The 576,716-nt window shown below is 46.6% G+C and overlaps 2 protein-coding genes across 2 annotated transcripts in view; both read left to right on the forward strand.

The window, feature by feature from the left end:
• Positions 1 to 219,463: 219,463 nt before the first annotated feature.
• SERPINF2 (serpin family F member 2) lies at positions 219,464 to 467,743 on the forward strand. The gene is made up of 10 exons (XM_085649072.1): positions 219,464 to 219,628; positions 253,593 to 253,659; positions 276,836 to 276,898; positions 289,720 to 289,791; positions 378,319 to 378,775; positions 379,852 to 379,995; positions 388,378 to 388,581; positions 389,099 to 389,241; positions 390,430 to 390,634; positions 465,891 to 467,743. The coding sequence occupies exons 2-10, from the start codon at positions 253,597 to 253,599 to the stop codon at positions 466,214 to 466,216; spliced, it is 1,677 nt and encodes a 558-aa protein (XP_085505198.1). The 5' UTR covers positions 219,464 to 219,628; positions 253,593 to 253,596; the 3' UTR covers positions 466,217 to 467,743.
• A 39,921-nt stretch (positions 467,744 to 507,664) lies between these two features.
• The window catches only part of SERPINF1 (serpin family F member 1), a 92,373-nt gene continuing 23,321 nt past the window's right edge, over positions 507,665 to 576,716 (forward strand). Inside the window, exons 1-6 of the mRNA XM_085649073.1 lie at positions 507,665 to 507,910; positions 547,383 to 547,468; positions 548,274 to 548,472; positions 550,175 to 550,330; positions 567,386 to 567,589; positions 575,973 to 576,115. Coding sequence (XP_085505199.1) covers positions 547,391 to 547,468; positions 548,274 to 548,472; positions 550,175 to 550,330; positions 567,386 to 567,589; positions 575,973 to 576,115 — 780 coding nt within the window. The 5' untranslated portion in view covers positions 507,665 to 507,910; positions 547,383 to 547,390. The remainder of the gene's footprint in view (positions 507,911 to 547,382; positions 547,469 to 548,273; positions 548,473 to 550,174; positions 550,331 to 567,385; positions 567,590 to 575,972; positions 576,116 to 576,716) is intronic.

The following is a 576,716-nucleotide window of genomic DNA, read 5'->3' on the forward strand; positions in this document are numbered from 1 at the left end:
TATACTCTATAAATTGAACGTCTCTGTGTGTGTGTAATAGGTAGATACAATAGTACAGTTCAAATTGCATAAAATACCAGAAGATGATTGTACCTTATGAGGCCAATATGCAGTACAACAAACGCATTTATAACATCTAGGTTCTAGGCACTTGATTTTTCTCTGGATCTATGGCTCCCTGGCCTGTGTTATCCTGGTACGAAAACTTAATTGATCTTCTACAGCCTTTGTAAGTCGTGATGCTTTTTGAATATAAGGTCTGCCCAAGTTTCTTGGCAGCCCTGAGCGCATTTGGGAAAAAGCTAATCTCTGTCGCTACATTCAAAAGACTCAACATCCATTAACCCAAGTCCCAAAATAATTTAGGGTGCCAAAGTTAAGTTCACAAGGAGTCTTGGTGTCCAAATAAAGGTAATGCCAGGACTTTGACAGCCAGAGGTTCTGGAGCACTTTACACAGTCACTGGAAAAGAGGGCCAGTTGGAAACGCAACTGGTTCAGATTTTTTGCAAGGGTAGTGTGCGCTCTTTATTGTATGCATCCACTGCAAGATCTCACCCAGGGTTGCGAACTTCAGGTGCATGAATCTTAGAACTGGCTGTTAGGGGGCCACACATTTTGGTTGGTAGAGATGTCTTTTGTCCGTGGGGCACTCACGGGTGCTTCAGGCATGCACAGTCCCAGCACTAATTTCGTGACAACTAGCTGCAGCCTATAGAACACTATTCCAAAACATGGACTGAAATGGAAACTACTTCGTGTACCTTTGGAGTTGGGTATCGGCAGATACATCTGTTCCTGGTGTATAGAGGCATGTTGGTGACTGCACACTAACCACACTCGCAGTGCTGGAATTTCTATCTTCTTGTCTCGACTTCTGGATCCTCCTTGTTGCTTCACAGCAATTGTGGTTAGTTGAGAGAGAAGGTCATTGTGGCTTCTTTGCAGTTCTTCCTCAGGCGTCATCCATACATGATTCAATTACATTTGAGCTCCTCTCGCTTCACTCCCGCTGGTTCTTTAATAAAGTCAGGGTTAAGTAGCTGTATCTCTGCCAGAGTCTAGGTCTCGTGTCCGTCTGGACGGATAAGCTTCTGTAAGGACTGCTCTATACCTGGCAAACCTCCGTAGTGAGCATAGATTTCCTCGAGGCCCAGGTAAAATATAAATTCTTAGCTTTTGGGGCATTGTTTATTTTACTTCATGGCTGCTTGTGATAAGCCAGAGCCAACAAGCTTTTTTTCAAAATCCACACAGTACTCCAATCAGGAGGGATCATCTTTCCCAAGCTTCTTAATCCTTTTGGTGGTATTCCTAGAATGGCTTAGAGAGCCAGAGTGGGTTTCACCTGCTCAAGCTGATTGTGGATTTTCTCCGCACATTCTCAGCCAAGTTCTGCTTGCCTAACACAGTGCAAGAAAGCAGAAAGTGTGAGTCTTTGCTACTGTGGAGGAAAACTGTTTTTTCAAGCTGGAAGATGCGCCCTCCACCCCTTTACGGTTTTGAGCCAGGGAAACTGGGGACAAAATTAAATGAAAGTCATCATGTCCACAGTGGAACAGCACAGCCTACAGGTAACCACCATCTTATGTATGTCAACATGGACTTTTCATTGGGGGCACCATTCACCCTGCAGGTTTATTCCACTCTTAATAAGGTGCCCAATGCATTACTTACCACACATACCTGGAGAAACGCACAACTCTAGTTATGGGAGAATTGGTGATTTTTTTTATTACGAGGGTCAGTAAGCTTTCTCAACACAAGGAATGTGGATATAAATGCGTACACACCCGAACTACAATTCTGCTGCACCCAACCACAAGTAGAAAAATCGAGCTGGGTGGGGAGGCATAGCTTTGCCTAGCCACGTAATGACTTACAGTGGCTTGCAGAGAATAATAATAGCACTTCAGGTAGGGTACAGAGCCTGCCTTTGCACCATCTCTTGCTACAGAACATGGCCACTGATAGTGTCAGCAAATTCTTACTAAACCATTTGCTCTCAGTTGTAGGAGTATTTTGATAATTCCCAACATTTCCGGACCTCTTTTGGTGAACTTGCCCATGCATTTGGCATGCCCATTTGCACCTAGGAGCGGAATACGGACAATGAACCTCGAAACCTGGGGCTCAGCTAATGGAGGGATACTGTGCATCCGTAGTGTGCATGCTCTGTGCACACTGTGGCTCTGCACTTCTTTTATCAGAAGAAAAGTTGTATCTGCAGCACGTATGGGAAACCATTGTTGTGTCTGTGTAGGTGGCACGTGCTCTCTTGAGGAACCTGTAGTCCCCTATGAGGGTGGGTGCAGGGAAAGACTGTTGAGCGACACTGCTGGATGTCTCTGCATAGATATAGCATGCCCCCACACTGACAAGGGTCTATGCAGTGCCACTCCGCTACACTATTTGATGGAGTCCATGGGTCTGCCTGGCACGGGGGAGCAGCGTGTGACTGCATATTTTAATCTTTTACGGGTGGCAGAATTCCTTAAGAGTTCCTTACTGTTCTTTGTGACACTGACCTCCTAAAGGGCACTTGTGAGGCGTAAGATGAATGTGCATCACCTACTCGAATAGTGAGCATATGTGTCTTGGAAGGGGCTTTTCGCCAATGTAAGTAAATTAGTAAATTTATACTTGTATAGCGCACTACTCACCCGCAAGGGTCTCAAGGCGCTTGTACGAATACCGCTGTGGAACCCATCCTGGCTTTCCCTGTGAGGCGTCCACTCCTGGGCACCCCCAAGGTGGAAGCCAGGCATCCGTAGCGTTGTGGGGGCCGTTGTGGAGATTAAGCAAGCTATTGCCCAGAGTTGCAGAGTGGGACTCCATGATTGGAATGGCACCGAGGCGAGAATTATCAGGTCCGTTGAATTTTTGAGCCCAAGACCTGCCGAGGCGGGGGATTGAACCCTGGTCCCGGGCTAGACCTCTGCATCAGGGTCTGCCGCTCTAATCATTGAGCCACACTTCTGCTTGAGTCATGTGGATTCCATTACGTTATACCATAATGCCCCTAGAGTGCATGAATGGGTTCAAGAGCCCATTGCAGTTCTATGGCAATTTGTGTAAGGAAGTAGCTCATGCGTCATGGTTGGCACAGCCATGACTAGCTACCAACTGTCAGCAGACATATGGACTTCCTTGCACCTACAAGAACATGCTAAGGAAACCCCTGCTCCCTGCCATTTCTGTGCACATCATATGCACCTTCTCCCGCAACCCTTACACTAATCCTTTTCACACCCATCTCTCTCCTCCTCTCACCCATCTCTCTCCTCCTCTGCCATACTACACTAGCTTCTACTCCCCTGTCTCCCACCCACACCCCACAGCCTTCGTCTCCAACTCACTTGTCCCCCTCGCACGTACCTAAACTCCCCCCTCCCTTTTTACTGTACATCCTATATCTACATCCATGCCTAAATCCTTAATTCTTTTTTCTCCTCACTTCAGTCCCGTTTAAACCCCTCTGCTATCTTTCCTTCTTTCATTCTACTGGCTTGCTTTGTTTGTAGCTCCCCAGCAATGCTCCTTGTATTGCCGCCATCAGACTCTTTAGCCTCCTCCCTTTCTCACACCTGAAAAGCTATGCCATGTACAGGACCTTCTGCAGAGTACCGGAAGCCACACAAACTACCCAAATATGCACGCTGAAGAAACTGCCCATGCATCATCTAAACTGGGTTAATCCAACTGCACGCAGCCTCTCCTCCTTTGCATCCACCACAGTATCAAAAGCCAATTATCCGGCTGTAAATGTGTTACTCAGCAGTGCACATTCATTACCTCTGCATAACTCCTGGAGCTCATGCATCCCAAGATATGTTTAGTGAAATCGGCTCGTGCACTAACTGTACAGTGTCACAGATAAGGTAGCTGCATATGTTACGCACCTGCAGTAATTTATTAATGGATTTATTCTAATGCTTTGAAGTAGACTTCTATACACCTGGCTTACGTCACCTTTCTAGCCCACTGGAATTCACTGACCGAACATGTGAACATACCTTCAATACAATCTAACCGCAACAGGAACACATTCATGGCAATCATGGAATCCACACTATGCCACGAGCATTGCAAGTGATGACGTGTTTCTCTACAACACCATTATTACAATTCAAGCACTAGATACGTCATCCTAAAACTCTCATGCATCCACCCCAGCACCAGAGTTCATGCGTATGATGACCAGTTCCTTCCCACCAGCAATAATCATCACAGTCCTAACCAGAACGCTGTGTAGCTGCTTTTGTACTTTGCTGCTTACACTCTGCATAAAGGAATAGATATTGTCTGCCAAAAGTCTAGGCCACCATGTCTTTCTTACTTACCACGTCCACTTCCACTTACTACTCCTTCACTCGTCTCCGTAGCGCTTGTGATTTCCAACACCCTATGCCACTCACTGGTAGAAACTAGACACCCCAACAAGCTTATCCATCCAACACTGGGCCAAGGACTATACATAAGGCAATAGTGACACACACTCATAGTTGTTATTAGCTGTCTTTCAACTCTGTATGCCATACGTCCTCTATAGCGAGCTTGTTAGCACTATTCATTTAGTTCTACATAGCCAAACCACTTACAGAAAACGAAGAACAATGCCACAGTCATTGTTTTATACATTGCACCCAGCAAGCACAACACAGACCCTCTGATGCACCATTACCACACGTTCATTCAACTATCAGTACAGTACCAAACGTAGATGGCAAATTGTTGAAAGAGTAGCACCAAAATGCAGCCTGAATACCTTTCCACCTACTATCACTTCAGATGTATGTCATGTAACAATAGGCACACTTGAATCCAGTATGCCAACGTTTCAAGGCCAAACACACTCTCAATGCAGGTGTGTTCTGCTTGGGTTTTTCTGATCAGATAGAACCCGCTCAACAGAGCCTCTCTAACCCAGCCAGAACGTTACCCCCTCCCTAGGGCCTATTCACAAACAAAACCACATATATATATACCACCTAAGGACAGGGAATTCCTACTATATATATACCAAGACCTCTTATAATACAAGTGGCGGCCTCGCGGTCCTAAGTGGACCCAGGACTTCCTACCCAGACGGCAGCCTCAGCCTCGCGGTCCCAGATGGACCCAGGGCTTCCTACCCAGACGGCAGCCTTAGCCTCGCGGTCCCAAACGGACCCAGGACTTCCTGCCCAGACGGCAGCCTTAGCCTCGCGGTCCCAAACGGACCCAGGACTTCCTGCCCAGACGGCAGCCTTAGCCTCGCGGTCCCAAACGGACCCAGGACTTCCTGCCCAGACGGCAGCCTTAGCCTCGCGGTCCCAAACGGACCCAGGACTTCCTACCCAGACGGCAGCCTCAGCCTCGCGGTCCTAGATGGACCCAGGACTTCCTACCCAGACGGCAGCCTCAGCCTCGCGGTCCTAGATGGACCCAGGACTTCCTACCCAGGCGGCAGCCTCAGCCTCGCGGTCCTAGATGGACCCAGGACTTCCTACCCAGACGGCAGCCTCAGCCTCGCGGTCCTAGATGGACCCAGGACTTCCTACCCAGGCGGCAGCCTCAGCCTCGCGGTCCTAGATGGACCCAGGACTTCCTACCCAGACGGCAGCCTTAGCACGAGTTCATCCTATAATTACCACGACATACAACAAGGGAATCAGTGTTACTATGTATCAGATCACACAAGGACCGCCAGTTGAGCACAACCTGTTCCCATGTTCGAGGGGCTCCTTTCTCCCTTATTCAGTTACCACTTACCTGATCAGGATTAACATCTGTTCATGTCAAGTCACAGCTGACTAGAAGAATAGGCTACCCTCTTATACAAGAACACGCAGCACATGTTGATTCACTACAAACTGGGTACTTTATTACTCATTACATACGTAACCACATAACATTATACTATGACATATAACCTGCAAGGAAAAGTGAAAGATTAAGTTGTACACTCTAATAAAAAGGGGTTGACATCACCTTGGTCGTATGTAGCCTGCACTCAATGGTCATCTAGGTTCCCTTCTCGTCTGTGCCTCGGCTTCGCCTGGAAGTCACACCTCCGCAGTCACGGATCTACTCCCTTGTCCTTCTCCGAGTCACTGGGACCTCTTCCTCATCGGCTACTCTCTTCTCTTTGGCTATTCTGTTAGAAGAATATCTATCTCTCTGTTTTTTCTCCACCTTCAAGTTTGTCATCTGTCTTCCCTGGAATAAGTAGTAGCTTTACTGCTAACGGCCAGGTGCCGCCTACGAACTAAAAGCAAGTGCCAGTATCTGCCTCAGACTTTCACTAATATAGAGGTGCATTTTCTCATGGAAAATTCCAGCCCGTAACCTGCCGCCCACCAAATTCTTGTACCTCCCCGTGCCAAGGACACGTTCCCAGCCGGCCGGCCTGATGTGTCTTCGGCATGAAGAAAAATACAATCCTTCGATAAGGGCCGGCCTGAACCGGTTCTCTCCAAGCGAATAACACCTCCTAACTAAAACACTGCCTATGACCTAGAAGCATCCCAAGCTGCCGGAGCAGGAAGAAAGATGGAGTCTCTCCCGTTTGAGGCCTACCAGGCCTGAATTCAGCACGGCTCCATGAAATACCCTCACTACAGAATAAATTACCCCTAATACTAACGAATCTATCCCCTAGGATATGTGTGCAAACCCTGATCTATGGGGAAGAACACAGGATCATGTCGAAGTGCCTAATAAATAGGCTCTATACACTACTCTAACCCTTAGACTTGGATGGAAAGAGACTGAAGTCACATTAGTTCCCCTTTAACACAGAAAGGCCGGGAAAATCGAGCAGTACATTTCACCCTTGACTTCAGTCTATTATACATTCGTTACACAGAACTAACATCGGTGGAAGAATAATATGAAACAAAGCTAACTGATCTATGTCTAGTACCGAGTGTACAGAATTGAAGGAGTGAAGGAATACACTGAATAAAACAACAGATAGAAATCAAAATAGCAACAGTAATCAGAATACCTCCTAATGTTTGACGTAGCATATGTACATCAGGCAACCAATTAAAGAGCCAGTCAAACCATCCCTGGTCAATGTGTTTTCTAACTTCTTCCGTTAAGTCACGTAACTTGTCAATATGAGCGCGAATGGATTGTGTATGATCAGACAAGTTAAAACAACAGAGACCCTCAAAATCAGAACAGTCATGTCCATGTTTAAGCAAAAGATAATCAATGGCCGCTCGATTTTGCAAAATGGCCCTACGTTCACCCTGGGCGTCTAATAGCATGTCAGACAGGACTGTAGAAGTATGATTAATGGATTTCACCATCCAGCAGGCCATTTTCCCAATAGATTTGGCATTATAAACTGCCAAAGCAGGAACACCACTAATTGAAATAGCTAGGCTAAGGTATTCAGACTTGGAATATAAATGTAAAGATGAGTCACAATCCTCCTGTAACATCACAGTATCTCGAATCACACGAGAGTTGGCATTCGGATGCGACAAGAACATTAGTAAACTTAGTCTAGTAATGGCACAAGGGCCTCCGGAAATGTTTGCAGGGACATATGGCCAGGAAGTATTACCACATGAGAAAAGCCATCCGGCAGGTAGTAACATCGTGCGATAATGACTGGGGGTAACTACCAAACTATTGCAAGTCATATTGTTCTGAACTGAAACACATTTGGTCGGTGTCCTTTGAAAGCACAAAGTCCGTTCATGAGCTGTAAATGAAGTGGCACCTTTCAGTTTTAGGCGTAGACATTCCGAGATCGCACTAGGATTACACGTAAGAAAGAAACATAAGTCACCTTGTGTGATATTATAAGTAACTATTTGGGACTGGATGGGGGGTTGCTCGTCTAGCATTTCAGTACATGAGGGGCAATACACATGGGTAGCGAAATCACCCAGGAGAACATTGGGGCGAGCCTTTGAAACATTGAAAATGTTAGTTAGAGTTTCCAGTGAGGCAGGGACAGCAACCAAACACGTCGCCAAGATATCATGTACAGATCTCATCGGTGTCAAACAGAAGTGAGGGGCATCAGTCACCCTCTTAGCTAGCGATGTCCAAAAGTTCGATGATGAATCCCACGCAGCGAAGGAACGCAACACTCTGGTTCTCAGTTCATCCCGGGTTGACGGGATCCCTCCTCTCTCGTCGTACCAGCCCAAAAGGAGTCCAGCGCCGACACATCCTGCAGCAACAGTCCAAAGAATGATCTGAAAGAGAATCAAATACAGGCATTAATCATTCTCGTAAGTAACATTTGTCAGCCGGGACCGCTTCCCAGCTATCTTTCCCTGGTCTCATAACCAAAATGGTATTGTCCTGACCGGTGGCAATGACCTCTGCTTGTTCAGGGGGATTCTTAGGCGACTGCACCCAAACCCTAGCCCCAGGGTTATCCGTAGAGCCAAAACCTTTCTGGCCTCGTACAGTTAGCAAAGTTGGGGCAGCGCCTTTCATTAATGAACCACTGAAAACCGGCATAATGAGTAATTGAGCCACTCGGTCAGTGCGGTGTATCAGTAAGTCAACCTCACTGCTATTCAGCAGGAGCACCTTAATCTCTCCCTGATAATCACTGTCAATTATTCCTCCAAGCACCTGAATGCCTTTTACAGCCAGCCCCGATCTAGGGGCTATCAATCCGAAATTCCCAGGTGGTATATGAATACCAACACCGGTAGCAATGATGACCCGATCCTTACTTTTTAAAACGGTGTCATCCATGGCATGCAAGTCTAAGCCTGCCGACCCTGGGGTCGCTCTACATGGAGCCAAAGCTCCGGGAGTAATTTCCCAATACATCACAGTCTCTCTGATTTCATTAGGCATAGCCTCAACATTCGGGGGAAACAAACGCATAAGTGGAGATTCAGCATTTAGAAAAGGACGATTATTCAAATTCAATATTGCTTGGGGCAAAAAGTCTCGCCAATTTTTATACTTGTCATCTGTTAACTTACGCAGCTGATCCTTTAGCAAGCCATTCAACCTCTCCACAAGACCCGAGGCCTGTGGATAGTAGGGTATATGGAATATCCATTCAATATTGTTTTCCACACAGAATTCCTTTACCAATCTTCCACGAAAATGGGATGCATTATCAGATTGAATTTGGAATGGCACACCATAATACATCATAATCAATTCTAATGTTTTAATGGTATTCAATTGGGTAGCTTGCTTACAGGGAAGGGCTACCAGCAGGCCACTGTATGTATCAACAATAGTGCAAACATATTGACAATTCCTACTCATAGGAAGTGGACCGATGTAATCAATCTGCCAAATTTGAGCGGGCAGTTTCCCGCGATGTAAATGACCTTTAACAATTTGGGGCACCTTACGCTGTCTGACATGCTGACAAACGGGACAATGTAAAATAACATTTTTAATTAAATCTAGGGGAATATAAATTCCTCGATCAGCAGCCCACCTGCTAGTGGCCTTCTCTCCAAAATGTCCTGCCTTCTGGTGTGCCCATTTCGCCAATCTCGCAATATCAGAATCTTGCCTGTCCACCACTGCCTCAGCAATTTTAGATTTCTCATCTGCAATGTTATGAAAAAATTTGTCAAGAGAATCTATCGGGGTGTGAGCATCCACATGGAAGATTGTAACAGTACTCTGTGGGAGCATCTCCCAAATCTCTTGCCATAACTCTTTTCCCCACAATTCTTTGGAATGCAACTTCCAATTATGGGAATGCCAAGTCGGCAACCAAACAGCCAGTCCATTGGCAGTAGACCAAGAATCGGTGAAAATATGACATGTACCAGGTAACTCTTGTTTCAAAACTTGATAAACAGCATAAAGTTCAGCAAATTGGCTGCTTTTACCTTCACCAGTTGTGCTCAGCAATTTTTGTGTGATCGGATTATAGGACACCGCCTTCCAGTGCCGTGTCGTCCCTATGAACCTCGCTGAACCATCCGTGAACCAAACATGGTTTCTGTCCGCTGCGGACAAATCATCAAAAGGCTTACCCCACTTGACAGGAGACTCCTGTACTAAAGGTACGGAACATTCACTCTGTCTCAGTCGACGGCGCTCGCGCCACCTGCTCATGTAAAGAGGCAACTCCTTTCGGGCCCACACGTGCCCTGTCTTGTATATACCATTTCCATTTAATCACACTCGCCTCTTGAGCATGTCCAATTCGGTGAGTTTTCGGCGAACTCAAAACCCACTGCATGATAGGAATTTCAGGACGCAAAACTATATCATGTCCCAAAGTCAATTGCTCGGTATCCACCAGAGCCCAATAACAAGCAAGTAACTGTTTCTCAAAAGGTGTAGAACGCTCACCAGCATCAGGTAACTTTTTGGTCCAAAAACCTAACGGTACTCTACTCCTGCCTTGTTTCTGCCACAAACTCCAATTCGCATAAGGGCCCTGTACAGACACATTCAAATCCACGTCACCATCACGTACAGGCCATAAATCCAGAGCATGTTGAATTGCTTCTTTTGCCAGACTGAACGCATCTTGCTGCGGTTTATCCCATTCAAATGCATTCTTTTTACGCGTGACCCGGTACAAAGGGGCCAATATTTGACTCAAATGAGGAATATGCTGGCGCCAAAAACCAAACAGACCAATGAAGCTCTGGGCTTCTTTCCTATTCCTCGGAACTGCAAAATCAAGAATCTTCTGTTTAACCTGAGGGATCACTTCACGGTGCCCTTCATGCCAATTAATACCCAAAAATTTTACAGCCTGGGACGGACCTTGCAATTTATCCGGGTTGATTTCCCAACCTTTCCCACGCAGGCACTCAATGATCCTGTCCAATTGTGTCTGAACTTCCTCTCGTGTTTCACCTTGGATCAAAACATCATCAATATAATGACATATCTGAATTTGGGGAGGAACCGGTACCTCAGCCAAATGCTCTGCCACCAGCCGGTGACATATCGTAGGACTATGCACATAGCCCTGAGGAAGACTTCTAAACGTCATCTGACGCCCGTTCCACGTAAAACTGAATTGTTCCTGACACTCAGGGGCAATTGGAATCGAAAAGAAAGCATTAGCAATATCAATGGACGCATACCATGTACCTGGATGCTTTTGGATTCTTTCAATTAGGGTAATAACATCCGGTACTGCAACAGTCAAAGAGGGCGTGTGTTTGTTCAATTCTCGATAATCAACAGTCATGCGCCAAGAATTATCACTCTTACGTACAGGCCAAACAGGATTATTCCAAGCAGAAGTAACTGGGGTTATAACTCCTGCATCCACCAACTCCTGAATAGTGGTACTAATCTCTTCATGACCACCTGGAATACGATACTGCTTCTGACAAACCACTTTTGTCGCCTGGGGAACTTGTATGGGGGCATTCTTAAACGACCAACCCGTATAGGCCTGGACGATATATAATGCGTGGTTCCAAATTGGTAACACCCATCATCTAAATGCAACGTCATTCCTTTCAAAATATCAATTCCAATTATGAATTCTAAGAGAGGCACCACTAGTACAGAATATTCTTTTCTAGGGATTCTACCTATTCTCATTTCAAGCAAAGTTTGAACTGCAGGAGTTTCTTTTCCACCTAATCCGGTAATTGTAAAAGGCTGACCTGTAAACTTCTTTGATTTTCCATGAATAAGAGTGGCCTCCGCTCCTGTATCTACCAATGCTCGGGCCCTTTGGATATTACGATGTCTCCAATAAATATCAATATCTACATAGGGTCTATTATCTCTGTGAGCCCATCTGTGTACCGGAGCTTGACCTATTTCCTAGTCATTCTTACTGCATTCTGTGTACCAGGATAAATCAGGATAAAGACTCTCACGTTTCTTAGGTATCGGTACCTCCTGTTCATATCCATTCCCAGTACGGAACGGATTCGAGTCTTCAGCATTGTACTGCGGGTTACGATCGACCAAACTGTGACGATCCTCTCTCCTCCTCAACTCAGGGGATTGATCCCTATCATCTCTACGTCTGCTGTAAACATAATCATTTCTCCCCCTTTCTCTTTCCCCCTCTCCCTCCCTGTCTCTCTCTCGACGGGGGGACATATCACGTACATAACGTCGTTCATCACGACGAACAGAGCGCCCACGGCGGTCGTCATCACCGCTACCGTCAGAACCACCACGATCACACTCAGTGGTCCAAACACGCCGGGCACCCTCCTTCCGATCCAAACCACGTTTGCGAAACAACTCCCACAAACGAGCGGTAGTCTCACCGTCAATCTCTTCCCTACGCACACCATCAGCCAGAAGACCAGAAAAGATATCACGTCTAGTAAGTTTATTTTCACCAGGAGTACGAGTGTCAGGCCGGGACTGACGTTCAGGTTTAAACCACTCGCCTAACTCACCGAGATGGCGCACCGATTCCAGTACCGTAGATAACACATTACCAGTCTGATTAATCAATAAAGTCATCATGACCTGCTTATAGGCAACAGGGGAAGATCGAATAATACGGTTCCGCACAGAAGATGTCAACAAACCATCAAGCAACCTGTCAGCAGTACCCAGAAAAATTGCCGTTTTCATCACCTCCTCTTTGAGACGTTGAGCAGCATCGCGCAAAGTATACCACGGTTTGTCATTCACAGGCCAGTCAGACTCAGTAGGATATTTTTGATTACAACCCTCAGTCGCCAATTGGAGTAAAGAAATTTGACCACCACCATTATAGTTACGAAAATGATCCTGTACAGTAGAATCCGAGCTCAAGGAACAAAACTTCAAACAATCACCATTATCCAACATAATGCCAGCAGCGCCCAGTTCATAAAGGCGCACCATCCATGTGAGCAATGTCTCACCAGCTCGCTGCCGAAATCGCTGCAAAATATCACTAATTTCCTGTTGAGTAAAGTCCTCTAAAGAGTCTAAAGAAATACCCTGCGGAGCAGCAGGAGACTGCTGCAATTTCCGACGAAAAACTGGATGCACCGAGACCGCGGGGTGAGCATCACAAGGAGCTCGACCAGTACACGTAGAGCAGGGGTACTCACAAACTTTCTCTGAGGGGCCAAATTTACAGTGTGGTTTGTGGCCGAGGGCCGCACCGGTGGGGGCGGGGGCAGTGGGGGAGGGGGAGGGGCTAGAGCAAAAAAAAAAAAACTGTGACCATGAGGTTGAACACAGGCCCCTGCAGCAGACTCCTTCGTCCACTGAGCCACCAGACCCGGCATTCACACATCTCTATCTATCTAATCTATCTATCTATCTATCTATCTATCTATCTATCTATCTATCTATCTATCTATCTATCTATCTATCTATCTATCTATCTATCTATCTATCTATCTATCTATCTATCTATCTATCTATCTATCTATCTATCTATCTATCTATCTATCTATCTATCTATCTATCTATCTATCTATCTATCTATCTATCTATCTATCTATCTATCTATCTATCTATCTATCTATCTATCTAACTAACTAACTAACTAACTAACTAACTAACTAACTAACTAACTAACTAACTAACTAACTAACTAACTAACTATCTAGCTCTGTCTCCCTCCCTCCCTCTATCACTCTCCCTCTCTCTGTCTCCCTCTCTCTCTATCTATTTCTCTCTCTCTCCCTCTGTCTCACTCACTCTATCTCCCTCCCTCTCTCTGTCTCCCTCTCTCTCTATCTATTTCTCTCTCTCTCCCTCTGTCTCACTCACTCTATCTCCCTCCCTCTCTCTGTCTCCCTCTCTCTCTATCTATTTCTCTCTCTCTCTCTGTCTCAGTCCCTCCCTCCATCCCTCCCTCTTGTCTCCCTCCCTCTTGTCTCCCTCCCTCTGTGTCTCCCTCTCTCCCTCCCCCTGTCTCCCTCCCTCTCTCTCTGCCTCACTCACTGTGTTTGTCTCCCTCCCTCTCTGTCTCCCTGTCTCCCTCCCTCCCTCTGTCTCCCTCCCTCCCTCTGTCTCCCTCCCTCCCTCTGTCTCCCTCCTTCCCTCTGTCTCCCTCCTTCCCTCTCTCTCCCTCCTTCCCTCTCTCTCCCTCCCTCTCTGTCTCCCTCCCTCTCTCTATCTCTCTCCTTCTCTCTCTCAATCAGTTTGTCTCCCTTTCTCTCTGTCTCCCTCCCTCTCCATCTGTTCTCCCTCTGTCCCCCTCCCTCTCCTAACTTGTCTGTCTCTCTCTCGCTGTCTCTCCCTCCCTGTCTCCTGCTCTGTCTTCCCCCTCTCCCTCTCTGTCGCACTCTGTCTTCCTCCCGCTTTAAACTCACCGGCTGCTCTCACTAGCTGCTGCCCCCCCTCCCCCCCTTCCCTGTCCTTCACCTCACCCGGCGCTGAGTCCGCTTCCCTGGAACACAAACAGCCACCGCAACCAAGTACTTCACAGGTCTTTTAAAGGCGAAGTCACTTGTTAATGAGGCTTTGTTGTATTTCACCTCTTCTTAGCGCCCCTGCATCTCCACTCATTCAGAGGGGAGATGCAGGGGCGCTAAGAAGAGGTGAAATACAACAAAGCCTCATTAACAAGTGACTTGGCTTTTAAAAGAATCGCCCGGCCCCCATAGCTCTTGCACAGGTACACAGCGGCGTCACTAGGGTTGGTGACACCCAGTGCCATAACTCGTGGTGTCACCCCCGGACAGGGTGCAATATTCCTACATTAAATCCTGTGCGCATCTCTCTTGAGCTGCTCCGTCCCAGACCCTGCACTGCTCACCCACAGAAGCCCAGGTCAGACTTCCTGCCACCCCCTGCCCATTCTGTGACCCCGCGCTTCTCCCTTCCCTTCGAACACCGCACTGCTGATATATTCCGTAATTTGGACATATTAGGACAGTGGTTTGGCCATTAGGAGTGACAAGTGTTTTGCTGGCTAAATTGCTTTGTGTAAAATCGCAAATCTGGAATTGTAGCTTTGCCCCCTCAAATGAATTCTGAGGTTGCCTAATTGTCTGCATGCCCTTTTTGATGATATATTGGAGCGCTCTGAAACATATTTTATTTCTATTAAGCACTATAAGGAAAGTGTTCAACAAGGTTGTCTATTGTTTTGCCATGTTTGTAAGGCACAATGTTGTAATAATCGCGTGCATGGCCTGTTGTACATTGTATCGTGTGTTCCGCCAGCACTTAATATATGTAACAGCGCCTCAGCCTTCTTTGCTGTAGAGTGGTTTTGCTGCAGTCTCTGTCTGCCTCCACAGTCCCCCCCCCCCCCCTTGCTTCCCTCCTTTCTTCTCTTTTCACAGTTCACTAACTTTGTCTCAAGGGAATTTTCCAATTGATTACAGACACTTTGCGCAGGACTTTGTGATGAACGCAGATGTCGGGAGCAGCTCGTCCTCTGCCGGCGCGGTGGCGGTGTCACCCCATGTGATGGTGTCATCTGGTGCGGTCCGCTCCCCCGCACCCCCCCCTAGTGACGCCACTGCAGGTACAGGTCTGCAAGGTCCGCGGGCCGCCAGGGAAGGCTTGCCGGGCCGCTGGCGGCCCGCGGGCCGTACTATGAGTACCCCTGACGTAGAGGAACAACCAGTGGAAGAAGCATCAACCCCACTCGAAGGACGAGCGCAATCACGGGGTGCACCATCAGGGGTGCGAGAAGCAGGCTTACAATCATGGCGGGAGCGGGAGGACTCGCACTTAACAGATTCCTCACCCGAGGAACAAGAATCACTCGAATTCCAGATATTACCATCCCATTCATCAGGATTCCAATCCAGTCCGGCTTTCGCCACGACCAGACGCACCTTTCGCGTCGAAACCCGGCCGCGCCGATTTTTGTATTTATAACGGGCAATTCGCACAGCCGCCCTCTCGGCAATAGTCTGGTAAGTCTCAAGTTTGTCAGCAAGCAACTTATTTTGACACCGCAACAAAGTATGAGAATTCTGAATCTCAACAAAGTGCGCTTCAACATCCTTAAGAGAGATTTGTAGCTTCAACAACCTCTCATGCAGAATCCTGTACGCAGACAGAACAATCCAACCTCTGCGCCCCAAAATGGGAATCTCCTCACCCTTCGATACGGGTGCCTTTTGTAAACAAGTAATCTCATTAGCCGGCTCCGCCAGCTCCAAAGAAGAATTCCAATTCTCACTCAAACCAGTAGAATCAGCCCACTCACGGGCTAAGGCTTCATAAGGCGTTGAATCCCATCCGGGAATATCAACGGGCAACTTAAAAGTAGATTTAGATTTTCTAGAAAACATCGTGAAAAAGAAAGAAGAAAAGAAAGAAAAAGAAAAGCTAGACACACAAGTATACCACAAATAATATACAAACAAAACCACGCACACGCCGAAAGCAAACACGAGACAACACGACGCACACAGGTTTCGAAAACGGTTTGTGACGCCAAATGTTCTGCTTGGGTTTTTCTGATCAGATAGAACCCGCTCAACAGAGCCTCTCTAACCCAGCCAGAACGTTACCCCCTCCCTAGGGCCTATTCACAAACAAAACCACATATATATATACCACCTAAGGACAGAGAATTCCTACTATATATATACCAAGACCTCTTATAATACAAGTGGCGGCCTCGCGGTCCTAAGTGGACCCAGGACTTCCTACCCAGACGGCAGCCTCAGCCTCGCGGTCCCAGATGGACCCAGGGCTTCCTACCCAGACGGCAGCCTTAGCCTCGCGGTCCCAAACGGACCCAGGACTTCCTGCCCAGACGGCAGCCTTAGCCTCGCGGTCCCAAACGGACCCAGGACTTCCTGCCCAGACGGCAGCCTTAGCCTCGCGGTCCCAAACGGACCCAGGACTTCCTGCCCAGACGGCAGCCTTAGCCTCGCGGTCCCAAACGGACCCAGGACTTCCTACCCAGACGGCAGCCTCAGCCTCGCGGTCCTAGATGGACCCAGGACTTCCTACCCAGACGGCAGCCTCAGCCTCGCGGTCCTAGATGGACCCAGGACTTCCTACCCAGGCGGCAGCCTCAGCCTCGCGGTCCTAGATGGACCCAGGACTTCCTACCCAGACGGCAGCCTCAGCCTCGCGGTCCTAGATGGACCCAGGACTTCCTACCCAGGCGGCAGCCTCAGCCTCGCGGTCCTAGATGGACCCAGGACTTCCTACCCAGACGGCAGCCTTAGCACGAGTTCATCCTATAATTACCACGACATACAACAAGGGAATCAGTGTTACTATGTATCAGATCACACAAGGACCGCCAGTTGAGCACAACCTGTTCCCCAGTTCGAGGGGCTCCTTTCTCCCTTATTCAGTTACCACTTACCTGATCAGGATTAACATCTGTTCATGTCAAGTCACAGCTGACTAGAAGAATAGGCTACCCTCTTATACAAGAACACGCAGCACATGTTGATTCACTACAAACTGGGTACTTTATTACTCATTACATACGTAACCACATAACATTATACTATGACATATAACCTGCAAGGAAAAGTGAAAGATTAAGTTGTACACTCTAATAAAAAGGGGTTGACATCACCTTGGTCGTATGTAGCCTGCACTCAATGGTCATCTAGGTTCCCTTCTCGTCTGTGCCTCGGCTTCGCCTGGAAGTCACACCTCCGCAGTCACGGATCTACTCCCTTCTCCTTCTCCGAGTCACTGGGACCTTTTCCTCATCGGCTACTCTCTTCTCTTTGGCTATTCTGTTAGAAGAATATCTATCTCTCGGTTTTTTCTCCACCTTCAAGTTTGTCATCTGTCTTCCCTGGAATAAGTAGTAGCTTTACTGCTAACGACCAAGTGCCGCCTACGAACTAAAAGCAAGTGCCAGTATCTGCCTCAGACTTTCACTAATATAGAGGTGCATTTTCTCATGGAAAATTCCAGCCCGTAACCTGCCGCCCACCAAATTCTTGTACCTCCCCGTGCCAAGGACACGTTCCCAGCCGGCCGGCCTGATGTAGTGTCTTCGGCATGAAGAAAAATACAATCCTTCGATAAGGGCCGGCCTGAACCGGTTCTCTCCAAGCGAATAACACCTCCTAACTAAAACACTGCCTATGACCTAGAAGCATCCCAAGCTGCCGGAGCAGGAAGAAAGATGGAGTCTCTCCCGTTTGAGGCCTACCAGGCCTGAATTCAGCACGGCTCCATGAAATACCCTCACTACAGAATAAATTACCCCTAATACTAACAAATCTATCCCCTAGGATATGTGTGCAAACCCTGATCTATGGGGAAGAACACAGGATCATGTCGAAGTGCCTAATAAATAGGCTCTATACACTACTCTAACCCTTAGACTTGGATAGAAAGAGACTGAAGTCACATTAGTTCCCCTTTAACACAGAAAGGCCGGGAAAATCGAGCAGTACAAGGTGACATTAGATGCACCAACAATACACCCTCCTTTATCCAAAACTGTGCCAAAGCTCATAGCGATGCCAATATGTTGTTCGTTGTTTCCCCTAACTGCAACCGATATCACCTAAATCTAAAACACACCTGCAACAGCAGAAAACACGAGAATGATCGAGCATCTACATGTTACTTTATTATAATATAATGGCTGTTTTGGGCAACTGCCTAATCATATATGCATCTGAACCTAGTCTAAACAGACCAACACCACCAGTAGAAGAGTCCAACAGACCCATCAGCACCATGCTCTTGTGCAACCAACACAGTGCCAAGGGCCTGACAAATGGCAACGGTGTCGGACTGAAGCCACCTATAATGCCTCCTGACCTGTAGTGCAAATAAAAAACAGAACGGAAAACCATTATTATTTGCCTGTGTATACAATACAATTGGTATATATGAACACACCACATACCAACACCACACTGTAGCGCAACAAAAACATCATCATGGGCCATACTTGTATGTCTCCTCTATTCGAGAGCACTAGACACCAATGGAACACAATACGTGCATGACTCAAACCATTCTCATCCTACCATCTCTAAATGCACTCACTCCACATTTTCTTCAGCGAGGACGTGTTCAGTAGTCGGGTTAAAAGATAAGGGAAACCCAATAATCCCTTGAGAGCATGGGTATGAGTGAACAACAACAAAGGTAATGCAAACAAGGGGATCATTCACCAAACACAAATTTTTTTATTTTTCATTTGTTTACAGTAACGTTTTTACCCCTGAATTGAGCATTCATCACATAGCCAAGTGGTGCTTATACTGTTTGTTATAAGCTATTACTTTAGAATACAGAAGGAAGAAAAAGATCAAAGCAAATTAAGGAGAGGCATATATGTGAAATAGAAAGTTTACTTCTTTTGTAAAGATTTTAGCAACACATTATGTTGCACAATCAATTTTCAACATGTTTACGATAGTGGGGTTATATATTCTATCAAGGTGCACTAGTTATCTGTTGGTAATTTGATATACAAACATGAAGATTGCAGTTGAGTAGCTCTTCTTACTACTTCGTAACATTGACCGCATGGTTCAGCTTTATCAAATTACCAATGGATAATTAGTTGTGATAGACTTTTAATCAGCAGGATTGGACGAGCACTTACATGACCCTTACTTAAGAAATCTTTCCGGGTCATAGAAGTTATACACGCCAGAATAAATAACCCCACTATCATAAATATGTTGAAAATGTACTTTGTAATATGATGTTAACATCTTTATGGAAGACGTAAACTTTCTATTTCAAATGTATGCCTCCTAAATTATGACTAATTGATTTTTTTATATTTCCTCCATCTGTATTCTTAAGTAATCGCTTATAACAAATAGTATAAGCACCAATTGGCTATGTATTGAAGAACAAGTTACTTATCTTTGGTATCGCCTTATCTGATAGAGACTCTATCTAGTCACAGATTGCTTACCTTAGAATATTCCCCAGGCATCAGACTGTATCTAAATATTTTCAAGCAGTATCCCTGCACGCTGTTAGGTGGTGTCATTCGGCTCCACATGCTTATCATCTGCGCCGGATGTGGTATGCACGCTGCCTATGTTTGTGCCACCCCAGGGCTCTGACATCAGTTTCTTTTCACAGCTTTCCATGCCAGAAGCACAGAGCCACAGAGGATGTGGACATACTGGTGTGCATCACTAAGCCCCTTAGAAGGGTGACCCTGAACTGAAATCTGTGCGCAGAGCATGGAGGATGAGAGGGTCGGTAAGGAATTTGCAGCTAGATGGTCTCTACAAGATAAGGCTATATCGAAGATAAGTAGCTTGTTTATTTGATAGAGAATTCTAGCCGCAAATTCCTTACTTTAGAATAGATACCCAAGCAATACCTCCTGGGAAGTAGGTCTGCAAAATGGATTAGACTAAAGTATTGCAAGACAGAACAGGCAAAATGCCATTCACGACGAACTTGACCATCAATGCAGAAATAATTTGTGAATGTATTCAAGGACGCCCATGTCGCTGCCTAACAAATGTTCAGGACATGGATTCCGCAAGCTAACACAGTAGTTGTAGCCTTAGCTATGGTGAAATGAGCAGACAAGCCCACAGGGGATTGCTCTTTGGCTAATGGATAACAGATCTTTATGCAGAGCACTATCCATCGTAACATGGACCATTTTTGCATTGCCTTTCCGTCATTTTTCTAAATATACCCTGCAAAAAGTTGATCTTCACCCGAAAATCTGTTGTGCGATCAAAGTAGAACGACAATGTTCTATTTGGGTCCAGGTGGTGGAGTCACTCCTCTTCTTTGGAAAGGTGAGGCGGATTGTTGGACCCGGCCTCGTGGCGTGGTCCTTAACCCCCTGGATTGTGCCCGTTCCACGCCCCGGCCGTCACGGGCCACCCGTCTGAACTGCACCAAGGCCCTTCACCCGGAGCTGCACGTGGTTGCATACTCCTCGTGGCTCCGCCATCTTGTTGGCATCCACGTCACACCGTGCACCAGCCGGCGCGACCCCGCTCAACCCGGCCTCGACCCCAGCGAAGCCCCGACATCGAGGCACCACGAACTGGCCAGGGGGTGCCGCAGGAACCATTCATCGCCCCCGGCGGAGGACAGTATCGATGGGACCCCCAACTGTCCTCCCCTCTCGAGGTGTGATCGCCCTGCAACTCCCATGGGCCTGGCGCCTCTCCTGCTGGGCGTCTGGCCACCTCCACCCGGCCACTCCGCCCCCTCGGGCGCATAGGTCCGGACATCAAAGGGCTCCAGACCTATATCTGGGGCGACCCCACCACAGCTCGGCAGTTGTATCCCGGGGTCGAGAGCCCTGCTGATTGAATCGCGGCTGACCCTACGGAGAAGAACTCTTGTCGGAACCATCACGAGCCCTGCTGACTGCGTCGCGGCTCCTTCTTGTGAACCCTTTCTGAACCACCTGGAACATCGGAGCCCTGCTGACGCTGTCGCGGCCCAACCTCGCTGAAACCTTCCTCGGAGCCCTGCTGATGCTGTCGCGGCCCAACCTCGCTGAAACCTTCCTCGGAGCCCTGCTGACGACGTCGCGGCTCGAGCTGAGCAGAAACCATCTTGAGAGCCCTGCTGATTGAATCGCGGCTCTCCACGAACTGTATGCCAGAGCCCTGCTGACGCCGTCGCGGCTCGACCCATCCGAGATCCGGAGGTCCTCCAGCTTGAGGATAAGAACTGGGCCCCAGGTACCCTCGTACCGCACTCCTGCCAAAGACTGTCCCGCTACCCCTACCCTTCCAAAGAGACACTGAGACTTTTGGTGGATCCCTCGATCCCTTCGTGTAAATATTGACCTCGTAACCTTTTTATTGCTGATAAAGAATTGCTTGTCTTGAGACAACCTCCTTGAGTCCGGTGTGGTGGTGTTACTGTGCTAGTACGTGATAGGAGAAGGATCTCTCAGGAGACTTCTCGGCAGCGCTCGGCTACTTCGTGCAGTGAGAGGGCCCCCCTTGGTGGTCTCACCGACTCCTCGGGGTCCGCCTTCCAACATTTGGTGGCCAGCGACGGGATCCGAGCCGAACGCAGTACGTACCAGCCAGTACCCATTAGCTACCCATCCAAACGAATAGCATCATGAGCAGCCAGGAAAACAACGCGACAAAGGAGTTCCAGCCCGAACGGCTGGAAGAATATACGCACAAAGAATTAAAACAGTTCTGCAAAGACAAAGGCATTGCAACCACCAGCCTAGGTACCAAAGAAGAGATGCAGAAAGCTCTGAGGGCATGGTTGGAAGCCGGGGCAGGCCCCTCCCAGGAAGAAGGGCCCTTGCCCCTGACGGAGACCACAGCAACCGCACTGACTCCGGCAACCGGAGGAAGAAAGAGCCTAGAAACCGGCCTCTCCGAAGAAGAAATACGAGAGCGGGAAAAGGTCCGGAGCCACGAGCTAGAGCTCGCCCGACTGCGGCTGGACGGCGAACTCCAGCTGGCAGAAAAGAAACTGGCCCTCGAGCAGCTACGCCTTCAAGAAGAGATAGAAGAGAAGAGACGACACCGGGAGTTGGAGGAAAAGAAACTAACTCTTGAGCACGAGCGCAGTCTCAAGGAGCTCGAGATCAAGGCCAAGAACGGAGGGACCGACACCCCCAGTACTAGAGACACTCTACCGCCTCCCGAGGCCAAGGTACATATCCCGAAAGAGGTCGTCAAGGAGTATTACAAGAATGACGACATCCAACAATGGTTTAAGGCCTACGAGGTGGCCATGACCTCCCATCGGGTGCCCCGAAAAGACTGGGGCGCAGGCCTGTGGGGGCGATTCCTGAGTGAAGGGCGGGACACGCTGCTCCAGCTACCGGAGGAGGTGATGACCTCCTACGATCACATGAAGGAGGCCCTGCTCACCCGCTACGGGCTAACAGCGGAAATGTACCGCCAGCGGTTCAGAGACTGCAAGAAAATCCCGGGTACTACATGGGTGGAATATGTGGACTTTTTCAGTCGGGCCCTAGAAGGGTGGATCAAAGGAAGCAAAGTAACCACCTACGGGCAGCTGGTCGACCTCATCGTGTGGGAACATCTTTCCAACAATTGCTTCGTGGAACTGAGACAGCACCTCCTCGACAGCAAAATGACCGACCCGCGAAAACTTGCCGTCGAGGCTGATCGATGGGTCAACTCCCGGGTCCCCCGGAGCTCAATGGGGGAGTACCAGAGGAACCCCAACGGACCCCCACGCCAGCGCGGTGGGGGGGGAGGGCCGAACAGGAACCGAGACCCTCCCGCCGGGGCCCCCAGGAGCCCCCCTCGAGGGCCACCGCAGCCACATCTCTCCCCGAGCCTAGCTCGAAGGGTGGGCCCGGCCCGACCCGGACCACGGCCACCAGTGACCTGCTATGGCTGCCAACAAACCGGACACTTTGCCAGCGATCCGGCCTGCCCTCTGAACCGAAGAAACGGGGCCGGCGGGCCCCCGCCCCGGCAGCTGACAGCCGCCGCCTTGGGGGGAGGAGAAGAGGAAGAGGAGGCCCTCGACCGAGAGAACACTGAGTGGGAGCCGGCAGCCATGTCCCTGGTCTGCCTGGGTAGCCGAGAGATGGTACCCTGCACCCCCATCCCAACCAACACCCAGAAGTACCGGCAGCAGGTCACGGTCAACGGACAACGGACCGAAGCCCTTCGCGACACAGGCGCCAGTATCACCGCTGTCCGCTGCCACCTGGTGACCCCTGAACAGATTCTACCGAATGTGCTGTGCCCCGTACGGACGGCCGACAACAGTGAAAGCCTATGCCAGATGGCCCTGGTCCCCTTCGAGTGGGGAGGGGTGACGGGCCTGCTGAAGGTGACGGTGCGCGACGACGCCCCGGTCGACTGCCTCCTGGGGAACGACTTGGAAAGTTCCCCCTGGGCTCAAGTAGAACGACGAGAGCACCTCCGAATGTTGGGACTGGCTGATTGGGCCTGCGCCATCACCCGGTCCATGACCGCCCAGGCACCCCGCTCATCCTCGACCTCCGGGACCGCCCAACCCGAGGGGCTCACACCCCCTCCCACCAGCAGCGAGGAGGAGGCGGACACCGACCCTGGGCCCAGCGAATCCTCCCCCGAAGAGATGGCTTCTCCGAGCGCCCTACCAGAACTGACGCAATGGCAACACGAAGGGGGCCCCACTCGAGAGCAGTTCCAGCAAGAGCAACAGTCCTGTCCCTCTCTCGAAGGGGTCCGACAACAGGCGACCGCGCAAGCCAACGGTGACCAGACCGGCACCCACTGGATCTACTGGGCCGAGGGCCTGTTGTACAGTGAACAGAAAGTAGCAGAACTCGGGGCCAGCCGCGTGTTGGTGGTCCCCCTCCGCTTCCGGGAGTTCCTTCTCAACCTGGCCCATGACGTGCCCCTCGCCGGACACTTGGGGCAAGACAAAACGTACAGTCGTCTGGTGACCCACTTCTACTGGCCCCGGATGCGGAGAGATGTGGACAACCACTGCCGGTCCTGCCAGACCTGCCAAGCCAGCGGAAAGACGGGGGGTCGGGTCAAGGCCCCCCTCCAGCCCTTTCCCGCCGTCAGCACCCCGTTCGAGCGGGTCGGAATCAATATTGTGGGACCCCTGGACCCCCAAACCGCCCTGGGCCACCGCTTCATCCTGGTCCTCGTGGACCACGCCACCAGGTACCCGGAGGCGGTCCCGCTAAGAACTATAACGGCCCCTGTGGTAGGCCGGGCCTTGATGGGGATCTTCTCCCGAGTGGGATTCCCCAGCGAAGTGGTGAGCGACCGCGGCACAAATTTTATCTCCAGGTACATGCGGTCCCTGTGGCAACAGTGCGGGGTCACATACAAGTTCACGACCCCCTATCACCCTCAGGGGAACGGACTGGTGGAGCGGTTCAACCGAACATTAAAAGGGATGATCCAGGGCCTGGAAGAACCCCTCAGGCGGAAATGGGATGTCCTGCTGCCCTGCCTCCTGTTTGCCTATCGGGAGGTCCCGCAGAAGTCCCTGGGGTTCAGCCCGTTTGAACTATTGTATGGACACCCGGTCCGCGGACCGCTCAGCCTGGTCAAGGAGGGCTGGGAGATGAAGCCCCGAGGCGCCCCTCCTGACGTCTACCGATACCTCCTGACCCTCCGAAACCAGACCCGCAAGTTCCGAGCCATGGCCGAAGCCAACCTCGAGGCCAGCCAGGAGGACATGAAGCGGTGGTACGATCGCAACACCTCTACTGTAGAATTCGAGCCAGGTCAGAAAGTATGGGTCATGGCCCAGGTCGAACCCGGCGCCCTCCAGGACAAGTGGACTGGGCCCTTCAAGGTGGTGGAGAAGAAAAGTCCCGTCACCTACCTGGTCGATCTGGAGTCCCCCCGGAACCCCCTCCGGGTCCTACATGCTAACAGGCTAAAACCCCACTTCGCCCGGACCGAACTGAGCCTGCTGCTGGCGACCGACGAGGGGTGCGAGGACGACTCCGAGCCCTTGCCCGACCTCTTGCAATCCGACATTCACGATGGATCAATCGAAGGGGTCCAACTCGCCTCGTCCCTGACCCCGGAACAGCGCAACGACTGCCAGCAATTACTGCGGGACTACGCAGCCCTCTTCTCTCTCACCCCGGGGGTGACTCACTGGTGCGTCCACGACGTCGACACCGGGGAGAGCCCCCCCATACGACACAGAGCCTACCGGGTGCCTGACCGAGTGCGGGCCTGCATCCAGGCCGAAGTAGCGAAGATGCTGGCCCTGGGGGTCATCGAGCCTTCCGACAGCCCGTGGGCCAGCCCTGTCGTCCTGGTGCCCAAGGCCGCAGCTCCCGGTCACCCCCCGGAGTTGCGATTCTGCGTGGACTACCGAGCCCTGAATGCAGTAACCAAGACAGACGCACACCCGATACCCCGAGCCGACGAACTCATCGACCGCCTAGGGGCCGCTCGCTACTTGAGCACGCTGGACCTCACCGCCGGGTACTGGCAAATCCAGCTCACCCCCGGCGCCCAAGAAAGATCCGCCTTTTCGACTCCGGATGGGCATTACCACTCTCGGGTGATGCCCTTTGGAATGAAGAACGCCCCGGCCACCTTCCCAAGACTGGTGAACAAGGTTTTGGCCGGGCTTGAGGCCTTCAGCGCGGCCTACTTAGATGACATTGCCGTGTACAGCAACCACTGGGCCGAGCACCTCCTTCACCTGAAGGCCGTCCTGGCCGCCCTCCAGCAGGCCGGGCTCACAATCAAGGCCAGCAAATGTCAAATCGGCCACGGATCCGTGACCTACCTGGGCCATCAAGTGGGGAGCGGGCAGGTGGCCCCCCTCCAAGCGAAGATAGATGCCATCCAGACCTGGGAACCCCCCACTACCCAGACCGCTGTCCGGGCCTTCCTGGGCCTCACCGGATACTACCGGCGGTTTATCCGGGACTATGGGAGCATTGTTGGCCCCCTCACAGAGTTAACGTCCAAAAAGCAGCCCAAGAAGGTACACTGGACACCCCGCTGCCAAACAGCCTTCGACACCCTAAAAACAGCCAGGTGTACTGCTCCGGTGCTGCAGGCCCCGGACTACCAGAAGGAGTTCGTGGTACAGACGGACGCCTCCGAGTATGGGATCGGGGCCGTCCTATCCCAAGCCGACGAAAAGGGGCTCGACCGACCAGTGGCCTTCATCAGCCGACGACTACTGCCCCGAGAGCAACGCTGGAGCACTATTGAGCGTGAGGCCTTCGCTGTGGTGTGGGCCCTCAAGAAGCTCCGGCCCTACCTCTTTGGCGCCCACTTCCGGGTCCAGACCGACCACCGGCCCTTGCAATGGTTAATGCGAATGCGGGGCGAGAACCCCAAGCTGCTGCGATGGTCCATCTCGCTACAAGGGATGGACTTTGACGTCGAACACCGGCCCGGCAATGACCACGCCAACGCCGACGGCCTGTCCCGCTTCTTCCGCCTTGACGAGGAGAATCCCCAAGGAGATGGGTGACTCTCCATGCCTTCGGCTGGGGGGGACGCCTGTTGGACCCGGCCTCGTGGCGTGGTCCTTAACCCCCTGGATTGTGCCCGTTCCCCGCCCCGGCCGTCACGGGCCACCCGTCTGAACTGCACCAAGGCCCTTCACCCGGAGCTGCACGTGGTCTCATACTCCTCGTGGCTCCGCCATCTTGTTGGCATCCACGTCACACCGTGCACCAGCCGGCGCGACCCCGCTCAACCCGGCCTCGACCCCAGCGAAGCCCCGACATCGAGGCACCACGAACTGGCCAGGGGGTGCCGCAGGAAGCATTCATCGCCCCCGGCGGAGGACAGTATCGATGGGACCCCCAACTGTCCTCCCCTCTCGAGGTGTGATCGCCCTGCAACTCCCATGGGCCTGGCGCCTCTCCTGCTGGGCGTCTGGCCACCTCCACCCGGCCACTCCGCCCCCTCGGGCGCATAGGTCCGGACATCAAAGGGCTCCAGACCTATATCTGGGGCGACCCCACCACAGCTCGGCAGTTGTATCCCGGAGTCGAGAGCCCTGCTGATTGAATCGCGGCTGACCCTACGGAGAAGAACTCTTGTCGGAACCATCACGAGCCCTGCTGACTGCGTCGCGGCTCCTTCTTGTGAACCCTTTCTGAACCACCTGGAACATCGGAGCCCTGCTGACGCTGTCGCGGCCCAACCTCGCTGAAACCTTCCTCGGAGCCCTGCTGACGACGTCGCGGCTCGAGCTGAGCAGAAACCATCTTGAGAGCCCTGCTGATTGAATCGCGGCTCTCCACGAACTGTATGCCAGAGCCCTGCTGACGCCGTCGCGGCTCGACCCATCCGAGATCCGGAGGTCCTCCAGCTTGAGGATAAGAACTGGGCCCCAGGTACCCTCGTACCGCACTCCTGCCAAAGACTGTCCCGCTACCCCTACCCTTCCAAAGAGACACTGAGACTTTTGGTGGATCCCTCGATCCCTTCGTGTAAATATTGACCTCGTAACCTTTTTATTGCTGATAAAGAATTGCTTGTCTTGAGACAACCTCCTTGAGTCCGGTGTGGTGGTGTTACTGTGCTAGTACGTGATAGGAGAAGGATCTCTCAGGAGACTTCTCGGCAGCGCTCGGCTACTTCGTGCAGTGAGAGGGCCCCCCTTGGTGGTCTCACCGACTCCTCGGGGTCCGCCTTCCAACACGGATTAAAAAAGGTAGGCAAGGAGATGTTTTTGCCTACTTGAAAAGGCGTCGCAGCTTATGGAAGGAAGGAAGCATGAGTTCTAAGAACCAGCTTTTCTAGGTAAAATGATGTATAAGGAGGGTGCACAGAGAGTGCCTGCAGTTCGCTGACTCTCCTGACTGATATTATAGGCACTAGAAAAGCTATCTTGATGGTACGCAAACAAAGTGGGCAGTTGTGTAGCGGGTAGAAATGGGCGCACCCAAAAAAAGTTAGGACCAGGTTAGGATCCCATTGTAGCATGATGAATGGCCTGGGAGGAAACATGCTGAAGTCCTTTGAGGAACCTTGTCACAACTGGTGGGCGAGAGAAAGAACAAACTGTCAATATCCTAGGATAAACACCATGCCATGAACTTTTACCAAAGGCAGGCATATACCATCTTGGTGGAGGGACGCCTGGTTACCAGAATAACATCACAGACTTTGGGAGGGAGGTCAAAGGCTGTCAACTGTCGCTATTCATTCTATCTCCAAAAATGAAATTGAAGTGTGCACAGGTTTGGGTGCAGTACCCTGCCCTGGTGCTGCGACAGAAGATCCTCCGGAAGTGGCAGCCTTATCGGAGGACCAATGCTCATGCTCAGAAGTTCAGGATTTCAGACTCTCAGTGCCCAATCCATAGCCACAAGATTGTCTTAGGCCCAAACGTCCCTGTTCGTCTTAAGAACTTTGTGCAAGAGTGGTATTGGTGGAAAGGCGCACAGGAGGTCAGAGCTCCACTCCAGACGAAAAGCGTCTCCGAGCAAGAGCCGCCTTGGAAACTCCAGTGCACAAAACTGCAGACATTGCATGTTCGCAGTGGTGTCTAACAGATCTTACCAAGTCTCTCTCCACTTTTGAAAGGGACTTTGCACCACCTCTGGATGGAGATGCCATTTGTGATCCTCTAGGCATCGACGGCTGAGTTCCTCTGCCCTGGTCAGAGAACCCACCAGGTGTTGAACCACCAGGGAAATGCCCTGAAGTTCCAGCCCTATCCAGAGATGCAGGATCTCTTGACAAAGGGCTCACAACTAGTCACTTTAAATTACTCTAACAGACCAACAGTGGTCGATATGGATGCACTATAGTGGGAAGAGATGTAAAGGATTTAGGTAAGGTAATCTCTTTTTCTTCACCAAAAGGTGAGCAAGGAAAATCTTCCTTTTTGTTTAGTTACCCTCACACACCCTAGTGGTGTCATGCTTCATCATCGGGTCACCCGACGCCTATAAGTCGGGGTGGGCTCAACCACAGTGTTGGGAGCTCTTGTTAGAAGTTTATGACCTGGGGGGCTGAAAGATTAAAACACCTCAGACAGATCCCCGGTATCCCTTTATTTTTGGGTCTGTCTGGGTTATTAAAAAAGAATATTGGGTCTTATTGGAAGTCTTATGGTCCTAAGACCCTAGTGCCAACATGTTTCAGTCCAATAATGGCCATAAAGGTCCAGGACTTTCTTCAGGGAAAGTAGGCCTCCCTAGGAGACAGGACAAAGGGGGTTCCCTATCCTGTGCGTAGTGCAAGGGCAGAGTAGCTGCTCCTTGTGTAAGTGATTGATTATTTATCAATCATGTGTCATCCTCCATCTGCAAAGAGAAGAACAAACAACAAAGAAACAAACAACATACATTTGTACGGTATAGTAATAGTATTTCTATAATGCTGTGTCCCAAAAAGTGTGCTTTGGAAATAAACAAAAAACCACACGTGCCAAATTGTGTCTATGACATAGTGGTAATCAATTCTTTCCAAACATGTGTATGTATTCCCACGTGTTCCCCTTATGGGGAAACACGATTAAAAGCGATAAAAGGAGATCTCCATACACCTATCCGTAACTTACTTCGTCAAGAGTCCTTCCCCGCCTGCACACCTACTCTGCTTCGGTTCCCGGCTTTCGCGTTGGTATTGCGAAGGTGCCGGGTTTTTGTACTTCCGTATTCTCTGTAACACTGATTGGTAGGCGCTAGTCGGCGCGGTCAATATGACGTAATGGCGCACATTACGTGTAGCGATCCAAAAAATCTCTCACGTTGTTTTCTTACATTTCCCTTACCTACTTGGGGTCATAACATTAGGGTTTGACTATAGAGCTACCCCTAGATGCATTTCGGTCCCTAGAGACACAGAAACCCTTCAAGACTTTGGTAAGGAAGTTTTCATTGAGTTTTTCTGCACAAACCATTATAAGGAGAGATAATGATAATCGTACATGACTAGAGACTATGATTATTTTATTCACAAGCACGGTGTGAGTGTTGAGTGAGTGCGAGGTGTAGAGCGATTTAATCGGGAATATATAGACTTACTGACAAGAATCAATTGCCAGTTTTTGAGTAAAATTGCCACCACACTAATCATCTGTCACGTAAAAATATTATGTGAAGATATGGATATGAGTGGCACATGTTTGGAAAGAATTGATTACCACTATGTCATAGAAACAATTTGGCACGTGTGGTTTTTTGTTAATTTCCAAAGCACGCTTTTTGGGACACAGCATTATAGAAATACTATTAATATACCGTACAAATGTATGTTGTTTGTTTCTTTGTTGTTTGTTCTTCTCTTTGCAGATGGAGGATGACACATGATTGATAAATAATCAATCACTTACACAAGGAGCAGCTGCTCTGCCCTTGCACTACGCACAGGATAGGGAACCCCCTTTGTCCTGTCTCCTAGGGAGGCCTACTTTGCCCTGAAGAAAGTCCTGGACCTTTACGGCCATTATTGGACTGAAACATGTTGGCACTAGGGTCTTAGGACCATAAGACTTCCAATAAGACCCAATATTCTTTTTTTATTAACCCAGACAGACCCAAAAATAAAGGGATACCGGGGATCTGTCTGAGGTGTTTTCATCTTTCAGCCCCCCAGGTCATAAACTTCTAACAAGAGCTCCCAACACTGTGGTTGAGCCCACCCCGACTTATAGGCGTCGGGTGACCCGATGATGAAGCATGACACCACTAGGGTGTGTGAGGGTAACTAAACAAAAAGGAAGATTTTCCTTGCTCACCTTTTGGTGAAGAAAAAGAGATTACCTTACCTAAATCCTTCACATCTCTTCCCACTATAGTGCATCCATATCGACCACTGTTGGTCTGTTAGAGTAATTTAAAGTGACTAATTGATTATAAATAGGAGGAGTTACTCTAACTCTGAATCCTCTTTACCCTTCTAGGCATTGGAAAAAGTTTTTTCATTAGCCCTTAATGTGAATATATAAAGGGCTCACAACCCCACAACTCCCTATTTATTGCAGTACCACATGGCGGTGGTGTTGTCCGTGAACACCTGCACCAACCTTCCCTTCATCGAAGGAAGAAAGGCTTTCAATGCCAATCGGATCACCCGCTGCTCCTACAGGTTGATGTGGAGCCCAAACTCTGTTGGAGAATAGAGGCCTCTAATTTCCACCTCTCCCAGATGGCCACTCCATACCAGGAGTGACTCATCTGTCACTACAGTCAGCTACGGTTAGGAAGTGAGAGGGGGTCTGCTGCTGACCTAATCATGGTTTGTCAGTCCCCACTACAGGTCATATGAAGTTCTTTCTGAGATATGAATTAGGTTGGAGAGATTTCCCTGATGCTGTGCCCACTGGCACTTCTGGTCCCACTGCACAGTCCACATATGCCAATGGGCATGTGACACTAGCAGGAGGCCATGAGGCCAACAGCCTCAGAGTCGCTCTCACCGAATCCATGATGGAGACTAAAATATCAGAATCAAATCCTGAATTTCATGGACTCGCTGCTCCGAAGGATAGGCGTGAAACTCACTGTGTCCAGAATAGCCCAGATGAAAGGAGGCATCTGATAGGGAGTCAGGTGTGACTTCGGCACGTTGATAGTGAACCTCAACGAAAGTAAGAGGTCCGCCGTAGTTTGGAGGTGGGAGATGGTTGCCGCAATTGTGCTGCAGCCATCGTCATCACCTTGGTGAACACCTGAAGGAAGCTGGTAAGTCCATAAGGGAGCACAGTGAACTGAAAGTGCTCGTGGACCACCATGAACCTCAGGTAACACGTGTGGGCAGGCAAGACAGGGATGTGGAAATAGGCGTCCCTTAAGTCCAATGCCATCATCCAGGGTCCAGGGCAGACAGGAACTGAGCTAATGTGAGCATTCTGATTTTTTTCTTCTTCAGTAAGGCGTTGAGAAGACACAGGTCTAGAAGAAGGTGTAGGCCTCCGTCTCTCTTTAGGCACCAGAAAGTAGCAGGAATAGCAACCACAACCTACTTCTGTTTAAGGCACTCTCTCAATGTCTCGTGTGGCTAAAAGAGCCATCATTTGCTGATGAAGCAAGGATAGATGGTCCTTCGTCAGCCGGTCGTAAGTGGGTGGCATGGGGGAAGTTTTCCAGAAAGGGGATGGAGTAGGTGCTCTGGAATATTTGTAGAACCCACTTGTTTGATGTTATGGACTGCCAGTGGGGCAGGTGATCGTGGATCCTGCCCCCCAAAGGGCGCCTTTGTTGGAATAAGAACAAACAATAGGGGCTTTGAGGCTCTGGCTGCTGGAGGGAGGTGGGGGCTTACTTATCCTCTGGCTGGTGCTCCTAGGTGTGTTCTGGGATCCTTATCCCCAGCCAAAACAGGCTTGGAAACCTTTTGACGTTGGTTACTGGGTGGGAACGGACGTGGTTGGTAGCCCCTCTCGTAGCCACAGAAGGGGTGAAAGGCAGAACTGATTGTAGCTCTGTTGTCTTTAAAGCACTCCAGCACTGAGTCTGCCATTTTGTCAAAAAGGAAAGAGCCATCAAAGGGCAGATCTATAAGGGAAGATTAGGTATCCCCTGAAAAGACATTGGGTCTCAACCAAGCATGGTGTAGAAGGGCCAATAGCTTTGCCCAGTAAGTCAGTTGTGTCAAGTCCACATTTGATGGTGAACTTTGCTGTATTTTGCCCGTCTGATATAGCTTGGGTGAGTATGGCTCGGACCTCATCCAAGACCATAGGCAGCACTTGCGCAACCAAGGCCTACACAGTATGTGTGTATTGGTCCAAAAGGCACTTGGTGTTCACAAGCCACAGTGCTAGGCTGTCTGAAGAGCACATCCTGTTGACAAAGATACCCTGCCTTTTGGAACCCCTATCCGACGGAGTGGTACAGAACGCTCCGGGTTTGATCCTGGAGGTGGAGGCTTGGACCTCCAAGCTCTTCAGGGTGGCGTGCTGAGTGACGAAGCTGGGGTTCCCAGGAGTGGGGCCATGGCGGTGGGCAATGTCCTGTGCACAGGAGCCCCTGTGCAGGGCTTGAACTAGGCCCCAAGCAGGATGTCTATAAGGGCTTCATTAGATGGGAGGAGAGGTTCGGACGAGGTGACTCCCGGCTGAAGCATATCTGTCAAGACGTCCTGCCAGTGGGAATCCAGTAGCTGTCTCCCCGGAATCTGCAGTGCCCGAAGGATCTTCAGAGGGGTCAGGCCACCCAAATATGAGGTGCATGGCCTCCCAAAATGTCTTGGGTTAGGCAGTAGTGGCTCCTGGAAACTGGTAGGCGAAGAATGAATCATGGCATTGCATCGCATCTCTTTCACCCCTCCGAACCTGAAAGCGCTCCAGAGGGGTTAGACCACCCGAATATGAGGTGCACGGCCTCGTATAACTCCTTAAGCTGTATGGAGGGACTCCAGGAAACTCTGGGAGAGTAGAGCAGACCCAGGCACAGGCTTCCCAGAGTAGCGAGGCCTCGAACAATGTTGTTGTTTCAGTGACTTGAACCAGTGCGGAGAAGTCGAACATGTGGAGAAGTTGATGAGCATTTTGACTTCTTGTGCTTGTGGAACTTACCTGACTATTTTGACTGTGAAGACGCTCAACATGAGTTTCTCGGTGAATGGTCGCAGGATCTTCTGCTCAACCAGGATCATTCGTGTCACAGGGTCATTGGGCAGAAAGGTGCATCAAGGACCATTTCCTCAGCACCTTTGGATTCATGGCACGGTGTGCTTGCACTTCTTGGAGTTATGGTCCTGCTCCAAGCACGTCAAACCAAGTGTGGGTCTGTCACAGTCATCTGCCAGTGGCAGGCAACACAGGTTTTGAAACCCATTGATTTCCTTTGGGGACATCCCTAACACACCAGGAGAAAGAATTCTCAAAATTGCTTCAAAAATCTTTTTTAAAAACTCAGCAAAAAATGGCTGGTGGTAGCTGTTCAAGATCTGCGCTCACTTATGTGGAAAGAAAAGAACTGACGTCAGTTTGCAGGGGAGGGTCCTATATAAGCACTGCACATGTCACTTCCTGCGTGGCCAACGCATAGCTGAAGGATGCCACCTTCTGGCGCGCAGGGGTACTGCTCGAAAGTTTCCCAATTCAGTCTGACACCGGGTGAACATTCTAAAGTGAGAAACCTGCAGCTAGAAGTCTCTATTAGATTTTTTGATTAGTGGTAAAAGCAAAAAACGATTGTCAAAATGCCCTGCCCACCTGGGAATAAAACAAATGGCTATAATGAGGTTATTTTACTACAGTGTAATTTGTTTGTTCATATAAAACTACTACAGTTACAGTCCAAGAAGTCTAATGTGGTAAAAGTGACTGATAGCCCATTCATTAACCATTTTTTTACATGAAGGAAGGAAAGAAAATGAGGCAAGTGCATCTAGATTGACAAGCAGCTTCCTTAAGCTGAAATGTGACACTGCCCTGTTAAGAGCCAGCTGCTTCACCATTGCTTGCACTGGCAGTTACATCAGTTCTTTTTTCCAGCTCCAGTGGTTTCCTGAAAGGAACATTCAACCACTTAACGTCTCTCAGTGGAAGAATACTTGTGCAGCATTCCCCGGACTGGAGACTTAAGGGGCCTCATTTAGGAGATTTTGCCGTAAGGCAGTGCAGCAGGAGTTCCTAATGCGGTGCCCTACGGCAAAAGAAAAGGCCAGGAATGCTCCATCTCTATCTATTACGGCACATTCCTGTCCTTTTCCCCTGAACTTGCGCACAATGGGCTGCTGTGCACCAACGCAGGCCCCTTTGTACCATCGTGCAAGGGTGCCTGCGTTGAGGGGATGATTATTTTTCTACAGAATGGGAAACATTCCTGAAGAAACCAATCACAAGAGGCTTTTTCCTCTTTCTATTATGTGCTGCACAATGCAGCACACATAGAAAAAGGAAAAACTTGGAGAAATAAAGAGATTTCTCCTCGTTGTGCCTCCCTTGCGCCTCCCCTGGGGATGCGTACGTTTTTGGTGCTGCCTCAGAGTTATGAATTCTCGTAAATCTAGGGCAGTGTCAAAAAGCCATCGATGTTTCTAGGAATGCCCCCAGAAACACCCATTGCATAACACTTTAACACAGAAAACTGCGTTAAAGGGAACAATATTTATGAGGCAGCATTAAACCAAAAAAAGGGGATTGGTGCTGCCTCATAAATATGAAGCAGGCTCCTGTGCAACGGAGAGGCATAAAAATTGAAGCACCTAGTTTCAGGTATTCTTTAACTGTTTGTGATGTGCCGCTCCTGTTTCAGGACAAAAACACAAAATGATCCCAAAGCTCTTTACGTTGTATGCCTTATAAACTGACCTACAGTGTTAGTGTAATTTTATCAACATAGGTCAGAGAGAACCTCCAAGCACCAAGAGGGGGTCGGTTAACAATAGTCATGAAAATTCCAGAAGACTTCCAATGTGAAGTCACAGCAATCTGAAACTTCCATCATCAGCAACTTTGGCCTCCACTTCCCCAATTAGCACATGCGCAGAACCCAAAAACAAATCTAAATAAATTATAATGATTTTAATCATTCTAAGTAACAGTGGCTCTACATTGGGATGTGGTCCACCTGTGACATGCTTACAGTTGAGATGGTGTTGTGAACTTGTTTGATTTCGTGACCACCTTCAAAGTGTATGTTCAGAATGCAGAACAATGTCATACATTCACCCCAGTACAGAGATCCGGGCCTAAATCCATTGTCATTTTTTGCTCACCATGCAATTCCAGTTTCAACCCAGCATATGCAAATCAGTCTTGACCCTGTGCCCCAGGGGAACAGTCTAGCCTGATCTGTCAAGCCAGGCCCTCCCTGGACTGTAAACAAGCATCCTAGGACCGGTTTCGGGGTTTGAGCCAGGATAGCTTGACTCCAGTGGCTTGGAGAGCACGGGACCCACATCTGGGCACACCCGTCCCACTCGGGGTGACAAATGCAAAAAGAACAACTGATGGACAGAATGCAGAACAATGTCATACATTCATCCCGGTACAGAGATCTGGGATTAAATCCATCGTTTTTTTGCTCACCATGCCATTCCAGTTTGAACCCAGCATTTGCAAATCAGTCTTTACCCTGTGTCCCATGGGAACAGTCCAGCCCGAACTGCCAAGCCAGAAACAAGCATCCTAGGACCGGTTTTGGGGTTTCACCCCTCATCAGCCAGGATAGCTTGACTCCAGTGGCATGGAGAGCACGGGACCCACATCTGGGCATACCTGTCCCACTCGGGGTGACAAATGCAAAAAGAACAATTGATGGACAGAATGCAGAACAAGGTCATACATTCACCCCAGTACAGAGATCTGGGCCTAAATCCATCGTTTTTTTGCTCATAATGCCATTCCACCTTCAAAGTGTAGTCATTTGACAAAACCACAAACATCAAGGCATTTCCGTTCTGCACCAAACTAAGATTATTATAATAACTACTCTATATGTAAGAAGACTTCCTTCATCATCATTCCAGCTTTTTCTTATCTTCCTCTCCAAATAGTCCCATGGAAGTCTCCAACTCGAAGTGAAGCAACTCTACAGAAGCCCATGCCGGTGATATGGCTAGGAGAATGCAAAGGTAGAGCAGTCCTTTATGTGACTGGTCACCAAGGAGATTGCTACTCCACCAAAAGAGAATATGCTGGATCATTATATTATGTCCGACAAACACATCATGTAACTGTGAAAAATGCCTACTACTACGACAACACCTTCCTCTAGAGTATTACAAGTGGATGATATTAATACGTTTCATAATGTCATGGCAGGTGGTACTGAACAACGTACAATTTCCATAAAAACTTTGAAACTCTTTCTCTTTTGCCTCCAGATCACTCCAGAAATACCCCATTCCCTTTTTGTGATCGATGAACCCTGTCTTGCAGAAATAACTGATCGCCCCGAATATACCCATGTCCTATGGACTTTAATTTTGGGGTCCTGAACAGTTTATCAAACTTATTGTTGGCCCGCTTTACAGTGTGATTCAACGCCCGCACTGATTCACCCCCCCTCCATTGGAACCTTGGGATCATGTGAGACCAGACGATGACCGCCTCGGGGCACTTCCTTGCTAACCACCCCGCCTTGCTAAGCAGTTCCTCGAATAACAGTCTGCGACCTAGGCGAGGCAAGTCGTTACCCCCTTAGTGCAGGATCCAGATTGCTGGCGATCCCTTACTTTGTTTCAAAGTGCGGTTCACCAGGTCCCTGAATTGCCCCACGCACAATCCACCCTGCCCGTGGAATACAATCTTTGCTCCTAACTTACGCGCCCTGGCCTCGTGGGCCCCTGAAAAGTAATTTTGTAAATGACGTACATAGGCCAATGAGCCAAACTTCACCCTGTTGCGGGGCCCAAGAGTGAACGTGGGCCATAACCTGAGCCGTCCGTTCCTGTACCGTTGACTGCCATTTTTCTGAGTAATACGGTGATTCCTTCCTATCCCGAGTGTGGACAGATGCAGATTTCTCCCCTGAGTCACAGGATGAAGAAACTGTAAGCGAACACAAAATTGAACAATGGTCAGTGCACCGCTGTATTTTACTGGTTAACACATCCACACAACATAACACTTTACGTAACCGTGCATCATTTTGAGCGAGCTTCCTCTCTCAGCCTGTACCTGGGGTGGGGGCCCCTACCCTGGGTTCCCATGACAGGTGACACCGATGCTCCTGCCTGGTCTCTTGTGTCGGGGGAAGCCACAGTGGTTTCCTGATGGGCTTCTCTCGGTCCCCCGGGGTTAATAGTTGGTGGAAGGTCCGGGTCTTATGTCCACGAATATCCATCCTCTACTTCTCCTGCGGCTGATTCATCTTCTTCGCCTTGGGTTCTGTCTACTTTCTTGAACCAGGAGATGTTTCTGGTTACCTCTTCTCCATTCGTCTCCACAGTGACAATGGTCCCCTTGACAGTGGTCACGGTCCAGTATCCTTGTTCCTAAGGGGTCTGGAATTCTACCCCTTGTCTTCGATCTCGCACTATCACTCGATCTCTCGGGTTCAGATCGCGGAACCGGGCTCTCTTTCGGTGACTGGCCCTCTGGTTCTGATGTTCCCTTCATTCTTGGGCGTCATCCTCGTTGTACGGAGGTGGGGCCCATCCGGGGCAGGTAGGGATAGTGTCACGGTGTGGTCCGTTAAACATTAGCGTCCACGGGGCCTGCCGTGTGGTGCTGTGCGGTGTGCTTCTGTACTCCCGAAGGAATAACTGTAGGTTTCGTTCAGGGTCTGTGTTTTCAGCCACTGCGATGCACAGGGTTTTGTTAAGAGTCCTCATGAACCTCCCAATTTCCCCGTTAGCCTGTGGCCATTGAGGGGTGATGCGGCGATGTTTGACCTCATGATGTTGCATGAATTTGTGGAACTCTCCTCCTTGAAATGGGGGCCCGTTGTTACTTTTGATCTCATTGGGCCATCCGAACATCACGAATATCTTTTCTAGTATTGGGGCAATCCCTGCAAATGCCGTGGAGCGGACATCGTTGACAACTGAATATTTTGACTAACTGTCCATCATGACTAGGGTTGCCAGGCCATCCGGGAAGCTCCCAAAGTCGTTGCTTACTTTCTCCCATGGGGCCTTTCCATGTTCCTCCGTCTGGACAAGCGCGGGTCGTTCTGGCGCATTGGTCAACTGACACGCCGGGCACTTCCTCACCATCTCCTCCACCCGGCCTTCGAGTCCTGGGAACCAGACCTTCTCCCGCATTCTGGCCTTCATCTTTTCCATCGCCTGGTGTCCCCGTGGGCTAGCTGGGTTGCTTGATGCTGTAGTGCAGCAGGGATGACTATGCGGGACACTCGCAGCAGGAGCCCATCCTGGGTTACACTCAGCACGTGCCAGACCCTCTATATTTTTGTAAGGTACTCTCTGTCTGGCCCTGACCAGTCATTGGCCGTCTGCAGGAACTGATTCCAGCTGCCCCCCTGGACCATGCAACGTACCTTGGTAAGGACTGGGTCGAGTTTGACAGCCGCCACGATTTCTGTCTGGGTTAAAGCTTTTGGACAGGTGATTGTCGAGATCCTATTCAGATGGGCCTCCAGTGTTTCGACTTCCTTCACTTCTTCCTGATTGTCCCCTGGAGTTGGATGCCGAGAAAGAAAATCAGCTGGGTTTTTGGCACCCGGCCTTACACTACCTTCATCTCGTACTGTTGGAGTCCGATGGTCCACCGTTCGATCCGTGGGGGTGGGTGAGGCGCCGATTCCTTCAACAGGGGCACCAACGGCTTGTGGTCTGTGATGACCTTGAACGGTTGGCCGCAGACATACAGGTGGAAATACCGGCACGCCCATCGGATAGCCAGGGCTGCCCACTCGATTTGTGCATAGCTTTTTTCCGTGGGCGAGAGGGACTTGCTAGCATAGGCTAACGCAGCCCACCTTCCCGGTTCCTGCTCTTGGGTGAGTACCGCTCCATGGCCTACCAAGCTTGCATCACAATGAGCTCCGTGGGTTTGGCAGGGCCATAGCATACCAGCGTGGTGTGGTAGAGGAGGGCACTCTTGACCTTCTGGAATGTCTCTTCTTCTTGATTCTCCCACTTCCACGTGGCATCGGCTCGTGTGAGGTTCCGGAGGGGTTCCACTATGGTGGCCAGATCCGGGATGAATCGGCCACTGGACGTGGCCATCCCATGGAATCTTCGGACCTCCAATACTGTTGAAGGGTGTAGTGCATCTTTTATGGCTAGGGACTTTCGCGGATCCACCCGTATGCCCTCCTAATTGAAAAGGTAGCCGAAGAATTCTATCTCCCTCTGGAAAAAGAGAAATTTTTCTCTGTGTAGGATGATGCCATGCTCCTGGAGTCGTTTCAGCGTGGCTCTCAGGTGCTGAGAGTTTTCATCTGCGGTGGCTGAGTGGATGAGGATATTGTCACTTACATTCAGCACCCCAAGACGACCCATCAGGATCTCTCTCACTGCATCCTGGAACACCTCCGCTGCCAAGGATATCCCGAAATTCAGGCGCTTATATTGTCGCATCCTCAGATGGGTGCTGAATGTAGTGATGTACCTGCTCGCCTTATCCAGAACCAGCTGGTGGTATCCGGCGTTCAAATCCAATTTTGATAACCACCGGGACCCATTCACGTCGTCCATTGTTGGCATGATATGGCGTTCCCGCCGGATTGCCTTGTTGGGGAGGCACATGTCGATACATGATGGAATTTTTCCGGCTGCCATGGTTTCTCTGCTATGACCATGGGTGACACCCACGGGGTTGGTCCTAACACCTTCTCGATGACCCCTTGGTCTTCAAGCTTTTGGAGCTCTTGCTCAATGAGCGATCATAGATGGAAATGAATTTGTCTATGGCGTAAAGCTATTCGGGCGATTGCCTGGTCGATGTGGAGCTTTAGTGGGGTCTCTTAAGGTATCCAAGGCCTTTGAAAAGGTTTGGGAACTTCAGCAGCTCTTTCGTCTGGTTCGCTCGTACGCTCCTCACAAACGTCACTAGTCCTAGGTCTTCGACTGTGTGGCTACTGATCAGTACATCGGCCTCTTGGTTGATGGCATGGGCAACTGTGAGGATCTCGTTGTCTTCCGACCGCATTGGTACAGTCCTCTTCCCCCGCAGCAGCAGGGGTGAGTCACTCCCATATTCAAAGATCTTCATCTTGGATGGTGTCAGTTCCGACTTGGGGCGCAGTTTGTGGTATTGCTGTACCCCCATGATATTGACGGAGGCCCCTGTGTCAATGACCGCCTTCACCTCCGATCCGGCTATCTTTACGGTGCACGTCGGCTGTGGTCTTCTCCGCCTTTTCAGTTCTTTGGTGAAGGACACCAGGTAAGTCTCAGGCTTCATCGTCTTCAGTTGACTTGTCTTCCACCCGGTAGGTTGTCTGTTCGGTTTGTTTGGCACTGCTCGATGTTGCTATGAGGCACTCAATAGTTAGCGCACTTGCCTTCGCATTGGCTTTCCTCCTTTGTTATCCTTGCGTTGGCTTCTCTTCCGACAGACTGACACAAAATGATTCGGGATGCCGCAGTGTGAGCATGTTCGACCCTGGGCAGGATATGCGTTGAGTGGGTGTTCTTCGTGTCCACAATATCCACATTAGCCCTCGGGATTGGGGTTTGGCGGCCTTGCGGCCTGTTCCCTCGGTCTCGTGTTCTCACGGCATCGACTTTTTCCGTTTTGACAGTGGTGTGTTTCTCTAGCGGTCGTGTCAAGGCTAAGTCCACCTCATTGGCACTGGCTGCCGAAAGGTCGTGTGTCCTGGCCAGGACCAATATGTTGTTGAGGGGTATATTCGGCAGCCTCAATATCAGCCCACACAGTGTTTTGCTGAGGATGCCTTGGATGATTTGGGCGTGAATTTCTTCAGTGGCCTTGTCGTCTGTGTCATAGGGGCCAGCCAGCTCACTCAGTCATGCGTAGAATGCATCGATCAATTCCCCTTCCCTCTGTCGGGCCTGACGCAGCATGAACCGTTCAAAATCAGGTTTCAGCTGTGGGTCAAAGTGGACGTTGAGCGCCGCTACTTCAGCGTTGTAGTCTGTGGGTGCGCCAGTGTTCGGATGGTGTTTAAAACAGGAGGTACACCTCTTCTCCTGCATAGTTGAGCAATAATTACCGTTTTACTGCTCCGTCCGTCTCCCTTGTCACTATAAAATAATTTTCAAGCCACCCTGCCTATGGCTTCCATCGTGGGGATGCACTGGTATGGTTGGCTGCTTCGCTGAATGGGGGTAGGACCCCTGTTGGAGCGTGTTGTGTGAACACGCGTGCGGGTTGCTGGTCCACATTTGGCTCGGGGTCTCCCACTTCATCTTCCTGGAGTGTCGCGCCTGTCTCGTACTGGTGACCTGTTTGGCATTGCGGGTGCTTGCTGGTAGCGCAGGTGTGTGGCTGGTAGCGCAGGTGCATTCCTTTTCCCCGATTAGACTTATGTGGCTATACGTGAGGAGCCAGAAAAAACCCTTTTGTGGGATGGTGTCCTTTGTACCCCCCTTGAGGCTTGTGCTGCAGAGTGTGCAGAGCTGGGGGCATCTTTTGCTTTATTTTTGCTCTTTTTGTTATCCTCCAGAAAGCAGATGTGGTTTGCCTCCTTGCTCTTGAGGTGTAGGGCCTGGTGCCAGTAACACACATGTGGAACAGTGTGGTGGGCACTCCAATAATCGCCTGGGCGGGGCCGCGTGTTGTGCGCATGCAGGGACAGGCCTTCAGCCACTGCGGGGGGGAGGTCGCGCTCTTACAGGCTGCCTGCCGATCTTCAGGGTGCATCGTCAGTCGTGTGGACACCTCCCCCGTGGATCTCCAAAGCGGCGCAGGCCAACAAATGCAGGCGGCAACGCCTGCTCTTCCTCAGTGTTCCGGCTGTGTGCACAGTGTTGAAGGTGCGCTGCCGGCGCCGCAATGATTTGTGCAGGAGAGTGAGTCCAGCTCTGTACTCGTCGCTAGTGTTGTGTGAGCAGCTGGGGCCTAGTTGGCGCAGACGCTAGCACGCTAAGTAAATACATGTCCACACAGTAAGCCAGTTAGGTGGTGAATGCCACGAGCGGCTCCGCCCCTCTTTATTTCCACGCTCGGACTATGCCTGGTCCAGGCGTGTGGGTGCGACACATATGGCCCACGGTGGGGCCAAACACTGTAACGGTAGCTCATTACAGAGGTTGTTTCAATTTTGAAAGGCGGGCACCTCTACGTGACGCACGCCCCCTGCCAGCACTGGTCGCTGCGGAGCAAGAGATCGCAGTGGGCCCCGCACCACGTCCCTCACGCCTCTAAACCGAACGCACCCGCATTTCTGCACTGAGGCACTGGGAGCGCCCCTCATCCCCTTTGCTCCCACATGACCCCTCCCGCCTTCAACGGACCTGTTGGGCATAGCGGTTCCGCCGCTGCAGGGTCCTGTGTGTGCCCGTTACCTGCCACACTCCTGTTCAACATGCATGATGGAGGCGAGCAGGCCTTAGTGACTGCCGCCACTCCTCCCGTTGACCTCCGCTTGGGCTGTCCGTTCAACGACTGGGCCACCTACCTCCTGCAGGGCCTCCTCCACCAGCAGTTCGGCCCTGCCGGCCGCCCGCAAAACTTAAAAAACCTTCAATACACTTTGCGACGCACTACAAACTACGGGCCATATGTATCAAGCCTTTTTCCCGTTTGCAAATGGGCAGATTCTAAGAATCGGCCTATTTGCGAATTGGAAAAAGCCTTTTGGGATGTATTATCCCAAAAGCCCATCGCAAAATAGAGAATTGCAAAATTTGCAATTCTCTATTTTGCGAATGCAATTAAGGAATTGCAAGTTGCGATTCCTTAAATGCAATTCTGGAAGCCCCTGAAATTTGCCATTTGGCCTTAAGGAAGCAGTGGTGGAATCATTTCCATCCTGATAGAACGGCAAATGGGGAGAGACTCCTAATATTTTTTTATTGTATGAAAGAAAGGTCCAGAGCAGCAAATATGTGCAATCTTTGATCTATAAACTACAACCAAATGTATTCAACACAGGAAGTTCAGAATTCTAGTCCTTCATATGTCAGTGGAATTGGATGTCTGGCAACAACCAAGAGGATATGCGCTTTCACATTCTGAATAGAAGTAGAAAAACTGAAGCTCCTGCGTTTTACTGTAGGAAAAGACTATTCCCAGTACAAAGTTCTCTCATCATGGCAAAATCCAGCCCCACAAACGTTTTCCAAATGCATAATTGTAATGGTGGCAAATCCACAATCGAAAAGGATATTCAGTTACTCAAGTTTGGACAGCTGAAGCTTCTACTTGCAAAAAATGCTTCAGACTCCAGAAGGCAATCTCTCTTATGCAAAGCCCGGAGCTTCTGTTTATTCACTCAAGACACTACTGGCACTGGCCCAGGCTTTACACCACCCAGAAGTAATTCTAGGCACCCTAAAGGAGAAAGTGTTCCCCTTGGTAAAAGTAAAGTGTCAGACTCTTCAGAGGTCAGCATATCCAACAGCAACAAAAAGCATCATTCATATCTGTTCTCTACTGGGCACTATGGTATCTGGTATCGTCATACTGTTAAACAGCCAGTTGAACTTGAGACCTTTCCATCAAGTTAATGACAAGATTGTAAAGACAGATGCCACAGGATTGAGTTTTAAGTACGTTTATTTGCAGCCCTGATGCCAAGCAGCGGCACCACAACTGACATTCATCTCAAATAAAACACACAGAAATATACAACTGGAAAACAGACTTCAGAGTGCAAGCCCGCCTCCATAACATAACACATGTACCCCATATGACATTATGTGTCATATGGGGTAGATGACATTATAATATAAACAAAACTATCTAAAACATTAGGAGATAACATACCACACAAGTATACAAAATGCATACCTAATGAATAATATATGTCAACTTAGAAGAATGATAAAAAGCATACTTTACATAGTAACAAAATCATCCAAACTTGAAGGTCGTACAGTAAGTCGTCCAAATTTGCTTATGTGTGGCCCATCACTATTGAAGATGCAGTTCACATTACCACACTTGAAAGTGAGGGGCATTTTTTAAAAAACGCAGATCTTCAATACCTTCATCACACCAATTTCCGTTGACTCTTGTCACGGATTTCATACAATGACAATATATTACGGCCTGCTTAACCTCATCATCCATGCTTGAGCACCAAACCCAGTTTAGAAATCTAACCTGTATTGACTTTGTACATATCCCTAAACATTCTTCAAGTACCAGTGCAACACTTTTCTGGCATGAACAACTTAGAAGAACAAATCTCTTCCCCATTCCAAGGATCCTCAGTTAGTTCATATTTGAACAACTAAACTCTTTAACACTTCAAACAATCTGTCTGGTGAATGTTGTTGTACTATGTGTAAAATACATGCTGGCTGATTGTGAAATACAGGGCACAGCTCCACTGTCTTCCGGTTCATGTTGCTGGCTCCACTCTCCTTCTTGGCATGTGTAGTCTTATGTTGCTTGCTCTGTCTGCAGGGGGCACCATTTTGGGAAAGATTGGCCTGCCAGCAACTTCCTACTTAGTTTCAGCCATTGAGGTCCTGTGGAGTGGAGGCAATGAGAAAGGGGGAGGAAAACACTTAAAGTGGGAAGGCTATTGTAAGGTTGTAAAGCATGTAGCAACCAGGGCAGTGTTGGCAGTGGCGTGGTATTTCTGGCACCCACAGTTTGCTTTTTGGTGATATACGATGACTCATGGTTGGGTAGGACGTTCGTGGTACTGGTACAGGTTGAAGCATCCGATGTGTACATTGCTGTTTCACTCCTCTGCAATTAGGACAAAGAATGTTTTTGTTTTGCACAACCAGAGTACACCGAGCTGCTCTCCAAGGATTTCTTCGGCCGACTATTGTGAATATTGTTATGTGAGAGTAGTGCTTAGTAGCTCTGAGCAGTAATGGCTGGTGTCAGGAAAAAGAGGTGGGCTGCGTGGGGAGAGGGGCCAGTAACAAAATAAACAACAACAAAAAAACGTACCGGCTGCTCTTCTGCTCGCGGCTCTGTTGCTCCTCTGCTCCAAGGTAAAGTGTCACTTAGCTGGCCATGCAGGCCCTGCAGTGGCAGGCCTGAGACCGATTTGAAAGGCTACATCTGTGGGTTGCACAAGCAGTCCTGCAGGCCCACTAGTAGCATTTAATTTGCAGGCCCTGGGTATATGGTATACTACTTTACAAGGGACTTACAAGTAAACTAAATATGCCAAACAGGTGTAAACCAATCACCGCTTGTTTAGAGGAGCGAGCACATGCACTTTAGCAGTGGTAAAGTGCCCAGAGTCCTAAAGCCAACATAATGAAGGTCAGAAAAATAGGCGGAGGAAGGTAAAATGTTTGGGGATAACCCTGCATAAAGGGCCAGGTCCAACACTCACCCTCTGGTAGCTTGGCATAGAGTAGTCAGGCTTATCTAAAGAGGCAATGTGCAAAGTATTTGGGCAATGCACACACACACACACACAGTAACACAATGAATACAACACAAAATAAATCCAAAACAGGTTTAGAAAAATAGATTATAATATTCAGAACAAAACAAGACCAAAATGACAATAATCCAATGTATAGAAGTTGAGATATTGAATTGTAAAGGAATAAATGCAGTAAAACGCTTAGAAGCAAGCAGCTCTAAAAGGTTACTTTAGGTCATGCTGGACCAGGGCAAAGTCAAAGTTCGAACCAACCTCGTAGAAGCACTTGCTGGCTGCAGGACCCACGCAGACCCCAGTGAATTAAGTACTGTTCATGGTGGCAAGGAACGAGATGCGTCGATCTTCTCCATGCAGTGAAAGCGATGCACCAGTTACGAAGATGGGTGCCGGTGCCAAGAGGTGTAGAGGAATGCGCGGGAATCTGCCACACAGTCAAGGGGATGTGTCGATCTCACCAAGCTGCAGTGGCAATTATACGCTGCCCGATGCGTCAATCTCTGGAGGCAAAGCGTTGGTTTCAATGCAATGCACCAATTTTACTCCCGTAACCGGGTCAATGTACCGTTTCTGTTACACCCTGAAAGGAGATGCATTGAAATCCGAATTGCAAGTATCTGGGATACTTCCAGTGAGCCAGGCACAGGAGCAGGGGTATAGACTTTGATAACACTGAGTCTCAAGCAGCAGAAGGCAAGCCAACAAGCCCTTGGAGATAACTTGGAGGGAAGGCAGAGTCCAGCTCTCCTTCAGCACAGTCAAAGTGCAGGAGGCAGCAGAGTAACACAAGAAAAAACAGGCCTTCCAAGTCTGCAGTCCAAAGATGAGTCCTTTAAGCTGCACAGCAGTCCTTCTGGCAGAGGTTTAGTTCAAGATCCAGAAGTGTCTGATTTTAGGGGTCAGAGACCCAATACTTATACCCAAAAGTCCCTTTGATGTGGGTGTGACTTCAAAACAGCTTTCTGAAGTGCACAAGTATCCCTTTCAACCAAGTCCTGTCTGCCAGGCTATCTGTGGGGAGTAATTAGTCCTTTGTGTGGGGATAGGACACAGCCTATCAAGTGAAGTGTTAGCTCTTACCTTCCATCCTGCCCAAACAAAGCCATCAGAATGCAGATGTATGTAGATGGGTACTCAGACACACATATCTTTCCTGTGTTGTGGCTGTCTAGAGGGAATGCAAAAAGTGTAGTTGTCACCCACCCCAGATGTGTATTGAAGACTTTCTAAAAGTGGCATTTCTAAATCCGTAATGTTAAATCCAACTTCACCAGTAAGGAGAATGTATTATTGCCATTCCAAACATATGAAACATGATAAAGCTACTCCTCTCTGATCAAGAATTACAGTCCAAAAGTGTAATAAGGAATTCCCAGTGCTACCATGTGAGAGGAGTAGGCCTCACAGTTGTGAAAAACAAAATAGGCTTTTTGTCACTACCAGGACATGGAAAACATAAAGGTACATTCCTACCTTGTCTTATATGGCACCATGCCCATCTGGTTACTTAGGGCCTACCTTACGGGTGACTTAAATGCCAAGTCGAAGTAGAAGTAAACTACACACACAGGCACTGAAGTAGCAGGCCTGAGACAGGTTTGAAAGGTTACTTATGGGGTTGGCACACTTAGTGCTCCAGGCTCACTAGTAACATTTGAAGTACAGGCCCTGGGTATATGGTTTACCACTTTACAAGGGACTTACCAGTACAACAACTATACCAACCAGGTTTACACCAATGTCATCATGTTTAGGGGAGAAGCATGTGCACTTTAGCACTGGTTGGCAGTTGGTAAAGTGCTCAGAATCCTTAGACCAACAAAAGAATCAGCAAAGCGTGGAGACAAAAGGCAAAAAGTCTGGGGAAAGACTACCCTAATAATGACAGGTCTTACAGCCCTCAACATATGTTTCCCCTCTTCGAAACTCATAAGGCAGCCACCAGTGGCGTAATGAAACTTCAGGGGGCCCCCCTGCAAGGTAAGTGGAGGGGCTCTATCAGGAACTCTCCAGCCAAAGTGCTGTGCTGAGGGGGCCCCATGGAGCTTCACCCCCACCCCCGCCTCCCCGCACCGCAGGGGCTGCGGGGGCCTGTGTTATGCTCCTGGCAGCCGCAATAACTGTCAATGATAATAAAAAGTTAACTGTTGAACCTTCTGTAGTAATTTCAGTCCCTAAACTGGCCGACCTGGAAATGTTAATACAACAGCCTGAAGATAGTTTAAAGGAACAGGGGCCGCAATTTACACACTCCATAGTCCCCCAGGTAATATTGATTGATCATCTAAGGGGTATGGACACTGATGCAAAATCTTTGAAGCACTTTTCTCTTATGTTATAAGAGATTTTGTGTGAGATGAACAAGTTACTTACCTTCTAATAAAGCTTTTTCCGGTGGATACAGTATCTACCTACAGATTCCTCACCTTTTGAATATTCCCATGCATCAGCTTGAACCGGAAAGTTTTCAATAACTCTCCCACGCTGGCTTGAAAACGGCTCAGTACACAGTCCTGTGTTCCTTCATTGGAGCCAAGAAGCTTCTCTGTCGGCATAATGACCTCAGTCTCCATCCACTTAAAGGAAAAAAGATGAGACTAACATCAAAAGTGTAGGTGCAGTTTTCTTTGTACTCCATATATATATATTTGAAGAGTAGAATAGATGAACAAGATTATATTAGCATTTTTCAGACTCTTATCACGATGATGACAGCAGCATTGGGAAACAGTTTCCCTTGAAATTACCTGCTCTTCACCTACAGCAAACATTTCTGCTGTGTCCTATTCTGCTGACCATCAAAACAAATACTCTGCAACCATATATTTATTACCTCATAGATAAAAAAACAGTCTCATTGTACCCTAACAAATCCACAACAGGCTAACAACACGAGGCACAGGAAGGTGCATTATGAGCTGACGTAATATCATGAACCGTTTCCTAGAGGAACTCCCTGACCTTTTGTAACCCCTATGAAGTCATGGCCTCCCTTTTATATGACCAAAGATTTTAACTAGGTTTGCACAAAGCAAGCTCAACATATGCAGTGGTGACCAAGCCTTTCTTCATCAACCTACAAGTCTGCTTTAGCCCTAACATTTTAAAGGCAATGTTATAAAGACTAAGTTTTCAACTCTTCAAAGACTCAGACCAAAAGCATAACTGTTTTTTTTTAGCAATCCGCCAGAAGTGCAGGCCATTTCAGTAAATGTCAGGCAGCAGAATCTTCAACTAGACCTTGCATTTACCTTAGTCCATCCTCGCTTGAACGGACGCTGCATTTATTATTGCCTCTACTACACTCGTTTACCTATCTCTTCAGACAACAGTTTATGTTCCAAAAAAGCAATCTGACACACTTTGAACTGACTTCTCTCTGGATCATCAGCATTCTTCTAGTCAAAATCTCCAACACTTTACTTAAATATTGTTCATATTCCCATTGGTTATGTACATGTTACAGTTACCTTTGGTAATGCTTTTTCTGGATCCGGAAAATCTTTTAGCAGTACCTCTGCTTGTTGGTAGGAGGCATTGTGCAGTTCTTCAGCAGCGTCATTCTGCTCTCGAAGTGACGTGCGGGCCATATATAGATGCCACCCATGTGCACTGATGTCAGTTGCTCTCTGAACTGTCCGTGCCCACTGGCGTGGAGCTCAGTCATCAAATCGGTAGTCAACAGTGTGCAGATCTTTAATTTGGGACCTTTTTAAATGGCAAGGAGTCCAATTCACATAATGGGGACGATCGGAAGGTCGGTGAGGAATCTGTGGTTAGATATAGTTTCTCCCTGAAAGAGTGTTACCAAAGGTATGTAACTTGTTTTTCTGATAGAGACTTCTAATCGCCAATTCTTCACCTTCTGAACAGCTACAAGAGCAGTACTCCCCAGGAGGTCGGTCGGTGAATTAGCTCACACCTAATGTCCTGCAAAACCGAGCAGGCATAACAGCCCTCTCGACAGACCTGACTGTCCAGATAGTAGTGACTTGTGAATGTATGGAGTGATGCCCACATAGCCTTCTGGCAAATGTTCAGAATAGGCAGTCCGCATGCCAACACAGTGGTAGCAGTTTTGGGTCTGGAGGAGTAAACCCACAAGCATTCCAAAAACCTGGCTGCCAGAATCACATCAACAACTTGGGGAGTCAACCGTTGCCGCTCAATCTCCAAGCTAAAGGTGAAGGTTGTAGTAATGGGTGCAGCACCCTGCCTTGTTGCTACGACAAGAGATCCCCCACTAAGGGGCAGACTGATTGGGGGACAAATACTCAAGCCCTGGAGCTCAGAATACCATATTCTCTGAGCTCAATCCGGGGTCAATAGAATGACTTGGGCCTGGTTGGTCCTGATATTCTCTAGAACTCGGGCAGGAGAGGTATCGGCAGAGAGACATACAGGAATCCCGGAGTTCAGGCGAGGCTGAGCGCGTCACCTAGCAAGAGACGCTAGGAGAACTCCAACATGCAAAAGTGCTGAAAATACATGTTGTTGGCTGTGGCAAAAAGATTAAGCCATGGCTCTTCCCATTCGCACAGGAGACCCTGAGCCACATCTGGATACAACTGCCATTCATGATCTAGCCAGGTGGTGTGTCACCCCAAAAATTCTCTGGTGGTCTAGCCACATCCAGAGGCACAAAGCTCATGGCACAGGATCCTTGCCCTGCTTGCTGCAGTACCACATGGCAGTGATGTTGTTGGTGAGCACCTGCACCAGCCTCCCTTTGATGGATGGTAGCAAGGCTTTCAAAAAGCAAGTGGATGCTCATGCTCCAGAAGGTTGATTTGAATCCATATCAGAAAGATCCTCCATGTACTGTGCTCACTGCAACTTCAGATCCCACTGCAGAGCCTGAACAGAACATCTGGAGTACTTGACAAGAAGGATGCAGGAGTGGGGGAGGCCATCTGTCCCAGCAGTCTCAGGGTCATCCTCACTGTAATCCAGGAAAGAGGCTGAAGCATCAGGATCATAGCCTGAATGTCCTGGACTCTCCATTACTGGGGGTATGTGCTAAACTGCACCACATCCAGAGTAGTTCTGATAAAAAGGAGCATCCACAAAGGAGTCAGATGTGACTTTGGAAGGTTGATACTGAAACTAAATGATGTTAAGAGGTTTGCTGTAGTATGGAGGTGGATGACGACTGCCTGGGGCAAGCCTGCCTTCAACAGTCAGTTGGCGAGATAGGAAAGACTGGGACCCCTGATACCTGAAGGTGTGCTGCAACCACCACCATCACTTTTGTGAATGCCCGAGGGGTGCTCGTGAGGCCAAAGGGTAAGACAGCTAACTGAAAATGTTTCTGGCCCACTGTGAAACACAGATGGAACCTGTGAGCCTACAGGACAGGGATGTGGAAATAAGTGTCCTGCAAGTCCAACGATACCATTCAGTCGCAAGGGTAGACATGATTTATTCAGGCCGAGCATCTTGAATTTTCCCTTCTGCCAAAAGGCATTGTGAGGGCAGAGATCTAAAACGGGATGGAGGGACCTGTCCTTTTTCGGCACCAGGAAGTAGTGGGAATGACCAGCATCAGGTGTTGGCACCCTCTCTGACTCCTTTGGCCAAAAGAGCTTGAACTTCCTTTGGGACTGATGGGTCTCTGTCAGCCATTCTGAAGATGGTGGAAGTTGTAGCAGGGTTTTGGGGAACGGTAAGGAGTAACAAACGCAGGACAATCTGCAGGACCCACTTGTCCGAAGTTATCCTATTTCACCCTGGCAGAAAGTGTTGGATCCTGCCTCTGAGAGGGTGGCTGTGTACTGAAGAGACCCTGGAGGAAGAACAGGTTTCCAGATTGGATGACTAGGGGTATACCTTGGTCTCCAACACCAGACGGTCTACGCCGGTGCAGCCCTCCTTTAATACAGTGAGGGACACGAATAAGACGTGCCTCTTCACCATACGAAAACAGATACTCATCACTAGGGATTATAGGGTGTCTTCCTCCCTGAATCCCTTCTTGTCCTTCTTCCTTTTTTATGAAGGTCCTGACGAAGCGCTAATGGATCCATTAGGGACCACGGGCAGCGCGAAACATGTCGACCACCCACCATTCATACTCTCTCTCACTTTAAATTTACACACGGGTTCAGAGCAGCGGGAGAACACCTTCTTTCCCCCCTACTCATTCTAACGTTATTTGCGCCTCCCTCCCCGATTTATTTTAACCAGACCCCGAGGACTCACGAATAAAACTATTGGGGTACCAAAGGGTCTTTTTAGTTTCACCACTTCCCATCTCACCCACACAACCCACATGCACAACTGCGGCTGCTCCTGAAAAGATCTCCGACAGAGCGCCCTCTATGAGGGCCTGTGAAGGACTGCAGCCCCACACCCACATGGAGCTTTGCCCTATGATGATGCTTTGCACCTGCAAGGGTGTGTGAGGGCACTTCCAGCACCCGCACAGGAGTACCTGGACTTCACTTTACGTACACTCTAGAACTTGGCCTCCGAGACTTTTCTTTCCTATACAGCAGATCCCAATGGGACTGCCATTCTCTATACCCTTCCTTCCCCTTCAGGAACTGATATCACTTTGTGTTTATGTGTACTAAAGAGGCCACAGTAAAGAGGCGTGGAGGATGTGGCAGCTGGAGGGGTGAAAGACTGGGTTGCACGCTGCTCCTGTTGCTCATGTGGTTGCGGGTATCACAGCCATGGCAACAAAAGGACTAGTGGGATTGCTGTACTGGCTGCATCTTTTATCTGTAATGATAGCCCCAACAATAGCCATGAAGGGGGCAAAGCTACTGATGCAGCTGGTTTGAAGGAGCATATGGGTTCAGGGAGCACACTGTAGCCCTGCTAGCTTTAAAGGGCTACAGAGCCAAATCTGCCTTATCCCTGAAAAGATGCGATGCATCTAATTGAATGTCTGTGGGGCTAGCCTGGACCTTGCCTGACAATGCAGTGGACTGTATCCAAGCATTCCTGTGAAGGGCGAAGCAAACACAAGAAGATGATGGACGGAGTGCTTAAACTTTTCAAACACTCACCCCCAGTCACAGATCTGGGTTGTATCCATCATCGTTCTTTAGCTCACTTCGCCACCCCAGTTCAGACACACCTAAATGCAAATCAGTCTTGACCATGCGCCTCATGGGGAACAGTCCAGCCCAAACTGCCAATCCCTGTCTTCCCTGGACCAGAAACAAGTACCCTGGGACCGGTTTCAGGGTAACACCCCTCATCAGCCAGGCTAGCTTAAATCCAGTGGCAAAGTGAGCAAGGGACCCACGTCTAGGCAAACCCTGCCAACCTAGTGCGAATAAAGCAAACACAAGGAGATGATGGACGGAGTGCCAAAACTTTTCAAACACTCTCCCCCAGTCACAGATCTGGGTTGAATCCATCATCATTCTTTAGTTCACTTCGCCACCCCAGTTCAGACACAGCTATATGCAAATTAGTCTTGGCCCTGTGCCTCATGGGAACAGTTCAGCCCGAACTGCCAAACCATGTCTTCCCTGGACTGGAAACAAGCATCTTGGGACCGGTTTCGGAGTAACTCCCCTCATCAGCCAGACTAGCTTGAATCCAGTGGCAAAGTGAGCAAGGGACCCACGTCTGGGCATACAGTGGAGCATATTTCTCTACCAAGATAATCTTACAGCCAGCAGATGGTAAATGTGGCCACATTGCGACCATTCTGTATATTCTGAGAGAGGATAGCATGACCTTCCTCCGGTACCATAGGTGGGATCTGGGCCACTTAAATCATGAATTCCATAAAGTATGAGTGTAGCAGCCAAGGAGGCAACTGGCGTTCATAGAACAGAGGGCCAAACTTGTTGGCGAGAAAAGCTTTTTTTCCAAATGTCTATATCCGCTTTGATTTCCTGACAGAGAGAGTAGACTGGAACGAGTTTGGATTAACCTTGCGGGCTGAAGCCTGTACCACTAGGCTTTGAGGAGTGAAGTGCTGGAAGAGGAAGTATGGGTCACCTGGAGGAAGGCAGAGGCATCTGGTGACCTGTTGACAGGGGATCCTGATCAGGGTTTAGCCCCGGTCCCCAAAAGTATGTCTGTGAGAACCTTGTTGAAAGAGAGTAGAGGCTCAAACTCGTCTTATCATGCTAAAGCACATCAGGGAAGACATTGATCTTAACCTCCTAAACAGGTAGTTGATGATCAAGGACCTCTTCCACTCATCGCACAACCACTGCAAAGGAGGCACTTTCTTCTGTGGCAGCACACAAAGACAACACAAATCCAGTGTCTTATAAATATCCAGACCACTAGCATCCTAGAAATCTTCATACCAAATGTCATCATGATAGGGCTGGGCACATTCGCCCCCATCATCATAATCTTCAATATCGGAATTTGTCCCTAAATATTTGAGCAGGACATTGTCCCTCTGAGAGACCAAGGTTCTGTAATCGGACTCAGAGGGGTGGCTGGTAGGCTGTGGCTCAGTTGGAGCAAGGTGCAGTCTGGGTTGAGGTCAGAGCAGCACCTTCTCAATATCCCACAGCACTATGGGTTGGTCGTGAAACGGCATCAATGGCGTCAATATTGGCTGATCAAGTTCCGGCGTGGGATGTGGTGCCAGGCAAGCATTCTGTGCCGAAACCCTTATGGAACTCAGAATAATCTAGACAGCCCAACTGTTGCAGAGGGTGGACCCTCTGGTAAAGGCCCAGTTGGGAGGCCTCTTATCTCCTTGGGGCCCAGAGGAGCACATAGGGAGACGGATATTTGCCAAAGAGCCGCAGAATGACTTCACAAAATTCGTTGATTTTCTGCAGTGTCTGCGAAGGGCCCGGAAATTCGGGCTGCCTTGGGACAAGCGTCAGAATGTGCTCCAAAGTAGATTGGCTTCAGGAGTGAGACCAGAAGAAACGTTGCAGCCCTCGTAAATGTAAATGTAAATCCAGTATTTGTAAAGTGCGAACAGCTACCCGAAGGCATCCCAGTGCTGGGGGCCGTCGGGGAAGATTAAGCAAGCTAGCCTTCTCAGTCATTCAAGAGTGGCGGGAAGGGGCCAAGAATTGCTTGGACTTTTTGTGCTTCTTCTTTAACTTACCTGAAGACTTAAACTCCTACAGGACTTTTCCATGGGAAGGACTTTGGGAGTGGGAACAGGATCTCTACTTGGACCCCGGCGTGTCCCAATGTGGAATTTAGCGGTGTCCCTAATGAAGAGCTTCGCTTCTTCATCTCTAATGGTATTGGTGCGTGGGCTGTTGTGTAGTCCATGTGAAAACCAATAGTATCGATTTGGCCCAGTTTATTTTTAATCCTGACCAAGTACCGAATTACAAAATTGCATCTAATGTGGGTGTCAGATCTAAAGCTGGATATTTAATTAGGAGTAGGATATTGTCTGCATATATAGACAGCAACAGGTGTTGTGTACCCAAGGTTATGCCTTGGTGGTGGTGAAACTCACAAAGGAAGCCGGCCTATGAATCCATTGCTAGCGTGACAATTATAGGGGAGAGAGGGCACCCCTGACTGGGAAATGGAGCTGCGAGCTGGGAGTTCACTCTGACCCTAGTCGCTGGCTCGGAGTAGAGAAATGTGTCTAGATGGGTTTGCAAATTTATATTAAATCTCCCCTCCAGAGTATTGTGTAGGTTGCGATCGTAGTGAGGTGTATTGCAACATGTACTCCTATCTATTGGGACCACCTGATGACCTTTTACTACCATTGTTTTAATTGACATCATTTTCGCGCATTTGCATTTTTTTTTTTATTTCATAAGATTTTTATTACGTTTCCAGAACAGAACAAAACAAAGCAAAAAGCGACGATGATACAATAGTTTATCAGAATACATAGTAGACAGAACACATTCGCAGTGTCCAATGATGACTTGTAGGTACTACAAAAACAGAAAGTAATTCTCAACAATTGGAAAACAATATTCAGAGCACAGCAATAGTAAAACAATATAGTAAGGAAAAAGTAGGAAAATCGAGAAAAGTAAGGAATGGTTTACTGATGGACCCCTAGACGTCCCTTGACATGGTGTTATTATAGCAGCTAAATATTGTGGCAGAGAATAACACATTTACCAGTGACACTTATGCAGAGTTGCCTAACTGGCCCATAATCATAGATATTTAGGATTTAAGGACAGCATGTATAATCTGAAAGTATAATGTTAGGTGGGTGACCTACTGTCCAAGACCCGGGGATGGCTCCATCCCAGAGACCAGGGGGCATATGTATCAAACGATTTTTTAATCGCAAACGCTGCGATTCGCAAAATAACAGCGTTTGCGATTAAAAAATCGGTAATCGGGATGTATGAGGCAAATTCCATCGCAAAATTAAGGAATTGCTAATTTAGCGATTTCTTAATTTTGCGTAAGCATTTAAGAAATCGCAAATTGCGATTTCTTAAATGATATGTAAAAAGCACCCAAGTTGTGCGAATTATCCTTAAGAAATCGCAAATTACCACCAACTTCCAGTTGGTGGTAATTTGCGATTTCCTTTCAAAAAGCACTTATTTGATTTTTACAAAGTGCCACGTGGCGCTCATACATGCCCTTAGGGCATGTATGTGCGCCATATGCACACACATGCTAATTTCAGGGGTGCATCAGGGTGTCATCATGACACCCTTGCACCTTTGAAATTATTCTCAAATTGCGATTAGCAAATTGCGATTTGCTATTTGAGAATTACTTCCCATTCATTCCTATGGGTCTCCTGGCCCATAGAAATGAATGGGCAGGTATTCCTTAATTGCGATTTCGCAATTTGCTAATCGCAATTAAGGAATTTTAAGAAATCGCACAAAGTTTGCAATTTTTTAAATACATCCCGTTTTGCAATTCTCAAATAGCGATTCTTTAAAAATCGCTATTTGAGAATCGCAAATGGTGATGTTGATACATATGCCCCCAGGTAAAGAGGTAATCTGCAGTCTACGGAGGATCATGGAGGTTTTGTTGTGACAAAAAAAGTGTCCAGTGACTCCCAAAAATGGTGTTTTTGTGTTTTTACAAGGGGACTTTTTGAAGGTGATATTATCTGATCCTCTTAGAAAGGTAATCCAGTTCAGTCAGGCACTAAAGGTGGAAGCAGCCGTGTTCTTCCAGTTGGCCAATATCGACTTACACGCCGAAGTCAGTATTACGTCAACTAGGAGTCTATCGTTCTGTGATGGGATTTGAGGATTTAAGTAACCCTGAATTGATAAGAGAAAGTCTTTTTTTAGATGGATCCCACAGAGTGTGTGGATAAAGTCAAAGACGCTATCCCAGAAAGAGGAGACCTTATAGCAGTAAAATAAAGGGTGAGAAAGGTCCCCATTAGATGCGTTACAGTTCCAACATGTTGGGATATCTTTAAGAGCCATTTTATGGAGCCGTGATGTAGTCCAAAATGTGCTATGTAGAAGCCAGTATTTTGTTTGGGAGAGTGCGGGAGATATCTTATGGGAAATGACTGATTCCCAAATTAGCTGCCAATTATCAGGGGTGAAGGCCCTTTGGCTATTCCATTTTCCTATGACTGTCTCCGTGATGGATGTGGATTTTGGTTTTAAGAGGTGACAGAACTTGGAGGATTGGTGGCCCAACTTGTTAAAAGAAAGTATGATGATGGAGGGGTCTTTGTCTGGGCAGTTTATCTTAGACAGACTGACTTTGAGCTTAAGAAAGTCACAAAAATATATATACTGTTGTTTTTAATTCCCTGAAGGAGAGAGGGGCATCCAAGGAGCCCAATTGTTTTAAGAAGTGAATGCCTTTCAGTGCCCAGGATTTCTAGAAAATAGTTTTCCCTCGGATTTTGATCTTTGAGTTATTTCAGTTGGACATCATATTAGAATGGGAGAGGGGCACCTCTAGGAGTTTATCAATTTTCTCAGGGCTCTTTTTGTGCTGGAAAAAATGTATTTCCCAGAGGTAAAAGGAAAAGAATCCCAGGATAGAAGCGAGAAAGGGTGAAGCGCACCTAAGATTTCTTTTTCAACTAACAGCCAGGTGGAAGTGTAATCAGGGGCGGGGAAAGCCAGAGAGAGCCGTGTATGGCTAGGAAGGTGGTTTGATACTTTTTGAAATCATCCAAATTAACACCACCTAGATGGACTGGTTAGCTAAATAAAATTTGTTAATAATTTGTCCTGTTTGCGGTGGAATTTCTCTGTTAGAACAATGGCTAACATATTGATCAGATAATTGATTATCGGGGTGATCATCATTTTGATGGTCTCGATGCGACCCCGCCAAGTGCGAAATTTGGGATTCCAACCCTCCAACAGCGTTTCAAGTTTTTTTGTGTTAGTATTTCATTATGGTGGAGTGATTCCAATAAGTCCGCATTAAATTCTAGGCCAAGGTATTTAATGTAATGTGATTGCCAGGCTAAACCAGTGGATTTGAAAAGAGCACTCGAGTGGAGGTTGTTCTGAACCATAATTCCAGACTTGTCTTTATTAAGTTCATATTCGGACACTCAAGCATATTCATCTATTGACTCTAGCAAGGAGGGTGTTGTGTGAGATGGTTCTTTGGTCAAAATCAGTATATCGTCAGCATATGCGGCCACCTTTACATTCGTATTGTTGAAGGAAACCCCAGATATATCGGGGTTAGCTCTGAGCCTGTGTAAAGGTTCTAGTGTCAAAATGAAAAGTGATGGGGAGAGGGGACAACCCTGTTGGGCGCCCCTCTCCAACTTGAAGGCTGAAGATAGGAGACCGCCCGAGCATACTCTAGCAGAAGGGGCACTATATAGGGCCATGATCATTCTTGTGAAGGTGTCCAGAGGTTATACTTCAATGGGGTCTCTCGGAGAAAAGACCAGGAGACCCTATCCAACGCTTTCATAGCGTCAAGGGTGACGGCAACAGTGACTGAGCAAGATAGTTTTGCTTTCTTAATAGTGTGACAAAAAAGAAGGGTGTTCTCGCTGGAAAGTCTATTTCTCATTAAACCCACCTGGGAGTAATCAACTAAGACCAGTAATAATGGCTCAAGTCTTTTACTGAGTTTTTTGCCACAGATTTTTGCATCTAAGTTAATTGGGCACGTGCGGAGCCTGTAGGGACCCAGAGCAAGCTTCCCACCTTCTAGCAAGCAATGCATGCCATCTTTGGGCAGTCCGACTCTGCCGGCGCGCCTTCGGGCCCTGCAAACTCGGCGCTGGTGGCTCCGGCACCGCAGGGTACCCTTGGATCCAGGCCTGGATCCGGACCGGCGCTGGTTGACCTGATTACACCTAACCCAGGGCCAATTCCACCGGCACCACGTCCGCAGCCGACACCGGTTGTGTCCCCAGCCGGCTTCGATCCCGGCCTCCACCCCGATGTGGACACGGAGCCGGACCGGCATCAATGGGTACTTTTGTCCCCCTGTTCTATCTGGTTCTGTTTGTCCAGATTGGCAACCAGAGGAGGGTGAGGAGGACTGGGAGGGGTCTGGAGACCCTTTGACTTACCAGTTGGGTTACGAACCGGACTGGAGAGAGGAACTGGGGGAAGCCAGTGGTCTGGATGCCTCACCAGGCCTTGGCATGTTGTCTCCTCCTACCGTGGCTACGGAAGAGGGAGCGTCTTATGCAGTGGTGTTGTGTAGGGCGGCCGAGGCTCTCAACCTCGAGCTACCTATGGTGGTGGTCAGGACTAACCTCCTGACAGAGGTGCTTCAGCCGGCAGCGAGCTCTTCGGAGCCCCTGCTGCTGGTTCAATGAAGCCCTCACTGACATCCTTTTGGGCACCTGGTCGAGGCCCAACATAGGGGCTCCTGTGGATAGGATGATTGCCTGATGCCACAGCCCGGGCGACCCCACTTTCCTCTCCCAACACCCCACCCCTGAGATCTTGGTGGTCCAAGCCTCCGCATCCAAAGGCGCATTCCCTAACGCACCACCTGATAGGAAATCCGAAAAGCTGGACCATCTTGGGAAGAAGATGGTTTCTTCCTCTAGCTTGGGACTGCGGTCAGTAAAAACCGCATGTCTGTTGGGCCGTTATACCCACTCTGTGTGGAATACGGTGGCACAAGTTTTGCCCCAGTGCCCAGAGGAGACCAAGGTCGTGCTCTCCCGTGAAGTTGCCGAGGGGAGAGACGCAGCGAAGTTTAACATACGCTATGGACTGGACACCGACGACTCACTAAGTAGGACAATTTCAACGTCGGTAGCCATTCGACGCTACATCTGGCTGAGGTCGACTGGCTTTTCCGGGGATGTCCAAGCTACCCTTATGGACATGCCCTTTGATGGCCATCACCTTTTTTCGGTGACAAGGCAGACAACGCACTAGAGCGCTTCAAGGACTCACGGGCTTCGGCCAAGTCCTTGGGCCTCTCCACCACTCACCCTGCGCAGTCTGCTTTTTGCCCCTTTTATGGCTACGGAAGGGATGCCCCACCACGTTCCACCCAGGTCCACAGGCTGGCGCAAGCTGTTCAGCCCCTGTGCGGCTGGGCATGTGGGAACCATCGTCGTGGTTCTATGGGCCAGCAAGCGGGCCAGTCCACCACCGCCCCCTCTGCATCAGCCTCCAAACCTACCTAGTCCGACCTTCCAGGACCACCAATCACCAGTGGGTGGCAGGATTCGCCATCACCTCCCCCATTGGCGCACCATCACGTCAGACAGGTGGGTTTTGCACATAGTTCAAAGGGGCTACTCCCTCCCCTTCGAGATTTCCCCCCCCCAGCCATGCCACCTCAGTACCATCCCATGTTGGAGGATCATCTGGCCCTTCTCCAATGGGAAGTTATGGCTCTCTTGGCCAAGGGAGCCATCAAGCGAGTTCCTACCCCAGAAGTAGGTCATGGTTGCTATTCCCACTACTTTCTGGTGCCCAAGAAGGACAAAGGCTGCGTCCTATTTTGGATCCCAGGAACGTCAACCACTTCCCCCGGAAGGAAAAGTTCAAAATGTTGACGTTAGCTCAGGTCCTGTCTGCCCACGACCTTGGAGACTGGATGGTAGCGCTGGACTTGCAGGAAGCTTACTGTCACATTCTTGTCCTGCCGGCCCATCGGCGTTACCTGCGGTTCACGGTAAGCCACAAGCACTTTCAGTTCACCGTACTCACCTTTGGCCTTACCAGCGCCCCTCGGGTGTTCACGAAAGTGATGGCGGTGGTCGCAGGTCATCTGCGCAGATCAGGGGTTCCAGTCTTTTTCAATCTCGACGACTGGCTGTTGAAGGTGGGCTTGCACCAGGCTGTCGTCTCCTACCTCCAGACTACAGCCGACCTCTTGCATTCGCTGGGGTTCTCCATCAACGTGGTGAAGTCACACCTGACTCCCTCTCAGAAGCTCCTCTAAATCGGAGCAGTTCTGGACACAACGCAGTTTCGGGTCTATCCTCCCAAACAGCGAGTTCGGGATATTCGGGCTATGATTCCGATCTTTCAGTCTCTATTCAGGGTTTTGGTCAGGATGACCCTCAGGGTACTGGGCCTGATGGCCTCCTGCATCCAGCTGGTGGACCATGCCAGATGGCATATGCGGGCTCTGCAGTGGGACCTGAAGTTTCAGTGGGCACAACATCAGGGAAACCTGTCCGATTGCGTCCAGATCTCGGAGGGCACTGCACTCCAACTGCAGTGGTGGCTAACGAACCAGGATTGGGTCGACAGCAGATCCCTCTCACTTCCCCAACCAGAGTTCACACTGCTGACCGATGCATCACTTCTGGAATGGGGCAGCCACATGGGGGAGGCAGAGATTAGAGGCCTCTGGTCTCCTCTGGAGTCCGGGCTCCACATCAACCTTCTGGAGCTTCGGGCGATTCGTCTTGCACTCAAAGCATTCCTTCACTCTGTCCAGGGAAGAGTAGTGCAGGTGTTCGCGGACAACACCACCGCCATGTGGAACTGCAACAAGCAAGGCTGGGTGGGGTCGTGGGCCCTATGTCAAGAGGCCCTCTGCCTCTGGAGATGGCTGGATCATCAGGGCATAACCCTGGTGGTTTAACCCCTGGCAGGTTCGCTAAACGCTAAACTCAGCCGCAGGTGCTTGATGGATCATGAATGGTGTCTTCACTCGGAGGTGGTGCAAGGTCTCTTTCAATGGTTGGGAGAGCCTTGATTAGATCTATTCACCACCGAAGAGAATGCGCAATGTCAGCAATTCTGCACGTTGGAATTTCCAAGGCGGCACTCGCTCGGAGACGCTTTTCGTCGCAAGTGGAGTTGCGGTATTCTGTACGCCTTTCCGCCTATACCACTTCTGCCCAGAGTGCTGAAGAAGATCAAGCGCGACCAGGCGCAAGTCATTCTGGTGGCTCCGGATTGGTCGGGTATCCCGAGCTATTACACATGGCCATCGATCCTCCGATCCGACTGCCTCTCCGGGAGGATCGTCTGTCGCAGCAGCAGGGGACGGTCCTCCACCCGAACCTGTCCTGTCCTGCGTGGAAATTGAGAGGGGGCAGTTGACAGCTTTCGACCTTCCTCCCAAAGTCTGTGATGCTATCTTGGCAGCCAGGAGTCCCTCCACTAAGGCGGTATACGCCTGCAGATGGAACAAATGTGTGGCATGGTGCTCAGGAAAGGCTGTGGATCCCTTTTCCGCCCCTCTTTCTGAGGTTCTCTTGTTCTTCCTTACTTTGGCCCAGCAGGGCTCTGGGCACTCTTTTATTTTTTATTTTTTATAACTCTTTTTATTGAAAAACAGAGCATGGAAATCCAGAATGTATGCATACAAAGGCAATGACAACAGGACAGTGGTACAGGGTAGGTGCCAAGCAAATAAGCACTAAATCAAACAATAGTATAATCACAGTTCCCTGGCATGCAGACCCTGAGTGCCGGTATCCTCTCTTGTCAGCGGGGGCACGCATATCCCACCCCTATAGGTATTTCATTTCTCTCAGATCTGTGTCCACTCAGAGGGACACCCCCTGGCTTCATATATGGTCTTTTCTGTAACCATGCACCAGTCCATATCCTTACCCCAGTTAACTAGGCATGGTGGGCCCCTTACCTTCCACATTCGCACTATGTTTCAGTTGGCCACCATAAGCCCCAGAGTTACCCATATTCGCTCCTTGATGCTCAAATCTGTCGGGCCCTAGACATTCAAGCTACCCAGCTTGATGTTGCAGTCGATATTTTGCCCCAACACATCTTCCAGGTGTCCCGTCACTGCCGACCAATACCTTTGGATAGATATACACTCCCAGAGAATGTGACTAAAAGTGATCTCCTGTCCAGAGATCCTGGGGCACACCCCTTTGGTGCAATAGCCCATGCGAACCAGTAACAGGCCGGTTAAATAGGCCTTATGCAGTATCTTCAACTGCCCTAATCGGAGCCTTGAGGCAATGGCCACCTCTCTAGGAGAGGCCACCGCCGCAAGCCACTCTTCGTTGTCAAGCCCCACTACATCATAGTCTCCTTTTGCCTGGAGCCGGAGTAGCGGATCAGCCATGTTGTTGACTAGTTTCTTATAAATAAGTGATATAGCCTTCTCCGGCAGGTCGCCATCTAATACTCGATCCTCAAGCGGGTAGGATTCAGGAATTGCCTCGCCTCTAGAGAGAATGGCTAACAAAGCATGCCTGATTTGCAAGTACCTAAAATACTCAGTTCCCACCAGCTCCTATTCTGCCTGTAGTTGGGTGAAGGGAATCATGTCACCCGCCTTCCACAAGTCCCCCACTCTTGAGATACCTATTAGGTCCAAACGGTCAAAGCCCTTTGAGTGAATCAACTTGCCCAGTTGTTCGTTATGCCAGAGTGGTGTGGCTTGCGTGATCCTGTCTTCCAAACCCAGGCTCTTTGTGACCGCTCTCAATACCTGCACTGCGTGTCCCGTGGGACCAGTCAGATCCTGCTTTACTGAACAGGAGTATATTGCTCCTTCAAAACTACCCCCCGGTAGGACCCACCTGTCAATCTGGAATACAGGGTCTCCCTGCGGTCTATATGTACATTGGTTGCTTGCTGCGAGGTGGGACGCCCAGTAATATTTTTTGATGTCTGGGAGGCCAATACCCCCATCAAACCACCTTAGTGTGGGCTTATGAGTGGTGATCCGGGGTGGTTTACCCTCCCAAAGAAGGTCTCAAAGAGTGCTATTGAGATCCCTAAAGTATGCAGACTCGACTTGGTGCGGTGCATTCTGCAATGCGTACAAGAATCTGGGGAGGGTCATCATTTTAAATAGGGCTGCACTCCCCATAAGGGACAGAGGGAGCAATTTACCGTGTCGGACGTCAATCTTGTGCCGTTGTAGGGGCGTCTGGAGGTTGCACTCATTAAAACGGGAAGGGTCCTTATAGACCCAGATCCCCAAGTATTTGAAGCCGTCTGTCACTTCCATGATCTGGAAAACCCGGGGAAGCGAAGTCATCACGCCACTCATGACATAAAGCACTGACTAAATCCAATTTATTTTATAGCCGGTGAATCTGCCAAACACCAGGAATATGTGCATTACCCTGTTAAGGGAGGCCGCCGGTGATGCTAGATACAGAAGGATATCGTCCTCGTATAGCGAAATGCGGTCCTCCCAGCCAGGTATCCACTTGAGTCCTCTGATGACGGGATCCCTCCGAATCCACATCACCAGTGGCTCAAGGGTCACCGCAAAAAGCAGTGGGGACAGGGGACAGCCCTGTTGGGTACCCCTGCTAAGTGCGAAGGTGCGAGATTTTTCTATAGTTGACTACTATTTGGGCCAGTGGTTGGTGATACAGTAGCCGAACCCATGTGATAAATCCCTGGCCCAGCCCCAGTTTCCTAAGTAGTGAAAACATATAGGGCCACTCTATATTTTCGAATGTCGCTGCAGCGTCAAGAGACACTACCACTGCATCTTCACTGATTGTCGAGGCGTGGCCAAGCACCATGTGGAGTCTATGCAGGTTTAGGGCAGTATTCCTGGCTGGCATAAAGCCTGATTGGTCCGGGTGGACTAGGTTTGTGATGACCCTCAGTAAGCGGGAGGCGAGGACCTTCACCAAAACTCTGGCTTCCCCATTTACCAGTGATATCGGTCTATAGGAGGAACACCTGTTGCTCAGTTTGCCCTCCTTGTGGATAACAACAATTGTTGCAAGTCTCTGGTCAGTGGGTAGCAGCCCCGCAACATTACTCTTGTGAAACATTTTAGTGAGTTAGAGAGCAATCTTACTCGAGGTGAGTTTAAACATTTTAATGGGTAATCGATTGTGGCCCGTTGCTTTGCCTCCGCGCAAGTCATGTATGGCCTTTTCGACCTCAGTGCAAGTTATCTCTTGATCGAGGTCAGAGCATTCCGCCATGGTGAGTACCGGGAGCGAGATATCTTGCAAGAAGGAGGATGCTTCCTCTTCCGTGTGTGGGGACTGAGATGTGTAGACGGTCTGATAGTACTGGCCAAAGGCGTCAGCAATGTCCTGCGGAGCTGTAAGTTGGTCCCCCGATTCAGTCTCAATCTCAACTACAACGTGATTGGCTTGGTCTCTGCGGTCTAGCCAGGCGAGCAGTTTTCCTGCCTTGTCTCTGACGTTGTTGATTCTGCTAAGCATGTCACTGTGTTGTGTCTTGGTGGCGTCAGTGGCTAAGTCAGTATACTCCTTGATTTTAAGGTGTAAAGCCTGTTGTATCTCCTCCGAAGTTTGCACCCTCAGTTTACCCTCAAGCTGCAATATGTCACCTTCCAGTCGGGTCATGCCTGCTCGCTTCTCCTCCCTTGACCCCGCAATTTGAGACAGGGCCACCCCCGGAATCACCGCGTTATAGGCCTCCCATAATGTTACAGCAGATTCTACAGTTCCCGCATTCTCTTGGAAGTATAGTTCCAAGTCACAGGTGATCTTGTCCCTTATTTGGGGAACCTTAAGATGCAATGGATTAATTGGGCCATTCTGCCCGTAGTGGGCTCCCCCATCTCCAGTCGGCACCAGATGGGCGAGTGATCAGAAATCCCCCTGGCTAAATGATCTGCTTCCTTAATAGTGTCCATTTGGTGCACCAGCGTTAATATATAGTCAATCCGAGACATGCTATGGTGAACTCCTGAACAGAAAATGTGTTGTTGTTCTATAGGCTGGAGTCTCCGCCAGACGTCCACCAGGCCCAGTGCACCCAGAAACCCATGGATCTGCATCCGGGAGGGAGGCAGGACCTTTTGGGGCAAGCGGTCCAGGGAGTCAGAGACAATGGAATTGAAGTCGCCCCCAATCAGTAGTCTGCCCTCCGGCAACTCGAGAAGGAGACTCCCGAGGTCTGCAAATGCTTGGCCTTGTACGCCCGGTGGCACATAAACAGAAACCAGGTTTAGAATGCGCCCCTCCCATGTTCCTGAGGTCACAACGAATCTGTCTAGGCTGTCTGTCCGAATATGGTCAATCATCATGCGGAAGGATTTCCGCATCATTATTCCCACTCCCCTAGAACCGGACCCAAATGCAGAGTGCGCCACCAGCTTAAACCCCCACCTCGACATTGCTTTGCAAGCATTTCAGAGTATGTGCATTTCATGCAATAAAATCACGTCGGGAGAATGTCACTTTAAAAAAAATTGAAGCACTACTCACCTCTTGAATTTGTCCCCCAGTCCATTCACATTCCAAGACAGAAATTTGAGCCTCTGCTTAACTGCGGTAACCATCATTGTCTGGAGTGTATTCCTGTGGTCTCGAGGGGAACCCCCTATTGGTGCCACCACTATGCACAGTGTCCACTACATGACCCACCCTGTTGTTCCTGAGTGCATCATAGCTAAGGATGCCAAGTAAAATGTAACTGTTATTGCCTATCGTGTCAACCTTGTCTAAAACATACATGAACTGAATTAAACTTCCCTCCCCCCTCTCCCGGCACAAGAACATAGCGAGCTCTTGTTAGTCCTCTGAGTATGTCTTGTAACGGAGAGACTATGTGCAAATCATCCCACCCCCTTGAACATGAACAACGTATCCACCCTCCCTCCCTTCCTGCATGGCGGACCCGGAACCTCCCGCCACCCCAAACTTGTAGAGTGCCTATCTCCCACCCCCAGAACTTTAAGGTGCGTGTGTCCAACGGGCACCCATTCAGGACATTAAAGGCAAGTGTTGGAGCTATGAATTGGTATGCCCATAATTACTTCATTACATAACAAGTAGCAGTCTCTCAACGGCGGTGTAGTCACTGGAGCTTGGTCTGTCTGTGGGCATGATAACTGAGAGGATCCAGCCATTACCCAACCTAGAAAAAGTGTGATTGTGGGGCCTTCACATTTACAATAGTGTATACAGATCAGTTCTCAATCGTCCCCTGTTGCTGCTTTACTTCCGCCCCGTGGGGAACTTTTCTCGGGGTCTCTCTGCGCCTTCTCTCGTCCATTTCGTTGGTTTCGGTTACCTCTTTTCCCTGCCAGGTACCAGCCGTCTAGCCAGTCCCAAGCCTCCTCGGGAGTGGCAAAGAACCAAACCTTCCCTTCTGACTCCACTCTCAATTTGGCCAGAAAAAGCATTGCATATTTGACATTCTTGTCTTGGAGAGCCTTCTTCACTTCTAAAAAACTGTGTCTCTGCCATTGCACCCAGAGCGTGAAGTCCGGGAAGAAAAACACCCTGCTATTCTGAAATTCGATTGGGGGTACTGAACGAGCTGCCTGCAGGATGACGTCTCTATCCCTATAGTTAAATATTCTGGCAACTATAGGTGCCGGGAGGGGCCCAGGTTTCGGTCTGTCCCCAGGCACCCTGTGCGCTCTCTCGACCGTGAACAATTTTGAAAGTCTAGTAGGTTTCAGGTGGGTAGTAACTAGATCCTCAACAAACAAGTCCGTAGATGGTTCCTCTGCTCTTTCTGGGACTCCCAGTATGCGGACATTGTTACGCCGTTAGCGTCCCTCCTATTCGTCAAGTTGCACCGCCAACTTCGCACTCAGGGACTGGAGGTCGTCCACCCTCTGCTGCAGGGCAGACGTGTCAGTAACGAGAGAGCACACCATTAATTCCATGTCTTTAAGTCTAGTCATCATGGAACGCATGTCTGCCCTGATAAGGAAGACCTTTGATGACACGGAGTCAATCCAGGACTCCAACAACCTCCTGACCGTTGTTATGGCTGTAAGGATATCCTGCAGTGTGGGTTCTTTTTGCCCCCTCCGCTGTCTGGTGCTTCTCAGATGAGGGTTTGTTTCCCTTTTGGGTGGGGCCGGGGCCCCTGTCCCAGGCAAATTTGCCTAGTTTAGCCAGCACGGCGGCCTTAGAGTTACGACCCCTACTATGGACAGGCCTCGCAAGTTTGAGTTGAGGTAAGGGGAGAGCCAGCAAAGCAGGTCCTCCCTGTCGCGTGGTACACCTCTACTGGATGGTACCCTCCCTTTAATGTTAGGCGTGGTGCAGATAATGTTCGTATTGCTGCGCCTGTGCCAAACTCAGTTTATCAGTGCCTGAGGATATGCAGGTTCAGGTCTCCCGGCGGGGTTGATGCCGTTCTCTTAATTCACTGGTGAACGTGCCAGCCGCAGGACTGGTTAGGCCAGTGTCTAGTCCCACCGCTCCCTGCCACTAGCAGATCAATTAGGCCGACACGCCCTAACCAGGCCATCTCTAAAGGGCTTACAGCTGCTATTGCCGATGGCGGGCGGTAGCAGCGAGGCCAGGTAACAGGAGACTCACCCCTCTGAAGTTGACTTTGTGACTCGACGGTGACCGGATCCCCTTGCTGCGTGGGATCTTCACCCCTCCCCGGTGCACAATGTTGTGACGGTCTCGGGGCATCCGAACAGGCCCGGGTCTATAATGGCCTCCAATGCCTGCTTAGGGATCAAGCCGCCTCTGCTACGGGGGAAGCTCATGGGGGGCACCAGCTCTGCACTCATTTCGGATCCGGGAGCTTAAACCGGACCCAGCACCAGGATCACGCCTCCCCCAGATTCCAGCAGCCAGTCCCCAACGATGGCGGACTCGTCCCCTCACCTCCGCTTCAGGCCAGGACGCCCTCGGGGCCACTCACGTTCTCTGCGTCTCCGAGATCTCACAAGAGCCTGCAGGCACTCCGCTACAACCCTCCGGCGAGTTGCTGGACTGTAGGCTCCACTTGTTGCAACAGTTTTTCACTCTTGGGGATTAGTTGTGGATGCAGCCCGGGGCCTGCGCGCCCCTCCTCCACCGTCGAGGCAGCCACCACAGGCTGTACACTTCATCTGGGCTAACTCGGCCAATCCTCGTGCCGGTCCTGCCATGAATCAAAAGACTCATGCTGGGCTCAAGAGCACAAAACTTTCACTTGTGCGTCTTTTAATGCGGATATTTGGGCGGATTATGTCCCGAACGGGTGCGTCTGGACAGAGCCGCCTCAAGGTGCGGCCATGTTGCTCGGCGGTTGGCCACGCCCCGTGCTCTGGGCACTCTTAAGGACTCCCTCTCAGCCGTTTCAGCATTTTTTAGGCTTCCAGATCAGCCTTCTCTTTTCAAGTCCCCTGTTGTAAATCCCTTCCTTAAAGGCATTACTCATTTGTTTCCTCCTGTTCCCTTCGTAATGCCCCAGTGGGACTTGAACTTAGTTCTTACGTATCTTATGTGTGCTCCCTTTGAGTGGCTACATACCTGATCTCTCAGGCTTCTGACTTTAGAAACTGCCTTTCTGGTGGCCATCACCTCTGCGCGCAGGGTGAGTGAGCTCCAAGCGCTGTCTTCTAAACCTCCTTTTCTGGCTGTTCATCCGAACAAGGTTGGGACCTGTGGGAGGTGCTGCAACGTTTGGGTGTGGGGCCGGTATTTCTGTCCTGGGTCCAGCTGTTGTACGGGGACCCCAATGCACGGGTGTGAACGAGGAGTGTAGTGTCTGAGGAGCTCCCCATAGGGAGAGGCATGAGGCAGGGCTGCCCCCTTCTCCCCTCTCCTTTAGCCTTGGCTATGGAACTGCTGGCAATATGCCTGAGACGGGATCTCGAGGAGTGGGGTTTGCAGGTGGGGGCACCGTGCACATTGGGCCTGATTATGAGTTTGGTGGTCTGTGGACCGCCAAATTCACAGTGGTGTGGCAGTGGTAGTCTGGCCACTGCCACACCAGAGGTCCACCCACCTTATTACAACTTAGAGGGTCGGGCTGCCGGCGGTCAGGGGCTCACAATATGATGGTGTGCAGCTGAAGCACCGCCATGCATATTACAAGTTTCCTGACTGCCAGCGGTCTCATGGAGGTTCATCCTCCATGAAACTGCTGGCTGTCAGAAAACAAAGGTGGCCCTCCAGGGTTCCTCTTGCCCCATAGATGTTGGTGCATGCAAGGGTGGCACCTGTTGTGCCCGCCTGTATGCATGCACCCCCAGTTCCAGCACATCATGGACCTATGGCATGGACTTCAAGGTCCATTCCGTGCTGGAACGCGCTGTGCTGGTCCTGCAGGGTGCAGCATTAAGGCTCACATTTTTACTGCACCGCTGTGGCACAGCTACACCGCCCACCCACAAAACCACAGTTTTACTCATAATCTGGCGAGCAGGCGGCGTTGAGGTTTGGTGGTGCAGGAGTGGGGCGGTGGTAATGCCTCCCGTTCCCACACCGCCAAAACACATAATTAGGTCCATTGTGTCTATGTATGCTGATGACACCCTCATATACCTATCTCAGCCGGTGGATTCACTACCGAAACTCTGGGGTATCATGGAGGACTTTGAGTGCCGATCCACACTGTGTGTCAACATGCACAAGATGGTCCTCTTTACCTTGATAAGCTTGGCATCACAGCCGCAGTCTGGCCTCCCGGATGTGGCGATCCCTTTTGAAATGGAATCCTTCGGGTACCTGGGAATACAGGTGGCTCATGCCCCAGGCCCTCAATATGCCTTAAACATGGGCCAGGCAGTCAAATGTTTAGTAGCCTCCATAAGATTCTGGAATACGTTGCCACTGTCAGTGATGGGTAGAGTGGGCCTGGGTAAAATGGTGCTGCTTCTCCAATGTCTTTACAATATGCAGAATTCCTTTTGTGATATATCGAGATCTCTGTTCACGAAGCTCAATAACCTCCTTGGTTCATTGGTGTGGGCAGGCAAGAGAAATGGGGTCAGGCTGGAGATACTTAAGTTGCACCCTGAGGAGGGGGGCTGGGGCTCCTAGATCCTCAACTGTATTATATGGGTGGGATTTTGCAGTATGTGTTGCTGTGGTGAAGGGAAGGCAATAACTGGGAGAAGAGGCTCATGCCAGGGCAGGTAAAGGAAGAGGACCTCCCCAGAATCCCTCCCCAGGACGCGGGGTACTGCTGGATCAATGTTATATACTGCAGCAGGTCGCTAGGGTGTGGGAGCAGGCGGTCACTCGAGTGTTAGAAAATCTTAATATGCTAAGCTGCTAAGCTGCTCCCGTTGGGGTAGTTACAGCCCTTTATGTGAATAATTTTGGTGATGGATATGTCCAGTAGACAGTGGGTGGCTGTCGGAATACTGAACATTTATACCTGAACTGAACCTTTGTGACCTGCGGATCAATCGAAGAGTTGTTCCAGGTGAGACTGAGGTTATTCCTACAATACGCTAAACTTTCTTGAACGGCCGGGGAGGTATGGACAATGTTCCCGGAGGAATCCCACACTCATAGGATTACACTGGATCCGGGGTTTCAAGCAGGATCCTCATTTTCTGACTATATGTAGCCCTGAAGGAGGACAGACACATAGACATGGAGGCAGTTCGTAAAGGATGGGGCCTCAGATTTGGATGAGTCACGCGCTGATGGCGAATGGAAGTGCGCTTGTGCTCAAGTGAAGGACACTGCTAGTAATGCGTGGTTGAAGCTCACACAGTTTTATCATCTGCACCGGGCTTAACTCTTGCCGCGGTGGCTGCACAGACTATTCCTCGACCGTACCAATGGGTGCGCCAGATGTAGAGTAGCCCCCGCTGATTTTATACATAAGGAATTGGGATGTACCCCACCCAGGGCCTACTGTGCTGGGGTGATGTAGCTGCTCCAGAGGATCACCGGTAGTAGAGTAGAGTTGTCAGCTAGACATTGCTTCCTGGGTCTTATACTGTCCCCAAAAAGGGAAGGAAGATAAGGTATAGATTTGCATTATTGGGGTTGGTGTTAGCTAGATGGCGACATTGGGCTAGGCCAGAACCCGCCCAAACTGCGGAAATGGCTGTAGGACTTACAGGAAAGGAGTGTGGCTGAGGAATGCAGATTGAAAAGAGTGCAGACTGCCGAAAATGCAGAATGCGACCTGGTAAAAATGGTGAACACTTGGAGGAGCCTGGGAACCATATTGGAGAACCCCGCGACTGAGGTGGACTACCCCTGAGAGGTTGGGAGCACTGGGCAGGGGCCGGTCGGTAGGAGATATTGTGGACCCCCTGTTCCGGGGAGTTCCCTCTGGGTATGGTGGAAAGCAGGTATTTCCTGGTAGTATAAGAGGGACTGAGTCAATGTTGGTGGGATTGGTAAGGAAAACACCTTGTTGAACATCGCACCATGAGTAGCCCCTCTGGTCTGAACACTTCAAGGGCTGTTATCGCATAGCTGTATTGGTGATCATGCTGCAATGCTTTAATCGTTGTTGTACTATAATTCTTTGGTCTTTTCATGTAAAATGATAAAATATAAAAATGTTTTTAAAGATATGCAAATGTAATAATTTAAATGTTTTAAATGTATTTAGTTATTTTAATATTTTTAATACATTTTAATTTTAATGGAGATATATATTAATGGTAATAAATAAGTAATACAAAATTGAGTAGTATAGAGTTTCAAAATATATAACAAAACGTTTTATAAAGTTGAAATTTTACAATTATTTTTATGTTAAATTTGTACATTTTAAATATTTTATAACACATTTTTTTAAACTGTAGAACTATTTTAAAGTTTTTTGGGTTTCAGAATTATAATTCTATTAAAAAATATGTTTTAATTTTTTTGATTAAAACATTTATTTTAATAATTTCTTTTTAATGATTGTTAATTTTTTTAATGATTTTGTTATTTTATGGTTTAAACTTTATAAATGGTAGTAAATATATTGAAATATATTAATTATTAATAGTAATTAAAATGTTGTTTTTTATTTTTTAATATTTAAATGTGTATATATAGGTTTGTAGTTTTGATTAGAGTGTTTTTATATTTTTTTTTTAATTTTATAGTAAAAAATGTTTCTGAGTATGAAGTATTGATTGTGCATTTTAAATGTTTAATCTCTACCATCATGCATAGAATGATGTATGTGGAAGTGGTTATTTTTTAATTTCACACTTTAGTGTCCAACACTTGCCCCAATTCAATTTAGATCAAAGTGGGAATAACGAATGTCACCCCTTTACTGTTCAACACCGTCTCCAAAGTGTTTCGGATCGGAGTGGGACCAGTAAATGTCACCCCTTTAATGTTCAACACCTTCCCCCAAACTGTTTTAGATTGGAGTGGGAATAGTAAATGTCAGCCCTTTAGTGTCCAACATGTTCCCAAAATTGGTTTAGATTGGAGTGGGAATAGTAAATGTCACCCCTTTAGTGTTTTACACCTTCCTTAAATTGGTTTAAATTGGAATGGGAATAGTAAATATCATCCTTTTAGTGCCCAACACCTTCCCCAAATTGGCTTAGATTGAAGTGGGAATAGTAAATGTCAACCCTTTAGTGTCCAACGCCTTCCCTAAATTGGTTAGATTGGAGTTGGGATCATAAATGTCACCCCTTTAGTGTTTTTTAAAAAAATCTATGTTGGAGTGTTATATTTTAATTTGAGATTAAAAAAAACAACAACTTTATTTTAGTTTTATTTGTAGGTAGTTGAAATAGTTTGTGTTATTTTAGCAGTGTTGGTGGTGATTGGAAATATAGGGGCCGATTATGATGACGGGGAGACCGCGCCTCCATTGCAGACATGTTTCCCGCCCGCCACATTACAATGGCGGGCAGGGTGAGGGCGGTTCGAAAGTCTGACCATGAAGCATCTGACGGGCTCCTTGAGCCCACCGGTGCGGTGGAAGGGCTTGTAGTACCTACCATGTTGGCGGTGCCTGCCAGGCACCACCGTAGGAATTACAATGTCCCTTCCCACTGGCCTTTTCATGGTGGTTCACCCACCATAAAAAGGCTAGCAGAAAGGGACTTTGGGCGCCCTTTGGGGATCCCCCTTACCCCCTCGGCCCCAGACATGGGACCTGGGAGGTACCTACGGTGCCCCCTACAGAACCCTGCACCATGTGCCAGGCACAGCATGGTGCCTGCCACGTAGTGCAGGGATATGTAAATTGTCCCTTTTGCATTGCGGCGGGTGCTGCAGGTATTGCGACTGCCATTGTGGTGGTCGCATCAAAATTCCTATGTCAGGACCGCCGACAGCCTGTCGGGAGGTCCCAAACTCCGGTAGGATGCGGCCATCGTAATTGGGCACATAATTACAATAATAGTTTGTTGTATGTTTGTAACCAATAATATTATTAATTAAATGCTGTGGTATAATAAAGGCATCTGACACATTTTTCTAATATAATTATGTTTCTAAAGTTAATTTATTGTATAGTTTTACATTTTTAATTATATATACTTTAAGTGAAAAATAAACATTTACATAAAAGTTCAGTAAATACCTTTTTCTTTTTCTTTTTTTTATTAATAAGGCATTTAATTTATATTTCAATACTATTGTATGTTGTATATGTTTAACCTTTATTTTCCATTCTTTAACACATGTTTAACATTTCTTAAGTCTCTATATACCTTTTTTTACTTTATTTTAACATACCGTTTTTGAGAATACATTAAATAATTGTCTACATTCCATACTGTTATTTCATTTATGCTCTACAATTATTTACATTTTATCACAAAACCTTTTGACATGTTTTCCATGTTTAATTTTTTTTCAAAAAAATTGTATACATTTATTCAACATTTGTGCAATATTTACTATTCATTTCTATGGGGAGATAGTCTTATTTTAGTTTCATTCAGCAGACACTTTTTTAACCTATTAGTGTTATTTGTAGTCTATTTTCCCAGATCCAGGTCGCTGTAAGGTGCTGTTTTTCGTCTGAACAAGTTCTTTTTTAAGGATTTTATAAGGGTTTTGAGGGTATGGAGGGTTGGGGGGGGGGGTCTACAAGTTAGTTATAGTGCTGTTTGTGGGTTTTTGTATATTTAGACGGATTAGTGTTCCTGTTTTCCACTAGATTGTCATTTTGGATTTCCGTACAGTACTTTAGTAATGTATTGCTATGTTATGTTATATTGTATTGTTGGTTACATTTTGATGATTAACTGTTATGTGCAAGTATTTTTGGAAATGTAATGAGCTTTACAGGTTAGTTTTTTTATTTACTTTACAGATCTTTATCTACAAGTTTTGCCTATGGGCATCCTTAGTGTACCTTTTTTGTTTAAGGAAATCATTTCTGGTTTTTAATAAACCCAATGCTTTTTACTTTGATTTCCTTTTTTGGGTTTCCTGGAGCATTTCTTTTTTTCAAACACTTTTCTTTTGGGTTTTGTATGGTTCCTAGATACTCTGGATTACTTTGAGGGCTTTCCATTGGATTTCTTTTATTTTGTAAATTTTTATGAGGCTTTTTGGACAGTATTTCTTCTATTTTTGGTGTATTTACTTGGATACAGAGAAAGATCTGCAGCTACAAAACAGTAAGTTTTATTTATTTGTAGTATTTTGGGTGGGAGATGTGATATATTGTTTGTATATACATGAGATTATTATGTAGAATTCGTTGGTTTATGTGTTGTAATTATTTTATGTGATGGATCGAGTTTGTTTTCAATTTTCTTGGTTGGTGACAGTTACATTAAAAAAAATATAGTTATATATATATAAACTTTGTAATTTAAATACATTTTCTGACTGATGTAATAAAATAATATATTTATTAATTAAATAAAAAATATTTGTTGTGTTTGTTTTGAATTTGTCATAGTTTTTGGGGAATTTGGTAGGTTACGATTTATTTTATAATATGCTTTTGGTCATGATTTCTGAGTAATCTACTCCTTTGCTATTTATGAAGAGTTTGCCTTTAAATGGTAACATCTTTTTAGTTTAGGGTCAATTTGATTAACAGATTGTTCCATTCGTAGATTTTGGTAGCTTTGATCTTGCTGTAATGCTTCTATAAATTTGCAGAGTGTAGGTTGGGTTTTACCTAGTGTGGATTGGAATGCGTTGTGCCATCCTTCCATCTTGTTGTTTGTTTTGGCATCCTGTGCCATGGTGCTCTCTTAGACATTCCACCATGGTATTTGGAATTTAGTTTTGCATCAGTCAACAGCGATGCAGTCTGCCAACCCAAAGGTCTTCAAAATAGTGCATTAGGGGGCTAAGGTTGTCTGCATTATGTTGGTAGAAAAGGCTTTATATTAGTAAAGTGTAGTGGTTGGCTATCTCTGTGACGGGGACATAGACTAGTGCTATAATTTTTTTAATTTCAAAGGTAATTTGGCTGTTTGTAGAATATACTACATTTAGGGGTCGATTCCAATCCTGTATTTTTTTTCCCGTACGCCTCGTATCCGTATTTTTTTCCGTACGAATCGTACAAGTCACGTCCGACCCGTGAAGTACGATCCGTACGGGAAAAAGTACATACGGATCGGCCCGATCCGTACGAATCGTAGCGGGAAAATTAGTACGAGACGGACCCGGACACTTTTCCATACAAATCATAAAAATGAAGTCCGACCGTACTAGTACGATCCGGACCGGCGTTACAATTTACGATTCGTACGGAAAACGTCCCGTACACGGGGAATGACTTTGCCCACTATGAAGCAAAGTTTGTACGCACCGTACCCCCAGCGCGAATGTATGGTCCGTACCCCCCGCATAGGTACGCACCGTACCCCCAGCGCGTAGGTACTCACTGTACCCCCGTGCAAATGTACGGTGCGTACCCCCAGCGCGTAGGTATGCACCGTACCCCCCCTGCATTGTTATGTACCGTACTCCCGCGTAGGTATGCACCGTACCCCCAGTGCGAATGTACGGTGCGTACCCCCAGTGCGAATGTATGGTGCGTACCCCCATCGCGTATGTACGATACGTACCCCCAGCGCGTATGTACGCACCGTACCCCTATTGCGTATGTACGGTGCGTACCCCCAACATCGCGTATGTACGGTGGATGTTGCGGGTACACGATGTTGCGGGTACACACTGTAATACGCGATGGCGGTCTACGCACCCGCACCGTACAGAAGCAATGGGGTGTACGCACCGTACATAGCAATGTCCGTGTACGCACTGTACATACACAACGCATGCGGTGTGTGGCTGTACGACTCGTACCCCTGTACCGTACAGAACCACGGACACTGTAAAACAGCACAAGGAGGGCCTATTTGACACGCACAACACCACTAAACACGTCTACACTGCACAAAAAATGAAAAGGACTGACCTGGACACATCCAAACAAAAAACAGAGGGGCAACCTCACAACCACCCCATATAACACACCCACCAAAAATTCAAACTGAGCCCCACCCACAAATGGACCAATAAAAAGGGACCACACACACAAACCATGAGCCTTTGCAACAGACTCACCACTGCTACACAGCACACACAAACCACTGCACCCATCCACCTAAACATATACACCTACACACACACACCCCTTCACACATACCCCCTCTCCACATTCACAAACACACCGTCACATTCAGACCCACACACCCACAACCATCCACACCCTCACCCCACACCATGCCCACCGACAAGAATCCAAAGTTCACAATGGTGGAGCTGGACATTCTTGTCAATGAAGTCATCAGAGTCGAGCCACAGCTGTTTGGAACATTGGTCAGACAGACCAACATAGCTGAAAAATCACGCCTGTGGCAGAGGATCGTCGAGAGGGTGAATGCTGTTGCACCCATCAGAAGGACCAGGAATGAATGCCAAGCCAGGTGGTACGATCTGCGGAGGGCGGTCAAGAGAAAAATGAATGAAGAGCACGCCCAGACCAACATCACTGGAGGTGGCGCTCCCCGCAGACCAGTACATTACCATCCCTGGGAGGAGAAGGTGATGGCCATGCTTCCGCCGGTGGGAGTACATGGACTCCAAGGACCTCCAGAGCCTGGTGAGTACACAAACAACGCGAATGCCAATAACATGTGTGTGCCCCATTGAGAAAGCAAGGCCATGCCATGTCCCATGCTACACGAAGCTGGATGTCCCGTATACTGGGAGGGTGGGTGCACCAAAACACATGTTTGAATCATAAATCAGACACAATTGCCTTCATCCCATATGGCCCAGCTACATACCCATGCGCAATGCACAGGGATTGGGAAAGTACTGACAAGATAGCTCACACTTGGCCCTGGTGTAGGCAGCACAAGGCCCTCCTGTGACCAGTGCAAACACAAACACCAACACAACAAGGTCAGATATCTAGGATAGGAACTCACACTCACTGTCATGGCAGCATGCTCCATGGGGGGACAGCTACATCACCTGGGAGCCCCAGTGCCAAATCACACTACACCCATCAGCAGGCCCTGTCACACACACCCCTTACACAAGCACACACCACCAGGACAGGCAATGGATTTACCCACTGCCACAATGGACATGTAACACAACAACACCAATACATAGCCGAAGAAGCATCCAAGCCACAAATGGACATGTCAAAGACTCAGGCGAACATATCAATCTGTCCCCCGCAACATACTCATACACAAGTGAACATTGAGGAGAATGCTAAGCACATACAACTACCTGGAGGAACTGTGCCAACTTGAATGTGTATGAAACATGCATGTTGCATTAAACAGCTTTAACATTGTCTCTCTCTCACACACAGGGCAACGTGATGAACATCCCCCCAACAATGGGGGGAAGAATCACAGTCACAGGCTCGGGAGGAACCGGATCCCACCAGCAGCGACGCCTCTCAACACTCCGCGGATGACCCCGACCGACCTGGACCCTCTGGTGTCCAAGCCCCTGCAGAACCTGGTTCAGGAACATCTGTGCCAACCACCCCCCCCCCCCCCCTTCCGGCCACATCACAGGAGACACCCAGGAGCCCTGCCCGCAGTGAACAGAGCCAGTCTGACCAGGAGGGACAAGGTGCGGCGGGCACCCAGGAGGAGGCAGACAACACCGCCACTGCCATCCCTCAGGGGTCCCGTCGACCCAATGTGCCCACAACGGCAGGCCCGGCTCGTGTGGGCAGGGGTGGCGGCAGTGGAGGTAGGCGGAGGCGAGAACCTGACCAGCCAGCTGAAGGGACCGGTATGTCACACATCCGCAACATCATGGAGGCATACCGGTGTGACACCAGGAAGATCAGCCAGGTAGTGGGGACCCTCACAGAGATCAAAAACCAGCAGGCCGAGCAACACGCCAGTCAACAACAACACCAAGGACGGATGGAGGCAAGACTGGCTGAGCTCCTGGCGGTGCAAATGGACATAAGCCATTCACTCCGTCGGATCGCCGACAACATGGGCAACCCTCCCTGTGACACCAGGTGCAGACCAGCACCAGCCACAGGGAGGGAGGAGGAGGAGGATTCGTCCGACGGAGCGTCCCAAACATCGTCAAGGCCTGCATCTGAGGGTCCCCTGAGGAAGGTTGGTCGTCCACGGAAAAGAACGTGAGAGGCAGCGGGCCATCCACATCTCCCAGGTCACCTGGCCTTCATGTGCGACAGCATCACCCCATTGACTGACATCATCTGCCACATGGACTTGTTGGTCACAGTCTGACCAATGATGCCAAACACTGTGGGCTGGACTCTGATGACTTCAAATGCCAAGGATCCCATCTCCCCCTGTGAACTTTGGATTATATGGTCCCTGCATTTCCTCATTTTCTGTGCACAAATCACGCCCCAGAGCTCGAAATTAAAAATGTAATCATTGAAACTTCATGTTGCAGTCATTTAGCATGAGTCCACAACCTACGTGTGGGGATACGTTAAAGTATGCCTGAGTGTGGAACTAACTCCAGCCATCCATACACTTGGATCGGAGTCCGGTCGAGGACACACATGGCTCACAATGTATCACAAAATACAGACATGGAGCCTAACACTCTACTGTGATGGCCTCAAGCTGCTGAGGGGGGGCTTGCTATATTGCTCTGACAGACCAATTTGGTAGAGTTACATGAAGGTGTAGAGGTCATGGGTCATGTTGATGTGTCCGGGGAGGGAGTACCAGGTCTGTTTTGCGAGGTGGGAGAACTAGCTCCTGCATGCAGAGGTTATGTGGATGTGATGAATGGTGGCCAGGGCAAGGTGGGCTGCATGGAGTAGGGCCAACGGGGTGTTGGATGACACACGTCCAAGGTCGGTTTGGGTCTGGGGTTGCGGACTGCCTCCTGAGTGTGGTTGAGGAGTCTGAAGGTGATCCTGCAGCACACAGTGAGCCTTTGTACCTCTCTCAGGTGGACGGTGATGTGTCTGGGGCGGGGGATGTAGCAGATGAGGTGTGCGGATGCACCCTGGATGTGGATAAGTTCTCCTGCATGTTTGCTGTTTTCCTCTGTAGAGGCCGGTGCTGTATTTGAGCCGGCTGGTGTCCTGGACCAGGGGGACGGTCTGTCTTGCCTTGGAGTGGATCTATCTGGGGGCCATCAGCAGCATGTGGAGGGTGTTGCAGCATGAGGTACAGATGTTGGTGAGTTGCATGTTAATTGTAAGCGATGGGTCCATGATGAACACCAGCTTGCCTGCGTGGCCACTGGGTGCTGGTGCGGTGTACAGAACAGTAGGACGCAAGGAGTTGACCCAGCCGTAAGGGGAGAATCCTCAGATGATGACCTCTGTCCCGTCCAAGTCCTGCCTCAGATGGCTGATGTTCAGCCATTCATCAACGGATCTCATGCCTTCTTGTAGTTTGGATCTGGCAATGGCTGGCTCTTTGGTGAGTTTGAGGAGCAGCTGGGTGTCAATGGTATACCAGATGATGATGAGGTTATGTGCGCATGTGATGGTGGAGAGGGTGATCATGGAGACATTGAAGATCGTCACGCTGAGAGGAGAGCCCTGTGGCATGGGCCAGATGACCCCAGTGTACTACATGTTGCAGGGTGGAGGCAGACTCCCTGGGCCTTGCTGGTGAGCTACTTCCTGAGTGAATCCTGGGCCCTCCTCTGGATACCAGTGTTGGAGATGTGTGAGCTGACAGTGTGGTAGCACATGGTGTAGAATGGCGATGAGAGGTCAAGGGTGGTGGCCTCACCATTGTTGAGCAGGGCAAAGTAGTCGTTGGTGTTGGCAATGATGACGGTTGCAGTGGTGTGATTACTGTGTAAAACGGTCTGGAGCCAGTTGGCTGGAGCTGGTTGCATGTAGGAAATTGGTCAGTTGCTAGTTGAGTGTCTTCCTGGTGACATTTGCTGGGTAGGGAAGTAGGCTGATGTACCAGGAGATCCTGCGGTACTGCCGTCCGTTGTTTAAGAAGGGCCTGGGGTTCTGCATGCCTCCTGCAGCCATGGAATGTGGCTAACTCAAAGGAGACAATCATGACGCGCAGGACGTGGGCTTCAAGGATGGCGAATTATGTGGTTGAGATGTTGTGTGGGAAGAGGCCTGATGGAGAGCCAGAGTGGATGGTGCACATGATCCCGGTTGTGTACTTGCTGCTGACGGGAGTCCATGACCTGAGGGGGGTTTGTCCAGTGGAAAATAGTGCTGTCTGCCTCTGTGTGCCAAGGCTGTTGTCCATGGCCATGAGCTTGCAGTGGTACAAAGTAGCAAGGGATGGGATCTGCCTGGGTGGGGTGTCTTGGATGGGGATCTGCTGTCAGTTCACTCACAATGCTGATGAGCTCCTTGATGTCGTGTGTTTGGGTGTCTCGGCACTATCTGAAGGATCTCCACTTGGCCTTGCTGATGATATGGTGATGGCTGTGTGTGGTGTTTTCCAGGGCTGTAAGGAAAATTATGTCTCTTTGTGTTGCAAGGTTTGCACAAGAGTCCGGCTAGGTCTGTAGGAGTCCAGTAGGTCTGCCTTGTCCCAGGTGCCTTAACTGTTGTTGTGCTTCACAGGAAAGTCCGTCAATGTGGCAAGATTGATGGATCAGTTGCTGATCCAGTGTGTGAGTTTGCAGGGTGTGACGGTGGTGTTGTTTTGAGTGTCCCACACAGCTTGTCTGTGGCGACTTACATCAGGCATCTTTGAGGGATCGGTAGCGGGGTGAGTGGCACTGTGTTGCTTGTTGGAGACGTGGATTCAAATGTTGATGGACCAATGATGGATGGTGGTGTGTGTCCCCTCCAGCAAGAAGTTACTGGCCCCCAACCACATGTAGCCTGTGGAGGTGAGGGCCTGCGTGCAGATGTACGTGTTGATGGCTTAGCGGAATTTTGGATGTAGGCCTGCAGATCTGGAGATGAGTGTTACTCCGAGGGTTGCTAGGGAGTTGCTGTGAACCCGGACTTGTGACTATTAGGGTGTACTTGTCAATAATTACCAATTCATCCCCCGGGAGTGGTGTTGGCGTCCCTGCAGGTGATCTTGGATCCGTCTGAGATGGCAATGAAGACGTCATGTGCTAAGGATGCTTTTGTCCAGGTTACTGTCATGAAGGTGATGTGTGGGGCTGTAGTGTTGAGGAGGTAACAGAGTCCAATGGCGTGCTGGTGGATGGAGCGGGTGTGGAGTAGGAGACACATAACCTGGTTGGAATGACAGGGTCTGGTAGGCTTGGCAGCGCTGTGTAGGCAGGTGGAGTAGCACACTCAACATGCGAAGGTGTCGTGTGTGTGCTTAGGGGTTGCCTGATGGCAGGAGGATGATTGTCACGAAGACATATTGCTTGGAGAATGGCTGCAGCATGAGCCTGTTGTGTGATGTGGGTCATGCAAAGACTAGAGGGTCGTGCACTGTGCATGTTGCAGGCGCAGACGGTCCGGCCTTTGGCACGGCGCTGGGGCTACAGTGGCCCAGAAAAGCTGCTGGCTGCATTACAAATGGGTGGAGGGGGAAGGGCTGAGCATTTCTGAGGCGTGGGGGTTGCAGATTCAGGGCACTCGGAGTGGCGGGGCTGCAGGTGAGGCAGCAGCAGGCGGAAGGGGTTAGAAATCATGCTAAAATCAACACACAAAGACAAGGAGGTCTGCAAGGCACAGTGCAACAGGTGTATGTCAAGGAAGGAGTGTCAGCTCACTCATGGGTCACTCCCAGAAAGTGTATGATCAATCACCATAAATGACAGCCACTGTGTCAGGCAACAAAATGCGGAGATGCGCAAAGGAGACACACCATCAGCAGACATTCACGTCCCGTTGTGGTCAGCAACCTGCATAAATACATACACAACCAGGCACGTCATGCACAATAGAGATCATTAGCCATGAAGCACTGCATGAATGTTGCCAAAGTACACATACACTCATATGCTCAATCTTTGTCAATTCTGCCATAGATGACGCATGCAAACTGGTAAGAGATCTGCAGTGACCGAGATGAGGCACTTTGGATTGTGCTGCACACCTTTATCCCACATACACACACAAAGGGATATGCCTCCATATTAACAGACTCACAGGTCAGTTGACAGAACATGTGGGACATACGCGGGACCCCCCCTTCACAACACGGATGATGTCAATCCCAATGAACTGGCACACAAGGTAAGGGGATGAGCAAAACACATCCTGCTGCACACGGAGAGGCTGCAATTCCCCATAGAGCATGTTGTTGTGATGTCCCCCACTATGTCCACCCGTAGCATCTGCAATGTTTCAGAGCCAAGGTACACACACATTGAAGCCTTCATCAGACGCCATATTCCACTACAGATGACTGTCAAGAAGGCTGACTATCATGTCATGGGAGTGATGCTACATGTCATATGCTCCATGGTGAGAAGACCTGTATGCTGCACCACACATTCACAACCTGTATCACCACAAATAGCCTTGCTGCAATACGTACCCAAACTGACATTTCCACATGTCCGTGCATGTAACGCTGATTCAGCACACGTTGCAATCCACACGAGGAATAGCAGGAGGACAACGATGACACGACCAGACAACATGTGCCAAATACCTGGGAATGACAGACACAAGAGAAGTCACCAAAAAAAGATTCTCAACGCACACATGGAAGTGTACAAAACAGCAACAATGTTGGACACATGTAAACTGCCAATCAAGTCTCTCTGCAAAACTGTTTTGCATGACATCATCACTCGAGTGACACATCAGAACACACATCCAAGTCACTTTGCATTCAGTCAGCTGGACACACACATTGCAACACATGCCACTCAACGCTACAAACTTGCACACTCATAGCCAGTGACTCACCATTATGAGAATAAGTTGCATATGAGCTGACTCCGGATATCATCCCCCTCCTCCTCATCATCACTAGCCTCGTGACCAAGCCCTTGATCCTCCACGGGTGGATGCTCCTGCTCATCTGGATCCAGGATGAGTGGCACTGCCTTCTCAACTGCCATGTTGTGCAGCATGCAGCACACAATGAACATTTTGCAGACCTTCTCCGGGGCATAAGGGAGGGACCCACCTGTCTTGTCCAGGCACCGGAATCGGCTCTTCAGGAGTCCAAACGTCCTCTCAATCACTCGCCTGGTCTGGCCGTGTGCATCGTTGTACCGGTGATCTGCAGCTGTTCTTGGGTTGCGGAGAGGTGTCAGCAGCCATGGCATGTTGGGATAGCCAGAGTCCCCTACATGGAAACATCATGTAAATATGTGGGTCACGAGATGCCGTAAGAGACAAAGATACCGCAACACATAGGACAAAAAGACTATACCCACCAACAAGACATGCTCATTCATTGTGCAGCCGCAGCATCATTTGTGGCACCCTGCTACGCCTCATGATGTTGGCATCGTGTGCTGATCCTGGAAAACGTGCATAGACATGTGAAATCAGCATGTTAGCAAGACACACCACAAGAGCATTTATCGAGTGGTAATATTTGCGGTTGCGATAGGCTTGCTCCTATGCCTGTGGTAGTACAAAAGCCACATGTGTACCATCAATGGACCCAATTACATGGGGCATCCCACCCAGGGCATAGAAATCCCCCTTGACATCCCTCAACCCCTCCGGACTCGGAAATTTGATGAATTTATCAAGGTGCTCCAACATGGCTGCTAAAACATCACGCAGGACACGGCTGAACATAGTCTGGGACATCCCACCCACATCAGCTATGGTCAATTGAAACGTACATGTTTCAAAAAAATGTAAGGCTGCCATCACCTTCATCTTGGGGGTCAGCGCAGTAGGATACCTGTGTTGCGGTTGGAGGTGTGGTGCCAGCCTGTTCGTCAGGTCCTCAATCAACTGTTGAGTGAATCTGTAACGGCGGATGCAGGCACATTCCTTCATTGCACCCAAGTCTGCCATTAGTCTTGGGACAGGTGGTGCCCTGCAAAACATATTTTTGAAGAATGAAGATTGAGTGTCGGCAAACATCAATGTCAATGAACATAGCACATGCTACACTGCTAATACACATCAGGTAACTATGGAGTCGGGTGTGTGCAATACATCCAGGACACAGATGGCAGCTTGCTGGCACTCCTACAAAATGCATGATACACCTGTTGATTGTCAAGTCAACATGACATGCCCAGAAAAGATTTTGGGGCCAGTCTGAGTGAAGAGCCACAGATATCACCGGAGTGACACACAACCATATAGCTGCATTTGAAGGATGTCATCTCATCCAGACAGCTGACTGCAAGGCACACGCGCAGGTCACATGGAATGTCAAATGTACATGTCAAACACAGTGCGATGAAGGGGTACATGTGACAACAGAAAGACACTGCCATTGAGACAACAAACACATGTATGACTGAAAATATATGATGTCCCATGCACACAGACCCTACAGCCTTGGGAATCCACATGTGGCATGGTGTGCGTAGATGTGTTACATGCCCATCTCCACACAGACCCCTGTTGGATGCACCAACAGCAGATGCCGTTGACGGGACACTACAAACCAAAACTGGGTCCTGGCTCAAAAAGCTCAGCTGGACTGAGCCCAATTAACAGAAAAAACAAAACAAACTGTCCAGGCTGAGAATCACTACAACCAATCCCTTATATAACTCCTATCATGAGAGGTAGAACGTGAAAGGAGGGCTTTATGAATTTCCTTTTGCTTAGAAGAACATTTATTGTTTATTTCTCATTTTTCTCATTTTGTGCGTTCAACAATTATTCATTGCACATATACATTTTACAAAAAAACATCATGGTATATAAACAAATACATTAAATAACACTACACGATAGACTTGATCCCCTATGTGGAGGTTTCAAACTACATTCATTCATCAAATATTCATGGCCAATTCATTCATACACACAATCGACATACACTGGACAAAGCGGTCCTAATGACACCTCTCCTTTTGGAATAAATTGACTACCAAGCTCTATATATGTCGTAATACTTTTGCTTTTTTTATGCAATGAAAGTCCATAAGAACGTTTTTAGTAGGAGCCTCTCATATGGGTGCAAAAAGGACCAATCTGGTCGACGCGTTTCGAACCTCTATCTTTTCGAGGTTCTCTTCAGGACCAACCAATTTCTGTAACAAAAAAACGACAAGACCCTCTTTAGACAATTAGAACAACTCAGAACCTCTAGAGAACCACCAACGACTGAGCTCACCCACCTTAGAAAAGTGCGTAAATGTGGACCCATAACTATCCGCGACGCATCCAGCTTGCCTTTAGGCTGTGAAAAACAGATAATAACCACTTATATCATCATTCTTTCTGTCAAAAACGTTTACAAGACAAACATAGAAACAACTGTAAGCGTCCATTTGGCTCACCCTTCGAAGTGAATCTGTTGTCTTAATCGGACAGCCGAGTCCTAAAAGAAATTGTAGACTTGTATCAGCCGGAGTAAAAATGGGTACCCCCAAAAAAATCTCTTCCTATTGTAATGTATACAATATTGGCTTACCCAATTGTGACACGACTGTCTCCTTAGCCGGCTCCTTCGGAGGACGAACCTCTTTTCTACCTAAGTGCGAAAGGAACACTATTTGGTATCCTCTTACCGATCTAAACGGACTGCGGGAAAATAGCGCCATTTCAAACCAGAAGCGGCTGCTTACCTATGTAAGTTTGCGAAATCGTGTCACGTTGGAGTCCCGTGCCGGCATCTAAAACAAAACACAAAAAGGCGTGGGATATCGCTATTAGTTGTGCTCGGCTGATAATATCCCTGGTGTCTACGGAGCTGTCGAAAGAATGTATAAACCGCTCACCGAGATGACTCCACTCCTCCAGCGTTTCGCTGCTCCGTTAGTCTGTCAGTTATGCTTCAGGAAGCACTGGGGCATGTACCGGCTGATTCCTCCCGGGTCATAAACTGCCGATGGCTCATGGGAATTGTAGTCTAATATGCCAATAGTTCAGAGCGGGGTGGGATATGGGGGTTCCTTGATGGAAGGCTGATTGGCTAACTTTCTTTGACAGTACCTCTATGGCATGACACCATCATTGGTTCGGAAAAAGGAAAAAGGCACGCTTGAAGCAGAAGAGCCTGTTAGACTTCTGTGGTACAGTCGGACAAGTGGTCACATGGCATAAAAGGACCTCAAATATGGGCATCATTGGTTCAGAAAAAGGAAAAAGGCACACTTGATGCAGAAGAGCCTGTTAGACTTCTGTGGTACAGTCGGACAAGTGGTCACATGGCATAAAAGGACCTCAAATATGGGCCTCATCATATAATCAATTACACGGTCTATAACACTGGTCTAAAGATCTCCGCTATCTCATTTAAACCATTGGTTGCCGTATTGAATTTCATAATGAGTAATGCTTCACGCTGACTCAGGTGGCCCTCCAAATCCCCCCCACGGGGGTCTCTCTCAATTTTAGACAACACTGTCCATTTGAAGTCTCCCTCACTGTGTGTTTTTGTGACCCAGTGGCTGACTAGTGGAGCATTTTCCACTCTTCGTCGAATCCTCGACTTGTGCTGGGTGATGCGCTGACGTACCTCCTGGGTAGTCTTACCGATGTAAAGCTTTGGACATGGGCAAGTTACTGCATAAACAACATTCCTAGTTTTACAGTTTGTAAACACATTATGCTTCCAATGGATGTTGTTGAACATGAAGGTGTCTCCTTCAATGGTTTGCTCACAGCATGTACAGGTCCCACATTTATGGTGCCCTACAATTGGTGGTAGATCGAGCATACTTCTTTGGATGTAAAAGTTGAGGCATCGGATGGGCATCTAGAGACCACACTTTTTAGAAAGTCGACTGACAGGAATAAGGCGCTCCATTACACCAGCAACCATCCTCGTAGTCTGAGACAGAATCTGCCGTATGGCCAGTTCCTGCGGATTCGCAGGAACTGTTCAAATAAAGAGGAATACTTTGCGCATGCGAACAAACTAAAAGATCGCTTATTGGCGAGGGGATACCCGAAAAAGTTACTCAAACATTCTCTGAAGAGAGCATGGTGGACACCAAGGGAAACACTGTTGGAGCAAAAAACAAAGAAAATGGCCAATAGACCAGTTTGTGTCACCACGTTTTGCCCTAACACACATCAACTTCGAAAACTGATCCTCACTAACTGGCATTTGATTAAAGATCTCCATGAGGAATTTTCTATCCCTCCTCTTTTTGCATATAAAAAAGAGAAAAGTATAGCCAACTATATTGTGAGAGCGGCTTTACCGAAACAGCAGACCCCGACTCTAAGAAGTATGCTCGATCTACCACCAATTGTAGGGCACCATAAATGTGGGACCTGTACATGCTGTGAGCAAACCATTGAAGGAGACACCTTCATGTTCAACAACATCCATTGGAAGCATAATGTGTTTACAAACTGTAAAACTAGGAATGTTGTTTATGCAGTAACTTGCCCATGTCCAAAGCTTTACATCGGTAAGACTACCCAGGAGGTACGTCAGCGCATCACCCAGCACAAGTCGAGGATTCGACGAAGAGTGGAAAATGCTCCACTAGTCAGCCACTGGGTCACAAAAACACACAGTGAGGCAGACTTCAAATGGACAGTGTTGTCTAAAATTGAGAGAGACCCCCGTGGGGGGGATTTGGAGGGCCACCTGAGTCAGCGTGAAGCATTACTCATTATGAAATTCAATACGGCAACCAATGGTTTAAATGAGATAGCGGAGATCTTTAGACCAGTGTTATAGACCGTGTAATTGATTATATGATGATGCCCATATTTGAGGTCCTTTTATGCCATGTGACCACTTGTCCGACTGTACCACAGAAGTCTAACAGGCTCTTCTGCATCAAGCGTGCCTTTTTCCTTTTTCCGAACCAATGATGCCCATATTTGAGGTCCTTTTATGCCATGTGACCACTTGTCCGACTGTACCACAGAAGTCTAACAGGCTCTTCTGCATCAAGCGTGCCTTTTTCCTTTTTCCGAACCAATGATGGTGTCATGCCATAGAAGTACTGTCAAAGAAAGTTAGCCAATCAGCCTTCCATCAAGGAACCCCCATATCCCACCCCGCTCTGAACTATTGGCATATTAGACTACAATTCCCATGAGCCATCGGCAGTTTATGACCCGGGAGGAATCAGCCGGTACATGCCCCAGTGCTTCCTGAAGCATAACTGACAGACTAACGGAGCCGCGAAACGCTGGAGGAGTGGAGTCATCTCGGTGAGCGGTTTATACATTCTTTCGACAGCTCCGTAGACACCAGGGATATTATCAGCCGAGCACAACTAATAGCGATATCCCACGCCTTTTTGTGTTTTGTTTTAGATGCCGGCACGGGACTCCAACGTGACACGATTTCGCAAACTTACATAGGTAAGCAGCCGCTTCTGGTTTGAAATGGCGCTATTTTCCCGCAGTCCGTTTAGATCGGTAAGAGGATACCAAATAGTGTTCCTTTCGCACTTAGGTAGAAAAGAGGTTCGTCCTCCGAAGGAGCCAGCTAAGGAGACAGTCGTGTCACAATTGGGTAAGCCAATATTGTATACATTACAATAGGAAGAGATTTTTTTGGGGGTACCCATTTTTACTCCGGCTGATACAAGTCTACAATTTCTTTTAGGACTCGGCTGTCCGATTAAGACAACAGATTCACTTCGAAGGGTGAGCCAAATGGACGCTTACAGTTGTTTCTATGTTTGTCTTGTAAACGTTTTTGACAGAAAGAATGATGATATAAGTGGTTATTATCTGTTTTTCACAGCCTAAAGGCAAGCTGGATGCGTCACGGATAGTTAAGGGTCCACATTTACGCACTTTTCTAAGGTGGGTGAGCTCAGTCGTTGGTGGTTCTCTAGAGGTTCTGAGTTGTTCTAATTGTCTAAAGAGGGTCTTGTCGTTTTTTTGTTACAGAAATTGGTTGGTCCTGAAGAGAACCTCGAAAAGATAGAGGTTCGAAACGCGTCGACCAGATTGGTCCTTTTTGCACCCATATGAGAGGCTCCTACTAAAAACGTTCTTATGGACTTTCATTGCATAAAAAAAGCAAAAGTATTACGACATATATAGAGCTTGGTAGTCAATTTATTCCAAAAGGAGAGGTGTCATTAGGACCGCTTTGTCCAGTGTATGTCGATTGTGTGTATGAATGAATTGGCCATGAATATTTGATGAATGAATGTAGTTTGAAACCTCCACATAGGGGATCAAGTCTATCGTGTAGTGTTATTTAATGTACTTGTTTATATACCATGATGTTTTTTTGTAAAATGTATATGTGCAATGAATAATTGTTGAACGCACAAAATGAGAAAAATGAGAAATAAACAATAAATGTTCTTCTAAGCAAAAGGAAATTCATAAAGCCCTCCTTTCACGTTCTACCTCTCATGATAGGAGTTATAAAAGGGATTGGTTGTAGTGATTCTCAGCCTGGACAGTTTGTTTTGTTTTTTCTGTTGACGGGACACTGACATGAAGCTCATGTGAACACATGACACACAGCCGACATACTCCCAAAGGGGCACACTGATCGTGACAGGTCAGTTCATAAAGTGTCCCTGTCCCTGGCATCAGGAGACAGGTGCGGGTGTTGATGACTGTACCACCCACTGCTGCTATGCATGACACAGTTGGACTACAGACACACATGTGGCACGTGTCAAGGTGATGTGTGCCACATCGTGCCCCATCACACATGACATGTGTCCAAAGGTCAGAACACATCAATTGTGCAACGAGATGGAAGGACCTGTGCAAGATCACTGGCTAACACACCTAGGGCCTGCACATGACCGTATGCAATGACAAGTACTTGATGGACATCCATGTGCGACTCGTAGCACTCCATTACTGGCATGTGTACGGCTGTATCACCATTGTAAGCGTGTGAAATGCGTACCCGTACGTGTATGCACTGGTAGTACACGTATGTGTACAACTGGTGCATACACGTACGTGTACAGGTATGTGTACGCACCAGTTGTACACGTACATGTAGGTACTGGTAGTACACGTACGTGTACAGGTACGTGTACGCACCAGTTGTACACGTATGTGTACTACCAGTGCCTACACGTACGAGTATAACCAGTGCCTACACGTACGTGTACAGGTACGTGTAGGCACTGGTAGTACACGTACGTGTACAACTGGTACGTACACGTACCTGTACACGTACGTATACGCACCAGTTGTACACATACGTGTACTACCAGTGCCTACACGTACGAGTACAACCAGTGCCTACACGTACGTGTACAGGTACGTGTAGACACTGGTAGTACACGTACGTGTACTACCAGTGCCTACACGTACGTGTACGCACCAGTTGTACACGTACGTGTACAGGTACGTGTACGCACTAGTTGTACTCGTACGTGTCCTACCAGTGCCTACACGTACCTGTACACGTATGTGTACGCACTAGTTGTACTCGTACGTGTACTACCAGTGCCTACACGTATGAGTACAACTAGTGCATACACGTACGTGTGCAAGTACGTGTATGCCATGGTAGTACACATACAGTGCCTGCACGTACGTGTACTACCATGCCGTGCCGTAGGGGTACATGTGAAACACACCGTACCTGTGTGTGGCTTTCAAATTTACATAGGGGACACATAAGGGACAGGTATTATGCCCTAAATGCATGTAGGTTGCCATGGATACCGAGTTTTCTCTTCAAATTTTTCCAGCATGTGTCCTGGAAAAGTCAGTTGGCCACAAAATACAATGTTGCAAAGTGGTTGTTGACTTGACATGATGCTCTAAATTTGAACTATGCAAATGCTGTCACTGGTGTATGTTTAAAGGGACTGGAGTAAACGTAAGATGCGAATGATTCAGACCAATCACTATGTACTCCTCAAAATGAATGCCCCTCAGCAAGACAGATATAAGGCAGCCAGAAGCCATGAGAGGGCACTTGCCTGCACAACTTTCCTGTCAACAACATTGCTGCTGTCTCTGCTTCCCTGGACCATGTCTCATGCTGTGGAGAGGGCCCAGCCATTCACCCTGGAGGAGAATCAGGCCCTGCTGGACGTCCTCCTTCCACAGTACACCAGCCTGTATGGGAGACCAGGGGAGCAGGTGAGTTCTGAGTCCACTACCTTTGCCTATGCACCTGTTGTGTGACAGTCAATATTGTGTCCAGGTGGGACTGACATGCAATGTTGTTCAGAGTGTGTCCCGGGGGGGCATGCTTATGTCACTCATGCAGTGCATCATGTAGTTCCTGTGTGCACTCCTCACTTGCATGGTGCTTACAGTGACTTCCACTGCATAGTGCATGAGACATTCAGCCTGGCTAATCCTTGGGGGCTTTTATTCATGTTGTCCTGAGGTGATTCAGTGGTCCCCCCGGTGTGTCAGGTGACTGTACCCACAGATGTGTATGAGTTGGGTGGACCTGTGGTGAGAGTGTCCAAATGACGTGTACGACCTCATGGACATTGACATGTGTGAATGTTCCTTGTCATGTGGGTGAGTGTCTATGTGAAGTGTTGCACCACAGCTGCATGTTGAAGGCTACTGATCTAACCATCTGATGTGACAAGTGAGCCGTGCTTTGTGTCTGACTTGCAGAGCTGGCACGACACCTGTGACTCCCCCTTGGCAAATGGCACATGTGCAGAGTGAGGGTTGTATCCGCTGTAGTCAATGACAGGCCAGTGATCAGTGGCTGGGTGTGTCTGTCTAGTCTGCTGAGGGTGTGTCAGTGGAGTGGGACATGTGACTGCATGGCATGTGCTGCACATCAGCCTGCTGTTGCACGTGCTGCACAGTGTGTGGCATGTTCATTGAGTGTTTTGCACCCCTTATGCCACCTGTAGACTTTCAATGTCATGTACTGTATTGGCACTTGCACACAGGCCACTTGCATGTTGTGAATGAGGCTATTCCTGTCAGCATCCTATGCCCTGCTCAACATTTCAAAGATGTTCTGATGTGTGTTTCTGGGACATGGAGCAGGTGTATTGATGTTGTGTCACTTTGTCATCCTGACAGGTAACTGCCTACGAGAAGGGGGTCATCTGGACCAACGTCGTCAAGGGCGTGAGGACTGCGGGGGGCGTGATCGGCAGCTGGCCCAGGTCCGCAAGAGGTGGCAGGACATCCGGTGCTGGACCTGGCGAATCGCCCGGGTCCAGTTCAAGCTCTCTCCACCTCGCCGCCACGGCGGGCGCCGACACCTGACCCACCACATGAAACGTGTCCTGGCGGTGGTCTTCCCTGACCTCGATAGGCAGTTAGAGGAGAGACTGCAGCAGGGAGGGGGTAGGTACATGGCTTTTTGTTGTGTTATGTGTCGCCAGCTTTAGGAAGTGCTATTTTGCATTAATACACTCCCAGAGTTCATATGTGCAGTGCATTTTCTCTTTCCAAATGTCACCTGGGGATCTTTTTCATCCCTTCCTCTCCTTTACATGTGTCCCCTGGTGTGTGTGTAATCACATTTGCACATGGTCATCTAGGGTGCCAGTACATCTAAGTGCACATTGCTTTCTGCATTATGTGGGAGGGTGGTCTGTGACTTGTGTCGGTACCTTGCTTGTGCCATGACCTGTTCACTATGTAGGGGGTCCATAGTTGTTGTCACTGATGCTGATTCTCAACATAGGAGTGTGAGCTTTCAACTGGACACCCTTGCAGCATGCATGTGCAATGTTGTGGCCTCAGACATGATGTGCATGAGTGTGACATATGCATAGAGCCATGACGGTTGTACATGGTAGAGTCAGTTCAGTCCAGGACCATGGAGCAGTGTGCCCGCTACAGTCCCCTGAGACACCCTGGCCTCCTAATTATGTGTGTCATCCAACACTGTGCACATTCTCTGTGTGTGCTGCATAGGTCTGCCTCTGTGGCATTGTTCCCTGGCCTAATGTGTGCTACATGTGTCCACTGGACAGGGATACAATATTTTGCTTGTGCATACTCACACTGGGCAGTGCCTGTTTGGCTATTCACAACAATCTGCTGATGGTTGTTTGTCACAAATATGTGTTGTCAGGCCCACGAGGTGATGTGGTGTCAATGAAGCAATTTTGCAAGCACAGTGGCTCCTCCGAAAAGGTGCCAGCTTCTTCAATGACGGTGTCAATGTACTTTTGTGTGCACTGCCTTGTGCAACATCTTGCATGCAGGCACATCAGTGTTCTTTTTGCAAAATGGCCAATTGGCACATCCCAAACATGTAGATTGGTTGAAGTTGTGTGAGTCCCAAGGTACCAACATTTGTTTGTTTTGTGTTCCAAAGGACTTACAGGTCTCTGAGTGTGGTGACATCTTGAGTATTGAGGTGTGTTAGTTAACCTTGAGTGCACCACTCCTGTTTCTTTCAGGGTAAACAAGAGGTGTCATGACTTCATTGTATTGCTGTGCTCACCGGTTCACAGACACTAGCTTCTCAGTGTATTGCTCATTCAAGTTGTGGCCTTTTGTGTATTGAGTTTCCTGGTGTCAAAGTGCATGGTGGGTCTACCAACTGGGCAGTACAGGGCTTACATATGTGCGGAGTAATCCAGCTGTTACTCGTGATGCATTGCCTGATCTGCACTGTGACCTATTGTTCTTGTGCTCATGTGTCAGATGTATACAGGTGACTGATGCTTTCTGGTTTCTTCTCCTTGCCCACAGCATCATCATCATCCACACGCGACGGAGACACCGGCATGGACCTTGAGGAGGGACCCAGCGACAGTGCCATCAGTGCTGTGAAGTCAGCAGGAGACAGTGGCACGGAGGGCGAGGGGAGTCAGTCGGAGGACCTGCCCGGAGGCGAGAGCATGTACGACACCGACGGGTCCCAGGCTGACATCCTTGAGGAGGCGGAGGATGCAACATCAGGCACCATCCCACCATCTGTACCCGCCTCCTCCATTGCCATCTCCGCCCTCCCAGTTGCTCCCGTCCCTTCTGTCCGTGCACGGTCCCACCGTGTCTCCTTCAGACCAGGCACCGCAGCCCCTGCCCCTGTCACCCCTGCTACCCTCAGTGAAGAGTCTGTGGACACACTGCACCAGTTGCAGGTTGGTCAGGCATCGATGCTGCATGTCCTCCATGAACACACTAGACTGCTCACACAGCTGGTGTCGTTCGTGGAGGGCATGTCATCAACGATGAATGAGCAACGTAGGTTTCTGCGGTCCATGGACTCTTCACTGATGGAAGCAGTGTCTCTCCTGCTGCGCTCTGTCCCCCCTGCCCCAGACCCATCCACACTGCCCTCTCCCATGCCTGTCCAAAGCACACACAGACAGTCACAGGCACACACCACAACAGACACATCCAGTACACCCCCAACTAAGGCACAGCGCACACCTCCTGGCACGCACACTCAGGGGGATGTAGTCACATTCACAGGGTCTGGGGGCAAACGGCAGTCACGCAGCCACAGTCAGAGTCCGCAGTCCTCACGACCCACTTCCTCCAAATCCACTCCCCTTAGCTCCCCTGCCAAGACATCACCCAAAGTGACCGACATGGCTAGTCAGTCCCTCAGCCCCACTGTGACACCACCCCGCAAGCGGTTGAGGAAGTCTCCGGCCAGGGGAGTTGAGCCCCCCCCCATGTCCACCACCTCCCCCGAGAGCGCTGCATCCCATCCCTCGGACACCCCCACTCCGTTGGCCCTGGTGTTCGTTCCGGTGCAGGGGTTCCTTCTGGAGCTGCTCATCACCACCTTTGGCACTGCACCACCCCCTGTGGTGGATACGCCCAGCCCTGCACCCACCACACCTACCCAACCCACTCCTGTCCCTGCGGTGCCTGGTACTCCCACTGATGATGCCCCCCCCCGGTCGACAACCCTTGAGGTGACTTTGTGCAGGCAAGGTAGGGGTGGACACAGTCGCATACGTCCACCCTTGGACTCGAACTATGGACTGGCCATTGGCCTTTGTAAATAGTGTTTTATACGGTCGTACCTGATTAATCATGGGGCCGTAGGGGTACGCACCGTACCCACGCATTCATGCATGGGTACGGTCCGTACCTGAGTACTCATGGGGCCGTAGGAGTACGCACCGTACCCACGTATTCATGCGTGGGTATGGGCCGTACCACTGTTGGCATGGTGCTGTAGGGGTACGTATGGTACGCACCGTACCCACGCATTCATGCTTGGGTATGGTCGGTACCTGGGTACTCATGGGGCCGTAGGGGTACGCACCGTACCCACGTATTGATGCGTGGGTATGGTCCGTGCCACTGTTGTCATGGCGCCGTAGGGGTACGTGTGGTACGCACCATACCCACACATTCATGCGTGGGTACGGTCCGTACCACTGTTGTCATGGCGCCGTAGGGGTACGTGTGGTACGCACCGTACACACGCATGTTGTTCTCACCTTCTGCGGCGTGTGCGTCGGGTGCAGTGCACCAGGTCGTAGGCCAAGAGGACCGGGATGACACGTACGATAGGGTTCATGGCTGTACGTCACGTACCGGGGCTCCGTAGGGTTGCCGTTCGCGTTGGACTCTGCTTTTCCGGCTGTGTTTGGCTCCCGTAAACAAAGAGCCGTACGGAGTGATGTCGGTACGAATCGTACTTGCTGGGCCGGAAAACGCTGGTGAAATACGTACGGACGTCGCGTACAAGCATTTCCGGATCGGAATAGTGGATATTTTTTTGCTGTACGGTCTTTTGTACAATTCGTACAGAAAAAGGCTTTCTGTACGAATCGTACTTCCTAGGTTGTGAAATTAGTTTACCTGGTACGAGTCGTATGGAGAAAACGCTCCGTACGACTATTCGTAGGGCCTTTTTACAGGATCGGAATCGACCCCTTAGTGCACATTGTTGGGGGTGTCTCTATATACTTAAATTGAAATGATAGTAACAACTTAGAAAGGCTGTGTATGTGTATATTTTTAGAATGATTTAAATCATGACTTGCTTAAAGTCTATAATTATTTTTTGTGGACCCGCTTTTACTCCGCTTCTACTCCCCCGCTGGTCCGGAGACCAAGGGGAGAGCCACGACCCTTGCCTGCCCTCACTGCGGCGCGCAGCCGCTAACGTTATCGTTTCGCACCAGGAGGTGTTACTTTATCAGCCGGGGGCTCTCGCAATGGGGGACCCGCTTTTACACAGCTTCTACTCCCCCACTGGTCCGGAGACTGGAGGGAGAGCCACGACCCTTGCCTGCCCTTACTGCGGTGCGCAGCCACCAACGTCATTGTTTCGCGCCAGGAGCTGCTACTTTACAAGCCGCAGGCTCCTGCAGTGCGGGACGTGCATGGGCGTGGTCGGGCAAAGCCTGGGCCAAGGACAGGCCTTTCGGCACCTGTCAGAGCCCGAAGGACGCCAGGCTGGGCCCACTCTTGTGGTTGTTACATCTGGCAACATCATTCCAGCAACAGTGTAGTGGAGATATGTTGTAGCCCACCGTTGAATTCGAGCCAAGTAAGTCTCTGATGGTCTTTAGTTGTACTTGGTGGTCGCCTTTCTTCTTTGGGGGGTTGACTCGACACCCAAACGGAAGCAAATGAGTGATGGGGAGGGCACACCAAGATCTCTCCAAAATTCAATTTTGGACGTTTTTTTGACGCGAGCTGCTAGAGCCTTGGATAAAGGAATTCTAGGTTTGAGCGCCGATTGTCCATGGAGGGTGGTCCGTTATTTGCCCCGGACTCAGATCAAATCCTAAATAGAATGCACGGGGACATAAAAATGGAAATACTGGCTAGCACAATGTCAGCAGATGATCTTGTAGTCCCTGCAGTCTATTCATCTCCACCCATTTGAACCTCACCTACGATATATGAATTGCCAGTTAAGAGGAAGAGAAAAACAACAAATCAGGAACCGCTGTCAAGAACTAGTACTAGAGCTAAAAACAAAATCAAGGGACTGCAGCATGAACGGAACATGAACACTCAAAATATAACAATGTCAGAACCCAATCCTATGTTGTCAGTCCCTAAAGTCCTAACTGAGCAAGATATAGAGTCATTAATTATGCGCCTTGATAACCTACTTGCAAAAAATCTTGCACCAATTTTGGAGAGGTTGCACAAACTAGAAAAATGTGTGGGTGTTATCGAAAAAATTTAATTAACTTGCTGGGTGGGGCTGGTTCAGCAGATTCTAGACGTTCTGGTTGCCCTGTTTTGGGGGGGGGGGAGGGGCTCTGAATCCGTTAGGCAGCCTAATGTGGTAGCCGGACACTGTTGTAGAATCACTCAACCTCCTTCGGCAAATACTACAAGGGAAACTGCAATTGACTTTTTGGAGGGTACATCTCAAGTCATGTCTGTGAGGCAAATAGACCAGCGAACCGGGGGAGGGAAGCTGGGAAGTTGTCCTAAAGTACGTCTAGCTACATATAGTGCCAATGATTCTGTATGTATTGGTCAGTCAAATGTGGTAATGCATGAAGCACCAATTTTGGCTCTACCTTCATCTGATTCAAAATTGGATCTTCCACCGGAATGTTGTCCTTATGTTGCGATTTTAACGAATGTCCCCCCCACTACAGAGTAATACAGTAGAAACCACGAGGCAATTGAAAAATAAGGTCTGCCATTGGCTATGCTTTAACACTGACTTCACTAATACTAACTATGGTGATATCCTGTTTGTTAGAAGAGTGAGTTGGATTGGTCCTTCGTGTAAGTCTATCAGCGGAGAGTGTGTAGTAATAAAAATTTTGGGACACCTTCCCTTGCTGGAAAACTGATTAGAGGTTGTAGAGGAAAATCAGGGAGCGATCATATCCAAAGGATTGGTATTATGCCCTTGGGTTTCTTTTACAGTCATCATAAACCAAATGGTAAGCCCAGCAGCATAAATAGGATTGCATCCTTCTTTCCTGAGGTAACAAGGGAACATTATTATTATAGAGGCTTTTGTAGCGCGCTCTGTTACGAAAAAGTATAGTATCCTGGCGCGAAAGAAAAGGGAGAAAGATCATATTACAAGCGGAGTTAGAGAGACATCCATTAGGCAGTGATGTTAAAAAGGTGGGTTTTTAGGCCTTTCCTGAACGTCATGATGGATGGGGATGTTCTCAAGTGAAGCGGAAGGGTATTCCAAGCTCTCGCTGCTCTGACAGAGATGGATTGACCGCCGAGCCTGCTATATTTAAACTTTGGCACAGTCATTTGGTGGAGGTTGCTTGATCTAAGAGGGCGATTGGGAACATAAAGGGAAAATCTTTTCCTCAAATATGCTGGACCCGTTTGATGAAGTGCTCGGTATGCTAGCACGAGGATCTTAAATAAGATCCTTTGAGCAACTGGGAGCCAATGAAGATCTCTAAGGGGTTGGCGGACACTAGATCTTCTGGGTATGTTGAACAGCAGCCTAACCGCGGCATTTTGAATGACCTGGAGGCGGTGGATCAAATAGGCTGGGAGTCCGCAGTAGAGGGCATTCGCATAATCCAATCTGGATAGTATAAGAGCGCGAATGACCGTCTCCTTGGCCTCTCTTGGGAGCAGAGGGAGAAATCTGCGCAGGGTTTTGAGGGTGGAAAAGCAGATTCCAGTAAGTTTTTTCAGGTGGTCCTCAAACCTGAGATTGTTATTAAACCAGACTCCTAAATTTTTTGCAGGTCCACCAATAGATTTGGGACATGGGAGATCGGTGGGCCAGAGGGAGTCGCTAAAGTTATCTGGAAAGGAGCCATACAGCAAGATTTCCGATTTACTCTCATTGCATTTAAGCTGGGCACACGCCAGCCAGCGGAAAACCGATGATAAACAGAATTGGACCCTCGACGTGTCCGAGTTGTTTTTGGGCCAGGTAAACAGAAGCTGAGTATCATCGGCATAAGCCATAATTTTGGCTCCTAGCTGTTCCGCAAGATAAATGAGGGGGGTCATATATATGTTAAAAAGCAGGGGGCTTAGAGTGGACCCCCGTGGGACACCCGTAGAGAGTTTTTTGGGAGAGGAGGAGAAAGGTGGCATCCATACTTGCTGGGACCTGTTATCCAAGAAAGATGATAACCAGCCAAGAGCAGAGCCAGTTATGCCTATGGCTGCTAGTCTGGTGAGTAAGAGGGAGTGAGGGACCGTATCGAAGGCGGCAGAGAGGTCCAATAAGATCAGAGCCGCTCTGCCACCTCCGTCCAGACATTCCCGAATGGCCTCAGAAACCTCGACTAGAGCCGTCTCTGTGCTGAAAGCAGCTCTGAAGCCTGATTGCGCAGGGTGAAGAGCTTGAGAGCTTTCCACAAATTTGTCTAACTGTGTGAATGCAACTTTTTCACATATCTTTGCCAGGGCCGGCAGTAATGATATGGGCCGAAAATTAGCAGGGGCCTTCGGGTCTAGGCCATTTTTTTTAAGAAGTGGAAGCAGTTTGGCCTGCTTCCAGCATGCCGGAACAGTGGCGGTGGAGAGAGAGAGGTTGACAATATGTGTCACCTCTTGGCCAACTGTATTAGCCAGGCCCGCAAGGACTCTGGCCGGGCAGGGGTCAGCGGGGGATCCTGATTGTAAAGTGGCAAGAATTTTAACAACCTCTGTTGTATCCACTGGAGTGAAGAGGGTAAACTGGTCCGTATAGATGGGCATAATGGGGGAAGGAATAGTCATTGAAGCTGGAAAATTGTTACATACAGTAAACAAGTCATCTTGGATTTTTGCAATTTTGTCCACAAAAAACACAGAGAGTTCTTCACACCATTTTTCCGAAGAGGCTAGGAGAGGTTGAGTGGCGCAAGGGGAAACAAAGCTTTTGACAATAGCAAAGATTTCCCTGCTACTGTTGTTGGCCGTGGTTATGCGTCCGTTGTAGTATAAACTTTTTGCTGATTTAATTGCTGCATAGTACCTCTTTTGAGCCGTTCTTAGTTCTTTCTTGGCCTCAGGGAGATAGGCTTGTCTCCAACGTCTTTCAAGTTTTTTACAACCTGATTTAAGATCGCGGAGAGTATTAGAGAACCACGGCTTAGAAGGGGTGGAGCGCACTCTACAGACACGACCTATTTTAGTTGAAGAAGCAACGCCGCCTTCAATCCATGAGTTGAATGAGCTAACATTACTCCATTGAAACTAGAACTAGGTACCAGGCTCTCTCTGGGTTGGAGAATCCCGATTGACTAAAGCCAATATGTAGAAATTTGTTGCCATATGATGAAGCGGCTATTGCGGACTTCTCATGAAGGGACATAAAATTAAGCAACCTGAGTATTAGAGAGAATAGGAAATTAGATTTATATACGTGCCAGTGAATACCTCCTCGTGGATGTAAAGTGTAAAAACCTATAGTAGGACTGCCGAAGTATGTAAGAACTCCTGAGGGCCAGTACCTAAATATTATCTCATGGAACACTGCGGGGTTAAAATCAAAATTAAATGATCCGAATGGGGCAGTTTTGTGGACAGTAGTCATAGCTGTCTTCTGCAAGAGACCTGGGCAACTGAGCAGTATTACAGGGTGGGGTATACTACTTTAAGCATCGAAGCCAGACATTGCATAGCTGGCAGACCTGCAGTAGGTTTGCTAATATGGGTTAAGACAACTTTGAGTTGTAAAATAAAATGGTTAAATATTGAATCACAGAAGGTTCTTGGCCTTGACATTATCTCATTAAAAGGGAACATGCACTTGAGGCTAATAAATCTTTATAACCGTTTAAGTAGTCCCCATAAGGACTTGGACACTTTACTAAAAATGATTACATTTCTTGATAATTGATGTAAAGGATATTATCTTATTGTAGCCAGTGATTTTAATACGACCCACAAACCTATGGATTATATACAAGATCTGGTACAGGAAGAAGAGCAAGCCAGAGGTATTAATAAGCTTCAAATACCGGCACTGAAAAGGATAACAATGGTTGGTCAGCCAGTATTGTCTTTTAAACTTTCGCTCGGGGTTCGCGCCTGTAATGGGCGGACATCCTCAGATGTAGAGGCTAAAATTATGTTTAAAAGGGGCAGTATCAAGAGTAGAATTGTTTTTGTACGACTTTAGGAGACAGCAGTGCGGGGAGGTAGGGGGAGATGGGCGTTGATTAACTTGTTGGGGGAGGGTTGGGGGTTGGGGGGAAAACAGAATCTGTATGAAAGGCCTGTTATTGGGTAGAGGGCGGGCCAGCCAGACCCAAGGACCATACCGACATGTGTATGTACTATATGTAACGGGATGTAATGCTCTTGAAATTATATGTATCTACTTGTCCAACTATCAGCCACACGGCTGAGCGATATGTAAAAGGCAATAAAGTTTGTTTAAGAAAAAAAAGAGTAGAATTGATTTTATTATGGTTGATCTTGATTTATGGTCTAATATTCACGATATGACTGTCCTGGATGGAGAGGACAGTGATCATAATGCATTGTTTATCAAGCTAATCGGTATTATTGTCCCACAGCCCCAAACAAGCCCAGTAGCTTCTCCTATTATTACATCTAATAATAAAAGAAGAATAAAATGGCCCCAGATAATTTCTGATGAGACGCTTCTACCAATAATCTATAAAGAGGTGGCTGAGGCCCTAGTTGTATTTGGAAACCATGACTCAAACAGAGATATCAATTTGCCTACTTTTATGCACTTATCCTCTAACATAAAGGCTATTGTTAGCAGACAGTGTAATTCAAAAATATCAATTGTTAAAGCTGCACCATGGTATAATGAAGTATGCTAGCGTACTAAAATAGCTCTATCCAGGGCAGTTAAAAATGGAATAAGGGTCGATATAATTAATCTAAGAAGAGCCTATAAGAGAGCACAGGGGGAGGCCAAATGGACCTGGGAGGAAGAAAGATGGTGCATTTTAGTAGATGCCTCAAGAAAAAAGGACTCCCAGACATTCTGGCATTTACTATTTAAAGGGCTTAAACAGCCAGTTAGTGAAACATACTTCTACTTACAACCCCAAGTGTGGGAAGAGCACTTTAGGAGCTTTTTATCAGGGGAAGCCCCCATGACAGAGGATGATAGCTGTGATAGGTAGGGATACCCTTACAGAGGACTATGTGGAAGAAGTACACTTTTCTTTAGAGGAGACAATTAATGCGATTTCTTCACTGCAGTCAGGGAACGCTCCAGGGCTGGACAGGCTACCAGGCGACTTATATCGCTCAGAACCCTGTGCATGGGGCCCTTTACTCCATTTAGTATTCTCTGCTATTACACGTGGCGAGAATATCCCAGAGTCATGGAAAGGCGCTGAAATTCTTCCCATATTTAAAAAAGGCAACAAGGGAGACCAGGGGAATTATAGGCCTATCAGCTTGATAGATGTATCCCCAAATATATTCAGTAAAATGATTTTAACGCACCTCCAGGTTGGATGGAGGACTCCTGTATACTTTCTCATTTGCAGGCAGGTTTTAGATCTTCCACGAGTACCTTGGATCAGGTGTTTCGGTTTTTGCTTCTAATTTCGAAAGAGGTAACTATTCTGAAGGGCCATTTGTATGTCGTTTTCGTGGATTTGAAAACGACATTTGACTCAATAGATCGTTCCAAGTTATGCGTTGCCTTAAGAGATCTTGGTCTACCGGGGGGGGATGCTCCAACTACTAGTCCGGTTGCACACTGGAAATTATGCCAAAGTTAGGTGGAATACAGATGGTAGCCTAACTAATATTATCCCGGTCTTAAAGGGGGAATGCCAGGGTTGTGTCTTGGCGCCAACTTTGTTTACTTATATATGAACGGGCTCATTACAGATCTTTGCGATTGCGGAGGTGATCCACCAAAACTAGCGGGCAAGCAAATCCCCTGTCTCTTATTTGCAGACAATACGTTGCTTATTTTGAAAACCCCTATGGGGATTCAGAAAGTATTACCCAAGTTTACAACTGCCTGCAAAGAAAGGAGCTTAGTAATAAATTGCTTAAAGACTAAGTTCATGGTTTTTAACCCGTATAAATCAACTAAGAATAAACTGAGGCTGGACACTCAAAGGCTAGACCAGGTTAAGGTTTTTGACTGTTTGGGGGTTAGAGTTAGCGAAAACTTGTCATGGATTCCCCAAATACAGAAGAGCATGCTCTCTGCAACATGCAGACTGTGCTATAATTAAGAAAGCCGAAAGTTCCCCTTTTCGCCCCATTTCACCAATTCTAGAACTACATCTGGCTAAGTGAAAGGGCGCAGCTCTATTTGGGGCAGAACTGTGGGGCTGGAACATTTAGAAGTATCAGAAAACAAATTTCTAAGAGCCATCTTACACCTACCAAAAAATACGCCTTTACTACCCCTCCGTCCAGAGACCTCGGTCTAAAGTCTATTGTCCATTCTGCCGTCCTGAAGGTGCTTTTGTTCTAGATTAGACTCTAGACCAGCAAGACGCAGATCCCTGTTAAGGAGGCAACGGAGGACCTCCTAATGTACCATAGTCAAACTGGGCGCCTGGTATGGTTTAAAAAAGTAAAGTTCTGGCTCTACAAATTGGGACTGGGTTTCATGTGGGAGGATCCGAAATCTATTACAAAAAAATAGGGTCTCATTTAAAAAAGAGATTTTGGGAGTGTATTGATTCCTCTTGTATTGAAGCTAGGATTACCAGTTACCTAACAACTTGTTTTCTTGATATGAAAAGCACGTGTACTTTACATACAGTCCAGAACTGGGTTCTTCCTCTGAACGCGCTGAGAAGTAACTGGAAGAATGTATCCATAATCTCGTTATGCCCCTATGTAGTGCTAGCCCTGAAACACTTGAGCACTTTATATTGTTTTGTTCGTTTTATGCAAAGTTGAGAAAAACCTGGATTATTCCTGCCTGTTGCGTGCTATCTTTCTCACGCCCCAAAGATGCACTGCGTGTTTTTACATCAGATACAACTAGGTGGCTGGTCTTCACATTAACTTAGATACTTGCTTTATGCATGGCGGAGAAGGGCAAAATCGAGATTGAGCACGTGTCATTAAAATTGGGCTATTACAGGGGAAGTAAGATCTTAGGCCCGATTGGTGATCGGAAACAAAATTTGAGGCCCGTGCTCAAACAGGACAGTATGGTTACCTCCTCTTTCTCTTTTTATCTTATTAAATTCAAACCCAATAGGTTTTAAAGAACTGTTATGTTCTTATCATATTCTTATTTCTATTTCTTTCAGGGAAGTGATTGTTGCCCTTTTTAAAAGCGTATGTTTTAACCAAAAAAGGAACTTTCGATACAAACAAGTAAGAAGATGTTGTTTTATTCTCTTTTTAACTGAATTTGATATGTTATTATGAATTTTTATGTTTGATGAGATTTTTTTTATATATGATCATGTTATTGATCGAAATAAACTACTACTTTTTGTGGGTAGTAGTTATTTGTTTTATATGATTTAAGGTCGAAGTAAGTGCTGCTATGTTTATTTGGTGGCAGGGTATGTATAAAAGAGTTATTTGTGTTCTGATATTCACCATGTATGGTGTGTATCTGAGTGAATGGCGTGTGACACATTTTGAAGGTCATCATCCAAGTTTGACATTGGCTAAGTATTACTGAGTTTTCTGCTATAAAGAATTAGGATTCATTTCTCATTATTCAGCTTGTCATGTGAAAGGAAAGGTTCCTCATTATGTGTATGTCGGGTTCGCGGCGATTGCCGTTCCCCGACATTTCCGCTAGGACACACACAAAGCGCCGGGATACTCACTTCCGGGCGGAAGTTGAGCCCCGGTCTAGTTCTCCCAGTCACTACAGGTCAATGAAGCACTTCCGGGGGAAACACTTATAACACGCGTTCCCCGCCGGATCGGTGCTTCGAATTCCTTCTATCGAGGCTTGCAGCGAAGGAAGTTCCGGAGGACCGCTGTTACCCAGGTGGCTGTTGGTTTTCAAACTTGTTTCCTTTCCGCTGTGGTGTCCGCGCTGGAGCGCCATCCCCCGTGGGTTCCTTACCCCTTGTTCGCATCAGCGCAGGAGAGCGCTACCTTCTTCTGTGGCGTCCGCGCTGGAGCGCCATCCCCCGTGGGTTCCTTACACCCTTGTTTGCATCAGCGCAGGAGAGCGCTACCTTCTTCTGTGGCGTCCGCGCTGGAGCGCCATCCCTTGTGGATTTCTACACCCTTTTTGACATCGGCGCAGGAGCGCGCTACCTGCTTCTGTGGCGTCCGCGCTGGAGCGCCATCCCTTGGTTTCTCTGTTCTTTGGCTTCCACGCTCAAAGCACCTTTTCCTTTGGTCCCTTTGTTTTGGGATATCTGCGCAGAAGCGCTACCTTCTTTGTTACTGGGGAGAGCAATGCAGCCAGCACACTGGGTGCTGATCCAGAGGCGCTGTATCTCACCACAAACCTTTGTTTTCATCGCCCTTGCTGAAGCAGATCCCTGATCGAACCGGAATCCCTGATTGAACCAGAGACCACAGAAACACTGGTGAGTCCTGGCAATTGTGTGTGTTTTAGGGAATAGAGGTAGGGCATTCGTGGGGGTTGTTCCCAATTGGAATCTCCTTTGTTTCCCCAGTGGCCCACGAGATCTCCTGTCCACTTCAGACCACAACACTACGCCCTCATCTGGCTGCTACCCCGGCGTCCATCTCATCCCTGTTGGGTTTATGTCCTAGGGGGTCAGGTGGGTACTAGGGTGGGTGCTCCTGTCGTCTCTGCGGAATCGCTTCACAAGCAGAGGTAAGTCTTGTGGGGCCCCTGACAGAATTCGAAGCCCACGTTTCTTATTCCACCCAGACGACATGGGCGACCCGGAGGTTACCTTGCAGGACATAGCGGTCATGCTGGCAACCATGCAAGCCGAGAACCGCAGTCTACGCCATGATATGACGACCCTACAGGGCCAAATGGCATCCAGGGTCACCAGTCCCTGGGGAACCACCTCTAGTCCTAGAGTCATGCATGAGGGGTTGTTGCGACCACCGACCTTCACATTTGGGGGGCCCTCCGCTGCCACCGATCAGAGCCCTGCCATCCAAGTCATCGCACCCCATCCGGTACAATTGGCGCCACCTGAACGATTCTACGGCGACAGCACCAAGTATGGGATCTTCATCCATCAATGTCACCTCCACTTCATGGCTAGACACGCGGCTTTTCCCGATGATGCATCGAAGGTCGCTTACATTTTATCGTACATGGGAGGAGACGCCGCTCAGTGGTCTATCTCTTTTGTGGAAAACGATGATCCCATGCTCCACCACTTGCCGACGTTCAAGGAAGCCATGCGGCGTATGTTCGCTCGCCACACCTTTGTGCAGGCCGCAGACAACGAGCTGCTTAATCTCAAGCAAGGCAGCCAAGACCTACTGCATTACATCACCCGTTTCAGCCGGCTTGTCATCGAGGCAAATTGGCCAGAGGACAAAAAGGTGTCAGTATTCTACCGAGGCCTGCGTGATGATCTGAAGGATCTCATCTCCCAGTTGCCCAACCCACCGGAGGAAATAGGCCCTTTCATCGATTTAGTGGTAAAAATGAACTTCCGACTACAGGAAAGGAGGACCGATAAAGGGAGAAACAGTGACAACCGTTTCTTGTCGATTGGTGACAAGGGCGCCGAAAAGGCCAAAGACGAAGCCGCTCCTCCAGGCGACATCCCCGAACCCATGCAGATCGGGGGCATAAGAGGGCCGTTGACCATTCAAGAGCGAGAAAAAAGGAGGAAGCAGAACCAGTGTTTATATTGTGGGAAGAGCGGACACTTCGTCAGGGAATGTCCGGTGAAGCCCTCCAAAACAAGGGGCAGGAGGCCGTTTGCGTTACCCATCACCAAAAGCGAACCGATGGGAAACGAGACAACCCAGTAGACAAGGGGATCCGTCCTCTGGGTTCTTCGTATAACGTTTCAGCGATCCCTGCAGTGATGGACGGCAGTCATCACGTAGGAATGGATGTCACCTTACTTAATCAAGAGGGCAGAACCTGGTCGGTAACCGCCATGCTGGATTCCGGGGCGACAGGCAGTTTTATTGACACCGAGTTTTTACGAACCTTGGGCATAGCCACCGTGCCAAAGGAGCAACCCGAAACGGTCAAGGCTGTGGATGGAACAGACTTGACTTCCGGCCCTATCAGGCATAAAACCGAGAACATGACCATGTCCTTTGCCAACCAGCATGCTGAGGCTATTTGTTTCTACGTCATCGACGCTCCTCAATTTAAGGTGATACTAGGGTTGCCATGGTTAGTGAAGCACAATCCCCGAATCGATTGGGTAACCAGAACAGTGCACATGGATTCGGAATACTGCTGTACCACCTGTTATACGACGGACGATCCCATGGGTACTAGCTTCATACAGGCTCGATCCCTACCAGCAGAAGGCATGGGGATGATTTCCCAAACCATCATACCGGAGGAGTATCAAGACCTAGCAGAAGTGTTCGACAAAAAGGGGGCCAACACCCTGCCTCCTCACCGATCGTTCGACTGCCGCATTGATCTGATCCCTGGCTCCACGTTACCATGTAGTCGCATATACTCTCTCACTGAGAAAGAGAACATCCACCTTCGTTCCTATTTGGATGAGTATTTGGACAACGGTTTTATTCGCCATTCCAGATCTCCGGTTTCTTCTCCTCTTTTCTTCGTATCCAAGAAGGAGGGTGACCTGAGGACTTGCATTGACTTTCGGGCGATGAACGCCATCACCGTAAAAAATCGGTACCCCCTACCGTTGATCTCCAACCTCTTGGACCAAGTAAAAGACGCCTCGGTATATACTAAGCTCGACTTGCGGGGTGCTTACCACCTAGTCAGAGTCCGGAAGGGAGATGAATGGAAGACCGCCTTCCGGACGAAGTTTGGACTCTTCGAATATCAGGTCATGCCTTTCGGACTCTGCAACGCCCCCGCAGCGTTCCAGTACTTCATTGATGAAGTACTGAGGGACTACATCGACGTTTTCTGTATTGTCTATATAGACGATATCCTGATCTATTCTCGTAACATCACCGACCACGTGCATCATGTGCGTTCAGTCCTCCAACAATTAGGGAAACATCGGTTATACGTCAAGCTGGAGAAGAGTGTTTTCCACGTCACATCCGTTGAGTTCCTGGGGCATATCATCACTCCAGCTGGTATCCACATGGATAACAAGAAAGTGGAAGCCATTCTGACGTGGCCTTCTCCGGAATCTGTGAAGGGGGTCCAGCGGTTCATAGGTTTTGCTAACTACTACCGACGGTTCATCACAGGCTTCTCCGCGCTGGTAGCTCCTATCACACGCTTACTACGAAAAGGGGTGCCGTTCGAGTGGGATCTGAGCGCAAATAGCGCCTTTCAGGAATTAAAAAGACGATTCACCATAGCCCCCGTGCTGGCGCACCCTGATACTGAGCAGCCCTTCATCGTAGAAGCAGATGCCTCCAAAGAAGCCATAGGGGGTGTGTTATCCCAACGAAACACCAGCACAGGACAACTGCATCCGGTGGCTTTTTATTCTAAAAAACTGCAACCCGCGGAACGCAATTACACGGTGTCTGACCGTGAACTATTGGCCATAAAAACGGCGTTTGAGGAATGGCGCCACTTCCTGAAGGATGCAAAACATACGGTGACCATCTACACCGACCACCGGAACCTTCAGTTCCTCCGCTCGGCCCGTGCTCTCACTGCCAGACAGTTGAGATGGACGTTATTCTTCAATGAATACAACTTCTTGATCACGTTCCGACCCGGAAAGGACAACGCCAAAGCGGACGCCCTTTCTCGGTTAGACGAACAGGACGGGAAGACCGAGACCCCCGAGCCGGGGCCCATTATCGCAGAAGACCACTTCCAGGGGGCTATTACATCTTCAGGCTTCTTATCTCTGGTTAAACGTGAGATGGAACACGCCGATCCGGTGATCCTGGCTCAAGACCACGAAGGGACGACCCATGTGAACGGCTTGCTGTTTAAAGGAGACCGGTTGTACTTACCTGGAGCACCTAGCCAACAAGGTGCAGTCCGCATGTGCCATGACCACGTTCTCGCGGGCCACCCTGGTTATCAGAAAACCCTCGAGCTCTTACAAAGGCAATTCTGGTGGCCAACCCTGGTGTCCGACACAAGAACCCATGTAAAGAACTGCACCATTTGTCTCTTGGGTAAGAACAGGTCTGAACCGTCTGTTGGGTTACTACGTTCCATACCAGTTCCACCCTTTCCCTGGCACACCATCTCAATGGATTTCGTGGTGGAGCTTCCCATCACCAAGACCGGGCATACCACTGTTCTCACCATAGTCGATCACCTTTCCAAGATGGCGCACTTCGTGCCCTTGGTGAAGTTACCCACGGCTGCGGAGCTGGCCTTGGTTTTCGTGCACGAGGTGGTTCGTCTCCATGGAATTCCATCCGTGGTCATTACGGACCGAGGCTCTCAATTCGTGTCCCGTTTCTGGAAGGAAGTATGCAGACTCCTTGAGATCGATGCACGTTTATCATCGGCGTACCACCCACAGACCGACGGTCAGGCCGAGAGGACGAACCACACCATGGAGCAATATCTCCGTTGTCTGTTACTGATGGTGGAGAAGGAATGGTCTGAGGTGATCTGGTTGGCGGAATACGCATATAACAACAGCAAGCATTCGGCCATTGGCATGTCTCCCTTCTTTTGTCTCCACGGTCGTCACCCGCGCACCTCTGCCTGGGAGGTGCCCCGGGACAGTCAGTTGCCTACGGTGCGTGCTTATCATGACTCCCTACACCGACTCTGGCAGCAAGCACGATTTGAGTTGGCCAAGGCTAAGGACACCTACAAGGTGCATGCCGACGCTCATAGACAGAAGGAGCCGGAATACCACTTGGGCGACAAGGTGTGGCTCTCCATTCGGCACCTCAACGTGCATGGTCCCAAAAAACTCTTGCCTCGCTTTGTGGGTCCTTTTGTCATCGAGAAGGTGGTTAACCCAGTGGCCATGAGACTCTCGCTCCCTCCGCGGATGCGGATCCACCCAGTCTTCCATGTCTCCCTTCTACGGGCGGTCTGCCCTGGGGCTTCCATCCCCTCTCCTCCTGCTCCGGTGGTGGTGGAGGGCCATGTGGAGTATGAGGTCAGGGCCATCCTGGGGTCCCGCCGGGTCCGGGGTAAGCTGTTCTACCTGGTGGACTGGAAGGGTTACGGTCCTGACGAGCGTTCTTGGGAGCCTTTGTCCCACGTACGCCATGCCCCCGCGCTAGTCCGTGCCTTTCACCTGCGACACCCCCTGAGCCCTCGCCCTGCTTACTCTGTCTGAGGTTCGGGGTTGCGGGAGGGGGGGGGCCTGTTTTGGGAGGGGGTTCTGTCGGGTTCGCGGCGATTGCCGTTCCCCGACATTTCCGCTAGGACACACACAAAGCGCCGGGATACTCACTTCCGGGCGGAAGTTGAGCCCCGGTCTAGTTCTCCCAGTCACTACAGGTCAATGAAGCACTTCCGGGGGAAACACTTATAACTCACGTTCCCCGCCGGATCGGTGCTTCGAATTCCTTCTATCGAGGCTTGCAGCGAAGGAAGTTCCGGAGGACCGCTGTTACCCAGGTGGCTGTTGGTTTTCAAACTTGTTTCCTTTCCGCTGTGGTGTCCGCGCTGGAGCGCCATCCCCCGTGGGTTCCTTACCCCTTGTTCGCATCAGCGCAGGAGAGCGCTACCTTCTTCTGTGGCGTCCGCGCTGGAGCGCCATCCCCCGTGGGTTCCTTACACCCTTGTTTGCATCAGCGCAGGAGAGCGCTACCTTCTTCTGTGGCGTCCGCGCTGGAGCGCCATCCCTTGTGGATTTCTACACCCTTTTTGACATCGGCGCAGGAGCGCGCTACCTGCTTCTGTGGCGTCCGCGCTGGAGCGCCATCCCTTGGTTTCTCTGTTCTTTGGCTTCCACGCTCAAAGCACCTTTTCCTTTGGTCCCTTTGTTTTGGGATATCTGCGCAGAAGCGCTACCTTCTTTGTTACTGGGGAGAGCAATGCAGCCAGCACACTGGGTGCTGATCCAGAGGCGCTGTATCTCACCACAAACCTTTGTTTTCATCGCCCTTGCTGAAGCAGATCCCTGATCGAACCGGAATCCCTGATTGAACCAGAGACCACAGAAACACTGGTGAGTCCTGGCAATTGTGTGTGTTTTAGGGAATAGAGGTAGGGCATTCGTGGGGGTTGTTCCCAATTGGAATCTCCTTTGTTTCCCCAGTGGCCCACGAGATCTCCTGTCCGCTTCAGACCACAACACTACGCCCTCATCTGGCTGCTACCCCGGCGTCCATCTCATCCCTGTTGGGTTTATGTCCTAGGGGGTCAGGTGGGTACTAGGGTGGGTGCTCCTGTCGTCTCTGCGGAAACGCTTCACAAGCAGAGGTAAGTCTTGTGGGGCCCCTGACAGTGTAATTGTCCAATGTTCTGGTATGTGTACTCTCTGTGAAATTATATATTTTGCAGCTTCTGTCATATCTGAAACGAGTGTTATACTATAAATATATATCATAAAAGTAAGTTTGTACGTTTGTTATTTACATGTAAAAATATGCAACTGCTCCTATTTTGTATACCTACATGTATGTTCTGTTTAGATGTTTCACATGGGTTTGCAGATTTTCCATTTGGGGTAATCTAACGTGGAACAGCTGCTTTCTTTTCTGTTGGTTGAAATAAAACATGTACGTTTAATTTTAAATGTTAATTTGGTGGTAGTTTCTAGAGTTTGATGTTTATTTTTGCTTGTTATTTGGGTGAGTTTATAGTTTTTTAAAAATAATTTATGTAAACGTACTTTCGTATATCATTTTGCTGGTATGTGATAGTTGTAATTTTATGCCAGTTTACTGGTTTTCACGTCACCGTTTTTTTCTTTTAGAAATTCTATGTAAAGAGATAGAAGTTGGAGAGTGTTTTAATATTTATAAGCTATTTTTAAGTTCAATAACATTTACATTTTAGTTTAAATATAAGTTTTACTTACTTGGTTAGGTACTTGTTTGAATATATATATATATACTTCTTCTTTAATGGTCTGGTGAGAGAATCCAGCAGAGTTTCCTCGTCTTGCATCTTTTGTCGTTTTTGAAGTATCTAGTTTTTTACATTAGTGTGTATTTAATAGTGTTGATTTCAATTGTTTGTTTGATTTTATTGGTTAAAGTTGTTTATAGGTTTATTTTATTGGTTGGTTTAGTGTCATCAGTTGAGTGTATCAATGGTAAACACTAATTAACATTTTATTTTTGATGTATGATATATTGTTTATATAGTTTTTAATATTTATTTACATATATATATGTATATATTTAAATATATATATATACATATCTGTGTATATATATATATATATATATATTCACTGAAAAAACCATAGGTTTCACACACGTTATAGTTAGGAATTAGCATTTAAAAATCCTTGCAAATTCACTTAAAAAACCATAGGTTTCACACATGTTATAGTTAGGTGGATATTTCACTCGTAAAAAACCAATGAAATTCCCCCGTTATAGTTAGTTCAGCTAACTATAACTCGCGCGCCCGCAATCCAATGCTGATGACGTCACATATTACATCACTCATGACATGGTCAGTGGCATCACTCATGACATCACTGATGACATCATCCTTGTGATAGAGTGGCGGCCGCGCGAGTTATAGTTATCTGAACTAACTATAACGGGGGAATTTCATTGTTTTTTTACGAGTGAAATATCCACCTAACTATAACATGTGTGAAACCTATGGTTGTTTAAGTGAATTTGCAAGGTTTTTTAAATGCTAATTCTAACTATAACGTTTGTGGTGCGGCCTATCAGGAGGCAAGTAACTGAATAAAGGTGTGGAAAGAAACGCTACGAACTGTGGTTACCAGCCTGTGAAGAAGGAATTTACTCCGAAACGCGTCGGCTACATGCCGCAGTGTGTGGAGGTCTGAGGGGATTTGCTGCAGACAGAGTGCGTTCTCGTTTGTGGGGCAAACCTGGAGCTTTTATCTATACACGGCGGCCCGGCCGTGGAGAACGCACCACCGCATTAATGGACAGCGGGCCATGAAGCTTGAAATCGTGTCAGGCTTTTTATATGGAGAAGCAGTACCGAGTATGTAGACCTTGCACACTTTGGGGCCCATCAGTGGGCTTGATTGGGGACCCTCAGAACGCTGCACCCATCTGGGTAGAATCACCGCACTACATTTCCCATAAAGACCTTGGGCGATGCTCATTGGAGCAGCTTACCGGCCTATCAGGAGGCAAGTAACTGAATAAAGGTGTGGAAAGAAACGCTACGAACTGTGGTTACCAGCCTGTGAAGAAGGAATTTACTCCGAAACGCGTCGGCTACATGCCGCAGTGTGTGGAGGTCTGAGGGGATTTGCTGCAGACAGAGTGCGTTCTCGTTTGTGGGGCAAACCTGGAGCTTTTATCTATACACGGCGGCCCGGCCGTGGAGAACGCACCACCGCATTAATGGACAGCGGGCCATGAAGCTTGAAATCGTGTCAGGCTTTTTATATGGAGAAGCAGTACCGAGTATGTAGACCTTGCACACTTTGGGGCCCATCAGTGGGCTTGATTGGGGACCCTCAGAACGCTGCACCCATCTGGGTAGAATCACCGCACTACATTTCCCATAAAGACCTTGGGCGATGCTCATTGGAGCAGCTTACCGGCCTATCAGGAGGCAAGTAACTGAATAAAGGTGTGGAAAGAAACGCTACGAACTGTGGTTACCAGCCTGTGAAGAAGGAATTTACTCCGAAACGCGTCGGCTACATCCCGCAGTGTGTGGAGGTCTGAGGGGATTTGCTGCAGACAGAGTGCGTTCTCGTTTGTGGGGCAAACCTGGAGCTTTTATATATATATATATATATATATATATATATATATATATATATATATATATATATTCACACAAAAAAACATAGGTTTCAGGGACGTTATAGTTAGTTGGACATTTCACTCGTGCAAAACCAGAGAAATTCGGCCGTTATAGTTAGTTCAGCTAACTATAACTCGCGCCCCCGCAATGCACTGCTGATGACGTCACATATTACATCATTCATCATTCAACCTAAGTGGGTGGGATAGGTATTTGTATCTCACCCCCTGCCCACTCCTGCCAGGATGTGAAGGGGGCGCGCAGACCCCTAGGGGGTCCCCAACACTGGGTGGCTGCCTCGAGTGCCTTCATGTGGCACTAAGGCGGCCGCCCTCTTAGGACCTCGTGGACCCTGGGCAGCCTGCATAGTGCCAATATCGGCAACACTCCCCATCACCCACACAGCAATCTCATAGAGAAATAAACAGACAAGACATCGTCTTTGTGGAGAAAATTGCTGCAGGTTTATTTGCGTAACAAATATGCCAACATGGTGGGTTATCTCACGGGCGATCCCAGGGCAGGCAGCCCCTCGTCGCCTGCCCACCTGATGAGCCAAATTACACCGTGGCCATAGCCAATTGGTGTTTGTCGGATTTGGGGAAAAGGATAACCCCTCCCACCGCCAGTCCAACCCATTATTCACGCCCCCAGAAGGGGGCGGAGCGTTCCAGGCAACCCCCGGTTGCTCAGGTCCACAACTCCCCATAGGACTAACGGGGCGCCATCGCTCCTCCAGGGTCCAACGTGAGGACCTCCCTGGGAATATTTGGCCTTTGCACTCTTGTTGTGCTCCTGCAGATGGTACCCCTCTGTACCTTACAGCCTCTGGATCGCCCTGTAACTCTGCCACAGCTCTGGGTGTGGCCACCGTCACAACCAGGGCCCCCCACCAAGGTAAGCATCTTTACCTACATCCTGCTGATTCCAAGTCTTCTCCCAGGTCCACCAAAACAAGGTCCCTGCTCCCTCTGGACACGTGAACCTCCTCTTAATCAAAAACATCCTGTGGACTTGGCATGCGAAAACCATGATTGATAAAGCCAAACCCCCTCTGCTCAGTGAATTCACGCATGGCACTGTTAACTCTCCTGCGCGAGGATTCCCGGCCTCCACTGATCGGGTTCCTCGCCACACTAAACTAGGGGTTATCCCTGACCACCATAACTCACCTGCCCCCAATTGGTTGCTTAGCTTATGCATGGAGGACTTAATTTCTTACAGCAGTGCACTCCTACCCAGGAAAGTCAACTCATTGCCCTCGAAGTGTATGTCCCACCGTTGGGAGGGGAGACACCCCCCCAACGGCTAGCTGCCGCAGCTATCTTCAGCAAGCTGTTCCAGCGCAAGCCTAGGCCCCCAACCGAATTAACTCAGTGGTGGAAACAACCCCTGCCTCCGTTTCCTACATTCTGCCCATCGTGCCACCCTCAAGACGCACAAAAGGCCATACACCAAGACCTTTGATCCTAACAAACGAAAGAAATGCAGGTTGCTCAACACCCTTTATTGAGCACAGTACACCTTTCTATACAACTACTCCGGTTTGCACATAATTTACCCAATAACACTGCACCCCATCAACTCAGGTGCCTCACAGGGGTGCCTGTGGTATACTCAAAATCTGCCAGGACACAATGCACATAACCTGTCTTCCGGCCACTCCCCAGGTGGCTACAGACGGATGTACCTTTAACACATCATGCAGGTGGGACGATTCCCATCGTCCCACCTGCATGATGTGCTCCGCAGGCAAGCCCGCCCCAAATGCTGAGTTTGCTGCCCCTGCAGAAAGAGGGACTGCAAAAGCGCCAGTCAGGGCCCGCAGTGCCTGACATAATTAATCATGCCTTTAATACCCGTTCACTGCGTGCAATGTGTGCCTTACATATAAGGTTGACTAAGCCCTTGTTTACCCACGAACCTGGTGATTCCCAAATTCGGAGGTACAAACTGATACCCATGTACCGCACTAGCAGTAGAAATGTACCTGCTCCTTCAACTTTGACTACACGCTGAGTCCTAGTAACAGTCAGAATGGATGCGCCGAACCATTCTTTCTACTCCACCTTGGAGTGGCAGTACACTCATGTATGGCGTGACCACGCATGATTGCCCATAGCTAACTTCGGAGCTCACGCCACTCCTGGCACTGTACCCTTCTGCTTGTGTATGCTAATCAGCACCCTAAGTACAGCTACCTGCCTTCGCATGAGGAATGGACATGCCAACTTTCTTAAGACATTGTACCCTTCAGTGCTTTAATATCTTGTTTCCCCCCAACTATGGGACAGCGCAACCCTGTTAGCTGTCAGCTTCCCCAATTGGCCTGTCTCAATGGCTATGGCAAGGAATGTTGTACACTGAAGCAACCTGTAACCTGCCCCCGGGTCCAGTGGGCAACTGCTTTACCAAGGTGGACCAAACCTTTGCACAACCCATTTTGAATACTCGACCCTGGCGAACACCTGTATGGTGTCAACTCAGGTTTGAGGGAATGTTCGTATAGTGCCCACTATTGCAGTCACTGCACCCTATTTGTGGTGACAACATACACAGCCCCACCGGGTTACTACTGTAGTCCTGATCCAGGAAACCCTACCTGTTGACCAACTGTGGCTCTTGGTGCTTAAACCGGCAATAGCCCTAGTTTGCTACATTAACCCCGGACATGCTAGCCCTCCACTGCAAGTAACCTTGTAACTTGAAACCAGCCCCAGACTCTGCTTCTCCTTCCTCCAGGTGTAGGAGCCTGATCTGGAGGTACAATCCCCGCCCCTGAAACTCTATGATATCAGCTAGCAGGAGTTGCGACTCAATTCATTACATTTGGTTGCCCAGGCCTGTATAAAGTAAAATGTACTCCTTGCCTATGGAGTCTGGGTGAACTTAAGGTGGGGGGGGACTCATATCTGCCTTCTGAGTACCCGAATTATTGTTATAACCAAATTATGGTACACATGCTGCTGAAAATGGCCCTTCACATCTCTGACTCCCCCATTGAAGATGAGCCTGTGGCTCTTAACCAAGAAGCCTGTATGTAAGTGCTAAACATATTGCGTATTTGAGCGCGCTGTCACTTGACCCTGTGCAATAGTCCTAACGCTTCCAACTTAATAAAGCAAGGACTGGCCCACACCAGCAGTGCTCAAAACCTCCCGAATCAAGGTTTTTTGGGGTTTTTTTGCACTGTCGAGGTTAGCCTAGGTGATTGTTGCCTTGAAGTCTAGTATGGGGCCTGCTACATCCTTAAAGAAATGCCTACTCTCTAGAAGGAAAGGCTGCACAAAGCTGGCTGCTACCAATGTTACCCACGCCTGCCTATCCTGAGCTCAGCAAGGGAACACTTGCTCTACAATTCCCTAGCTCCATGCCTGGCATCCCTTTATGCCCGGCTTAAACAAGCAATAATGGCCCTCTGCCATCCTGACCCAAAAGCCACCTTAAACCCGCAGAGACAGGCTGAGGTGTGGAATCCTGCCACAACTCAGCGGAAACATTGAGACACATCTGAAACACAAGCCAGCCACCAGACCAACACCAGCACCCGGGGCTCATGCAGCCTCTTCTTCTTTCCCTGAGTAATAACCAGGTAAGATTATGGCTGGTATAGAAGAACTCATACCTCATCGCATGTCTGCAACACTTGAAAAGCATGCCGGACATGACCCAGTTTCAAGGTTGGAATACTAGTCAAGGGCAAGTCGGAGTTGAGGCATGACACGGTAGCCACTCCTCCCTTCAGATCGAAACAAAGTATAGATTAACAAGCCTGCTGAAATCATCCCAAGCCTGCTGGGCCATGTGTACCTTTTTTTTTTTTTGATAAACACATTTTTATTGTTTGCATACATGACAAACGCCACACCTCACAATACAATAAAAGAGCAGAAGTGTAATTAACGGCTAAACTATCCCAGTATGAGATACTGGCAGAAGACAAAAGTAAAATGAGCAGAAAATTCCTAGAGAGCTAGACCAACCCTCCCAGCCACTTCCCCCACACCCTACGGAATTTCTTGGGACAGCCACGTGCCTCGTATACATTTTTCTCCTGTGTGGCACACCAGTCAACCCCGCTTCGCCAGCTTCTAATGCTCGGAGGGTCAGAATGTTTCCAGGAGGCAGCAATGTCCCTTTTAGGCACAACCATTGCAGTAGTGAGAAACAACTTTTCATTCCTGGACCCATCTAGCCCGTCTGTAATACCCACGAGTGCATGACGAGGGTTGTGGGGAACCTCCCATCCCAACACCTCCGAGAGTTCCTCTTCGATATCGCCCCAGAACCGAGCCATACCATGTGGAAGAAGTCGGCGGGTTCCTGGACGCATCTGGTGCAAGCGGGGGTCGGGCAAAATCCAGTTGTGAAGGCGGGACGGGGGTCAGGTAGGCGTCGTGCAAGTAATAAAGTTGAACCATGCGGAGTATGGCGGAGGCAGTGACAGTCCTAGGAGCCATAAGGGCATCGTGCCAGTCCTCCTCGTCTAACGCTCCCACCCATTGTTCCCTCTTGTGTCAGACCAGGTCTAGGGTGGTTGAGGTGTTATTAATTAGTGTGCGGTAGACTCCCCTGGTCCCCAAACATGATCTGCGCTTCAGGCGGGCTGTGTTCGGAAATCCGTGTGCCGTCAGGGAGGTGCACATGTAGGGCATGACGCAGCTGTAAGTATTTGTAGAATTGGGACTGATGCAAGGAGTATCAGGCTCGAAGGTCTGCGAAGGAATGCATATGACCGCTCGCCCACACGTCACCCAGCTGCGAAATCCCAATGAGCTCCCAGGAACGAAAACCATACAGCCCACTCACCTCCTTAAGCCAGGTGCCCCGCCAGAGGGGAGAGCACTGAGTTAGCTTACATGTCCACTGAGTATGCCTCAAAGAGGTCCGCCAGGCCAGCAGCACAGAGCATGTCACCTCTGGTAGTAGGGATGGAATGGGGTCCCCATATAGCATGGAGTGGTCCACAAAAACCAGGCCCTCGGGAAACAGAAGGGGGTGTTTTGGAGGATATAGAGGAACCTGGCAAGAATCATTATTTTAAACAAGGCGACTCTCCCCATCAGGTTCAGAGGAAGGGTTTGCCATTTTTGGAGATCCGATTTGGCTTTCTTCATGAGAGGAGTAACATTGAGGGCACAACCCAGTTCGGGGAGCAGAGTCACCCGTATCCCCAAATATTTAAACAATTGGTGCCGGAGAGGTATGTTGGACTGCCAGTCGTAACATTCCCTGGAGAGGTGGAGAGGGACCAGGACGGACTTGTCGGGGTTCAGCCAGAGGCCGGACGCCCGCTCGAAGGACTGAAGAATCCGAATGCAGTGGGGACCGGACCGGGCGGGGTCTGCCAGTTACAGAAGAACATCGCCCGCATAAAGGGCGATCTTGTCGGCCTCCGCGTTGTGCCACTCCCAGCCCTGCACCCGCCTCTCGGAACGCCAGGCCGCCAGAGGTTCCATCGCCAAGGCAAAGAGCAACGGGGAGAGGGGGCACCTTTGTCTCGTTCCTCGTCAGATGGGGAAGGGCTCCGACAGGACCCCAGGACACTAGCTCTCGGGTGGGCGTATAGTATACGGACCATGCCTCGGAACTGTGGAGCGAAGCCCATCGTGGTGAGAACAGCATCTAGGAAGCCCCAGTCCACCGAGTCGAAGGCTTTTTCAAAGTCCACCAGGAGGACCGCCAAGTATGGGGAGAGCAGGTGTCAGTGGGCCAGGGCCAGGTGTAGCCGTCTAAGACAATGCCGGGTGCCACGGGAGGGCATAAACCCGCACTGATCTGGGTGAACCAATACGGACAAGTGCGGTCGGAGCTGTTGGGCAAGGATCGTGGCAAAAAGTTTTAATTCCGTGTTAAGAAGGGAAATGGGGCGATAGTCCGCACACCGCGGGGAGGGTGGTTGGGATTAGGGAAGAACCACAATGGTGGCCATGTCTGTCTCCGGCGGAAAGGAACCCTTGTCCACCGCCTCCTAAAACATCTTTGTGAGGTGTGGCAGGAGGGTCTCGCGGTACAGGGCATAATATTCTTGTGGGAGGCCATCGGGGCCTGGTGTTTTGCCAGAGGAGGTTACGGTGATCGCCTCACCAATCTCAGCACAAGTGATAGGGCGGTCCAGGTCTGCCTGTTCGCCAGGGTCCAGATGCAGGAGGTGAGTGTTCCCTGTTGCCAGCAAGTCCTCGAGAGAGAGTGTCGGGGGTTTAGCCATGTAGAGCCCGCGGTAATAGGAAGCAAAAGCGTGAGCCATCGTCGGGGGGGATGTCATACCGACCCCTGCGGTTCAACTATTTCAGGGATAATGGATTCACCCTAGAATAGGTGGCCAATCTGTGCAGGAGGGAGCCATTCTTATCACCCCATCCGTATACTCTGGCAACTGATGATCGCCAGTGGAGCTTGGCGTCTTCCATGGAGAGTTGAACAATCTCGTCTCGGAGGCGAGCCAGGAGTCTCTCCCTGAACTCGTCCGTGGTCGCGGATAAAGTCTGTTCGAGGCGCAGCGCCTGCGCCTCTCGTGAGGAAATCTGGTGTTGCACCGCGGATCGTGGCCTTGCTCGCCTCCCACAAGGTACCCGGGGAAGACATTGTTCCGTCGTTGGTCTGAAAATAGTGCTAGAGTTCCTGACCGGAAATTCTTGTCTTGAAGGAACCATGCGTTCAGTCTCCACGTCTGAAGCATTCAGAGGGAGGGGGGCCTGTGCTAATTAGGACCGGGGAATGGTCAGAAATGCCCCAAGAGAGAATACAGATGTCCTGGATAGCAGCGCAATCCGTCAAGGGGACAAAGATGGCATCAATACGTGCATGTGTGTGGTGAGCCGTGGAAGTATGAGTGAACTGTTTGGCCTGAGGGTGCCAGACACTCCATGCATCGCAGAGGCACAGTGACTCGTACCAAATCGTTAAGTGTTTCGCCTGCGAGATCCTGTTGAGGGAATGGGGATCTGATGTGTCGAGACCGGGGGATGAGACCACGTTAAAGTCCCCACCGATAAACGTAGGTCCTAAAGGAAGTGAGGACACAAGTTCAGCAGATTATGCCAGGGTTGCTGCAAGAATCGCAGGAGGCGCATATTGTGAGACTAAGTTCAGGGGATTGCCGTTTAATGAGCCACAGAGAGCCACTGACGAGCCCTGTGGGTCGTGAGTGACCTTTGAAACCACAAAGGGAAGGGAAGGGAACGCTTTAGCAGGATTGCCACCTGAGGGGCTGCTCCTCTGTTAGCCAAGTCCAGGCCGCCTGAGGGGAGTCAAAGAAGTGTGTCGTGTTTTGAAAGATGACCCGTAGACGTGCCGGAAATTGCAATTGATATTGGAGGCCCAAGGATCGCAGTTTCTTCTTGACCTCAATATAGGATCGACGTTGGTCCTGCACTTCCCTGGTGTTGTCCGTAAACACCATGATGGTATGACCTTGGAACTTCAGAGGGCCCTGGGAGCGTGCTTCATGCAAGATGGCGTCTCGGTCCTTAAAGTTGAGGATCTTCAGGATGAAGGGACGAGGGGCGGCCCCAATTGGTGGTCGCGGAGCAAGAGACCGGTGTGCCCTCTCTACCACGAACCAGGCGGAGAGGGAGTCTTTCAGCATCCAGGAGGAAAACCAAGTCTCTACGAAAGGCCGCTGCCTGGTTCTTCTCAACCCCTTCGGAAACTCCACCAGTCGAAGATTGTTGCGGCACGTGCAGTTTTCCGCATCTTCGGCGCGCCGGTGGAGTTCCTTTGTCTGCGAGCTTCAGCTGGCAACTTTATCCTTAAGTTGGCGAATATCGTCCTCCGCCGTCGAAATTCGTGCCTCAGCTTTAGTTATATGTATGGCTGTAGCGTTAAGGAGGTGCTGCCGGATGAGAGACATGTCCACCTTGACCTCCCCTATCTTCCCCTCCACCAACGCCTGTGAAGAGCTGATGGCCTGCAGAATGGTCGCAAGGACTGTCCCCGGGATGGGGGGAGCGCCATCGGCCTGCCCCAATGGTTCAGGCCCTTGGGTGGTGAAGCGGTCCATTTTGGTTAGTGTAGGTGCGGTCGCGGACTTTGGACCCCTGTCTCTTCCCATGATCGTCAGTCGGACAGGCCGCAGGGGCTGCGAGAGATGGAGGGAGACAGCAATCTCGGCCAAGGTCCAGTTGTAGGAGTAGGAGTCGACACGACCAACCACTTTGACAAAGTGATCGCAATCAGTCAAGGGGTGCCAACGGGTGATGCAGACCGTCCCGCTACCACACACCGCTGCACCCAGATGGTACTGGAGGGAAGAAGGGGAGGACGAAGGCCGCAGGCGCCCCCTTGGCCGGCCGTCGTCCAGGGAGGAGTGAGCTACTAGAAGAGGGGACTGTCAAGCCACACCCCGCCGCCCGAAATGGCAGCCGACAGCGAGGGGGTAGACCCGGCCCCCTGCAGGTTGCAGGCCAGATACGGCAAGGACAGGCTTCGCGGCCCACACAACGGCAACAGGTCAGGGACGCCCCAGATGCAGGCGGCAGCACCACGTCAAGCCCCGCAAAACCCCAGCAGGGCAGCAAGGACTAGATTGGGGGGGGCGGGAGCAAGGTGCGGCGCCAGCAAAGCTCCAAAGGCACCACCAGGTGAGTCCAAATATGACTGTTCAGGCCGCCAGAGCACCTCAGAGGACTGGGGGGGAGAGGCAGGGGGGCCGCCCGGAATGGCAGATGAAGCCCCGGCCCACTCCCCACTCACCAGACAGTCTTGCTTGCAGACACTGTCCGGTCGCCGCCGGTGGAATGAGGCCCACGAGCCAGGCCGGAGGAGGGGCAACAGCTGGCCCAAGGAACAGTGTGGGGCTCCCAGCCCCTGGGTGGAGGCGGCGTGAGGATGGAGGGGGTGCCCGCTGCCCGATCCACGCAGCCAGTGGGCCCCCACAGCCACAACCCCAGGAGGGCAGGAGGCAGCGAAAGCAGGGTTGTCGCAGTCTCTGGGGAGCAGTCTCACTGTGAGGATGAATGAGAAAGGGACCCAGGATGGCCGGATGCCAGCCCCACACACACACCCCGCTACCCGATACAGTAGCCGCCTTACGGAGGGCTCCCACCGTTCCGCAGCTGCTCCGGCGGGCCCCAAGTCTGTTGTAATTCAGGAGCGCCAGCGGTCACCCCGTCCCCACGAGGACGCGGGCAGCTCAGGAGCGCCGCTGCGGATGTCAGGCCTGGGCCGCCGGGCAGGAGACAGGTCACGCGGAGCACCGGGCACCTCTACTGCACCACCACAGAATGCGGAGAGGCCCCCTTAGCTTGCCGACCACAGGATAGAAGTCAGGACAAAGGCCGGGGAATTCACAGCTGGGCCAGGGGAGTGCCGCGACACAGAGCAGCACCCGCAGGGCTGAGGGGTCGGGCCGCCATCTTGTAGCACGGAGGGTCTCGGTGACACGAAGGCCGGCAAGCCGCCCCAGGAGGTCTACACGGTCGATGGTCAGCTCCGGGTTATGCCCCTTGCCGCAGGAGTCAGGGCGGGCAGGTAAAGGGGACGGATGAATGCCAGGAAACGCAGGATGCGAGGCGGATGACGGAGGTGTCCAGGAGCACTCTTAGAGTGTGACCGCCATCTTGACGTCTCAGGCCATGCCCCCCTCATCTTTACCTTAAGGAGTAATTATCTTGGGCTGTTATACAAAGAGCCCTTATTTGCCAGGTTGCTGGTACTAAACGGGCACTCTGGTCAAGTGCGAATTGTGTTTTCCACAATATTCAGGGATAGTGACTTGTGTTTTCAACATTGAAACACAGACGCAGCTCACTAATATTACTTCAAATAATATCTGTGACACCCCACCCATTCTCATTTTTGACGTCCTGTTTTGATCTAAAAGATACTTTTTATGGATGTTGCATGAAACCAACACAACATATCTCTGCAAAATAAATAATATCTTCTCACACATCGCACATGTTAAAATTGCATTTGAGGCAAACGGTAATTAAAACAACCCACTTTAGATTCCCGTGCATAATATAACATGGCGCACTGCCCATGGCTGCCCACATCTTATAAGCTATAAGCCAAGTCTGGGGTCAGGTGGCCACTTTTAGTTTGCACTACAAATTACTCCTGCCGCGCTGCAAATCATGGAACATCGCAAATACCCCCCCTGACACTGGGAGCCATTTGCCAGGGATCACGACAGGCGGCCCCCTCAGGTTGCACCATACATCGCGGCCAAACTTGACAACCCCACAAATGCTAACCCTGACATGTGCAGTTGTAACAATTCAGACTAATCCAGGCCCAAGAAGCTATAAGAATGGCCTGGGCAGCAGGCCATAGTAATTTTAATGTATATTGACTTAATCAATACCTGTTGTTGTGGTCATCTCTAAATAGACAGACAGCGCCAACATGTGGCCAACTGTCACAAGTGCCGTTTTTGACAATTAAGTGTCGGTGCCGAGCAGCAGAAAACACCAGGTCGAATTTAGAACAGGTAACTTGATGCTGAATTTCACCAGGGTAGGCAATTCAGCACCTTTGTAAAGTCTAAGGTTGACTTTCTAATACTGTAGTATTAAACAAAGGACGCTGTAACTTAATGCCTGATTCAAGTATGTAATGCGTGTATCACTATTCCCAATTGTATATCAATATACTACTCCATAGATGAATGCATGTAATAGTCATCATTTACATCACAATGTTAAACCAATTAACGGACAGGTTTTTTTTTGTCTGATGAATGTTATGTTATGTTACATGAATTTATTACGCGCACAGCTACTCAAGAGTGTCCCGGCGCGAGTCTAGTGGGGTGCCATAGTGGACTTCAGATAAAAAGATGAGTTTTCAGGTTTTTTTTTAAAGCCACTGGATCCTGAATAGTACGCAGAGACAGCGGGAGAGCATTCCAAGCAGTAGTTGCCTTCAGTAAAAAGGAGCCACCCCCTATCCTCTGCCTCGTAAAGCGTGGGACTCGGGCAAGGTATAGAGATGCGGAGCGCAAAGAGCGCGTAGGGGCATAAAAAAACACCCGCCTCTGTAGGTAAAGAGGCCCGCATCCGTGAAGAGCGCGATGGGCCATTGTCAATAATTTAAATTTCTCTCTGGCTGCTAATGGCAGCCAGTGATATAGACGCAGCTGGTTCTGTACACTGTCCCTAGCTGACAGCCCCGACAGCAGTCTGGCTGCGGTGTTCTGGACCACCTGTAGCTTCTTCAATAGATAGCCCGGGAAGCCAGCAAAGAGGGCATTGGCATAATCCAGCCGAGACATAATCAGCACGCTTCTGGCTGGGTGGAAATTAAGGTTTACTGCAAGTCTGGGTAGCAGGGAGACACCCCCTCAATCCTTTGTGCACTGATTGTTGCAGTTTATGTAGCACGAACCCGCCTAGCAGGTATAGGAGCGCTTTGCATGTCAACCAGTTACCTCAAACTAGGAAACAAAAAGTTTGTGGACATGGGAGATTAAGGGGTTAACCCAGAATCACAGGTTTGTGACCGACTCCGAGACTCGAACCAAAGACGGCATCACAGGCCGGAACGGTCCCTCATTTTGGCTTTAGTTTTCTGGTGAATAACAAAATTCCTAGTGCCTTTGCTTTTAGAGTTCGGACTCATATGTGAAACCCACGGCTCCCTCACAACTGTCCAGCCCCCCTTAAACCAGCTTAAAACAAATGCCGCTTCAGCCCTGCGGCCACCCGGCCCCACTCCATCATGCCTACAGGCATATCCACGCCCCAACCGAAATTCCGTCTCACTGTGGAGACCCCAAACTCAGTTTACCGCCCCCCAAGGGGGAGCCCAGAATCCTGCGTTTCACCACAGCCTTCTTCCAGGGCGTTCAAGTTATCTACGCTTCCAACAAGCACATATATGTATCTTCGCACAATGACCACTTTAGCACACAGCAGGGAGAGCACCGCAGGCATACAGGACAAGCCAGCTGCGTCATAGGGACCGAAATCACAGTGAAGCCGCAGAGCTCAACAAACGGGGGCGCTGGTGCCCCCTACTGACTTTGCTGCCGAGGGGTGAGCAAACCGCAACCACAGATGGAATCCCGCAAATGCAAACCATTGAGACCCCTCCGCTCGGGAACGTGGTACCATGAGGAAACACACACCCTCCACGTGCAGTGTGCTTGACACAACTGCCTTGGAACAGACACGGTCGTGCGTGCCCGCCTCCGACACACAGCTCTGATCTAGCAACGCCGGCTGCTATGTCCCACCTGGTGGACCTCATGGGGCGCAGGGCCGGGACGTTGCGCCCCCAGACCCTGTTCTCCTACGTCCCCCCCAACACGCAGACGCTCCCTGATTTGTTTTTTTAAACATTTTTTATTATCATTTTCTTACCAACATCGCAATGCAACTCCCCATCAGTCTCAGCCCTCCACCGGAGAGTGTTACACTTGATATGTCAAACAGTTGAACATGAGAAAAATCACCCTTCCCGCGTGGGCTCCCCCACCCTCTCCCTCCCTCAGCCCATGTCAGTGTGCCCCCCTCTGCCTGTCCTCCTCCTGTTGAGACCCCCTCCTTCCTACAAATCATGTACAGGTACTCAAACCGTTCCCTGGCAGCTCAGGGTTCCCCCCATGCCTAGCCACGACTCATGTGCGCTCCCTGATACACGCCGACCTCATACGCCCCATGTCCACGGATGGACTCGAAACCAGGGCCACGAAGCGGCGTACAGCAGGGAAAACATCTAGGATCTCGACCGCGACTAAACTATTCCCCTGAATGAACCCCTCCTTGCACCGCCAGACCGGGGTCGAACAACTGACCAAAGCGAGACTGCACCAAAACCTGCAAGCCCCGAGAGCGGTTGCAACCATGACAGTATGGTGCCTCGGCTCAGAGGCTCCCGGCAGTAGAAAGAAGGTGATACTTAAGTCATGACCCAGGGCCGCGAGACGGGCAGGGCACACCGGAGTTTGTGCTGGGAGTGGTGGGGGGTGTTCACTAGCTCCCAAACTCTGAACGCGAGACAGATGCTGCCTCTACTCTTCTGCTACTGACCACACTACAGTACTAGCACAACCCTTCTACTCGAGAATGCGGTGCCCCAAAATCGGCAGCACTTGGCCCATACGCCAGATCCATTTCCAACCCCTTTCACAAATCCTCCCGAGGACTGCACACCCCGGAGGAAAGGGACACCACTCACCACAACATAGGAAGCCGACCATGAGACCAGGGCTGTAACCCGCACACCGCCGCTGCCAGACCAGGAACGCGTGCCAGATTGTCCACGTCTAAAGGGCAAGCAGGATATGGCCACAAAGCCAGCTGTTGCCGGATGCCATCCCAGATTTTGGGGGAGGGCCAGTGGGGGGGGGGGGCATCAGATTCATGGGCCCATGTGCTTGCGTCCCCCGTGATGGTTCTGTTTTACTAGGGCTGCTTGTGTTCCTGATGTTGTACATGTGCCCAAGACAGATCCTATACCCTATGTATGTTCGCTGGTCAAACACCAACTGGATATCTTTCTGTTACTCAGTCTTGAGAAACCAGATATTCTTCTGATCACTGAGACCTGGCTTACCCAGGATTCCGCACCTGACATTCTAGCAGCACTCCCCTCGGAATATTACATATTAGCTGCAAATCGACCTCAGGGCAAAAACGGTGGTGGAGTTGCCGCCATCATCCACAAGGATCATGTCTTCAATGCTCTTACCCCTCTGGTCCTCCCAGAGGTGGAGAACTTAGTTATCAAATTAGACGTCATTACTGGCTCTATCATCTTTGTGTTATTGTACCGACCCCCCCATGCCATGCCCACTTTCCCGTCAGCCCTTAGCGAACAAATGGCAAACTTGTTCACTAATTATGCTAGCATTATGCTCATAGGTGACTTGAACTACTGGTTCAATGACGCCCGGTGTGGGCCACATGCTGCGGAACTGTCGGAATTACTTGTCAACCTGAATTTTATTCAACACGTTTCTTCGCCCACCCATGCTAAAGGACACATTTTGGACCAAATATGGTCCTCAAATCTTACCCTATCGGCGCTCACTGTCTCACCCTGTATATGGTCTGACCATTACCTAATTAATTTCACGATTAGTACCATTACTAAAACTAAGACTCCCTCAATAGGCGGAGGCATGTCCAGAAAATGGACAAATTAGGCTTCATTGACTCCTTAGCAAGGTCCACACCCCCCTTTAACTCAGACGTTATCATCATGGACACCGCGATCTCAGACTGGCTATTAAAGGCCTGTGACTCTCATGCCCCTCTCACCAAATTCACACAGTCTCGCCACACTGACGCCCATAAGTGGTTCTCCACAGAGCTAAAAAAACAAAAGCTCGAGCTACGGCAAAAAGAAAGAAAATGGAGATTAAACTATACCGCGGAGGACAAACTTCAGTTCTCCTTAGCCCAAGATGATTATAAAAAGGCTATACGTGAAGCCAAAGCTGCATATTTCTCTGCCAGAATACTCAATGCTCAAAACAAATCTAAAGATATTTTTACTATACTCAATGACCTCTGCAATACAGACAGAACCCACCCCGATCAGCCACCTACTCAGGAGTTCTGTAACTCCCTCAATATCTATTTTTTGGATAAAATATCCACTATCAAAGCCAGCATTCCCGCCATTTGCTGCACAGATAACATAGACTCCGTCACAACTAACTCCCTCACCTTGGATCATTTCCCTGCCTTATGCCCCCAGACTCTATTAGATCTGTTGGCTCGAGTCAAATCCGGCTCCCCCAATGACTGCTGTCCCCCACATATTCTAAAGGAGGCCCTGTCTAACCTTCCCCACTGTGTACTCCCCTTCCTAAATGAATCCCTCCTCCAAGGCAAGGTTCCCACTGCTTTTAAGAACGCGATAGTGGTCCCATTACTAAAAAACCTGGTGCCGACCCACTGAATCATTCCAACTATCGCCCCATCTCTTTGCTTCCCTTCTTCGCAAAGATTCTTGAGGCCCACGTCGCCAGGTCCCTCTCGAACTTCATCGAATAGTCTGACCACCTGGAACCTAATCAAGCCGGGTTCCGCCCCGCACATTCTACTGAAACGGTCATCCTCACCGTACTAGACACCTTGCGAGCCAACGCTGACAAAGGCATCCATCAGGCACTCATTCTTCTGGATCTGTCGGCTGCGTTCGACTCGGTGGACCACAACATCTTACTGTCCCGTGTCGAACAAGCAGGTATACAAGGCCCTGCATATAACTGGATCAAATCATTCCTTGAAGATAGAACACAGGCAGTTCGTCTTGGCACTTTCGCCGCTCCCAGGATTGTCACCTCCTGCGGGGTCCCCCAGGGCTCGTCCCTCTCCCCTCTCTTATTCAATCTTTATCTCAGACCCCTCATTAACTCCTTAAAACACAGGAAGGTTACGACCTTCAACTACGCAGATGATCTACAACTTATCTTTACACTTGATGGACCGAACTCCGCTCCTGAATTCCAAGCTATTATGCTCCACATCCAGCGCTGGATGAATGTTAACCACCTTAAACTCAACCCCGGCAAGACAGAATTAGTCCTACCGGGAAAAAGCGCGATCATGTGGGGACCCCATTTCTGGCTGACCGACCTCAGACCACCCCCACCCCCTCCCACTCAGTAAAAAGCCTCGGAGTCACACTAAATTCCGATCTATCGCTCAGAGGACAGGTGGGGACCGTAGTCTCCTCATGCGTCTTCCAACTGAGGAAAATTAGGAAAATTGCTCACTTACTCACCCCCTCGGCCCTCATTCAGGCAGTAATAGCCCCCGTACTGTCACACCTCGACTTCTCAAACTCCATTTACCTCGGCCTGCCTATGTTTCTGCTCAAACGCCTTCAAATAGTACAGAACCAGGCAGCAAGATTAATATTTCAGCAACCAAAATGGCATTCTGCCAGACCCCTATTGGCTAAACTACACTGGCTCCCAATCGCACAACGTGCAGATTTTAAGACCGGATGCTTACTCTTTAAAGCTCTGCACTGTAGGAGCCCCAAATTTATCAGCGGCCTGATCGTGAAACATATCCAACGTCGCAATTTACGGTCTGGCCACCTCAGGCTGCTTGCTACCCCTACCATCAAACTCAAACGCCAGGGGGGGTGCAGGTTTTCATATCTTGCACCTGGCTTTTGGAACTCGCTGCCCCTGGACATCAGAGCGCAGGAAAACTTGATGGGATTTAGAAAGGCCCTCACAACATGGCTGTTTGCGCTTTCATACAACTAGCTCGCCCGCCGCGTCATTTTGCAACAATTAGCGCCATGAAACCTTCTGGTGACCGTGCGCTCTATAAATTTCTATTAACATAACATAACATAACATATGTCTCGCACAGCTCCTAGAATGCAGTGCCCAGTAGCACTACTATGGCACTGTTTGCTCGACTGCTGCGCACCAAAGAACTCACCCTTCTCTGTCGCACAGTGCTACTCCTGGGTACCACTACGGACTCTGTCCAAACCGGATGTCCCGAGCACCTCACGGCTTCGAGCCCGGTGCCCCTCCCAAGTCACCAGGAGGCCAGGGGCACCAACAGTGAGCGACGCTGGCCGTGGAAGGCCACCTCTCACCTTGAGGGGATGGCCAGGCCTAAGGCGGGACGGCTCACGAGCCCAGGGTGGAGGGCCAACCCCCGGTGCCCCTTACCCCAGCAGACAGGGAAACCGTTTGAACTGACCCATTGCCCACCATTCACGCCCGGACCCCGCAACGCTCGTGCGACTGCCGCATTTGTGGCTTGGGGGTCGTATTGGAGGAAAGGGCACACACGGCAAAGCGAACAACGAGCTCCCGCCGCCGATGGACACGGCGTGAAGGAAAGCTACAAAACGGTGTCAGGGTAGTGGGCAAAGAAGACGCCTAAGTGGGCGGAGAGGTATTTGTACCTCGCCCCCGCCCACTCCTGCCCGGATGTGATGTGGGCGCGCAGACCCCTAGGGGGTCCCCAACACTGGGCGGCTGCCTCATGTGGCACTAAGGCGGCCGCCCTCTTAGGAGGGTCCCCTTCGTGGATCCCAGGCACCTGCATTCTTGTGAGTGGGCACTGCATCCATGCTCCCCTCCCTGTTGTGTTTTCATTAGAGAGCCCTACTCCCCCCGCTACTGCTGCACTCCCTTACTCTCCCGTGAGAGAGCCACGCTCCCCTCACTGCTCCTGCACTCTCACAAGAGAGCCTCGCTCCTCACTGCTCCTGCGCTCGTCAGATAGAGCCCTAGTCCCCCCGCTGCTGCTGCACTCCCCTACACTCTCGTGAGAGAGCCCGCCCCTCTCAGTGCTCCTCTCCTGTCATTTCTCCAGCACTCCTCGGAGAGGGCACTGCTCCCACCACTGCCCCAAGCCTCCTTCGAGAGATCTGTTTCCCTTGCTGCGCTCTGCTGCACTCTTCAGAGAAAGCCCTTCTCCCTCTACTGCTGCACACTCCTGCGCTCTCTTGAGACATTTCTGTTAACCTTGTTGCTGCTAAGCACCTCAGATAGAGCACAGTACCCCTAACTACCACTGCACTCTCACGAGAGAGCCCTTCACTCTGTCACTGCTCCTACACTTCCTGGAGAGAGCACTGTCCCCCTCACTGCTTCTGAAGTCTTCAGAGAGCGCCGTGCCCCCTCACTGGTCTGCACCTCTGTTCTTTAGAGAGAACCCAGCTCCCTTCACTGATCTTGCACTCTCATGAGAGAGCCCAGCTCAACCCACTGATCCTGCACTCTCATGAGAGAGCTCAGTTCCTTTAACTGATCCTGCACTCTCAGGAGAGAGCCCCGCTCCCTCACTGCTCCTGCACTCCTGATAGAAAACCCTCTCCCTCATTGTTCCTGCACTCTCATGGGAGAGCCCCGCTCCCCTCTCTGCTCCTGCACTCTTGATAGAATGCACCTGAACTCTCCAGGACTTCAGAGCAGGGACACTTACTCACAGCAGGTGCAGCACCTCCTGCAGTCTCGCGTGGGCTCTCGGCTACTGTGACAGAGCACCTACTCCACCCACGGGGGGATTCACTCGTCATTAGATGGCACCACAGCTCCTAATTTTACGTGCTCTGCATTTCACGGTCCGCGCATGGTTGGAGGCACATCGAGCAGCATTGATTTAGAAGCAGCGTGGATCGAGAGGTGAGCCAGCATCAGCAGGACGGGGCACTGCTTCCGGGAAGGGTTAATCATGAAGTGGCAGCTTCACGGGTTTCAATGCGCCTGACTCTCTCGCTGCGCTACATATATATATATATGATCAAGAACCCTTGGAGGTTCAAAACGCGTCATGGCGGCCATGCACTGAAAAAATAAATAAGAATTGCACTGATAAACTGGAGTTTGTGCCTTTTTTTTGGTTCTGAGGATTGGACCGTGGAGAGAAAGGAATACGGATATATATATAAGTCTAATGAGTCAACAAGAAGAAATAATAAAACTCAAGGAAGACATGACAAAAAGGCTGAAAAGAGATGAGGATAAAATAAGGGAAAGAAAGGCGTATAAATTCCATCGCGACCGCATGAATTATGAATGTGGTCGGGTCTTTACATTCACCCAAAAATATGACAAACTAAAAATTTCCAAATATGGTGGGACGGGAAGCGGGCCCCAGAATGGACAGAACATTCAAAGTAGACCCAACGAATTGGCATCAAACTCTGAGCTCAGTTCAGCCCAAGAAAGCGACACAGAAATTGAAACCAGACAACTAGCCATGTCGCATGTCCCAGCCAGCATTTCACTGGCAGATGAAGTGGATTTTTTAGTCATTGAACACAGGGATACCCTGCGTCCACGAAATCAAATAAGACAAGCAGAAACTCAACAAGGAAGCGCAGGGAAAGACGGCAAGCCCAACGAAAACGTGCAGCAGACAAGTGTCAAGCAGAAACAAAGAGGACAACCTCGGTGCAATTGGAAACGGTAAATCAATATCAAGTTACCAACAGTCAAACTATCATCAATCTGACTGATGTGACATTAAATGCTGCAGAAAAACAATTGATGTCCTTGGGCCTGTCTTACTGTCCGGAGAGTTCAATGAACTATGCAGCAACAAGGGTTGATTTATATAAAAGCATAAGAAAATTGAATCTCAGAAAACATTTCCTTGCGCAAAAACATAATAAGAGTCAGCCAACTGATAGTCAGATATCTTTACCTTATGATCTAACGGCAACTGATTGGCCTATTCTACAGGCAATGCATGAATTGGCAACAGAAAGTAATGACTCAACCCAATGTGAGGAGCGACCCGGCAATCAAACAGCAAAACATAAGTGTGCAACTCCTTTTAAGCCACTATCCACATTTACTCCCATAAATATTCGGGATTCAATTGATGTATTTAACGAACAGGTCATTTCCAGCATAAAAAAACTTCATTGTACAACAATTGCTAAAACCAAAAGCAAAGGCAATAAACAACAACTACAATATCACCAATTGATGAGCAAACTGAAGGAAAATAAAAATGTAATTATTCGGAATTCCGATAAAGGAGGCAACTTGGTACTTTGGGACAGAAAGGATTACATTGAAGAGGCCATGGTGCAATTAAGGGACAGAGAATGCTGCCAACGCTTTGATCATCAGAACTTAAAAATCATGTACAATTGTTACAACATGAAACTTGCAGCATGGAAGAACGCGGGTCTTTTGACCACTGATGAATACAAATATATGAAAAATGACCATCCCGTGACGCCTATAATGTACTTCATCCCAAAAGTGCACAAGAATTCAATGAGGCCTCCAGGAAGACCCATTATTTCAGCATGTAACAGCATGTTAGAAAAGACATCAGTCTATGTAGACTATTTCCTTCAGACCCATGTGAAAGAATTGCCTTCATACGTGAGAGACACAGGAGACTTCCTTGCGAAGATTAGAGATGTGACATGGCAAAAAGATTATCTTTTAATTACATTGGATGTTACATCCCTATATACTTCTATTAAGCACCAAGATGGTCTCAAAGCATTAAGCCACTATCTTTCACGTAGAGGCCCTGAGTTCGACCAGCACAATATTATGTTGGTCAGCATGGTGGTGTTTTGCCTTAATAACAATGTGTTTATGTTTGAAAATGTATTGTACCAACAACAATGCGGAGTGGTGATGGGGGCCAGCTTCTCACCGAGCTATGCCTGCTTACACATGGGATGGTGGGAGGAGCTGGTCCTCATCGAAGAATTCTCGAACAACATACCAATGAATGTTAAAAAATGGTTGAGGTACATAGATGATCTTTTTGTGGTCTGGCATGGAACAATCAGTGAAGCAGAGACATTTGTTCAGAACTTAAATGTCAATAATCTAAATTTGCATTTTACTGCTTCCATTAGCACTACATCTGTAAATTTCCTGGATGTTGAGGTCTATATCAGCAATGATCAAATACATACCACATTGCATAGAAAACCCACTGCGGGTAACTCGGTGCTTCATGCGAGCAGTGCCCACCCTGACCATCTCATTCAAAGTATTCCATTTGGTGAGATGGTACGATTAAAAAGAATATGCAGCAATGAAAGTGATTTGAAGCAAGCACAGGCATCTAGTAAAGCTAGATTTTTAGCTCGAGGATACTCGCCCAAATGCATAACAGATGCCATTCAGAAAAGCAATCAGATAAGTTGTGATACAGTCTTAAATAAAAGGAGTAAATGAGCGACGATAAAGAGGGAAGAAGAGGATTCATTTAGGTTTATATTTGGGTATAGCAAACAAAGTAAAAACATCAAAAAAATCATAAATAGAAATTGGCCCATTTTACTGGGAGATCCGGTGATTGGACAGAAGCTACCCAAAAATGCCACCATAACCTACAGTAGAGCACCTTCCATGAAAGATACATTGGTGTGTAATGATGTGGAAAGCATAGGCAAAGGCACGTGGTTGAGCCAACGCCATGGGTTTTACAAATGTAAAACCTGTAAGGCGTGCCAACATGGCGTCAATGCCACTTCTTACAAAACCCCTTTTAATCTTGTTGAGATCCCCATCAAGAAAGCCCTAACATGTAAAATGACCCATGTGGTCTATGTGCTGGAGTGCCCATGTAGTCTCCAACATGACGGTAGTACTATACTACAGGGACACAAACGGGTACTCCAGCACATCAGGGCAATCAAGAATCAAGATCAGTCTTATCCAGTGGCACGTCATGTTGGCGAACACCACAAGGCAGATTCAACTCTTTTGAGATATTTTTTGATTGATTGTGTGCAGAACAAAAAGAGAGGAGGTGATCGCGTAAGAGTTTTACGCCAATTAGAGACCAAATACATTTTGAATCTTGACACTAAGCACCCAGGGGGTCTCAACCAAACTGAAGATTTGTACACTTACCTGTAGCATTTGATGTGATGAGATTTAGATGAAATGTCGATATTAACTGAAATTAACAACTATGAAATTCAATAGTAAAAATCAGTGGGTATAAATAAGGAAGAAAAAATAATCCCTTTATATAGTAGTCATTAGATTAGGATGCTGCACTATTAGAAATTCCAGATGTAATTTTGCATGGTGTTTTAGCACAATTTTATTCATAATTTATATGCTGGTTTTGTTTTTTAACACTAGCACATTGCACTTTGCACCAGAAAAGCAGTTTGCACTTTTTTGAACAGTGGATAAAATGTACCAGAATGATGTATACCAATGATTATAAAAGTTATAGTTGGTAATATTTAACCAATTCAACAAGGGTAGATGCCAAGGTATTTAAACTTGGACTCAATAGCGTGTGTTATTAATAATTGCATGTTTGCACAAAGCTATGGCAGCTATACAAGAATTTTCAAGGTACAACAACAATACCATAAGTCATATGTACTGTAATTTTAAAACCTAAGGGAAAAGTTTTAATAAGAATAATGTATTCAAACATATATTGCTTTTAACTTGAAGCTCCCTGTACTACATTTTGATGAATATGTTGTCTATCTCTATGGTTTGTAACACGTGATGTTCAAAGGCACAGGTCACTTTAAAAACAAAAAACGCAACAAAAAGTATTTAAGCTAATCAAGCACTGAACAGCGCGTCATGTGATCAAGATCCCTAGAAGATCGAAACGCATCAGGCGAGTGAGAGAGTGTAAGGGAGCGGAAAAATAAAAACATTGCACTTATCTGTGGTCCGTCCTCCATTGGTGTTCAACGCTGGAAGATGAAGCGGCGTGTGGAGTTTCATTCATTCATATATATATATATATATATATATATATATATATATATATATATATATATATATATATATATATATATATATATATATATATAATAAATTGCACCCGGGACTTGGCCCACCCGGGGGCTTTGAAAATTAAGCGCGGGAGCCCGCGCTTTATTTTTTTTTATTTTCTCGCCCAGATTCGCAACACCAGCGCAAATTTGGCCGATCTTTTGTTTTTAAAAAAGCTTTTTTTGGCCCTGGGGGTCCTTGTGAAACCCCCTGAGCAGGCCCCCTTTTCTTGTTTTTTCACTGTGTTTCACTGTTTTCTTGTGACTTGGTTCTACCGAGTCACAAGATGGCTGCCAACACTTTCTGGTTTGGAGTGTTGGTAGCCAATCACAGTGAAGCTCGTGCTCGGGAGGGTTCGCAAACCCACCGCTGCACTAGATATCAAAACTTTTTCTTTTTCTAATTCCCCAGAAACTACTGAACGGATTTACACAATTTAACAAAAAGGACTCTTTCTGAACCAAGGGCAACCTTTTTGCCAAATTTGGTGTAATTCCGTTCAGCAGTTCGGGCTGTAGCTTTGTCTAAAGTTTCCTATGGACCTTAACATGGGGAAAACGCGTTTTGGGTCCCCCCTTTTTTCTCGGCCCCCACTTGTCGAATCACCTCTAAACTTTCCAGACAGGAGCTGACCAGAGCGTGTCACTAGTTTCGAACATTTCTCAAAGATTCGTCAACCGGCACCAAAGTTATTGGGAAACGAAAACACGCTTTTCCCATGGAAACTAGGTCCTAACTATAACTACCTACTGGCGACCGCCAGTAGGTAATATATATATATATACATATATCCATATATATATATATATATATATATATACATATATATAGATATATCTATATATATCTATATATATGTTTATATATATATTCAAAAGAAAGTTGCTCTCGAATTGAAGCGCCACACACGATGTTCAGATTTCACCTTCTTTATTCAAGGGCAACAACAAAACACAGCGCGCTTGTCCCAGCAGTGTAACTTCTAGCCATATGCCAAACGCGTTTCTGGAGGCAATCTCCCTTCATCAATGGCTGGCTGCAGAGGAAAGCAACAGCTGACTCACATTTTGTGCTCGTTTTTAAATGTTGATAGTACCGCCCAACGGGGCGTCTCATGCAAGGCATTCTGGGTTATGTAGTCTTGGGTAAATCCATATTCCCAATGATTGCAGCTGTCACTACGCCTTCCTAAATCAGTAAAAATCCATCAGGTTGCATGTTCAAGATTGCGCCGGTCTCGCCGCTTTTCTCACGCCCAGATGAATAGGCAACATCGTTCCTCCGTAGTGCTCACTCGTGGAGCACATGGACCTGCACTGTCAGCAGCGGGGTAGCTTCGTGACCGGAGCAGGCCACTAAATATTCAAAAGAAAGTTGCTCTCGAATTGAAGCGCCACACACGATGTTCAGATTTCACCTTCTTTATTCAAGGGCAACAACAAAACACAGCGCGCTTGTCCCAGCAGTGTAACTTCTAGCCATATGCCAAACGCGTTTCTGGAGGCAATCTCCCTTCATCAATGGCTGGCTGCAGAGGAAAGGAACAGCTGACTCACATTTTGTGCTCGTTTTTAAATGTTGATAGTACCGCCCAACGGGGCGTGTCATGCAAGGCATTCTGGGTTATGTAGTCTTGGGTAAAGCACTTGGTGTACACGCCCAGCGGGCGGGACTTACTTAATCATCGCCAATGCAACGTCACTGTAGCTGCTTGAATCTCCAGAGGTGCCGAGCCTGAGACCAAGGGCGAGGGAACACCCGAAACGCGTATGGCAGAATCGGCGCATTCTGCTGTGAATGTGATGCTGTTGCTCTGTGAATCTTTGCAAATAAAGGAAGCAAACACAATGTGAGTGGCCCTTCAATTTTTGGAGCACCTCTTTATACGGATATATAACAGCCCGCTCTGGCCGTGAAGGAGCCCCACTGCCGACTGAGCAGATCTGTGCGCCGGTGAATACAGGGCGCCGAGTGAACAACGTGTCCCGTTGCAAAGACTCGGAAAAGAACAGGGCGCCAACATTGCATACTTACAGCAACCTACTATGGTTTTAATAATGAACTAAAGGAGATGGTGTAGCGGCTTCCACTATGGCAATAATTATACTACAAAGACCACAAAGCACTTGGTGTACACGCCCAGCGGGCGGGACTTACTTAATCATCGCCAATGCAACGTCACTGTAGCTGCTTGATTCTCCAGAGATGCCGAGCCAGAGACCAAGGGTGAGGGAACGCCCGAAACGCGTATGGCAGAATCGGCGCATTCTGCTGTGAATGTGATGCTGTTGCTCTGTGAATCTTTGCAAATAAAGGAAGCAAACAAGATGTGAGTGGCCCTTCAATTTTTGGAGCACCTCTTTATACGGATATATAACGGCCCGCTCTGGCCGTGAAGGAGCCCCACTGCCGACTGAGCAGATCTGTGCGCCGGTGAATACAGGGCGCCGAGTGAACAACGTGTCCCGTTGCAAAGACTCGGAAAAGAACAGGGCGCCAACATTGCATACTTACAGCAACCTATTATGGTTTTAATAATGAACTAAAGGAGATGGTGTAGCGGCTTCCACTATGGCAATAATTATACTACAAAGACCACAAAGCACTTGGTGTACACGCCCAGCGGGCGGGACTTACTTAATCATCGCCAATGCGACGTCACTGTAGCTGCTTGATTCTCCAGAGATGCCGAGCCAGAGACCAAGGGCAAGGGAACGCCTGAAACGCATATGGCAGAATCGGCGCATTCTGCTGTGAATGTGATGCTGTTGCTCTGTGAATCTTTGCAAATAAAGGAAGCAAACACGATGTGAGTGGCCCTTCAATTTTTGGAGCACCTCTTTATACGGATATATATATATATATATATACACACACACACATATATATATATAGCTCAATATTTAGGTTGGGGGTTTAATGTTTGTAGTAAATGCTATTTTTTTGTTGTCTTGTAATGTTAATATTTTAATTATATATTTTATTGAGGTGTATGGTAAATATTGTGTTGATGTAACATGTCTATATTTAATTTAAATATGTGTATGAAATGTTTTGGGTTTATTTGAAGCAATTTTTTAAAACATGTATTCATGATTATTGAATTATTTTTGGGATCATATTGTAGTCAGTATTGTGTGAATTGATATTTTTGAAATATATGTTTATTTAAAGGTAACAATATTTTTGTTTCTGATGTTTTCGTTATAGGTAACAATCTATATTTTTAACAACGATAATTCTGTTCTCGATATTTGTGGTGTTACTAGTTATGTATAGGAAGGCGATATTTTGTTATCTAGATTTAATTTCCAATATTTTTGTGTTTGGATATTGTATGCATCGATATTATGTTACAAATCCAGAAATAACAAAGCCCTGAACATTTGTTTTCAATCGGTCATTTTTTTTTCAGTGAGTAAAAGATAGTAATTTACCGACTAGCCTCTGTGTTTGTGTGCTGCCGGAGAATGTGGGCTGCATCTAGTGGCGCCTCCAGATTTTATTGTGATTGAGAGTGATGTAGAGTGCCCAATGGAGAGAGAAAAGACTTCTTTTGCAACATCTCCTTCCAGGGTTTTGGCATAAGAATATTTTAAGACATTCATTTCTGCAGTCGTTTAAGGCATATCTCAAGGTAACAATGAGCAGACCTCCTAAAAGCCTCTGCAGTCCCTGAGTGCCTACGAGAAAGTTAAAGATGGTTTACAAACATGTGATAGGAATTGGGAAAACAAGCATTGGCATTGCCAATAGATCTCGCCTTTGGGACCTTGTAAGTTTTTAGTTATGCTTTACATTATCGTGGGTGGAAGCTTTAACATATGTATTAGGCATATTATAGAACTGCATTGAGAAGCACTTATTTAAATTGTTTTTTTGAACGACTAAATTGCAGGGTACATATGAACAATACTAATAATAGGGTACCAAATTAAACAGGCAGAGAATTTAACAGAAGGATTGGGATGGTATAAACACATGGCAACAGCAGTTGGTATAACATGGTTAAGAAGTTAGTTCTTCTGTATACATATATTAGAAATATGTGAATACATTCGTATATGATCGGAATATTTTTTCAAATTAAATTGCATGATAAAAACAAATGTCTTCACTAATAAAGCACATTTATGCACTTTAAGCAACAACTAAATTCAAGTCTTGGTAACCAGCTCACATCAGGTTTATTTTTGGTTCCACCTCACCGGCTTAGATTCTTCCCGAACCCAATTTATGTTCCCTGAAGTCAGTGTGCATTTTGTGTGCGTATATATATATATATATATATATATATATATATATATATATATATATAAGGGTCGCGGTGCCTGCCACAGATTAAATACAGTAGAGTGTATTCAAAAAGTCGCAAAATGCATTTTGTTACGTTTTTGCACACTTTGCTGCACAGCGGAAAGCTAACCTTTGGCCTGTTTCTGCTACTGTTTAAATACCACCACAAACAACAACTTTTTAAAAGAAGCCTAGGTCAGAAGTCCACGAACAGGAAACACGTGTACTAAAGAAATCTGTGTGCACGCAGCAGCCACAGGTACAAATAAAAGCAGGGCTGACTCTGACTTTCATTCTTCCCACTTTTAAAAAAGCATTAGCGCATTACCATTACGTTAGGTAATAATAACAGCACGTAATGTTATAGTACAAAAAACTAACAGCTTGTAAAAAGTGGTATGTAAATAGAAAATGTTATTATTAAAAATGATTCCCAAACAGAGGCTGCGAGCGACGCCTCTGCTTGGCGCCAACTTTACCTTAGCATAGGCGTACATAAGAACACTTAGCAACATTTATTTCATTTTGCACCTATAAATAAACCTCACTTGCAGAAAACAGGTTTCCATTCCAAACTATTTCAATAAAATAACTCTATAAAAAAGAGCGATTTTCATGTGTATCCGGAGGGTTGTTTATGTGCTCAAGCTATTACATTTAGCATGCCCTGAAAAGTGCACACAGAAAGAAATGGGAACGGAAAAATGTACGAACAACCAAACACAAATGAGCAACATAAATAGTTGTGTATACAAACAGAGAGAGCAAGACACAGACAGTGAGAGAGGGACAGGTATAGAAAGTTACGCAAGCATACACAGGATAGACAGAGATAAAGCAAAACAAGGGCAATGAGAAAGGCTATTCAAATAACTGAACAGAGACAGTAAAAGACGGACATATACACAGAAACAAAGAAACAGAGGCACATTGCATTATCGTCACTGGATTACCACTGTCTTTATAACGTAGCCAAAAAGACATTTGGGGGCACCCGCTGCGCAATACAACAGTTCCATACACAAGGGTTCAATAGTATATATAACAACGGGTTCAAACATATATACAAAAATATTCACTGTCAGCCAATACAGTGCGACATGTTTTAATGCAAGGATTTTTAATCTCACAACACAATTTTAAGTCACTCGAAATAGAGTACGTCAAAGTTCCCAAAAAATAGCTTTACCGCTCTGTTACATATACTGTAAGTCTCTACTCTGTTAATGGTAATAAATAGAAAAAAAAATGTGAACGTGCGGCAGTGAAACTGAAAGACACCGCGCTAATTAAAAACAGATGGCACCCTGCACGCCGCTGCTCGCTCCCGCAAGGTGGATGCCGTGGGAGGAAACATTTGCTTAAAAAGGTCGGACACATACCTGCCTTTGGCCAATTGTGTGCTTTCTTTTTGGAAAGACGCACGCAAAGGCCAATACAATTAATGCAACAAAAAAAAGCCACACGCACGAGTTTCAGAAAAGTCCTGAGTGATTCCGGGAGGTCATCTCCCAGTGCAGCGTATGCGCGCTGTTACAAGCTCGACCTAAACAGGGAAAAGGGAGTGAGAGAAACACTGGACTAGATCTCCCTCTGATTATTTTAATCACAGGAAATGGATGGCACACAAAAACTGGGTAATAGAAGATCAATGAATCAGCTTTAAGGGAAACAGATGACCACAGTAGAGTATGCAGGTCCAATCCAGAGTGTACTTACAGGACAAAGAAGAAATGCGCGTTTACTTGTTTCAGCAACTAGTGCTGGTATGTTGAGTTCAGGCGAACAATTGAGGACCCCCAGAATGAATTGTTTGAAAGAGGATATAAGTAGTGTAGTGTTGAAAAGTGCAGAGGAAACGAAAAATACGGTGGAAAGAAAACAACTGCTCATTCCAAAAAAAGGAAAACGATAACCAGATATTGGAACCAGTCATATTAATAATAGAGTACAATTTAGATATAAAAATATTAATACAATGGTTCAAAAACACTGGGATATTTTATTACCAGACAACATTATTCACAATCCGATAGGTACAAAACGAACATTATATATAGAAAATCGCAATCACTGAAGGATTAATTATTATTAAGCTACAGCAGCGATGCAGCAGTTTACTACACCATGGATGCACCGTATTTACGATACAGTGCTCCATGGCACAAGGAAACTGAAGCAACAATGGCAATGCGTCAAAAAAGTGAGGCTGCGCCACTTTAATCTGACGCAAGCAGCCTACTGTACGGGGACCAATGTGTTAGAGCATGAAAAGGTGACAAAGTCACCTTGCGCTCCAACATATTGGTCCTGAATGTGATGCATACAAGTGGGAATAGGGCCCACTTGTATGTGTGACATCAGCATGTAACGTCACAAAATGTGCACATACCTACCTTCTGTGGCACACTTACCTTGTGATTTGATTGCAGATTGCAGTCAAGTTAATACGCTGGTGTGGTCCTTTGACCACAGCCAACGAGTCATCCCTACATTAGCAGACGTAGGGATTGTGAAAAAAACTGAAAAAGTGGTAAATACCACTGCATCAGTTTTACTGGAGATTTTTCCGACGGAACGCCTACCTTGCATAAATTAAAAACTAACGTGGCGCAGCTGATTCCTACGCAGGAAAAAACGTTGTAACTCGAAAAAAGTGACGCATCTCCATCCATGTAAATATGGAGCAAATGAAGCGCTGCTGTTGGGTCAAATAAAGTGGCGCAATGGCAGCACAAGGCAGTGCAAGGGACTTGTAAATGAGCCCCATAGAGTGGAAAAAAGCAGCAATGGTTTCTTTCCTTGTATGAAAAGCAAGGCTTGCAGTAACAGTAGATGTTGTAAGGAATATTCTGTCCCCTACCAAAAGGCAAATTTTTAAATATACACATCCAGCACCTGCAAAACAGACTTTGTTGTATATTTGATTGACAGGCATGCCGGTGTAGAAAAAGGTATATAGGCAGTGCAACAACAGCAGTCAAAGAATGGATTCTGCAACACAACAGGAATAAATAATAAGGGATTTTGTACCCAGTGGCATGACACTTTTCCAGGAAAACAAAAGCCGGGGGCGAACTGCTTACATACTATGGCATTGACCACATAAACAAGCATTGGCACAGCCAATAGGTCTCGCCTTTTGGACCTTCTAATGTGTTTAGCCATGCACCTTTATAGTAATTTCTGCTTAAACACTGATTTACAACTCGTCTTTCCAACAAAACTCGGAAGAATATACATAGCGAAGCCTTTAGCAAAAACAACACAATTAATTTTAAAATGTCCAATGGCATGGAATGTTTTTCAGAAAAGAAAGCTTTGGCTATGAAAATAAACATGTTATAATTATGAATTTGATGTTTGCCCTCGTGGGCTGTTGGACACTCATTACGTATAAGAAGTGAAGGATTGTCTTGTTTACATTCTTAATTACCATGGAGAGGGTAGTGTTCATAGTGGACCGGAACAGCAAGCCCTGAACATCAGATCAATGAAGGGCTGGGAGGAGGATGATGTGCAACAACACCGGAACACGTGGAATGGAAATAGGAAGTTTGTTAAGCAACATTGCAACATGGGAGGATTTTTGCAATCCATTTTACACTATTAGGTATGCTTTGACAGTAATAAAATGTTCACATTTTTATTGTATTTCTAATGTGAGAACAAAGGCAGAACTTGAGACAAAAAAGTGCCTTGTTGGTGATCTTGCAACTACACCCACTAAGCTCTGAAGTTAAGATCAACCATCCCAGTGAAACACCCACCTTACTGAGGTAATGAAGGTTTTGTAGAGCACTCACTACCTGAAGTAAGCGTAACTGGTGAAGGGTTCTTGGCACTCTTATGAAGCCCGCCCCTTAAGGGACGAGGATGTGGTCTAATGGCCAGCGCTGCAGACTTGGGAGCTGGGAAAACGGGCTTAAGTCTCGGCGTCAGCTCAACATCCTGTGATTCTGGGCAAATCACTTAATCTGCCCGTGCCAAACAAAAATGTTGTGATGTAACTGGTGCTCTGCTCATCTAAAGAGTTCCAATACCTGCAGGCCGAGTTTGCGCTATATAAAACAGCAAAAAATAAATACCACTTTGAGACGGGTGAGGAGTGGAGAAATGCGGAGAGCAACAGGAGGTCCGAGAGGGAGCGCTAGAGGGTAGAAAGGAGAAGAAGAAAGATTACAAAAAAATGTTAACGGGGGTTGTTTCCTGGACTCTCTCATCTGAACAGGAATAACGCTCCTCCCCGCGTTCTCCGTTTGTTACAACAAAATGCTAACTTTCCTGCGTGCGGGGTCGTTAAGACTCAGTGCTGAAATGCTAGCTACGGAAATGCTGTTGTGAAATGGGTTACAATTCTTCCCCGAGCTCCTGGGGCTTGTTGGGAAGACTACAGCAAAGCTGCTTCCTCTTCCTGCAGGCTTTGAAGGAAACAGGCAAAATATAATGAGACTGTCCGAACGAATGTGCACAGTGTGCACAGTGCCGATGATGGCTCGGGCGGTCCGGAGGCTCCCTGTTTGTCCTGATAACAATAGGGTTAACCCTGCCTTGAGGCAAGAGGAAGGAACCCGTCTCTGTATCTGCAGCCTGCGCTCTGGAAGTCCTCACTCCGTATGGGTCATTGCTAAAAAAGTTTAGAGTGCTCACAAGAAGCCTAAAATACATTTAGCATTGACTTGCCTAATTTTTTACATTTGTGGTGCTTTTTCTGCAACTAATAAAATGTCACTTTCAGCAAGCGCGGTCCGCGGTCCCTAAAGTGAAACCGTACCATGCTACAAAGAACAAAGAAGAGTGGGAGGGGGTGCAAACATGGAGCGCAGGCTGCTAATTAAAAACAGCAGTTCAAGACAAATGGTGGGGGCGGGCACAGGAATGCAGAAGCCTCCCTGCGCGCTGCTGCCCGCTCCCGAGAGCAAAACACTGTGGGAGTGACACATTGGAAAGGAGGTGGGACATGCACCCGCCTTTGGCAATTTGCGTGCTTTTATTATTGAAAGCCACAAGCAAAGGCCAATCCAATGTGTGGGAGGTGTGTGGGCAGAGTGAGACCCACACAGAAAAGTTTGGAGTGCTCACAAGAAGCCTCCCAAAGAGCAACACATGCGCGCTACGCTAGGCTCGACCTAAAAAGGATCAGACCATGTCTGGAACCAAAGAGGCAAACTCTGAATTCCACTCACATATCAGCAGTGACACTACAAGGTTCTTCTACTACTTTCACCCACACGAATGTTACCACAACGTCAAGCTTGAAAAAGCTCAACTAGGGAAAGGAGGAAGGAGGATTAGAGGGAACCTGATGCGAGAGAACCGAGGGGGAGAAAACAACAAACATGAGTGACAAATAAAGGAAGCAATCTGGTAGAATGTGAAGAGTCACAACTCAAGAGATAATGCCAGTCCAAAGCTCCTTGTCAGTAATGGCTTTAAACAGTAGCTATTCTCATTATGCCATGCAAATTTACCTATAACCAAGAAGAGAGTGTATCAGTAGGTCAGTCATTTAGAGGTCTAGTGTTTCCAATCTTTTCAGCTTCTATTGTCCGTTCTTCATAATCTCCAACCCCTGTTAGCATGGTGCTTGCACATCTATCTGTGCAAAGTATGACTCCTGGCCGCAGATAGGAAAAATTATTATGCCATCTGTTGATTTTTTTAAAAAGTAACTGGAGGTAACATTTGCACAGAGGTGTACTGAGATATCTGAGTTGTGTTGAAGTTCAAAATCCACCTCTGTATACAGACTGAACAGGGCACGTATCATAATCGAACCTTGTGGGACCCCACATGGATTTGTAACTGTCTTAGAAGTAGTTTCCAATCTTCTAATTGAGGAAGAAGTCAAACCAACACAAGTCTCGACCACAATGAATGAATGAATGAATGAATTGCCCTGCGATGTTCCAATATTTATGTAAACGTCTGTGATCAACTCAATCGAAGGCTACCAATAAATCTTGGAGAACTAGGAAGCGTTTCCTTTGTCAACAGTGCTATGCAGATCACCCAAATTCGATGTACGTTGACCAAAAATGTGCTCCAAGTTTCATTAAAGCACACCTTCTTTCAACATACGGGTGCTCGATTTGTGTTATTTGAAAGAGAACACAAACCCCTTGGCAGCATAAATTTCCACACTACAAGAGAAAGCAATTTCCAGTTGATAAGAACTGCCTCCAATAGGTGCATGTTAGCCCATATTATCCCATGTTTCACAACATGCAAAAGAGCTGTTGGCTACGATCCTAAAATGCCTGCAGGTGTGGCTCCGCATCCTCTGAGTAAATGTGAACTTAGATGTTTTGTACTTTTTACAAGCATAATCTGTAAAAGCTTTCAACCTGCACTTCAAAGAAAATAAAATGAAATATTAACATGGAAAGCAGTATTAATGATTAGGTTTCTCTTTGCAGTAACCGACAAAGCTTTTGATAATTTAGAAAAAGCGATCCCTGCCAATACCGTGTCTTCTGCAACAGTTAATGCTAGGGTAAATTGTCCAGCCATAAGTGTGGCCTCTGTTGTGGCCTTCATCAGTTTGTCACTGGCTTAAATAAGGTATACATTAAAAAATGATTTTGGCCAGTAAGCAGTCCGGTCTGATTCCCTGCCTGGACTTAACGTTCTTGAAACTCGATCTAGCTACAATATATGGCTTCTGCTATGTCGTTCTCAACCAAAGATCAGAGAGAGCTTGTCAACCAAGGCCACCTAGCAGTAGATCTTCGATTATTTCCCTTAAACATTCCCCATCTTAAGAGCTTAAGGCTATTTTGAGTAAATTAATGCCAAGTTAGACTTACATAAATGTGTAAATGGTATTTGGGCAGTTTTTGTCCAAATTTCACCACGTGATTTAATCCAACCACCACCCTGTCTATATCGAGCCTTACAGAGGTTTGTTTCATCCACAGACAGGTCAAAGTCTGCACCTCTGCAATTTAAAAGGCGTGGCCATAGACTGCCATGTTGTCCACACGCTGGTCACACTGCAAATAATGCTTGTTAGTGACGGTAATCTAGAGGCACTGCATGTATGTTGGAACAATATAGAGAATGTGAATGACTTTTTTTTAACAATGCGAATATTCTTTTGTTCTTTGTCTTCACTGTTTCTTTTGGTTTAATATTAATATGCTATACGATCTGGCATAAAGAATTAATCATAGGGTTAGCAGACCAAATAAGAAACTCTCAAAAATAAATCAAATTAAGGGGGATATTTAACTACAGAGAAACAAACTATGGTATAATTGTTTAAAAGTGAACTAAATATATATAAATATTTGTCCAACAAATTGCCTCTCTGCCCCTCAGTGACTTTCAGGATTGCGACTTGATAACAGTCACAACTTCAAAAGAGAAAATAACTATAGCCTACTTGTTTCAAAGAGGACATAATGAGATACCATACTATACTATTCACATTTGTAGACTTACCAGCGCTAGTAGTGTTGAAAAATGCAGAGGAAACTGCAAATGTGGTGGAAAGAAATCAACTGCTCATTCCAAAAAAAGGAAAAAGATAACCAGAACTTGGAACTTATCATATTAATAATTGAGTACAATTTAGACATAAAACATATTAGTAAATGTATTCAAAAACACTTTTTTTCCATACAACTTTATCCACAATCTTATATGGAAAAAACCTGACATTATATGTAGGAAATCGCAATCACTGAAGGATGAATTATTACACAGCTACATGAAGAATACTTGGGAACAGAAAATAAAGTGGAAACAAAAGCAACAACGGTTAATTTCCTTTTATGAAACGCAAGACTTTCAATAACGTTAAGGGCCTGTTTATGACTTTGGTGGTGCGGCGCCTAAATGTTGTAAAGAATATTCTGTCCCCTACCAAAAGGAAAAATTGAAAATCTACACATTTAGCATCTGCAAAACAGGCTTTGTTGTGAATTTGATTGACTGGCATGCTGGTGTAGAAAAATGTAATATTGGCAGCACAGTAACAACAGTCAAAGAAAGGATTCTACTACACAAGAGGAATATAACATAAGGGCTTTTTGTACACAGTGGCAAGCCACTTTTTCAGGAACACAAAAGCAGTGCAGGACTGCTTATATATTATGACATTGACAACAATAAAAAGGATCCATGATGGGGCAATACATAAAAAAACTCTGGAAATTAGAATCTGAATATATAATTGCTTTGGAAACAAAGTTTCCTGAATGTTTCAATCTGTGACACAAAGTCAGCGTTCATTTGGACTAATAAATACAGACTGAGCACATAAACTGTTACACTAATACATAATGCTGATATCTGCAAAACTAAGTAACAAAGAGTTATCAGGACTTGAATATGAAACATTTTTATAACAAAGCGAAATTGATTTTCTTTCTTTTTGTTCTTTGTCTTCACTGTTTATTTTGTTTTATAACATTATGATATACAACCTTCTTTAAAGTTTTCTGATCATGGGGTAAGCAAAACAAATGGGAAACTCACACAAATTTATCAAATTAGGGGAGATTTTTGACTTTAATGGTAGCATAACAAAATGATATGATTTGAATACTTGGACAAATTCAGTGTGATGTTATGATGTTACAATTAATCAAGTCTACTTTCATGAGATCAGCAAAACGTCCACTTGGACTAAATATGTTTTGACATTTATAGATGGAATTGCAAAATATAAAACCATCACACTGTCTAATATGAGGTTGATGATAATACACTTATAAATAGGAAACAATTAACTATAACAAATATATGTCGCCTCAGATCAAATATGACTGTTACATTCTGCCTATCCTTGACTAAATTTGAGTTTGAGAAATGCATAGGAACTTCGTTGAATCAAATCAAATCGCTTTATTTGAGTATTGAATGATGTAGATAAAGCAAGTACAATTCATGCTTGAATGTAATAAATAATAAAAATCTAACCATGCCATCATTAAAAGACAAAACCAGTTTATCATAATAGTTAAAAAAACAACTCAATTAAAGATACAACTTTAGAACAGTTGCAAATGCAATAACGCTGGTCTGCACTTGCACAGACCTGAGCGCCTCAGGATGGGGATTAGGAAGATCATGGTAAAACGATTGTAAAACATACAAAAAGAAAGGTAAAATGAAGGAGGCTCTGAGGGGATCTTTTATCACATGGGAAAACAAAAATGGATAAATGATTGTACTGCCCCTTGAGGAAGAAAGATATCATCTATTACAACCCATCCTAAAACTAGGTAGGAGGCTCCTGTCCTACGTGCTAGTCACAACATCCAGGTATGGCTCCAGTTCTAATGTGGTTTGAATCAAAACATATTTCTGAATGTGGGTCTTTGCCAATTCCACCACCTCCCTTTCCTGCTACCTACAGTCCAAAGAAGATCTTTTGATCCAAGTCTTTGAACCACAACCAAAGTCAAAGACGATATAAAAATTCATACAATATCTTTTCTAAGTCTATACCGGATTGGGAGAACTGGGTCTCATTTAAAAAAGTATGGATGTGCCGTTATTGAACTTGGAAACATGAGCTCTTTATTTAATTAGACATAACTATGTATTAAAAATGTACTTATATTTGGAATCTAGTTTAAGCATAAGCAATGAAGTATGTCATCAATCATAAGTTAGAAAAACATCTGATACAAAAACACATACTGGAATATTTTTCAATTTGTATTTGACTTTTGGTTATCTGAAAGGAATCGTCTATGTTTATTAGTTAATTGATACACAATCATGAACATGTTTTCACTGTTTCTATGGTTAGAAACAAAGGACTTTTGTTTGAGAAAGGTCTGTACTAGACTATAACGTGTTACTTGTGTATCGGTGCCGTAATTTGGTCTATCGGCACAATGCAATAAACTATTGGATTGATTTCAAGTCCCTGGGTCTGGGCGTTTCCTTGTGACTATTACCAAGTAGCATTCCTGTAAATTCGTTAAAGTCGTTTTGCCTCAGGACGAACTCCAAGCACCAGCAAATAAAACGGGGACGCAGGCGCAGAGAGGCAATTTGTCAGACGCATATTTATATATATCTATATATGTTAATTTTGTTAGTTCACATTAATAATTAAAACTATTTTCCTATTGCTTCTATTTTTTAACTGTTATATATTTTTATAACCTATATTAATTTTTACTTTCAAGTTCTTGTTTTTAATGTGATATTTTTTTATTTGCTCGATTGTTGTATTTATATTTTTTAGAAATATATGTACATATTTAATTTATACTAATTAAAAGCATTTATGTTTTATTATACTCTTACTCTGTATTTTATTACTTTAAATAAATTACATCTAATAAGTAATATGTATATCAATATTTTGATATACTTACCCTTTTTTAATGCTATTCTGTTCTGTGATATCTTTGGCTCAATATTTTTGTAATTTATATACAAAATATGCAAACTCTGAGCTTCTTACCACATGCTGCAGTTGAAACTGACAATGCGGCTCCATGCCCTCTGAATACGGTGGTGTGTATGGCTTTACTGTGCTCCTATGGTGAAATTGACACAGTGAGGTGCAAGGTATAGGCATGAGACTAGCTCCTCCGGAGGGTCCGACCGCCTGTCTTATATTCCAGGGAGTTGAATCTCGTGTGGAACCCGGGCTAGTCCTTTACAACAGGCACCTGGGTGTGCTCCTAGTTGGTGAATATAAAGTTAGAGGTGATGGTGACCTGTGTCCTGATGGCAATTTACTTGTGCTACAAGATCTGCACTCCAATACTGCTCGCACCCCTCTTAATGTGTTCCTTTTATACCTCATATGGGGCACCTGCAGGCAGATACATGTTGCATTCCCTCTGGAGTCCGTAAGCCTCCCGGCAGTGGACTGCATTCTAGCTTTGACTTACTCTAGACGGCTGTATTCTAGCTTTGACTTCCCCTAGAGGGCTGATTACTTGACGATATGCAACTATGCAAGACAGAGCCTCCATTGTCAAACCCAGAGTGCGATTTGATTGGCAGATAGACCTTGACATAGACATTCCTGACAAGCAATGGCGATATTGCACCCCAATTGCAGGCTGCGTCTCATACATGTTACGTTTCTGCATAGCCTTTACCGCACGCCCCTCCAGCTAATTAAAATGCGCTGGGTGAGTGAGGCATGCTGTCAGAGGTGTGCTGAGAGTAGAGCAGATTTTCTGCATTTGGCTCTGGGGTGCCCGGGAGAAGATGATTACTGGACTAGTGTATTTGACTGTATTGAGGAGGTTACCTCGACCAAGCTGGCCAGACTCCCGATGGTGGCCTTGATAGGCTATGTGAAGGAGACTCGCCCTGTAGTGCCCAAGCTCACTGCTACTCTACTGCTGCTAGCAAAGTGGTGAGTGGCGATACATTGGGGAAGAAGTATCATCTCCCCAGATTTGACTGCTGGATCACAGACATTGCATATTGCCAGTAACAGTTGGAGGAGTACTGGTCTCTTATGCCTGCCCACAATAGACCAAAGAATATCTGTGCTCACTATGAAACCTAGTTGGCCCTAGCACCCGGTAGGAGGGGACTGAGCAGTCACTACAGCATGGGACAAACTTTGTACACTGCCTGTCATGCACACCGCGTGGCTGGCACAGCCTATCACATCCTTTTCTCTTTTTCATTCCTCGTACCCTTCCATCCCCTTTCTCCCCTGCCCCCTCCTCTTTTCTAACTCTGAGGGGAACTGTTGAGGACTGCTTGTCCTGACAGGCTTACGATGCTGGATGCCATTAGAGCAGGTGGCCTAGTGCATAGTCTGTATGTACCAAGCTCTGAGGATTGATACTGGGGCAGTGGGCACTGGTTATCAGCAGGGGACTATGGGTTTTAGCTCGTCGGTGAGACACCTAGCTAAGATCTAGCTAAGATTATAAGATGCACGCCATTGTTTTATTGATATGGAGACACATTATTTGTTTGACTGTATTTAAGTTTTCTAATAAAACAAATAACAAAACTATGTAATCTCGTTTTGGCAGCTCAACCCTTCCATTCTTCCTTTATCAGTCTCATGATTGTTCTTGCAGGAAACAGCAGATAATTCCATCATTAGAAACACAGCGTCGTGTCACTCTGGCTAGAAAACATGGTCGCTATGCAGGTAAGTCTGCTCTCAGTGTACAGTTTTTTTACTAAAGCTAAATGGGTCACATGGACGAAGCTGATTTACTGTAGGCATGATACAAGTTAAATGGTTAGCTTTTTCCAAAATGTTCTCGTAAACGAGAGGGTAGAAATCACATTGTAGTTAGTCTAGTTGTCAACATTCAGTATATCTCCGCCCAGCACCTTCATTTGAATCACCGTTTGTGGACCCAGTGGGACACCACCTTTTGCCTAGGGTGGAGTTAGTCAAACTAATGGCTGCCAGTCAAAGTGGGCTAATAGCCATTAAAATGCAACTTAATGGTTCAGAGAAGCTATCCTCCAATATATCTACAAGAAACTGTTGCTCGTGGCTGAGAAAAGCAATGGTTCCACCAGGCAAATCTTGTATTAAGCTAAACACTGTGCCATGTATTACTTTTGACCATTTCCAACTACTAATGGCACATCAAACGAACAACCTTTTCAAGTGAGAGGAAATGATTGGGCTCACCAAAAGCTCTCCTTTCATTGGAAGAAGAGAAGAACTGACTTTCCTTTTCCAGTCCGGCATTTCAAATGAGAAAGATCCTTACTGGCTTCCTATCCCAGGGTCTAGTTCCATAAGAAATTAAAGCTGGCTGAAGAAGCCAACCTCCCCATGCCACTACCGCCCTTTCTCCAACTTACCTTATCCATATAAAGTGTTGGAATATGTAGGGGTTTAGCAATTGCAGGCTTTTGTTTTTGCTCATGATATCCTGAACCCATTTTAAGCAGGATTCTAGCCCAGATGATGATACAAAATGTAAGTATTTTGTTCTTTTGGATCTGTCAGATGTAAAATAAATATATATATATATTCGACAGTGCCAATAACAGCATAGTTCTACCAATGCTTTAAAGTATTAGTGTCAGGAATTCAATCAGAACATCCTTATGTCAAGACTTTGAAGTATCAGAGTCAAATGTCTGGCCCTGAATTGTTTATTTTTCTTTTGACTAGTAATGCCTAAACGGGATCCCTTTGCATCTTGCACTCACATGTCTTATTGTGCAGTTACACCGAGTTCTGCCTTGTCCCTACTTATTTATGTTTGCATTCTTGCTCCAGGAATCTTGTTCTTTTGTTTTGAGAATGCACTTTGAAGTTTGCTAACGCTATCCAAACAATCTTAGTTGCCCTCAGCAAACTTTCATACCCGCAATCCGATTCCAGGACTACTTTTTGGCCTTGATGCATTGGATGAATCACAACCTATTGACGTGTGATTCAACAGTGACAGAGTATCTGATTACGACTAATTTCGAGTAAACTTTGCTGTTGTGGCTAGCAGACCTAGTGGTCATGAATCGTGAAGTGTAGGTAGAGATTGGAGGTGACCCACCACACAAACAGCTTTTTTCGAACTTACTATTTGCAGATGCCAGACTACAATCTTTCTAGAGTCACTAAAGATGAATTCTGCCATGTTATCTTTTTCTTTAATTTTTTTTTTTTAAACTTCTGTTTATTGTAGTTTTTCTTTTACATTAAACAAAACAACCATTGACATCCGAAACACCAATTCTCATATAAGACATTACATCGTTGGCAGATTTATCCGTCTAGCACTTAACGCAATACTACATGTCCCCGATTTTGCCTCTCCCCTGCTCCGAGCCCTCCCAGCATGTCCATGCGTTAGCCCCATAACTTCCAGAGTATTTCAACTTCACCTACAGGCCCATGTTCCCAGGACTATAGTGCCCCTCCACCATATACATATATGGTTAATTAAACCGGTATTGTGCAGCATTTCATCCATTATGAACATAGCCAGAATCTTACAGCATAGTACACAGAATTCAATCAAGCCTGTAGGTAGGGGTCAGCGCCCCAGGGATCAGAGAAGGCTGGGAATTCATGGGAACACGATGTCTACTCCGCTAGTATAGCGCTGTGCCCCCGTCGCTTGCCCCCGATCTTATCCCTCCACCTAGGATCAGTCTAATTTAAGGGCTTACTCCCTCCCCACTCAAGAGGCCCCGCCGTCCACTCCACACCGCTGCAGCCTCAATGCGTCTGGCTGCCTGCTGCCGGGGAAAGAGCTTCATTCGGTACCGCTAGTAGGTAGCACCTCAGGGGAGCCCAAATATCCCTAGGCCTCGAAGCACTAGGCAACAGCTCCCCATATGTAGTGAGTCGTTCCTGGCAAATCACTAGATCATCTATCCAATCCTTGAACTTGGGTGCCCTTCCCCGGCCCCAACGGCAGGCCACCCGCCTCTTGGCCATCGGTAAAGCCAGTGCAACATATTTGCGGTGTGCTGCCGGTATCAATTTTGTGTATCCGAGAAGTGCTACCAAAGGTGTGGGGTCGATGCATATGTTCGTCATCCGGGCTAAGGCGTTGAACACCCGCCCCCAAAAGGCATTAATTTCCGGACACTCCCATGCCAAATGAAGAAAGTCTGCCCCCGGAGCCCGGCACCGATCGCACCTGTCAGAATCTCGCAAATTAAACCTGAGTAACTTGGCCGGGGTATAGTACAACCTATGTAAAAATTTATAATGTATCATGCGAAGCCTGCTGCTGGCTGACACCCTCGCGGTCTGCAAGCAGCAGTACTCCCACTGATCATCCGACAGGACCAGCCCCAGCTCCTCACTCCACTTCGTGCGGGACAACGTAATCGGTAATTCCCTCTGTGTGTGCACTGTTCGATATATCAAAGAAACTAGTCTTGTATTCCTTGTACTCTTAAGTAGTAATTGCAGAGGGGCCAGCGCACTAGGCTCCAGCGGGAAGTCCGGTGTCAATGCCCGGATACCTTGCCCAAGGCGACTATAAAGGGAAACGTCTAGCAGGGTCTGTCGAAGTCCCTGGAATACCTATTCAACAGTGCGGAAGCGGCCATCCTGATATAAATCCCTCCAAGTGTGTATGTGTGTGCGCTCGTTAAAGCTACGAAACAGTGCCTCTTGGAGGAGAGGCATATCTGGGTGGTAAGTGAGGGGCATCAACGGGGAATATAATAAGGTGACCTGCAACATACGCCCTGTTGCAGGGATTCTGCTTATGCGCAGAACTATGCGCAGGAACCCAGGCCCTCAGTGAATTGCGGTGTACCAAAAACTCACCTCAGAACCCAGAACCCCTATCCGGCCAGCATCAGCGTCCCATTCGTTATCCGAGATTTAGCTCGGCGGTCCCAATGTATAGACAACCCAGAACAAGCGACTTAGTATATTTCTCAGGAATGGTGGGAATCAGAAACACCTTTTCGTAATTATTCTCGTACCAGTCCACAACAGAATAAACAGAGACACGGGAAAAGTTTAAAGAGTTTATTTTATAAACCTCGTGTCCTAATATGCAGCAGTTTGGCTAACATTAGCAGACAAACTATTAAAATCAAAACCATCAGCATAGTTACAATACCATAGAGAATGAAAGGAGCAATCATACTAAAATGACAGTGGCTCTAGGCCACCTTCCTTTCTCTAACACACTAATAGTATTATTAGACTAATAAAAGGTCTCTAGGCTTGAATGGGGAACCCCATACCGTATAGATCAGCTCAGAGAGTTCCTATCACAGGATCAGCTATGCTCTGCTCCTAGGAACGCTCTTCTTCAGAATGTGTTGAAAACATGTAGCACTGCAATATTAAACGCATTCGACTTTCAGGTATTTGCAGCTGCGTGCGTGTTATAGCTAAACTAGTGGGCCGATCAACCTGAACTCAACAACATGCACCGTCTAGCGATCCAGACTGTTTCTGTTACACTGTGTACAGACCAAGGTCGCTATTCACTGTTCAAGATGTTAACAACAGACAGTTCTCATGTGAAGCAAAGTCGAGTAAGCATTTCTCAATTCTAATAACATGTAACCACAGTGTCGTGTGCAAAAGCAGCAAAAGCGGCAAGATGGCTTTCTAACGTTTAAACGCGGTTATGCTAACTTAGCGTTGTACATAGGTAGATAACGATCATCACTACATCCCCCCATGATCGGACCAGTAACCACTAGGGGCGCACTAGCAAGAACGCAGAGTTCAAGTTCGATAGAACGGAACCAAGGGCATGAACTAGAAGTCCATATAAGGGAAATGAAAAAGTACGAGAAAAACAATTTCAATGGAAAGTGTTAAAATGTAAAAGGGAGGTGAAAAAATCACACACCAAAAAAAAAAAAATCCAATCAAGGACTGAGGACCGAACGAAAGTACAAAAGTCAATCCATCAAAGTGTATGCACAATACGTTGCTACTGCTTCCAAGAGAAAATCATTAGAACGTTCCGCAAAAGTATCGGCCATCCAGTTCAGGACGAGGAAAGAACAGACGTGTTCTTCAACCACCGGAGCCTCCAGCACCTGGCGAGGACAACCGGTGGGTATCTCAAGATAACTGTTCGTCAAGAAGTCAATCGCTGCATTTCCGATGTCCCAATTACCAAGAACTCCATGCGCTGCAGCACAGGCCATAATCCCGATGCCAGAACAGTCCGACTCGTGGGCCACTAGGGGGCTCATAAGCCGATCATAATCCGGATCAGGAGACACCGGGTTTGACAGACACAAATCCAGAGCCCATTGGAACGGACAATCTAGGCAATGAAAGACAGGCTGCACACAAGTAAAGTAGGCAAACCGGAAAGATAATCCATAGGCTACGCTCAGAGTCGCCAGTGGTAAGGTGCCATAGAATTCAATCATCTGGTTACGAAGATGGTGCAGCCGGGACATGTTGTTGTGCCACGCAAGTTGTGCATCCATAGCGCAAGGCACAGATCAACAATAGTATTCCAGCTACGAGGGCAAGAAGCAAAGGGAGACCTCTGAAGACACTGGAAAAAATAGAATGAAAAAAGGCCGGGATCACTCCAAAAATAGTTTGAAAAGAGGTCACAAGGCCGGAGCCCACGATTTAAAAAAAATTAGCCATGCCACTTGTGGAAGAGGCATTAAAGATAGTCTGTATCAAGGTCCCAAAATGAAGGGGAAGATCAGTATTTAAAAGCGCCTGCACCTCAGTGCGCGTGTTTGCTACGTGAAGGACAAATGTTTCCCGGGATGAAGTCAAAGCGACCTCTTTCTGAGACAATAGAGCCCTTATTCTGCTCATCTTATTGAACTCTGCTTTCAAGGTTGGAATTGAAGGCCATATGGAGACATCCAGCCTGCCATGCGGGGTTGGAAAAGGACGTTATTACAGCAAACCACCCTCTGTGATACAGTCACGATGTAGGGAATTCCCACTAGCATCCCACAGCAAGCTTCATTATTTAACAGCAAATGACTACCGTTAGCAAGCAGCGTAAAAGACGGGGTTATAACAGGGACAGGGATCCCTTCAAGACGCAAGCTAACTTAGGGGCCTGTACATTACATGCACCATGCAATTGAATGTGTCTACACACAACAGAGTGATCCGGTGCAGAAGTACACTCTTCACCTTTCAAGTAAACCTCCTTGCCGTCCCTCACACATCTGTATGTGAAAGGGAGCGACCAGACTTCATGTAAGAAGGCAGTACCCAACTGTTCGTACCTGCCCAAGGCATAATGTTTCATGCACGAACTAAACTTGAACAAGGGAAACGGTAGAGTGATCAACCCATGTACAAGCCACACGGCCGAATTCAGTTCGGCAACAGAGAAAGGCAGAGGTTCTAACTTTTCATTGTGCAGCAATGAATATGTAGCATCTTTCATGGACATGAATTGCTGTTTCGCAGTCAAATTAAAGGGAAGGAATAAAGATGAAGTATTCATATAATCCCAAGGGACTTTCCCTGCCTTCAATGTTTGCAATGTCCATGCAAACTGCATAATAGACCGCAATTGGTTCTGACCATGATACAATACAGATAAATCATCCTGCACAATGTCAACTACTGATGAAACAATGTTATCTAAAGTATAGATTCTGGAAGACAGGGTGTTAATGCTATTATCTATAACAGCCAGCACTTTTTCCATATTGGCCTGATCAATAGCACGCAATCTGGAAGCAGCCTCAATTTGTGACAACTTCCAAACTTCGTTATAAACAGCATACACCCATCGCTTGGGTCTGCCAACAGCAGGACCCTTAACAAAATCATTCAAATCTATTTTGTCATTTAATCGCGCTAAATGCAGCTTAACAGACGCTAAAGTGGAATGTTGCAGCCAAGACTCGCATAACTTCCCTACTGAGTAGGTAGTTACAGTGTGATAGGATTCAAAACGGGGGTCCACACGAACCTGTGTATACCCCTGCTTCAAATCCAGAAACCTATGTTGACAAGAGTCGGCACTCGTTAGCCACACCAACCACCCCTTCGGGTTCAACGTAGAAATATTGAAGGAAGTGTTGGAAACCTGTGTCCGCAACATATCAAGGGATAGACCCGTGTGATTACCCCAATTTGGATAAGCACCCAGATCTGGCATGGAGGGAGAATTAAATTTTTTAGTGGTAGCCAATCCAAAACAGGTTGTCTGAAAAATGGCGGAATTTAAAAATAACATATGATTCGGGATGAGACAGGCACGATGCAAAGCCTCTGTTCCCTGTACCTGCCATCGTTTGGAACCCCAAACCGATTTAAGATCGACTGTAGCTTTCCACAGATCATACCCGCCAATTGCCAACTCGTCCATAAAGGACTTGGAATACAATAATTTGGTGTGTGTCAGTCTAATTTTAGAAGCAGCCTCAGGCACAACCTTAAAATAAAAGGACGCTGGATGGGCTACACTAAAATCAGAAAAATAAGAGAACTTCTCCACCAGCGTGGTAGAACTGCCCATCCTAGGGGCAGGGCAGTGTTCCCATTGTGTAAAATTTACAAAATGTCTAAACGTATTTGCCTTGTGCAGGAAATGTGTGCCATAATGTTGATAACAAAGTAGTTCATCATAATTAGCAGTATCTAAATACAAATCCTCAGCATCAAAAGCAGCATAATATTTCAAATCAGAAAACAGTGCTTCTATGGCTTGAACATCCCAATCATCTGAGTGAATGTTCTGTTTAACGACATCACCCATAGAAACACGAAATACATTTGGCACAATTATCACTTCAGTGGGACCATGAATTGGAAATTTAACAGCATCCCAAGCGATCCCATCACGTACAGGCCAGGCAGTAATGTTCACAAAAGTCTGGTCCCTCTTCATTATGTGGGATGAGGAGTGGGGGGCCAAAGTTCCATTAATTAGTCGAATCATAGAACGTTCATTCAGGTAGTGTCCATTGATAAGTCTAAAAAACACCACCACAAAGCCAATGGACATAAACAAAAAAACACATATGAGCACCAGCCAAATGTAAGTCCAAGGGGGTATCAAAAAATGTCTCTTGAACCAAGCCACAAAAATCAAAACCTTGGACGGGGCACTGGAAGTCACTGAACGAGAATCAAAAGAGTCTTGTGAGAGGGCAACTGTGGTAGATTGTAAAACAGGCAAGGTAACATCCGCAGGATAAGCATAATCAACTTCTTCAAGCACGCCACTAGGTGTTTGTGGCAACAAGGGACCAGTAACGGCATGCATCTCGATGGCAATATCAGGCACTATGTCAGAAGCTCGGGCCACAACAGAATTTCTCAGCATCGAAGGGCATGATACTGCCGGAGTCATACTAAGAAGAATCGGCCACTCGTTGTAGTTTGACATTGTCAATCGAAATGTACCTGTTATCCTTTCGACCAGGAAGAGGAGGTAAAATGACAATTCTTGTACCCTGCACTCCAAGCACTGGAACCGGTGCCCGATAAGAGGGGCCGAACTCCTTCTTGTTCTCCACCTTCTCACGGACCAGATCACCAACTCGGGGTAGCCAGCCGACTACCGGAATCTGAACCTCAGCTTCAGATGAGGAGGGTACGTGTTCCTTCGCTAGACTGTTTCTGGCTTCTTGTAGAGTCTGCAATACAGCACAGTGTTCATCTACGTCAAAGGGTGCGGCTGACGCCGCCATGTCTAGACCATCAAGGTCTGGAACAAACATTCGAACACCAAAGAGCATCATGTATGGGGTCCGCCCACCCAGAGACCTTCTAGGGAGATTATTAAGTGCACGTTGCACGTCATATAAGTGGGCAAGCCAGTTCCGGCCAGTACCCAAAACTCGGGCTGTCAAAGATTGCTTTAAGTTACGGTTCATTCGCTCCACTACACTATTGCCCTCAGGCCGGTAGGGAGACGAAAATTTGACTTGGACCCCCAAATTTCTCATGGCCTCTTTGTACGCCTTAGAGGCGAATGCTGGGCCCTGATCAGAATGAAAGGTACGACACGCAAAACTCCCAACAAAGACACGCAAATCCTTAATGACAGTGCGAGAATCAGCACTCCTTTGTGGCAACACCCACAGAAAACGTGTGCACGAATCCAATGCAACCAAGATGTATTTGAAAGCAGTATCAGAGGTAAAAGGACCGCAGTGATCTAAATAAACACAACCCAATGGTTTACTAGATATGTACAACTGAGTTTGTGGCGGGCGTGCCGCAGAAGAAGGTTTAATCTGCTGGCAAATATCACAATTAAGAACATAAGCCCTGGCTTGTTTGTACAAACCGCACCACCAGTAACGTTGTTGTAACAAAGATATAGTAGCCTCAACGCCGGCATGCGCGGACGCGATGCCCTCGTGGGCCGCTAATATCAAAGAAGGTCTGCAGTCCGCGTTGGGAAGCAATCTGTCACCAACGTCATTAATCCTCACTAATGGGACTTTATCAGGACTTAAGCGATAATGGTAACGAGCAGGGAAACCTTTTGGTGGCTTCGTGCCCTGCTCTGTAGCAGCAATAGCTGCCAAGATGTCATCATCGCTCTTACTTTTGGATCTTGTAACTGCTGCTACTAAGTATGTCGCCACTGCTGTTTTTGCTGCCTCGTCAGCTAAGCTGTTGCCGACAGCATGGACACCAACGCGTTGGTGACCAAGAGTGTGAATTACATTCACGAGAGGCAGACGGTCTTTAAGATCTGCCACTCTAACCCAAAGCAGCTTATGCTTTATAGTGCTACCTTTGGAATCATGGTAGTCATTTTGAGACCAAAAATGTAGATTGTCGTTGTAAGATTGAACACAATAAAAGGAGTCACTCACTATAAGTGTAGTGACTCGGGGATCAGCAAACTCCAGTGCGAGCACCAGGGCACGTAGCTCCGCCAACTGAGCGGTACAATCACCCAATGACTGCGTGTGCACGACATCGGAAATGAATTCACCATTCATGAAAGTACCAACCACAATTGCGCAAGCCGCTGAATAGGCGTGCTTTGATCCAGTTGCGGGTTGCGCAGACCCGTCAGTGTATATGACACAATGGTAATCCTCGAGCGGGCGCAAGGACAGAGGAGCTGGATGAACGAATTCATACTGCAAAAACTCCTGAGTCTGAAGGGCCGCGTCAAATATAAAGGTGACGTCCGGCGAGGTCAAGGAAGTGGCCCATGGTATCCACCTTGGATGCAAAGCTTTAGAATTCGGTACACTTGCTTTCGTCACCGCCTCTAGGGCGGGATAAGGTGTAACCACCAACATGCGTTTTCCTTGTGACAGCGCTCGTTCTTACAGAATCGGCATCTGTACTGCTGTCAGAACCTTCTCGACAGCGGAAAAACGCAGTTCAGCTGAAGTGTACAAGTGAGATTTGTAAGCAATGGGGACGGTGTCGCCCTCATTGAACGTTAAGTATGTGAAAACCACTGCGCCTGGCACAATTCTTATGACCAGGTTAGTGTGGTTATCACGTGTCAGTAAGTACTTAGCAGCAAGAAGATCAGCTTGCAATAACTGCAATATAGCTGAATGCTCAGGCACCCAACAGGATTTGGAAAAAGTAGGTTGTACCAAGGCGTAAAGCGGCTTGATACGCTGGGCATAATCCGGGATATAAATTCGACCGAAATTCAGAAAACCCAGCAGGGATTGTAATTTCTTCAGTGAAGTAGGAGCACGGAGGCATGCGCACTTTTCTAGAAAGTGCGGAGCCATCCTCGACCTTCATTGTTGAGTTCGTACCCCAAGAACAACACTGTATACTCTGCAATGTGCGACTTCGCAAAATTGAATTTGTAACCGAAGTCTGCAAACAAAACAATAATGCGATCAACGTGCCGAAGATGCGGGTCCAACTCGTCATCCGTGAGATAAATGTCATCCACGTACGAGTACGCATCTGGGTCTACATCCTCCAAGAGGGAGACCACGCGAGCGGCAAAGACTCCCGGGCTGATTTTATAGCCCATTGGCAATCTTTTGAATTGTTTTTGTTTGCCACCAGAGGTGAACGCCGTCCACTCACTACTAAGAGAGGACAGGTTATGGCTATAGAAGCCATTGGAAATGTCAAGTGTGGTTTTAAACCTTTTTCTCACGAGACTATCGACGAGAGCCGAACTATGGGTATTCTGTACTGCACAGGTCCGGCAATGAGAGTTAAGGTGCCGGTAATCCAAAACTAGGCGGTACGACCCGTCAGGCTTCGTCACAGTAAACAAGGGATTATTCATAGGTGACACACATGTTTCGATTACTCCCTGATATTCCAATTGTTCAAGGATAGATGCTACGTGAGATCGAGCTTCACGACGCATGGGGTATTGGGCTTGTGGCTGGGGCGTAGTCCGCAACGGAATCTCATGGCCGGGGGAAAACTTATCCCAGCCTACCTGAGTCCGATATGACGCAGGCGCTTGCACCTGAGCCCATTCCCCGGCATACTTATCAGCTAGGAACTTAGGCACAGTGTGCGCAAAGGACGGGAGGATCACCTCTTCCCCTCTAGGAGCAGCCAAAACGAAAGCCGGGGGCCAATCTGCCTCCGCCAACAAAATATCGTAGGTAGTGGTCAGATTATCCCCAAAAAAACCTTGAATTGTACGTTGTATGTCACCTTCAATGTGTAGAACTATATTATATAGTCTATCAGGGAGAGACACACGAGTGTCAGCAGTTTCAATATTTACGAATGTATCAGTTGCTGTCGCCACCAGATGTGGACGCAGTGCTTGTCGCACTACTGTAACTTCCGCCGCGCTGTCCAGCAGCGTTAGCGCCCATGTTAGGTTCTGAAGCTGCGTCCGTACCATCTGAGGCATACCTCGCTGTCAGTGCAGCAACTTTCTTCTTCTGAAAAGGGGGTCGTTGACGTGCAGAGTCTTCTTGCTTGCCTTTGCCGTCAGTCTGTCGGGATTGCTCACGTGCTTGTGGTGCACCCCGACTTTTCCCAGCGCCTCCTCCACCGGATTGTGAAGCCGATGTTTCCTGTGAAGAACGAGGAGAGCGTTGTTCAGAAACCTGAAATCTATCAGGTGACTTAATAGTAGCACGATCGCGCAAATCATAAGTGCGTTCACTACTTGACTGAACGGGAGAGGCAGGACGAGACCCCTGTTTCTGTTGCTGTTTTTCCTGTTTTTTCGCCCTCCAACTTTGTTTAGGAAAGTTAGGGCGCTCGTCCTTACCCGACGAGTTTGCCTTTGTCTGCTGAGAATCAGGATTTTTCACAGGTGGCTTAACCCCTAAAGCGCTACGACCAACCTGTTTATAGGCCATCGCAATAATCTTTGCGAATTCCTTCGGCTTGTCGTCTTCGTCCACTGCGTCTAATTTATTAAGCACCTGGAACTGCATAGCATCTCCTTTGAGGTTGCCCAATATCATGGTAGCAAATACATCAAAGACACCGACAAGCCGCATACCTAATTCAATAGCAGCCTCCGCACCATAATTCTCCTGAACACGTTTTATAACGGAGGGCAGTACCGACAGAGACGGAGTGCCATAGCACTTCGAGTATGTCGCTGCAAAGACCTTACCCCAGTTTTCACAATCTGCCATATCTGGGACTAAGTCTTTAGGCAAAGCAATGGTAAGGATCCTGTGCTTCTCCACAGGAGATGTACGCGGATAAACCGCTTCGATCTGATCAAATTTCTCAGCAAGCCAATTCGGGAAATCATCCCTATTCTGGGGTCGCTTGCCTACCACCGAATTGACCATGACAGGACTGATAACCACCGCGTGGTGGTCCGTCGGTTGTCCCGCAACAGCAGTAGCGACCACCTGCACGTTGCGTGACAGGTACCGCACTAGAGCCCTATGTACTGTAATCAGGGCAGTGTGCAGAACGCGCAACTCAGCCACCGCTACCTGCAGGTAACGGGGATGAGGCGTAAATCCAGCTAACACCGGCCATGTGGCCCCTGGGATGGACAAAGGGCCCATTCTCGCCGGTGTCACCGCATGGGGAAGGGCGCCATTAAACCAAATGTTATGCTGCCAAGCGGAAATAGGAATTTCTTGAGTCCTATATGGCGTATAGTTGGCTGGTAACGCCGTTTGAGTATAATTGTGGAACGTATCATCGTCATCACTTATCGCCGGGAAAGTAACCCAAGAGTAGAACAACTCAAACGGAAACAACGCATCGGCACTCACTACAAAAATCACTGCCATACCATCGTCTGGCACCCCATAATTCGCCAAATGACGTTTCAAGGGTGCTCGGCTATGAGCCGGAATATCGACCGCCATTAGGACACAGACAGTAAATCTACAATATATCAGTAGCACCAGGGTTCAGATTAAATAACCTTTTTAATGATCAAGCTTGAATGAACCTATTTAGTCGAAACACAGGTAGGTTAAACCGTCACTCTCGTTATCCGGAAACCAGAGTGAGGGTGTTGTGGACTAATACAAGCACTACTAAGGCGTCTCAAAGCAATAGACCAAACGCTGGGTGCGCCATGTTGCAGGGATTCTGCTTATGCGCAGAACTATGCGCAGGAACCCAGGCCCTCAGTGAATTGCGGTGTACCAAAAACTCACCTCAGAACCCAGAACCCCTATCCGGCCAGCATCAGTGTCCCATTCGTTATCCGAGATTTAGCTCGGCTGTCCCAATGTATAGACAACCCAGAACAAGCGACTTAGTATATTTCTCAGGAATGGTGGGAATCAGAAACACCTTTTCGTAATTATTCTCGTACGGTACCAGTCCACAACAGAATAAACAGAGACACGGGAAAAGTTTAAAGAGTTTATTTTATAAACCTCGTGTCCTAATATGCAGCAGTTTGGCTAACATTAGCAGACAAACGATTAAAATCAAAACCATCAGCATAGTTACAATACCATAGAAAATGAAAGGAGCAATCATACTAAAATGACAGTGGCTCTAGGCCACCTTCCTTTCTCTAACACACTAATAGTATTATTAGACTAATAAAAGGTCTCTAGGCTTGAATTGGGAACCCCATACCGTATAGATCAGCTCAGAGAGTTCACATCACAGGATCAGCTATGCTCTGCTCCTAGGAACGCTCTTCTTCAGAATGTGTTGAAAACATGTAGCACTGCAATATTAAAAGCATTTGACTTTCAGGTATTTGCAGCTGCGTGCGTGTTATGGCTAAACTAGTGGGCCGATCAACCTGAACTCAACAACATGCACCGTCTAGCGATCCAGACTGTTTCTGTTACACTGTGTACAGACCAAGGTCGCTATTCACTGTTCAAGATGTTAACAACAGACAGTTCTCATGTGAAGCAAAGTCGAGTAAGCATTTCTCAATTCTAATAGCATGTGACTACAGTGTCGTGTGCAAAAGCAGCAAAAGCGGCAAGATGGCTTTCTAATATTTAAACGCGGTTATGCTAACTTAGCGTTGTACATTGGTAGATAACGATCATCACTACAGCCCTAAGCGTTGCCATGCTCCAGCAGTACACATGAGGGTAGTCGGTGCCCTGTCCCGAGGCTGGTACGGGCCAAACAGCACTCCTTCTAGTGGAATGGGGTGTGCCAGCCAGTGCTCCGCCGCTACCTGCGGCATATACCGCGGCTGTTTCACCCAGAACCATGCATAATGAGCTTGTGCACTAAGGTAGTATAATTCAAAATCTGGTATATCAAACCCCCTTGCGAAAAGGGTCTAGTGAGGACCTGTCACTGTAACCTTGGCTGCCTACCTCCCCACACCAGGCGTGTTAGTTTCGCTTTGAGTGTCTTAACCCCTTCGCTGCTAGGCCTTTTCCCCTCCTGTGCTAAGCCTTTTTTGGGCTATTTGAGGTAGTGCGCGCTTAGGCCCCTGTAACTTTTTGACCACATTAGGTATCCACGCCAAATTTGCGTCCTTTTCTTCCAACATCATGGGGATTCTAAAGGTACCCAGGGAATGTGGATTCTCCTAGAGGGTTCCCAGAAATTAGTCAAAATACAGCAACATTTTGTTTTTTTTTGTGAAAAATGGGGAAAACGGGCTGCAAATGAAAGCGTCTGGGTTTTTCTCTGCAAATGGTATCAAAAAAGGGTTTGTGGGGCTGAAATCACCATTTCTCCAGCTTTTAGGGAATGACAGAATATTGTCAGAAAACCAACATTTTTTACACAGTTTTGGCATTTTTCTGGGACGTACCCTATTTTTGCTATTTTTTGTGCTTTCAACATCCTTCAAGTTAATGGTAGAAATGGGTACAAAAGCAATAATGGATCCTGGAAAGCTATACATTTTTGAAAAGTAGACAAAATTCTGAATTCAGCAAGGGGTCATTTGTGTAGATCCATCAAGGTTTCTTTATAGAAACTACCAGTTAAATATAGGAAAAATTAAAAATTAGTTGAAAAAAGCGGCCTTTTGAGTCAACGTTTTCACCTGTAACTTCTTCTAATTATGACATCTCTTTGAAAGCAATGTACCGTTACATCCGCTGGACCTTCCTGGTTGTGGGGATATATAGGACTTGTAGGTTCACCAAGAGCCCAACGAACCCAGAGTAAAAAACTGAGCAGCATTTTGTAATGGTTTTTTATTATGTTCCGGGCATATAGCAATTATTGTGGGAAAATGTATACATGGAAAAATCGGTATGAAAGACACCTATGTATTTCTGAAATGGGAACAAATTACAGAGTTTAGAAACAGTGCATATTTGCACATTTTCGAAATTGGGAATACTCATACTAGCATGAGAATTATTGGTAATTTTTCAAAATGACTTTTGTTTTACACAATGACTTTCATTTGGAAGGGACAAATGCATCAAAAATCAATAGGTAATAACAGTTGCTTTACAAATCTGAACTACCCTAAGTCTCCCGATAAAAATGGTCCCTCACTTGTGTGGGTAGGCATAGTACACACGACAGGAAGTGGCTCAAAACCTAACCTGAACACACCACATTTTCACAATGAAAATTTACACATTTTTTGCGAAGAGTCTAGCTGTAGTTTTTTAACCCTAGCTCTGCCGGCACCTAGGAAAACCTAGCAAACCTATACATTTTTGAAAACTAGACACCCAGCGGAATCCAGGATGGGGTGACTTGACTGCCTCCCACCATGATCTGTTACCCAGAATCCCTTGCAAACCTAAAAATTGACCAAATAAAACACTTTTTCCCCACATTTCTGTGGTGGAAAGTTCTGGAATCTGCGTGGATCCACAAATTTCCACCCACCCCGTGTTCCCCAAAGTCTTACGAGAAAAATGGTACCTCACTTGTGCAAGTTGGCCTACTGCCCGCGACAGGAAATGGCACAAAATGCAATGTGGTCACACCTCAATTTCGCAGTGAAAAATTACCCTTTTTTGGCAAAGTGCCTAGCTGTAGTTTATTAACCCTAGCTCTGCCGGCACCTTGTGAAACCTAGCAAACCTATACATTTTTTAAAACTAGACACCCAGGGGAATCCAGGATGGGGTGACTTGACTGCCTCCCACCATGATCTGTTACCCAGAATCCCTTGCAAACCTAAAAAATCGACAAAAAAAACACATTTTCCCCACATTTCTGTGGTAGAAAGTTCTGGAATCTGCGTGGATCCACAAATTTCCACCCACCCCGCGTTCCCCAAAGTCCTACGAGAAAAATGGTACCTCACTTGTGCGGGTCGGCCTAGTGCCCGTGACAGGAAACGGCGCAAAACGCAACGTGGTCACACCTCAATTTTGCAGTGAAAAATGACCCTTTTTTGGCAAAGTGACTAGCTGTAGTTTTTGAACCCTAGCTCTGCCGGCACCTAAGGAAACCTAGCAAACCTATATATATTTGAAAACTAGACACCCAGGGAAATCCAGGATGGGGTGACTTGAGTGCCTCCCACCAGGGTCTGTTACCCAGAATCCCTTGCAAACCTAAAAAATTGACAAAAAAAACACATTTTCCCCACATTTCTATGATGGAAAGTTCTGGAATCTGCGTGGATCCACAAATTTCCACCCACCCCGCATTCCCCGAAGTCCTACGAGAAAAATGGTACCTCACATGTGCGGGTCGGCCTAGTGCCAGTGGCAGGAAACGGCGCAAATCGCAACGTGGTCACACCTCAATTTTGCAGTGAAAAATGACCCTTTTTTGGCAAAGTGACTAGCTGTAGTTTTTTAACCCTAGCTCTGTCGGCACCTAGGGAAACCTAGCAAACCTATATATTTTTGAAAACTAGACACCCAGGGGAATCCAGCATGGGGTGACTTGTATGCCTCCCACCAGGGTCTGTTATCCAGAATCCCTTGCAAACCAAAACAATTGTCAAAAAAAACACATTTTCCCCACATTTCTATGATGGAAAGTTCTGGAATCTGCGTGGATCCACAAATTTCCACCCACCCCGCGTTCCCCAAAGTCCTACGAGAAAAATGGTACCTCACTTGTGCGGGTCGACCTAGTGCCAGCGACAGGCAACGGCGCAAAATGCAACGTGGTCACACCTCAATTTTGCAGTGAAAAATGACCCTTTTTTGGCAAAGTGACTAGCTGTAGTTTTTTAACCCTAGCTCTGCCGGCACCTAGGAAAACCTAGCAAACCTATATATTTCTGAAAACTAGACACACAGGGGATTCCAGGATGGGGTGACTTGAGTGCCTCCCACCAGGGTCTGTTACCCAGAATCCCTTGCAAACCTAAAAAATTGTCCAAAAAAACACATTTTCCCCATATTTCTATGATGGAAAGTTCTGGAATCTGCGTGGATCCACAAATTTCCACCCACCCCGCGTTCCCCAAAGTCCTATGAGAAAAATGGTACCTCACTTGTGCGGGTCGGCCTAGTGCCCGCGAAACGAAACGGCGCAAAACGCAACGTGGTCACACCTCAATTTTGCAGTGAAAAATGACCTTTTTTTTTGCAAAGTGCCTAGCTTTAGTTTTTGAACCCTAGTTCTGCCGGCACATAGGGAAACCTACCAAACCCGCACATTTCTGAAAACTAGACACCCAGCGGCTTCCAGGGAGGTATGGCTTGCGTGGATCCCCCAACGTTTCCTTACCCAGAATCCCCTGCAAACCTCAATTTTAGCTGAAAGAAAATCACTTTTTTCACACATTTTGGTGTGGGAAAGTTGTGGCATCACCGGGCTCACACAAATTTACCATACCCAGCGTTCCTCCAGGTCTCTCGGTAAAAATTGTGCCTCACTTGTGTGGGAGGCCCAAGTACCCGCGACAGGCACGGGCCCAAAACGTAATGAGGCGACATCAAAATGGCCTGTCGCAAAACCACCTGGTTTTGCAAGGGGGGTCACTTGGGTTTTTGGCCCGGTGCTCAGCGGCCATCTAGGGAATCTTACCAAACCCATACATTTCTGAAAACTAGACACCTGGGGCTTCCAGGGAGGTATGGCTTAAGTGGATCCCCCAACGTTTCCTTACCCAGAATCCCCTGCAAACCTCAATTTTAGCTGAAAAAATCACTTTTTTCACACATTTTGGTGTGGGAAAGTTGTGGCATCAGTGGGCTCACACAAATTTACCACCACCCAGCGTTCCCCTAGGTCTCCCGGTAAAAATGGTGCCTCACCTGTGTGGGAGGCCCAAGTACCCGCGACAGGCAAGGGCCCAAAACGTAGTGAGGCGACATCAAAATGGCCTATCGCAAAACCACCTGGTTTTGCAAGGGGGGTCACTTGGGTTTTTGGCCCGGTGCTCGGCGGCCATCTAGGGAAACTTACCAAACCCATACATTTCTGAAAACTAGACACCCGGGGGCTTCCAGGGAGGTATGACTTGCGTGGATCCCCCAACGTTTCCTTACCCAGAATCCCCTGCAAACCTCAATTTTAGCTGAAAAAATCACTTTTTTCACACATTTTGGTGTGGGAAAGTTGTGGCATCACCGGGCTCACACAAATTTACCACCACCCAACGTTCCCCCAGGTCTCCCGGTAAAAATGGTGCCTCACTTCTGTGGGAGGCCCAAGTACTCGCGACAGGCAAGGGCCCAAAACATTTTTTGATAGGCAATGTTGATTTCGCCTCACAACGTTTTGAGCCCTTGCCTGCCGCGGGTACTTTTTTTTGGGGGGTGGAGCATTGGTATGCTCATTCTGGGTAGCCCCCACCCCCACACATAAAAAAAGCCAGCGTAATCGTTGGCCAGTGGGCTTTTTGCCCCCCAAGGGGGGGCAGATTGAGGGCTACTGCCCCTATCTGCCTCCTCCGGGGGGGCAGAAAGTCCACTAGATGCCAGGGATTTTTTTGGGCAAATTTTAATTATGGTGGGTGCTGTTCAAAACGGGCATGCCAATGCCCCCACCCTAATTAAAATTTGCCTAAAATAATCCCTGGCGTCTAGTGTGCTTTTTTCCCCCCGGAGGGGCAGATTGGGGACTACTGCCCCATCTGTCCCACGGGGGGGCAGGAAGGCTGTAATTTTTGCGGGGAGGGGGTGGGGGCATGGGTATGGCCGTTTTGGGCAACCCCCACCCTAATTAAAATTTTCCCCCAAAGACTCCCTGGCGTCTAGTGGGCTTTTTGCCCCCCCGGTGGGGCAGATTGGGGGCTAATGCCCCCATCTGCCCCCGAGGGGGCAGAAAGGCTGTCATTTTTGCTGAGGGTGGGTGGGGGCATGGGCATGCCCATATTGGGCAGCCCCCACCACAAATTATAAGTAAAATTAATCCCTGGCGTATAGTGGGCTTTCTGCCCCCCGGGGGGGCAGATTAGGGGCTGCTGCCCCCAACTGCCCCCCAGGGGGGGCAGAAAGGCTGTACATTATGCGGGGTGGGTGGGGGCATGGACATGCCCTTCATGGGCAGCCCCCACCCTAATAAATGATGTGCGCAAAGTAAATATCTCTGGTGTCTAGAGGGCTTTTTGCCCCCCTGGGGGGGCAGATTGGGGGCTACTGCCCCCATCTGCCCCCCAGGGGGGGGCAAAAAGACCAAATGCCACTAAACATATTTAAGAGGAGCAAAAGCCCTTGCCTAAGAGACCGCTCCCCCCTCCCTGGTGTCTAGTGGGTGGATCCCTGCTTGGGGAACGCCCTCCTGGCGCAATCCCCAAGCAGGGATCCACTGGGGAAGGGTACCATTGGAGAGGGGAGATTCTCCCCTTTCCAATGATACCTCTCCCGTATTTCTACGTGCGCGGGAACTGAGATAGCCCCCTGAGCACATACAAAGTGAAACTGAAATGAGCCTAAAGGCTCATTTCAGTTTCGGCTTCTGTGCAATGAAGACAGCGCGACGTGCGCGCTGATCTTCATTGCACAGAAACCATGGAGGGGACCTCAGGAGCTGGGGAAGCTCTTCCCCAGCTCCCAAGGTCAAAGGCATTAAATAGAAATCCCTCTGCTGTCTGCAGCAGAGGGATTTTGTGCCCCTGGCCTCATGACGGAATGGTTCCATCATGCGCACAGGGGCACCGATGCTCATGACGGAACCATTCCGTCATGAGCATCAAAGGGGTTAAAAAAATAGGTGCCCGGATAATACGGGACGTTTAGAAACAAGTAAAGCAGTTGTGGCAGTATCACCATCTTAATAAGGGAAGTGCGTCCTGCCATAGAGAGGGGAAGAGCTATCCAGCGGGACACATACTCCGTTATACGGGTCAATGAAGTACCATAATTTGCACACATTAACTCCTCTCTGTTCCTGGTAATCTGAATTCCTAAATATCGCATGTCCGTATCACACCACTCCAAGGGATAATCGAGTGGGAAGCGAGTCGTAGTATCCGTCAGGGGGAAAACGCAAGACTTTTCCGAGTTAATTTGGACCCCTGACAATTTCCCAAAGACTATAAATTCCCGGAGGATGGGATTTAGATTTTGTTGCGGGTCCCGTATATATAACGTAATATCATCAGCATATAAGGATATAAGGATTTGCCTCAAATTACACCGCAAAGCCTTGTCATTGTGGTGTTGACTTAGTTTGGCCGCTAAAGGTTCCGTTGCGAGAGCAAACAGCAAGGGTGAGAGCGGACACCCCTGACGGGTGCCCCTCGTAATTGGAAACGCGTGTGATGTGTGACCATTAGCCAAAACCTTAGCAACCAGCTTATGATATAAGAGTCGAATCCAGGTGAGGAAGAGGGGCGGAAAACCCATCCGTAACATGACCCCATAGATATAATCCCACTCAATGGAATCAAAAGCCTTAGTGGCGTCTAAAAAAATCGCTGCCATAGGCAAGTTGGGGGAGACATTATTGAGGACGGCAAAAAGCGTTCTCAGATTATGCGATGTTGCCCTCCCAGGCACAAAGCCCGATTGATCCGGTAGGATCAAGTTCTCCAACAGGAGGCTCAAGCGAGCTGCTATGAGTTTAGCCCGAATTTTGACGTCGCAGTTAAGGAGAGAAAGGGGTCTGTAGGAGTGACACTGTGTGGGTAGCTTCCCTGGCTTTAAGAGTGAGGCAATAATAGCTTCCCACATGGATGCGGGTAGGTGGCCCACCTCTAATTACTCTTCATATATCTCCCGCAAGATAGGTGCCATTAGATCTATATATGTCTTATAGAACTCTATAGGAACGCCGTCGGTACCGGTAGCCTTCCTACTTTGCATGCTCATAATAGCATCCCGGACCTCGTCCAGTTCAAACGGGGCGCACAAGAATTCCCGCTGCCTATCACTCAACCAGCCTAGTACGACATCGTCAAGATACCCTGCCAGGTCCAGGTCCTCACAACGCTTGGTAGCATAGAGGTGTTTATAATGCTGTGTGAATTCATGAAGGATATTAGGAGTATCACGCAGGGCCTCCCCACTCGCATTCTCGAGCTCCAACACGTAGTTTGCATGCCGAGGTCTTTGAATCACTTGCGCTAGAGTCCTGCCAGGGCGCTCTCCCTCTCCATAGTGACGAGCCACCCATGATTTATTTCGGAACCTCGTTTCCCTTTGCGCCGCGTCCATATATTCGGAGAGAGTCTCCCGAATCTTGTTACGGACAGTGCTGTTCCCCCCGCCGCCAGTTGTCCCTCCATTGCCTTAAGCTCTGACTCCAGCCTACGCAACGTATTCATTGTATCTTTAAGGACTCCCGACCCCTTTGCTATACATATTCCTCGGAGTGTGGCCTTAAACGCCTCCCAGATGGTCTCCACACTATCCACTGAGCCTTTATTGCGTGTGAAAAAATCTTGTATTTCCTCTCTCAGTTCCGCCTGAAAGACCGGGTCTTGCAATATAGGGGCATGAAGCCTCCACGCCTGGCGTGGTATGTCGAATTCTGAGGAGGACAACGTGAGTTTCACCGGGGCATGATCAGAGTATGTCCTAGCTAAATGCTGCACTTGGACTATCGCCGGCCCTAACCCCCGCGTAACCAACCATTACCAGCCGCGCCCATGTCTCCGCCAGCGCCGTGAAATGCGTACCCTCCCTCCCGTGAGGGTGAGTATGCCTCCAAGCATCAAGTAACTGGTAAGCTGTGATAGTATCATGGAGGAATGCACACGCTTTTGAATAATAGTGCGGGCTGGGTGTGTTCTATCCACAATGGGATCATGTGTAACATTGAAATCCCCCCCCCCCCAGATGATGTGACTAGAGCCTATTTCCAGTATCCTAGCCCGTAGTGAAACGTAAAACTCTGGTGCATCCACATTCGGCCCATAACAGCAAGCAAGGGTGACTGAAGAAGTTCCCAATTGCCCCCATGCCAAGCAGTATCTACCACATGGCTCACTCTCCGCCCCAGCCAACTGGAATGGCGTCTGTTTTTTTATAAGGATTGCCGTACCCCTCGCATATGACGAATACGAAGAGAGGACTCTATGCTCCGCCCATTTGCCTGCAAAGTTAAGTGATTTCTGAGGGGCAAAATGCGTTTCCTGCAACATAGCTATATGCACCCAGTGCCTGTCTAAATATTCCAAAATTTGCCTTTTCTTTCTTGGATCTCCCATGCCTCTGACGTTCCACGTAAATATGTTCAGTTGTCCAGTCCCAATCTCAGCCATATTCCGAATCAGGTGCCATCCGTCTATAACAGGCTAAATGGGAGAAGTGTGTGCCCAGCTTACCAGCTACTGCCCATCCAGGACCGTCCTCCAGGCACACCAACTCCCCTACCCTTTGCATTATAACTATGTCTGCTAGCCTAGAGTCTTGATGCACAGATGTCAGACAACAAAATACCCCGTCCCCCATCCTCCCCACTCCCACCCACTGAAGCACCCCCAACTTGCCAGAATAGTACTCCCTCCGACCCTCCCTCCCTCCCATACCACACAGAAATAACCCAACAATCCCTGTAGCAACTGTATAGGGAACATTCTCAGGGGAATACCCATGGGGGGTCATTTCTAGGTGGCAGCACAGGAACCTCACACCTCCGACGCGCTCCCCATTGTTAGGGGGTGCGCCTCCAAGGGCAGGGTGTGCTCGATGCAATGTAACAATATCCCAAAATGGTCCATCATATGCTCGGTGTAACTGCTTCATCCTTCATGCCCGCATTCCAGGTAGTAGTCTGGGCACTAATCATAATGACAAAGACCAAGCAACTTAAGAATCTATTCAGTGTAACACATCTTCCTCCTCTGCCAAAGGCGACCGCCGAGGCGACGGCTCACGGCCCCCCAAGCAACCCCGGCGCTTCACCTGTTTGAGGAACTCCTCCACCTGCTGTGGCTTGGTGAAAAAATGCTGCTTGCCTTGATGAGTGACTTTAAGCCTATCAGGATACAGCAACGCATAGTCAATTTGTGCTTTTCTTAGCTTACTTTTGACTTCCAGAAATTTGCGTCTCTCCTCCTGGATGATGGGCGTAAAATCTGGGTAAATAGAGAATTCAGTTCCATCATAGGACAATTTTTGTTTATTTTGTGCGACTCTCAGGGCCACATCGCGGTCCCTATAGTTCAAAAGTCTGGCTATGATGGGACATGGCAGACTGCCGGGTGGGGGGCACGGGCCCAGAGAACGGTGGGCCCTTTCCACTATAAACGAAGGATTCAGCCCCAATGGCAGACAGCAGCAGCTTTTCAATGTATTCCTCCATTTTCCCTATATTGGTCGATTCCGGAATACCCATTATTCGAATATTATTGCGCCGGCTGCGTGCTTCTAAATCCTCATTTTTTGCTGCTATGAGCTTCAAGAGCTTATCCATGTGGGTCAACTGTGTGGTATGTCTCGAAGTTGTGTCCTCCGCATCAGAAACGCGCCTCTCCGCTTCCTTAACTCGCTCATCATGCCCCTCCAGCTTATGCACAATCGCATCCATCCGCATGGACATCCTGTCCACCTTGTCCACAATGGTAGCGAAACCATGTCTGACCTCCTGGAGTATACTCTGTATGTCAGCATCCTGTGCAGTTGCCCCCCCCTGCTCCTCACCTCTCCTTTCTGCATCCGGGTCCGCCTGCGAGGGCCGAGGTCCGCGTCTCGCGGCTTCAAAGGTGAGCTTCGGTTGTCTATTGTCCGTCTTGCCCATGGCGCCTCTGATACTCGTCCAGGCAATACGCCCCCACAATGTTTACGCACCTGATCCACTCCCCCGAGCTCCGATCGCAGGCCCAGCGCCAGATAGCACAACCGGCAACCACAAGAACTCCAAAGGGCCCTTCACTCTCAGCACTCAAGCCTAGGGTTGCTCTTTGGGCCTCGGGTGCAGTCACAGTCGTGTCACTTTCAGCGTGGTCGTCTGTCGTCTGTCGCCGGTTCCACCTCTCCAGAGATTCACCCACCAAATCTCACACAGACCCTCGCTCAGGCCTGGCAGCGATTCATTCTAGCTGCGGCAGAAGCAATTAACAGCATCCCAGACCTGCTCCAGTAATCCGGGGGGGGCTCATGGAGCACAGGGGCGGAAGCTTGCCGATCTCTCCCCTCGGTTCAAGCCACACTTCAGCTGGGTAGGCACTGTTGCTGGCTAGATTGGAGCCCCCGGGCCGCTCCACCGGGGGGACAACCCAGCGGCCAAGGCATTCCACAGTCTCGTGGTCCCCTGAGCGGTGACCCTAAAAAACCCAGGTGGAACTCTCCCTATGCTCTGCAGGGCCCAGCCACCACTAGACCCCACCGGCAACACCAGCCGAATACTCCCACAAGCCAAAGTCAACAGCGTAATCTACGCCGCCAACTCCATTGCGCCCCTCTCCAATCGTGACTTGCGGCGAGTCCTCCGCTGCAGCCTCCGCCGTCCTTACACGCGGCAGCAGATCCCCGCTGGCTTCAATCAAGGCAGGGGGGGCAGATGAAGGCGCCCACTGCGATGCCCCGCACACAGTGCACAACGCGGAGGCCCACAGGGCGCCATGAGCTTCACTGGCAATGCACTGCAGCCGCACGCATCGCGGTACCCGCCACCAAGTCGATCCGGTGCCCTCCTACCGTTGTCCGCTGCAATGTCCTTCGCCACTGAGGGGTTATTGGGCCTCCGCCATACAGCCCCCGGTCGACACCTCTGCCGCACCAGGGATTGGCCCGGCTGCTCTGTCCCCTCCGCTCGTCCCCTCTCTGCCGGCCTGGGCTCCTCGTGGTCAGCCTGGCGCTCGCATAGGGGGTGATGCCGCCTCGGCTTTCTGCACCTTTCACTCCCTTGCCCCCGGCCTCCGCCTCAATCCGTCATTGCAGCTGAAAATCGCCCCGAGTCAGGAGCCGGGCAGCGTGCGCCAGAGAAGTTACTGTTCAGGCGTCAACGGGACCATTTTGAAGGATAAAAGTCCAGGATTACAGCATCGGGCTGCCGGAGCCTCACTACAGTGCGGCCATACTGCTAGCGCGCCACCTAGCGCCCCCTGAATTCTGCCATGTTATCGACTTGGGTATCTAGGACTATGTAATGAGATAATGTATTCTCATCGAGATGCAGCTGCCAGAATACTGATGAAATCTCCATCAAATTCACATCTCTCTGTTGATTTATCTGTATGCTGCAGGTGCCTGGGCCAATGCTGCTCGCCTCTTCAAGCAGCAATAGAAGAATTCCCTGCCTTTGTTGTCATTAAAAACAAAAATCGACCTCCCTCTTCTAAATAAATTGACCTGTGCATCAATGTCTAGAAACAATTTCAGTGATGTTAATGAATTTAGGTATTGTTACTACCATAATTTAGAACAGTGGCATGCTGAGAAATTCACTAGAGACAGTGAACATCAATGGGTAAATAATGACATATAGACTACCACCTTCAAAATTCACATGCTTGTCTTCTTTTTTCTCCTTGTTTAATTATGAACATTATATTCTGACAGAATGGAATGAGGTAGTCTTTCTTCTTCTGGCTATATTGCTTGTTGAATTACCTCAATCCTGTTACAGGCCCTTCCTGTGGCTCAGGTATGTACTTAATAACAGGTATACATACACATCAGTGGGCTACATTAATGATCGAAATCAAAGCCTAATTTCCTGACCCAATTGTGTTCATACAGCATAACAGGTCTGTGGTGTATGCCTTTTGTGTATGGCCACCCCAGAGTTTTTTTTATTTATTATACCCTATTTTTGCGGCTTTAAGACTATATGTCCTTAACCACTACTAACTAGTATAAAAAGCACGAGCGTGTGGATCGTTCAGTAAAAAAAGTGCAATAAAACATGCTGGATACCTAGGGTGGAGATGCGAATTAATTTTGCTTCTCTAGTGAGAAAAAACACATAGATCACATAAGATGGTAGATCTTTATGGAGAGGTATAGATATTAAATCCAGCAAGCGATGCTTAAATTGTGATGCAAAGTTTTTAAACATTGTGCAAACTCCGCCAAATGCAGGCGTAGGTGTGAGCCAGTCAGCTAAACTAGAACATGTAACAAGAGATCTCTTGCTCAAGGACTTGGCCTGATACAGTCCATATAAAAATACTTCCATGCGGATCAGTGCAAAGAGAGCTTAGCAGACAGTAGATAAAAAGCAAGCCAGTTTTGAGTGGAGGTCTTACTAGCGAAGTGCAAAATTTCACAGAGCGCAGGCCACGGTTAAATACAATCGTCTAAAATAGAGAGTGGAGGAAGAACTCATACGAAAAGTGGCCTGCTGTAGTTCGGACAGTGCATTGTAAAACGTATCAGTGCAGGAAATGGGAATAAATATTCTGAAATCGAGATCGATGAAAGGTGGCCAGCTAAACGTGTTGCTATTATTGCGGTTCTGCCAATCCCTCGTGAGCAGTTGAAAATAGAGAGTGCCGAAGGTACTGGGTACAGTATTTAACGGTGTTTTACCACTGTCCAATTTAATCGCTGCCATCCTGAGGAATTTGACAGTTTTAATGTCGATTATTGAATTTAGTGGAGTTGCGGGCACATGCATCATGCTAGGATTTTGAGAGTCCTTAATTGCGAATATTAAGGATTCGCAATTAAGGACTTGCAAAATCCTATGCATGTAGGAATCGCTATAATAATTGTGATTCCTACACATTCCTTATTTGCGACTCGCAAATAGCGAGTCGCAAATAAGGAATAGCTTCATTCCTTTGTAGGCCCATAGGAATGAATGGGCAATTGCAAGCGCAATTTGCGAGTACCAATTGGTACTCGCAAATTGCTCATGCAATTTCAAGGGTGCAAGGGTGTCAAAAGGACACCCTGTTGCACCCCTGAAATTGATCTGTGCACAAATGTTGCGCACACACATGTCCCAAGGAAATGTGTGTAACCTACAACTTTGAAAAATGCACTTTAATGCACTTTTCAAAGTTTTTGCAAATTACCATGATAATTTGCGCCCCCTACTAGCGAAATCGCTACTTCCAAGTGGTTCTTGCATTGCATTTAAGGAATCGCAAAATGCGATTCCTTAAATGCAATCGCAATTTGAGAACTCGCAATTAATTGTGAATTCTCAGATTGCGAGGGCCTTGACCCTTGATGCATCGCAAAAGCTAATTTTGCGATCGCAAACGGCCGATTTTTGCGAATCGCACCGTTTGCGATCTCAAAAAGCTTTGATGCATGTGCCAGTGTGACTGGCGATTACTGCTTGCCGGCAGGTACGCAATCCTAGCTGAATTAAGTCGGTACGAAGAAGGATTCTCCTTTGTTGCAGTAGTTGAAGGCAGAGACATAAGACGTGAATTTCGGTTTCTTTTCCTTGTCCGCATAGGCGGCAGCTGAAGTCATGAATGGCTGGGCGGCGGCAGGACGGAAGGTGAGCACGAAAATGCCACTCACCCAGTCTTAGAGCCACAGCCAGGATTTAATCCATATAGGGTAAGTGCAGGAGATGTAGTTCTGCTGCTTGATTGTGGAATATGAATTTAAGACTGACAACGTGTGCAAGCGCTTGCATAAGGCTGTTTGGTCTTCCAGCTTTTACATTTTTGGGGCCGTGAGAGATGTTAATTTCTGGAAGGCTGGTTGGGAGAGGTGTTTGCTCCAGGCAAGTTCGGACAATGAAAACTCCCTTAGTTTATACTCAAGATGTTGTCGATATGATGATCTCTGGTCAGATCGCTCAAGTTCGCACCAGATTAGGCCGTGCATGGAATCGAGAGGTGACAGTCTGAGCCTATGACAGAAATTCAGAAAGTGGCTGCCTCTGGCCCAGTACTGTTTTTGTGATGTTACACTCGAGTCTCACTTGTGCTAGCGACGCTCTCTTTGAAAATCGCAAGGTGGCTGTGTAAATTCTGGTGACCAGTTTGTCCACTGACCCGACTTCCCTTCCTAGGGTGATTTTGCTCCCGTATGTTAATGTTTGACTGAGTTTTGCTTCCATCACCTGAAGGAGGGGATTGAGGCTTGTAGCTTCGAGGTGATGGATGCGAGAGGGAATATTAGGCTGGTGCCCTTGTTGACTATGGAGTGTTCCTGAGGGGCAAATGAACATTTGCCATCCAGAAGGATTCCCGGGTATTTATAGTCGTTGCTATGATGTAGCCTGGTGCCTTTGAGATGCCACCTGTTGACCATGTTTGGTTTTAAACTAAGTGAGACTGTCTTGGTTTTTGCTGGATTATCTCTAGTTTATTTTCAACTGTGTAATCATGTAGAGAGTTCCTTAACCGTTGGAGGCCAATCTTTGTTTGACTGAGGAGCACCAGGTTGTCTGCGTAAAGTAGGTGTGTCATTCTTTGGCCTCCTAATTTCGGTGGATGGCAGTTTGCATCGTCTAAAAATGTTGACATGTCGGCCATGTATATATTAACAAGCATTTGCAATGCAATAGGTCTCGCATTTGTGAGAGTTTAAGCTATTGGCATTGTAAATGACTATGGGGCCTATGCATCAACAATGCCATTTGCGATTCCTTATTAGCGAAAAATAAGGAATCGCTAATAAGGAATAGCAAAAGGCTATGCATGTAGGAATCGCTATTCAAATAGCGATTCCTTAATATTCCTTATTACCGAATCGGTAATACCGAATCGGTAATAAGGAATACCTACCCATTCATTCCTATGGGCTTGGAGGCCCATAGGAATGAATGTAAAGCCAGTCTGTATTAGCGATTCGGTATTACCGAATCGCTAATAGCGGGAGCACTTTCAAGGGTGCCAGGGTGTCAAAAGGACACCCTGTTGCACCCCTGAAAATGATATGTGCACATATGTTGCACACACACATGCTCTAAGGGCATGTGTGTGCGCAACATGAAACTTTGAAAAATGCACAAAAGTGCTTTTTTCAAAGTTTTTGCAAATTACCATGCAGTTCATCTTCATGGTAATTTGCTCCCCCTATTAGCAAAATCGCTAATTTTTTAACTTTGATGCATTGCATTTAAGGAATCTCACTTTGGGATTCTTTAAATGCAATCGCTATTTAAGGAATCGGTATTTAAGGAATCCCTATTTAAAGAATCGCTATTTAAGGATTCCTTAAATAGCGATTTCTGCTTTTGGGTTGATGCATTGGGATTGGGTATTTTTTACTTAATACCGGGAGCTATTACCGAATCGGTATTTTACCGACTGGATTTTGGGTTGATGCATGAGGCTGTATGTCTTTAATTTATCTGTTTTGATAATTAACACATACATAAAAAGCATTGTCATTTACAATGCCAATAGCTCAAACTCTTGTAAATGTGAACCTATTTCACTTTAAAGAAGCGGCCGCCATTGTCCCGGGCTGCTTGGAAAGTGAAAGTGCGCATGGCATGCTGAATGTTGCAGGAATGCATGTCATGCCTGCAGTAGGAGAAACTCATTAAAGAAAATAGTGCTTACAGACTAAATATGACGTACAGTGTAACAACCGAAGTAAAAGGGCCAGTCCTCATGGGAGGTTACAAATGAAGACAAGTCGGTACTAAGGAGGGACTAACAAGCCTATTAACGAATCCGAAGCCAGCATTTATGAAGGACAACAACACAAGCTAATGAAAAATATGGGTGGAGAGTGGGCGGAGCTTCAAGTCCATACTCCAATACAGCATGCCTCACAGAGCAGGGCATGCGCTGCCCAGGCTCGACCTAAAAATCACCCCATTGGAATTAATTTTAGAAAATCTACACCCAGTGAGAAGATATTTTCATAAATTATATTTAGTTCATGATATTTATGTCAGGCGATATTTATGCATATAGTATTCGGATGTCCTACTATTGACCTCCCTAGATTATAAACAACATACTGTTCAGCAGGGAAGTGGATACACGGCACATGGTTGGTTACATGCTAACAGTGTGGTTTTGAAGAGCCGATGAAAGACTAAAATAATTTTATCAGCTTCTCTCTTACTGTACCTCCCTATTGCTATGTTTATGTTCTACCATAGAGACCTCTGCTTCAACTGTGTATAAACTATCATTTTGCAAATAATGACAGCGGTGATATGGGGGAGGGCTTTGGTGGGGTTAATAAGAGGCTATACTAGTATCTATGTTTGGCTTTCCATTGGGATCCACAATAAAAAGTGCTGATAAGTCCCTGTATGTGAGGCACAGGATCCTATAAAATACAGAAAGGAAAGGATTTATTATTTTGGTGGCTTTGTTTATTGTTATTGAAGTTTTAGCCTTCAAGTGCCAGAACGCTTCTCGTCTATGTGGCATGTAGTCTGGCATTCATGGTGCACAGAGACTGACAAGGGATTTAGACATCCGTGTGGCTTCATTAGCAAGGATTTTGGCCTCCAAGAATTAGGAATTTCTCATCCCTATAACACAGGCTCTGGTCTCCGTGGAGCGTGTGGCTTTGCTTCTACAGAGTGAGGTATCTCAAATCTGTGGAATGGCGAATGTAATATCTGGGGGCAAACAATATAGCTACATTAGGTTTTCAATGTGGCATCTTTGCTGGAATGATTGGTCACATTGAACAATGGGCCAGGCATTCATGTGGAATGCTTTGTGGCATCCACTGCAATGGGATTGTGGCAGCCATATAATGAGCAGCCTGGGGGCCATGAAGCAAAGAGTCTGACATCCTAGAAGAAGACAGTCTGCCAGCTATAAGAATGACAATATGGCATCAATGAAACTGGTAGCTTTGCTTCACGGGTACAATATGTCTGACCTCCAACAGCCAGTGGGCCTGACACAGGTTGGGACAGGAGTATGGCTTTCATGGAATGAGGAAGTCCAGCATCCAGGGGGCAGGGAGTCTGGGATTCATCGTATCAGAGAGCCATCTATTCGTGCAGCAGGGAGCCTGGCTGTCAATGTGTCAGGTAGTGGTATGTTAAGATTTTTTGGGGACAACTTGGAATATATTACTAATTTTTAGATTATTCAAGCCTTCCTGATGCTAAACAGTATTGAATTGTAGGATACATTTGTCAGAAATAGGGATTGTAAAAGCAATAAAAAGCATTAGCTTCCTGGTATCCGCAAGCCAAATAGTACCAAAATAAAGGTTGAGCAGCAGTGTTAAATTAATTTCTTTTTACGCTTGATCTAAGTTGTTCCTTACAACAACATTCATTTACATGGATTCAGTGACTAACCAACCAGTTCCACTCATTGTGGGAAAAACACAGTAAGGGTTTATGTTTAATGGATTTGTACATAATATTAAAATATGTTATATGGACATAGCACTTGAAATTGTAGATGAATTGACTGAACCTCTCTTCACAACTCGCATTCTTGTTTAAACAGTTAAAATCAAAGCACTGAAGATGTTTTTTACCTGTCATTGACTGAAATGTGACCATATTCTTCTAAATTCTCTCTCCTTCTATCGACCTTCCCCTCCTCCATCCCTCCAGAGTAAAAGAAATGGGAGGGGTCATAAGACAAAAGGACAGATTGGTAAAGGTAACCTTTACAGCACAAGAGGAGAAGTCTGGGAGAAGTGAGCTAGAGATGAGGTAGAGACAGGTGAGGTAGAAAGAAACATAAGATAAAGAGAAAAAGGTTAGGTGGGCAGAAAAAAGATACAAAGAGAGAGAGAGATGAAGAGGCAGAACGAAAAAGAGAACTAACCAGACGTAATATTGTAGAGTAGGGTAGCAAAAGCTCAGGATCTGAAAATGTATCGTGCAGGGGAGTTGTGGGTTATGAGGAGGGGTGAGAAAGAGCTGTAAGGTAAAAAGCAGGGTGAGTTATAGAGAGCTAAAGACATAGACAAGCTTAGAGAGATACGAGATAGACAGAGCAGTGAGGTAAGAGACAAAACGATATCGAAAGATAAGTCAGATAAAGACAATTTTGAGACAGAGAGAAAGCTAGAGAGAGAGTAGGTGAAGGGTTAAAAAAGATTAGGTGAAAGAGGCATACATGAATCAAGAAAGAGAGGTGAGATTGATATGGGAGTAGCGAGAGAAGGGCTGATGTACAGAGGGAAGTCAGGTAGCGAGAGAGAGAGACCTTGAAAAAGAGATATGAGGTAGAGAGATGAACGAAAAAGGGCAGAGAGAGACAGGGTGAGGTAGAGAGTGTATGTTTACATAGAGATGGGATGCAGCGAGAGATGAGGTACAAGAGGAAATGTCAGATAGACAAAAGAGTCAGAGGTAAAGAAAGAGAGGAAGAAAGAGACTAAGATGGTGAGAGAGGTGAGGTAGAGAAAACAGAGGTAGAAAGAAAGAGATGGAGAGAGACGATGGAGCAAGTGAATGAACGGGGATTGAAACTAAGAGGTTAGGTAGCGAGAGATAATGGTAGATGGGGTAGAGAGATGTAAGTTAGGTACAGACGTGAGGAAGGAAGAGAAATGAAATAGACAGAGGTAAGGTAGAGAGTGGTAAAGGTATGAGAGGTGAGGTACAGTACAGACATGACGAAAGAGGTAAAGAGGTGTGGTAAAGAGAGATGAGCTTGACAGGGACATATTGTAACTGTGGGAGAAATACAGGTAGGTAAGAGAAGAACAAATGTTACTTACCTGTAAACTGTGGTTCTCCAGTATTGGTGTCTTTCATAGATTCACATGCTTGAATATTCCCCGTCGTCGAAGTGGGAGTCCCACGGTATATAAAAAGCAATAAGTGTCATGTATATACATATACATACATAACCACATAATAGCATATACATATCCAAATAAACTTTATATATAATTCAAAATAACATATCAAGTGAAAATACCATAGGATAGTATTGACACATAGGAAAGCATTGAGAAAAAGAATCACTTTACTGACATATCCTTGTTGTTTTATAGTCCAAACTCCAGCCAATCAGGCGCAAGCACCCTCTAGAACCTTCTCCTCAGAGGCTCAGGCCCTCAGATTTTCGTAGCACGAGAGTGACAAAAGAGCCTAAAGAGGAGAAGAGAGCCTCTGAGGGGAGGAGGGTGGGTCGCATGTGAATCTATGAAAGATACCAATACTGGAGAACCACAGTTTACAGGTAAGTAACATTTGTTCTTCTCCAGTATTTGGGGTGTCTTTCATAGATTCACATGCTTGAATAGAATAGTGAGCAGTAAGCAGCAGCCGGCTGACAAGGCTGTATTAATATTGCATGAAATACAATGACAATGTATTTAATACGCAATTGAGACTACCCAAGGAGGAGGGAAGTAGCAGAGGCTCACCTTATTTAAACAGATTTCGTAGAACTGCTTGTCCCACAGCCGTGTCCGCTTCATTAATCGACTACAGGCAGTAGTGCTTCGTGAACGTGTGCCTGCTGGACCACGTAGCTGCCCGGCAAATCTGATGGATGGGTACACCAGCTAACAGGGCAGTGGAAGATGACATTGCTCTCGTTGAATGAGCCCTTACTCCAGAAGAAAGAGGCTTGCCAGCCCTTTGATGGCAAAAGGAGATTGCTGAAGAAACCCAACGGGCAATCGTGGGCTTGGTAACCGACTGCCCTTTACAAGTGCGTCCGTAGGCCACAAACAGCTGATCCGACTTGCGAAAGGATTGTGTTCTGCTGATGTAAAATTTAAGACATCTCTTTAAGTCCAAAGAGTGTTAACTCTGCTCCGCCGGAGACTGCGGATGCGGGAAAAAGGTTTTCAAGATTACTGGTTCATTGAGATGGAAATCGGATGGCAGTTTAGGCATGAAAGCCGGATTAGTGCGGAGAATTACACAGTCCGATCTGAATTGAAGAAACGGAGGTTGAATTGTAAAGGCGTGAATGTCACTGACTCTGCGGGAGGAAGTCAGTGCAAGGAGGAGGGCCACTTTCCAAGTTAAGAATTTGAAATCCGCCGAGTGGATTGGCTCAAAGGGCGCCTTCATGAGCTGAGCCAATACGATGTTCAGACGCCACGTGGGTGGAGGACGCCGAATGGGCGGGAACATTCGGAAGAGACCCTTGAAAAATTGCTGTATTACTCTAGATGAATAGAGAGAGGACGAGCCGTCCTGCCGAAAGCGAGATATTGCCGCTAGAAAGACCTTTAAGGTAGAGTGTGACAGTCCAGACTGCGCTAACTGCAGGAAGAACGGCAGAATGTGTTCCGGGGAGGCGTGCACTGGATGTATGTGGGCGGACGCACACCAAAGACAAAATCGCTTCCACTTTAGCTTATAAGTTTTCACTGTGGAGGGCGCCCTCGCCTTAGCTAACACCTCCCTGCAGGCTGGTGGAATGTTCAAATGAGCAAATTCAAGGTGTTCAGGTTCCAAGCCGACAAGCTGAGTGAACTGGGATTCGGATGGCATATCCGCCCGTCGTTCATTGTTAGAAGGTCCGGCCTCGGGTGAAGAAGGAAGGGTTGGCATTGGGAGAGGAGGAGCAACTCCGAGAACCATGCCTGCCGAGGCCACCGTGGAGCTATGAGGAGCATCTGGCACGGTTGTTGCCGCATCTACCGCAACACTCGAGGAATCAGAGGGATCGGCGGAAAAGCGAACGCAAATATCCTGTACCAATTTATCGAAAGGGCATTTCCGCACGACCCTTTGTGGGGAAACCAGCTTGCGTAGGACTGGCATTTGGTATTCTGTGGGGTTGCAAAAAGGTCGATAGTCGGGCGACCCCAAAGGCTGAAGACAAAGTCTAGAGTCGGCTGGTGCAATTCCCACTCGTGGGTCGATGACGTTGACCGCCAGAGTATTGGAAATGCCGGGCAGGTGAACTGCCTGGAGCGTAATCCGATGGACTATGGCCCAACTCCAAATGCTCTGAGCCAGTCGGGAAAGCAGCGGAGATCTTGTCCCACCCTGCTTGTTCAGGTAGTGCATGCAGGTGGTGTTGTCCGTCTGAATGAGGACTGACTCCCCCTGGAGCTGGAGGCGGAAGGATTTCAACGCCAAGAAAATGGCCATCAGCTCCAATCTGTTGATGTGGCAGGAACGCTGAACCATTGTCCACTTGCCCTTGATGGATAAATCTTGAAGATGTCCGCCCCATCCTTCCATAGATGCGTCCGTGGTAAGAACGAGCTCTGGGGCTGTCGTTAGAAAAGATGTTCCTACTGCGATGTTGGAAGGACGAGTCCACCAATGCAGCACCTGAGCCATGCGGGGTGTCACCACGAGCTGGTCATTGAAGGAACCGGAGACCTGACGCCACTGCTTGTCCAATTTCTCCTGAATGGTACGACTCCTCAGTCTGCAATGTGGGATCGAAGCGATGCATGAGGACGCCATCCCCAGAAAGGACTTTAATGTGCGGACTGAAACTGACTGCTTTGCTGCGATGGACCTTGCAAGCTGTCGAATCTGTGTTTGACGCTCTGCAGAGGCAAAGGCCATAGCCCTGCTCGTATCGATGGTAGCGCCGAGAAAGGTCTTGAACAGAGCTGGCATGAGCTGAGACTTTTGCAAGTTGATCGACAAGCCCAGAGACTGAAACAGATTGAGACAGCGCTGAGTATCGAGGGCCGCTTGGTGGGAGGATTGAGATTTGATGAGACAATCGTCCAAATACGGGAATATTTATATGCCCGTCAGTCTCAAATGAGCCACCACCGGGGCCAGGATTTTTGTGAAGACCCGCGGAGCTGAGAAGGCCGAAGGGCAGGACCTTGAATTGGAAATCCCTGTGACCTACACGAAAACATAAGTACTTCCTGTGGCGTGGAATTATGGGCACATGGAAGTAAGCATCCTGAAGGTCAATTGTTGTCATGAAATCGCCCTGAGAGAAGAATTGAAGGATGTCCTTTAGCGTGAGCATGTGGAATGATTGGTCCTTGAGAAATTTGTTGAACGACCTTAGATCGAGGATGGGGCGCAACTCCCCAGATTTCTTTAGTATGAGGAAAAAGCGGGAATAGAACCCCAACCCCTCTTGTGATTTCGGAACCACTTTGATGGCCCCTTTTTTGAGCATTATCTGGATCTGATTGAAAAGTTCTTTGAGGTGAGCGGGTGGAGGTCCGGATGGAGAGGTGTGTGGTGGAACTTTCACAAACTCTAGGGCATGGCCCCTTGAAATAATGTCCAGAACCCAGCGGTCCGAAGTGATTGAGGACCAAGTCGAAAAGAACTGGGAGATTCGTCCTCCAACTGGAGAAAGGGGAAAACTGGAAAGAGGGGACCCTTGATGTACCCAGTCATTGTTTTTTGGAAGAGTTTCCCTTGTAATTTGATTTTCCTCTATAAGATTTGCCAGACTGCTGCCTGTAAGACTGTTGTGGCTGTGAGGAATAACGTTGTTGTCCTTGGTTGTAGGAGCGGTACTGGGAAGAGGAACCACGAAAGGAAGAGGAGGTGCCGCGGCCGCCGCACCCCGAAAGGGCTGGTTCCGGAACTGGAGAGTGCCGAGGGAGCGAACCTTCTCCGTGCCCTTCTTGATGGCTTGCAAAGCGTCCTCCACATGCTGGCCGAATAAAGATTCTCCGTCATACGGCATGTCCAGAATCTTGGCCTGTACCTCCTGACGGAACGAGGTGGAACGAAGCCAACCCTGTCGTCTTAAAACAGCCGCTCCAGCCAATTGACGAAAACCCGTGGAGGCAATGTCGACGGAGCAGTCGATGATTTCGGAGGATGCCCTCTCACCCTCTTGCAGGATCTTTAGAGCTTCCGCTCTAGAATCTTCCGGGATAAGCTTAACTAAAGCCGCCATGTCCGACCACATTTGTCGATCGTAACGACCGAGGATGGCCAAAGAGTTTGCTGCTCGGACTGTTGTTGAAGCCATGGTTGAAAACTTTTTGCCAATGGCATCCAGGCGGCGGCCGTCACGATCCGGAGGTGACGAAAGCGGAGACGATGGATTTTTGGAGCGACGTTGCGCCGCCTGGGTGATCACCGAGTCTGGCTTAGGCTGAGACACTAAGCAAGCTGGGGAAGAGTCCGGGGCCTTGTACTTCTTCTCCAGTCGCGGGAGGACAGCCGGGATGGAGTTAGGCGTTTTCACTAGCTTAATGCCCTCGTTCCAGATAAAGTCTATAATGGGCACGGCTCGTATCTGTTTCTGCGGCTGGGACTTGAATTCGTACAGAAAGCAGTCCTCCTCCCTAACCACCATCGGAAGGTGAAAACGTTGAGCCTCCCTTTCCATCAGTTGATGGAATCCTGTTATGTCGACAGGTGGTGAATTTACTGTCGATGTTGGAGGTGATGCGGGCGAATTGACTTGATAGTCATCCCAGTCCACCATAGAGTCGTCATCATGAAGCTCTCCCTCCTCCGTATCCAGATTATCCACCACCTCATCTGTTGCAGTGGGAACCAATGCAGGTGTGGATGGTGTCGGCATCGTTGGCAACACAGGGGTAGACGGAACAGCAGATGGCGTCTCACGTGGAGAACTATGAGAGGAAGCCGGAAAGTGCTGATTGTAATCTTCCAACATGAATTGAAGGTTGGAGATGAGCGACAAAGGGAGCTGCGCCATAGGAACCTGTGCAGGGGGATGTTGCTCCTGCTCCTGACAGTAATAGTCCTGCGAATAGTCATCCTCTTCAAAATCTTGGCATTTAATGTGAAGCTCAGAAGGACTACGAGCATCTCGAAAAGAGGACTGAACATCGTCATCAGAATCCGAAACTTCCTCAGCAACCGAGGGGAATAGCTGATGAGATGGCCGAGTGACCGGTGGCATCATGACAGAGTCCAGCACAGCATGGCGACGCTGCAACAAGGAGTTGTCCACCGACACTGGCGCTGGTGTAGACATTGGCACCAAAGGCATCATTGCAAAATTTGACACCTCCGTCGTCGAGACGATCGTCGACGAAGTCGCCGTCGACAAAGCCGCTGTGAGCGTCGACGGCGATGACTTCTTCTTCTTCTTTACCATCGTCGACAAAGCTTTAGACGTCGACGGAAGCGCCAGCTTCCTAGTCGTCGACGAAGAAGATAGTGGAATCGTCGACGAAATAGTCTTTAGGGAAACGCACACCACTGTCGACGGCAAAAACGTCGACGAAGTCGTCGTCGACGACGAAGGAAATCTGCTCGACACCGTCGTCACCGTCGTCTACGAGGTTGATGAAGTGGCAGATCTCGTTGACGGAGGGGCCGTCGACGGGCCCGTCGACGGTTTTGCGCATTTTTGACTAGAAACATGCGCTGACGGAGTCAGAGACGCCTGAGAGCTAGGTCTCGGGGGCGCTGGCGTAGTAACAGAGACTTGGCCTGCAGACACTTCCTCAAGATGAAGTCTCTTCTTTTTCAAAAAGGGAGACGGCAAGTCCTGAACACTACTACGCTTGGAGGAGACTCCTGATCGAACAGAGGCTACACTCTCCACCTCAGAAAGGGGGTTATCCGTATCCTTCAGTTTTTGAAGCCACAATAATAGGCGACCCTCCCTGTCCTTCAAAGTATTTTGAGAGAAGGTTCTACAGATTTTACAGTTGGCCACCTTATGGTCAGGGTAAAGACAATAGATACATATTTCATGAGGGTTCTCAGAAAAGAGTCTTAACTTCCCACAAGATGAACAGGGACGGAAAAGAGACTTCTTACTTGAAGACATGATGAGAAAAACTCAAACCAGACCAAAGAACTGAGCAGAGCTCAGGGAGACTCCCTTCACACGACATGCGGTAGAAAATCTTGAGGGCCTGAACCTCTGAGGAGAAGGTTCTAGAGGGTGCTTGCGCCTGATTGACTGGCGTTTGGACTATAAAACGACAAGGATATGTCAGTAAAGTGATTCTTTTTCTCAATGCTTTCCTATGTGTTAATACTATCCTATGGTATTTTCACTTGATATGTTATTTTGAATTATATATAAAGTTTATTTGGATATGTATATGCTATTATGTGGTTATGTATGTATATGTAAATACATGACACTTATTGCTTTTTATATACCGTGGGACTCCCACTTCGATGACGGGGAATATTCAAGCATGTGAATCTATGAAAGACACCCCAAATACTGGAGAAACAGAATAGTGAGGTACAAAGAGAGAGGCTAACGTAGAGAGGGAGTGGGTTGAGTGGCACAGGTAGGCACAGAGAGTGATGAAGAGAGATGGGATAGAGAAGTGTATTGAGAGAGAACTGGAGAATAAATAGATGAGTCAGAGACTTGAGATACAAGGGGTAGATATAGAAATGTAGAGCTAGGTAAACATATAGCATGCGAGGCTGAGGTAGAAGAGTTGAGGTGAAGTAAGGGCACAGGCTTGAGTCAGAACAGAAAGATAGTTGTTTTTTATTATTAATTGCCATCAACTGCCTGAAAGCGCAATAGGATAAGATTGGACAGGCAGAGAATCTATAAAGTGTGCATGCCCACATGTCACATTTTAAAAGGCACCTTTTTTATGAATGTTAACCATGGGGGGTCTTGGAAAGTAGGGCCTCTGGGCAATTTCCCACTTAGCCCATGCCATAAAAGGGCTATGGATTGAAGGAGCCCGGCATCCATGGGGCAGAGAGTCAGGCATTCATGGTATCAGGGAGTCTGACACACGAGCATGGATGCAAAGTAGGCCAGTAACAAAAATAACTTTGGATGCAGTACTTCAAAGTATGCTTCTGCTATTTCTAAGCAATGTAAATAAATGTGTTAGTTTTACTAAATTCAAGGATTCACAATTTACCGACCTCTGAAGGATGGAGGGTGGTTTCGAGCTTTCCGGATTACCCGTGCTCTACACACAGAATTGTTTCAAATAGACGTAACCATTTAGATTTTTATTTATTTTCTTAGCATTTACATTGGATACGGAACTATGCACTTTTTAACGCCAATGACTTATGCCGTTTCCCCCTATTTAGTTGTTCCACGTGTCATGTTTTAGCTAGAAGATTTCCGAGAGTGGCAAAACTAAAAACTGCAAGTCACTCTTTTTCTAGCAGTGCAAGATGAAAAAAGAAAACATGATTGGCCAAACGTCTCAGAAATGAAAGTAGACATTTTAAGAATGCTGAAGTATATCCCTTTTGAGATTAGAAACTGTGCCCGAACGTTTTCGGACAGATTGCAGCAACAAGCACAAACCCACCGAGCTATCGTAACACACTATTGCCCCCTTGTCATCTTACATCAGAACATCTGCAAGATAGAAGCTAATACTCTGGCACAGCTGAATAGAAAAACAAGTGCGTGTTTCAAATAGACGTAACCATTTAGATTTTTATTTATTTTCTTAGCATTTGCATTGGATATGGAACTATGCGCTTTTTAACACCAATGAGTTATGTCGTTTCCCCCTATTTAGTTGTTTCACATGTTATGTTTTAGCAAGAAGATTTCCGAAAGTGGCAAAACTAAAAACTGAAAGTAGCCCTTTTTCTAGCAATGCAAGATGAAAAAGAAAACATGATTGGCCAAACGTCTCCGAAACGACAGTAGACATTTTAAGAATGCTGAAGTATATCCCTTTTGAGATTAGAAACTGTGCCCGAAAGATTTCGGAAAGATTGTCGCAACAAGCACAAACCCACCGAGCTATTGTAACGCACTATTGCCCCCGTGTCATCTTAAATCAGAACATCTGCAAGATGGAAGCTAATACTCTGGCACAGCTGAATAGTACAACAAGCGCGGTGCGCGCGCACTGCAAGGAATGCGAGGTATGCAGCTGGCACCCGGCCGCGCTGCTGCTCGCTCCCTAGGCCAGGAAAGAGAGAAGGCGGTACATGCACCTGCCTTTGGCCAATTGCGTGCTGTCTTTCTTAGAAAGACGCATGCAGAGGCCAATAGCGTGTGAGCAAAAAAAAAAAAGCACACGCCCAAGCGCGTGGTCCGAGTTGAAAGTCCTTACTAGAAGCCTCGCAGGGCAGCGCATGCGCGCTGGCTCAGGTGAGACCTAAAAAGCAGGGGAGCAAGCACACAGCCTTGCTTCACCCCGGAGTTGGTTGGGATCCTCCTTGATGCAGTGGCCTTCTCCTAGTTTGATCTGCACCCAGGTGTTTGTGTGCAGCTGCACTATTGCTCTCAGCAGGGCCTCTGGCAGGCCCCATTCCCGCAATTTACACCAGAGAGGCCCTCTCGTTATGCTGTCAAATGTGGCTTTAAAGTCCACAAAGCAAGATTAAAGTTCCCTTTTGCCTCGGGTTGCTTTGTCGCACATAAGGGTCAGAGCCAAAGGGTTAGAGGAAGTTCTGCATTTGTTTTTAAAGCCGCATTGGTTCTTCGGTACAGTCTTTTGGTGTTCTGCCCAAGCTCCGAGGTCATCAAGTAAAAGCCTGGCGTAAATGTTGGCGGCGGCGTCAATTAAGGCAATGACCCAATAATCGGTGAAGGTCAGATTTTGAGCCACCTTTAAAGATGAGTTGGATGATGGATCTTCTCCAAGAATCAGGGATGGAATTGGTTGCTAGACAATATATAAACCATGGTGTTAGGACCTCGGACCACAGAGCAGGGTCAGAAGCAAAGAAAGCAGCGGGTAGCCCATTGGGGTCTTGGGCTCCGTCTTTTCGCAGCCTTGTCACTTTCAGCGTGCAACGTTCCTTCGTTTGGCTGCATACATCGAGAGGATTTGAGACACCTGCCGTGTCTCCACCTTCTGGCGTGGAAGCATTTCGCTCGGCAAGGTAATGAAGATAATGAAGCATTCGAATTGCGATGAAAAATGGGCCGTCAATTATGAGACCAACGCTTGTTCGGAGATGTTTGCATTGGTACCTCTCCTCGTGCCTACTGTAGCTTGGTTGATCAGTAGCCAGAATTTTCGTTGTGTTCCTTTCCTTGCTTGTGACTAACAGCTGGAGCCAGAAGTTCTCATTTTCTTCTCTTTTGGCATGCGAGATTGCTCTTCAAAACTGGGATCTTGATGTACTCGGACTGTGTATTGCAGCTATTGAGGAGGGTTGCTTGATGAGAGCTTGCAGTTTGCGATTTAAGTCTTGTTTCAGCAATTTCTGTCATTATGAGTTTCGTAGGAGGCAGGTCGTGAGACTTGACACATGAAGCTGGTTTAGTTTGAAATTTCTGCAGGATTTGTTCGACAAAGCAGGTCCATTGACTGATGGGGGAGCGACATAGGCTGTAACTTTATTGAGTTTAATTTTTATCATTGACATGGCTCCCTGGCTGATTTTACTGGCCCATTTCAGCCTTTTTAGGTTTTCTGTCGTACGCCAGAACTGGTGACTGATGCTGCCTCAATTTTTAGATTGGGAGGTCGATATGTTGTGGCCTATAGTCGCTGTCATGGCATGAGCCTAAGGAGAAGTCTCCGATATATTTGAAGAGTCCCTCCATACTAAGGCTGTAATCTATGTAGGAGATGGACTTGCCCGTAGTTCTAGTCCAGCCAGGTGGTGTATCACCACTGTAGCAACCATTAATGAGCCTGAGGCTTAATGAGCCACACTCATGCTAAAGTGTTCTGGCAAATAGCTAGAGGATGGTTTTGGGCTGGAAGGTCGTACTCAAGGTCCAGGCTTTTGACCTTGCGGCCAATTGTTCCCCCAAAAAGATTGTTGTTGAAGTCGCCGGATGGTAGAATGTTTCCAGAAAGATATTTTAGTTTGAATACAGTTAGTATTGACACTAGGTTTTTCAGTTTCTCCTTCTCCCTTGGTTTCAATGGATTAATTTAAATATTAATGATCAGAAATGAGTGGACTTTGCTGTGTTGAGAGATGTTGAGATGAATTGTTTGGGCCCAAGGTGCTTTCAGTGTAATGTCTACTGCTGGATATTGCAGTGATGTTGAAATGTAGATGGAGAGGCTGCCCATTGGTCGACTGTGCTTGTTAGATTTTATAGCTGGTTTCTCAAACTCAATGTAGCCTGTTAAAGGGAGGTTGAAGTCCTTCCAAAGCAGTCTAGGTTCGTCATTTTTGAGCTTTTGTAAAAGCCTGTGTATTATCCATGAGCATAAACTGAAGTTGTCCCTCCTCAGGGACCGTCCTTTCTGACTTGGATTGCTTTCTTATGAGGTGCTTCGTATTTGAATAGTGGATGGCAACCAGCCCCAGTTGATGTAACTAGACTCAGTCTTGCTAGAGTCATGTCTCCCTTGTTGTTTTTCATTTCCAGCTGGGCATTTCCTCTGCAATATCATACGGGGAAATATGGCAGATGTTTTTGAGCCTTGGGGACCTTATGCGCATTTAATATAGATTGGATCAGGGATTTGTGTTGGGGTAGAAGCACTGTTGGATATCCTTTGGCCCTTGTTTGATTGATTTTTATGCCCCAACTTTCAAGGACTGTAGAGCTGGCCAAGATCGTTTGCCAGAAACCGGTCCTAGGAAGCTTGTTTCCGGTCCAGGGAAGGCATGGCTTGGCAGTTCGGGCTGGACTGTTCCCATGAGGCACAGGGTCAGACTGATTTGCATATGGCCATGTCTGAACTGGGGTGGCAGAGTGGGCTAAAGAACGGTGATGGATCAAACACAGATCTGTTGACTGAGTGTGAGTGTTTGATTGGTTCTGATGCTCCGTCCATCAACACCCCCTTTTGTACCGCCAAGATCGTTTCCACCCATGTGGAAGGGAGAAATAAACCTGGGCAGATTCTGATTTGTGCTTCTTCTTGGCTCTAAAAATTCAATAGGCAGGATGTCGGCTGATCTTATATACTGAAAGTCAGGGATCGATTGTAGCAGAAGAATGATATTGCCCCTGTTTAGAATATCATGGGACCCCTCTTGATTGGTATTAGGGAGTAAAGATCAGCTGTTTAGGCCTGGAGGAAGCTGGCAGTCTATTGACAGAGCCCTGGGTTCTCTAGTATTGAGCGTATTTAACTTACGTATAAGTCCACTATAATTGGTGCCAAAATTGTAGCAAATGTCATAGATGGACTGTAGTTTCTATGTACACCATCCACATACATGACATAAACATGACATGACATTGTGGAGAAGTGTGGCTCAATGGTTAGAGCGGCAGACCCTGATGCAGAGGTCTGGCCTGGGACCAGGGTTCAATTCCCGCCTCGGCGGCTCTTGGATTCAATTTCCCCGGACCAGATAATTCTTGCCTCGGTGCCTATTCTAATCATGGAGCTCACTGTGCAACTCTGGGCAATAGCTTGCTTAATCTCCACAAGGGCCCCCACAGCACTAGGATGCCTGGCTTCACCTTGGGGGGCGCCCAGGAGTGGACATCTCACAGGAAAACCAGGAAGGGTTCCACAGTGGTATGAATACAGCGCTACAAGACCCCTGGGTAGAAGTGCGCTATATAAATACATTTACATAAACATGTGCCTGCCAGAAGCGCAAACATGCTCTGGCTTGGCTGCAGTGCAAATTTACTGCAGTGACACATGGCAGTTAAAAATACCTTTTCCGTATCAAAAAAAAGTCCTAAATAACTCACTGTGTAGTTTTAGTTAAGTCAGACTTTGCATAAGATGAACATTTTTACTTTGCTAATAACTGTGGCACTGTTTGACTAATCTTCACTTAACATTTATGAAAGAAAAGTTCATCCACCTCATCTCCCTTTTGTAATTTTGTGGGGTGATCTATCAAGGGGGGCTGAGAAAATGAGGGATACCAAAATGTGCTTTTCCCATGCAATTTGCCGTACGTATTTTAGACAGGGTTTAAAAAAAAGACTGAACAGAATTACAAGAAATTCAGCAGAAGGCTAGATCTTTACTCCGAAAGCGTGCCTTTTGTGATTTGGTGTGAATCAATTCAGTGTTTTGGAGGAATTAACGTTCAAAAGTTAGTGATATATTAACAGTTGGATCCACAGGAGTGCTGCGGGACTCCTGCAGTACCATGAACTTAAAAAAATTGAGTGATCCTATCAGCCAAGAGGGCTTTTTTCCAATCCTATCAGCCTATTCATACCACAGGTAGGGAGTGGTCCCACAGTGCTGAAAAATCTCAAGGCCTGCACAGCAAAGGGGTTGGCTGCACATGGGGGTTGGATGTGGGGCCTGGACACGGGCCAAGCCCTCCAGCGAATTCCATTCTGCTCTCGGACAAAAGCAGTGCACAGTGGGGGAGTTTGGCCACCTGTGTGGTCTGAACCAAGGACCTGGCAAACAAGCCAGGCCTTATGGTCAACCCCACACCACGAATAGCCAATGGTATTGTCAATGAGGGTATTGGGTGAATATGATCAAAGAACCACAGAAATTCAAGGAATAAATAAAGGTTAAAGTGACGTTATAGTTAGGTATGGTAATAGGATCATACTTTATATTTAAAAAAAACTTAAAAATTAACTGAGAAAACAAAGTTTAAAGTTAAATTATAGTTAGGTATGGTAATAAGATATTACATTTTGTAAATAAAACAAAACAGAAATTCACCACAAAAAAACAATGGTTAAAGTGACGGTAAAGTTAGGCATGGTAACAATGTCTAACTTTACATTTAAAAAAACCTAGAAATACACTAAAAAAACAAAAGGTTAAAGTGCCTTGTAATAATCTAAAAACTATTGTTTAAAAAAAAATTACATTCACCTGTTATAGTTTGCTGATCTAACTATAACATGTACCCTGACATGCACTGCTTATGACCTCACATATTACATCGCTTATGACATGTTCAATGACATCATTGATGGCACTGATGTCATCTCAAATTACATCATTGATGACATTATCCAGCACACTGCTGTTCAAATTACCCTATAAACCAGTACAGCATTTCAGATACGAAAGTAATAAATTGCACAGAATCAGGTAAAGCATAAATTACCCTTAAGACGCACAAGCCCCTTAGGTGAACCAAGCTCCTTCTACGTACAACCTTCATCCTGTACCAAACACTTTGTGGACTGCTGACCTCATGTGGGCAATCAACGAGACACGAGAGGGCAAGCCCCTGCTGCACATGGTCTGCACCCTGTGAACAACTCTTCTTTGAGAACCCACTCCCTCCAGAAATTCAAACCCCATTATGTGGCCAAGCCCATATTACACACATCCTCTGCTTTGTACAGAACCCTTCATGGATAGCCAACCTCTCATGGGCAAAGAACCATTCATGGGTAGGAAATTACCTACTGCACACAGCCTTAGCCCTGCACAGAACCCTTCCACAGGGAGTCCACCTCCTCTAAACACCGAAGGCCATTTAGGTGGTGAAGGCCCCACTATGCACAGTCTTCACCCTGTACTGAACACTTTCTTCATAGCTGATCTATTGTGGGCAATCAAGCACACATAGGTGAGCAAGTACCTGGTACATACGTCTTCATTCGTATGAACAACTTCTCATGCAGGTTCACTCCCTCAATGCACTCAAAGTCCCTTAGAAGAATAAGCATTTACTATGTATGTCAGGGATCCAGGTATTGTAGGAGTCTGCAGCCATGAAGACAGTAAGTCAGAAGTCACAAACAGAAATAATTGGCATATCGCCATTCCTAGTATAGTTATGAAACATCTCCTGTAAGGTAGCTCGGTCCCCCAGCACCATGACATGGTTCAGTAACACTTCCCTCAGCTCACAATACCATGGGGCAGATTTATGAGCCCCTTGCGCCACTTTTGCGTCACTTTTCCCATGTTAAAAGTGACGCAAAAGTGGCGCAAGGGGATCATAAATCTGCCCCCATGTTTCATTTATCTGAGACCCCAGAAACATCACAATACATATCTCCCCTCCCCTATACTTTGTCTGAAGCTCCCACTGTGTTTTGGGGTCACTTTGTAGCAGACACGCTGTACTTTTACCGCTTTCTGGGGAGATACAGCGAGATTTGGCAAAGTTACGCGGATTTCAGCAAATCTCAGCAGCCATCTTGGACCACCCCTATTTAAAATACACCCATGCAACAGCACATGCTTTGCCTTAAAGAACCAGCAAGAGGACACACTAACCTTTGTTCCCAGCTTCAGATCTTCGCCTCATGTGGATTTGATTTCTGGTCTTCGTCTCGCCTTGAACCCGGCTCCATCTTGCGGTGACATCCTAAAGGAAAAAAAAGACAGAAAAAGACATCAGTAAGTGCTTACCAACTTTTATGCAATATGCATACAAGGTAACTTTTTTAATTCCGCAAAAGGCATAACACTCCAAAAAACTTGAACGAGACTTTAAGATTAGATGACCTTTAGAGGAGGGAATCGAGAAAATCATTCTTAACTAAAACTGTTATCAGAACAATCGAGAAAGGCGTGACTAAACACCGAACTGAGGAGAAATATATTAACCACATAACACTTTGTGTAAGTGGCGCTCTTGAAAAGGCATATGAGACTGGAAATTGTTGTGAATGATAAATTGTGAAACAGAAAAGTTGTAATTGTCCCATGTGTTTCGTTGGAGACAATCACGTTTGTAATCCAATCCCCAATCAAGAAGGACTCAGGGGAGTTATCTAATTCTTTTAAACACTTAGGGATCCTTCTCGTTGATCGCAGGTACGCCTTAGCGTGGAAACACAGATCACAAGTGGGTGGGAGGTGTGCTAACATTACACTTGGACACCATAGTAACCAGTTCCTTACTTTAACGCTCAACAGCAGGAAAGGCAAGTACAGGGGAAGAAAACATGACGACCCTCCTCCCCGAGCAGTATCGGTAATTCCAAGGTGTATTCCTCAAATCCGTGAAGAACAGGTAGGGCATTGAGGAGGTGGGTCCCTGTCGTCTCTGCGATGCCACTGTGTAAATTCGTACGGTAAGAATTGCATCGCTAAGTCTGACAGTACTACCTTTTGCCCTATAGCAAAGTTTTTACAGATCCCCAACCTCTTGTGGGCAGTCAAGGAGACGGAAGATGCTTAGTCCCATGTGGGAATCTTGTTCGCACCATACACAACCATTCACAGAGAGCTCACTTCCTTCCCACACCCAAGACCTATTAGGAGGAAAAGCATGTTCCAAAAACTTACACAGATTAGCAGTAAAGAAGCTATAGAAAATTAGTTTATCTTTACATTGCTGATTACCTTCCAATATGATAAGCGTGTACCAAACTGTCACATTTACTGGATGAGGTCATCATTAATAATTCCATTTGAGATATCATCAGTGATATCATCAATTATGTCACTGAACATGTCCCGAGTAATGTAATGTGTGATGTCATAAGCAGTGCACGGCAGGGGCGCTAGTTGTAGTTAGCTTAGTAAACTATAACTGCTGAATTTCAAATTTTTTTTTTTGTTTTAAAACGATAGGCCTTGAAATCCAGGTTTGTCCCCTCAAAGCTTTTGGCACCCAAACCAACAGCTTCACAGGGAGCTCTACAACAATCTCAGTCTTGCTAGAGTCATGTCTCCCTTGTTGTTTTTCATTTCCAGCTGGGCATTTCCTCTGCGATATCATACGGGGAAATATGGCAGATGTTTTTGAGCCTTGGGGACCTTATGCGCATTTAATATAGATTGGATCAGGGATTTGTGTTGGGGTAGAAGCACTGTTGGATATCCTTTGGCCCTTGTTTGATTGATTTTTATGCCCCAACTTTCAAGGACTGTAGAGCTGGCCAAGATCGTTTGCCAGAAACTGGTCCTAGGAAGCTTGTTTCCGGTCCAGGGAAGGCATGGCTTGGCAGTTCGGGCTGGACTGTTCCCATGAGGCACAGGGTCAGACTGATTTGCATATGGCCATGTCTGAACTGGGGTGGCAGAGTGGGCTAAAGAACGGTGATGGATCAAACACAGATCTGTTGACTGGGTGTGAGTGTTTGATTGGTTCTGATGCTCCGTCCATCAACACCCCCTTTTGTACCGCCAAGATCGTTTCCACCCATGTGGAAGGGAGAAACAAACCTGGGCAGATTCTGATTTGTGCTTCTTCTTGGCTCTAAAAATTCAATAGGCAGGATGTCGGCTGATCTTATATACTGAAAGTCAGGGATCGATTGTAGCAGAAGAATGATATTGCCCCTGTTTAGAATATCATGGGCCCCCTCTTGATTGGTATTAGGGAGTAAAGATCAGCTGTTTAGGCCTGGAGGAAGCTGGCAGTCTATTGACAGAGCCCTGGGTTCTCTAGTATTGAGTGTATTTAACTTACGTATAAGTCCACTATAATTGGTGCCAAAATTGTAGCAAATGTCATAGATGGACTGTAGTTTCTATGTACACCATCCACATACATGACATAAACATGACATGACATTGTGGAGAAGTGTGGCTCAATGGTTAGAGCGGCAGACCCTGATGCAGTGGTCTGGCCTGGGACCAGGGTTCAATTCCCGCCTCGGCGGCTCTTGGATTCAATTTCCCCGGACCAGATAATTCTCGCCTTGGTGCCTATTCTAATCATGGAGCCCACTGTGCAACTCTGGGCAATAGCTTGCTTAATCTCCACAAGGGCCCCCACAGCACTAGGATGCCTGGCTTCACCTTGGGGGGCGCCCAGGAGTGGACATCTCACAGGAAAACCAGGAAGGGTTCCACAGTGGTATGAATACAGTGCTACAAGACCCCTGGGTAGAAGTGCGCTATATAAGTACAAATACATTTACATAAACAGAAGCGCAAACATGCACCAGACAATGTATCAGACTTCGAGGAATCCTTGACAACCACAGCCTTCGACCTTGCCCCACTGGAAAATTTCTGTGTAACTTACATCAAGTCTATTATCCCCCCAGTTTTAGTCCAACTGGTGCAGACATACGATTTCCAAACTAGGAGACATTGCATCAGTAAATCAACCATGTTTTACATCGACAGTGTCTTTAGTACCAATTTGCCAAGTAGGAAAGTATCATTTCAAAAGAGGTTTAAGGCTCTCAAGTAAGGGGGAAATGCTCTCTGCGATTGCCCCTCCAGGAGATGTTGTAGTAGTAGGTTGCTGAGTCATCAAGTGAGTCCATTGTGGTAGTTGTCAATTTCTGCATTGCCACAATGTTCCAGAGGTGCAAGTGCCACTGTAAGGTGTCTTGGGCTTCTTTACTCCTTCCAGGCAGCTGCGATCCTCATTTTCACTGCCCCTCGGTAAGCAGTTGTACCAAATTTATTGTTATTATAGATCCCGGGACCCAATCCCTAGCAGTAGAAATGGGAATGTCTCTGGATGGGATAGCCCAGCATCTTTCTAACTACCACCAATACTTCCTTCCAGGACCCCCGTATCTTAGGACAAGTCCATCAAATGTGTAGTAAATCTTCCCGTTTCCCACACTCCCGCCAACACACCGGGTTAAGTGTTGGATAGCATTTGTGTAGGTTAGTGGGATTCATGTACCAATCGTATAGCAGCTTATAATGTTATGTTATGTTATTATGACGTCTAAAGCGCGTGAATACCCTGAGGTGTCTTGGCGCTGAACCTGATCGTAAACCCTGAGCGGAGTGGGGAGGAGGTGGATTAATTTAAAAATAACCAAGTTTTCAATTCTTTTCTGAAGGAGATGAGGGAGTTGGCCTCTCTCATGTGTGTCGGGAGTGTGTTCCAAAGCTTGGCCGCACAATAGCCAATACTTCGGCCTTCCCAACTCGAGGTTCAAATCCTTGGTACCAGCATTAATCTGGCATTGGTAGACCTTAACTGTCTGCCTGGGTGGTACCAGGAGAAGAGGTTTTTCAAAGGTGCAGGTCCTATATTATTCAATGCTTTGTAGGCTAGGCAAAGTGCCTTAAACGTAATGTGTTGCGCCACAGGCAGCCAATGAAGTTTCTGGATTTCCTCTTTAATTGATTGATACTTAGGTATGTTCAGTAAAAGCCTGGCTGCAGCATTCTGCACCATCTGAAGTTTTTTCAGATGTTGTTTCTGTAACCCAAGGTAGAGGCCATTATAGTAATCTAATTTTGATAGCACTAAAGTTGTTACAACCGTTTTCCTGACATCTGTGGGAATATAAGTGAAGTATTCTTCTTAAATAACATCAGGACACAGGTAAGTTGATTGAAGTGGGTTTAATCCATAGAGATCCCATCCATACAGAAGCTGGCATCAACAGCATCTCAACCAGTTTACTTCCAAATCTCCTTACATAGAATTCAGTGACATCACAGATGACACCACAAACATTCCAAAGCTGACATCCAATTATAACATGAGGCAGAGTAAGTGTATGCCATACTATTGACATACTACACACCTCCCTTTGTTACACAAAATTAAATGCAATTACATAATATAAATATAAATCAGAAGATAAAGAAAATTCTCTAAACGTAATCCGAAAGATAAGATGTTTTTCTACAAACTCTAGATGAAGCACGACTCTTATCACTTTCGGATTTCCTTGGATGAATATTATCATTACATTCATCATGACAACCATCTACTCTACCTTTTATTACTACTACTCTATTCAAGTTCCAATTAAAGCATTTTTGAATACCTTAATGACTTTCATGAGTTTCATGAACTTTGCAACATAATTACCCATCAAGCCAGGACGTTTGACCATCACACATTCACCAACCACAACCTTAGTTGTTTTTACAGCTTTCTTAACATCAAAATAACATTTTCTTAATTTTCCTTTTTCTTCTTCTCTTTTTTGAATCATGTCATTGTTACATTTCTTTTCCTTACCTTTACCCAACTCATATCTATTAACCCATGTAGGTTCTACATTGGTGTTAGGAACTCTCCCTCGGAACAAAAGAAAAGGTGTTTTACCAGTGGTGGAATGAGGAGACAATCTATGCTCTTCAATTTTCCTAAGTACTTCATCTTTCCGATTTAAAGACATGGATTTAGATAATGCAATTGTCTCTTTAATTACTCAGTTAAATCTCTCCACCATTCCATTTGCCTCGGGATGGTAGAGGGAACACTTCTTATGTACAATACCTTTAGATGCTAGAAAATTCTTCATCTCATCTGACACCAACTGAACTCCATTATCTGTTCATATGGATTCAGGGATTCCTTCTTGCGAGAACAAGTTTCTCAAACATTTAATTATGTGAGCTGTGTCAATGGTTGATAAAAAGAAAACTTCAGGCCAACGTGAAAACATGTCAATTACCACTAAAATAAAGGTTTGAGACCCATTAGAATGAATTGGACCAAGAATGTCTAAGGCAATATCTTGCCAAGGGTTTGAAGGACGTCTCCTTAAAACCATTGGCTGGACACGTGTGCTCTTGGACTTACCACCCAATGTACATGGGATACGATCACGAATTGTACGTTCAACTTCTATATCCATGCCTGGCCACCAATATGACATCCTCAAACGTTCCTTACACTTTGTAATACCTGCATGAGAGGAATGAACTAGATCTATCAATTCCTTCCTAAGACTATTGGGTGGAACTAATCTCGTTCCCCGAAATAAGAGATTATTCTCTACTGACAATTCATTACGCACTGCCCAAAACTTTTTAGTGTCCTCAGAACCTTGCTTGTTTCTGTTCCAACCCTTCTTAACCAGATCTATCATTTCATTTAGAACAATATCCATAGCCATTTCATCACCCCATCTTTTTTCACAAATAATTTTCAGATCAATGACACAAATCAATTCATCAGAATCTTCCCAATCATCCTCATCAGATACATTTATGGGCATGAGACGTGAAAGAACATCTGCTACATTATTTTCAACTCTTGGTATGTATTTTATCATGAAATTATATTCTTGTAGCCCTAGCATCCATCTGGTAATTCTGCTGGATATTGAATCTAGACCCTTCTTGCTAAATATTTCTACCAAAGGCTTGTGATCTGTTCTCACTTCGAAATTAATGCCCCAAAGAAACTTTTTCAATTTTTTTATAGCCCAATATACAGCAAGGGACTCACGTTCTACAACAGAATATCTAGTTTCAGGATCTTTGAGACTACGTGACAAACACATAATAGTTTGCATACCATCCTCACCTTGATGTTGCAAGACAGCTCCCAAACCCTTTTCACTTGCATCAGTGATGAGTATTGGTTTGATCATAAGGTTAAAGCTAGCAAGAGATGGCGCAGCTTTGAGTTTACTTTTGATATCCTTGAATTCCTCTTCACAGCATTCAGTCCATTTGAAATCCACACCCTTCTTTAATAGATATCTCATGTTTGCCGCACAAGTAGCAAAATTCTTTACAAATTTTGAGTAATATTCAACTACCCCTAAAAATGTCATGAGTTCACACTTGTTGGACGGTGAACTCATCTCTTGGATAGTGTTAATTAAATCAACTTTAAGTTTCACACCATCACAAGTTATGTTGTGCCCTAAGTAATCAATGAAGTTAGTTCTAAATTTGCATTTTTCTGCTTTAATTGTCAAATTATGATCTGAAAGTCTTCCCAAGGCCGACTTCAAGCGAGAGTCATGTTGACAGGTATCCTCCCCAAAAATCAGAATGTCACCTTGGTAAACATAAACACCAGATAGACCTTGAAGAATATTTTCCATTACTCTTTGAAACACAGAAGAGGCCGATACTAAACCAAAGGGCATGCGTATAAATCTATATGTACCGAATGGCGTTATGAATGAAGTGTAGTCCCTACACGACTCCTCCAATTCTATTTGGTGGTATGCCGAAGTTAAATCGATTGTACTAAAGACTTTGGCTCCACTCAACAGAGACAATAACTCATTTATGTTTGGCAAAGGATATTTGTCAATCACTACACATTTGTTTAATTGTCTCAAGTCAATGCAGAGTCTCAGATCCCCATTGGGTTTGCGTGCTGCCACCACTGGGGCCAACCATTCAGTACCTTCAACCTCCTCTATGATGCCCCACTCTTTTAATTTTTTAATTTCTTTTTGCATGTCTTCCCTTACCGAAATTGGAACATTTCTCACTTTGCAAGATACAGGAATAGCATCCTTTTTAAGTATGATCTTGTGCTTGTAACCTTTGAGACAGCCCAGCTCTTTACTGAAAACACTGGGATAATCTCTTTTGAGATCATCAATCAAATTCTCACCCTCTGCTTTCCTAATAGAGTTTATGTCGCTTTTAAGTTGAATAGGAGGATCAGCATTGGGATCAAGAAAGACTCCAAGATCGCCTTGATGGATCCAACTAATGATGCTATCACCTTTTTTTGATACATAAATCTTTCCTGAAATCAACTTACCCTTATACTCTATCAGATCAATGAAGTATCCATGCAATTTGATGGGCTCCCCCCCCCCCCCCATAAGCCAACGGCCTTATGTCGGGCTTTAAAAGTTTAACTTTACCTCTCAAATTATTCATATAAAACCCACTTGAGACTATTGTGATTTTAGCTCCTGAATCAAATAGAACTCTAGTTTTAGCTCCTTCAACTAAAATTTCATCACATGGAGAATTTCTCTTCTTTTCTCCACTCACTACCTGCACTACTATCTGACCACATTCATAATCTTCTGAGTTAGATTCATCATAATCACAATCATTAACTTCAACTTCTTTGACTTTAGGTACACCTTTACTATTACACATTGAGGCAAAATGACCTTTCTTTTTGCATTTAGGACATGTCAAACCTAAAGCTGGACACTTTGAATTATTAGCCAAATGTCCCATTTTCCCACACCTGAAACACTTTCTATTAATCCATCTTTCATTCATTTTTTCTTTGTTTGACAAGGCTTCTTTATGAGTCTTGTCTTTATTTCTATAGTCCACTTTACTTTTATTTTTTACCTCTTGAATCTTGTATTCTTAGACGGAATCTTTCTTCAAAACAGCAACACATTTCATAGAGTGTTCAATTATTTTGGCTACAACGAGAACCTCATCTAAGGTAGGCTCATCGCGTAACCATAATTCTTCCCTGACTTTTTCTATATTGCATCCAACCATTAACTGGTCGCGTATACGTTCATCAGTTAAACCATCGAATTTACATGAAGATGCGAGTTTCCTTAAAATAGTTACATAACCTTTCCACGGTTTCTTCATCACCTTGCATCCTTTTAGCAAACTTGTATCTTTCTAAGATGGTGCTTACTTTTGGTAAGTAGTGTTTATCTAATTTTTTTATGCAAATTTCATAGTCATTGAGCCCATTCGCCTCCTCGTATGATAAATCTGGAAGATGGTCAAAAACGTCTTGCCCCTCTGACCCCAAACAATGTAACAGTAAAGCAGACTTCCTCTCTGCGCTAAGTGAAGGGCCACATACCCTAGCATATCTCTCAAATAAAACTTTCCACTTTTTCCATTTAAATGAGGACTACCAGGCTCAGATAAGAAAAATGGGGCTGCAGTGACGTTTTGCATTTTTAAATGTCTTGTATATACTTAAGTATTGAACCTGAATGTGTATTCAACAAATATTTCTTTTGTACTTGTGCTATAATCAGGCTTATATTTATAGAGCTAATTTCTTTTTTTTCCCTTAAATTACTTCTAACACAATGTGTATTTAATCACATGTATTGAATGCTGTGCGCATCAGCGAGGAAGAGAACAAATACGCAGCTGAGCGCAATGAGCACGTAAGCGAAGAAGATCTCAATTACCTTGCTGTATGATTTAGCGTCTAATACACACTAATGACAAATTACAACGCTGTTCGTATCAGCGAAGAGGAATTCCACGTGTACTACAAGCAGAGATGAAAGTTATGAAGCTGTGCGTATCAGCGTAGATTGGTGTTGAACGCACAAAACAAACCAAGTGAAAGCCGTGCGCATCGGCGTGTAACTTGAGGTTGCCAGGATACGTGATGCGCAGCTTCCAAAATGGCTTCCACGTTCAACCACGCTGCGGAATGACGTCAGACGCTTGCGTGTTTCTCGCGAGATGACTTCAGGCAAGTAGAAGGAGGACGAACATTCCTGTTCGGACAACGCGACATATGAAGAATTCCTGTCTTTCAATTCCAAGACCTCGAGAGAGGTAACGATTGCTAGACAACGTTGGCATTTATTTTTTAATGAAATCGTTGCTGTTTACTTTTAAAGCATGATGACACCAAGTACCACGATGACCTTCCACAGATGAACGATGTCTGCCAACGCAAAACTCAAAGGAGAATACCTGCGCTGAAGGCAAAATCGATTGAGCGCTAATCCATGCACCAAACATACAAAGTCAAGGAGCGTTGCCAACCAAAACACGCAATAACAAGGGAGAGCCAACAATGTAACTGATGTTCAGACTCTTCAATTATAACGTTAGCAACTCAAAAAAAAAACAGAGTGCAGTCAGAAATCGGGTTTGAAACTGCATTAATTTCCAACAGCTGATGTATTCCGTAACTGTCTTCAGCGTGATTAAATGCTGCCAACAGTAGAAATGTCACTCATAACCGAAGTTATTAATGAGGGAATATCAATCAGTATTAAGATGAGCCCGCATCGGTTATGTATGTATCCAGAATTTAATACACATGCGGCGAAGCTCCCAATCTTTAGTAAAAATAAGTTTTTAACAAATCTTGATAAAATTGGAGTTATCAGAAGTTCCCTCAATACTCACAGTCACATTAGTGAAATCAAAGGAGAAAGGTCTTTAGGAAGATATGTTGAGTTAATTCTGAGAAGAGACCTGTTGTCTAAAATCAATGAATTTCTCACCAGTCTTCAGTGTTGAGATCTCACTACGCCAGTGAAGTATTCTTCTTAAATAACATCAGGACACAGGTAAGTTGATTGAAGTGGGTTTAATCCATAGAGATCCCATCCATACAGAAGCTGGCATCAACAGCAACTCAACCAGTTTTCTTCCAAATCTCCTCAGATAGAATTCAGTGACATCACAGATGACACCACTAACATTCCTAAACTGACATCCAATTATAACATGAGGCAGAGTATGTGTATGCCATACTATTGACATACTACAATAAGGCATTACCTTATTAACTTTCTTTATCAAATAGAATTAGGCTGAGACTGTGGCGTTAGTTTGTTGGGAGTAGGTGGGATTGCTGTCCGTCAGAACCCCAAGGTTTTTAGCCTTCTCTACTGGATTCAGAAGCTGTCCAATTTCAGCCGGCCACCATAATCCATCCCATTTAGGTTGAAGGTTACCAAAGATCACCACTTCGGTTTTATCCGAGTTCAGCTTTAGACAATGTCTTCCCATCCAGTAGCTAATTTCCCTCATGCATTTTTGAGACTGCATTGCAGGGGATATTGTGCTTTTATATGCCGCGACCACAATCTGAGTGTAGTCGGTGTATGATGTCAGATTGAAACCAAACTGTTGTATTAACGGGGCTAGTTCTGACACGTAGACATTAAATAAGGATGGGCTTAGCGAAGAGCCCTGAGGGACCCCGCATGGAAGTACGTAAGGAGTTGCCTGAAACTGATCTAGGGTCACCGTCTGTTTTCTATTCTTCAGGAACAAGGATATTAAGGAAAGTGATTGGTCCTTGACCCCTATGAGTTCCAGACGCAAATGAGCTTCTTTGCCTAGTATGCTATGGGAATATTTATTTAAATCTCACCATATTTGTAACCATTGGTGCTCAGTGTAAGTATGTCCTGTGAGAAGTTGGCCTGGTATATGCTGTCCACTAGTTATAGTGGGCACCTTGCATCAGTCCAAACAACCCTTATTGATGATTAAGTTTAAGACAACCTTTATTGAAAGCTATCTGTGAGAAGTTGGCCTGGCATATGCTGGTCACTAGTTATAGTGGCCACCTTGCACCAGTCCAATTTGACTCTTATGGTAGATAGGTTTAAGACAACCTTTTAAAGAAAGCTATCCTAGTGGTAGCTGTGGAGAGCAGCCTTTAGGCTAAGTCTCTGAGGAATGTAAAGCAGCTTGTTTTACCTTATAATCTCTTGAATTTCCAAATGAAAGGATACCACACAGGTATATATATCAAATATATATGTATTTATTACTAGACACACTCTACTAATCTCTTTATGAGATTAGAAGTCAGGAACACATTTAAATATCAACGTTTCACAACAAGTTAAGCACAAATATGGCTGGGGCCCCAGGGGCGTATCAGACCATATACTAAAAAAGAGGTTTAGGAAAGTCGACTTGCAGAATGACAAGGCCTAGGGCCTGTAGAATCGCTGGGGCTTCACTAATGCAGCAGAAGCAGGTAAGTAAAATACCCACGGGAGACGCATGCAGTGTGAGAACACAGCCGCGGGTTCCCTATTGATTTCAATGGAGCAAGTCGAGGTTTGATTTTTAAAGTTTAAGGGTACTTCGAGGAAGTCTACAAGCAAGCCACTTACAAGGTAAGTAATTCGAGGGCCAACACACACTAGGGCACCGGAGTGCACGAGTTACCTCACCCAGGGAAGCCGGGAGCATAGGTGTCTTTTGGTGTCGGGTCGCTTTGCTGTTTTCTATGGAGACCAAAGAAGATTTGCTGCTTGCGAAGACAGGAGAAGTGTCCGGTGGAATCCAAGGCTGGATTCAAGATGAAGATGACCTGACAATTGAAGGGACAGTGTTCACAGTCACTTGCCAGTGACCCGGGGCCAGGAAGATGGATGCCCACGGAAGTCGGGGGATTTCAGGTGATCAAGGGTGTTTTGACTCTTCGCTCATGAGGACCAGGTGGCATCGACGATGACCAGCAGCTGGATTCGGAGTGTCCCATGACGTCTGCAGCTTACTGAGGTGTCGGCAACCGGATTGGAGCCAACAAGCCTTGGCAACAGCAAGTCTCGTGGAAAGTGAATAAAGTCAGCGGTGCGGACCAGCAAGGTCTGAGGGACTCACCCAGCAAGGGTGAGTGAGGGCAGGCCTGGAGCAACCAGGGGAGCCCTTTGATTTGATCAGAAAGTCTTCAGGGAACCCACAAGCCAACAGGCAAGGGATCGCAAAGACGTCTCGTGAGGAAATGCTTCACAGGAGCCCACAGCCACTCGGGACGGGGTAGGCCTCTGATTTTCACTGCAAAACCTGCTGGAGGCTTGGGCCACAAATGGTCTAAAGCACAAGTTCGTAGAACGTCGTGAAGGTGTTGCACTGTACCCAGGTATTGCAGTTCCTCGTCACTCGTGGGGTCTACTCGCCTCAGCTCTGCTGGGGACTCACAATGGCCATCGAGAAGTCAGGAAATCCACTTCTGGGGCTGCAGGGACTTCGAACTCCGGCGGGAGCAGGAAAGTTTGTGTCCGTTGATTAGAGCTTTTGGTGCCTGCCAAGCAGGGGAGTCACTCCTTGACTCCAAGGGAGATTCTTCTGTCTTCCAAAGATAGTGGAACGTCAAAGGGCCAGGATTCTTCTTGTAAAGCGTCATCCAGGGTTATCTAACTTGCTATGGCAAGGTTTCCCTATCTTATACTGAAGCTAGGGGAGGGACTAGCTTTATGACTACTCCTCTGGGAGGGTCAGGGTAGGGGGTGGTTACACCCACTTCCCTTTGTCCAGTTTCACGCCAGAGCAGGGACAGGTAGCCCCTGAACCGGTTTGAGCTGGCATATGCACAGAGGAGCCTACTGCTCCCCCAGTGCAGGACTTCAAAGCACTCTAGGAGTGCACCCACCCAGCCTCAATACACTAAATCCTGTCTGAAAGGTAGTGACACCTCCCTGTGACAGGATGCCTATTGTTGGGCCTCCTCCACTGTGAGTTTCAGTCAGGAGCAGGAGGGCAGCCCAGTGTCTGTGCTAGTGGCATCGATTTTGTGATGCCAGGGCTCTTTCAGATTTCTACCTTGTGTTACCACAGTAGGTACATGTCGTCCCCTCTAGAAGGGTGGGATCATACTCCCACACCAGTTTCTGGTGTGGGGGTATGATTCCAAGTTGTTTGACACCAAACACGACAGGTTTTGATGCAGTCATTCCAAAGTTAGCATTTACTGGTAGGTTATAATGCACTTAAGAGTATATGGTTTAACCGCATCCACAAACAGCCACAGGGAATAGACCCTGCCAGCTGCAGAGGGGTCCTGCTCATGCAGAGGCACCCCTTCACATTGTAAACCAAGCACCCTGCCCTCAGGATTGATAGGTCCTGCCATAGGGGTGGCTGATAGGTTTATATGTGTGTGTGTGTGTATGGTGAGATATAGGAACCTATACCTCAGTGAGGAGTGCTATCACTACCTCACCCAGGCTGTAGTAGCAGGCCTGTGGTGTCAGATTGAGTCTGCTTCCCAGGGGTGGCATAATACATGCTTCAGCCCATGGTAGGCCTGTGAAGTGCCTATGCACTAGGTACCTAAGGTACCATATACTAGGGGCTCATAAGGTACCACAGTATCCAATCACTAGTGCATCTAATATGCACACCAAATCGTTTAGAGAGAACAGAGAGACTGGGGCCCTGATTAGCAGGGACCCAGCCAGACTATATCTAGAAACCAGTGTATACATCAGAAAAAAAGTGGGGGCATCATAAGGGCAGATCCTACTCTCCTACACTATCCTAGTGGTAGCTATGGAGAGCAGCCTTCAGGCTCAGTCTTGAAGGAGTGTAAAGCAGCTTGGTTTACCACATTATAACCTCTTGAATAACTAAATGAAAGGAGCACCACACAAGGTATATATTTAAAATATATGTATTTATTTCTAAACACTCTCTACTAACCTCTTTATGAAGTTAGAGAGCAAGGCACACAATAACACAGTTATTAAACGACAGTAGATAGCACAATATACAATGGGCCCGGGGTGGGAACCAAACCATATCTTAAGAAAGTGGTACAAGAACCACGACTTGACTAGACACAGTGCCTAGAGCACGTAGAATCGCTGGGACACCAAGGAACCACCCAAGGCAGTGACACAGGGGACCCACGGGGACGTGTGCAGTGTGAGAACACAGCCGCGAGCCCTGTACAATTCAATAGGAAAGTCGCGGTTGGAATTTTAAAGAATAAGGACACTTAGGAGAGGACTTTGAGGAAACCCTTTCAGACTTAGAGGGTTCTAGGGCCAGCACCCACGGGAGCACCGGAGTACTCGTGTTACCTCACCCAGGGAAGCCGGGTGCATAGGTGTCAAATGGTGTCGGGAATTGTTGTTGATTTCAATGGCGATGTGCTGCAAAGTGCTGCTGCCGCGGAAAGGAGAAGTGTCCGGTGTGATCCAAGCCTGAATCGAAGATGTGAAGAACCTTAAAGCAGAGGGGACAGAGTCTGGGTCACTTGCTAGTGACCAGGGGCACAATAGACGAATGCCCACCGATGTCGGGTGTTTCAGGTGCGAAGAGGTGAAGCTTGACTCCACTGCCACGGGGACCAGGAAGCGTTGACGACAACCACAGTACGCAGGCGAGCTGTCCCACAAAGGACGTCGAATGCTGGGAGGTCAATTTCTGGATTGGAGACCAACAAGCCTTGGCAACGGCAACCCATGCGGTGAGAGATAAATGGCTGGGGTGTGGACCAGCAAGGTCCTGTGGACTCCCCAAGCAATGGAGAGTCAGGGCACGTCTGGAGCAACCAGGTAAGCCCGTTGAAAGTCAAAGTACCCTTCTCAGGGACCCACAAGTCGACGGACAAGGGATAGCGAAGGGACCTTCGAGAAGAATCACTAGATTCCAGCTCACGGGTCACTCGAGGAATGTAGGCCAGCAATCTTCAGTGGAATCACTGCTTGGGGTCTGGACAATAAGTAGCCCAAAGCACAGCCTAAGGGATCGCCAAGAAGCATATGCTGCTGCAAATGGTCGCGGTTTCCAGGGGTTTGGGTTGCACGGTCCCCACGAGGGCTTTGGATTTCAGGTTTGCTGAGAGCACGCATCAGCCTCGGTGAAGCTTGGAAACCCACCTCCTGTGTTGCAAAATTGTCGGTGTCCTTCGGGAGCAGCGTCAATGCAAACCGGACAGATGCGTCTTTGGTGCCTGCCTTGCAGGGGAGTAACTCCTTTACCCCAAGGGAGAATCTTCGGTCATCCACCGTCGTGTAGATAGTAGAAGGTCTGGGATTCTGTAGCAGAGTTTCGTCCAGGTAAATCTAATGTCCTGTAGTCAGGGGTTCCTACTTTATACCCAAGGAAGGGGTGGGATAAACTCTGGGGACCCACCTATGGGAGGGTCAGGACAGAGGGGTGGCTACACCCATGTCCTTTGTCCCGTTTCGTGCCAGAGCTGAGTGCCCCTGCAACCGGTTTGAGCTGGACTATGCACAGGGACACCAAATGTGCCCCCAGTGCAGACATCAAAACACTCTTGGAGTGCACCCACCCAGCCCCAATACACTAAAGCCTGTCTGGGAGGTGGGTACACCTCTCTGTGACAGGAAACCTATTGTCCAGGCCTCCCCTGCCGGTATTTTGTCCAGCAGCGGGAGGGCAGACTCGTGTCTGTGGCTGGCAGCATCCACTTTGTGATGCCAGGGTCTTTGAAGCTGGTACCGGGTGTACTGGTGCTGTCATGTTTCTCCCTATAGTACGGTGGAATCATACCTCCCAAACCAGTTACTGGTGTAGAGGTAGGATTCCAAAGTGTTTTACACCAAACACGACATGTTTCCATGCAGCCATTCCAAAGTTAGCATTTACAGCGAGGTTATAATGCACTTATGAGCATATGGTCTGGCTGCATCACAAACAACCCCGGAATAAAGGTTCCGAAGGCTGCAGAGGGGCTCTGCTCATGCATGGGCACCCTCTCACATAAAACCCAGCACCCTGCCTTCAGGATTGATAAGGCCTGCCATAGGGGTGACTGATAGGTTTATATGTGCAGTGATATGGAGAGATATAGGGAACCTATTTCTCAGTAAGGGGTGCATACACCACCTTACACAGGCTGCAGTAGCAGACGTGTGGTGTTTTATTTATTTATTTATTTGAAAAGTTTTATATAGCGCTGGCTAGACCCGGAGGTATCAGAGCGCTTTACATGAGGACAAGCATTGTTTCAGAGCCTAGTTACCAGTTACATAGTTACAAGTAACACCGTTTCAGAGCATAGTTACAAGTTGCTGGAGCGTAGTTACATGCATTAAAAACATATATGTAAGAGAAAAAGCAGGTAAGGTGAGAGATTCATGGGAGAGGGGATAGGAGCAAGGGAGGTAGACAAAGCATGAAAGAGGGAAAGGGATGGGGGAGGGTGAAAGAAACAAAACCGGGAGACAAGGAAAAACAGCGTCCAACGTCCGGTGTGCTGTGATCCCAGTGGAAATGGTGTCATTCCCTTACCTCTGTTTTGTGTGGCTCCCTTTACGCTGTGGACTCTCTCAAAGGGGTCTCTGAGACTCCGGGGCATACGTACTGGATCCCTCCATAACAAGGGGAGAGGGAGTGCTTTGGCAAGGGGCACCATGCCCACACCTTCGCTGTGTGGCTCCTATTGATGCTGTGGACTCTCTCAGAGGGGTCTCTGAGACTCCAGGGTATAAATGCTGGATTCCCCCCAACAAGGGGAGAAGGAGTGCTTTGGAAAAGGGCACATAGTTACAGAAGTTAGAGTTGTAAAAGTCCAATAAGGAAGAAACAGTTCCCCAGGAGAGGAAAGAGGGAAGGGGGTCAGGAGGCTGGGAAAAACCATTTGCGTTACATAAGCACTTTGGATTACATGAGTTACATATTAGATACAAACAGAGAACAAAATTGCAAATGTACAAGTTGTAAAGTCACTCAAGGAAGAGATACAAACGGAAAGCTCTAAAATCACATAGGAATGGTAGTAAGTACAAAGGTCTACTACATATACTAGTGGTTAGAGTTCTATATATACAAATAGTAAATTCACTCAGGATTACATTTTAACAGCGATTAGGCTTGGACAATTATATATTTCATATTTAGATATATATATATTTATGAGTTACAGAAGCATGGCTCAGGCATAGGGAAAAAAAACAGGTAAGGGGAGAGAAATTCAGGAGAGAGAGGAAAGGAATAAGGGAGGTAGAAAAGGGAGGGAGGAGGTAAGGGAGGGGGTGATGAGTGATGGGATCTGTTTTGTCCATGCAAATTCACTCAGGATTACATTTTAACAGCGATTAGGCTTGGACAGTTATATAATACATATTTACAGAGTAGTTTTATAACATATTTACAGAGTGTCATTTTGAATGGCTTCCCAGGGGTGGCATAATACATGCTGCAGCCCCTGGTAGGCCTCTGGGGTGCCTATGCCCTGGGTACATAGTATACCATATACTAGGGACTTATAAGGGCACCCCAGAATCCAATCTGGAGTGTACCTAAAGTATCAATTTTAGGGAGAAAGCAGATAGGCTGGGGTCCTGAATAGCAGGATCCCAGTCAGACTAAGTCAAAAACCAGCAAAACACCAGGAAAAAAGTGGGGGCAACCATGCAGTCAGATTCCACCTTCCTACATGTCCTGTAAGCATGGTCCACTTCTCTAGATAAGGATGAGTGGTCAGGTAGCAGGCCTTCAGTCCTAAATGGTATAGTGTAGATATAACCACCGTCTACCTCTTGTGCATGTAAGAAAGTGCTCTATTTGTGTCAGGTCTCTCAGGGTCGTTTCTTTCACTGTGGATGTTAGTGGATGTTTTTAAATAGTTTGTATGCTTATGTAGTAGATAGCAGATTTGAAACCTTTGAAGAACCCCAAGGTGAACTAGGGAAATACACAAAGAAAAAAAGGCCTAATACAGGTTTGAATGGTTGAATGTGTATGAAAATTGTGAACCTAACATTTTTGAGGAAATGCCGTTTAGTTGATAGTTTGATAGGTATGCAAGCATATTTGTGGCTCGAGGAAATCAAGAGTGATAAAATGTGCAAACCTAGTGTTTAATGTGCTTAAGGTTAGGTTAGAGATGTTTGAAAGAAATGAATTATTTCATCTGATTTATATTAAGCACATATTTAAGTTTGAAAGAAATGAATTATTTCATCTGATTTATGTTAAACACATATTTTAAAAAGAGTGAGGATTAATGAAATGGGGGTATCATATATAATTGAATAGTGTGAATCCAGATCTCTCCGACAAATATTTGTCAATCCAAACTGGAGTATAAATTCCAACCTCATACAGGGGCAAGTGTTGGTCATATTTCATGCATATGTGTGTTTGCTTAGGAGCACCTTTGCTTTCAGCCAGTCATGGGGTACGTTGGCAATCTAAAGGTCAGGGTGCACATTGGTATTTTGGTTGTGGGGCATCATGGTGTTCAGCAGAGCAGAGGACCAGTTGGCATAAGATTTGCCAGACTTCCAGGTGGCTTTTAGTAGTGTGTTGACCAGTTGCCAAGTTGGTGGTCTCCTGGTCAGGGAGCATACTGGTCTTTCGCTGATCCGGTATCATACTGATTGTTTACTGCTTTGGCTGCATGTTGGTGCTTTGCAGGTCAAGGGGAAGTTGGTCGTCCATAGGTCAAGTGGCCTGATGATCTGAAAGGATGTCTATCGGGGATAACAGTGGTGTTATTCTAGTCAGGAAATGTGATGGTGATCTGCCACTTAGCGAACATATTGTGCAGCTGGCATTTGGTGGTCTGCCAGTCACGTGGTGGTATTTAGTGTTCTCTGGAGTCAGGTAGCATGTCATTGGTCTGCTAACAGGTCATTAATTGTCTCTCGGTCATAAGCATATTAAGCGGCAATTAGCAAAGAGCACAGTAATGATCTACTCGTCGCTGGACAAATTAGGGGCCTGCTTGTCAGCAGACATAGTGGTAGTTAACTGGTCAGAGGGCATATTACTGGCCGTCCAGAGCACTTTACTAGTCTGCTAGTGACAATGTTGATGATCGGATGATCAGGGGACATATTGGTGATCTCCAAGAAGACACATTGCAGCATGTGCATCACATGGTACGTTTGTGGTCCGCTAGCCATATGGCACATTGGTGTTTATGTTGATGGTCTCTAGGTGGGCGTGATGGTCTTCCACTGATCACGGGCAGATTCACAGCTGCAGTTCCAGAGCACTGTGTCTCTTTAAATAGTTTCAGGGAAGTAATGGACAATACTGTGTGATTTCCTGTCAAGTAGTCCTGGACGTTCTCCAGTTTGCATAACGGTGTTTTTGTGAGAACATGTGAGAAATGCATGCGATTGCAAAACGTTTGCGTCTGGTGAATCAATGAACATCAGAAACTATAGGTAAGCAATGGGACCAATTGGAATAAAGGGGATGAGTAGGGTGCGTCGAGGGGGGTTGTAGGGGTAGATTCTTCAGTGGATGTTCATGATAAACGTCGTAGATGTCAGGCAACCCTCATGAGGAGTTTGACGGGAGTGATAAACCAGGTAAACAGAAGGGGGGGGGCGAAGGGGGCGGGTGTTATATTTCAGCGGGTAGACAGAGCAACATGTTCCCGATCGCATCCAATGTTTAACCGGACGTAGTGCAGGTCAATATTTGCTGAGAGGAGTAAAGTGCCTTCCCTCTCTCGTCGCTCACCTGGACAGGGGGAGGTAGCCGTGCAGCGTCGTGCCCAGGGCCTGTCCTGTGCCTCGGAGTCCCTTTCTGCTGCCCGAGAAGGACACAATCCCTGGGACACAGGTGAGAGGCGCGCGGGGTCTTCAGAGGAAGTAAGTGCGGATCTAGGGGGGGCATACCTTGCTCTCTCTGATGTGTAGACGGAAAGAAGGTGCCTCTCGGCGCCTCGCTTCGAGCAGCTAGGCCCCTCGTACACAACGAGCTTGGTGAAGGGGAGTGCGGCTTGGAGCTGCAGGCTCCCCGGAGAGGTCTTGTCTGAAAGCAATGACTAGCGCCCAGGGGGAGGTGCTAATTGACCCAGGTCAGCAGAACACTTGTCAAGTCCTGGAGAGTTATTTTATAAATCATTCTTTTCATTTTAGTTATTTCTACTCTTTCAGTTAGAATAAACGAAGACCCTCACCTCGAGAATTGGAAGCACGGTGTCCTGTTTACACGTCGAGATCTTGAAACTTAAAAAAGAAATCCAAACCAGTTTGTATTCACACACAAAAGCAGCTCTCGCTCGAAGGAGCCTTTTCTGTCCCCCAAAAGAAAGTTCCAAGAAGGCCTTACCTGAGCCCCAAAAGAAGACAGTTAAGGAGGGTCCTAGAAGAACTTAACTGCAAAAGGGTCCTGGGTGGTGGGTTCCATGAAGATTCAAATTCGGGGTTTACCTCAAAATCAGACACAGCTCAACAATGTAACTTCTGCTGAACCCCAAGAGAAGTGCAATTGTTTCCCTTAAAACAATATTCAAACGCTATCAGCAATCTACTAGCCCATTTCTGATACTAATATTGCTTCTTAGCACTGTGGGCCTTGTGGAAAGTTCTGGGCTTTCTTACTGATCAAGTCAGGATCACTGTGCATTGTTGTGTCTGGTTCACTGCGGACTTTGGAATATTGCTGGGTGTGACGGATGAAAAAGCCAGGACTATGTAATGTGTGTTTTTTACCTGGTCCACATTGTGTTGGAAGATTCTCTTTGATTCTAATTAAACTGAGATTCAGCCAGGTGGAAGCTGATGAAGTGAGTGTCAGGCAGCACAACTCTCTAAAACAGTACCAGGTACTGTTCACAGTTCTTATAAGCATTATACTCCACCTAGAAGTGTTAAATTTAAATTATACTGAAATGTCCTTTATCTGACTCACTCACTATAAGCGTGTGAAGGCTGGAATTTGTAAGGTAGAAGGCTTGGAACCTGAGTGGGCTAAGACCCCACCCCACCTTCAAGCCCGGGCTGGCTATTCTGCCATTCTGGCATATTCCTGGTGGGCTGCAGGCTAGGGGGTTAGGTTCAGAGCAGAATGGTCTGTCATGACTCAACAGTATGTCCATACCCCGCTCTAGTTGTGGCTTCCTGCAGTATGGGGCTGGTTTCGACATTTTTGTCTAGACAGACAGTGGTTTCCAGTCTGGCCCAGCCTCCATTTCAAACTGGTCCCAAGTGAATGAGAAATGTCCTTATTAGGCACTAGGCATGTACAGGTGTGCATCACATTGTGGCTGAATCTCTGTAGAACGAGTCCCGATCCAAGCACAAGACCACGTTTTTCAGGTATGGAAATGTCTGGTGTCGCACTGTGAACTGAGCACATACTGGACCAGCACAGCCCCCTCCAGTAGCATGTCAGTGGACTGAGCCCCTATCAAGGCAAAGGGCACATTTTTCCAGGTGGCTCCGAGTTGACTGAGCCTCTCAACCAGCACTTTGCAGGTGTGGGACAGTCAAGTGTCCTTCCATTGATATATTTTCGAGTTGGGTGAAGTGTCTGTTAACAGAGAAGCTTCCTTGAGTAGTTAGCCACAGGCAGACATTCCTACCAGGGTGACAGGCGCTGTCATCAAGCACGCATGCTTAGAGTCCTTGACCCTAGATAAAATATCCCATATCCCGGGTATGATCAAAATGCAGCAAAAGCACTGTTATATTATGTAGACTTTTTATATACCTATGTATGCCATCCTAGGATCGTCTTAAAGCGCTGAGGAAGGCAGCAGCGAGTGAAATGAGAACCCAAGAAGGGAGGGAAAGAACGAACATGATGGACTGAATGAATGAGGGCCCGTGTGCATGAAGTGGTCTTTCTGAAAATGTTAGAATCTCACCGTGTGACGCAGATGATCTCAGGTGTCTAACCAGCAGGTAGAGAGGGAATGAGCAGAGCAGGTTAAAGGGGGCAGCAGGAGAGCACCAGGCACCAGGCTGCAAGAGGTGACTGGAGCTACTAGACAGCGACAGAACTGTCTCTGCAGCTGCATCTCAGAACTGACACCTCTAGGGATCAATGCCTTTGACAACAAGGGTTCCTTCGATGTTCACTTAGAAAAGGCACATGCTAAGGGACAATAAATGCATGGACAAACAGGTGGCAGGCACCAAACTAAGGAACTAGAGGTGGACCAACAACAGCGGGGGAACAAGTAACAATATTTATGCAGAAAGTAATTATCAATGGTCAATACATCATAGTTTGTAATCCACAAGGAGCTTGTGAAGAGTGTGAACAAACAAATGCTGTGAAAAAAACAGAATAATATAAAATCAGTGCATGAGGACATTTCCGGCTGTACGCATCGTGTAAACAAATCGCGCCATAACTAAACATCCAGATATAAGAAGTGTTGAGGTCTAAGTTCTGTCTCCAAGTATGCTGGTCTTAGGATGGTTAAGGTGATGGATAGTCCAAGCATAGATGCGAGTTTAAGAAGCTTTATTCGGGTTAAGTTTCAAGATATGAGTGAAGCTTCCCCACCCGACCCCTCCCCACCAGGAGCCTGGTGTTGTCAGCTGAGCTCCCAAACAAATGATTTCTCTCAGCTGAACTGGTGGAAATCCCCATGACACATACATGCTTCATGACATCACTTAGATTGGAACACAGACAGATGCCCCTCCCTCGCAAGCTCTATGTGATGCCATTGCAAACCATTCCGAATAAAAAGTTAATTTGATCTACGACAAATTTCCTGGAGCAAGTGACCAATTGGGAGTAGAATCCCAGTGCTTCCCCTCTAATGTTGTGGGTTCGGGAATACTAGAGAACTTTGTACCCCTTAAGGCTGACTCCGTCTGTGAAATGCTGAAGACTACCAAATCAGGGTTCTCTTTATGTGTTGACATTTTTTATTGAGTTTTACAATAAAATACATGGTAATAACAAAGGTAAAGGAACAACAATAAGGGTTCTCTTTAGACATAGTGCTAGCCAAGATCTCAGCAATGGCCAGTCAGCTCGCCCCCACCATCTGCTCTCGATCAAACCTTTCTACGAGCTCAGGTAGGCTTACACTGGATTGGAAGGCTGCACAGGTCATTTCCATTCATAAGAAGGTCACTCTCCCTGGCTCTGACCTGTCGAATTACCTCCCTATCTTGCTTATCTCCCTGATTAGTAAACTGCTGGAAATACACATTAATAAACAACTTATGGAGAATTTAGAATCCAACAGTTTCCTAGATTCTTCCCAATCTGGCTTTGGACCCATGCATAGCACAGAAACTGCTCTCTAAGCAGTAACGGATTACATCAGAAGTTCCCAAGATGCAAATCAGCCTGCTCTGTTAGTGCTGCTTGATTTGTTGGCAGCCTTCGATACAGTGTCCCATCATAGATTGCTCCAGAAATTAAAAGAGATGAGTATTCAGGGCGTCGCCCTACAATGGTTTGTGAGTTTTCTAACTCATCGAACCCAGACCATCAATTTAGGGCCCTTCAGATCCCGCACATTAGAGCTCAACAAGGGGATGCCTCAAGGCTCTTGTCTGAGCCCCACATTATTTAACATCTATGTGGCCTCCCTTGCCAAAACTATCAGATCTTCTGGATTTACTCCCCTCTCATATGCGGATGACAATCAACTTCTCATCTCCTTCAATAACGATTTACATACTACCAAAGCACGCTTCTCTGAGGGTATAAATTTCCTCTTGATCTGGATGACTCAGAAATTTCTCCAGCTGAATACGAGCAAGACGGTTATTATGCTCTTTGGTAATGCCCAACTACTCTGGTCCCCAGATTGGTGGCAAACTGACTTGGGTATAGCCCCTACCTCTAAGTCTTCAGTTAAAAATCTGGCGTTTGCCTGGACCAGTCTCTCACTACGAAAGATCAGATAGTGGCTACCCATGGCACCTCCTTTCATATGATGAGTCTGTTGCACAGAATATTCCCTTTACTACCAATTTCAGTCTGGAAACCCTACTACAGACACTAGTGGCCAGCTGCCTAAACTACTGTTATGACGTTTTGGCAGCCACTAGCGAGTCTCTATTAAACAAACTCCAAGTTATCCAAAAAGCAGCGGCTTGCCTCATTCAGAATTTGCCAGCCAAACCAGCCATTCTCCCCCTTTTACACTCACTCCACTGGCTTTCCATACACAACAGAATTATATTTAAGATCTGCTGCAGAGTGCACAAATCATTGAACGGCAGAGGACCCAGATATGTGACAAAGAAACGTATTTCGTACCTACCAAGCAGACCTTTGCGGTCGAGGCCGAGATCTCTTCTCACTATTCCTGCGTTAGGAAAACATGCTCTGGGGGTAAAGCTTTCTCCTATTGGGCCCCTTTATATTGGAACCACCTTCCCATCTACGGAAGTGTATAGACCACTTTCATTTTAGGAAGCTCTCTCAAAACGGAACTTTTCAGATACTAATGCTGCTTGCCTGTGGCACCTTGAGGCGCTGAAATACCCCTTCTGGGGTGATTCACGAGCATTATAAATTATATTAACATAACTATATATTAACATACCCAAAACTGCACACTGCATTGGACTACCATAACAGCTGGGTAATCACCATGACTGAAATCGTAGGTTTTGAAAAATCTGAGTATTGTTGAACGGACGAAGAAGCAAAATCTTTGTGAAAGAGAGTGAGAGTGTCTGAAGGTCATACTTCTTTTTTTGTTGCAAAAGCGGAGTTTAATAATGCATCTTAACTAGAGATTCGTAAATCTATGCATTATTTTAGTCAAATATCTTATATTGTTCACGATCTTTGATAGTGATCAAATCCTCCATCAAAATGATGCCTAGGTGCTGATTATAATCGGCCAGAAACAACCATAGGAAGAGCACTTATGATGGCCAGTTTTAAAGGATGATCTAATGAAGAGTTCACCTCATGCTCAGCCTTTTCATCAGCGATTTAAGGCATTATTTCTCTACACTCAAAAGGTCAGGGGGAAGCTTGGATACACTACAGGAACTGGTTTAAGGGACAGCCAAATCTTCTCCACTCAACAACAAGCACTGGCAAAGCCAATCGGTCTGGATATTTTAAAGGCCAAAGTGCTTCTTAGTTGTTTGTTTAATTTGGGTGTTGGTTGTGTGCCTGTGTCATTGGGTAACTGTGAAAATAAGTTTGCTGCTGGCAGATGAGCGAGTGCATGGATGGATGAAAGAATGAGTGACATGGCTATGTGTCTGCATGTGTGCATTTTCTATGTGCTTGAATGGATGGGAGGCTGGATGAAAGGTTGGGCGTATGGATGGACATACAAAAGGTACAGCAATCTTCTAAGCTGAACTTTCACAGAGTGGGTGCCCACTCCCAGGACATAGCTGTTTCCCTGCCCACACCAGCGCAGGCAGGGATAACCTCTGTTTTCTCTGGCTTATCGGAAGCATTTTTAAATCTCCCGCCAAGCAGGAGCAAACATCAAGATCGCTTAAAAAATGCTCCCACCCGCTGGGAGCGGACTTTAGATCTAAATCCCCAGATCTAAGTATATGGCCCGCTTAGATGCGGGGAGCCTGCTGGGGCCTTGGGGCTCCTTCCTTTGGCCCCCAAGTATAGTGTGGTGGGTGCCCTGGGTGGGTACCGGGGCACCCACCATATGTTTGCTGGCCCCCAGGGAATAGGTCCCAGGGGCCGATATTTGACCGGGGAGGGGGGGCCTCGTCCCCTCTCCCCCTTGAATATGGTGCCAAGTCTTGGGGGATGGGTCCCGGGGGCCGAAATCCGCCTGAGAAGGGGAGGGGCACCTACGCCTCCCCCCTTGAATATGGTTCTAGGCTCTAGGGATGGGGTTCAAGGGCCGAAATAGACCCGGGGAGCGGGGTTCACGTGCTCCCATCCCCCTTCAATATGTTGCCGGGTTCCGTGGGGGGGGGGCGGTCCCCAGGGCAGAAATAGGCCCAGGGAAGTGGGCTGCATGACCCCTCTCCATAACAGTTTTGCTGGGCCCCGGTTGATGGTATCCCCAGGACCGAAATCAGCCTGGAGAGGAGGCTGCCTTCCCCCTTCAAAACTGCACTGGGCTCTGGGGGATGGGAACACATGCCCCCCTGCATAAAGATTGCAGTTGGCCCCATGGGATGAGGTCCCTGGGCCTGAAATTGGCCCGGTGAGGGGGCCGCCTGCCCCCCTCACCATAAAAATTGCTCATTGACCCAGGGGATGGGATCCCCGGGACTGAAATCAGTCAGGGAATGGTTTAATAAAGAGCACTGGGACTGGAGTCCCAGGGGCCAGGCCCAATGGTTAACTGCGCGCGGCTGAAGGCTGTGTACAGCGTGGGGTTGGCGTTATAGGGGGGTTTTGGCAGCAGGGCCTCATGAGAGTTTCAGTGTTTGCAAACAGAGTGGTACAGAATGAACTCTCTCCATAGAGTAAACACTGTTTACAGTACTCAGTTATTTACTGCTAGCAACTTAATTTCTTAATGTAGGGCCGGAGTTATGTCGAGTTTGATACAGATAAAAGCTGTCCGTAGTAGGACATTTGTTTTGGGTTGACATTCAATATGTTGGCTTTCTCTGAACAGCTGTATACAGATTGAACACCGTACTCAAAAAGGGTTTCCCATATATTTTTAGTTTATTGTTAATGTGAACTATGCTATCTGTAAAGTGTATGCTCTAGGGTCAATGTTGCACATAATGCTTGTTTTCAACACCTGAAAAGTTTCAGCGCTCCGTCAATAATCTCCTTGTGTTTGCTTTGTCCTCCCTAAGTTGGCAGGGTATGCCCAGACGTGGGTCCCTTGCTCACTTTGCCACTGGATTCAAGCTACCCTGTCTGATGAGGGGTGTTACCCCGAAACCACTCTCAGGATGCTTGTTTTCGGTCTGGGAAGACATGGCTTTGGCAGTTCGGTCTGGACTGTTCCCATGAGGCACAGGGTCAAGACTGATTTGCATATAGCTGTGTCTGAAGTGGGGTGGCGAAGTGACCTACAGAATGTTGATGGATTCAACACAGATCGGTGACTGGGGGTGAGTGTCTGAAAAGTTTCAGCGTTCCGTCCATCATCTCCTTGTGTTTGCTTTGTTTTCCCTAAGTTGGCAGGGTATGCCCAGACAAGGGTCCCTTGCTCACTTTGCCACTGGATTCAAGCTAGCCTGGCTGATGAGGGGTGTTACCCCAAAAACGGTCCCAGGATTCTTGTTTCCGGTCCAGGGAAGACATGGCTTGGCAATTCGGTCTGGACTGTTCCCATGAGGCACAGGGTCAAGACATATTTGCATATAACGGTGTCTGTACTGGGGTGGCAATGTGAGCTAAAGTATGAAGATGGATTCAACACAGATCTGTGACTGGGGGTGAGTGTCTGAAAAGTTTCAGCGCTCCGTCCATCATCTCCTTGTGTTTGCTTTCTTCACCCTAAGTTGGCAGGGTATGCCCAGACGTGAGTCTCTTGCTCACTTTGCCACTGGTTTCAAGTTAGCCTGGCTGATGAGGGGTGTTACCCCGAAACCGGTCCCAGGATCCTTCTTTTGATCCAGGGAAGACATGGCTTGGCAGTTCAGTCTGGACTGTTCCTATGAGGCACAGGGTCATGACTGATTTGCATATAGCTGTGTCTGAACTGGGGTGGCGAAGTGAGCTAAAGAATAATGATGGATTCAACCTAGATCTGTGACTGGGGGTGAGTGTCTGAAAAGTTTCAACGCTCCGTTTATCAGCTCACGGAACAGGCCAGATATAGACGTAAAACTACTTTAGTGTCTGGCTCGTCCCAGTTTTTTGCTTATCAAAATCCGGTCACCCGAACATAGACACATGCATTGTTTATAGGCATGGGAAGATTAAGTGATCTGCCCAGAATCACAGAATGTTGAGTCGACACAGAGACTCAAACCGATTTCCCCAGTTCCACAATCGACAGGTCTGACCATAACGCCACATCCTCAGTGGAGGGAAGGAGTGTGGCAGGTAGAGACCACATAAGCTCAGCGCGTTGTGGGCTCGAGGTTCCAACAGGACCTCGAGCTGAGCCAAAGACAGGCTTCAGGCCCCAGCCTGGCTCTAGCTTTCAGTGGTTTTCACACCATTCATAAAATATTCAATGGGTGGTGCTATACTCTTGCCGGCTTATTTAGATTTGACAACAAAAGATCAAACCTCTGCTGGAGAGGCTGTGAAAAGCAGGGAACACCTCTTGTTTTGTGGTCCTGTCCACACCGATGATGTGTTGGAGAGAAAATGCCTTGTTACAGGTGTGCCCTCTCTAGATGCCCTTCAGTGATACTACTCAGCCCCCCTCAGAAGGCATTCATCCACCAGAAGGAACTAAGAGGACGCTGGTAGCCTTCTGATCATTGGCTGCAAAACGTGCTATGCTATCTTTATGAGGGGAGACTGAGGTAACCGAATAAAATAGGTGGTTTCTGAAGATTCCTGGACTCCTGAGCAAAATGCATAATGCATGAAAAATGATGGCGCATGGTTGTATGGCATAGAATGACATAAGTCCGTAGGTGGGAGGCAGATGTGTTTGGGGGTATTTACTTCTTTAGCAACAAACTGAGGCCAACTGCTTATTAATGTGGCTTTGTTGTGTGAAAAAATGCTAATAGAATTATTGAAACTTAAGAGGGGTGGGGGGTGGTTTTAGAAGCACAGACGGAGCTTGGGAAGGTACGATGTGGTACTCACAGTTGACAGAATTAGCTGGTAGTTCTTCTGTGGTTTAACGAAAAAGGATGCCGCTCCCCACCCCCCAGAGACTGTGTTTATGGAAACCCAATCCTATCATTTCTCACAGATATTCATAGGCCTTGGGCTGGCCAAATAGTGTATATTTTGACAATGGCTGTTATCAGTAATTTCACTCAGTGCCTTCAAACGTTAGAATTTGTATCGAATGTGTAGTTTATTTAATGTAGACTGTTTTTGTTATATTAATCCTTTATTTCCGATTCCGCATAGAATCGTATGCTCAGTGCGGCCTTTAGCATAGGTGAGCTGGGCCAAGGCTCAGGACGCCAATATTCTGAGGGGCTCACGGAGCTGCGTGCATTAACCCCTTGTGTGCGCACAACGGCTCCCGGCCGTCGTGCATCACGGTGGGCGTGTGCGCACGACGGCCGGGAGCCCACCACCACCCGCCCACCGTTTATTTCTCCCGCACAGCGGGGGAAATAAACCCGCACACAAGGGGTTAAGGTAATGCCCCTGTCATCTTGCTCCAGCCTTGTCCCTGACCCTGAATGCTCGTTTGCGTCTGGTTTGCATGCCAAGTTAAAGTGGTTTTAATCCATTATCACACCATGGGCAGTGTTTTTTTACACCCCATTACCCTCCGCCGCCCCTTAAACACTCCCTCGTTGCTCTCCCTTCACCCCCCTCGTTGACACATGTAGTAAACTACTACTCTACTATTAACCACTGTACTGCTCTCTTGGAATGTTTCATGACATCATAGAATGCCTGAGTGCCTCTCTGTGTTTAGAGCGTCAGCTGGTCAACCCAGGCTGAGCAGCTAGGAACCTGCTCCTGGTGGGGCTGCATCTGTACCTTCTATCTTCTCCTACTCACCTATCCTCGAACCAAGCTACAGTAAAGGATTATTCTATCGATACAGCTGGACTGTGTATCTTCCTTTACCACATTTTGGCGACGATCTGGAACCTACACGTGGAGTAAGGAGGAAGGACAACTAAGGAACCGAAGGACAAGGAACTAAGGACATTAAAGACTTTCAAAACTTGTATTGAAACTCACAAGACACGCCCTGGTCAGCCCCACAAGTGTCCTGTACCATCTGGACAGCCTTCAGCCTGGGCGTTTGTCTTCGCATTACTGAGGAACCTGCTGTCACCTGGAAGACTTCTACAGTGAACAGTCTCTCCAGCAACAAGCCTCTCATAGGCGCAACAGGTGCGTACACCTAGCGGTGTTCCCCTGCTTTATTTGAGCCCCCAACCCGCATGTAAGTCTCGGAGTCCGACCGCAGCTTCCGTCTACACCCTTCGTGAACAATGTCTGCACTGTCTACAGTGGGGGCCCCCTGGTGTCTTGAGCGAGACTGGTCTATTGGACACTGAGGAGCCTGAATTTTCACAGCGACTAGCCCTGAGGAAAGCGGCACCACCTGAGGAACTGGCCAATCTACTTGTCTTATGAGGAGCGACATCCTGCGTGAGTGTGTGCCCATGTTTGCGGGGGCGGAGACCGTGTATAGTGCGGTGAGTGTGCACACCTTATTTTTGCTCGTTTGGTTGTTTAGAGGGGGTGGCATTGCCCTATGTCAGTTGAACCGCTGCAATTCAAATACCTCTCGAGCTCTCACCGCGCACATACATTCAACGTGCGCAGACTTGCCTTAGTATCATGCCTTCAAGCTACCTTCTGTGACGTCCGCCTCCTCTTCGAGCTCCTTGCTGCGGTGGACGCTTTGGTGCATGCTCCTGCCGCCAGCCACCCGGCACAGCGTCAGGGATGCGTGACGCCATTTTGTGTTTGGAGTTTCTCTCCTTCTTGGCAATCTTCATTGCGGTGTATATTTTTTGCCAACCCCGTTGCCAATAAAGTTTGCGGACACCAAAATCACCTGGTCAGCTCCAGTAAATTGCCTGGTGAGTCACACAGTTCTCTCCAGCAGTCAACGGCCGGTGCGGCAAGAAAAGGGGAGGACGTTGCGCAGTTGATGAAGAGGAAATGGAACTTTTGGCTCATGATCAGGTGTGTGACCCAGGATGGACCTTCGAACGTTGTGGCACTTCATTTCAAAGGCGGAGTTCAGCGAATGCTCACTGAAGGAACTCAAGTATTGTATCTTCACTACACCGCATTGTATGCTGGTAGCTGCGGAAAGCCTTGTGTGGAGACCTCGGGTGAGAGACCGCTCACCGGAGCCTAACAATTTCTCCTTGATTATAATGCCTATACTCATATTGCATTTTCTGTATTGGTGTGTAAGCGGTGGGGGCACTCAGTACATCAATTCACTTCGTAACATAGGTTCTTGAACGGGCGTTTAGTGCCCCAGTGCTCCATCTCAGTTTTCATGAAAAGTGTGTTGTGAGACTAAACATAGAGGGCCCGATTCACAGAACTAACTTAAGACAAAATCCTAAACTTACAACCATTTTCGTATTCACAGAAGGCACTTACTCATTTTGGTATTCACAGAAGACACTTACTCACTTCGGTATACACAGAAGTTAGGAGTCCTAACTTTAGGACTCCTAAATGCCTTCTGTGAATACCGAAAGTCTTAAAATTCGAATTTTTCTCAGTTTGGGAGTCCTAAAGTTAGGACTCCTAACTTTACTACTACTAAACTGAGAAAAATCCTAATTTTAAGGCTTTCGGTATTCACAGAAGGCATTTAGGAGTCCTAAAGTTAGGAGTCCTAACTTTACTACTACTAAATTGAGAAAAATCCTTATTTTAAGACTTTCGGAATTCACAGAAGGCATTTAGGAGTCCTAAAGTTAGGAGTCCTAACTATACTACTACTAAACTGAGAAAAATCCTAATTTTAAGGCTTTCGGTATTCACAGAAGGCATTTAGGAGTCTTAAAGTTAGGAGTCCTAACTTCTGTGAATACCGAAGTGGGTAAGTGCCTTCTGTGAATACAAAAATGGTAGTAAGTTTAGGATTTTGTCTTAAGTTAGTTCTGTGAATCGGGCCCAGAGTGTGTTTAGTACTCCAATTCAGTCATGGTGTTGTTTTAAGGGTTAGTACCCTCCGCTATACCCTATTATGGGGAGGTTGTAGTTTTCAGTTTTCCAGGGTGAGTACCCTGTGGTGTACCCTATTTAGGGGAGGTTGTAGTTTTCAGCTTTCCAGGGTGAGTACCCTGTGGTGTACCCTACTTAGGGGAGGTTCTGATGTTTGTGGTTAGTCTATGCCCCATATCAGTTCCCAGAGTGAGCACCCTGCGGTGTAACCTTCTAGGTTTACCCTACTTAGGGCAGGTTCTGTTGTTTGTGGGTAGTCAATGCCCCATATCAGTTTCCAGGGTGAGTTCCCTTTCCAGGGTGAGTACCCTGCGGTATACCCTTCTAGATATAGCCTTCTGAGGGGAGGTTGTGTTGTTTGTGGGTAGTCAATGCCCCATATCAGTTTCCAGGGGGAGTACCCTGCGGTGTACCCTCCTAGGCTTACCCTGCATACGGGAGGTGTACCCTTCTAGGTTTACCTTACGTAGGGGAGGTTGTATTGTTTGTGGGCAGTCAGTGCCCCAAACCAGTTTTTCAGAGCGCGAACCCTATGGTGTACCCTACTTAGAGGAGGTTGTGTAACTTCCAGGGTGTGGACCCCTGTGTACTCTTCCTGTTATCTAAGGTGACTCATACCCTCTGGGGTACTCTTCTCTTGGGGATGTTGTTTTTCAGTCCCACGGTCAGCACCCTCTGGTGTACCCTTTATGGGGAAGTTGTAAGGTCGGTTAATCCCCACCTTTGTTTTCCAGGGTGACTACCCTGTGGTGTACCCGCTTACAGGGAGGTTGTGGGGGTGACCACCCTTCTCTATTGCATTGGGTTTTTTTCCACCTAAGTCTTGCCTTGTTCTCTCTTTTTCCCTAAGGGAGGGGGATGGGGCGTGTAGTAATTATATTTGCAATTTTAATGTATTCAATGATTTTTGCATTTTAATGCATTTCTTTTCATGCCAGTGGTATTCCAGATACCTCTTGTGCTACACCATTAGATATTTGCATCTCAATGTGTTTCCTTTCATGCTAATATTATTTCTGAGGTATCTTCTCTTTCTTCCTACTGTCGTTCCCCAAGGAAGGAGGATGTGTAGTAAACTACTGCTCTACTATTCACCACTGTACTGCTCTGCTGGAATGTTTCATGACATCATAGAATGCCTGAGTGCTTCTCTGTGTTTAGAGCGTCAGTTGGTCAACCCAGGCTGAGCAGCTAGGAGCCTGCTCCTGGTGGTGCTGCATCTGTTCCTTCTATCTTCTCCTACTCACCTATCCTAGAACCAAGCTACAATAAAGGATTATTCTATCTATTCAGCTGGACTGTGTATCTTCCTTTACCACAACACACACCAGCAAAACCACCATCAGCATTAGGCAGCTACGCTTTCGGTAATTGAGGTGCGCTTGGGAGGTCCGGAGTTCGGGTTCAGGGTCCAGTCACTGCCCTGCCACGACCTAGCCCGTGAAAGGCTCCCCCTGCCACCTCATTTAATTCGCTAGCATCAGCAAGGGCGTCAAATGTCTCTCGCCCAGGCCGCTATCTTAACAAAGGCTGGCACTGCGAATTCTCAAGTGGAATTAGCTGGGGATGAACTACACATAGGATCGCAACGTGCCCTCAATGGAGAGTTTACGTAAATCTGTCAAATATTCCAAAGCAATTCACACAAAAGTGTGTGAGACCGACTGTAAGCTGGAATGGTGGCACCAAGATGCGGGCTGGAGTGCAACTGAGACTCTGCTAGCACTCTGCCGCTCTCTTCTCCATGACCTGCAATTCCAGTCACACACAGACACGTCACACTCACTCACTCTCCTTTATGTGAGTCAAATAAACACACTGCTCAATTTAGGTGCTGAAGGCCCACAGATTACCCATGCTGCTTACTCACATTATAAGCCATAGACTTGAATGGCCTTGGTGCTAGGAACCGGTGCTAAGGCAACCTTCTAGAACTGATGCACAGCGACACCTCAGAGGCCACTAGATTCCACAATAGGCCATTACACTGACTTGTTGCCTGGAGAGTAGGAGTGCACAAACTGCAAAATATAATTTTGCCACGAAGTAATTACCTTATGAGGATATCTCCACTCATATTGAGAAAGGACACTTCCTCTGAAGAGATTCCAATTATCTGAGAGCTCCCAAATTAAAGAACGCACTTCTACAACCAAAAACCTTTCTCAAGGTGCTGGTCTACATCATAGCATTGCTACCCCTTTGAGGATGAGGGACCCTTAGAATTATAACAATACAATGCATGCAACATAATAAAGACAGTGACACTCTTTGTGGATAAAATATGTCACAAGTTTATTGAATACACAATTTTGGTTTAAGAGCTTTAGCCGTCTGAAGAGAGCCAATTCCTCTTGAGGAGTGACTTACTTCTCTGAAGGGCACCTTGTCCGTCTGGAGATATCTCTACCCCCTTTGAGAGATGCTTACCCTTGTGAAGAGGCCTTTTGAGGAGCAACCTCCCCTCTAAAGATAGCCTGGCACTGGTTGAGAGGGACATTCAGAATCAAGGGACATTTCTGGGAAGATCACATTTCCTCTGAGGATAACCCTATCCTTTTGCACAAGTCCTGTCTTTCTGAGGAAAGCCGCGTCCATCAGAGATAATCCTGGGCTTTCTGTAAGGATCTCCACTCCTATGAAGAAACTACTTCTCTTATGAGAAGATCCCACCCCATCTGAGAGTCGCACATATCAGAAGAAAATGAGTGAGTGAGAACAATTAAAGATTTCACCTATACAAACATACGTTTATTTTTAAGGTGATGTTCTGCATTATATGCCTCAGGATTAGAAAACAGCTAGTTCCTAAACATAAAGCAAAGAAAGGAGGATTGAGGTGGAGTGTATTGGGAAGAGTATTATAAAGGCTACATGCCAAATAGCCCACATGAAGTCCACCCATGGTGGTCAACTGAAAAGGGGTCTGAGTAAGCAAGATATGGCTGCCCAACTGGAACAGCCAGGATAGATGATGAGAAATTATTTCTTACAACAAATATTTGGGAGCACCTTCACAAATGTTCTTATGTAATAGGGAGAGAACCTTCAACCCAATTTTGCCATCATCATGAAACCAATGTAAGCCTTCCTGGCTGTTGTAACGTCTTCGTTAATTTATTCCTTGATCAAAATAAACTCCAGCATTTTGGGCTTCCTGAAACTTGTAGATCCAACTTTTCTCTGAATGACATTCCTTAAAATATTTGATTTGTGAGTTTACTGTGGCATTGACCAAGAGGGTATGGTGGTTTAGAGAAACAGAGTCTATAATCTTTCTTAGACAACCTAAGGTTTTTGAAGACATTGTTGATTAAGGCTCTTCTCCGTCTGTAAAAAAAAACCACACGGTTTTATAGACACAAATGTAACCACAAGAGCATGACCAAAGAGTGACAGAGGAGGGAAAGAGGGTAAATCTTTATCCAAACTTGGGTTCTAAACATAATGAAGTCAGATTTGGGCCTTAATGCTAGGGCCAGCCAACTGTAAAAAGAACCAAACTTTAATATACTCCATGCTAACTAAAGGAATCTCAAACCTTAATCATAAGTTGTGTCTTCTGATTAAGGATGCAACTGCAGGTGATACTTAACAATGTGATCCGTATCTTTAACTCCAACAACCACCTAAAGGCACATGACTGGAAAATTGACTGCATCGAGAAATGTTAGATCACTTGGAAACCTATCTCATTCAAAAATGATCCCTATCCTATAAAAAGAACCACCTCCTTCTGAAAAGATATCTACCTTTCTCAGGGAGATTCTACCATCCCAAAAGGAACATTACAATACTTGGAAAGACCTGCCCCTCTTTAAAAAAAAAAAAGTCCCATCTCATGCCCTACAGAAGCATCACCTGATTTAATTGTAGATAGTCTTGCAGGCAGTGTGAGAACTTCCTCTTCTGCAAGAACCTTGTCTTTCAAAAGAGAATTTGGCCCTTCTGTAGAGTACCCTCTCTTTTTCTCACCATCACAAGCATGTATAAGTAAGCAGCATATTGTTTACACAGACACTACAGGTTAACCTACTGAAACAACCAGAAATCAGATTGTGATCTGTACTGGAATCCCTGAGACCAGGTTGTGAAGGTAACCCAACACCTACAATGATGCAAGGCCGCTCCAATGGCAGAATGCGCACTACACAAGTGTTTGCACATAACATCTGCTATATCAGAAAGACTGTCTTTTGTAGGAGAGCCAGTACTTCTGAGAAGATCCATGCCATTAAAGAAAGCTGTGTTCTCTAAAGAAACCATGATTCTTCAGACAAGAATCATGCTCTGCTGAAGAGATAAATCTCTTCCAAGTGCATAGCAGTACCGGTGAAAGTCAGAGCCATTTGTTGCAACTGTCCGATCCTGTATTTTTCAGTTCTATGGTAACATTCCCTCCTATTTTCATCTAGAGGTCTCCGGACTCAAAGTCCACACAGGCACCAGCTTTAGATTCCTACCAAGAAGAGGAGTACTGACAGATACACTGTTTACTCTACACCTGGGGGTGATGTTTGTACCTCTGTAGTAAAATTAAATGTTTTCCAATGACACGCATCCTTCTTTCATCAAAGTGTGCATGATAAAACTATTCAATGCATGTCTGTAATGGCTACTGTAGGGTAAAATAGCTGGGTACTGTGTTTGTTATGTTATACAGACCATTAAGGTGCACCTATCACCCAGGAAAGTATGAATGAATTAATAAATGTTATACTTGTAGAGAACAACCGTCACTCACAATTGAGCATTCAAGAGAAATGCTAGGCAAAACATAGGTCCCTAAATAACAATCTATGAATCTAAAACAAAAAGGGCGATGGGCTCAAATGAGGATCAAACAAAGTGCATATGGGGCAAGAAAAAAACACGTTTTAAGGCATTTTTTGAATTTCACTTGTTTCAATGAAGTGGAGAGGGGTAGGGAGTAGATTCCAGGATTTGGACCCCAACACCATGAAGAATTTACCACCCCGAGTTTTGAGACTAAATGAGGGGAGCATCAGATGGTTGGTGTCGGAGGATTGCACGGTTCTATGTGTCTTATAGAGGCAGAACTGGTCTCTAATATATTTTGGTCCAGAATTGTTAAAAGCTCTGAAAACGATTAAGATTTTGAAAAGAATCCTTCTGTGGATGGGAGGCCAATACAATTTTCTCAAGACTGTTGAAGCAGCGCTCCGTTTAGGGAGTCTTGCTGCGGCATGTTGAACCATCCTGGTATAGTGTTCATTTGGAGCACCCAGCACAGAGTCTGTTACAGTAATCCAGTCTGGAAGGGATTAGGGCAAATGCAACCGATTTTCTGGAAGGAAGAGGAAATAATTTTTTTAAGGATTTAACTAGGTTTAAAACACATGCCTGCCACAGCTATTGCTTGAGAGGGCAGTGTCGAATTTTACCCCCAGTTTCTTTACTAATTCAACAGTGGCCGGGGAGGGCTAGCTGGGGTGGAGGGGAGGCAGAGCTGGGCCACTATTGTGCAGGGGGAAAATAATTGGTTTTACAGACAAATACAATTTCAGTTTTGTCGGTATTGCATCGAAGATGATTGTTTTACATTCAACAAAAGATGTCATAGAGACAGTTTTGTCAAATGTCAAAGATTTTTTTGTCCAGCGAGAGAGCCAGCTGTGCGTCATCAGCTTAGGCGCTGGTCTTAATGACAAAAGATGTAACGAGGGTAATAAGAAGAAAAATATAGATATTAAAAAGGGCGGAGCTTAAAGAGTATCCCTGTGGCACTCACATGGTGACTGATCTTTCTATGGAAAAAAATTGTCCCAGTGTGATTATTTGTCTCCTGCCGTCAAAAATAACTTAATCCAGGCTAATGCCTTATGCAAGATCCCAATATCTTCAATTCGCTCTAGGAGAATTTTAAGGAAGATGGTGTTGAATGCTGCAGAGAGATCCAACAGTATCAACACTACATTATTGCCTGCATCTAAGGTCATCTTTATTGTTTCAGAGACCTCCAATATAGCTGTCTCAGTGGAATGCTTTGGTCTAAAACCAGACTGACAAAAATGGAGTGCACTGGACTTTCCCAGAAATGTAATGAATTGCTGGTTTACTACGGTTTTGAGGATTTTTGTTAGTATTGGAAGAATGGAAATTAGACTGGGTTTGTAAGGGACGTTGGGTATGCTAGGTTTTTTTTCTCCCAAAAAGGTTTATCAACTGCAAGATTCCAGGCGGGAGGACTTCTGCTGTGGCTAAGGATAGATTGCAAATCTGATTTGTGTATCCTGGAGCTTGAGGAGATCGTCTGGCCTGTCTGAGGTGGACAATTAGAATAGCCCAGTTTTCAGTTCAGTGCAGACATTGAGGACAGGTCTGGTAGCTCTATTGAGGTAGGGGACCTTGCTCCAAGCGAGAGACTGACCTCCGGCTTGGCTCTACGTATGTGGGGTACATAGATGAGAGGAAGGCTAGCCAGGCGGAGGTATCTGGATGGGTGTGAAAAAGGATGTGGCTGTTGAGGTAGGCTGGACCTTGGTTGTATAAACCTTTGTATGTGTGAGGACTAGGAAAGAGAGCACTTGGGAGCCAGTGGGAGTCTTTGAGGTGTTTGGATATTTGAGTGTGGTGAGGTAGATTGACTGTGACTCTGGCAGCTGCATTCTGTACTATTTGGAGTCTTTTGGTGGGTTGGGCTGCAATGCCTTTGTAGAGGGTGTTGCAGTAGTTGGCCCTGCTGGTTACAAGGGCTTGCTTAATGGATCCCCAGGTGTCCAGAGGGAGTTGCCTGAAGATTTTTACTGATCAGTTTGAGTCTGTGGAAACAGGTAGATGCGATTGAGTTGACCTTGTTGGACATGAAGATTCTTCTCTCGATCACAATGCCGAGGTTCCTGGCAGCATTACAGAGAGGGTGGGGTCTTAGCTCCGTTGTTGTTGATGGTGAGTTTGAGGCAGTTCCTGCTTATCCAGTCTGCTACCAAGGCATGTTCCCTCACCAGATGGCCACCATGTATGTGTATGTGATCCTCCTAATATCCCTGGACCGATGATCTGTAGGTGGTTTTCCTTAAAATTAGTTGTTTTTGAGACGTCTTTCTTAAGGAGTTAAATACAAATCACCTTCCTACTCGAACAAGGTCCCTGCAGAGAAAGCCCACAAATTGGCCTTCCCTCCCAGTTAGCTAACCATCTATTTTTTTTAAAACAAGCTTCTTATTAATTTATCTGACCCCCTGCACAGTATCCCTGAAACCAGATACATTCTGGAATCCATGATTTGTTATTTTTAAGAGCAGAAACCTCAAAAACTTCCATGCATTTGAGAGCGCCTTCTAGTTTCTTGAGCAGTGTGTTGCTTGTTCCCTCATACATGGAACACGCTTTAGGAGAGGTCTTGTTTTAGCTTGGATCTACTGTACCTGCCTGTTGAAAAGGTTGTGTAAATACTGCCTCCCTCAGCACCAAAGGGGAGCCATTTATGCTTAAGGACCCACCTTTCTGTTCTGACCCTGAGACTGGGTGATGGTAAAGCTGAAAATTCAGTGGACTAGATTAAAGAAAGACAATCATGACAAACTGCAGGTGAACCAACCAGCTTAGTAGATTCACTAGCACCAATAGATACAATTGTATTCCCTATACACACCATATAGTGGCCCCCTTACCACAGTACACTTCTTCTACCGTGCTGAGTTTCAACTGAGGCCCTTGCCACTTCTGGATTGCTGTGAGAGTGTGTTGGAAAACCACTCCCACACTAGAAAAGGTGGTGGTGGTCTTCCGGACACACTGTGGTAGCTTGGCTCGAGTGGTCAGGAAACAGGCGCAGTGCTAAGCATACAATATACCCATACAATAACCATGCGTGCATCCGTTCCAAAAACGACTCTACACCGTAAAAATTATGAAAATATTCTTTCTTTATCTTTTTCTCTTAGTTGCTGATTGGAAAAATAAATAGGTCAATCACAATATACAAGTTTCAATTAGTGCAGGTCAAATAAATATTGGCTGTTTGATGAAATAAATAGGGGTGATCATAAATAACAGGGCATAAATACAAGTGCAATATATACAGACAATTAAATACTTTGAGGCAATAAATACTGTACCAATAAATATTGTACACCATCAAGTCCTGTGGACCTATAAATATAGTGCAGCAATAAATAGGTCAAAATTCAATAAATACAGTACCCCCAATAAATAATTAAAAGTATACAGCAACCCTCATATAATCAGATGACACTTCAATTCTTATGGGCTGAAATGGCCCAGGCACAGCTTGTAGGGTTGTGGAAGGCTTGAGGGGGGCTACTCCCTGGCTGGGACAAGGCTGAGGCCTAACCTGAGGTAGATCCAAGGGGGGAATACCAGTGCCCTGGCTTTCTCTCTCCACACAACCTCTCTAGGTTAGTCCCAGTTCACCCCAGGCACAGTCAGGTGGGTTTCAGTACCTCCCTAGCCCCTTAGAGCAGTCTCTCAGGTCTCCACAGGGCCTTAGGCGCCCTCTACTCCACTTACTGCCCTTTTTCTGATGTTCCGACGCCGCTGGAGTCGTGTCGACGCCGTGAGGCGGTTCCGGTTCGGTCTCGGCGGCCTCGGCACAATGTCAGTTCTTTGACGACGCCGGTAGGCGGTTCCGGTCCGATGTCGGTGGCCTCGGTTCGATCTCGACCTCCGATTCGACGGCGTCGGGCAGTCTCTTCACGATGTCGACTTCGGGCGGCTCCGGTCCGATGGCGCTCTCGGCTCCGATGACGTCGGCCGGCCTGGCCTCGATGTCGACTTCCGGCGACTCCGGGGTGCGATCCTCACCCCCGACCTCCGGTGCTCCTCCTCACAGGCTCCGGGCGACTCCGGAGTGCGATCCTCACTCCCGACCTCCGGTGCTCCTCTACCTCGGTCTCCGACGACTCCGGAGGGCGGACTTCACTCCTCCGATGACGCCGCTCGCTCGACCTCGGTTCACTTCCTCCTCGACCTCTGGTATTCCTCACGACCTCCGTCGGCGCCCTCTCACGACCTCAGGCGGCTCCGGGTACGACGTCTGCTACTTCAGTCAGCGCCGCTTCTCCACCTCGGGCTCCAGGTCTTCAGGCTACTCGACGCCGGACTCCAGGGAAACCAGTTCTCAGGTCAGAATCTTGCTGTTTTCTTGGTTCTAAGGCCTGTTCCTGCTGTCCAGGTCCTTAGGATAAGTTTCTTCTGTCTTCTTCCCACACAGGGCTATAGGCTGGGATCCATCAGTAGGGACAAGTATCAAGGGTGGGTTTATGGACCCCACTCCAGGCACAAGTTTCCACCCCTGCTGCTTCACTCCTTCCTCCTTCACTGTTGTGCTCCTCTCTCTTCACCAGTCAGGTGCCAACTGCCAGCTCCAACTGCCAACCCTCTGTCTTAACCTCCCAACATTCTAAACCGCCTCCAACGGTCACAGAGTTCTGGAATCTTCTGGAATGTTCTGGAAGGTGCTGGTAGGTTCCAGTGGATGCTGGTGATGTCACAGGTGGCCACCATTTTGTGCTCCAGGCCCTCAGACAGAAGTTTCAGGGGGTAGCTAAAATGGCTCCCTGAATCTGAAGCAACACGAAAAAGTCTGGTGGTTCCCAAAAAGGAAAAATTCAAACAGGGTTTGAGGCAAAAGTGGGACAAAATAAATAATGATGAGGAGGGACCACCCAAAGGGCTGACAGGTCTAACACGCGTCCCCCCCAGCTGAAAGTGGGGAGAGCTACCCAACCCCTTGGGAGTTCTCATCACTAAGGCGGAAATACCTTGAGAGACCGTCTGCATTGGCGTGGTCCACTCCAGGCCGATGTTCCACCTGAAAGTCCATCCCCTGTAGGGAAATAGACCACCTCAACAACTTGGGATTCTCCCCCTTCATTTGCATCAGCCAACGAAGGGGTCGGTGGTCGGTCTGAACTAGGAAGTGCGAGCCAAACAGGTATGGCCGCAACTTCTTCAGAGCCCATACCACTGCAAAGGCTTCACGCTCTATTGCACTCCACTTCTGTTCCCTGGGAAGTAGTCTCCGGGATAGGAAGACCACGGGTTGATCCAGACCCTCTTCGTTGAGTTGCGATAACACTGCCCCAATGCCATGTTCTGATGCATCTGTCTGGACAATGAACTTCTTGGAAAAGTCTGGGGCCCTTAAGACCGGGGCCTCGCACATGGCTTTCTTCAATTTCTCAAAGGCTTGCTGACAAGCCTCCGTCCAGACTACCCGTCGAGGTTGTTTCTTGGACGTGAGCTCCGTGAGAGGGGCTACGATGGTACCGTACCCCTTCACGAAGCGGCGATAGTATCCCGTGAGGCCCAAAAATGCTCGGACCTCAGTCTGTGTCTTGGGGGGTTCCCAGGCCATGATGGCCTCGATCTTCGCCTGGAGGGGTTGCACCGCTCCCCTACCCACCAAGTGTCCAAGGTACACTACCGACCCCTGCCCGATCTGGCACTTGCTGGCCTTGATCGTCAATCCAGCTTGTCTCAGGGCCTGGAGAACAGCTTGCAGGTGACGCAAGTGATCCTCCCAGCTGTTACTGAAGACGGCTATGTCATCCAGATAAGCAGCAGAGAAACTCTCCATTCCGGTGAGGATCTGGTTTACCAGGCGCTGAAACGTGGCAGGTGCGTTCTTGAGCCCAAAGGGCATCACACAGAACTGGTAGTGGCCATTGGGCGTGGAGAAGGCTGACCTTTCCCTTGCTCCATCAGTCAAAGAGATCTGCCAGTACCCCGAAGTAAGGTCAAAGGTACTTAGATATTGGGCAGCTCCCAGCCGGTCAATTAATTCATCCGCCCTAGGGATCGGATGAGCATCAGTTCTTGTCACTGAATTCAGTCCCCGGTAGTCCACACAGAACCTCAGTTCTGGTTGGGCACCCGGTGGTGCAGCTTTCGGTACTAACACCACCGGACTGGACCAGGGGCTGCTAGAAGGTTCAATCACTCCTAGCTCCAGCATCTTAGTGACTTCACTATGAATGCTGGCCTTCACCTTGTCTGACATCCGGTAGATCTTGGACTTCACAGGTGGGCTGTCTCCTGTGTCCACGTCATGGACGCACAGGTGAGTCCTACCCGGGACAAGGGAGAACAACGAAGAGTACTGCCCCAGGACCTGGCGACAGTCCTCCTGCTGTTCAGGAGTTAGAGATGGGGAGAGAATCACTCCCTCCACCGACCCATCCTTTTCTTGAGACGCAAACAGATCAGGGAGAGGCTCGCTTTCCACGTCCTCTCCTCCGTCAGTCACCATCATCAAGATGACTTCGGGCCTCTCGTGGTGGGGTTTGAGGCGGTTGGCATGCAGCACCCGCAGGGGCTGACGAGGGGTCTTCAGGTCCACCAAGTAGGTAGCCTTACCCTTCTTCTCCAACACCTCAAAGGGTCCTGACCAGCGATCCTGAAGGGCACTAAGCTCTCCTGGTTCGATCACCCACACCTTCTGGCCAGGCTCCAACTCCACCGGGTGAGCGTTGTGGTCATACCACGCCTTCATCACTGCTTGGCTGGCTTCCAAGTTGTCAGAAGCTTGCTTCCACAACTTAGCCATTTGGCTCCGGAAGGCCAGCATGTAGCTCACCACATCCTGGGGGAGCTTTCTGGGAGTTCTTTCCCATCCGTCTCTCACCAGGTTAAGAGGTCCACGTACAGGGTGCCCATACAGAAGCTCGAAGGGGCTGAAGCCCACTCCCTTCTGTGGCACTTCCCTGTATGAAAAAAGTAAACAGGGTAGGAGGACGTCCCATTTCCTCCGCAGGCTTTCAGGCAGACTTCTGATCATGCCTTTCAAGGTTTTATTAAACCTCTCCACCAGACCATTGGTCTGGGGGTGGTAAGGAGTCGTGAACCGGTAGGTCACTCCACACTCCTTCCACATTGCCCGCATATACGCTGACATGAAGTTGGTCCCCCTGTCGGACACAACTTCCTTGGGAAAACCCACTCGGGTAAAGATTCCCATCAGGGCCCTTGCCACAACAGGTGCTGTTATGGTCCTCAGAGGTATTGCCTCTGGGTACCGTGTGGCATGATCCACCAGAACCAGGATAAACCTGTGACCAGCTGTAGTTGGCGGATCTAATGGACCCACAATGTCGATGCCCACCCTTTCAAAGGGGGTGCTAACGACAGGAAGTGGTTCCAGGGGAGCTTTCAGCTTCACCCCTGTTTTCCCACTGGCTTGGCAAGGCACACATGTCCGGCAGTAGGTATCGGACGACACTTTCATCTGAGGCCAATAAAAGTGTGGGACAAGACGGGCGAAGGTCTTGTCTTGCCCCAGGTGTCCTGCCAATGGTATCTCGTGAGCCAACTCCAGAAGGAAGGCTCGATAACGTTGAGGAACTACCAAGGCTCGTGACGATCCATGTAGGGGTGCCTTGGGTTCACTGTAGAGGAGGCCATCCTCCCAGTAAACACTGTAGTTCCCTTCAACGTTCCCTGCTGCCTGGGCTTCGGCCTGTCGCCTCAGCCCCTCAAGGGTAGGGCACTCCCTCTGGCCCTGGCAGAATTCCTCCCTGGACGGGCCTCCCTCCACGTGCCACTCGGCCGGGATGGGTAAGTCCTCCAGGTTGGTAACGTCCCCCTCTGCAGACTCCTGGCCCACCACCTCCGGTGGCCTATCCGTCCTACGGGGTGGAGACGCCGAGGCAGGCTCCTCCTGTCCTCGGTTCTTCCCTTGACTGGCAGCTGGCTGGGCCTTTGTTCCAGGCTCCAGCCGGAATGAACTCCCTCTTCGGGTAGTCTCGGACCTTGTGCTAACACAGGCCCAGTCAGGTGTACCCAGCATCTCGGTGTGAGTCCGGTATTCCACCTCCTTCCAAGCGTTGTGCTCCATGTCATTGCCCAGCAGACAATCGACTGGCACGGCAGGGCTTACGGCAACTCGAAGTGAACCTGCAACCCCCCCCCATTCAAAGGGAACCTCGGCCACGGGATAGTGACCTGTTCTGCCGTCAGCCATCGCGGCTGGGTGGAGTACATCGGGAATTACCTGCTCTGGAGACACCAGCTGGCTACGCACCATAGTCATACTGGCTCCTGTGTCTCTCAGAGCCTCCCCTCTTTGGCCGTTGATGGTGATCCACTGCCCATACTTTGCGGTATTTGCGGGCACCTGGATCTTAGGAACCATCTCCCGTTCTCCCAGGGACACTAGAGTGACACCCGCCCACTCCCTTCCCTTAGTTAAGGGCATCTCCTCCCCGAGCACTACACTAGCTACTCCGGGGGGCTTTCCTCCAGTGGGAGGGGGTGATCGTTTCTGACACTTCGGATCTCCTTTATAGTGTCCAACGCCACCGCACTCGTAGCAATGGACAACCCTTGGCTGCTGACTCTGGCCAGGCTTAGGGTTCCTGGGTGGGTTAGCCTTAGAGGTGAATCCTGTTCCCTTCCCTTGGAAGTTATTTTGGGGGCCTTTGGAGAACTCCTTTTTCTTTTCCCCTCCTTCTTTCTTCTGGGGGGCGCCCTGTCCGGCCTTTTGAGTATCCCCTCCAGTCCCCCTTGTGGACACCCGGGTACTAGCCCAAATGTCCGCCTCCTCAGCAAGCTTCCGGGGACTGGTCAGCTTGCTATCCACCAGGTGTTGCCGCAGTTCAGGGAAACATTTCTCGAGTAGGTGTTCCTTCAGTACTAGGTCAAACAGCTCCTCGTAGTTCCTTACTTCACTGCCCTGAATCCAACCTTCCAGTGCCTTCTTTGCATAGTCCAGGAAGTCCACCCAATTCTGTGTGCCCAGTTTGTGACTACCCCTGAACTTCTGTCTGTACTTTTCAGGTGTTAGTCCAAACTTTCTGATGAGCGCCAGTTTCATGGTGGGGTAGTGGGTCTGCTCATCCTCTTCGAGGGCCAATAAAGCATCCCTACCAGCTGGAGGCATGTACCTATACAATCCTCCTCCCCAATACTTCACTGGAACCCCATGGGCCCTCAACGAGACCTCATAGGCTGCTAGCCACTTGGCGATGTCGTCACCCGCCCCATAGCTAGCTACTATGTCCTTTGGCAGGTAAGGTTTGGATTCCCTGGTGATTTCTTGGTCTTTGCTGCCACCATTAGGAACAGTTGGTGCCCCAATTCTTAGGATCTGAAGCTCTATCTCTTTCAGTCTTATCTCATGAGCCATCCTCTCTTTCTCCGTCTCATGAGCCAACCTCTGTTCCTCCTTCTCCTTCTCCAGCTTTGCTAAATCCCATGTGAGCTGTCTTTTCTCTCTCCGATCTGCTAACTCCACGCTGGATAAGCCCCCGCTAGAGACAGTGCTGCCCTTCCTAGAAAGTGTCCTGGGCCCTGCTGACAGGTTCCCCACCTCAGGTTGGTACATCTCAGCCCCCTCGGGGTCAGGCTCTCCATCCCTGTCTTCCTCCTCAGCCTTGCTTTCTCGGCGTGCCTCCCCCCAAGCCCTTAAGCTGGTTTGGAGTGCACCCTTCTTTGCTCCTGGGGGACAGTACACCCCCTCCCGCTGGCAAAACTCCCTGAGTTGGGCCACAGTGTACGTTTCTAGATTCTCTAGTACAAACTCCATCTTGCCCACTCAGGTTAGAGGACAGGTTTTGTGCAGTAGCAATGTAGGGGGGTACCTTTAATAATACCTCCTCCCACCACCAGAGTAAATTTGGAAAAAACAAAAACCCACAATTAGGAAGGCCGCTGTGAGAAAACTCCCGGTGTAGGCCTATGGACTACCCACAGTTATTGTTGAGTATATGTAGGCACAGCTCTATCCCACCACCGAACACCAACTTATGTTGGAAAACCACTCCCACACTAGAAAAGGTGGTGGTGGTCTTCCGGACACACTGTGGTAGCTTGGCTCGAGTGGTCAGGAAACAGGCGCAGTGCTAAGCATACAATATACCCATACAATAACCATGCGTGCATCCGTTCCAAAAACGACTCTACACCGTAAAAATTATGAAAATATTCTTTCTTTATCTTTTTCTCTTAGTTGCTGATTGGAAAAATAAATAGGTCAATCACAATATACAAGTTTCAATTAGTGCAGGTCAAATAAATATTGGCTGTTTGATGAAATAAATAGGGGTGATCATAAATAACAGGGCATAAATACAAGTGCAATATATACAGACAATTAAATACTTTGAGGCAATAAATACTGTACCAATAAATATTGTACACCATCAAGTCCTGTGGACCTATAAATATAGTGCAGCAATAAATAGGTCAAAATTCAATAAATACAGTACCCCCAATAAATAATTAAAAGTATACAGCAACCCTCATATAATCAGATGACACTTCAATTCTTATGGGCTGATATGGCCCAGGCACAGCTTGTAGGGTTGTGGAAGGCTTGAGGGGGGCTACTCCCTGGCTGGGACAAGGCTGAGGCCTAACCTGAGGTAGATCCAAGGGGGGAATACCAGTGCCCTGGCTTTCTCTCTCCACACAACCTCTCTAGGTTAGTCCCAGTTCACCCCAGGCACAGTCAGGTGGGTTTCAGCACCTCCCTAGCCCCTTAGAGCAGTCTCTCAGGTCTCCACAGGGCCTTAGGCGCCCTCTACTCCACTTACTGCCCTTTTTCTGATGTTCCGACGCCGCTGGAGTCGTGTCGACGCCGTGAGGCGGTTCCGGTTCGGTCTCGGCGGCCTCGGCACAATGTCAGTTCTTTGACGACGCCGGTAGGCGGTTCCGGTCCGATGTCGGTGGCCTCGGTTCGATCTCGACCTCCGATTCGACGGCGTCGGGCAGTCTCTTCACGATGTCGACTTCGGGCGGCTCCGGTCCGATGGCGCTCTCGGCTCCGATGACGTCGGCCGGCCTGGCCTCGATGTCGACTTCCGGCGACTCCGGGGTGCGATCCTCACCCCCGACCTCCGGTGCTCCTCTACCTCGGTCTCCGACGACTCCGGAGGGCGGACTTCACTCCTCCGATGACGCCGCTCGCTCGACCTCGGTTCACTTCCTCCTCGACCTCTGGTATTCCTCACGACCTCCGTCGGCGCCCTCTCACGACCTCAGGCGGCTCCGGGTACGACGTCTGCTACTTCAGTCAGCGCCGCTTCTCCACCTCGGGCTCCAGGTCTTCAGGCTACTCGACGCCGGACTCCAGGGAAACCAGTTCTCAGGTCAGAATCTTGCTGTTTTCTTGGTTCTAAGGCCTGTTCCTGCTGTCCAGGTCCTTAGGATAAGTTTCTTCTGTCTTCTTCCCACACAGGGCTATAGGCTGGGATCCATCAGTAGGGACAAGTATCAAGGGTGGGTTTATGGACCCCACTCCAGGCACAAGTTTCCACCCCTGCTGCTTCACTCCTTCCTCCTTCACTGTTGTGCTCCTCTCTCTTCACCAGTCAGGTGCCAACTGCCAGCTCCAACTGCCAACCCTCTGTCTTAACCTCCCAACATTCTAAACCGCCTCCAACGGTCACAGAGTTCTGGAATCTTCTGGAATGTTCTGGAAGGTGCTGGTAGGTTCCAGTGGATGCTGGTGATGTCACAGGTGGCCACCATTTTGTGCTCCAGGCCCTCAGACAGAAGTTTCAGGGGGTAGCTAAAATGGCTCCCTGAATCTGCAGCAACACGAAAAAGTCTGGTGGTTCCCAAAAAGGAAAAATTCAAACAGGGTTTGAGGCAAAAGTGGGACAAAATAAATAATGATGAGGAGGGACCACCCAAAGGGCTGACAGGTCTAACAGAGTGTCTGAATATATATTCTAGGTCCCCTCTGATTTCCAGCCACCATAGTACCAACATAAAAGAAATGTTAGCTTGTTTATTAAATCCGGACCCTGATCTTCCTCTGAGTAGTTCTGTAACTCACATACTTCCCCTCGCCTATCCCAGAAGCACTTTGATCCCTAACCAAAAGAAACAAGAGGCCAGAAGTGACCTTACCAGGAAAGAATTTGTCAACCACAATTGACCGGTCCCAAAATATATGTAATAAGAAACTCGTCCACCGAATTGGTAGCCCTTATTGTTGACTCACTGTATATTTCCCACTGTCAGAAAGCACTAACCCTGTACTCCGGATTTACTTAAAGCGATGCTCTGTTCCATCCATCACCACACACACTACTGACCACACAGCATGGAATGGGGCAAGATGGAAAACAAAGTTACTGGATATCACATTCTACCTCATCATTCTGATGGGCACCGAGATTTGCTGGTTGGAATGGATATTTAAATACAAAATAAGAAATCTTTAATAATCTTTCATGGGCATTGAGCATCTAACTTTCACTATGAAAATAATATACCTTGAAGTAATCTCTGTATAACCATCTCTATGCATTCCTTATATGAAGCAGACATTCCTGAAACCGAAATGTAGTGAGACATAAGTGATTAGTGAAATGCTCAGTAATATCCCTCACAGTGTCAAGGTAACTACCGACAACTTCATATGCTTGCAACTTCTGATGTTAAGTGACTTGTTTTATTTTTAACACCACTGAAAAATATTTAACATTTGTTAACACTGTGATTCCTAATCAAACCACAAAACTATTATTTGCTAAATGCAACTTGTATTTGAATACACATAATATATACTCTTCTTAAAAAATAATAAACGATGAGAGAATTACTGTGTTCCTTTAAAAAATAATTTAAAATTCCAAAGTAATAGTCCTCAATGTCTTGGGCCATTAAATTTTCGTAAAAAAAATCATGTTCCCGCTTGTCTTGATATCCAGAATATTTCTCTGAAACAAGAATGCCTTTTAGGCCACTCTCCAACATCAAGATTGTTTTTCCAAAACAAATCACAAATCCATGCAGCAAGGGACCTGGCTGCAGCAACCTAGAAGTCTGACATTGTTTCGTAGTGCATTCCCCAGGGCCGTGAAACCTTACACCAGGCTGTGCTGAATCTTTGGGTACTCTGCCAGCCATCCCACCCATAAAATAAACTCAGCATGGGCAGGTCTGAAGTATGGCGCCCGCACCTACTGAATCACCATCTGAAAGCCCTGTCACTCTATCTGAATCCTGGCAATGCCACCCCCTGGCTGACATTTTGGAGGCGGAACTCCTGGTATGTCACTATATCTTCCAGAGAATTGATGTAACAAATGTAGGCTGCAAATTGGAAGTTTTCTTCCAAAGTGATTTTCTTCCACTGAGAGTTTTTTTGAGTACTGAGACTTTCCTACCAATAACATTTTGGGGAGCTGAAAATCTCTTACAACCAGCACAGAATTTGTAAGTAGATTTAGGTTTCTCCAGTGCTTCCTCTGCTGACTTCTGTACCTGCGTTAATTCACTCAAGTGTTTTTGTGCTGAAGTAACTGACGTACACAAGGGCTGATCCAAAGGTAATATATATGTGAGTGAAGGCCATGTATGTTAGTTCTGCTACTCACAACGTCTTACTCTATTCCTTGTCTTATTGCAAGGCTTGATGTTGCAAATACTGTTCAATACATTAAGTCAAGCTCTCTGTCTCTCCTTCTGCCTAAGGCTGAGAACTGTTGAACGGGTAGACTTCCATATCTAGTTCCTTACACAATGCAGATCAAAATCTTAAAGTAAACTGTCAGTGATCAGAACTAGCAGTACACCTTGTATGCAAACAATGTTTTATGTAAGAACCCATGCCAGCTCTTTAGTAGTGGGCAACCCTGGCAAAGATATAAAATGACCCGTCTCAGACAAATGATCCACATCTACCAGAACTACTGTACAACCTTGACTTTGGGTAATTGTACAATGAAATCCACTGACACTGTATGCCACGGTCTAGGTAGGACATGCAATGGTTGTAGTAAAACCACAGGTTTAACATGAGAGGTTCTAATCTGGGCCACGTACAACATATTTATAAGAACTTTAAATATTGGTGAAGAAATTTGACCACCAAAGCTATCTTCTGACTGATGTCTTGCAACCTTAGAGTCATGAAGCCAATTTATAGTCTGTTATCTTAACTGACTAATGTCAAATACAGAGCTTCTTCATTTAAACAATAATTCCATCTTTATCATATCTACCTTCTTGATATTTCAACCAAGTCTGTTTCAATGGAATGAGTTTCTATACATACTTTTGTCAACAATAATCTCATAGTAATCAAAGCATTACCCTTATCAGGACCTGCTCTATAGTTTATAACAAAATCATAGTCCGAAAAGAACAGCCTAGCAATGACGTCATGACATAGGAGGAAACTTATACCCAATCAGCCAAAATAGCCATCTTCACCTTCAAACATTGTGAGAGTTCAAGACTTCCCAAGAACTGTGGTCGGGCGTCATCATACTGCATCAACACTATGCACAACTCCAGCCTTTCAGCCCAAGAAATAAACTTTGGGTGGGCAGGCTTTTGAGTATGGCACCACCATGCCCGTCGAGGCACCATCGGTAAACCCTATCTCCAAATTTGCCTCCTGGCACCCACTTCCTGCCCATCAAGAAACTGCAGGTCTGACAGCTCCTATCTGCTCTCTGCGCTTCCATGTCTGGTGAAGATAGGCTTGATGACTCACATAGAGCTCCAGGCAATCTGTATGTTGGTAGTTCGTTAAGCCTAGTGCCGGGTCATCTGGCCCTTGGGCCCCTCTGGGCCCCTCCTTTCGGTCAACCTGGGTCATCCCTCCATGAAGGGGCTAGCTTAGGTCCACGCAACTCAAAGAGGGCAGGGCTGATACCCCAGGCTAGCCCAAGGACACTGCCTGAGTGAGCTGCTCCGCTCTTTTCAGAGACCAACTCTCAGTTAACTGACTACACTACTTCAATGATCTACTGAACCACATGAAGTCAGCCAATCAGACAACATAACAGCTCCAAGTTATTCAAGAACAAATTACCTCTAGCATTTTCCTTCCTCCCTTGAAACATGCTTATCCCAGTGCTGAGCAAAAACAGCATCTACGGCAGTCCTCAAGCTCTCCAATGCACATTCCTGTATACCTATAGGGAAGGTGGGCTTACACACAGTACAATGGGACCATTGATGGTAGATCTAGAAATTGAAGGAGTGACTTCCCAAACAGTCGAAGCTATTGGGCTTCACAGACATAGTGAGCAGCATGCTTCTGAGTGATTAACACAGCTCCATGCACAGTAGGTACCATCTTATTTTGTGTTATACCTTGGAAAATGTTTTTGAGGATGCGGTCACCATTAGTAATACTTTGGAGTAGGCACTGACTTTTATAAAACGTGACCACTTAAAATGTACGTGCATGTTTTACTACACTAATTCAACACTAATCCTCTATGGGTCCCGGAGTAGCGTGCTACTCGCCGAAAAAAGCGCTTCAACGCCTCGTCAGGGGTAGTAAGCGCTATACAAATGCAATTACAATAAAATACAATATCTTGTGTTACATTGTTCCTAACTTGAAACCAACCTTCACACAACCTCTTCTTAGTAACTATAAGATGCTCTTCCACTGTTACTGGAGAGTAGGAACCTAGAAGTCTGAACTAACCATTGGAGCATTAGTGTCTTTATGCCAGTCCAGTGGGCTGAACTGTCAGTTTCATCTCTGATACTGTCCAGTGCTTCCTGAAAACCCCGTAACCTAGAGAAAAAGACTAATACCTGCTGTTTTGAAGAGTGCCCTGCCTTTATAAAGAAACACACTACCATTTTTAACCCTTATACAACAAAATGACTATCTACCCTAAAAACATTGTTTGCCATCAACATGCATTATTTGTTCCCAAAAGCACTCTCCTTAACCCCTTCATTGCCTGGTGTGAGATGCTAGTGCACGCTATACAACTCGATCAAATACGGTAAAGATCCAAGCCCTAATTGAACTGTGGTAAGATCTCTTAAGATCACTGTGAGGTCACCCCGCTCTTGCTCTTTCTCTCTTTCTCCCTATCTCGCCGAGTATGCTCATAGCTAGCTTATTGCTCATTTTCTCTCTCGGACCAAATGAGATCCTAGTTCGGGGTAGGGTTTCAGGTAAGAATGTAGGTTTCCAGGCCCTTGAGCGTGGACACCGTTTAACCCTCACATACTCAAACAGGTAATCTTCCTAGAAGGAGGATGCCATCTCATTATCAAAGGAGAACAATAAAGGACTCCTCCAGCCTCAGGACTCCTGGAGATCCCTTAACCATAATGAGCCTGTACTCCTTTGGATAAGAACCCTCTCCTTTCAATCAACCCCTTGCCTGCCACTCCCCTTCACTTTCTGCTGGGTCTTCTGTCAGAGCCCCTCCTCAACTGAGCATGAGTTATTTGTGTGGCACTTCCTGGTACAGCCAAAATAGGCAACCTCGGCGTGTTGTACCAGACAAAGAGAAAAAGAGCAGAGTTAGAGATCTGACGAACTATAGTAGGGTTTCTAGCTCCTGTGTGAAGATCGAGTCAGTATAGAGGTAGGAACGTCTTGTGAGATACTGAGACAAGGAGCCCCTGTATAACTCAGAATCACCAAGATACGTGGGTTTGGTGAGTGTAGAGCATAGACATCCTGTGACCAAGAATCTCCCATGTCTTCCTGCCCATGGCCTGACCAAAAAAAAACAGTGTTCTGCTGTTTCCTGAGCTAGATGCTCACTATAATCATGCAAATGACGGATTGTAGGACGGGTTCAGAGGAGTAAGGTAGAGGAAATAGGATAGGTGGTGTTGTATTCCCATACCCTGAATGATCTCAAATGTGGGCTTGGTCTTCCTGATGAGCATTCATTGCGTTAGGCTCCTGAGGATTCCGGGGAGAAGAGGTTCTGCTTATTCAAGATTGGAGACATAGACATCTATTTATCAAAATGGAGGGGTAGCAGTAGTGATACAATGCACATTTTGGCTGAAGATGATTTCACAAGACTGAACCCCTCTGTGCTTTCACTTCCTCCTATTTGCGTCTGAAAGGCTGGGGTGGGGTGGGGGCAAGGAGTGGAAGCTACTGCCTTCATGACCCCTAAGTGTCTTCTCTCGAATACGTCCTGAAAAGCAACCTTTAGCAATATTGATCGAAGGGCTAAGCACTCACAATACCTGGGGTCCTTACATTTTTCAAAATGTGCTTTTGTGGACTGTTACCTATACCAAAATGTCGGCAGAATCTAGTATCCTTTTCAAAGCGTGTTCCTTCTACAACCTTGTGGTACTTTTTAAAATCAGTCTTTGATTCTGGGGTTTTGAAATTATATTCTCAGGTGCCAAGGACTAAACCAACTGTCTTATATTTCAGAATAATGGAGAAGACCTTCCTTGTCCTGCTGCTGCTATTTGTGTCAACTCTTTACAGTCCACCAGGGGTAAGTCTGAGCATGGATGGGAACTGTGGATACACATATTGACCTTCAGCCAGCAGGGGGCGGAAAATGAGGGTTAGGTACATCCACATTAGTGTGACTTACAGCCAGCAGGGAGTTGTAGATTCAGCAGTCTGTCCATGAATTTAGTTATCTCACCCAGATGCAGTACAGGTGACACGAAAAGTGCACACTCGACATTTTGGCTTGCATCTGCAGCTGGAAGAATGGATGTATGAAGACAACGTCCAGATGCACATAAAGCAATCTCATATCTAGCCTGTGGGGTACCGCTGGAGGGCTGAGTACACATCCACAGCTATGCGACACCCTGCATGGAGCGGTTATAGGTAATTGGTTAGGTGCACATATTGTAGTCTGACATCCAGGTACACCCCAGATATTCTGACCACTAACGGGCGCATGGATGGAAAGGGCAAATATACACATCAGTTCAACCTACAGAAGAAGGTGAGTAGGTGCATAGAAAGGGACAAACATAGCAGCCTGACCTCCACCAGGGAATTGCTAGATGCAAAGCTGGATAGGTGAAGAAGTAGTACATTGACAGTCTGAATGCAGCATGACATAGAGCAGTGGTACTAAACTTGTGGTCCAGGGACCCGTGGGGTTCCGCGGAGCCTACTCAGGGGGTCCGCGACTGCTTAGACAATTAAATAATATTAACAGATAATTAAAGTGCATAGAAATAAAGAAGCAAAATGTAAAATTGGAGGCAGAAAATAAAGTTGGTAGCCTCATATTGATACGTGGGAGCAGTGCAAGTGCATCAAGGAAGATATTGTATGGATTATGAGTAGCCTCAATTGAATTAAGAAAAGCTCCAACCTTTCCATTAAAATTGTTTGTGTGTGTTTGTGAATATATATATATATATATATATATTCACTGAAAAAAACATAGGTTTCATGCACGTTATAGTTAGGAATTGGCATTTAAAAAACCTTTGAAATTCACTGAAAAAACCAAAGGTTTCAGGGGTGTTATAGTTAAGAATTGGCATTTAAAAAACCTGAGAAATTCACTAAAAAAAACATAGGTTTCAGGGGCGTTATAGTTAGCTGGACATTTCCCCCATACAAAACCCTAGAAATTCCCCTCTTATAGTTAGTTCAGCTAACTATAACTCACGCCCCCGCAATGCACTGCTGATGATGTCACATATTACATCACTCATGACATGGTCAGTGACATCACTGATGACTCTTAAATGACATCACTTATGACATCACTGATGACATCATCCAGTGAATGTGTGTTGTTCTGAGAAGTTTAAATATGTTCTATATATTTATAGTGAAAGGCCTATGGAAGAATGAGTGGGTGTATAAGTGTGTGAATGGGTGATTTTCTAGGTGCGTAACTGACTCTATAAGTCAGTCATTAAATTTATCTTACTGCAGACTAGTGACTAAACTGTGTGAATATCTGTATGTGTCTGTGTGTTGTATAAGTGACTGCATGGTTTTGTGAATAGCTATATCAGTGTCTATATGGGTTATTGATTGGTTGTCTGAGTATCTGTATGGGTGCCTGAGTGTTTGTGTGTGTAGGGTGTGTGCAACTCTGTGCATAGATGTGTGAGTGGGTGATTCAGTGGGTGCATTGTTTTAAGAGTGCATCTGTGATGGACTGTATGGTTGGGTGACTGTATGTAAGGGTGTGTTAGTGATTGAATGTATATCTCAGTTGTACATGTGTCAGTAACTACATATGTGAAACGCAGTGTATATGTGTGTAAGAGTATATAGCTATTTATATGTGAGTGTGTGTGATTTTGGGAGTGGCTGTATGGATGAGTGTGTGCTTGTATCAGTAATTGTATAAGAGCGTCAGAATTTGTTAGTATTTTTATGAGTAAGTGAACTTGAGTGTGTTTAACTGTATAGGTGAGTAAATTGGACTGTAATTAATTATTTGCATGACTGACTAGGTGTGTCAGTACCTCAATGGATGATTGGCGATGTGTGAGTGTCTATATAGGTGTATAAATGCATATGATTGTCCTGTACTGAGTGACTGTAAGTATGAGTGACTGTACAGGTGAGTGAGTGGAGGTGTATGTAGACCTAAGAGTCAATGAGTGGGTATGTAGTTATTGGTATTGGAGTATCTATGGCTTTCAAAATGGCCGTCTGAAATTTTGAATCGGTGTATCAAACGTTATATTAGGGTGTGAGAAGATGCACTAATTTATCACATGGATGACGTCATCACTGATTTCATCAGTGATGTCATTTGAGATGTCATCAGTGATGTCACTGACCAGGTCATGAGTGATGTAATATGTGACGTCATCAGCAGTGCATTGCGTGGGGGCGAGTTATAGTTAGCTGAACTAACTATAACAGGGGAATTTCTATGGTTTTGTACGAGGGAAATGTCCAGCTAACTATAACGCCCCTGAAACCTATGTTTTTTTTAGGGAATTTCGAAGGTTTTTTAAATGCCAATTCCGAACTATAACGCCCCTGAAACCTTTGGTTTTTTCAGTGAATTTCAAAGGTTTTTTAAATGCCAATTCCTAACTATAACGTGCATGAAACCTATGGTTTTTTCAGTGAATTTCAAGGGTTTTTTAAATGCTAATTCCTATCTATAACTTATCTCTGAAGATATCATGTTTAATTATTTAGATTGGATTTGTATATTTTTCAAATTCAGTGTGTCAGTTTTATTAATTACATTTCTTTTACAAATACTTTATCACCGTTTTTTAAACTTATTTTTTCAATTAATTCTTTTAAAAATTTAAAAATATTATTTGAACTTAATTGGTTTTTCAAACATATTTGTTTATATTTTTCAAAATATTTTTTTAACTATGTGCAAAACTTTATTTCATATATATTTTTCAATGTTTTTGGATCCGCGCACCCTAAGCGCACCGTTCCCAATCCCTACGCGATAGCATCCGCGCATGGTATGCGTCGGGTACGTGTTTAGTGAGCGATCGCAATGCGACCGGTACGCGACGCCCAGCCTATACACGACATGTACGATGTACGTAACGCGACGTTTACGCGCTTCCGCGATGCGTCATCTGCGTCTATGACGCGGTAGGTGCACGGATCCCACGAAGTATTTAACATTTAAAAAAACATATATTTTTTTTTCATGTGAATATTAATTGAAGACAAACTCTAAACTAGTCTTAAAACTAAAATATTTTTACATCTAATCCTATAATTATTTTTTTATCCAATTTCGCGGATACGCGCTGGGTGCGTGCAGCGTACACGCAGGGTGCGCGGATCCCATGTGACCTGCAAAAAAAGAGATTTGATTGGTTCATTACACTTCCTCTTCTAACTATTGAAAGACCCCACCCATTTCAATCATTCTTCTTTGACCTTCTTTAGAACACCATCTCTTTGGAGAGAAGAAGATTTTTTAGACTAAGTTTACACTTAGCTCTAACTTTTTTCAACCAAAAATGGCTTCAGGGCAGCAGGCATCACCTGCATCACCTCATACTTCTGAGGATGAATTTTTGGCGGAGGCACCACCCAAAAAACGTTTTTCTTCAGTGGTGTGGACATTTTTTAATTTTCCCGAGGGGGAGAATAAGACCAATGCCACCTTGGTCACGTGCAAGATTTGCAAAAGAGTCCTGTTGCGAGGGGATCCTAACAAGAAATACTCTTGCGGCACGGCAAGTATGATGAAGCACATGAGGACCCTTTATCCGAACAATCTTGCACGAGAAGAGTGCCTACGGATGAGAAACACTCCTGCTCCTGCGCCATCCACCTCATCGCAGCCGAGCACATCAAGAGTGCATCCATCAGCCCAAACCTTGGACATCCGTCCTCAATTTCAATTTTTAAAAGTGCTCTGCACTAAGTGCAATGCGACTTTGTGCTATGGTGAGCCACATTTGCTAGTTTAAAAAAAAATAAGAATTATTGTTCCCTGATGTTCATTGTTTGGTTTCTCCTGTTTTTGTTTGTTTTTTTTGTGCAGAAAAACCAAAAAAAATAAAATAAAATTCAGAAAACAAAAAAAATTATAAAAGAAGAAAGAAAAAAAAAAAAGTTCTTGTAAGAACTAACTTTCCTGGTTTAAAAAAAGAGCTACATTTCTTTGTTAGTGTTAGTTTAGATGAATGTATGTGTAGTACATAATTGACTGAATGAATGCATTAGTAGCGTATGGTGAATGTATAAGTGCAGAAGTATGAGGAAGTGCTGCAGCATCACACAGTAACCTCTTTAACTGCAGTGTGCTGTAGTACTTCCGAAGCACAGGGATGCAACATATGTACATAAATATGTTGTAAATCTATGCTTCTGTCTGCACGGCTGCTTAAACTGCAGCCATGTGGTGACACAGGCACCCTTGCACCATAGTGCAAGGATATCTGTGTCCTGTGCTGTTTGTTTTTCTGCAGGAAGACACACCTTCCTGCACAAAAACAATGAGAAAATGCATTTTTCTCCTTCAATGTATGCTGAACATTTCAGCATGCATTGAAGATATAAAAATGTGGAGAAATGAAAACAATTCTCCTTGTTGTGCTTTCCTACACCAATTTTAGAATGGTGCACCATTCACACACATATCGAGATTTATGATTTCTGATAAATCTAGACGTGTCTTGTTCTATGAGTATTCAGTGCAATCATGCACAACAACACTTATAGAACACCCTTTCAAAACAAAGTGGTCTGCATGATGAGGTTGTATTTACATGGAGTATAAAAAGTGCACAGAGTGCCTTTTCCTCTCTTTGTAAATATGAAAGAGTATCTTACACAATAACTATGTTACAAAAGGTGACATATTTCCATTTTCAAAATTCCTTGCGAATGATAAAAGGTAAGCACAGAGTTTTGTCTACAAAGATGTTCAAAGAAGAATTATTGAAATAATTGTGGTCCTTCAATAGCTAAAATAGGAAATATTATGAGCCCCTCAAATCTCTTTTTTTGCAGGTCACATGATATCTGATTATGGTCAGATTTCAAAACTACATAGGTATAAACAGAGTGTTTTTAGAAACATGTTTCCACTTTGTAGCTTCTTGCAGACCTCCTCATTCTGCATATTGAGACTTAGTTAAACTTACCTTCACAGTAATAGGAAAAAAAATGGTACACATTTTTTTCACATTTTCATTCCAATCATAATTCTTAAAAATTGCTTATTTTAAAATTTGGATCTGTGAAAGAAAAGGAAAAAAAAATTCTAACATGTAATAATACATTTTTTACAACACAGCATAATTTCCACAAAGTAATTTTTTTGCCTTTTTTGCTGTTCTCAGAATATATTATATTTCACTAAAAATAGTGATTTCAATCGTACTCATCACTTAATAGCAGGCAAAAAAAAAAAAATCACAAAGATTGTTAAAAAAACAACAACATGCTATTCTCAACAAAATACCACAAGATACAAATCACAGATATATACAATGTTTACAGCTAACAAAATTTTATAAGTTTATCTTACAAAAACTGTAAATGTTGTCGCTTTAAAATATTCACCGAATCTAAGGATGAATTTTTGGAGGACGCACCACGCCCACAACGTTTTCCTTCAGTGATGTGGAAATTTTCTACTTTTCTCGAGGGGCAAACAAAGACCCATGCCACCTTTGTCACGCGCAAGATTTGCAAAAGAGTTCTGTTGCGAGGGGATCCTAACAAAAAATACACGTGCGGCACGGCAAGTATGATGAAACACCTAAGAACCCTTCTTCCAAACAATCTTGCACGAGAAGATTGCAAACAGATGAGAAACACTCCTGTTCTGTACCTGTAAAAAAGAATCACAAATAAATGTATATTAATAACTTTCAAATTTATACTATTCTATTACTGTACAAACACATTTTATATAAAAACTGACTAAGAAACTATAGCCCTGAACCACAAGTGTGACGATGGTTAAAACACTACATGCATAGTGCATACTACTTTGAAGCAGTTCATGCCCTAAAGCCTACCTCACTAAGGGCCATATGTAGGAAGCCAAATACCGGTCGGTAACGGCCGATTTTCGGTAAATATCCCGTTACCTACCGGTATTTAGGCTTTTGCTATGTAGGGGGCATATTTCAGGATTCAGTAATTTACCGAATCGGTAAAATTACCGAATCAGTAAAATTACCGATTCGGTAAATACCGAATCCTGAAATGATATGTAGGGAGAGTGTCTCATCGGTGTGTGGATTCGTTATTTACCACCAACTAAAAGTTGATGGTAAATGACGAATACCTGTAAAAAAGCATTATTGTGCTATTTGAAATGTGCAATGTGGCAGACATACATGCCCTTAGGGCATGTATGTGCGCCACATGTGCACACATGCACGAATCAGGGGTGCAACAGGGTGTCAATGTGACACCCTGCCACCCATGATAATGCCTCCCCTATTACCGATTCGGTAAATACCGATTCTTAAATACCGATATTTACCGAATCGGTAATAATTTACCTACATTACATTTACCGATTCATAAATACCGAATCTGTAAAATTCGGTATTTAAGAATCGGTAAATGTAATTTACCTACATATGGCCCTAAAACACTACATGCTAACTGACTAAATGATTACAGTACTATAAGGAGACACACTGGGTGAGTGACAGGGTGTTTGCTAGAAGTGTATGAATACTAACTAGGGAACTGAAGGTGTGAAACACAACTGTGTAGGTGATTAGAGGCCTGCATGCATAGTGAATAGGCATTTAAAGCAGTCCATGTGGTAAGGCCTGGCTCACTGCATGACTACTTGGGTACTGACTGAATGATTAGAGTACAGCAAGGAGAGTGCCTAGGTGAATTTATAAGTGGTAGGCTTTTCGCACAGGGAATGGATTAGTACTTGGTACTGAATGGGTCACTAGAGGAGTGCAAAGGCAGTGACAGGATGTTTGCTGGACTGTACGGATACTGACTAGGGAATTGAAAGTGTGAAAGACAAGTGTCTAGGTGGTTAGAAGACTGCATACATAGTGGATAGGAGTTTGAAGCAGTCCATGTGCGAACTCCTGGTTCTGTGCATGAATACTTAGGCACTGACTGAATGATTAGAGTACTGCAAAGATAGTATCTTGGTGAATTTATAAGTGTTTGAGTTTTCGCACAGTGAATGGATTAGTACATGATGCTGAATGGGTCACAACAACCACTATACCTAGGACTTTACCAAACATCATTCACTACTGTGGAACTGATAAGGGAACTGCACACAATCTACATATTTCAGGACTGCACTTTTGTGTCAAAGCCTGACTCATTTAATCAAAGCATAAGCAAAAACTGCCTTCTAATGCTACTAAAACTTGACAACAAGACATATTTTAAAACATTTATCTGTCAGCAAATACACAATGTTACCAAATGCTTCTCTCACAGTGGTTCCCAAATGCATACATACTCACTGTGTGATTCTAGACAAACAACACTATCCCTTGCACTATACCAAAACACATTTCTTCATCTAGAAGAACTACTACATTTTAGTATAGAAACATAACATAACTCATTTCACAAATTCATAAACAATGACTGGTTTCTAATTCTACCAAAATATAAAAACTGCACAGTTATCTGTCTGCAAACACATGAAAAACACAAATGCTTATCACAGAATGGTTTCTACATGCACACACACTGTCAATAAGATTGTAGAGAAAAAAAGTACTCCCTACACTTTAGCAGGAGAAAACCATTAGTCTGATTAAAATCAAAATAGTCTACATACATCCCCTCACAATTAAATAACTCATCTTTCAAGTTGTTTTGTAGATTAAGAAGTATATCAGTCACTCACCATATTTTCTTTTACAGAATCTCTGCACTGTGCACCTCTCAGCAAAAACAAAGAATGGAAAAGTTTCCCTTTCATTTTCCACACATATACATGTAAACATCAAATCACAATCCTTCACACATAAACTCAAAAGCAAACACACATTTCTATTGGTTAAACATTTCAACCCTTTCCAACTGAAATACATTTAAACCCTTCCCCCAATCTGCCTTCTGCCTGTTACCATAGAAGCAAGTCATGCATCGGGAAAACGCGTTTTGGGACCCCTCCTTTTTCTCGGCCCCCGCTTGACAAATCACCCCGAAACTTTCAGGGTAGGAGCTGAGCGGAGCGCCCCATTAGTTTTGAAAATTTCGCGAGGATTCGTCAACCGGCGCCAAAGCTATTCAAAATAGAATTTTGAGATTTCCTATGGAAACTAGGTTGTAACTATAACTATATACTGGCGACCGCCAGTAGATAATATATATATATATATATATATATATATATATATATATATATATATACACATATATATATACACACACACACATATATATTTCCTCTTAGTTAAGAGAAGGCCCGCACTCAATTCCTTGGGACATTTGAATTTATTCAGCACTTGCTTACAGGAACTTATAGCTTCTTTGAATGTGCTATTCAAACCTTCTTAAGCACTAGTTTAGAAGTTTGAAAAGCACATTTAAAAAAGCTACAAGTCGACAGAGGAAATATACTGACTGTGAAAGTCTTGTGCATTTAGAGTACTGAAATACTAAAAAGAAATTCTCATGCTTGCAATCACATAGACAAGATACTAGCTCCTTTGAGTCATATACATGGCGTCAGATACATGGCTGTGAGTGCTTAAGAAGGTTTGAAAAGCACATTCAAAGAAGCTACAAGTCGACAGAGGAAATATACTGACTGTGAAAGTCTTGTGCATTTAGGGCACCAAAATACTTAAAAGAAATTACAATTTCCACTACTGCATTTTAGAAAATATTGCATGAACTGCTGTTTAGCTTTTAAATGTTTTTTTTGTTCGTAATTTTCATGCATGCTTGCAATCAGTCGGTACGAACACACAACCATGTTTATGACTCAAAGGAGAAAGTATCTTGTCTATGTGATTGCAAGCCTGTGGAGAATATTTAAACTGCGAAAAAACACAAGGCTTTTAGGTTGACAAAGGCTGAATGATCAGCCAAAACGCGTTCCTGTGAGCAAGTGCTGAATAAAATGAAATGCCCTAAGGAATCGAGTGTCGGCCTTCTCTTAACTAGGGGGAAATGTCTTTGATGTTTAAAGAGGCGTGAGGTGTATCGCCTCTCTCCTGTACCACTGACCATTAGGAAGCACTCCAGCAAATCCACTTACCCAGACTGGGGAATATATATGTAAGACCGCTGGCCTTCAGGATGTTATAACTCTAAAAAGTGCGGACGCATTAGGTAGTAGGAGTTAAGGTATCTAAAATGAGCTGAGCTTGCATAAATATGCTAGAAAAGTGAAACTGTTAAAATTTTATATTAATGTTGCATGTATAGATTTGTGTTTCTTTTCTTTTATGTTTATGCAACACGTGATCTGCCTACACTATAAAAGGTGAGCTCAATATGGTGCCTATTACCATGTGTGGCAAAGGCCGGTGCTTCGGCCGAAACGCGTTCATGTCGGCTAAAACCTTGAATTAACATATCGGTTGTCTACAAACTGCTATCCTTCCTGTGCTGTGTCAGATCCTGTCTTTATTCATGGACGGGTCTTGATGGTAATGTGTTAACGAGCTGTTAGTCTCGTCACTGACACTCCCCTTCAATCAATCAAGAGGCTTTATTCGAGAAATTCTCATAAAAGCAGTACACACAATGATAATTTTTAGAAAACATTGTTAAAATCATACCTCATAAAATGTACAGACAATCAGAATTCGGAAAACTAGATATAAACACAATGCATTAGCACAGTAACCAATATTACGTTCTTTTAATTAAATAGCTCCTAAACAATGACACTCTGCCTAATGGACCATGCCCACCCCAAAAATTTAGCGGTTGCTACAGTCAGTTGAAGACAGGAGCTAGTGCAAATAATTCTCATAGCTACAGAGCTGCTGGGAGCACCTACATTTTTACAGGCCGGTGCTAACCAAATACGTTGTGGGGCTGCATAGGCTTTGCAGGAAAACAAGAAGTGCCCAATGGACTATTTTGTAATTCCACAGGCAGGACAGGTAGTATCGGTAGAACCCCTCCACCTCCCGGTTAAAGACCTTAAAGGGAGGGCACCTATCCTCAATTGAAAGAAAAGTTTCCTATCCCTTGGGTTAGTTATAATGTCCCCTTCATTCAGGTGCACCGTGGCAACCAACGCTTTTGGTGGACTGTATACTATAAGTAATACTCCGCGGAGCCCCCCGAGCTGGTACTGAATGTGTACTGCGGACTGCCTGCGGTCGAGACGTCGGATGGCGTTTGAAACGGCTGGTAATCAATACGGAGGTAATTGGAGCTATTGGGAAGCGGGCTAGCAGCATTCAGCTGCGAAGACAGTCATGCCAGCACCTCCGAGGAGTATTCACGCGGTTTTAGTAGCCGTTTACATTAAAGCACGGAAGGATGTGTACTTTAATTGAAGGTTAAACACTGTGCACTGAATAGGAATTATGTTTAACACGAACTGCTTGAATTTTATTTTGGAACCTCCTAGCTCGGTCACATGGAGTTACAACTTACATTCAAATGCACATTTTACATCTAAATGGTGCAGGAAAAAATAAGGTTACAGAGGGTTTGTAACCTTAAGAACAATATATTACTTGGCATCTGGTGTTATCAGTGGTTCAGCTATTTGACCCCTATGCACCATTAGGAGAGACTTGTGACTTTCCAAAGGTATAAATCACAGTCAGTGACTGAAATGAACATTTTCCTCTAAGTGGCACCTGGAAGAGAAAAATAACTCTCTTTTATTTTCCATTTTACAAAGGACATTGTCTGGCAAATGATTACGGGGAAATTGTAATGTGTGATACTTTCCGTTCTTTGAGAAACCTGATTTTGTTAAGGGCACAATGTATTAACATTTCTGAGTATAGTAGGCATACATTGTGGCCCAGGCTTTTAAATCTCTCCACCGTTTACCTGTGCTGTGTGGTGTTTGGCACGAGTTTGAGTTTTGCAGTGAGGTCCCAACACTGGATGTTGGTATTTAACTGGCTGGTCTTCACGATGTTATAACTCTAAAAAGTGTGGACTCGATTAGCAGTGCACGCATTAGGTAGTAGGAGTTATGGTATCTTAAATGAGCTGGGCTTGCATCAAATATGCTAGAAAAGTGAAACTGTTACAATTTTATATTATTGCTGCATGTATAGATATGTTTTTCTTTCCTATTATGTTTATGCAACATGTGATCTGCCTACAAGATAAAAGGTGAGCTCAATATGGCGCCCACCATGTGTGACAAAGGCCGGTTTCCCTGGCCGAAACGCGTTTATGTTGGCTAAAACCTTGAATTAGAATCTCGCTGGTCTACAAACTGTTATCCTGTGCTGTGTCAGAGCCAGTCTTTATGAAACACCAAACAAAGTCCAACCTTTAACTACAGAGATGTTACTATCCTTCTTTCTTCAGTAATTGAGAAAGCTGGTCAGTTTTCCTAAGTCTGTATAGGGAAAAAAAACTGTTTTGTTAAAATAACCCTCACCCACCAAAAGGTCCCTTGGTGGCAAGCTTCGTCATCGGATTCTTCCCGCCCGCTGAGGGACGGGGTGTGCTATGATCGACGTCGTGGTAGCACTTATTAGTGAAGTGATGCTATGTGTGATGTAAGTGGAAGGGTCTGAGTGGATATAGTGGGATTAAAAAATACCTGGCTGTGTGGAAACTAAATTGTAATACTCCTTATAGCTGGTATTATCAAAAGTGGGGAGTAGAGGTTTGTATGCTACGATGGGCTACTACCTCCCTAGTCTACATGTTTCAAAGCCATCCCCCTGACTTTTCTTCAGGACCAAAAAGTGATCCTTCTGCCACTCTATGTTAGAAAACAACCTTGTGGATTTGTCTGCTCAATTTTTCAGATTTTAGTGCATATAGAAAAACATGCACTGATACAATACCTAATTGGTATGATCATACAAGTTTTAGTTCTGTAAGTATAGAAAAACATGATCAAATGCAGTAATATTGCAATTATTGGACCACATCACCAAACTCGTGGGAGGTCTACTCAGTGATATATTTTTCTCATGTGCACGACAACTTATGATTCAAGTGGGTGCCGTGCTGCCCCTGATTGTCACACACAATACATTACAAGACATACCACATAAAACATAAAACACACACTCTTAATGGTTGGTATCCATGGCATTAGAAACTATGTCTAAAAATCTTTTTGCCTCTTTTTGTGTCACTGTAACGGGAACTGGGGAAAGCTCTATAAAATCGAATACAGAAAAAACGTGTCATACAGAAAATGCGTGTAGCAGAATTGACATACACTAATGTAACCAAACTATAGCCCCATGAATTTTTGCAAGGGAGGGGAGAAGCGCTTGTAGTCACACACTGTGGGAGACAAAATGTACAGGAGATGGACAATAAAGGAACTGCTCTAATGTAAGAGACTTCAAGAAACAGGAGGAAGATTTATGAGTGAAATTCAGCAAGAGAAATTACCTAACCAAAGTGGTAGACAAAGCACTCAAACGAGCCAGGAATAACAACAGGGAGGCTCTGTTAGAACTAGTACCGGAAAAAACAAAAGAAGAAAGATCCATATGTATAACAACTTTCAACACAGGTTCCAACCAAGTCACCAAAATAAAAAACAAACATTGGCATATACTGAACAGCGGCCACCTAAACCTACCCAAACCTATGTTTTCACACAGGAGACAAAGAAACCTGCGAGACATGTTGGTTCACACCGGGCCACGTGCAACTACACAAGCATAATCAACCATTACGCTGCTTCCAGCATTGAGTGGACACTACCCATGTGGACACTGTAGCATGTGCAATTTGACAAAAAAAAGAGCAAAAATGTCACTTTCCAGAACAACACAGAGTGGGAACTGCGCCGCTTCATTAACTGCAACAGCAAGAACGTGATCTACATGATCACCTGCCCATGCAGAAAACACAACATTGAGATGACCACATGCCCAGTTAAAACATGCACTTGTGAGCACAAGAGCAATATCAAGTGTAAAAGAACAACTACAAAAATGTCATCACATTACCTGGAGGCCACCCACACTATACAGGACAAACAATGGACAGTCATAGAGCAGGTGCACAACGAGGGGGCACTATCTGAGAAGGAACAACGCTGGGTGTTCCGTTTGGGCACTAATGTCACAGGACGCAATGGCGACATCCTATGTGGACAACTGAAATGACAAGGTCTGCCGATAATGAGATCCTGCATATTCCCAGAAAGTGTTGACAACTATTCTGTTTTTTCCACACCAGGAATGATAGGAGCCAGCCTTCCCTACTTTTTCATCTCAAACTCACAGCTTCCAATTCTTCGTAAAATCACACTATGTGAAGGGACGACCAACACAGTTACCATGAGGGTAAGCTGGTTTTTATGATGGGAGCAAATATGGGTGTCCTACACAAGTCACGAGTGGGACTCTATTTAGAGGTTCTTCTACATCAAATAGAGAGGCTCAGGAGGAAAAACATTAATCTTATTCACTAAGACGAAAGTTCTGACAGGCAACAGGTCAATAAGACCTTAGATCACTAAATGAGTGTGCATGTGGGACGAATCTGCAGTATGTATCTACAGTGAGCCAGAAAGGAAAAGAACACAGTCACACTCTATACAGGTTACTATAGGGACCATAAGGGGCATCCAAAAGAACATTTACCGAAAAGCGTGCTTTATTTATTTTTAAAGTTAACCACAAGTTTCCTCTATTAGCAGTAACCGGTAATAATCATATTTTTTCAGCCATTTCCGAGAATAGCAGGATCTCCTACGGTTAATAGTGAGATGTGGAAGTAACCTTGCATAGCCGAGGTAACGTTCCATTATTGGGCGGCCATTTCGAGAGGTTTTACATTGCAGCCTTTTTCCATACAAGCGCGAAACACTGATGAATGCAGGTACTTAAACTAGCCTAGGTCAGTCATTCTGTGTTCATCGGAGCCATGGGGAGGCATTGCTAGGGTGAGAGAGCAACTTTGATAATGTAAGTACGGCACATCCGATCCCCCAAGATAACGAGCATCTAGAGACGACGAATGTATCGTTTTTCAACAAAACCTTTTTGTCCATCTACTTTACATTTTGTCTCCCACAGTGTGTGACTACAAGCGCTCCTCCTCTCCCATGCAAAAGCTCATGGGGCTATAGTTTGGTAACATTAGTGTATGTAAATTCTGCTACACGCATTTTCTGTAAGACACGTTTTTTTCTGTATTTGATTTTAAGGAGCTTTCCCCAGTTCCCATTACAGTGACAAAACAGAGGCAAAAAGATCTATAGGCACAGTTTCTAATGCTATGGATACCAACCATTAAGAGTGTGTGTTTTATGTTTTATTTGGTATGTCTTGTAATGTATTGTATGTGACAATCAGGGGCAGCACAGCACGCATTTGAATCATAAGTTGCCGTGCACATGAGAAAAATATATCACTGAGTAGACCTCCCACGAGTTTGGTGATGTGGTCCAATAATTGCAATATTACTGTAATTAATCATGATTTTCTATCCTTACAATACTAAAACTCGTATGATCAAACCAATTAGGTATTGAATCAGTCCATGTTTTTCTAAATGCACTAAAATCCGCAAAATTGAGCAGGCACATCCATAAGGTTGTTTTCTAACACAGAGTGGTACAGGGATCACTTTTTGGTCCTGATGAGAAGTCAGGGGTATGGCTTCAAAACATGTAGACTAGTGAGGTAGTAGCCCATCGTAGCATACAAACCTCTACTCTCCGCTTTTAATAATACCAGCTATAAGGAGTATTACAATTTTAGTTTCCACACAGCCAGGTACTTTTAATCGCACTATATCCACTCCGACCCTTCCACTCTCACATCACACATAGCATCACTTCACTAATAAATGCTCCCACGGCGTCGGTCATAGCAAGCCCCGTCCCGCAACGGGGCGGGAAGAACCCGATGATGAAGCATGCCACCAAGGGACCTTTTGGTGGGTGAGGGTTATCTTAACAAAATAGTGTGTTTTTCCTATACAGACTTAGGAAAACTGACCAGCTTTCTCAAATACTGAAGAAAGAAGGATAGTAACATTTATGTAGTTAAAGGTTGGACTTTGTTTGGTTTTTCACAATTTACAGAGGAGGGTAAGTCCAACACCTATTGAACCTCTTCCCTCCTTTTCTTGTTTATATCCACAAGCCTGTCTTTGTGTATGGATGGGTCTTGATGGTAATATATATAGATAGATATATGTGCAAATTTAAATGAAATATGTCATCATTTGTGTATTTGTTTGATGAATGTCTGTTTCTGTATTTTTCTGTGTAGTGTTATGCTGTTCAGTTGATCAAAAATGATTAGGTTGTGTGTCCCCTGCTTCTAATAAGGACTCGGTGGGGTTCCCCTGATTCCAATAATGATTCAGTGGGGATCCCTGGGTTCCTGTAGTGATTAAGTGGGGAGGTCCACAGAATTCATAAGGTTAAGAACCACTGGCATAGAGCACAGAGTAAGTGCACACACAACATTCTATTTTCTAGTGGCTGGTGGCACACCGGAGACAGATAAGCACACTGTAGTTAGGCGCATCCAGCCAGTAGAGACCAAAAATGGATGACCACGACCCCAGGGACGCAAACACGCATATCTGTCTCTCTACCACCATCCTGTGTTCAGATTTCTAAATACTGACATTGCATTCCAGACATAGAGAGATGCCAGTATGGCACGAAGACGGGGGACAGGGGTGTGTGTGTGTGTGTGTGTGTAGTTAGGAAAATAAGGTTTTAGTAAAACATATTCAGGTTTGTTAAAATAGCATATCCTGTCTTTATAAGAAGAGATTTTAAAAAATGCTTTCCGCAACTTGGTACTTGTAATGGACACATTGGAATTAAAATGTTCACTTATTGTTTACATTCCATGAACAGGAAGCTTTTTAAACAAAGGTCAATTGTAAAACTTACACGAGTGGTTTAGGTCTATCAATATTTAAATTCACTATTATTAGCGAGAGGGAAAGCAAAAGCAAATCAGACTAAGACCAGACCAAATGCAGGGGCTGCGTTATGCCCCTGCATTTAACTGGACCTTGAATCGAAGGGAGATAACGGAGCCTGTGAAGTATTGGCCAGGTGCAGACAGATAGTTTGCAGTTGAAGATTAATCTAGCTCAGTGTTTCCCAAACCTTTTAGAACCACAACCCAATTTTTAGAATGACAAACGTTTGCTACCCACGTAGCTTTAAAGGACAGAAGGTGCGCGATTTTTTAATGTAACTAAAGCATTGTGTGATAGCACACTGTCATTTATAAACAGTACATTTTCCATTGAAATGGCCACTACATTTCCACAGAGACACAGTTTTACTGATAAAACTGCATTGAAGGCGCAAATGATAGTGTGTGCTAATCAGGGTTTCAGTGAATATTTATTATTTGTGCATCATCATCTTGATTTGTTTTTGATCCTATGAAAGTCTGTGTTTCCATCACACTTCCCAATTACAAAAAACGCTTCCATTTTGCTTTCCTTACGAGAATATAAGCCTGTCATCAACAAGCTCCGTGACCTGGGGATTCGCTACTAGTGGGGCCACCCCTTTACCCTTTTGTTCACATAGGAGGGCAAGCGCTGCTCGCTGAGATCACTCACGGAGGCTAAACACCTACTGGGCCTTGCTGTCGACCCTCAAGATCATCACGATGCCCCCTCTGTGAGGGGGGCCTTCTGGGAGAAATCTCTGGCCTCTATAGACCACGGTGAAACCACAGCCCCCCACAAACGGCAGGCTGAAGCGTCCGCACAGGAAACCAAGCAAGACATCATTCACCACCTCCATGGCCTAGGGGTGGTGCCTCTCCCTCTCGCTCCACCACAGGCTTCCTCGTTATATAGACGCTCCACCACGCTGTTATCCGCCAGCATACATATATTGACACTGCCCTGTGTACTTCTGCTTATCTAGGAGAGGACTTCCCTTATACTGTGTATTAGACTCTGCTCCTCCTCTGATGACCACCCCTACGGCGACTTGTTCCCCAGGAGTGTGACTCCTCTAGCGGGGCTGGAGCGCTTAGGTGCCATCCTCCGCATGCCGTGGAAGTCGCTGTTGGACCCTGTTGGTCTGTTGTTTATATTAGTTATGTTCTGTTTTCCGTAAAAGGTTGATTAATTTTGTTTGTGGGATTTCCTGTGGTTGACAAACTGTTGCACTTACCAACGGGGGATAGGGAGGTGTGGGTGCATGCAGTATCGTTTACACTTTCAGGGCTCTGCCTAATAGATCCCCATTAAGGCAGACCACGCTTGGGTTTTTCTGTTAGCTGCCCCCCTTGGGGGACGATTTGGGCGATAGTGGATTCCCTCTCCATACAAACACAAAGGGCCCTTTCGTGCTATTTCGTCTCCATAGGTAGAGTACCTTAATACTCCAATACTTTAAGTACCAGCTGTGGGTCAATACTTCGTCTTAGAAAATCCTGTGGATCTCTCATAACATAGATCCCTAGATATCAGAAACCTTCGGGGTTCAGCAGGGCCAGACAGTCATGAGGCAGGCGGGGGTCTCAACCGACAGGGGATATATTACTGACTTAGTTCAGTTAATTGTGTATCCAGAGTTCTCCCTAAATATTCTGAACACCTGTATCACTCTAACTATGGAGCTTTTGGGGGGAGCAATGTATAGTAACACATCATCTGCGTAAAGGGAGATTTTTTTCTTCCCAACCTCCCAGCACCATTATACCCCAAATCAGGGGGTCATGGCGGACCCACGCCGCTAGTGGTTCAAGAGCCAGAGCAAACATCATGGGGATAGCGGGCATACTTGTTGGGTGCCTCTCCAGAGCTCATGCTATGCGAGGTTGTACCGTGTACCTTGACTCTAGCCATGGGGACCTGGTATAGCAGTTTGAGGCATGCTCTGAATTTAGGACTTGGAGAACCTTTTCCGACACCACAAACATGCAGTTCCACTCTACCGAGTCGAACACCATCCTCGCGTCTAAGGTGATCCAGTCTGTGTTTCTCGACACGATTCAGTCAAGTGGAGTACCCCATACAGCCGCTTCAGATTGAGCCGTATGCTCCTACAGGGAACACACCCTGAATGGTCAGTGTGTATTATCGAGGGTAAAACCTCTTGCAATCTAGTTCCTAAGGATTTGGCCAATACTTTTGCTTCCATATTGAGCAAGAAAACCAGTCTATATGAGTTGCACTCAGCTAGGGACTTCCCTTCTTTTGGTATGACCACTATTGTTGCAGTCCACAGAGAGTCTCTTGATACATTGTCAGCATCGGATTGACCACCACCCCTGCTAACCCATTATATAACTCTTCTGATAGACCATTAGACGCTTGCGCCTTGCCCGACTGTAGCTCCCGCAATGTCCGCTGTAGTTCTTCCTCAGTTAGATCAGCCTCCAAGGCTTCCCATTTTTCCCTGGTTAGAAAGTACATACAGTTAGCTTCAGTCATGGAGGTTCGGGAGGCATACAGAGCCTCATAATAAAAGGTGGAGGCTTCAGCTATTGGCACGTTAGTTGTATGAGTATCCCCCTTCTCATCTTTTGCCTCAAGTACCCATAACCTCTCTCTGTCACGGGTTTCCAGCCATGCAAGCAATTTGGCTGCCATATCTCCAATGTCATAGAGACGTTGTTGCGCTGGTAGGGCATGTTTATGGGCTAGATCCTCTGCAGAGCTCTCAAATCTTGTTGACAGAGCAAGAATTGGTGTCTGTCTATTTCCAATCCTGCCACCTGTGCTTTACTTTCAATCTCTAATATTTTGCTCTCAAGGTCTGTGCATTGTCGCCTGGATTCTTATTTCCTACCCCCTATTATTGCCTTATCGCCGTCTTAAATGGCTCCCATAGGGTCAGGGGTGAATCAACAGACCCCTGATTTTCCTTTAAGGATAAGTCTGCGCATCTCCATATCTTGTCTTTAGTTTCCTTATCTTTCATATACCAGGCCAATAACCTAGGCGGTCTTTGGTAATCCACAATCAGGTCTGACAGCTCGACCTCCTCGGGGAGTGATCTGATATTACTCTCGCCAATTGCATTGCCGCCGTAAATTTCGGCAGTTGAGATCGGAGGGTTGCTAAGTAATCAATTCTGCAAAAACTACCATGCTGTGCTGAGAAGTACGTGTATTGTCGACTGTTAGGAATAAGCTGCCTCCAGAGATCCACCAGCCCTGTAGCTGAGGCAACCTGAGGCAGGGGATCTGCCCCCCACGCCTTTCCCCGGCTGTGACACCAGTTCTGTCCATATTCGTGTTGAAGATGGCGTTAAAGTCCCCACCCATCAACAGAATTCCCAGGGGAAGTTCCAACAATAGGTCCCCCAGGTCAGGCAGAGACATTGCCAAGAGTTGAGGCGGGACACAAACTGAACAAATATTTAGACGAGTCCCGTTCCATGTCCCATTAAGGGCTACATATCATCCGTGATCATCTCTCCATACTCTTCAAGAGATGAAATGTAGTGTTTTTTTGATCAGTATTCCCACTCCCAGCGAGTCGGATGTGTATCCTGCATGGGCCTTCAGGACCTATCCCATTCTATCGAAGGTTTATAGTGATGACTCCTCTAGGTGTGTCTCTTGCAGAAGTAATACTTCAGGGCCGTGGCGTCTCAGAAGCTGCAAGACAAATGTACGTTTAATGCTACTCCCCAGCCCGTTAACATTCCATAACATAACATACTTTTAACCCTTGTGAGGCCTCTCGTGTGCCCGTCATCTTTGCCAGCTAAAATGTGCATCCTCGATTGCTGTTGGGTATTAGTGGCCCCCCACACCACCCGTGTGCTGGAAGCCACCCTCTTCTCAACTACATACCCACAAAAGGCGTACTTCTGTGAAGCCTTGGTAACAATTAACCTAAACCATGATACCTGTAACTCCCCCCACCCGCTTTCCTGCTTTGTGGAATTTGAACTACCCACTTCCTCAATTCGCAGAGTGCCTGTCGCCCCAAACATAACATCTAGTGACGGGGCAGACGCAACGTCAACGGCCTGTCGGATAGATACTATTATTACAGTAGAAACATCACTTACAATCAAAATATTAAATTGGCATATCCCCGCTCTAGTCCTACACACACTTTGGGACTGATTTAAAGCGACCATCCATCCTATAATCACATCTATCGCTATTGCCTGGGTACGGGAGGCCAGACTTGTAAAATCTAACTTAACAGTGGAAATTAAACAATTAGAGCAATTGGGCAAAGCCACAACCTCACATTGCACCAAACGGCAGCTCGCTGTGCTACTCAACCAGCTTCACTCACACCGAACAGGAAAGGCTGAACGCACACTCTTGGCGCTGAAACAACGTTATTATGAGGTGGGCAAACTCCTATCTCGTAGGCTTTGTCAGGTACATGCCAGGACTTATAATGCCAAGTTGCAGACAGGGGAGGGGGGATGGGTGATAACCGAAGGATCCAAACTCCAAGCCTTTCACGATTATTATCAAATGTTATGCTCCCGGTAAGATCCACCCCCAGTACAGATCAAAGCATATTTGGGCGCCTGCAAATGGGAACCTTTACATCCATCCCATGCGGATCTCCTTGATGAACCGATTAGTCTCGAGGAACTCCATGTGGTGGTCTGGGCTCTACTCCCGGGTAAAACCCCGGGCCTGACTGCCTACCGGCTTCTCTTTATCAACTCTTTTTACCTGACCTACAAGCCCACCTGGTGCAGCTATTTAATTCCTTCACACATGAAACAGATATCACGTCCACGATGGCCTCTGCCAAAATTTCTCTTATATCCAAGGCAGGCAAAGACCCGACCTTGCGCTCTTCTTATCGCCCCACTGCCTTACTCAACAAGGACTCAAAGTTGCTTACCAAAATACTGGCCTCGAGACTTGAATCCTATCTCCTGGGCCTTGTCAACCTGGATCAGGTTGGCTTTATTCGCCATAGACAGTGTGCGGACAACGTACGCCCCATAGCCCACTTAGTTGAAAAATCGCAACTTTATGATATTCCATCATGCCTTCTCTCATTGGACGCAGAGAAGGCTTTTGATAGGCTAAACTGGTCCTTCCTCCATGCTGTGTTAGTAAAGATTGGGCTGGGGCCGGTTTGCTCTCTAAGATAATTGCCTCATGTGGCACCGGTAGCCACTTTACGGGTAAATGGACAAATCATTAGGCCTGTAACCATTCTTTAAAGAATGTGTCAGGGGTTCCCGCTATCGTCCTTATCATTTGCCCCAGCAGTTGAGCCCCTTGCCCTTGCAATCCGTAACACAGAAACAGTGAAAAGCATTCCCTTTGGTGGTCAAACCCACAAGACTAGCCTCTTTGCGGATGATCTCCTTCTCACACACTCTCAGCTCAAAGTCTCCCTCCCAGGCGTTGTGACCTACATACCGGCCTATGAGGCAGTCTCGCGCTTCCATATCAATATGGTCACGTCATCTGTACTTTCATTCCACCTATGGAGCGACAGGGAATGTCGGACACTTTGTGATCTCTTCGCGGGGGACGTTATGAAGTCCATTGAGCAGTGCCAAGCAGACTATCAACTAAGCGATGCCTCACAGCTTCAATATTGCAAACTGCGGCACTGGGCCTTACACCCCTTGGTTTACTCTGCGGCCATTCATCCCTACACTCTCTTCGAGAAGCTGGTCGGAGCCTATAATGGCTTGAGAGGTCTCATATCCAACACCTACCCTACGCTTCAGCACTCACCACCACTGCCCACCCATGCTTACCAGTCAACATGGCACAATACTTCACAGGAAGATATCATGCCCAAACAATTGGAAACATTATGGCTAGATATACCTAAAACCTACTGCATTTAAATTAATGTGAGCAAGGTGGCAGTGACCACCAACACGCGTCTTTCGCTGCTTCGCTAAAGAAATAAAACTTATTGTAACCAGCTTCAGCAGTATCGGTGCCTGCTTTCCGTAAACCCTGGGAAAGGAGCAGGAGTGGTAATGGATAAATTAATGTTTCAATGGTATTGCATATCATACTGACTCGCCACTATGTACCTGATACTTCCCATCTCTGCTGGCGTTGTAAGCAGGGACTTATGCCATATCTGGTGGTCGTGCAAAGTAATTATTACATTTTAGAAAGAGATACTGGGCCATGTTAAAGACATTGTAGGCTACCCACTCTCACGATCATCTTGGGCATCAGACCAGGCCTTAGCCGCAATGACCCATGCAGACTGAAAACTTATCAGCTATCTGCTTTTAGCAGCGCGGCAACTTATTGCACTCATGCCGAAGCAGACAGACCCTCCCTCAATAGTGCAATGGTTGTGTTGCGTTTGGCATATCTTAGCAATGGAACGGATATCACACAACCTAGCTAGGACAGAGACAAAGTTCCAACGCCTATGGAAGCTCCAAAAAAACGATCTCGTGTATAGAATTCACCTGCTTCAGCCCAGTGAAACTCCAGATGCTCCAGCTTTTTGACTAAAGCTGGGCTTTGCACCCCATTTCAGTGTATCGTCCAGTACTATATGGAGGGGAGTGCCATGGCCCGTACTCCACGCAGGATGCCTTTACCTCTCCTCATGCCCTCCCTGCAGCGAACACCGACCTTTACTTACCTTACTTGTTATGACCCCTTTAAGTTTATAAGTGAATGTTTTTTTCTTTCGTCTTGTTTGTTCCTTTCAGAATATTCAGTCCTGAGGTATCGCTAGATGGTCTATTGTGCATTTATTAGATGATATTTAATTGTGATATACTGTATCTTGTACATATCTTGGCTATTTTATTGATGCATAACTACTTATGCAGAGGTGACTTATGCTATTGTGTTACTCCAACAGAACTACATATTGCTCCTATGCACCAACGCTGACACCATGTTGTTTATGTTTTGCATTTCTGAAAGACTGAGTAAAAATAAAAAAAACACACAGGGACAAAATTTTAGTGGGAAGGACTGTAACATACAATCAGTCTGTGGCGTTTGGTCTTTGGAAGATCATACATTGACAGGTATATGTTGTAGGGAGTGCACATGTAAACATTCTGTGTAGACGGGTATGCAAGCAGTAGTGATAGCCGAGGTACAAGGGATAGATTACAGATCTTTGCTCCAGGTCATGTGCAGCTATCTATTCGAATTAAACACATGCCTCCTTTTACAGCTCACTTTTCCTTGCAGGCTTTGGGACTGGAGGTTGATGACGCCGTCAATACTGGCGAGGCAGAGGAGAACGCCACAGAGGTGAGCACTACGTTTTGCTGGTGCACATGATTCCTTTGGGGTAGGTGGTGGTCTTGTCAGAGGGTGGAAGAGCGAAAACAGAGTGAACGGGGCCTACTAGGAAGCTTGAGATCTGTCTATATGTTGGCAGCCTGTCTATATTTTGGCAGCATAATGTTGGTTGTATTGTATTGCCACATTTAAATAGCACCTAATACCCCTATGTGGGGCACAGAAGCAATTGCCTACATGCTCTCATTGGGGAAGGGTGTGGACTGGCACTCCAGGAGAGGTGGGTATAATGGGCGTGCCCCCTTAATATCGAATCAACAAAATCAATGGAACAGAATATCGAGGACAGGATATCGAAAATAAAATACAGAAACGTAAGTCTAGATTTTCTTTGCCTAACTCCACATACATGTACCTATGTGATGAATATATCTTTAAGGTAAGTAAATCTATAGTCCGTTTATGCACTTATCTTTCAATATTTTACCGTCAATATTCTGTCCTCAAATTAGTTACAACACTGGTCATTGTCTAGAAGTAGCTTGCAGTTGGTTGTGGAGGCTATAGGGGGCAAAGCCATGGGCTCCCAGGGGCCAATAGACAGATTGGTGATGTTATAGAAAATGCGTTACTGTTTAGATATATTAAAAGCTTGCTACATATCTGGATTATAGTATCATGGACATCTAGTCATTAAAATGCCAGGGGTAGCAGAGGTGATGATGCACAACCATTAACCGTTCACTAACATCTCAAGCTTAAACCCATGACCCATCCTTAGCCCATCAAAACCTTTTGGTTGCTTTCTCTGATGTGTTAGCAGAAGGTCAAGCAGTGTCAATTACAGAAATTAAATCGCTCTCTTAGAATCCTGTTTAGGTCCTGTTTCTGCTGCTGCTTTCGTGCCGTCTCACATAAGAGGTTACCAGGTCAATATCACATTTAGCAAAGGCAAACCAGGGGAGCCGCTTCTTTCTAATTGCCATCCATGTAAAATATGTGATAGGATAAGAGTAAGGCCCCTTTACATCACTCTTGTGTTTCTAAAAAAAAATAAACCGCTTCAATGGGGCTAGTGGGCATGCTACAAATGACAAGTTTAGAGCCTGACACAAATGTTTGCCACAGTGTCTCAGCCTTGTCACTTAATAAAGCATGTGTGGGCCTGCCCTGCATTATCAAATTTTACATTTTGCAATAGAGTTCCCACTATTGGTTCACCATGACCTATAAGCGCTGCCAATAGAAGTATGTGTAATTGGAGGACCAAATTACACAGCAAGTGTGACTTAACTATGAGACATTTATGTAGCACTTCTTTCCATTGAAAACAGCTATAATGAGTCCAAGGCAAGATGGTGCTGTGAGTGTACGTCTTGCACTTGCTCCTCACCAGCCACCTTAAATGAGATTTTAAGAGGCACCAGATTACTTGTTTCCCCCCTTTTTGCCTACAGAGAACTCTGGGAACATTACCAAACCCCCTGTGAAACCCCACACACTTTACAGTTCTGGTCCTGGAGCCCTGGCGACTGTTCTGCTGAGGCCACGAGCAACATAGCGGCCGAGGTGGATTGAAGGAGTACCGTGCTGAGTTGGTTGAGAGTGGATTGCATGTGGATGGCTAGTGCATCAGTGAGTCGCTGCAATGGCTTTAACTGAAATTGCACCTATGTCACTCCAATTACTCCAGTGGATTATTGCTACTGGATTATTGCAGCTGACCAGTAGCGGGGTTTTTCTGTGCATGCCGGGGGATGACTGCCAACACAGCACCAGATCGGCATGAATGGGGACAGACACAGACTGATGGAGCGGAGCTAGTTGGGGAGCCCCCCTCTGAGGATAAGAAGACTCCAATTGGAAAATCGAGTGGTGGAATGCACACCAACAGAGAGGCCTGGCTGGGGGTTGGTGGGCAGACCCCTGACTCGCCTTGCAACGACACCTCTGAGAGCGGGAGAAAATCACAGGGCAGCAAAGGTTCAGGATATCTCAGCGGTGGGTCTCTGCTAGAGACGGTTGGGCCTTACATCAGGCCCTGATGACAATCACTGGCCCCTATCAGGAGGCGAAAAGAACGTGCAGTGAGTACAGAGAGGCATACCATAGCCCCCTTTCTACTACTACTATCTGAATATGCTGATCACCAAAATAGTGATGACAACTCCAGAGCCCTCAAATTGACTCTGTTTTCCTTGTGAGCATGGGATTTGGGCTTACCAACTCCGAGATCGTAGACCCCACAATAGAAGAGGAATCAAATAGGCACCGACTTGTGACTACTGCCCATAGCATGCACTGACTCTTATACCCACACATAGACTTTCAAACCTAGAACTCTAATCAATATTATGTACCCCAAAAAGAGATACTACACCGAATTACACTGAAACAAACGGTGCAAAAGGACTTCTGGATCTTCCTGTGGACCTTGCTTTTACAGCTGTCACCACAAGTGGAACTTTACCACAACTCACCAGCGGGGGCAATGATGCTCATGAAAGCAGACCTTTTAGATAGCATAGCTACACTGCGCAAAGAGCTTAAGCTACCCAAATGAACACACTGAGGACAGACCTTGAATCCCTAGGGACCAAAACAATAGCTCCCGAAACTAAAATGGATACAGAGGAAGCATCTACTCAGGACATGGTGCAATAAGGCACCAATTGGAGCTATGCATTCCCAGGCTAAGTGTGAGGAGCTAGAGAATCACTCCTTCAGACAGAAAATCTACATCAGAGGGCTAAAGAAGGGAGCAGAGGGACCCGACCTAGAGGGGTTCTTTAAAGGGCATGTTCTCCACTATCCTGGTAGAGGATAGGGGCCCGCTGAAAACTGTAATAGCCCACAAAGTCGGGCAGTGCAGATCGCCACTCGATAAGTGGCCTAGAGACATCTTAGCTAAACTTCATCACTTTGCCATAAAGGAAGAGATAATAAAAATGTCTCGGAACAAGGTATCACCTTCCAGAACTATTAATGTCAGTTCTAGCTCAATATTTAAGTGGAGAAAACTGTAGAAACGGCAAACATTTTAACCCATCACTGACAAACTTAGAACTGACAATATTAGACCCAAGAACATAATAAAGCGATCCCGCATCAAAATAATACTTTTTCACATCTGGAAAGTGCAACAACATTTAGTTTGAGCTGTGTGTTCTAAGTAGCAAAAATGGTACGAAACAGATTACTTCTATTTTTTACCCCTGTACAAAACATTATATTTTGGCCCATGATTTGCTTAAGAGACAATGCCATCATTCACTATCAAGAGAAAAGCAACATCTAATTGAGAAAAAAGGAGCAATATTTAAAAAGATGCTTAGGAAGCAGTCAGGACAACTGTACTGTGCATTGGTCTGATACCCTAAGACAGTGCTTCCCAAACGTTTCAGAACCACAATCCACTTTTTAGAACAGCAAACTATTGCAACCCACTTAGCTTTTATGGACATGAGAATTGCAATATTTTAAACTAAAGCATCATGTGAGACCACATTTTAATTTACAGACAACACATTTTCCATTGAAACGGCCGCTAGATTTGCATAAACATGCAGCTTTACTGATAAAAACCATATTTCACCTAAATAATAATGCGCGGAAATCAAGTTTCAGTGAATATTTATCCTTTGTGCATCACTACGTCCTGGTCTTAATTTGTTGATCCGATTAAAATATTTGTTTCCATCACTGTTCAGAGTTACAAAAAATCTGCTTACATTTTTTCTTTCCTAACTGCTGAATATGTACAGTTAATTTACAAGTATACAAAAATTGTTTTCTCGATCATTTTTATTGTGTTTTTCATATACAACAGTAAGGTGGGCATACCCACCTTCCGAACCAAATAGTCTCCTTCTGGCGGTATATAACTGATCCCCAACATGTTCGACCATCCCCGATGCCACCACCATGCTTTTGTAGTGAGCGAGAGAAACAGAAGCTTAGTGTACTCCAGCCTCATAACAATCATGCGTCGTAGTTTTGCCACCTATAGGGAGACAGTAGGCTTGGTAACTTAAGGCGGCCTGGACATGTGGGTTCATGTGAAATACTCTAGGATACGGTCCGACATCTTGGTAAATTTGTAGGAGGCATCCTGCATGTCATACGCTATTTTTTTCATTGGCTAAGAGCTGCCAAATTATCTGCAGCCACATAGAGTTATTCGGAATAGCGTCTCTCCCCCAGACACCCAGGATGGTTTGTTTTGCCATCAATAGAAGGTGGGATATCCTTTTCTCCTTAGGGGTGTATAGTAGGTAGGAATACTTCTGAGGCAGCCCCAGTAGGATGGAGGTGGGGTTACTAACCAGGGATCTTCACTCAATATTTACAGTGGTTTTCAGGACCTCCCTCTAGAACCGGTCCAAGCGTTGGCAGGTCCGCAGATATAGTGCCCCGTGCGTCCACTTCCCCTCCAACAGTCTCCCGGTCTGGTGTTGTCCCACACATGAATTTTTGGGGGTGTATAGCACCATGTATACAAGATCTTCTTCAGTAATTCCCTACCCTGTGCATGTCTCCCGAAATTGGTTTTGCATATGTGTATGGCCCTCTCATTGTTTATCATATAGTGCAATGCCCAAGTGCTACTCCAACCTATTTTGTACGCAGACCATGTCTGAGGGGTGTTAAGGAGCAAAACAGTGTAAATTTACATAACTAAATTTCAAAGTGTGGAGAGGTTCTGTAGGAATATCTCAAAATCTGTGAGAGGTCCCGTGGCTGCTGTTTAATGAGGGTTGCAGAACTCTGTGCCGAATTTTCCAGTAATGGGATATCTCGTGCTCCAGGATGCGATACGTGAGTTTGATGTCCTCAAACAGCCAGACGCTGCCATTATAGAACATGTCACTGAGCCGGTAACAGCCACTTTCTATCCATGTTTGAAATTATGATCTCTACACACACGGGGTGAAATCCCTTCCCATGTATCGGAGTGAACAGGGACGAGTATCTACTAACCCCTACGCATCCAAGCAGACAGTCCCATGCTTCAAGGGTGACGCTGGCGACCGGGAACAGGTAGAAATTGCAGCAGCATTACGATCTGTGGAGCCAAAGGACCTCAGCTAGAGGTTGGCAGTCATATTTTGGTCTATAAAGCACCATGGTTTGTCAGTTTCACCCTGAAGCCATTCTACCCCAGATCTCGCCTGCGCAGCCAGAAAGTAGAGGCGAGTATTGGGAACCCCTAACACTCTCTGTTTTGGAAGATGAGTACTCTAATGGGACCTGAGTCTGGGGCATCTATCCGCCCAGATAAATGTTTGGCAAATGATTGTCAACTGGTCCAGTTCTGTACTACATAGGGGTAGGTGGAGTGCCTGGAACATATATAATATCTTAGGGAGGGCAGTCCTTTTGAAGGAGGCAAGTCTCCCAACCTAGAGGGGAGCATGGAAATGCCAGGAAGCAGTAAGGGTCCTGAGTGAGCAAACAAGGTGTTTGAAATTGGGCCTAGCACAGGTATGCAGGTCTGGGGTCAGGTTAACCCCAAAGAATGGCAGCGAACATAGGGTTCATCGGAATGGAGTCTCTAGACACAGCCGCCAGAGCAGGGCATCTCCCCCAAAAACCACCAGCCCCACCGACTTCCCCAGGTTTGATTTTAAGGCCAGCCTATGCACCATACTCTTCCAGCAATGGCAAAAGATTCCATAAGGAGCGCACTGGATCATTCAAAGGCTGACACCTTGAATGTGCCTTGATGGAAGGGAACTCGCCAGATCCTCTAGAGAAGGGGCTACAAGTTTATTGCAAACAACACTGGGGAATGAGGAAAGCCCTGCCAGGTGCCTCTTTGTATCAGGATTTCCTGCGACCTTAGCCTATTCACATTAAACCTGTCTCAAGTGGATGGAAGTGGAGAAAATAAACCTCTATCCAGCCCCAAAGACATGCTCCAAATCCCACCTAACTCACCGTGGACCGCAGCATGGACTAATCAACCCAGTCAAACATCTTCTCCATGTCAAGAGACACAGTACTACCTCCAGGTGGTGCTTGCTCGCTAAGTGTAGAACATGCAGTGCCCGTTTGGTGCTGTCCCTCGTGGAGCAGGACAGGATAAAGCCTGTTTAAACTGCATGTATTAAATTAGGCAAATCGGTCTCCAAGTGCATCTCCAGGACTTTAGCTATTATTTTGGTGTCTAGGTTTAGCAGAGAAATTGAGCAATAGGACTAGCACTGTAGCGGGACTTTGTCTGACAAAATGTGAGAGAGGGCCTCAAACTGTAAGGGGACAAGGAACTGTTAAAACCGTACAAATTAGATTTCCCCTTGCGAAAAATAATACCACAAAGACATACACCATTCAGTCCAATACAATGACTAACCAATTCTGATGCAAGTATTGAGGATAATGTTCAAACAGAACAGTGAGAGAGAATAGACCATTTTTAGGTCGAGCCTAGCGCAGCGCGCATGCGCTGCTCTAGGAGAGGCTTCTTTTAAGCACTCCAAACTTCCCCAAAAGTTATTACATTGCCGATAGGCACCGCAGTACGTAGCAGAGATGACAAACTCGAGGCAGCGTCGGGTCCTCGGCAGCACAGCTATCCTGCATAAGACAGACCTCTCCTGGTCACAAAGGAAGAGAAGCAAAAATCGCACGATTACATCCATTCCAAACCTAGAAGATTTGGTGCACAGGGGGTGGCTTCTTTGTAGGCTGAAGGTGCACAGAGCTATGTAGCCAGCCTTTGCAGCACATTGACCACAGCTACTTCACTTTTATGTAGTTCTTATTACCGGCGGAAAGTCAGTTTCTAAGGATTGCCAAATTTATTATAAAGTGATTTATTCCGGATCACAGTGCGATAAGAAGTTGGCTAGCTGGGATTGTAACTCGCTGCTTCTGCAGGCAATAACGTTATCAACAGACCACACTTTCTCCCGTGAAAAAGATACTTGACATTCAAGTCACCTGGAAACTGGTTTAGATCTGGGGGCTTACTGGGAGCAGAAGTGTAAGCACGTGCAGGATTTTTGTCTGTGAAAAGGACAGGGGGAGGCGAACAGGGGTGTCCCTCCCCTCAGGGGAAGCAGTCAAATTCCTAAAAAAAATCTGGGTAAGACGTCACATTATTTTTTCTAAATTCAATGCCTAACGTAATCAAACTACATCAAACTGCACTCCGTGTATTTTATGTATTGTCTACATTCCTGAATGTGGCTGTCGAGCACACTGAAGCATGGAGGGTCTGTGTCCAAGGACGTCACGCAGGTTTTTGCAGCCCCCTGCTTTGCAGGGAGGGGGAGACCATTCGGGGGGACTCTACTGAGACCAAGCCCAAAGAATATTGGTGAGGAATGGGAAACTCAGGAGCCCCTCCTTACAGGGGGCGGGGGTTGCTGACCAGTGATGTCAACTCACTAAAGGCCAAGGGGATATGTGACAGTGTGTGTTTGAAAAGACCACAAATGCTGCCAGAACAAAAACATTTGAATGACCCTTTTATTGTTCATTCTCATTATAAACTGTTACGAGATTTATTAATGGGGGCGCTGCAGTGCTTCCTACACCCCTAACTTCAGTGCCACGGGTGGGTCTGCGCATCCTGATGTCTGTGCCTCCCTACCCCTCACCCACATTTCCCATCAGCTTGTGCCCTGATACCAGAATCTTTGCCCCGCCCACATCTTGCCATGGCCATCTTGGCGCGTGTGGGCACCAAAGAGAAGAGCAGGTGACGTAGGTCATATCAGAAAAGGGATAGAAGTGAGCTCGCGCTAGGTTACTCAGCACCTGAAGTAGTAGCTTAATGTGTGGAGAGTTACTGCGCAGGTACCCGCTGATCTGCCTAGTGTATCAAGAAACTGAGTTGCCAGAACTTAAAACAAGCATTGTCAAAGCCAGTAGGTCTGGTGTTAACTGCCAACAGGTCTCACTCAACCTTTCATCCTTCCAAAGTCGATGCTTTGAGTTGGGTAGCAATAAAGATCTGTTATTTTAGCTTCACAATGCCCCAAAGTGTGAAGGTGTGCTTTCCAGGTACATATGTTTGTTCAAGTAAATTTTCTAACACAAATCTGAGGTAGATCGAGATGACACTTGTAGGCTTGTAAGAGGCTTCTGGCAGGTAGAAGCACTGACCATTGTGCTGTGCTTGCATGATTTTTTTAATAGGGCCGTTCAGTTGTACACGCTGCTATACAACATAGCTTAAAGACATTGGCAGAGCCATTTGCAGTGGCTAAACACTTATAAGGACCCAAAGGCAAGACCTATTGTCTATGCCAATGCTTGTTGTTGTCTTGAAGGGATGGTCCGTGTGGTCCCTCTCCGTGCGGAGGAGATCCTCATAGTCGGAGTGGTCCCAGCTCCCTAATTCTTTTGAGGCAGTTCACCCCTCTGATAAAGACTTCCCATATAACTGCCTTCAGGGCATCCCATAACACCGGTGGAGGTAGCTCGCCCAATGTAGTTGAAGTGCAAGTATTCCCATATAGCCGTCTTCACCTTATGCCTTACCACTGGGTCTCCCGCAGGAGGGAGTCATTCAGTCTCCAGGCGCTCCACCTGAGCTCCTGGGGTGAGGCTGGTCAAGACAGTACAAATATTCAGACATGCGTGGGTGTCGATAGTGCCAGGCGTTGGTCAGGCCCAGTTTCATGAGGAGCGCTTGGCCCATTGCTGACAGTGTAGGTGTGCCCCCCCACCCTACGTTGGGATTTGCCCAATGTGGAGTGCATAACACGGTCTGTAGTGGATTGTCTGTGACTCCAACAAGCTTTTGGATAACAGGGAGTAGAAATGCATCCTACCCGGTATGCGGGCAATAAATGGTAACTATCGCTATTTGTGTTCCCTGCCATTTCCCACTACAACCAGCCCGCGACCTTGCTCATCTACCAGGACCTGTTGCTCACCAAAATTTGTGGTGTTCCTAATGAGAATTGTGACTCCCGCCTTCTCAGGTGGGGCAGCGGTGTGGTACGGGAGCAGAAAGGCTGTGGAGCGAAGTAGTTGAATATCGCCTTTAAGCAGGTGGGTCTCCTGCAGTAGGCATACATCCGTCGGATCGCTCTAGTTCACCCAGAATACTCAGGTGTTTTGTGTGGCTATTGAGGCCCGGACATTATATGTCACATGTGATGCCTGCATGGGGAGTATCATAGGATGGGTTCCTGCTCTGCGTCTCTCTATGATTAGTGGGCTGAGGTACTGCCTGAGATAGGATAAAAGTGGGTGGTGGCTTACCCCCTTGTATTCCCGGACCAAATCAAGGTAACCAGTAAGACAACTAAGGGAACCTACGTGCAATAAATAGAGGTAAAGGTGTCACCTCAGAGGACTCCAGCATCCCTGGGGATCCCCCCCAAGATGAGCAGGCCCAACAGCCTCCTGGCTGCTTCCAGTGACATGGGGGGATCTAGCTTTTCCTTCCCACTAAAAAATGATCCAGAAGGGGTGCCCCCATCAATACTTGACCTCTCTTGCTCTTAAGATGTCCGTGATGGGTCTGAAGGACTTGCATTTTGAAAGTGAGAGCTGAGACAAATCCTGGAAGAGGGAGAGCGAGGCTCCCTTGTAAGATATCCTACCTCTGACCCTGTTCTTAGCCATGACAGCTTCCTCATCCTCAAAGAAAAGTACACCCTTGTGAGGACATCTGGGGGCACGCCTCTGATAGATCGTCCAGTGGTGACCCTGTGCATTCTTTCGATTCGGACAAGAGGGTAATCCGGGTCCTCCAATATAGTAGAGAATAGGTACTGGGTATATGAGGTGAAGTCTTTGGGGTGGACATCCGACGGGGTTCCTCTAATGTGAGCATTGTTCCATCGTGACCTTTTCTCTAGGCCTTCCCACTTGTCTGTGAGTATTGCATATTGCTGTTCTAGGCTTAGCATTCGTTGTTGGAGTTTGTCGTAATCATCCGCCTGATCATAGAGGCCCTTCTCAACCTCCTCTACCCTGGAGCCCAGTTCCAATTTCTCTCTGCGCACCTCCTGGAGATCACCATGTAAGTCTGATTTGATATGAAGTATCTCATCCTTGAGGTCCTGAAAAGCTGCAAGAAAGAAGTCCCTAGTGACACCCTGATCTCTGTTCTGCCGTGCCAGTGTTATGTTTTCTGGTTCGGCTTAGTGGCTTAGAGTCTTGAACTGAGCAGCATGCTGAAATATACTCTTTACAGAGATGTCCTTCTTACCTCTTACCCCAGTCATGGCTCGACTTGCAAGGGGCAATTTGTGAAGTGGTTTCCTAGTTGCAAAGGAGCCCTAGAATAGGAATTACTGGGCCGTCCACAAGTGCCAGGAATCCGAGAGGAGTTCCGCCGAGCTATTCAGTGAACTCATCCATCCAGGCTGCAGGCAGCGAGCGAGACCGTAACACGGGGGGTAACCCACTGACCCGAAGTCCAATGAGGGCGAGTCCCTTTCTCTCACCGAGTAGAAAAGGTGCAGTTTGTGCTGTCCTGCAATGGGCCCCTCCAATGTACCCGGGGCGCATCTCGGCTAAGCGTACTATTCTGCGACAAGGTGGTCAGCACCCCCAAGTCGTCCTCCCCCCCCCAAGTTCCCAATCTCCCCGGGCCGGCTCACACCACCACTGCTCCCCCGGTTGCTCAAATATACTACCAGCTGTTCCTGTCGGCTCCCGTCCGCAGCCCCCTCTCCAAGCTGCCTTGCAGACAATTCCAACCACATGGTCAGGCTGTGTCTCACGGCAGGGGCCGTTTGGGTCTCCGTTACTGGAAAGTCCCAGCCCTGCATAGTCCGACATCCTTCTCTGGTCTGATGCCAGAATCTTTCGTAGGCCCGCTGTAGCTAATGGAGGGTTGGGCTCACACTGCTCCTGGTTCGCCGACTCCACTCTCAAGCCGCAGCTCTGTCACTTGCTCCACTCCTGCTCTGCTTACTGGGGCACCAGAGGCAGATTATGGTGGGTCTCAGCGTACCCACATTCTGCGGTACTGTTGCAACCCTCAGTCGGCTCCTCTCCGCACCCCGCAACCAATGCACTAGCAGGCCCTGACCAGCTGTGTGTGCGGGGTTCAATTTCACCTCACACCGGGCCCCGGTGCATCAGGATGGGGTAAATGGGGATCCCTAGCCAGAGCTGTGGAATCAAGAGCCCGCCATGTTCTGCACCTGGTCAAGCCCCCCAGGTATTTACATTTTGTTGTGTTACAAAAAAATACATAATGCAGCCTTTCCTTTCACAGTCTCTGTACCCCAGCAATATTGTCAGATAATTCACTTTTCTTTTTCTTCTCTGACTGCAAAGTGAGAGGAGTCAGTAAACACCAATCCCCATGTTAAAAATATAAGCAACAGTGTGCCAGAAAACATAGCCTGACATTTGACCCCTTTGTCTTTGAAGCACAGCAGAAAAGATAAATATAGCATTTAAAGGCATCTTTATTTATTGCTTGGACTTTCGCAATCCTATAAAAATCATCCTGTGACGCGACTGACCCACAGTTTGGGAAACACTACTCCAAGACCTTTATTTCAGTGACTAGGTCCATTCTATGGCAAAACTAAGTAGGAGGTTGCATCTTCAGACTAACTCTTTCAAGTGAGTAACAGGAACACAAGTAACCCAAGACCGGTTATGCAGTGCTCACTGTGCCGCTGGAATCCAGCTATACCTGTCTGATGAGCTCATAAGGACGAAACTGGTCCTGGGTTGCTTGTGTTCTGGTTCAGGGAAGACCTGGTATGGCGGTTTGGCCTGGAGTGCTCCCATTGGATCAGGCCCAATACGGATTTGCATATGGCTGTGTCCAAACTGAATGGACATGGTGAGTCAAAAGTGATGGATTGGGATGTGGCTCGAGCGATTGCCATTGGCTGAGATTAATATAAGCGTTCCTTCTATAATGAGTTTGCCACAACATGGGTCCCATGCTCACTGTGCCACTGTAATCAAGCTGTACCTGGCTGATGAGCCCATAATAAGGCTGAAACCGGTCGCTGGTTGCTTGTGTTCTGATTCAGGGAGGACCTGGCCTGGCAGTTCTATTCTTTGTACTGCTGTTCAAAGATTATGTAGCCTCCAACACTGCTGGGAAAAGACCACTTTCAACTATGTCATCAAGAACAACATAGTGGTGTTCTGTTTCGAGTGGGATAACCTTTAAAATGTGAAGATATATGTGTAAATCCCTAGTTTTCACAAACCGATTTAAGAGTAAGACTAAACATAATGTAAATGTTGTCATACATATGTGGGCTGAGAAGGTAAGAAAGGAAAAACAGCAGAATACTGTATATATTTTCCAATATATCTCAAAGGAACTTCCAAGATATTTACATATGGCTCTTTGCCCTGAAAAAAGACGTTCGTATCTGAGGGTTTGATTTGGTCATGTAAATGTTCTACAGCGGACAGGGGCCTGGGCTGGAATTAAAAGGGAAGAACGCATATGCCTCCTCTGTTCTAATGACTCAAAGACTATCCCCTAGCAGTGAAGGTTTGTCTTTCAGGCTTCTAGACTGCAATGCTAAATTGATGTTCCCTCCCTCCAGAAAACCTTGCCAGGTTGAAGCAAGAGGCATTGGAATTGGTGAGAAACTTGCATGGGTTTGCTGCTTTATCACATTTCCCACCTGTAATGTCACAGAAATTGACTATTCTTTAAACATGGATTGCACGTCCGTACCCCCTCCCATGCACTATATGAGGGTATGATGACATGATGATGATCATGGTATGATCTCCAACAGAAACAATTGTTTAATTTGGTCAGTGTGTTTTTCTCTGCCATACAATTGCTTTTTTCATTTTAGGTAAGTATTAGTATTGAAAAATCCAAAAGAAATGTCAATTTCTCACTTTGTGCTTTTCACTCATAGGTGGGAGGAATTAATGAAGTGGAAAAGGTGATACCTCTGACAAAACTGGAGCCAAGTTTCTCGCCGAACCAGGTACTCAAGAAGGAAACAGAGTGGGTTTAATCAAATGTTTGTGGTCGGCCCTTTAAAAATGCATCAGTAAGGAGAGAACTAAGCCTTAATCATAGGAAGCTTGTTTATTAAGGTTGGGTCAAGTATAAATAAATGTAACACTTCCTAGCTTTCATAATAGGATGTTTCAATTATACTAAGGAGATGGAGGCGAGGATTATGCTCTACTTTGTCAACTTTATTAAACTCCACTAGCTTTTAACACTTAAGAAACTCCCTTTCCCATGAACCAACGGAAAAGGAAACCTTCAACCATTCAAAGAGAACAATAACCCAAAAGTGTCAATATCTTCCTCTAAGGCCCCTGTTTCTTCATACGATAGTGGCTCAAGAATCCAGTATCTTTACTCCAGCTTGAAACAAAAAACGTATGTCCACAACCCATATCAGTCAATGATATCATTATGACAGATTATTTAGCATCAATTACTGATTATTCAATCTTAGTTAACGACACAGTTTAAGCTTAACATATCATACCCAAGAAGAAACACCACTACTTATAGATTACGGAAAATTCCTCTATGTATACTAAATACAATATGCAGATAGCCCCTATAAAATCAAGGGTAGAGAATGGTCTCTTGATACCTCGGATGGGACTAATCATCACCTCCATGTCCTTAATAGAATTTAAACTTTCCGTTACAAAAACTAGGACATTTTGCATTCTATGTGAGCACCGGAGGCGAGGATTATGCTCGTTTAAACCTTATCTACCACCAGAGGTGTCATATCCAGGAATAGCGTCAAGTAAAACATCTTAAACATGGATCCTGAAAGCCAGTCCGCCGCATTGATTATGTCTTACAGCCTTGTTCCTAAAGAGAAGGCTTTAAACGCCATGGCGCCTCTCACATAGTGGGCTCTGAACTGTGGCACATCAATGCCTGCTTCCAACATTGTCTATCGGACCTACCTAGCAATGGTCGGGGAGAAAATGACCTTGAAAGGTTTCCTAAGGGATATGAGGAGTTAACACTCCCTTGGAGGCCTTAACTCATCAGTCATATTTTCATAAGCCTTGAGGCAGCGCAATACACACAATTTGTACATTGTGACCAGTCCTACGAGGATACGGGCAATAGTAACCTGAATCGGGACCCCGGGGGACATGAGTCTACACTAGGCAGCCGTACTAGTGATGTATCAGATCATGCCCTCTCAGTCATTCACAGCCGCTTATAGGCCAGCCAGGAGGTATGAGGTTGTCGCAACCTGGAAGCAAGGATAGAAGCGTCTAGAGACGGAGAGGAGCATCAGCGCAGGGAGAACAAGCGGAACAGGATGCCGGAAGGCGGAACGAGGATCAAAGAGGAAGAGGACACGAGTATCAAAGAGACGGACGGACTGGCCGTAACACCTGAAGCAGAACAGCGGCAGTGGACAGAGGAACTCGACCAGACCCCAGGGTAAGGCGATAAGAACAAAACTGCCGTGTTTCAAGAACCAAGTCACAGTGTCAGGCAAGTACTGGGAAAGGGCCCTCACCAGTCTCTTGGGCACAGGTGTGGGGTGCACTAATGGGGTTTTGAGGGTGGGATGGGAGTCGCAAAGGCGGCAGATGGTCGGCACCTGTCCGCTCAGACTCGGTGAGCACACCACTTCTTAAGGGAAGTTAGGGGAGCACGGATAAATGATTATTCGGACAGGCAAGGAAGGCTCCTTTTTCATCCTTTTCTTTATGCCTGATCTACTTGAGAGAAAAAAAGTAGTCAAGTGAGCGACCCCTGCACTATACCCACTAAATCTTTCAACTAACCTGTACGGTGTGGTGGCAGTTATGTGAACCATAAAAGGACTGTTATCTAATGGTCTCTCCTGTGTATGTTTTCCCTGAGGGCCATACCAGGGGTACCAGGAAGGAGAAGACGCCATCCACCAATAACCAACCAGGAGGACAAAACAAGAGCGTGGCGATGGCCACAACATTCCCTATCTCTGTTAGGCCAATTATTACCTCCACTGTAAAAGTGACAATAAACCTTGTCCTACGACATCCATCTGGCCTGTGTCATCATTGTAACCCGGTTACAGGCATCTTGTCACAAGCTGGGTAAGAAACCACATTGGAGTTAGACTTTGTCCTTCTGGAAATGTGGAATGTAACCCATTCTTGGATAAATACTCTACCTCAGATGTCCAAAGCTTGAACATCCGAGACTCTACGGCATAAAATTAGACATAACATCATAGCCATCTTACCTGACAGTTCCTTGCGAAATAGATACTCATTATTCTGCCACAATAGAAACAAATTCAGAACTCTATTGGTGTCCCCTAAGGAGGAGTATTTTGGCTTTGTGGAAAGAGACAGCTAGATACCACTCATTAATTTACTCATCACTGGATAGCCCTCCAAAGGAATAGGACCTGCTAAAATGGCTGACCTGAAGGAGTTAACTATCCTAAATGCAAGGCCTTCCGATGCTATGGAAGATCAGAAGTTCATGACGTGGACAATATCGGACCGCAGTGGATCTACACCATTATACAGGCACCAATACACCCATCCTTTTTGTCTTGGCGACATTTTTTTGGCAGTTTCCTGACACTCACAATACAAAATCAGTGGAATAAATATTCCGAACTCACAAAGGAGGTCAGTCTTATTACAAGGAATATTGGTGATGTAACATATTCTGTAAAACACACTACAGAACAACCAGTCAGCAAACCCATCCCTCTCCCCCACCACAAAGGTTGGTCTGAAGGTAGCAATCCTATCATCTACTCAAAAGTGAGCAGCTGCATGGGTCATTCATCTCTGGAGATGGCACTGTTAAGTAAGGGAAGCAAGGTGGAGGTAATTATGTCCCGTTATCTCCCTGGGCATTTGCAGTGGAAGCAGTCTCTGAACACTCAGCCCCAGGTTGCGGCTCCTCTATTAATGCAACCCATGCACGGGCTACCTCCTGTGAGCATTGTCCCCTCTTGGCCTCTCGGAGCAAGGTCGCACCATCATACTCAGCCAATTTCTGCAACTCCCCTGTCCATTTGGAAACGTGAGAGCTCAGCATGTTTTTTCAATTAACTGATCTGTTGTTTTACCAGAATCAACTCTAGGTCTATAAACCTTGTGGTAACTTTCTTTTTAGCCGGCCTCGGTAACATCTCCGAGAGGCAGGCCGCAAGATCCACAGGTAGTGCGATCTCCGTGACTTCTGAAATCCGGGCCATAGCCCCATCCAGAACTCCTTGACCTGAGGACAGCTCCATGCCATATGGTATATGTCAACATCTGCCAGGTTGCTGCAAGGCCACTACGAGCCAGCTCCAGAGAAAAATGTGTTAATTCTTGCAGGGGTGAGGTACACTCTATGCAGGTAATAAAAATTAACTAATTTGAAATTAGCATTTCAGGAAAACCGGGGATATCTCAGCTAGGATTTTAACACAGTCCATGTCCCCGATAGGAATTCAAGTATCTGCCGCCTAGGTGTCTTTCAGGGCAGTAAGAGGAATGCCTGTGTCCGCCAAGAAGGACGCTTTTTGTCTACTGGAGGATATGGACAAGACAAGGCAGCCCTGTAGAGAGGGTGCTCTTTCTGCCCCTGTTACTATTGTCGCTGTAGCAGCGCAGTGACCGTACCATAGAAGAGGAAGTGACTCGTGCCAAATCATAAGTCTTCTGCAGGTCCTCAAATGGCCGCAGAATCCTGGAGTCATACATATTGCCGAGTATCATCAGCCCCAAAGCCGCCCACTCTACCAATCTGTGAGCCACCTCCTCCGGTAGAAAGCGTGCTAGTCACCGGAGGGGCAACCTGAGGGCATTGAGGACAGTCATACCCGCTTTCTGTAAGCACCACACCCAGCAGTGTTTTGCCACTGGCTGCTGCATACAGGGCTCCACCCGGTCCTTTTTCAGCTCCAGCAAGAGCTGCATTAACCAAGGCAGTGCCGGCATGCCCCCCAACCACAAACAGGCAACCCATAGTTCAGCATCTACCAACCTGGACACCCACTGTGGCTGGGCCACCAGATAGTATGCCTCAAAATCGGGGACAGCCTGCCCTATATCCTGAGCTTTACGCTGAAGCTTCACTAAGGCGGCCCATTCCCCAGATAAGATCCACAAGCATGAATTTGGAATGGATGATCACAACAGGGCGTGTGGCAAAATAGTATAAAAATTGAGGCAGCGCAATCATCTTGACGATAGCTATTCGCCCTGCCACAGAGATAAGAGTTTTTCATAAGTGCATCGATCCACGGAGCGCCTACATTGCCCTGCTAGGGTTAATTTCCAGCAAGGCAGTCTCAGTTCGGTACAGCTGCACAACTAGATATCGAAAGGTGGTAGTCTCTCATTGTAACTCTCCAAGCAAGGGTGGGACGTCTGAGGTCTCCTGCAGTGGATACTGACTGTTTTTAGGTCTCGCCTAGCTATTGCGTTTACGCAATCGCTATGCGAGACTCTAGTAAGAGGGGCATTTCAAAGTGCTCCCAAAAGTGGATTGCATGGAGAGCACGCGCACAATCACGTGCATCGTGCCGCCATGCAATCCGTTTGGGGAAGCGCTTCAGCCCACTGGTGCCCTCGGCATCATACTTCAAAGGGTCCGCTCCCCCGCCTGGAATTCGCTCCCCCGCCAAGCGCGCGCGCCACGCTCTGCCAATTAAGCAAACATTTGGACATGGAGGAGGTTGCTTCTGGGTCAGTCAGTGGGGGAATGTCACTCTTTACCAAAAGATGAATTATAACCCCCCCCACCCTCCTCTTCCCACCAACCAACAAACCCGCATATTCTCCTGTCGCACCGATGCTATGATGGGAACCGGTGACGAATCAGCAAAATATGCATTCTGACATATGCCTGTAAAAGCGCATATGATTAGACAGCAACACCTGTTATTAATATTTTTTCCCTTCACATATAGCGCACTGTTCTCGTTCCGTAAAAAGAGCGCTAATACCACAGGTGCAGCTATGCTGTAGAAATCTGTTTAAAAAATGTACGTATTGGAAGCCAAAGTATTTTGGAAATACACAGTATATCGACAATTGGGGTTTTCAAGAACATTGTCGGATTACATTTGCGCAGTTTTATATAGCGCGAACTTGGCCCGAGGGAACTGAAGCGCTTTACATGAGAACCAGTTCAGATTCATACGGATTTAGGGGTACACACAGAAATGACGATGAGCTGTGGTTGGTTTTAATACAGAGGGCGCGACAGTATAATAGCTAGATGAAAGGACAGACTTTTTAAAATATATTTAAAGCGCATCGTGCAGCAGGGGGCTCAGGCTGCCTCCCAGCGCTGAGGGTGGTTCAGAAGTGCACGTGCTGGAAAATATCATGAGTTGGCCGCAGGTCCTTGCCCTTCAGCCATTAAAGTCACTGGTATTCAAGGCAGCAGCCGTTTGGGTAATGGAAATTAATAGTTGACTCTTCAAAGTCAATAGTTTTTGGTGCCCGAAGGGGTGTAAAAATCGTGTTTTCGAACTATCGTTACGGTGCTACTGAGTCGCTTTACTTTTTATGCCATAAATTAATTCCTTTTTAGGAGAGCAAAATATTGGGGAACCATTTTGGACAACGCAACGGCGTTTTAAATAACAATAAAAGTAACGTTGTTACAGCGCTCCATTCCACTCTTTTCCCGTTTCAGAGCACTTTAAATACCGCATATCACAATGAACCGATTAAATAGTTCTCAGTTTGCCGACCAAGGAAGGATGAAAGGACAAGTTGACCTTGCCCCACGTCAAGCTCTGTAGTGTAGCGTTCTAGTCTTCGCGTGTGCGCGATGACGTAGGACGCGGTGGCCATCTTAGATTCCGGCAGAGAGATCGCAGAGCTGCGGTGCGGATCGGACGTCTCCCGGCGCTCTCCTTAATGTATTGTAATACAAGTAAATAAATACAGTATATACACGCAATTGCCTGTGCTGGAGTCATTACCCCTGGTGGGGATTTAGAACATTACAACTGGCGACGAGACTGGGACCTGGAGCATAGATCGACTACCAGGCCGGAACAAGTACCCACGTGGGCAGCAAACCAGTAACCGAAGAAGCACTAACCACCAAGCAGGCACATACAGTAAGGAGAGCGCGGCAGAGGGGAAGGCAGGAATACAAAAGGCACAAAGTGCAGTGCAGAAGGACCAAAGTATACAACAGATAACGCACTGACCAGGGCGGAAGTACAGTGGACACACACACCCTCAGCCCAAGCTAGGGATAACGGACAGAGCCACTGCGCTAGAAGGACAAAGCCCAAATAAAGTAAAACAGTAGGCCAAGACAACGACAGGGTTGCGCTGAGGCCTGTGCCCCTGTTCGACAAAAGCAGACGGACAGCCGAAGGCCCTGGTGGAGCAAGTAGGGCATAGACAAGGAGGTGGAGCAGAGGGGCAACAGAGTCCCCCACGCACAACAAGGCAAAGTGCGCCAGGTAGCCCAAGGGGTGAAGAAGGGGCACAGGGAGGAAGAGTGAACATGTGTGCCCAACCGTCCTCACTCACGACACCCATTCCATTCCTGCCGAAACCAGGAGACCTGCACGACGAATTCATAAAGGATCAGATTGTAATGCACACAACAAATGCGACGATACAGGACAAGCTGTGGGTAAATGGTGAGGCGACATTGAAGGAAGTGATAGCTATGGTTAAGAAGGCAGTGTTGTCAAAGAGATGCGCGGAGGCGGCAAAAAGAGAAACAACGGCCAGACCCATGGTGAACAAAGTCACCGAAGTGGAACCACTGGAAAAGAACAAAGGATCGATGGGAGACATGAGAAACCAGGCAAAATGGACGCCCAAGACGGCACCGGCAAAGAAACCGAGCAATGATGGCAAAAACACGTGCTACCGGTGTGGCAGTCTGTCTCATCCAGCCTATGACAAAAGGTGTCCTGCGTTCCGAGCGAAATGCATGTTTTGTGATATAATAGGACATTATGAGAAAGTGTGCCGCAGGAAACAAAAGAGAACAACAGTCAAGTTTGTGATGCAGGAAACGGAAGGGGACGATGAAGAGGAAGAAGACGACGATGGAGTGTTGTGCATCGAAGAACACATACTGGGAATAGACAGCAACCGTCCCAAGAAACCCCAGTGTGATTTGGTAATAGGAGGAATACCGATAAAGATGGTAGCGGATTCAGGATCTCCGTACACCATAATACAAAAGACGGTATGGGAGGAACACTTCCAAGACCACCTAGGGAAGCACCTGGAACCTCCGGATATCCACCCAGTCACATTTACGGGAGACCCTATCCCCATGGTGGGGTTCAGAAGCTTGAAGTTTGAGTTCAAGGAACAGACCGCGACATGCAAGCTGTATGTAGCAGAGAAAGGCCCTTCGGTGCTAGGATGGGTCGACCAGGGAGACCTAGGAATACAACTGAGGCATCACGCAAGTCTTGATGACAAGTGAAGAACAACGACCAGTAACAGGTGAACTGAAGGAAGAATTCCCCACAGTGTTCGGGGGCAAGGTTGGGAAGTTAACGAAGTTCACGCACAGAATAGAACTCCGAGCGGAAGCAAAACCGGTGTGTCACAAAGTAAGGAACATTCCGATGGCAATTAGAGAAAAAGTACAACTGGAGTTACGCAGACTAGAGGAAAATGGCATCATAGAACCAATCTCCAGCGCAGAATGGTTGGCCCCTTTGGTGGTAGCGATGAAACCGAATGGCAAGGTGCGTCTATGCGTGGACTTGAGAGAATTGAACAAGAACATAATAGTAGAAAAATTCCCTCTACCAAGAATAGATGAGATGCTGGCCATGACCAAAGAAGTGAAATGGTTCTCGACGATTGACCTCACATCAGCATACCACCAGATAGCCCTACACCACACAAGCAGAAAACTGACGTCGTTCATAACCCCGTTCGGATGCTACCAATTTCGCAGGATGCCGTTCGGGCTAGCTTCAGCAGCGGCGGTATTCCAGAAACTCATGCACAGACTCTTCAAAGAAGTAGAGGGAGTCCAATACTTTCAAGATGACATCTTGGTAATGGGGAAGAACAAAGCAGACCATGATGCCAAGCTGTCAATGGTCTTACATGTATTGGAACGCAATGGGCTCACAGCAGAGTGGGACAAATGTCGGTTTGGGATGAAGACAGTTACGTACCTGGGGCATGAGATCAGCGACCAGGGTATCACACCTAAACAATCCAACATCAAGGCCATATGGGATGCGCCATCCCCGAAGACCAAGGAAGAAGTCAGATCATTCCTAGGCATGGCCGAATTCTACAGCAAATTCGTGCCCCACTTTGCTACCAAGACGCACCACCTACGTCAACTCCTAAGGGATAAAACAATCTTCAAATAGACTGAAGAAACCCAGGGAGAGTTTCAGAAGATCAAGACGGACATCAGCACAGCGGTCCCCTTGAGTGATTATGATCAACGAGCCAAGTCAGTGTTGACGACGGACGCGAGCGAAAGAGGCCTAGGTGCAGTCTTGATGCAAGAAACTAAGGAAGGGGAACTAAACACCCTCAGCTTCGCATCCAGAGCCTTATCGGCCACGGAACAAAAGTACAGCGTGATAGAAAAGGAAATGTTGGCAACAGTATGGGCAATGGAGAAGTTCCGACAATTCTTATGGGGCACAAGATTCAGGATCAGGACCGACCACAAACCTCTGGTCAAAGTCCTCACATCATCAGGACATGCCCATGCGACCCCGCACATAGCGAAAATGACCTTGAAATTACTGGACTACAGGTACGATGTAGAACACATCCCAGGGGCCCGAAACAAAGTAGCCGACTACCTCAGTCGTGTCGCCGCCATGGAAGAACCTCCGGGGGATGCGGAGGAGGATGGCCTCAGAGTGGCATTCACGGAGGACCATGAAGGGGTAATAAGCGAACAGGAGTGGAAGGAAGTGTACAAGGCGGATACGGACATCGCGGAGGTTAAAAAGTACACCCTGGAGGGCTGGCCCGAAAAGAGACACATGGGGACCTCGCTCAGAAAGTTCTTCGAAGTAGGGGAGGAGTTATCGGTGGGAGACCGCGGGATATTCCTGCGAAGAGGCGAAAAAGTGGTTCCGCCCCACGCGTTGGTGCCGCGTCTACTAGCCATAATACATGAAGGACACCTAGGCATTGTGAAAAAAAAGCTCAGGGCGAAGCAGATGTATTGGTGGCCAGCGATGGATAACCAGGTACAGAGGCACTTGCGGAAGTGTGAACAATGCCAGAGAGCGGACAAGTCGCAAAGCATGATGCGTCCTCCCTTGGGAAGAATAGACAACCCTAATAACCCGTGGGAAGATTTGTCGATTGATATTCTGGGGCCGATATTGGATAACCAAGGAGTCCAGAAATATGTGGCAGTAATGGTGGACCGGTACTCAAAGTGGCCGGAAGTGGACATACAGGAAGACATGGACGCTGACAAAATATTAAAATTTCTGACCACTGTATTCCTCCGAGAAGGGATTCCCCGCTCCCTTCCAAGCGACAACGGACCTCAGTTCACATCTGATAAATGGAACGCGTTCATGGGGAGGAATGGGATCAAAGTCAAACATACCTCCATATACCATCCAGCGGGGAACGGCCTTGCTGAAAGGTTTAACAGGGTCATCATGGGCTCGATACAATCCGCAATAGGATCAGGTAAGGATTGGGAGAAAGAACTCATGTGCATGTTGTGGGCGTATAGAATCACCCCGACAAGCACAGGATACAGTCCCTTCCAAATTCTCAGAGGCCGAGATCCGTTCACGAGAGACAATATTGTCTGGAAGGAGCGCACAATAACAAGCAAGTGGTCTCCTGCGGTTGTTCAACATATCTGGAAAAAGCTCAGAAAATATATACTGAACATTACAACAGGAGGAGGAATGTCAAGGAAGCTGAGTTGGAGAGAGGTGAATGGGTGCGAGTAAAACTAGCTCAGTTAAGGAGAAAGGGTGACAGCAAGTTTAGTGCGTCCATGCAAGTAAAAGAAGTCTACAACCGAGCAGCTTTATTAAGTGATGGGAAAGTCTGGTCCCAAGACAGGATGTCCAAATGCAACAAGATATTGGGGTGGAATGCGAAAGAGAACGTCAAACGGAAACCCCACAGACACTAATAGAGGAGAACAATCAGGAGAGAGTGGGTCCGGGGGTAATCCGAGGAAGAGGAGAAGATGGAGTAGAGGAAAGGAGAGATCCGAGAGTGGAGGAACAGTCGGGAATCACTATCAGCTCGCCTGGAGGGGATGTTCCCTGGAGTGGTGAAGGAATGGGAGCAAGGGACACCCAAGATATAGAGGTGCGCCTGTCCATGACTCCTGTGAGGCGAACCCGCATGGGGAGAGCTGTTGTAAGGCCGGTGAAGTACAAGGACTTCGAGATGGGTGAAGGGAACACAGCGAACAGCAAGTAACCCCTAGTCGATGGTTTATGTGTGTTTTGGTATGACTGTAAAGGGGGGAGATATGTAGTGTAGCGTTCTAGTCTTCGCGTGTGCGCGATGACGTAGGACGCGGCGGCCATCTTAGATTCCGGCAGAGAGCGCGGATCGGACGTCTCCCGGCGCTCTCCTTAATGTATTGTAATATAAGTAAATAAATACAGTATATACACGCAATTGCCTGTGCTGGAGTCATTACCCCTGGTGGGGATTTAGAACATTACACGCTCCTGGACTTCATATCACCATTGAGAGCTAATTCCACTTAGCCATATTAAGAAATAAATCAGATATAAATGACCTAGAGTTTAAGCACGATATTCTGTGATTGTGCTCTGGGGTTACGCCGACAGGCTGATAAATATATATCGTACACAATAAATGACAAACAGCCATGTTTTAAAATGACTTAGTGTTAAGATTTTGCGGTTTCTAAGCGCTGTAAACTGCCATTTTTACTGTCCCCTCATTTCATTGTATCAATGCGTCTACACCCTTTATCAGTCCGCACGTTTACACGAGAGCTCAAGTGGAACTTTCTCTTTTTAAGACATAACCTTCACCAGTAACAGACAGTTTAACTCGATTTTCAAGTTTTTTAGTGATAGGAGTCAAATCACAAAATAATGAAACATGAAACAAACACTACCACAGGAACCAAATAGGACAAACAGGCAGGATGAGATCTAAGCGCCCTTGTGAAGATTAACCTAACTCGGAGATATATTCCAGGTGACCAGTTATAAATGGCTTGTAGCAAAGTCAGCATCTGTGAAACTACTACGGGCAAACCTTTAGACCCCAGTGACTTCTTGCAGCACGGTATTCGTCTCTAGAGGTGTATGCTGCTTTCAGTCTCATATTTGCTTCATGACATGATTAAAGTAAGGGGTGTGAAAAACACTGATTTCACCCACCGAGTTTTGCTAAGAGGGAAAACGACAATATTTCCGCAGTTCTGAAATGTTTACAGGTAGGTGACTTTTTTTTTTGTTTTGTTGCAGTTTTATGTAGGGCAAACTCGGCGCGAAGGTTTTAGAGCTTTTTGCATGAGCACCAGTTACGTTACACAAGGACACACTCACTTTTGGAAGGCATCGGTAGATTAAGTGATTTGCCCAGAATCACAGGATGTTGTGGGGATGCCGAGGCTCCAACCTGGTTCCAAGCTCCAGAGGCAGCTCTGACCCTTAGACCACATCCTCTCTCTATAGGTTGCTTGTTTTCAAAAGTTGATTTTGCTTGTGTGGCTCTCATAGACAGCCTCTGTCGTTTATTTCTGTTTTAAATGGCACTACTTACTAGATATAGCAACAGATGATTAAAAACAAGCATTGGCATAGCCAATAGGTCTCGCCTTTGGGACCTTATAAGTGTTTAGCCATGCAACAGTCAAAGTTGTTGCACCAAGGATATTGCGCTGGATAACTAAACACTTATAAGGTCCCAAAGGCGAGACCTATTGGCTATGCCAATGCTTGTTCTGCCAGTTCACGGGTAGAGCACCAAATTCCTCTAGGGGTCTCGTTCGGTAACCTCAAAGGAAACACAACATGTCATCAGCATATAATGCAATATGGTGCAGAACACTCTGATGCATAATGCGGGTATGCTATACATCTTCTCATGCTCTACTCACCAACAACTCCACAGCTATGGTGAATAGCAACAGGGACAAGGGACAGCCCTGACGCATACCCTGTCCCACTTATTATGAGTCCGAAATCACTCCTCTCATTCGAACCCTCACAGTGGGTACCACGTATAACAGCTGCACCCAAGTTAGGAACCCATCCCCCAGGCCCATGCAGTGATGCACAGCATATAGGTAGTTCCAACCCAGGCTATCAAGAGCTTTCTTGATGTCAACTGTCAGGACCACTCTCATCAATAGCGGCAGCAGTAAGTAACAGTGCCGTCACCTGTCTGATATTGAACACTGTGCACCTCCCAGGGATGAAACCAGTCTAGTCAGTGGGAGTAAACTGCAACCGATATGGTAAGAGTTGCGTTGCCAACAACTGACTCAATTCTTTATAGTGACCATTGAACATGGAGAGGGGCCGGTATGATGCTAACTCCTGCGAAGGGCGGCTGGTTTAGGCAGGGGTACAATTAAGGCTTCCTTTTTCGTGGGGGTCAGCAGTCTGGTGTGCCAATTTGTACATCTCAACCAGTTGATGGGCCAACTGAGTAATGTAAGCAGCATGGAACTCGACTGGATATCCATCTGAGTCCGTTACTCTACCCCGCGTCATAGCCCGAACTGCAGCAGTAACTTCTTACGCTGAGATATTTTCTCCTAACTTCTCCACGGTCTCCGGCTTCCAGAGTGGCAGGGGCAACGGGCCCAGGAATTGATCTAGGGAAGGGGGGGTTGGCCGGGAGTGGCTAGCATATAACGTTGTGTAAAATGCATGGAAGAGCTTGTTCAAATGAACCTGGTCATAGAGCTGCATGCTACCCTTATCTAGGACCTCCAATATAGGTGAACCTTGCTTAGTGGGATTTACTAGCCCGGCGAGCAATATGCCAGCTGTGTCCCGCTCCGAATGGGCCCTAACCACATATTGCTTATAATCAAAACAGCGGAGCCATTTCACTAGGGCCGCTAGATTCTACTTTTCTTGCAATAATGTGTGGTGCACCGATGGGTCAGTATGGTGGCATCTCGACCTCCTGTGCTTGTGCCTCTTCCCATAGTGTTGTTCGCACCCCTCCAGTCCAAGCAATACAACTCAGTTGCATAACAGTTTTAAAAAGTCTCCCACTTTATTAAGGCTGATGTCGTGGATCCCTCCTTATCAATGAAAGAGAATTTGGAAAAAATGTTCTGATCCGATAGTGTGTACTTTGATTTACTGATTTATTTGTTGTCTGATAACTGTGATGTTTTCTTGATTGGAAAATATTTTTTTTCTTGCTCTTTTTCCCACTCACTGCAGTTTTTTAGCTGTTTTTATTCATGATCTCGGTTTTGAATTTAATGAAATATTTGTTTATTTGTCTTTGTCATAAAATGCCTGATTTTTTAGGTCTCGCCTGGCGTAAGACTGCGCAGACATGCGCAGTCTCGCTGGCGAGATTCAATGATTTGAGGAGATTTCTCTAGTGGGCTTTAAGCCCCGCCCCTATTTTCCATTGGCTGGCGTCACCGTTTATGCTAAACGGTGGCCAGCCATTGGAAAAGAGAGTCTAGTGACGTACACTTTTCTCTTTTAGAACCGTCCCAGTTGGACTGGCTGCCCCGACTCACTGCTGGTGTAAAAGTTTTTTTATCTTTATGGGGCCAAACACATGGCCCCATAAAGATAAGAAACCAGTCAGGCGAGCCAGTCCAACTGGGACGGCTCTAAAAGAGAAAAGGGAAGGAATTCTCGTTGAATGCACCCACCTCCTCCTTTGACGCCCGACCCAAGACCATCTGTTTAGTATCAGTGTCCCGAAACTGTGTTAACGTAAGCATTTGTACTAATGGACACGTGTTGCAATAGGCGTGCAGGGGATAATCCGCTCGTCCTGTGTCTCATAGTGTTGGCCCAGTGTTTAGAAGATACACGCAAAGTGTAGGAACCGTGTGTGGAAATGTTATGGGAAGGGTGCGGTGGTATCCAGGAGGCGCGGGCGCAGCGTTGGAGCCATGACTAAATACACACGTAGAACAAATGTGCAGCGGATGAGCCGTGTTTGAATCAGTGTGCACTTTGTGCGTACGTAAGAAAAACGCTGTATCTACGGAGTATGTAGATAGGCCCTTTATTCAACGTGCACCACGTAGGAGGCAGTGTATCGTCCTTCGCCTCTAGGCTGCCTCTCCACGGGACCCGCTCAGGGGGAGGGTCCCAGTGTCGGCCCCAGAGAGGTCACATAAATGCATTTGAGGGCAGTGGTGGGCGAGCACACCTGGAGCCGGACCCCTCCCCTCTTCCCTCTCACCCCGCTGGAGCAAGGGCCCAGAGATCAGCGGACCAGCCCACCAAGGACCGCGCTCTGCTTGGGTCACCTCAGGGTAAGTATGCGCAGGTGCACGTGGGGGGAGCAGTAGAGGCGCGCAGGCCAAGTAAACAGGCTCGAAAGCAGGAGCAAGCGAGGCAGATAGCACATACTGCCGCCGGCCTTGCGATGCGTGTTGCGGCCTTTGTTTACAGGCGAATTGTTACTGTCCAAGGGAAGTATAGTCGTTCACTCAGTATAGTGTGGGCGGCTTGTGTGCATCCCGAGCCAGGCTACTTAAGTGCACCATGGATGTCTTGACTAGAGAGCATGAGATCTGTGTATAGTGCATTTCCACGACTCCCAGGCCTTCAGCCTTTCCCTTGCACTGCATTTTATGTTTTACTCCCTCGATGTTTGCAGCCCTCGAGGCAAGGAAAGCCACACTCAAGCCATACCATTGTTATCCGTTTGGGTTGGAAGTGATCCAATGAGAGGGTCCTTCCCCACTTCCACTTTTTTCTTCGGTACTCACGCAAAGGTTACAACTTAAAGCTAACTGCGCAGGGAAATTAACCATACATTCACTGTCATATTTCCAACTGTCTCAGGACGAGAAAACTGATTTTTATGCATATATTGAAGACATAATCTCTAACTACCGTTAATAAAGGCCACGGTACGGAGTTACATTTGCCCGTGTTTTGAAAGGGTGGGCGGGGAAGTAGATTCAGGTGGGCGGTTGGAGGTTGCAGGGATGGAAGGCAAGCAGAGAGAAGCGTGGGTGGCCACGAGCTTTATATCTGGTTGTGGTAGCACGAGAGTGGCTTCCAGAAAGGCAGGTAAAGAAGCAGGTAATGAAAGTAGAAATGGGGAGAAAAGTAGGCCAGGCATTGGGGAGGTTTGTAGACATTGAGCATTTAACAGTCATGGCAGACATAAAACGGCAGGGGGTGTGCCGAAGAGGTATGATGGGGCGGAGCAGGCAAACGACAGGGGGACTGGCTCGGTTCCTTTACATTTGTGGTAAAAGCTTTTCTTCTCTTTATGGGGCCATGTGTATCAAACATATGGCCCCATAAAGACAAGAAAGCTTTCATAAAGGACAAAAGTGAAACCGGACTGGGGAGCAGTGGGGGCTCTGCAGGCGCCTGTGCGGGAGGGGGGGGGGCGGGTCATCTGAGGGACAGATCACTTTTTTTTGTTTGTTTTCAACATGACATTCCTGCTTGTTACTGCTTCTAGTAGTTAAGTGCCTTCTAATTACCTCCTCTTCTCGGAGGCCTTTTTATTATATATAGTTATCGTACTACTTTGCTTTGTGGTTGTTAATTTATCACAGCACAATTGCTAATCACTGTAACGCTGGGTTACCCTCTCAGCGGGTTTACCCTGGGGCTGCGGGTCTTCGGGAGCATTCTCATCGCTTCGCTCACGGCACCCTTCTTCCTAGAAGCCTCGAGCGCGTTGTTGCTGTGCGCACCGGAGTAATCTAGAGCGCACGTGTGTTGCGTCTCCCTGGTCCGGGCAGGATGGCTGCTGTCAATTTCAGCTCCGACACGCAGAGCCCGCATTCCCAGCCCCACTCGAACTGCCTGGAGTCAGACGACGTTATATTATAGGGTCTGTATTTTAATTCTTGCTCAGCCTGCTACCCACTCGCACGCAGGTCTGCATTCATAGCGAAAATGCCGGCACAGCGAAGGTGATGATTTTGATCTCAGCTGACAGAGGCCAGCCCAGGCATTTCTGACATCCGTTCACAGTAGGGTGATTCGCCCCAGGGCATAGGCCTTTTGTTGTTACTAGCGCTCAGCACACCAAATCCCATAACTTTTACGTTGTCAGCCTGGGACAATGGGCCAGGCCGCTCCAGACACTTCACTGTCAGTTAATGTCTTCCTCCTACCAAGCCACCTAAACTCATTCAGTAACAACACTCACTGTGTAGTCTCCATTACATTTATGTGTTACTTTATTTGGCAAAAACATGCACATAATCGTTAAGCGGCAACATTTTTACTCTCATATACTTTGAAACTTTGTTGCACATATTTGCAATAAATAAATAAAAATTTAAAAAAACAGTAAGGCAAAACAAACTGACTTTTCCCTTTCCTACAAAGCCATCCTGGAAGCACCTACCAGTGGAGGCTGATGTGGTTCTGGGTAAAGAGGCTGCCAGTGATTGACCACAAAGGGGATTGATTAGCTCGTGGCCTGTTGGTTTGACCCCGGATAGAGTGTCTCCCTAGAACAACGACGCCACCTAGGAATAAGGGGGTGGGACAGCGTTTCCTTGCGGTCCCCGGATAGCCCCTTGGTTGGGGGAGGGGGTAATATGCGTTTCAGGCAGACAGTTGGTGTTAGTGTACCTCCGCGGTGACCAGCAGGTCAGATTCAACTGTCCATCCAATGCAGCACCCCCCCCCCCCACGGCAGAGACGCAGTGCCAGCCATTTCCAAGGCAACAGGGCAGAGTGCCTGACCTCCTGTCAGCAGAGGCCACAACCCCCGCCTTCCAGGAGCAGTTCTAATGTGCACCCCCCTACAGTGCACATGCCTCCCTCCCTCCTTGTGCGCCCCACACAATCAGTAGTGGACAACCTGCGCACCCCGACCTACAAGCAGCATAACTGGTGTCTCCATTGCACCTCGACCTGGAAACTCCCGGGCAGACACACTTTCACCCCCAGACTCGGGGGGCTACACTCCGGACCCCAAAACTCACAACAGAGACAGCACACCACAACGGATGCAGGGGGTGCTTGAAATGCATTTTAAATGTCAGGTTAGGCCCATACTGTTTTCACACAGGCCAGTGAGGTAGACCACGAGTCCTTCCACCTTGTAAGTGGTGCACGGGGCTTTACGCTAAAAAGACGAGGGAAACTGTACCCACTGACGTAAGACCCCCCCCCACACACAGCCCGTGCAATTGTAGCAGAGGTCAAAGAACCCACCAGTGAAGGCCGAGAAGGTGTTCTCTGTTCACCCGAGCACATCCTCCCAGGCTCCTACACCAGACCGTGCGGACTTCACGAGCCCATCCGAATATAGGCCAATGGCCTCTTTCCAATGATTCCTCTGATGGCGCACATTGTCACAGCTCGGCCTAGCATCTCTGGCTGCTTCGTGGAACCTTTTCAAATTTCCAGGCCAGAGCGCTACACCAACACGTTTCAAAGTTAAACTAGAATATGTAGCAATGCTAAGCGCTATAATCCTAATGCGGGTCTTTAGGCGCACTTAGAACTTACATCAAACTCAAGAACGTGGGAGCTTTGGACGTTCTGCTTAGAATCAGCCCAACAGCACCACACACTCTCCATCCATATTTTGGTGAGGGCAGCTGAGGGGTGCGGTGCACACATGCGAGCCGGAGGAGCAGCCACAAGTCTTTTCCAAGCCCCTAAGAAGCCGGACCCAAGCAAGCCGAGGCCACTGCGCGGGAGGCAAACATGGTCGCTGCGCTCTCAAGAGCAGGGAGAGCATTTGAGGGAGCACAAGCGTAGCCATGGCTGGAAAATAATTCACCACTGCAAGCTTGGATTGCAACCAAATAGATGGGAGGGGTTTTTGTCATGTCGAGGGACCGACACCAAGTAGCTGAGGGTGCAGGAAGGAGCCACGACCGTACACACGTTAAGAGCCGCGGTGCTCAACACTGAACATACAGAGGGCAGAATCCACCCCGTGGGATACAGTAAGCACCTAGAGGCTTTGATTCTGGTACTTCTGGCATCGCAGTTTAGGACCCTGTGACTACTAAGGGACCCTGTAGAGGGATAAAATTTGGCAGCGTTCTAGGTCCTGCCATGAATATTAAAGTGCCTGGTAAAGTGCTGCTCGCCTGTCCGCAGCAGGCGCTGGACTTCTGCTGCAGAGACCGTGATGGAAATCCCTCCAAGGTGCATTAAAACAGCGCACACGTTTCGCACTTTAATTTGTAAAAACAAGACAAAAGCGTGCAACAACTGAAGTAGCACTTCAGAGAAGAGGGAATGTGTTGCTGTTTGATTGCCAGCACCCCAGCAGGAAGTGGAACTCAGTCAAGCTAGAATCAGGCTGTCCCAGGTGTGCATACTGCGAAGAACTGACACGAATAGGGATCGTGATATTATTATTCAGGTGAACTGGTTTCTGGGATGAATTATGAAGCACAACACACCGACTTATCGAATTAGACTTTTTACAGAGCACTGAGAGTCACTCTACTGCTACTTCAGCGTGCTGCACATATAGAATTCTGGTAAGTATGGAGAAATGAGAGGACAGTGGGGGGTTGGTCCACCAGAATGGGAGACACCTGAAGTGAAGGAGGTGGAGACTGATGTATCCACCACACAGCCGACGTTTGTCACAGACGGGTCTGCAGCTTTGACAGCTCTGGGAGGAGCCACCCTCTCCAGACCCCAAGGCAAACAAGCATTGAAAATGCAATAGGTCTTGCCTTTTATTAAGTTAAAGCCATTTGCTTTGCTAATGGTATTATATAGAAAAGCAAATGGCTTTAACTTAATAAAAGGCGAGGCCTATTGCATTTTCAATGCTTGTTAATATTGTGATTAATTGTTTATGTATATATGCTATTTTAACATATTTTATATTGAAACACATTCTTTGACTTGATTATTAAGCTCATTAATTTTGCACCTCTGAGTCTGGTTGTTTCTGTAAGATCTTGATACTGTTTGAGAGTGGATGTGAATACTAGTGGTCCTGTTTGATCATTTTCCTGAGGGGATTGTTCTTTTGACTTTTGTCTTCTGGTACCCTACCCCTTTGGCGATATAGGGTCCCTCTCTCTCTTTTTATAACAGACATGGACACCACCATAGCTCCTCATGGGAGGACACCAACCAGTCATATTCCCCTTCTTTAGGGGGGAAGGAGGGTCCCCAAAGTACACATGCCAGGTCAGAGGGCACCCCAGAAGTCACCAGATGGGTCCCACACCCAGCTGCCCCCTTTCAGGGCAGGCCAGGTGTCTTGTGGCACCAGTCGAATGAATCGGAGGCGTGTTTGGTGGGATTGGCACTTTAAGGTCCAGTGCAGGGGGGGTAGGTCGGGCTGCTCAGTGCCCACAGGTGTGGTGTGTTCAAGTAAAACCCCTTACTCGTAACTACCATACATTTGTGGTGGAGGGAAGGTCACCAACCTGCTTTCCCCCCCCCATGTCCCAACAGCGTTACTTAGTGCTCCCCATTCACCTCCAAGCCTGGTGCCCTAGGGGTCAACAATGGTTCCTGTGGCAGTGATTTGGGTGCTCAGCAGAGCTCCAATGATGCTGTTTCTGCTGCTCTGAGAGCCGTGTGGCCACTGCGCTCCTCTTGTCTCATGCACAACAGGCCACACTATTTACCAGTTCTGATTGCCGCGTTCCTGGCTACCGTACGGAGCGTCTGGCCTGCAGCTGCACTCGACCTGTAACCCACTGGTGATACGCTGACAAGAGGGAGCAGGTGTTGCCCCACTGCAGTGCTCCCCGCCGCAGTCTCCGATGGGTGGGGAGACATCTTTAGTTATCTGCCATGGGCGCCACTATTTTTGCAGGCCATGTGGCAATACCCAATGTCGTCGGGTTTGCGGTCTGCACTCCCAGAGGCTGCTCTGGTGTCGCCCAGCGTCACGGCGTCATAGGCTGCCTCCAAACCTTAGAGGAGCCCCAGGGATTGGATCATGGGCAGATGGAGCCGGGTAGTGGAGCGGCCTTGGGAGCTTTCCGATAGTGTGCCTCACTCCATTGTCTCCCAGGCCACGCCTCCTCACCAAAGAAACTATCTAGACCATGCTGATCTATATTGTTTGATTATGCCGTTTGCCCATGTCGTTCAGCCTCCTGCAAAAGTGCAGGGATTCTTCATCTCTCCCTGTAATCCTCCACGCCATTAGGGGCATATTACTTTGCATTATCATTTGGTGAGTGTTGTGAGGGGATCCTGAGAAGAAATTGTGATTGGGTAGATGGATTGGAAAATCAAAGGGAAGTGCCAGAAAAACTGGGAACCAGAGTTACGATTTTCAAATCAGCATGATCAATACTATTGTCGCCTGTTGTGTCCTCAAGTGGGCTGACAGCCTCATGATCATTGCGACTGGGGGAAAAGCATAACCCTGCTCACAGTCCAATCTTGAAGGAATGCTAGCTCGGCTGGTTTCCAGCTGAAGTACCATGCCACTTGATGGTCCAGCAGTTTCTCAAAAAGGTTCACCATGAATGGTCCCCATCTGCTCTCTAGCGCAGAAAAGACAGTCGAGTTCAGCTTCCACAGGCTCATGTCCCGCCATACTCTGCAGCACCAGTCCGCTACACTGTTGGTTTTGCCTGGGAGGTAGTCCGTCATGAACGACACATTGTTGTCCAGACAGAAGGTCCAGAGGTCCTGGGCTAGATCCGAGATGACCTTTGACTTGGAGCATCCTAGGTGGTTGATGTACCGCACAGCTGAGATGTTGTCCATCTTCAGGAGTACACAACACTGCACCTTTCCTTGGTCTAGCATTGAATGGCGAAGGACTTCCAGGCAATTTATATGTAATTGTTGTTCTTGTGCTGACCATTTTCCTCTTGTATAAGATTTCCCGCATCGCGCTCCCCATCATGACTTGCTGGCGTCTGATTCTATTATAATGTCCGGACTGGAACTAAAGATAACTCCCCCGTTCCATGCCTCCATATGTGTGAGCCCCCATTCCATCGCTTTCTTTACTTCGTCTGTCAGAAGGACCACCTTTCAGTATTTCAGGCCTCGGCAAAGGTGAACTGCCTTGATTCTTTGAAGGGCTTTGTAGTGGAGCGGACCCAGGAATATTGTCTGTAATAAAGAGAATAAGAGTCCCACTATGAGGCCGATTTGTCTCCGGGATGTTGATCGTTTCAAAAGAATTTTGTGCAGTTTCTGCCGAATCTTTGCTACCTTCCGAGAAGAAAGGCTCCAAGTCTTTTTCGATGAGTTGATGGCAAATCCCAGGATGGGAGTCTGTTTGTCCGGAATCAGAAGAGAATTCTTCTCTTGATGACAAAACCTAGACTCTTGAGCAGCTGCACCTTTATTTGGAGGTACTCTGACAGTCTCTTGGTGCACTGATCCATGAGTAAGATGTCGTTCAGATTAGGCAGAAGCCTTGAGCATGCAGGGATTCCACTACCAGTTTCAGCCCCTCCGTGAAACACTCTTGCGCCAAAAAGAGGCCAAATGGTAAAGTCTTAAACCCTAACACCTCTTCCCTCCACAGAAAATAGAGGAATATGCGATAGGGCGCATAAATATGGACTGTGTGGTACGCGTCTTTGAGGTCCAGCCACACCATACATTCGTCCAGACGATCCTTAAGAAGTCTACCCTCCATATAGAAGTGGCAATAGACCAGCCTCCGTCACGTTTCTGCATCAGGAAGAAGTTTCTCAGAGACCCGGTCGGGTGGAGACAAGTTGTAGAAATAGCATCTTTCTCTAGCAGATCCAAAACTTCTTGTTCTATAAGGAAAGAGTCCCTCTCTGAAAAGATGAGACGATGTGACAGAAGAATTGAATCGGGGAACCATAAAATTCAATGTGAAAGCCCTGCACTGTCGGAAGGAGCCAGGCGTCCGAGGTAAGGGACCTTCAATTGTGAAAGAAATGTACCAAACGACCTCCCCATACCTGGTTAGGAAAAAGAGCAAATTCTCACCTGAACTATTTCCTTAGAACTGCCCTCAGGAGCTGCTTCTTGCGCTTCGAGTCTTCTGGGCTCCACTAGAGGGGAAGAAACCCCCCAACCTGAATTGATAGTGCCAGTGGCCTCGTTGGGAGTCTTGGCCTCTTCGAGGGCCTTGGGAGAGGAAGTGTCCGGTCAAGCACCCTTTGCCACGACCGCCCTGGCAGAAACCAGGGTGGGGGAATGTTCTCTTCTGAGACGCCTGGGCCTTGTCCAGGGAGGTGAATATGGATACAAACTTCCCCAGTACTTTAATGAACAGTTCGCCAAACAACTCCCCTTCTGCCACCGCATCCACTTCGGATGAGGCCAGGTCTTCCAATTTGGGGTCCACCTTTATAAGGAGGGAGCGACGCATCTCCTTCGAAAGGGCGCAGTTCGTGTTTCCCAGAGATATGATGGCCCTTTAAGCCCACCCTAACAGAACATCCGGAGGTATGAGGGTTCTAGACTGTTTAGTCTCCTTCGCCATGTCTAGTATTTTGTAAGGGGGCCTGTGACATCAAGACGTTTATCCTGACATGACCGCCAGGATCAGTTGATGCCTTTTTTTGGGTCGCGGACGTATTTCCTTAGGAAGGTGGCCATACTAGTGTCAATCTCAGGGGTGACTGCAACTTTCCCAATCAAGGATGGACGTAGGCATTTCGCTTGAAGATGAGCTCTTATCTCCTTCTCCAGAGGCTTACGTAGGCAGTTGGCCATGTAGTTAGCCATCTTCTCTGTTGGTAACCACTCAGCAGAAAGAGGGTGCATGAAATCTTCAGGGTCCAGCATGTCAGAGGTCGCAGCCCTCGCTTCCTGAGGGGTAGATGGAGGCACCTGGGGAAGGGCAGCCGGAGAAGGGTGCCAAGGCGTAGAAGGGTCTGCTTCATCATTGGAATTGCTGTGGGAATCCTCATCATCATCCCCGTCAAGGTTATAGGATGGAGAGACATGGTGCTCGAGGTAGAACCCTGAAGCCTCTGCCCACTCTCCTCCCCCCAAATTGGGGGATGAGCGTGACAAGAAAGCCTTCTCTAGCTACTAAAAGGCAGTCAGGTTGACCCTAGATTACTGCCGGTTTTGGCCAGACGTTTCACCAGGGTATCAGCTTCCTTGCCCTCAAATTGCAGGGCGGTACAAAAGGGGGTGGTGATGGACGGAGCATCAGAACCAATCAAACACTCACAACCAGTCAACAGATCTGGGTTTGATCCATCACCATTCTTTAGCCCACTCTGCCACCCCAGTTCAGACATGGCCATATGCAAATCAGTCTGACCCTGTGCCTCATGGGAACAGTCCAGCCCAAACTGCCAAGCCATGCCTTCCCTGGACCAGAAACAAGCTTCCTAGGACCGGTTTCTGGCATTTCAGCCGTCTTCAGCCAGGCTTGCTTGAATCCAGTGGCAAAGTGAGCAAGGGACTCACGTCTGAGCATACCCTGCCAACTTATGGCGAACAAAGCGGTACAAAAGGGGGTGGTGATGGACGGAGCATCAGAACCAATCAAACACTCACACCCAGTCAACAGATCTGGGTTTGATCCATCACCGTTCTTTAGCCAACTCTGCCACCCCAGTTCAGACATGGCCATATGCAAATCAGTCTGACCCTGTGCCTCCTGGGAACAGTCCAGCCCAAACTGCCAAGCCATGCCTTCCCTGGACCGGAAACAAGCTTCCTAGGGCCGGTTTCTGGCATTTCAGCCGTCTTCAGCCAGGCTTGCTTGAATCCAGTGGCAAAGTGAGCAAGGGACTCACGTCTGAGCATACCCTGCCAACTTATGGCGAACAAAGCGGTACAAAAGGGGGTGGTGATGGACGGAGCATCAGAACCAATCAAACACTCACACCCAGTCAACAGATCTGGGTTTGATCCATCACCGTTCTTTAGCCCACTCTGCCACCCCAGTTCAGACATGGCCATATGCAAATCAGTCTGACCCTGTGCCCCATGGGAACAGTCCAGCCCAAACTGCCAAGCCATGCCTTCCCTGGACCGGAAACAAGCTTCCTAGGACCGGTTTCTGGCATTTCAGCCGTCTTCAGCCAGGCTTGCTTGAATCCAGTGGCAAAGTGAGCAAGGTACTCACGTCTGAGCATACCCTGCCAACTTATGGCGAACAAAGCGGTACAAAAGGGGGTGGTGATGGACAGAGCATCAGAACCAATCAAACACTCACACCCAGTCAACAGATCTGGGTTTGATCCATCACCGTTCTTTAGCCCACTCTGCCACCCCAGTTCAGACATGGCCATATGCAAATCGGTCTGACCCTGTGCCTCATGGGAACAGTCCAGCCCAAACTGCCAAGCCATGCCTTCCCTGGACCGGAAACAAGCTTCCTAGGACCGGTTTCTGGCATTTCAGCCGTCTTCAGCCAGGCTTGCTTGAATCCAGTGGCAAAGTGAGCAAGAGACTCACGTCTGAGCATACCCTGCCAACTTATGGCGAGCAAAGCGGTACAGAAGGGGGTGGTGATGGACAGAGCATCAGAACCAATCAAACACTCACACCCAGTCAACAGATCTGGGTTCGATCCATCACCGTTCTTTAGCCCACTCTGCCACCCCAGTTCAGACATGGCCATATGCAAATCAGTCTGACCCTGTGCCTCATGGGAACAGTCCAGCCCAAACTGCCAAGCCATGCCTTCCCTGGACCGGAAACAAGCTTCCTAGGACCGGTTTCTGGCATTTCAGCCGTCTTCAGCCAGGCTTGCTTGAATCCAGTGGCAAAGTGAGCAAGGGACTCACGTCTGAGCATACCCTGCCAACTTATGGCGAACAAAGCGGTACAAAAGGGGGTGGTGATGGACGGAGCATCAGAACCAATCAAACACTCACACCCAGTCAACAGATCTGGGTTTGATCCATCACCGTTCTTTAGCCCACTGTCACCCCAGTTCAGACATGGCCATATGCAAATCAGTCTGACCCTGTGCCTCATGGGAACAGTCCAGCCCAAACTGCCAAGCCATGCCTTCCCTGGACCGGAAACAAGCTTCCTAGGACCGGTTTCTGGCATTTCAGCCGTCTTCAGCCAGGCTTGCTTGAATCCAGTGGCAAAGTGAGCAAGGGACTCACGTCTGAGCATACCCTGCCAACTTATGGCGAACAAAGCGGTACAAAAGGGGGTGGTGATGGACGGAGCATCAGAACCAATCAAACACTCACACCCAGTCAACAGATCTGGGTTTGATCCATCACCGTTCTTTAGCCCACTGTCACCCCAGTTCAGACATGGCCATATGCAAATCAGTCTGACCCTGTGCCTCATGGGAACAGTCCAGCCCAAACTACCAAGCCATGCCTTCCCTGGACCGGAAACAAGCTTCCTAGGACCGGTTTCTGGCATTTCAGCCGTCTTCAGCCAGGCTTGCTTGAATCCAGTGGCAAAGTGAGCAAGGGACTCACGTCTGAGCATACCCTGCCAACTTATGGCGAACAAAGCGGTACAAAAGGGGGTGGTGATGGACGGAGCATCAGAACCAATCAAACACTCACACCCAGTCAACAGATCTGGGTTTGATCCATCACCGTTCTTTAGCCCACTGTCACCCCAGTTCAGACATGGCCATATGCAAATCAGTCTGACCCTGTGCCTCATGGGAACAGTCCAGCCCAAACTGCCAAGCCATGCCTTCCCTGGACCGGAAACAAGCTTCCTAGGACCGGTTTCTGGCATTTCAGCCGTCTTCAGCCAGGCTTGCTTGAATCCAGTGGCAAAGTGAGCAAGGGACTCACGTCTGAGCATACCCTGCCAACTTATGGCGAACAAAGCGGTACAAAAGGGGGTGGTGATGGACGGAGCATCAGAACCAATCAAACACTCACACCCAGTCAACAGATCTGGGTTTGATCCATCACTGTTCTTTAGCCCACTGTCACCCCAGTTCAGACATGGCCATATGCAAATCAGTCTGACCCTGTGCCTCATGGGAACAGTCCAGCCCAAACTGCCAAGCCATGCCTTCCCTGGACCGGAAACAAGCTTCCTAGGACCGGTTTCTGGCATTTCAGCCGTCTTCAGCCAGGCTTGCTTGAATCCAGTGGCAAAGTGAGCAAGGGACTCACGTCTGAGCATACCCTGCCAACTTATGGCGAACAAAGCGGTACAAAACGGGGTGGTGATGGACGGAGCATCAGAACCAATCAAACACTCACACCCAGTCAACAGATCTGGGTTTGATCCATCACCGTTCTTTAGCCCACTGTCACCCCAGTTCAGACATGGCCATATGCAAATCAGTCTGACCCTGTGCCTCATGGGAACAGTCCAGCCCAAACTGCCAAGCCATGCCTTCCCTGGACCGGAAACAAGCTTCCTAGGACCGGTTTCTGGCATTTCAGCCGTCTTCAGCCAGGCTTGCTTGAATCCAGTGGCAAAGTGAGCAAGGGACTCACGTCTGAGCATACCCTGCCAACTTATGGCGAACAAAGCGGTACAAAACGGGGTGGTGATGGACGGAGCATCAGAACCAATCAAACACTCACAACCAGTCAACAGATCTGGGTTTGATCCATCACCGTTCTTTAGACCACTCTGCCACCCCAGTTCACACATGGCCAGGGGCAAGAAAGTATTCTCTAGCTTCTAAAAGGCAGTCAGGTTGACCCTAGATTACTGCCGGTTTTGGCCAGACGTTTCTTCAGGGTAGCAGCTTCCTTGCCCTCAAATTGCTGGGGGCCCGAGGATGGGGTTGTGATATGCCCAGGTACCTGGATACACACATGTCAATTGCATGAGACGCCTCTTAAGAGGTTCTATAGACAAGGCCACAACTTGGTTATGGAGGTGTCGACTATCTCACAGAATCATTATGTAAGGGGAGGATCGAACCGGAGTCTTCTTCAATTCAATACCCTTCCAGCTCCTGCATGACCTTCCAGGAGGATCTTTATCAGAGGCCCTGCAGCTGGGACAGGCTCTCAATGTGGTGCTGGAGCGAAACCAGCTGAGTTGTTGAGTGCCTGAAAGACATGAGGTGTGTCATGCCATGGGACAATTACACCCCTGGGTTAGGAGTAGGATATCGGCCTGAGCCCCGTCGTTGTGGCACTAAGCACTGCGTGCCAAGGCAAATTCGGAGGAGAGTGGAAAAAATGATTACCGACCCAACTGCTTCGGGCGTAGGCACCGCTGTATGCAAGAATACAGACCCCCGTGGGGCATAAAGGCTTCCAGGCCAGACAGGGTGGGCAGAAGGCTTTGCGATGGTGCTGGGACTCGATAATCCCTAAGCCAGTGTGCCAACCACAGAGCAGCGAGATGCACGTCACAAGTCTGCACAGCAGTGAGGAACGTGAGGGTCCTCTAGCAGGCAAAGAGCTCCAGCACGCTTACGCTGCCCCATCCAAATTTTCAACAGCACCACAAAAGAAGCACTGAGACTCGTTTCTGCGGATGTACCCTGTCAATGAGAAAAACATTAAAACACCAACAATAAGCTGCAATACTCTAGTACCAATGAGAGGAAAAAAAGACACTCATCTATGGGCTGCTGGAGCAGAGAAGAAAGAGGGAGCTTAGAGGAAGTCACAGACTCTTATGGGACATTGTACTCTTTGATTGGGTAAAATGTTTTCTATTCCTTTCCTGTTGGTTCATGGGAAAGGTAGTTTATTAAGTGTTAAAAGCTGCTGTACTTAAATAAAGTGGAGAAAGTAGAGCATAATCCTCGCCTCCAGTCTTGACATAGAATTAGAAGTCACAGGTTGCCCCACCAGCAAGTAGTAGCTCGCTTTTCAGCCTCTTCACCAACTAAAAAAACTCTTAGCTAGACACAATGTGGCTAGATAACTCAATATAGGATCTTCTTCCAGGCTGAATGCAAGGACATAAAACAAAAAGAGCACAGAAAGAGGCAAACATCGAAACCTTTACCCAGGAACATGCGCAGAAGTTGCAATATAACTGTACCAATGCCTCCTCTCTGCTCCTACCATCAAGGGCTCACTCTCCCCTCACTGTAGAGCTTTCAGCATTCAACACCACTGAACACTAACCATTCCAGTAACAACTGGTGATCTTTGACCCAATGTGACAACCCCACTGTTCTTTCTTAGGACTTGCGTCTTTCTGCTAGAGGTTATGTAGTCACACAAAAAATTGAGTTTCAACAAACGGTATTGATAGAGAGGGCTTTGGTTCTGCTTCATTTTAAACATCTTTACAGAAGTTAGATTGGGCCCCGGTTGTATGTTTAGGCTTCCTTAGCTGTTGCATGTACAGGAAGTGTCCATGGACAGCAGTGGGGGAGTTATGTGCCTTGTAACAACATTTTCCCTAATAGCTGGCTACTGCCTCATTACATTTGGGGTGTGCGAGGTGATTTTTACTGTCATACTCTTTACCTGGCTAGGTATCAACCTCTCTCTCCAACTGCCTCAAGTCGTAGACTCTCGAAGATAACCAGTTTGAAGACCCGTGTCCTGTCCTGCCCCGTCTCCCCTTCTGCCATTTGTGCATCAACAGGAGTATACCATCCCTGTCAAAGGGGTGTCCTCTGTGACTCGCATGCATTTAGAAGGTCACAAAATCCTCAATTTTAAGGCTATGCTAATATCATGACCCTTTGCATAACATGAAATGGTAGCATTTTTAGGTGCTAAAGTAACAGCAGTACCTCCGCCCCTCCTAATAAATGAATGGAATGGTAGTGTCCAACGGCTCGCTCTCTCGCTCGCTCAGCGTGTGCTAGACGCTGATGCGAGAGGCGGCGCCGCGGCGGCAGGCCCGGTTCTAGTGGGTGGGCCAGGCCCACCCAAACATGAGCCTGGCCCACCCAAACGGGAGCCTTGCCCTCCCAGTGAGTGAGGGATTGAAGGCAGGCGCACAAAGCACGCGTCGTGTGTGTCAGCCCGGGCCGAGACAGTTTCCCGGGCGTGCACATACACAGACAGTTTTAGAGATTATCGCAGCCGCACCCGAGTACTTCACAGGTCTTTAAAAGACCATTTACATGTTAACGAGGCTTTGTTTATTTTTTCACCCCTTCATCTCCACGTGGCAAAGGCGACAATGTTCTGCTGCGTGAATATTTCTTTTATTATGCAGCACAGGAGAAAATAAGTTTGTTTATTCCTGTCACCTTTCCTGACCCTGCAGCTGCTTATCACATCAGGCTGTGACACAAAGGTTGACTAATGGAGTAGGTAAGAGAATGTGTTACTATTTGGTTTTCTTTTTAAAATCTGCACAGGCCCAGCAGGACACATACTTCGTGAGTGCTTTCATTTAAACAGTTTTTATCATTATCATGGCCGATGCAGGACAACAATAAGACAATAAAAAATGCCCAGATAATGCTGGTGATTAATGATCCTGCCGGAGAGCAATCGTTTGTCTGTTAGTAGTTTTTAAATGCAGATGAACTGTATTTTATGTGGAAGCTCAGTGGGTTACTGCCTTTGTCACAGAGATCCTTGTGCTACTTGCAGTTCAGAAGTTACAATCCTATCATAGGGACAGTGACCAATGAACTGTCACCAAAGAGCTGCACACAAACATGAATGGTATAGTTAGAACTTCGCTTTCTTTTTTTGTGATAGTTAGAACTTCCCCAGTCTTTCATTATTCTAATGTTGCTAAAATGAGTATGTTTGGGCAGATATACATTTTATCAGTAAAGCTGACCCCCATGGAATACTCTTTAAATCCTAAGGTTGTGTTTCCCCAGACCAAACCCTCTTAAAATATACTGCCCATCAGTATGGATGACGTGATTCATACACCTTGTAATCCCCAATGCCTTATGTGACATTCCCTGTAGACTGATTTACATACTTGTATGATTCATTGTCTCTGTATAATGTGTGCGTGGTGGTGTAAAGTACTGACACACTACACTGATATGAGTAGTGCTGTACAACAAATGAAATGCATATGAGAGAGGGGCTACGTAAAGATGAGGGGCACTGTTGGAGGGTGGCAGTGAGGGACTTCGAGGAGGAAGTCAATAGGGGGAGGGGCTATGGAGCGATGAGGGGCACTGTTGGAGGGTGGCAGTGAGGGAATCCGAGGAAGAGGTCATGGGGTAGAGGAAGGGAGCTAGGGAAAGATGAGGAGCACTGCTGGAGGGTGGCAGTGAGGGAGTCTGAGGAGGAGGTCATGAGGGGGATGGGCTACAGAGAGATGAGGGCACTAGTGGAGGGTGGCAGTGAGGGAATCCGAGGAGGAGGTCAATAGGGGGGGCCATGGAGGGATGAGGGGCACTGTTGGAAGGTGGTAGTAAAGGTTATTTATGGAGAAAGAGGTTATTGGTGCGGCGCCAAAAAAGAATTTCGCATCAGCGCTGTCAAGGCCTTTCTGTTTTTCTTTATTTAATTAGCAGTCGGGTCATAAGGGCTACTGTGGAACATACTTTAAAGTGCGTGCTAATTATATTTACCAATATATTCAATGTTTTAAGTTTGAAGGTGATTTTACTAATGTTTTTACTGGGGAAAATGAAAGTGGAGCCCAATGGTGCCTGATATGGGGCTGGGGCCCAAGGTCAGCTGTGAGATAAGGTGCACTGGAGAGGAGTAGTGGATAATCAAGCCTGTAAGGGAGTGCGTTGCAGAGTTCGGGGTCAAGTGGAAGTAGTAATGAAGAGGGATTCTCCCTGAAGACTCGCACAGAGGGAGCCTGTGTAGTGTCACTTGCCTGATACTCCCACCTCAGAAACCTCCTCTTCCCATCAAAGGAACATTACATGGAAAAAACACTTTTTGAGAGTGATAATATTTAGAAAGAGATTTGGAATAGAGTGCGTTTTACTGGACATTGTAAGACTAAGAAGAGATAAATGAGGGCCCTGAAGCAGGCCTGCCTAGACATATGTGCGACAAATCGAGCCCGCAGTGGCCCACCCAAACGCACCCTTGGCCCACCCAAATAAAAATTCCTGGAGCCGGGCCTGCGCAGCGGTGACTGTTGGTGTTGGGTGTGAAGCCCCTCTCGCCATCATAGTTGGGAAGTTCCGCTCTCGATTCGCTGGTCAGCAGGGTTGTGAGCTAGAACAGAATACATTTATTATTCACAAATATGGCACGAATCGAGACTCCACCCCTACACCCTCCGGTCATTTTGTATTATTTAGATAATAATGGGAACATTTGCCCCCTCCTCCTCACACTTCCCTCACTTTGAGACTCGGAGATTGGACCAAAATCTGTCACTCGTCCTCAATCCTCTATTGTTTATTGGCTAGTTGTCAGGGGGGTAGTGCCAGGTATGGCAATCTGTATGCCGCCAAGTAATGAGGTGGTCGCATTATTTTTGTTCCTATATTACTTGTAGTATGCAAACAATTCCTGAAAATACAAGTTTTCAATGTGCATCTACAGTTAATATACAAACGATACCCTAAAAAAAAAAAACGGCGCCGGACTTAATAATAACAATATTCAACGAACACACCATTAACTTGCAGCAGAGGAGCCAGTTCGCACAAACACTTATGGGTACGGGAAGTAGTAATAATGTAGAAGTACTTTTTCTACAGACTAATTCATGTCTTTGTCAATCTGCCCAAAAAGTCCAACTCCCTATAACTAAAAGTACCAAGGGTTCCTAGTCCTTTCCATTTATGCTAATGTATATGAAGAATAGTCCCATTTTATTTCCATTTCAAATTCTTTGGGGCCAATTCACAAAGGCATGCAGGAGTACCTAAAAGAGTACTACAGGGGTACTCTTTTCGTTATTCCTAAATGCCTTTGTCATTCTAAAAATTTCTTAAACATTCCTACATTTAAAAAGAACAACTATCAGGCTTCATCTAAGGTGACCACATCAATCCAGGTCATTATACTGTTTCCTATTGTGAACTTTTAACTAACAAATCATTGTTTGAAGCAAAACAAGACTACATTATCCAGGATGCATTAGGTTATTGGACAGTATTCTAGGGCTGAAAACAGCGCCTGCAGTGACCCGGAGGGTGGTGGTCATCCTGCTAACTTATCCGCTATAAAGCGCAAATTACCTTTGCTTAAAAGCAATGCAAAACTCAACAGCAAACTTAAACCCTGTGCATATGATAAGAAAGAAAGCCACTACACACAGTTACAACACGATGTACAGCCCCAATTAAGGACCATGATGGTGTATGTACACGTCTCTCTCATGAGTTGAGTATGAACATGTATGCTTCTGGGGTTGGCGTGAAACTGTGGCTGTGAAAATATCTGCAGGCTAAGGCAAGCAGGGCACCACTTTTCTAGTCCTCAGCTTTCATTTAAATGGTGTCCCGAGTGTTCGAATTTCCTGGTTCATGCCATGGCGTTTTTTAACTTGCTTTTTTATTCTTTTTCCTCACTGTAAATCGAGGACTGTTACTACCAGAAGACTAAGAAAACAAGCATTTGCAATGTAATAGGTCTTGCATTTACGCGAGTTTGTGCTTTTGGTATTGTAAATGGCAATGCCTTTTTTATGTTTTTGTTTTTATAACATAAATAAAAGGAATGGTCATTTTCTTTTTCACTTTAATAAGCGCGGCGCCGTCTTCACGGACACCACTCTATGCAATGCAATAGGTGTTGCTTTTGGTATTGTAAATAACAATGCCTTTTCATTTTTTTAAAGACATGCCATTTACAATGTCAATAGCTTAAAATAATGTCATTGCGAGACCTATTGCTTTGTAAATGCTTTTTTTTTTGGGACTGTGGTCTAGCAGGGCCTTGGCCCACAGCCCTTTCTGGCCTTTCTTCAGGAACTGTACCAACGCATGCGTTTTCGGCTGGCACTGCCCACTAAAAGATGCTGGACCTGTTTGCAATGCTAAATACAATGGTCAATTAACCTTTCCTGCTGTTCACCCGGCTGTCTGGCAAGTATTACATTTTCACACCTGTCCAGCACAATGACACTAAAAATAAGACTTTTTGTTATTGGTTTTGCTGGCTACTGCACACAATAGCTCATTTTATATTCATCTTGCAGCCCCACTAACAATACATTTTTTGTCGTCTATGCACCTAACACGCCAAAACAAAAACATTATAGATGTTTTTTGCAGTTTATCCACCTATTGATTTCACTGAGAAGTTTAAGATGGAGGTGAAAATCGCCTGCCTTGTAACACACGTTTAATCGTGTGGTCCGTTTTTTTATAAATCTCGCTAAAACATTTCTGCACATGTAACGGAAACAGCATGAACGTTCTGGTGTAGTAACGTGCACCTTAACTTCACCAATGCCTTTAACAAGGAGCTCCACAGCTGTACCACTGCTTTAACACTCCCTGTGCAAATACGATGACAATTGGTTTTTTTCGACTTTCAAAACAAAATCCCTTCTTAGAATAAAACGAAAACGTTGCAGACTGGCATATAGTGGATGAAAGCCAGGGGGAAACCGTGAAAGACCTCATGCACATACACAGGCAGGTAGAGGAGAGGTGGTCCAGCCGCTTTCCAGGAACTGGGAGGGAGAGAATTAGGGAAGAGTCTGACCGCTTCAAAGAAATGTTTGACAGGAGGGATCGAGAGCCCGCGGGCCGGGATTGTTTGGGAACCATTGTGCCCTTTTCGCCTGTACTCAATACGAGAGAAAACACAACACGAGAAAGGGGAAAGATGGGATACTGAAGGGGCAGAGTGGTTTCTCCCACATTGGGGTCCTCCTACTTGAGACCTCAGGCACTTGGCACTGTGCAGCTTTAAAAGCAGGGCAAATCACCGCAGTCCATTCACCCCGGGGAAGGATAAGGTGGCCTGAGGGGCACAGTGACACTTTAAAGTAGGGAGAAACTGTGCCGGGTGTTAGACGAGTGCCGACCTTGCAGATAACGACAGGACATACACCAGAGCAACTCCTCTAGGCGCCAGCACCAAAGTCAATCCACGGGCACCAAAAACCACACACATTGTATTGGCGGGGTCAGGACCCTCCTCCCGCTCTGCCTTCTGCGGGGTGCAGCAGGTCCCGGGTTGGATCTCAGACATACGACTGCACTGCTGTCTGTTCTCTCATGCATGCACTGGAGTGAAGCAGGGGGCGCACGCGCTCGTGTCCCAGACCTGCCTGCCTCACGACTTGCAGTTAATACTGTCTCGCGCTGTGTCCCCAGACAGCCGTGTGGGCACAAGCCCAGCACCCTCCCCACTTCCCCAAGAGCAGACCGCCCACATGCCATTGGCCAGCACCGAGAGGGCTGGGACGGCTGGGCGGAGCCTGTGCCTCCCTCCGGCCAGCTAGCTCGCCGTGGAGAGTAACAACGCGTGCCAACGAAGCGAGTGGCCGTGCTTTGGCTGTTGCGGGTCCACATGCATGGTATGTTACGAGGCAAAAATATCCACTCGCTAATGCATTCGTCCTTTTCAGGCAACAAGTCTACTCCATGTGAGGTGTAATGAACTGTTTCTATGCGCGAGTGGCCATGCATTGTAAAGTAAGCCTATCGTGGTGCACTTCACGTTATCTTACGTCGGACATCGGGTGTCTCTTATGTCGGACATCGGGTGTCTGTTACGGACACAAGAAATCATCTTCGCGCTGAAGGTAGTAGGCTTCTTTTAATCTTCCTGTAGTCAGTTACTGACAAAAGGAATAATTATCGCGCTGAAGGAACTAGGCTTGTTTTAATCTTCCTTTTAGCATTGGCATACTGTAACCTGTTTTATTCAGTGATGGCACTTTCTACGCTTTACCAGCTGTCCTGTGTTTTTCATTGAGGAATATTACTACGCTTCACTGGTGAGATTTTTGAAGACTACTACTACGCTTCACTGGTGAGAATTTCAACGTGGGATGTGTGAAACTTTTGTGGTTTACAGATGAGTCATTACTCCAAACTATAAGTATTGCGTCTTGACTTACAAGAGTTCTACTTCAAGACAACAGGATTTAAAAAAAAAGGAAAATAAATTATTTTTTTCAGTGAAAGGGGGTGGTAGTTAGTTCATGCTTTGTTGATTAATGTACACTTTACATTTGTGCTGTTTTCCTTAGGAGACACAAACTTTTCTTTTGTGTGCTTATATTTGATTTTTTTTTTTATCAACATGCAGAGTTTTCAAACTCCTCCTTCCTTTTTACAGCTTCCAGGGGACCCAACAGTTGGGTGGAAAGTATGGTATAGGGCCTTTACAAACTATTTAGGACCTATTGGTGGTATTAGATTTAGTGCTGAACGAAAAAAATATATTTGAGAGCACAATCTTGGGCTTGAAGGACAAGCTGTTCTGGAACGTTTACCTTCACTTGAAGTACTGGAGGGTGAGGAGCCTCTGAATGAATTTGACCAGGCTGTCTCTATGTTAGAAAAAAATTTGACGTTGAGAGTATTTTAGTTGTGGCTAGGCATAAATTCTTCACCAGAGAGCAACAAAGAGATGAAAGTATTGTATCATGTGTTGCATCGTTGTGCATTCTGGCCTCTGAGTGTGAATTTGAACATTTTACTTCACAGCTGATCAGAGATCAAATTGTGGTACGCTGTAGGGATAAAAAAGTACAAGAAAAGCTACTAACGTTAAAAAATCCCTCATTACAAGAAACTATTTCTATTGTTAAAAGTATAGAGTTATCCCATATAGCTTCTAAAGAGTTGAAACCAGACCAAACTTCTGTAGGAGTAATCAAAGAAGGGAAGGACCCTGGGGAAAAACAAACCAGTGAACAAAAGGGGAGTAATTTACCTTTTGTCAAGCAAGAAAAAAAAAATGAGTCAACAAAGAAACCTGTGTTCAAAGTGCGGTTTCCCTTCACATTTTCCCAACTCACGTGTGTGCCCTGCAAGGTATTCATCTTGTCGAAAGTGTGGAAGACAAGGTCATTTTGCAAAAGTGTGTAATTCCAGAGGTAATGTCAATGCGGTATGGGTTGACAATGATAAGTGTGACACGTCTGTGGATGTGTTATGTTCTATGAATGATTTAATGTTAGTGGTTAAGGATGATTCTGAGGATTGTGTTGAACCCATTGTTGTCATTGTTGATGGGAAAACCTTACAATTACTTGTTGACTCAGGTACGCGTATGACGATGATCACGGAGAAACTGCTTGAGTCTGTGTGGACTGATACGTGTCTGGAACCTCCTGACAGAAATCCTGTCTCGTATGAGGGCAGGAGAATTGAGTTGAAAGGTTTTTTTGAGAGTAGTTAGGTGTTCAAAGAGAGATGTATCACTGGAAAGGTGTATGTTGCAAAAAAAGGATTGAACATTTTAGGGTGGTACCACCAAGGGTTATTTGGTATGACTCTTAGGCCTGGTACGAAGGAACCTGTGTCTGTGGTGGATGATGGTGTATATAATGATGGTCCATCTCCTTGGGCTATCAAGTTCAGCAGTGTGTTTGATGACAACCTTGGACTTATTAAAGGGTTTAAACATCTTATAAAGGTGAAGGATCAAGCAGTTCCTGTAAAACACAAGTTGCGTAATGTACCTTTTAGCGTAAGAGATGATTTAGCAGAGGAACTTAAGAGAATGTGTGAGTCTGGTGTCATTGAGCCTCTGGAATCATCTTTGTGGTTAAGTCCCCTGGTCGTGGCCCAAAAAAAATGTAATCTTAGGGCCTGCATTGATTTACGCAGCCTTAACAAGGAAATATGGGTTGATTCTCACCCTTTACCCCGTATCGATGATATCCTTACCAAATTTACAGGTTCAAAGTGGTTTTCTAAGATTGATTTATCTTCCCCGTACCATCAGGTTGAGCTGGATTCATCTTCTAAACATCTTACTGCCTTTGTTTCCCCTGTTGGAACTTTTCAGTTTAAAAGGATGCCTTTCGGGCTCGCCTCGGCGGCTTCCGTGTTTCAGCGTATTATGGAAAAAGTTTTGGTGGGAATTGAAGATACTGTTGTGTTCCAGGATGATATTCTGGTAGCGGGAAAATGTAAAACTTCACATGACAAGAATCTTCCTGAAGTTTTGAACAGGTTAAATGAGAAGGGGATTGTTGCAAACAAGCTTAAGTGTGTCTTTGGTGTAGAGTCCATTAAGTATCTGGGCCATCGTATTTCCGGTAAAGGAATTCTTCCAAGAAAGGGGTTGATTGATGCAATTGTTAAGGCTCCATGTCATAAATCAAAGGAACAAGTGTCTTTGTTTTTGGGGATGTGTGAATTTTATTCTAAATTTATCTCCAATTTTTTCCTGCTATGACTGCTAATTTACATGAACTTCTTAAAAAGAGGGCGACCTTTTTGTGGGATCAAGTGTGCCAAGATGAATGTGAAAAGATTAAGTGTGAGCTTGGTGCTTGTAAAATTTTAACTCCCTTTGATCCCTCTTTGCAGTGCATTGTTTCGGTTGATGCTAGTTTGGATGGTCTTGGTTGAATGATAACGCAAATCAAGCAGGGTGTCGAGCACACTGTTGGATTCGCATCCTGTTCTTTGCGTCAAAGTGAAAAAAACGACTCCGTAATTGAGAGAGAGCTTTTAGCTTGGTATTGGACTGTAGAGAGATTCAAGACCGTTTTGTGGGGTAGGACCTTCAAGCTGTTGACCGACCACAAGCCTCCTATTCCCATTTTGAATGGGGTTGTGGTAAAGGAACATACCCCCAGGATAGCCAGATTGAGTTCTAAATTGCTTCAGTACAATTTTCTCGTCGACTACATTCCCGGTGAAAGAAATATTAGACCTGATTTTCTCTCTAGATCACCATTACCTTTTTCTGAGTCTGATTTTCCTGGGTGTGATGACGATGAGGAGTGTTTTATTGCAGCGGTGGAGGTTTGCAATGTTGGGAGTTTTAATGAAAAGGAATGGTTTGATGCTTTGGATTCTGATTCTATACTCAGGGAGGTTAAGAATGTTATTGTTCACGGTTGGCCCAAAGAAAAACACCTTGATTGTGAACTCCAGCCTTTTTTAAAGATTGCTGTTGAACTTTCTCTTGAGGGTGGTGAAATGATTTTACGTGGTGACAAGTTTGTGCCCCCAGTTTGTTTGAGAGATCGTATTGTTGATGCCAGACATGAGGGTCATCTTGGGCAGACCAGCACCAAACGTAGAATTTGTGCTGTTTATTGGTGGCCTTCCATGGACCGTCAAATTGAAAATGCAGTCAAAAGTTGTATTATTTGCTGCTCAAGTGACAAAGTGGTTAAAACTGTTACTCCTCCTAAACTAGTGGTAGAGCTTCCTTCTGGACCTTGTATGAAGTTGGCCGTTGATTTTGTTGGACCTTTCAATGCGTGCCTAACAGGTATAAGTTTGCTTTGGTGGTTGCAGATTATTTTTTTTTTTATGTTTGTCCTCATTCGCCAATGCCCATTACGTGCTGACCGTCTATGCATTCCCCTTTGTCGATAGGCTAGGATAACGTGGGCTCTTCCCTCTGATTCTCTCAATGCTTTCAGCCCGTAGCCTAGAGGGGTATGTTATCAGACCGAAGAGCACTACCCAACTGTTATTTTGGGGAGATTAGGTACCACTCCAGCTTCTTAAAAGACCTTATGGACTCTCTTAATGCACAATAACCATGGGCATGTCCAATTTGGTCCTGGGTGTGTCCAGTTGGCATAATCATAGGACCGAAGAAAAAAAAAATCATCGCCAGAGCAACAGCGAGTCCTAGTATGCGATCTTTTTCCTGCTACACTCTCTGGCCATGTCCATTTTAGATGTTTCATATAAGGAAGTTAGCCAATCCGAGTGAGTAAGAGGGGCGAAATCTGCCCATTGCTTACAAATTTGTCTTCTTACCAGAAGAAATTAATAGAATAGGAGAAGTCTGGCTGGACCTAATATCTGGGTGTGTAAGCCAAAAATGATTAATTTTATGTTGATTATAATTGCTATCCCCAATATACTCTCCAATATTTTTTGTACTTCTTTCCAGAATGTCTGAATGGAAGGGCAGTCTCTAAACATATGAAGGTTCGAGGCCTCAAGCAGACCGCATTTTTTGCAACTGACTTGTGTGCTTTTACTAATTCTTGATAGTGCAAGGGGGATAGGTATGCACGATGAGCCGTAAATAGATGGTTCCTCCTCAACCATGCTGGTTTAACTATGTTGAAGAGGATTTTGAAAGATTCCTGCCATAGATGATCACACTGTTTGTTAGGCAGCGATCCGCTCCACAGCTCATCAGCCAGCTTAAATTCTCCATCAACCTCCTGTTCTATGGCCCAATACCAATAGGAAACTTTCTTTTTACCTACTGGCCTTTCCACAAGCTGTTGCTCCAAACTGGTTCCTCCGCCTATAAATTTTCCTTTTTTAAGCTGGGATTGTACCCAACTATGTAGCTGGATGTATTTAAATCTTGAAAGATCGCTACCCACTAACTTGACTAAATCTTCCCATAAGATAAAGGTTTCATTGCTGATTAGATCTCCCCATAGTTTACTTCCAGCGTCTCTAAGTGTGATAGCCAATCTATCGCAGAGGCAGTCTGGGGAGCCTGGAGAATCCCAGAGTGGGGCCAGTTTGGAGAAATAGCTAAGACCTGTCGCCTTCCTTAATGCTGCCCATATCCTGGCAAACCCCTGCAGAACTTTAAGTTTGATTTTCTTAAAGAATTTTTGATCGCCAAATTTATACATAAATCCTTCCGGTGACAACCCCGCCCCTTTCAACATGGCCAGACACATAGCTCCACTCCCTTTGTCACTTGGCATTTTCAACAACATTCGAGAGTGAGTAAGATGGAATGCCCAGGCGTAATATTGTAGATCCGGTAACACCAGCCCCCCCCTTTTCCCTCCTTCGTCTTAGTTTCTTCCATGCAATTCTGATAGATTTATATGCCCAGATAAAAGAGTTAATTTCCCGTTGGAATTTTCCTATGGTGTCTTTATCAAAATGGAGAGGGATTGTGTTAAAAAGGAAAGTGGCCTTAGGCAATATAGACATTTTGACTGAATTGACTCTCCCCAGAATGGATAAGGGAAGATGTACCCATGACTTCATTTGTTTACGACAGTCCCGAAATACTAGTGATAGGTTGGTATCTGCCAATTTATTAATATCTTGGATTATTGCGATACCAAGATAACGCATACTGCAGCTTGTCTGAGATGCAGGATTCAGGATATTCCAAGTCATGATTTCTGTCTTACCGGCATTTATCTCATAGCCGGAAACCCTGCCAAATTCCTCCGCCGATTTAATTACTGCCGGTAGGGTTCTATCTAGATCTGCGGAGAGAATCAAAATATCATCCGCATATAGGGCCACCCTTCTCTCCCACTCCCCATATCTGAATGATTCGATATCGGGGTTATCCCTTAGTTTCTGTGCAAATGGTTCGATATACATGTCGAACAGCAGGGGGGAGAGAGGGCAACCCTGTCGAGTTCCTCTAGTTATACTGAATGGTTTTGTAAGGCTACCATTCACCAATAACTTGGCCGATGGGGATTTCTAGATTGACTGTATAGCCCGACAGAATGTTGCGCCCAGATTGAATTTCTCCATGATTTCCGATAGGTAAATCCAGTTTACCCTATCGAAAGCCTTGGTGGCGTCCAAAGTCAGGGCTGCGAGGGGTAGTGAACATGTAGAGGCAATATCTATTGCACCGACCAGATCATAACTGAGGTCTGCTAACTGTCGCCCTTTCACAAACCCCTTTTGGTCAGGATGAAGAATATCTCTAGCCACATCCCCAATCTAGTAGCCAAAATAGTTGTATAGATTTTATAGTCAGCATTTAGGAGTGATATGGGCCGATAGGACCTGCAACTGGAGGGGTTTTTACCCGCTTTCAAAATAAGAACTACGGTAGCATCATTCCATGTTACCGGCGGGCTAATACCATCCATAAAGATTTTGTTGAATAGGAGAGTCATTGCTGGTATTAATTTCTCTCCAAGTGAATGGTATAGTTCTATTGGAAGCCCATCCGGGCCGGCCGCCTTGCCCTTTTTCCCACTTGCCAATGCTTTCCTCACTTCCTCCTGTGTAATAGGTTGCCCCAAATCCAGTTGTTGTTTAGGGCTAATAGGTGTTAGAGCGATATTCTCCAGCCAAGATTTTGCCTTGGAATTATCGTCTGTGGAGATTTCTTTATATATTTCCTGGAAGTAATCCAGGAAAGCCTCTCCTATTGCTGCATCTGAATAGATAGAGGGTTCTTCGTTACCCAGTGAAATCTCCATAATATGGTTCCGGAGCAGGGCTGCCTTGATCTTCCAAGCTAGTAATTTTCCAGCTCCTTCCCCACACTCAAAATGGGCAATCTTGCTCACTTCCCACCTACGCATAAGCTGTCTCTGGAAAACCGACTCCATTTGTTCCTTCAATTTCCTTTTGGTTTCTAGATCTTCCTTCTGTCACATTCCCTCTTGGGCATTTAATTTTGCTTCCACCTTCCTCATTTCTACCTCCAAACCCTCAATCTCTTCTCTGTATTTCTTACTTCTACAGCTTGCCCTATTAGTTATTATACCCCTCCAAAAAGCCTTGAGGGTGTCCCAAACTGTCGTAATGTCTGCAGTTCGCAATGTTGGTCTCTAAAAAGTAATTTGTCTCTTGAGAGAGGAAACTCAACTCACTTTCTTCTAATAGGAGAGTACGGTCAAAGGACCATGCTCTAACCTGTTGGGTGCCTAGGCTCTGTAGCGTCAATAGAATACTGGAATGATCAGTCAGATGCGATGGCAAATATGTTATGTCCTTTATTTTGTCTCTAAGAGTATGACTAATCAGTATGTAGGCAATCCATGACTTATGTCCGTACTTAAAGTTCCTGAACGATACACCCATCTGTTGACCTAACCTTTCTCTCCAGATATCTCTAAGGTCCTATGTGACATTATTGTTAGGAGGGATATCCTTGATCTCATAGAAGAGATTGCTCTACTATTGGGGGACTTATCCAATTTAGGATCCAAAACGATATTAAAATCTCCTGCCCACACCACCGGCTCAGGGAAGTCCAGTAAGTACGAAAAAATAGTTTGGAGATTGGAGGGATCATCATGGTTCGGGCCGTAGTAGCCAACTAATGTAAGAAGAACCTCTCTAACAGTAACTTTCAATATTAGCCATCTACCCCCTGGGTCCCCCTTATGTTGCAAAATCTGTGCTTTGGCTGATTTTTTGAAAAGGATACATACCCCCCTAATATTTGCTGTCTGATCTGTACATACATAGGAGTCCACCCCCTTCTGTGATTTCAGTATATCTCTTGTCTCTGCCTCAAGAAGATGTGTCTCCTGGATGACCAAGACTTGGGCGGGGGAATCTCTCAGATATTGTAGGATTCTTCTTCTACGCAACCCCACCCTCAAGCCATTTACATTCCAGGATAATATCTGCAGAGAGTTCATTTAGGGGGGTCCTCCACCCTCCAGGCCCCCCTCAAGGTGAAGCGGCTATTGCAACTTGATTTTAACCCATCAGTTAATCCTAGCCTAGCTAAAACTTTCTGGTCAACATAACCTATGTTAAATATTACGAATATGACGAGTATGACGAATGAGGGGTTTGTTATTAATTAATCCCATGTGCTCCCATACCCCCCTTCCTACAACTCCCCACCCTGCACCCTTTTGGAGAACCCAACCCCTATTTACCTGGACTGGTTGTTGTCCAGATGTTGCGTCTGTGGCCCCCTACTCCTCTGCCTATTTACTCCCAATGTGTTATCCACCAAAAAAAAAAAAAAAAAAAGAAAGGGAAGAGTGATGGTGCCCCTGGATATAAATTTGTGTGTATAAACTCTATTTCCCTCATTATCCCCCTTGATAACACATAGATTTATTTTTTCCTTCCCTTTTCCTTTCCTTTCCCTTCCCTTCCCTTCTTTCCCTTCCCTTTCTTCCTTTACCTTCTCTTCCTCATTTCCTTATTGTGTATAAAAAAAACAATTCTTTATTTTTTTTCCTTTCTCCTTCTTCCTCTTTCTTTCCTTTCTTCCCCTTCCCCTTTTTTCCCCCTTTTCCTTTCATAAACCATAATAATATATATATCTCATGTGTCTACCGAAGACTACCGGAGGGGATAACCCTCGCCTCGACCACAGCTTAATGATTAATTTGATTACGGGGTCCCTTTACCGATGCTTTCCAATAATTCATCCGCCTCCTGAATAGACCTGACGTTCTGCATTTTATTGTTATGCATTACCTTCAGGAAGGCAGGAAACTTAAGTTGCACCGTGGCGCCGATCTTCTTAAAATTGTCCATTCTTCTCCCAAGCTCCCACTGTCTTTCCAGTGTTTCTCTTGAGAGATCCGAACGAACTTCAAAGGAAAAATCCTTACTTCTTACTGTTTTCATTTTTAAAGCCAAGTTCAGGATTTTTTCTTTCACGGCATAAGTTAGAAAGGGAATAAGAATTTTCCTTGGCTTAGTCCTGGTTGGATTTAGTCGGAAGGGATACCTATGGATTCTCTGTATATCTTTTATTGAAAAATCTACTGAGTCATCGAGTGGGAGGGCTTCTTTTAGCAGGTTTGCCATGAAGTTTCTCAAGTCAGAGCCTTTTTTTCCTTCTGGAATATTCAAAACGCGGAGGTTATTCCTACGGGAATTATTTTCCAACGTTTCCATTCTTTCACGCAAGACATCCTCACCCTTTTGGAGCTCTTGGATTTTTACCTCTGCTAACCCTAAACTGGATTTTAACTCCTCAACAGAGTGCTCCAGGGATTCTGTTCTAGTGTTTAGGATATCTACTTTCTTTTCTAATATCTCGCATGAGCTCCTGATCTCCCCTAGATTGGCCGCTGACACAGCGAAACCCTACTTTATATCTTCCTTTAGAGATGCAACTAGGGCTTCCATCGTGATTGAAAATGAAGAAGGGAGGGGCACAGTCTGCTCTAAGTTGTCTAAGCCTGATCCTGTATCCAACCCCGCTTCGCCTAAAATTTGACCGCCAGCAGCAGTAGCAGTAGCGATGTTAACAACATCGGTTCCAACGATAGTGGGGGAAGAGCAGTTTCGATGGTTGTGTCTAAGTCAGTGGGGGGGCCAATAGCCGTCACGGGTAGTTCAAGGTCCACCCCTGATAAGCCAGTAGATTGCATCTCACCCTGATTTGTAATGAGTAAGACCTCTGGTAGTACCCTGAAAACGGACCTCAGGGAGGGGTTGACCTTCACTATTTTAGACACAGCCTTAGTCTTTGACAAGTTTGTGCCCCCAGTTTGTTTGAGAGATCGTATTGTTGATGCCGGACATGAGGGTCATCTTGGGCAGACCAGCACCAAACGTAGAATTTGTGCTGTTTATTGGTGGCCTTCCATGGACCGTCAAATTGAAAATGCAGTCAAAAGTTGTATTATTTGCTGCTCAAGTGATAAAGTGGTTAAAACTGTTACTCCTCCTAAACTAGTGGTGGAGCTTCCTTCTGGACCTTGTATGTAGTTGGCCGTTGATTTTGTTGGACCTTTCAATGCGTGCCTAACAGGTATAAGTTTGCTTTGGTGGTTGCAGATTATTATAGCAAATGGTGGAAGGTGCATTTTATGGTTGATCCCAACACTCATGAGGTCATCAGATTTTTTGAGAATCTTTTTGCCAGAAAAGGATAATGGGGTCCAATTTGTTTAGAAGGAAATGTCCAATTTTCTGGGTCAATCTGGCATTGGTCACCGTTGTGTCGCTCTTTATCATCCTCAGGCCAATGGTTTCATTGAGCGCATGAACCGCATTTTGGTTGAGCATGTTCAGTGGGCGGTATCCAACAAGGTGGAGGTAAGAGAAGCTGTTCAGAGCATGTTGTGGGCTCATCGCACTACTCCGTGTGTGGTTGTGGGAAAGAGTCCTTTCGAATTGCTGCGAGGGAGAGTGGACACTTTTGGTATGTGTCCTGCTGGGATGAGGCGGTGGGGTTTGTTTTCTAAAGTGTCCATTCCCTTGTCTGGTGCGGGAGGTGGTAGTGAAATTTCCAAACCTAGAGGCGGTGGTGAATGTAGTAAATCTTCGGTTTCTGTTCCCTCAAAATTTGTCAAGGATAAGAAGGAATGGGATTTGAAAATCAAGGTGTGAGATTGGGTGAAAATTAAGATTCCTCACAACGTGCCTAAGGGTTTGTCCAAATTTGGTCCACCTGTTTGTGTGGATGCTATTTCTCGTTATGCAGTCAGAGCCAGTGGTAAGAGTTGGTGGAATATCTCAAGGATTTATAGAAGTCCTGATCTTGTTGTACATCAAATGGGACTGGAAGTCAGTTCTGAACATTCTTTGGAAAAGTCTATCCAAGAAGTTTATGGTTCTGATATCGTCAGGAGTCCGGTCCAATCTCCTTCTACGCGGAGAAGTGGTAGGAGAAGAGTTCCACCAAAACGTATGTCTATGTAATCTACGTAATGCTTTTCATATATATCCTTATATTTGATGTATCTGTTTTATTGCATATGTGAAAGTTATTTATGCTTCCAATTTGGGTGTATCTATTTTATTGCATTTAGCCTTATACTCTTTTTATTGCTTCCTTTGATCTGGTGTTTTTGCTTCTTTGTTTCCCCTTCCTTTATTTTTCTCTTGTCTTCATTTTTATATCTTGTGTGCAGTAAAGAAGGGAGATGTTGTAGTAATGTATTCTACTTCTCCTTAGAATGTTCCCTAACACTATGGTAATAGAATGTGTACACTTGAACTCCTAGGGTCTATTGCTCATTTCCCTGGAAGCTGTGGAGACGAGCGGTAATAAGCTTCAAGTGTAACCACTTACCTTGTCATTCTGGTCACTTCAGCTCCCTTTTGGGTTTTCCTGACCTCACCATGTGTTTGGTAAAGGAGCTCCTAACTAATGTTAAATCCAGTTTGCCTTTGGATCCTACCCCCTCCAGATCCTTTGCCAAGAGTCTGATGGTGTTGACCCTGTACCGAAAAAACTAATAAATCTTTATTTCTCTTACGGACGGCTCCCTCCCTCTCTAGTGGAAGCTTTTGATTGGCAGACCACTCCTAAAAAGAAATCCAACCTTGACCCCTCCAATCTGAGAAATTACAGGCCTATTTCCCTGTTATCAGGAGTTGCGAAGATGCTACACAAATATGTTAATAAAAGCCTTTTCGCCTCCCTCGAACATAAGGAACTCCTTCATCCCACCCAGACTCTACACAGCACGGAAGCAGCGCTGTTGGCGGTGGTTGAGGAACTCAGGCAGTTCCTGGATCAAGGTGGATCCGCAGCCATCATTCTGCTAGACCTTAGTGCTTCGTTTGATACCATGGACCATCCCACTCTCTTGCAGAGGATTTCCAAAATCAGTATTGAGGACAGAGCATTCAATTGACTCTTTTCCTTCTTGAAGAATTGTATCTTTCAGGATCAGTCCTAACTTTCAAACAGCCTTTCATCCTGCTGTGGAGTGCCTCAGGGTTCCTCGCTGAGCCCCACTCTGTTCAAACTTTTTCTACGCCCCCTCGCGGACATTGTGCAATCCTATGGCTTGTCGGTTGGTTGTGTCAATCTCTCCTGACTGGATCAGGCCATCTATCTCTGACTCCTTGTCAGCAGGAAGTAGCCAGCTGGATGGCTGTTTGCAAATTAAACTCAATGAAGACAAAACAGAAGTCACGTTGCCGGGTAACAATCTCAGCAGTTTTGCTCCAAGCCCCCTCCCAGACTGTCTGAGCAAACTGCCCACTCCCAAAAACTCAATAAATAGTCTTGGGATTTGGCTTGACCATCAAGCCAAGAAACCGGCATCCTAAGACTATTGCAGACGGTCTTTGACCTTTTGCCTTCCACCACTAGAAGACTGATCATTCAGACCCTTGTGCTCTCCCGACTTGACTACGGGAATACTCTGTTTTGGTCTCACACCTCTTTGTCATCAGGAGACTGCAGATTGTGCAGAATGCTACTGCACGTCTCCTGACTTACACTCCGAAACACCAATCGGCCACCAAGGCCCTGAGAGAGCTACAATGGCTTCCAGTGAAACGCCAGGTGCAGTTCAAGACTCTCTGCATTATGCACAAGGCAATCCATAGAAATTGCTCTTTCTTGTTGAGATCATTATCCTCTCCCTATCTTCCTGGGAGAGCGCTCAAATCCTCATCAGTCCAGCTACTGAAGGGTCTCAGGATTCGCAGATCCCACTGGGGAGGCCAATCCACTTTCTTTCTGGCCCCAAGACTTTGGAACACACTACCACTGGAACCGCGTCTACTGGAGAATGAACTCCCGTTCTGCAAGGTCTTAAAGACCTGGCTTTCTGCGACTGCTCTTCCTTATCAGTTCTATCCTGTTCCCTTCAGTGTCTATGGCAGTGCTGGGAGGCCTTTGGGTAGCCATGCACTATATAAGATCTCAAGAATAGAATAGAATAGAAGTGGAATAAGATCCTACTGACCAGCAAGCTACCAAATAGCAAAGAGTACTGTGGTGTGATAAATAGGCAGGTCATGGGTCAGGCTTGTCACCAAAATGCAGGATCTCCGGGGAGGCCTGGGAGTCCCACATCCATGCAATGCATTTTCAGTCATCATGTCAATGAGTGAGAATAGCCTAACAGTAGTGTTGGAAGCCTTCGGGGGGCCACAGGAAGCAAAACAAAACACAGCAAATCATAGTAAACAAGCTGGCTACCTAGAAGCTTTAACCCCTCGCGTGTGCGCGTGGGCCACCGGCCATCGCGAGCACTACCTCGGTAGTGCTGCGCACGTCCGTTGGCCGACGCGGCCCCGCCTGTGCAATAAAGCACCCGCACTGCGGTGGAATTTACTCCGTGGTTAAGGGGTTAAGTGTATCCACTTTTCAAAAAGGTAATGAGGAGACCATAACTGACGTCCAGAGTCTGGAGAAAATAATACAGAAGCTAAAGCCAGAGGGGGCACCAGGCCCAAACGGCCTACCAAATGCTCTTTTCTTTAAGCATGATGTCAGTTTCTGGGCAGGTTATTTAACTCCCCTTTTTAACCACATTTATCGCACCAACATCATTGCTACATCTTGGAAAGGGAGCATATTCCACCCTATATATAAGAACGGCAGCCAAGCATCTTCGTTGAACTGCAGACTAAAAGCTCTAATTGATGTTGAAGCCAAATTATACGCTTCTTGCTTACTACAAGATCTTCAATTGTGGATCAATGAGAAAAAGTTAATACCAAAAACACAAACTGGGTTCAGGTCAGTCCTGGGGACAATCACAAACCTGTCGGCCCTCACGGTCCTAGCAGAAAAGACTCTACAGATTTTATTGGCATTTAGTATATCAACGCTTTACATACAGTTCAGTCCAAGCAGTGCTAACATATATTTTAGCGTATTGCTGGTACATTATATTCAAACTCCCCAACTGGTGCCCCGTTCCCTCCCTCCACCCTCCCTCCCTCTTGAGTAGCGTCCTCTAGTTACTCTCTTTCCTCAGATAATTGGCGACTGGTACCTCCCTGAAGTAGGATCTATTGAACATGTGTTTCACTTAGCAAAAGAGTTGTTTATTCGCATGATTTATTGATCTTAAATACGCCTTTGTCAGAGTACCCCAGGACCTTCTCTGGTCAAAACTGGAAAAATTGGGGCTCCTGAGAAAATTCAATCATTGCGTTGTGCAGCATCACCTGGGACCAGGTCAAGGTTGAAATGGCAGCAGAGTAACATCCAAAATTTGCACAAATAACAACTTGAAACAGCGATGTGTCTCAGGCCCAAGTCTACCAGGCTAGTCAATATTTACCTGGTTGACCTAGACGGTTACTTAACACAAGTTGGAGGCTTTCTACCAAGACTGGCAACAGAGAAACTTGGGTACCTGCAGTAAGCTGACGACATAGTCATCTTGAGTCAAACACCCGTTGAACTACATAGGTCTATAAATGCACTGGTAGGATACATTGAGCAACAAGCCCTAGAGCTGATCCAAAGTAAAAGTGGTCCGCCTTGTTGACTCAAAGTACAAGTTGTCCAGCTAGTTCGTGAAGGGAAAACGCATAGATGTTGTGTTCTCCTACAAGTATCTCGGTATTTACATGGAATGTCAGCTGATCTTCAGACAGTATCTTGCCTCATTATGGGTGAAAGCGCACTCACTAACTTTTGCATTCAAACTGTTGAAAAAGAAACTTGGTTGCCCTTCATACCAGCACCTGCTCACAGCCATAGTAGCCCAGCTCGTTCCTTTGGTAGTTTGTGGCTTGGAAATCATGCATGGAACCAAAGTGACCACGCTAAACTTGTTGCAAAAAACGAATGTTTATAAAGCTGTCTTTTGTTAGCCCAAGTCATCTTCTTCCACTCAAGTTCGGCTGAAATCTGGTCGAAAAAACCAAGAGCTGCAAAGAATGAATGCTTTTGTTAAGTTATGCTTGACATTCTGTGCCTATGTGAGTGGTTCTCTGAACAATTTGTGCTGGCTGGAAATAGAGGCACAGTGGGGGAAAAAAAAAAATCATTGGCAAATTATTGGGGTCAGCAATAGTAGCTCTTGGTATTAAAGAAGAGCGTTCCCTTGGAAAAGGCATTCTTCTGCTGATTAAGGAAAACTTTGACAAAAATCTTGCCACAATTGCAGGACAAGAATTTCAGTGCCAAAAAACGTCACGCTACGACTGTCATTAATACACATCAGAGTCTGACGCCCCAAAATATTTGACAAATCAACTTTTCACCATTTTGAAAACACCTGTTTATGCTGTTCCGCTTTGGGCAATTTGACACAAAAGACCTCATCCCGCTGTGGAAGTGCTTCCCGTCAAAACCCATGCTGCCATTTATGTTGATACAAACTAGAGACGGTGACCCACATTATTTGCACTTGCCTGACAGTGCTGGAACAATGAAAGAAGCTACTCAGACCTCTAGGAAAGCTTTCACCTCCTGGTTTAGTGGAGCTTCCATTCCCTTAGCTTGCCAGGGAACAACATTTCAGTGTCTGATGAAGAAACAGCTAGACGATCCCTCGTACTATGCTGTTTCCGGAAAATCGACGTCTCACACTTTTAAAGCATTTGCCCTTTCGAACGCACCGGTAAACTTTGAGGCTACAGTGGGCATCGGTCAGTCAGTGCTCGGACAACACCTGAAGAAAAACATAGCAGCTGCCGCAAACGACATAAAGCAGGCATTGAGAAGCAGACTCAAAGACGACAAACGGCCCTGTGCATTCGCAATTTAGTTTACTCTGCCAGCCATGTCATTTGTGGTCTAATAACTAAATGACAGACAACTTATGGCCCTAGCACAATGACGGTTCTCCACCGCAGTACTTCTATGCAATGTTGCTTTTGATGACTATTTTAAATCTGGTACAGCCCCCTTGTGATCAACAAGCCTTTGCTGCACGAGAAAACTGAGCTGATGACTTGTTTAAACTGTTTAAATGCAGTAGATATCAGGTTTTAAATAATTGTTTTAAAATTTTTCGCATTTTATAGAGGAATGATTTCTAAAACACATGCAGGCACATGCATCAAGAAAAGCTTTTGCGAGTCCTTAATTGCGAATTTTAAGGAATCGCAATTAAGGACTCGCAAAAGCCTATGCATGTAGGAATCGCTATTAAAATAGCGATTCCTTAACATTCATTAATTGCGACTCACAAATTGCGAGTCGCAATTAATGAATGGCTTCCCATTCATTCCTATGGGCCTCCAGGCCCATAGGAATGCATTGGAGATTGCGGGAGCAATTTGCGAGTACCAGTAGGTACTGGCAAATTGCTCCCGCAATTTCTAGGGTGCAAGGGTGTCAAAATGACACCCAATTGCACCCATGTAATTGAACTCTGCACACATGTTGCATACACACATGCTCTAAGGGCATGTGTGTGCGCAACATGAAACTTAGAAGAATGCAAATAAGTGCATTTTTCAAAGTTTTAGCAAATTACCATGAAGTCCAGCTTCATGGTAATTTGCTCCCGCTAATAGCGAAATCGCTATTTTTTAAACTTTAATGCATTGCATTTAAGGAATCTCAATTAGGGATTCCTTAAATGCAATCGCTATTTAAGGAATCGCTATTTTGAGATTCCTTAAATAGCGATTTTTGCATTTGGGATGATGCATCCCAAATGCAAAAATACCGGTCGCAAAGGGGCAGATTCTGAGAATCTGCCCGTTTGCGACCGGTTTTTAGGTTGATGCATGTGCCTGATGGTGCTTTCTTTGTAAAGATTTTTATTAACTATGCAATAAAATTCATTGACTACCACTGGCATCTCATGCTAGCTTGTGGGCTAGCTCAGTGGGATAACAGCTCACCCCTGAAAACATTGTGATGGGTGTGACTTGAGTTTGAATCCCAAAAAAGTCCTCTTCAGACCTCCAAACACCCTAAAGCAACTGCTATTGTAGTGAGTAATAGTTATGTACATTGCATAGAACCTGCTGAAATATGCTTTATAAAACAAGTCATTGTCACTATGCAAACGTTAGGGGTCCACCAGGTTTTATTTTGCCCAAAATATGTTAACCTTGGTGTAATTTAATTGAACTGATGATATGATGACAGCAACAGTTCCATATGCTGGAATGTACCTTTCGCCATCAAATGTTGTTATATTTTGCTGCTACTATTCTAGTTCTCTGCTTCTCATTTTCGGTTACCATGCCAAGTACCCTTAATATGTCCACATTTCTTCAAATTTTTTATTCCTCCATGCCCTTGTCTAGTTGTGCTAAATGTTTGGTTTCTTGCAAGTGTTATCACTCTGGTGAGAAGTGCAGGATGAAACAGGAGTGCTTGAACCAGATCAATATCCCAGATATATATAGATTGAGGTTCACAAGCACAAATTGTTTTTAGGTAGAGCCTTCCATGCAGCACCAAGGAAAAAAGAACAGAACAAATGCAAAAAGAATAGATGATGGACAGAATGCTGAATTAATCAAACATTCACCCCCAGTCACAGATCTGGGTTTAAATTCATCTTTTTGTTTTGATCGCTACACCATACCAGTTTGGACCCATCCATATACAAATCAAACTTGACCCTGTGCCCCATGGGAACAGTCCAGCCCGAACTGCCAGGCCAGGTCCTCCCTGGACCAGAAACAAGCATCCTGAGACAAGTATCAGGGTAACACCTCTCATCAGCCAGGCTAGCTTGGATCTGGTGGTGTATGAGCGCAGGACCCACGTCTGGGCATACCCTTCCCACTTAGGATGAGAAATGCAAAAATAACAGATGATGAACAGAATGATGAATGAATCACACATTCACCCCCATTCACAGATCTGGGTTAAATCCATCTTTTTTTTGCACGCTACGCCATTCCAGTTTAGACCCAGCCATATGCTAATCAGTCTTGTTCCCATGAGGCACAGGATCAAGCCTGATTTGCATATAGCTGTGTCTAAACTGGGGTGGCATGGTGAGCAAAAGAATGATTAATGTAACCCAGATCTCTTGACTGGAGGTGAATGTTTTGATTTGTTCTGCATTCCGTCCATCATTTGTCTGTCTTTTGCTTTCACGCCCTAAGTGCGTTGGGTATGCACAGACGTGGGTCTGGGGACACTGTGCCGCTGGCTCCAAGCTAGCCTTCCTGAAACTGGTACTAGGATGCTTGTTTTCAGTCCAGGGAGGACCTGGCTTGGCAGTTCAGGGTGGACTATGAGGCACAGGGTCAAGACTGATTTGCATATGGCTGGGTCCAAACTGGGGTGACCTGGTGAGCAAAAGAACAATGGGTTTAACCTAGATCTCTTGACTGGGGGTGAATGTTTTGATTTGTTCTGCATTCCGTCCATCATTTGTGTGTCTTATGGTTCCATACAGCACAAGCGGTCTGGTGGCGAAAGACTTATTGTGAACTTACAGTGGGCTTAGCGCCCACCCATTGCTTACCATTGGTTAGCTTTATTGTCACTCTCATTAGCTTAATTTTTATTTGTTCCCTTGTCTGTGTCTGCTTTCCTCTTCTGTGTTTGTCCCTCTCCTGGAGCATTGCCACTTAACCTGTGTACTTCCACTGCTTACTTTCTGGGATTTACGTTTTAATTTTGGCAAAGTTCTTCATGAGAGTACATGTGTTTTCCAACTATCTCCATTACTCCCCTCCCTGCCACACTCTGTATTGCGCTCTCTCGCCAGTGTGCTTTTCCCTCGTTCGTCCGTGTTATGCTCACCCTTGTGTGCTTCTCCCTCTTTGCTGCTTTTTCAATCGTGTTCTTTTATTGCTGGAAAAGTGACCAATAAGCAGAATAATTCAGTTCTATAAGCTTTGTGAGCCTCAACCACGAAGATAACTTCTCCTCCCTCATTTTATAGCCCATGAAATGTTAAATGTGCTGTAACAGCAGACAGCAGGTCTTCAATTAGCAGGAATATTGATGACATTTGCTATTGTAGTAGATAGAATTCTGAGAGGGAATAACTATAGTGGGGTATCCTTTTAAAGATTCAAACTTGAACAACCTGCAGGCAAAGTAGGTGCTTCCTATAGTGCTGAAAAGGATTTATCCCTAATACCACGGACGTCTCCATATAAAGGTGAATAGGGTACCTTGTGCACACATAAATACTACTCAGGAGATCCATTAAGTACCTGACCTAAGAATGCTGGTGGTGCCATGTTTTATGGTTCCCACTAGAAAAGGTTAACCCTGGGCCACAAACTCTGCTCCGCTGGCGAAGATTGCGGAATTTTGCATACTCCGCATTCCGCGGAGAACGCAAAATTCCTGCAAAACCCTTGACTCCGCAGCAGAGAGGAGTTCCGTCCTGGACTCTTCCCGCCCGCCCCCCCCCCAATAAATAAAAGACAATTAAAGTAAATAAAAGAGCACTTACCTTTATGGCGGCGTCCCGGGCTGCCCTCCTCACCGTAATCCCCTACATAAGACGAACGTCATGGTAGGACTGCGCGCGCATGCACGGTCCTACTATGACGTACCTTTGACATAGGGGATTCTGCAGGCGAGGAGGAAGAGGGCAGCCCGGGACGCCGTGATAAAGGTAAGTGCAGTGCGGAGCTTCACAGAGTTTTTGCCCAACTCCGTACAGCTCCACGTAGAGCAATTCCGCCTGCTCTGCCCGGGGTTAGAAAAGGTAGGACTGCGTATTAGGACAACAGGACGTCAGAATGCAGAGACCGAGTCCATCTCACCATCAGAGACTGTTGGCCCAATTCCAAGCTAGCTCACAGTGCCTCACCCGAACCCTTAACCTTCCTGGGGTGGCAGGCTATTTTGGCAACCTTGAACATGACACTGTTATTCCCAAGGGACTCGTGTAAACAGATCTTACCCCTTTTGTTGTTTATTCATGCATGCCCGTGTTAAGCATAAGAAAGATACAAAGGAAGTTTTCAATACATTTAATGAAACAATCATAATCTTGCATAGAAAAGTGAGCTGCACTTATTTGGCAGATAAAACAAAGCAGAGCAACCAGCATTATGAATGTGGTGAAAAGAATAAACAGTCCAACCAAGGTAGTTTAATTTATAAATATAAAAATAGCACAATGGAAGATCAGCGTAAGCAGAGCTGCATGTTGAACACCACATTCGTCCCAGGACCATCCTGGCGGGAGTGCGCCTCTGACCCATTAAGGGACGGTGCCCTCTTTATATAATACAACTAATGTGCTAGAGGTATTGCTCTGATGCAATGATGTGTCTACATGTTAGGTATCTTGTTCTGTTCTTAGCCTTGAACAAAGTGTGCAGATTATGTCACAGGCAAAAGCTTTCTAAAAACAAGCAGCATGTACAGCATCTTCTTAGAATAATACCTTGCAAATAAAACATGTAAAAATAGCATTGCCAAAAGGATATTAGCCTAAAATATATAAAATGTAAAACTAAACTAGAGAACCAAAGTGGGCCCAAGAATGTCTCACTACACCCTCCCTGCCACATTCTGTATTGCACTCTCGCCAGTGTGCTTCTCCCTCGCCTCTCCGTGTTGTACTCACCTTTATGTACTTCTTACTCTACGTTGCTCTTACTCTACGTTGCATTTTTGATTGTGTGCTTCTCCCTAGAACGCTGCTTTCCCCCGTACCAGCCCGCTCTCCTTTGCTGCCCTAGTCCCTTCCCCTCCGTATTTTTTACATTTATAATTTTTTTTAGGATGATCAAGCAGCAATGCCGCTGGCCCCTTAAAAAAAATCGTGTTTGCACGACTTCAATTTTTTTTTTTACACATACGATTAGTAAATCCAACAAAAAATGTCGTTGGCATGATTTTTTTAGATGCGTAATAGAGCATGCGTGCTCCTAAAAAAATGATGCAGCTGCATCATCGCCCTGCTTTTAAAAAAAGTTATTTTCGCCATGCTGTACATTATGTCTAAAAGGCATTGGCAAAGCCAATGGTCCCAAAGGCAAGACCTGTTGGCTTCCCAATGCTTGTTCTTTCCATAGTGCATTTGAGAATTGGTAGTTTGGCGCACCAGGACTATATCTTATGTCTAGTTGATTCCTTCTTGTCCCGATCTCCAGTGGCACATACTGGCTGGTTGAAGGACTGTGTTTATTGCAAGGGTGATACTCTTCTAAATTATCCCCGAAGACACTGCGTTTTATGTCTAGATCTGTGTAACCCTTTGCAAAGTGTGAGGTTTGACCTACCATTCAGTGGTACGGTACTTTTTGATGCAAGCATTTGCTATGCACTGAACCAGGGTGAATTGAAGGGTTGCATACATGCCAATATTTTGAAACTAGAAAGAGGGAGAGTTTGAATAATAATCTAGGGACTTCATTTTCCCCATTAACATGCATTGAAGCAAAAGCAATTTTATGCAGAAGACAGCTAGATTAAACCCATTTCAGGGTTTTAAAAACTTGGAGTTTGTTATCTGAATCAGGTCTGTTGGCATGTATAGCGAAGTGATTGCAAAGGTCAAATAGATGATTTCTTCCAAGATGTCCCAAATACTGTCGAACTGTTGCAGAAAAAACAATTCATGCCACTCCTATATTTGGTTTTGTGGCATTGCCAGCTGCCGGGCCTTAGCAGACTGCTATAGCAGTGATCATTCAGTGAAGTGCTGCCATGTTACGTGAACAGTGTACATGGGAAACTTAAGATGGCCGCCAAGAGTGGCTCGCTCATAAAAGGATGCGGAAAGCCAGGGCTAATTAAAAACTAGTATTGTAACCGGTCTTTACCGGGTCCTACTTTACAACCAAAAAACGCTGGTTTATTTGTCAACAATGAGTTTACATCATACATTAAGGTAATCAATGTCAGCGATGTTGGTCTTGTCAACATTTCTTGTTTTTTACTTACTGTTGATTTGGCGAAAATTATTTGTTTTTGTGTTTCAGATTATTTTTTATCATGAAACATATTACTTTTGCACAGTGTGTAATATGAGTCGTCTCTAGGTATCTGTATAAGTTCATGTTTGTGGGTGGATGTTTATGGAACTTGCCAGGATTGAGAGAGCTGAAGTTCCGGCAAAAGGCAGTGTGAGTTTTTTACAGTTCCTGTCAGTGGGTCATAAAGGTGTTCAGAATATATGCTGATCCAATCCTTGATATCTCTGGAGGGTACAAAAAGCAAAGGTCAGGTGTGCCAGTTGTAACTGTGAGCCTATGCAAACGTATGCGAAGGAGGTACAAAGCTGGCGAAAAATTGAAAGGGCGAAAGTTATAGAAAGTGCAGTGCTTACAGGTGAGTGGTTGCAGTGTGTCGGGGGTGGTGAAGTGCAGGAGATGCAAGGAAGTATGTGCAGGGGAGAGTGAAAAGAGGGGGCTGAAAAAGAAACATATGAGCTGTGAGTTATGTAAAAGGAGGGTTTCAGAATGATATCAGGAGAAAAAGGCAAAAGAAACAATTGATGGACGGAATGCTGGACAATGCAAACTTTCACCTCCAGTCACAAGGATCTGGGTTAAATCCATAATTATTTTGCTCACCACACCACCCAAGTTTGGACCAAGCCATATACAAATCAGTCTTGACCCTGTTCCTTGTGGGAACAGTCCAGCTCGAACTGCCAGGCCAGGTCCTCCCTTGACTGGAAACAAGCATCCTGGGACCGGTTTCAGGGCATCACCCTTCATCAGCCAGGCTAGCTTGATTCCAGTGGTGTAGTGAGCACAGGACCCACGTCTGTGCATACCCTTCCCACTTAGGGCGTCATATGCAAAAGAAACAATTGATTGACAGAATGCTGAAACCGGTCCTAGGATGCTTGGTTCCAGTCCAGGGAGGACCCTGCCTGGCAGTTCGGGCTGGGCTGTTCCCATTGGGCATGGGTCAATACTGATTTGCATATGGCTGGGTTCAAACTGTAATGACATGGGGAGCAAATAACGATGGGTTTAGGCCCAGATCTCTGTACTGGGGTGAATGTATGACATTGTTCTGCATTCTGTCCATCAGTTGTTCTTTTTGCATCAGGAGAAAAAGGGGCATAAGTGTTTAACTGAGCTAATGCAGAAGGAAGTGGTGTGAAGCAGAGAACAGGAGTGATTGAGTCACTATGAAGACCAGTACCCCTTCCTCAAACCATAGTAATGTTTAACTCAGTCTTGTAATTTTAGAATTGAAACATTTTCTATTGTAATTATACACAACAAAATTGATGTTGTCACTCATTTATCTGATAACACTAACAAGCACTGGCAAAACTAATAGGTGTGGTATGTTTCCAGTGCAAAACACTGGTCGAGTGGCACACTATGGGAAGCAAAGACGTTTAGTGCCACACTGAAGTAGCGCAAGCCACCACCACACACACCCTTCATTAAGCCATGCCTCTTGGAAATTAATTGTAATTGCACCTTTTAGGTCGTGCCCCTTTTAGAGACTCTGTCCTTCCACACACACTTTTTAAAATCCAGCTAAAAGCCATGCATAAAGTACACATTTCTCGGTTTGAAAATAGAAATAAAGGGGGGAGTGCAAGCTTTGAGGGTCGTACTCACTGTAAGAAGGGACAACATGCCCTCTCTAGAAATAAGTCCTCCATGGTCTGTAGTGAAGTGGCACACATGCCCTTAGGCAAAGCCAAAAGGTTATATATAGTGTGGGACTTATAAATGGATAACACATGGACATAATTCATCCCACTACAACAGTGCAGTAAGAAACACGCAATTTATTGTTATCTTCTTAAGAAACACATGCTTGAAGAACCCCAGAGTGGGTTCAGCCAAGAATCGCAGCAATGTAGTATTTGGCAACGTGGCCACTGAATTTTGTCAATTGTGTCATATGGAAGTGTTTAAGACTTGGTCACGTAACAGGCTACAAATGGGTACTGTCTGCACACTACGTTTTCCTTTGTGGTTAGTTGATCATGGGCATTGCTGCTCAAAATATGTACAGAAGGCATAAGTGCAAAATCAGCTTGGTGTCTACGAAAACTTCATGTAACAACCGTGGTGATTTTAAGCTCCTCTTTCCTCTACTACGTTCATCAACAATATCCAGTCCTGTTCTAGGTTTACTAACGTGGTGAAACTATCATTTTACTCTCATGTCTATAAACAAAACTTCCATAATCTGCATGGATACACAAAATTCTTACCACCCAGTGTTCCCACTCTTGACGCGATAAAAATTGTCATGCCCCGGGACTCGAACTCGGATCCACAGACGAACCAGTATTTAAGGAGGCTAGGCGCTTACGATCGCGCTTAGCGTTCTAGCTTAGTGGCCTGGTTTTGTCCGAGTTCCGAATGCCTGACTTCCGGAAAAATTGATTTCCTGTTTCCGGAGTAGCCTTGAACCCTTGCGGGTTCCTTCCGAGCGTTTTGGCGTGTTTGCAAGACGCCAAAGAATTGCCGTTGCGAGCTCTCCTGTTTCACCTTGGAGCTCGCTTGTGTTTTGCCATTGTTTGTCTTTCATCCCGGGCGGCGTCATTTCGCGTGAGTGCACGCCCTTTCCCTATCCCGGTGCTGCCACTCAGTCGCAGCGCTCGCACCTTGGTGGCGGTAGTATCTATGTTAGGTGTGCTTATGTTTCTTTACCTGTGCCCTCCCCCACTCTGTCCATACGTCTAGTGTCCACATAGTTTTGAGGGTTCAGTTATCCCTTGCTCCTTCCGTTCCCTCACCCGACAGCCTACTTCCTTGTTTCCCTTTCTAATGAGAATTTCGCATTCCGACTGCATCTGGAGATCCGCGAAGTCCCACAGCAGTCACTCCCGTATCTCCCAACCCTGATCTATTCCTCCTCCGTAAACGGTGGGATTATTCTCCTCTGAGACTGGAGATTTCACTGATAAACAGGGGGCTGCTAGCGTGGACCACGATGTAAGAGCCGATGCACGACTGAAACACGGTAACAGCGCAGTGCGCTCCATTTTCTTATGTGTTTACAGTTGTTTTAAGTGTGAGTGGAACTAATAGTTATCGCCTGATGCTTTCCCATTAGGTCGTAGCCTACATCCGAATTAAGTCCCTTTGTTACCTGTCATTGGTACATACCAGGAAGGGGAGTTGGAGTGGTTTCCATGAGTGAGTGAAGGACTTATGAAGCTTCTGATGTTATTGACTTTACAGTTACATAATCTCCTCTGACTTGTTGCTTATGTGGTTTAGGAACACTGGGCCATCTTATTCTACACCTGTCCTCTCCTGTGTACCGGGTATTCCCAATAGTGGTGATCCCCCTTCCTGCAAGAAATCCCAGACCCCAGTGGTAGGTGGGCTTGATGATGTTTATGGTTTACTGTTTATGAGCAAGAAGAAAGGGTGATTAGGTTTTTCTATTACAGTGTGTCCGGAAAAGACCTACCTCCTTGGATCCGCCACAACACTACCTCTGAAGTCACACCCTCCTTCCCTTGTTTTGTTACCCTGTTTTCCCCTGGCGTGTCATCCGGTTCTCTAGGGTCTGATAGAGACGGAAGGCCGCAGGGGGAAGACGGAGATATACTCTTCAGGTTCCTGACGCTCCTGCAGAAGATTCTGAGCACCCTTACAAAAATGTTACACTATTTGTTTTGCAGGGCCTAATGACCGCAACAAGAATGGCTCAAACCAGGGACAACGAGAGTCCTTGCAAATACCACAGCTACCTCCATCACCATTACCTCTAATTGCCTTTAGGGGCCTTTGGTGTCACTGTCTCTAGGCTGAGCCACGCAAGTGGGGTAGTATTTTTATCAAGAGAAGTGTGAAAACATTGGATAGTAGGAATCTTGTGGCTACAGACATGTGAGAAAAATGCATTATTTAAGATATCTTGGCAAAGTTTGAGGCTTGCATTGTGGGTGAGTGGGATCCATGCAAGTTACACCACTCTGGACTCCAATGATTGTAAATTTTTCGAAAATGTGATGGGATGTTTTTGTTCCTTTGGATGCCATCCACCACAGACGTACATACTTATACTGATTGGTTTTGCCACTTCTGGTAGCAATAGGATCAAAAAGTAAATAGTAATAACATTATCAGAATATTTTGTAACCCAACCGCCACAGTTGCCACTACACACATACCACCATCCACTATTGGGGGATAGTGCCTTGGCCAGAGGTTCACTTCAACCTTGACCATTAGCCTTCTACCTTCATAAGATCCCTACAAAAACAAACCTATTATAAGGTTTGACTACCTGTTCATATCTGTCTCACCCAGAGTCCTAATACGGCAAGGGTGCTAAGATGCACCTTTACTAACTATTCACAGTGACAGTGTGAATAGTTTCAGGGAGACTTTTCTTTTATGCTCCTTCAGTGCACTCATTGCTCTAAATCCAACTTTTCCCAGAATGTGGGTGTAAGTTGCAGGTGCCTGAGGATATACATTGGGTCCATTCCTCAGACAGCGCGGGCAAATCTACCTTTGAAAACTGGTTTAAACATGCTGGGGCAGATACTACTAAGTTCCTGAAAGAGCGCTTCTCGAATAACCAACGGCCTTAGGGTAGGATGGCCAGGGCACTCAGCCAAAACATGGCACATGACCTATCCACTGTTATGTGCAGTGATTTGAGTGTATTGCCCTTTTAGTACAGTGGACAGGACACCCATCACATTTTGACAGAATATGAAGGTGGCACGCAGCCTAAAACAACACCAATGTGTTCCACTTACCTGCCATCAGTAAAGGCACTGTGGCTGAAATTTAATTTAGGAAGAAAAAATCTTAGATTAGAGTCCTTGTTTCTAGATTAGATGAATGACTTTACAAAGCTACACAACTGTGCAAGTAATGGGCCATGGAAGGTATGCAGCTATGATCAGCCATTTGGGACAGATAGTAACTCTTAATCTGTGTGGTCCACTTCAATCCTTTTTCCAGAACTTCACTTTTGTGTAGTACAAAGGGAAGCAAGTTGGGAAACACAAGCCAGGCTGAGATGGGCACTAGAGACAGTAATATCTACTCTCTTGCCTCTTTCCTTGCAGAACACAAACTCTGCACTGGCGATATCAGTGACTGTTTTGTTTCATGAATGCGGTCAGCAAAGTGGTAAACATTTTCAGTATTGACCTTACATTTAGCACCTGCAGTGAATGGGGGTATTTGTGGTTGAACTAAATGAGTAGTCTGCCAAGTGAGCACTCTGTCTGTGTCTGCAGGATATCTACCTGCCCCGTTACACAGATTGTGCTTGCAAAAGGACATCACAACTGCCATGGGCATGTTCCTCCGAATCACTGCAAGACGAGTGGTTGTCAGAAGCAACTCCAATGGAAAAATTGATCCTAGATTCTGCTCCATGACTCTCTCCCTCAGATGCTGTCGCAGTATCAGACCCTGCCTCAGAGCTCCCCTCCATTAGACCCTCGGAAGCAGCCATCCAGCGAGATGCCATCTCTGTTTTCTATCGAAAACGTTCTGGCCTTGGTAGAATGCAGAGGTACTCGTAGAAATTAATGCTATGAACTGAAAGAATGGAACGCAATGCGGTGAGAGTGACAATGTAGTAAAGTGTGATCACAATAACAGTTTCAAAAGGGAAAAAGCATTTGTCGGACGCAACATTGCAAAGAACATCCCCAAAAAATATCAACGTTACAAAGAACGTATCAAAAAAAGCTCAGGGAAAAAGAAAGAAAAACAAATAGTTCAAGTTGCAACACACTCAGTAGGGGAAAAGCATATTGTACCAAATTTGTCAACGGTCCCAGGAGAAACCTCTTTATGAAATATGAGTCCTATACAAGAACAGAATGCGGGTGACTCACAATGAAGTTAGCCATGTGCACTGTGTGACCCTCTGTTTCCATCCACCACAGCTCAGGGCACTGTGTCAGCCCTCATCACCCACTGATCAGTAACCGTGCCATTCACATTTTACTTCCACGCAGCACAGCATACATCCAGGGGCAATGAGTGAATCCACTTCAACCACTGATCAGTATGTCAGCCATTCACATTTTAATTCTCCCAGTACAGCATATATTGCTGAGCAAATGGATGAGCATACTTCAGCAATTGATCAGTTATTATGCCATTCACGTTTTACTTCTACCCACTGCAACACATGCCATGTGAAATGGGTGAGCCCACTTAAGCCATTGATCAGTTATTGTGCCATTCACATGTTACTTCCACTCAGCACAGCACATATCATTAGCGAAATTGGTGAGCACACTTCATCAATTGACCAGTTATTGTGCCATTCACATGTTACTTCTACTCAGCATTGCATACATCATGGGGCATTGCATAAACACTCTTCATCCACTGATCACTTATTCGGCCATTTACATTTTGCTTCCACCCATCACACTAAAAGGCAGTTTGTAAACCCACTTCAGCCATTAATAAGTAATTGTGCCATTCTAATCTAATTTGACTTCCACACACTGCAACATATATCACTTCGCAATCGGTAAGCCTACTTTAGCTATTGCTTTTATTGTGCTATTTGCATTATACATCCACTCACCACGAGATATATCTTGGGTGCAATGACCACCTCTTTTTTTTCTATTGTGCTGCCTGGGGGTTGATACCAGAGAGGTCCCAGGCAACCGAAGTAAAAGTAAAATGGCTGCCAAATTTTCCCGACTACACAAGGGAATGGAAAATCAACATACCTTATTTTGCCCCCAGGGATGTTAATGCATGCAAGAAGGGACTGATCCCCACACAGAAAAAATAAATATCTAGTGTCTAGTGAGATCCCTGCTTGTGGATCGTAGTACACCTGCAATCCATGAGCCAGGATCTGTTTTAATAAGGCATTGCTGAAAAGGGGAGACTCTCCCGTTTCCAGTGTTGCCTTGCCCAAACATAGGTATAGTGGCTGGCAAGAGAAATCCCACTGCTCGCATGCAGAGCTGCACCCACCTGCTCCTGCTGGTGTGTGGTAGTATGGTGATGTCAGCTCGCTGTGTGGTGCTCTGACATCACTGATGGGTCAGAGGAGGCATGGTGGCTAATGCAGGAGCGATTCTGCACCAGCCACCACAGGTGCCAACATGCGGGAAAGCATCCCATAGGAAGAAAACCCATTCACATCCTTCGCACTGCAGAGCTAGCGTGGAGGACGTCAACGGTTCGTCCGTCCTCTGCATTTATTGGGTGAATGGATGACTTATGAAATTCGTGTCAAGTGTAAGGTCTCTGTCCCTAAACATGAGAGTTGTGCAAGAATACTTTTCTGAATCCAAATCAGTCTTTGATCAGCTTCCAAGCAATAACAGTCTGTGAGGTTTCCAAATAATTCCAACAATGGCCGGCTGCAATAGCGATGTATCTCACTTGCCTAGCAAGGAGGCTCTGGACCACAAGGAAGTTATATTATAAATGCTCAAGCTGACCTCCACCATGGTTAGCTTTGTTAGCATCATGTGGCTCAATAGGTCATGTAGTCCTTTTTGTCTTTATTGCATTGGGGATGCGAAGCCTCTTTCAAGGTGGTGCCCACACTCTGCGTGGACCGTCAGCCTCTTCCTGTCCCAGAGACATGTATACCCGAGAGGTTTAGAGTAGAGCGTCTCCACGCAGAACTGGTATGCAGAGGTAAGCGTGCACTGCAGTTCATTGCACGTAGTTTTTCCAAAGAAACTACTTTTTTCCCATTTTACTTAGCTCAACATTGACATGGCCAGAAATTAATGTTTCGAAGTCATACTGGCTGACGAGCATAGGGGACTTGCACTGGATAAAATGAGATCTGTTCATCTTTTGAGCAATTACAACACTTTGTACAAAAAGTTTCAAGGACTGGACGTCGCAAATGACTGAAAAAAAGCAGCTCCTCTCATTAGTCCTGGTACCATCCTGCACTTAATAGTATACGTGAAAAGTGTTACGGGTCTCCTTAAGAGGCTCCCAGTTAAGAGGTAAAAAACATAAAAAAACATCCTTGGCAATCTTGTAGTAGTAAATAAACAGCAAGGTAGTAAACTCCTGCTGATTTCAGGGAAAAGGAATGAGGCAAACAAGGATATCTATAACGGATCCATCACCTCTCCTTCCCCAAAGAATGGAAACACGCAGAAGTCAAACCTCTTCTCAAGAAACCATCCGTCAACCCCAGTGAACTTAAGAACCATTGTAACATCTTTCACCTCAGCACCTAAGAACAGCACCTGTGGCATCCCTCAAGGCTCATCCCTCAGCTCTACACTGATCAACACCTACATAACCCCCTTTGCCACATCGTCAGAAATCATGGACTATTCATCATATCCTTTGCCAACAACACCCAGCTCATCCTCTCACTATCAGAAGACCCATCCACCACAATGACCAACTTCCGCAGATGCATGACAAGCGTCACCGACGGGATGAAGGGCAACTATCTAAAACTCAACACAGACAAAACTGACGTACACCTCTCCGTGGAACGAGTCTTGGTGGCTTTCCGAACTAGGACCCTCTCCCACTTGGACAGATCATGCCCGTATCCTTGGCATCATCCTGGACAGTAAGCTCACCATGAAAAACCAGATCAACGCAGTCTTCTCCGCCTGCTTCCTCACCCTTCGCATGCTCCTTAAGATCTTCAAATGGCTGCCCGTCAACACCAGACCAACCGTCACTCAAGCCCTAGTCATCAGCCGGCTGAACTACTGCAATGCACTCTACAGAGAATTCCCCTCAAACCTCCTGAAAAGACTACAGACCCTACAGAATTCAGCTGCCAGACTTACCCTCGACCTCCAGAAGCGAGCCCATATCACCCCCCACCTCAAGAAGCACCACTGGCTCCCCATTCAGAAGAGATGTCAACTCAAGATGCAGATCCATACCTACAAAGCCCTACACAGTTAAGGACCAACATATATCAGCCACTGCCTGAATGTCCACCATCCCTCCAGACACCTGAACCCTGCCTCCCTCTCCCTCTCTCACAGCCCCCACATCTACGGAAGCAACAGTGAAGGATGCTCCTACTCCTACCTTTCTGAAAAGTCCTAGAACAACCTCCCCCCCTCACCTCCGGACCTCATCCTCTCTGCTGGGATAGAGGAAATGACTCTAGAGCTGGCTGATCAGCTACCCCCTCACCATCAGCAAGGTTCTCAGTGCTTGGATACCCTCTCTGGTGATTAGCCACACTTTAGAAGTCCTGATTGATTGATAGGAAGATTTAGCTGACGTTCCTACTGCAAGTAGTAAAAATCAGGAACAAAAATAGAAACAAGTGGGTGAAGAGCATCACAAACAATTAGGGGACAAATGTATTTTGATGCATCCATCACAGTAAAAGACTTTACTTTATCTTGGATTTGGAACACCAGTGTGGTTTAGATGGCGAAGACACTTTATGCTCGTGTGATGTGCAACAGCATGCTGCTTCTCCTGAACACTTGCAATTTCTGGTAAGCTCTTGGCAAAACAATAGCCCAGTCCTGATACTACAGGTACCAAAAGAAAGAGTTTGTTCAGCTCCAAATGCCTTATACTTGGCTCTCCAAAAACATGAGAAATGTTATGCACATCCATCAGAAGTGATAGCTTGAGATAATCATTAAATTGAAAACTATCAGTCACAAAAGCTTGGTACATTTTATTAGCTGCTGGAAAAACAGAACAATTGGACTTCTTTGAAAATTAATCATTATTATATGATGTCCTTCTGAAGGCCAAAGCTCTACTATAAAGTGTGTAAAAGTCATGTAACAAAATTCAGGAGCCACTGGTAACAGCTTTAGATGTCCAAAAGACTTTAAATGTAATGATTTATATTGGATACAAATAGGACATGCAGAAACATATTCTTGAACATCAGAATAAAAAGCTAGCCACCAAAAAAAACGTACAACTAATTCCACCGTAGCATTAGCTTCTCTGTGACCATAGTTGGAAGTAATTACACATTCTTATTATATCCAACTTCAGTTCTGTGGCCAGCACAAAGATAACTTGCTGGCTGAAATGAAATTCATTCGTTCGCCAGCACAAAAATAACTTGTTGGCTGAAATGAAATTAATTTTGTCAAGCTAAAAGCGTCCTTGGAGAAAAATCTTCTATTTCTGTTCGATCAATTTGTTCTGAAGCCATCTTAACTTTATCTAAAGAGACTGAACTATTCCAACCACACACTGAGAGGGGTTACAGGCCGGTCACATGTAAGTGATGACTCAGAATAACAAAGATACAGCAACTTGGCTATGGTTGAGTGAGTAGGTGTGTAAGTAGCTCTATGGGTGGCTGACTCTGTGTGAGTGGTTGTATGGGTGTATGAGTGGATGTCAGTGGTTGTATTAGTGAGTGGGTGTATGAGTGGCTGTATGAGTGGATATGTGTGTTGATCTATGAATCAGTGAGTGGCTGTGTAAGTATTGGTATGGGTGTATGAATGGGTTTGAGAATGGTAGTGTGGAAGTTAGATTGGGTGTATAAAAGGTTATTTAGCGCTGTGAGTTGGTGCATCAGAGATTCTGTGGATGATGTCATCAGTGATGTCATTTGAGATGTCATCAGGTAAGTTGTTGTAGGGATTCTGCGTATGCACAGAACTATGCGCAGGAAACCAGAACCTTAGAGAATTGTGGTTGTTGGACCTGTCAGCCCTAGGGTGGTCTCCCCTTCTATTTTTGTATCGTGCCTCATTTTTTCCACCCTCATTTTTATGTTGGACTAGGTCTCCGGGCGCCTTTTCATTGCCAGGCAGTGTTAAGGTGCAGGTGCTCCCTTCTCCCAAGATGGCTGCCACAGACCCCTGCTACTGCAGGGTGGTCGTTTTTCATAGTAGCACCCTAGCTGCCAGGAGCTGGCTGGGACCCACAACAATGTTGCGATACCAGCCCGCCTTTTTGTCCCATAGTTAGAGTGGGGAAGCTCCTGGAAGAAGCTGGAACCTTCTAGAAGGGAGGTGGGGTTTTACTTTTGCCGCCTTGGCTAGAGGTCACCTGACCTAGGGCTACTTAAGAGTGGGAGGGAAGCTTTTGTGGTGAGTTGGCCATTGGGGTGAAGCAGAGCCGGAAGAATCCACCAGGAGTGTAGGCGGTAGGGCCTAGCCAGGGACTTATGCCTCTGAGAGTGACAGGATTTAGGTACTGCCTCTTAAGTGAGTGAGGTGCCCTGTGAATCCCACTGATCTTGCCCAGTAGTAGGAGGACCCAGAGACTCTCTGCCAGCCTGACTAGGAAGGACCTAGTCGCCCTCTCCATCCCTACCCCTGTAACAGAACCCCTTAAGGGCGCCAGATACATCTGCGCCAAAAGACTTCATCTGTCAACTGAGAACTGAAACCTAACTTTAAGAACTGAGACTGCATGACAAGAGCGAGCTGTAAGCCTTGAATGCCAGAGCTGAGACTGCGTGTCCAAGCTACCCTAGTGAACAAAATACTAAGCCGATTGCCAAGTCACCGGGGATCGACCAGGTACTAGCGCTGTGACCCCCGCGCTCCCTGCCCTGGTCTGGGACCCCCGGCAGCGTGCTCCGCTGAGCACTTTACCCCCATCCTTAATTTGAGCCCCCCCCCTGCGACGACGAAGCCAGCGCGCTCACCGCCGCGGCCTGGAGGCCTGGGAGAGTGCTCTGCTGTGTCGCGAGGCCCAGGCGAAGTCCGGGGCCCCGTCGCTGCCGTCGCAGCCGTGTGAGGAGAAGCGCAAGGTCGGGGCCGAGTTCCCCCAACGTCGTAAGGACGGACGCCTGCTGACGCCGAGACGGAGGTAAGCCCGGAGGCCGAGATCCCCCCTGGTGCGCCCCCTGCTGGTCTGGAAACCACACCGCACTTGGCCCGGGTTGTCCCCTCCGTGGGAATCCCCTCCCCTGCCTGCGCGACGGAGGGACGCCGCCGAGGGATCCTGTCCGTGTCCCCCCTCCTGTGTTACTGAGCGCGGTGCTCTGTGAACTGCACCGGAGCATAGGGACTCGCTCCTCAAGTCCAGTAATCTTCCCCGCTGGAAGCCGTTCAAAGTACTGACTGACATTACTCTCGTGTGGCGCTTCACGCCACCGACTCTGCTTCCTCAGCCGGAGAGACCGGGACGGCGAGTAACCCCATGTATTCTATGCACTGCTCGAAAGAAATTACATGCCAAGGAATGCGAGTAGCGCACTGTGTTACATGTTCTGCTCGAAAGTAACTATATGCCAAGGAATGCGAGTAGCGCATCGTGTTATATGCTCTGCTCGAAAGTAATTACATGCCAAGGAATGCGAGTAGCGCACTGTGTTACATGTTCTGCTCGAAAGTAACTATATGCCAAGGAATGCGAGTAGCGCATCGTGTTATATGCTCTGCTCGAAAGTAATTACATGCCAAGGAATGCGAGTAGCGCACTGTGTTACATGTTCTGCTCGAAAGTAATTACATGCCAAGGAATGAGAGTAGCGCATGGTGTTATATGCTCTACTCGAAAGTAGTCACATGCCCAGGAATGCGAGTAGCGCACTGTGTTATATGCTCTGCTCAAAGGTAATGACATGCGACTGATTACGAGTCACGCGATGTATTAAATGTTCTACGCAAACGTATCCCCATGCAACTGATTGCGCGTAGCGCTATGTTTATATGCCTTGCATCACAGTACTAGGGGCCCTTGATCACGAGGAGCGCTCAGTTCTACAGGCGCCATGTTAGTGAACCCAATGTGTCCCCTTTCAAGTATTACGCTTAGTTAGACGGCCGGTTCAGGGAAAGACTTTACGTAAGCGCGCACGGCGCTAGAACAAGGTTAGGCACTGCATAGATATCACCCAGAGTGTCGAATGTAATGTCACAATGGTATTATGATTCATGTATTACCTTGTTATTTCCTGAACTGCATCTGACCAGCTATACTTGGATAAACTTGAAGTATTTGCATAATTTAAACGGTGTGGCGTCCCTTATTGTGTGTGACTCTAGTCCATGAGAAGCGTGTGGTGTATGGTTGCTTAACACATAGCCCTCTGGTTGCCCGACCGGCTCGCGCCACGCTACCGCCTATAGGGCCTGGTGACCCCAGGTTCCTACATTGTTGGCCAGCGGTGGGATCCTTGGGACTTGTGACCATACAGCACCCTTCCGTGAGGCGAAGGGCGCCACAATTAAACGCCTATCCTACATTTTTTTTGTTCCACAGCTCAGAAACCATTGTTGCTGGATCATTAGTTCCACTGTCCAGGTAGAGAGTGCAAGAAGCCTGGTTAGCTATTGACTGTTGCCTACACCCTAGGAATTTTCTCCTTAGTGTCTAGGTCCCCATCTGCCGGAATGGAATCCCGGTTAGCTGACCTCGAGGGGTACACAGCGAAGCAACTAAGGGAGTTCGCGCAGGAGTTGGGGGTGCCTGGGATGCGGAGAGCCAAAGGGCCGGAACTCCGTACCGCCATTAGGGCATGGGTAGAAGCCCACCCAGACGGGAGAGGGGATGAGGGACAGGAAGCGCCAGAGGCACCTCAGGGGGAGAGCGCCCAGGAAGTCCTAGACATCTTGAATGTGGACATGTCTGAGAATGTGCCCCCAGGAAGACGTTCTGGGGCCAGTAGTAGGACAGGGTCCAGGAGGAGCGCGTCTCCACAAGAGTACGAGGACAGGAGGGAAGAGAGGCAATTAAAATGGGAGCTGGCCAAATTAGAGCAGGAAAAAGAAAGGGAAAGGGCCAGATTGGAACAAGAAAGAGAGAATAAGAAATGGGCAATGGAGGAGAAGAAGCTGGCGCACGAGCTTCAGTTAAAAGAGCTGGAGTTACGCGCCCTCCAATTGAACGCGTCTAACAAAGACAATGGTGGCAGCATACCCAGGGAACCTCAAGAACCAAAATTCTACCTACCCAAAGAAGTCATAGCCAATTATACATTAGGGGATGACATCATGAAGTGGTTGGAGGCATACGAGGTAGCCTTAACGGCCCATGGGGTACCCGAGAGTAACTGGGGAGGTGGTCTCTACCGGTATATACCTCCCACTGTTAGGGACACCCTGTTATATTTGGCCAAGGCGGATCAGGTTAAGTACGCCCCCATGAAAGAGGCCTTGTTAAAGAAGTTTGGCCTGAACCCCGAGAAGTATAGGCAGAAGTTTCGTGGCAGCCATAAGCTGTCCACCCAGACATGGGTAGATTTTTTTGATTATGCGAGGAAGGCACTAGATGGTTGGGTGCGTGGCAGCGAGGTACAGGACTACCAAGGGTTGTACGATCTTTTTTTAAGGGAGCACCTCTTGGATAAGAGCTTTCCGGAGCTGCGCCAACATCTGGTGGACCGCAAGCTGAAGGATCCTCGAGAGCTTGCGGAGGAGGCAGATATTTGGGTGAGCACCCGGGTGTCTCACAAGGGCCCCGGGGGAGATGGCTCGAAAGGCGGACAGGGTTTCCCCCAGAAGAAAGAGGGGGGAGATAAAAAGGTGGAGTTCTCGAAAGGTCCCCAAAATAAGTTTGGGAAGGGAGTAGGAACCCCACCCCCGTCCAATTCCACAAGACCCACTTACCCTGACAGGAGTCAGCAGCCAAGGATTGTGCGGTGCTACGAGTGTGGGGAGATTGGACACTACAGAGGAGATCCCAAGTGTCGCAAGCGACCACCAGCCCCATCGGGCATGAAGAGTCCCGGGGTGAGTAGTATAGCGCTTGGGGTGGAGCTGCCCTTAGATAGGGAAGGGGAGTGGACAGGCCTGACACTGGTTTCACTCGGGGATAGAGAGGTGGTCCCCGTAGTGTCCCTGCCCCCGAACACTGCTAAATATCAGCAGAGGGTGAGAATTAATGGGGAGGAGGTGGAAGCTCTGAGGGACACAGGGGCCAGCATGACCACTGTCGTGCGGCGGCTGGTGTCCCCAGACCAAGTAGTCCCCGAGGAGTTCCATCCGGCCGTATTGGCGGACGGCAGTTTGAGTCACTATCCAGTGGCTCGTGTTCCATTCGAGTGGGGAGGAGTCAAAGGCCTACTGCGAGTTGCTGTGAGCCCTGCCTTGCCTGTGGGGTGTTTGCTAGGGAACGACCTGGAGCACACCAAATGGAAGGACGTCGAGTTTCACGCTCACACTGAGATGCTGGGATTACCAGGGTGGACTTGCGTGAGCACGCGGTCCATGGCTGCCCGGCATGGAACTCACCCGGAGTTGGAGCCTGGAATCATGGCCCAACCCAAACCCAAACGTGGGAAGAAGAAGGTGGTAGAGGACATGCCCCGTGAGTCGGATGGGGAGGCCGCAGAGGTGCCCCCGGAGTCCGCGGAGGTAGATGTCATTCCTGTGGAGGACTTGCCGACCCTTGCTGACTGGCAAGTGGAAGGAGGGCCTACCCGGGAGGAATTTTGTCAAGCACAAAGGACGTGCCCCACTCTTGAGGGTATGTGGCGGCAGGCCGAAGCTCAAGTGGCTAGTCAGGAACTGGGAGGTTATCATGTGTATTGGAAGGATGGTCTCCTATACAGTGAGCCCAGGGTGCCGGTACATGGATCTTCGAGGGCCATAGTGGTCCCCCAGTGTTACCGGGCCTTCCTGCTGGAGTTAGCGCACGAGATCCCCTTAGCTGGACACCTGGGCCAGGACAAAACCTTTGCACGGTTAGTCCCCCATTTTTATTGGCCCAGGATGAGGATTGCCTTAGACGCCTTTTGCAAGACCTGCAAGTCTTGTCAGGCGAGTGGCAAGACTGGGACAAAGTTGAAAGTCCCGTTGGAACCGCTCCCCGTGGTCGGGACCCCTTTTGAGAGGGTTGGTATCGATATTGTTGGGTCATTGGACCCTCCGACCGCAGCGGGACACCGGTTCATCTTGGTTTTGGTGGACCACGCCACAAGGTACCCAGAGGCTATTCCTCTGAGGACCATCACTGCACCGGTGGTGGCGCGGGCACTGTTGGGAATTTTTACCCGAGTGGGATTCCCGAAGGTCGTGGTGTCGGATAGGGGCACCAATTTCATGTCGGCCTACATGCAGGCCATGTGGAAGGAGTGTGGAGTGACCTACCGGTTCTCCACCCCTTACCACCCCCAGACTAACGGACTTGTAGAGCGCTTCAATAAGACATTGAAGGGGATGATCCGAAGCCTTCCCGAAGGCTTGAGGCGTAAATGGGACGTCCTCCTCCCCTGCTTGTTATTCTCCTATCGGGAGGTACCGCAGAAGGGAGTCGGGTTCAGCCCGTTTGAATTGCTCTATGGCCATCCCGTTAGGGGTCCCCTCAGTTTAGTGAAAGAGGGGTGGGAGAAGACTTCACAGAAGCTTCCCCGTGACATTGTCAGCTACATGCTGGCGTTCCGCAGCCAGATGGCCAAGCTGTGGAAGGCAGCCACAGAGAACCTAGAGGCTAGCCAGACCGTGATGAAGGAGTGGTATGACCGCAACGCTCGGACGGTCGAGTTGGACGTTGGACAGAAGGTGTGGGTTATGGAACCTGGGGAGCTGTGTGCCCTCCAGGACCGGTGGACTGGCCCGTTCGACATTGTGGAGCGGCGAGGCCAGACCACATACGTTGTGGATGTAAAAACCCCCCGTCAGCCCCTCAGGGTGCTCCACGTCAACCGCCTGAAGCCGCACCATGAGCGATCGGAGCTTGCTCTCCTTATGGTGACGGATGGGAGCGAAGAGGAAGAGAGTGAAGCTCTTCCTGACCTTCTGGCGGCACAAGAGAAGGATGGTTCGGTGGAAGGTGTAGTCCTCTCCCCATCCTTGACCCCAGAGCAGCAGAGGGACTGTCGCCATGTCCTGGGACAGTTCGCCTCGTTGTTCTCCCTCACGCCTGGAATCACTCATTGGTGTACCCATGATGTGGACACAGGGGATAGCCCCCCGGTGAAGAACAAGTCTTACCAGCTCTCTGACCGAGTGAAGGATAGCATCCAGCGTGAGGTGGCAAAGATGCTGGAGCTGGGGCTGATAGAACCTTCCAGCAGCCCGTGGGCTAGTCCAGTGGTGTTGGTGCCGAAAGCGGCCCCACCGGGTACGACGCCAGAACTTCGGTTCTGTGTGGACTACCGGGGGTTGAACTCTGTCACGAAGACAGATGCTCACCCCATCCCACGTGCAGATGAGCTGGTGGACCGGCTGGGAGCAGCCCGGTACCTCAGCACCATTGACCTGACATCCGGATATTGGCAGATTGCCATGGCCGACGGAGCACGGGAGAAGACAGCGTTCTCCACCCCAGAGGGCCACTACCAATTTCGAGTGATGCCCTTTGGGCTCAAAAATGCTCCGGCCACATTCCAGCGGTTAGTGAATCAGGTACTATCTGGCCTGGGGTCCTTCTCAGCAGCCTACTTGGATGACATAGCTGTCTTCAGTAGCAACTGGGAGGACCATCTGCGACACCTCCAGGAGGTATTGCAGGCGCTGCAACGCGCTGGCTTAACTATTAAAGCCAGCAAGTGCCAGATTGGACAGGGATCTGTCGTGTACCTGGGACACCTGGTGGGCGGAGGTAAGGTGCAACCCCTCCAGGCCAAAATTGAAACCATCTTGGCTTGGGAGCCCCCCAAGACCCAAACAGAGGTCCGAGCTTTCCTCGGCCTCACTGGGTATTACCGCCGGTTCGTCAAGGGATATGGTACCATCGTGACCCCCTTGACGGAGTTGACCTCAAAGAAACAACCTCGCAAGGTCATATGGACACCTGCATGCCAAGAAGCCTTTGATACGCTGAAAAATGCGATGTGTACAGCTCCAGTACTAGCAACACCCGATTTCAGCAAGGAATTTATTGTACAGACCGACGCCTCAGAGCACGGCATAGGTGCGGTGCTCTCGCAACTCAACACCGAGGGCCAAGACCAACCTGTGGCCTTCATATCTCGAAGACTCCTCCCTCGGGAACGGCGATGGAGCACCATTGAGAGAGAAGCCTTCGCGGTGGTATGGGCTCTGAAGAAGTTGAGGCCATACCTCTTTGGCACTCACTTCCTTATCCAGACCGACCACCGCCCCCTTCGCTGGCTCATGCAGATGAGAGGCGAAAACCCCAAGTTGTTGAGGTGGTCCATTTCCCTACAGGGGATGGACTTTCGGGTGGAACATCGGCCCGGAGTTGACCACGCCAATGCTGACGGTCTCTCCAGGTTTTTCCGCCTTAGTGAAGAGAACTCCCTAGAGGTTGGGTAGCTCTCCCCTCTTTCGGCTGGGGGGGGACGCATGTTGGACCTGTCAGCCCTAGGGTGGTCTCCCCTTCTATTTTTGTATCGTGCCTCATTTTTTCCACCCTCATTTTTATGTTGGACTAGGTCTCCGGGCGCCTTTTCATTGCCAGGCAGTGTTAAGGTGCAGGTGCTCCCTTCTCCCAAGATGGCTGCCACAGACCCCTGCTACTGCAGGGTGGTCGTTTTTCATAGTAGCACCCTAGCTGCCAGGAGCTGGCTGGGACCCACAACAATGTTGCGATACCAGCCCGCCTTTTTGTCCCATAGTTAGAGTGGGGAAGCTCCTGGAAGAAGCTGGAACCTTCTAGAAGGGAGGTGGGGTTTTACTTTTGCCGCCTTGGCTAGAGGTCACCTGACCTAGGGCTACTTAAGAGTGGGAGGGAAGCTTTTGTGGTGAGTTGGCCATTGGGGTGAAGCAGAGCCAGAAGAATCCACCAGGAGTGTAGGCGGTAGGGCCTAGCCAGGGACTTATGCCTCTGAGAGTGACAGGATTTAGGTACTGCCTCTTAAGTGAGTGAGGTGCCCTGTGAATCCCACTGATCTTGCCCAGTAGTAGGAGGACCCAGAGACTCTCTGCCAGCCTGACTAGGAAGGACCTAGTCGCCCTCTCCATCCCTACCCCTGTAACAGAACCCCTTAAGGGCGCCAGATACATCTGCGCCAAAAGACTTCATCTGTCAACTGAGAACTGAAACCTAACTTTAAGAACTGAGACTGCATGACAAGAGCGAGCTGTAAGCCTTGAATGCCAGAGCTGAGACTGCGTGTCCAAGCTACCCTAGTGAACAAAATACTAAGCCGATTGCCAAGTCACCGGGGATCGACCAGGTACTAGCGCTGTGACCCCCGCGCTCCCTGCCCTGGTCTGGGACCCCCGGCAGCGTGCTCCGCTGAGCACTTTACCCCCATCCTTAATTTGAGCCCCCCCCTGCGACGACGAAGCCAGCGCGCTCACCGCCGCGGCCTGGAGGCCTGGGAGAGTGCTCTGCTGTGTCGCTAGGCCCAGGCGAAGTCCGGGGCCCCGTCGCTGCCGTCGCAGCTGTGTGAGGAGAAGCGCAAGGTCGGGGCCGAGTTCCCCCAACGTCGTGAGGACGGACGCCTGCTGACGCCGAGACGGAGGTAAGCCCGGAGGCCGAGATCCCCCCTGGTGCGCCCCCTGCTGGTCTGGAAACCACACCGCACTTGGCCCGGGTTGTCCCCTCCGTGGGAATCCCCTCCCCTGCCTGCGCGACGGAGGGACCCCGCCGAGGGATCCTGTCCGTGTCCCCCCTCCTGTGTTACTGAGCGCGGTGCTCTGTGAACTGCACCGGAGCATAGGGACTCGCTCCTCAAGTCCAGTAATCTTCCCCGCTGGAAGCCGTTCAAAGTACTGACTGACATTACTCTCGTGTGGCGCTTCACGCCACCGACTCTGCTTCCTCAGTCGGAGAGACCGGGACGGCGAGTAACCCCATGTATTCTATGCACTGCTCGAAAGAAATTACATGCCAAGGAATGCGAGTAGCGCACTGTGTTACATGTTCTGCTCGAAAGTAATTACATGCCAAGGACTGCGAGTAGCGCACTGTGTTACATGTTCTGCTCTAAAGTAACTATATGCCAAGGAATGCGAGTAGCGCATCGTGTTATATGCTCTACTCGAAAGTAATTACATGCCAAGGAATGCGAGTAGCGCACTGTGTTACATGTTCTGCTCGAAAGTAATTACATGCCAAGGAATGAGAGTAGCGCATGGTGTTATATGCTCTACTCGAAAGTAGTCACATGCCCAGGAATGCGAGTAGCGCACTGTGTTATATGCTCTGCTCAAAGGTAATGACATGCGACTGATTACGAGTCACGCGATGTATTAAATGTTCTACGCAAACGTATCCCCATGCAACTGATTGCGCGTAGCGCTATGTTTATATGCCTTGCTTCACAGTACTAGGGGCCCTTGATCACGAGGAGCGCTCAGTTCTACAGGCGCCATGTTAGTGAACCCAATGTGTCCCCTTTCAAGTATTACGCTTAGTTAGACGGCCGGTTCAGGGAAAGACTTTACGTAAGCACGCACGGCGCTAGAACAAGGTTAGGCACTGCATAGATATCACCCAGAGTGTCGAATGTAATGTCACAATGGTATTATGATTCATGTATTACCTTGTTATTTCCTGAACTGCATCTGACCAGCTATACTTGGATAAACTTGAAGTATTTGCATAATTTAAACGGTGTGGCGTCCCTTATTGTGTGTGACTCTAGTCCATGAGAAGCGTGTGGTGTATGGTTGCTTAACACATAGCCCTCTGGTTGCCCGACCGGCTCGCGCCACGCTACCGCCTATAGGGCCTGGTGACCCCAGGTTCCTACAGTGGTGTACCAGAAACTCCCCTCAGAACTAAGAACCCCTTATCCGACTAGCTTAGTGTCACATTCGTTATCCGAGATTTAGCTCGGCGGTCCCAATGTATAGACAACCCAGAACATGCGACTTAGTTATTCTCAGGAATGGTGGGAACCCGAAATACCCGTTTGCACATATATATCAGTCCACAACAGAATAACTAAGACACAGTAAAGTTTAAAGAATTTATTCATAAACCTCGAGTCCTGTTATACAGTACTTTGGCTAACATAAGCAGACAAATGGTTAAGATCATTACCATTAGCATTGTTACAATTCCATAGAAAATGAAAGGAGCGATCATATTAATAATGACAGTGGAAAACAACCACCCTCCTTTCTCTAGTAACTAATAAAATATTATTAGACTATTAGAAGGTCTCATAGGCTTGCATAGGGGACCCCATACCGTATAGATCAGCTTAGGTGTATCACATCACAGGATCAGCTCAGTGTTCTCTGCAACAGCTCTTCTATCGAATGCTCTAACAACATGCTGCGCTCTAAATATTAAAGCCCACGACTTTCTGGTATTTGCAGCTGCGTGCATGTTATGACTAAACAGTGGTACGATCACCCTGAACACAATCAGCCGGCACCGTCTAGTGTCCTAGAACAGTTCTTTACTCGATGTACAGACCAAGGGCACTAGCAACTGTTAAGGATGTATAAATAACATTCACTTGAGACAAGAGCGAGTCTGCATTTCTCAAATGAATAACATGTAACCACAGTATCGGGTGCAAAGGCAGCAAAAGCAACAAGATGGCTTTCCAACAGCTAACGTGATTGAGCTAACTTAGCACCGTAAATAGGGAGTGGCCTAAAACCACGTGACATCCCCCTTTGATCGAACCACGGTACAACCAGGGGCGAATATTTTTAGCAGAACGCAGAGTTCAAGATCAACGATGCAGACTAAAGAGCTTGAAATGTGAGTTCAGAAAAAGAGAGGAAAATAAATCCAAGAGAGGAAAAACATTTTTTACTCCCCTTGACTCGCCATCATGTATTGTGAGGACAATTCTCAATTTAGGAAAGTATAAGCAGCATATGTAGCTGCAGCTTCCAGTAGAAAATTATTGGAGTCATCTGCAAAATTGTCTGTCATCCAATTCAGCAAAGAAAAAGAACACACGTGTTCCACAGGGAAATGAGTATCCAGTACTCCACGTGGACAAGAAGCAGGCATCTCGATGTAACTTCGTGCCAGGAAGTTAACTGCTGCCTTCTCGATATCCCATAATCCAAGGACTCCTTGCGCCGCACCCAAGGCCATAAACCCGATTCCAGAACAGTCAAACTCATGAACCACTAAGGGATACATCAGCCGATCAAAATCCAGGTCAGGCGACACCAAGTTTGACAAACACATATCCAGAGCCCATTGGAAAGGACATTCGAGACAGTGAAAAACAAGCTGTACACAAGTGAAAAACGGAAACCGGAAGGACAATCCATAAGCGACACTCAAGGTAGCCAGGGGTAAAGTCCCATAGGATTCCCACATCCGGCTACGCAGATGGAACAGGCTGAATCCGTGGTCGAGTAGCGCAAGTCATGCATCCATAGCGTAGAGCGCAGACCAACAGGAGTATGCCAGCAATTAATGCGAGAATCAGAGGAAACCCTCCGAAGACCCCAGAAAAAATAGAATGGAAAATAGTCGGTATTATACCAAAAATAGACTGGAAGGACGTCACAAGGCCAGAGCCTACAATTTTAAAAAAATGTACCAGACCAGTCGTAGAAGAAGCATTGAAGATAGTGTGTATTAATGTGCCAAAATGTAGGGGGAGGTCAGTATTCAAAAGAGCTTGAACTTCCGTGCGAGTGTTCGCCACCTGAAGGAGAAATGTTTCACGTGACGAAGTCAACGCAACCTCCTTTTGAGACAAAAAAGCCCTTATTCTGCTCATCCTATTGAACTCTGCTTTCAAGGTCGGAATCGTCGGCCAGATGGATATATCCAGTCGGCCTTGCGGGGGTGGGAAAAGCACGTTATTACAGCAAATTACCCTCCGTGAAACTGAAACAATATAGGGAATTCCAGCTAACATCCCACAGCAAGCCTCACTATTTAGAAGCAAATAACTACCATTAGCAAGCAGCGTAAATGACGGCGTTATAACTGGCACAGGAATGCCCTTCAAGAAGCAAGCTAAATTAGGGGCATTCATATTACATGATCCATGTAATTGGATATGTCTACATACTACGGAATGATCAGGAGCAGTCGTACACTCCTCACCCTTCAAATAAACTTCTTTGCCGTCTCTCTCACATCGATACGTAAAAGGGAGAGACCAGACCTCATGCAAAAATGCAGAACCAAGTCTTTCATATCTGCCCAAGGCATAATGTTTCATGCACGAACTAAACCTATACATAGAAATCGGGAGAGTGACCATCCCATGGACAAGCCACACTGCATAATCAGACTCAGCCACAGAAAAAGGCAAAGGTTCCAACCTTTCTATATGCAGTAGGGAATACGTAGCATCTTTCATGGACATGAATTGCTGCTTTGCAGTCAGATTAAATGGGCGGAATAAAGAAGAAATATTCATATAATCCCAAGGTACTTTCCCCGCCTTTAACGTCTGCAAAGTCCAAGCAAATTGCATAATCGAACGTAATTGATTTTGACCATGATACAACACAGACACATCTTCCTGGACAATATCTACAACAGATGAAATAATGTTATCCAATGTATATATTCTCGACGATAAGGTATTTATACTATTATCTATTACTGCCAATACTTTTTCCATATTGGCCTGGTCAATAGCACGGAGCCTGGAAGCAGCCTCAATCTGCGACAACTTCCAAACCTCGTTGTAAACAGCATACACCCATCTTTTGGATCTTCCCAATGCGGGACCTTTAACAAAATCATTCAAATCAATTTTGTCATGCAAACGTGACAAGTGAAATTTAACTGATTCTAATGTGGAATGTTGCAACCATGACTGACACAATTTACCTACCGAGTAGGTAGTGACAGTGTGTGAGGACAAAAAACGAGGGTCTACTCTATCCTGTATGTACCCGGGAATCAACCCCAAAAATCTACGTTGACAGGTATCCGAACTTTTTTGCCATATCAACCAACCTTTAGGGTCCAATGCACTAATATTAAAGGTGGAATTGGAAATAAAAGACTGCAACATAGTAAGGGACAGATCTGTGTGATTCTCCCAACCAGGATAAGCACCCAGAACCGGGATCGAGGGGGAATTTAATTTTTTAGAAATAGCCAATCCAAAACAGGTTGTCTGAAAAATTGTGGGATTTAAAAATAACATGTGGTTTGGGATGAGGCAGGCACGATGTAAAGCTTCTGTGCCTTGTACTTGCAAAGACTTAGTTCCCCAAACCGATTTGAGATCAATAGCATCTTTCCAAACGTCATACCCTCCAATTGCCAAATCGTCCATAAAGGACTAGGAAAACAATAATTTAGTGTGTGTCAAACGCACCTTTGAAATAGATTCATCTCTAAGTTTAAAATAAAAGGATGCATTATTGTATACACTGAAATCCGAAAAATATGAGAATTTGTCGACTAATGTTTTTGAACTATCAAACATCGGGGCGGGGCAATGTTCCCACTGAGTAAAGTTGACTAAACTACGAAATGTGTTAGCCCTATGAAGAAAATGAGTACCATAATGTTGATAACAAAACTGCTCTGCATAGTTTTCAGTATTCAAATACAAATCCTCAGCATCAAATGCGGCATAGTATTTCAAATCAGAAAACAGTGTCTCTATAGTTTTCACATCCCAATCATCAGACCGAATGTTCTGTTTAACCACATCACCCATAGAAACACGATATACAGATGGTACATTAATCACTTCCGTGGGCCCATGAATTTGAAATTTAACCGCATCCCATGCTATTCCATCACGGACAGGCCAGGCGGTGATATTCACAAAAGTCTGGTCCCTCTTCATGATGTGCGACGATGAATGTGGGGCCAAAGTTCCATTAATTAATCTAATTGTAGAACGTTCATTCAGGTAGTGTCCATTTATAAGCCTAAAAAACACCACCACAAAACCAATGGACATGAACAAAAAAATGCAAATGAGCACCAGCCAAATGTAAATCCAGGGTGGAACCAAAAATTGTCTCTTGAACCAGGCAAAACATTTTGAAAATTTGGAAGGGGCAGTGGAAGTCAATGATTCAGTTCCAAAGGAAGAATTAGACTGGATAATGTCAGTTGAATGCAAAAGTGGCAATGGAACATCAGCAGGATAAGAATACTCAGCATCATCAAGCAAATCACCATCCGCAGGTGATACAGCAGACTCAGAAAGTACTTGCATTTCAATGGCAACGGCAGGCACGATGTCAGATGGTGGCACCACAACAGAACTGTGCATCATTGAAGGGCAAGAAACTGAAGGTGTCAGACTATGGAGTATCGGCCACCCTGTGTAGCTTGACATTGTCAACTGAAATGTACCTGTTGTCTCTGTGACCAGGAAGCGGAGGCAAAACAATCGTACGGGTACCCTCAACTCCAAGCACCGGCACTGGTGCACGATAAGAGGGGCCAAACTCCTTTTTCTTCTCCACCTTCTCACGGACCAGATCACCAACTCGGGGTAGCCAGCCGACTACCGGAATCTGTAGTCCAGCCTCGGATGCAGAGGATATGTGTTCTTTTGCCAGAGTGTCTCTTGCTTCTTGAAGATTCTGTAAGACAGTACAGTGGTCATCTAAGTCAAAAGGCGCGGCTGCCGCCGCCATGTCGAGACCCTCAAGGTCTGGGACAAACATTCGAACTCCGAAGAGCATCATGTACGGGGTCCTCCCACCCAGAGACCTTCTAGGGAGATTATTAAGTCCACGTTGGACGTCATACAAATGGGCTAGCCAGTTTTTGCCAGTACCTAACACCCTGGCTGTCAATGATTGCTTTAGGTCACGGTTCATTCGTTCCACAACACTATTGCCCTCAGGCCGGTATGGAGACGAAAATTTGACTTGGACCCCCAAACTTCTCATAGCTTCTTTTTAAGCCTTAGAGGCGAACGCAGGGCCCTGATCAGAGTGAAGGGTGCCACATGCAAAACTCCCTATAAAGACACGCAATGCTTTGATGACAGTCCTGGCATCAGCACTCCTGTGTGGCCACACCCACAGAAAACGTGTGCACGAATCCACTGCCACCAAGATATACTTGTACGCAGTGTCAGAGGAAAAAGGACCGCAGTGATCTAAATAAACACACGCTAGTGGTTGATTAGATATACGCAGCTGCGTTTGTGGTGGACGCGCCACAGAAGACGGCTTTATTTGTTGGCAAATACCACAATTGAGGACATAAGTCCGCGTATGTTTGTACAAACCGTACCACCAATAACGCTGCTGCAACAGTGACACAGTTGCGGACACTCCAGCGTGCGCTGACGCAACACCCTCGTGCGCAGCTTGTACCAATGCAGGCCTGCAGTCCGAATTGGGAATAACCCTATCCCCAACATCATTAATCCTCACTAACGGGACGTTATCAGGACTTAAGTGATAATGGTATCGAGAAGGGAAACCTCTAGGGAAGTTTGTCCCAGTCTCTGATGCAGCAATAGCTGCCAAGATGTCATCATCGGTCTTACTTTTGGATCTTGTAACTGCTGCTACCAAGTATGTTGCCACTGCTGTTTTTGCTGCCTCGTCAGCCAAACTGTTACCGACAGCATGGACGCCAACTCGTTGGTGACCAAGTGTGTGAATAACATTCACAAGGGGTCGACTGCCTTTGAGTTCAGCCACCCTAGCCCAAAGCGTTTTATGCTTCACTGTGCTACCTTTTGAATCACGAAATCCATTCGCGATCCAAAACATCAGATTGTCGTTGTAAGATTGAACACAATAGTAAGAATCACTCACTATAAGAGTTGTGACTCTGTAATCAGCAAACTCCAGTGCAAGCACCAGAGCACGTAGCTCCGCCAATTGTGCGGTACAATCACCCAAAGTCTGCGTATGCACCGCATCCTGTACGAACTCTCCATTCACGAAAGTACCAACAACAATTGCGCAAGCCGCTGAATAAGCGTGCCTTGATCCAGTTGCGGGCTGCGCGGACCCATCAGTGTATATGACACAATGGAACTCCTCCAACGGGCGCAATGTAAGTGGAGCCGGATGAACTAATTCATACTCCAAACTTTCCTGAGTCTGCAGCCCTGCGTCAAAGATATATTCGACGTCAGGCGAGGCTAAGGAGGTAGCCCATTGTATCCACCTTGGATGCAAAGCTTTAGAATTCGGCACACTTGCTTTAGTGACTGCCTCTAGGGCAGGAAATGGTGTCACCACCATCATGCGTTTCCCCTGCGATAGCGCTCGTTCTTTCAGGATTGCCATCTAAACTGCTGTCAAAACTTTTTCGACAGTGGAGAAACGCATTTCAGCCGAAGTATATAAATGAGATTTGTAAGCAATGGGGACAGTGTCGCCTTCATTGTATGTTAAGTACGTGAACCCCTCCACACCCGGCACAATTCTTATGACCAGGTTTGTGTGGTTATCACGAGTTTGTAAATATTTCGCAGTAAGAAGGTCAGACTGCAAAGAGTGTAATGCAGCCGAATGCTCTGGCAGCCAGCAAGATTTGGTAAAAGTAGGTTGCACCAAGGCATATAGTGTCTTGATACGCTGGGCATATTCAGGAATGTAGGTACGACCGAAAATCAGAAAGCCCAGCAATGATTGTAGTTGTTTCAGTGTCGTAGGGATACGAAGGCGTGCGCATTTCTCAAGGAACTGCGGAGCCAAGCCTCGGCCCTCATTGTTGAGTTCGTACCCCAAGAATAAAACTGTGTACTCGGCAATGTGGGACTTCTTAAAGTTAAACTTGTAACCAAAGTCCGCAAACATAGTAATTATGTTGTCCACGCGAGCAAGGTGTGGAAGCAACTCGTCGTCTGTTAAGTAGATGTCATCAACGTACGAGTACGCCTCCGGGTCTACCATCTCTAAGAGAGAGACCACACGGGCAGCAAAAACCCCAGGACTATTTTTATAGCCCATTGGAAGCCTTTTGAACACTTTTTGTTTACCACCCGAAGTAAAAGCGGTCCACTCATAACTATGAGGTGCTATGTTATCGCAATAAAAGCCATTGGACAAGTCAAGTGTGGTTTTGAACCTTTTTCTCACAAGACTATCGACGAGAGCCGAACTATGGGTATTTTGCACCGCACAATTCCGGCAGTGCGAGTTTAAGTGCCGGTAATCCAAAACTAGGCGGTACGATCCGTCAGGCTTCGTTACAGTGAATAAAGGATTATTCATGGGTGACACACACGTTTCAATTACTCCCTGATATTCCAATTGTTCAAGGATAGCCGCGACGTGAGACCTAGCCTCTCGACGCATAGGGTATTGGGGTTGAGGCTGGGGGTCGGACCGCAATGGAATTTCGTGGAGGGTAGAACATTTATCCCACCCCACCTGATTACGATACAACGCAGGTGCTAGCACCCGCGCCCACTCCTCGGCCAACTTCTTAGACTCCTCCTTGGGCACTACGTGTCCAAAAGAAGGAAGAATGACTTCTTCCCCCCTTGGAGCGTTTAGAACGAAAGCCGGGGGCCAATCTTTCTCCGCCAATAGAATATCATAGGTGGTCGTCAGATTATCCCAAAATACCGCATTAATTTTTCGTTGTATGTCACCCTCAATATTGAGGACTACGTCAAATAATCTCTCAGGGGGGGCTACGCGAGTATCAGCAGTTTCTACTGTTACATAGATTTTAGTTGCTGTCGCCTCCAGAAATGGACGCAGTGCTCCCCGCACTACTGTAACTTCCGCCGCGCTGTCTAGCAGCATCAGCGCCCATTTCATGTTCAGAAGCTGTGTCCGCACCATCTGAGGCATACTTCGCTGAGATTGCAGCAACTTTCTTTTTCTGAAACTGAGGACGTGGACGTGCAGAATCTTCTTGCTTGCCTTTTCCGTCCGCCTGTCGGGGCTGGTCTCGACCTTGAGCACCCCGGCCTCTCCCACGGTCTCCGCCACCAAAGTGTGAAGCCGCTGATTCCTGTGAAGAACGAGGAGAGCGCTGGTCAGGAACCTGAAACCTATCAGGTGACTTAATACGAGAACGATCACGCAAATCATAAGTGCGTTCAACATACGCCTGAACAGGAGAGGCAGGACGAGTATCCTGTTTCTGTTGCTGTTTTTCTTGTTTTTTAGCTCGCCAATTTTGTTTTGGAAAGTTGGGTTTATCGTCTTTTGTAGACGAACTCACTTTAGTTTGCTGTACTACATCAGGAATTTTGATGACGGGTTTCACGCCTAGAGCACTACGTCCAACCATCCTATAGGCTTTCGCAATAACTTTTGCAAATTCCCTCGGCTTATCGTCATCTGCAATTAGTGCCATCATGTTTCCCACTTGAAACTGCATGGCATCTCCTTTGAGATTTCCCATAATCATGGAACATACTATATCGAAGCTGTCGATAAGCCGCATTCCCAACTCAATTGCTGCTTCCGCACCATGGTCCTCCTGGACCTTTTTGATAACGGAAGGTAGTACCGACATAGACGTAGTGCCGAAGCACTTCGAATAGGTCGCGGCAAAGACCTTGCCCCAGTTGTCACAATCGACAATGTCTGGGACTAATTCTTTCGGCAAAGTAATAGTGAGTATCCTGTGTTTTTCCACAGGACTTGTGTTAGGAAACACGGCTTCTAGTTGATCGAATTTTTCTGCAAGCCAATAAGGATACTCATCCTTATTCTGGGGGCGCTTGCCAACAACCGCGTTTACCATTACAGGACTGATCACTACCGCATGATGGTGATCAGCCCCGTGTCCCGCAACTACAGGTGCCCCCACCTGTATAGTGCGCGACACATACTGCACTAACGCCCTATGGACCGTAATCAGGGTTGTGTGTAGTATACGTAAGCTATCCACTCCTACCGTCAGGTAGCGTGGATGAGGTGTATGTCCGGCCAGCACCGGCCAAGTAGCTCCTTCAATAGACAAAGGACCCAGTCTCGCCGGGGTGACCGTGTGGGGGAGGGCGCCATTAAACCAAATAGTGTGCTGCCAGGTTAAAATAGGAATTTCTAAAGCCATATATGGGGTATAATGAAGAGGCACCTGCGTAGCAGTGTATTTGTGGAACGTTTTATCGACATCTTCCACAGCCTCAAAGGTAACCCAAGAGTAAAACAACTCATAAGGGTAAGTGGCACTTGCACTTACGACAAACACCACTGCCATCCCGTCATCAGGCACCCCGTACGTCCTCAAATGAGCACGTAGAGACACCCTACTATGAGCGGGAATTTCTACCGCCATTAGGACTAAAAAGAAGATACAACGAGATCTTTAGTAGCACTTGGGCTTAGATTAGTGTAACCTTTTTTATTATCAAGCTTGAAAGAACCTATAGCCTAAAACCTAGGTAGGTTATACCGTCACTCCCGTTAACCGGAAACCAGAGTGAGGGCGTTGTGGACTAATAAAAAGCACTACTAAGGCATCTCAGATATTTAAGACCAAACGTTAGGTGCGCCATGTTGTAGGGATTCTGCGTATGCACAGAACTATGCGCAGGAAACCAGAACCTTAGAGAATTGTGGTGTACCAGAAACTCCCCTCAGAACTAAGAACCCCTTATCCGACTAGCTTAGTGTCACATTCGTTATCCGAGATTTAGCTCGGCGGTCCCAATGTATAGACAACCCAGAACATGCGACTTAGTTATTCTCAGGAATGGTGGGAACCCGAAATACCCGTTTGCACATATATATCAGTCCACAACAGAATAACTAAGACACAGTAAAGTTTAAAGAATTTATTCATAAACCTCGAGTCCTGTTATACAGTACTTTGGCTAACATAAGCAGACAAATGGTTAAGATCATTACCATTAGCATTGTTACAATTCCATAGAAAATGAAAGGAGCGATCATATTAATAATGACAGTGGAAAACAACCACCCTCCTTTCTCTAGTAACTAATAAAATATTATTAGACTATTAGAAGGTCTCATAGGCTTGCATAGGGGACCCCATACCGTATAGATCAGCTTAGGTGTATCACATTACAGGATCAGCTCAGTGTTCTCTGCAACAGCTCTTCTATCGAATGCTCTAACAACATGCTGCGCTCTAAATATTAAAGCCCACGACTTTCTGGTATTTGCAGCTGCGTGCATGTTATGACTAAACAGTGGTACGATCACCCTGAACACAATCAGCCGGCACCGTCTAGTGTCCTAGAACAGTTCTTTACTCGATGTACAGACCAAGGGCACTAGCAACTGTTAAGGATGTATAAATAACATTCACTTGAGACAAGAGCGAGTCTGCATTTCTCAAATGAATAACATGTAACCACAGTGTCGGGTGCAAAGGCAGCAAAAGCAACAAGATGGCTTTCCAACAGCTAACGTGATTGAGCTAACTTAGCACCGTAAATAGGGAGTGGCCTAAAACCACGTGACAAAGTCACTGGCCATGTCATGAGTGATGTAATATGTGAGGTCATAAGCAGAGCTATGTGGGGGTGCGAGTTATAGTTAGCTCACTAACTATAATGGCTGAATTTCTCTGTTTTTGTAAGAGTGAAATGTCAGCCTAACTATAACGTCCCTGTAACCTTTGTTTTTGTCAGTAAATATATATATATATATATATATATAATATATATATATCACCAAAGTACTTAAATGTAAAGTTGGCAGTAGTATTTCTATACTTCTATATACTTACCTTGCTTTATAGTGGTATTTGATGTTCTGGTTAGTTCCTTTTTGAAAGCGGCGGTTAAAGCACGTAGATCTACGGAAGGATAATTGGTCTTCAGTACTGTGTTTTAATGTTTAATGTCTGTTTAATCAGACTATCTTTGATCATAGGTCTTGTTCTTTTTATAATTCTGTTCTTAGCAGACCCTTGGAGGTTTTGGATATTAGAATTATTGGTTGTTGGCGGATTGTTTTTTGTGTAGCTGTTATCTATTACAATGCATTCCGCGCTTTAGAATTGTATATTGTATATGCATTTTATCATGCTCCCTGGAATGTTATTTTATTGTTTTATGTGTGATGTATTTTGTAAATGCACTTTTATGATTTTCCTTAAAATCGAATAAAGGTTTTCAAACTGAAACTGAACTGATTTTCTGGACTCAATATTTTTCTAGGTTGATATACAAAACTTAGCATTCTGAAATACCTGCCATCATGACCTGCCATCATGTAAGAAGTGTGTATCTGTTGCCACTGCACAGTATGTGATGTGAAGATTAAGGCTTAGTGCCTCTTTTTTAGATGGGAGTAAAGGTTCCTAAGATTAGTGCTAATACTCATTGCTGTTGTGTAAGAAGAGGGTATACTGATATTCATTGCCCTGTATGAAAGGCTTATCTTTATGCTCGTTTCACCATTTGTTTGGAGTATTACTGATAATCCTTGTCCACTCTTTGAGGGAAGTGTTGATACTCATGTGCTCTATGTAAATTGACCCCTGATACTCATTTACCCCGGGTAACGGGCTAGCACTGGTACTAGCTTGATCATGTATGTGGATAGTACTGATAATCCTTTTCTACTTTGTAAGAGGGGACTTCTGACTCACTTTATGCCATAGTGAGAGCTCAGCACTGATACTCATTGGGGCCTTTGTGAAGTGAATATTCCTACTCAGCTGCCTCTGTGTGAAAGCTGAACAGGGATTCACACTGTACCTTGTAACAAGCAAGTACTCCTACTCATCGCACCCTGGTGAGATGAGAACATTTATTTATTGCAGTCTCTGAGGAAGCTTAGTATTGATACTCAGTCCGCCAAGGTTTTTCATTATTTCTTGTCTGTCCTGTACTTTAACAGAGCCCAGAAGAAGCTGAAAAGGGTGATTCAGTCGAAGAACCTGTGTATGAATCAACATTTATCACTACCACCGTCGAAGAGCACACAGAGGCCACAGATGTTGTCTCAGAACATTCGAATGTGCTTCAACCAGAGCCGGAAACAGTCAACCTCACCCCCCAATCAAGCACAGCACCACCACAGGAGGTCACTGGTGCTGACCAAGGACAAAGCCAGACACCCACAAGCTCCAAGGAAGAGCTTGAACTGGAAGGAGACCCCTCCACATCTGGTGAGATTGAAGGTGAAGAGGAAAGCTGTGATCAGGATGCTTCTCTGGAAGGCATGCGCAGGCTCTCTGAGAACATGATGGCGTTCAGCGTTGACCTTTTCAAGCTGGTGGACCAAGACTCCAAGGAGCCCAACATAGTGCTCTCCCCGCTCAGCATTTCTCTGGGACTCTCGCAGCTCGCACTAGGTCAGTTGACTCTCGCGCAGGCCCTTATAAATACTTTTACATGCAATGCACATGCCAAATAGCTAAGATAGAGTGCACACATCTTGACAGCAACTGCTGCTGCACACTACATACTTACAACACATCAAATTTTCAACAACAAAATATCAGCTATATTCCCATTAATATCTGCATATTACAGCTCACAAACAACACAATCCGGTCGGTGATGGAATCCTGTGAAACAGAGCAAGAAGGTAGAGGGCTCCACTAAAACTATAAGGGTATACCAATGACACAATGTTTGCTATACATAAACACATAACAGATATGCCCACAAATGTACCCCCCCCCCCCCCCCACTCTTTTGCATTGGTAAATGCAATTATTTACACACTCCCCTAAATACGTATTCACCAGAAGAGCAACTAGAGGCAATTTGTTTTTTAGGGGGGGGTATACAAATTTCGGGGGGGGGGGGGCTAATTCTTTCAGCAATCAGCTGAGCAAAGATGCAGGACCTCTAAGAAGGGGTAAAAGCACAACAAAGCCTTGTTAACAAGTAAATGGTCTTTTAAAGATCTGTGAAGTACTCGGGTGCAGCTGCAATAAGACGGACGTCAGCTGGGGATGCTGTCTCAGCCTGGGCTGACACACACAACGGGGGGGAGGGGGAGGGGGCCTGAAGCCCTTTGAGCCCAATGGGCGTTGCGGGCCTGGTATTTACACGTCGGTTTCAAACACACCACCACAGACTTAAATAAACACATACATTTCCTTCCTTGATTATACTCATATGCAATTATACACACACTCCAGATACAAATATATAAGTTACTATTCATACACCTACCTATACACAGAAACACACTCACATACACTCACTAGAAGCACACAATTGCAAATAGTCTAAAGCACTATTGTTTTGTGTGCACGTGCATTGTCTTGTGGGAATGTATTCAGAAGTCAACAGCCTTATATAAATAGTACATTTGTGTGAATTAAGCTTGTGTAAATCTTGTTCCTAGGGAAGTTACGTGAGATGTGAATTGTTGTTTTAGAGTGTGTCAAAAACGGTCTTGTTTTTTGCCTCACAGGGGCAGGATCTGAGACTGAGAAGAAACTCTTACGGACCCTTCACGTGGAGTCGGCTAAATGTCTCCACCGCACACTGAAAACTGTGCGGAAGGAGCTGGGCTCGCGACTTCTTCGTCTTGCCACGCGCATGTACATTGGAAAAGGTGAGGCCCTTTGCTTGTGCGCCCCAGCTCACCAGAGCAGGGTCCGTAATCTCAGGCAGTTGAAATATGAATGTGCAGTGAGTATGTGTTTGAAGGAGTCGGTGCGTGAGCCTTAGTATGAGTGTCAGTGTGTCAGTGAGTTAGAATAATCAAAGTCACATTGAGTCTCACTGGGATCTATGATGGTGTGTGAGTGAATGGGCTTAGTGCCAATATCGGCAGCACTCCCCATCGCCCCCCACAGCAATATCCTGGAGAAATAAACAGACAAGACACCTTTTTTGTGGAGAAAATTGCTGCAGATTTATTTGCATAACAAATATGCCAACATGGTGGGTTATCTTATGGGCGATCCCAATGCTTGCAGCCCCTCACCGCCTGTCCACCTGATGAGCCAAATTACACCGTGGCCATAGCCAATCGGTGTTTGCCAGATTTGGGGGCGGGGATAACCCCTCCCACCGGTGTGTGAGTGAATGGGCTTGAGCAGTACTCTAAATAGGTCAGGGTCTGCCAGCAGCCAGACCGTGGCACAGCAAAACAAGCATTGGCAAAGCAAATAGGTCTCACCTATAAGACCTATTGGCTTTGTTAATGTTTTTAGCCATGTTAAACAGCATTACGTTTGCTGCACACCGAGGTGACAAAAATACCTAATGACAAGACTGTCGCATCATTTTGTAGGCAACACACATGCACACACTTACAAAGGGCACTGTTTTGTCTTTTTATTTACAGCTCCGAGATGGATGGGTAAATAAAAAAAGAGTACCACAAAAATGCTGTTTTAAAATGGAGTTCATAGTGCTTTAAAAAAAATATATAAATATATAACAGATGAGCTGGTTACAAGAGTAGGATGGGGTGAAGTAACACGGCGGTCGGGGAGAAGCAACAGGTAGAAGAGAACTAGGCGAAGGAGAACAACATCGAGTGTGGGGGTCAGAAGCCATCGATGAAAGAAAGTAACATGGAGTGTGGGGACAGAAGCACACAGTGCCAGAGCAACATGAGGTGCAGGGGCAGTAGCACAAGGGTGAGAGAGCACTACAAGTGTGCGATGTAGGAGACAGAGTGAGGGAGGATACAAGCACATGATGAATAGAGCAGAAAACCATCTGCACTCTCATGTAGTGTTTTAACAAACAAAAAAAGTAGTTCTCCAGTATTGGATCTTTCCTAGATTGAACAATTCGCCATCGTCTAAGATGGATTCCCACTGTATAATTATAAAGCAGTACAGTATAATACACATAGCCTGCAATGGCTAGAAAACATTCACTTTAGTAGCATATCCACATTCATTTGTTAAGAACCAAACTTCAGTCAATCAGGCGACAGCACCCTCTAGAACACTCACCACAAAAGGCTTCATTCCTTCAAATTTTCTACTGCACGTCTTGTGATGAGAGTCTCCCTAAGCTCTGCTCAGTTTATTACCAGTTTTATCTCATTGTAGAGGCTTATTCATCAGGAAAGACAGTTCTCACCAGCACCTGCCAAGATCTGACTACGTACAATGTCAGACTCAACAAAGAGGACTTTTTAAACCTTGTGGGAAGAAATTACTTCACTCAGAAAACCCACACAAGGAGTGTATTTATTGTCTAGATCCTTCACACAACGTAAAGGATTCTCAAATATGCCATACGTTTTCTTCCAAGATTCTTAAAGCTAGAGAGGGGAGGCTTCTTGTATGGCTCCAAACATTTAAATCTAAGGAGGCTTTGATTTCTGAGGAGTATAGTGAGGATTCGTCAAAAACAGAAATGAGATTACAAAACAAAAAATGATCACTTGATCAGCGGTGTTCAGAGTTACCAAAAAAGGCATTAAAAAAGAACCATCATGAGTCTTCAAGTGAGCAAAGATATCAGGAGAGTACTCTCACAAACAGAAAAAAAAGAAAGTTTCCTCAGAAAAAAATACAATCTGAGCCTACCACTCCCTCCCCTAGTTTGGCATAACATTGCAAAAACCTCTCATCAGTGCCAGCGACAGGAATTGGCAAATCAACATCAACATTGTCGTCGACATTAACACCAATGACGAAGTCGACATCCACAGAGACAGCAACAACTACATTGATGATCATGAGACCTTTGACGACAGCGATGTCGATGATAGCACCATTGACGATGGTAGCACTGCTGATGAAAAAACAATTGACGACGGGAAAGAGGTCTCCACTGACAATAAAGGTTGCAAGTGGAACGTAGAGAGAAAAAAAATACAATTGGATACTTTACGGCCGGAGCATACCTCTCCAAGAAAAGTTTCTCCTTTCCTACTAAGCCACTTATTAGATGAAGAGGATTCGAATGATAAACGACCATTTGCGATGGCCCACAGTCTTTCCAAACTAAATTTTAAATATCAGGAAGAAGATGAAGAGGAATGCTATGACTATTATTATTCTTCAGGACCACAACAATATATTGAGAAAACTTCTCAATATATGTACCAATTCCAACATTATGCTCACCATCCGCTTCAAGATGGCATGGTTCAGGTGCCAATAACTTTAGTACAAGACCTTCAAGGTTTGTTGTAAGATAACTTCAGGAGGTTTGTGGAATCTACAAAGGCTTAATCTCCATCACAGCTAATGTGACTGCTGAAATCCCCTCAAATACACCCCCCCCTGCGTGTGCTTTTCCTACGCCTCAGACACCCAGAAGAACACCAACTTTGAACATTGCAGTGATGCTTACGGATGAGGAAGTTTCCTTGGATGAGGATAGAGAAGAAGGGGAAATCCCTGACAATCAATCGACACCCAATGAGTGGAATGGTTACCAAATTCAGAGTAGGCTCTATAACAACAAATAACAATCAGGGTGGAACATGTTCCAGGGACAAGCAATGTTCTGGCAGATACATTGAGCAAGACCAGTAACAGCTGTCAAATCTAGATCTGTTTGCGATGATGCAGGAATACCGAAAATGCCGGTTTTACGCAAGTTGACACCCACAGCAGGGATCGTGAGGGAATGCATTCTCGATCAGATGATCAGAGATCTTTGCTTACGCTTTTTCCCTGATCTCGTTACTTTCAAGACTTCTCAGCCAAATGAAGAGGAAACCATGCCAAATAATTCTAATTTCCAGATGAGTCAGACAGCATTGTTTCACCAAACTACTACTCCTATCGAAGAAGACTCCCATTCAGCTGAAACCTCTACTTACATTACTGACAATGGACCACAACCAAGTACTCCATCTGGATCTGACATCCTTGCACTTGTTGGCCTGGCTCCTGAACATAATGAGTTTGCAAACATGACTATTCCTCAAGACTGTAGAGAAATTATTGCGAAAGCCAGAGCTGATACCACAATCATGTATGACAATAAGCATCTGTTATTCAGCGCCAAGATACCCTTCACGGTGAACATGCGCTTTTTCAAATACACGTTATGTTGTCTAACTGTTAACTATTCTGGTTTAAGCATGTGAATCTATGAAAGGTCTGTAGTACCTCAGTATTGGCATCTTTCACAGATTCACATGCAACCCACCCTCCTCTGGCCACGCCCCTTTCTCCACCACTCTGCAAAAGCGCCTCTCAGTGCGCTGCTGGTGGGGGAATGAGGTCCCCTTTGACTAAAGTGGACTTCATCCCCCACGCAGCAGTGCGCCAGGAGGTGTGTTTGCAGAGAGGTGGAGAAAGGGGGCGTAACCTCTGACCACCTCTCAGCAATCCAGCTGTGTGGGGCTTACTAGAGGTAACAGGAGGGCTTCTTGGCCCCCAAGGACCCTCAAGAGCTAAGGGGACTTCCTCCCCCAATTAGTAGTGCACCAGGAGGCGCATTTGCAAAGTGGAGGAGAAAGAAGGCATGGCCACCGAAAACCTCCCAGCAAACCCACTGTGTGGGACTGGCTGGAGGTAACAGGAGGGGAAGTTGGCCCCAAGGACCCTCAGTAGCCAAGGGAACTTCATCCCCCTACTAGTAGTTTGTCAGGAGGTGCGTTTGCAGAGTGGTGGAGAAAGGGTGTGTGGCCTGTGATCAGATTTCAGCAATTCTGCTGTACGGGACTTGCTGGAGGTAATAGGAGGGGTAGTTGGCCCCAAAGGACGTGCTTGGGGGCCAACTACCCCTCCTGTTTCCTCCAGTAAGTCCCACACAGCAGGATGGCTGAGAAGTTATCAGCGGTCATCCCCCATTCTTCACCGCTCTGCAAACATGCCTCCCAGCACACTACTAGTTGGGGGATAAAATCCCTATGGCTCCAGAGGGACCTTGGAGGCCAAGAAGCTCTCCTGGTACCTCTTGTAAGTCCTACGCAGCGGAATTCCTGAGAGCTGGTCAGAGGCCCAGCCCCTTTCTCTACCACTCTGCAAATATGACTGCTAGTTTAAAAACCTCAGATATGCACCAAAAAAACAAAAGCTTACAGGGACGTTATAGTGAGGAATTAACATTTTTAAAAAACCTTAGAAATTCACTGAAAAAAACAAAGGTTACAAGGACGTTATAGATAACAAATAGAATTTTTAAAAACCTTAGAAATTCACTAAAAATACAAAGGTTACAGGGACGTTATAGTTAAGGTCAGATTTTATTCATACAAAACCAGAGAAAGTCTGCCATTATGGTTACCTGAGTTAACTATAACTTGCGCCCCCGCAATGCACTGCTTATGACCTCACATATTAGATCACTGATGACATGGTCAGTGACATCACTGATGACATCTCAAATGACATCAGTAATTGACATCACTGATGACATCAGTGATGACTTCATCCAGTGACTGTGAGTGCTTCTAAAAAGGTTTGAGTTAATTATATATACCAAGGTGTATTGGCTTGAAGGGGCAGATATACAACCGTTTCAGCCCATTTGCGACCGCAAAATTAGTGTGCCCCAGGCACCAACAATATTTTGTGAGTCGCTAACCTATTAGGGACTCTCAAAATATGGTTTGCAACTCAGTATTAGGAAGGGGCGTGCCAAGGGCGTCCCTTCCTAATAGGAGGTGAGAAACCCCTCGCAAACGGGAAGAGATCCCCAGGGAACCCTTTTCTCTATGTGAATGGGTGCGAAAATATTTTTTTAAGAGCAGGCAGTGGTCCTAGGGACCACTGTCTGCTCTTAAAAAGGAAACTGAAAAGTTTAATTTTTCTTTTTTAACTGCTTCCCGTTTTCCTTTAAGGAAAACAGGTTGCATTTACAAAAATGAACTGGTTTATTAAAAAAAAAAAAGCAGTCAGACATGGTGGTCTGCTGACCCCAGCAGGCCACCATCCCTGTGAGTGCTAGCCGTTCCCAATGGGGTCGCAAATTGGTTTTTCCTCATCAATATTGATGAGGCATGCAATTTGTGACCCCATTGGGAATTGCAAACAGTGTTTGAGATACTATTGTACATTTAGCTTAGCGAGTCGCAGAAAAGTCCAATTTGTGAATCGCAATTCTGCGTAATTTGCGACTCCCTTAACTGAAAGGTCGTACATCTGGCCCTTAATCTGATATCCCCCGAATAGACTTCTATGCTCTAAAGGAATAACGCAAATGCTGTACAAATAGTCTGAAGATGCGCTCATTTGTCTTTAACAATTGGGACACATGGTGATATTTAGTAGGGTCTCTCTCAATGTGCAATATTTAGACATAGTGATATCAAGCATGAGTAGCTTAGCCAGTCTTCATTTTCTTTTTATTCTCATCCTTGTAGTTCTGCATAAATAATTAGGAAATTATAAGTCCCAGAATGTGAAGGAAAAACACAATTGAATAACTTGCTTATGCCAGAAATGGAACAACCTGAGACTTCTCACTATATCAATGTGTCCACCTACAACTTGAGACTTCTCTAATATCACTGTGTCCACTTTCAACATGAGAATTCTGATATCAGTGTGTCCACTTTCAACATGAGAATCCTCTGATACCACTGTGCTCACCTACATCATGAGAATTCTCTGATACCACTGTGCTCACCTACATCATGAGAATTCTCTGATACCACTGTGCTCACCTACAACATGAGAATTCTCTGATACCACTGTGCTCACCAACATGAGAATTCTCTGATATCACTGTGCTCACCAACAAGATGAGACTTCTCTGATACCACTGTGCCCACCAACATGATAATTCTCTGATATCACTGTGCCCACCCACACCATGAGACGTCTTCAATATCACTGTGTTCATCTACAGCATGAGATTTCTGATACCACTGTGCCCACCTACACCATGAGAATTCTCTATCACTGTGCCCACCTACAACACAAGACTTCTTTAATATCACTGCGTCCAACTACAACATGAGAATTCTCTGATACCACTATGCCCACTTAGAACATGATAATTCTCGGATATCACTGTGCCCACCTACATGATAATTCTCTGATGCCACTGTGCCCACCTACAACATGAGATTTCCTTGATATCACTGTGTCCAACTACAACATGACAATTCTCTGATACCACTGTGCCCACCTAAAGCATGGGAAATCTCTGATATCACCTTGCCCACCTATAACATGAGACTTCTTCAATATCACTGTGCCCACCTACAAGAGAATTCTCTGATATCACTGTGCCCACCTACAACATGAGACTTCTTTAATATCACTGTGTTCAACTACACCACGAGAATTCTCTGATACCACTGTGCCCACTTAGAACATGATAATTCTCTGATATCAATGTGCCCACCCTCAGCATTAGAAGTCTCTGATACCTCTGTGCCCACCTACAACATGAGACTTCTTCAATATCACTGTGCCCACCTACAAGAGAATTCTCTGATATCACTGTGCCCACCTACAACATGAGACTTCTTTAATATCACTGTGTCCAACTACACCACGAGAATTCTCTGATACCACTGTGCCCACTTAGAACATGATAATTCTCTGATATCAATGTGCCCACCCTCAGCATTAGAAGTCTCTGATACCTCTGTGCCCACCTACAACATGAGACTTCTTTAATATCACTGTGTCCAACTACAGCATGAGACTTCTCTAATATCGTTGTGTCAACCTTCAACATGGGAATTCTCTGATATCTTTGTGTCCAACCATAACAAGAGTATTCTCAGAAATCACTGTGCCCACCTACAACATGAGAATTCTCTGATATCACTGTGCCCACCTACAGCATGAGAATTCTCTGATACCTCTGTGCCCACCTACAACATGAGACTTCTTTAATATCACCGTGTCCAACCACAACATGAGTATTCTCTGAAATCACTGTGCCCCCCTACAACATGAGAATTCTCTGATATCAATGTGCCCACCTACAGCATTAGAATTCTTTAATATCACTGTGTCCAACTACAACATGAGAAATCTGTGATATCACTGGGTCCACCTGCTGTGCAATGTATCCCCCCCCATTGAACAACACCATGTGCCCCTATTGTACTTACATCTGTGCTCCAGATGAACATAGCACCACTCTGCCATGATGCGCATAGCTCTTTGCCCATGAATTGTATATTGCCCAGTGCTCTGCTGATGTACAACACCCTGTGCTCACCTCATGCAAAAACCCAGGGCTCATCTGATGCACAACACAAATAATCACATGGTACACATTGCCAAGTGCTCTCATGAGGTACATCACGCAGAGCTAACCTGAGGCTCATCACCTAGGGCTTCTGTGATGTGCAGTGCTAGCGTTTCTCTGGTGCATCTCGTGTGCTCCTCTTGTGCACCCCTCTTGATATAGTATCATGTGCCCCTTATCCGCATCACATTATATTTCCTCCGGCACATCATCCTGTGCTCCACTGATACTTCCTGATGCATAGGTTTGTGTATAACTGTTCATCTACAAGCACTGATGCCTACAAGTATGTTGATCATTGTCCATGGATGCTTGTTAGAATTCATGAAAATGGGTGCTTGTAGGTGTACTGGTTTGTTCGCGTGTGTCCAATTGTTGCAAAAGCTGAACTTATTGGCTTCACTAATCCTTCTTGATGTAAAGGCGGGCATAACGGTGTGTTTAATGGACAATTTTGTAACCAGGAGGATTTCTCCAATGCACTCTGAAGGAGATTTCAATAATTTCGAAAATATTGCTGCGCAGCATCCCTCTTCCATTTTCAAAGAGGAAGGCATTGGTATATGGCTGATGGAATACAGGATTGGTGGCTCCAAGGGGGTTGTTAAATCTTCGAATCCCCTGGCACGTGTTTTAGCAAGCATTCCCTAGGCCTAAGGTCAAATCACATTAGAAAACGTCATCCAAATCGACAGGGATTTATGCGACTTCAACAGTGTTTTACACTTTGCAGCCTTTTTTTTTGAGAATGAGATTACAGGAAACAAGTCTTAGTCTCTCAGCAAATTTATGATGCTTGGTAAATCTTGTGGCACCAGAAAGGTCTGCTAACAGATATGTTTTCTTCAAGGTTTCCAGGTGAAGGAAGGGTTCCAGAAACGCTCCAACTATTTCTACGGGGCAAAGCCAGTGACGCTTGGCCCAAGCCCCGAAGACAATCTGAACATGATCAACGGCTGGGTGAAGGAAGTGACGGAAGGCCAGATCCCACACTTCCTCTCTCAGATTCCAGAGGATTTGGTGCTGCTTCTCCTCAATGCGATGCACTTCAAGGGTACGTAATGTCTGCTCAGGAAATTTACTCATTCTTCTCATTGGTCCCTCACTCATCCAGCATGTCGATTTGGAGCAAGGTCACGCAGAAGTGATCAGAAATCTGATCTGAGCACCTTTTGGTGTTTTGCAGTAAAGGAGAGGAAACAATGTGGCAGAAGGTTACATATGGAAGAGGTTAGTAGCAGGAGCCATGGCTCAGATAAGGGCTTAGTAAAGCAAACAGTGGACAGAAAAAAAGACAGAAATGAATCACGGGCCAGAGATTTTCAGGAATAGCACTGATTATGTCTAATGATTTAATTTTTGGTTAATGGTATGTAAAAATATTCCATAGGCTGAAAATGTGGTATTCATGTGGCACTCGAGGAATAAGGTTGAGTACCCCGGTCTTTAAGTATAAAGTACAAAGGGGTGCAGAAATTGAAAATGGGATATGTATAGGCATGGCCACTGCTGGGCTTCCATATTGCGAGCAGTAATTATGTAATTATCTTTCTTTGACTTTCTCTTCATAGGGTTTTGGATCAACAAATTTGACCCCAATCAGACCTCTGAGGAGAGATTCTACCTCAGTGACCAATTAATGGTCCCTGTACAGATGATGAGAGCCTCGAAGTATCCTCTCAGCTACTTCAACTGGGATCATGCGGATGCTCAGGTAACTTATTCGGGGGCTTGGGCTAGGGTGAAGGAAACAAACGAGAAAAAGAAGTATTTATATTAATTATTTAATCCAATGTACTGCCGTGCTATAGGAAGCATTATATACAGTGAGGCTGGATTAAAGCATCAATCAGCGTTTCAGTAGGAACTCCAGACTGAGACTCAAGAGAGAGCATGATCATTGTGTGAGGTCCTTGTCTCTGAGTGTTGTTATTAATAGCAATCCAAGATTGTATCTCGCTGTAAACAGGAGCTTCAAAAGAGGCAAAGGAGGTTGCACAAGGTCCCTCTCTTTGTGTCTTGCTTTTGACAGCTACCCAAAAGGATGCATGGCAGGTGTACAAGGTTCCTCACTGTATCTTGCTATAAACAGCAACTCATGAGAGAGCATGGTAGTTGTGCAAGGTCCCTATCTCTGCCTCACTGTAAACAACAGCTCAAGAGAGGGCAAAGCCATTGCGAATGGCCCCTTTTCCTGTGTCCAACATAGGGAGCAGTACCCCATTCTCTGAGACTATTTCCAGGCATCTTCAAACCTCAACATTTTAACTATTGCCTGTTGCCATCCTTGTCAGAAGTAACAAATTCAGAAGTATTCTTCATGGTAGGAGGAATATAGTCATAGTTGATTTATCTGGTGTCACCATCTTCCCCATTCTGGTAGGAGAGTACCATGACTTCAACAGTCACTCTATAGAGTCAGATTCATAGAGGAAGGGTCTATTGTTCTCCTGTTGTGAAACGCTGGGTTTTCTTGTCAATGTGTGTTTTGAAAACAATTTCAACATCAAGTGGAAACCCAAATGACACGGCCTTCTAGTTGGGGTGAGATGTCCATTCATTCAACTTCGTGTCTAATACCAATGCTTGAATCTGAGCTCGTCTGTTGCATTTTGTGAGGTGGTGGAATTCAGTTTTGACTTATTTATTTTGTAACATACAATTCAGAGCCCCCTTTATCTGCAGATATGGTGCAGATACCCCTTGGCACAAGGTGCTAATGCTGAAACCCATTCACACAAATCTTAGAAGTAAATACCCATGACATGCAGTGTAGTTGGTGCTACCCACTGAAATGCAGGTCATGGTTTAAATCATAGCTCCACATGCGGACATTGCCTGGGCATTTATACTCTCAGAGAAAGTGGATGAAGATAACCTTTCTCATCTTGTGCTTTTCCAGGTTGCCCGCTTGCCCTTCAAAGGGAACATGAGCCTTATTGTCATCCTGCCGAACAGTTTTGATTTGCAAATCTCCAAGTTTCTTGATGAATTCAACCAAACAGAGCTGTACGGCCTCTTCGGGAGGGAGACCCCAACTCTGCTGAAAGTCCCTCGACTCCTACTGGACTTCAAGCTAGAGCTGAGCCAAGCACTCACCAGACTAGGTAAAGTCATGTGTCGGAGCTAATGTGTGTAGTATTTGTGTAGGTAGGTTAGCATGTTAATTGCACCTGTGTGTGTGTGTGTGTGTGTGTGTGTGTGTGTGTGTGTGTGTGTGTGTGTGTGTGTGTGAGTGAGTGAGTGAGAGAGAGATTGAGTACTTGCAGGCAGTCTCTTATAGAAAAATGTGGGGGTGTGAGATGTTGTGTATAGGCCTGTGTGCAGTGAAGAATGTAGGTGTGTGAAGTGTTGTGTATTGGCCTGTGTGCAGTGTTTAATTTGAGTTGGTGGTTGCAGGCGGGGTCCACCAGCACTTATGTTTTCTCAATAGACTTTAATCCAAAGCAAAGGAGATAAAAACACAAAAGGGAGGGAGAGAAAGAAGAAAACAAGAAGTAAACCTGTGACAAAAGAAAAGCAGGGGTGAAAAAGAACCTGGAAGAGTGAGATAAATGGACAGGGAGTACAGGGTGGTGGATTAAAGAGTCATGAAGTGGATTTAAGACTACGCGGCATTGGTATTTGGCATCCCAACTTTCAATAATGTCGGTCACGGCCTTTGAGCCAGCGTTTGCACCCAAGCACTTATTTTACAAACTAAGCCCTATTTGTGTGTATAGAAGGGTGTTAGTGTGTTTGGTCTATATATCTGCATATGGTAGTGTGTACGTACAGCTATGTGGAGAATGTATATAAGAGTGTGTATGAGATAATATATTGTGTGAATGTGTAGGAAATCAACCTTTTTTGTATGGTCACTCTGTATTTTTTGCCTTTTACTGAACCCTATATTTTTGCTGGCTTTAGAAGTCTGTGCACTTCAACTCAGCTAACCAGTAGTAAAGTGCTGTGCTCCTCATTTAAACATGGTTGAATTGGCATATTATTAATTGGTATATTTAACTTACCTATAAGTCCCTAGTATATGGTACAAAATGCACCCAGAGCTTGTAAGTTAAATGTCACTTGTCATCTTTAATAGTTATTAAAAATCTAATTCAAAGTTGAAGTTGGATTTTTTATAATTATTAAGGATGTAACTTTTAGAAAAATGTATTTTCCCTGCCTGAAGTTTCTTGAGGCTAATTTTCATTTGCTCTCCAACTTCTTCCAGCCAGGAACAAGCATCTGAATTGGTGTGAATGAGGTGTGGAATTCCTCACAGGAGCTACACAATAGGTCACTGTGATTGGGAGGGATGACTCCTTTGAGGTCAGCAGAAGGGTGGGAGCGGTGAGCATCCTTTCTGATGTACAGTGTCCAATCATGCTGGAGTGTGGAATCCTGCATGCCAGGTCAGCTGGGTTTATACATAACACTGGGGGTGCACTTGAAAGCACAGGAATAGGATGCCAGGATGATTTGTGTTTATCCACTGTCTGGATGTTACAAAACCCTGCTTTTGTTCAATCAGACTTCTGTTTCTGGGGTTTTGGGGGCTAAAGGTCTGCTTTAAACTGGATTTTGGTGTTAAATGTGGGAGGACCCTAGGATTACTATAGTACACTTCCCACCCACTCACGCTTAGCCCCCAGAGACCAGATTTGGTGTGGCTGACGACTTTTGCCATCTTGAAAATGCCCAAAGTGGGTAGGGTTAGTCCCGTGGTATTTTACCATATTGGTTAGGGCATGCCCAGGAGTCATTCTTAGAGACTAGCTTATGTCAGACATAAATATGGCATCTCCGGGCACCTACTTCAGAACACTTCCTGGACTTGTTGAAAATCAAAAAAGGACTGGACCTGCTGTCTGTGACGTGAGAGGAGCCTTGAAGAACTGGATCTGCTCCCTGTTGTACCCCGGACAAAGACATGGACTACATGAGTCACAAAGCTGGGCTACTAATCAAGCTAGTAGCCTTTCTTGCAACTACCCGGCTGGCCAGTGACAACTGGACCTCGACGGGACCCTGCTGTTGGCCTTTGCTTGACATGTTGTAAGTCTCTAAGTGCCTCGCCTGAGGTTCTTGAGGTCTTCAGAAGTGGACTCCTGTGGTGGACTGGCTCTTTAACCAAGACAAACATGGTTGATGTATCCCACTCGCGCTTCATGGCGGTTGGTGCCAAATTGCGCCTAGGTCTCAGTCTACTTCAACCATTGACTGTCATTGGCAGTTGTGTTTCTTGGTGTTATTCCTACTTAAAACTGTAAAAAAAAAATCATATTTTATCTTATCTTTGGTTCCCTTTGGATTTTTGTCAATGTGGTGTTTTTTTGTTTACTGATTTTTACTCTTTTTTTCTAATTCAGTTTGGGATTTTTATTGTTTTCCATTTTGATTTCATCACTGTTTTGGCGCTGCATAAATACTTAACACATTGCCCTAAGTTTAGCCCGTCTTCTGTTTGCCATAGCTACTTTGAGGTTGAGCTCAGGTTATTTTAGTAACTTTGAGGGTTCACTCTGACAAGGGTTGTGATTATTCCTTGAGACGGGTAGCCGCCCATTGCAAATAATAATCCAATTTGTTACAGCATATATATGTGAAGGTGTGTTTATGAAAGTATATTTAAGGATGCACCTAGGTATTGCCTTATACTTGTTTGAGTTTGTCTGCATTTCTGCAATGCATATTACAAAGTTGACCGCATAGCTTTCAGTGCAGACATTCTTAGCAAATGGCACATCAAGTTGACCAATGGGCTGAGAATAACATGAAGATGCATCTCATCCTGGACGGGAAATAATTGGTATTGACTTTCCATAGTCCCTTTTTGTATCCTACAATATAGCCTGCCAAATAGCTCCACAGTCACTCCAGACTATGACAACCAGAGTTTCATACCCCCATGAACACCGTGAAGAGAACACCTGCTGCATTGTCACTCTAGCCTGCCGAGTGACTTATAACTTCAAAAGCCACCCTAGACTGAGACATAGTACTTTTGTCACTCTAGACTGCCTAGTGACCCATAGGTTCCATTGTTACCCTGGACTATGCCATTTTGCCTGCTACTTGTACAACAAGAGCAACCCATAGCTTCCACAGCCACCCTAGACTATGCCCTCCTGCCTACTACTTATACTCATACAAAAAGAACAACCCATATGCCTTGGATATTGAACTTGGGTAATTTCGTATTTCAACAGTGGATCTCACCGGTCAATATAAATTAATTTCTGATGGAAACATCTATCTGCAGACTCCTCACCTTTTGAATATCCCAGGTGCCAGACTGGATCTAGAACCTTATTTCCAATAGATCTCCCACACAGGTAGGGGGGGGGTGCCTTTTCCAAGTTGGCTGTGCACGAGTCCCCACATGACATCAATCAAGCCATAAAGCACCCCTTCGGCATGCTGACCTCAGATTCCATTTTCCCACGCCATCAACGCATACCGGACTAACTCTCCTCAGGAAAAAGGGAATTGTTATTCGATGACTTCTCCGACTTTATTCACATTTAGGTGCAGTTTTCATAAAAATGTCTCAACAGAACAAATGCGGGTTCAAACCATGCAGAGATTGTGAGGGCCAAATGTCCATCACAGACCCTCTTCTCCCATTCAATGAGACACTCACTGAACCTGTTATGGTGGTCCGGGAGAAACCAACCACCTCTACAGCAGTCTCTCTAGATTAGTCGGAAGAATACTTAAACCTACCTTTCTATCAGCTCATCCATCTCCCAAAAGTATTGGGGTTCAGGCCTCCTGCTCATCGAAAATTACCTCAGGATCTTTTCTGTCTACCACGTCAGGGTGCTAAAAAGATGTAGCATTTCACAAAGAAATCTTCTCAGCAGGCGGCATGGCATTAAAATCTCTCAGCGCCACTTACTTGGAAGATACGCTTGTGGAATATTACATGTTGCCCACATAGTCACTCCTAAACTCTTGGAAGATCTTAAAGTACACTTGTCAGAGTTGGTTACATGTGGACAAGCAAATTATCCAATCAGACTTTCATACAGACAATTCGATAGCCAGAGCCATGGATACATCTGTATCAATTCGTCAACATGCTTCACTCAGGAACTCCGGATTCACCTAGGATGTCCAATCTACTTTAATTGTCCTTTCTTTTGATGGTTCCTGCCTTTTTAGTGAGAAGGCTGACTCAGCTCTTGAAAATTTTAAGGACAGTGAAGCAACAGCTAGATCCTTAGGAATTCAAACTCAACTGAAAAATTACAGACAATACAGAATATTTCAAGGCTTCAGCCGTGGATTTTCTTTTCGAGGTGGACAGGAATACAATCTGCAGCAACACATACACTCTGATCCACTCTGCAGACAGCAAAGAGGCAGATATACGGAAGAAAACAAACAAGCCCTTACTCTTCCTCCCTCCTCCTCCTTTTCAACCTCTTCCCCCAGCCCTAACTGGGAAGCAGCCCTAGTTCTGTAATACCAAGATTTAGACAAAATATCGAGGGCTGCTGGGTTTGTATAGGTATAGGGTGGGAAGTTAAGTAATAATTAACCATTATTAATGGTTAATTATGTCATTGATTATTAATTGACTACGTTGTTTAGTACTGATTTATTTTCCTTATATTTTGTGCGGGCTGCTGTTTGTCGGGGTATAGGGTGGGAAGGTAATTAAGTAAATAATTGACAATGAATAATTATTAATGAATAATTTAATTTATTAATTAAGTAAATTGTTTAGTACTGATTTATTTTCGTTATATTTTAGGCATGGGCTGCTGGGTTTGTATGGGGTGGGAAGTTAAGGAATAATTGTCAATTAATTATTATTAATTATGGAAAAAAAAAATAATACTGATTTATTTTAGCTATATTTTAGGTGTGGGCTATTGTGTTTGTACAGGCACAGGGTGGGAAGGCCATTAAGTATTAATGTACTATTATTTATTAATTGTTAATTATTTAATTGATTATCAATTATGTAAATTGTTTAATACTGATTTATTTTAGTTATATTTTAAGTTTGGGCTGCTGGGTTTGTAGGGGAATAAGGTGGGAAATTACATAACATTAAATTGAATTTAATTTAATGTTGATTTTTTGTGTTACATTATTATTCGATTGCTTACTGTAAATTAATTATGTTATCGATAATTGTGAAATTGTTCTACTGTTTAATTTACGTTCTGCATATTACATAAGTATTTTTAATTGCTGTGCTACTTTTTTGGGCTGAGTTGGTTGGGAACTAAATATTTTTTGGGGGTATTTTTTTATTATCATTTATATTAATAAATAATTTATTAATTGGTAATGTATAGTTACATTTTTTAAATATTTTTGTATTTATTTTATGGTAAGTGTTTGTGCTATGATATTTGTTATTTGAATTGTTTATGTATTAATTGAAATTAAGCAAAAAAATGCCCAGAAATTATTCATAAATGAAAACATTCATATAATACATTCACATAAGATCATATATAAAATAACCAATCAGCATCATAAAAAAAGCAATAAAAATCCACCAAATACACTAAACTGACTGATTCTCCTGCCCAATCCCGCCAGAATAAACATAGCTTTCTCAAAGCAACTCCCACAATTGATATCATTAAAGACTAAGGGGCTGATTACGAGTTTGGTGGGCCATCGGATAGCCAAACTCACGGTGGTGTGGCAGGAACCGCTGCACTGGCGTTCCAACAGCCGCATTACGAGTGCAGTGTTCTCATCGCCACAGGACCGTTGCAGCCGCCGGGTATTCTTGATCCCTCAGTTGTTGCACAGCGGGCTGCCCCAGCAATATCCTGGTGGTGTTGCTGTGGCACCAGGAAGCATATTATGTGTTTCGTCACAGGCACAGTTTTCATGGCTGTGCGGAAACTAAAGGGGTCCTACAGTGCCCTCTGTTGCCTCTGGGCCAGTGGATGCATGCAGGGTTCACATGACGTTCCCCCGTATGCATGCACCCACAGTTCCTGCATGGCATGGACTTCATAATCCATGCCATGCAGGAACGTGCTTTGGCGCTCCCATTGCGGTGCCTTTGAAACAGGCACCGTCTTGGAACTGTCAAAAGCACTGCACACCAAACCATGAATTAACTTGTAATCTGGCGGGCGGTGTGCAAATGAGTTTGGTGGTGTGGAAGCGGGGTGGTGGCATGGTGGCCCATTCCAACACCGTGAAACTCATAATCAGGCCCTAAAAAGGAAAAAAGTCTTATTGCACATAGCAATCTATTGACTTTCTGCACCTTACCGCTGCTCTGAACAATGAGCAAACACTGTAACAGACATCAAGATATTTAAAAATTGAAGGAAATACAAAGCATTCCTGCACTATGTGTTATGTGTTATAGGTTTGCTGAGCGCGACAGCTGCCCCAGCAACGGGGCGTCCCGGCGCTAAGAACCATAGCACAACCTACTGGGGGGGGGGGGGGGGGTAGGGAGAGTAGAGGCTACAAAACTGGGAAGAGGTGAGTTTTTATTGCTTTGCGAAAAGCGGACAGATTGTCGAGGCGGCGGATGTGGAGGGGCAGGGAGTTCCATAGTTTTGCTCCCAATAGTCTGAAGGAGCGACCCCCGATACGGCAGAGCTTCGTGCGGGGGACCACTACTAAGTGTTGACCCATGGAACGAAGATTGCGTTGGGGGGTGTAAGGTGTTAGCAGCGATCGGAGGAGTTTGGGGCCATCAGTTTTAAGGATTTTGAAAGCAATGGTAAGGGCCTTAAATTGAATGCGGGCTTCCACAGGAAGCCAGTGGAGTCTCTGTATGGTGGCTCTAGCAGAGCACCTTCTGGGAAGGCCTACAATTGCCCTGGCCGCTGAGTTCTGAATTCGCTGAAACCTGGTTGTCTCGGCTTTGTTAGCGCCTAATAATAGGACGCTCGCATAATCCAACCGGGCAAGGATGGTGGATTGGACAATGAGCTGCCGTGTTTTGGGGTCAAAGAAGCCTAGAATGGGGTTGAGGCTTCTCAACAGCCCAATGCATGTAGCTGCTACTTTTTTGGTGTGAGTTTGGTAGTTCAGCGCGGAATCCAGCCATACTCCTAGGTTTTTAACCAGAGATTTGGGAGGGGGGATGGGGCCCAGCAAGGGGGGCCACCAGTGATCATTCCAGCAACTGGTGTTCTTGCCCAGAAGTAGCACCTCGGTTTTCCCTGCATTCAGTTGTAGGCAGTTTGCAGTCATCCAGTTGGCGACTGCGGCCAACCCATCCCTAAATCTTGTGGCAGAGGTAGAGGGCACCTCAGTGAGGGTGATTACCAGCTGTGTGTCATCGGCATACGACACCAGCGTGAGATCCCATTCTTTGGCCACTGCCGCAAGAGGCTGCATATACAAATTAAAAAGGGATGGACTGAGGGCAGAGCCCTGCGGGACTCCTTGGCCGATAGCATGTGATTGGGAGATAAATGGGGGGGCTGACACGCGAAAGGATCTGCTCGTGAGGAACGATCGGAACCATTCAAGTACCAGATCACTGATCCCAATGCTTTCCAGGCGGCTCAGTAGGATATTATGGGAGACCGTGTCAAAGGCTGCGCTGAGATCGAGCAATATCAGCGCAGCACTCTGACCGGTGTCCATAATCCTCCGGAGGTGTTCAGTGGTGGAAAGAAGGGCGGACTCGGTACTATGTCCAGGCCTAAACCCGTGTTGGGAGGGGTCCAAGATTTTATTTTTGGCCATATGGTCAGTGAGTACGGTGTTCGCATGGGCTTCTGCTAATTTGGACACCCAAGGGAGCAGTGAGACGGGCCTGTAGTTCTCCGGCTTTGTGGGGTCTAGATTGGGTTTTTTAATAATGGGAGTGACCCAGGCCTGTTTCCAACATATGGGTACTGTGGCCGATGAAAAGGAGAGATTAAGGAGCGTGGCCAAAGAGGGAAGAAAGAAGTCCAGAGCTCCTAGAAAATGGGCTGGTCTCATGGGATCTGAAGGGGCACCGGTTTTCACCTTTCTGCAGAATTTAGCTAGGTCCTCAAGAGTGATAGCTGGCAGATAGGTGAGCCTGGAACCTTTGAATGAGAAATTGGGGGAGCTAGTGCGGTCAGAAGGGATATGTGAGAAGGTGTTGTAAATCTTCCTCACCTTTTCTGTAAAGAAAGTGGCGAGGTCCTCGCACTGCTGAGTGAAGGAAATACACGAGGCAAGGTTGCCACTGTTTTGTAGTTTTTGGACCAGTTTAAAAATTGTTTTCGTGGGGTTGGGGCTGGAGTCAATTTCCTTGGCATAGAAGGATGCGTGAGCAGTGCGTATAGCTTTATGGTATAACTTGAGTGTGGCCAAATAATAAGCTTTGTCCTTGTCCCTATAGTCTTTCCTCCAATAACGTTCCGCTCTTTTGCATTCCTTTCTAAGAATTTTCAAGTTCTCGTCATACCATGGGTTAGAGGGGGTGCTCCGTCCTCTAGTCCATTTGGCTGGTATGATAGTGTCGAGTCCTTTGGTGATCCAATCCTGAAAGGCGGCATATGACGTGTTAATGTCATTTGTGATTTCAAAGTTGGGTTCTCCTAAACTGGCAGGAAAATCCAAATTCTGGAGTTTGTGCCAGGGCCGTTTAAGACAGGAGGCGGGCGACGCCCTGTTGGATTGGATAGCGGCCGATATCACAAATGTGACAAGGAAGTGGTCAGTCCATCCCATGGGTTTAGGAGGATCTGCTCTGGCTTCCGGAATATTAGTGAAAACCGGGTCGAGTAGGTGACCAGCAGAGTGAGTAGGGGATTGTATAAGAGGGGTCAGCTGCAGGGCTGTCAGGTCCGCTAGGAGATTACTGATGGTCGGATCCGAGATGGAGTCGAAATGGAGGTTTAAGTCCCCCAAGATCTTGAAATTAGCGCAGAGCATGGGCTATCTCTAGGAATTCCTCTGTGAATTTAGAGGTGGGCCCCGGGGGTCTATAGATAAAAAGGCCAGAGAGGGAAAAATGAGGGCTAGTGGTGATTTTAACACGAGCGCACTCACAGCCCGTAATATCTTCCTTTACAAATGAACAAGTGTATGATGTTCTATAGATGGCGGCAATGCCGCCACCCCTAGAGTCTCTATTAATGGAGGTCATAGAGAATCCATCCGGTAGCGTAAGATTAGGGATGCTAGTTAGTTCATCCTTGAGCCAGGTTTCACTCAAGAACAGTATGTCTGGGTTCTCGTCTGTCAATAGCGTATATACCTCAGAATGGTGTTTTACCAGGGACCTGACATTAAGCTGAGAGATTGTGAGCAAGGAGTGGTTCCTTCTGGTGGCTCTGTGTCGAGGTAGTCTCGGTTCAGATATAATTAAGTTACAGGAATTACACTGAAGAGCAGTCTGTCCAATGCAGCCCTCTAGCTTGTCACAGCGTAGACGTGGGTTAAGTGCAAGGAGATGATTTTTATCATAATAGTATGCCGTCCGAGTTTGAGCAGGGGGGCTGGCGAGAGGCGATGACTTGGCGATGACGGGCGAAGACGGGCTTGCCTTAGGCGCGCCTTCGGCGCGCAAACGGCGCGCCCGCTGCGCCCGTCTGCTGCGCGTACGGTAAAGACACATACTTTTATGGGGAGGAAGGAAAGGGGCGTGGCCTCCAAGGGAGCGTGGCCTATCAGCACGCCGGCAATGGCGCCGTGGTTGTTTGGGAGTCCGCTGACAGCGCAGGGGCAGCTGTTCGGTGTGCTTTTAGGACCGAGTCCTGTGAAGCCTGGGTGAGTCAGTGCTATAAAATCAGCAAATTATCCAAAAGTGACACTAGCATAGCCTTAGGGATTTTAAAATTGACTTAATAAAGAGGATAAAATAAATTTTATAAAATTGGCAAAAAGAAATGCATTATGGCCTGGTCAGATAGTCCATCACAGGGAAAACCGGTACCATTGACGCCAAGGAGCCACCAAATCCTGGGAAGTTCAAAAGCTTTACCACAGTGCCAGCCCTAAAACGAAACAATAAAGATCTCTCCCATTGAAGAGGACGGGAATGAAAAATAATTTACTGATGCCTCAGGTACAAAGAAAGTGATATACTCCCTTCTTTGGACTAAGTCTGCCCCCTACACAAAAGTGTGCACCGGTCATAATAGCCACATAGGGGTACGCTGCTTGTGGGAGATTGATTTTGGGATGATTTGCACCAGGGTGCTACTCATCACGCGAATTCCCCTGCAAAAACGATCTTGCTGAAACACCGCTCCCCATCAAGTTTGTTCTAGTCTCGCCTGATGCATAAGAGCACAACCAAAAAGAGACAATAACCCTTGGCTTCATGGCGGCAGGCTATTGGCAGGCCAAATAAAAGAGGTCCCTTCAGATGCTTTTGGAGTGGGCAGAATCCCAGAGCTACCATGTAAGAGCTAAGTACAGAAAGAGACTTATGACAATGTGTCCTTTGGCTGGTAAACTCCGCTTCACTGCATTTGTCAGACCAAGATGCAATTTATAACTCAGCAGCTTTCAGCTGCTCAATTAGAGGAGGAAAGTTCAGCATGGGAAGCTCCTTGATTTTATTACACCAAATGTCAATGGCCCTTTCAGCACAAAGTTGAGCTGAAGCTGTAGACCCCAAAGCCCCTATCAGGGGAGAAAAGGCAGTGGAAAGTACGCTGCTAAAAGGGACTGCAACCACACCCTCGGTCTGACTGGCCTGGGTTGCTGTACCCGGTAATGTCTTTTGTTTGCTGCGGATTACTCACGTTTGTTCTCTTGTAGGCTGGGAGAGGGGAACTAGATGCTTGGTCTGAGAATAAAGTGGTAGTATAAAGAGGTACCAACAGAGACAGAAGATGCTTTACCGCCACTTGCACCATTACTGAGTGGACTATTCCCCGAAACCACGAGAAGAGAATATCCTAAATTCCCCTCAGTGACAGTAACAGGGGCATTGTACCCATATCCAACAAAAGCCTCCTCTTTGTAAGCAAAATTTCCGTGCTTATTACCCCATGGCCTTGTCCAGTATACAATCGATTGAAGTGCTTTTCACTGGTGGGGTGAATGCCATTTGGATCCCAGTGTATTTTTCCTTTTAGCATTGCAAAAAGAAATAAGTGAGCGACCTAACACCCCAGTAAGATAAAGCACAGACTTGGGTTAGCTTCAAGTGGGGTGGTCAGAAACTAGATGGCAAAAGAAATCCAACTTCAAATAATGTCCCAACCAGAATCACCACTACCTTCATGCAGGGGCCAAGAGGGATAGCCCAGCCTAGGCTCCAACAGGCATGACGGGCTTCCCTTGGCATTGCCCACGCCCGGGTGAGCCTTGCGCTGCGGAAGACAATGTCCTTTTAAAGCTCCCGCCCGGGGCGCAATGCTTTAGTTCTCCGGCACCCTCAGGAGTAAATAATGTTCCGTGCCGAGGGAGACGATGTCCTCCTTTTAAGGCTGTACTTGGATTTTTTCCTTTCTTTTTCATTTATATATGTAATTTTATTATATACATATATTTACACATACACATATATATTTTTATGTACATTTATATATTATATTTATTTTAATGTTAATTAATAATGTTTACATTAAGAGTTTAATATTTTTTCTACATTAATAGGGGGATATGTAATGCGTAGGGTAGGAATAATGAATCTAACTTGTCCTTAGTCCAACACTTTCTCTACTATTACACTGTGGAAATAGCAAATGTAACCCCTCCAAGGTCCAACCGTTTCCCTACTGTTGCACTGACTGTAGTAGGAATAGCAAATCTAACCCCACCGAAGTCTAACTCTTTTCCTACTGTTGCTTACACTGAACTGGGAGTAGCAAATGTAACCGTTTTGAAGTCCAAGACTTTCCCTACTGGTGCGGTGACTGAATTGAGACTAGGAATGGGAAATTTAACTCCTCTGAATTCCAACGCGTTTCCTATTGTTGTGCTATTTGGAAAAGGAAATAGTACATTTAATCCCTCTGAAGTCTATTGTTTTCCCTGCTGTTGCTTAGAATGGAGTGGGGATATTACATTTAACCCCTCCGAAGTCCAGCACTTTCCTTACTGCTGCGCAGACTGGAATAATAAATCTAACACCTCAGAAGTCCAACACTTTTCGTACTGTTACATAAACTGAAGTGGGAATTTTAGATATACTATTCCCAGACTCTAATACTTTTCTACTATTGGTTAAATATATTTTATAGACTTTGTTCATTTTTTGTATTTATATTATTATTATTTTTTTTTATGTTTGCACTATTTTTAGTAAATGTGTCTTTTGTGGTTTAACATGTTTCATATTCTATTTATTTGCTAAATTAATTAATATAATTTGTAATTGAATTGTTTATATTTTTTTTTATTTCTGTATCTATTTAGTGTGTATGTATATATATATATAATATATATATAATATATATATAAATATATATATATATATATATATATATATATATATATATATATATATATATATATAAATTACCTACTGGCAGTCGCCAGTAGGTAGTTATAGTCAGGACCTATTTTCCATAGGAAATCCGCAACATTCTATTTGGAATAACGTTGGCGTCGATTGATGAATCTTCGCGAAATTTTCCAAACTTTTGGCCAGCTCCGGTCCGCTCCTATCCTTACAATTTTACGGTGATTCATCAAGCGGGGGCCGAGAAAAAAGGGGGGTCCCCAAAACAGGTTTTCCCCATGCATTTTCCCATAGGACCTGTTGACGCAGCTACAGCCCAAAGTGCTGAACGGAATTACACCAAATTTGGCAAAGAGGTAGTCCTCAGTTCAGACTCGTGCCTTTTGCTTAAATGGTGTAAATCCATTCAGTAGTTCCTGAGAAAATAAAAAGTAAATTCACATATATATCTGGGCGGAGCCTAACCACACATCTCATCGTGAGATCTGATTGGCTGTCAGCACTTCATCCAAGAAGTGTTGGCAGCCATCTTGGGACCAATATACATGATATGTTTGTTATGTTAAAAATTATTTCTAGAGCGCACGTACACCCAAAGGTTTCATGGCGCTATGGCAAAGGTGCACTAGATCAGGAGGTTACTGGTAAGCTTGGATAAAAAGAAAGGTTTTGAGAAGAGATCTGAAGTGCGGCAGGGAGGTTTCAAGTCTGAGATCCAAAGGAAGGGAGTTCCACATCTGTGGTGCCAGAAAGGAAAAAGATAGTCCGCCGTGTTTTTTTCGATTGAAACGAGAGGGGGTGAGAAAGTTGGAGTGTGACGATCGGAGTGCACGGGTGGGAGAATAGCGAGAGATTAAGGAAGAAATGAAAGCAGGCGCCTTGCAGGTAAGGGTTTTGAAGATAGTGCAGCCCAGTTTAAACAGACAACGTTTGTCAACCGGGAGCCAATGAAGAAGTTTCAGCAGAGGACGGACGTGTTGGGTACGTGATTGGTGAGTGATGAGGCGGGCAGCCTGATTCTGGACCAGCTGGAGTCGGTGAAGTTGATAGAGGGGGATGCCAACATAAAGGGAGTTGGCATAGTCTATCCGTGAAATGACCAGGGCCAAGAGAACTACAGTAAGGGCCTCGGTGGTAAGAAATCTAGCAATCTTGCGAATTCTGCGTAAGTGAAAGAAGCATGAAGATGTAACTGCTCCAATCTGGGGCTTCATGGACAGATCGCTGCTGATGATCACTCCAAGGCTTTTGACCGATTTAGAGGGTAAAGGAGGATTTCCTAGCGAGGGGTGCCAAAAATTGTTGTTCCAGGGATTTGAGGGGCCGGTCAAAACAAGCTCGGTCTTATCAGGGTTGAGCTTGAGTTGACTGATATTCATCCAATCCCTGATGAAGCATAGAGTAGCCTGAAAGCTGGAAATGGACGCAGTAGAGGAGTTAATATTGAAGACCAGTTGAAGGTCGTCTGCATAGTTGAAGCAAACCACTTCGAAATTGCGGAGCGAGTGGATAAGAGGGACCATGTATAGGTTAAAAAGTAAGGGTGAGAGAGACGAACCCTGTGGGACACCACAGGTTAGTGGGGTCTTCATGGCAGAAAAGGTGGCCAAGCGAACAGCCTGCGAGCGGTCTCCCAAAAAGGAAGAGATCCATTTTAAGGCCGTGCCCTGAATGCCAGCATCACGGACACGGTCGATCAGGAGGTTATGATCGACCGTGTCAAAGGCGGCCGATAGATCTAAAAGAACAAGGGCTTGGGAGAGATTGTGGTCCGCACCCCTGCGGAGCTCGTTCATCACGGCTAGTATGACCTGCTCGGTGGAGTGTGCAGGCCTGAATCCGGCCTGATGGGGATCGAGAAAGAGTGAGCGTTCAATGAAAGAACTGAGGCATTGTGTGACATGATAGCACCTCATTAAAAAGCATTGCAGTTAATAGAAGGTTTTAAGACTTTGGTTACATTATAAATCATTTGTTGATGTTACCATACTCATTTTAGGAATTGTGGTGTGTTCTAAGGTGATTTTACCATGTGAAAAAGCCTTCTGCTGTGATATCATGAATCATGTTTGAGAGAAAACTATTTTCTCATGCTTTTCCCACAGAGGTTTGGAAGGTGATCTATAAGCTAAACTGAGAGCATATTTTCTGTAAATTCACATTATCTTTCTCAGTCATGTGAGAATGAAGTCTGACATTCTCAGTAAAACATGTACATCCAACAAGGGCAGAGACTGTCAGTTGATTCCTTTGTGTTCTACTGCAGCTTCCCAGAGTGTTCTAAAGAACAACGAGAGCGCTAACAGTCCTACTTATGACAAACGTATGGCACACCTGAAGCCATCTTGGTTGGAATAAAGTGGTAACTCTTAAAACATTTAATTTAAAAAGGAACAAAATGAGGGGGTTCATTTTGCCATAGAAAGTATGATTAGTGCTGCAGAAAGAAAAATTAGGGCACATTTTGAGTGACTTCTCAAATCCTCTTCTATTTAATTAAAAAATTCTGACATGCAGACTGAAACATGCACTTTGAATACCAGCAGTAGACTTCCCTGGTGAGCAGTAGCTTTACTACAGTGATCTAATGAGCAACTAGAGTGCTAACATTCAGTATTTATGGCAAATGTGTGACACATCTGAATGCCTTCTTGATGGAACCAAAGTAAAAAACTGAAAGTATGTCCTACTGAGGAGACTGCAGTAAATGAGGAAATTAGGAAACTTCATAACAAATAAATCTCCCAAGATGGCCACCAGAGACAAAAGAGCCCAAATGTAGCCCAAATATCACCCAGATGTAGCCCAAGTATAGCCCAATGACAGAATGTCCCAGAGTGTTCTTAAGAACAACTAGAGCGCTTACTGTCTTACTTATGACAAAAGTATGGCACACCTGAAGCCATCTTGATTGGAATAAACTGGTAACACTTAAAACATTTAATTTAAAAAGGAACACAATGAGGGGGTTCATTTTGCCATAGAAATTATGATTAGTGCTGAAGAAAGAAAAATTAGGGCACATTTTGAGTGACTTCTCAAATCCTCTTCTATTTCATTAAAAAATTCTGATATGCAGACTGAAACATGCACTTTTAATACCAGCAGCAGACTTCCGTGGTGAGCAGTAGCTTTACTACAGTGATCTAATGAGCAACTAGAGTGCTAACATTCAGAATTTATGGCAAATGTGTGACATATCTGAATACCTTCTTGATGGAATCAAAGTAAAAAACTGAAAGCATTTCCTACTGAGGAGACTGCAGTAAATGAGGAAATTAGGAAACTTCACAACAAATAAATCTCCCAAGATGGCCACCAGAGACAAAAGAGCCCAAATACAGCACAAATATCACCCAGATGTAGCCCACATGTAGCCCAATGACAGAAGTGTGAAAAACACTTATTTTTTGTGTATTTGCAGTTTTATATAGTGCAGACTTGTCAGGTATTGGAGTGCTTTACATGAGCATTGGTTACATCACACATGATCAAATTCATTTTGGTTGTAGACATGGGGAGATTAAGTGATTCGACCAGAATCTCAGAAAGTTGAGCTGAAGCAGAAACTCCAACCTGGTTCCCCAGTTTCAAAGTCTGCAGCTCTGGAAGTAACACCACATCCTCTCCCCTAGGTGCAACATTTAATCAAGTGGTCAACTGGATAAAACACATAAAGATTACAAATAATTAAAAAGTTCTTTGTCGCTATTTGAAAACTCAGAAAATATGTCCTCATTTTAGATTTTTAGAGCACTAACCATAATTTTGATGCAAATAAGACCCACTCATATATGTAATTTCTAAAGGAAATACTCTAGGTATTACAGTTTTGATTACATCAAGATGACGTCAGGCGTTCCACACTTTTGTAATAAATATAGAATGTTAGCAATCTAGTTGTTCATTGGGATACTGTTGAGAGGCAGAGGCCAGGGGCACGGACTCTGAAAATTAAAGGCAGGTAGGAGAGTGCAGAGGCAACAATTTGACCACACTGGGCAGGCAGAAAGGGCAGTGGCAGCACAACAGACTATGGAGGGCAGTGGAAAGGGGGGCAGGGGCAACAAACCAACAATACAGGACTGGCAAGAGAGGCTGTGGCAATATAATAGACCATTGTGGGCAGAAGGAAGAGGCAGTGGTAGTACAACCATACATGCCAACAGACCCGTTTCAGCCAGGAAACGTCCAATGTTTTTAAGCTCAAATGGGCTTTATTTGATCTGTCTCCTTTCTACAATCTCCTCTTTTTCAATGTAACTGAAAGGGGAAAATAAATACCCCAGTTATTTTTCAAAATCTCCCTCTTACCAAGTTCAAAATGTTCGCAAGTATGGTACATTAGATCATGGTAGGCAGGAGGAATTGGGGTAGGGACATGAACTCAGATAACAGAGGACAGGAGGGACATGGAGAGGTGCACCAAACTGACCCTACAGGGCAGGCATCAGGGATTGCAGCAGCACAATACACCACACAGCGCATGCGGGATGGGAGTGCAGCACAACAATCCATAGAAAGCAATAGGGAGGGGACAGGACCATGCACATGGACAACAGAAAACAGAGGGGAAAGAGGCAATGGTAGCTAGCTGACCATAATGGACAGACAGGAGAGAAAGCTGCAGCATAACAGACTATAAAGGGCAGGAGGGACGGATCAGGGGCATTACAATGGAACAGACAATCCAGGAGGGAGGGAATAGGGGTCTGCACATGTAAACAGAGGGCTGGGGGCAAGGGGGCAGGGCAGGAGCAGCAAGATGACCATGGAGGTCAGGCAAGATGGGCACTAGAAACAAGACACACCATGGAGAGCAACACAGACTATGATGGCATACACACAGACCATGGAGGGAAGGTGGGAGGGGGTCAGGGGCAGCTAGCTGACCACACAAGGAACGTTGGAGGGGCCATGGCAGCACAGAAGACCATGCATGGCAAGCGGGAGGGTTAGTGGCAGCACAATGGCTATGATGGGCAAGAAGGAGGGTGCAGGGGCATGCACAAAGGACCATGGAGGATAGATGGGAGGGTCAGGACCTGGGCACAGACAAGAGAGTTCAGGGGAAGGGGCCTCACAACAGACCGCGCGGGGCAGGCAGGAGGAGCAGTTGCAGCACAACAGACCAGGGAGGGCAGAAGGGTGTGGCAGGAAAATGGACCATGGAGGACAGGAGGAAGGGGATAGGGGCATTGCATGTGGACAGGCAGGGTGGAGGTGGCAGGGACAGGGACAGGTACAGTCATCTGACAATGCTAGACAGGTGGGAGGGGAGTGGCAGCTCAACAGAACACTCAGAGTAGATAGGAGTGGCAGGTCCATGGAACATGGTGGGCAAAAAGGATGGAGCAGGGGCATGCACAAAGACATCGGAGGGCAGGGGGAAGGAGAATAGGGGCAGCAAGCTAAGTACAGAGGCTAAGCAGGAGGTCAATGATGGACCATAGAATTGGGCAATGGAGGGCAAGAGGAGTGGACTGGTACATCATGCTAAATGGAGGGCAGTGGCAGCACATCAGACCATGCATGGCAGGAGGGAGGAGGCTAGTCCATGGATTCAGACAACAGAGGATAGGGAGGAGGTGGATGGGGCAGCAAGCTAACTGTTCAGAAAAGGTGGGTATTAGGAACTTTATTGTTTTTAAAATGTGTGTCTGTGCGAACTACTTAAAATATGAACAAGTATGCAGCATAATCTCACTTTTATTCAGGAAGAAGAGGACGTTTGTGACTGTGACTCCGGGCTCACTTGGCAGAAACACCCCCTGACCCTCCACCCCCATCGCAAAATGTAATGCCCGTGAAAAGGGTAGGTGGACGCAGTGTTATATAGAACATAGTCCTGAGAGCACGATTGAAAATGAAAACTAGATATAGTATATGGTATAAACTATGCACCAAAAAGTGTGATATAAGATGAACCAGGGCGTGAAATATAATATGCAATACATTGTGCACAATGACAGATTCATTGGAGAGCGCGAGATAGCACAGGCACTAGCGCGTGCTATGCGATATGCGCCTTGGAGTGTAATATGCACAGGGCAGTGTTGTGTGACCTAACTAGTCTCTAAAGTTGTAATATAAAATATGTGCTGGGGAGTGTAACGTTGCATATGCACTGTGACAAAGATATGGATCCCAGATTGTAATATGTATGGCATAGCGCTGTGCGTTATAACACAGGCATCGAGTAAGGCAAGTTAGATGGGGCAATATAATCCGTGCGAAGGCAATTGTGGCATGACACATTCACGGGGTGGTGTTACAGTGCACATGGGCTAGAGAGTGTCATAGCATACGCACTAGCTGGTGGAATACAACACAGAGGTGTGAGGCACTCGGCGGGCACTGGTGAGTGTAACACAGCATTGGGCTCAGCCAGGAGCATGCTGTGACTCTCAAGTGAGGTTCGTCTCCTTTCCAGAGAGTAAAATAAAAAGTATGACACATCCGGCGGTGGATGTGTGTTTTATTAACCGTGAGGGGGGTTTCTTGCATAGTTTGGTTGAATTTTTGTCGAATCCCCTTTAAATGGCTTGGTGTGCGTGTATATTAAATGTGCCCGTCAATAGCTACCCATGTTTGTATAAATAAACGACAAGGGTGTCTACTTGGAGAGTACCCACCGGCGGGGGCGCTGGGATTAGGCACGGTAGGGCGTCAGACACGTCAGAGCTTCACTAGCGGTGTAAATACATTCCATGTGGATTCATTCTATGCATAGTCTCCTTTTAATGAATATCACTCAAATCGTCATGGTGATAGGTACATACGGTTTGTCCAGCATGTCCTAGGTGTTTCTATAAATATATATATTTTTTAAAATAATAAAAAACAAAGGCCGGCCCCGGGGGATGGGGTCCCCGGGGCCATAAGTGGCCTGAGGAGGGGGGCAACGCAGCCCCCTCCTAAAGAATAAAAAAAAAGAAAAAAGGCCATGACCTGGGGGTTGGGGTCCCCGGGGCCGATTAAGGCCTTGGGAGGGCCAAATGTATTTTGTTCAAGAAAAAAAATTAGGTTGCAGGCCCTGGGGGATGGGGTCCCCAGGGCCAGTAAATTAGAAAAAGAAGGGGGGCCACACAGCCCTCCTTCTTAAAAAAATAAAAAAAATAAAAGACCGGCATCGCGCTGGAGGCCACGCCCCCTCCTTGCAGCACTCTGCAAACGCGCCCCCTGGCCAGTTGTAAGTTGGGGAATTAATTCCCCTTCAATACTGAGGGTCCCTGAGGGCCAACTAGCCCAACAGGTATCTCCAGTATGCGCCAGGGAGCTGCGTTGCAGACAGGTGTTTTGAGGCCACGCCCCTTTTTACACCTCTATGCAACGCAGCTCTGTGGCGCTTACTGGAGGTACCTAGTGGGCTAGTTTGACCCTAAGGACCCTTAGTATTTCAGGAGACTTAATGTCTCAACTTAGAACGGCCACAGGGCGCGTTTACACAGTGGTGAAGGGAGGGGACGGGGCCTGAGGTGATGTGTGCAAACACGCCCTGTGTCGCGTTTTAAGTTGGGGAAATAATTCCCTTTCAATCCTGAGGGACCCTGGGGGCCAACTAGCCCACCAGGTGCTTCCAGTAAGCGCCACTGCTCTGTGTTGCAGAGAGGTGGTGCAGGCCGCGCCCCTTCTTACACTTCTCTGCGATGGCGCTTACTGGATGTACCTAGTGGGCTATTTTGCCCCTAGGGATCTTCAGGATTCAAGGGGACTTAATCTCCCAAATTAAAAAAACGGCCACAGGGCGTGTTTACACAGTGGGGAAGGGAGGGGACGGGGCCTGAGGTGACGTCTGCAAACACGCCCTATGGCACGTTTTAAGTTGGGGAAATAATTCCCCTTCAATCCTGAGGGCCCCTGGGAGCTAACTAGCCCACCAGGTGCTTTCAGTAAGCGCCACTGAGCTGCGTTGCAGAGAGGTGGTCCAGGCCGTGCCACTTTTTACACCTCTCTGCAACGCAGCTCTGTGGTGCTTACTGGAGGTACCTAGTGGGCTAGTTGGACCCTAGGGACCCTCAGGATTCAAATGAACTTAATCTCCCAACTAAAAACGGCCACCGGGCGTGTTTACACAGTGGTTAAGGGAGGGGACGGGGCCTGAGTTAACGTGTGCAAACCAGCCCTGTGGCGCGTTTTAAGTTGGGGAAATAATTCCCCTTCAATCCTGAGGGACCCTGGGGGCCAACTAGCCCACCAGGTGCTTCCAGTAAGCGCCACTGCGCTGCGTTGCAGAGAGGTGGTCTAGGCCGTGCCACTTTTTACACCTCTCTGCAACGCAGCTCTGTGGTGCTTACTGGAGGTACCTAGTGGTCTAGTTGGACCCTAGGGACCCTCAGGATTCAAGGGGACTTAATCTCCCAACTTAAAACGGCCACAGGGCGTGTTTACACAGTGGGGAAGTGAGGGGACGGGGCCTGAGGTGACGTGTGCAAACACGCCCTGTGGCGCGTTTTAAGAGGTAGTTTTAATCCCCTGCCCTATTATATACTAGGGGCTTACAGAGGAGGTCATGCTGATCACAGGGGGACCCCAACGCATAGTGTTCCCTAGTGTATGTAGGTGTTTTCACTGTATTCTGAGTGTCTTTTAACATAGCACTGGCTCTAGGACTAGCCACCATGAATCTCCCCACTTATAGCTATACTCTACTATCAGATCTCTTATACCAGTGTTCTCTGCTAATTCTCCCCGATGCTCCCTAGATTTTACTCATGTGAGCGATGACAGTTACAGCCGAACAAAGAGTGTTATAGTGTTATTGCAGGGATACTACATGTGTTATTCGGCAAGGTACGACATACCATTCTGTGTACTGGTGACGCCGATTGACCGTGTAATTATTGCTTTACTCCTATTGTTTACTTTGGTATGTCTATGTCTATGTCTATTCTGTTAGGTCCCCCATGTAATGTATTGTAAGTATGTCTTTGCTTTGGAAACAATCAATAAAAATCTTTTGAAATAAAAAAAGAAGTGAAGGTCTGAGTTGGGGATGTGTGAAGAAGTGCATCCCCTGGAGGTGAAGTGGTGTAATTGCACCGAAATGTATTTACTAGTGGTTATTTCTTTTTAGGTGGACTGAAAGTCACATGTTTAAAGTGAAGTACCTGTGTAAGGTGATGTTAAGCTAAATGGAGTTATGTTGCTGGACCTTCCTGCTAGGGGGTCTGGCAGTATTTACGTAATCCCATGCTCTTACCTGTGATTCCTTTTAAAGTGAAGAGGCGCACTGCAGGAGAAGTGTAGTTGCCAGGAGTACTTCTTTTGAAGGGACTGTAAGTCACATGTATAAGGAGATGTCATAAGCCAAGTGGGGTTATGTTGCCAGACAGTCCTGCTAGGGTGTCTGGCTGTATATGCACAATCCTGTGATTTCATCAGTGATGCCTTTAGGGGCTGTAATTGCAATGCATTAAAATGATCAACCAAGGTGATGAGTACTGTCATTCTAAAGTGTACGTAAACATGGATTCTTGCTGCTGCGCTTAGGTGAAGACCCCAGACTGCTAGCCCTTAAGATATACAGGTGCATACTTTATGGTCAGTAGGAGATGCTCAGTCAGGGTCACGTGTCACCAAGGCAGGTTTACCCCTTTTTAATGCTTGTTGAGGTAATGGGGTGGGTCGCCACTGGGATGGTGCCAGTGTGCAGGGCCCTCGCTCCAGGTTATGTTCAACTATCTGCATTGGGGGCAAGTTGATGTGCATACATGGGAATGGTGGTACTAGACCCCACCCCCCTGAGGGTGTGTGGGGAAGTGCATCATGAAGTGAAGGACTGAGTTGGGGATGTGTGAAGAAGTGCATCCCCTGGAGGTGAAGTGGTGTAATTGCACCGAAATGCATTTACTAGTGGTTATTTCTTTTTAGGTGGACTGAAAGTCACATGCGTAAAGTGAAGTACCTGTGTAAGGTGATGTTAAGCTAAATGGAGTTATGTTGCTGGACCTTCCTGCTAGGGGGTCTGGTTGTATTTACGTAATCCCATGCTTTTACCTGTGATTCCTTTTAAAGTGAAGAGGCGCACTGCAGGAGAAGTGTAGTTGCCAGGAGTACTTCTTTTGAAGGGACTGTAAGTCACATGTGTAAGGAGATGTCATAAGCCAAGTGAGGTTATGTTGCAAGACAGTCCTGCTAGGGTGTCGGGCTGTTAGCGCAATCCTGTGATTTCATCTGTGATGCCTTTAGGGGCTGTAATTGCAGTGCATTAAAATGATCAACCAAGGTGATGAGTACTGTCATTCTAAAGTGTGCGTAAACATGGATTCTTTCTGCTGCGCTTAGGTGAAGACCCCAGACTGCTAGCCCTTAAGATATACAGGTGCATACTTTATGGTCAGTAGGAGATGCTCAGTCAGGGTCATGTGTCACCATGGTAGGTTTACCCCTTTTTAATGCTTGTTGAGGTAATGGGGTGGGCTAGCCACCGGGATGTGCGAAGGGCCCTCGCTCCAGGTTATGTTCAACTATCTGCATTGGGGGCAAGTTGATGTGCATACATGGGAGTGGTGGTACTAGACCCCACCCCCCCTGCGGGAGGGGTGGAGATGTTATGCAATGTCACAAAGTAATTCCAACAGCTTGTATATTTGTAAATTGGTGCATAGTATTGAGTAGTGTGTGTGTTTAATAAATGTACTTACTTTTAAAGCAAAGTACAGACTGGACAATCAATTATTGAGTGTTATTTTTGTGCACCTGCAAATGGCGATTACTAGCCCACACCACCTCTCTTGAATAAGCCTCAGACTGCTCTGCAACGCTACCCTCTGAGAGTCAGGCGCTACAATTGGGTGTTTGGTTCCCAGTGAAGGACAAATGTAGTCATGTTATTTGTGCAGGCCTCACAGATGGTGCCTCGTTTTCCAACATTGGTGTCTAGCGGCGGGAAACATAGTATCCCATTCTGGTGTGCATTTATAGCATTTGATAAGTCCAGTTTTGCCACAAATTCCCTATGCAGCAATGAGCAAATGGAAGAGCGCAAGGCTCTGAGAAAGGTTCAAAGTTTTGGTTATGTGAACTAAAGGTATGGGAAAGGAAAGACCCGCACCCATATGTGTCATGTGAAGTCATTATGGTTTAAATGTAAGCTGTATTGATATGAACGCGCCATGTTGATTATAATGTGCTAGCGGGATGGTACTTTCCAGGAAATGATTGCATACAAATGTTCTAAGCCATATTGTACACCTTTGAACCCTAACACTACATACACTACACCTGCATGAGGAGGGTGTCTCCTCAAGAGATAGGGACAGCAACTGATACCTACATCACAGGTGGGGGTGTATTGACCTTCAAGGGGGACAGGAGAAGTAGGGGTCCTGGGAGATTCCCATGCTTTTTAAGGGCAGGGAGGGTTTCCACAGGAGGGGCCCCAGATATCCTTCCCCCACTGGAAGTTTCTTGCTAATGGCGCAGGCCAAAACCACTGGATGGGTGGGGCAGGAGCTTTCTTTATACCGGGTAGTAGCGCCCCAGGGGTTCCCATGGTGGGGGACCCCAAGAAATGTTCCCACGGTGGGAGGAGGGTGTGGTAGAGTTGAGTGTCCGGCAGGTCCCCCAGGTTAACTGGTGGGGAGGTGAGCAACCCAGGGGTGGCCCCTGGTAGTGGGTGGCCCCCAAGGAGGGTAGTTCTTGAGTGATGGTGTGTAGTGGTAGCCCCTAGGTACCCTAGGTGGGCTAGATAACTGCCCCAGTGGAGATCTGAGTGGGGGCAATGTGCTCCCTAGTTTCCAGGGGAAGGGTTAGTGGTGGACCCTGAGGTGTCGGGGTCGGGTGGCCGGTGACCAGTCCGGTAGGTCCGGTGGAACTTGAACCCCAGGACCAGGAGCTGGTGGAGGGAACCTGAAGTGGTGGCTGGGGCGATGCTTAGCCGGTAACCAGTCAGGTAAGTCCTGTGGGACTTGGACCCAAGGACCAGGAGCATGGGGGTGTTCCCCTAGCTCGAGGCAGGAGGCGGACTTCTGCCAGGTAGTACCACCCTGAACACAGGTGGGGCCTATCTTAAGTGATGGGACCCTGTGTTTCGTGAAGGGGTGGTGCAGGCCTAGCCGGGATCTTTAGGGTCCCGGGCTGAGAGTGGTAGTACTACCCTGAAGGCAGGTGGGGCCTATCTTAAGTGAAGGGACCCTGCTCTTCAGAAGGGGTGGTGCAGGCCAACCAGGGACTATGTAGGTCCCTGGGCGGTCTCCCAAGGCGCTGCAGGGAGACCAGGGAGAGCCATGAGAGGTGGGCCTGGGTCTAGCTAACTCGGGACCCACAGGCTCTCTAAGGGTACTCCGGGAGGAGACCGCGCCTCTCGGAGGGAAGAGTACATAGGCCCTGTTCTCGCAGCGGAGAACAAGGAAGGGGTCTAGGTTCCTGGGGTAGTTTCCGTGTGGAGCTACTGACGGGGGTATGAGCTGTAGGATGTCTGATGAGGCACCCTCAGTGTTCCTCCCTGGCACTGCCAGTGTGGTGGTGAGGCCGGTCTGAGCTCCTATCAGGGAGCCAGGCCAGTGGCCAAAGGGTGCTTTTCTGTGTAGGAAAAGCATGAGTGGCTGTGCTTTCTTCAGGGAAGACAGTCATCCCGAAAGGGTGGTGGCAGCAGAATGACCTCAGCAGCAGGCTGAGAGTGAGGGTCCAGAGAGGTTGCATCTTTGGGGTGCAAGGACCAAACGGAGAGAGGGTACTGGTATGAACAAACTCTGGAAGGGAGACCAGCTAGTGACCCAGGGGATGGGATTTAGACCTATCCCAGAAGACCGCATCAGTGCTGAGGCCCTGTACCCTTGTCCAGAGAAATGGTAGGCATAGTGTTGCATGCCCAAGGGCAAAGAGGGCCTAGTTAGGCTGAGTCCATGTAGACCATGAGTGACCTAGAGGTATCTAACCTAGAGCCCGGAGGGTTCTTAGGGTAGTCTGGGATCCCTGTCATGGGTGGAGATTTCATGGATGGGAGGAGTAGGTGGTCTGAGCGGATAACTGGTCAGTAAGGGGGGTCTGGTTAGATCCCCTTATAAGTAGTTATCGCTGACTACAGGAAGTGTACCCATGTAGAGTGGCTACTTCTTCCCTGTAGGAATCAGCTGGGCGCGGCGTGTGTTAGAAGGTGGTTCTGATACTATGGGCCTCCCGGAATTTTCGCTTTTTGAGCACCTAATTGTTGAGCTTTTACTGTGGGGGAGTCTCATAAGTTGGGACTCACCCACAGTGAACTCAGGATGTAAGACAATGCATGGGGGTTTTACTGGTGTTACCCTGGCTTGACCAGGCCACTGCGCAGCAGCTGGAGTAAGGGACACCGGGCTGGTGACATGCAGACACATGTGTACATGCGTGTGCACACATGTACGAGCTGCGCAGGGGAGATTCCTAGCGTGCGCAGTCCAGGAGCAGCTACAAAGTGAATGGTGTGGCAGGACTTATGCAGTATTGGGTGGTGACATGGAATAGGCTTTATACACTGGAAAGAAACATGCCAGGGAAAGTCAGTGTGTCTTACTGTTTTTTCACTTCATTATTCCCCTATGGGGATGTGGAGCCCATGGCTAGATTAACTTCCATTAGGCCTACAGATTCCAGACACGCACTTAAGTCCAATGTAGCTAATGTGAAAATAAGTATTCTGTAGAGTCCAAAGTCATATTTGTACTGCTTTTGGGTCATCCAGAACTGTCATATTTCTCTGAGCCAGCCATGACCAGACCCAGGCTGAGGGCTGACCTCAGCTGGATGGATTGATAACCTTTCTTCCACAAGCGAGGGCCTCCTCTCCATGAAGAGATTATGGGTGGGGCTACAGGCTCATCCATCACTAGGTGCCAGGCACCAGGTTGCACCAAGGAGGGAAGGCAGCGTGGGGGGATGGGGCTTCAGAGACATGTGGCCCGAGACCCTGGACGACGCCATTTTGAACAAACCCAGAGGCTGGACAAGAAGGAGGGAGCAGGGGCAGGAAAGTGATGTCGCTGTTTGATAGGACCAACAGGGACTTCCTGCCAGCCCCCTACTCAACTTTGAAAAAGTGCTTGCACAGGAAGAGAAGCTCTCTCTGGGGTGTGGTCTGCTGAGGCTGAAGGTGCTGAAGCCTGGCGCTATGGGCAGTTGGAAGGAGAGACCCCCTGACTGATCCGAGGACCCTAACAGCACCAGAAGAGCCCAGAACCGGAGCGCAGGAGAAGTGGCCTCTGCGCAGGGAGAAGAGAGGCCAAGGAGGAGAGGCAGGCGAAAGGCTGGCGCAGGGAGCCAGTGAAGACAGCACCCTGCTGAATCCACCCTCTCAGAGACCCCGAGGGCCGAGGAGTGTGTTCCCAGTGGCTGGGGCTGGTAAAGAGCAGCATGAAGCGCCCAATAATGCCTCGCCAGGCATTTGGAAATCTGCCGTTTTGGTTCTTTGCGGCCCCCAGAGGAGGGGGGTCACCCTCACTTGTGAAAAGGTGCTGGGGGGAGTTGCTGGAGAAGCGAAGTCTCCCCCCCCCCCAGCACGAAGAAATCAGCAGTTTTGGTGCTTTGTGGCCCCCGGAGGAGGGGGGTCACCCTCACTTGTGAAAAGGTGCTGGGAGGGCTGCTGGAGAAGCGAAGTCGACCCCCCCCCCCTCCCCCCTCCCAGCACGAAGAAAAGTCCCACCCTCAGTGTCATGGGGACCTAAAGGAAACTACCCCTCAAGGGCTCAGCTAGCATTTAAACACATTCTAGGCTGGAACTTTTGTTCTACAGCTGAGGGTGTGTGGGGAAGTGCATCATGAAGTGAAGGACTGAGTTGGGGATGTGTGAAGAAGTGCATCCCCTGGAGGTGAAGTGGTGTAATTGCACCGAAATGCATTTACTAGTGGTTATTTCTTTTTAGGTGGACTGAAAGTCACATGCGTAAAGTGAAGTACCTGTGTAAGGTGATGTTAAGCTAAATGGAGTTATGTTGCTGGACCTTCCTGCTAGGGGGTCTGGTTGGATTTACGTAATCCCATGCTTTTACCTGTGATTCCTTTTAAAGTGAAGAGGCGCACTGCAGGAGAAGTGTAGTTGCCAGGAGTACTTCTTTTGAAGGGACTGTAAGTCACATGTGTAAGGAGATGTCATAAGCCAAGTGAGGTTATGTTGCAAGACAGTCCTGCTAGGGTGTCGGGCTGTTAGCGCAATCCTGTGATTTCATCTGTGATGCCTTTAGGGGCTGTAATTGCAGTGCATTAAAATGATCAACCAAGGTGATGAGTACTGTCATTCTAAAGTGTGCGTAAACATGGATTCTTTCTGCTGCGCTTAGGTGAAGACCCCAGACTGCTAGCCCTTAAGATATACAGGTGCATACTTTATGGTCAGTAGGAGATGCTCAGTCAGAGTCATGTGTCACCATGGTAGGTTTACCCCTTTTTAATGCTTGTTGAGGTAATGGGGTGGGCTAGCCACCGGGATGTGCGAAGGGCCCTCGCTCCAGGTTATGTTCAACTATCTGCATTGGGGGCAAGTTGATGTGCATACATGGGAGTGGTGGTACTCGACCCCACCCCCCCTGCGGGAGGGGTGGAGATGTTATGCAATATCACAAAGTAATTCCAACAGCTTGTGTATATTTGTAAATTGGTGCATAGTATTGAGTAGTGTGTGTGTTTAATAAATGTACTCTTACTTTTATAAAAGCAAAGTACAGACTGGACAATCAATTATTGAGTGTTATTTTTGTGCACCTGCAAATGGCGATTACTAGCCCACACCACCTCCCTTGAGTAAGCTTTAGACTGCTCTGCAACGGTACCCTCTGAGAGTCAGGCGCTACAATTGGGTGTTTAGTTCCCAGTGAAGGACAAATGTAGACGTGTTATTTGTGCAGGCCTCACAGATGCTGCCTTGTTTTCCAACAGTGACTGACTGTCTAAGTGAGTGATTAAATGTGCCTTACTGAAGGCATGGGTTAGTGACTAAACTGTGTGAATGTCTGTAGCAGCCTGTCTGTTGTGCAAGCTGCTGCGTGGGTTGGTCAGTAGCCACATGAGTGTCTATATAGGTTATTGATTGGTTGTCTGAGTAGTTTTTTTGGGAGATTGAGTGTGTGTGTATGTGGTTGGGAGGTGTGTGACTTTGTGCATAGATGTGTGAGTGGTTAATTCACCAGGTGTATGGGTTCAAGAGTGCAAGTGGAAACAGCTGTATGGGTGCGTGAGTGTGTGTATATATGTGTTGGTGAGTGAATGGATGTCTCAGTGTTACATGTCCAAGTAACTACATATGTAAAAGGCAGTGTATGTGAGAGTTGAAGTATATAAATGACTCTACATGATAGTCAGTGATTGTGAGACTGGCTGTATGGATGAGTGTGTACTTGTATCACTGATTATATAAGAGAGTAAGTATGCGTTAGTATGTGTATGAATAAGTGAGGTGGTGTATGTATAATTGTATAGGTGAGTAAATGGGAGTGTGATTGAGTCTTAGCATTACTGACTAGGTGTGTGAGTAACTGCATGGATGAGTGGCGGTGTGTCTGTATAGGTGTATAAGTGCATATGATAGTGTTGTATTGATGAGTGACTGCATGTATGAGTGATTGTATGGATGAATGAGTGGATGTGTGTGTAGACCTAAGAATCAATGAGTGCGTATGTAGTAACTAATATTGGTGTGTCAATGATTTAGAAAATGGTAGTCTGTATTTTACAGTGGGTGTATCAAAGGTTATATTAGAGTGTGAGGGGGTGCATCAGATTTTCACGTGGAGGATGTCATCAGTGATGTCATTTTAGATGTCATCAGTGATGTCACTGACCATGTCATGAATGATGTAATATGTGATGTCATGAGCAGTGCATAGAGGGTGCGCGAGTTATAGTTAGCTGAACTAACTATAACAGTGGAATTTCTATGGTTTTGTAAGAGTGAAATGTCCAGCTAATTATAACGTCCTTGCAACCTATGGTTTTTTCAGTGAATTTCAATGGTTTTTTAAATGCTAATTTCTAACTATGGCACCAGAAGCCACATTTGCAGAGTGGTGTAAAAAGGGGCATGGCCTCGGAGCACCTCTCTGCAACGCAGCCCTGTGGCGTTTACAAGAGGTAGCTGGTGGACTAGTTGGCCCCCAGGACCCTCAGGATTGAAGGGGAATTAATCCCCCAACAGTAAACGCGCCACAGGGCGTGTTTGCACTGTGGTGCAGGGATGGGGGTGGGGCCTGATGTGACAAGTGTGCAAACACGCCCTCTGGTGCATTTTAAGTTGGGTAATTAAGTCTCCTTGAATCCTGAGGGTCCCTGAGGGCCAACTAGCCCACCAGCTACCTCCAGTAAGCGCCACAGAGCTGCGTTGCAGAGTGGTGTAAAAATGGGGCATGGCCTTGGACCACCACTCTTACTGGAGGGCGCATTTGCACACTGGTAAAATCAGGCCACGCTCCCTCCCTGCCCCACTGTGCAAACGCGCCCCCTGGTGCTTGGTAAATTGGGTGTTAAATCCCCTTGAGTCCAGAGGGTCCCTGGGGTCCAACTAGCCCACCAGGTACCTCCAGTAAGCGCCACAGAGCTGCGTTGCAGAGAGGTGTAAAAAGGGGCGTGGCCTCGTACTATCTCTCTGCAAGGCAGCCCTGTGGCACATACTGGAGGTACCTGGTGGGCTAGTTGGCCCCCAGGGACCTCCAGTATTGAAGAGGAATAAATTCCCCAACTTAAAACGCGCCACAGGGCGTATTTGCAGAGTGTTGCTGGGAGGGGGCGGTGCCTCCGGCACGATGCCGGTCTTTTTTGGGGGAGCTGTGTCGCCCCCCCCTTTTTTTTTCCTCCCTATTTTGGACACTGGGGACCCCATCCCCCCAGGGCCTGACCCCTTTACAAATAAAAAAATCTAACCGGGAAGGGGGTCGCATGGGCCCCCCGCCCGTGGCCAATTCCGGCCCCGGGTTCCCCATCCCCCGGGCCATGGCCACATATATTTTTTTTTAAGGAGAGAGACTGCGTGGCACCCCTCCTGAGGCCTCTATTGTCCCCGGAACCCTTTATTTATTTATTTTTGTGTGAGGAGGGAGGGGGGCCGAGTGCCCCCCTCCCGGGCCACTTTTAGCCCCGGGGACCCCATCCCCCGGGGCCGGCCCTATCCATTGGGGACCGTGGTGGCGCCCTCACGGTCCCGCTGACTCCCCGCCACCTGCAGAAGCCGGCATTGCTTATCCACACGGGGAGCTGTGACATGCAGCTCCCCGTGTGGAAAAGCAATCTGCTTTGGATGTTGGAAGCGAGAGCAGTAGAACTGCTCTTGCTTCCAAAATCCAAACCAGAGTTTGCAATGACAGGGTGGGAGCCACACAGCTCTCGCCCTGTGATTGTAAACAGCAGTGTCCCAGGGGTGGGCACCCCGGGACACTGCAGGAGCCGGCCCTGGGGGGTGGCAGTCCCCAGGGCCATCGAGGGCTCCAGGAGGGGGGCTGCGCGGCCCCCCTCCCAACTAGTGCACATTCCCGGGGAGGTGGTTGTCCCCGGGGCTCGGGGGTCCGTAACAGACCCCCAAATTTACATGATTAGTGCCCTGGGGAGGTGGCGGTCCCTGGGGCGTGTGGGGAGGCTTAAGCCCCCCACACACTTTAATTTAAAAAAGAAGCCCCAGGAGTTGTGGTCCCCAGTGCTGCGGGGGGGCCGTGTGCCCCCTGCGAATATTTGGCAAAAGCCCCTTGGGGTGGTGGTCCCCAGGGATTAGGGGGGCCTTGGAGGCCCCCCCAATCCCTGCTAATGTCCTCGGGGATCAAACCCTGTGGGCCCTGTGGACCTCAGATGTCGGTCACAGACCCTCATAATATTTGTATGTGGTGCCTCAGCGAGCACCATGATTCCGAGGAGTGCGACTCCTGTTGCCAACGTTGCCCAAAGGCATGAAGCTCTTAGCGTTGCGGTTGTCGCAGTCTTGTTCTCGCTCCAGGGAACGCTCAAGAGCCCGCTCCAGAAGACCTTCCCTTGGGTGTGATCAGATCTTAAAATCCCTGTTTTGTTTGGGCTCAGAGGTCTCTTGTTGCTCATATATATATATATATATATATATCCTTTCAAGATTCCCCCAGCTTTAGAGGCGCACTCCACAAGGAACAGTTCATCCGAACTTTATTTCACAGCAACAGAATTACCAGCCTGATAACTTAATGTCCTCGACGCGTTTCGATGCTTCCAGCATCTTAATCATGAGGTGGGTGATATGGAATTTCAGAGACGGATTGCCGCTTATTTTCCCAGCATGCCTTCTCCAGTGAAATGCATGTTGGTAGTGGCAGTCCCAATTGCTCCCCTTCGGTGGGGTCGGTTATTCCAAACACAGTTGTTGTCCCAATTTTCCGTTCCAATGTTTTTCTACCCTCCAGTGGGTCTCAGGATGGTAATTTTGCCTTTAATCCTTTATGTTCCTCGCGCTGGATACAGGATGCACGTTATACATCCACACAGACCTTCAAACAGTGTAGGCGGCGGTGCGAACCTCCCACGGTCGGAGCTACCGTGTAGAAACATCCTTTCAAGATTCCCCCAGCTTTAGAGGCGCACTCCACAAGGAACAGTTCATCCGAACTTTATTTCACAGCAACAGAATTACCAGCCTGATAACTTAATGTCCTCGACGCGTTTCGATGCTTCCAGCATCTTAATCATGAGGTGGGTGATATGGAATTTCAGAGACGGATTGCCGCTTATTTTCCCAGCATGCCTTCTCCAGTGAAATGCATGTTGGTAGTGGCAGTCCCAATTGCTCCCCTTCGGTGGGGTCCGTTATTCCAAACACAGTTGTTGTCCCAATTTTCCGTTCCAATGTTTTTCTACCCTCCAGTGGGTCTCAGGATGGTAATTTTGCCTTTAATCCTTTATGTTCCTCGCGCTGGATACAGGATGCACGTTATACATCCACACAGACCTTCAAACAGTGTAGGCGGCGGTGCGAACCTCCCACGGTCGGAGCTACCGTGTAGAAACATCCTTTCAAGATTCCCCCAGCTTTAGAGGCGCACTCCACATATATATATATATACACACACACATATATATATTCAAAAATCAATATGATTTTGGATGATACTAGTGTCAACTATTATAAATCATAAGTGTAGGAGCACGATATTGTGGTAAACAATATTTTTTACCAGAATATTGTCAGTGATCTGTAATACCAGAACACACTCTACTAGTTGAAGGACAAGTATCCTACTTTCTACAAAAATGAACAAATGAAGACTCAAAAGAATGAGAAAGTAGGGGAGAATATCAAAATTGAAATTGTGTGCTTACAGACAAACCAAACACTTCATTAAAACTTAGGGGAACGTGTGCCGGACCCTGAACTTAATTTAGGTTGAAAATCAGCATTTGTCAACAACGTTTCGACCCTTAATGTGATAACTGGGTCTCATCAGGACATGTACGATGAAGGCACACCTTCCAGGAGCCGGGGTCAACTAATGAACTATCAGTACTGGTCCCAGCACAGATTATGAGAATTCATTTACAACCTAAATTAAGTTTGCTTTCAAGAAATATTAACATTTAATGAGCATTTAATGCATATGGTGACTTCACTATATATTGATGTGTCTGTTTGAATGAGACATCTTTCATGAAATAAATCCTACCTACTACAGCCTGTTCAGTTACTGAAGGCTCGTTATAATCCTAGACAGACACATACTGCCCAGTGCCATTGACTCCATCATAACCCTACACTGCCTGTTTCTTGGGAGTGGGGACTAGATCAGCATTCCTGCTGCCTAGTGTCCTTATGGTCGCTCTTGACTGTCACTTTCAGTCCATTTCTTCTTAAAGCTATGAATACTTTAGAAAGACACCCTGTGTCCAGTATGGCAGAGCTCAATGATCCCTAAGGGATGTGACAGCTATCCGTTTCCCCTTATCTCTTAGTCCCCATTTTACAAGGCCTCTAGACCGAGACAGCCTGCACAGAGCAGCTGATAGAGACATCTTGCCGTAGATTCTTTACCTTTGAATTCTCCCCAGGAGCCAGGCTGTATCTGGAAATGTTTTACAGCAGTACCTCTGTTCATCAGTAGAGGGTGTCAAATAACTCCGTAGCGACGTCGTCCTCCGGATGTGCCATCGGTGGAGTCCATATAATCCCTTCCTTGCTTCCAACGCAGATCCGGAGAGCAGTTCCTCATGCTGTTTTTTGCCCTATTTCAATGTTTTGTCAACAGAACTGTGTGCTTTTTGCTAATGTCCTCGGGGATCAAACCCTGTGGGCCCTGTGGACCTCAGATGTCGGTCACAGACCCTCATAATATTTGTATGTGGTGCCTCAGCGAGCACCATGATTCCGAGGAGTGCGACTCCTGTTGCCAACGTTGCCCAAAGGCATGAAGCTCTTGGCGTTGCGGTTGTCGCAGTCTTGTTCTCGCTCCAGGGAACGCTCAAGAGCCCGCTCCAGAAGACCTTCCCTTGGGTATGATCAGATCTTAAAATCCTAAGGTAAATTGCGACATAAGTGGTCAAAGTCACAGCATTCCCTGACTTTGGCTCGCACATGCAATGTCTCGGACGCCCCTCCTCATTCTCCGATTGAGGAGCTGGGCGAGAGTCTACCCTACACCTCCCAGTATTCCCTGGAGCCAGGGCGACTCTAGAGCAGATGCAGTAGTACTGTTCCTCCCTTCTTTCCATCTTTGGGTCAGCCCCAAGGAGGTCAGAGGAGCCTGGACTGAATCGATGCCGGTGTGGCCTCCCTTGGCTTCAGTTAGGCCCTCTGGATCTGTAGTCGGATCCATGTCGACTCAGGTGCACCGCCCTTCAAGTTTCCCACCTGTGATGCCTGATCAGCCTGTACCGTTGTCGACCTTGGTTGCTCTGATCAACGCTACGTCATCTCTCCTCTCCGACTCTGAGGCATCATATCGACGGCGTCCCCACATTGATGTCAGTGTTATATCTTTACTTTAATTATACCTTTGTGTTCTTACAAATATGTTGGAATGCTTCTCACTCCTAGGCAACTGCATCTTTACCAGCTTAGGGATTCTGGAATGTAAGCAGAGCCGTTACACCGGGAGCAGAGTGCAGACCATCAAGGGCAGTTATCCTCAATAAATCATCTCTACTTAAGGACACTGTAAGTCTCGTCATTGCAAAACTGGCGATGAGCGTGGGATCAACTACTCAACTTGAACCTGACTTCTTTAAGGGAAAATTTTAGTTTCCTACATCGACGCGTCATCTTTTGACGTGAAAGAATCTACAGCCCTTGAACTCTAACCCTGCTTATATGGAGGATCTTAACCATCGCCTGACCAGGTGTGTCGTATTTCATATTGTCTGGTGATATTTACAAAATGTTCCGGGAGCAGAGTGCAGACCATCACGGACCGTTATACTCAATAAATCATCTCTACTTAAGGACTCTGTAAGTCTCATCATTGCAAAAGTCAGAAAGCGTTGAGTCGCAGTGTCGATGGTGCAGTTCGCCTTGGGCACCCTTCCTACTTCTGAGGAGCCCCTTATTGTTTTTCCTCTGGGAGCACAGGTTTTTGGTGAAGAAGTAGAAATGGGGTTTATTCATCTAATGACTGACACTGTCTTGCTTCCTCTGGAGGTTAGTTGGCTAACTGAGCTGGGTAAGACTACTGGCCTTGACTCCTCCCCATCCTCGGGCCCCTTCTCTACTCCGACCTCGCTAAAGAGGTAAGCTCTGCCTTTACTGAGCTTTTGAGGAGGGCAGCTGTGGTTCTGGAGCTACAGCTGCTTTCTGTGGAAGTGGCCATTGACGCATTAATTGATGTGCTTCATCAATCAATCAATCAGGGGGTTTATAGAGCGCCCTACTCACCTGTGAGGTTCTCAAGGTGGTGGGGGGGTGCAACTCCGGATCAGTCGAAGAGCCAGGTCTTGAGGTCCTTCCTGAACGTGTGCAAGGTAGGGGAGCATCGGATGTTCACCGGGAACTCGTTTCAGGTCTTGGCTGCGATGTAGGAGAACGTTCTCCCGCCTGCTCTATTTCTGCAGATGCGGGGGACCTCTGCAAGGGTGAGGTCGGCAGAGCGGAGGTTCCTCTTGGGTGCGTGGAAGGAGACTCTCTCATTGAGGTATTTGGGTCCGTTGTTGAGGGATTTGTACGCATAGGTGAGGAGTTTGAAGGTGATCCTCTTCTCGATGGGGAGCCAGTGGAGATCTCGTAGGTGTTGGGTGATGTGTTTGTGGCGCGGTTTCCCGAGGACGAGTCTGGCTGCGGAGTTCTTGATGGTTTGGAGTCTGTGTAGAAGAATTCTGTTGATCCCAGCATAGAGGACGTTGCCGTAGTCCAGTCTGCTGGTTATGAGCAAGTGGGTGACGGTCCTTCTGCAGTCGGGGGGATCCATTTGAAGGTCTTGCGGAGGATACGCAGGCAGTTGAAACTGGCGGAAGCGACAGCGTTGATCTGGCGGTTCATGGAGAGGGAGGAGTCGAGGATGATGCCGAGGTTTCGTGCGTGGTCTGTAGGGGTGGGTGGATTCCCGAGGTTGTGGGCCCTCCAGGTGTTGTCCCAGGCGGAGGTGCTGAGAACCTCGGTCTTCTCTGAGTTGACCTTCAGGCAGCTGTCTTTCATCCAGGCTGCGACGTCCTTCATGAGTCTGGTGTCTTTGGGATTCTTCGGTGTCAAAGGTTATTCATCTATTGTGTGTTTAATTTAATTAAGCTCGCTGTATTACTTTTCATTATCTCCTTGAAATCGTTCCAACTAGAATCATATATCTATAATGTTTCTGTTCTTAGGCACCATTAACCCATTGCATTATTGTGATCTATTTTGCTCCCAACTCTACATGTTTTTCCCTACCTCACATTTTTTTATTTTACGTGCTTGATACACTTTACATTTAAACTTCATTGTAGTTCGTCACTTATCTTTATTCCATATTATATTATATTTCTCCTGCACACGTCAAACTCGTCATTAACCCACACTCTAGAGTCTTCTCTCTTTGTTCATTACCTTTACGTTAGTTCACGTTATATTTCACCTGAGCACATCAATCTCGTTATCTGAAGCATCGCGAGAACACGTCCCACATACGGCAGACACTGTCTGTGTCTCGACCCATCCTACACCCGGTAAGCGTTAAAATATCCATACCGTTTTGTATCTTTTTCACTATGGCTGTGATCTAGTAACCCGTTAGCATACTTTACACGTTTAGAAATGCATGGTGTTTTACCATCTTTAAACGCACCTTCACGGTCTGCAAATCGCTCTTAGAACTAGCCAAAGAAGTGTAACTTACGCTACATCTTCATGATCCAAACTCGGTGTCACTAACTAATAAACACTCGGGGCTCGCTTTTTAAAACTAGCACTATACAATGTTTATTCACTAAATCACACCGCTGGATACGCTTAATACGTGCACATAATGTTCACCCATATCGCCCTATTCACTCCATCTGTTGTTTCTCGTTTAGGCACGCTTAGTATGTGCACGTAATATTCATTCACATTGCGCTATTCTCCTTACCCGTTGTATCTTGTTTTGTCTTTTTTCACATCACAGTACCTACACCTTTTGCTTTATTTTTAACACACTTCACAATATCTGGGTGAGAATAATTCCCCGTGTATTATATACATTATACTCAATATCAACACCATTATTTTCAGAACATCCCCTGACGGAGGGATCAGTGCCGAAATGCATTGGGAGTATATGTTATTATAATTACTCAGAATTATACGTTTTCCACAATGGATTCTGGGAAATGAAGTTCTCAACTTTTGTGAAATGAAAAAGCATCAATAAAGCTTTCATTGAAATAAACTCAAGAACTGTTTCATACAACATTGAGATACAACAGAGGAACCTCTTAGAGGACTTAGTATTCAGTGCCCGGGGGACATGCCCCATGTTTTTGGGGATGCACCTATACTTCATGTTCGCTGAAGTTGTCATAGAGGACCTTGATCTTCAGATGGAAGTAGGAGCTGAGCTTGTTGCACAGTTCCTGGGAAGGTGTGATGTCCGTGGCTTCGCTGGGGGGTTTGGCGAAATGCTGTATGACGCTGAACAGTTCTTTGGCGTTGGTCGCGTTGGTGTAGACTTTGTCTCTGATGAAGGTCCGTTTGGTGTCTCTTATGCGCTGGTGGTATTCCTTCAGGGTGCTCCTGTGGTTGATCCGTGCTTCCGTGGTTTTCTGGTTTCGCCAGGTTTTCTCTAGGCGTCTGCAGGAGCACCTGATTTCTTGTAGTTCTGTGGTGAACTAGGCGGCCTTCAGAGGGCGTTGTTTGGCAGGGTGGCAGAGGGGTGCCAGCTTGTCGGCGCAGCAGGAGGTCTAGCTGTGAAATTCCCTGTCTGCAGGCTTAGTCTCCGTCGTGGTGCTGGGTAGGTCTTGGAGAAGGGCGGTGTTGTGGTGCTCTTCTGTGACTTTGCTCTAGTTCCTTCGTGGGGGCGCTGGGCGGGGTTGGGTGCGGTGATGGTGTTGAAGGTGAAGTGTATGCAGTGGTGGTCCATCCAGAGGGGCTGGGTGATGTGGCTGAAGCGGATGCTTGTCCCTCCTTTGAAGATGGGGTCGAGTGTGTGTCCAGCTCTGTGCGTGGGCGTGTTGACAAGCTGCTTCAGTCCGAGGTTGGTGAGGTTGTCAAGGAGAGTGGTAGAGTCGGGGTCGTTGCAGTTGTTGAGGTGGAAGATCAGGTACCCGAGTAGCATGTGGTCCGTGGAGGTGATGGCGTGGGGTGCGACGAGCTTGGAGATGGTAGTTGCGGACTGGGTGCGAGGTCCCGGAGGTCTGTAGACGAGGGTACCTTGTAGCATGGTCCTGGGGCTGGTCTGGATCTGGAAGTGGAGGTGTTCTGTGTTTGAGTGAGGGTCACTCGTGATGGAGGTGGAGAGTCGGATGGTGGTCTTGTGTGCTATGGCGAGTCCTCCTCCTGGGCGGTGGGGGCGGTCCTTTCTCTGGATCTTGTAGCCATCGGGGATGGCAGTGCTGATGTAGGGGCCGGAGATGGCGTTGGTCCAAGTTTCCATAAAGAAGGCGACGTCGGGCTAGAGGGTGCCAATCAGGTCCCAGATCTCTATGGTGTGTCAGTGTAGGGAACGCACGTTGAGGAGGATGCATGTCAGGGTTCCGGTGGTGCGTGCATCCGGTGGACCTACGGCGGTTTTGGGTGTCTTGTTGAAGGATCTGCGGCAGGTTCTGCACGAGCACGGTCCGTGGATGGTGTTCGGCGAGGAGCTTTCACAGTCGGTGTGTCTACCGGGATTCGGTGCGTGGAGGGTGGTTGTTTCGTAACGGCAAGGCCTTGGAGAACCAGGGTTCCTAGGACTGGCCTCGGTCGGGACGCGGGCGGGCACAGACGGGCTTGCCATAGTGCGACTTCGGCGCGCCAGCGGTGGGCCCGCTGCGCGTTTCCGCTGCGCGACAATGCAGCGGCCGCCATTAAGAAGGGGAGGGACGCTCAGCTGGGAGGCGGGATGGGCAGAGGAGTGGGGTGGAGCCGCATGTGCAGAGCGGCGGGAAGATGAAGCGGGGAAACAGAGCTAAAATAGGGAGGCTAGCACGGCAGAGAGCTTGGTGCAGAGCTGCTGGGGAGAGAGTGAGTCCTTGACCAGGGTCACGCTCCCCCGCAGCGGCCGCCATTAAGAAGGGTAGGGGGGAGGGACGCTCAGCTGGGAGGCGGGATGGGCAGAGGAGGGGGGTGGGGCCGCATGTGCAGAGTGGCGGGAAGACGAAGTGGGGAAACAGAGCTAAAATAGGGAGGCAGGATACTGCAAACAATGAAATGAGCGCAACGGTAGAAACATCAGGGCCAAACAGGAGTTGAGCCTGTGCTCCCCTACAGTAAACCTCTAGATTATATTATGTTGGAATCTTGTGCTAAGCCCACTACGGGGGCACCAGTGGACCGGTCTACATCACATAGACATCGTCCTGCCCCTGGGGACCCAGCCTGCCTACTCCGGCAGCCTACTCCACGCACTTTTGTGGTACAGAATGCTTCAGCCTCCCCTGATATCAGCGCCCTTTCTAAGGAGTCCAGGAGTATCGATACTTTTGATTGGCATATTTTTTCTGCCACCAATTCATCCTTGCGGTCACTTAATACCACTTGTGTTCTTAGCACGTTTTCTCACATGTTGTGGGATTCAGTTTCGCGCCTGCTCCCCTTGCTTATCGATGCGACCTGGAACAATCTTACCCAGATACTCCACGATGGGCAACAAGCAGCTAAATTGCTGATTCGATGTGGCATGGATTCCACAGATTGTCGGGCGAACCATGGCTCTTTCAGTGGCACTCCACCGTCATGCCTGGCTATGCAACTCTGGTTTTTCGGAGGGTGTTTCATCCAACTTGCTGGACATGCCTTTCGATGGTGTACATCTGTTCAACTCAGGTGTGGCGCAGCGGCCAGGGCAACTGACACTGGAACCCGCGGGCTCACGGTTCGTTCTCCTGTGCTGGTGGCATATCAGCCCAGCACCATGTGACTCTGGCCAATAGCTCGCTTAATCTTCCCGAGGGCCCCCAGCGCCTTGACACCTTCGGGTAATTGTTCGCGCTTTACAAATTTATTCCACCTTATAGCATTTTCGGGACAGTTGGGGTGGAACAGAATCTTAACTCTGTTCTTCTATACCGTCTGCCCCACTCATTCCTACCGTACTAGGCTTGTACGGGGTATTATCTTCTTGATTTCTTATACATGTGAGCCTTTCTAATGCAGTGTCCATTGGCTTTTTCTTTTCAATCGCCGTCTATGGGTGACACCCAGAGAGGGCCTCTTGCCCTCTGCAAGTATTTTTTATTACTTCTTAAACTGTCAATGACAGGTAATGGTCCCCGTTATCTGTGAACAAATATTACTTTGTGGTCCTATGGCCTTCAACGCCTGTTGATGCAAGGCGTTATTCTTCTTTTCTGAAGATATTTTTCTGTACCTAACTTCTAATTCTATATATGCATTTTGCAAATGTCCTGTTGCCTTGTTCCCTGTCCTACAGGGAACATTCTCTGTATGCCTTCTAGGCATTCCTACATATGTTTCTGGCACTTTAGTAGGCCTACAGGGGACTAATTATGTGCTGTTTGTGAGATAATGCAGGGGGTTTCTGCTTTGCACCTGCACCCCCAACCCCTTCCCTGTTTTGTATTGCTCCTCACTCTATCTGGCATCCTTCCTTCTCTAGTAGATGCGGGTGGACAGGGGGCGTAGTTCTTGGCCTATGGTATATTGTCCGCTCTAGGTCTAGGCAGTGTTCCCTCTTACATTCTTTTTCAGGGCTTGGGCACTTCTTTTCGTGCTAGCTCTCGCAATGCATTGGCAAGAAGGACTCCTGCCACTTCTCTATTTCTCAAGGTTCCTTCTTGGAGTATCTTGTCCATATCATGGCTATAGGTGGATTACTCTTCCGATCCTTTCTTTCCTGTGCAACCGCCTTTGCTGTATTTAACCTGCATTAAGCTGTTATTTGCTTTTCACTTTGGGTAATGCCTTGTACATTTGTTCCTACAGGAAATACTCCCTTGACAGTTCTGATACAAACCGCGACACTTAGTTACTGAACTGGTTGTTCTTCAGATGTCGCTTTCTACCCTTTTTTCAGGTTTTTCATCTTCTGTTTTTTTCTCGAACATGTGTTCCTTGACCACCATCTCTCTTGGGTTCATAAGAGGTTTGGTGATCCTTTCGGATTATTTTCCTGAGAGTTTCTCTCAATCCGCACAGGCTGTGATAAGGTTTCAACCCTTGGGGTTCATTATGCCACTTACTCCTTGTGTGGAGATTCCTTTTGCTTCTGGATTTTTTCTTTCTCTCCCTTATCTTCCTTTGGAAGATGTGGGCTATTTTCTCCACCATAGTCATGGTATAATAAAGATTTTTTGCTGTGCATTAAATTATACCTTCCAGTCCTTTTATGGGCCCTGTCTCCTGTAAAGGCATTTCTTCCTGGCCTCAACACGTGTGCTTTTATGCACTGCAACTCCATCTGTTACTTCAGTTTTTTCATACTGATCTTTTGTTCTCAGATCTCCACTTCGTAAACGTCTGTTTACTTTTATCCGTTGCTTTAGCCAGATCCCTAGTTCTGTCAGTTGTATGACGGAATCCCACATGCATTTACCCCCAACGTGTGGTATTGTTGCAGTCAGGGTAGTGACTGCGTTGTAAAGGCAGATCATTGTTCTAACTGTGGGGTAAAGGATGCTTCCCTTTTCTGTCTGATTTTCTTTTTATTGCGGTGGAGCTCGTTAACTGTATAGGCCTTCCGTTTGTTAAACTTGATCTTTTTACAGACCCAGATAGTGGTTTTTCAAACCTGCTGTTTTCTTTTTCAGTCTTTCCTCAGCCGCCTGATTGTAGCCATTCAGTCAGTAGTGTTGTTTCATGTGCGACTGCCATTATGTTTCCGGGGTGTGTGATATCTTCCACTCCCTCAATCCTCTTATATGGTACCATGTTGCCGATTGCCAGTTCGGTCCTAATATATCTATAAGTTTAACTCCGTCGTTGTTACATCTTCGGTCCATAACCGATGTTTGTGTATAATTATATATACCTTTCCATAGGTATATCTGATATCTGTGTTCTACATATATATATATATATATATATATATTCACTGAAAAAAAACATAGGTTTCAGAGACGTTATAGTTAGAAATTAGCATTTAAAAAACCTTAGAAATTCACAGAAAAAAACATAGGTTTCAGGGGTGTTATAGTTAGCTGCCCATTTCACTCGTACAAAACCATAGAAATTCCTCCGTTATAGTTAGTTCTGCTAACTATAGCTCACGCGCCCGCAATGCACTGCTGATGATGTCACATATTGCATCATTCATGACATGGTCAGTGACATCACTGATGACATCACTGATGACATCTCAAATGACATCACTGATGACATCATCCACTGAATGTGGTTTAGTTTGAAATTTAAATATGTATTATATATATACCAATCTGTATTGAAGATTGAGTGGATATATAACTGTCTGGATGGAGGATTTAGTAGCTGTCTGACTGTCTTTTTAAGTGAGTAATTAAAAGTGTCTCACTTAATACATGGATTAGTAACTAAACTATGTGAATGTGTGCAGCACTGTCTCGGTTGTTGTATAACATGCTGCCTCAGTTGGTCACTAACTACATGAGTGTGTATATTAGTTATTGATTAGTTGGGTGAGTATTTGTATGGGACACTGAGTTTGTGTGTGGTTGGATGGGGTGTGTGTAACTCTATGCATAGAGGTGTGAATGGTTGATTGACTAGGTGTATGGGTTTAAGAGTGCATGTGGAAACAGTTGTTTGGGTGACTGAGTGTATTTATTTGTGTGTTGGTGAGCGAATATATGTTTTAGTTGTACATCTTCAACAAAGTAAAAAAATAAAATGCATTGTATGTGAGAGTTGGTGTATATAAATAAGTTTGTGTAAGAGTCAGTGATTGTGAGAGTAAATATATGAATGAGTGTATAATTGTAATGGTGCTTTTTTAACATATTAACGATGAGTTACTATGTGTTTGAATAAATGAGGTGTCGTTGGATAATTGTGTAAGTGAGTAAATTTAAGTGCGATACATTTTTTTCATGAGTGAGTAGGATGACTGCATAACCGACTAAGATGACTGCTGATGTGTCAATGTCTATATATGTGTATAAGTGCATTTGATAGTGTTCTATTAATTAAGGACTGCATGTATAGATGATTCTGTTGTTGAATGGGTAGTTGTGTGTGTAGACTTAGGAATCAGTGAGTGGGTATGTAGTAACTGGTATTGGTGTGTCAATGGTTTCAAATATGGTACTCTGTATTTTACAGTGAGTGATGAAAGGTTATACTAGTGTATGATGTGGTGTATCGGATTGTCAAGTGGATGATGTCATCAGTGATGTCATTTGAGATGTCATCAGTGATGTCATCAGTGATGTCACTGACCATGTCATGAATGATGCAATATGTGACATCATCAGCAGTGCATTGCGGGCGCGTGAGGTATAGTTAGCAGAACTAACTATAACGGAGGAATTTCTATGGTTTTGTACGAGTGAAATGGGCAGCTAACTATAACACCCCTGAAACCTATGTTTTTTTCTGTGAATTTCTAAGGTTTTTTAAATGCTAATTTCTAACTATAACGTCTCTGAAACCTATGTTTTTTTTCAGTGAATTTCAGAGGTTTTTTAAATGCTAACTTTTAAGTGTGATAGTAGTTATATCTATTTTTTGTACTGATTTTCTACAGTTTTTTAACTGTTTATTTCTAAATATTTTATTCATTAAATAACATATATTTTTCTGAAAATTGCAAAAAAACATTTTTTAATTAAAACTGAAATATTGATTAATTTTCTTGTTTTCATTTTTTATTTTAATATATTTATATCATTTTCTTTAAAAAAAAAAAATCAATTTTTTTTCGCTGTCTAGCACTCAAAGTGTACACATTACGGTGGGTGCGCGCATTCTAGCCGCCATTTTAGAAAAGCCATGAAGGATCCGTGTATGGTGTGCGACGGCTGCGTGCAATTGGTATACGACCAGTCTGCGACTCCTGCTCCCGCGCATTCGCGACACATGCGCATTACGGTACGAGATGTTTGCACGCTTGCGGGTCCCGCGTGACATCATATACGTGCTGGGGCGCGCTGGGTGCGCGACTCCCGCAAAAAATATTTATGTTCCAAAATGATATGTATGTGTCTTTAATATACATATTAAGGCAAGAGATTATGTAAGATATTCATCAAAATAATATATTTGTACTTATAAGAAACTTATAATATTTTTAAATATATTTTCGCGAAGTCGGGTGCGTGCGTCATGAGTGCAGAAAACCAGGTCAGCAGAGCTGCTGTAGAGCCAGAGAACCAGGTCAGCAGAGCTGCTCTAGAGCCTAAGAACTAGGTCAGCAGAGCTGCTCTAGAGTCAGAGAACCAGGTCAGCAGAGCTGCTGTAGAGCCAGAGAAACCAGGTCAGCAGAGCTGCTTTAGAGGGAGAGAACCAGGTCAGCAGAGCTGCTTTAGAGCCAGAGAACCAGGCCAGCAGAGCTGCTTTAGAGCCAGAGAACCAGGTTAGCAGAGCTGCTTTAGAGCCAGAGAACCAGGTCAGCAGAGCTACTCTAGAGCCAGAGAACCAAATCAGCAGAGCTGCTTTAGAGCCACAGAACCAGGTCAGCAGAGCTGCTTTAGAGCCAGAGAACCAGGTCAGTAGAACTGGTCTAGAGCCTAAGAACCAGGTCAACAGAGCTGCCCTAGAGCCAGAGAACCAGGTCAGCAGAGCTGCTGCAGAGCCAGAGAAACCAGGTCAGTAGAGCTGCTTTAGAGGGAGAGAACCAGGTCAGCAGAGCTTCTATAGAGCCAGTGAACCATGTCAGCAGAACTGCTTCAGAGCCATAGAACTGGGTCAACGGAGCTGCTTTAGAGCCAGAGAACCAGGTCTGCAGAGCTGTTGTAGAGCCAGAGAACTAGATCAGCAGAGCTGCTCTAGAGCCAGAGAACCAGGTCAGCAGAGCTGCTCTAGAGCCAGAGAACCAGGTCAGCAGACCTGCTGTAGAGCCAGAGAAACCAGGTCAGCAGAGCTGCTTTAGAGAGAGAGAACCAGGTCAGCAGAGCTGCTTTAGAGCCAGAGAACCAGGTCTGCAGAGCTGTTGTAGAGCCAGAGAACTAGATCAGCAGAGCTGCTCTAGAGCCAGAGAACCAGGTCAGCAGAGCTGCTCTAGAGCCAGAGAACCAGGTCAGCAGACCTGCTGTAGAGCCAGAGAAACCAGGTCAGCAGAGCTGCTTTAGAGAGAGAGAACCAGGTCAGCAGAGCTGCTTTAGAGCCAGAGAACCAGGTCAGCAGAGCTGCTCTAGCTGACACTGACTGACTGACACTGACTGATTGACACTGACTGACACTGATTGACACTGACTGACACTGGCTGACTGACACTGACTGACTGATACTGATTGACTGACACTGACTGACTGACACTGACTGACTGACACTGACTGACACTGACTGACACTGACTGACACTGACTGACATTGACTGACAACTCTCTACTACTCACTCTCTACTACTCACTCTCTACTACTCACTCTGTTCTAGGCATGTGGGCTGCTGAATTCATATCTGTGCATAGATCGCCGCCTAGTGTTGGGTCTGGATGTTTGCACGTTGTTGTCCTGGAAGAGTCTTCGAAGTATCACGAGATAGGTGACTCCTCCCCTGGACCACAGTGCGCATGGGCATCCTCTCCATCCTTAGATTGTTTTTTTCCGCCATTGGGTTCGGATGTGCTTATCTTAGCTCAAGTTAGGACAATTCAGTTTAAGGCCAAAAGGCCTTTAGTTTTCGTCGCTACTGTTCCCGTTCGGTATCGACTGCTTTCTTGATTAGTTTAGAAACTTCTTCCAGCCTTTCGGATCCGTTTGATCCGAACATCGAACTTACATCGACGATGGAATCGAGGACCCCATTCAAACGGTGTCCTTTATGCCACGCAAAATACCCACACATCGACGTCCACCCGGTGTGCAACAAATGTCTCTCACCGGATCACGATGAGTCGAAATGTATGGCCTGTGCCTGATTCCGATCGAAAAAGACTCTCCGGAATCGACGGGCGGCCAGATTAGAAGCGCAGCAATCGGCGCCTGCCCCGGCCAACATCTTCAGCACCGAGGACGAGGACGCAGAGAGCATGGAAGAAGTAAACTCCAGCCCCGCTTCCGAACACGATTCCCGATCGGAAGACGACGATGAAGTGCTTTTTCAAAGGGAAGAAGTAATCGACGAGGTAGGAGACTACGATGAGGCCTTTGGGGCCGAAGAAGATTGCTCTAGCGAAGAGCCAGGCCCACCCGTCGATACGGAGGCCGTCAAAGTGCGTCATTCTACGGCTCAGGTCGAGGGATCGCCTCCGGGCCTTACCCGAGATCACTCCCAAAGTTCTTCGGCCCCGCCTTCGGGCCCGGCCTCGAACATCCTGCACGAGCCATTATTACCAAAGACAACTGGATTCCCTTCAACGAAACCGAAACCAATCGTCGCACCAGTTCCACCGAAACCAAAAGTGAAACTGGCCGTGATCGGCTCGAAGACCTCGAAGGCCTCCACTCCTTCGACGCCAGCAAAGGCCGTCGGCTCCGAACGCAGTAAAAGAGACTTCGGTGCCGAACTCACTGCAGCGGATATCGGTACCGACCCGAAGAAAAAGGCCCTCGGTCCCCCAAAAGCGCCTCGGCCTCTGGCACCGAAGCAGTCGGCCCCGACCACCAAAGTCAAAATGGCCGCTCCATCTGAGTCCACGTCGAAGAAAGCGGCACACGCCAAGTCGTCGACTCCAACGACCGTTGATACCTGTCTTCGGATCGATGACCCCGTGGCTCCGAAGCAGTCGACGCCTACCTCCACGGTGCCGACCGGCTCCAAAGAACCTTCGGCGTTCTCAGTGCGGCAAGTCACGGCATCGTTGCAACGCATCAGGGAACGGGCAGCCCTCCGATCCACGCCGGGCCCTGACACGAACAAGGCTCCAAAAGCACCCTCGGCGCCTGTGAGAAGTTGGCCTGATGTATGATGTCACTAGTTCTAGTGTACACCTTATATCAGTCCAAATACCCTTATGGTGATTGGTTGTAAAGTCAACCTTATAGACCAGCTATCCTAGTGGTAGCATGGACAAGAGCAGTCTTAGGCTAAACTCTGAATGGCATGTGAAGCCAGCTGTGATACCATATATAATCCCTTGAATACCAAATGAAAGGACACCACAACAGATATATATATAAAATAAAGTGTATTTATTCTAGTCAAACCCTCAGCACTCTTTATGAGATTAGAGGTAAGTACAACACAGTCTTATTTAAGCATACATTAAGTCACACAGGTAAGTAATACAGTTAGGCCCTAGGGGCCACGCAAACCATATACTAAGTAAGTGGTATAAGGGCCACTGTCACGGAAATAGGATAGGCCTAGGCCTAGGGAATCGCTGGGGCTACACTATACTACCAAAGGTTAGGAAGTGGGAGGCCCACGGGATTCAGGTGCAGAGTGGAAACACTCACGCGTAATGCGTAAAAGTCGATAGAAATAGTAGTTGTTAGAAATTAACAGTTTAAGGACACTTCTAAAGCAGCTAGAGAGTCGAGACTCGGAAACTAGACCCTAGGATAGTCACTACCCTGGTGAGCACCGAAGTACCCAAGTTACCTAGCCCACAGGCTGCGGGTGCATAGGTGTGAACTTGCGTCGGGTTTCGTCGTGGACTCCTATGGATGCCTGAAGGAAAGATGCTGACAGGCAGTCAGTGAAGAGTGTCCGGTGGATCCCAAGGCTGGGATCAAGAAGAGAGGAGACCTGCAAGCAGAAGGGACAGAGTCAAGGTCACTAGCCAGTGACCACGTGGAACCAGGAAGGAACCAGGCGATGTCGTGAAGATTGCAGGTGAAGGTGAAGCTTGTCGTTGCAGCCACGAGGACCAGGGAACGTCGAGGACGACCAGGACCAGGAGGCGAGCTGTCCCACGAAGGCTCTTGCTGTCGGCAGCTTCGAAGTTGGACTAGGACTCACCAAGCCTTGGCAAGCGGAACCCACGAAGAACGGAGGACTTGCTTCTGGTGCAGACCAGGAAGGTCTGGGGTGCTTCTCTTTTTCAAAGAAGCAGGAGCCAGTCTGGAGGAGCCAAACCAGCGGTGAAGATTTCAGGATGCGTCGTCACAAAGGCCACTAGCCAGCGGGCAAGCAACCGGACAGACGCGGCAAGCAGGAAAATGCAGAAGGGCCCCACGCAGGACTCGTGGAGTGTGGGGGGCTGATCTTCGGTGCAGACGGTGCTTGGGGTTGGGGATTCTCAATCCCCGGTGCACAACTTCGAGGGTGCCTCAGAAGCTGCGCTTGAAGATACTAGCCACTTTTCCCCAGGTAGCCGGTCCCACGTCTCTCGTCGCCTCCACGGATCTCAGCTCTGCTGTGGATGTGGATCAGGGTCGGAGAAGTCTGGAAGTCAAGGCTCTGGTCGGGCTCTGCAGTCGGTCCCTCGTAGAACTTTAGCAAAGCAAAGGGTAGTCTCTGGATGGTGCCTGTTTGCACAGGGTAGCCACTCCTTTGCCACAAGGGAGATTCTTCAGTCTTCTTCTTTCGTCGAATGTCGAAGGTCCAGAGTTTCTGTTCAAGTTGCAGGTTCAGGATAATCTAAAGTCTTGAGGCCCAACTCCCACTCTTATACTAATCTGGGGGGCTGGGATACCTGCTAGGTCACGCCTTATGGGTGGGACCTGGGAGGGGGTGGTTACACCCACTTCCCTTTGTCCAGTTTCGCGCCAGAGCTGGGGCTGGAGTGCCCCAGCGCCGGTTTGAACTGGACTATGCAAGGAACACCTTGTGTGCCCCAGGCATGTCTCATTCCTTTCAGCCCACCCTGCCCCAGTACACTAAAGGCTGTCTGGGGAGGTGCTAGCACCTCCCCAAGCAGGAAACCTATTGTCCAGGCCTCCCTGGCTGGGATCACTCCCAGCAGCAGGAGGTCAGACTTGTGTCGTAGCAGCAGCATCCATTTTGTGATGCTGAGGCTTTGGTCAGAGGCTAACAGTAAAGTAGGATTTTAACATGTCTCTCCCTCTAGAAGGGAGGAATAATATCCTCATCACCAGAAATGGTATGGGGGTATTATTCCAAAGTGTTAGACACCTTACACGACATGTTTTGATAAAGCCAAACCATAGTTACCATAACCGTTTAAGATTATAAGGCACTTTAAGAGTATATGGTAGGCTATATCATAGAACAGCTATAAGGACATGGTTCCGAAAGCTGCAGAAAGGCTCAGCTCATGCTAGAGCACCATCTCACATGTTACCAAGCACTCTGCCTCCAGGATTGTTAAGGCCTGCCATAGGAGTGACTGATAGGTACACATGTGTCTATATATAAGGGTAGATATAGGCATACTATATCTAAGCAAGGGGTGATTACACGACCTTGCCCCAGCTGAGTGATCAGCCAGTTGTGTCTGATTGGAAGGCCAGACCAGGGGTGGCATAATACATGCTGCAGCCTCTGGGCGGCCTAGGGTACACCTATGCCCTTGTTAAATGGTAGCGGCAGTTTCAGTCGATAACCTTTCAAGTATTGCCCGGCGTTAATCGCCTCTCATACCATTCGATAATTTATCAATGCAAGAGGCAGGCGCCGGAGACTGGAAGGCAGGAAACAAAGTTTTATTCCGTCGGAGCAGAACACATCAGATCAGACAGCAAGGTATTGTCACGAGGTGCTCTAACTGCATCTCTGAGGCCTGGCCTCTTATACACAGGTTTATTGCTTTATTACACATGGTACATTCTTATTGAGACTTTGATGTACGGAAAGACATCCTTGGAACCCCCACTTCAAGCTCGTTCCCACAGATATCTACAGTAGAAGTCCCCACCCCACCCACAGTAGGAGATGGCTATCACGCAGCTGGATATTCCGCCAATTCCCGGGGGTGTGTGCAACCGGCCGGGTCTCAGGGGGGTAGGGGCTTTGATCCACTGTAATCCCTTTGATGTGGGGTGTTTCCCTTACAGTAGGGGCAATAAACTGCATCCGCAGGGCTAGGTGATGGCCTGGGATCGGTTCGGACAATGGGGCGCAGAGGAAGGGGGTTTATCAAAGAGAGGCATGACCATGTATGGGATGTCGGTCAGGTGTGGGATGTGGTTCCATGGCAGGGTCGCGCAGAATGAGAGGGTTTATGGCCCGTGTATGAGAGAGCGGGGGTGGCCGGCGCGCGGGGGATGCTCGCAGCGCCAGGGGAACGCACTGGCGATCGAAAATGAGCGGGGAGAGAGTGGGGTGCCTAAAATGGCGGCCGTGCGTTCGCTGTGCGTGGTGCTGGGGAGAGGCAAGATGGCGCAGATAATGTTCAGTTACAAGCTAAATTTCCACAGTCCTCCCTTTTAACATATCTCGCCAGCTTGTTTAGTTCGGATCTATCCCCATAATATTATGAACTTCCACCTCATGCAAAGCTTTCATTCGCTCTGCTTCAAAGTTCAAAGTCTTAGGGCAGATGCAGTTCATAAAAAGCGAGCATAAAGGTGGCAGACACTGAATCCCCAAGCAACATCCACATAGTATCACAATCGGTATTAGGATAAATGAAAACAGCCTCCATCCCCAACTTTTAATAGTGTCCCAAAACCAACTTCCAAGGGACCATCCTTCTTGCTCCTGATGAACCTCTGCGGAAAGTCTGTGGAGGTGTTCAATTGCCAGCAATTAGTGGCGTTGGCGGCAAGATTGTGTTGGTGGAGCAACTGCACAAAGGAGTTATTCCAGAACTCCTTACGCCTTTCTCGGAGTTGGGGTGAAAGTGAGATCAGATGGTGTTCTTTCATGGTGGTAGGTTGAACGGTGGTCAGCAATGTCTTATGAGCGGGTGTGCTCTCCTCCATGATCCAGAAGGTGACCACGAGGAGAAGGCAAAAGAGAAGGGTAATGAAAAGTGCAATAGTCTTTGAGCTGTGCATTCTGTCAGTCTTTGGGTTTTTGTAGTGGGTCTTCGGACGTCCGGGTGCTTCCATCATCTTCATGTCGGGCGCTTCCATCACCTTCAAGAGACTCGGTAGCGGGCAGAACCACAGACTTTGTTTAGTTTCTCTCCTGGTGGCCTTTGAGGTGACTAGGCTACCGTTCTGAGATTTTCGCTTAGTTTGTGGTCTGCTTAGCCGAAGTTCTCTCCTTTCGTCGCAAGTTATACCCTTCCTTGGATGGCACGGTGGGATCGGGATATTTCACTAACTCAAGTGTCTCTGTATCCGAGCAGTGGCTCAGGGATGGTCGGTCTTTGTCCAGAAGTTCTTCTTGGGCGGTGATGTTGTCCGTGGTTGTCAGGGTCGGTGATATCTTCTTCCAGTGGTGTGCATGCAGCCAATTGCGCTTCCCCTCCACTCGAAGAGCTGTTCGGGTGGTGATCAGGACTTGCAGGGGGCCCGTCCACCGGGGCTCCAGATTCTTGGTGCGCTGGAAGTTACGCACTAAGACGAAGTCGTCGGGTTGGATGTCGTGACCGGGGCCCCTGGAAACATCGGGAATGGCGCGCAGCACCTGCTGATGGATAACAGACAACGTTTTAGTTAGGTTATACAAATAGTCAGACATGAGGACGTCCGGGACGTCGTGGATGGATGTTGGCTTTGGTGCAGCCCAAAGGTTCATGGGCCGCCCGAAAACGACCTCGTAGGGGGTTAAGTGGTGTTTAGTGGGGGTGGAACGCATTGATAGTAATGCTAGCGGGAGGGCGTCTGGCTTTTCAGTCCTGTAGTGGCGACTATTTTTGCTATCTTAAGCTTCAATGTAGCATTATGTCGCTCAACCAAGCCTGCAGACTGGGGATGGAAAACTGCATGGAACTTCTGTTTTACACCCAGCCCCTTTAAGATGAGTTGGATGACCTCGGCTACAAAGTGGGGGCCGTTGTCGCTCCACAAAATTCGACAAAGGCCGTATCGGGGGAAGAATTCTTTCAGTAGTACTTTTGCGGTAGTCATAGCGGTGTTGTCGTGGGTTGGGTAGGCTTCCACCCACTTGCTGAAGGCACACACTACGACAAGTACGTACTTCAAACCTTGGCACCTTTCTAACTGGACATAGTCCATTTGTAGGACTTCAAAGGGGTGATTAGGGACCCCAAACCCTCCCCGGGGTACAGCAGTTCCTTTCCCTGGGTTGTGTTGGAGGCATACCAGGCATTGTTGGACTAGACGTTTGGCTGAGTCTGGGATTTTGTCGTTGTGCCAGACTTTGGAGATGAGTTCGACCATGGGGGCAGACCCTATGTGTGCGGGGGAGTGTGCCATGGTCAGCATGGGGATCAAGTATGAATCGGGCAGCAACCATTTGTTCGAATCTTTAGTTCGCCAGCAACCGTCATCGTCCTTTAATCCCACCCGTGCCCATTCAGTTAATTCGTGTGGCGTGCTGGCTAGTTGGATATCCCTGATCGTTTCCCTAGCATCCTTCCATTTCTCAGTTTGTGACCTGGTCACGTACATATGGGTCGTGGACCTGTTCTCGGCTGTGGTTCGGGCAGTAATGTCAGCTAGTGCATTTCCCTGCCCTACAATGTCTGTCACCTTCTTGTGTGCCTGGCATTTGATCACAGCCAGCCGTGTGGGGAGGAGGACTGCTTCGGTCAGGGCAGAGACTAGATCTCCATGCAGGATGGGTGTGCCATGGGAAGTCAAGAATCCCCTCTCTTTCCATAAGAGCCCAAAGTGGTGAACTACCCCGAAGGCGTACTGACTGTCTGTGTAAATGTTTGCGGTTGTCCCTGCTGCCAGGATGCAGGCTCGTGTGAGAGCAATTAGTTCCGCCGCCTGTGCGGATCGCTGTGTGATGCGGGCTGTCTCAACAACTGTTCGGGCTGTGGTGACTGCATAGGCAGCTGAGGTGGTGCCATCGGGGAGCTTGATGCATGAGCCATCCACCCACAGTTCTCCGTCAGGGTCTGGGAAGGCAGTATCCCGGAGGTCAACCCTACTCTTGGTCTGTTCGTCGGTGAGGGTCACGCAGTCATGCATAGGGGACGCATTGGGGTCAGCGTCAGGGAGAGGTAGTAGAGTAGCTGGATTCAGAGTGGTGCATCGTTTCAATGTGATGTGGGGTGCAAGCAGAGTCAGTTCGTAACCAGTCAGTCGTGCGCTAGTCAGGTGCTGAGTCTTGGTTTGGTTCAGGAGGGTGTCAACCGCATGGGGTACCAATACTGTGAGGGGGTTCGAGAGCACGATTCCCTCACTTTGCCGGATAGAGACAGCAGCGGCGGCTACTGCTCGAAGGCAGGCGGGCAAAGCTCTGGCTACAGGGTCAAGAGTGGCAGAGAAGTAGGCACAAGGGCGTTGTTTAGGGCCTATGGACTGGGTTAGGACAGACAACGCACATCCCTCCCTTTCGTGGGTGTAGAGGGAGAAAGGTTTAGTGTAGTCTGGGGTTCCTAGGACTGGGGCCGAACAGAGGGCGTCTCGTAATTCTTTGAAGGAGGATTGACATTCGGGTGTCCAGGGGAGGGGGAAGGGGACATCTTTAGCCAGCAGGGAAAGCAGAGGTTTTACGATAAGACTGAAGTTTGGCAACCATTGTCGACAAAAGGAGGTGAGGCCTACTAGGGACCGCACTTGCTTCTGAGTTTTGGGAACAGGGGTTTCTAGGATGGTCTGAATTCGGTCAGGGGTAAGTTTCCTCCCGTCTTTGGATAGTAGGTGGCCTAGATACGTTACTTGGGGCTGGCAGAATTGCAATTTCTTTCTGGAGACCTTGTGACCGTTCTCCGCGAGGAAGCGGAGGAGGTGAATGGTGGCTGCGACGGCAAGTGGAGTGGTGTCGGCCGCCAAAAGAATGTCATCGACGTACTGTATTAACACCACTCCATCAGGCAGTTGGACTGCATCTAGTTGTCTCTTGAGGGCTTGGCTATAAATACTGGGACTCTCAGTGTAACCTTGGGGTGCCCTACAGAATCTGTACGAACGGGCTTTTAAAGTGAAGCCGAACAGGTAGCGGCTGTCTGGGTGGATGGGGATGGAAAAGAATGCGTTCTTGAGATCAATAACAGTAAAGGTGGTGGCAGTGGACGGAATCAGGGTGAGGATGGTGGTGATGTCTGAGACCACGGGGTACTGAGGTATGACTACTTTGTTAACTTCTCGTAAGTCAACAATAAAGCGGTATGCTTTCTCATCTCCCTCGCCTTGCTTCTTAACAATGGGTAAGATAGGGCTGTTGCAAACATTACTGACTACTTCTTCTACCACTCCTGCCTCGACCAGGGACTCGATGATTTCCACCAATGCCTTCTCGCCTTCGGGCGATATCCGATACTGCGGGAGCTTTGGGAGCACTGCGTCCGGTCGGATGGTTATGTGTACTGGGTCGATCACCATGCGCCCTACATCAGAGTCGGTTTTAGCCCATAGATGTGAAGGTAACGTGTCGAGTAGGGACAGGTCAGCATCGGTTATAGAGAGCATACGTCGTGTGTGACAAGGTCTGAACAGATCTGGGTTATCGTGCAGGATGACTCGAACTCCGTCTGGGGAACATCTGATGGTGGCTCGGAAATGTTTTAGCAAATCAAGTCCCATAATAGCATCGGGGGTGTTGGAGGAGAGCAAAAAGGTCGTGTCAGTGGCGTTATCTTCTAAGTCAAAGGAGATTGGTGCTGATAAGGGGTTAGTGGAGGGCGTTCCATCGAAGCCTATTGAGGTTACGTGTGAGCCAGACAAGGGTGCCCTAGGAATCAGTTGTTTAGATAACGCACTACGTGTCGCCCCAGTATCTACCAGGAATGGAGATTTTGTGCCCAAGACCTTAGCAGTGACGTAAGGACCTTGCTGGTCAACACGGAGTTCGACTGGATCCCTCCCTTGCCCCTGGCGGTCCTATGCGAAGTCATGGGTGCTTTCATAGTCTGACTGTTGACACTGGTTTTGTCGGGGGCGATCAAAGGTGTTTGGTCTGCCTGGCCTATCGTTGATGGCGTCATTCGTGTACCCTCGTCCCTGTCCTCTATTTCTGGGGTCATATGCTGTGTCTCTGGGGTCCCTATTTCTGTTCAATTCCAGAAGGACCGGGCAATGGGATTTCCAGTGTCCGAACCCTCTACAGAACGCGCATTGGTTCCCATCTAAGTCTCTCCGTCCGTTGTAGGGTGCAGGTGTATGGTCTCTAGGGGGTAGCTTTCTAGGGGCGGTTGGTTGGTAATTCCCTTTCGGGGGTTCCCTTCCTATGGTCACCCCTTGCAACTGTGCTATCATTACCCTCTCCTTCAGTTCCTTTTTCTTCCTCTCCGACGCCCTATCGTTCTCGTTCTTTTGATGTTCGTAGTATTGGGCCATCTGGAGGATTGCGGCGGGTTTGGAGGCTGCCCAACTACTCTCGCTGGTCTGCAGCTTCTGGGAGACTTCTTGTGACAGGCCTTTCACATAATTCTGGACAAAGAGGTGATGTCCGGTTGCAGTGGTCATGTCCTGGCCACTATAATCGGACAACACAGTCTCGAATCGGGAGAAGTATTCAGACACACCCTCCTGGGGTTTCTGGCGGCAAGCCGTCACTATCGACCAGTCTACCTTTCTTTCTGGGATTAGAGTCTTCAATTTCTGTACAATCTTGTCTGGGAGTTCCAATATGGCTTTCGGGGGTTTCTGTCCTGGTTCTCGCTGTTTATCTATAGTATCGAGTTGTACCCAGGTATATCCGAACGGCTCAGCGTGGTCAACTTTCCGGATTTGCTTCCACACATCAGCCGGCAGACATAATCCGAAGAACAAGTCGATATCTGCTAAAGTCATTATTGTTGAGCCCAGGGCTGTACCTAGTTCGGTGTAGAAGGCAGTCGGGTTCTTTCTTAAGTCGGGTAGAGTTTTTCTAAAGGTCAAAATATCTTGTCGGTCCCATGGCTGGTAGACCCAATTATATACGACCCTCCCCTTCGCATCTTGGTGGTTGATGCCATCATGTGTTCCCTGACCTCGTGGGGGGACCCAGTAGGGGGCGGCCTCTTTGATGGGCATCATGGTATCAATCCTTCCTTCCTGGGGCTTAGTCACTATGGGGGTTTCTGCTTTGGTTGTCTGTCTGTGTTCTTTAAGGTGTCGGTAGACCTCGAGTGTACGAGTGAAGAGGTTCGTCACATCGCCCTCTCTTTCTTCCCCGATGTCTACCTTCCTATATAGGGCCGCTAAGCCTTCAGGACCTTTATCGTGGTACCTATCCTCATATGCATTCAGGGCGTGATAACAAAGTCGTACGACAAAGTGTCGTCTGCGGCTGTCGGCATACGAGTTATACACGTCTGTTATATACTCCTCACTTTCCTTTCGCTCCACCAGTGTCCCTACTATCTTGTCAATTCCTGCTCGTTCATCCTTTGTTAATCGATTCATTCTGGTGGAATCTTTCTTTCTCATCTCAGGGTCATCTAACGTTATAGCCGACGTTGGGTTCAGTACAAGAGGTTTAGTCGGCACGGAGGCCGTGAGGACCGAGGCCCCTGTACTGCTGTCGCTCGTGTTTGGGGGTTGTGGGTGTTGCACTACCGATTGGGAGGGTGCGTATGGAGGGGGCATGTAAATGATCGGGGGACCTAACAGTAATTCATCATTCGTTCGTTGCTTAGAGGACAACTCAGGGTAGAGCATAGAGGGGGTCCTAACAGCGTACTGGCCTGAGGTTTTGGGCTCCTGTCTTAGTTTAGTTTCCCTTCTCTCCTTTATTTCTTCTTCTAACTTTCTAGCGGCAAGGTGAGCTGCCTTTCGTAATTCCTTTTCTGCTTTTACTTCTTCCCTCTTTTTCCGTTGCGTTGCTTCTTTGCGCCACATGCCGATACTGTCAAGCATAGTAGGCGTCGTCTTATTACTACGCAGAGCCATTTCTAGCACTTCTATCTTATGGTCGTCGAAGGATCCCATCAGTGGCCACTGACTCTCGGGGTCCTTCCTTGTATATTTATGCCATAGCTTGCTATAAGCTACGGCGACTAGTCCATATTTAGTGAACATGTCCTTATTAGGGGTGCCTTCCAGTGGAGCCGGATGGTCCACCTCTAATAAGCGGTCCGGGCAGAACCAACTACCAATCAGTGGGGAGAAGATAGGCATGACGGGTTTCAACGGGGACAAAAGTCAGCACTACCTATCTTTTCACTGCTTGCAAAGACTAGACAGAATATCTCTATTCCTCGTTATTTGTAAGCAGAGAATACCTCCAAAGAACCAATATCGAACAACTAGTGTTCGGACAATCAATCAATCAATGGGGAGATAAAGATAGGCACGACGGGTTTCAACGGGGACAAAAGTCTGCGTTACCTACCCTTCACTATTTGCAAAGACTAGACAGAATATTTCTATTCTACGTTATTTGCAAACAGAGAATATCTCAAAGAGCACTACTCTTCAAAACAATCAATGTTCGGACAATCAATCAGTGGGGAGATAAAGATAGGCACGACGGGTTTCAACGGGGACAAAAGTCTGCGTTACCTACCCTTCACTATCTGCAAAGGGAGAGAGAGAGAGTATTTCTACTCCTCCCCGTTTGTAGACAGCGAATATCTCAAAGAGAACAATCAATGAGCAATACTAGTATTTCCAAAACAATCAATCAATTATTTCGCAATTTGTCGTGTTTCACGACCTTACCCGGACCGCGTGGACAGTTTCTCGTCTTCCGCCTCCAGCGCCCGATCGTCCTCTACTCTCCGTATTTGCCGCGGCACTCCTGATGCTTCCCAGTCAGGACCGTAGATCACTCGAGAGAGGTCTGCTCGGAACCAGTGAAGTTCGGATGATCGGCTGCCAGACGAGGGTCTATCGGGCAGGAGCTCTCCCGATCGTTGCAGTCGTTCACTCTGTCGTCAGGACCTCTCCCACTGGATCCACGTGTCGCTGATGGGCCCCACGCTAGGGACGCCAATTGTTAAATGGTAGCGGCTGTTTCAGTCGATAACCTTTCAAGTATTGCCCGGCGTTAATCGCCTCTCATACCATTCGATAATTTATCAATGCAAGAGGCAGGCGCCGGAGACTGGAAGGCAGGAAACAAAGTTTTATTCCGTCGGAGCAGAACACATCAGATCAGACAGCAAGGTATCGTCACGAGGTGCTCTAACTGCATCTCTGAGGCCTGGCCTCTTATACACAGGTTTATTGCTTTATTACACATGGTACATTCTTATTGAGACTTTGATGTACGGAAAGACATCCTTGGAACCCCCACTTCAAGCTCGTTCCCACACATATCTACAGTAGAAGTCCCCACCCCACCCACAGTAGGAGATGGCTATCACGCAGCTGGATATTCCGCCAATTCCCGGGGGTGTGTGCAACCGGCCGGGTCTCAGGGGGGTAGGGGCTTTGATCCACTGTAATCCCTTTGATGTGGGGTGTTTCCCTTACAGTAGGGGCAATAAACTGCATCCGCAGGGCTAGGTGATGGCCTGGGATCGGTTCGGACAATGGGGCGCAGAGGAAGGAGGTTTATCAAAGAGAGGCATGACCATGTATGGGATGTCGGTCAGGTGTGGGATGTGGTTCCATGGCAGGGTCGCGCAGAATGAGAGGGTTTATGGCCCGTGTATGAGAGAGCGGGGGTGGCCGGCGCGCGGGGGATGCTCGCAGCGCCAGGGGAACACACTGGCGATCGAAAATGAGCGGGGAGAGAGTGGGGTGCCTAAAATGGCGGCCGTGCGTTCACTGTGCGTGGTACTGGGGAGAGGCAAGATGGTGCAGATAATGTTCAGTTACAAGCTAAATTTCCACACCCTGGGTACCTAGGGTACACTGTACAGGGTCCAATAAGGTGATCCTTACCAATTGGGAATGTACCTAGGGTACATGGAGTCCATTTTAAAGAGAGAGCAGACAGCCTGAGACCCTGAATGGCAGGATCTCAGGCCAACTAAGTCGAAAAACCAGCTAGACACTAGGCAAAAAGTTGGGGGTAACCATAGTCAGATATCCACCTTCCTACACTGGCATGGTTACCCCCTGTCTCATGGTCCACTAAGCAATCCCTCACCCTAAAGGTATCATAGGTTCTCCACCATAGGGAATCACTACCTTTGGTGTGTCTTTGCAAAGTAAAAGGCTTGTGTTGAGATGGAGTACTGAAGTGAGTGTCCTCAAAGTGAGGCCTCAGCTTCCTCCAATCATCCTCCACCATGGATGCCTTTCTTTCTTTCACTGAGTTGCACTGTGCTCTCAGGGTCAGCCTCTGGCTACCTAAAGCTGGAGGCTGGGTCCCTTTTGTGGGCTTACTGGAGGGACAGGTCAGGTTTGGGGCCCTAAGGTCCATTGTTTGCCTGTGCCCAACAGAATCCCTCTGGGGGAGGTCCCTAACTACCTGTAAAGGGGATCCCTCAGGAATGTTTTTACCCATCACCTGGCTAGGGCTACTAGCCAGGCAATCCTCATTCTTTTGATGGGGGGGGTTCTTGTGGACAGGGGCCCTCTTGGGGTCCACTGGCCTCCCTGACCTCTGCAGCCCTGGGCTGACTGAGGCAGGGTAGAGAGAGGCAGGCTACCTGCACCAGACTGGGTCCCACCTTGGAAGGGGCCACTGACATCAGAGGCTCTGCCAGGCCAGGCCTGGCTACCTCTGGGGCAGTTCCTTCACAAGGGGTGAGGTCAGATCCCTGAGGAGGCTGACCTTTTCCTAATGTCTGGGGAGAGGGAGACTTTTCTTCCTCCCCACTACTCTCTGTTTGTGTGGAGTGATCCATAGTTTCAGGCTTCACTACACCTATGTCAGTCTGAGTATGGGCTGAGACCATTACAGCCTTGCCAACCTTTTCAGGGAGGCACTCAGTTTGGGTTTGAGCTGTGACTGTCACAGCTCTGCCAATCTCTACAGGGAAGTCTGTCTTTGCCTGGGCTGTGGCTACCACTGCCCTTCCAACCTTTTCAGGGAGGAAATCTACTTGGACAGGGGTTGTGGCTGGCACAACCCCACTACCCTTTTGTGAAAGGCCTACCATTTTAGAATGGGTGTCTTGTTCAATTCCAGCCCAAGCTGAGAGTTCTAAGTCATTCCCCAGTAAGCAGTCCACAGGCAAGGTTGGAGACACTGCCACCCTTTTAGGGCCAGTGACACCTCCCCAGCTGAGACATACCTCTGCCATGGGATGACTGTTCTGTTTGCCATCAATGTTATTTACCTGGTATGAGAAACCAGGCAAAAGCTGCTCAGAGGGAACTAGCCTATGGGCCACCATAGTGATGCTAGCTCCAGTGTCTCTGTAGGCCTCAGCTTTTCTACCATTGATGTAGGGTTCCTGTCTGTACCTACCCAAAGTGTTGGGACAGGCAGTGAAGTTGGCAAACCCCATGCCACCATCACAGACAAGAGTAGCTGCTGTAGGGGAATTGGCTAAGCCAGGATCCCCCTGTGTTCCCCAAGAAAACCCAACCAAATTTTTGGGGGCACTCCCACCACCTAGGGGATTACTGCTGACAGTAATAGGTGGTGTGACAGGAGTAGTTGGAGGAACAGTTTTGTTTTTAGCCTTTGGGCAACTGCTGTCAGTTTTCCAATGCCCAGGAGTTTTACACTCATGGCAGTAAGGCTTTTTAACTGTGGTAGAGGAGGGAGCTTGGGACCCACCACCCTGTGTGGAGTTTTGGGGCCCTGAGGAAGATTTCTCTTTTGTGTTGTCCCCTCCCTTCTCTTGAGGCTTGGTGGTATCTTTCTTTTGGTCACCACCCTGATTTTTAGGCCTAATCCTGGTCCTGACCCATTTATCTGCCCTCTTTCCCAATTCTTGGGGAGAGGTCAAATCTGAGTCTACCAGGTGTTGATGGAGAAGCTGGTTCTGACAATTACTAAGGATCTGCTCCCTCATAATCAAGTTGTACAATCCTGTATAGTCCTGCACCTTGCTGCCAGTTAACCAACCTTCCAAAGCCTTAGTGGTACAATCCACAAAATCAGACCAGTCCCGTGTCTGTGTCTTCTGGGTGTCTCTGAACAACAACCTATATTGCTCAGTGGTTAAGCCAAACCCATCTATCAGAGCACTCTTCAGGACTTTGTAATTGTTAGCATCCTCATCACTGACTGTGAGGAGCTTGTCTCTACCTTTGTCAGAAAAGGAGAGCCACAAGATAGCTGCCCACTGACTTTGGGGTACCTGCTGTACTTTGCAAGCCCTCTCCAAAGCAGTTATCCATTTGTGGATGTCATCCCCACACTTGTAGGGAGGGACAATCTTGCTCAGGTTTCTATTATCATAGTGCCTGTCTCTATCCTTAGGGATATTGCTGCCACCAGTGGGTTCTGACCCACTTAACTTTCGCTCTCTAGCCAGAGCAAGCTTCTCCTTGGCAAGGGCAAGTTCTTCCCTCTGAATCCTCAGATTAGCTTCCCTCATTCTGGCTCCATGCTCCTTTCTCTCAGGGGAAGTCATTCCCCTATGAGAGGAAGTATTAGATATGCTAGAGACATGGGAGTGGATGGATTCCCTTGAAGGGGATCTGTCCCTCCTGCTTCTCTGTGTAAGCCCACTTGGGGGTCTGTATGGGGGGACCCCATGCAAACTCCCATGTAAGCTTAGGTTAGCCTGGCTAAGTCTTCCTACTTGGCCCTGGCTGTCTACCTCTTCATCTGAAGTCCCATCTGACTCATCTGTGGTGGGTAGACCCTCCTTTGTACCTAGGGTACCTGCCTGTGAGGCTTATAGAGCATCATACTCCTCTAGGAGTTGTCTTAGCTGAAGGAGGGTAGGGTTTGCACCCTGTTTTATTCTTCTGGAGGTACACAATTGTCTCATCTCCTGAAAAGTTAGGGTATCATATCTAGAGGGGGTCTTCTGCAGACCTGACCCTCCTGAGAGAGCATCTACTTGATCTCCTCCCAGAGACATGATCTAGTGAGGGTGTGGTGTGTGCACCTACCTACACTAGTTGTTTCTACTAAACCTCTCTGGTAGTTGTAGTCAGGGTGTGTTACTCCCTTCAACCTACAACTACTAAGTCCAGTAGGACTTAAGTATTATAATCTAGGTTATATGTACCTAGACAATATCTGTGTGATCTTTCAATTTAGTATCTCAAGATTACAATGGTATTACAACAGCAAGCTCAGATCCCAACCGCTGCTCACCAATGTGAGAAGTTGGCCTGATGTATGATGTCACTAGTTCTAGTGTACACCTTATATCAGTCCAAATACCCTTATGGTGATTGGTTGTAAAGTCAACCTTATAGACCAGCTATCCTAGTGGTAGCATGGACAAGAGCAGTCTCAGGCTAAACTCTGAATGGCATGTGAAGCCAGCTGTGATACCATATATAATCCCTTGAATACCAAATGAAAGGACACCACAACAGATATATATATAAAATAAAGTGTATTTATTCTAGTCAAACCCTCAGCACTCTTTATGAGATTAGAAGTAAGTACAACACAGTCTTACTTAAGCATACATTAAGTCACACAGGTAAGTAATACAGTTAGGCCCTAGGGGCCACGCAAACCATATACTAAGTAAGTGGTATAAGGACCACTGTCACGGAAATAGGATAGGCCTAGGCCATCGCTGGGGCTACACTATACTACCAAAGGTTAGGAAGTGGGAGGCCCACGGGATTCAGGTGCAGAGTGGAAACACTCACGCGTAATGCGTAAAAGTCGATAGAAATAGTAGTTGTTAGAAATTAACAGTTTAAGGACACTTCTAAAGCAGCTAGAGAGTCGAGACTCGGACACTAGACCCTAGGATAGTCACTACCCTGGTGAGCACCGAAGTACCCAAGTTACCTAGCCCACAGGCTGCGGGTGCATAGGTGTGAACTTGCGTCGGGTTTCGTCGTGGACTCCTATGGATGCCTGAAGGAAAGATGCTGACAGGCAGTCAGTGAAGAGTGTCCGGTGGATCCCAAGGCTGGGATCAAGAAGAGAGGAGACCTGCAAGCAGAAGGGACAGAGTCAAGGTCACTAGCCAGTGACCACGTGGAACCAGGAAGGAACCAGGCGATGTCGTGAAGATTGCAGGTGAAGGTGAAGCTTGTCGTTGCAGCCACGAGGACCAGGGAACGTCGAGGACGACCAGGACCAGGAGGCGAGCTGTCCCACGAAGGCTCTTGCATTCGGCGGCGTCGAAGTTGGACTAGGACTCACCAAGCCTTGGCAACCGGAACCCACGAAGAACGGAGGACTTGCTTCTGGTGCAGACCAGGAAGGTCTGGGGTGCTTCTCTTTTTCAAAGAAGCAGGAGCCAGTCTGGAGGAGCCAAACCAGCGGTGAAGATTTCAGGATGCGTCGTCACAAAGGCCACTAGCCAGCGGGCAAGCAACCGGACAGACGCGGCAAGCAGGAAAATGCAGAAGGGCCCCACGCAGGACTCGTGGAGTGTGGGGGGCTGATCTTCGGTGCAGACGGTGCTTGGGGTTGGGGATTCTCAATCCCCGGTGCACAACTTCGAGGGTGCCTCAGAAGCTGCGCTTGAAGATACTAGCCACTTTTCCCAGGTAGCCGGTCCCACGTCTCTCGTCGCCTCCACGGATCTCAGCTCTGCTGTGGATGTGGATCAGGGTCGGAGAAGTCTGGAAGTCAAGGCTCTGGTCGGGCTCTGCAGTCGGTCCCTCGTAGAACTTTAGCAAAGCAAAGGGTAGTCTCTTGATGGTGCCTGTTTGCACAGGGTAGCCACTCCTTGACCACAAGGGAGATTCTTCAGTCTTCTTCTTTCGTCGAATGTCGAAGGTCCAGAGTTTCTGTTCAAGTTGCAGGTTCAGGATAATCTAAAGTCTTGAGGCCCAACTCCCACTCTTATACTAATCTGGGGGGCTGGGATACCTGCTAGGTCACGCCTTATGGGTGGGACCTGGGAGGGGGTGGTTACACCCACTTCCCTTTGTCCAGTTTCGCGCCAGAGCTGGGGCTGGAGTGCCCCAGCGCCGGTTTGAACTGGACTATGCAAGGAACACCTTGTGTGCCCCAGGCATGTCTCATTCCTTTCAGCCCACCCTGCCCCAATACACTAAAGGCTGTCTGGGGAGGTGCTAGCACCTCCCCAAGCAGGAAACCTATTGTCCAGGCCTCCCTGGCTGGGATCACTCCCAGCAGCAGGAGGTCAGACTTGTGTCGTGGCAGCAGCATCCATTTTGTGATGCTGAGGCTTTGGTCAGAGGCTAACAGTAAAGTAGGATTTTAACATGTCTCTCCCTCTAGAAGGGAGGAATAATATCCTCATCACCAGAAATGGTATGGGGGTATTATTCCAAAGTGTTAGACACCTTACACGACATGTTTTGATAAAGCCAAACCATAGTTACCATAACCGTTTAAGATTATAAGGCACTTTAAGAGTATATGGTAGGCTATATCATAGAACAGCTATAAGGACATGGTTCCGAAAGCTGCAGAAAGGCTCAGCTCATGCTAGAGCACCATCTCACATGTTACCAAGCACTCTGCCTCCAGGATTGTTAAGGCCTGCCATAGGAGTGACTGATAGGTACACATGTGTCTATATATAAGGGTAGATATAGGCATACTATATCTAAGCAAGGGGTGATTACACGACCTTACCCCAGCTGAGTGATCAGCCAGTTGTGTCTGATTGGAAGGCCAGACCAGGGGTGGCATAATACATGCTGCAGCCCCTGGGAGGCCTAGGGTACACCTATGCCCTGGGTACCTAGGGTACACTGTACAGGGTCCAATAAGGTGATCCTTACCAATTGGGAATGTACCTAGGGTACATGGAGTCCATTTTAAAGAGAGAGCAGACAGCCTGAGACCCTGAATGGCAGGATCTCAGGCCAACCAAGTCGAAAAACCAGCTAGACACTAGGCAAAAAGTTGGGGGTAACCATAGTCAGATATCCACCTTCCTATAGCGCCAACCAACATCACTTTTGGTTTGCCGCCATCCACGGCGCCGAAGATGTTCGAGATCCGAACACGTGTCCGCCCGACACAGTCCCCGTCTACTGGACACACACATTCTGAGCCTTCACAGCCACAATTCATCGACGCCGACACGGGTAGACTAATGCTCCGCAAGCGGAAGATCACGCAAGAGAGGGGCTTGGACTCATACAGAATACCTCTGAAGCACAAATTGCCAGCGGAGTCGGAACCAGTTCTATATGAATGCTTGCAAACCTCCTATCAGGATCCCCAGTCCTTTTCTCCTACGCCTTCAGAAACGGACGCAGTGGAGGACTACATGGGCGATGATACCACCTACCCTGGGGATGTCGATCCTGATGAGCAGCAGGACCCCGATCAGGCATGGGATGACCCTACAGACCAGGGTACCGCGCCAGATACCCAGGACACGCAGCTTTACAGCGCCAAAACATCTCCCACAGAGGACACTGCTGCCTTCAATGCCCTCATAGAACGTGCTGCCGCCAATCATGGAGTACAACTCCATTCTGACACTGTTGAAGAAGACTTCTTAGTGGACACTTTCGCCTCCTCCGAAAGAACTGTCAAAACTCTGCCCATGCTAAAAGGAGTTCTCAAACCTGCAAAGGACATTTTCAAAGAAACAACCAGGGCACGGGTGCTAAACCCCAGGATTGAAAAAAAGTACAAGCCTGCGCCCGGAGATCCTATGTACATTAGAGGTCAGATACCTCTGGACTCCATGGTCGTTGCTAACGCTCGCAAACGAGCCCATTCGCAAACAACAGGTGATGCTCCTCCCCCAGACAAGGAGTCCAAAGTGCTGGAGACCTCAGGCAAAAGAATTGCAGCTCAAGCAGCAAACATCTGGCGCATTGCCAATACACAGGCACTCCTGGCCCGTTATGATCGTTCACATTACGACACGCTAGAATCACTACTCCAGCATCTGCCAGATGAATACAAGGAGGAAGCAGAGCTCCTCATCAGAGAGGGACAACTCCTTACCAACGCATCCATTAAGTGCGCCCTGGATGCTGCCGACACAGCAGCAAGGGCAATTAACACCAGCGTCATGTTACGACGACACGCATGGTTGAGAATCTCAGGATTCAAACCAGAGATTCAAAACAACATCCTAAATCAGCCAGTCAACCCCGACTACTTATTCGGCCCTGAAGTTGACACTACCCTCGAAAAAATAAAAAAAAGACACTGACACTGCGAAGTCAATGGGGGCTCTGCAATTTCGTAGTGGCTCCTTTTGTCGCCCCGGGAATAGAGGAGCAGCTAGAGGCCAGGTGTCACAGCAGCAATATACTAAAGGGGGCACACAGAGTACCTACGATAAAACCAACAGAGGTGGATATCGTGGCTCCAGCACCAAGGGCAGGGGACGTGGTTACGGCAACACCAGGTCCTCCCCCAAAAACAAACAGTGACGCCCTCTCCCTTCCCCCCGACCACATAACACCTGTCGGGGGGAGACTCCAGCGGTTCCTGTCCACGTGGAAAAACATCGCCACAGACAGGTGGGTCAGGGACATTATCCAACACGGTTACTGTCTCGAGTTAACCTCCGCTCCACCCAACATACCACCAAAGCACCGTCCTATGTCCGTAGAGCACTTAGCATTATTGCAGCTGGAAGTGCTAAGTATGCTGCAAAAAGGTGCAATAGAGGTCGTGCCCGTCAACCAGCAGGGGACAGGGGTGTACTCTCTGTACTTAATCCCAAAAAAGGACGGGTCACTCAGACCTATACTAGAACTGAGACCCCTCAACCACTACATTCTCTCAGAGCATTTCCATATGCTCACCCTACAGCAAGTTCTCCCGCTGCTCAGCCAGGGAGACTTCCTAGCCACACTAGACCTCAAAGATGCGTACTTCCACATACCCATACACCCATCACACAGGAAATATCTCAGGTTCACTATTCAGGAACAGCACTATCAATTCAAAGTTCTCCCCTTCGGAGTGACAACAGCACCCAGGGTTTTCACCAAGTGCCTAGCTACAGTGGCTGCACATCTACGGAGACAACACATTCACGTCTACCCTTACCTGGACGACTGGCTTGTTCAAGCAAAGTCGACCAGCAATGCGCCAGCCACATGTCCCTCACCATTCACCTTCTTCACAGTCTGGGATTCTCACTAAATTACCCAAAATCACATCTCCAACCCGCACACGTACGACAGTACCTGGGCGCAACCATAAACACTCTGGCAGCCACAGCTCAGCCAAATTTGGTGAGGATCAACAGCATACAACTGCTGATCTCAAAGTTCAAACCTCAACACTCCCTTCCTGCGCGAGTGTTCATGCAGTTGATAGGCATGATGGCCTCCTGCATTTTCATAGTCCCGCACGAGAGACTACATATGCGCCCGCTTCAGGAGTGCTTGGCACATCAATGGAATCAGGCTCACGGGCAATTAAAAGACCTAGTGTTGGTGAGCGGTCGGGCATACAACTCTCTGCATTGGTGGAATCCACAAAACCTTTGCAAGGGCCGACCGTTCCAAGAGCCAGTTCCACAAATAATACTGACGGCGGACGCCTCTCTCCAGGGATGGGGAGCTCATGTACTCAATTACACAGTGCAGGGACTATGGACGACACAACAAAAGAAGATGCACATCAACCTTCTGGAACTGATGGCAATCTTCCTAGCCATGAAGGCATTCAAAGTACACTTGTGCAACAAAGTCGTGTTGATCCGGACGGACAACATGACTGCCATGTACTACATACAGAAGCAGGGAGGAACACACTCTCCACAGTTGTCTCACCTGGCTCAGAGCATGTGGAAGTGGGCCATTCAGAGGAACATATTCCTCATGGCGGAACACCTCCCCGGCAAGGACAACCAGATGGCGGATCTGCTCAGCAGACACAGCCACCAGATGCACGAGTGGGAGCTACATCCGTCCATTCTCCAACCGTACTTCCAACAGTGGGGTCATCCAGAGATAGACCTATTCGCCACAAACGAAAACGCAAAATGCCGAAGCTTTGCCGCCAGGTTCCCACATCCACAGTCGCAGGGCAATGCGATATGGATGAACTGGTCCGGCAGATTTGCGTACGCTTTTCCCCCAGCGCCATTAATACCGCTGGTGGCACGCAAACTGCGACAGCACTCACTGACACTCATCCTAGTTGCTCCCACATGGGCACGCCAGCCATGGTACACCACCTTTCTAGAACTTTCCGTGGTGCCACATCAAAGGCTGCGGATCAAACCTGCACTCTTAACGCAGAACCATGGCGAAATTCAGCACCCAGATCCGCAACAGCTGAACCTGGCAATCTGGCTCCTGAAGTCTTAGAGTTTGGCTACCTAAACCTGCCACCTGACTGTATGGAGATCATCAAAGAGGCCAGGAGACCCACTACCAGAGCTTGCTATGCGGCTAAATGGAAGAGGTTCGTCATTTACTGCATCAACAATGACATTAACCCGCTAGACGCATCCATTCAAAACATAATCTGTTACCTCTTACACCTATACCGATGCAATCTGGCCTACACCTCAATACGTATCCATTTAATCGCAATAGCAGCCTATCTCCAAAACAGGCAGCACCTCTCTTTATTCAGAGTGCCTGCCATCAAAGCCTTCTTGGAGGGACTTAAACGAGTAATTCCCCCAAGGCACCCACCAGCACCGGTGTGGAACCTCAACTTGGTCCTCACCAGACTGATGGGTCCACCCTTCGAACCTCTCCACTCATGTGAGATTCAATTCCTCACCTGGAAAGTAGCTTTCCTAGTAGCAATCACTTCGTTAAGAAGAGTTAGTGAACTCCAGGCACTAACCATTCAAGAGCCATTCATACAGGTTCACGCAAACAGGGTCGTACTACGTACCAACCCCAAATTCATGCCTAAAGTAATATCGCAGTTCCACATGAATCAAACTATTGAACTGCCCGTTTTCTTTCAAAATCCACAAAATGTCGCTGAGAGAATGCTCCATACACTAGATGTAAAGAGGGCCCTCATGTACTATATAGACAGAACTAAAGACTTTAGGAAGACAAAACAACTTTTCGTTGCCTTTTCTCCACAACACAAGGGCAACGCCATTTCCAAAGCAGGTATAGCGAGATGGATCGTTAAATGTATTCAAATTTGCTATCAAAAAGCTAAACGCACATTAACGATTCCCCCACGAGCCCACTCAACACGAAAGTTAGGGGCGTCCATGGCTTTCCTGGGAAATATTCCTTTACAGGAAATATGTAGAGCAGCCACATGGTCCACTATACATACATTTACCAAACACTACTGTGTAGATGTACACTCAAAACAGCAGGCAGCTGTAGGACAGGCTGTTCTCAAAACTCTTTTTCAGACTGCTGCAGCTGGCACTGGTAGCCGCCGCTAATAGGAGGTACTGGTATATATTCTATGCACAGATATGAATTCAGCAGCCCACATGCCTAGAACTGAATATGCTACTTACCAGTATGCATCTGTTCTTGGCATGTAGGGCTGCTGACATTCATATCGCCCACCCTCCTCCCCGGCGCCTGTAGCAGCTGCAGCTCTCAGAATTACTGTATAGCATGGTCATCACTTACTGTATCTACTCCATCACTGCCACAATGGCGAAAAACAATCTAAGGATGGAGAGGATGCCCATGCGCACTGTGGTCCAGGGGAGGAGTCACCTATCTCGTGATACTTCGAAGACTCTTCCAGGACAACAACGTGCAAACATCCGGACCCAACACTAGGCGGCGATCTATGCACAGATATGAATGTCAGCAGCCCTACATGCCAAGAACAGATGCATACTGGTAAGTAGCATATTCACTACTACTCACTCTCTACTACTCTACTACTCACTCGCTACTACTCTCTACTACTCACTCTCTACTACTCATGCTCTACTACTCACTCTCTACTACTCACTCTCTACTACTCACGCTCTACTACTCACGCTCTACTACTCTCTACTACTCACTCTCTACTACTCTCTCTCTACTACTCTACTACTCACTCGCTACTACTCACTCTCTACTACTCACTCTCTACTACTCTCTACTACTCGCTCTCCACTACTCGCTCTCTACTACTCTACTACTCACTCGCTACTACTCACTCTCTACTACTCACTCTCTACTACTCTCTACTACTCGCTCTCCACTACTCACTCTCCACTACTCACTCTCCACTACTCACTCTCCACTACTCACTCTCCACTACTCACTCTCCACTACTCACTCTCCACTACTCACTCTCTACTACTCTACTACTCACTCGCTACTACTTACTCGCTACTACTCTCTACTACTCACTCTCTACTACTCACTCTCTACTACTCATGCTCTACTACTCATGCTCTACTACTCATGCTCTACTACTCACGCTCTACTACTCACGCTCTACTACTCTCTACTACTCACTCTCTACTACTCTCTCTCTACTACTCTACTACTCACTCGCTACTACTCACTCTCTACTACTCACTCTCTACTACTCTCTACTACTCGCTCTCCACTACTCGCTCTCCACTACTCACTCTCCACTACTCACTCTCCACTACTCACTCTCCACTACTCACTCTCTACTACTCACTCTCTACTACTCACTCTCTACTACTCACTCTCTACTACTCACTCTCTACTACTCACTCTCTACTACTCACTCTCTACTACTCTCTCTCTCTCCTACTCTCTCTCTCTCCTACTCTCTCTCTCTCCTACTCTCTCTCTCCTACTCTCTCTCTCTCCTACTCTCTCTCTCTCCTACTCTCTCTCTCTCTCCTACTCTCTCTCTCTCTCCTACTCTCTCTCTCTCCTACTCTCTCTCTCTCCTACTCACTCTCTCTCCTACTCTCTCTCTCTCCTACTCTCTCTCTCTCTCCTACTCTCTCTCTCTCTCCTACTCTCTCTCTCTCCTACACTCTCTCTCTCCTACTCACTCTCTCTCCTACTCACTCTCTCTCCTACTCACTCTCTCTCCTACTCTCTCTACTACTCTCTCTCTACTACTCACTCTCTACTACTCACTCTCTACTACTCACTCTCTACTACTCACTCTCTACTACTCACTCTCTACTACTCACTCTCTACTACTCACTCTCTACTACTCACTCTCTACTACTCACTCTCTACTACTCACTCTCCTCTACTACTCTCTCTACTACTCTCTCTCTACTACTCTCTCTCTACTACTCACTCTACTACTCACTCTACTACTCACTCTACTACTCACTCTCTACTACTCACTCTACTACTCACTCTCTACTACTCACTCTCTACTACTCACTCTCTACTACTCACTCTCTACTACTCACTCTCTACTACTCTACTACTCACTCTACTACTCTCTCCTACTCTCTACCACTCACTCTCTACTACTCTACTACTCACTCTCTACTACTCTCTCTCTACTACTCTCTACTGCTCACTCTCGACAACTCTCTCTCTACTACTCTCTCTGCTACTCACTCTCTACTACTCTCTACTACTCACTCTCTACTACTCACTCTACTACTCACTACTACTTTCTACTACTAACTCTACTACTCACTCTACTACTCACTCTCTACTACTCTCAACTACTCACTCTCTACTACTCACTCTACTACTCTCTCCTACTCACTCTCTGCTACTCTCTCTACTACTCTCTCTACTCTCTATTACTCATCCTCTACTCTCTTCCTCTCTACCTTTCTCTACCTCTCTCTCTACCTCTACGTCTCTGCCTCTACACCTCTACCTCTCTACCTCTCTCTACACGCACACATATGCACATATATGCATATGCATTTATATATATGTATGTGTATATATATATATATATATATATACACACACATACATATATAAACATATATATAATCTGCATATCTATATAAATACAAATATAAATGCATGCATACATATACATATATGCATGTTATGTACATGAAATTTTGAAAAACACTAATAAAAGCAAAGCTAAAAAGCCACCTAATTACAAACAGAATTGCTTTAACTTAAACGAGGGCGAGACCTATTGCATTTTCAATGCTTGTTTACTTTGGTTCCATCAAGAAGGCATTCAGATGTGACACATTTGCCATAAATTCTGAATGGTAGCACTCTAGTTCCTCATTAGATCACTGTAGCAAAGCTACTGCTCACCAGGGAAGTCTGCTGCTGGTATTCAAAGTGCATGTTTCAGTCTGCATGTCAGAACTTTTTAATGAAATAGAAGAGGATTTGAGAAGTCAAAATGTGCCCTAAGTTTTCTTTCTGCAGCACTAATCATAATTTCTATGGCAAAATGAAACCCCTCATTTTGTTCCTTTGCAAATTAAATGTTTTAAATGTTACCACTTTATTCCAATCAAGATGGCTTCAGGTGTGCCATACCTTTGTCATAGGTAAGACTGTTAGCGCTCTAGTTGTTCTTTAAAACACTTTGGGATGTCTGTCATTGGGCTATACTTGGGCTACATCTCGGTGATATTTGTGCTACATTTGGGCTCTTTTGTCTCTGGTGGCCATCTTGGGAGACTTGTTAAGAAGTTTCCTAATTTTCTCATTTACTGCAGTCTCCTCAGTAGGCATACTGTCAGTTTTTTACTTTGATTCATTGAAGAAGGCATTTAGATGTGTCACACATTTGCCATAAATTCAGAATGTTAGCACTCTAGTTGCTCATTAGATCACTGTAGTAAAGCTACTGCTCACCAGGGAAGTCTGCTGCTGGTATTGAAAGTGCATGTTTCAGTCTGCATGTCAGAATTCTTTAATGAAATAGAAGAGGATTTGAGAAGTCACTCAAAATGTGCCCTAATTTTTCTTTCTGCAGCACTAATCATACATTCTATGGCAAAATGAACCCTCTCATTTTGTTCCTTTTTAAATTAAATGTTTTAAATGTTACCACTTTATTCCAATCAAGATGGCTTCAGGTGTGCCATACCTTTGTCATAAGTAAGACTGTTAGCGCTCTAGCTGTTCTTTGGAACACTCTGGGAAGCTGCAGTAGAACACAAAGGAATCAACTGACAGTCTCTGCCCTTGTTGGATGTACATGTTTTAATGAGAATTTAAGACTTCTTTCTCACATGACTGAGAAAGATAATGTGAATTTACAGAAAATATGCTCTCAGTTTAGCTTATAGATCACCTTCCAAACCTCTGTGGGAAAAGCAAGTGAAAATAGTTCTCTCAAACATGATTCATGATATCCCAGCAGCAGGCTTTTTCACATGGTAAAATCACCTTAGAACATACCACAATTCCTAAAATGAGTATGGCACCATCAACAAATGATTTATAATGTAACTAAAGTCTTAAAACCTTCTATTAACTGCAATGCTTTTTAATGAGGTGCTATCATGTATATTGGTCCCAAGATGGCTGCCAACACTTCTTGGATGAAGTGCTGACAGCCAATCAGATCTCACAATGAGATGTGTGGTTAGGCTCCGCCCAGATATGTATATGATTTTACTTTTGATTTTCTCAGGAACTACTGAACAGATTTACACCATATATGCAAAAGGCACATGCCTGACCTGAGGACTACCTCTTTGCCAAATTTCAAGTAATTCTGTTCAGCCGTTCGGGCTGTACCTTCGACTAAAGGTCCTATGGGAAAATGCATGGGGAAAACGCGTTTTGGGACCCCCCTTTTTTCTCAGCCCCCGCTTGACGAATCACCCCGAGACTTTCAGGGTAGGAGCGGAGCGGAGCGCCCCATTAGTTTTGAAAATTTCACGAACATAAGTCAACCGGCGCCAAAGTTATTCAAAATAGAATTTTCAGATTTCCTATGGGAACTCGGTCCTAACTATAACTATCTACTGGCGACCGCCAGTAGATTATATATATATATATATATTCACTTAAAAAACCATAGGTTTCACACATGTTATAGTTAGCTGGACATTTCACTCGTGAAAAACCATTGAAATTCCCCCGTTAGAGTTAGTGCAGGCAACTATAACTCACGCGACCGCAATCCTCTGCTGATGACGTCAGATATTACATCACTGTATTTAGACACTTATTTACCCATGTCTTCTTCCATTAATTTTTAGCTATACATATATTACAAATATTTTTTATTCAGAAAGACACATATGTCATCAGTGATGTAATATCTGACGTCATCAGCAGAGGATTGCGGTCGCGTGTACATATGTATAACACAGATTTACCTATACCTATTCATACATTTATAAATTGTATGCATCTGTTTGTATATGTGTATATATTTCAAGTCATTCTAGAGGGCGTACGTGTCCTTGTGTCCCTTTGCTTAGTAGTTACATATGCATTTGCTTATCCTTCCTCCTTTGTGGCTTCTACGTTAGATAGTCCCAGAGGGCTCACTTCTCTCTAGAAGCCTCTAACCACGAGTGGTCTATGTCAATACTTGTTCTTGTCGCTTCGCAATGCTTCTATTTAAGCATGGATTGTTGCTCTCTACATCGTGGATGTGTTCTGTGATCTCTCCCTTTTTTCCTGCTTTTCTCAGAGCAGGTTTAGCTCACAAGCTTGTTTCTACAGTAAGGAGCTCGGTCTCAGTGGAACTGGCTGTTGTCCTTGGCCTTCAGCCTCGTCCACTAATGGTCCGGATACCATAGGGAGAATTATGTAGTATTATGCTTCTATGAAGTGTTCTTTTCCAACATTTCTTTATTCCACTGCCATGGGTGACACATCACCATGCTTTTTCATGGCTTACAGATTTCAGTTCCCTACGGGTTTTCCACAGTCCTTCTGGTGGAACGTCTCTGATCACCTACATTCCTAGACAGCCTGGCACTCCATCTTATTACAAATGTGTTGGTTCTATTCAGGGATCTTTAGTGTGACCACTTCGCAGACCTTCCTTTGGGGATGGTATTGCTTGGTTATATAACTCAAAGGTACGGAATCTGCAGCTAGGTGTCTCTATCAAATGGATATGTTACTTACGTTCAGTAATACCTTATCTGGTAGAGACAGGATCTAGCCACAGATTCCTTACCGACTCTGCCATCCTCTCCGTTCTGTGAACTGGTTGTTCCTTTCGTCTACAAGATCCCCTCTGAGTATTCTAATGCCTTTCATTTGAACTTTTTAATTGTTTGACATAAAGATGCCTCTTTTTGGGCCAAACTGTTTCCATAGACAGTTTCTATGAGTGGCTTCCTGTTTTTGGTGCGGTAAATAGTCACGTAAGAAACTAACAGCGTGTCAGGGGAGGGCTTATATGGAATCCGCCAATGTCGCTATGGAGTCGCTCGACGCACTCTACCGACGTGCAGGGGTACTGCTGTAAAAATAAATCTGGATCCAGTTTGGAATCTGCAGCTAGATCCTGTCTCTACCAGATAAGGCGTTACCAAAGGTAAGTAACTTATTCTTCATGGCCCCTACTCTCCATAAACTGTTGTAAGTTTAACTTTTCTATGGTGCAGAAAGTCACAATATGAGTGATCTGCAACCTTAAGCTTTATATTTCTGTAAGCTAGACCATCGTATCCGGAGCGAACCAGTTGGGGTAAGGTTACGGTACCAACAAAGATTGTCCAGATTGACTTACAGTCCTGTTTCACTACTCTTCTGTACATATGAGTGACTCGCACAGGTGACTTCGCTTTGGCTCTGCAATTAGTGAGCTAAATCATGTGTTTCACCACTAGCAGCATTGGATGGTCATTTATTACAGAGTGTGCGCTTTTTCTCGTACCTTCACTACATTTCTGATTTGTTTGCAGGTCTTGGGGAGCTCTTTTCAAGCCCAGATCTGCATGGAATATCTGAAGAGCCTCTGGCGGTGTCGAGCATCCAACATCAGTCCACGCTGCAACTAAATGAAGAGGGAGTGGAGGCCTCGGCCGCTACGTCAATCCAGATATCACGTTCGTACACTTCCTTCTCGGTCAACCGTCCCTTCATCTTCTTTGTCATGGATGACCTCACAAGGATGCCACTGTTTCTGGGCAAAGTAGGGAATCCCAACCCAAGTGTCCCGGTGCTGAACACTACCCAGAACGACTCTCCAGACACCAAAATCGTAATGAAGGGATATGACCCAAAATAATATGAAATGTGGACCTGAAAAGACCACCCTCCATGCTGCCGGGGTTTAGAGAGGGGTGAAGAACATTTTACAGAAAAGTAACGCACGGACAGACACAGAATCATAGTCAGAAGACCTGATTGGACCAAGTGTAGCACAAGGTCTCCGACAATGAAATCCCTTTCTCAACTCTGTAACTCTGTCTCAGTTCCTGGAGGCCAACGTCTTTGCTCCTCTTGACCTAACTGTGAGACATCCTATCTTTTACGTACTGTCTGCTCAACTTCTGGTCTTCGCTGTGACTCTGCGGTCCTCTTTTCTCTGCCTCCTCTGATTTCCCTTTTATGTTCCCACGTGTTTTCCACGTTGTTGCCTCCACTCTTGCTTAGCGCCCACGTAATCACTTATATTTTTATCTTCTTTTTCTCTTTAGCTTTTCTCTGAGACTCAAACTCTCTCTACTTTTCTTTACTGGCCCCTAATACTCTTTCATTATGTGTCTCTTGACTCCCCACTGGAGACCAATTTTGTTTTTAAGCTATGTTATTTTCTGGTGGCCCACCCTTAAATGTTAAGAGGGCTGGTCTTTCCTGGGCTGCAGCTGGTTCCAAGATCCTGTTTCCTCCTTCCTGGTCCATTCACAGTGGTCCTCACCCGGTCTCATCCTCTATTGGCTAATCATTGGCCCCAAGCTGTGCCTTTCCTCCTTTCAGACCAGGATCTGTACCCTAGTTCCCTGACCCTCTTATGGCCTGTAGACTGCCACCTCGTTTTGTGGCTCTTCACTTGTCTCCATAGTGTTTCCTATTCTCTGTCCTCATGCTATGTCTCTTTCTGTTACACCTCACTAGGCTCCACACTCATTTTCTCTTCCGGGATCTGGCGTTAAAGAACAGGGCTGGCCACCCCTTTCCTGACCTGTCAATAGGATCCAGGATTATCTAAGACTTTCCTGGAATTTCAAAAGAAGGGTACTTTCTTTGTACTCGCTGGACCCAAAAATTCTCTTTTCCTTTACTGGTGCTTCACCGTAACCTAGGCTCTATTTACTTCTTGCCTAACCTTCGCTGAATCCTAGAGTCTTTCCCACCCTTTATAATACTTTCCCTAAATGCTAGGCTCTGTCTTATCTTTCCCTAACCCTTTGCAGGACCCTAGTCTCTATCTCATACTTTCCTAGTTGTTTGCTGAACCGTAGACATTGTTGCAGTACAAACAAACATATTCTTCTCCCTTTTTTGGGGATATCTGCTGGGCCATATTACCATTCTACCACCCCCTCTTTCTGGCCCCACCGTGGTTGTCATGATCCTTTATTCAATCTCTCCTGATTAGTCCAAGTTTCAGCAGTTCATTTTTTCATTAAAAGCATCAACCTGTTCCAGTTGTTCATCAAAAGCATCAACGCTAACTATGTTATGCATTTGTTTGTTTTCTGTTCATGCCTTGCATTATGACCCAGAATATTTCCCATTCATACTCACATTTTAAGTTTTTGGAGGTTTTGTAAAAATGTTTTCTAATAAATAAAGCTGTGCCTTGTCATGGGATGAATTGATGTCAATACAGCAGGCTTTGCTTTTCATGGCTTTGATGTGTAACTTTAGCCTTTTGTATCCACTCGCCCTCTTTAGGAGAGAAGTCTATAAAAGTGGAGAGCGTAGGTGCCCAACCCAGCAGGCCATGCCTGCTAAGGGGCCGGGAGATGGAGAGAGGGGTGGTCTAGAGGTTTGTGTGTGTGTGTTGGTCTTCTTAGCTTTGGTAAACATTAATAAAATCACATAAACACCATCGTGTGAGGACCAAGAAACTACAAGGGTTGACCCCCCCCCCCGGTAGTATATTTAGGTTCTTTTGAGTGAGTGCATCAAGAAAAGTAAAAGCACATTACAGAAATATTTACTTTGGACCTTTGTGTAATTTACCCCAGCATCAAGGCCTGCACGGAGTTTCAATAGGAGATACACACTTCATTACCCGTGACAGCACATATACTAATAAAGATTCAGGGCCTACACCGTTTCTGTGCTAGATCCGTTTGGGTACCACCCTAGCGAAAAGGATGAGGTTTCTTTTTATCAGGCTGGAAGATACTTGAACACAACATTGCCCTGGACCTTTGTCTTATAATGTAGGTTTATCTCCCTTGTCCTTTAATGAGAGTGCATAACTAAAAGGCTGCCAAGAGCCTTAGCCTGAGGAGTATATACACTAAGACATATAAACAAGACCCTCCAGGAGGAAAGGAAGGAATGAGAGAGGATGGGCTATCGTGGATTGTACCCCCTCATCACACACAAATAAGCAAAAGCAATTCCCATGAAGAGTAATAGTGTACCAAGGGCCAGATGTACGACCGTTCACTTTTGCGAGTCGCAAATTGCGTCGAATTGCGACTCGCAAAAGTAAATGTACAACAGTGTCTCAGACACTGTTCGCGATTCCCAATGGGGTCGCAAATTGCATGCCTCATTAATATTCTTGAGGCAAGCGCAATTTACGACCCCATTGAGAATGGCTAGCACTCCCAGGGATGGTGGCCTGCTGGTGTCAGCAGACCACCATGTCTGACTACTTTTTAAATAAAGCAGTTTTTTTGTAATGCAGCCTGTTTTCCTTAAAGAAAAACAGGATGCATTTAAAAAAGAAAAATGAAACTTTTATGTTTGGTTTTTTAAGGGACCACTGCCTCCTCTTAACAAATATTTTCGCAAACTCTCACAGAGGGGAAGGGGTTCCCTGGGGACCCCTTCCTGTTTGTGAGTGGTTTACCACCTACTTGAAGTAGGTGGTAAAATGTGAGTGTTTTGCGGCAGCAAATGCAGTCGCAAAACAATAGTACATTGCATTGAGACTCGCTATTAGGAAGGGACGCCCCTTCCTAATAGCGAGAGTCGCAAGAGCAATTTTGCGAGTCAGTGACTCGCAAAATAGCATTTGTACATGCCAGGACCCTTTTTTGTGGTCGCAAACGGGCCGATCTCCTGTTTGCGACTGCAAAAAACAGTTGTACACCTGGCCTCAAATATATTATCCAACCTATATGGTGTACTAAACAATATCCTGTCTGTATGTACTAGGAAGACGATTCAAAAACATATTAGGTAAGCACTCACACGCCTAAACAGGTGTCATGCTTCATCGTCCGGCTTCCTCATTTTTCAAAAATTAATATAGTGACAAATGAGCTTGAATTTCCAGGAAGCACTTTGTTTAGAGGCAATTGAAGAAGGAGATCCGAAAACTTAAAAATCCCCAAGGTGTCTCAAGTATGCCTTTACTTAAATAAGGACCTATGTGATGGTTAAAACATAAGTTAACAGATGCCCAGGAGATCAATCACGTTCACCTGCAGAGGTACTGCTTTGGAATCTATTCACAAGGTGAGGACTCTGTGGATAGAAGTCTCTATCAGAAGAACAAGTTAACTTCTGTAATTCCGTTTCGGGTAGAGACTCTATCTAGCCGCTGATACCTCACCGACCCACCCTCCTCCCCATTCTGTGGAATGGACTCGTAGAGTCCATTAATAAGATCCCAATTTGGAAGACTGTACACTGCCATATTCTGATTTCAATCGCTCTGTGTCCGTCGGTGTGGATGGAGATCAGATAGAAAGTGACGTCAGGGCACTTAGGTGGCTTAGATATTGTGGCCTTGAAGTAACATCAAAGGCAGGACAGACCCGATGCGGAGCCACACAATGCCACCTACTGCCCGCCGCACATGGGAAATGCTATGAAAGTTTCCAGATCCAGTCTGACACCTGGGGAAAATTCACATGGTGAGGAATCTGCAATTAGATAGAGTCTCTACCAGTAAAAGCCTTACCAAAGGTAAGTAACTTGTTCTTCAGGAAACAGATAAAAGGTCCTCGTAGTGCTTCCTAACCCCGCCTCTTGACATGGCCTTCATGACATAGCCAGGAAGCCATCATAAAGCTATCCTGTACTGTCCCGACATGACCGAGAAGACATAACTATGCTACCTCTGCTAGTGATTTAGCATGGCCACACATTCCTCAAAGTGCTCATTCTCTCAGTGCCGTGAAATGGTCAGAAAGACCTAGTAATTCACACCTTTCCCAACACAGTGTCACCTAGGAACTCTCTTCAGTTTCATCTCTGCCTCTAGTTTCATGACATACCCATCCAATGCATGCTTCAAGAGGGCTGTCTTTCACAGTAATGTGACTTAACAGGGAAAGCCTCCCAGTTTAACCTCTCTGTATCATGACATGGTCAGAAATGCCTGAGTTTCTCTTATCCACTGTGTTGTAATGCACAGGCAAGAGATGACCCCTTACAAATTCAAGGCCTTTACTGATCACGTAACGAGGGTCTTTCCTGCATCAAACCAGTAGTGCTGCACTTTTCTGAAAAGCTCTAATGAAGAGAAAAATGTACAAATCAAGAGTTGCATTACAAATGCTTCACGAACTGCTGCAACGACCAAAATGAACTGGAATGGCCTCCTGGGACAAGCACTGGATATACAGACGAAGTGAAAGATAGAGATACATTAAAAAAAAAAAAGATAGAGATACATGATGAAGAGTTCCACAATGTAATCCAAGAGCATAGAGAAAGAGCACTAAAGCCATGAACCCCTGCTTGTGATTACTGCTGCTTTGTGTGAATGGCCCCACACTAAGAGGTATATTTTCTAAGGCTTTTGCAGGCTCTCATTTGACACAGTTCAATTTTGCTCTGATTTGCCGTGTTCGATAAATCACTGCTACTATTGGTGTTGTGTTCCTTCACTTGAGCGCCCACAGAAAACGTAAGAATATATACACACCCCTAAGTGTTTTTATTATAACATAGCAGCAAAGCCTTCCACGTTTATCCAGGGATGCCCATGAAACACAGCCAGAAAATCCTGCAGTTTTGTGACTTGTCCATGGACACCTGAGAGTGCCGCCTCTCCCAGCCTTATGACATGGCCATGACGCCCTCGACCTGCTACTACTCGCAGGAATGTGGAATAGCCAGGAGGATCGAGTTGTTCAGCATATAGCATCATGGCATAGTCAGAAGGCTTTGTAGACCTGTGTTAATCAAATAGCGAGCCCTCTAAATGCAACATCCCTTGTATCATGAGATGGGTCTGCCTGGCAGCATCATGACATAATCTGGAAGCCCACATAAGCATATGGAGCGCAGTGTCACTCCAAACCCGGTGAACAGCTTTAGAAAGGGAATAATCCCACTGTTTTAAATTACTTGAATTTTTGTCGATGATTAATCAAAGTGCTCCAACATTTTTGTTTAACTTCGTTTATTTTCTCAGTTTCTTTCACGCGTGAGATGCTAATAAGTTTTACAGCTTCTCATGCCTCGGATATGCTCATCTGGGCCTTTTTCCGGACACGCCAAAACATATAAACATCCTCAGTAGCTACTCTATGTAGTACCCAATGCATTTCGGGCTATTTAAAAAGCCCTTCTTCGGGGGTTCACTACAATGAAAAGAAATCACAGTTAGCACACGGTTTCATACCCTCTAATTAACTAGAAAATACAAACTGACAACTCCATGCCATGTATTCAAATTGCCCTTTCAAAGACCGCTTCTCTCTAACGCGAGGTGCAGAACGCTACCGCGACTGTTACCTGGAACACGCCCTTGTCTCTACTTATAAATCTTAACTTTCCCAATTCTATTCTCATGGCCCTGCGTTTATCCATAAAACACCTTCATATTAACCCCTCTTTACAACCCAAACCTTATCTCCGTAAGTTCATACCTTCACTACTTCTTTCCACATGTATCCCTCAAGTCGATTCCCTTCGTCAGTGACTGTTACCAAACACATCATAACTTCCCTCTGTTTTAAACCATGTGACATTATCCCGCCTCTATGGTTGAGCCTATCACCAACTTCCATTAGTCACTATGTTAACCTTAGTGACTCCATGACCCACAATGCACCTCTTTTTGAATCACCATAAACACAGTGTCATTCTTCAATCTTTTTCTAGATCTTTTTCTCTGTATGTTTCGGTCATTAACAAAGCCCTGTGTTACCCCAGGCATTTAATACTGTTCCCCGCCCACCCATATGATGTTAAATATTGCGCTGTGACTCAGATCTTCCATTGCATTTTGAACAAAAGTAAGGATGTTAAAACATATAAACCAACACGTGGTATTTTAAATACACATTACACAAATGTTCAAACATATAATTAAATACGTGCCATTTCTTTATCAACTGTTTTACATGTCCGTTCAGCTGGATAAAACCAACACTATTCGCAAAGTTCTTTCCATTTCTGGGATGTGCATATCATGTGCATGTTCCTTTCCGTTAGAGTTAATGTGCCATCCGTTTCTCTCTATGGGTGCAACTTGCAGGTAGGGTACAAAAGTATTCAATAAATCGCAATAGTTGCCACTTTTTACTTGTTAATCCATAGTCATCTCAAACTGTCCATTTGTGCATGCTCCCTGAGTCCCCATGAGGGATACATGTGGAAAGAAGTAGTGAAGGTATGAACCTACGGAGATAAGGTTTGGGTTGTCAAGAGGGGTTAATATGAAGGTGTTTTTTGGATAAACGCAGCGTCACGAAATTAGAATTGGGAAAGTTAAGATTTATAAGTAGAGACAAGGGTGTGTTCCAGGTAACAGTCGCGGTAGCGTTCTGCACCTCGCGTTAGAGAGAAGCGGTCTTTGAAAGGGCAATTTGAATACATGGCATGGAGTTGTCAGCTTGTATTTTCTAGTTAATTAGAGGGTATGAAACCGTGTGCTAACTGTGATTTCTTTTCTTTGTAGTGAACCCCCGAAGAAGGGTTTTTTAAATAGCCCGAAATGTATTGGGTACAATATAGAGTAGTTACTGCGGATGTTTATATGTTTTGGCGTGTCCGGAAAAAGGCCCGGATGGGCATATCCGGGGCATGAGAAGCTGTAAAACCTATTAGTATCTCACGTGTGAAAGAAACTGAGAAAATAAACGAAGTTTAACAAAAATGTTGGAGTACTTTGATTAATCATCGACAAAAATTCAAGGATTTTAAAACAGTGAGATTATTCCCTTTCTAAAGCTGTGCACCGGGTTTGGAGTGACACTGCGCTCCATATGCTTATGTTGATCAACAAGAAGGCGTGATACTGGGGTGGAGCACGCGACTCAGGGAGCACGAAAAAATGGACAGTTTGAGATGACTATGGATTAACAAGTAAAAAGTGGGAGATCGAAGGTGTGCACTGCAACTATTGTGATTTATATAATCTGGAAGCCCTCATCGCGATACCGCTCCAATATCATGACATAACCCTCAATGTAGCCAGTACGGCCTCATAGTTCAATCCCACAATGCACTATAAATGCAATTCTTTCTGGGGCCCATGTTACTCTATCAAAGGCTGTCGCTATCACTGCTAAGGGACTCTGTTGTGAAACTAAAGCGAAAACCAACCATTTTCCCTGATGGATCGTGCACTGCGGTTCAGCAGCTGAATTAAAGTTATTGAATGATGCAGGGTGAAGCTAAGGTTATCAGTATTACACTTCAAATTCAAAGAAACAGTTTCCGTGTTTGCTTCGAAGTAATTTTGTATGAGTGACTGGGGTTTTTATGAGGTTTCACTGCACCTGCTAGATCCTGGAACTGGCCAACCAGACTGCCCTTGGCGCCATCACCCACTGGACGATGTGCTCGCCCTTACCTGGAAAGCACAACAGAATCCCTTGTGTGCATCAGTTGATACTGAGTGTTTAATCACTGGTGTCTGGTGCTAGGGCAGATTCCCAGCAGCCACTGGGCTGCAGGGTGGGATAGCAGCTAGCAATGGTATCAGGTCAACTACTGCATCTATTCAATGTCCAGTTTTGTATGAGGGGCCAATATCTAAAAACCATCCCGTTGTGGCCAAGAGATTCTGATGGTGGAGGCACCTACAGGTCCGAGTACGCCCGCAGGCGCCTCTGATGGTTCCAGACAAAACTGGGATTTGTTACGGAGGTTTGAATGATGATACTTCCTTAACCACTTGGGCTAGAATGATAATTCCGGTGGTTTTGGAATCAGGTGGATCTCCCAATCCAGGGGGTGAAGTTGAGGATTCCACAAGTTCTCTGGGGACAAATAGTCACATGTCAGCACCCCAAGGGAACGGGAAGTAAGAGTTGAAGCAGGCTCGCCATTGGTGATGAACGAAGGAAATGTGCTTCTCCTGATCTCAGATGTAGCTGTGCTGATGGTTCTTGATTCCTGGTCTGCTGGCTGGTTGCAACCCCTTTCTCTCCAGGACATATGCCGAGCGTCTTCATGTTGGAGTCGGAAGGACAAGGGCCAACACAATCTGTAAGTACATATGGTGTGTTATAAATATTCATGTACGTGTACAGAAGAGCTCCACTGGCCTGCTGCTCCATAAGCTCTGACCCAAACTGACTCAATTCAAAACACACACATTCAAATTTCTCTTTCCACTCATGATCCACCCGCCACCCACACCCACATTTCACATTCATGTATCCCAACAAAAACAGTATGTGTCACACTCCTTGCAGTCACAGCTCAGCGCTTCACACGGGTAGACGGGTCTTCCTCTTTTCACAGATTAGCAATTGCGGCACTTCGACAGTCTGGTCCTGACTAGTCCCAGTCTGGGATTGGAAGAGAGGCCACCAATCAAGGTTCCTCTCCTGGGTCTTCACATCTTCCCAGCTGTACTGCTGTGCATGAGCTAGTTGGTTGAAGAGTAAAGTGTTGCGCAGAGAATCCAGTATTTAACCTTTGTAGGTGGCCAGGCATTGTACATCAAGCAGTCTGAGCATTTCTAATACTGTGGGGCTCTTTAAATTCCAGGAGCACATGACCCCTGCTTGATCACTTTGTGCCTGAGTCATGGAGCCTTACAGCCCTCTCTGGGCCTGTTTGAGGCAGCCCAGGTGAAATAACTATTGGTGCCAGATAGATGGCCAGACTCTATACGAAAGCAGATCTAGGCAGGAAGATGGAAGGGCTGGCTTCTCTCCAACAGGCGGAACAGTAGCTATTTCAATGGGGCTGAAGGGCAAACCCACAGAGATGCATGGTTTCTTGGAGGGGAACAGGAGATTGTGTGCCTACAGGCTACCCACTTTGGGAGCCTCCCTCCACATCAGCGCTCTGCTCTGATTTCTCACAGTGTGAAAACAGGAGAACTAGAGGCGATCACAACCTGCAGACTATGTCACCAGCATGAAGAATCTATGGTTCATTTGGTCTGCATATGCCATTGCTTAATACACGCACGTCGCACTTTACTGAGGCCATTGTTTTTAAAATATGGGACGCGTAATTGGAAGGATGCCATGAAACTCTTGATTAGTCTGGGGACACCGATGGAACTGGCTAGGTTCGCCAAATTTGCAAACAAAGTTAAAGAACGTTTAAGTTACGCACATTGCACTTTAGAACTTCAAGACTGCACTTTGGGCATGCCTAGACTCTGATTTGCATGTTATGACATGATGTATGTATTCTGCATTTTATTGGAATCTTTGTTCCAAAATAGGTCCTTGAGTGCCTCTCTATCTGGAAATTATATATGATTTTGCCTGTTTCGTGAAGTTTCTACACAGGGGAAAGACCCTTGTTTATAAAAAAATAAAAATAAAAAAGGAACAAAATAAAATGCTGTACGTACCCACTTTGTACCTTTTATTCTCTTTTCTTTTCATAATTGATACATGGGTTTTAGTGTTTTTATTATCTATGATCTGCATTTCCAGGATTTGTTTTACCGGATGTAGTACATCAAATTTGTAGCAGTCAATTATGGCTACTGTAGCAAGCAAGTTTTGTGTATATTTTATAGGAAACTTTTTGTAACAATTTTTGTTAATTGATACAATAAAAAATGTCATTCAACAGGAGAACTCCAGTGCTCATGATTGCCAAGCTCATAGGAAGGAAAATGCACAAGGTGATCAAAACAAAGCATAACACTTCACCAGCCCAGATACCTTTTACAAAAACTTGAGCTCTCTGGTGGCGTGAGAATTTCTAGACGCTCCAGTTCCCTAGTGCTGGAACCACCAATTTTTTTTAAACGAAAACATAACCGAGCCTTCTCATGTCTTGCCCCGAGAATATAGAACGCACTACCCCCTGGAACCAGGATGAATCAATCAGCCATGTCATTCAAGAAAGAAGTCAAAGGGATACTGATGAACACATTTCTGCTGTAGAACTCATGAACTATTTACCAGGACAATATGTATCCTTTAGTCTGCACACTTCCTATCTCTCAGACTATGGGCTTACTTCTCAGGTTGTTGGCTGCCTGGACCCGAAGGTGCTCTCGCTAGGGGATTCGACCTTCCCAGGTTCCAATTCTTATGTTGATGTTATTGTTATGCGTATCGCCTTTAATATTGTAAAGCGCTCTGATACCTGCAAGGGTCTTGTTTGCGCTATATAAAAAAAAGCTTTATAAATAAAAAACTAAGGTCCGGACAGCACAGATTTTCCAAGCCAAGCAGAAGCCTTTTGTTCCAACACGTTGTGACATGCCCACAAGGGAATCCCCTAAATACTCGACAAAATGCCCCACCAATGAGCCCCCTTGTGATGAAAGATCCTCCTCAGTACTTCTTGATGTGCCCCTACCGGTGGCACCTTCAGTACTCGGGATGCTACCGGCAATACCTGTTGATGCGAAATCCGCCCAGGGGCGTAAAGCAGGCTCAGGGGATCCCAAACCCATCAGGGGGCTCCCACCCCAGGAGGTGGCCCCCAATCAGCCCAATTAATATGGGAGACTCAACTCGAGATCCCCTCGTCACATTCTGCAAGGGGGCCCCCATCATTCTGGGTTACACGGTTACACCACTGGACCTGCCCTGGTCCTAGCTGATGTCCCACGTGTGAGCCTTCTGACTGCTCGGCGAACCGCTAGAGTGTTTTTCGCATCTGACGTCAGAAGAACGGTTTGTGGCTGGGGAAGCTGCTGTCATCAGCCCCCACCCCTAACTCACAATTACTGACTTTCAAGCATTTCTCTGAAATGGCAGCCCTGGGCTCAGCCGCCTCAGCAGCCCTTCCAGCTGTGGTTGAGCCAAGATGGCGACGAAAGCCCGGCAGCTGGTCTGAGGATGTTTACCAGCTCGTTACTGCAAAGTGCAATTAAAAGACATGTTTATGTCAGTTCAAATCGTTTAAGTAGAGGCCACAAGACGGGCAGGTTTCGCGTGAAGAGCCGGAGCCGCGAATGATAGTCATTGGTGAGCTGGAGCACTGCCCGGGAAGGCTGCTGCGGTTGCATCCTTCCTGCCTCGGGGAGTAGATGCGCTCTCTCATTCCAAGTCTCCTCAGACTTTCTCTGGAGGAGGCCTGGAAGGTAATTATCAACCACAGCGTTTACTGGATACCTGTCTGTCATGGGGCACTTAAGGGCCTCTTAAAGAAGCATTAGTGCCTGGTTTCGAGAAGGCGGATTACCTACAAGCGTCCAGGCGCTAGTGGTAACCTGCTTTCCGCCATCAAAATAATCTTCATCGGCAGGAGGGTTCTCCGCCCACCATGGCTATGGCAATCATTCCAACGGGGAATACCTTACAGGGCACTGGCATACCTTACAGGGCACTGGATTCAAGTATGCAGCACCGCCTTACAAGGCACTGCACCCAGAGACGGTTTAAGTCATGGGCAAAGTGGGCACTGGCCCAAAGCCCCAGCCTTTCAGCGGGCACACTGATAGAGCCAGCTCTGTTTTACAGACACTCTTGAATAGATCTTAAACTGGGCCTCATTTATAAAAAAAATTATGCAGCCCGGCGCCGCAAGCCATTTTTCTGCACCAAGCTGCGTCATTTTAAAAGCACAGGGATGCATCATATTAACAACAATATGATGCTTTCCCCTGCGCTGGTGCACAATTGGCTGCCGTGCGCCAGCGCAGGCACCCTTGTGTCTTGTTGCAAGGATTCCTGCGTTGCGGGGATGATTGTTTTTGTGCAGGAAGGGACGCCTTCTTGCACAAAAACAATCATTGATAGCATTTTTCTCTTTGTAAGCGTGCTGGAGAATGCAGCAGCATAGAAAGAGGAAAAACAGAGGAGAAATAAAAATATTTCTCCTCCTTGCGCCACTCCTATGCCTCCCCTGGGGAGGTGTAGGATTCTGAAGCATTCTTTACAAAACTTTGTAAACCTGGGAATGTGTCAGGTTCCATGGATGTTGCGTGGGTACACCCACAGCAACACCCATGGAACGCCCCTTTCATGCAGAGTATTGTGTGAAAGGGGCCCATATTTACAAGGCCATGAAAAGTCATGAAGGGTGACTTTACTGACCTTGTAAATATGGGCAGGCGAACTACGCCACTAGTGCGTCAAAAAAGGAACACAATGGCTTTGTAAATGAGACCCCTGTTTTAAATACCTTTTTCCTATAAAAAAATGTATTGTGGGCAATGTGTCAGTATGCTACAGACATTTTGCAGAGAAATGTGTTGATGTTTTATGTAACATCCATAAAAAAGTTTCCTTTAGTTCATATGACAAATCCAAGGGTGTCATCTAGATTATTTGCAAAATTATTGAGCTGCTGCTGTGTTACAATATTGAAAACACACATCACGATTCCTGAATATTAGATGTAAACACATTTAAAATGTGGGCAAGTGTGCTGTGCACTGTCACTGACTTAGCCAAAGAGGGCACGAAGGAGCTGAAACCAGAACATAAATTCAAAGCTGTTACGAACAGGCCCCCCTTAATACGCTTGGCCCAGGGCCCAAAAATCCTTAACGTGTACCTGGGTGTGCACCGGCTTAAAAAAGGCAGCCTTGCCGTATGGGGCACTGCGCTGAATTTATGGAGTCAGCTCTGCCTTACAGGGCACCGGAGTGAATGTATGGAGTCAGCGCTGCCTTACAGGGCACCGGAGTGAATGTATGGAGTCAGCGCTGCTTTACAGGGCAGTTACATTTCCTGAGAGGGAATCTGCGCTATCATACAAGGTGCTGCACTGACTGATAGGCGAACGTCATAGTCTTAGAAGAAGGCTGCACTGATAGCACTGTCTTATACGCCACAGCACTGGCGTTCAGGGCACTGCACTGATAGTCACTTCTGCTTTACAGGGCAGTTCCACTGCCTCACAGGGAGGCAGGACTATCACGCAACGTGACTGTAAAGGGCCTGTGACCTTGGGCGGCCCAGGCGCATATGCTCGGGGTGCGCAGCAGTAAATCACACGGACACTCAGTATGGTGATTGTGTCCGGACTGGAATCGGGGGGGGAGGGGGGGGGTCACACACCCCTTTTATTATTCGTGCTGCGCCGATCCCAGTGCAAACGCGGAGGTGCAACATATCCGGCATACGCCGAGTAAACCACTGCACCGCCAACTCTACATCCCATCTCAACTCAGTCTCTTTTCCTTTCCTCCGCAGGCGGGAGTCGCGGCAGCCCTTGCGAAGTCCTTCAGACGGGAACTCGGGCCGGGTTCCTTCTCAGTTCGTCTCTGGGATCATGACTCTGATAGGGGGGCAGAGCCTCAGGTGTCATGGGTGTGACCGTTTGCTCCCCCAAGCTCAGTGGCGTAGCTCCAGCTTCTCTTGGCCCCTCTGGGCAGATTCTCTGTGGACATTCTTCGCCCACTCCTCTGGCCACGGGCTCACGACTCTGCTCCATGGCGGGACGAGCCTCCGCTACCCCCTTGAACCATTAGATATTTCTGGTTACCTCCTCTCCGTCCTTCTCCGCAGTGATCATGGTTCCTTTTAGGCCTGGGCTAAAATTTCGTTCCGTTTGCGGAAATTACGATAATTTGAAATTTTCGCGTTCTGTGGAAAGCGCGAAAATGTCAAAATTTTCGCATTCCGCAGCTTAGCGATAATTTGGTTCTTGCTCGCGCTGTAAAATAATACATTCTCGCGCGCGATCGCCTTACCTGAGTCCCTGCGTTCGCCGACAAGTTTTCTTGATCCGGTCGCGTTCTCCATGAGATGTTGTATTGTTTTTAGCCATTTACGCTGTCTCGCGACAGTTCGCGCCCGCAGTGACGTCATGCGTCGCGCGATCACGTCTTTCTTCTCGCGCTCATGCACCGCGAGACAACTGAAAACAAGATGGCCGCGCCCGCGAGCAACCACATGGGTAAGTTGGCGAGCCGCAACCATGCAGAAAATCTCGCGAACATGCGGGAAAAAAACTTCCGCATCTTCGCGATATTTCCGCATGTTTGCGATCATTTTTAACATTTTCGCGATAATTTGCGAAAGTGGATTTCGCAAATTCCGCTCACCCCTAGTTCCTTTGACACCGGTTACAGTCGAGTAGCCAGGTTCATAGGGGATTCGTAATTTTCATCCCGGCCTTTTGTCCCTGATTATCACTCGGTCCCCTGGTTGATCGACTGCAGATCAGGACTGAAGATCAATTGGAGAGCTGTTTTCACATCTTATGTGTGAGTAGGGACCGGGGTGTATTGGCAAAGCTTTGTGTGCACAGATTGTGCTCGAGTTAGAATCAGTGTGGGGGGCGCTAGAGGGCGCACGGCAAGATGGTCGACCTCTAGTGCCTACCCGCCAAATATCTGCTGGAAATATCCGCATCTAAGACCTAAAGGCGTGTACCCTGAGCCCCTGTGACCTGCTGTACATGTCGGCGGAGTTTTAGGCTGCGGGGAGGCCCTGCATCGCTGATGAATCCCTGTCTTCAGTAGAACGGATGCGGTCTCTACAACATGGTGGCTACCCAAGGCCCCGGCGGCTGGGCCTACCCACCTAGTGAAGTGTGCCTGGACTCCGGCTTGCGCCTGACCTACCTGCTGCAGATCGCTCTACTCCTCAGTGGTGTGCGGAGTCAGAGGGCGGCCTGGAGATTGCCGTTGCTGTGTTTTCTGGAGCCGCTGGGCCGAGGACGTTGCCGGACTCCTGCTGGGCACGGAGCTGCAGCGGAGTGCTGCCGCCACGGGGGCCCGCGGAGAATGCTGGATGAACGGGGGCCGCTGCGAGACCCGAAGGAGATTGCGGTGTATCCGGAGCCGGTCCGCGGTGAATGGGGCGCAGCTGGCCTGGGCTGGTTTCTGCGGTGGTGGGGGCTGGCCTGGGTTCTGGTTGCGGCCTGCGAGTCATGGCTGGCGGCTAGTGCATGATAGCGGAGGGTCCGGGCTGGTGAAACTGACGAGGGGTGCAGAGTTAACACTACTTGCCGCAGCGGAGGGGCCTCTGACGATCGCTGCCCCCAGCTCATGTGGATGCGAGGCGGACTTCTCCATAGTGTTGTCTGGGACTGCTACCACAATTATCCTTCATTATTTCCCCCAGCTTACTGGTGTGATCGTGGCAGGGACTGCACTGAACCCAAGGCAGTAGTGCACAGTAATGCCGCTAGTGTTGCCTGCTACTCAGCGCTGAGATACCCGTCGTCCTGTAGCCACAGGCTTGTGGTGCTCGGTGTGCTTGGGCCCTGTCCTATGTCTTTGCGCCAGGATCCTCCTCTGCCATAAATCTACGGACTGGACGCCCCCCCTTGCTACACTGATTCGATGCCTGGCTTTGAATGGGTGAGGTGCTGGATGATGCCTCGTCTGGCCCTAAGGAGTAACCGGACCTGGTATTGTTGGCACTGCATGGACCTTTCTATATAGGGGATGAGACTCTTGGCGGGCCCAGTGCTCCTGGTGGCTAAATGGTGATACTGTGGGCCTGAGACCGGCCAACTGCACGTCGAGTGGAGAGTGCTGAGGAGTGCCAGTGACTGGAGTATTGTTCTCTCGAGGGATACTGCACTTTTCTGGCTAGGCTGTTTCTCCCCCTCTGGTGTCACCTAGTTGCGGTTGTCCCTCCCCATTGAGCTTGGCGCACTGGTCAGTACATTGCTGGGAACTTTACATACTTCTGCCTCCTATTTGGCGCCATCTTGCTTGATTGCGCATTTCGCCACGTGTTGTGCCTAGTTACTGGTTGGATACAGCAGCGCCCCTCGCCGTGGCAGGGATGGGGAGAACTGACAAATCCCAACCGCGCCTCACGTTTGAGGCACGAAAATGATCTAAATCGCAGCAGAAGACTGCATCGGACTCTGAGGCGGATGCCCAGAGTGACAACCCCCCCACACTTGAAACCACGATGTTGGCAATGCTGCGCAGCCTCCAATCTATTGAGGGCACAATGGCGGGGGTGAACCACCGACTAGACCACATGTCCGCGCAGCTTGAAAAGTAGAACACCCGTATGGGAGAAGTGGAACAGCGGGTCACTGCTGCGGAGGATGGTCCGGGTGAGGTTGCAGGGAACGCACTAAACATGGAGAAAGTCCTGGCCCTTATCCAGGCCAAAAATGAAGATTTAGAAGCTTGGTCCTGGCACAACAACATCAGACTCACGGGGCTGCCGGAATCCACCAATGTGGGAAAGAATGAGACCTTTATAGAAAACCTCATCAAAGACATTTTTGGTACTGAGCAGCTTTCCAGAATGTTTGTTGTTGAGCGCGCCCACCACTCTCTTGTAGCTAAACCTGTCCCTGGGGCCCCGCCCCGCCCCGCCCCGCCCATTAATAGTTAGACTATTGAATTATAGGGACCAAGACACTATTCTGCGAATGGCCAGGGACAATGGCAACATTGTACAGCAGGGTAATACATTGGCCTTCTTTCCGGGCTTTACTGTGGCCATGCAAGCAGCCAGTAGAGAACTCAGCGCTGTTAAAAAATTTCTGCAAAATGAGGGAGTCCCGTATGCAATGTTATACCCTGCTCGCTTGCGCATAGGCCCAGACAGCGACTCTAAGATTTTCTCCACTCCCAAGGCGGTTCTGGAGCATGCCAAACAGCTGAAAAGCAGGAGGCGAGAGTCCAGCTCACCACATGAGGGTGAGGTACAGTAGGGGAGGGGACCCTGTACCTGATATGCAGGATTGTTGACTGTTCATCTTTGGCTGGATCCCAATGGACATATTTGTTCGGGTAGCCTCACGCGCCCACCTGGCGGATGAGGGTTTATGCAGCAATAGGCAGTGGGGTGGTGGGCGGCCGAAGTGCGGCTGGGATCCCCAGAATTGTTATATTCCCACCTACCCTACTTTTCACTTGGGCTTACACATACGATAAATGCTTATATTATTGCTAGTTCTTGCACGCTTGCATGTGGGATTGGTGTCCCCGGTACTTCTGGACTATCTAGAGTGGTGAGTGCTGGACTGCTGGCTCTGCTATTATTTCTGTAATGTAGCTCTAGCAACAGTTTCTATATAATGCTGCGAGGTTGGCTCAAACGGCTCAATTTTTTTATCCCTAGTGTGACTTTTTCTGGGACCACACAGCCTCAACAGGTTCTTCTTTTACTCGGGGTCGTGGTACACAGTACTATAATGTGATTGGCACAGCTACCATGTATGCTCAGCCACCTTCTACTAGTTAGGAGGCTAGATGCAATCTGACGCCCCCACATGGGAGTACCCCATCTGAGCTTATCTCTTTTCTTTGTTTGGGAGAGTTGTGCGGCACAGGGTGGGTATGGCTTTGGCGAGTTGGGGGTGCTGAAGTGGGTGGGGGGATATGGCAAGTTGGGGAGGCCGAAGTGGGAGGGGGTTCTGTGGGGGGTGGCGGGTTGGGAGCAGTTGGCACTTCCTTATTGGCTTATGCCTGGCTTCTGGCACAAAGGTTTTAATAATGTTCATGTCTATCTGTGCATTTCGAAACTATCCAAACTCAAGTGTGGAATGTATATATTTCAATCTTGGATCGTGTGTGACCCTTACGTTCCTGTGACAAAAAGCTCTATTGTCCCCTGGTGTGGTGCCCTCAACAATGTGTTAGGCATATGTATGCTTGTACGGCTCACTCTAGACATGTGATGCCTTTCGATTTTTAACATGGAATGTGCATGGCCTTAACAGCCCTAAAAAGATACGCACCATGAAAGCGAGCCTTGACAGGCTGAACGTTCACGTGGCCATGCTACAGGAGACCTATCTTACCACTCACTCCGAACAAAATGTGGTAACCCGGTGGGCGGGGGTGCAGATCATGTCGTCCTACTCCTCGTATTCCCAGGGGGTGATGATACTTGTCCGGAAGGGAGTCCCATTGCAGGTTCATGACTCAGAGATAGAGGATCAGGGCCAATTGGCCAGTGGTGGCTGGTGACATTTGAAAGTGGTGGGCGTAAAATTATTGACGTACTGCACTCCGGCGAGCGAGCAAGCCTAAACAACCCTCGAGAAAAATTTGAAAAAAGAGTGGACAAATGGTGCCTTTTGAAGCAAATTTGAGGAAACAGGAAGGTTAATAAAGCAATATGATTGAACTATTTATCATTTAAGAAATTGCCATTTTTTATGAGCTATAGAGGACAATCTTTGCGTGTGCTGATGTTATCATTTGCCCATATTAACTTTTGAACACACTGATACACTTGAAATGGTTTTAACTATACAATTCATTGACTGTGTGGTGCTGTACATCAATATGATGACACTATTTGCTTAAATTCATTTTCTGTTTTCATGCAAGAAACATTTTTTTTTTAAAGTGCAGAAAATATGAATGCACTTCAAGTAGTACTCTGTGTAAAAAATGCCTGCTTGTAACAGCAAAGGCTTCCCATGTTATCTTTTCCCAAAATTCTCAGTAGAAAAGCCATCCCAGGGTCCGAGGTAGGACTTATAAGCTTATTTTCACTCTCTGGTCCCCCGAGGCTCCTTATGTTGGTGCCCTTGGAATCCTTCTCAATTTTAGGCCACATGATATCCCTGTTCTCCCTTATGCCATGTAGGTCTTGTGCACTATTGCCTGGAGACTCTACGCTCGCCATAAGACATGTGTCTGCAAGGAAACGGTGCAACGCTCCCTCGACATGAATGTTGGACTGACAATTCCCCAGATAATTCATCCAGTGAGAGCAGCACACTGTCCTCCAGCCTACCAGGGTATTTCCAGGTGTACTAAGTCATCATGTTAAAATCAGACACGGTGGGAATATGATAGTCAAAGAAGAAATGGGACCTCGCTGTTTTAATAAATAGGTGACATGCTACAACTACAGGAAAGCAATACAGCATAAAGCGCTCTAGCAGAATGCAATGATTAAATACCTGCTGGCGTGTAATATAAACTGTGTAATAAATAATGTTCAGGGTTTGCTGCGGTCAGAGTAAAAGGTGCCTCGCACTGGGCTGTCCGAGAAACTAAGATGAAAAGAAACTAAGAAAAATGTGCCGATATTGCAAATATACATCTGTGCACTTCCAAAAACACAATATCGGTATCATTAGTCTAAGCATTTGAAAATATCTTAACATTTGCATTGTGACCGATCATATTTTAGCATTTGGGCACATCATGTCCACAGTCCACAAACTTTCCCTATAAAAAAATAAGCAGAAAAAGCCTCGTAGTTTGAATACCTGTTCTCCACACATACTCTCAACGTGAACCACCTGAGGCACCGCTCGTTGTATGGCAACACTAAGCGAGGTTCCTCACTAACTTTGCAAGTTTCCAATAAGTGGCAAATGCAGTACCCTGCGAGAGGAGGAAGCGAAGGGCATACGTAAAACCCCGATTTCCCTGGAGTGGGCGCTATTGATGCATCAGTTTAAACAACCCCAGCCCCTAGCTGATCAGGGCGCGACCGCGATCATCCCTACTGCCACGCAGCCTTGCGCGACACAACCCCACTCGGATAATGCTCCCCCTAAGGCCCCACGCCCACCCTAGAGTGACCACGGTCCTATCCCCGCTACTCCGGGGCCTGCACCTATGCCGTATGGCCGCCTGCATAGTCGTATCCCGGCCGGGGGTTCCCACCGCGCTGTTTCACCAGTTACCTAACGGACCACATGTGAGATGGTCCGGCTGCCCTATCTTTGATAGTCCATGACTGCCCCTAGTTTACTCTCCCCCTCCCTGGTTAGTTTACTCATATGGCAAACACCTGTTACATTGCATATAATTGCAGTAAAGATATCTCTACATGTCAAGATGGATAACACCTGATTGGAAAAATGTACTTAATGACACCATGCTCCAATACTGATGTGTAACAACTGTACTAACAAATGCCAATAAAAACAAGTTTAAAAAAAAAAAGTGGCAAATGCAGTATTTGTGAATTCAATACGCCTTTTACAGCCTGAGGAACAACAACAAAGGCTAAGCTTTTAGGAACAGGTTAAAATGGGACACTGGTCGCGCAATTACAGTTCATGCTGACAAAAAGGAAAACCTCTTCAAAATTGCATGGGGCATCTCGGTGCTGCCTCCCTAAAACCTAGTATTTGTCAGAATTTACTGGCATAATATCACACAAGAACTGGACATGAAATAAGTGGACGTAGCATACATAACATAACACAACAGACTGAAATCATTTCTACCTTTACCTTCTGAAAATTACATATCAGATAATGTCAGAAGAGTGAATAAGATTAGCAATATTTTCCATTGTAGTATCTTAAAAAAAATATCCCCAGATAGGTCCAACAGCAGAAGTACCAGCGACCCCCTTGCCCCATGCACAAAATCAGTCAAGAAAATGTAATTAACACATAGACACCGAATGTAATTAACAACACAAACACTGTTGCACATCTTTTCAAATTAGTTGATTGCGAAATATAATCTCAATAGTCCTCGTTAAATTAAAAAATAAACACATTCTTATTGTTTTAAAAACAGAACAAAGAGTGGCCAGCTGGTAGGCCCTCGTGAGGCCATGGCTTTAAGAATATATGTAGGTAATTGCTATCCATTGAAGAACCATGAAATCCCATCCCTCGATGTGTGCTCACTGAAAGAGGCACTGTGCAGCCTCACTACGGTCTTCAATGGGAGCTGGAGCCAAGGGTATCCGGGCTGTGGTATCGGTCGGGGTGATGGCCCTCGGAGGCAGGGGAGCATCAGACACACAGCACTTCACCACAACGCTCGTGCGTGCCCCAGGGCCCGACGGAGGGGGCATGAGTAACTGCTTCAGATAATCCATAGTTTCCTAATCAGAGCAGAACCATCTCTGGAACATGTTCGTGTTCCAGAGATGGTTCTGCTCTGATTAGGAAACTATGGGGCATATTATCAAGCACGGCGTTAAAATTATCGCCGCTTAAGCGCCAGAAAGCTGCCGCTAAAGCGGCGATAATGGGCTTGACAATATGCTCTATGGAATTCCAATTGAAGCCCAGGTTACATGTCTTTCACATCTAACATGGGCTTCAATTGGAATTGCATAGAGCATATTATCAAGCCCATTATCGCCGTTTTAGCGGCAGATTTCTGCCGTTAAAGCGGCGATAATTTTAACGCCTGGCTTGATAATATGCCCCTATGTATTATCTGAAGCAGTTACTCATACCCCCTCCGTCAGGCCCTGATCCCACGGCCGGCTCCTATTATGTGAAATTGGCACTGCATGACGGGAGGGGGTCGCGGGTGGAGGTCGCGGGTGGGGTGCAGGGGGGTAATTTAATTAAAAAAAAAAAATAAGAAAAACTTACCTAGCCTACGGGCCGAACTCCTGCTTCGCGCTTCCCACTCTGTGGAAACAGGAAGCAGTAACAGGCAGCCTACCTCCTTCCCCTAAGCCAATCACAACACTGCAATGGCAGTGTTGTGATTGGATAGGCCGCCGTCCTTACAGGACTCTTAGGGGAGGCAGTTTTTTTCATGCAGGCTGCGCAGCAGCCTACATGAAGAAAACAGAGAGTGCTATGACTGGTTTGGTCGGCCCTGGGGCTGACCAAACAGTCAGCGCCAATAACATTGGGCTAGCCACTCCTCCCTGAACCGCCCACCCGACCGCCCCCATCCAGGCAATCTGGCATACCCTTCTGCTTTCTCGCAGTGCGAGAAGCAGAAACGTAAAATGGTATTTATTCTATTTTACGTTTCGGCTTTTCGCACTGCGAGAATGCAGTGGGGCAACGCCCCGACGCCCACGTGGTGGAGCTGCCGCTGCAATTGGCCATTGTGCATGGAACGCTTGGAGGTGCGCGTGTGCTCTTGATAAATGTATACGGCCCAAATGTGGATGATCACCCATTTTTTGCGGATGTGTGGCGCCGTATCTCTGCTTTTCCCGCTGCTGAGATTATTTGGGGGGGAGACTTTAATACTTGTTTGGATGTTAACACTGATAGGTCGGGAGTGGAGATAGCGCGACATAGACTAACCACTACTGCGCTTCTGGGCATACTGGAGGCTGGGCATCTGTATGATATCTGGTGTATGAGGCATCCAGGGACCAGGGAGAGTACGTTTATTTCTACGGCCCATGGTACGTGGTCCCGATTGGACTATTGGTTGTTGTTGGAGGCTGCTTGTACCTGGGTCAGGGAAGTTCAACACCATGCAAAAACGCTGTCTGATCATTCCCCTGTCCTCCTGGAACTGAAGGTTCCTGGTTATGAAAGACCCCCGTTCTCTTGGCGATTGCAACCGTTCTCCTTGACTGATCCGTTTTTTAAGCACACAATAGGGGAGGCTATTAGAAACTTTCTCAGGGAAAATGAAGGGACGTTAGATAATCAGGGGGTACTATGGGAAGCCTTTAAGGTTACGATTCGGGGGGTTTGCATTGTTCCACAGGCGGTGGTCCTTAGAGACCTACGCCGTAGAATCCAAAAGCTGGCGGGAGAAATAGCTGCACTGGAGCAGGCCTATGCCTGCAACCCAGTACCGGAGACGCTCCCTGCAAACTGCGACTTAGTAACTGAGCATAACGAGACAGTGGATCAAGAACTGGCGCACAGATCCCGGGGATGTGCTGCTCGTCATTATGGGGAGGGAGGACGACCTAGCCGCTCATTGGCGCAGAAGTTGGCCGCCACGCGCAGCCAAGCCTTCATTACCGCTGATGGGGAGGGAGTAGCGCATTTTGGCAATATGGAGATTAGCAAAGTGGTGCTGGATATTATTCGGACCTATATGTGGACTGGGAACTGCAAGTTGCAGAGGATATTCATGCCTACTTGGATGATGTGGCATTGGGCTGGTTCCCGCCAAACTACAGCGAATACCTCACTCAACACTCAACCCTAAGCAGGCCATCATTTCCCTCCCAACCTGCCAGGCAGCGGGGCTAGACGGGCTCCCTAGCAAATGTTATAAGTCATATGCCGATGTTCTCGCGCCACGCCTCCTAGAGGTATTTGCTGAGGCATATGACTCAAGTGCTCTACCTCCCTCCCTTAAGGAGGCTTTACTGGTCATGCTACCAGATAAGGAGGCAAATGTCTGCGACTCTTACCGGTCCCTCTCTATTATAAACATTGATGCCAAGATATTGGCCAAAATGATTGCAACCAGACTCCAGCCACTAGTTCCCAAACTGGTCCTACCAGACCAGTCTGGATTCGTGCCCTCAAGATCTACAATGCACAATCCCCGCACACTTTTCTCTACCCTCCATTATTTTGAGCAGGACTTCCAAGTGGTGGCTGTGCTCCTGGATGCGGCTAAGGCCTTTGATTCTCTTCAGTGGGAGATCATGTTTACAGTCCTACTGCGGATGGGCCTGCCACTGTTCTTTTTAAAATGGATACACCTCCTGTACACTACCCCGGTTGCTCGGATCCTTGTGAACGGGTGGGTGTCCGATCCCTTTTCTATCAAACGGGGCACGCGACAGGGATGCCCCCTGTCGCCCATGTTATTTGCACTGGCGCTAGAGTCTCTGGCGTGCAAGCTACGTCAACGCATGCTCAGGCGGCCCTGCGGTTTCGACAGAGACCCTTGGTGGTGGTGTTATATGCAGACGACATGCTACTATATGTCCGTGAATCCGCCACGTACTTATCTGCAATCCTACGTGAATATGTCAAATTTGAAAGATACTCAAGATTGCGCATTAACTGGGCGAAGTCCACCGTGTTTCCGTAAATGGCAGGTACTTCGGAGATTGATTTAGAATATCCCTTGAAGTGGTCGATTGACCCAGTGCACTATCTTGGTACTTGGCTACACAGGGACCCTGAGGTTGTGATCACGGCTAACTACGGCCAGGTTGTTGATAAGATTACAGATCAAGCTGCGCATTGGGCTAATCTTCCGCTTTCACTTGCAGACCGCATTGCGGTCATTAAAATGTATTTTTTGCCTAAACTCCTTTATTTATTTGTTAACATTCCTATCCGCCTGAATAAAGCGCTGTTTGCTGCATTGCAGCCGACCCTTCTAACATTTGTCTGGCGGGGTAGAAAGCCTCGATGTAGTTGGACAGTGCTGACTCTGCCCTTTGACCGCGGCGGGTTTGAGGCCCCTGATATGCGCTTATATTACCTATGCACAGAGGCGCAGTTTGCTCATTTTTGGTATTTCCCACAGAAGTTCCAACCACATACTGCGATTGAAGCGGACTCCGTACTGCCGGTGCCCCTGAAAGCGGCTACGCTGTTGGGTGGGGGAGGAGGCCCGTATTCTGAAATTAGCCCGGTTCTCTGTACTGCTTGGGCGTGGAAAACCCTTGCGAGCAGAGCACAGCTGTATTAGTTGTATACCCCAAAATTACCGCTTGCTGCGCATCCTGGTATCTCGGCCGCTAGGGAACCGGCAGACACTGAGTGCGGTGGGGATTACTCATATTGGCGACTTATATAAACAGGGTAAATTGCGGACTTTGTCTGACCTGCAGGCGGGTCAAGACACCGGACTCATGCTGGGGTTTACCTATGTACATGTGCGGCAGGCGATTCGGGACATTTACCCCGGGGTCCCTAATGAACCGCGAATACTACAAGCCTTACGGGCAGTGCTTGGGGGGGGGAGCCGAAGCTGTCTGATTACCAAATTGTATAATGCGTCTCTCCGGGAACAAGAAATAACTGCATCTCCCTCATATAATAAATGGAATGGCCTCCTGTCCTCTGAGCTGTCGTTGGGAGCATGGAGGTTTTGCTGTGCATTAACTGGGCGCCTGACAGCAAATTGCAACCTCCGCATCATCCATTTCATTTATTTACACCAGCTCTACTACACACCGACTCAACTATGCAAGTTTGGCTTGTGTGAAAGTGCGCGCTGTGTGCATTGTGGCCAGGCAGATGCAGATTTTATGCATTTAGGTTGGTCTTGTGCTGGCATCTCTAAATTCTGGTTATGTGTTATGCAATTATTAACTGAGATCACTGCGGAACCTGTGGGATGTGCGCCTGAATTATGTCTGTTGGGCTGGGTGCAGAAGCTTAAACCCTGTAATAGTCGTCTGGTAGCAATAGCTACCCTGTTTGCTAAGAGAGCGGTGGCGCAATGCTGGGGGGCAAAGGCTGTACCAACGATCAAGAGATGGATCCATGATTTACTTGTAGGGACCAATTGGAAATATACGCGGAAGAGTTGCTGGAAGCATCCCGTCCAAAGGACTTTTGGGCTCCCCTCTCTGAGTATCTCCTTGCAAATCTAGATTTGAAATAGTCTCCTGTAGGTGTGAAGGTGTGAACGCTGTATAGGGGCCGGGAGGAGTGGGACTGCTCTATGGGACTGTGAGGCGCCACACTGTACTAATGCCAGAAGCCACAACTGTATATACTAGTGCCGGGGTGGGGGGGAGGTTGGGGGGGCGAGGGGTTGTTTACAAAGGATGGTTTGTTTTTGACATGCAAAAAATGGCTTGTATAGGATATATTGGCTCAGAAGAATTGTTCTGCCCACCTTGTTGGGGACAATGTATGATTACTGCTCTTACAAGCTGTTCAATAAACATATTTAAAAAATAAAAAAAAATAGAATCAGTGTGCAATGGCTGCTCTGGGTGAGGGCCGTGGCGCATTGTTAGAGCTGCAGGTAGGTACAGGTTGTGACTGAGGTGCAACTAGAACTTCGGAATCCTCAGATATGGCTCAAGGTGCAGTCGCAGAGCTGTGCCCAACTGAAGATGCATTTCGGGACAGAGCTATGTGTTCAGACCATGATTGGCATCCACTGGCAGAGCTGTGTGTGCGCACACAGAAGACCTGCAGGTCATGCCTGTAGAGCACTAGCATAGCTTAATTCGAACATCATTATGAGCTGGGCATGTTGGCGGTATACTGTGTGTGTGCGTGTTATGTACAGGTCAGGGTTGTGTTAAGGGAGCAGAGCTGTGCATGCACAAGGTATGTGCAGGTGAGCGTTGAACACACCAGCACAGCTATATGTGCAGTGTTTGAACAGTTTGTTGTTGATTACGCTCTCAGAACTGGATGTGCACAGGATATGTGCATGCGGGGTTGATTTGCAGTGCACAGCTACGTGCACATGGGCGCCCACGTCATGGTTCTTGTGTCCTGGCAGAGCTGTGCACCCACTGGGTATCTATATGTCGAGGTTGACGCACAATGGCAAAAAACAAAAATGCTATAAACTTGCTATAATAAAAGTCTGAATATATTAAGGTTATCTTTTCTAATAATAAAAATGAAATGTCACATTAATACAAAAAAAAGATTAAGGTAATGTTTTGGACTATGGAGCAAGAGGCCACTGAGTCGGTGAGGTCACTGTGGATTGATAGGATTTTCCATTGTGACATGAGTTGTCCCTATGTTGAAAAGGAGGCCTCTTTGCTGAGAGTGAAGGCGCTTCAATGGGAAGGGGCCAGCCCTTCTACAAGAGTGGGGAATGAGAGGCCGTCCTTTGCTCCGCCTGTGAGAGGGGTGCTATCTCACCTATGGTATGCTGCCCTGACTGGACCTTGGGAGAGGCCTGAAGCACGGGGGGTGGAGGACACAGAAGAAACTCCTCGCTCACCACCATCTTCTGTCCTCCTGCCCCATCCATTTACCCCTCCATCCCCCAACCAGGGCTACTTTCTAATCTGATAGGCTTTTGCAGGCCTAATGTCAGGCTAAGCATGACAATGAGCCATTTAGATGTGTGTGCGTCGGATGAACAGGAACGTAACTCTGGGGTAAGGGAGGGGGGTTGAGTGTTTGGGGTGCCTCCCTCCCTAATAAATAGATTCTGGTGTGGGTAGTTGGGTCCAGGGGCCTCAAGTTTGGGGAGCAGTGTCTGTGGTCCAATTTCCACTGGGGTTAGCAGCCCCTGTGGCACAGACACACATCTTCATGAATGTTTGCTGAGCCTGTATAGACCCACTCCTCTTCTTCCATCTCACCTAGAACAGGCTAGGAAGAAACATAGACCTAGATGGCTCTTATGTGGTGCAGAGAAGTATTTTAAATGGAACACTATTTTCCCCATTCTGCTCCCAAAAAATGTCCCGTTTATTTTTCTTGAGATGCTTCGGGGCTCAAAGAAAATGAAAACAATATTTAATGAAATAGAATGGGGAGAGTAGGGTAATTAACACTGGTCAACTGGTAGTGCTTCTGTTTTTTAGAGGTAGTTGGAGTGTAAGATAACAGTTTATATTTATATTTGTGGTTGGGAAATCTCTGTTTCACCTCTAACTGACTAAGATACCCCTGGCTGCTGGTGCATGAAAGGAATTTAGAAAGTTGACCTCCAACACTCACCCTCGAGTCCTCCTGCTTTTCTGCCTCACCCGAACAGAGACCAGTACCAATAAAATGGGATGAAGACACAAGCCATTGTTCCCAATGGAGGGGAGGCGGGACTTCCTTCTGGACTGGCTCCACCAGGGAGATGATGGATAGCAGGGAGCATCAATGAAAATGAGCGCACACTCAAATTACACAGCAGCCCTTCGTCCAAGGAATCCAGTCAGAGACCAGGAGTGGGGTTGGAAAGGCGCTTCTCCTTCAGATCCCTCAGAGGGCCCTGAGAGAGGACAGCAGAACGGGTCTGGAGAATCCTAAGCAATCCTGACTGCTGTCTTCTTCTCTCCTCATGGTACAGAAAAGGAGTGGTCCCAGTGTTAACAAACTATGGCATCAACCTCACCATCACCTGTAAAATCAATTACAATGAATGTTTATTCACATTTGAACAAATTTGATCATGTTGAACATGCGTTTGCGTGTTCATTAAAACAGCATATTTGTCAATAGAATTGTGCACAAGTGCCCCAAAAGGGGGGGAGGGAAGGTGTACTGCAGCAATGTGCGAAAGTGAGGGTAAGTGAAAGAGGGAGGGCAGTGGCCTAGTCAGTGATCGGACGTGATTTCAGCCTTGAGATACATGGAGCATCTTGATTTAATCATGCCCTTTCAACAATACAAAAGAAATGAACTAATCTGTTATTCATTGTTCAAGCATCCGTCCCTCTCTGACCCTGGAGCCTGCGGGCCTCTCACTGTCAGTTCCTCTACCACTTACCTTGGTGGACATAGTGTGCCCCCCACGGTCCTGATGAAGACCCTACTGTAAGGACTAGGTTTTCATACACTACCCCTGGGTCGAAACGTCAACAGCTCTGCTTTGTTTACCAAATGTAGACAACAGTGATAGATTCACCAAGCCTTTCTTAACATTTTGTGTGAATAGTTGTGCCTTGGTTAAGGCTGGATAGGCCATTTATGTTTTGGATGTATATAGTGGTTTGGTTTGTTTGAACGTTTAGGGCCCTGTGGGATAGTCATTTTAGAACATAAAATCCTGGAGATATGGAGTTCCCTGTGTCAAAGTAGAGATATCTGCCAGCCCTTTTGGTACTCTTTGGTGCCTTTTAACTTGGCTTGGTTGACTGGTATTTGATATTTGCATAGTCTAGTTGACTATCACTATGGCTAGGCTGGCAGTTTTTTGGGGCGGTATATTTTCTTTTTTATTAGTTTCAGGCGATAGGATAAATCATTTACTTCTGTAAAGAATCAGAGTCAGGTGGTATTCATGTGTGCAATTTATGTACCTATATATCAACAATCTGGATAACTCACATGCACATAGAATGAAATCAAAGCCATCTAATTGGCAAAGCCACCTCACAACTTAACAGCCACATGGAGATGAACAATGGGCAACATACACCCCAGCAAAACTAAATAGATGTCACTGACTTTCGCCACACACTTTCATCCGTGTAATGGGCCACACAGATTTAAAATGACTTCTTAAGAGGGTCTATCTAACCAGTTACTGTCCTATATAATCCATCACTAAACAATACACTATTCTGTTCTTAGCATGTTGGCCACTGTCGCTTATGACTCACCATTAAACAATATGGAACACAACCAAAGGAGGAGACTGTGGCCTAGTGGCTTGAGCTGCCATCTTTGGAACCCAACCTCAGTTCTAGACCCAATATAGTGTGATTCTGAGTAAATCACTTAATCTCTGTCTGCCTAACTGCGTAAAATGTATTTGTGTAATCTCCATTTGATGTACAAAGTCTACAATCATCTTCCAACCCTTTTTTTTTATTAAACCATTTTATTAAATCTTTGTTTTTATTGCTTACATTGCATTTTCATCACATAGCTTCGTGTTACACATTTACATTTTGTTTCTAATAGTTGGGTGTAGGTTGTATGTTGGTCAGTGATTGTTTTCTGTCGTGATGATCTTATTCCCACCCGTGGGGGTTCATCCTTCCTATCTCTTGTCTGGTACATAGAACTACCAGGAACTACGGTTTATTATTAACTGTGGATTCCGAACTGGGTAGAAGTGGTTGGGAAGGCGGGGTTTGTTTGGGTGAGCGCCTGTCATCTCTGATGGTTTTTGGCTTGGGGCTTCTGCGTGTCCATGGTGATTCTACCCTTGTTGGATCTGTCGGGAGGATTCCGTTTGCTTACTGTGTGCAAGGGGGTCCTGTGATGTTTGGGATTCCGTATGGGTCTTATCTGGCAGGGTCTGTCTCGATTCTCCTGTGGGTGGTAGTGTGTCTAGGTGCTGTGGTGCTTTGTGTCGGAAGCTGTGCAGGAGTGCGGCCCATTCAATGAATATGTGATGCTTCCGCACCCCTCTTACCTCTTCCTGCCTAATGGCATCTTCCTCTGCTGCACCCCATTTATTAACCGCTCCTATCCAGGCTGCAATCGGGGGTCCTGTTGGAGCCCACCAGTGCATGGCTATCCCTCGTTTTGCTTGTAATATGGCCAGTGATCCAAATCGTGTTTGGGTTTTAAGACGTTTTCGGCAGCGATACACTCCCAGTGCACAGGCTTCCCAAGTGTTGATGGTTGTGAGCTCTGTTACTTCCTTTATCATGTCATGTTCTGTATTCCAATATGATACCAGGTTGGGGCAGCTCCAAGACAAATGATGGAATGTTGCATTGGGGGTGCTACAGCATGGGCAGGAGAATTGCGTGGTGGGGTAGAATCTCTGGAGGTTTGCCAGTGTTAGGTGGGCTCTATGTAGTATAAAAAATTATATATTTTCAAACCTTGAATTATGAGAGACCCTCTTTGGGTACTGTAGTCCCTGTTCCCATTCCTTATTGTGTAACGGGTGCTCAAATTCCTCTCCCATTTATGCCGCAGTGGGGTTAATGGCGTGACTGTAAGTTCACGTATGGCTTTGTATAGCCAAGTTATCAGGTGTCGTCCGGGACTAATGTGTAGCATTGTGTGAAGTACCGGATGTGTCACCAGTTCTCCCTCGGACATGTCCCACAGTTTACGGCAGTCTGAGATTATCTGTCTATGTAGAAGGAACTGTCCCAGTGGGAGGCCGCTCTCCTCTGTCAACCGATCGAATGGGAGGAGTTGTCCGTCTGCGAGCAAGGCCTCCATCTCAAGTTGCGAGTTGTCCGTCCACGTCTGCAAGACTTGGGTGGTGTATAAGTTTTGACCGCTGGGTTAACCGGCCAAGGGCAACAGTGGGGAGTAAAGTGGGGCCTCTCGAGATATACGGTGGATTCTTATCATACATCTACAGGCTACCTCTACCTGTAAGGGATACGTTGCGTTGGGTTCCTGGTAACAGTGAGCGGCATACAGCCGAGACTGGCAGCGGCCCTGCTTCCGATCTGGTTTCCTACAGGTGTCGTCCTGCCATCCATCGGGACAACATTTCCCAACCCTTAATATAACGCACAGCTCTCCGCTGCTTCACAGCTATGTTCGCACTATAGAAATAGCAAAACATTCATTCATATTACGTCAAAAAATGACTTTGGCTCCGATCAATGATTGTCCCAAAACGAAATGTAGCACCCATGTTCCAAAAGGGCACAGAACCATACAAACGGTATAAAGCGCTATCCACATGCAATAACCACACAAAGTATCAGCACAACTAAAATATCATGTTTATCATACACCATTCTTCACCACATCATACCAAACAACATTTCAACATTCCACACCACTCTCACTACTTCATGCAATGCCACACCAGAAAACACAACGTCCATACACCATAACACATCACATATCATATATTACCACATCATGCAACATTACATCGCACCATACAATACCACTCAGCACCACAATACACGATTCAACGCAAGACATAGTATACTGCATTGTGTCGCAACAGAGTCTACAACAACACACACCACTATTCACAATACTTTGCCACATCTCACAATAGCAACCCACGTCACACTGAACACCATTGCATAGTAGCATATCCCCATATCACACCACATATCAGCAACACACACCATTGTACATAACCACATCACGTGTACTCGTGTACATGTTTCAGTGGCTCCTCCTCTGTCCGGAGAGCAAGCAGACTGGAGCGCCCCAGCCGGGCGACCCCAGGTGGATGAACCTCCATTTCCGAAATGAAGAAAAAAATGTCCTCAAAACTTTGAGCAAAGTGCGCAAATACAAATATCAGGAGAGGCAAATGATAAACAGGGAAAGAGAAAATAGAACAGCTGAGGTACTAGGGCATAGATAGGGGCACAGATATGAAGGTATAGGAAGGAGTAGAGGTGCGCGGTTATAGAAAGACATACAGTTACTAGGGTATAGGTAAGGGTGCTAGTATATAATCGGCAGGGGAGAGGCAAAGGTAAAAGTACTGCTGTAAAGGTATAGGTAAAGAGACTCGGGTGCCTTTAGGGATACAGAGGTTAAAGGTAGGGGTTTAGGAAAGAGCATATAGATGACCTATAGTAGACTATAGGTAAAATGTGCAGTACTAGGGTATAGGTAGGAGTAGAGGTGCAAGGATATAAGTACCGAGGAATAGGTAGAAGTACCTAATATAGACCGCGGTAGATGTACTAGGGTGTGTTCAAGCATTCTACGGTATGGGTACATGTTGAAGTGCTCGGTTATAGGTCGGAATGATTAGGCTACCAGAAGTGTATGTTTGTACATGGATGGGTAAAGGTGCTAGGGAACAGGTATGAATATAAGTACTATGGTACAGGTGTAGCGGGACAATAGATTAGACATTGGTGCAGGTACCAGGGAACAGGTAGAAGTAGGACTAGAGGAAAGACATTACTGGGAGAGGATGGTGTTCAAGTAATAGATTATAGGTGTTGGCAGCATTACTAGGGCATAGGTTGATGTACTAGTGTATAGGCAGTGGCACAGATACTAGGTTCTAAGCAGGGTAAGGACAGAGTTGGGCATAGATGGGGTAAAGGAGTGGGATTAAGAAAAAAACATGGTTGAGAGGGACGATGAAGATTAGAGGAGAGAAAAGAAATGAATGGCATTCCCCAGCATGGTTCAGCATCATTGAAAGGCAATTTAAGGTAAAAGAATTCAAAGACAGACACTTTTGGAGAAAGGTTCTCCAAGCAGGTTTCATAATGTCTGTGTTTTTTCAGAATCACTTACAATCAGTACAATATCCCAATGCATATCTTACCACACTATAACACGTCATAATAATTTGCATTACTCCCACATGTCTAGGAAAATACAAATAAAAAACAAAAAAGTAATGGGCGGAATGCTTGAGTTAATTTCAGCCACTTGTATTAACTCTGGCCACATTCCAGTCCATCATCTTTTGCCCACTGCACACCTTGTGACAGGGACCACCCATATGCAAATCAGCCTTGGTCCTGCTCCATTAGGGACAGTCCAGCTCAAACTCACTCTCAGTCCACATCAAACCTCAGCACATCACACCACGTGACACCATATCACTGCACGCACTGTCATCTCCACTTAATGACTTCAGAATCTGCTAGCAGGACACTGAAAAACATACATCTACCAAAGTATAGAAACATGGGGAGAGGAAGAGACACATGCTACTTATAATGGAGTGAAGTGGGCACTTGGAAGAAACAACACAGTAGAGAATGGGATATAAGAAGATTTTGACACTATGAGTTACATGGAGGCTCCAGAAAGACACTGATAGGGGTGATACGAACATGAAGAGGCCTGACCATTGATGCCCACTAGGACACTTGAAGAGACATTGACAGCAGCTTCTTCATATGGGTGGAGGAGCGTCGCCCTCAGCATATGCAGCAAAAGTGAAATATAAACTGGTTATGAAAATTACTTTATTACCATTTTATTGTTCCCTCTGACAGCCCGTGCTGAATGTGAGGGCGGGCAGCAGAGAGAAGTGGTGGCTGGTCGCAGCATTTTAAAGTGCTCATGTAACTTTGTCCGGCTTTCTTGCGATGGCCAGCCTCACATGCACACATTAAACCTCTCCAACCTGAGCTGTCTTAGACAGCCGGGTAGAGAGAATGAACACCCAGTACCTGAACGAGCGCTGAACCAGTCTGCTCCAACCAATCCTGGTGTTTCTCTCATGCTGGTTAACAGCATGAGAGCAGCGTCTGAATTGGTTAGCGGAGCTGGGTCTAGGGTCTCAGGCAAACATTGCATTTTTATTTACATGTTTAAACAATATAAACAGTATCTAAATTGCTGACGTGCATTACATTAACGTTTTAACGTTAACTTTAAAGTTTAACTTTAAAATGTTCATGTAATTCATGTAACCAATTTAGTTACTGTTTATTGCATGCGAGTCAAGTATTTTATTTAATTTTGCTGGAGTCAGCAGCAGCACCTCTCTGACCCTGTGATAGACACTGTGAAAAACTTGCACTGCCTTCAGCCTCAACTCCAGAGCTCTCAGTCGTGGCTCCTTTTAAACACTGTTTATAATGACCCACGATTGAGAGCTTTGGCACGGAGCCTATAGGCATTTCAGGTGTCTCTCAGTGAAAGTTTACTTGCCCCACCACTTTAAGTTGTTGACAGCCACCACTGGACATTTACACAGTATACTTAGTCATGTAAATGGGAAAACACCAGCATGTGGAGACACGAGAACACACAGAGCTAGAGGATACATAGGGTGACAGGAGCACACGAAAACAGACATGGGAAGACACGGAAATAGAAACAGAAATCTAAGGACACAGGGAGACACCATGGCATAACGCAAAATGATGAGGGACCCCTGCAGAATGCGAAGAGGCCTCCCAAGTCTCCCATCTCTCTAAGCTATTCATTGGCCTTGGGTTGAAGGGGGCCCCCTTAAAGGGTTGGGGCCACAGGGGCTGCAGGGGTCTGCATTACACCCCGGAAGTCATGGACACAATAAAAGTCATGGACACCACGGCCACTGACACCAGAGACACGTGAAGAATCTGACACAGGAAAACACAAAGGGCATGATTCCTAGTCAGGTGGAATGATCTCTCTGTAACAATCGGGGAGACACGCCACAGGGAGACACTGTCTGATTATAATCACTGGCGGGTGACTGTTCCTGAAGAGAGGCAAAAGAGGTCACTCCTCTAAACAAATTAGATCGAGGCCTTCTCTTGTCACCTTTTTTAACTATACTACACGGACCCCTGAATAAAGTTTTTTAGGGTACCAATGCAGGATTTTTAATTCACTCACTCTCTTTTCCCTCCCCCAGACACCTGCACGCACCACTGCGGCGTTTCTCCAATAAAAGAACTCCGATAAACAGCCCTCTCGCATGTTCCGTGGAGGACTGCATCACCACCCCCACAAGGAGCAACGCTCGATGATGAAGCATGACACACGCATGGGTGTGTGAGGGCACTTTTTCTAAAAGGAGGAATTTCCCCGCCTTAATAATATCTTTCATCCAACCTCGTCTATGAGATAGTCTCTTTCACTAGTCCTTCTAGCGACTAAATAGGCCTGCTTTGCCTCTCTTCAGGAAAAGTCACCCACCAGTGCTTATAATGTTAGTCTTGGGAGCTCGGGGTGTGGACCTCTCTTTCTTTCTGCTCCCAGTCCCCCCTCTTTGTGATTTTTGAGACACTGGGATGATACCAAAATAACACTGTGGGACATGGACACTTAGTAGACAAACATGCTGAGAGACACAGATATTAGAAGACTCTGGGAAACTCTGGGGGAGAGACAGATACTATGAAACACAGGAGACACTGGATATTGAAAGACACAGTTGTACCAAAGGTAAATGTAGACACTCAAAGGATTGGGAATCGTCTAGGGACTTGGACACAAGTGTATTGTTTCCTGTGGTATTATGGGACCCATATAACTTCACACCCTATACAACCTTCCCTTCACAGAATAGATCATGGATATTATTTCGGCCAACGCGGATTTCCATGGCACTCAGATCTCCCTGGGTGATTTCAACCTCCACTGGAATGATGTAAACGATATGCTGGTCAATAGCCTCAAATCCCTCCTACTTGACCTTAAGTTTATCCAGATATGTGGTAGCCCTACATATATCAAAGGAGCCACGTTAGATCTTGTCATTGGTAAGCCCAAATCCTTCAGCTTGGAGGCGATCCTCCCTTGTGACTGGACTGACCACTATTGTATCACCTTCCTCATCCTTGAATCAGTAAAAGCAAACAGATCCCAACCTAAATACCCAAAACCGTTATAAAGATGTTTACGGAACATCAACTCGCAAGACCTGACGGAGATCTGTGATAACATCTTGCCCCCCCCTTTGAACATGTATGATGTCCATGACCTGACGGCCCACTATAACCATGCAATGCTTAATGTACTTGACTCAGGGGCACCACTTCAGCTTAAAAGAGTGTCGGCTAAGCTCTCCAGACCATGGTTCAATGATAGTCTTAATGCCGAAAAAAGGAATTTAAGACTTGCAGAAAGGAAATGGCAATCATATCCCTCCCTTGAACATCTTTGTCACCTGAGATCCTTGCGAAGCACATACAACAAACGCATCAGATTCTCGAAGGCTACCTTCTTCAGAACTCAACTAGACCAGTCAAAAAACCGTCCGAAAAAACTGTTCGAAATCATCAAGTCCCAATCTAATAATCATCCTAACCTATCGGCCCCGGGTCAAGGAACATTGCTGAACTGTGAAGAATTCGCTGTTTTCTTCACGGAGAAGACTATTAAGATCGAATCTGAATTACGATTGGCCCATGATCTCATTTCAAGCGGGCCGCTAATCACCCTTTGCCCCTCAGAGTCGAATTTCACTGAACTCTCACAGCCCTGCCGCCTCAAAAATAATGCATCCTGGAATCTGTTCCAAACCGTGGATGAATATACTATACACAAAATGCTGGTGACCTTGAAACCCTCCAATTATTACAAACGACCCCCTGCCATCGAACTTGTTCCCGCCTTACTAACTCTTTGGACGACAATCATCAATGCTTCTCTTATGCAAGGTGCTATTCCGGATTGCCTTAAAGCAGGTCAAGTTACCCCGACCCTAAAGAAACCAAATGCGGATCCCACGGACCTTCTTAACTTTCGCCCAATCACTAACATCCCCACAATGGCAAAACTCTTTGAGAAATGTGTGCTTGCCCAACTTTGCCATCACATTGACCATTGCCAACTCCTGGATCAATGCCAATCTGGTTTCCGTCCAGGTCATAGTACAGAGTCGGCGTTAACGCACATCGTGGATAATGCACTTAGAATGCTGGATCACAATGAGTCGTGTTTACTGATCCTGCTGGACCTTTCGTCAGCATTTGATACTGTCAAGCATGATCACCTAATTGACCTCCTAGAGCACAGGATGGGGCTCTCTGGGACGGTTTTAAGCTGGTTCTCGTCCTTCCTTCGTAACAGATCCCAAAGCTTCAAGGTGAACTAATCATTGTCCCACCCTGCACCAGTCAACTTGGGGGTGCTACATGGGTCATCATTGTCCCCCACGCTCTTTAACCTGTTTATGGAGCCTCTGACAGAAATCTTAAAATCATCCAGCATTCGCTATCATATGTATGTGGATGATACCCAACTATACCTGAAGATTGCCTCCCCCGAAGACATCTAGTCCCTCAATTCAGTCCTGCTGGAAACACAACGATGGCTGACCGGCAATCACTTGAAGCAAAATGCTCTTAAAATGGAATTCCTACTGGTCTCACCCCACAACCAATCCCTCGTCATAGAGCAATGGTTGAATCAGCTGACGGCCCTTAACTGCAGACCGCACCTTGTAGATTCGGCATCATCTCTGGGCATCATTCTAGACAAAAGCCTGAACATGCAGAAGCACATCAGTGCCCTCACCAAAGGAGCGAACTTCCAACTCAGCTTACTTAGGAAGCTCAAACCTTTCCTCCCTGCTCATGACCTAAAGGTTGCAGTTCAAGCATTAGTGATCTCAAAGCTGGACTATGGTAGTGCAACACTTGGTGGCCTGCCCAGAGTTAGGACAGCTCCTTTTAGGGCTACCCTCAACTCTGCTGCGAGGCTCTTAACTGGCACAAAAAAATACCACCACATCTCCCCGGACTTGCGGGAACTGAATTGGCTGCCATATGAAGCTCAGATACAGTTAAAAATTGCATGTATGGCTCACAAAGCCATCCACTTCAAGACACTGTTGTACCTTGCGCAGAAACGGAACTCTCCTGTGGTTCGAGAGCCTCCAGAAGCGCCAGCTCTCTTTTGCTTAAACCTCAAAAATTCCACAACAAAAAAGACCTATAACCAAGCCTTCTCAGGAATTGCTCCGAGGATCTGGAACGTCCTTCCCCCTGAAGTCAGGGTGAACCTGTCTACTGTCTTCTTCAAAAAAGAAGTAAATGGGCTACTGATGAAGAAATTTCTGCCTTAGCCTGGCACCTTCCTTTGATTCTGGGTTCATTCCCGTTGTCTATTCCCCAACCACCCTGTTCATGAGTCGGTCGGACAATTCTAGACTGCAACCTTTTTGCTCCCTCTGTTGTTTATGATGTGTTTTGCTGTGCCTCACGAGATTGCTGGATACTTTTGACTTTGAATTTTGTCGTTTTGGTTATTCTGTCTGTTTGCCTTTTTACCTTATGATGCATAATCTGTAAAGCACCCTGATACCCTCGGAGGCCAAGTTCGCACTATATAAAACTTTGAAAACAAATAAATAAACAAATCTTACAAAAATGTGGCCAAGGAGATGCTGGAACAGGTGACCGATTCCATTTTCTCTGAAGAACGATAATGGGGACAGCAAATCGCACAGACTGGACAGTCATGTTAGCCACCAGATAAGGAGACCAAGAAAAGAAACGTAGTGAGATGAAGCACAAATAAAAAAAAACAAGTACTGGCAAAGTCACTAGGTCTATTGGCTTTTTCAATGCCTTTTGGTGATAAAGTACAGCAGCTGCAAAACACTGTGAAGAATAGTCAAAAGAAAAGAAAGCAAAAAAAAGGTGTGATGATACAGTGGCCATGTCATTTTGTAGGTGCATGTATGTGAAATAACATGTAAGTATGCATGCATCATTAAGTTTCCCTGCCTATAAAAAGTAGCGGGTGCCACTTTGAAAAACTGTATTTATTAAATTAAAAAAATATGAGAGAAGTAGCTTAAAAGTGCGTTTTTAAAGGCAGAGGGCCAGCAGCAATTGGATCTCCCCTCCCAAAAAATAAATAAAACAACATACTTTTTAAAAAGACAGTGGGCGTGGGGAGCAACTGAGTAGCGAGTGCAGGAAGCAGTGGGAAGTGGGAGGGAGGAAAAAGCAACAAACAAGGGTTGTCTACATAGAGGGTGACGACTAGAACATGAGCAAGAAGTGGACCTGAGAGCTGACAGCAGTAGGTCCATGGACAACTAATACCCTGCTAAAGACTTTGGCTCTAGCTGACCCCCACAACTAGATGTGTCTCTCCAGAGCTAGTGGAGCTGCCCCCCTTGTGCTCCCTGAGGATCAGATGGGGGAAGATCTGGACTCAACTGCCAATCTGAGTGCCCTGCAAAACAGCCAGGAGGTTCTGGGGTTTGGGAGTGTGAGCAGTAGGGTGTTCTAGAGAGGCTCCATAAGAGACCTCCGCCAATAGGAGAGGAGCACCAGGAACCAGAAGAGGGAAAGACTGGTAAAGTCAGCAGTAAAACCATCTCCCTGCAAGGTGTGCCCTTTAGAGGGCAGGAAGGAGGATTCAACCCAGATCTGTGACTGGGGATGAATGTTTGATTGGTTCAGCATTTGGTCCATCATCTGTTCTTTTTGCATTTATCACCCTAAGTGTGAAGGGTATGTCTAAACATGGATCCCTTGCTCGCTAAGCCACCAGATTCAGGCTATCCTGGCTGATGAGGGGTGAAACTCCGAAAACCGGTCCTAGGATGCTTGTTTCTGGTCCGGGGAGGACCTGGCTTGGCAGTTCGGTATGGACTGTTTCCATGGGGAACAGGGTCAAGACTGATTTGCATATGGCTGGGTCTCAACTGGAATGGCGTGGCGTGCAAAAAAAACAACTGATTTAACCCAGATCTGTGACTGTGGGTGAATGTTTGATTGATTTGATTCAGCATTCCATCCATCATCTGTTCTTTTTGCAGGAAGTCTGTTGGAAATTATCCTGGTGTCTGGGGGGGGTCAGAAGCAAAATAGCCAAAGATCAAGAAAATTGGCCAAACAGGCCATTGCTGTTCCTGCTGCAGAAGCAGCAGGAGGAATGGCGGCTCCAGGGGAAGCCGGTGGGGCAGTCGTAAGTGGGCACCCTGAACTGCCCCACGACCCTACCTGCATCCAGGTACCAGGTGGGCACAGGCACCCGGGATTAAAACAAGCATTTGCAATGCAATAGGTCTCGCATTTGGGAGAGTTAGAGCTATTGAATGTTGTAAATGACAATGTATTTTACCTATGTCTTTTGGTTTGGAGTGTAGTGGATGTATGTCATAGCTTGCACAGCCTGGCAGTCGGCACAGGTACTGTAATCACAGCAAAAGAGCCCTGGACACAATTATGTGCAGGGCTTATATCAGGTCACAGAAGAGACAAGTTAAGCCGCGGTCAAGGCGAGCACTCTCACGTTTCCTGTTCTTCTAAAAGAAAGGTCAGCAATTTTGCGAATGTTACCCCAGGGAGCTGTCACCACATGCAACAAAATGAGTAAGAAAATAAACCAAGTAGTATTGTGGGAGGTATGAGGGGTGGGGAGAGAGGACACAGCCAATGAGTGAGGCCTTTGGCACTGTAAGCACCCTGCCAGCTGCCGACTCAGGAGCTAGGGACCCGTGTTCGAGCCTCGGTGTTGGCTTAACATGTTTGATATTTTGACAGATCACTTATTCTGCGCCGTGCCCTCGCTATGAAAAAGCAAAACTTTACATGAAACAATAAAGCAGCGACCAAAGCAAGCTTGGCAGCAGTGCCACCCTTCAGCGCCTTTGATCTCTTTGAAAGGACTCGTTATAGTTCATTCACCGCCTCATCATTTCAGAAATTAAGCATTTTAAGTATTTATACAAAGATGCCATTGTTGCTGCTTATTTATCTTATGCAGCTAACAGCCATTGACAAAGCCAATAGTCCTGGCTTGCTGTAGGTGTAAGACAACTGTGGACATGTTGCTTGCGCAGGACTCGCATCCTGCACAACTAATAACCCAGCTTGTGCTGAAGCCCTCAGTTCTCCAGAGCTTCACGTCTCCCTGCTTTCATTAGACCGCTGTCTTCACAGCTGCTTGGAAAGCACCGAGTCAGCGTCTGACAGGGGGCTGTCACATAGCTCGCATCACATGTGCACACGTGTGCTTCCGGGGTTCCTTACACGTGGCTCTCTGGAAGATTCGAGGGCTCATCTTTCACGTGTGATTGGGGTTTGTGTCCTTTGGAGTGGAGGCAGTTATTGGGAGGTAGTTAAGGAGGGGGCGGAGTTAAAGATTGTTCTTCAACTTTCTTAAATACATTCTAGGGGCCATCCAGTTATTACGGAACACAGGAGGGGGGCGTGATGTAATGCGGCCACGGGCGCCTCTCGTCCCATCTTCTACCTTTCTCTCCACAGCTACCCTCCCTCTACCCACATCTGCTCAGCCACTCCCTCTGGCCGCCCAGGCACCCTCGCCCTCCGGGTCCCCCATGTCTTTTTCCCTCAATAATAATCGAGCCCGCTAAACCTCATTCTTGCATGCAGCTTCCTTTTGTGTCGCACAAGTAGGCTCCAGCGGGGCACGAGAGAGAAAGTGTGCCATTGTCTTTGAATAAGGGCGGCATAAGAGACAGAATTACTTTATCTCTGTCTCTTTCACCCTTGTTTTCCCCGTCCATTATGGTTTCCTTTCTTCTTTTTTTCTTTCTCTAAAACTCATCTCCTCCATCCACGTTCGTTCCCCCGCCCCCTTCATTCCTTCTCTCATCCCTTTGCTGGCCTCTGAGCCTTTCTCGGTATCCATCCTCTCTCTTTCTCTTTGTCTCTCTTTTCCCTCCCCCTTCCCATGCCCCCTCACTTTCTCCCCTCCGCCCCGCCGCGTGCCCCAGCCTCTCTCCTCCCTCTTGCTCGGGCTTGTTCGCGGCCCCTGGCTAATCCCTCTCAGACTGAAGCTTGTCAGAGGCAGTTCGGACCGGGCTCCCACGTCAGCCAGCCCCACGGGCGGGGAATAAAAGGGTGAAGGGGACCTGGAGCACCCGAGGGAGGAGAGACTGCCAGAGTGGCCAGCCCCGGGAAACGGAGAGCGGGACTCGGAGAACAGCACAGTCTGGGGCTCCAGGGAGCCTGCGCCTAGAAGAGATATTGAACAAGAGAGGTGCTAGGTCCCAAGGGAGGGAAGTGACTCGCAGGTGAGTAACGGGGCATTTGTCTCCTGTCCTGCACTCAGCGAACAAAACGTAGGGGCTCAAATGTAGCATTGGACTGAGCAGCACAGAGCCTAGAGAACAGGCGCGCAACACCCATTGGGCTCACCGGGCTTTGTGTGTGTCAGCCCGGGCTGAGACAGTTTCGCGGCTGGCGACTTTTTTCAGCCCCCCCCCCCCCCCCCCAAAAAAAATTTGGCTCTAGTTGCCCGCCTGCTGGAGAATGCATATCTACTAGATGACTCCATGCTCGAACCCTATCAATCTTGTGCATCCTGGACATTTTATTTTTGCTGAATTTTAACTGTTCCATCTAACTAGCCTAACACAACTGAGAAAAGGACTTCTAAAATTAAGCTCCAATTCTGGAACATGGGGTTTCTGGTGACATTAGGTAATCAGGTTTTTAGGAGTATAGGAACTTCTCACTTTACCCATCGGTGCCTCACACTTGGTTAGACTGGTTAAAGGGACGCTAAGGCTGCCTTCCCTTACAAATATTGGCCTCTCCACTGAAGGCTTCTCTGATTAAAAAAAAAAAAGACAACAGACGTGCCAATTCCAGAGCTCTCAAGATTCGCGAGAAGCCAACGAATCCATGAGTTTTCATCACGAGATCTGTACCCCGTTTTATCCTGTATAATACCGGGACCACGAGTCCAGAATGCAGAGCTAAGACCAGGACTAGATGAGCGCCTCCTACGTGGACCTGGGGCGCGAGCGCTCTGCGCTAGAGATGGTGCATGCATGTCAACTGAGAGCGTTGAGGGGCGGGACGGACACCACCGATCAACATTATGAGTTCTCAACGCACTGGTTTTGGGGCTCATGAAACTTTTTGAAAGGACGGTGGGGAATTCGGTCTGATTTAGAGTGGCAAGCGGGGAGCAGGCTTGGGAAGGACAGTACGGAATGCATGGGGGGACGGGAGTAGATACGGGGGTGCTGCGCTGGCGGTTCTCTATCCTAAGCCAATAAACGTCCGAATAAATGAGAGAAAGGGGTCCGTCAGTCGCGTCCTCTCTGCAGCATCTCTCCCTGTGGTCGGGTTGGAGACTATTATCTGTGAGCGCAATATCCAAAGCCGCAGGGAAAAGTGTCTGTTCCATGGATTTTCTGAAACAAACGAACCACATACAGGACGATACCCCTGCTGAAGGCAAATAAACAGTAACGCCAGACCGAAACTCGGCTGCAATCACAGGGCACGAGCTTGCAGATGCTGCAACACCCGTCAATCAACCTCGCTCTTTTCCATAACCCTCCCCCCCCAACTCTGGCCTCGTCATTTCATCTCAATACGAGCCTAGTTTATTTGATACCGTTTGCCTCCCTATCAACCCTGCCATGGCCCCTGTCCCGAGGTCTATTTTTGCCTCGCATCTCTTATTCAACCCAGAGGTACCCTTCCCCCCTCCCAGTCTAACATTCCTTTCCCCTCTTCTTGATCCCAGCATCCACGCCTCCAAGTGTATCCCACGCGGATCTCTCTCCTGTTCATCGTCGTCCAAGACTGATCTTTGATCTCCCCTCTCTTTTGCCTCAAGCTGACCTCTCGACTCTCTCATCTCTCCCCGCCTGTTCTCTCTACGTGTCTTCTAACCTTCACTCTCCCCTTTTCATTGTCACAGATTGACCCCTCTCCTGGCCTCTTTCCCGACAAGCTCCCCCCTGACACACTGTCTTTGGTCCAGCCTATCCGATCTCTTGACCCGCTGTCCCGGGCTGACCTCTCTCTTGCCCTATGCCCCCAATGTCCTTTCTCATGTCCTTCGCCCCAGGCGCACATCCGCACCCTCTAATGTTTCCTTGGCTGACATCTCACTTGTCCTTTGCCATAAAACCTGCTCTCTCCTCTCCTTTACCCAAGACTGGCTTCCCACCTTTCATTTATTCCAGACTTATAGCGCCCTCCTTCGGCCAGGTTTCCTCCCCTCTGATACTCTGCACCTTGCCTTCCTCGTTTTTGTTAGGTCCAAAACCTTTTTGATAAATACAAAATATATACAATATACACACATACTTAGAGGGGCTGCCAGTCAGCCCACTTCATAGAGTGGCATTCATATTTGGTTTGTCATTTACAGCATGGACCAATGTGTGCTTTTATATTAAAAGTATATACATTTTGGCTTTTAGACAATATATGTTGTAATACAATGTGTGCTTTCATACAAAAAGCATTCAGAAAGAAAATAAGCATTGGCAAAGCGAAATGTCCTCTGCCTATGTCAGAGCTGTTGGCTTTGCCAATGCATGATAGCGCCGATGGTAGCCAATTTTTTTAATTTTATTAAAATTATATGTAATGGGGCTTTCCGACAGCCCTCTTCATCCATTGCTTTGTTACTGGGTCATTTGCATATTTCTTCATCCCACTACTGCAAACCACATGGGCGCATGTGTCAGAAGACTCCAGCCATTGGGCAACTTAATTGTGAGTGACAATAAGTTTTCCCTTTCACAAGGAGCACCTCCACGTACAAAGTAGTTCCTGTCAGTGTCAAAGGCTAATATGGCAAAGTGTGCTTTCTGAGACCAAAAAATATTGTCAAGTCATTCAAATCGGCACGTTGACCCAACATTGGAACATACCCATACACACTTCTGATCAGACATCTTTACAAGACAAATCAGACTCCTGCCTGTGACGGAAACCTTAGGACCATTAGAAAAGGCAACTCCCAGTTAATTGAAAGCAAGCCAGTCCCATATCAGTGCAGACTGTGGATTCTACAATTTCCAATAACATAACATATTCTATTCAAACGTGCAATGCTGTAGCAATATCACCCCCTCCCTCACGCGTGTGTTTGAAGCCAACCAGTTCTGATTCACTCTGGCTTCCATCATCACCGAGTGCTCAGCTTCTATGACTATTCGCTAACATAAGGAGTATCTGTAAAGTGCGCATCCAGCCACGTGTTTCTTGACTTTGAATAACAGATGTTTAATGTTACTCGACTCAGTGGTACTGAGTTTATCAACCTCGGGAGAATGAAAGGCTGAGTTGACCCGACAGGATCCCCTATGGCAATGGAGAGATCACTGGACCTAACACAAAGTTTAGATCGGTACACAAAAAACTGTCACAGTGGAAACACATTTAGAAATGTAAAAAAGCCATACATCTGTTAGCAATGCAAACAAATTTTACGACAACACCTGTTATTTGCATGTATGCACATTGTTTAATATCCAGTTACTGAAGTCCAACAAAGGATCAGTAATTCAACACAGCGCCAAAAAACATCACAATATCAACATATTCAAAAGTATCTTGGTGTAAGGTACGTGATAAGTGCAGGATTTTTGGGATTAGTGCAGGGCGTAGTGAGGGAGGGAGGTTGTGAAAGATTTACGAACATCCACAATTCAATTGAAGAACCTGACCTGCCAGTTAAATGGCCACAAAACTTAAATTAAATAACACAGACTAAGACAGCAGTTGTGCATTCACTGACAATCTCCTGTGTTGATTGAAGAAATGAAAAAGTCGACGTTTCGACCCCTGTTAGAGCCAGCAAATTGGTTTGCTTGGGGTTGGGGTCTTCATCAGGACCGGGGGAAGGGCTTACACCTGGGGGCAGAGGTCAAAAATAAAAAGCCGTGAGGTGTGTCTATGGAGGACCATTACAGTTAAGAGAAAACAATTGTAAAAGATTATTTACCAGCAGCAGCGGCAATTGTCACGCTGGAAATATTGGGAAGGGGCCAGTCAGTGCTCCTAGGAGGAAGGAAAAGAGACGAGGAATACTAAAACCATACTAAAAAGACGGGTGTCAGTGAAACCTAAGTAACCAGAAATACTCACCCAAGGTGTAGTATTCCAATGCTCGAAAAATGAGGCAAGGGAGGGCTGAATGTATCAGCATAAACACTCATCCAATGGTGTTGGGAGCTGGAAAGAAAGGGGGGAGATGGCGTTAATGGTCTCCCACACTCCAATCCCGTTGTAAAAACAAAGCGCATATAAGGTTGCTAACCCTAAATAAATTGCGCAGGAAACTTGTGAAACAAAATAAGTATCAGCGCATTCATGGTACGTCTGCAAATTATGGCAGGGCGTACAGAGGTGTAAGGAATCCCAAATACACTGAGAAAGTGGCAAGACTCACTTGTAAATTAGCATTGGGGAAACGGACCACTGAGTACTTGGGCTGCAACATACCTCGAGGGCCGCGCCGTGGAAACTGACAGCTAACCCTGGGTGTCGTCACAGGACTGAACAAATACGGACCAATCGCGCGCACAACCAATTGGTCGCGCCTTGATTGGTAGGCTTGGGGGTGTGTCAAGTCACGTGTTCATGTGCGAACCCGGCTAAGGGTCTGGAAGTTTAACGGGAGACAGAGAGAAGCGAAACCGCCGCGGCTGCAAGCGATAACATACCTCGAGGGCCGCGTAAGTCGGTCTGACAGCTCGCCTTGAGCCGCGTCACCTGATCAAATATATCGATCAGACGCGTCCTGATTGGTGGAGGATAAGGGGTGTGTAGTGTTAACTCAGTTTGTCTAAAGCAGGGACCATTTGCTGGTTCTTGATCCATGATCACAGTATTAAAAAGCAATACAATAATTTGAACAGTAGTATGGTAACATCAGTAGATGATATGGAAAACAACCCAACATTTGACATGACATATATATCCTTTGTTAACGCTCAAATAGCATACGTAACAACACAGGTGATTGGTATCACTTAACGGCACCACAGCGGAGGTGTATTCAAGTAAACACTGCAAATACCCAGTGTAATGGGGATTCACCCAGACTTATACTAGACAATTACAGGGGTGAGTCCCATGCTGGCTTAGATGTTTAACCATTGTTTATTAAGGATATTTGGCTAAAAGTTGCGTCAAGTTCATTCAGGCCACATGTGACAGAGTCAAAACGGTCCATCCACTTACACTCCCTGATGTTTAGGATTGAACCGAGGTCACCACCCCTAACACCCAGTGTTATGGCTTCAATTACCAGCCATCTAAGTGATTCAGGGGAATGGTTGCATGTTGTGAAGTGGTCAACCAAGGGTGCACCAGGTGTGTTACATCTAATCCTGCTGCAGTGTTGCAATATCCTGCATTTCACTTTCTGGGTGGTCTGGCCTATATAGATCTTGCTACAGGGGCAGACAATTGCATAGATAACATTCTTAGTATTGCAATTGGTGAGCGTCTTTAAATCCACCGTGCAGTTGTTATGCTGGAACGTCTTTGTTTCAAGAGTCAAATTGCAGGCTTTGCACTGTCCACATTTCACATGACCCGTGGGGGCCGGAAGATGCCAAAGCGATTCAATTGTTGGTCTAGGTTGTATTTCCAAAAGCGATTTTACCACATGATCGCGGACATTTTTGCCTTTTTTGAAGGCATGCATTGGGGGTTCAGTGAGCTGAAGTTCTGCTGCCACCAGGTGCCAATGTTTGTTGACGATTTTGCGGATATCATTACTCCTGGTGTTAAAGGTCGTAACACATATAAGTCTGTTGGGATCATCCATCCGTGCTTTAGGGGTAAGGAGGAGGTCTCTATGATTGTACCAGGCTCTCTTGCGGGCCCTCTTGACAAGCCTCCGGGGGTAGCCGCGTTCAATCAGTCTGAGGATGAGGTCATCGGATTCCGTGAAGAAATCGTCTTTTCTGGAACAGTTCCTCCTGATCCTCAGAAACTGTCCAAAGGGGAGGTTATCACGTAGTCCTCTCGGGTGGTGACTTCCATACCTCAAAAGGGTGTTTCTCTCCGTAGTTTTTCGGAACAGGGTTGTGTACAAACAGTCGTCCCTGACCTTGATAGTGATATCAAGGAAATCGATACTGGACTTATCCTTGGTCATGGTAAACCGAATGTCTGCCGATCTATCATTCAACCAAAGGAAGAACTCATCAAGATCCTGGTCGTTGCCCGTCCAAATCATCAGGACATCGTCGATATATCGTTTCCAATATTTGACTCTTTGCCTGAATGGGTTGGTGATATTACTGACAAAAGTCTGTTCGAAGTCGTCCATATACAAAATGGCCAGATCTGGGGCAAAGCTGGCACCCATCGCCACGCCTTTCGTTTGCATGAAGAAGTCATTTTGGAAGAAAAAGAAATTCTGCGTCATTGCTATGTTGAGCAATTTGATGATAAAATCAGAGGGGACTTGCACCGGTTGGCTTCTTGTCTCTAAACATTTCAAAATCACCTCCAGAGCATGTTGTTGAGGGATACTTGTGTATAGAGACACAATGTCCATTGTCACTAGAAGCTGGGTGGTTGGATCGAAGGGCATCCCATCAATCAGATTAATGACTTGCATCGTGTCCCGTAGGTAAGAATCTGTTTTCTCTGCCAATGGCTTCAAGAAGAAGTCGATGTATTTACACAGGGGCTCGAGGATTGAGCCACACCCCGAGACTATGGGGCGGCCGGGCGGTCTCTCCAAATTCTTATGTACCTTAGGTAAGGTATAGATTGTCGGAAGACGCGGCTGGGGTTGATTCAGAAACTGAAACTCCAGGTTTGAGAGGAAGCCTTGGGCAAGGCCTTCTTGGGTTATTCGAAGGATCATGGTGCTGATCTTTTTCGTGGGATTTATGTTGAGTCTGGTATAGCTAATGCCATCATTCAATTGGGAGTAGAGTTCTTCTTTATAATTATCCACGTTCTGTAATACGATGGCTCCTCCCTTGTCAGCGGGTTTGATGACAATAGAACGGTTATTCCTCAAATCGTCCAGGGCCTTCCGTTCAGCTGAGGTGACATTGTGTTTGACATACTTTCTAGTGGAGCATACTCCAAGCGCCTCCTTTAGTACAGTACTCTCGTAGGTTAAAATCCGATGTGAAACCATCTGAGAGGTAGGTGTAAATGTCGATGGAGTGCGTAGTCCAGTGCACGATGTAGTTGTACTCACAGGGGCCTGACGAAAGAAATAGCGTAACCGTATCTTTCGAAAAAACCGGTACAGCTCAGTCTGTAGGTTGAATTTATTGGGATAGGTTGTAGGGACATATGATAGGCCTTTACTAAGAATCCGGTGTTCATCAGCGGTAAGTGTATGATCCGACAGGTTCATAATGGGGTCTTTGGAACCTGTCGGATCATACACTTACCGCTGATGAACACCGGATTCTTAGTAAAGGCCTATCATATGTCCCTACAACCTATCCCAATAAATTCAACCTACAGACTGAGCTGTACCGGTTTTTTCGAAAGATACGGTTACGCTATTTCTTTCGTCAGGCCCCTGTGAGTACAACTACATCGTGCACTGGACTACGCACTCCATCGACATTTACACCTACCTCTCAGATGGTTTCACATCGGATTTTAACCTACGAGAGTACTGTACTCAAACCCGCTGACAAGGGAGGAGCCATCGTATTACAGAACGTGGATAATTATAAAGAAGAACTCTACTCCCAATTGAATGATGGCATTAGCTATACCAGACTCAACATAAATCCCACGAAAAAGATCAGCACCATGATCCTTCGAATAACCCAAGAAGACCTTGCCCAAGGCTTCCTCTCAAACCTGGAGTTTCAGTTTCTGAATCAACCCCAGCCGCGTCTTCCGACAATCTATACCTTACCTAAGGTACATAAGAATTTGGAGAGACCGCCCGGCCGCCCCATAGTCTCGGGGTGTGGCTCAATCCTCGAGCCCCTGTGTAAATACATCGACTTCTTCTTGAAGCCATTGGCAGAGAAAACAGATTCTTACCTACGGGACACGATGCAAGTCATTAATCTGATTGATGGGATGCCCTTCGATCCAACCACCCAGCTTCTAGTGACAATGGACATTGTGTCTCTATACACAAGTATCCCTCAACAACATGCTCTGGAGGTGATTTTGAAATGTTTAGAGACAAGAAGCCAACCGGTGCAAGTCCCCTCTGATTTTATCATCAAATTGCTCAACATAGCAATGACGCAGAATTTCTTTTTCTTCCAAAATGACTTCTTCATGCAAACGAAAGGCGTGGCGATGGGTGCCAGCTTTGCCCCAGATCTGGCCATTTTGTATATGGACGACTTCGAACAGACTTTTGTCAGTAATATCACCAACCCATTCAGGCAAAGAGTCAAATATTGGAAACGATATATCGACGATGTCCTGATGATTTGGACGGGCAACGACCAGGATCTTGATGAGTTCTTCCTTTGGTTGAATGATAGATCGGCAGACATTCGGTTTACCATGACCAAGGATAAGTCCAGTATCGATTTCCTTGATATCACTATCAAGGTCAGGGACGACTGTTTGTACACAACCCTGTTCCGAAAAACTACGGAGAGAAACACCCTTTTGAGGTATGGAAGTCACCACCCGAGAGGACTACGTGATAACCTCCCCTTTGGACAGTTTCTGAGGATCAGGAGGAACTGTTCCAGAAAAGACGATTTCTTCACGGAATCCGATGACCTCATCCTCAGACTGATTGAACGCGGCTACCCCCGGAGGCTTGTCAAGAGGGCCCGCAAGAGAGCCTGGTACAATCATAGAGACCTCCTCCTTACCCCTAAAGCACGGATGGATGATCCCAACAGACTTATATGTGTTACGACCTTTAACACCAGGAGTAATGATATCCGCAAAATCGTCAACAAACATTGGCACCTGGTGGCAGCAGAACTTCAGCTCACTGAACCCCCAATGCATGCCTTCAAAAAAGGCAAAAATGTCCGCGATCATGTGGTAAAATCGCTTTTGGAAATACAACCTAGACCAACAATTGAATCGCTTTGGCATCTTCCGGCCCCCACGGGTCATGTGAAATGTGGACAGTGCAAAGCCTGCAATTTGACTCTTGAAACAAAGACGTTCCAGCATAACAACTGCACGGTGGATTTAAAGACGCTCACCAATTGCAATACTAAGAATGTTATCTATGCAATTGTCTGCCCCTGTAGCAAGATCTATATAGGCCAGACCACCCAGAAAGTGAAATGCAGGATATTGCAACACTGCAGCAGGATTAGATGTAACACACCTGGTGCACCCTTGGTTGACCACTTCACAACATGCAACCATTCCCCTGAATCACTTAGATGGCTGGTAATTGAAGCCATAACACTGGGTGTTAGGGGTGGTGACCTCGGTTCAATCCTAAACATCAGGGAGTGTAAGTGGATGGACCGTTTTGACTCTGTCACATGTGGCCTGAATGAACTTGACGCAACTTTTAGCCAAATATCCTTAATAAACAATGGTTAAACATCTAAGCCAGCATGGGACTCACCCCTGTAATTGTCTAGTATAAGTCTGGGTGAATCCCCATTACACTGGGTATTTGCAGTGTTTACTTGAATACACCTCCGCTGTGGTGCCGTTAAGTGATACCAATCACCTGTGTTGTTACGTATGCTATTTGAGCGTTAACAAAGGATATATATGTCATGTCAAATGTTGGGTTGTTTTCCATATCATCTACTGATGTTACCATACTACTGTTCAAATTATTGTATTGCTTTTTAATACTGTGATCATGGATCAAGAACCAGCAAATGGTCCCTGCTTTAGACAAACTGAGTTAACACTACACACCCCTTATCCTCCACCAATCAGGACGCGTCTGATCGATATATTTGATCAGGTGACGCGGCTCAAGGCGAGCTGTCAGACCGACTTACGCGGCCCTCGAGGTATGTTATCGCTTGCAGCCGCTGCGGTTTCGCTTCTCTCTGTCTCCCGTTAAACTTCCAGACCCTTAGCCGGGTTCGCACATGAACACGTGACTTGACACACCCCCAAGCCTACCAATCAAGGCGCGACCAATTGGTTGTGCGCGCGATTGGTCCGTATTTGTTCAGTCCTGTGACGACACCCAGGGTTAGCTGTCAGTTTCCACGGCGCGGCCCTCGAGGTATGTTGCAGCCCAAGTACTCAGTGGTCCGTTTCCCCAATGCTAATTTACAAGTGAGTCTTGCCACTTTCTCAGTGTATTTGGGATTCCTTACACCTCTGTACGCCCTGCCATAATTTGCAGACGTACCATGAATGCGCTGATACTTATTTTGTTTCACAAGTTTCCTGCGCAATTTATTTAGGGTTAGCAACCTTATATGCGCTTTGTTTTTACAACGGGATTGGAGTGTGGGAGACCATTAACGCCATCTCCCCCCTTTCTTTCCAGCTCCCAACACCATTGGATGAGTGTTTATGCTGATACATTCAGCCCTCCCTTGCCTCATTTTTCGAGCATTGGAATACTACACCTTGGGTGAGTATTTCTGGTTACTTAGGTTTCACTGACACCCGTCTTTTTAGTATGGTTTTAGTATTCCTCGTCTCTTTTCCTTCCTCCTAGGAGCACTGACTGGCCCCTTCCCAATATTTCCAGCGTGACAATTGCCGCTGCTGCTGGTAAATAATCTTTTACAATTGTTTTCTCTTAACTGTAATGGTCCTCCATAGACACACCTCACGGCTTTTTATTTTTGACCTCTGCCCCCAGGTGTAAGCCCTTCCCCCGGTCCTGATGAAGACCCCAACCCCAAGCAAACCAATTTGCTGGCTCTAACAGGGGTCGAAACGTCGACTTTTTCATTTCTTCAATCAACACAGGAGATTGTCAGTGAATGCACAACTGCTGTCTTAGTCTGTGTTATTTAATTTAAGTTTTGTGGCCATTTAACTGGCAGGTCAGGTTCTTCAATTGAATTGTGGATGTTCGTAAATCTTTCACAACCTCCCTCCCTCACTACGCCCTGCACTAATCCCAAAAATCCTGCACTTATCACGTACCTTACACCAAGATACTTTTGAATATGTTGATATTGTGATGTTTTTTGGCGCTGTGTTGAATTACTGATCCTTTGTTGGACTTCAGTAACTGGATATTAAACAATGTGCATACATGCAAATAACAGGTGTTGTCGTAAAATTTGTTTGCATTGCTAACAGATGTATGGCTTTTTTACATTTCTAAATGTGTTTCCACTGTGACAGTTTTTTGTGTACCTAGTTATACCCGAGTCCAGTGGTCTACCGGGTTACCCCATTAATATATAACTCACAAAGTTTAGATCGAGCATATCTCCAGATACAGGAAAATGAGTGTAACATCGGCGTGAGCGTGGGGTCTCCCAGAGCAATCTCTGAGCAAATCATGCCTTGATGTGAGGCAGAGGTGAAGCAATATTCTGCATAACTTGGGACCACGGGGGACCTTACACGCTATGGTAATATCAGGTAAAGGTTATGTTGTTTCTTGTTTAGTGCCTTTTTCCCTAAAACTTGTGAAACACTGAAAGGGGACAGGGGAGGTAAAGGAAAGGAGGGAATAAGAGAGCTGGAAGGAGCTTAGGGAATGCTGTGATGTTCTGGTCAGGAAGGAGCCATTGAGAGTATGAGAAGGAATGAGTAGATGAAATATCAAGGTGTTAAACAATTATGGAGGTGATCGTGACAGGAATCAGGCCGTGAAAGAGTTAGAACTTCTAGGAAAATGCCGTAGGGGTTTATGGAAAACCAGAAAAAGCCGAGGGAAGCAGGAGTACATTCATGTTGGCTTCTTTAGCTGATCATTTACCTGCCGGTCCAGTGCCAGGGAGAGATGAGGCAATGGTAAGGTGGTGCTGCTAGGTAATCTCTACTTTTTTTAGGTCTCGTCTGAGACAGTGAAGGCACTGTCACTTGCAAGATCTTTTGTTGACTTAAACTTAAAGGGAGCTTAGAGCCCGCCAATCACTTACCATTGTTTGGCTTTATTGTCACTCTTATTTCCTTACTTCCCATTGGTCAATGCGTGGCAGTTTCACTTTCTATTTGTGTGCTTTTCCTTTCGATAGAGGAGGGACCAAAAAAGATGAATTGCTTTCTTAATGTTTTTCCGCTACTCGCACTCTGATTTATGTACTTTATAAGTCAAATCCTACCATTTGCTGAGGACTTCTTTATGGGCGTTCTGAACAGGGCCGGACTGGGAACCAAAACCGGCCCTGGCAAAGTGCTCGGCCGCCCCCTAACCCCCTCGCGGGGGGTTGGGGGTGCCACCGAGCTCTGTGCCAGGGCCGGTTTTCAGCCGAGTTTGTTACAGGGCCGATTTTGCAGCTATGCTGCAAAAACGGACCTGTAACAAAAACGGCCCCCAGGGGCCCAAAACTGGCCCCCACCCTTGCGGCGCACCGGGGGATTGCCCGGTGCCCGCTACGGCCAGTCCGGCCCTGATTCTGAAAGCTTCCATGGGGTGCATTGCACACATTTCTTAATATTGGCTTTGAGGTTTGTAACTCTTTGTGGTTTGTAACTCACAGTTGTTTGCTAGCTTTATTTGCTTTAGGCTGTCCAGCTCCAGTTCGTCCCTCCTGTAGACAGGGCCGGACTGGCTACCGGGTGTTTTGGCATGCTGCCGAGCTGGTGCTGATTTCGTTGATGGGGACCAGCGTGTGGTGAACAAAATTCGTTTTGCTTTGTTCATTTCGAAGCACACGCAGGTCTCCATCAACAAAATTAGCCCCCACCGCAGTGACATCAGCCCCCAGCTCAGCAGCATGCCAAAATGCCCGGTAGCCAGTCCGGCCCTGCCTGTAGAGCATCCTTTGTTTACTGTTTCCTTCCCAGCTCACTTTCTGTAAACAGGCTTTTAAATCTTGTACTTGTCACATTTGCTGTGCATTCAAAGACAGAGGTCAAATATCAGGCTCTCTCTTCCAAGGGAGCTTGGTGTTTACTTTTCGTCCTCTAACTTAACCCGTTCAATGCGTGCGTCGGCCAACGGCCGTCGTGAGCACTACCGCCATAGTGTTGCACACGTCCGTTGGCCGACGCGGCACCGCCCGCACACGGAAACCCCCGCACCACGTCGGATTTTACGCCGCGGTTAAAGGGTTAAAAGTGAGAGAATTTATGTGACAATCCTGCTGGGTACCCATGTGAGAGGAGAGGTTGTAGGATGTTGTTTTTCTAGCACACAACAAAAATGAACTGTTTTTATATTCCAGAATATATCACAATTAGGAAAGTACAAATAAAGCATCATCTTTTTGTAATTCTGAAGTTTGGTGGAAAGAAACATTTGAATATGATGTAAACATTTCTACACATTGTTTGTGTGCAGTAAAACTGTATGCCTGTGCATTTCTAATGGCCATTTCATTTGAAAATGTATTGTCTGTAATGGCAGTGAGCTACCACACCATGCATACTCCACACTACCCCACTCTACCTCACTCCACTCTATTCTGTGCCCCTCCAAGCTTCGCCACGCCGCTCTATTGTATGCCACTCCACCCTAAGGCATGCCAATCAATTCTACCACACTCCACATCAAGCCACGCCACTCTAAGCCCCTCCATTTGAAGACACTCTATGACACTGCACACCACTCCACTATGCACCACTCCATTCTACAATACTCTTCTCCACTGTATACCCTTCCACTCTTTGCTACGGCATTCCATTCTACGACACTTTACGACATGCCACTTCACTCTATACCACTTCACTCTAAAACACTCAACGCCACTCCACTCTACGTCCCTCCACAACACTTATCCCTCTCCTCTATAATCTACCCCACTCCACTCAATCTACTGAAATCCACTCCACTCTAATCTACCCCAATTCACTCCAATCTACCCAGATCTACTCCACTCCAATGTAGTCAACTCCACTACAATCTACACCACTCCACCCCACTCACCCAACTTCAATGTACCCCACTTCACTCAATCTACCCACTCCGCTGTACCCAATTTACCCCACTACACTCAACCTCATGCCCTCTAATATATCACAATCCACCCCTCCCATCTGATCCAATTCACCCCAGTATAACCCACTTTACTCCAATCTGTCCCGCGCTGCCCCAATCTACCCTAATCCAATCTACCACACTCCACCCCATTCTCCACTCCAATGTATCTCACTCCACTCCAATATACCCCAATCCACTCACTCGTGTCACTCCAATCTACCATAATCGACCCCACTCTTCTCCACTCCAATCCACCCCACTCCACTCTACCTACTTCAATCTACCATAATCTACAATCCTCCAATCTACCTCACTCTACCCAATCTACCCCACTCAGCTCTAATGTACCCACTCAAATCCACCCAATCGACCCCACTCCACTCTCCCAAATCTACTCCACTCTGTTCCAATCTACCACATTGCACTCAAATCTACCCCAATCTACTCCATTCCACCCCACTCCAATCTACCCCACCCACATCACCCCATTCAACCCTACTCCATTCTACCTTACTCCAATCTCCCTCACCTCAATCTACTCCACTCCAAACTACTCCACTCCTTACTCTACCCAATCATCCTTACTCTATCCCGCTATACCACCACCCCAATCTGCCCCACTCCAAGCTACCCCACTCCAATCTATCCCCCTCCAGTCAACCCAATTTACAGACTCCACTCCACTCCAACCTACCTCTCTACTCTATCCCAATCTTCCTCACCCCATTCAATCTACCCTACTCTAATCCACCCAATCTAACCCACTCCACCCTAATCTAACCCATTGCACTCCAATGTACCCCACTCCTTTCCAACCTACCCCATTTTATCCCAGTCCACCCTAACTCGATCTCCCCATTACAATCTACCACAACCCACTCCCCTCTATCCCACTACAGTCTACCCCACTCCAATCTACCTCACTACAATCTATCTCACTCCACTCCAATCTACCCCACTCCAATCCACTCCAGTCTACCCCACTGTACCCCAGTCTACCCCACTATAATCTATCCCACTACAATTTACCCATGATCCCCACTCCACTCCACTCCAGTCTGCCCCACTTCAATCAGCTGCACTGTACTCTACCCCACCCCACTCCATGCCACTAACTGTTAACCATGCTGAATACCAGCCATACTGGTGTACAACATGGTTAAAACACATTGCCAAAGCCAATAGCTTTCACATAGGCAAGACCTATTGACTTTGCCACAGCTTATTTTTCCATGCTTAACCCATCATTTTCACTTCCTCGTTGCTTGCATCTGCCTCCTCCCATCATTGTTGGTTGCTCGTCGTCCTCCACTCGTTGATATTTGCCCAACATCGCTGTTTGTACGCCCTCCCGTCATTGTTGCTTGTCCCCTCCAGCCTTTGTTGCTTGCCATCCTATTATTGTTGTTTGCGAATCCTTTCATCGTCATCATTGATTGCCTGCCCTAGCCCCTCCCCCTCAACAGGAAAAAAGGCGCTATCACGCAGCCAGTGCTGGCACTGTCTCTGCCAATCCCAAAGGTGTTGCTTGCCCGTATTCCCTCCTGTCAGAAAAATAGGTCTTATGGCATGGCCAGCGCTGGTTGCATCATAACACCTGTTTTTTAAATTTCTAGCCATGTTGCACAGCAGCCGTGCTGGATAGAACAAGGATTGATGCTCTGTAGGGTACCGAAAGGTAAGCCCTAATATTTGCCTAGCCCAGGAAGGCCGGGAGGAGATTTCCTTAAATAAAACATCTCTCCTGACGGATGCTTTGGCAAGGCAATTCTCCCCTTGACCCAAGGGGATTCATCTTCTGTCAGTCTCCATTCTGGACATGGATCCTCTCAGAATGTTCTTGATATCTACAAAATCAAGATTCATCACTATTTTTATTTTATTTATTTATTTATAGAGTGCAACAGTCATCCTGTTGTATATCACGGTGCTGGGCTGCAGGAAACACATGGCTGAGGTAATACTGGGTGCATATACACTGTCAGCACTTAAACCTTGGGCAACAGATGAGTTTTAAGTCTTTTCCTAAATGTTAGATAGTCCACAGTAAGACGCAGTGCTTGAGGTAGATCATTCCAGTGCTTAGCTGCCAGATATGAGAACGATAGGCCTCCTGCTCTCACTTTCTTTATGCGTTTAGGCCTGGCCAACGCTTGATGACGTGACCTTAGACATCTCGTGGGGACGTAGAATTCAATTTTATTCTGAAGAATTCTAGTGCTGTGGTGGTACAGGGCCTTGTGTGCATGACTAAGCAGCTTAAATCTTGCTCTTTGGCTCATGGGTAGCCAGTGTAGCTGTCTCATGCAGGCAGATGCTGTGCTAAATTTGCTATTATTGCACACCAGCTTGGCCGCCGCGTTCTGTATCACTTGTAGGCGTGAGAAAAGGTACTCTGCCATGCCTACGAACATTGCATTACCATAATCCAATTTGCTGGTGAGTAAGGCATGTGTGATTGTTTTCCTGCATTCTAGAGGGATCCAAGGAAAAAGCCTTCTTAAGAGCTTCAGAGTCGCAAATCCTCTGCCACATAGGACCCGCACATGATCCTGCATTGACAGAGTATTGTTGATAAATACACCCAGGATTTTTGCGCATGATTTGGGTGCTGGAGCATCTCCTAGGGATTGAGGACAGCACGTGGCATCCCAGATCAAATTGGCTCCTCCGAAGAGCAGGATTTCAGATTTTCCCGCGTTTAGCTGCAAGCAGTGTTCAGAAAACCAGGTTGTCATCTCCGATAGGCAGTTATTTAGTTTTACCCTGGTGTCCTCATGCCTTTCTTCAATGGCTATCATCAGCAGTGTGTCATCCGCATAGGAGCAGATACCAAATCCCCATTTCCTGCTGACCATTGCCAAAGATGACACAAAGGCATTAAAAAGCATAGGACTCAGGGAGGCTCCCTGTGGGACACCACAGCTGACAGTTTTTGGTTTAGATGAATACCGGCCCATTTGTACCATTTGTGTTCTGTGGTTTAGAAAGGAGCTAAACCACTGAAGAGCTTTGGCACGGATACCCTTATCATGGAGAGTTTCCAGTAAAAGGTTGTGTGAGACCGTGTCGAACGCTGCAGATGGGTCCAACAGGATCAGGGCGACAGCCTTCCCCTGATCGGTCAGTAATCTAATATCATCTAGGACGGCTAGGAGAGTAGCTTCTGTGCTGTTAGTGGCTCTAAAGTCAATTTGAGAGCAATCCAATAGCTCGTTGGACTCAAGGTAATTGGACAGTTGTTTGTTCACCAGTTTCTCCAGGACTTTGGAGAGGTATAGGAGTTGAGAGATAGGCCAGTGGTTTTCCAGATTTTGAGCATCCGATCCAGCTTTCGTCAACAGGGGGGTCACTATGGCCTGTTTCCAAATCTCTGGAAATACTGCTGTGTCAAGAGATTTGTTGAACAGGTGAGTTACATATGGAAATATTGTAGGTGTGATCCTAGAGAAAATAAAATGGGGGCATGGGTCCAGGGGGGATCCTGATTTTACATCCCCCATGGCTTTGGCAACATCTTCCTCTGTGAATGAGGAGAGTTTACCCATGCATGCTGATGCATCTGGGTGGGGGGACAGGTGTTCCCAGTTAGTTGCAACTAACAGGGCATTAGTACTACATGAGGAATAGATGTTACTAATTTTATCAGCAAAAAAATTGCTGATCTTTTCACAGTCTTCCTCTGAGGAGACCAGAGTTTGGGACATGCTAGCTGGTTTTCAGAGTTCCCTCACTATACTGTATAGTTCTTTTGCTGAGTTGCAGTTCTCATTTATCCGCTGCGCGAAGTAGGTTTTCTGAGCCTTCTTGATCGCATAATTGTAGTTCCTCAACTCTATCCTATATTTGATCCTGTCTCTTTCCTGTTTGGACAGTCTCCAGTCGTGTTCTACTGTTTTACACTAAATTCTGGTGAGTACCACTTTTCAGATTGGGATCTGTTTCTAAATGTAGGTTTTAGTTTGGGAGCATAAACGTCCAGAGTGTTAGTGATTTTCAGTTTCAAATTTTACTGCTTCCATGTTGGCCGGAAGAGTGCCGTGAGCCATAGTTTTATTGGGGGAGAAATGGGACTGAAACGAGTTTGTGGTGACCAACCTCCAGGCTCTCTTTGCAACTCGCAAGGACTTAGGGGGATTTGGTTATGTTTCCTGATAGGCTGAATGAAAAGGATATAAGTGAGTGGTCTGTCCAGGATAGGGGTTTGATCTCCTGGATCTAGTAGACTCTATATTCGAGAATAGTAGATCTAAGGTATGCCCTGCTATAGGTGTGGGTCCTTCGACCCATTGCTTAAGCTGAAGAATCTGCATGTCGTTTTCGAGGTGCAATACTGCGGGGTTCTGTGCTTTCTCAAAGTGGACATTGAACTCTCCTATTACTAGGTAGTTCTGATGTTTCAGGCAGGAGGAGAATAGTTGGGCAAGTAGTTTGGCACTAAGTTCTGTTTGATGTCCTGGTGGGTTATAGATCACTGCTCCACCGAGTATTACACGACCCTCTCTAGACACCTGGATTGCTAGTACTTCATATTCTCCTAGTGGTGCAACTTCAGTATGGAGACAGGCGAGATGCTCTTTAAACAGAACAGCCAGCCCCCCTCCCTTTCATCCCTGCCTATCTTGTTTTAGTATTTTGTATGCGGTGGGTAGGGCGTTGGCAATGTCCAGGGAATTGTTTTCATCCAACCAGGTTTCAGTTATGAAAACCAGGTCAGGCTTCTTCTCATTTAGGATGTCCCAAATATCAAGAGGGTGTTTGGGTACTGACCTGGCATTAAAGTATAGGCATCTAAATGTAAACTGATCACCTGTCTCAAAGTGAGGTCGATCTGCTTGTGCTAGGCTATGCCATTTGCATCCACGGCAGGAGAATGGACCATCTGTGTTTCCTGGATGAGCTTTCATGCACTGTGTTTTGTCACTTAATGAATGTTGGAATATCGCTAACAGTGTCTCCCTTGAGTAGCGGTGTGTAGTATTAGGAGGAGTAGTGTTAAAAGGTGCAGGGGTCCTAGCCCCTAGTCCCGGCCGGGTGCAGACGGGCACAGACGGTACATCGGACTAATGAAGTGGTGAGCGCAGGAAAGTTCCTCCGCCTCCTCCCGAACCAGAAGTGCCTTGCTAACGTTCCCGATGCTACCTGCCATGCCGTCCACGCAAATGGCACTCAGCCGCGATGGGCCATGGCAGGGGAGCCGGCGAACAGGTAAAAACTTTAGTGATTATTTAGCTATGACAGTGAAATGCAGTCTGAGGTGGATATATGGCAGTTAAACGAGTTTAAAACAATTAAAAACAATTTAAGTTATCCGATCTTCAAAGTGATTAAAAAGTATAGCGCAAAAGTTCGAGAGTTACACCCAGCAGCCTTTCCAAGATACTGTGCAGATGATCAATGCTTAATTTGTAAAATAATAAGTTCCAGGGCCCATAGTATTCTTATGAACCCACAGCTGGCACTGCCTCATGTCTGCGTTGCTGAATGCCAAAGATGTCTAGGCTTGACTTTACCTCCTGCCTCTTTCATCCACCAACATATGCCCCCTGTACTCCTATCTCACTTTTGCAGGATCTTTTTCATCCCGGATTGTTTTTCACTTTCCAGTGCCCTATTTCTTTTCGCCTCCCTCACCCCCACTCTGTTGCCTGTGTCTCTCTTGCTCTGGGTCAAAGTCTGATGATTAAAAATAAGTTCTGGCCCCACCAAAAATGTCACTGGTAGCACCGGCTCAAATTAAGCACTGCCAGTTATACACTATTTGAAAGTGTCTCCAAGTGAAAACATACATTGGCTCAATAACTGCCTCATACTGGATGTCGAGTTCCTACATCAAACTCAACCCAGGAAAGACCAACTCCATCTACTAACAACAGCACTGGCTCTTCTACACAAAGCTGGATGCAATCACATCAGATATACTTTGCAAGTCCCAAATCACTCGGTTCATAAACCACAGTGGCCATTCCCTCAGAACCCAGATGGTCAAGAAACCCCAACATCTAAACAGCAGCTTTCACGTTTACAAAGACAAACATGCCTGCATGTATTGTATTTCAGATCCACAGTTTGAACCTTGGTCATTTCGCACCTGGACGGTTCGAAGACTCTACCCACAGTTATCTTGACTCTTCCCTGGCTCCCCTGAAAAGCATCTGCCCAACCCTACTTGACTCATGTAAAGGGCTAAGGTAGCACAACCACTCTGACAGCCCTTACTCTGACTGCCCCTACAGGCCACGCCAGCTTCCATCAATCAATCATGTCACTTGTAAAGCACACTCCTTACCCGTGAGGGTCTCGAGGCGCTGGGGGAGGGGGTGCTGCTACTGCTCGAAGAGCCAGGTCCATGACCTACTGCATGACCTACAAGGCAGAAAAAGTCACCACCTTTAAAGACTAAACACACAACACCATGGCATCACCAGACTTGGAATAAAGAAGGTAATACGCAAACAGAAGCTGGACAACTGCCCACCACTGGTTAGGCTCGCTCCTTCCACCCTCTACTTCTGAAAGGGGCTCTCAACTCATAAATGGGAGAATCACAGAAACGTCCCTGTTCACTCCCCATGCCAGGCCTTGAAGAGAACTCTGTCATTCCTTCATTTACCATCCCACTCATTTTATGTCCACAGTCCTGAACCGTCCATACCCATTTTTACTATGTACAATACTCCATTGTGTGCTACATCACTCTGTGCCACTGAAGTATCCAATCCCTAAAAAACATACATGCAAGATCTGAGCTTGCATTAGTGACCTATGAAGCAAGACCGGTACAAAAGCCTGCTCGTTTAATTAAGAAAGTAACAGGCCCCGGGCCTTCTGACTAGAGGGCTTTCACGAACAGTTTTTTCTTCCATGTTGCAAAATAGAGAAAACTCTTAATTGGGCAAAAGCTATCTGGATCCCTATGGTACGTTCTAGGCCCTTGGATTATTAGGGATCAAACTTATTTTTTATGTCACCAAGTACCAGCCATAGAGTAGAACAGCCCCCTACTTAAGCCATAAATAGCAACATGCTCCTGGTGCAATAGTTTATGATTCAAGTGATGCACAGACCCCTGGACACTGGGCAGGTCTAATTGAAGGCATGGTGTTTTGAATGTTTTGTTACAATTTAAAGCGCCTTGTGTAGGTTTCTCATAATACGAGAATATGGGGGTAACAATAGTGATCTATTTTTTCTTTAATATGATTTATATGATAGCGTCTCCTTCTACCATATCCAAGCTGTCACAACCCAGATCCTATATAATTAGAGGGTGGAGAACAACCTCTATTTCTCCCCCTTGGAGGCTCTGGCTTAAGTCCAGTCAGGCTTGATGAAATGTTGACCACAGAAACTTGAATCTCAATCGACTTGATTTGCTACAAATGATTTAATTTTTTCAAGTTTGTTGTTATTTATCACACATATGTTTGATTTCTTCACACCATTACCTCACATGCTTAACATAGCTATGGATTCTAACTGCTTGCATAATGTTACTGGTTAATATTTATGGAAACACATAACTGAAGATCTAATTAGGGGTATATTTTCATGAAGGAGATTAAAGCTGTGAAATACATTGGACAGAATTCCAAGTCCTTGACTAGAGGTGGGCAATCCAGGAATAGAGGAGAAGCAAACCAGAGAAGAGCCAGGGTTCTGGCTTGGCTCTAAGAGCTGAAACACGAGCTGAGCCCCAAACAATTCAGAATGTAAAAGAGGCCCCAACAACCCAGTAATTATATGATGAAGGCTCTTAGAGATAGAAAAAAAGACGTACATTTTTCGGTACATTTGTGGTGCTTTAGTAAATCCGGTTATTTCACTGCATTGAACGCTGTTAAAAGTAATATTTTTTAAACATGAACTTTTCCCCACTTTCAATAACCTAACAGCACTTCGACGAGTGAGCCAAGAGATGCAAGTTTATCATGTGTACTGTGTACTTTGGCCAATATTGTTGGAGCATAAATCATACATCATGCACAATTAAAATATGGAGCAGTAAAGTAATTTGTGTAAGATTACTCATTTGATCAAGTGGGGAAGTTGGTATTTAACCCAGTTTTCTGGGTTAGACGTTGTGCTATTTAGCCACTGGATGGGTATCTCTCTCTCAGCCCCTTAGCTACTACTGGAAAATACATTCAGTTGTTTCTTCACCTATTTTCAATAAACATAATTATCAAGTTCACGCGTGATGCATCACATGTAAACCGTCTCTTTACAACGTTGAGTGTAAGGATTGGCAGGAGAATGTTTTTTGTGGATATTGCTGTCTTCCACTGACAACAAACAGTAAAGAGGGAGGGGCCACACCCCAATGACGCCAATTACATTCAAGAAACAAAGCGCCCTGATTTTCGCAGGTCTCCATGGAGACACATGCGATTTGCAGTTCAGCTGAACTACAAAAGCGGGTGTAAAGCACCCTTTTAGATTTTGTGTGCTCAGCTTTAAAAAAAACACTTCAATAGGGAGGGAAAAGTTAGTGCCTTGGACGCTTGGTTAACCGGCTCGGCTCTATTTTGGCTCGCCACTCCTCATGGGTCAAATGCTAGTGACTCCACGCTCGAGCATTGCTTGGCTCGCCAATCTCTATCCTTAGATAAATAACTTTTACAGAATTCTACAGAAGGAAAGGGATTGTAAAGAGATAACGGTCTGAAGAAATCATACTTTATTTGGAACAAAAATCAAAGAAGAGCAAGCTGGAAGTAATTCAATTGTAGCAAATCAAGTCTTTGAAGGTAAGTGTTTATCATCAATCCAGAACGATTATAAGCCAGAAAGGTCCGAGGGAGAAAGTACGTTGTTCTCCACCCTCTGATTCTACAGTAAATACGGGGCTAGCCAATCAAAAATTGCCAATTGTTTATTCCAAAAGAGCCTAAGAGCATCATTTGACCATGCAAAGAGGATGCATTCATTATGCGTGTTTGATTATGTCTTAGGCTTGGTAGCTTTCAAGGCCACGCAGGCCGCCTCCCCAAATAGCCTAATGGTGTATTCATTGGTAGACGGCATATTTTAAAAGTTAGGTTTGGCAACACTCTTTCCTAGCGGCATCAGTAGTGTTGCTGTTGCTGTCTGTGACTGGTCATCTATTAAAGAGATCACACAGTGAGACAAAATAACCAAGGTCTCTTTCAAACTGCTTTAGCAACAATAAGGGTGGATGAGGTATGTTTGTATTTTGAGACTTGTGAATTTAGATCAGTCCTTTAACTCTCACCCTAGATTATGCAAACCATCACACCAATGCATTTGATTGAATCCACAGACCTTGTGATGATTTTATTTCTTATTGAGTCGATTTTAGAGACGAAGGTTCTAGATGCATCTGCTGCATCTGAACTCATCTTATCCATGCAGTTTAAAATTTTTTTGCAATGTGTTCAATCGTTCGTTTGAATTTATGTCTGTGTGATTAGTGTGTTTAGATGTCGTTTTATTGCTGTAGTTAGGACATTCATTTTCTGGTAACATGCTATATACCTTGGTTTGCGCTATCTGCTTTTGGCTTTTCCAAGAGTGATTTTCATGACTCTGCGTCATATCATTTTGAGTACTCCTAGTTTTGACAGTGTTTTCACTGTTTTGATTTTGATAGGGTGTGTGTGTGTGTGTGTTTGTTTCTCAAAAAAGGAGGAGAGGGAGAAACCCTGTGTGACCACATTCCCCAGGTGGGCTTTACCCCAGTTTTGGAGGGAGCACTTTCATTTTACCAAAAACAGATCTTTGAAATTTCACCTGAACACTGGTGTTCTATACAGGCAGCTCGTTACAGATCATCTCTCCGCTTATTCCATAATGATCTGTCCAGGGTATTATGCCAACTTCAGTGTCTGTCAGCATTGCTTTTTTTGCTGTCATCTAGTGCAGCATGTACCTTACTTCAGGTTGGTTTTCCGATTAACCAGCACAATCCACAATGAGGCGATTACACACGGACTAACAGATACCACTTAACACTCAGAGATCAACACATACTATAAGATTCCCAAACACCATCAAACATAAGTTAAATGTTGAATATGTTAAAGGGAATGCGTCCATGAAAACAGTAACTTATTTCAACGTAATAGTGAAGTCCCTTAAATGTAATCCATTTATTCCCTTTGTACAGGCTCTGTGGGTCAATAGCTCCTGCACGCACAAATTCCACAGGTCTACGTCCTCTGTAGGGGAGGCTCTCTAGATGTGAAACGTGGATTTGGCAGACATCTTTTGTAGGTGTAGGGCCTATGAAATAGGTGTCTTTAAATACACATCGTCTTTAGGGAAATCTATTTAGGTGTATAGGGTTTAAGTGCAGTTTCTACATTTAAACACCCTCGTTAAGGGCAGTGCATGTATATGTGTACATCCTCTCAAAAGCAATCTCTATACACATGTAAACATCTTTACGGGTAGTCACTATACACATATAGGATTTGCCTATCGGTGCAAGGTATATTGGTCTATACTCTTTGTAGAATAGTGTAAGGTTGTAGCTTTTGTCTGTAGGTGACAGATCTATATGTAATAAATGCACATTTCTCGTAATGTTAGTCTCTCTAGGTGTATATTGTCTATTAGGACAGCTGGTGTAGGTTTACATTCCCCACAGAAGCAGCACTCTTGGAGTGTATCCCTCCTAGAAACCGTTTCTATTGGATTATACGTCCTGTAGAAGCGGCTCCTATAGCTGTCCACAGTACACTCGGTAGGGGCAGTTGCTACATGTGTACATCATTCACAGAGAGTATCCTATTGGTGTGTATCCTGTACAAGGGCAGTCCTCTTCGATCTATCAGTCCGCCTGTGGGGGGGGGGGGGGGGGGGGGCAGCCTTTATAGCAGTATGCCATTAGTCTGTAGGGGCAGGAGGTGATTTCCCCGAGCCACTCTATGCATTAGTAAAGAAGGGCTGTGTGTGGTATTATCTGAACTTTGCACTGTTTCTGTCAATGTTGTGTTTATTTTTCTTCTGCTAATCTTGTGCAAACAGCATCCATCTGATTAGTGGGTCTGGTGGTGCTGAGGGTCGCCGTCAACGCCGTCCCATTGACTGTCTGATAGTACTCAGTGTGCTTTGGTTCCAGGTGTCAACCGTGAACCCCCCCATCACCACCCCCCCTCACAGAGGTAGGTTTGATATTAACACAACTGTTGGACCCCGCCTCTGGCATCAAGTGGGGGCTGCCCATGCTGTGCATTTATTAACCATAAGTCACAGTGGATACAGCCATCAAGGGTCAAAGGGACACACTATCTAGTGGGAGACCTCCAAGATTGAGAACGCCATGATGGGAAACCTGTCTGTAGTGGTGCCCTGTTCTGATGCCCCATCGACAGTGATAACTTTGTGTACAGAATAGTTCTCTCCATAACACAGACTGAACTGTCCTTTGGGGGTGAAGCGGGTCACTGGTGGAGGTGGGCGGACAGAGGTGTCCTGTACCCAAGGAGTTCAGGCAGGGCCGGACAGGAAGGTAAAATCAGCCGTGGCAAAAAGTTAACACCATCAGCTACTAGTACTGCCACCTTTTTCAGAGCAAAAAAAGCATCTCTTTAGAAGTTTTGGAGTTCTGGAAAGGCCAGGAGCTAGTCCTCGAATTGAGGTTTCTGCTACATGTTTACGTCATGGAAACCCACCCTGCTCAGAACACACTCCTCAAGTCAGCAGCCTCCGGTATCATGGCAGGCTGGCTAGCCGGGCTACAACTCCCTCACTGTGACAATGCACTCTTCAATACAGTATTTAGGCACTATCACTGGCCTGAGTTCTAATGATATCTAGAGCGTGCATAAAATCACTACGTCCGGACTACCAGCATCATGGCACGCTTATAAGGAGCAATTTAGCCCAGACTATATCCACATTTTATTATCTCTGGCCTGAGTTCTAAAGTTCTAAAGTCTATTTACAGCGCGTATCATGCCGCCGTGTTTCATCAACTAACACCGCGATGGAGTGCCCAGGTTTTGTTGCACAGTTAATCTTAGTTTATCTTAGTTTATCATCTAGCCCGTTCAGGGAGCTAAACTAGCACGAACGTGACCATAAGAAACTCCATTCAAACGCCATTTTTAACTGCTCTGGATTTACCAAAGTCCCAATATGAGTCAGGTAGTATAATATTGCCAATATAAAATAAACCTTGCCCTTGAAATCAGCCTTAGCCACTCAAGAACAAGGCGAGGCACCAGTGGCGTAACGAAAGTTGAGGGGGCCCCCCTGCAAAGTACACGGAGGGGGCCCCCTCCCCGGACCACCACCTGCCACTTTTGCAGAGGAGGCCCCCTGGAGCTTGAGGCCCCACCCTGCATCGAGGGGGCTGCGGGGGCTTATCTTACGCCACTGTGAAGATGCCAGAAATGCCTCTTATTTCAGTTATGAACCTATCTCATTAGAAAAACAACAGACCTACAACTTCGGGCCATAAGACATCCACTTTAACACCAGGTAAAAAACAGAACTAATTGATTTTGCACTGACATAGCAACAATAATTAGCCCATAGTAAGCTTATTCTATTTTGGCCACAGCACAAAAATAGAAAAACGTTCTCAGAGGCCCCGGCAGTGAGGTCTGTGGGACTGGCAGGTTTCTGTGCCCGGGGAGGTCTGTGGGACTGGCAGGTTTCTGTGCCCGGGGAGGTCAATGGAACTGGCAGGTTTCTGTGCTTGGGGAGGTATGTGGGACTGGCAGGATTCTGTGCCTGGGGAGGTCTGTGTGGCTGGCAGGTTTCTCTGCCTGTGGAGGCATGTGGGACTGGCAGGTTTCTCTGCCTGGGGAGGTCTGTGGGACTTGCAGGTTTCTGTGCTCGGGGAGGTCTGTGGGGCTGACAGGTTTCTGTGCTTGGGGAGGTCTGTGGGGCTGGCAGGTTTCTGTGCCCGGGGAGGTCTGTGGGGCTGGCAGGTTTCTGTGCCCGGGGAGGTCTGTGGGACTGGCAGGTTTCTGTGCTCGGGGAGGTCTGTGGGACTGGCAGGATTCTGTGCTTGGGGAGGTCTGTGGGGCTGGCAGGTTTCTCTGCCTGGAGAGGTTCGTGGGGCTGGCAGGTTTCTGTGCAAGGTGAGGTCTGTGGGGCTGGCAGGTTTCTGTGCCCGGGGAGGTCTGTGGGGCTGGCAGATTCTGTGCCTGTGGAGGTCTGTGGGACTGCCAGGTTTCTGTGCTTGGGGAGGTCTGTGGGGCTGGCAGATTCTGTGCCTGTGGAGGTCTATGGGACTGGCAGGTTTCTGTGCTTGGGGAGCTCTGTGGGGCTGGCAGGTTTCTCTGCTTGATGAGGTCTGTGGGGCTGGCAGGTTTCTGTGCCCAGGGAGGTCTGTGGGACTGGCAGGTTTCTGTGACCTGGGAGGTCTGTGGGGCTAACAGGTTTCTGTGCCTGGGGAGGTCAGTGGGACTGGACGGTTTCTGTGCCCTGGGAGGTCTGTGGGGCTAACAGGTTTCTCTGCCTGGAGAGGTCAGTGGGATTGGCAGGATTCTGTGCTTGGGGAGGTCAGTGGGACTGGCTGGTTTCTGTGCTCGGGGAGGTCTGAGGGACTGGCAGGATTCTCTGCCTGGAGATGTCTGTGGGACTGGCAGGTTTCTGTGCCCAGAGAGGTCTGTGGACTATCAGGTTTCTCTGCCTGGGGAGGACTGTGGGACTGGCAGGTTTCTGTGCCCAGAGAGGTCTGTGGGACTGGCAGGTGTCTGTACCCTGAGAGGTCTGTGGGACTGGCAGGATTCTCTGCCTGGAGAGGTCTGTGGGACTGGCAGGTTTCTCTGCCTGGGGATGTCTGTGGGGGCTGGGAGGTTTCTGTGCCTGGGGAGTTCTGTGGGGCTGGCAGGTTTCTCTGCCTGGAGAGGTCTGTGGGGATGGCAGATTCTGTGCCTGTGGAGGTCTGTGGGACTGGCAGGTTTCTGTGCTTGGGGAGGTCTGTGGGTCTGGCAGGTTTCTGTGCCCGTGGAGGTCTGAGAGACTGGCAGGTTTCTGTGCCCTAGGAGGTCTGTTGGGCTAACCGGTTTCTGTGCCTGGGGAGGTCAGTGGGACTGGCTGATTTCTCTGCCTGAGGAGGTGTGTGGGTCTGGCAGGTTTCTGTGCCCGGGGAAGTCTGTTGGTCTGGCAGGTTTCTGTGCCCGGGGAGGTCTGTGGGGCTGGCAGGTTTCTCTGCCTGGAGTGGTCTGTGAGACTGGCAGGTTTCTGTGCCCGAGAGGGTCTGTGGGGCTGGCAGGTTTCTCTGCCTGGAGAGGTCTGTGAGACTGGCAGGATTCTCTGCCTGGAGAGGTCTGTGGGACTGGCAGGTTTCTCTGCCTGGGGAGGTCTGTGGGCCTGGCAGGCTTCTCTGCCTGGAGAGGTTTGTGGGGATGGCAGATTCTGTGCCTGTAGAGGTCTGTGGGACTGGCAGGTTTCTGTGCTTGGGGAGGTCTGTGGGTATGGCAGGTTTCTGTGCCCGTGGAGGTCTGTGGGACTGGCAGTTTTCTGTGCCCTAGGAGGTTTGTTGGGCTAACAGGTTTCTGTGCCTGGGGAGGTCAGTAGGACTGGCTGATTTCTCTGCCTGAGGAGGTCTGTGGGTCTGGCAGGTTTCTGTCTCTGGGGAGGTCTGTGGGGCTGGCAGGTTTCCCTGCCTGGAGTGGTCTGTGGGGATGGCTGATTCTGTGCCTGGAGAGGTCAGTGGGGCTGGCAGGTTTCTCTGCCTGGGGAGGTATGTGGGACTGGCAGGTTTCTCTGTCTGGGTAGGTCTGTGGGACTGGCATGTTTCTCTGCTTGAGTTCTGTGGGACTGACAGGTTTCTGTGCTTGGAGAGGTCTGTGGAGCTGGCAGGTTTCTGTGCTTGGGGAGGTCTGTGGGGCTGGCAGATTCTGTGCCTGTGGAGGTCTGTGGGACTGGCAGGTTTCTGTGCTTGGGGAGGTCTGTGGGTCTGGTAGATTTCTCTGCTTGATGAGGTCTGTGGAGCTGGCAGGTTTCTGTGCCCGGGGAGGTCTGTGGGACTGGCAGGTTTCTGTGACCTGTGAGGTCTGTGGGGCTAACAGGTTTCTGTGCCTGGGGAGGTCAGTGGGACTGGCAGGTTTCTGTGCCCTGGGAGGTCTGTGGGGCTAACAGGTTTCTCTGCCTGGAGAGGTCAGTAGGATTGGGAGGATTCTGTGCTTGGGGAGGTCAGTGGGAGTGGCTGGTTTCTGTGCCCGGGGAGGTCTGAGGGACTGGCAGGATTCTCTGCCTGGTGAAGTCTGTGGGACTGGCAGGTTTCTCTGCCTGGGGAGGTCTGTGAGGCTGGCAGGTTTCTGTGCCCGAGGAGGGCTTTGGGACTGGCAGGTTTCTGTGCCTGGGGAGGTCTGTGGTGCTGGCTGGTTGCTCTGCTTGGGGAGGTCTGTGAGTCTGGCAGGTTTCTGTGCCCGGAGAGGTCTGTGGGGCTGGCAGGTTTCTTTGCCCGGAGAGGTCTGTGGGGCTGGCAGGTTTCTCTGCCTGTAGAGGTCTGTGGGGCTGGCAGGTTTGTGGGGCAGGATGCTGGGTGATCTTGTCACATCCATAGAGTCAGGGATTTGGAGCCATTTATGGACCAGAAACATTGATCCTTTTACTGCTACTGAGTGGAGTACGACAGCTTCAGGGCAGAAAAGTGCACGGAGCGCCCCACAGTTCAAAGGTCGCAAGTGAGGTAGGTTGTGCTGGTGTTAAAAAAAAAAAAAGTCCAGAAAGAGAGGAGAGTTACACACGCTGGTGCCTGTTTCCACGGAAGTCACATGCAACCTCTGGTAGGACATGCATCCTGACGTAGAAAGGCTGTAAATGTTATTTTTTTCCTTTCATATCAATGGGGTAGGATTGGTGGCTCTTTGCGACAGCAGTAAACAGAGGGGAAGTACATGGTATGCAGTGCCATGAGAATGATGCTGCAGGTACTCAATTATGCAGCAGGAAAAGGCAAATTGTGTGGTCTAATGCCACACATTTTGTGATACTTATACTTAATTTTTTGTAATTTTTGCACCTCTTAAGACTGTTCTGGCACATGTTTCACCTCAGTCTCAGTTTAACAACCAAACAGCAAAGAGTGGCCTGTCAATTTTAGCGAAGGGCATTCGACTGTGCAGCAATGCATGTTGCTGTATTTTAGTAACTTTTATCTGTTTCAGCTAGAAACCATTTTTTCTGCAAGCTGCAATTTATGTAGCACCACTGCCACCACAGCCCCAATCCTCCCCCTCTCTACCCCAACCCTCCCCCCCACTCCACCCACTCACACCCTGATGTCCAGTTCAGCTGGACCCGCCCCTTCAGAACCGACATCACTCGACAACTAGAAATCAGCGGCAAGAAATCGGGTCAGTTTTGCCTTGACAAAGTCGGGCGAAACCGGCAAACTTCTCCCAAAGTCACAGACGAATGTGTAAATTCATAGGTGAAGGGTACATTTTCTTGCGCAAACAAACTTCAATGACGATTTTTGTGTTTTCTGTAAAATCCGCAAATCAACATAAATCGCAGGTGAAACTGATGACACGCACTTTTAATCTTTAACGTGTAACATAACCGCCACCCCCTCTATTCCAAACAACCTTCATGTACCAAAGGCGCCTTTGTTTTACTAAATGCCTTCACTCTAAACTGGAGACCTTACGCACACAAGTGGTCGTCGCAATTAATTTTGGGTGGGGTGCACTTGTCTGCGGGGGGTGGCATAGACTGGGCGAACAGACAGACTCACCTGCGCGGGCCGCAGAAGACAGGGCAAACAAGGCTAGCCAGAGAAATAATTAAATTATGGCTGGTAGTCGCCGTCGCACGTTACCTCTCAATTGTCTCCACTCTGGCCTCTGGGATACCTCCTCGCTTCACCAGTCAGCAATGCGCATGACAATTGGTCACCAGCCCCACCCTAAGGGTTAAGAATAAAACCGCGCAGACGCGGCGGCGGAGACATCTGCACGCTGCGCAGTGTGCACCATTACCATTTTAAAAATTTGACCATTTAAGTTATAAAGAAAAGTCTAGAGCGAGCGTAAGTTACATAACCTACCTATATGAATTAATTACCTATTCCAGACAGTCACGGATGTGTAGTGCTTGCTGGCACCGCTGAGGGGGCCTCTGGAGCACTGGGGCTCGCCAGCAAAATACAACTCTGCAACATGTTGCATAATTCCACTCCGCATAATTATACACCACACCATGCCACATAATTCCACACGTAACACAATTCCACAATTCATCCCCACACAATTTATCACACAGCTTAATAACACTCCACATAATACCACTCAGCTCCACATAATTAACCTCCACATAATTATGCTTTACTCCATACTGCATACATACACTCCACATAAATCCATTTATGCCACTTAGCAACACTCCACATAGCTACACTTCACACCATGCCTCATAATACCACTCAGCATAATTTCAACTCTACATATTTCCATTCCACACCACATAATTCACAACAAACTACATAATTCAGACTAACATCACAAATGCACAACACACTACATACACCCAATCTACACCACAAAATTCCCCATCATGCTACAATATTTAACAGCACACCACATAAGTAAATTCCACTACATACCACTCCACAACACAAAATACCATTCCAGATAATCCCACTCCAAAACACACAATCCCACTCCACTCAATACCACATAATTACACTGCACACCATACCACATTATTTCACTACACAGATCCAATCCACGCAACACAATTCCATAACTAACTATTCCAATCCAATCCATATATGTCCACTTGACACCACACACATTCCCTCCACTCCAAACAGAAAACGCATAGGTAAAATACATTGTCCATTACAACATCAATAGCTCTAACTCTCACCTTCTAATGTGTCCCAGCAGATCCTGTTTCTGGAGCTGCAAACCTTCTGGCTGAAGTCAGCTCTGTGCTGCCTCAGAGGAGCAGTGCCCTGTGGTGAATGCTGTCTCTGGGGCCCCCACCCCCATCCTTTCCCCTGTCAGCTCTCCTCTGTGCTGCATCCTGCTGTCTCTGGGGCCCCCACCCCCATCCTTTTTCCGGCCTGGCTCGTGGCTCTGACTGAAGAGAAACAATGTAACTTGTTACTTTGTTTCTCTTCAGTCCTGGGTCAGCCCACGAGGAGCTCAGTGCAGGCTGCTTTAGAGGCACCTTTAGAGAGAGAGAGGCTTGCTTAAGAGCAAGCCTCTCTCTCACAGCTCTCACCGAAGAGCTGAGGGGGCCCCCTTCACACACTGAAGACTGGGGGCCCCCCCGCACTGCGGGGGCTGCGGGGGTGTTTGTTACGCCCCTGCGAGGCACACTCTCTAGTGTTCACACTACATATGACTATTGTGTGACACATGATCTTGTTTCTTGCAGAGCGGGGCCCCCTTCCCATAGTTGTTACTAGGCAGTGGCGGCTGGTGACATTTGAAAGAGGTGGGCGGAAAAGTTGGACAATATTACATTTGTAATGCTTGACTGTGATGCCATCCGCGCGGACCATTTAATCCCCATTCCTCTGCCCCCTGGCCTGCAGAAGCAAATGTTTCAAGAATTATGCTTGACGTATTTGTAATTCGTGCAAGAATAGAAACCGATCGACGTGGACTGAAGTACGCACCCTCTCGAGAACGGGAATGTACACTACCTAGGTTTGTAATTTGAACAGCGTTTCCATGTTTCGAGAGTAATAATCCTCAACAAGAGCCCGGAAACTTTCAGCGTTACACTTAGCACTATACCAGCGCCCCCAAATTAAGTTAGCAGCACTTTTAGAATACAAGATATGAAGCACTATTTAGATGCTAAATGCAGTACAGTTTTGGCGCTGCAAAGAACAACGAAAGTGGTCACCACCAGTGCGTGGACGCCCAGGGACAGGCCATGGAGCACACAGAGCAGCTGCAGCGCTTTCATGGCGAATTCCGTTCCTCTGTGGTGAGGAAAGGGGTGCTCCTTTCGGACATGAAACGACGCAGGTTTAATATTGAACCTCTCTTAAAATACTACCGAGGGGCTTCTTTGGAAGATCATCAGCACTGGAATGTGTAAAGAGCCCGAACCCAAACACCGCCCCCAGGAGCCTGGCCAGTATGTGGCTGTAAAGCAAGGGATACTCGAATTCCACCGATGCCTAAATACGATTCAAATGTGTCTGCTGCTCAACATGATATGTTGCATAGCAACAAAACGCCTAGCCAAATAAATACAAATTAATATATATTTTAACGAGTGGCTCTGAGGGTCTGCACATTAAAGCGTTTCTCATGTCTTAAAGAGGAATTCAGGGATCTGTGGTGGTAACACGGAATATTTGGTATCTTCTACTTTCCCATCATTTAGAAACGAAATGACAAAACATGTTTATAACGACAGAAAAGTGAGAAGGGTTACTGAAGCGTGACACATTTGGACGGGATTATGACCAAGAAACAAAGCAATCCATCGGTATTTTATCACGAACAACCTTGCGGCGTGTGTACTGTTTAACAGACGCAAACCCTCTGTCCCCAAAACGACGTGGGCAAGGAATGGAAATACTTCTATAATAATGAATGCAGAGATGGACCCAGAAAGGAACAAGTCGACACAAATGTATGCAGTCGCGGCTCACGGGGGGAATGAAATATTTTTTAAAAAAAACTTACCTCACAGCCGGTCCACGGGTCCACGCCACCTCGCTCTCAGACCTCTGATCCCCTGGGCGCCTTCACTAACGGTACTGGAGGAGGGGCTTGCCAACCACTCTCAGCCAATCCTGGCGCTGCCAGCAGCGCCAGGATTGGCTGCGGGCACAGCTTACGCTACGCCCGCCGCCTGCCCATTAGGAGACCGAGGGGCTCCTAATGGGCATGCGCAAGGCAGTAAAAACACAAGTACGCATGACTGGGTACGGAGTAAAAATCAATCTCCATGCCCACTCATGCGCACTTGTGCTGCCTTTCCCTGGCTTGTGACAATGCATGTCAGTCAACATGACGCCGGACCGCCCACGGTCCGACGTCATGCTGACTGACATGCATTGTCAGTTAGTTCTCCCCACCCTCGGCGTCTCTGAACTTAAGTAAACTAAGTTCAGAGACACCGAGGGAGCTGCGGGCGCGGGCGCGGGCGGGTGCGCGGGGCGGGGGGGGGGGCTACGCCCCAACGCCCCAATGGACGATCCGCGCCTGTTACCAGGTAGAGGTGGGTCTACTTATCCATCGATTTTGGTGAGTAGATTTGAAATGGGTACCACATTTGTACTCACTGGATATGATAGCAATCCATGTTCATTAAGGTTGACAATAAGACAAAAATGTATTGCAATGTTTTTGTCTTGTTGCACTTTGTCTTTGTGTCTCACAATTACAGATAAGTTCCAGTAATACCGAGCTTTACATTGGATTACTGGTTTTGTATCACTATATGTATTATTATTGTTTTTCTAATTTTTTTCACATAAGCAGCAGCTTTCTTTATTTCTTATGGTCCTGATGAAAGCCTGGACACTTCTAGAGACCAGATAGGCTGAAACATGTCAACCGACCGTTACATCTTAGCAGTTTAATCTACACTGCTTTTTAACCCTGCCAGTTTGGACAAGCCAATAAAAAGTTTTTTGTCTCTACTAGGTAGTTTTAGAATCACATTAATCTTTTCACTCACATCCAGCCCTGCACCCTCACGACACCTTGCGCTCACATATGGGATTTTAGCATCCTCAACAGCTTAAGACATTCTAAAAACATCCCGGAGCTCCTACCTCACAGTGAGGGAGTTGTAGCCCTCAGTGGGACTAGGTTTTCCCACTGGGAGGAGAAGACCACATGATGAAGCATGCCACTTATGGTGGTGAGGGCATTCGTCCTGAAAGGAATTGATCCCCTTTGGGGCTTTACTAAGAGACACAATTTTACCTTTTTCCTTATTAAAATATAGGTTGCACTCCATGACAAACCCGAGAAGTCTTGTGTTATGATTATAGTATACGGGGAATCACTTCTCGCAGGTCTCTAAACTGTCTCCATTGGACCCTCTCCTCACTCTTTTTGTGTTTTGAGTCTAGGTAGCTGGCCAGGCTCTGGGTACAAGCTGTGTGCCCCGGGAGTTCTCCCTGTTACAGAAGTGTCTCTGCTTCCGGCAGGTGAGACATGCTTGCTTTCTGGGGCAGAAGTGTGCCCATGTCACTGGGGTCCCGACTCAAACATTCCCTGGAACTGACACGTGTGCTAAAGTGTGTTCCTAGTAAAAGAGGCTAGAAATCAGGTCTGAGGCTGATCCTGTGCTTCTGGGTCAGACTTGTGCCCCCAGACCACAGGTCTTCAAACAGTAGGGCGCGCCCCCCTAGGAGTCCGTGACTGCATTCCCAGGGGGGCACAACTGTGTCTGCATGGAAGGAATTATAAATGAAGATAGCCTGGAAGCGGCGATGTTTATCTGGTGAGTTCTCAGGCTGTCTTCTTTTATATGCGAAGGTTAAACTGCATAAAAAGTTTGCAATTGTAATCCTGAGTGTTTCCCGGGGCACTGTCAGTGAGTAGGGTGACGGGGCTCAAGGGTAAACACAATATGCTAATAACTATGTAATTTTTTCACCTTCATATAATTGCATACATAAAAAACACGCACACACAGTAAATGAAAAAAGAAAGCAAATTTAACGAATTTTGGGGAAATATAATCTCTTATGATATAAACCTCAGTTAGCTAAAGCAATCCCTGCCAATTTCTGTGCCTGACCAGAGAGTCGCCGATTTGAATCCTGGTTTTCACAGTGGAAAAAGGTAAAAACTAGTGTATTTATAGGGCTGCACGTTTCATGCCTGTGGTAAAAAGCACTCTGGCACCAGATAAAGCATATATTAGCTCCTCAGCTGCTTTTATGTGTGTTGCATAACCAGTTGCATAGTGTCCAGCGTCATGACAGGCCTTTTAAAGTCAGGGTCACTGGAATTATGCGTCAGGGGAGGACCAAATCATGTGGCAGGGTTGACTAAATAATGTGGCATGAAAAGGAAAATTATGTGGCGTTATACAGAACATTTTGTCATACATCTACTTTGTTATTTTGTCATTTTTACATTCGGTAAAAACTATCTTGGCATTGGTTTCACCTCATTAATGCTGGTTTAATACCCAAATATAGCAAAAAGCAAAAGAAAGGTGACCAGTCAAGCTTTGCAAAGGGCCTTTCACAAAGAGATGAGAGCACCTTTACTGCAAAAAGGTGGGGCTCATTGGAGCTCATTATTTCTAAAAGGGAGGAGTTGTGTCCTAATGGCAAGAGCTTCCTACTTTGGAGCCTAGTTCAGGTCCTCCTGTCAGCTCCACTCAAATCACTTAATAGTCCAGTGCCTCAAATAAAAAAAAATATAATAAATAAATATAAACTTGTGTTTGTGTAATTTAAATGGTGCTTACTTAAAGTTTCACAATGCCCTTGGGCCGGTTACTCCCTACATAAAACCAAAAAAGGGATGGATAACCTGTTTCAAGATTGGAGTGATAGCCATGGTTGGTAAGTTGTGAAAGAGGCAGAGGAGGTAGAATGCTACTTAGGGCCTCAGCTATCATTAGTGCAGAAAGTGCACTTGCATTGGGGCCCAGGAGTGTGTGGGGCTCACAAGAACCAAATTATGGAGAGAACAGTTTCTTACTCAATTTCTGTTATTGTTTGATGATTTTCCCTATTATATATTTCACATTTACTGTGGATTATGAGCTACAAAAAAGTATCCATGATATGATCTCAAAAGCTCTGCCTTTGCGCTCAGCCCTGCCTCTCCTGTTTCCCGATCCTTGCCATAAAGTTTTGCAGGGGTCCCCGACTTCAAAACATTTTGCTTTGGGGAGCTCCATGCAAAAAAGTTTGAAGACCACTGCCCTAGACACTGGAGAAACATGGTGGTTCCTATTATAGGCTTAGGTCTGTCACTGTCCTAGGATTTGCCTTCAACCGTCTGGAGCATTGTAAACTCACGCCCTCTATCCGAGCGCTTCCATTGTATCGCAGATGGTGGGACAACATTGTGTTTTTCTCTTTGATGCGTTATTGGAGTGGGGGGAGAGATAGAGACATAATATACATTATATTTATAATATATTTTTTCATAGAAGCTATGCTTTACATAGGGAGCGAAGACTGTGAAAGATTGTTTGCATTTATTAATGGAGAGAAAATAGCTGGAGTGTTGAATTAGCTTGTGTTTTTGTAGGTCTGGGGTTGGCCAAGACCTTTTGATTTTACAAACATTATATATATATATAATATACTTGCCTAAATGGACTTTCAGCCAGTTCTCTTCATCCATTTGTCTGTTGTTGTGTCATTAAAGTTTTCCTTCCACTCATTTCAGTATACAGCAATGAGCAGTAGGTCAGCTCACTTCAGCCACTGGTTAATGTGACTTTTTGTGACTGCATTTTGCTCTTTTACATGGAGCACATCCACACAAAAGGTAGTTTCCCGCCGTGGCAGTGTTTTTGTTTTTACATTATAGTTACTTTAGTGATGCCTTTGTGTTTAGAGCCCTAGGTGAAAGAAGAACTCTGTATGCCAGATGTGAGCACCGGCCACATCTCATGCTTTATCAGTTCCTGCCTCTTGCCAATGTAGTTCTAAATTCCTTTTGGAGTGTCCCTGGCTACTTGGATTTTGCAGCATAGCAGACTGCATTAATTTGAAACTTTTCTGTATTAAGTTATCCTTTTTTTTCTACTAAAGATTCTGAACAAAAAACGTAAAACTTCAATATTTTGTATGTGAAGTCATAAGGGGACAATTCTTCAGAACACATTTATTCTAGACTCAATTTCACCAATGGTTCTTTAATAAACTTTGCCTAGGAAGAAAACCAACCGTTATCCTGTTTAATTTGCAGTCCCTCTAATACTTTTTATTAATGTATTTCCTCCTTTTCTTTGTTTTCTCCTCTTCCTTTCCTTCCTTCCTTCCATCTTTCTTTTTTCTTTTTTCTTTCTTCTTGTTTTGTTTCTTTCCTTCTTTCTTGCTTTCTCTCTCTGGCCTTCTTTCTGTCTCCCTTTTATTCTTACCTCCCATCTTTCTTTCTTTGCTTCCTTCCTTTTCTTTTCTTCTTTCCTTCCTTTTCTTCTTTCCTACCCTCCTTTTCTTCTGTCCTTTTCTTCCCTTCCTTCCTCTCTTCTTTCTTTCTTTCATTCATTTCTTTTCTTCTTCCCTTCTTTGCTTGCTTCCTTTCTTCCTTAAAGACAAGAGGGTGGCAGCCAATGGCAGAATGATTGGCTTTTTCTTAGCTCTGTGTAAGCCAAGAACTGATTTTACTAAAATTACTCTTTTTTTGGGGTGGAGGGGGGGAGACAACGACTTTTAAATGGGAGCTAAGGTGAGAAAGGATGTTGACATCACACAGAAACCATTTTAAGAAGCATGAGAGCCCAATGGCAGCGCTCTACAGTACACACACATTAACCAACCTCTTACATATGTTCAGAAATGTATAAGAGAATATGTTGTATGTATGTGTCTTCTGTGTTTTCTAGGGTGCTACCACATTTAACTAGCCAGCCAAAGGAGCGTTCACACAGCTGTAGTGCTGTACAAACGAAATAAAACACATTGTGTATATAGTCAGCAGAGTTGTGGTTGCTCTGATGCATCACTGTGTGTGTGTAAATAAATGGTGAAAGCCTACCGCGAGTCCAGAAAGCGATCTGTTGGTAGATGAGCTGCAATCTATCCCCATCCATAAATACATGTTTGTGTTCGTATGCTACCACAAAATAAACATTTCCACAGACAGTGGGGCATCGAGTTCATGAGGCAGGTATTTTACCTCCTGGGCCATTTGGACAATGATCCATAGATGAAACAACCTACTTCTGGTGAGAAGTAACACATGCAGTTTCATGTTTGCAGTTATACATTCCCCATAGTTTAAGCATGTTCAGCATATGTCTAGCGAACTGGACTGAAGTCAGATTTTCAGGGCAACCACACACTGTGTATATTAGTTCCATGTAGGTTCACTGCATGGAAATGAATCTTGTATGAATTTACTTAAAATCTGACATGGTCCCTCCTGGTTCGGTGGCGGACTTTCCGGCTGCCAGCGTTTGGTTCTTGATGAACTAGCATCGACGCCAGGTGTGTATTCTGGTGATGCCCTGCTGTCCCTGGGTTATTCACACGCCTCAGCCCATCACAGATGTGTTCGGGATCATTGCTTTGGTCTTTTCAGTACAAACATGATGATGGTACTGGGAGCAGAGGTCCCTCTCTAGAGTTCTGGCAGATTACCTCTGGCAGTGTGTTTGGTGCCAGGGGAAGGAATAGATCAGATGTCTGTCTCCATCTTGAGCTGAGAAGGATACATGGGATCCACTGTTCCCATCTTTCTCTTCACATTTGCCACACTTCCTTATTGCTGAGGTAGCATCCATTTAATTTGTTTTTCCTTATACACTATGTTTCCCGTAACCTCATCCAAATTCTATTAATTTTAAATGAAAGATGTACCACCTTGCCCCCTTCTGATCTTCCCTCCGCATAACCATCAAGCACGACAAACATCTTTTAAATCAAACCCAGTCTGATTTAGATTTTCACTGCGGTGCCCAGTCCTTTAATAAGATTTACTGAGTTCAAAAAGTAAAAAAAATAAATCCATTATATCGCTTTTTTGCATTTACATAAAAACGTATGCATTTTTGCAAAAAACAATTTAACAAAATTATTTAGGAGCTGGGGTGGATTATGGTAAACTACACTACTTAAGGGCGACACATGTTAATGAATGAAACGCATCACAGACACAGTCCGCAATCTGACCGCATTTGAGTTGCCACTTGTTGTTTCGTTGCAGGTCTCAGAATGAAGCTCTTGCTGATCTCCTTGTGTGTGGGGATTCTCCTCTCACCCACAAGCTCGCAAGACCCCGCTGGACAGGAGGTGAGTCTTATCCAGGGTCCTCCCAGGCCCTGGAATATTATGACCTCCCTGGAGAGTGGAGGATTTAGTCCATTTGTGAATGAAGAATTGAAATCTCTATGGTCATTTACCGTGCCTATGTAAAGTGTGACTGCCAAAGTTACGTAGAGGCTGCAGGGCGCTGAAAGAGAGTTGAAAAAGGAGGCATGGAAGAGGGAGAGATATTGTATTGTATTGCAGCCTTTATATAACATGTTCTACCCCAATGTGGGGCACAGGGGCCCTTACCTACATGGGCAGCAAGCTAAGCCATGTAGGGTGTGTGGTTGGAAGGCTGTTGCCTTTGTTTTGTGAACCTTTGTGGGATGAGTTTTCATGTCATGGTTGATAACCATTGAGGTACAGTTATCATGTTCTGGGGTGCAGCCCCTAGCAGTGTGGTAGATGATGAGGCGTGAGAGACAGTTTATGTTTTTCAGCTCTCTATATATACATTGAGAGAGTCAAAAGTGATACTGAAATGTGCTTTTCCCAACATCTCCTTATTTGCTCCGCAGTGATATTGGCAAACTTTCCATCAACCACTGCTAGCTTCATTTAAATATGGATTTGCCCTGACATATTCCTTCCTGCTTGCCCCACAATTGTGTGGCTTAGTATTATCTTCAGAATATTATAAGAATGAAAGAAAAACATTCAAAACTCTAAGAAAGGACTGTGGGAGGAGCACAGGAAGGCAGTCAGTAGATTTGACTTACAGTTTGCCATGGTGATTTACTGTGTGATTTCCATTTCTTTCCCCACACCACACACTTTAACCGCTAAGGAGCCCGAGGTGACTGATCCTCCTGCAGGGGAGGTGGAAGAAGAAGATCCATTCTACAAGAGTCCACATAACAAACTGGCAGCAGCTGCCTCCAACTTTGGATATAATCTGTACCGACAGCAAGCCAATAAGAAGTCATCAGGCAACGTCATCTTGTCCCCGCTGAGCATCGCCACCGCCCTTTCCTGCCTGTCCTTGGGTAAGTCCACACTTCACCCAACACATATCTTCATATCTCCCCTGAACCTCACCATTGCTCTCTCTTGCTTGACACAATCCTAAAAAACTCTGTCAGTCCTGTCCTTGGGTAAGTAAGGGATATAAGCAGCATGTGCCTTCCTGCATTGGCCCCCGTTCCAACCTGTTCTTTGCATAAACAGGATTCAGAAATACTTTCATGTCCAACTCCGCTTTGTCTCTACACTTTCTAGTATTTCCCTGGGTAAGTGATCATTTCACTCCACCAACATCTTAAGGACTCCCCTCCCTGGGTATCCCCGTCACCCTATTCAACATGTTTTTTGGTAGCTGTCACTTCACCATACTCTACCTTGATGTTCAATTCAGTGTTGCACCTCTGTCTCCCACCTGTCTGCGGGTAAGTCAACACTTTACCCATTAACGCCTTAATGAGCTAATGTGCAACACAGAATCACTCCCCACACTCTCCATTTTTCCCCAATAGGTAAGGCAGCACTTCACCCAACCCACATCTTCTATTTCCCCATGAACATTATCACCCTCTTCAGCTTACCGTTGATTTGGTAAGTCGGCACTTCACTCAGCCAACATATTCATACTAACATCCCTTTCCACTTCACGAATCACCACCATCCTCTCCAGCCTATACTTGGGTCATTCAATTCAACACTTCACCTAGCACTATCTTCACGTCCTAGTGAGTTTCCACTGCGCACATTCCAAGCTTCTCAGGAGTAAGTTACTACACCCAACCAATATAGTGATATCTCCCCAGAGAATTATTGTAGCAAGTCACCACTATAACAAACAATACATTTCAGGAACCATTTCCTAGTCACTGCTATCTCAATCATGTCATTCAGTAAGCCATTAATACATCCAACGGCATGCTCATGCCCCACTTGAGCATGGCACATGCTCCCTCCAGTCTGTCCTTATAATTGTCAGTAGTACACCCAACTGCAATATCAAATTGTGCATAGGTCTCCATAGAGCATATTTGGTCAGGTCTTTACCTCTTTCTAGCATTTGTAGTCATGTGTGAAAGAAGAAAATGAATGCTCATAGGCCCTGAAGAAGGTGCTTAAGACCACTTGATATGCACCAACACGTGTGTTGACCAATATTATTTGATCTCTATATTGCGCTATTGAAAAACATTTCTTGTGGTATTGGAAAAAATATGTTTATGGAGTGTGTACAAGTGTGATTTGGAACGAGAGACAGTGTTTCAAGTGGGGTGGGTATTTTTAAATATTGTTGTATGGTATAGCTTTATTTTTTGTGTTGTACTGTCAGTAGGATACATTAATTTGTTATTGTTCTTTTAAGATAATCATGAAGAAAATTAAAGATAAATAAACAAAGAAAGATATGTAAATGCAAGAAAAATGTTAGACAAGAAAAACATGTAAAATGAAAGTAAGGTATCAATAATAAAATAAACATTTGAGGTAATTCTTTTGGGTCAGTGATGTTGGATTACATCTAATTATTATTGTAGATAGGTTGAGCGGGAATGTTTATTTTATGTTTAACCCCTTTTCAGCATGGCCACAGCCCTCCACAGCCACATATAGGCGACACCTGTCTTCTCACTCACCTCGTCCTTTTTCATCGTGAAGTCAGATGTTACTCCTCCCTCAAACAGCTTAACTGTAAAGCAGTGGTTAACTGTCAAGCTTACATTGGTTTTGCAGGTGCTGGGAAGAAGACAGAGTCTGTGATTCATCGAGCCCTGTTCTATGATCTCCTCACTGATCCAGACATTCACAACACCTACAAGGAGCTTATCGCTGGTCTTAACTCCCCAAAGAATGGATTCCAGACAGCATCTCGCATTGTGCTGGAGAAAAGTAAGACTATGCAGATGTACCTGCCTAAAAGTTGTGTCAGCGCCAGGGTAATAATAAAGATATCATACTTGCAATTTCAGTTCCTGATGACTGGGTCTTCTGCATGTGATCCTCAAAGTGCTAGCTTAGTCCAAGAATGATATAAATAGATAGGATTTGAAGTCGTTCCTAAAGGTGAAGAGGGGGCGGAGTCAGTAGCGTAGTGTTGTAAACTAAGTGAAGTGTTTGTGGCCAAGTAATCCAGTATCCAGTAATGTAAGTTATAAGAAGAGGTTTATTAAGACTAAGTTACAGTCAGTTCCAGGTAACTGGTAAGATGTTAAGTAAGCCCCACCAGGAACAACACCCCTGCTGCTCAGCCAATCACTCGAACTGTTCACTCATCCAAGCACAAACACTCTCAGCATTCTAAATGACCTCCCACACTGGCTGAGCAGCAAGGAGCAGAGCACTAGGGAAGAATGCATTGCAGAATACACAGGATACAGCACGTAGGTAGTGCGTCATAGACCTTAGTGCAAGGAAAACAAGCATTGGCATAGCCAATAGGTCTTGCCTTTGGGACCTTATAAGTATTTAGTTATGCAGCCAATATCCTTGGTGCAACAACATCAACTGTTGCATAGCTAAACACTTATAAGGTCCCAAAGGCGAGACCTATTGGCTATGCCAATGCTTGTTTAAATAGCTCTATTTAAAGCCCTGGGAACCTTTCTGCCTACCTCTCCCACACACACATGCAGCTCTCGGCGCTATTTGTCACCGGCCCCCAACAGCACACAAACACACGCATGACACACACAACAGACACAGGAAACAAAAGAAAGGTACCGTACCTGGAAACACTGAAACCGTCCGGCAGAAAATAAATTTCTGAAGACTCTTTCCTTCTCTGTTTACTCACATTTATTCTGCACTCTCTCTCCCCCCCCAAGCAACATTTGCTCCTGCTGGAGCCAAACACTTTAAATCTGATCTTCGAAGCCAGGAGCTGTCAAACCCTGCTCGACGAAGAAGATTGATCGAGCCCCGGTTTTCCTTCCAGCTTTGTTAGAAGCAGAAGCTAGAAAATTAAGGGCCTTGCTTTTTTCGTTCGAGTTTTCATTTTTAAGGCCCCTGTGTTTAGATATTAAATAATCGCACACTTTAGCGTGTTTTCTATAAAGAGAGGCTTGGATTGCAGGTATCCGATGTATTCCTTTGTTGTGTCTGTGGACTAAAAAGAAGCTGAGCCCAGAAAGCACAGAAAGGACACGTGTGAGGGGGCAAACGTCTCTTCCTGGCAGTCAGAAGCAATGCGAGGAGCCTGCTGCAGACAGAGGCAGGGCCAGCCTAGCCTGTTGCACAAGAAACGCAAAAGAGGGAAAAAATATATAAAATTATTTTCTGAAAGGAGTGCGTGTGTGTTCAAAAAAAGTGTAAATAAATCCACGCATGGTGGTGAATGAGGCGTGCCTTCCTTTTTAGGTCTCACCTGAGCCAGCGCATGCGCTGCTCTGCGAGACATTTAGTAAGTGGGGTTTTCAAAGTGCTACCCATGCTTTTGCTGGCCTAGCGCTTGCGTTCACGCGAGCGTGCACGCACGCAACCACCAGCTTTCACCATCCGAGGCACCATCTGGAGCCCGACAACTTTCACTCTCGTGCCTGCAGTGCGCGCTTGTTTAGCTATTGGATTTCCTAAAGGGTTTCACTTTTATTTTGGCGCCCGTGCCAGTGGTGCGATCGGGGCGGGTATTCCTCTGTAAACTCCACTGCTTGTTTACTTATATTAACCTGATTTTCATAAAGAGAATGATAGCACACGTTCGCTGTCTCTGCGCGCTGTAAATGTCAATAGTTACTAATTTACAGTAACGGCCTTGGAAAGAGTTTACCAGGATTCGAACGTGGCAGGTTTAACTCTTTAGACACCTGCACCTTACACAGTTTGGCGAGAACCGAAACTGTTCCGTTCCCATTTAAAGCACCATGAGACCCCTCTTTAATCTTTTAATCATGGAATCTGACTACGTGAAGAGAACTGTCATGGGCTGCTAGGCACATTTGCATGGCGGACATTGCAGTGTGCAGGAACGGAGGAGATGCAGGGCCTCGATGATGCCCACATCCCTCGAAATAGGCTATTTAATTTGGCTCCTCCTCTAGCTGTCGCACTTATTTCTGCTGACTTTCCGCAGACAGGTTTGCAAAGCCGCGGGGCGGCAGCAACTTACATAAATTATTGGGACTGACCCGCCTCTCCCATTGCCCGGCATCGCTTCCAGAGGAGCTGCTCCTACAGTAATTTTGTTTATGTATGGAATGAGCATTGACTCGAGGGAATAGGGATCCGACTGACCCTTTTTACCGGCCACGCGGTTGCGAAGGACGTAGTTGACAGAGAAGATGAAAACTTTTTTAGGTCTCGCCTGACCCAGCGCATGCGCTGGTCTGGCGAGACTTATTGAGAGGGCTCCAAAAAGTTCTTCCAGGTCAGCATAGAACTACAGTGCATGTGCGCGGGCGCACGCGCCGCGCTTTACGGCGATTACTTTCACTTTGGCGGCCGCACGGCCGCTTTGATGTTTGATAGTGATCGCGATCACTTTCGTGGCCGCAGGGCCGCTTTGCATAGCCAATAGGTCTCGCTTTTGGGACCTTATAAGTATTTAGTTATGCAACTGTTGCATAGCTAAACACTTATAAGGTCCCAAAGGCGAGACCTATTGGCTATGCCAATGCTTGTTTTATTTGTGGTGTTTGCGAGCAACATTTTTACAGAACTTCTCTCTAGTTCTCGCTCTGTTTGCGTTGTTAGTCATGGACACCTAACCGCCAGTCTTTACAGGCGCGGACCGTCACGCCCCACTTTGTAAGCTGTAATATTGCTGTTTGCCGGAGTAGCCTTTTATACAAGTAGCACAGTCAGAGTAAAATAGAAATCTTTATTATACACTTGACTTAATTACTCCGACGAAAACCCAAACTCAGGCTTTGAGCTTGGAGCAGACCGAGGCATTTTTCAATTACATACTCCTTTTAAATCCAGATATAGATTGGAACATAGTCCTGAATATATGCTTTTGGAGGCATGCCCCCCAGTAACAATAACAACATAATGGGTGGTAGGGAGAATTATTCCGAACTTTCCCCCTTAAAGCATGCGCCCCAGTGAGCTTTTACAGCACACGCTGCGTTTCACTGTATTGTCAGATTGTGGATTTTTTTATGCTGATAGTGGACAGAATCATGTAAGAAATAATAACGTTCATCATTGTCGGTTTGCATATTAGGCCTTGTGCACGGCATGGAAAGATAATTCTGTGGGGTAATGCAAATCTTTCAGAGAGGTACTTGTACCACGCAGGTTCCAAAACTAGCAAGATAATACACATAGTTAATATAAATGGGAATCCTAGTAAAATAACTTAAGGGGTTAATGCACTTGTGGCAGATAGCCATTTCTAACTTGGAGGTTACTTATTACAATCCCAGAAAACACAGCTAAAAGGAATGTGATTTTTGTTGACATCATGTACAACATCGAGGTCAACGGTTTCAGGTGTGCGTGTCTGTGTGTCACCTTTAAATCACAGGTTACAATTCCATTAAGATATACTAGTAGGATACTAGTCGTCTAATGTGCCTTGTGTCCAGATCTGTATGTAAAGTATAGGTCACAGTTTGAAATCATTGTAAGTCAGCTCAGTATATTAAAATAATTGCAGTAAGGACAGACTGCCTTCACTTTTAACTTTCAGTGTAAAATTGCCCAGCGCCTCCCACACACCACCTTTTGGCAGTGCAATTGGGCGCTTCTCATTTTTACCCTCCCCAACTCTAACCAAAATCAGTATGCTCCTTTACACAATATTGAAATCACCTGTCACAAAGTCAGCAATAGCACTAAAATGCTAAAGTAAGTAGGTTGTTTGCTGAAGATAAAAATTGGTTACAATACTAATGCTACTACTGGTGGTAGGGCTTTGTTGATCTGTAGTCGCTGTGTTGGACTAGAAAGTATCCAACTGCAACAGAGCATACACAGTTATAAATCGCTGATAAGTAAATTTTGACTCTCAACCATAGCGTTTTGGGGGCTGAGTGGCCAAGTAACGTGCATGTAATTTTAAATTGTTTTGGAAAGAAAAGTCCATCGCATGGTGATGTACATGTACCCCTACCCTGAGTGCGCCAGGTGTAACTATATCTGGATCCCTGGTGCTAATTGTTGTTGTCATGGGCGAACACGGATCATGTGTGTGTACGCCATAACATAGGCCTGTCTCATGGATCTCTAGCTCCATTCCCTATCCCTCACTGGGGACCTTTACTGACAAAGTATTTTAACAAGGGCTCCTGTTCTACCTGCAGCATTTAACTTCAGACGTTCTACCTTTATTTTTCTTCTCTCTCCTTCTCATTGTTACAGTTTTGTATTCCTCTCCCTTTCAATTATATCCAATTCTCATTTCTTTCTGGAGCCTAGCCCTATTGATTTCACTCTACGTCCAGGGTAACAGCTCCATTAAAGAATCAACTAGCTCCATTTCATAATAGCCCAGATTAAATACCCTCTTTGACCTCCACGTATATAAGTGTTTTTCATTATCAAAGACCTACTAGTCCTTTAACATTTTATGAGGAAGGCAACACAATAATCATCCCCTTCACCTACACACATTCAAAACCAGATATTCTGCTATTTCCTGTGTCTTCACAAATGTTTCTGATTGTTTTATCCCACTTTAACTTTTTTTTCTCTGCCTCTGTGACCTTTATCTCCACAAACACCCACTTTGGTGCTGCTGTCGCCATTTTCCAATTTCTATTCAGTTCTTCATCTGGCTCATTTTCTGACCCCCACTGACTGTTCACTTTTATCCCTTTTTTGCCTCTCTTCATTGACTTCCCTTTCACTCTTGTCTAATGTCTAATTTCTTCTTCTTAGTTGGAAGTTTGTTCATGGTTTCACCTGTCCCTGCAATTTCTCCCTTATGTTTGTTGTTTATTACTCTCTGTTTTCTTTCACTCTCTTTTTCTCAAATGTTCTCTTTTCTCACCCTTACACTTTGAAATGCTTTTCCTCTTGGATTGTTTCAATCCTGCTCACAAGGAGCATCTCCTCACTGTCCTTCTACCTTATAACTTTCTATGATGAGGTCTATTGCCTGTTTTGCAGTAATTACACTCTTTATCGCTAATCCCACATAGCGCTTTGGGAAGAGTGCTCTCTAAATTGCTCTGGTATTTTTTTTCGTTTAGTTTTTAAACAGAATACAAAGCTTTGTAATACACTACATACTGGGGTTAAGACAATAAGCTAAGGTAGTACAACAGTAGTATTAGATCTGAGCAATTGCATCCGCGTTACTTTCTAACACAATCTTGTTATACATTAGTCCAACTTTCTACTTGACCTTATTTGACTACAATGTCATGAGATATCAACAGATAGTTGCAAAATAATATCCAGATGTCTGTGGGTCGTACTGCATCTGGCAGAAGGTCAATATATAGTTTGGTTTGGTCATTACAGTTAGTACATTTGTGTATCCACTGGTTGGTGGTGGCGGATTTGCCACTTCCCCAGTGTCACGTCACCAGATTCTTCGCTAGTAATAAGGTTAAAGCAACAAACTTATGGTCTGCATATAGGATCTGTTAAACCATCCCAGTAGCGCTATGAGAGGATTTGGTTGAATGGTAACATTAGTCACTTACTTCAAAAATCAAAACATTTGGACCAATAGTTCTGGATGTTTCCACAGTGCCATACAAGGTGAATTAAGTCTGCTCCCTCCTTCCCGCATCTTTCACAGTTTGAATTGATCATTAATCCCCATTTGCATAGCTTTGCAGAGGTGCAGTATAACCTATGAACATATCTAAAATGTATTAATCTCAGCCTACTGATAGAAAGTAGTTTGCCCATTTGTGCACGACAGTCGGATCATGTTTCATCTGGCAGTGGTTGATCCAGGTCCGCCTCCCAGGCCCCCTTAGCAGTGTAACTTCTCTCAGGGAGCACCCTCGGTATGGCTCTGTACAGTATGAAGATACGTTTTCTGGGATGAGTAGCTGCATCTAGTGGTCCGGAGCTGTCAAGCTCCTGGGGTAAGTTAGGTGTGAGTTTTTTGCCTGTAATTTTAATTATATGGAATAGATAGTGATGTAGTGGAGTTATAGTGGTTTGTTGAGCAATGTCGTCTAATGTTATAAGTCGGTGAACTAATGTTCCTATTTTTGCTGACCGCGGTCTCCTTGGTCTGCTTATTGCTTTCTGAGAATGCTGTCCATTACAGTGCTCGCCTGCTGCAATGGTGAAAGAGCAGGGTGGGGGAGGAGAAAACTGACACAGACAAAAGAAATGCTTGCAGCCGCAAAACTTAGAGATTAGGCTGGGTTGGCCGTCGCACTGATTATAATTAAAATGTTATCTGCGGGCGCGGGTCTCCTGAAGCTGCCACAATATTTAAGGTTGAATTGACTTGCAGCGCTGTTTGTTAAAAAAGGGAAGTGCACGAAAATTGCACAAACAGCTTTTCAAAACAACGAACCAAAGGAGACATAACAAGCATTGGCATAGGCAATAGGTCTCGCCTTTGGTACCTGCTGCATAACTAAATACTTATAAGGTCCCAAAGGCGAGACCTATTGGCTATGTCAATGCTTGTTTTTTTTGGATCAATCACACAAACAGTGGCCTCTTTTGATTAAACCCCAAATTGTCATTGGGTAGTGGCAATCATGTGACAGCCAATTCGGTCCAATTTCAACCTTGTCTCCATGAATTCAATAGTTTAATGGTAGCACGGTCCCAATACGGCTGTAATCAGTGAATTAGAAATAAAAACCACACTCACCGAGATTTTAAATCACGTGTTAGTCATGGCATTATAATCAGTGAACATTCATACATCCAACCCTTCTCAAGTGGCCACCCAGTTGTGTCCTTCTTGCCATATTTCCTGTTGTCACTTGAAATTTGTATTAAGAACTTGGCATTGTGAGGCAATATCAAAAGGGGTAGGACATTTTGCTTCACTAGACTCCTGCAGCTATTTGAACTACACCAGTGCGACATGGGCGTCCACAAGGGGGGGCTTTTGCCCCCCAACATCCTGGATTTTTCACTTGCCCTTTAAAAAACTTTCAAGATTGTGCTGCCTGTAAACTGGCAGCGTCATCTTGAAGTTTTATTAATTATGCCCCCCCTCTCCTCCTGAAGAAAATTCTGCAGATGCCCATACAGTGCGATCTGCTATTTCTATCTCAACAGGAATTAGCGCTCTGATGATTCATCCAATGGTATACGCTTTATGGAGACACATGCTTCTACCGACAATCTATGTACCTAACAGCTTACAACCATATTTTCAGCCCAGAGCATTCTTTTTACAAATTATTATTGCCTTGTTCTTAAGTCCAATTGGTTCAACTGAAGCAAAACATCACCACAACTACCAGAATGCATTTGATGCTAAATAAAAGACCAACACTGACATTTAGTCCTCCCGTAATTCTCGCACAGGGGTGTCGCAACTTCTCTCTCATGGAGCCATGTGAGGTTTGACGGTTGACACTAGGCAGAGGAGCCACATAGCTGTGCTCTTCCGCTCCCTGCTGTCAAAGACATGAGGGAGAGATCTCATTAAAATCAGATGAAGGCACTATCTCTGAAATTGGGTAAAGCACTGACTTCTCTAGCCTCACTGCTCCTTTCTGCCTTGCTTATGGGACATAGCTGAGCAACGGCGGCCCACCCTCACAGGTCAAAGGCGCTTGTTTTTCTTGGGCCTTTATCATCACTCGACTACTTATGTTTTTCTTGCACACTCCTCTGAAATAGGTTCTGAACAGAGTTGCATTTACATGAACTTCTGGCTAGCGAGGCGATTAGCAGACGAAAGAAAACTCACTCTTCTTACAAATACGCACTTGTTTTTTCTTCCATAAATTGTTTAACGCGGAAGCTGCAAGCTCTGATAAGCAGATCTCGTGCCCTCGAGGCGAGAGTTTGACACGTTTATAATCATGAGGCCGTGACACCAGTCTTGGGCTGTTAGTTATACATTGTTTGGTATAGGCAGTGCTCGTAAAGGAAATTTCACTTTCACCGTATGTGTAACTCAAGTTCAAAGATGAGGTTCAGTTCGTTGTAGTGAGAGGAATGGACGCTTTAGCACTGGGCTGCTGCAGAGCACACACACATCTGCATGGTAGCCATGCTTTACAATGAATGAGCCTTTCATTAGCTTCAGTGCTTAATCAGTAAAAGTAAAATAAGCGCAGGGTTGTATATCTTTTATGAAGGTAAATAGAAAGGATTTTTAATGACATATTGCAGAGGATGTTAAACTAGTAAAAAGGAGTGAAGTGGTTTTGGTGCTTGCTAGATACAGGAAGAATAACAACAGAAGCACAAGTGCTTCAAAAGTGCAAGGGAGAGCAAGGGCGAGAGCGAGACTGGCAGTGGAAGAACAAGCGTGCGTGGCCACGCTAATGAGAAACAGATGTGCGCGCCGCTGCTCGCTCCCGCAAGGTGGATGCCAGCACAAGCATTAGTGCTTGAAACGAGCTGACTGATTCTAAAAGGTCATCTCCTAGGGCAGCGCATGCGCGCTGCCTAGGCAAGACCTAAAATGGGCCCCATAGCTGCTGTGCGAAAGAGAAAATACAGTAATAAGTAGAGTTCAGTGGGCCCTAGTGCCACTGCATCTGCTGCAACATTGAAAGCTATGCCCCTGGGCTGAGCTTTCTAATGTCGGAGGGGCTTGAGCTCCAGAGAAAGGCAGTTGCTCCAGGAAAAGGCTGCTGTTGTATCTTGGGTATTGTATGATTGCACTATGAGCTTGGTGAGTATACTTCTGTCTGATGTGGGTATGTCTGACTGTGGTGTGCATGGAACGTTTGACTGTGTGTGCCTGGAATGTTTGACTGTGTGTGCATGGAATGTTTTACTGTGGTGTGCATGGAATCTTTAGCTGTGGTGTGCATGGAATGTTTAGCTGGCAGCCTTCCATGTTCTACTGGAGACAGTTGGAGTCTCTCTGGAAGGGCTGAGCTGAAGAGACCTGGAGCTCCTGGTGGCTGTAATGCCAGAGCTATGACTTGATGGTTTATTCTTGTTAATCATATAACTGAACTTGAAGAATGGAGAAACCTAAATACATGACCAACAATCTTAACAATTGATGAGAAATGGTGGATTGAATGTCGGTACTTCTAGCGACAATGATACACTACTTCTAATTTCTGGCCTTCGGAGATGGTAATTAGATCAGCTCAGCAGGGAGAGGTTTGGCAGTGGGTGGCTTTATGGGCTAGACCGCATATTGGGAATTGGATCCTGGCTGAGATTGGCAGCCTCTGTGGATCTGACAGTATTGTGGTGATGTGGTCAAATCTGTGTACGACTGGATGAGCCTTGAGGCAGAATGCAATCCAGCCCCGAGTGGCTCACTGACTGTCAGAGGCACTTCTACCAGTAAGACACCTCCAAAATCTAGTTTTGATACCACCAGGGAGGCAATTGCTGTTCTGAGATCATTCACGTTTTTAGGTCTCACCTAGCAGCGTGCATGCGCTGCTCTGCGAGAATTATTGTAAGGGGGCTTCAAAAAGCTCACCACACGCTCATGCATGTTTGGCCTATTACTTGCGGTTACCTGCCGGGGCACCATATGTTTCGAGTTATCATGCCCAGACACAAGCGTGATAATTCAAAACATATGGCCTGGTGCTCGCTCTTGCGCGCACCACTTACGGGACGCTGCATTCCTTGAATTCCTTGTCTAATAAAGGAATCGAGCGAGCTCACTTCGGGGGGAAAAGGCGTGGGTGCCATGATCTGATATGGCCGTGCACGATGCAGCTCGACAGCTAAGGGAGCAATTTTCAGTTATGTCACTGGGTGGCACGAGAGCTCATGTGTAGATATTCTGCAAACTTAGAGAGAAAGAAGTCAGATGCACATTCTTTTTTAAGGGCCCAGAATACCGGGACCAAGTGATTGAATTCCTGGCTTGTCTGTATTCTCAGAGTACGGCACTCGACTCTAACCTTGTTGCTGTGATTTTGAAAGCGTAAAGCATGAGATTTTCAGATAAGCATCCCCTGCAGAGTAAGTTAGATGCCATTTCTCAGCACACCAGAGACATAAAAAATTTGAAAACGTCCTTACTACACTTTAGTGTCACAATTAGTCATCCGTTCGTAATCGGCCCAGGGGCACAAGCCTTTACCACAGATTTTGTCCACACTCCAAAAAACAAATCTTCAAACATTTCAAAACCAGTTGTTACATTTTCTTTAACGATTCCAAATGTCAGGCTTGTACAAATTGTTAGGGTAGAGTCTGTGACTATTTACTGGCAGACGCTATCTGAGCTTTATCCACTGCCCATGTGGTGCTTCCTGTCACCGGGCAACGCTTTTTGCAGATATTAAACGTGCCTTGCGAAGGGCGAGGCTACGCAGACTGCCAGTATTATTATTATTATAGAACTTTTAAAGCGCATGGCTGCCCCATCGGGTTCTTTCAGCGCCACAACATAGAGATTTTATTCCAGGAATATTACATTGGAACAGCCATGTCTTAAGCTGCTTACGAAATGTCATTAATGACGGACACTTTGTCAACGCTTCGGGAAACCCGTTCCATAGTTTTGCACCCTGGAACGCAAAGAGCCGCAAAATATGATGTTCTAGTCAATGTTTCTTGTAGCTTCAGTGTGTAAAATAGAGGGCGGCAATCTGTTAGCCTTTCATAGATAGCTGTGATGTTTGTGAAGACCTTTATCTCTTGCCATTTGATGCTTCTAGGTGTGGTAAACCGATAGAGTTTCTGCATTGTATCAATATATCTAGAAGCAATGTTTTACCTTAAATTTCGTAAATTCTCAGAGCTCCTGCTGTTGGCGTTGAAAATGTTAGTCTGTTGCAGCAATCATTTATCTTTTCGTGACCCTGGTGTAACACCTCCGGCGCTGCGGTCCGCATTAATCCATTCCTTCTTTCAACAAATGCACTGTTGGCGAATCAAAAATCTGTTCATGGCTCACAACCCTTTTAGTTGAACATTTTTGGACAAAAGTGAAAGTAAGCGCCTTTTTTATAGACGCTTCAGTGGTGGCCTTCTACCCAAGCCTTAAACTGGATTATCAAAGAAGTTTGTGCGTTGGAACACGAGTTGCTCGAGCTGGTCCTGTACTGCTGTTGTCTAAGCATCCAGGAATGTTGTGTTACCAACTCCTTCACGAGGTCATGATGGAGTCTGTATATGAGAAAAGCTACCCCAAAACATTGTGTCAAACCCAAAGCATAGGGCAGTAGTACCTTAGTGTGTCACCATATCTTCAGGCATCATGCTTGCAGGAACGCCCAAAGTCAACACGAACATTGTTCTTGTTTCCCTGCATCACACAATTATTTGCACACTGGCAGTGTGTCTAAGATGGAGCTACAGTGGGCAGCCCCCATGAGGTAGGGAGCTGCCTTCGTACAGCGGATGCTTATGCCACACCATCTTTCTTGGAGACACTGGCTGCTTCTAATGACGTGTGATGAAACATGCTAACTCGCTGAGATGTTCCTGCTGCGAAGATGTTGTACCTGTCTGTTTTGCCTACTGTGCATTCAAGGGATCAATGTTTGTTGGAGGATGTGACTCATGGAAGAAATTGTTTATCATTTTGATCCTCCAAACATCATGCAGTCCACATTGTTTGAGCTGTCTTGGCTGGCTCCAACAGAACTGATCCTGTAATCTCAATAAGAGAGGTTGGACTGTCCGTTAAATGTTAGTCGAGGAAAGGACATGGCAGTTGTTTCTTTCTCACATTTAGCCAGTTTCTTCTTCAGATGTCCCAGCAGCATCAGCAAAAGCTCCTTCTGTGCTTCGATGGGCTTCTAAACTGCAGAATCCACAGCAGCAATATTTCACGGAAATGGTTGTGGGACTCTTACACTCTGACACAGAGATGTTTTGAGAGTATTTTAAAAGCCAGTGTGTGCGTGCAGTTCATATAGCGCTTCCACTTACTCACATCTTTGGAATTTGCATTAATCCCAAGTTATTCTTCACATAGTTTTGCAGTTATGCTTGCAATTCATGACTCAGTTGCCTTCATTGACTCCAGTTCCTCAGCCCAAAAATAACTGTGGCCCAGATGTATTTGCTGTCCCAAAGCCGCGTCAATATTCTGAGATGTGATCCTGTGACTTCAAGAGAAGAAATGCCATATGCCGGAAATCTAGAGTCCAGTTTGTTGCCATATCCTGCTTCGCCAATCCAGATGCATACGTTTGGCACTTGGATAACTGCGTTTATTTGAGCCATATGTGCTCAGAAGGTGCATGGCTAAACACTTATAAGGTCCCAAAGGCGAGACCTATTGGCTATGCCAATGCTTGTTTTTGTTGTGTCTGATTTGACCAAGAGCTGACATAACACGGGGTTGGATTCTTTCTTTATTGACACTGACTTTGCCTTCTAATCTCTTTCTCTGTAGATTTTAATTTTTAAAAATGTAAGGTGGCAAAACATGTTTATAAATGAATTTCAGCTGTGTGCTCACGATTTTGGATTACAGTTTATGGAACTCCACCCTGTTATCCTCATTGTACACACTATTTTTGGCAATAGAGCCACTCTGAGCACTGTGCGGGTAAGCAATGTTACTTTCTTGCATAAACATCAATGTTACAGCCAGATGTTCTAATTCTACAATTCTGTAACATGAATGCTCTCATTGTCTGCTCAGACAGTGTTTCAGACAATACTTGTAAGACCAGTTTTTGGTAGATTGGGTTAGAAAACAGCTATTGAACTTTTCAAGATCAGTGATATCCGGGTGATTGCAAATATTGCTTCATGTGAATTAAAAAATGTGAATTAAAGTTCCTCGGTACAGTTTATTGATCAACTCATTAACATTTTGATTTTAGAGACAAGTGTAAAGAGAGCCTGCAATTTCTCCCCGTACTGGCCAATCGTTCACGGAGTGCAGTCAGGAGGACGTGCAGCGTTTATCTGGGATATTTGTCAATCACGAAGTGCTAATAATCTTATGCAAATGAAAAAACTTATATCAAAGGCCACATATTCTATTTCTTCACCTTTTGCATAAATATAAATGCTAATTTGTTAGAGAGAACGCTCTTTCACTGGCGGTCTCTGCCTGATCTGAATGTTAATTTTAATGTCATTGTAACATATTTGGATATTTTCTGTCCTACCATGAAAGGTGCTTCGACGGGGTGTAAAGCCAGAATCAGCTACCACACATTTTCTTGGACATCTTTTAAAATTGATTTTCTCTCCTATGCCTTCCAGTCTGATGCCTAAGCCCAGCTGCTGCTCTTAATGTATACCGGAGTTAGGGGAGACCCCTACAACGTGTCCTCCTCCTTTCCTCTCAAGCCCCTCTTTTCCTTTTCTCCTGCTGCTCTCCTACCCCACTCTTAGTGCTTAGAGGCCTAAAGATGAAAATAACCAACACAACACATGCCTTGGTGGTTAATGGTGACTTGCGATGATATTATGGTTTGAACGTGTCTGCTAAAGACTGACCGAGTCAACACCAATGGCAGAATGTGCAGTATATAAATGCTAATAAAGTAGCATCCATAAGGTCTTGCTTTTTTAGCACAAATTATTATGCTTCCTGTAGCACTTGGACTGCACGTGCTGGGGATAAATAACTTCAAGATTTCAATTTTTCTAATGGCTTCCCCCTTGGATTGTGGAACAACGTGAAGGTCATCAGACGAGCAGCCGGCACCTAATTCCTTTAGATGATTGGTGGCTGGACAGAGATGGAAATGCTTGGGGACAGGCTCACATTCCTTTACCCCTTTCCATCACTACAGCTCTGGGAGGGTTCAAGATGCTTGGGCACCTTAAAAGCTGTTGACATCCATCCTACTTTACACGAAAACGAAGAATTCGTTTTTTGCCTTCAGAATGGTGCAATGTAGGTAAATCTTGGGTCAAATACGCAATCTCATGTCTCGGAGATCTATATGATGAAAGTGGACTTGCGACATTTGAAAGTTTACGATTTTATTATAAGCTTCCAGCCCACTTTTATTTTAAGTACTTGCAGATTGGGGATTATTTAGTAAAAAACTTGGCTCTGACTGCAACAACTCACTCCGAGATATGGGACTGTCTGTATGGGGGGAAAACGAAGTCTTTAATTAGTGATTTGTATAAATATTGTTACAACTATAGACAGGATGATAGTGAACAATAGGCGATGCGGTGGAGTCAAGACTTTGGGGTAGGTGTAACACCTGGTGCGCTCAAACAAGCTCTTGGACCTATTGGCGATTCAGTTCATTCAGCTAGCCTGAAACTTCAACAATTTTTCACTTTATGCATGATGTACTATACGCCCGAAAGAATTGCTAAATGGTCTCCAGGGTACCTCGGGGGGACAAGACAAAATGTCCTAAATCGGCTTATATGCAGCTAACATACTGCATATGTTTGTAACTTGTCCAGAACTGAGTGTCTTTTGGCAGAAGACTGTACAAGTGCTTCATTTAAGATTGGGGTTAGACTCTCCGTTAACAGCATTGGAAATAATGATGGATTACAAGGGAGACAATCCAGCGCTCACACGACTTCTCTCAATTCTGTTAGTTTCAGCCCGACTGGCAATCGTTCGGGCCTCCCCGGTACCACCATCCATAGGCGATTGGTGGACTGTCATCAGGGAAATGTTAGGGGAGTTCGTTCTCTGGTAAAACTGGAGGCAATATGGGGTCAATTGGCAATGGAAGTTCCATAACAAGATGAGTAGTGGAGAAGTGTGTTTTTCTTCCTTTTTTTTCTTTTCTCCTCTCACGATACGTTCAAGTCTTATGTGATGGGTTTTTTGTAATTGCTTTCTCAATTGTTAGAGTTTATCTCTCTTGTCTAATTTATTGTATGTTATTTGCCCTTCTGATGACAATAAAAAAAAAATTATAAAAAAAAAGAAAAACAGAATGGTGCAGAGCATGTCCTTTTAACAGCATAATCATCTGCAATGAGTTGCCTTCAATCATGATGGTGCAGAAAGAGGTTAAGACAGCCTACGTCTACAAACCAATAGGTTTGCAGCATTCCTCTATTGTAGATTCACACCGGGTGAACTTTTTATTATTGTAGCTGTCAATGAAGAATACCAAACATCTGGCTTATTGTGTACCTTGAGTAAGCTCCAAAAGTGGGTTCTTGTATGTATCTAAGCAGATAGTCTTCTCTGGGTGATGTCACTAAGAGTTGCATAGTTGAAAGAGTAGTATGTCCCTGGTGTGGGAGAGAGTGGTGTCTGTTTAGAAGGTGCAGGTTGTGTAAGTTGAAGTAAGGTGCAGTTCAGTAGAGTTGAAGTAAGGCGCGGTTCAGTACACTTGAGCACTTCTACATCAACTCCTGGATTCGCAAGAAAAGAAGTGGTAGCATCGGTCCGAGTAACAGGTTCAGGTAGAGCTCAAAAGGAACATGTCTCGTTGCACGAGCATCAATCTGTGTTAGGACTGGTTTGCTGCATTAGTGCTGGGATTCAACCATTGCCCTGAGGTGACTTGGTGTGTGATTTGTAAGAGTGGTGGAACAGATTGTGTGGCAGAGCTCCCAGTAAGCGTCAAATCCAGTATGACTGATTTGCCCACTTCTAGTTATGTTTTTTCAATTTATTCTTAAAGTTTTGCTTTTCTCATAATACATGCAGGGTTACTAATTCAAGAATACAAATTAAAAAGCCATGTCTGGGTGCTCTACTCACTCATAATGTAATAAAATTAGATCGGAGTGTGGTATAATATGGGGAAGGCTGGTAAGCTCTCTGTAGCGTTCTATAGGGTTCCTCCTAAGTAAATAGTGAACATCCGCTTTTCTATGAGCACCTGGCAGGCACAGATGAATTTGTTCCACATGCTGATTAAGCTGAAAAGATCACTGCAGAACAAATGGTTGGAGGAAATGTGAGTGGGCTACATTGCTAACCGTGCAGGAGAGCACCGTCCAAAGTGTTACCAGTTCCTCATCGACATGGGCTCACCGGCTGAGCTATGGCAGATTTGTGGGAAGTTTCTGAATGCCATCTGGGGTCCAGCCGATAGCTTCTCTTGATAGTGAGGCTCCTTTCAGGATGTCCTAATGCAGATACACCAGGAGGTATTTCTAGGGTTCTTGGATCTGGCTCTCATTTAGTGCGACTCTCACCCACATTCTGTAGCACCGCAGATATAGGTGGAGGTTGGAGCCTGTGTGCCTTCCCATGACAGAGGAATAAGGGTGACTAGAGCACCCCAGGGTCTGTGTGAGATACGTATGAGAGGATCATCCTTTCAGTTACTGTGAACAGATGGAGCCATGCCTGACCTGTGTGTTTGAGTCTCCCCCGCTAGCCGGTTTAATGGGATGGGACCACATATGAGATGTTTTGTGACTTTACTCGTGCCAAAAGGTGAAACTGTGTGAGCTGCTGGACCTCTTATTTCATTCTGAGATTAGAAAACATGACATCCAATACCAGAAACATTGGCGAGTAACTTAGTGGATCCTCTAAAGATGTTAGAAGGTTCCATGGTGTGAAACTATGTTTTATGTCAGAATAATGTAACCTTGTATCACACAACCCAGAAATGGGAGGTAATACCGCAATGACAGATAGCACACCCAGTGGTAAAGAGTTTTAGCCATTGTGGTGTTAACTCACACAATATTGGAGCACTCATGGGGCCAGGTGTACTTTGGGTTGCCTTGCTGAGTAAGAGGTGATGTCTAACTAGCAAAACGGAGGCTTCCTACATAGTGGATGTATATCAGAGGGACCCAGAGCTGTGCTCATGCAAGGGCTAAAGGGCCCCCAAGGTCACCTAAAACAGTAAAGAGGCGTGCAGTCTAATACTTCAGAGCTCTGAGAAGCAAGAAAAAATGGATCATGAAAGCAATCTTTAGCGTACTGTTTTTAGGATGCAATATAAGGCGTTTGTCCATAGAGTTTGGTGATAATGAAGAAAGAGGACGCAGTTCGACGTAACCTTGGAATTAAAGGTGTTGTTTTTTTGTTCTCAGGGCTGCGTCTGAAACTGGATGTTGTGAACCAGGCAGATAAGTTCTACGGGGCGAAGCCAAGGGTTCTGACTGGCAACCCTCGCGTAGACCTGCAGGAGGCCAACAACTGGGTGCAGCAGAATACAGGGGGCAAAGTGACAAGGTTCTTCCAGGAAATCCCCAAGACACTCAGCATCCTCCTCTTGGGAGCTGCATACTTCAAAGGTAAATATTTAGCAGATTGAGGGAGGGGAGATATTGATAAGAACCTATAAAAACAAAGGGTGAAGGAATGAACTATCGAGGACAAGTGAGAAAGAAGGGAGAGAAAGCAGGGATAGGGGGCACGCGGATCGAGTAAGCAGGGGTTTCGATCTGCTGACTGAGCCACTCGGGTTTTCTTCAGAGGACAAGACTTAAGACGTCTTCAGTACAACACAGAGTATTTTCCGGCATTCTCCATCCGTGCTGGATGAGCAACTGGTTGTCAAGCACCAGGTCCTTAAAACCATACATGTTGCAATTCGCTCTTCTTATATGTACCTGCACCGAAAGCTCTCAGAGGCCGCCAACTGATTTCAGAGCTTCATTTGGTAAACCTGTGCTGTGTATGAACTGCACTACTGGCCTAGTTTGGCACACCCTTAACACAATTGATTTTCGAAGTAAAACATTTTCAGTAGTAACACAGTGTTTTTGGATGGAGCCCAACTACTATGAGCAGACTTGTTAAGGAAATCACCACACCAGCGCTAAATATTAGAAAGAATTGTAGCCAGTTAAACTGTGTTGTTGTTTTAAAGAACTTAATAGAAAGGTAACTGGATGGAGGCATTAATTACCAACCATGAACATCACTATTGAGTGGCACAAAGTATTTTTTCAATGTACCTATAAAAGCAACATACAGTCTGCACACCTAAAGCATGACAATTACTTATTTGTAGTATTACATATTGTGTCTATTCTTTAGAGGATGCAACAACTTGATAAGCAAAATAAATGATAACAACAATGATTTTACACTTTGTATAAACTTATCTTATAATAAGCGCTCATGACTAATGTTCCCTCTAATTTGTTTCCTATGTGTGTGCCAGAGTAAGGTCTCTGTGCGCTGCAGTCGAGGCTGCGTGCGCCAGGAACGCAATTGCGCTGTGGCGCCCTGTGCGACAATGTTTGTTGGCACCCCCAATGACCACTTCTACCACGGATTCCCTCATTACCACCTTTTAAAAGTGCCCCTCTAGTCTCCATAACCACTCTTTCTCAGATGCATTTAATTTGTTTTATAGTGCCACTCATACCAGTGTAGGGTGTCAGAGAACTTTACATTGCACACACATTAAACAGAGACGATCAATCATAGGTATGTAAATCAGTGTACGGGAAATGTTACATAAGACAGAGGACTGCAAGGTGTTAGGAGTGACATCATCCATACTGGCAGGAAGTAAGAGTGCTTGGTCTGGAGAGGCACAAACTCTGAATTTAAAATGTAACACCTTGCTTGGGAGTTAATAAGAATTGCTTTGTAACCAAATGAACCCTTTTTGCAACATTAGGATAATGAATGGCTGGGGAAAAAATAACATCTAATCTATACACAATCTGCCCCGCCGCAGCGCCCTTTTAACAAAAGAAATGCAGCAAGAGCAGGAGCCACTTGCTGATGAACTTGCCTTCCGCTCGTGTTCTCTTAATGGGTGGTCTCTACCTCCGCCTACAGCAGAAGGAAATTACAGTTTTTCGTGCCACTTGCGTTTTAAAAGCTGTGGCGTGAACGGTCCTTACAAAGGTCCTGTGTGTGTGTGCGCTTCACTCATGACACTGCGCGCTTGGGGTGACATAGGTGTGTGGGCACGCATCTTAAAGAGAACAGTGCTCATGACCATAGTATGTAGTTATCAAGCTCACACACAGTATGGTTACAGAACATAATCTTGGTTCTACAGGTAGTTGTACATAGATGACTGTTGAAAGTCACTGTATTGGAGATAAACAGTAGCAAAAATAACCTTCAAAAAGATGTCAACCATGTTTTGGTTGAGTGCACTGTTAAATGCTTATCGGGACTTAGGAGGCAGCAACCAGTTTTTAGAGCATTTTCAAGAAGTAAATAGTCATCAGTGTGGAAATTTAACATAAAAATGGATTTAGTAATTTCTTTTCACACTAGTGACTGGTGCATCAAAATGTTTTGGTCATTCGTGGGTAAGTCAGCAGGGAATTTTGCAGCATGAATCCTTTTCTGGATTCACATGCTGTGCATTATTCTGCCATCTAGAGGCTGGGTCTGGAGTTGTCTTCCCCCCCCCCCCCCCCTGTTTTGAGCGTCATCAACCACCATTTGGTGGTATGACCGTCTTCTATGTGTCATCAGATGGCACCCCAGATTTTCGTGTGCGTAGTTGCCATCTTCAGATTCTTATTTCTGCTGTTTGTTATGGAAGCAAAGGAAGAGCTCCGAAAGATTTTGGAGAAAACACGAAAATTTCACAGAAAAACCTTTGAATCGCCGAAGACCATGAAGGAAAAGGTGACTAGAAAGAAGGGGACTCTTCCCTCTCACCTCTCCCCTCTGACCGGAGACCCCGCCGGCCTCAACCACATGGTTGGAGAATGAGGCAAGGTAGTGGACACTGAAAATACTCCTTTAAATTCTGCCCAAACTGCCACCACAAATTTGTGCAGAGAGATTCCCCACGAGGTCTTCAATCTCTGTCTCCCGAAGGACCACTGTGACAAGAACTGTGAGGCCTGTACTGCTTTCGTACCGAAGACCTTTAAGGTACACCGAAGACAGAGGCTAGAATATTACACCACCATGGCCAGCACTCACAAGCCACAAATGCCTAAAGAACCTAGAATGTCCAGCAATGACGACAATGCTGAGGAGGTCGAGACAGCACAGAGAGTCATCCATCGAACTCCTTGAGACAGATGCTGAAAATAAGCAGGCGGAAAAGAAATGAGCATGGGATGCTGAAAATAAGATCCATAATGTAACAAAACCGCTGAAAGGCCCAGATCCTAAATCCTCAGACAAGAAGTCCCACAAGACAGCCTCGGTATCGAAGAAAACATCGACTGAACGTCATTCGAGAGTAAAGGAAGCCCACAGATCCCAACCAAGGGATACAGGTGCTGGCAAAACACCAAAAAGCTGGACAATCCCATCAAGTTGAGAGGGTGGGAAGGAAAAAGTCAAACCTTCGGAGACGACTGATTCGTTGATGCAGAAGAAAAGACTTTCACCGACACTCAAAACACTGAAAAGGCGCAGGAGGTGAAAGGGAAGAAGCAAAGACTCGAGGCAGAAATGTCAGGGGCTCTCCAATGAAAAAAGGAGTTTGACAACTCCTTAAGGGAATTTCGAATCCTGACTAAACCTTCGATGGCCCTCGGCGCCTAAGAGCAGAATCGGCCTTGGAGGCTTCAGCACCACCCGAGCCCCATGAAGAGGAACACGAGAAAGAGTTCTACGAACCTGAAGAGGTTAAAGCAGCAGGATGGTTTGAGGAGGAGTCATGGAACGACCTCGACACAGACTCCCCTGAAGAAGGGATCTACAACTACCCCTTGAGGCATTCCCTGCCAGATGTCTTCTCCATGAATAACTGCCTGATCAAGAGGGCTAAAGAAAAACTTATGGAGTACAGTTGGAGGAAGAGAAGGGAGATTCCTGTTTTCTCCTCGAAACATTAAAGCCTGCAAACAAAGGTACTTTATACCTACCAATGCTGCCCAGAATTTTAGAGCATGGGAAAGAAGCCTTTCGGGAACCTGCCACAGCAAAAGCAGTGAATTCCCGAGTCAAAAAGAAGTACAACCCTTTGACACAGGATCCAAAATACATACAGGGGAACACCCCTGCTAACACCCTCATTGTTGCAAACGCAAGAAAGCGGAACAATGCCCACACCTCTACAGGGCCACCACCAGAAAAGGATAGTAAAAGGCTCAACATGGTGGGAAGGAAGATGAAGAGGGAGGCTGTAACACTGGTGGATTGCCAACTCAAAGGCACTACTGAACAGATATGGCCTCCAGCAATGGGACGAAATGGTGTCCCTTATGCACTATCTACCCAAGGAATACAAAAAGAGCAAAAAGAGGGCGAAGGCAGTCATGCAAGAAGGCCAAAACTTTGCTAACACATGCTTGAAGTCGGCCTTGGATGCAGCTGACAATGCCAGCAGGCAGATGTGCACAGGCAAAAGATTGAGGAGACGTGCCTAGATGAGAGTATCAGGGTTTAAACCTGAAGTACTAGCCTCCATTATTAAGAAGCCCTTTACTGGGGACACACTATTTGGCCAGATGGTCAATGAGACCTTACAACAAATAAAAATGGACAAAGAAACAGCCAAGGCGATGGGGACTCTGCAATGCACAGGCTCTTTCAGAAAGAGTGGAAGAGCAACCCGAAGTCCCACAGGCTTCACATTGGGACAGCAGCAAACGCAAGGAAACTCACGCCACACCACGCAGCAGACCACATACCAACAATGGCAACACTCAGCGAGGCAGCCCTTTCATGCAAGAGGGAGGGGAAGAGGACAGACTTCTCAAGGTGGAGGGGCGATACGAAAATGACTTGCCCAACAAAGCAGGTCTCCACAAATCATTAGTAGGAGGCAGGATAGATTACCTACGAGAGTGGGAAAAAAATCTCCACTGATAATAGGTCATGGATATTGCATAGAACTACTCAGAAAACCACCACCAATTTCCCCAAACCAAAGAGGTATCAAGGGAACAAAATTATACAATTCAGGAAAGAGGTCAAAGAACTGGTACAAAAAAAGCTAATTGAAAGGGTACAATTAAGGGAACAAAACAAGGGGAACTACTCACCTTACTACCTGGTCCCAAAACAAGACCTCACCCTAAGCACAATCTTGGACCTCAGGTTCATAAACAAATTCATCCACACACAACATTTCAGAAGGACAACACTTCAAGGAGTAATCCCACTCCTGCAAAAGGGGGATTGTATGGCCACATTAGACCTGTAGGATGCCTACCTACACATACCCATGAATCAGGATCACAAGACATACTAACGGTTTGTACTAGAGAAAGTACACTACCAATTCAGAGTCCTACCACTCTGGATAAAGTTAGCTACAAGGGACTTTACAAAGTATCTCGAAGCAGTCACAGCATGTCTAAGAAGGAAAGGAATACACATATTTCATACCTAGATGACTGGCTAGTAAAGGCAAAATCAAAACAAAACTGTCAAACGGACATGCAAACAGTATTCAAGACTTTAGAATGACCGGATTTCCCCATAAACCACAAGAAATCGTCACTACAACCAGAACAGGAAAAAGTGTCTCCTGCGGGCGACCCTAAACTCAAGGACAGCCCAAGCATACCCTGTCCAGAGGATGGTGAAGGCAATGGCAGAGCAAGTTCACCTATACCAGAAGGGGCAGTCTCTGACAGTGAGGACAGCCATGAAACTAATGGGTATGATGCCATCATGCATAATGCACATGTGAGACTGCACATGCAAGCTTTCCAGGAATGAATCTGCAACAAATGGTCACACGCCACAGGATCTAGTGGTTTTTATGGCAAAGGTACAAAGTGAAGCACAATGGTGGAAATCCTAGACTGTGACATTAGGGAGACCATTCAAGGCAACAACTCCAACGGTGACCATCATAACGGATGCATCCCATTAGGGCTGGGGAGCACACACAGGCAACCTGAAGATGCGTGGAAAATGGAACAGCACAAAAGCGCTGAGACTACTTGGAAATGAAAACATTCCAGACATGCATCACAGGTCAAAGTATTAATATAAACCGACAATACAACTACGTTTTACCTCAACAAACAGGGAGGAACAAAATCATTCACCCTGAGCAAACTTGCACAGGAGATATGGCAATACCAAGGAAGATCATGCTGCGAACAGTCCACGCACCAGGAAAGGAAACCATGGCAGCAGCCAGACTAAGCAGACAAGAAAGCAGATCCCACAAATGGGAACTGAAACAACAGACACTTAAGAAAATGTTCAGAGTCTGGGGGAGACAAGAAGTAGACCTGTTCGCAACAGCGAAAAACACAAAATGCCAACACTTTGCCTCCAAGTTTCAACACCACCAGTTAGAGGGGAATGCCCTATCAATAAACTGATCAGGGAGTTTTGCCTATGCCTTTACTCCAATTCCCTTGATACCGAAGGTGATGGAGAAAGCCAGACAACCAGGAATGCACTTCATCCTCATAGCACCACAATGGGCCAGACAAACTTGGTAGTCGGACCTACTAGAGATGTCCAGCGGACAAATGATGACAATCCAAGCAGAACAAGATCTGCTAACATGCAAGAGAGGAGAGTGTACCACCCAGAGCCAGCAACACTCCGCCCAGCAGCTTGGCTCCTGAATATGTAGAATTTGGCCACCTACAACTACTGCCCGGAAAAATGGAAATCCTTAAGGAAGCAAGGAAAGCAACTACACACAAATGCCTTGTAGCAAAATGGAAAAGATACATTGACTGGTGCGCTAATAACAGATATATGGAGAAATAAAAAAACAGGAAATAGTGTTCACGCATCACACTCATCGGCTACATAGTGGACTGACACATTCATCCTTAAAGGTACGCCTGGCAGCAATAGTAGCCTACATCAGGGGTACATCATGTAACAGCTTCCTCTGCTATCCAGTGGTGAAACGATTCCTAGAAGGGGATAAAATAATTGCTTCCCCCAGATCAGTTCCAGCACCATTTTGGAACTTAAATACTGTGCTAATGCAGTTAGAGACCAATCCCTTCAAACCTAGGCACAAGACAGATCTAAAATCACTAACGCTCAAGACAGCGTTTCTAATCGCAATCACATCGCTACGCACAGTAAGCGAACTGCAGGCACTAACAATACAGGAGCCATACTTGCAAATACACAAAGACGAGGTGGTTCTCAGAACTAACCCACAGTTCCTGCCAAAAGTGGTAACCCAATTTCATGTTAACCAAAGTATACAGCTACCAGCAGCTACCAGCTTTCTTCAAAGATCCTAAAACAAAGGCAAAAAAAGCCCTGCACACATTGGATGTAAGGAGGGCTCTAATATACCACCTTAAGGAAACTAAAGGGTTTCATAAGGGAAACCAGTTGTTTGTCTCCTTCGCAAGAGCAACCAAGGACTCCCCAGTGACCAATGGGACAGTTTCAAGATGGATTGTAGAAACAATACAAACTTGCTATTCCAAGGCAAGGATAACACTGTGCCCAAGGGCCAATTCTACACAGAAAAGGGTGCAACACTTGCCTTCCCGGCAAACGTTCCAATGGATGCAATCTGCGCAGCACCACACACCTTCACAAAGCATTATTGTGAGGAAATCCAAATGAACAAGAAAGCACAGGTGGGCCAAAAGTACCACAATTACTGTTTGCAAACACTTCCTCATTTCATCCCATGGGAAGGTATACCACTATGTAATCTAATGCACAGGATGTAAATCCAGAAGAGGATTCATGCTGCAAAACAAAATGGTTACTTACCAGTAGATGTAGTTTTGCAACTTGAAGAGTTTTCTGGATTCATATGCGACCTACCCACCTGCCCGGAAATGTGAGATTACACAAACCTGGGGGGAAAATACAGGAACAAAGAGGAAGCACACCAGAAAGGGAAGACAAAAGAATCCAAAGATGGCGACTACGTACAGGAACATCTGGGGCGACGTCTGACATCACACAGGGGATGGGCATACCACCAAATGGTGGTCGACGATGCCCAAAAGCGAATAAAAAAAGAAAAAAGATCATTCTAGACCCTACCACTAGATGGCGGAGTAATGCATAGCATGTGAATCCAGATAACTCTTCAAACCGCAAAACTACTACTGTAAGTAACCATTTCGTTCTTTATGTCTAATTATTAATAGGGAGAATATAACAGCGTGGTGGCTGCTGTAGAGAAACTTTTGAATGGGGCACTAGACTGATTTGAGCACCCCAGTATATTAAAACTTATTTGTTGTGTAGGCACCGTGTTTTTACAGGACAAAAAATGTTGCAAGCAGCATATGTGTATTTCTATTATAGAGGTATAAAACCTTCTGAAACTGATGCCAGCGTGTTAGATCATTTCACAAGTTCTCCTTCAAATAGCCCAGACAACTATGCCTTTTAAATAAAAGACAGGGACATATTTGGCCAGTAATACACATTTTAGTCTCATTTTGTCGAATGTCTAGTAGGGGATACTCCTTACAGCTTCTTTCAACGGTGGTGCTCACCGGCTGTGTTGGTTTGCTCAGTGGAATGTCGGTATTGAACTACAACTCTCTTTCACGTCTACATTTTGTTGCTGATCTGACACTTGCGGGAAGGGAGTAAGTGTAAGTGAAAAGGAAGGAAATGTGATTTTATGGTAAAGTTCATAGATTGGATGAGGCTATGGTAGGTATAGGAGAACTGGAAAAGACAATGGTGAGATCAATAAGCCAGGAAGGTGTGAGGAGGAAATTAGAAAGACGTGGGTACAAAAAAAAAGGTCACCGACATTAATCCACTGCCATCTGCAACCAGTGTATATGTCCAACTTTCTTTTTTGATTTATTATAGGCCAGTGGGGGTCAAACTTTAACCCACAGGATACCACCCAGCGGAACTTCTATCTGGATGAGCAAACATCAATCAAGGTTCCTATGATGTCAGCCAAAAGCAGAGTCGTCAGATATGGTTTGGACTCCGACTTCAACTGTAAAGTGAGTTAAAAGAAAAACACTGTTAACTCACCAAAAATTTATATCTGCCAGACAGTCACCAGACACTAAAAAATAATCTTGCTTATTTAACATTAGCTTTGCTCACTAGTGACTCGCTTCATTTACATGACATTAACTTCTCTCCCCAGACATACTTCTCAAACAGCACAGGTTCACAAGACTGGTTTTAATGAGACTTTTGGGGTGGGCATGACATTATTTGAAGAATTATTTCAAACACTAAAATGGCCTCAGGAATTAAAGAATTATGCAAACGAGACAATAATATCTCTTGCCACAAAGTGACCACAAACCAATATTTCTAGAGTTTAAAATTACTATTTTCTTTTCTCAGTGGTACGTCAATGCACATCCTTCTAACTATCGTGCGTCTTTCTCTCTGGGAAAGGAACTTACTTTCTCTTGAAATAGAAGCCTTGAGGTCCTTTGTCTTGAAATACCAGCCTTGAGGTCATAGTTAACCAATTCAAGTTTTTTACTTGCAATACTTGTGCTCTCTTTTTTAAATCAATCCAGTTTGAATGTTATTTCTAGAGCAGACTTCTATGTGTTTGTATTACAATGTACATTTTGGGTGAAA

This window comes from Triturus cristatus, chromosome 3_2 (assembly GCF_964204655.1).
Source record: "Triturus cristatus chromosome 3_2, aTriCri1.1, whole genome shotgun sequence".
In the NCBI taxonomy this organism is placed as follows: Eukaryota; Metazoa; Chordata; class Amphibia; order Caudata; family Salamandridae; genus Triturus; species Triturus cristatus.

What these genes read in the sequence shown, in the direction of transcription:
- SERPINF2 (XM_085649072.1), top strand. Translation starts at nt 253,597, where the DNA reads ATGGAGAAGACCTTCCTTGTCCTGCTGCTGCTATTTGTGTCAACTCTT. An exon ending in CTCTTTACAGTCCACCAGGG is followed by an intron (nt 253,660 to 276,835) that starts GTAAGTCTGAGC and finishes TTTTCCTTGCAG; the next exon opens with GCTTTGGGACTGGAGGTTGA. An exon ending in GCGCATGTACATTGGAAAAG is followed by an intron (nt 379,996 to 388,377) that starts GTGAGGCCCTTT and finishes GTTTTCTTCAAG; the next exon opens with GTTTCCAGGTGAAGGAAGGG.